Source organism: Stegodyphus dumicola, chromosome 6, assembly GCF_044657685.1.
Source record: "Stegodyphus dumicola isolate Sdum_Otavi_A_Nest chromosome 6, ASM4465768v1".
In the NCBI taxonomy this organism is placed as follows: Eukaryota; Metazoa; Arthropoda; class Arachnida; order Araneae; family Eresidae; genus Stegodyphus; species Stegodyphus dumicola.
Genome location: NC_140773.1, coordinates 110663034 through 111239749, shown reverse-complemented (window position 1 = coordinate 111239749; position 576716 = coordinate 110663034). Strand labels below are relative to the sequence as shown.

The following is a 576716-nucleotide window of genomic DNA, read 5'->3' as shown; positions in this document are numbered from 1 at the left end:
TTGCACTTTCAGTCAATGCTCCAATTTAAACTCCTTTATTTATTATGCTCGATATAGAGGACAGTTTTCTATTTTTATCTCATTCTTTGATAAGAAAGTATAAACAATATAGTCTTTTGCAGGAATATTGTTATTTTTCCTTAAATTTGATGATATGATTACACTAATGCGATAATAGCAAATGCCACTAATGCAAACTGGTAATAATATATATATATACCAATTTGTTTTCTCAGTCTAGTAAATGGATAATATTTTAAAATAAACTTAAAATTGCCCATTAAATTAGAATAATAAATGAAGATGAACGTTCGGATATATTAGATGAGAAATGTAAATAGTCTAAAAAATAAAACAAAGGCAAATGATAGAATATCATTAAGAACAACAATTATTTGAAAAGACAGAAAAGAAGAATACGAAATATTCTAGCAAAATGATTAGACTTTTATTGCAATATTTATATGTAACAAAATCGTTTTCAATTGAGAAAAAAATTTCACATCTTTTCCTCATTAATAGCGTATGAAGGCATTTTGTTTATTGTTAATAATCTAATTTAAATACACTAGCGACGATCAGGAAACTTTAGTTGATTAAAACTTCTTTTATCATTAATTGTAGAATGGAGATACTTGGGTTAACAGTAAGCATATTAAAGGAAGTGACGTAACTAACTGGAAAAACCGGTCGAGGCAGACTGGTGGGGTGACGACGAGACTTTGGGAAATTTTGGGGTAGACCGGCAAGCATACCGTTTGAAAGGAGATAACTAAAACATGATTTTGCGCGCTTTATATTGTATATAGTATTTTTTTTCTTACGGATAACAGTGATTTCGTTTTGTAGAATATTGTATACCTTTATGTGTAATAAATTAGTGGATAAAGTTTCAAAGCTGATGAAGATCATTTTCCTGTTATGGAAGTTGCACGAAAAGAACCCGCCTCGTGTCTGAACGGGCGCGAGGTGTGACAAATGGCGCAGTCGACGGGATAATCTATGAGGCTGACACAGAATTTGGAGAGAAGCAGCATGCGCCTATTCAAAGAAACCCGGAAGTAGAAAAACTTTTAGATAGGATTTGTGTTTCAGATGAATGGAAACATTTAGACAGGTCACAAAGGGGTCAGTTGAGCAAATTGATCAAATCTTTCCATGTAGTGTTTGACGGGGAGATTAAATGCACTAAGGTAGGATTCCACAGTATAAGGTTAAAAGCGGGAGTTGAAAGAAAGCAACCTCAAGTTTATAAGGTACCGGAGGCGTTGAAACCACAGGTGGAAAAACAAATTGCTGATTTGTTAGAAAGAGGTTTAATTGAAACTTCCACAGCAGAGATCGCTTACCCTATTGTGTGTGTAGCGAAACGGGACGGAAGCGTACGTTTATGTTGTGATTATCGAGAGCTTAATGCGGAAAGTCAGATAATCCCATTTCCTATGCAAAACGCAGAAGAGCTTCGGTATAAGGCAGGGGCAGCACGTTATTTGTCTACGCTAGATATTCTTAAGGGGTACTGAGAAATCCCTATGGAGAAGGAAAGTAGACATCTGACGAGTTTCGTTTCTCCGAAGGGTCAGTATCAATGGAAAGTGATGCCGTTCGGTTTGTCAGGTGCTGCCGCAACCTTCCAAAGAGTTATGAACCAAGATCTTAGACCACATAGTGATTATGCTGAAAGTTTCATCGATGATATAACTGTTTATTCGTCAACATGGGAAGAACATTTTAAACATTTAAAAGTTGTACTCAGTGCTTTACAAACATTGAACTTTACGGCGAATTTAGAGAAATGCTCTTTTGGCAAGTCGGAGGTGAGGTATCTAGGTCACATAGTAGGCTCGGGCAGACATGGCCCATATCCGGAGAAATTGCAGGTCATTAAAAATTTGAGGCCACCTAGAGCCAAAAAGGCATTAAAATAAGTGTTGGGATTATATAATTACTATAGGGAGTATATTCCGAATTATGCAAAAATAGCTAGGCCATTAACTGATCTTACGAGAAAATCTATAACTAATGATATACCTTGGGGGTCTGCAGCCGAGAAGGCATTCAAAGAATTAAAGGATGCATTGTGTGCGGCATCGTCTTTATATACGCCGGATACACGGAAACCTTTTGAAATTAATACAGACGCCTACGCCTCACTAATAGGTATTGGAACTTGTTTACTGCAACGAGATGGATATGGGAAAGCTAGACCTATAACGTTTGCTAGCCAAAAATTAACTAGTGCGCAGTCCAAATGGAGTACTAGTACAGAAAGAGAAGCGTATGCAATTATTTGGGAATTAAACAAATTCGAAACTTGGACATATGGAAACAAAATTTTATTACATACAGACCATAACCCATTAAAATACTTGACTGAAGGGATACCCCGGAATGCTAGATTACAGAGATGGGCATTAGCTTTATCTAGATTCCAAGTTACTGTATTGCATAAACCAGGAGCTAAAAACTCCGATGCAGACGCATTGTCTAGGATCCCTCACGAATGTATAAGTGACCGATAAAGGGGAACTAAAATTGGAAAAAAGAAAAACGAAAGCTAATGTTTGGTATCATATAGTTTTTTTTTTTTTTTTTTTTTTTGTGTGTGTGTGTGTGTTTGTTTGTTATTGTAACACCAGAAAAGATGATGTTCAATGCTAATATGTCAAAGAGTACATGTATATTGTAACGTTCATTTATTTATTTTTTTTGTGTTATTGCTGTTACTCTAGAATAGGTAATACCACTACTAATATGTCATTATTGTTTTATTGTGTTATTATGGTAGTTCTAGTAAAATAATTATTCATTACAGAAGTGTTAGAGAGTTGTTTTGATATTGCAATGTTTTGTTTGTATTGCTATAGAAATTTGGACATGTTCAGATTTTATGTTTATATCTGTTATGTGGGTATTTTTTTTTTTTTTTGTTTTGTTTTTTGTTGGTGTTTATTAACTGTAGCATGACCCTTTTTTGTTGCTCTCTGGTTCCACTGTGTTTACTTGTGCTGTGCCCAGGGACAGAGGGATTACCTGGTAAGGTTCCAAGTAATGATGGTTTCAAATTTTTCGACAAAGTCGGAAATACACTCATGCCCATAAATTAAAGATAATACAAAATCACGCAAAGGAAGAGCTAGAAGCAAAAGAAATTTGACTTATTTGTAAAGCTTATTTATTAAACAAAAGGGGAAGAGCAAAAAAAGATGCTATATGTTTGATATTATTAGAAAAAATAGCGACTTTTTCTCCTTGGAGCAAATTAAAAAAAAATAAATAAAATAAAATAAAATAAAATAAAACCTATTCACAAAAAACCAATATTACATGGTTGGTATGATTGTTAATACATTGTATGTCTCCCAGACAATGCAATGCAGTCCGTACAACGCCTAGGCATGCTGAGTATCAAATTATCGATCTGATCTTGGGGGATATTACACCACTCAAAAAGCAATGCTCTCCGAAGTTCCGGTAGACATGCTGACGGGCTGCAACTCGTTGGCCAAGCGTGTCCCACACGTGCTCTACTGGATTCAAGTCCGGTGAGAATGCTTACCAGTCCATACGGCTGATATCCTCGGATTGAAGGCATTAGCTTACGATGTTTGCACGGTGAGGACGGGCGTTGTCATCCATAAACACAAATTGTGCGCCCATGGCTACCCGAAACAAGCGTACATGTTGTTCCAGAATGACGTCCCGATAGATTTGGCTTGTCATGGTTCCAATTTGAACATGCAGGTCAGTTTTGGAACCCAGAATAATTCCACCCCAAACGAGCACTCCTAAACCACCGTAACGGTGTCGTTCAATGATGTTTTCTTGGTGGTAACGGGTGCCTGGAGCTCTCCATATGAATATCCGGTGAGAATCAGACTGCAAGCTAAACCTGGACTCGTCGTGAAACATCACACAAGCCCACTGTTGCGGTGTCCACAATGCATGCTCTCTACTCCAGGCTAACCGCAGGCGACAGTGAATTGCAGTAAATGGAACGGATCTGACAGGTCTACGAGCATATAGACCAATTTGCCCTAAGCGTCTGTACACGGTCTGCCTTGAAATTGTCGTACCAGTGGCTGAAGAGAGCTGAAGAGACAGGTCTGTGGCTGTGCTCCGCTTGTTTCTTTTGGCAGTAACTGCCAAATACCGGTCCTCATTCGGCGTTGTAACTCTGGGGCAACCTGTGCTGTAACGTCCACTCACATTACCATCATCTTGGAATAGTTGCCAAAGCCTGGAGATGACACTCTGGGCAATTCCAAGTTCTTCTGATACTTCCAGTTGGGTACGCTCACATTCCAGACCACCGATAATTACCACTTAAAAAATCATCCAAATGCGTCCTTTGTGTTATAACTATTCGGTTATTGCACTGAAATGCTTATAAAGCGCCTGCGAACAATTTTACTTCATTGCCTGTATTCCTTATATATCACTCTCTTACACTCTCGTCATTGTGACATACCATCGGTGTCATCTAGTTACTTCCTGAAATTTGCATATGATTCTTGAAGATGTGTGTAGTGATTTTATAGGTGATATATTTATTTTAGAGTTCGATTTCCGCGATACTCCGAATTATCCTTAATTTATGGACAGGGGTGTATTTATAAACCAGAGGGGAGGTGTGAATTTCCTTTCCCTAGCGGAAGACTTTTCCGAAACTTTTTCTCCTCGAGGCTGAAAGACAATTAAAGGAAGTGATGTAACTAACTGGAAAAACCGGTCGAGGCAGACTGGTTGGGTGACGACGACATTTAAATACTTTTGGGGTGGACCGGCAAGCATGCCGTTTGAAAGGAGATAACTAAAACGTTTTTGGTATCTCCTTTCAAACGGCATGCTAGCCGGTTGACCCCAATGGCATGCTTGCCGGTCCACCCCAACGGCATGCTTGCCGGTCCACCCCAAAAGTTCTCAAGTCTCGTCGTACCCCATCAGTCTGCCTAGACCGGTTTTTCCAGTTAGTTACGTCACTTCCTTTAATGATCTTTCAGCCTCCAGGAGAAAAACTGTCGGAAAAGTCTTTTGCTAGGGGAAGAATCTTCACACATACAATTCATGATAAACAGAATTTCATAGCTTTAAATTTATCCAAAACCTAATGTAAAAGAGACAAATAAAATCTTAAACGGAAGATAAATAAATTAATTCCTGAAATATACATCTTATTTCTTTGGAAAATAAATCGAAAGTCATTAACATTATTAAAGATGGGCTATTTAATCTATGAATGATAAAAAATATGGGGCCAATTTAACTGCATTTGTAAGGAATCTTTTCCTTCCTTACCTCGTTCTTTTGGGGTGTAACCATTAGCACTTGGGAGGTTCAGAGATCAAATTCCGGCTAGTGTATCGTTGATTCGTCATGTTTCCAGCTGCGAGATAAAACTAATGGCTTTGCAAAACAGACGCCACTTGACCGAATAAGAACTGCGAAAGACTTTCGCAGTTATCTACAAGAGCCCAGCTAATCCGACAACTGTTAAAAAAATCACAAGAAAAATTAATACCTCGTATATATAATTAGCATAAAATCTTTTTATAACTTGTTCCTTTAGAATAGGCACTTCAAGGACAATGTCTTTTAACCATTGTAACGACTGCCGAGAAAAAAATTGTTGAAGCTTTTAATGTGATAAATCCTCTGATTCTCTACGATCGTAAATAAGAGAAGGGTTGGTGAGACTTTGAGGTGCCTATTTCAAAGCTATAGATTGTAACCATTCACATGCATTTTAAGTAATTTAATTTGGAGAATAAGTTTATTTGTTTATGTGAATTGTATATCAGAATAAGTTATTAGTTTATTTAGTTATGTAAGTTACATATCAAAATTTCAAACAAAAACATTCTTAAAAACAAAAAAGCAAAAGTTTTTTTTTTTAATTAAGACCATATTTTTTGCCATAAGCCAGTGAGAAGTAGAATATTATTATTCGTACTCATAATTTATTTTAAATAGGTAATTTAGCAATATTTAAGTTTTCCAAGTTATGTACATACAGTTAAATTGCGTACTGTTATAGATGAAAGGAACGAAACGATCCTTAATTATTTGCTGTTAAGACACATATTTTCTTCTAATTATAACATTTCCTATGAAGATTTTGCTAATAGTAATTTTTTCATCATTTCGCAATAAGCAAACTCATCAAAGACAAGGTCCGATCAGTTCTTAACCGTGTTAATCACGAGTTGGCACTTTGACTGTACTTAAAGATTGAGAATTATATTTCAAATGTTTTAAATAATGACTAGTCATATTTAAAATCCTATAGAAATCAATTAGCATAAATGTTATATAGAAAATTTTTACAGCACCTACAATTTATCCTGGTCACGGCACCATTGTTATATCTGAAAATTTTTCATGTTTTTAATACCTTTTTAAAACTTTAAACTAATTCCTGGTGCCGGACAAAATTAACAAAACAAAACAATCAAATAACATATAATAATTCATAATTCAAAATCTAATTCATAATATTCATATATCATTTCGACACTCTTATAAATATTCGTATAGTAAATCTATCAATCAATCGTATAGTGGTAGTACAATTTAACGTTTAAGGTTTGCGTTGTGAGTAACCTATGTAAAAGGAAATATCAATAACTCCAAACTCAATTAAACTCTATGTTTCTTAAAAGCCTCCCGGCTCAAACAAATGGAGGGACATGACAGACCACAGTAAATTATACGCTACATAAATACACAAATGCAATTAAATTTTAAACACACATTTATTAAATTCTTGAATATATTATATAATTAAATAATGGATAACTGATCAGTATCCTACAACATATTTTTACTCTGAAAAGTAACACATAATGTCACACGCATTTACAGCTTACAAAAATTAATATACCTTAAGATGGAAAATAACACATATCTCATTCCAAAATTAACATACTCATAATAATTTGTAAGTTTACTATTTTTGACGTTCAATAGCTCACTAATTAAGCCGGTAAAACAAATCTTTAAACCTTCTTTTACAGACTTTAAATAAATTAGTCATTATTAAAAATATTCTAATCATTTAGTAGTTTACATATATAAAATAAATAATTTCCGTTTAAGTAATTTGAAAAGATAGAGAGGTAGACAAATTTAAAAATCACTCACAGATGGAAGACAGTTTTTCTGGATTGAAGAATCTTTAGTGTCCAATCCACTTGGAAATGAGTTAAACATTTTTTTTTTTTTTTTTTTTTCAAAACACTTTCAGAAGCGTCCATTGATTCAGGAACCGCCTCAAATATGTCCATTAAGTGAGAGACAATTTCCGAAAGAAACGATCTTTAGTGTCCAATCTTTTTTCTGTCAAAACACTTTCAGAAGCGTCCATTAATCTCAGAAACAAGGGAAGCATGATACCTCCTTCTGGAACAAATCTGTATCTCATGACAAATTTCTTCAACTGGAATGTCTCAAACATGACTATTCAAGTTCTCCAAAATACACGATGAAGCGGCGAAACTAAATTTTGGGTAGAGCACTTTTGGCACAAACTTCTTAGTTGTAACCAATCTCTCCTGTCTATGACGAACAATTCTAACTGGAAAGCCTCTAACATGACAATTCAAAGGTCACAAAATACACGATGAAACGGTAAAATCAAATTGTGCGTAGAGCACTTTCTCCGTGCGAACAAATTCTCATCAGCGGGAAAGCGGCGAGAAACCTCGCCTCAGACCGAGTCGCAAGAACCCCCGCAGGAGGTAAAGCCGCACCGAACTTTTTCTTTTACTGCCTTACATCTTCGCAACTCAAATGTCTCCAAATCCGGTGCAATAGCCGGCGCCCGCGAGAGCAAGACCGGCAAAGGGTCAAGCCCCCACTCCTCTTCTTACTCTTAGCTTGGAAGAATCAGGAAGCAGAATGATCTCTAGCCTGGTGCAAACACCCAGGAAAACTCGGTTTCTCCGCCTCTGTGAGTTCATAAGCTTTCAAAAAATCATAAAATTAAATCTTACCAATCCCGGAATTTTATGTTATCTAAATTGAGAAAATGACACACCCATGACGAATCAAACACCAGAAAATCTGACAATGCAATCTGAAAAACATCTGTACACACAACGTGAGAAAAAAAAATAGACCCCCCCCAACTAACAAGCGAAACTAGCTTTTACGAGCATCCAATTATCTAACTTAGTACACCTCCCACTGTCTTGAAGTAAGAAAACTGCAAACTTTAAACAAAGTGACAGGAAAACAACTTCCGTTTCACACGCATTAGCTAAAAGGGCGACATTGTTAGTGAAAAGGCCATAAACCAGATGTGTGTCCTCGCAACCGTCTCTCGCCTTTGTTACAATTCCAACACAAGAATAATGAGTTAAATAAAACCTTAAGAGCTTAAGAATAATTTTTTTCCAGATTAAAATACACATGAATACAAATAAAAATATTAGAATAATAATGACTTGAAACACATATTAATAATTGAAATTCGCGACATAAGATAAATGAAGTAGCAAGTATGATTGTTTTCATACATCTCTATGCCTTAAAATACCAGATTCATTTCTTAAAACTTTCCAAAAGTCCAGGGGGTATAAAAAATTGGTTGCAGACGTTTTTGAATACCTTATGGTGTATATCGTGCACGTGGTACAAAACAAAATAAACATAATGACATGGGTTTCTTCTGCGTGTATTCTGAATATTTAAAGTTTAAATTTGCTTGTTAGCTTTGTATCTTGTCAAATTAGAAATAGCTGTAATCAGCAAGTTAAAGGATTCACTACTTAATTTTACACCCCTTTTTTTGAGAAATTCATCATGTTCAGCAAGAATTAAAAAGTAAGAAACCAATCTTTTTATACTCTTGACAACTTTGAAAAGAACTTTAATTTACCTGAGTTTAAACTGATTTCCTCAGAGGCGATTAGTTGTTAATAATTGGCGAAATAAGCTTCTTGAAATAAGCTTTTCTCCATGTACATATTTTAATAACAAAATTATAAACCATGCGCAACAACTGAAACTGATGTTTGATATAAATTTCTGAAATAAGTAGCAGCCAGAAATTATTCAACTCCTGAAAACAATAAATATGCTCATCCTTTAAAAATTCGTTTTGTACACAGGTAATTTTCAAATTTGTTGGTCTATAAAATAGTTGATGATTTACGATTATGCTGATCCTGCTTTTTATTTTGAACAGGATAAGAGTATTTTATTGTTATATTATGTTTGTTCTATATTGTTCAAAAGTTCTAATATTACCTCATTTTTGGATTTCTCAAAATCTGCTTAACTGTTGGTTAATCATAAACTGTAAAGAAAGTTAAAACTATAAATAGAAAAGAATACAGTATCAATGTAAAGACACTAAGTGGGAAATTGACACTTTTGTCAATATCCCTAATTCCTTTCATAAGAAGGTCATGTATGAAAGTATTGTGGAGATGTGGAACCAAGAATTCCTTAATTCAAATAAAGGGAGCTTAACTAAGAGATTTTCCCCTTCTATCAAAATGAGATTGTCATGTCATCACCTCTTCACAAACTATAAATTAACCCAATTTCTTACTGACCATGGAAATTTCAAAAGTTATTTGAACAGATTTAATTTGAGCCCCGAGTCTGTCTGTGATTGTAGCCTCGGTGGCGAGGAGAATGTTGAACACGTGCTTCTTCTATGCCCTAAATATGAGAGCGAAAGAAAAGTCTTGAAACTGGGACTGAAAAATTTTAATATTAACTGGCCTCCAGAATTTTACCAATTTATCTCCGAGAGAAGTGCTTTTAACACTTTTTGTCAATTCATTGTAAAACTTTGCAATCATCCTTAATTTTATTTCAGTTTTTTCTTCTGTTTATTTTGTATTGTGTTTCATACTTACTTCTGTAAGCCCCATGTGATACTATGTTGTACATGAGGAACTTATTGTGTTTCTTTAACAATATATATATATATATATATAAAGAAGAAAGAAACTAAATATTATTACTCCTTTTATATGCTATGGTTCTCCCCTTTGCTCCAATGACCGGATACATATTCGTTAAGGTTCGTCAGAAAAAATATGGAACTCATCCATCATCCTTTTGGAACACTACTAAATTGCACCGTAGGGAGGTTACAGATATTGTACCCGCGAAATGGGGGGGGAAGGATACAACACAAAACGCGAGAATCAAAGGCTTACTTTAAATTTCAGATAAAAAGTCTGCCTTCCCATAAGTACTACATTATCTAAATCGGATGTTTCTTTTGTTCTGTAAAGCTGCGTTCAGACGTGGGCGTAAAGCGCATAGAGGCATAGTCATAAGGGCATAAAATAGGGACATCCGTTCATACCTGCGAGACGGGAGTCTAAGCTGTGGCCAATGAGAGAAGCTGAATTTGCGCATGCGTGGATGTGTCTACACCTTTCGCGCGCTGTTTCTAGCTCAACTGATTTCTCGCGATCGCTCTGCTTGTTTTCGTTATTTAGTGTTATGGCTTTTTCAGCTCACCACGAAGTTTTACTGGATCAAAAGAATGCTTTTTTATCTGCCCTTTACGAGGTGAAAAGGGCGACGACGTGTTTTCGCGAGCTCCCGTTTTTACTGTTTTTTCCCTACGATATAATAATTGCATCACAGCGAAAATAATATCATCGGCTAGCTCCTTACAAGCTGCGCATTTTGATATAAAATTTATGAGAATCCGCCTATTAGTGCTTTAATATTAAGCATATTAAAAGGGGAGTCATTGTTTGTCTCGCGACATCCCACGCCTATTGTGGAATGCGGATTTGCAGTGTTTACTTCCAAAGCGATATCTCCGGATCTAATAGGCATCCAACTTCAATCTAAGTACCATCGAAAAGTGAAAGACCTGCTCTTTTCAACGATATCACTGCCGTGTATGTGAAGTGTTTGTGCAATTTAGTACAGTGTGTTAATTCTGTGATGTTTTAGTGCTAATTTTTGGATTAATACACCTGCATCTCCGGCCTGAGTTGTAATATCGGTACCATTCCTGGACAGCAAGGTAGGCCATAAAATTGTCTTTAATTTGATACCTCACTTGTCTTAATAGCATAATTAGTAGCTGAGTGTCATCTGTTTTAATTACATATCTTCTGTGTGACCTTGCACTTTCCCCAGCACCACAGACCCGACTTGATTTTTAGTCGTAGGGGCGCAGGGTCGGACCAGCAGGACAGGTCACTTATCGCGGTTGTCTGACGACTTCCTGTCACCCTTCTAGAGCGCATGCGCGTCTAGTCTAGTGGAGTGTGGTTGACTGTCGCCCTGCACGTGTGTTTGTTTACATTGACATTCTAGCGACTTTATCTACGCACTTATCATTCCCACTATCCTACTGTTACGTGGATGTTTTTTTAATTGTTAATTGTTATTTATTTATTTATTATTATTACTATTTTTTTTAATTTTACCGTTGCTTTATGAGTACCTATTCTAATATTAATAACTATTAATACTACTGTTATTTTTATATCTCTGTGTGTAAATCCTTTGTATTGTGCACTGTGTTTATGATTTATAATAACTCCCACAAATGTGTTATATAATTCTTAATCTTTGAAATTCTGTTTCGTATTAACGTTATGCAATAACTTTCACTTGTTTTTATTATATCTGTTATATTGTCCACATTTCCTTCAGTTACGATTGTTTTATATGCTATTTATAACTGTTTTATTATCCTCATATCCTTCACTCACGATTGTTTTATATGCTTCCGTTCAGTGATTTTGTGGCTAGGAGTATTATCTTTGTTACTATTGCCTAGAACTGTTATGGTGTAAAAATTAGCATTATTTTACATTTTACATTTTATTTTACATTTTAATACGTTTTACATTTTTAAATAACTCTCAGCACATTCAGATTTTAATGCCAAAAGTATTTCTGTGTGTAACGCTTTCTTACGCACTTGATTCTGTAGTGTTTTCCACGTGCTCCTTATGCGCACTGCTTTAGTAATATCTCATTTTAGTTATTAAGTTGACCGTATATTTCTCTGTTTCCCTGCGGTTTCACTCATTATAGCATCGTACACAGGGACCCTGGTTAATCTGACCATATCTGATTCTTATATATGAATTAATCCATTCCTTGTCCTTCATATTTGATTTATATCGTATCTAGATTATTATTGATTGTTCTTATCGTTATATGATTGATTTAATCTGTTTAGCTACATTTAATTGATTGCCCGCAATTTATTGTTCTTCCCTGTATACCTGTTTCATACCATTCAAACACCCGCAATCGATGAGCACACAACTTACCACACATATTAATCATCTGTAAATCTTTAGTGACTTAGTGACTTCCAACTATATAACAACTTCTCAGTGTCTGCCATCGTCTCTGTGACTTTGCGAAGTAGTGACTACCAACTATATAGCACTTCAACTGGGACTATTCAGCAACTGCGCGTGCAATAGTGCGTGCGCAACTCTAGTGACACGACCTCTCAAGCAATTTCCTAGTGTGCTTACCACATTTAGGGACTCTAAGCTTGGTCCTTGCAGCGCACAGCGCAACGGTGCTCCTTCACAAAATGCCAAATACAGATACCTCATACTACGTCAGCAAACTCAATTTGGACGCAATCCTAGACTCCTCCTCTCTCTCTCACGAAGATAAAATTTCTGCCCTGCACGAGGAGTGCCTCGAAATCTGTACATCGAAACGAACCGGCCGGCACTTACTGCCAACCAACTTAAGAGAAACTTTAGTGCGGTTCCTGCAAGCGCTCAAGACCTTAGCCCTAAGCGGCCCCAATCTAAAGACAACAAAAGATTGCACGACCAACACGGACCACGTCTCTTCTCCACCAAGGAATACTACGGACTTTGAATTGGCCAGCACCAACCAAAACAGCAGGCTCCAACCAGCCTGTCACCCAACCTACGCTCAGGCTCTGTCCCACGCATTTCAACCCCCGCCTACTCTGCTCATCTACCCACAAGAACAAGCCACGAGCAATACACTACGACATAAACTCGCAGAAGAATTTCCCCTTTCGCAGATTGGCATCAAGGTGCGCAAGATCCGGCATATACAGAACGGAGGTATCGCTGTTGAGTGTGCCACCCAAGCAGACCTCTCCAAACTCTCCACCACGCTTCAAAGCGACAAAGGCAAACAGCTCGTCTCAACAAAGTTTCCTGTCACAAGATCCCCGCGCATAGCCATACACAATATCCCAACCTCCCTGCAGAAGGAAGAACTCGCGAACATCATAGAATTGGAATTCAGCCTCAACAAAACAGCGTTCAAACTATTACACCGGCTTAAAGACAAGAATAATAATGTCAAGTGGATCGCCGAATGCCAACCACCTGCCTTCAGACAAATTATGCAAACTGGCCGCATCTACATCGGATGGCATGCGCACAGGATCACAGAATATTTCAGTACCAAACGCTGTTACAGATGTCAAGAGTTTGGCCACCTACAACAAGACTGCCTCAAAAAGGAATACTGCGCCTTCTGCTCCGGCGCACATAACGTCAAAGACTGCGCCGCGATCCATCCAACATGCATCAACTGCGCAGATTTCAATCACAAGACAAAAGGCACAATCCCCTGTGGACACCCAGCGTACCACCCCAGCTGTCCAACCTACCAGAAGTACATCGAGAGGATTCGACGCAGCACCAACTACTAATCCTACCATTCCCCAACCAAGTCAGTCTTACCCAAATTCTGCACAAGCTTACAATCTCCCACTTCAGAGCTGCAGATCGTGTCACAATCTGCCGTCAGGTCACTCCCCACCAGTTATATGCAATTTAACAGTCACAACTCCAGACAGCCTCCTCAAGTGCATTCAAATAAATTTGCAACGAGCAAAGGCGGCAACCATACAAGCAACAGCACATGCCATTCAAAACGATACCGACATCCTTCTCATTCAGGAGCCTTATTGCAAGAACGGCCAAGTAGCTTCCTTCCCGCTTTCCTGGCGAACAATCCAAGTGACCGAAAATACCCAAGCCCCACGAGCAGCCATCATAATATGCAACCCGATTTGGACTCCCGTAGTGGTAACAACAGAAAGAGACTGTGTCGCTATCCTCCTCGAAACTTCAGACATGAGTTTCATCCTCAGCTCCATCTACTCCTCCCCCGCGGACACCATCACAGAAGCAACTGCCGCAATGGACAGAATTCGTCTCAAATGCTCTTCCGCTCCCACCATCTTTCAGCGGTGACTTTAATGCCCATCACACAATCTGGGTCTATACCGACATCAATAGGAAAGGTCAAGAATTTGAAGACTACATAGCCGCCAACAACCTCCACCTTCACAATTCCATAGATGCCCCCCTACGTTTGACAACACCTACAACAAAGGATGGCCAGACCTGACCCTTACCAGCAACAACGCCAGCCACTTATTGCAAAACTGGGAGGTGTCAGACGATTGTAGCCTGTCGGATCACAAATACATCCACTTCAGTATCAGCACCAGCACCACCATCCCAATACTTAAACGCTACAGACTACCGAAAGCAAAAATCAAGACACTGAAAAGGCAACTTCACGACCTACTTAGCAGAGAACTTCCTTCACTGCAGAGCTGCCACAACGCCGCAGACCTCGACCAGTACACAAACTATCTAACGCAGGAGCTACAAAAATGCTGTGACAGTACTCTCCCCATCCGCACAGCCAAGAAAATCCAATGTCTTTCATGGTGGTCGAAGGACCTTCGCCAGCAACGCCAAAAATGCCGGGCACTAAGACGCCGCCTTACCAAAGCAGACACCCCAGAGGAACGCGCCTTCTTCCTAACACAGTTCAGAAAAGAGAGAGCTACATACAAACGAAGCATACTGACTGCAAAAATTACCACCTGGAAGAAATTCTGCAGTGAGAACTCTGATCCCTTCGGAATTCTCCACAAAATCTCAACAAGCAAAGTTTTTCGACCCCACCAAATCTACTTGCAGCAACAAACTGCCAACTCGAACACCAGCCTTACCTCAAACACTGCTGCAATTATCTTGAGCACCGTCTTTCCCTCAGATAACCCAGCTGATGATTCACCGGAACAAAAGCTTCTTAGAAACAACCACGCAGCACCGATGACCCAAGACGACATTCCCTTCACCAGGCAAGAAATCACACAAATCTATCGTACCCTGCCCAAGAAGAAAGCACCAGGCCCTGACGGCCTAGACTATAGCATCCTCAAGGTCGCCTACAAATCACATCCCATCTTCTTTCTTCACTTCTTCAACAACCTACTGAAACATGAGCTCTTCCCAAGCGCCTTTAAAACTGGTCATGTAGTCTTCTTCACTAAAAAGAACAAAGATCCCCAAAGCCCAAGCTCTCTCCGACCGATCTGCCTGTTGCCGGCTCTAGGGAAAGTCTACGAAAAACTAATAGTACAAAGACTCATCTTTCATCTGCAAGACAACCACATCCTAAGCAGCAGGCAGTTCGGCTTCCGCTCCGGCTTCTCCACACTGCATGCTCTGGAGGAAGTTCGACGGATAATCCATCATAACAAAGAACAACAGCTTCACACGGCCTTTGTCTCAATTGACCTTCAGAGTGCCTTTGACACCCTCTGGTGGCCGGCCATTAAACAAGCTCTCCGCTCATCTCGATGCCCCCGTAACATCTATGGCATATTTGACAGTTACCTCCAGAATCGTTTCCTCCTGGTCCCACACAACAACGGGACAACCATCAAACAGCAGGAGAGAGGATGCCCGCAAGGATCTTGCGCCGGCCCAGTGCTCTGGAATCTAACTTTCAACAGCATCATCTCCACCAACTGGCCACAGCATACACAACTAGTTGCCTATGCAGACGACGTTGCGTTCCTAATCCAGGGTCGCACCAGAAACGAATTGGAACACAGAAGCACTGAAATATTACAAAAATTCAGCTTCCTCTGTCAAGAACTCAAATTAACCATCTCCACTGCCAAATCAACCGCTCTTATCATTCCCAAGCCATGCACCAACCCAAGCAGAAATCCATGTATTAAACTCCAACAGAAAAATCTAAAAATCGTCAAAGAGCTCAAGTATTTAGGCTTAATATGGGACAGAGGCCTTACATGGATCCCACATCTACAGCAACTCAAAATTAAGACACAAGCCATTGCACGCAAGGCCCGTCAATTTCAAGGTATAAATTGGGGACGAAACCCATATATTAACAAGATTTTGTACACGACAGTGATTGAACCCATAGTCCTGTACGCTGCCGCAATATGGGCGAAGCCGATGCAAAGCCGGAAACGTAAACAACTACAGACCATCCAAAGACCTTTCGCACTAATGATGTGCAAAGGTTTTCGCACCACAGCCACCTCTGCGGCCATCATCCTTGCAGGCATACCGCCACTATATCTTAGAGCCGAGCAAGAAGCTACAATAACCAGAGTCCTGCAACTACGCAAAGACGCCACCTTCCACGATACAACCCACAGTCCGACCTTATATGAAAACCCTCGCCTCACCCAACGCCCACACCCAGGCATTCAAGGAAGAAACTTCCGCATCACCATAGACAACACTAGCAATTCTAGTATTCCCAACGCTACGTACGTCTACTACACCGATGGATCCAAGATTGAAGACGGAGTTGGTAGCGCCTACATTTGCTACCACCAAAATGATGAACATACCCGTTGGAAAGCAGCACTTCGGCACTTCAATAGTGTGTTCCAGGCAGAAGCCTTGGCCATCCTCAACGCCACCAACGACATACTAAGTAACGGCTACCACCAAGCATGCATCTGTACAGACAGCCAATCTTCACTCCTGGCGATTCAAAACTTAAGCCACACCTCCCCAATTATCTCCGAAATCCAAAAGCTACTCTCTGTAAACCACCAGCAACGCATTCACCTCACCTGGGTCAAGGCGCATGCTGGTCTAGTTGGAAACGAGGCAGCAGACACCCTAGCCAAAGAAGCCGCCATCAGTTCTGATGTTCAGCAAATCCGTATCCGTGCACCACCATCGCATCTAAAGAGGCTTCTCAAAGAATACGTACTCAAAATATGGCAAGAGGAATGGAACGCGTGTGACACCGGACGACGGACCTACAATCTCTTACCCAAAGTCTCTCTATCACGCCTCATAGCTATACCCCAACTCACCCGGTTCATAACGGGACATGGCCCCTATCCAGCGTATTATTATAGGCACAACATCTCCACTACAGATGCTTGCGTGTGCGGCCAACTTGGATCACCAGACCACTATATCTACTCTTGCCCACTCACAGCAGACAACCACATTAAGCATCCCACTCCTCCTACAGACGCCTTTCAACGGTTCATTATTAAAAACAAACCTGCAATCAATAAAATCTGTAAGGTCATTGACCAGCTCGCCGCTATGGGCCAAGATATATGCGACGCTGCATAATCCCACAACGTCCGCCACTAACAGAAGTCAACATGAATATCACCCTGTGCTGCTAACATGTCACCGCGCTCGGCATGCTCATATACTCAGCAACCTATGCCCTCCACAAATATATATTCGCCGGACCTCTACGTGTCCCCCATATCAATGTCCAGCAATCACATGTTATTCCCATCTTATGGCCCCTCGTCTGTAAACACACCCCACAATGTACAGTATATGTGATCAATGAGGCCAAATATGTATCTGACATGTGGTATATGTGTATTATTATTTTTAAGTGTGCTTTATTTGTCATAAGTCTTCAGTGTTAATCAAGTGTATCCCTCCCCCCCTTTTTTTTCCCTCTGCGTGTGTGTTTTCTGTATATTTTCATGTTTTTGTGTTTTCATACATTTAGTACCTAGCTCTGAGCCCCTCACCTGTAAATCCGTCCCACAAGTCTCATACCTGTAATTATGTAATTAGTCAAGCAATGTTATTAAGTCGCCCCTGTTTGGCCATGTAAACTCCTGCACCCTTAATAAGCTCCCGGTGTGGACTCTTGAGGCCACAGGGAATTGTTGCCATTAGATAGTGGAAGGCGAGGGACACATGCCTGTTTATCTCTGGTAGCCACCAGGCGTCCCCGTCTTCCGTCACCTACCTACGTACCTATCTGCCCTTTTTATAAGCCATGAGGCAACAGAAGAAGGTAAAAAAAGAAAAAAACGAAATGGTCTAGAGATATTTTTTGAAAGACCAATACTTGGTTGGCACATATATTTCTGTGCAAAGCAGTATGGAATATTTCTGCATTGTACTGTAGTACTCTCTATACTATAAACATGCACATGCATATTTATATATAGAAAACCTTCTTCAATTTTTATATATAATTTCTCTTAGGAGAAATATGATATTCTAAATACGCCTAATTAAAAAAAAAATCTTGAGGATAACTAACAGATAATCTGTATATAATATTTTTCCACTTTGCAGGTGTGAAAGCAGTTAAGCTAAAAGCAGTACTTACCGTACATTATTATTATTATTATTTTTAAATTTTCAATCAAAACGAACATGTTTCTGTAACAGTAAAACATGTGTGCTTAGCACTCCTTATTCACTGTCACTGTCGATCACTATACTAGTTGGCTGCACTACCAGTATCAATTATCACTAGTACCAGTACCCCACAACTGGTCACAATGACCAGCATCCACAACTAGTACAATACTAGGAAACGTTCACCCAACAATGTATTTTATGATCAATCATTAAATACATTTTGCTGTGTTGCCAGCTGTTTGTATACATCTATTTCTAATAATTTGCATGTATAAGCCACACCCCTGAATTTAATTTCAACATATGCTGTCATTTCTATTTACGACCAAATCTCAAAAGTAATTTCTCATTGACAAATTTTAGGTACACAAGTCTTCAAATACAGCATTATAAACATTCATACCTTATCCAGAAATTTCTACCAGAGAAATAGCATGAATTTAATGATCAGAATTCCATTCAAAAGATAGTAATAAAGAGTGGATAATAATAACAAATACTATTCATTAAAATATAGTCCATGTTATGAATTATGTGTGCTATTCAGTAATTCCTTTCATGGAGAACGTAATTAAAAAACAGAACAGAACTTCAACAGGAGACAAAACTGTTGGCTGTTGTTTTAAGGATATTTCACTACATTTTTTCCTTCTTGGACTACACAAGAGCATTTTATCAAAAAATTAATCTTTTATTACTTATACAAAGCTTACACCATTGAATTGACTATTGTGACTATTCTTAAATAAGTGAAAATAATTTTTTCTTTTTTTTTAAAGTAATATTTTTACTGTTAAAAAAAAAAAAAAAAAAAAAAAAAAAAAAAAAGCAGATTCTTGATATTGATTTCATGTCTTAGTAAAATTAATTCATGAAGTTTGTTAGAAAAGAAAATCAGCATTTGAAGCAAATAGCAATACAATATTTCCAGCTTTTTCAATAAATTTATTCTTAAATACAAAAATAATTAAATAATTTTTTTAAAAAATTATAAACAGAAAGAAAGTATTAATAATAATTTACACAGAAAAAATAAAGATTTTGCAAGCATGCATTTTTTAAAGAATTTTCATAAAAAATGAAAAATATTGGATGAGATCGATCATCTACAGGATCATACACAGCGTGCATAATCCTGAGCTTACTTTCGCTTTGTTTCATCCATATTTTTCAATATAAATTGAAAAACTCATTTAAAAATGCATTAAAAACTCATTAAAAAATGCATGTCATCATCGTAGATTTCTTGAGAGATCAACTCTTTATTTCGTTCGGATACGATTATAACTCATTATTTTGTTCGGATACGATTACAACTCATTCGGATACGATGTGTTCCATATTAAAAAAAAAACGTCTCCTTCGCTTTGACAGCGAAATCGTCTAAAGAAAGTGGCTTCGTTTTAGCTTCGCTCTGATTGGTCGACGCTTATCCCAAACTCGGCGTAAAGTTGAAAATTTGGAACCGTATGCCACGAGCCCTAAACCAGATTCTGTGACGTAGCAGTGACTGGTTGCCTTGGCAACGGAGCTCGGCTTTAACCACTTATGCCCTTTACGCCCTCAAGGCCCCGTTCAGACGACATATCCGAATGAGTTGTAATCGTATCCGAACAAAATAATGAGTTGTAATCGTATCCGAACAAAATAATGAGTTGTAATCATATCCGAACGAAATAAAGAGTTGATCTCGCAAGAAATCTACGATGATGACATGCATTTTTTAATGAGTTTTTAATGCATTTTTAAATGAGTTTTTTCAATTTATATTGAAAAATATGGATGAAACTCGTAAAGCGAAAGCAAGCTCAGGATTATGCACGCTGTGTATGATCCTGTAGATGATCGATCTCATCCAATATTTTTCATTCCCTCGTCTGAACTGGGCCTAACACGATTTTTTTGTTTCATATGCTTCTTGCTTTCAGCATACGCTAAGTAGCACAGAATTAAAATACATAAAATCGAATAATTTATTTGTGATTGTGTAGAGATTTATCACTGTCACCCCCCAATTTCTTGCTCTAATTAACGTATGGTTCCGAATAGTTTCATATGAAGATCCAGATTTATTGTTTTAAATTTTCATAAATATTTGCTTTTATTTTCTAATAATTTTTATGTGTTTTTGTTGTGGAGTGCAATGTTTTCATTAAATGCATTTAAAATGGTAATTTTACGTTTATTTATCATGTGCGCTATTAAGTATGTTATCTTTGATGACTTTTTGTGCTTGTATGTGTTTATTTCATGTATTCTGTAGTAAATATTTGTATTTTGTGTCAACTGACATTTGAATTGTAAAGCTTAAAATTAAGATTATAAAGATTAAGCACAGCCATAGGAAATGGCAGAAATCCTCCTATCATGTCTTTGAAAGTTTGACGACATTCTGGAAATTCCCGGAAACCGTTTTTGATAGTTAGAAGCGTCTGTTTATAAATCTAACAAATGCGCTTACCCTTCCTTTTCAACAATCTTATAAATAAAAAGCTATGAGCCCGTCATCTAGGCAGATCAGTTCAGAGTTTACACTATTGAGCACCTGGAATTGCATTCCTTTGAAATATGTTCTGCAAGCGATATTGGCGACCTGTGATATTCTACGTGTGTTAAGAATTTTGACTCCTTTCCTCTCTTTTCTCCTTGGGTTATTAATACTCTATCTTGATGTATGAACTGCTATTTATTTCAGTGAAGACTTTGAAAGGTATTTCTCCCTCCTTTTTAGCATGCTTTCGTGGTGTAGTGGTCAGCACGCTCGACACGTATTCGAGTGGTCCGTGGTTCGAGTCCATTGCTCATTTTTCATGCCTCCTACTTCCAAATAACCTAATGTCTCTACAACTTAAAACGGCTTGATCATTTTGCGTTATTATTTATGGGGATTTCTTACGTATCTGAAAATTGAAAAAATAAGTTGTTGAAGAAGATAAAAGGTTTTTAGTATACATCATTTTATATGGTTTATGTGAACAATTATGTTAAATTCAGCGTTTTCATAGAATAAAAGTTTTTTTCGTTTAAGTTTTACACTGTTTAAGAAATCACCCTCTTACCCATTTACGTCTGATGCAATTACGGTTGGCCTACGTAAGATTTTAAAGATGTATTTACAAAAATTCTGGGTAATTTTGCTGAAGAAGAAAAATAATTGCACTTTTCGCTGAAACACGGAAGAACACTCAATGCAAACGAAAGACTACTGCAGAACTTAGCGAAAATTATAAATTATTCCATTTAATCACTTAAAAGGAAAGAGAAAGTTTTAAATGAAAGACGGTTTGCAATGAAATTTTGCTTCATTTATTAATTCCTGTTCTGCTGTTTTTGTATGAAAACTTTTATCAAAATGTTTAATGAATGAAAATTGCCCATAAATTATCTTTTTATACAGTTTAATATATACAAATTATTAAATATAAACGCTTTATGGACACTAAATAAAAGCGTAAAGATATCACTTCGAGCGGAAATCTGACTTCCGCATCATCTGTACGTTGGTGGAAAGGCTGCTGTTTATACTCCATTAAATTTAAGTAGTGTTTCTTACGTACGTCAATCATTTAGTAATGCCTAATCTGTTTCAAAATAAGTGGAATCACTTTTTCTATGATGAGAGAAGAACTCTCGTGTCAGTTCGCGATCTAAAATTTTGTAGCTATGATTTTGTTTTTCGAATCAGAGGCAGCGGAGTTGCAGGAAATGTCAAAATGGCTGCGATATGATACTGATCAGACCTACTTGAGTAATTATGAGCTGGAAGGAGTTTCCTTACGCCGCTCTGCATCATTAGGCTGAATGATAAATGGGTCAAATAACACAAGCCAAAACGAAAACGTCACTCTGCTAAGTGGCATGATTTTGAGTCATCACGAAAACTGAAGCTTATCAGAACTCCAGCAATGGATATTGTGATTCTTATGTACGGCATATATTAATATAAGGTATACTTAGTTTGAGAATAGATCATCAATGTGCGAACAGCCTAACAAAAGACGCTCGTTAAGGCTGAGATGTATTCGACTGCTAAGCTCATACTACTTTGATTTCTTTTTTGAGATGAAGGAACCATTTTTAGGCATTCTTTCCAAACTGTTTCCGAGATTTTTCAGATAATGGACTCATTCACTCAAATCAGCCACCGAAGAAGCGATTTTCGTATATATTATAACTTCTGTATCGCCTTAGAAATAGTGCGTGCCTTGTGCACGTTGCCCAGAATGATGATGACTGCATCGAAAGACAATAAAGTTTTCATAGATTTCCACATTTATTTTGATATTTGCCCGCTATTAAAGTTCCAGCCCTCAGACCTTTGTTTATCATATTAAGCTTTCGATATATTAGTTGATGCGATGCTAGCAAACACCAGCCAAATAAATGCAAACTTATCTTGGTATATAATTTATAAATTTCATTTGCTCAGTAATTACCTCCTTACCCTCCCCAAAAAATTAATTGTACATTAAGAGGGCAAAGTCTCAAAATTTGCTGAAGGAGTAAAGTGTTATTTGCTTTGAGGTGACGCATTATTTTACTAAGTCCGACAACATATTTAAAAGAGTTGATCAAGTAAATACACAAAAACTGACAACTAATCGATTTTTTCTTTTGATCAAAAACTATAATATATACCAGGGTTTCTAAACTCTTTTCAGATGCGACCCCGTTTTATCGCTGAGATTTTTCGCGACCTCCAGGACCCCATAATATTTACAAAAAATTTGTGGACCCCCATAATTATTGCGCAAATCCGACACACGCGTGAGTGAAACTGTACATTTTTTCACTTGTACTGTAATATACTATTGCATTTTTTTTAAGTCATTAACTTTAATTTCTAATTTTTAAGATATAGAACATATGTGAAAATTTTAAATAAGTAACAGACGAAATGACAGCGTCACGTGCAAAGCAAAGAAAATGAACGTTTATATTAATAAAAATAATGCGTCGAAAAGTTTTAATTTTTTTCTTTGTCTTATTGTCTTATCCTTATCTATTTTCAGATACATTGTGTAAAAAATATTTGCTAATTATAAAATTATTATAATAAATTAAAGAAATATCAAAACTCTTAAAATTTTTGGTGACCCCCTTGGGCGTCACGACTCACAGTTTAAGAAACACTGATATATACCAATGTTTTTATGAGTCTAGTGGTGTCAACGTTAGATTCTAAATAATTTCGCAGTAGACTTTCATTTAACCGGAGGCGGATTAACTGAACGTTTCTAAAAAATATTGGGTTTCCTTATTGCGGAAAGAAAGAAAATTTTTGTCACAAGCTTTCTAAAATTCCTGCGGAAACACAAAAAAGGGAAGAAAATGAACAGCATAAACAATGATAGTGGATGATGCTATATTATTTTAAAAACTTCTTTTTCAGTATTTAATTTAATTGTAAAAGTGTTAAACTATTCGTTAAATAATTGCTATTTCGTAAAATACGTGAAATGTGCAACAATTAATCTTCTGTTTGCCTTAATTCCTACGGAAAGAATAATACAAACAGAGCCATTATTCTCTCTTTTAAAGTGCGTTCTTGCTTATTTGCTGATTTAATTTACCTAATTAAATGAATTAATTTTCCAATTGAAACTGCTCAAAGCTCAATCCCCTTCAAGGTCTTATTTATACGGCTTAGAATATTTTCTGTGACGTCTTTGAGAAAGTATATATACGTACATCTTGAAATGTGTCTAAGAAATTAAAAGTATACAAATCCAGGTGTAAAGTATCAGGTGCATTAGAGAAACCCTGTGCCTGCTGTGAGAAGGCCTTAGAAATACAGTTAAATTTTAATACAGGTTAAATTGTAAATTGTAAACTGTTTGTTGTTACTTATAATATTTCTTATTCCTTTTTCTTGAAGCGTTTTAATTTTATCATCGACCGATTAACTGTTGTTCTGATTTAAATATAGAAGTTGTTACCTGATATAATTATTACCTGATATAATCGAGCGTCTGATGTAAATATTCTTTGCATATGAATTTAAAGATGAGTTCCTCTGACTATTAGGCGTTTATATTTTGAGCATTTTTTATTGTTTTAGAAAGACTGATTTTAAATGAATTCTTTCATTTATATTAACTTAATTTACATGAAATGCGGAAGAATATATGAAGAAAGGATATTATTGTTTGTTTGTGTTTGTGGCTTATCCCACCTGATAGACAGTAACATCAGATCAGGTGTCGGATATCTTACGAAATTCTTCGTAACAAGGGGTCAAGACTGCGCCTGTTGTTGGCATTGAGCACTATATATGGTGCTCAAGGCTCTTGCCAACGACATGCAACAGTATGACTTTGCTCAATTCCGTCCCCAATTTTGAAGGAAATTATCCCGGAGGGATGGGTCCGAGGGTCTCCTTCCTTCTTTCCTTACCACTAACCTCTCGAGAGGACTTTCGGCTTGCCGCATATTTAAAGAGCCTCCATGCCGCACAGACACAAAACATTTACAAACATCCATGTGCCGACGTTTTGGACTCGAACACGGGTCCTTCGTTACAGCACGCTAACGGCTTCGCTGAGCGGCTGAGTGATATTATTGAAACTATTGAACTCTACCACAAGATTAATGGAATTGATAAAATAAATAAAAATAGGAAAATAATTGATTTTTATCTTTTATGAGATTCTGTGCTGCTTAGGAATGGCTGTAGGAGTCTAAAGAAGTCAAGCTTAGATTCTACCCAATCAATCCTGTATCATTTTGTTTGTGTATTGCAAACATTGAAGAAATGAGAGAGTCGATTTCACTGTCAGCAATCCCGAATTTTGAGGATTCTTTTTAGATGAAATATGTAGATTGTTTATTTGCATACGGCTTGAGAGCAAGATTTCCACAATCTTGCTAAAATTCAGCTAAAATTGTTTTTTTGCTAGAAACTTGAACTAGCTATGGCTATAAAGCGCCTTAATACAGTTTTATATTATGGACCTATGTTTTATAAAATGTACTAATTGCTCTGCATTTTATTTCATTAATATTACACAGAAAAATTATACAGTTTCCACATTCAGATAAAAGCAACAGATTATGCATGCTGTGATTTATTTGATTAAGAGGATATTGAACTTAAAATCACTATGAAAAATATACCTAGCAACATTTGAATTTCTGTTAAATAATACTGCGCAGAATTTCATTTCAATTCCATAATTTAAAGTATATTGTAATTTGAAATATTTGGCAAAAACCTTCAGTCTTTTTAATCTGTTATAATGGGTAGATACATTTCTCAATGCGTAAATACTAACCGAAACCTCAAGTTTATTTTTATTTAGCTTTTTTAATTCCTGGGAAACTGGAACGATCGATACTGATAAAATTCTGCATGTTTAGTCTTTCTCGTATTTATTGGATTTAGTTGCATCAAAAGGGGACTGATCAGGTAACGCATATTCTGAATTTAAATTCCTACTGCCACTGCTAATTTTCCATGCTAATTTAATTTTTTCCCTATTTTAACCACACCATTATGTAGATTAAATAGAAGTTTTTCTTTCGTTTTTAAATTTATGTAAGATCAATAAATTGCATATACCTGCATTTAAGATGATATGTTTTCTCATAACATACTTTATTAAAAAATCAACCGCCTTGAATATGCAGGGTAGTATTTAAAAATATAAGATCACTTATCACATTTTCATAAATTTACGTTATAAAATATACTTAGTTTATCTTAGAGTATGATATTTATATTTAAAAGTGTGTGTGTGTGTGTGATTATGGCAAAGCCTCGAGGGCTATCTGCCTAAGAGGAGGGATGCCTTCGTGGAGGACTTTCTAAGGGAAACTGGCTCGTATACACGTTACACATGGGGAAAACCACGAAAACGCCATGCAGCCAGCCCGTTCGCGGGATTCGAACCTCGGACCGAACTACCAGTGTTCAGCGACTTTACCGCTCGGCCGCTGGTGGGCTTATATTTAAAAAAGAACTACGTATTAAGTTATAGAGTCTCACAGGTTTTGATAACGCTCAGTGGAAGAGAACTCTGCAAAAAACGGTAAGCGACGTATCGCTATCTCTTAGAAATTACAGCAGAGATGTAGGAAGGGTATAAAAGACACTTTTATTCAACTCAGGTGAAATGTAACAGAAGGCAAGGCTTTTGCTTGCAGAAACAGCCAACATTTATGGCGTTAATCAAAAATTAACAAGTTGAACTTAACTAAGTAAATCGCAAGTTAGCCGAAAGGCTACAAACACAGAAACACACAAAGAGGCTCATATCTAATACTGTCGTGTCAAGCCTAATAGCGAGAACAACGGAATGTTGCAGGTAAATTGCTTCCAAGAGAATCAACTAGTAAATGTGGCCTTTAGCAAGTGGAATATGCTATGTTTCTGCCATCTAAAGACTTCCTTTAAATAGTATATTTTTCTGTCTCATTCGAATACGCGCATATTGGAAAATTAGAATTCCGGAAGGCAAATAGAAAGCGAGAAGAATAGGAAAGCTAATTAACATAAAATAACTGGTTAATGAAAATAAATGAATACTTTACTGAGTTCATAAATGTGAATTGGTACCTCAGACTTCTTTCACTTTAGAAGACACTTTTAAAAATATAGGATTGCTTCACATGAGGTTCAATATTGTACTGGTATAAATAATTACGGTAACAATCAGACCGAAATTTTAAAAATATGTAATGTAAGGATATGTAATAAAAATATGTAATATAGCAAGGAACTTTTCAGTTCCGGGATGGTTCTTGGAGGTGGATGGCGAGATGAAATTGCCTTTCCAAGAGTGTTCCAGACATGCTCTATAGGGTCAAAGCCAGGAGATTTGTTTCGCGAATACTCTCATTTTCCAGGCAATCGTCGGCCAGGTATTGTCGTCCATTAACAGGAATGGAGGACCAACTACGCCCTTAAAAAGTAGAACATAGGACCTTAAGATCTCCTCTGTATACCTCATATCAGTCAGGAAGCTGTTGTCAAACAGAAGCAGAGATTTGCGGCAATCCAACTTAATGCCTGCCCAAATGATTACACCTCCACCACAGTAATAATCGTTTTCCCTGATGAGAGAGGGAAGGCATCATGTTCCAGGCTCAGATACAGATACAGGTACGCCAAGAATCAGTGTCCACGCTGAATCTCGACTCATCTGTAAAAGACACTGAACTCCACTGACGTCTGGTACAAGATGCATGTTCTCTGCTCCATGCTAAACGGGCTCTCAGGTATACTGCAGCGGATTTTCTGGTATACAGCCCGATTCACGAAGCCTTCGTGAAAGTGTAGACTGTGAAACTCGACTTCCAATGGCAGCACACAGCTCCCATGACAAGTGTAAAGGTGCAGCAGTCTCGTGCCGCTGCTATGATAGGGCCAAATAACGATCTTCATTCGTGATTTTGGATCTTGTCCAGTTTTTCTCTGTATGAATCCAGTTTCCTGAAATTGTTTCCACAAACTGAAAATGGCACTGAGAGTTACATTGAGCTCTGTAACCACCTGCGCTTATGACTGGCCTGTCTCCAATCTACTGAGATTTCTTTATGTTATTCTGTCATCTATAAGTTAATGGCAGTTCATTTTGCCTTCTAAAATTTACCGAACTCTTGCGAGAAACATAGCAAATGTTGTGAAGAAGTACGAGTCCACAAATCGCCGCAAATCGCTTGTGCGCTTAGTATATCCCCTCCACAATCACAGCACCGCAAAACATAAGTGCATGCTTCCTGATTCGACATAATTCTTCGGCATAAGTAGTACCTTTCGTAAATATAGACATAATTTGCAAATTGTCTTAGATTTCACACGAATGTGTTTTATGATAAAGGTTAGTAGAGATTTTCTTAACTAACTAAACCAGACGAACTGTAAGACCTTGAAAGTTTGCTGGGGAAAATAACACCTGTCACAGGCAAGACAAACATGTATAACACACAAGGAAAATCGCAAATCATCACAGTCGCTCAACGTGCATTTTAAAGCAATGTTCAGCAAAAAGCTCAACATTTAAGACAAACAAAAAGTCTTAATCCGAAAAGTCATAGCTTTTCAAAGTCTTCAAGGGAAGGAAGAGCAATTAATGAAAATTTAAAAAAAGAGTTGCTCTTTCAATTTTCAAAAGTCCTTTTCCAAGGACCACCAGCGGCCGAACGGTAAAGACGTCGAACACTGGTAGTTCAGTCCGAGGTTCGAATCCCGCGAACGGGTTGGCTGCATGGGCGTTTTCGTGGTTTTCCCCATGTGTAACGTGTATACGAGCCAGTTTTCCTTAGAAAGTCCTCCACGAAGGCATCCCTCCCTTTAGGCAGATAGCCCTCGTGTGCTTTGCCATAATTGAATAATCCCAATCTCCGTTTTCCAAGAACTTTAAAAATACTGCCAAGTTAGCGAGAAATTGGCAAATATCACCAAGTCCCTGTAAGATATTTTTATCATATCTTCTTTTCATGAGCAATATGCGCAGTATTTACAATTCAAGTGTCATTGACTTGAAATTTAAAAACCTACTATATAATACACTAATAAAAATAAAAAAATTGGCTGAAAGGTTTCAAAATTAAAGAAAATGCGTAAATATATACTAAATTCTCTAATTTAATAAATAATAATTAAACGAAATGTACGGAAATAAAATTACATGTTGAAGCATTTCCAAAAACGTATATTAGTTTATTAAAACGTGTGTTGTGCATAAACTATAGAAGAAACAATTCCTTAAAATCATTAAACCCTACGCAATTTAATTATATTTGAAAATATGAGACCTGAAAATACCAGTTTTAAAATTTTAATGATAAATAATCACTAATCAAACAATCACTCTAAAATAAATGTTACATAATGATATTTTATTACGATATTGATTATATTAATCGGCCAACCACTTGAACTGTTTGCATCTGTCCACAAATAAGAAATAACAAAAAATTAGCCCATGCAAAGAAATGATTTATTAAAAGCTTCTAACAGTTTTAGTGTAAACAGGTACGATACAAACTTTAATGAATCGGAATTTCTCTTTCTTTATTCAATTCTTCAAAGACAGATTTGAAAAATAGCTTCATCGTTCTTTTCTAATGAATCGCGTTTCTTTGCAATTCGTTTCCTCAAATCCCATTCTATTAGACTGCAGTGTTATGCTAAGCGTAAATTTTATGAATGAGGATAAGGCATGACTACTGCTTTTCATTGCTGAGAAATATTATTAGCAGTGTTCTCTATCACTTACGCATCAGTACCAGATCGAATCGCTGGTTTTCACTTCGTTTAAGATAATTCAAATGATGGCGGTCAGTTGAAGAGAATAAGTAGCTAATATATTTGGTTAATTTTACATTGTTTTGTTAAGAGAAAACACCTTATTTATATTCCACATAGTACTTACGTAGAGGATTAGAATTTCATTTACTTTTATCTGCTCAAAAGACAGTATTAAATATTTACTATTAAAACTAGTGTGCCAAAACATTAGAGTGTAATTATTGCGTTTTTATAAATAATTTGTTTCATTTTTTTTTCTAATAGTCTTTTATTTATTTTTTGCCTTCAATTTTCCCATTCAGGCTCCTGTTCTTTTGCATAATATTTCGAAATCCAAATATATTTTGTTTTCTTTCCTGGCGCAATTTTGTATTCAGCATTTTTAATAACAATAACGAATTTAACAAAAAATCTATAATATTTTTCACCTTGGTGCACTGTTTTACATTAAACACTGTGCTGCCCCCTTCATTATCTTTGAAACACTATCCTGCTCATCACTTGGCATATTCCCCCGTTCCAAAAACCTTGACATTTAGAAGAAATAGGCCACATCAGTTCGCTTGCCTTTTCACCAAAGATAGTTCTGGGTGCCTGCAATCCATGCAACTTTGAATATAAGAAAATTATGTCGGTGAAGCACCTGACCGTTATACTAAATGCCCCAGTGGATCGGCTATCCCGCTGTCTGTGGTAAAGTAAGATAAATATTTCACTAAATGCGAAGTTCAAAACTATTGCTACTTAATACTAGTAAAAAAACATATTGTAGAGACATTAGGTATTATTGGAAGCAGGCAAGATAAAAAATAAGCAAAGCATTTGCCGGAAATCGAACGGCTGACCTCTGGAATACGTGCCCAGTATGCAGACCACCACACCACGAAGGCATTCAAGAAGTACGGAGAAATACTTTATAATATGAAATCTGAATTTATCTTAGTCGCATTTAATATTCTTTCAGATTATTAGCCAAAATGTGAGAATCAAGAATTCGTTGATACATCAAGCCTAAATGTTGTTAAATGTTCAAATAATTTTTCGCTTTTAAAATTCGCTTTTAAATTCCAGAATACGTCTTAGTCTAAAGTCAGAATTTAGCAAGAAATATTTAACTGGAGTTAATATAAAAAACCATTAAACAGCAAGTCTTTCACGATGCAAAATATTATCCAACTATTTTTTAATTCAATCCTCTTTTGCCGAAATTCGCATTCTTATCAGAGTTGCCATGTTACATTCCCACACGTATCTCAAAATGCGGTTATATTAGAGGGAAACAATTATTGAAAGTATCAGAATACCAGAATATTATTTTTATTTTAATATCAACAGAAAAATTTAACCCCGCCTAATTTTTGAGTGAACTCGTTATTAGAATAGAACAGTTTTCAAGTTTCTATTGCAAGCAAAGTAATTCGTCCCTCTTTATCTTAAAATTTAAAAATACGTCAATAAAAAGTCAATTAATTAAAGTATTCCCAAATTAATTAAATAGTTCTTTCGAAATATTTCTTTCTGGTTATATAAAAATATTTTAATCTTAAGATAACTGCAACGTGTTTCAGTTTCATTTCTATAGTTTAAAAGAATGAATTTAAATTGACAATTAAATGACTCGTAAGTTCAGAAACATACGAGCAAATTATTATTATTCTATATGTTTTCTTCCCTTTTGTTGTACCTTAAAAAGAGCATAGTGGCAGTTCTGCTTCTTCCATGTAAAAGGGAATTTGGAGCAACAGATTGCAATTTCTTATCCTTTTTAATTTTCTTATTTTCTTCTCTATCCAAGTACATGCCTAAAACGTGTTTCATGGATATGATCCGATGAGCAGCACTTAGAAAGGCATAGACAGACCCTGCAAACAGAGACGCCGAATTTGGCAGCTCGAAAACAGAGAAAGATTGAAGGCTTTTTCCAGTGTAGTAACTGTTTCCAAAGAAGAGCAGAAAATTTTCATTTTTTTTTATGTCTTATCCAAGTGCTTACGAAACTCTCCTTACTTTACATGCAAGATGGTAGACGGAATAAATTTTGCTAAAAAGGAACCATATAAAAATTGCTAAACACAGATGGAAGACAGCTTCAGTTTGCTGATAACGCTATGTTTTTTTATCATTGTCTGATTGAATAATCGTTCTTTGTACCTAAATATTCACAAATGTTTTCTCTTTGATAAAGTGCTTTTCACATATTGTTTTTATCGTCACGGTAACTGTTATAAAATTTGATCTAATATTTACCGAAGTTTAACATATTTTATTCCTACAATTAAATAACTGAAATACTATAGCCAATATCCAAAGCACGTAATTTAAAAAATTGACGATTTTCAATAACAATTTATGCAGTAAAAATTCAGAATAAATATCTAAATCTCTTATAAAATATTTAATGTGAAATTAATGCTTGCATTAACTTAGATTATTTTATTTTAAATAGCAAATTATTCTTTTATATTTTGCTGTTTCTCAATCATACTTTTCAACTTAACCTATTCCCAAAACATACAGGTCTAACACATACTTCAGATAAAATAGCGGTTATTGAAAGACAGAATTAGAGCAGCCTATAATAATGTTAGCTTACGGTTTGAATAAACGGCGACAAAATCTGTTGTTCTTATTGCTTATCTCACTTTTTTGCCCTAATCAGAACAAGGACACAAAATTAATTCCAGAAAGGAGGGCAGGTCTACATAAATCCTTTGCACAGGCTTGAACACGACCTAAGTGACAACACGACTGCGCTGGCCTTCGTCCCAATCTTGTAGGACAATTTTCGGGGGAATTTTTGAGAGCCTCCCCTTCCCTCTTTCTTACCACCAAGCCACTCGAGAGGATTTTAGGCTCTCTGTATATTTTAAATGCCCTTCATGCCTCACAGATAATATACACTTCAAAATTCTCACCTTCTCAAGGATTTTAAACCAAGCCCAACAATACAACAGACAGGAACAATAATCATTATACCGATCAAGTCGTCTCACCAAATTCTAACGATATGCTTGCTTGTAAGGGAACGAGAGGTTCACATCGTACTTGATAAGTTAAGCCCTATCAAATGAAAAACATTCTTAGGTAGCAGTTTTTTTAATAAGTGATTGAGCTAAACATCCTAAATCTGCTTGAGGCCAAATATACTGAACGCTTTGAGACAAATTTACGGAGTTTTTTGCTATTAATATTGTGTTTTTAGTCATTTCAGGTTACAACAAATTCGTTAAGCTATAGATTATTTCTGAATAAATTCAAGTAATGTAAATATTTAATACAAATATAAATACTTCTGTATGGTCTTCACTTCTGTATGTATTACCTAAGGGGTAGATTTACTTTTTAACTTACTTGAGAGATTTCGCAATGCCTTACCTTTAAACACTCTTAATGTATTTAAATTCAATATTTTGAGACATACAAAAAATATACCCTTTCCTATTATTTCAAAATGTTCTAGACTGAAAGAATGATGATGGCCGTCCGCGACGGTTAAGATTACAACTTTGATAGCTCAAATAATTTGTGTCGTTGCTAAAATTTAAGTTTCCTTGTTGGATAGTGTAGCAGTTGGTAGGATGGCAAATCACGGATTGAACATAACAGGAACGTTAATGTTCAAATATTGTCTCAAGTAAGACTTCTTTTAGTAATACGTATGAAAGATTTCTTGCTATTATCTGAAAAAGTAAACAAAAATGCTCCGGCAGATCGTCTGTGAAATTATAAAGCATTGAAGCATTTTGAGAAATATTTTTATCCTACATTCAAAATCTGTGTGCCATGCCAGTCGCGGGTACATCGATCCATAAAAATCTACTTAAAACCTCATCAGCAAAATTTTTAACTTCGGATGCACAGGATGAAGCTCTTGAGAAATAATATCATTGTGATAACTAGAAAACATAATCATTATGATGCATGAGGATAGCTGTTCTTCATTCCTCTATAAGATGATGAGATTTTTATGGGCAGGCTGTTTACCAGAAATGAGACGACATTCCCTGTGTCATGTCTTGGAAAGTGTGCTTATGTGAAGATCGGGAGCAATAACATTTTCCAACTTATGACCGACCCGATGGTCATTTGCTCCATTTGCTGAAGCGAGATTCATCTGTGAACGCTGCGAGATGTCAGCGCAAACACTGCGAATGCCTTACACTGCGAGAACAGCTGGTAGTTGCGCTGTTTGGTTACGACACCACTCCAGACGAGTTTCTCAATGATGTGGGGTTAAAGGAAGATATCATAAAGGCAGCTGTGAATGTAGACTCCTCTCAATCAAACGCCGTGAGATGGTGGGAGGTGCTACGGGTGGTATGAAAGACTTAATAGCAAGCTGGATAGTTGAAAATGATGCTGTTGGACAGTCTGGACTTGTCGCACAATTATCCGATCTGGTTCCGCATTCAGTAAACTTCCCTTTCTACAGCTTTAATTTCTCCGATGAGTACCTAGCAGCAAACATTGTTGCGAATGCAGTTGGCGGCCTACTGCTCAGTGTGACCAGACTACTTCACTCATCCATTCTATGCAACTATGCTTGAAGTTATCGAATTGTCTATAAAGTCTTCGACAGCGTCGCAATGGCATTATTGGTTGTGACTTCCAGAGACTTGCACCGCTGACAATGGGAAAAGATAAACCGTCTGCAGTTATTACCTGTTTTATACGATTCTTAATGACTAAAGTTAACGCTCACTGGCTTGAAATTTTAATCATTTATACATTTGTTTGAGGAAATTTGCATGCAAAATTTCCAGATGATCAGATTGTTTCTAATAGAGCTTTTTTTTAATGCAAAAAAGGGATGAACAAAACTGTTACAAATTCTGACCACGAAAACTATTTGTAGATGTTTGAGAACTTGAGAATGAATATTTCATTTACAATGAAAAGAAAAACAGACTTATTAGGTTTCCTTGGGAATACAAATACTTAAAGATATAGCGTTCTCTAATCTAGAATAAAAGTTGAGACCTTTCATTTGATAGCTCAATGAGCTTACTACTTACGATAGAAGAACTCATGCAAAGTCCGATTTTAATTCTTTAAAAATAAATAAAAGCTTGAGTTAAATAATTTCTAGATCCAAATATAATGTTTTTTTCTGCGATGTTCTATTTTAAATGAATTATTAAGATCTTTGTTCTTCTCTTATTAATTTTCACTAATTTCCCAACAATTTGATGCCAATAGTCTGTCCTTTCTTCTATCTTAATGAAATATCCTTTATTTTCTAAGAGCAATGCTAGTTATATTCATGTTTCAGTTTCCAAGAAAAGACTTACTTTAATCGAAATAAAAATTTTCCTCTTCATATTTTTAATTAGTGAAGGAGATTCCTTCGAATTTAGAAGGTTTAGTAATCAAATTTTGCATACTGTCATCTTCAAGAAAGTGACAAAACTAACGAGAGGTAAATGAATAATTTAGTAGTTCTAAACGTAAAGTAGCAAGTTATTGTAACAAAACGCATTTACATTCATAAAAATTAGCAGAACGTTTCATTCAAAGAGATATTTTAAAAACTGCTTAAGAACAGTTGTAAAAATATCTTCTCTCTTTCTATTTTGTGGGTTATATCTTAAATTTAAGTAACTCAAATACTAAAATAAACAAAAAAATATAATTTGCATAATTTTATTCCTTTTCCAGACGAAAAAGAAATAAATTTACGACAAACCTCACCAGAAAACACGCAGAATGACAGAAAAAAAACAAGCGGGTTAGACTTTTTCCAATTATCATATTTGCATTGTGACCGTCTTTCTCAGAAATGAAGCTTATCAAACCCGGAGAGAGAAGAAAAAAGCGCACTTAAAACAGCTAAGGAGAATTTTTAATGTTTCTTTAATTATTCTGTTGGTCATTAAAGCAGACTACAAAACTACATTACATGTGGAGCTTCATTGTAACATACTCTAAAAATATCATTAGTGATAAATTCACTGCTACCATTCGGAAGCATTAACACGAGAAATGATAAAATGAACTTATTTTCTATTCCATCTATAGCTAAAACAAAAAAATTCTGTTTTAATTTGAACAATTATCCATTGCGTGAAACTTCTGGTTATTTCTAGTATGTAGAAAAGGAATAAGCAGTAGAATCATCAGTGAATTATACAGCGGAAAGTCTATTTCTAGTTTCTTTTCTGAACTTCATTTTTAAAACATTAAAAATGGAAGCCGTAAGATACGAGAAGCATTTTTTCAAGAAAATACATTTGGAATGTGTTCAGCCCTCTTGGCAAAGTTGTAATACAGACGCCTACCATTGCTTTCGGCAAGGGTTCGAATCCACGAGAGTGCACGGATATTTTTAAGTATTTGTGGCTTTAAGGCACTTAGAAAGCTGCTCTCGAAAGTGGTATGTACGTTACATACACCATGAGGGAAAAGGAAACAACAGTGAAAAATAATAGTTCAAATTTCAAACACTAAGATGGCATTTTTCTTTCAAAGTAGGAGAAGGTTATGAAGATTAGCAAATTTTTAACAGCATTTTTGTTTACTTTTCAGATAATAGCAAGAAATCTTTCATACGAGTTACTAAAAGAAGTCTTACTTGAGACAATATTTGAACATTAACGTCGAAATTCTCATTGAAGTCAATGATGGACTTTTTGTACCCTAAAAATTCAGCACATATAGTTCCTGTTATTTATAAAATCATTCTTCATCATATCATTAGCAAAGAAATACTGAACTTTACTGGTCAGGTTTTTCTATTGCTATGGAATAATAAAGTTTTACATTTACAGTTTGTATGATTTTTTCATGATGAATAACTTTTTTATCTGGTGTCGAAATCTGATCTCTTATTTTTTTTGTTGCAGTTTTTCTTCCCCAATTATCCATATGTAATGGATACACCAGATTTCAACGAAATACTTCAAACGGAACTGGCTTTACATAGGCCTGAGTAGGGACTCTTTAATTACAACCAAGCAGTACGAATTTTATGATTATTTATGTCTGAAATGGTGCTTGATAGCATTTTTAAATGCACTGGTGTTTAGTGTTTAAGTTAGTGAACTTATTTTGTGCACAAATATAATTAAATTTTGAAGTGGGAAAAAGCACCGTCTTTTGCTTTATGACTAGCTGACAATTAAAGAACAATCATTAATGATTTTTGGAAGTATCCAAAATACGATGCCGTCTTGAAGATTTCTTCTTTACCATTTTCTTCACAATGGATATTGTCCCTCTCCGACACGGAATTTAAAAGTATTATATTTTTTAAAGTATGTCAGTATTTATATTTCCTTAGCATTGAAACTTCACTGTCTTGGAAGAAATATTCTTGAGTAGAGAGCAGATCCGTAATTTTTCGTTTACTAAGTTATATTTAATTCAATGCCAGAATATTTAACATTATTCTTCTGCTTGCAGTTTCCAGTTATTACTCTTTTTAAGAATAGATATTCGTATATTCACCGACATTATTTGAGTATGACATGTAAGTTATATAAATGAATATAAATAATTTTTAGGTTTTGTCGCAAAGTGTAAAATGTTTTATTTAAATTGAAAATTATTTTATTTCCCCCTTAGTGATGTTGAAAACTTCTACTTACTATTCCGTAAAGTAGATTACTGAATAGCATATATAAAATGATATTGATACAAGTATTTATTGTATCAAAAACTGCTGACCAACAAAATGTAATGCCGAAAATATGAGTAAAGAGTTCAAAGTCAGCATTTGAAAGAACTTTGCAACGGATTTTGATTACGTCTGTTGCACATAAACAGGAGTAGGTTTCATAAAATCCTTTCTCCTGCTTTTTTCTTGGCTTGTCATTATCATTGCCTACACCATTATCAAATAGACTGTGAGTATATTGTACGCTTTTTCGCATTTTATTTACACTAGGGTGAGCCAAATGGTCAAATATCTAAAATTTTCACTATCGGTTCCAGAATTCAAAAGAGAACATGTGCAGTGTTTTTTCGATTATACAATAAAACGATTATAGAAAGAAAAGTATTTAGCAGAAAGCTTTCAGGTGATTTTTTATTAATCTAGAATTTTACAAGACAGCGCCATTATTAAAGATTTTAATGCCACCCGAAGGGTTTTGTAAACCTTAACATGTTTTTACATTAAAAATAATTTTGCATCGATACTGGAAATGCCTGATGTAAAGTCATTCTGGCACATAAGGCATCCGAGCTAATGAAATGGTTAACTCGTTTGCGAAACTGGCAAATTTTTCGAACATTACCATTAATATCTCTTTACTCAACAGTTGTGAGGGGATTGATTAAGAAATAATTTAAGAAATGTCGCAAAAAGTTTGGATTAATGGAGATAAACGAAGAAAAGTGCATAACATGTTAAAACACTTTTCGAAATCCCTTTTATGTTAGATTTTTATTTCATTTAGCCTATAACAAGAGAATTGGCCGCAAATTTTGAAATTGGCCGCAAAATCGTTTTTTAAATGTAAATTCAAGTTGTAAATGTGTTTAACTAAAGGAAGAATATATTAATTATTATGTTTAGCAACGTCTAACTACTTTGGAAGTAAAAAGAGAATTCGTCAGAAAAGGATTTCTAATAGTAATAAATTTCCGTTCAGAACACCAAACAATCTTACTGGTATGAAAAACGTAATACAATTCATTACTAAGGCAGTGGGTATTATTATGTGATGTAATACTGAAGGGTAACAACACCTAATCGTAATTTGCTGTACGAAAATATTTTACAGAATATTGGGGTAAAAGCCTGTATTTTTCATTATGATCAGACTACAATCAACCCTCTTGCTATAAAACAATCGCTTTGAGAAACTTTTAATTGTACTTACTCCATCACATGTAAAACTTGCACTTTTGTTTACATTGGAAATTAAAGAGGGAAGGAGTTCTAAATTAAGTTCTTATATTAAATTAAGTTCGAAATAAAGTTCTTATAATTTAGAATGGTTCATCAGCTAATTTTGGATGAAGAGAAATATAGTGATTTTCCTGGAGAAAAAAGATTCAATTGAATCTGATCTACCTCCTCTTGATAACGTTGAATCAGATTTTGACAGCATTTCTTTCCTTATATATATTTGCAATTTTCTAATTTCCAGTTACTATAATTCTGTTTTAGTACTATTGGTTATTTTTTTACATATTTAGTGGGAATTTTGGATTTTTTAAAATTTATTACTTTCGTTTCTTTTCGATTAGGATCTAAATTTCTTATTTCTTATCTATAATTGTTAATCATATCATTAGCAGTATACTTCGCGGAAATAAGATTGAGATAATTTTATTTTAAGATAAAAAAATTTGAACCTATATATATATATATATATATATATATTAGACAGAGAGTATATACACACACATATATAGAGAGAGAGAGACAAAATAGTAAGAAATTTAGAAACTAATTCACAAAGACAGAAAAGAAATAAAATTCAAAACCATTAAATTCCGCAAAATTCTCAATAAAAATGTAAAAACATCAAAAATAAATTAAGAAGAGAGTATTCATTTCTTCATATAATCAATTAATTCTTCAATCTAAGTCACAGAGTTATATTAATAGTAAGATAAAAACATTAAGTTAAAAAATCAGGAAAATGAATTCTGTATTCCTCCAGGTTAACAAAGGAAACAATTTACCCAATGCAACAGCAATATTAGGACCGCTGTTGACATGGATAATAGGAAAATAAGATCTGAAAAACTATTGATGTGGACAAAAGGAACTGCATTAATTTTTAATCAGTCATATTTTAGCAACTAATTAACAGATTAAGAATAGCAGCAAAGGAAGATTTCCCTCATTTAAGGAAGCAAAATATATTACAGCCTCAGGAGGTAGCCAGACAATGAATATGAATTTGAAGCACGATACAAATTATGAAATGGAATTGCAAAATTTTGTTTTCTCTTTAGGAAATAAACAATTACTTTCAGAACTGTTACTCAAATAAAAATCTTCAATTTTGCGTAGTTTGTTGAAGAAACTTGATATGTTAGATAGTTTTCTCAAAATGTTTCACTACTCGTCATTTTAAAAGAGAGAAAAGGGGCCATCTTATCTTTGTGTTGAGATCTATTTTAGCCCCGGAAATAGTTATGATAGATCTGCTAATTTAAGAACGAATCTCCAGAATTTTGAAATATAAAAATTCAAAAGTTCTCTGCTAATTGGCATGACTGGGAGGATAAAAAGCATATTAAAACTCGAAATAGAGACATTTTAATATTTTTGAAAACAAAAACGATTTAATTATTTTAAATATTTTACTTGGTGCGCAAAGTTTGAAATAAATATTTTCCGCTGATGACTTGGTAGTGACTTCTAATTTGTCAAAACACGAAATTCGAATAATGAGAAAAGCATTTGTTCTTTCAGACTATTAGAGTTTCAAACTATTACTGTTTTCTTCTTTGAATGTGCTATCAAATTAGTCAATTAATATTTTCTGGGAAAAAGAAAGACATTACTTTCTATTCAACATTCAATTTCTTATATGTTATGACTAAAAATTAAATTCTTAAAATTCCGATTTCAAATTAATATTTTTCTATTACTATTAACGCAGCTATGCAACAATTATTTGATCTCCTTTCCAAAAAAATGTAACTTAATTTTCGAATAATTTCCTGAAGTGAAAATCTCTAATTTTAAAGTCCATAACAGCAAGACACTAGTTTTTCATTAATAGCAAAATATTTTCCTTTATCCAAATCTCCTATTTTTTCTGGTTCATTGAAAAAATAATCATTTCTTAAGTCTTTTGAACTTTTATAACATAAATGAAATAAATCATTTTAAACTTTGCATTTCTTTACAGCATTAACTTTTATCTCCATCACTGCATATGAAACTGATATAAAATGGTCTATCCCATGCAAAGAGAATATAAACTGCTTAAATAAATAAAGCGATTGAATTTTTTATCTTTAAAGAGAAAAGATTTAAAAACTATCACGTCTTGTACGTGAAACGTGTACGTGTAAACATCTCCTCATACAAATCCTATAGATCAAATTCTTCTTCTGAAACCAAATTGAATTTGCGTCGCGGTGAAAGGGTTAGGCAGGATATTAATCTAAGGCAAAGCTCAAACGAGCAAGTGAAGTTTTCCGATGCAATAACTTACCGTTTTTAAGTAAAATGAAATAAGTCACTTATCAAAGCCTAATTATTAAAATTAATGCAAAAGATTTATAGCTCTATTATATTTAATGAACAGTTAATAAAAGACATTTTAAACTGCAAATTAAATCTATGCAAGTTTATAAGCAAATATGGGCGTAATTATTGCAAGCAGTGCAAGGAATTACCAATTTTCTCTCTGCATGTTATTGTGGTGTATGTAATAAACACATTCAGCTGTTTTGAGTCCTAGGGACCGCGCAGTTAATTTATTATATTACTTACATCCAAAAAACAACACTAATCGGTACACGTAACACGTATCAGTACACTTTTGCTGAAAAGCTCATTATTTTTAATGTTATGTGTTTCGTCACAAGTTCAATGCGCAATCAAGTAAATAACACTTCTCATGCTAAGTAATTTATTATAATAGAATAGATTACAAAATTATTTCTTGTAATTAGCCAAACGTCTTCGACGGGAAATATAGTTTTTACAATTATAACAATTACGATGAAATATGAAATATACTACAAGGCAGTTTTAGTTAAGTGATAACATGTATTTTATTTAAACATGCTATTGCCTTTATTAGAGTTGTAAATGTGTGCTTTTGCAGCGAGTCGTGAGATGAAATTATATAACTGGTTGAAAAGAATGGTACTTTTAATTAGTTTTAAATACAAGGCAACTAGAAGTATAAAGCAGATTAGAAATCAGCTTATTAAAACAGATTAAAGTTTTGTTTCAAATTTATATAATTTCAATTTAAGGCGTTTACCTAGCATTTTTTACTCATGTTCAAGTGTAGTACTTAAATACAAAGGAGCGAATATTCTTTCATTTAGTTTTTTAATCCAATGGACAGAAACGTTAAGCATTACAAGGGAACTTATTTTTGGTTATTATTTTTTTCACAATTTTCTTCTTCCTCACCCAGGAAAGCCTGTAAGATATATGACTGCAAAAAAAGGGCGCAAAAGTGGATAATTTTAATTTAAAGAAATAAATTTGAAGTCTAATGAATGTTAATGATCATGTATTTTAATCCCAAAATGTTTCAAAATAAATATGCAAAAAATTTAAGATACAGTAATCAAAGAGATAAAGCATGGGGCATAGAATAGGTTAAGGATTTATAAAACTCTCTTTTCTATTGTATCAATAAAACAAGTTACCGAATAATAAAAGAAAGTTTGACTCCGAATAGCCTCCAGCGATTTAACTCATCGATTACACCAGAAAACCTGTTCTCATTCCACTTTATTTAGTCATTTGAATGTCATTTCAAATCAAATGAAAAGCAAATGAATTTCCTTACAACAAGGATAATTTCCAATACCTCTATAAAATTAAATGCGTTTCATTATTCGCTAAATTATATACCTACAGATGGCTCTACTCAGTTCATGCAAGAGTAGTAGCCTCAATTAAAGTAAATGCGTAAGTTAACATTGTCACTGTTCACTCACCTCAATATTTAGATTTTCCAAATCTTCTGTTACGACAGTTCAAATGATTTTAATGTGAATTCAACAAATTCGCATCTATTCATTTTTTACTCTTACTGTAATTAAAGGGAATGAGTTTAGAATGCAATGAAGGCACTTTGATTATAGTGAAATGATGGCAGAAATGTAAAATGGGATTGATTTACTACTAATACTCTTCTCTTAATGTAAGAAATAACTTTCTTTTAATCATTTGACATCAGATGTCTCATTTCCTCAGTATTAAGATGAGTTATTTTCATGACAATTTTCATTTGTTCCCAAATTTAAATCCATGACTTAATATTGTAGAAACTAAGAACTATTTCAGTGTTAAATTGCCTTCATTTGAAGTAAACACACTCTTTTTGTTCTAAATGTATATTTCTTAATATCAAGTCAAAACTGTACATTGAAATGGTTCTCTCATTCAGATAGCGTTAGAAAATGTGGAACAAATCAGAGATGTTGTTTACTAATATTAATATTTTTTGCTTCAGTCCTGAAAAGGAAGGATAAATGAGAACCGTGGTATTTTAGATCCACACCGTGGTACGATTTGCGTGGTAGAGACCACACAAACCGTGGTATTTTAGATCTACACAAACCGTGGTATTTTAGATCGTGGTATGTTATGGCCAAATGTAGCCTTACGGAAAACATCTAGCCTGACAGCCTATTTAACATGTACTCATATTTCTATCACTTTATTCATTTCTATTCGTTTTTTAAGACAAATAAAAAAGGAAAATTTTTGAGCAAAACATTTCTGATATTCTAAAATTTAATTTTTTTAATTCCTTGAAAGAAAAGGTTAGTTTTTTCGAAGCAAAATCTGAAACTTTACCTTTAAATAAATGAACTGCCTGAAAATTTTTTATTTATTTTTTTTAATTATTTTTTTGAATTCAGAAAAAATTTACTTGCTATTTTACAACAGGCTATTTCTAAATTCAAAATTTGAAAGTTCCATCATTTAATGTGATACAGTTAAATACTATTACAAAAGAAATAATTGGAATTAACCAATTCTTCTCTTTTTATTATATAACTGCAATTTCTCATTGTCAAACATAGCGAATTTATTTAAAATAAATCTCTTTTTAATTAATATGAAATTAATATCCTCTACGTTGTGACTTGACTTTGGGTATCTATGTTGAAACTGCGTCATAGGCATATAAATATTGCCTTAGGAAACAGATCACCTATATGCCATCGAAATTTAGCGATATACAGAAAATTTTATTACATAGCTATCATATCTGCTTTTACATCCGCTCAAAAGTTAATTAATATGCATCTGTATCGGTTATGAAATTATTTTATCATATGATTTTGGATTAAATTAATCAAAATTCAGAAATTTTTAAACGGGATTTCATGTTTCCTATTTTTAAATGGAATAATTGTACTGTTTATGCAGAATTGCAAATAAATATACAATTTTGCTAATGCTCGGCTGAAAGAAACCATTATTCATATTTTTCATTATATTCTAAAGGACTGATCTGTTTGCTTGCTAAAAATGCTGCTTATATTCGGTTATAAAACGTTATTTACGCATATGGTACATGATTTGTACATACATGCGACTGCGTCTTATGTACTCCTTTGAAATTTTCTCCAAAGAACAATTTATAAAACTTCTATGAAAATCTTTTTAAGCTATTTCTTGAAATTTTCTGATCAACTATTTTTCAATCAGGTACGTTTCTTCGAAAAAAAAATGTAGAAATGGAAGCTCTTCCGTACCCTGAAAACAAGAACTTGTTCTCTTTCAAACTTTATTACATTTTTGAGTGGCTATTCCAAAGTTTGACAGTTTTTGCATTGAACATTTTCAGACTTTAGCAGACAACGTAACATGTCTATGTCTATATATTTCTAGAGAATTTAAGCAGAAGTTAGGTAAACTGAGTACAGCATAAAAATACTCTTTAGCAAAATTCCACTAAGTTTTAACAAAGAAGAAAAAAAATATAATAGTTTTGATGATAAAAATAGCAGAAGAAAATTATTTTTACGCATTTAGAGAATACATTAAACAGTTAGATTAAATTATAAGGATTTTAAGCTTTACTAACGTTTATTTTATTTTAAAATTTACTATCCTCTCTTATTTTCCATTTCCGGCCAAAATGAAGGCGATTACTATTTTTTTGTTAATGAGTTTGCGAACTATATAGCTATTTAAGAAGTAGCTTCTAGCCAAGCAGCGGGAAGAGAAGAGAGTTCCTGCTGCTCCGCCACGCGCGTGCTTTTTAGTCAGTTCATGTCTGCCTTTAAGGCCAGAACTTAGTTCCTGCTGATTTACGAGACGTATCGTAGTATTTGCATTTCGCTCACTACATACGTAGCGTCAAAAGGCCAATCTTCGCGTTAATAATCTCTGTACAGAATTTAAGTTTAATTCTTATTTGGTAAAGTTAGTTATTTTAATATTTCTATTTTCTATCTTTTAGACCAGTGTTTCTCAACCTTTTAGCATTCACGGCCCAATTTTCAATCGTAATTTTCATCGCGCCCCCCTCCCCACCGCATACAATAAAATGTATACAATAATAATATATTTTGAGTATGTTGTGTAGCGAATTTAATTTAATTAAGTGATTCATAAAAATCAAAATTTTAATTTGTAATTATTCAAAATTTGAGCTACACAAGTTTGGTTATATTCTTTTTGGGCCTATTAAATCTAGTGTAATATATTTTGGCTTTCCGAGTTTACGCGAACTGCGTCTTCAATCTTGTACACGCAAACAATGGATAAGTATTTCTTTCTACGTAATAAACTCAGTTTTTCATGTCAAAAATTAATTTGATTTCTTAGTATTTAATATCATTAGTTGCAGAAAAATTAGCTCTTTAATTTGGCATAACTTTCGTTTTTCTAACTTTAATTGTATTTCAGTTATGAGCTTTAATTAGTAGTTTTTTCCTCGTTTGCTTGTGATTTAGTTAAAGGGGAATGAAATGCCTTCTTTCCGGTTGAAAAGTCACTTTTTGCGAGTTTTCAGCGTTCTTTCGTTGGGACCCTTGCAGGGTTGTTGAAATTCCTAATTTCCCCTGTCACAGGTGGTTTTTTTTGACGAGAGTTTGGCGACATAGATTTTCCGTTGAGGTTTCAAAGTAGAGGATTTGGCGAGTTTGATAACATGAGGGTATGCTGTTGTTGCAACTATTTTAACTTTCGGCGAAGAGTGGATTTTGCCAACTAGGCAGTCCGGCGTCCTCCCTTTTAACGGGGTGTTTTGAGAGACAAGGTCTCTTTTTTTTTGCACTTTTGACTTACCATCGGACGCTGTACTCGCTGGCAGCTGAATTTTATTTTGGAAAATGCATTTTTCCGCCTTTGGATCTACGGGCTTCTTGCCCTTGAGTTTTGAACGAGGGACTTAGTTATACGCATCATGACCTCGACTAAATTATAGTCTCCTCATTTTAGTGCTTGAATATGTAAGTTACTCAAAGATAATTAAAATAGAAAAATGCAACGAAGGGTGATGCCTAGTACTGGTGCCGTTAAGAAGAAATTTTAGTCTCTCCTCCATGAATATAGTTTTCATCTGCCTCGATGTTTCACGTCTTTAAGAATTATTTTCCGCCCTGCAAGAGTCTCCGGCATTGCTAGCTCCGGGGTCGCTACTACATAATGCTTCACTTAACTGAAACCACGGCTAACTTCAATATTGGATTGGAAATTAACGAGAACCTCCTTAGTGCATCCTAAATCAATAAGTAACTTCTGGACTCTATTGAAAATTCTTCTACCTATGAACTCTTCTCATTTTCTACTACGCTCAGCAGCCGTCCTCCTTGGCATCTTGATAATTTTTTAAATATGAGGGCATTTCTCCTCCTCCTGTTCACTTGCAGCCTGTGATTCCGCAGATAAGTTTTTTTATTTGTTTTCTTTTATTTGTTGGTCTGATGTAAAAAAAAAAAAAAAAAAAAAAAATATAATAGTAAATTATAATAGTAATTTCTAATAGTAATTCTAACAACTAAAATAGTTAATAGTGATTGAAATAACTTAATTAGTTGAATTAAAATATTGTAGTTGAGTAAATTAACCTAATTCTAATGAAATCAGTTTGTTTGTCCATAAAGTAAATTATTAGATTGGCTAAGGAAATATTTCCTTATTTAAATTATTTAATTGAAACAGTGAATGTAACTTAGTTAGATTGGCTAAGGAAATATAATCTTAATTAAATTATTTAATTGAAACAGTGAATGTAACTTAGATTGGTTAAGGAAATATATTCTTCATTAAATTATTTAATTGAACTTGTGAATTTCTTTCATGGTGAAGATATTTGGTAAAGGTGTCATTATTTGAGCTTCTTTGCTCCTCTTAGGGACTAAATTGCTTGTAGGTTGTAATAGCCTGATTTTAATTAACATATTACCCGGTTAAATCATTCTTTTGAAAATAAAAAGTTACTATGTGCAATAACCTGAATTACATTGGTATTGATTACTCTGTGTGAAATGTTTTTTAAAAAGGTATAACTTGTTAATTATTTTTTTTTCTCCCCGGGGAAGGTATTGTTAATTTATCCAAAGTTTTATCTGATCATGTTTACCTGAATGTAATAGAAATAATAGTTGGATATTATTGAGTCTAAGATAGAAGTAGTATTACTCTGTAGGGGTATGCATTTGTAGAAAGCAATATTTTACAGTTCAGCTTGAATATAATTGCTTACTAAGTTAATTCTGCATTGTGTAATCATCAATATGTTACAGTTCTGATTGAATATAAATTGCCTACAAATTAGGGATTAAGTAATTCTTGAAGAATTTAATAAATAGGCTCACTTTTCTAGATCAATAAATGTTTATTTATTTCTTTTTGTGTGTATGCTCATGATTTTCACCCGTCTCATTCTCAAATTGATTTCAGGGTTAATCCGAAAACACAACGCAAATGTACATGGCTTATTGATATTAGAATATTACTGTTGTTAGAAAATTTTAAGTGTTTTGTCAACAGAGTTGGAAACCTTTTAGGTACCAGACCTTTAGGAAACCATAACATTGTTTGGTGCCATGACACTAGTACAGAACAAGTATTTTGGCGCTAAACCTACACTACAACCTTAATTTTAAACTTTACAAATTACCAATAATACTGGAATTTATTGACATTGAAAAAACATTCAATTGAAATTAAATTTCCTTAGCATTGAAAAAACAAGAATCCTATTCCTTTTTATTGCTCTTGCGTCCTGCCATGTCGGGCATTCTCACGGTTTCGCGAGAAGTTTCGATTTGTCTGGAATTTGTCTGGTTAGCTTAAAAGTTAAGTTAGGAGCGTGCGCAGATGTGAACAAATGTTTTTTCATAGGGAGAAGGAGAAAGATCTATGACGCCAATTTCAATTCCAGACAATCTCATTCGAGTCGATCCTTCTATCGCTATTGAATCTATTCTGAATGTATATGTTATATATATTTTCGTGTAATTGCAATTCACCGTATTAAATATTCACGGCAGCAGACTTATGCAGAATCATGAATAAATTTTTAAGCGGGCGTAAGCGAGCATTAGACGATAGACAAGCATCAAAAAGTACACAGACGAGCGTGGTTCCGAAAATAAAATCAAGAAAATATTCTCAAGAATACTTAAGTTTTGGGTTCACTAGTACTGAAGTAAATGAAGAAGAAAGGCCACTGTGTATCATTTGCTCAAAAATGTTGGCGGCAGACAGCATGAAACCTAATAAACTTAAACAACATTTGGAAACGCTTCATAGTGAGTACGTTAACAAACCCAGAGTATTCTTCGAATTAAAATTAAAATCATATGAAAAAAAAATCATTGTTTAAAAAACTTTGTCTGTGAATGAAAAAGCTTTAATTGCCTCTTACAAAGTTTCATATAAAATAGCTAGATGTAAAAAGCCTCACACCATTGGTGAAGAGCTTATTTTGCCAGCCGCAACTGAGATTGTAGAAATTATGTTTGGAGATAATTTTGCAAAAAAATTGCAGTCTATACCTCTTTCAAATGATACTGTTGCCCGTCGAATTGCTGATATAGCTGAAGATGTAGAGTGTCAGCTTTTGTCGAAATTACGTGACAAATTGTTTTCAATACAACTCGATGAGGCAACAGATAATAATAAAGATGCTCATTTCATTGCCTATGTTAGATTTTGTGATGAGTTGTCAGTAGTAGAAGAATTACTTTTCTGCAAACCAATAGAACTCAAAGCAACAGCACTCGCATTATTTGCTATCTTAAATGATTTTATGAACGAGGCAAACATAGAATGGAAAAACATTGCGTCGGAATATGTACCGATGGTGCTCGTTCTATGTCCGGAAGATTCCAAAGTATTCAAGCACTTTTGAAACAAAAATCGCCACAGTGCATCTGGACACATTGCATGATCCACAGAGAAGCTTTGGCTTCCAAATAAATGAGTCCTGGTTTAAATATTTTGTTGACTACGGTTGTAACCGTAGTAAAGTATATAAAAATGAGACCTCTGAAATCAGGAATCTTTTCCGCACTTTGTAAAGACATGGGTGCAGTACATTCAGCGTTACTGCTTTATTGCGAGGCAAGATGGTTATCACGAGGGAAATTTTTGCAACGTGCTTATGAATTAAGAAAAGAAATCGCCGTTTTCCTAGAAGAGGAAAACAGACCAGAAGCTGAGAATTTTCGCGATAGTTTATTTGTGATGAAATTGAGCTACATGGTCAACATATTCAAGAAATTAAATATCTTGAATCTTCAACTGCAAGGAGCAAATACACATATATTGGATACAAGTGATAAAGTTAATGCTTTTTGTAGGAAATTGGAATTGTGGAGCAGAAATTTAAAGCAAGAAAACTTAACAATGTTTGCAAATTTGAATGATTGTATTAAAACTTACAAGGCTGAAGAACAACATGTAAAAGTTGTTTTTGTAACCATTGAAAATCATTTAGCAATGCTAGCAAAGAATTTTAAAAAGTACTTTTTTGCTGACGACAAATTGATATCGAGTTACAAGTGAGTGAGGGATCCATTTCAAAATACTCCCGAAGGACTCTCAATTGAAGAGGAAGAAACCTTCATAGACTTCACGGCAAGCGGATAAACCAAAAGACAATTTAGTAATAAATCACTCTTTTAATTTTGGGCAGGAGTGGATGATGAGTTTTCTGCACTAAAAACAAGGGCATTTCGCATTCTACTACCATTTTCAACATCTTAACTTTTTGAAACTGGATTTTCTGCGGTGGCATCTTTGAAGACAAAAATAGATCTCAGCTAAATATAGAAAGAGAACTGAGAGCGACTATTTCTAATATTAAACCCTCCTCGAAAAACTTTGCTCTGCAAGACAGACCCAAGTAAATCACTAATAATTATTAAATTTGTTTTCAATTTAGTAAGTTGTTTTAATTTAATAAAATTAATTATTAAATATGTCGAAATGTATTTTGTTTTGTATGTGTGTGTGTGTGCGTGTTCTTTCCTTTCAGTCAGTTAATAATTTTTTTTTAAATAACATTTTCGCTTGGATATGCTCGCGCCCTCCTAGGGGGGGCGCGCCCCACAGGTTGAGAATCACTGTTTTAGACCAAACGTGTTGATTTCTGTATCCCGAAGTGCGGGAGCGGCTGTACTCTGTGAGAAATAAAGGGCAAAGTTAACCCTTCTCATTTGTGTTTTAAACACGAACATAGCTTGAGTAAGCTCCCTGTTCCCATTCAGGATTACCAAATGTTTCTCAAGGCAATTAGAACGAGTAGTACTCCTGACAAAATTAGGCTCATTTATATCAGTGAATACGCGAAAACAGACTTGCCTGTATTAAGAAAGCTGACTAAAGCAAAGCACACTACGCTACCTGCCTAAGGAAAGGATGCCTTCATGGAAGACATTCAAAAGGAAATGTTATCGCATCTTCCTTAAACTTGAAGAAAACGGCTAAAAGGATCATGCCCTCGCTTGAATTACCACCGCACAATTGTCTTATCCGATCAATTACTGATAGGAGTTCGATTAGGAAATTACCTTACAAGTTGTAATCCTTTTAGTGGAAAGCTTTTTCAGAGTAAGTTGTTCGCTTACATGTTATACAGGAAAAAAATGATATAAAATCACATAGACAGAAATATAACCGGAGACGAAACACTAGTGTTAAATAAACTAAACCCCTTGTTGAACAAGAGTCTGCATATCATTGGATGTTGGACGTGTTATGGAGGCAAGTTTTTGTGGAAAGTTAAACTTTCTCCCGCTCAAACAATTTTTTTTTCCGTTTAATTATAGAAAAGAATTGATTATAGAAAACGAAAGTGCAAAACAGAAAAAAAAGCGATATTATTTTATATACAGAAAATGTCCCTTTTCCCTGTTTCTATAAAATTTTACCTTTTCATATGAAATTACACAGTATTATAACGATAATCTGGCAACACATCAGTGTGAAGGTTTACATTTGAGAATCAATTTCAAAATGTGCCTTTTTCATTATTGATAAATTGCTATTCTGGAATAAAAATTAATAATTCAGTAATAAATAGAAATAACGTCAGATTATCACCTTTCTTTATATAGAAAATGTAATTCATCATTAACAATTAATGATTCCTATGCAGTAGAAACAAAAGAAAATTCCGTTTGTCATTTTGTCGCTAACGATAATATACTGAATAACGATCAGTGGTAGTATGTTCCAGAAGTCAGTTTAATTACTGTAAGCTTGGCAACGAGAGCTACGTGAGAGCCAAATGATATTTCTTTTTTTGATTTGCAGATGCGTTCTCTATTAAAATCAGTGTGAGAGTTTTATTTCTGTAATTCTATGCATTTACTGGATAATAGGTAAAAGAGTAAGCTTTGCTATTTTCCTTATACAAAACTGCATAACTTATTTTTCATAATTCCAAATGTCAATTTACTAAACAAATTCCAGATACACTGCCTTCCAATTAGAAGGCAGTGTGATTTCACTACTGCAAAACTTTTCAAGGAACAAGCTGAATCTTCGGATAATTCATACTTAAAACCGAATGCAGTTAACAGACAAAATGCTTAAGCTTTTAAAGAAACCTGGAACCATATTGCTTTAAAACGCAGCATTTATGAAAAACTACTATTTTTGAATTTTCAATTTACTGAAATTCAGATTTTATAGAATTAGAAGTATAATCAACTTCGATCTTTTTCGTGGAAAGCGCATCGCCTTTTGCATTATTTAATGAAACTTCTGAACAAATAAGTATCTTAAAGTTCTTGAAGCTCGCATAATACTTCCTTCAAAGCTTATTCATGTGTTTAACTTTCAGAAGAAATCAAATCAAAAGACCACGCTCACTTTAATTTCAAGAAATACCGATATTTAATGGAAATCCTAAATTCAACGTAATGAGACACAACAAAAGACTTATACCTTTTAAACCTTTTCTCTCTCAATTGCTTAGATATGCAAGAAGTGGGGCTGGAGAAAAATGAAGGAAAAGAAGATCTTCTTCTTTTCGTATCCTTTTTGCCAATCTTTTTCCTTAATCCTTAAACTGATAGAGTTACCCTGCAAGCGAAGTAAACAATGTGACATTTGATGCCATAAAGGGTTTTCAGCCTTTTCAAGGAGGGGATTTTTTTTCTATACATACACAGCGATTTCTTTATTGGTTTTGATTCCAGGCGTACATATTCGAATAGAAGAGGCATTTTTCTCAGTCCGGTATTCCTCGTGAAAAGAGGGAGCCTTTTAAATGCCTAAGATAGTCCGAGTTACAAGACTGGTAGCTTAAATGGGAAACATATTCCCGCGTTACTTCTTCGGTGAATGGGAGCCTAATGGATTTTATGGAGAACATTTCTGAGCCTGTCTTCGTGCTTTTTGGTTTGGTATTGTAGCTTCTCAGTTTACGCTTTGAATAGTATTTTCTGGATTATTCTACACAAAACACATTTCATCTCCTTTAGATATGTTTTCTTTGGTGAATATGCATTGTTGTGAAGCTATTTACGAAGATGGGGAAGAAACTACAGTTAAGTTCTCGTGTATCACATACTTGCATTAAACAATTTTGTAATTCTTATGTAAAAAATTCATATATAACATGTGTATTTTTAACTTAAGTGATAAATCAGAATTTTTGGGAGAAGTAAACGTACTTATTTCCTAGAATTTGAAGTGCATTTCTCTCCTTGAAAACCCAAACTACGTAGTGAATGGAAAATTTATTTCAACATTAAAATTGCATCAAAACTTTTATCTGGGACAGTATTTCTGCGGATGGATACATTAAATTTTATCAGTGAATAAACTTCCCCACAGAGGTTAGGTTAGGTTATTTAATTACGGCAAACCCTCGAGGGCTATCTGCCTAACGGGAGGGATGCTTTCGTGGAGGACTTTCTAAGGGAAACTAGCTCGTATACACGTTACACATGGGGAAAAACACGAAAACACCCGTGCAGCCAGACCGTTCGCGAAATTCGAACCTCAGACCGAACTACCAGTGTTCAGAGGCTTTACCGCTCGGTCGCTGGTGGGCCTCCCCACAGAGGTACTGCTTGTAAAGAAAAGTGAAAAGGTACGGGCCGTTGCAGCCGATACAATAATAACGCATGCCTTCGGGGTGTAACTGCAAGCACTCTCTAGGCGTATTCTGATGGTCAAAAGCTCCAATCCCAGCGAGGACATTGTGAATTTCTTTAGTTTCCTGAGAAGGAAAAATTTTAAGACTCTAATGCTTGTTGAAAATTTCAAAACGAGGTCTGAAACCACAAAGAAATTATTTTAGAAGTGTTATTATACTTGTTTATTCATAAAGGGCAAGAAAATAACAAAACATTTCATTGGATATTTCAGAAATTTTTATCTTATAAGACTTAAAATATCAGTGATTTACCTTCTTACTGTTATTCTTCGTTACACAGATTTTGCAGAAAAATATGTCTAGCTCATTCAAGTGATGTTTTTCCCACAATTAGCATCTGCAAAAGATCTTAATGACCGTGAAATTAATTCAGGACATAGAGTTCCTCACTTTTATTCTATTAAACTGTCGAAGAACCTAATGAACTGCTAAGCGAATAATCGCTTAACTCCAAGAGCAGAAACGTAAACACACGAAAGATTAATTACCCTTTATTTGCTCCAAATAAAGATTTAACTTTCAGCCCCTTTCACAGGGCGCTAAGTAAAGCCTCCATTTGGGCTTAAACTCAAAATGTAAGAAATAAGAACTAACTAAAGAGATTTAGCCGAAGCTAAAATAATTCTTAACTAGTTGGCCCGTAATATTAAATTAGCCAGTGAAGCTATCAAAAAGCACATAATACTGCCGAGCGTAATAACAGTTTAAAGAGACGTAGCCTAGAGGCAAACGCGTGCTATCAGGAATCCCAGCTCTCTCTAGCGAAGTCAGTTGAACTTGACTTAAATACTATTCTACTTCTCTTTTCCATTTAAGGCGATTCTAAAAACTTATTCTGATAGGGAGTTGTATGCTGTAGCTAGGAGATATAGGAATGAGGCATAATCTTAAAATAACTATTATAAAATTAAAATATACCTTACAAGGATATCGAAATTGAATACAGTATCAATTTTAGTCCATGTCCGGCAATATATATTTATTGCCGGGCATGTTTAAACACACCGGGAGTGTTTTTGATTGTAGCAGCTGTGCAGGCGAGTCTTGCCACGAGCTCCATTTCAGACACAACAGGACTGTGAAACAAGACACTTCTGATGGCTTCCCAGAAAACGAAATCAAGGCTCGATAAATCCGGTGAGCGTGGGAGTCAGGGAACTGGTCCACCACGTTCAATCCATTGATAGGATAATGTTCTTTTCAAATGGCTACGAACATCCAGTCCATAATGTGCAGGGGCCCCATCATGTTGGAATCACATGTTGCGCCTCACATTTGGTGGAACATCGTCAAGCAACTCGGGAAGAACTTGTTCCAGAAACATCAAATAATTCGCGGCATTCAAATGGCCCGTCGGTTTCAAGCATGTTTAGCGTCTGATGGTACAGACTTCGAGCATCTGTTGTAACATTCAAGCTGTCGTACACCATTTGTATTTCTGTCGAATAAATGCTTCAAATTAATCACTGTTGCTTCTTTTACCATCTTCTACTTCTGCTGCCACTTACCCTTGACATTTCCGAGTATAGGTTCCTATGCAATTCTTAATCCTTATGATGTACCCTACCTCCCCTAGAAGTTTGTCGCAACATTTACGGTACACCCTGTATATTTCTTATCATATTGAATCCGCTCGCTCAGCTCCAGAAACTATGCTCTTTTTAAACTATTCATTTCTCATTGTCTAGAATTTTTTTCTTTATAAAATAAACTAAGAACAATGTAAAATATGAAACCAAAAAACTATGTAGTTTGAAGGAGACATTTACGGAATGTTCACAATTATTTGTACTGCTGTTATGCGTTGCTATTATTTGGGCCCTGCTGTAATACGGCGCTAACAAGCAGAAAGCAATTTATGCCTTGATGTACAGTTGTTAGGGTGATACACTTGAAAATCAAAGCGGAACACTAAGTTTTGCTGAGGTAGTGCCCTAAAATTAATTTGAGTGGCACTTATATTTTTTCGCGTATTTTATAATAACTTTAATTTTCTTGTGCCAAAATGGGCTACAAATTGTGTTTCATTATAATTAACACTGTAATGCTCCAAAAAATTCCATAAATTGTTTTAAAAGAGAGTTACTTTTACGTATAACATGATGAAAGTTTTATAAGTATTATTAAAAAATGAACATCTTGTCCCTATTTCATATTTTTGATTTAATAACACTATTTCACTCTGAATGATTCTTTACTTTCTTGTATATATTTTTGATTATAGTAAATGTGTATAATTTTTATATACATATTTATGATTATTTTAAACATATATGAAAATTTATACAAGCAGAAAAATGTATACATCTTAAACATATATGTATCATACGAAAATTTAAAACTATCACTTACTGTAATTGATCAGAATATTTTTAATTGATTTTCTTTTTCGAGTAAAACCCATTGCAAATTTACTAGACTGGTAATTATTATCCAAGTGTAAGTAAAGTGCCTTCAGAAAATTCCTTTGACGTTTGCATTGCTAAAATTATTTATATGAAAATAGTATAGAAATAAATTAACATAACACATACTTAGCAAAACATATTGTTATATGGCAATATTTTGTTGCCAAAAATTTAATTAATACTTCAACATCCCCAAATTGCTTTAATCTTTGTAGAAATAATGCTAGCAAAATCAAAAAAGAAAATTATCTACTAAAACTGCATGTACCTATAGGAAAGATTTCAACATTTCTTGAATATTTCCTGTAGAAGTTGTATCAAATTAACCGGAAATTTCAAGAGATTCAAAGACACCTTCTTGTTCTCCTTGTACTTGTCTGCTGAAAGACTTCCCATGCTTAATGAACATTTATTTTTGATTCTTTTTAAAGGCATGCATTATATTTTTAAAATGTAGCATTTACAGTTTTTCTCAAATCTTTCGCATCGATAAAGATCACAATCTGTTTCTCTAAAACATCTGCAACGCCCGTATATAAGAATTTCTGTTGGAATGGTTTTCCTCCCCCCCCTGCCAAGTAGAAGGCTATGGCGTTAACAATAACCTATTTAAGTGAAATTATTACTTCTCTCTTGGAGATTTTTGTGCAGTTTCACCCATTATGTGCCCGTTGTTTTCCCTTAGAACAGGATTGCAACTACAAGCATCAATAGCTAAATGTTGAGGCTAAACAAACGAGAAGAAAAATTATAAAAATATTTCATGGTAAAAAATGTTAAAAAGCAAAAGTAGCTTTATCAGAAGTAGTTGTAGTATCTATTATACAGAGGCCCTTAATACATATTACAATCTGTTCTGTTCTCGTTAGGCTACGTAGCTTTGAAGTTCTATGAAGCTGGATATCTACGATCTAAACTGTGCTAAAGCTTGAAAGCTTTTGTTAACTTAGTAAACTGTAATTAAATTTTCTTTCAGAAACAGTATGTTTTCTTAGAATGGGCTATCTATTCGCGTCGTAAAGTATCAGCTAATTACTTATCTCATTTTCTTTTTTTACGAGTTATCAGGTAATAAAAATATTTAATTAAAGGATCACGAAAGTGTATATGATCTTTACTCTAAGGATTTTCTTATGAGTAGGATTATGTGGTTTTTCGAAATAAAGTATTCTATGAAATATACTTTCACAAACATAAATGGAAGAGATTAGGAAAATAATCAAGCAAAGGATCACAGGTAACCTTCATTTAGTTACGCAGCGTAAAGATTAATTTGACATAAAAAACTATAATTTGAACGTAGTATATTAAAGTGAATGAGAAAAAATATTTCCATTAAGGAATTCTTTCATAAATTAATGAAATCTGTATAATACTTTAAACTCAAAACTAAAAATGTTTCCTTTTATGTTTTAAAACATAACGAAATACATTATGAATACGGCATCACGCTTTGAATAAGCTCGTTTCCATTGAAGATTTAAGGATCTTCTACTTCTTTACTATCTATTCGCAAAGATTTTAAAAAATGGTATTGATACAAGAATACAGGAAAATCTCGTTATTCGCACTAAATAATTTTTACAAGTAATTCATAAAACGAGTCACTGTAAAATAAGGTATGATCATTATAATCTTTAATTCGAATTTTGCTCCAGAATATCTTGAAGTCATGTCAATATTTCGTAATCGTATTGCAATTGAGTTGAAAAACTTGAGTAAATTTCAACTTCCTGAAAATGAATTCAATTTTCGTTTCTAGTAGTAGAATTCATATTTGAAGTTTCTTTAAGCAATATGATGTTCGGGACGGGAAGGAATGGCTGTTAACATATCTTTTTTCGGTAGGTTTCTCATCAATTTAAGGTTGATTTCTTCATTCAGAAATTTAGAAAACTATAAAATGTTATGATTAATTCCAAATATTTGAGATGCTAATAGATTTTCAATTAGGAAAAATTATTTTCATCTGATTCCGTCGTTGCAGAAAGAAAGTCTTATCTAATCTAATTAATATCTCTTAAATCGCTGAATAAAACTAAGATTTTTTATATTATTTATTTCATGAATGCCTGCAGTTTTGCTGTTTGCTAAAGATACATTTTGTATTTAAAGTACTTGAAGGCAGTCAGTATCTATTAGAGAAGAAAACAAGACACATTAATTTTGATATTAAAAAATAGTGACTGATAAAACTAAAAGCTGACTGAATGCTTTTGCTTTCGAAAACAATTTTTAATGGCCAGGTGCTTAATTTAATAGTCATTAGCCTTGCTCCTCTAGAAGGCTGGAAGTGGTGGCTATCACATTATTGAAGCACCTAAATGGGTGGCTACCGTGGCCTCCAGTACAAACAGTTATAACCATGCCTTCTCCAGAATTCGAACTTCGGCCCATCGCTACGGCAGTCAGGATCACTAACCACTATAGAAATGATTAAGACACAATAACACGCCGAATAAATACTAATTCAGAAGTCAAACAACAAAAATCAGCGTTATATTTACAAAATTTTCACAGGACTAGTTTCGATGGTTTTACCGAACCACCATCTTCAGCTGCAAAACCGCAAAAGAACCAGATAGGAAATAATGATTAGATAAGATAAGAAAGCCTGGACAAGAATAAGCAAGTGGCGCCATCTGTTGGTGAAACCAGAACTAAAACATAATTTCTTTAAAGGCCGAAGGCAAATTTGGATTGGAATTAGGATCGTTAACTAGAACAGAAAGATTTTTATGAATGTGAAATGCCTCTAGAAAATCCAGTTCTCCAATGGAAGATGTTTTTTGAATAATTTTGGCAGCAGAAAAACTGAAAGTGTGGTTTTCGGACCAACAATGTTGAGCAACAGAAGACTTCTGTGTTTCCTTTTTTCTAACATATGCCTCATGTTCCTTGACGCGAAATTTTAAGGCTCTCTTAGTTTGGCCAATGTAAATTAAACCACACTGGCAAGGAATCCTATAAATACCCCAGGAATTCATATCCGGAATGGGGTCCTTGAGTATGGAACTCGGAATTTTATTGATGGGAGAATAAACAACCCGAAAGTTAAATTTCTGCAAAATATGTGCAACTTTATAGCTAATTGATGGAAAGAAGGGAATGACAACAGAATTTTTATAATCTCCTAAAACAAGAGTGTGCCTTTTAGTGTGTTGAGATAAGAATTTTTTAACTGCTTGATTAATAATGTTGGGTGGAAAGCCCCTGTCAATAGCTACTGCTTTTAAATAATTTAGTTCTTCATCAAGGGCTAGTTTGGAGGAGCAAACTTGAAGAGCACGGAAAACATAGGAATAAAATGAAGCTAACTTTTGTTTAGTCGGATGACATGATTTAAAGTGTGGTGGAAGGCAAACCGATGAAGGTTTACGGTAAACCGTAGTACTGAAGTTGGATGTGTTACGTGTGACCAGAATGTCGAGAAACGGAAGAGAATTGGAGTCTCAAGTTCAAAAGTGAACTGAATAGCAGGATCAATAGAATTCATTGTTGAAAGAACTTTATTTAAATCATCTTTATTACCTTCAAACAGAGTAAAAGTATCGTCTACGTAGCGGAACCATGCCGGGAAGTTTAAAGTTTCAAACAATTTTGATTCATAATAATGCATGTAGATATCAGCCAGGATGGGACTGAGGGGGCTTCCCATGGCTAATCCCTCAGTTTGCTTGTAATATTTATTTTGGAAAACAAAATGTGTTTGTTTGATATTATCATTTCAAAGGCCGACAAAGGTGGCCAGATAGTCGTTATGAATAGGAACACTTACATCGATGGTGTCACTAAACTCTTAAACGAAGGACCATATAATCCGATCCCTAAAGATCCTTCACCTTCGGACTTGTCAAAAATAAAAACTGCGATCAAATCTTCACAAATCATTTCAGGCAACTTAAAACACTCACTTATCCCATCTGTTGCGAATTGTGCCAGATTATATGCTCTTCCCAAAATTCATAAAAGTGGTATTCCTTTCCGCCCTATTGTATCAAATTTAGGTACTGCCTCGTATCCATTAGCTAAATATTTAGTTTCTAGATTTTCAACTCTATTAGACAATAACATTTACACCATAAAAAATTCAATAGAGTTTGTAAAAAAAGTTAAAAACATTTTTCCTAGTAATTTACTCATGGTTTCTTTTGATGCAAAATCATTATTCACCAATGTCCCAGTGGAGGGTGCATTAAGATGTCTAGAAACCAGACTTCGCGAATTTCATTTCTCTTGCATCGAAATTGATGAGCTAATTTCTCTCACTCAACTCTGTTTGAAACAAACACATTTTGTTTTCCAAAATAAATATTACAAGCAAACTGAGGGATTAGCCATGGGAAGCCCCCTCAGTCCCATCCTGGCTGATATCTACATGCATTATTATGAATCAAAATTGTTTGAAACTTTAAACTTCCCGGCATGGTTCCGCTACGTAGACGATACTTTTACTCTGTTTGAAGGTAATAAAGATGATTTAAATAAAGTTCTTTCAACAATGAATTCTATTGATCCTGCTATTCAGTTCACTTTTGAACTTGAGACTTGCAATTCTCTTCCGTTTCTCGACATTCTGGTCACACGTAACACATCCAACTTCAGTACTACGGTTTACCGTAAACCTTCATCGGTTTGCCTTCCACCACACTTTAAATCATGTCATCCGACTAAACAAAAGTTAGCTTCATTTTATTCCTATGTTTTCCGTGCTCTTCAAGTTTGCTCCTCCAAACTAGCCCTTGATGAAGAACTAAATTATTTAAAAGCAGTAGCTATTGACAGGGGCTTTCCACCCAACATTATTAATCAAGCAGTTAAAAAATTCTCATCTCAACACACTAAAAGGCACACTCTTGTTTTAGGAGATTATAAAAATTCTGTTGTCATTCCCTTCTTTCCATCAATTAGCTATAAAGTTGCACATATTTTGCAGAAATTTAACTTTCGGGTTGTTTATTCTCCCATCAATAAAATTCCGAGTTCCATACTCAAGGACCCCATTCCGGATATGAATTCCTGGGGTATTTATAGGATTCCTTGCCAGTGTGGTTTAATTTACATTGGCCAAACTAAGAGAGCCTTAAAATTTCGCGTCAAGGAACATGAGGCATATGTTAGAAAAAAGGAAACACAGAAGTCTTCTGTTGCTCAACATTGTTGGTCCGAAAACCACACTTTCAGTTTTTCTGCTGCCAAAATTATTCAAAAAACATCTTCCATTGGAGAACTGGATTTTCTAGAGGCATTTCACATTCATAAAAATCTTTCTGTTCTAGTTAACGATCCTAATTCCAATCCAAATTTGCCTTCGGCCTTTAAAGAAATTATGTTTTCGTTCTGGTTTCACCAACAGATGGCGCCACTTGCTTATTCTTGTCTAGGCTTTCTGATCTTATCTAATCATTATTTCCTATCTGGTTCTATTGCGGTTTTGCAGCTGAAGGTGGTGGTTCGGTAAAACCATCGAAACTAGTCCTGTGAAAATTTTGTAAATATAACGTTGATTTTTGTTGTTTGACTTCTGAATTAGCACTATAGAAATGGTTGAACAAATAACAGAAATACCGAGCCAGGTAGAAGAATAAATAAAAGTTCTGTATAAGCGAGAAAATTTATAAGATAAATTTCAGGTATTTTCAGAAAAGCAAAAGTCTTGATACTGCGACCGCAGAAAATCGATGATACAGAAATATTAAATACGGTTAATGAAACTCATTTCAAGCGATGTATTATTTCAGTAATGCTGCAATACACCATCTACCGATTTTAATTAGAAGCTTATGCGTTAACTCCAGAAGCATGGTGGAGATCCTTTAATAAAAATGGCTCGTATACGCGTTACACAAGCGGAAAAGCAATCATATAGTCAGCGCGTTCGCATACACTCAAACCAGATCTAACTATCAGTATTCAATACGTCTTAATCACTGGTTGAACATTAAATGATAAAGAAATGTTAGAGTGTATTTCTTTAAAATTTATTACGTACTCCGCCTTTAGGAACTGCACTGAAAGGGAGGAATGCCCCATGGAGGTCTTTTCAAGGGAAACTGGCTCGTATCCACGTTACACAAAGGGAAAACCATGGAAACGTCCATTCACTCAGCTCGTTCGTCGAAACACGAACCCTTGACCGAACTGCCAATCTTTAGCGGCTTTTACGACTCGGACGTTGGTGGACCGGGTAGTTTATATTTCGAATAAAATTTATGGGTCTGTTGTGGTTATTGTAATTTCAAGTTGCGTATAATATTGAATTAATAGCAGGTCTGACAATACGTAAAGGTTAAAAAAAGCTATTAATCATATAGATCACTCTAAGTAATCATAAATATTAAAAAGGCCTAATTTTTTATTCTTCATACACTAATATATGTATTTCTGATTTAGTACTTGTTATAAATATTAAATTCCTACTTTAGTAATTTAGAAATTATTTGTGATATGTAATGCTAATGAAATCTCGGAAAAATGTAATCGGAGAAATGGAAAAAGTCGCTGAACACTGGTAGTTCGGTCCAAGGTTCGAATCCCGCGAACGGGCTGACTGCATGGGCGTTTTCGTGGTTTTCCTCATGTGTAACGTTTATACGAGCCAATTTGCCTTAGAAAGTCCTCCCCGAAGGCATCCCTTCCCTGAGGCAGACAGCCCTCCAGGGTTTGCCATAATCATGCGCACACAGTTAAATTGTGCATTTTGTGTTTTAAAAATGATTGAATTATGTTGTTTTTACCTTCTGCTTAAGGTTTTTATGCCTTTAGTTAACCCGCCTGTTATAGTTGCAGAATTATCAACAATTAAAAGTTGTTTAAGTGCGGCTAAGCCTAATTTTTTTTTTACTATAGCACCCATATTTGTTTACATTTCAAACTTAGCAGGATAGTGGATTTGTTGCCAATCTAGAGAAATTAAGCTTTGCAACAACAAAGTGCAGTTTTCTTTTATTATTGCGAATTAAATCATGCTTAATCATTTTGTATTTATCCTTTAAGTTATTAAATTATCCAATATATTGACTCAGAAAAGCGTCCACAAATAAAGTCAGTTTCTGCGACTTCAGTGTCTTATTGTCGAGTGAGACGAAAAGTAAACTTTCAGTTTTGTGCACCGAAAAATCTGACTTCGCGCACGCTTGCGGAATTGCTTATTTTTGGGTAGAAACTGTAATTTTAATTGTAAATATTGTTTTTTTAATTGTTTTAACTGTGTTTTATGTTTTTCTATATCTTTCATTTTTTAATATAGATATGAGTTTTTACGTATTTGCCGCGAAGTGAGAACTGAATTAAATGAATGTGTGTGTGATTATGGCAAAGCCTCGAGGGCTATCTGCCTAAGGGGAGGGATGCCTTCGTGGAGGACTTTCTAAGGGAAACTGGCTCGTATACACGTTACACATGGGGAAAACCACGAAAACGCCCATGCAGCCAGCCCGTTCGCGAGATTTGAACCTCGGACCGAACTACCAGTGTTCAGCGACTTTACCACTCGGCCGCTGGTGGGCCGAATTAAATGAATGAGAAATATATCTCGAAGGAAATTCGAGGAAATAAGTTTAAATGAAATGCAGGAAAAATTTAGCATAATTTAATGTACCGTTACTATAATTACTTAAGAACAGCTACTTCACTACAAGATCTTTCTAATACTTTAGTGATTTATACGATGATCCAAATAATTAAAAGTACATTTTGAATAAGTTTATTTGAAAGTATACACACTTAAATTATATTGAAAGCGTGTAGAAATCCTAGAAAGACGAAATCCAATGCTGGCTGCAATAGTTAAAATTCTCAACTAATGTTTCTAACTTATGACAAGCCGAAACAAAAGTGGTAAGTATTATTAGTTGTGAGTTTCCGATGAAACCAGAATGCTCATTAAACGCATTGTAAAATGGAGAAAATTGTTGTATTGTAAACACATTTAGCCCCCAGGAAACCGAGAAAATCGTTTTGTGGAAACGATCTCTTTTGGCACAGTAATTCCAAGATAAATTGCGCCACGTGCTGGTTGTTAGACTGGAAATTTACAATTTCACATAATCTTTTAGCCTTTCCCTAAATATTACATTGAGAATTGAAATAAAAATATAAGGGATAAAACAGAATTTCTCTTTCAAATGTAAGGAATTTTCGCGAATGTATATTAATGATTTCTTTCAGTCATTTTTGATACTAGGTCCTTGAAGATTATTGCTCTACACTGTAGCTTTAGAAACTAAAGTACATAAAATATTTATTTATAAATGTACGAATAATTCATTCTTTTCTTTGATTAAATAATATCGGCACCTTTTATAATATTGGAACAAACGTATCATTAGTGTTAGCCACATAAATTCAAAATAGCTTTTAAGAAACTCTACAATGATATTTTTGTTTTCACACTACACGGATTAAATAAATTAATAAGAAAAAAAATGTGATAGAATTTGAAAGTTTTCAGATTTTAACGGTCGCCCAAAAGGGTTTGTTAAGGTTTTTTACGCTGAGCTGAGCTTGCAGTCTGCCAATCTGTTGTTACACTCGCTCCTCCTAATCTATTTTTTGGGGTATCTTTTTAGCTTTATTATTAGGCGTCACTTTCTTCACTCTTTCTTTGCCATATACAATTCAACAGCAAAATTACAAAACTTTTAAAAGCAATATAACAGTATACGTTTAGAATTCCGGATGCAGCGTTAAGTGTTGGCATACATTTTTTTGTTTTATACAGTCTTTTTCAGTTCATCATATCAATATCATCATATCATAGTCTCCTTATTGAGATAGCTTTATAAAAATTAGTTTTGGTCTTTTTATTATTAACCTATAAATGTCACGTTTTTGGTTCTTACGTCCCATAAAATTCGATTCAACATTAAAATCACACAATGTTTAAAAAGAGCATATCTTTAGAATTTCCAACAGAAAATTTCCGATGGATTCGTAAGCTGGAAATAAAAATGTTTTATTTCCTACAGTGTTGTCACAGTTCACTTTCAAATCTTTCAGCTTATTGATCAAAATCTTTTTAAAGCTTTACAAAATATGAAAATAAATACGAAATTCGGGCTCCTAGGTGTCATATTTGGGCCGAGGACTATATTATTTAATATTTGATGGTTGTACGAATCGCTGTTTTTCACAATGTGAAAATTTCACAATGTGAATGTGAAAATGATTTTCACAATGTAAAAAACATACATGAATTAACGCAGATTCTTCATTACTTAATTTCTTTAAACATAATACAGGAGTATACTATTTGGCGGAAACAATTTGAAAAGAGATACTACGCATTTGCTAAAAAGAAAAATATCTTCCAAAATTTCAAATTTCTGTTAAACAAAAATCTAATCAAACATTATCAAATAATTTACAGAAATATAGTTTTTATTATACAGCAAGCAATTGAATATCCTCTACTTGCTGATGTATTGTTGACAGGTGAAATTAGTGAAGTTTAGTAATACGAAATTTTAAAGTTCTATGAATTTCCTATCTCTCGACGCGTGATTTATCGACTTCAGTGTACAATGCAAGTAAGTGAAGAAAGTAGTGTATTTAATGTTAACAGGAGGAAAATACGTAAAATTGAAAAGGTGTTATTTCTGGTCTACAGACGTCAAGAAATCCCAATATTGTGTGAAAAAGGAAATGAAGTACATGACCTCTTTGCAGAAAATTCTGGCGGAACTTGTACATTTGCACACTGAAATAACTAAAAAAATATAGGCTTTTATATAACTCTTATTTTCCTTCTTATTAAGCTTTTCGCTTCTTCAGACGCTTCCACCTAGCATTAATAATTGTAGAAAATAATCTCTTATTGTAATACCATTTACTGAGCATAACGTATTTAGAGATAATGAATTCGTTAATCAAAGGCTATCTAAACATATTTGTGGCATCATAAACGTTGCACTCTACACTGATGGAAAAAGAAATCCTAACGCCAAGAAGGAAAGCCTATCAGTGACCGAATAGTAAAAGCCACTGAACATTGGTAGTTCGTTCCGTGGTTTCTGTCCCGGCAAACGGATTGTCTTCGGGAGCGTTTTCCTGGTTTTGTCCATGTGTAACATAAAAAAAGTTTTCCACGGGGCATTCCTCACTTTTCTTGTGGTGCCTAATGGCGGAGCACGCAATAAATTAATAAAATGGTAAGAAAGAGTTGTGTTAGATAAAAGAAATTCATAAGACATGTTTGCACATCTGAAAGTTGATATCTGTTTCAGTTCTGTGCTAGCGGAATAAGTAAGGCGTTAGTAGCGCTACTGTTGATATAAAAAATCATGTGTGCCTTACATACACAATATGTGCTTTATTTAATTTCCAGACAGAATGTTGTGAGATAAATTTTAGTCAAAAAGGACGAAGAGAGGAAAGCATAATTAGCAGTTTACTGAGTTTGATCGCATTCATCGCATACCTGTGGCCCATCCCATTGCATCTGCAGAAGACATTCGAGTATTTGTTATCACCAAAATGACATAGCGAGCTATAACAAATCGATTACTTGAGGAACAGCTACGAGCCATCATTAACTCCAAATCATTGCCATTTGTGACTTCGATGGTGCCAAACTAAAAGTTATTGTAGGATGGAGTAGAGATCTATTGTGCTCCTCAGGTGAGAATCTTGGTGCCAGTGATGGTTTCTGTCTTGTGCCAGTTACTGCCGAACGTTAGTTAGATGAAGGTCAACTGTGCTAGTTAGATGTGGCCAGCCATTTGGACCAAGCTGTGTCTGCGTAGACGCATTGACTCAGGGTCTGGGGATTAATTTCATATGACAGCTGGAATACTGTCGTCGTTGTCCCACACATATTGACAACAAACTGGTGTGTCAGACTGATTGAACTGGTTGTGCTGTCATTCTTGAGCAATATTCCAAGGGTAATTTGCAACAGGATAAAGCTTGGCTCCATACGTTGCTATCACCCAATGTGCTCTATAGCGTTTCGAAAGGTTTCCTTAATCTGGTAGATCACTCGATCTTTCTCCGATGGAGCACGAAATGACAATAGATTTAGAGTCAACCACAATCAGCACGGCCCGTTACTGATTTGACCGAGTGCAATACAGCACCTATACGCAACAATGCATACGCATCTGCATTCTTGAATTCAACATCATGACAGTTACAGTGGTTATTAATGTAACAACATTTCACATTTGAAATCGCTTTCCTCACGAATACTTTAACTTGTGACTTTGAAACATTAATCAAATGAATATGCTGGTTAGATAAATGCTTTGCCTGTATTTCATTTTTCATCTAGAAGTTAGGATTTCATTTTCCATCAGTGTAAGTATGGCACATTATACTTATTTTCGAAAGCAAATGCAATTTGACATTGCTCTTGTATAAATCAAATTTGACGTATACAATCAATTACATGAATCAGTCGTGTATATCACCTGTTAAGAAGTTAGTAGTTTAGTAATTTTATTAGGAATAATATTTTTTAACAATTATACAGTTCTACTTGGCTAGCTGCATTTAACTTTCGCATAAATTTTCATTTGCATACAGGGAACATAGAGAATCATTTTTTCGAGAGGAGTAGCAGTGATTTAATGTTATCTTTACAGATAAAATAATATACAGTTAATTTCATTTTTTCTTTGATATTGTGTCTATCTGGTTATATAACAGAACAGTCACCAAATATATAAATGTAGTAATCTGGTTGCGATGATCGGCCAGCAGCACAGCTAGCAATCCGTCTTTTTACATTTTGGAGATCTGCGGAAACCTCAATCTCTGCAATCAGTAGAACGACCACTGCCAGAACAAACAAACTTAAATAGAAAGGGGAGAAGCAAGATAAATTAAGAGGAAAAAGAAAAAGAGTTCACATTTCCACTGGCATAGTTGTCCCATCAAGATACAGCTTCGGTCGTCATCGTGACCGGGGACAATGCATGCCGAGATTAAAAAAAGAAAAAAAGGAGATGAGAGAGGAAAGAAAGACCTTAAATGCTGGTGACGTCGTCTTCCACTTCTTTCCGCCATCCCTCCCCACAGCTTTATTTCGTCCGGCTCTGTGGTCATCTGTCGTTTCCGGCAATGGGAGGAACCACCAGGAATGACCACGATCATCGCGGTCATTTCCATCAGGATGGAAATGACTTGCTATTTCCCGCTGGGATGCTCGAGAAAAGTGGTGTAAATCGTATTGCTTTTCTTCAAAATAAATAAGAATCTGGATATGGGTACGGAGGAAAAGTAACTTGTATTCGCGTAATTTTTTTTTAAGTTTGCTTGTGACTAAAAGACCAAGAAATTAATGCATTGATTGAAAACTTGTAATTCGTTTTTAAATTATGTAAACCTTTATTTTTAATTCTAAAGATGTATCTCAATGATTTTTCTTCCTTAAAATATGCTAATTGAGTCAAAAGTATTAATTAGGCTTAAATAGATGTTTACTGAAATTCATGTAAATTCAGAGTTCGGAAATCAGATATAAACAAACATTGCTCATAACAATTTTCGGCTCTGGTATTAACATTAATAGAATTAGCCGCCCAGCCGGTATAGTGGTTAGTGATTCTGACTGCCGAAACGATGGGTCCGGGTTCGAATCCCGGAGAAGGCATGGTTGTAACTGCCCTTTCCTTCACAGCAGGCAGCGTTGGCCACCTATTAGATGCTTCCATAAAAGAATAGCCACCACTTCCGGCCCTTGTAATGGCGCAAGGCTAATGGCTATTAAATAAAACGAATTGCCATTGAAAAAATTAATACAGTTTAAAGAGTAGTTCCATATAAATTTGAAAATGATATAAGTAAAATATTTCTTGCAAACCTTTCTTTAAAGGTGTGTGAATCACAAAGCCTTGCTAGTAACATTAAAACAAGACAGTTTATATGCAGATATTTAATTAGCAAAATAAAGAGACCACTGTACTTCAACCAATCTCTTGAGAATCTTACTCAATTTGATATCCTGGATATTTATGCGTGAGGTATTTCTTAATTTCACACTTCGTTAGTGCTTGGGGAAGTATGAATAACCTTAAATATACTTGCCAAAATGATTAAGGCTAGTGGAAGCGTATAGTCTCAGTAGACTGAAATCCAAATTTGCGTTCTGGTTTAACATTTTCACTGTTATATGCAGTAGCCCATTTCATGTGAAATCACACTGAGCAACTCAATGTCACTGTAAAATTTATAAAACACTCATATTTGTTAATTGGAAAGTTTTTAAATATGTCATCAAATGCAAATGATGGAACATCTTGTGCTTCAGAAGTATTTTTATCACCCCCCCCCCAAAAAAAAATTCAAACTCTTTTTACGCTTTTCTGCTTAGCATTGAATTACGTTACAAGATGATTTTTCGAAAGAAATATAGAAAGTATTTTTTATTTGAATAAGATTTGTAAGAATCTGCTTTATACTACTGTCATTTTTTGTAACTCTGTACTTAGTTTTTACTTTCTGCCCCTACTCGCACTTTATATTAACCTTCTATTAGTTGCTATCATATGTATCACAGCTGCACAGTTTAAGGCAAAGTAAAATCAGATGGATGGAGAATTTTCAGCATGCAGTATTATATAATTTATACTTTAATTTGAATCCAAATTCATCGTAAAATTACATATAATTTGTTAATGAAATGAGGAATCCTCAGAGCATATTTATGCTCTTTTATTGAGGATCTCTTGCGATACTGTTGAGGGCCAGCATGTTAAATTAGGGCTAATTTAGGAAAGATGAAACTATTTTTGCATATAATTATAAACTAACTCTATTTGATACAAAAACTGCCAATGAACATGATCATTTTGGCCTTTTGAAATAACTTTTATTACTTAAAACATCTGCTTCTTTATTTTTCTATTGCCAATTGAATTGGCATTTTGTTATTGGCTGCCAGGATCACTTGGTGTTACTCTCTGCGACACCTGTTTTTCCTTCTATAATGATATATCAAGGTCACTGCGTGTGTGCTACTTTTACGTAAAATTACAACAGCCTATTCAGATGACTGTCAGACTACCATGTGTACTTATGCACGCAGCAAGATTTCAAATACCGTATGGACTTACGTACTATGGTAGGAGATTTATGCATGAAAAATTTGTAAAAACTTATGATGCGCGTAAATGCTAATATTAATTTCTTTATCAAATTTTGCCGTTTCTTACTAAATTATCAAAATAAGAACATTTTTTTCTTTTTAATAAATCTGTATATATTATTTACAAATTAAAGATTATTGCATTTTAATTTATCAAATATGTGGTGAATATTGAGCAATTAATACTAATTGAAGCATGAATAGTAAAGGAAATATTGAATTCGAATTAGAACTGTAACTATTAGTAATTATAAATCTACGCTTATTCTTTTGTTCGTGCAAAATTTCTTTATTCTGAAATGTCGAAGAAATCTTTCATGTTATCACCTGGCATTAGTGTTAATATTTTTACACTAGGGTAAGGGAAAAATTCATATTAGGCCAAAATAGAAAGTTGTTGTCTAACAAAGATTAATCTTTAAACATAATATCCTATTTACTCGCGTAATAGTCGCAATTTTTTTTTTTTTTTTTTTTGCCAGTTTTTTACTGTGAAAGTCTAGGTGCGACTATTATGCGGGGAAATCTAATACACAGTATTAAACACTTTTGACGCTTTTTTCTGCTTTAAAACAGGGGTGCGACTATCACGCGAGTAAAATACGGTAGTCAATATCCATCGCAAGACTCACTGATCTCCAATATTAAAAGTACGCATTATTCATCAGTGTTAAGAAAATGAGTCATTTAAAAGTAAACTGTATATTATAATAATATTATGTAAGCATTATTAAATATTTATGCCATAATAATAGTATTTGGAAGATATTTCCAAAATTATACAATATGAATCTCTACCACAAAATTTCTTACTCTGTTTTAATTATATCTATCATTTCATAAAAAATAAAATCTAATGGTAAAGATAAAAATCTCTAAAACAGATATAAAATAGATCACAATTGTCTGCCTAGTTCCGTTTTTGATGTTGAGAACGTCTTTAGAAAAGTCATTCCAAATTTTTGAGGCCCAAGTCCTTTATCACATCCATTCTATTTGAGACGAGCAGCTACCAATGACCATTTCCTTATTGTTTCGCTAATAAAAGCATGATATGCATTGTTTTCCTCGTCCAAGACATAATACACAACAAAAACTGTTCTTTATTTCAAGTCTTCAAACGCGCACCTCTCGACATACAGTCTCTGCTCTCTCTAAGCTACTTCAAAATCTTCTCCTTACGGTTTCATTATTTATCGAAAAAAAAAAAAAAAAAAAAAACACGGATGCAAGACGCGCTCCTAAGCGCTATCAACGCAGAGTCACAGAGTACCTCTCTCCCCGATACCTTTAATGACAACTCAAAAATGCGATATCAAATTGTCAAATATACCACAAAATCCGTACTGTCGAGGTTTTTTTGCCCTTAATGGCAACATCAGGATCTAACATTAGAAGAGATGAAAATGTGTTTCAACATATGACGAGGTTGTAATGCACACATTTAGATACGAAATAACAATAAATATGTTACAAAGCAAAGTTCAAAAAGAGTTTTTAAACTGTAATGTATAAAGCAAATTTCTTGGGGAAATGCACGTGTTTACCCGATATTGTGAAAATTTGTATCCTAGACAGTTCGGTAGCTGATTTATTTTGCTGAACTACTTTTAAGTCTCTGTTTGTTTCCAATTCAAGCAAATCAGAGTCCGAAAGCAAACAAGCTAGTTTTACATTGTCAATAGACAGAATAGATTTAAGTCCATTTATTTCAACTCCGAAAATTATGTCCTTTCTGGTGAGGAATTCTTACAGACCTGAGTATGGCTGGCACAGCGGTGGCTTTAGTCAATCGATAAGTACGTATACAGGATAGGTACGTATACAGGAGTTTTAAGGTAGTACTTACGTAATACTTATTATGACAATGTGCAGATGTCGCTTTGGGTTTAATTGTTGGATTCTAGGCCGGAGACAAGTGCTTAATTGAGTGTCATATAGAGATATCATAGATGTCGTTATCATGTCACTAGGCAGCCTCAGAGTTACGTCGTACACACCATCTCTGATCAAGAAGAGATCTTCCTTAATGGCTTTCTTAATACCAGGCAGAACGATTGGGAATTTTCCAGTGCAATTATTGGTCTTAGAAGTTTTAAGAAGGGATAAAAACGTTAAACCGTGTCATTTGACACTGAATGATAGACCGTCATTGTGATTCTGTTTGTACCTAAAATATGTTTGCACAGATTAAACACTGGAAATATTGTGGATCTCATTTGATAACCTTGATTTGCTGTTATGACCGACTGACAGCCAAAGCCAGGTATCGACGCGTTGAAAATAGTTTTGCAAATAGGTTCAGGTTTCATATCGAGAATAGGAATAGCTTCAGGCCACCTGGAAAATCTATTTATAAGAGCGAAAGAAGGTACATGTTACCTTCTGATGGCAGCACAGACTAACAATATCAATGCCGATTTCTAAAAATGGGCATCAAATTAAAAAGTTTTTGATATGACACTTCATATCGGGTCATACATACCGAGAGCAAATGAGTTTCATTGTAGCTGCAATTTCTGGATGTGATAGATTATGCGCATGGCTAAACATGAGTCTATGAAAGGAATTCGGAACAAAAGCACGGAAAAGGATGTTTTTAGAACTTCGCACATGCCTAAACTCAGAAGAATACTAGAAAATATTATCTAAGTGGTGTAACTGCCGAAATGAACATTAGTAGGGCTTCAGCTGAAAAGCGCATATTAACGGTTTTTGATCAGCATAAATTCGAAAATTCTTGTTCTCTAACGTGTCGGAATTGCTTGACTGCAGAATAAATTAAAAATATTTTCTTATCGTAAGCTGTCCATTTCTGTTGACTTTTAGTGAGTTTAAGAGGCATAGATACTTTAGATTCTCCTGTGTTTCTACCTTTTGTGGGCAGGTTACGCTAGTTCCGCCAGCTCTGATAAGTTGTAATTATTCGGCTTTGTGTCATTGATACCGACATGTGAATTTCTTACGCCATTAGAATTTCTGAGCCAGCTTTGATTAAAATTAATTGTGTAGTCTCTGAGTACTATTCTATATGTTGATTTGAAATTGACTGTTAGTATAGTTGTCTCACAACGAGCATTTATGTTCAAAACTCGGTTTAAAATGATTTATTTAAACTTTTATTAACCGAAGTCTTCATTGTTACTTTCCGATATAGCCATAATTCACTTCACATCAGTTAGAGGTTTCGCACTGATTTCCGTTACCGGATCAAGATTAACCCTATTTCTCGACTGATATTTAGTTAGATATTCCCCTTTAATTTTTATCATATTCAGATCAGATTATAGTTTAAGAGACTATTCAAATTAGTCTTTTAAACTATTCTTATATTTTAGAAGTAACCTTTCTTTACCGTTCATTTATAAAACAGCGTCAATTAACTATTATATTTTGCTCAACAGTTTTACTGCAGTTAAAAATTCAATCCAAACTACAGGGCCTGCCAGCGGCAGAGTGGTAAAAGTTGTTGAGCGCTGGTAGTTCGGTCCGGAGTTCGAATCCCGAAGAGCAGGCTAGCTGCAGGGGCGCTTTCGTGATTTTCCTCATATGTAACGTCGTTACGAGCCAATTTACCTTAGAACGTCCTCTACGAAGAAATTCCCCCCTTGGGGAGATAACACTCGAGTGCTTCGCCATAATAAAATCAAATCATACCAAGCTATAGATGCTTTTAAACTAATTCATTACCGCAAATTTAGCCGACGTTAGATTAAGATCTCCAATACCTATAGGGAACGTCCAGTTTACAAAATTAGGAATCTGGCAAAACATTTTATAGAGTTTCTTCCTCTCTAATGTTTTCAGCATTACAGATATTCATTGATGCAAATTATGTTTGATATAAAGTAGTTCAAGAACTAAACTTGTAATTCAATATCTTTCATTCAAAGTTATTAAAACAAGAAATAAATAAGAAATGAATAAAAAATAAAGTTCAGATTTCTGTACATTTTATACTTAAGTTTTATTTTAGTTTAGTATGTGCTCTTTAAGTTATATGATTACATATTTTAAACCGAAAATTGTTTTCCGTCGAAAAAAACTAAAACTTGGGAAGGGACCAAAGAATTGTTTTGGAATTTAATGTAAACCTCGGTTAATTAGATATGACAAAATTAATGCAACTAAATTTTTTATTAATTTAATAAGTACTATAAGAATAAAATGTGGAGTTAAAAAATTTAGTTTCTTTCAAGCGAAGAAGAAATTAATTTTTTTGATGAACTCTTCCATGATATTTATGTTCTGATCATCTTAAAAATTATTTTTGGAATTGTTTAAAAAAATCCATTTCTGTTCTTATTGTTGAACACAATTTAATTATGCATAATTTGATTAAAAATTTGCAGTTCGTTTTTGCATTTTATTTCTCAGTAATTAAACAATCCTTTGCTTCAGTAAACTGAAAATTCTGACAGAAAGAATTCAGTTGAGTAAGGGAATTTAATAAAACAAAAATGTTCTATACCTTCTACGACAGTCTTTCTCTTTTTTATATTATATTGTTTACGTAAAATACTAGCGGGATTTTTAATTAGATTATTCTATCTTGAGATCTCCATTAAAGATAAAAATTCTACAATATTTAAGTAGTCTAAGTACTATAAAGATAAGGACGTCCTCTTTAAAAATTCAGCTCCCAACACGAAATTATTTGCCGCTGTGGAAATCAGGCCTTGCCTATGGGCATAATAATAACGCTTCAGATGCTTAGGCGTGCGTTACGAATTTTTGTCTACAAGAGTCCTCCTTATTTTTCGTTCAATAATTTAATTAATCTTTTTTTCCTGAAGGAAAATTTTTTAACATATCACATTGGTATGTTATATATATTTCGATATAAGGTATTTTAATGTTATACGATATTTTAACATGCCGCATAATAAGGCATGTGTTTTCTTTTAAATTTTCTTAACATACACGAATAATTACAATTGGTTACTAAGTATTAATAGTATTCCTAACATACATAATCTATCAAAATATATTATTAATTCGCAGCGTACATAATTAATCATTTATTCTTTAAATTTATATTAAACGGAACACAATATTTTATTTTACATCAATGGGTGATAGTCAGACTTTCTAATTCTGTACGGCATCATTTAGTACCTAGTACTAGGGTAACTAAGGTGAAAGTTCCCGTGTGCAAGGTGCCTAGTACCTAGTACCTAGTACTAGGGTACTTAAGGGGCAAGTGCAAATGTTTTCTTTTTCTTTCAAAACACTTTTAAACACCTTCAAAGAATTCTCTTATATGTTAGACAGTGTTTGATACTCGTGACAGTTCGATGTAAAACCTCAGTGTAATAACTATCATATGTAAACAAAACATACTAACTGTACATAAATGCCCCTGTGACGTGATTAAATACTACTCCCAGTGCGGTGTTTTAGGGCCCCGGGAACGTCTGGAGAGACAAAGGGGAAGAACAAAACCTGATTACTTGTGCCCAAGTTATGTCTAAGTTATGTGCCCAAGGCCATCAAGACGCCTCATCTTCTATCACTTGCATCATCTGCAAGTACATTATCTCCCTCTGATAATTTAAGACATAGCAGTTACTATAAATAAATAAAAAACAACTTTTGTTAAATATTTATATTGAATAGTTAATATAATTATTATCTGAATAATTACTTTATAAAGCGTTTAGGTAAACTTAAGGTAACATGAGAAATTTTTTATCATCTTCGATACTTTAAAATTTGTTCGAAAATTATGCTCCTAAAAAATAAATGAAAATGCACAGCAATATGGATATAAATTTTTCAAGCTAATTCATTTATTAATGCATGACATTTTTATTACTGAACGTATTAAATTCGAAACAGGAAAGGTAATTCTCTGGCAGTATTACTTTTTTTTAATCGGTGTACAGCTAAACTTCCTTAGCTATTTCATTAAGTAATTGGACATGTGAAATATCATGTCGCTTTAATGACAGCAATTTCCACACTTTGTCCTATATTTAACGTGTAATAAAACCTTACGCAAGAGTAATTACGTATATTATGCAATTTACTAATGAATGAGATAATTTTCAGATATTTAAACTCTCTCACAAGTTACACCAGACAGAATCTGGAACGCAAATTACAGTATCGTGTTTCTAAGACGTCATTATACAACAACGTATTTAGTAGCCTTTAATAGTCATTTCATTATTTCCTCTAAAGGCGAACAGAATTCTTGTATAATAACTCCTTCATTTATATTTTATGATAATTTAATGATTTCCCAAATACTTTTTGAAATTTTAAATAGAGAAAAAGTATATTTTTAGAGCACTGACATCAAGGTTAAATGCCTGAAATTCTAAAGTAATTATACAATCCCATAAAAGTAAACAAAATTTTTAAGGGAATTCAGTTTGCGCTCAAGTTATACTGAAATGCATGGTCTAGGCTGTAGGCATTAGTAATATCGATATACCTGAATGTTTAAAATTAATTATACCGAATCGTAACTACAGATTGAGGGGGTTATCAAATTTCATTCTTCAACAAAGCGAAGGAGAAGAAAGTAGCCATATTAAATATATTAGCCTGTAATAAACAGGGATTATTTTCGCAACGGCAGAAGGAGCATTTCCCTTAGGATGGCGAGGTCATGACTCAAAAATGAACCAATTGTCTCTGGAGTCGATGGATGTGTGTTAGTCCTTTTAGTGTGTCGAAATGTGTTACCTGAACATCCTCCCAAAATAAAACATGCAAAATACAAGCTAAAATATATAGAATTTTCTGTCTTTAATAACATGTAGAAGTAAATTACAGCTTTAATTGTTAGGTTTATTTAATTAGACACTTAGTTATGTATTAATTCTTTTCTGTTCTTACTGTTTCTTCATCTGTCCTGCCTGAAAGCACATTAGTTAAAGTCTGAACGAAAATCGAAACTTATATTTTTGAATTAGGTAATTACCATGCTCTTGAACATTGACAAGAGATTAGTTTACTGCTAAGCTGAGTAGAACTATAGTGGCGGGGGGGGCGAAGTTTTGTGCTTGCAAACATAAGTACATTTAATTAACTTGAAACTCTGCGAAACTCTATATATAACAGCAAAATATTTTTAATTATGCTTTATCTTTGTATGTGTCAGTCAAGTGAAACTCAGTACATACCTTTAGTTAGATTGTGGCTACAAAACAAGCAGTGTAAGCAGTGTTAGCAAAGCTAAACCAAGCGAGACCTGATAATAATAATAATAATAATAATAATAATAATAATAATAATAATAATAATAATAATAATAATAATAACTCGTTGAAAAATAAACAAAAATTACAGTATCAATAACATAGTTATCAAATTTCAAAAATCGGAACTTTGTCTAAGGAAAGCTAATAAAAATGTAAATTACCTTAAGAGTTTGAGTCTACGACTAGCAAATGTCGATTAACTTAAAATTACAATGTCAATAACATAATTATCTGGTTTCAAATATTGGAACTCTGCCTAAGGAAAGGCTAATAAAAACATAAATTATCTTAAAAGTTTGAATCTACGACTAGCAAATTTCGAATAACTTGCCATTATAGGGCAGGGCGGTGTCAACCTTGATGTTTTAGATCACTAGAGGAGGAACTTGGGGGTAAATAGGTCTCAAGAAATCACAAACGAAGCATTGCTGCTAATATTCTACATCGGCGTCTTAATACCTGACGTATCTTTTTAAATATTCATAAAATTTACGTACTTATTACAAAGCGGAGTTAGAAAGGAAAAATACAGGACAAACAAAATCTGAAAGGTTACAGATTTTATATTACGCCCAAAGGGACATTTTTTCATTTACATACACATACAGGTTTTGTGTATTTGTAACGCCCCTTTGGGCTAAAAATATTTAACAACAACATATCTTTAGAATTTCCAATAGACAGTCTCGCGGGCTGGAGATAAAAATGTTTTATTCCTTACAGTGTTGCCACTGCTCGCTTTGAATCGTACAGCTATTTAGTCAAAATTTTTAGTCGCAAGTTTTACAAAATACGAAATAGGCAATGAAACAAAATCGAAATTCTAATATTCGGGTGGAAGACTACTTTATTCAAAATTTGATGGCTCTAGCTAACGTTGTTTTTTCACAGTGCGAGAAACATGCAAATATTTATGCAGATTGTTCATTATTTAATTTCCTTAAACATAATGTAGGGCGATAATATTTGGTGGCAACAATATGAAAAATGATTCGAGCGTTTTAGTGATTCTACGCAAAATGCCGTTTTGAGACTAATAGCCCTTCTGGGCTAATGCTTCTTTGAGGTAAAAAAATTGAAGAAATATACATGTTCGTTTAAGAATCTCTTTTTGCGTTAATATTACGATATCGATTTCCGTTAATCAAAATTATAAAACGTCCTTGAAGTTAAACTTATTGTCTTGATTAATTTAACACTTAATTTTTTTTTATATATTAAAGAAAGACATTACGAAATACTCATTTTACCGGAAAATCACATTTTAGATTATGATAAAATTCGGTTTCTGTTTATTACTGCAAAATTAGAAGTTCTTGGTTCGCCTTTATATCATTTTTTTCATTTTTAAGAAAAGAATTTTGTTTGCGAAAAGAATCCATGTTCTGAGTGACTCTGTCAAAACATAAAAGGATATTTGAAATCGCTTACGTGATAAAAAAATGCCGTTCTATTCTAAAATGTAAAAAATAATACATTTTGTCATTTTAGGGAACTTGTAACAAACATTTCTTTCCTTCCAAAGCCTTTTTCTAAACTATTCAGGAAAAATTTCATAGATATTTTTTTACTTCTTAAAAATAATATTTATTGCACTGCAGGAGAGAAAAGTAGTATTTATAAATATAACAATAAAACTTTTATTCTAGAGAATAAATCTGCTATTTCTGATAACAAAAATCAGCCATAAAGTACAATTACAGAATGGATGCATTATTGATCTAAGCACAAAATTTATTTAGTCTACCCTCATAATTAAAACTTTATTGCAGAAGCAATACTTCTGTTATGCACAGTTACCCTTAAATAATGATATTAATATTATAAAAAACGTAATTAAAGAAAAATGAATTTTTGTTTCTCTAAACTTTAATATTAGCGAACTAATGACACGATCTACCAAACTGGAAAGATTCGTACAAGTCTTCATGCTTTGCGAACTAAATGTAATCGGAAAGGGATGAATCTGAACTGAAGATGTTTAATGCACAAACTTGTATTTTGTCCAAACATTTCTTTACAGCTACTGCTTAGTGGTCAGTATATTATCCTTTTAAAAGAACCAACTGCCATGTTTTAAACACTGCGTTGCATTTGTTGTGTAGCGAATTTAATTTAATGAAGTGATTAATAAAAATCAAAATTTTAATTTGTAATTATTCAAAATTTGAGCTACACCACAAGTTTGGTTATATTATTTTATTTGACTTATTAATTCTAGTGTAATCTATTTCAGCTATTCGAGTTTACGCGAACTGCGTCTTCAATCTTGTACACGCAGACAATGGATTTAGGTGATCTTTTCACGTAATAAACTCAGTTTTTCATGCAAAAATTAATTTGATTTCTTAGTATTTAATATCATTAGTTGCAGAAAAATTAGCTCTTTAATTTGACATAACTTTCGTTTTTCTAACTTTAATTGCATTTCAGTTATAAGCTTTAATTAGTAGATTTTTTCCGTTTGCATTGTGATTTCTGTTGTGGGGGAAGAAATGCCCTTTTCCGGTAGAATGGTCATCTTTTTCGAGTTTTAGCGTTCTTTCTTTGGGACTGCTTGCAGGGTTGTTGAAATTCCAAGTTTCCCCTTCCACGGGGCGTGGTTATTTTGGCGGCGGCTTGGCGACTTCGAATTTCCGTTGGGGTTTCAAAGTGGTGGATTTGGCGAGTTTGCTAACATGAGGAAATGCTGTAGTTGCAACTGTTTTAACTTTTGGCGAAGAGTGAGTTGTGCCAACTTGGCAGTCCAGCGTCTTTCCTTTTAACGGGTTGTTTTGGGGGACGAGCACACTTTTTGACACTTCTTTTGCCCATTGAATTGCTTTCTGATGCGGTCCGAGGCGACAGCTGATTCCGCCGAGAAAATGGATGGAACTCCCGTTGGACCTACGTGCCCCTTGGCTAAGCGCCTTGAGCGCGGGCCGTAGGTATTGGCAACTATGTCTTCTTTAATAATTCAAAATTCCTTCTTCAATTTATTTTCTTTCGTGTGTGTTTGTGTATTTCAAAAAAAAAATTAAAGCCGAAAACGATCTATGAAAAATGATGAGTGCTCCCAGTTCTCAACCGTCTGATTGCCGCTATACTCTGAAATGGAGCTAAAAAAATTACCACCATTGCTTTTGGGACCTCCTAGAAGTTGACTCGTCGTTTTCCTCTGAGGATGTCCGAAGTTGTCTGAAGATTAGTTCCTCTTGATCTCCTCGTATCTCCAATCCGGGCTGATTCACTGATTTGGCCGTTTTTGATCCTCAATAGTTCATCATAATTCTCCTCGTATCTCCAATCCGGAACTGTAATATTTACCAGAAATTCTAGGTTACCGTAATGACTCCATACATTCGACGAACATTTTTTTTTCCATTCAACAGCTGCATTCCTCATGAGCTTCAATGGACAATTTTTTGGGGGTTGTCTTGCCTGCTTCTCAATTACAGATAAGTTCTCCTTTCTTTTTTGTTTAATTCTTGGTTAGTTAAGTATTATAGATTTCTGCAGTAAAAAAAAGAGATTGAATTAATTTAATTTGTTGAACCTTAATTTTTTGTAAGTGATAATTTTATCCTAACTCTATAGAAATCATATTTTTCTTTGGCGTATCGATTAAATAAAGGCATTAAATTTAATAAAGAATTATAGCCTTATTAAAATTATTGTAACTTAATAATTATGAGAAAGAAGTTCTTCAGGAATTATTAAATTGAATTTTTGTTGGTATTACTCATTGGTAAGGTTGATTTGTAATAGTGCCTGTATTAGAGCATTCTTGCTCTTCTCAGGACGAACCTGTTTGTAGAAGTGTAAAGGTGTCACTACATATCTTTATCCGGTAAAACCATATTTAATTAATTAAAAAAATAGAGGTTAAAAATTATATGTGCAATAATAGTATTTAAATGATGGTATTGAGGGCAATATTATGCAATATTATTTTTGTATTGATCAATTCGGTGTGAAGTGGAAAGTGTAACTTGTTAAATTTATTTATTTTTTATTATTTTTCTCCCCAGGGAGGGTACTGTTCTTAAATTTATAGTTTATATTTTTTGGTATGTTTTACCTGATTTTGCAATATTAAATTTAATAGTAATTACAAGGATGTTAAAAAAATAATAATAATTACTCAGAAATGTTGGATGTGTAAAAACAATAGTACAACTTTTGTTGAATATGTTTTGATTTTTTTTACTAATGGATATATATATATATAATTTGCTTTAATAGTTAAATAAATAAGTTTTTCTAGATCATTCAATGGTTAAATTTATTTTGTGTGTTCATGATTTTTACCAGTCTTCTACTCAAATTGATTTAAGGGTTAATCCGAAAAAAAAAAAGAAAAAAAAAAGAAAGAAAGAAAAAAAAAAAACGCAAATTTTCAATTTTATTGGTACTAGTATCTTATTGTTGTATTGAGTTTTATTTGTTATGGTCAACTTGTAGGGTACCTTTTGGAAAATTTAGGTAAATTCAGAAACGCCATAACACATTCAGAGAATCCGTTCTTATCCAAAGCGTTGCACTGATGATTTGGAAAATAATTTATAATCAAACAAAGCAATTCACAAGAAAAAGTAACAAATTCGTTATGAATAGTTACGTTGTACTGTAGAAAACGCAGCAGCATTTCTTTAACTTTTGATATGAGAACATATTTTTTTGAAGTGATAATGATTTCTTTCCAGAACTTAAAAGAAATAAAGCTATTTACTTTCAATTGTGAAATCACTGCAGAAATATTCACACTGTATATTAATTGAATTTAAAAAGTTTATATTTCTCTGATGAACTGGAAGGATAATTTTCCATGAAAAAGATCATCTTTTTGGTCATCAGACAAAGAATGAGGCGTAAATTAAGGAACAACATTTTTCTTGGCCACTTTTTTCAGTAGTATTTTACAAGTTATGTGCTAACTAACTCCAAATTCGTTTGTGGTCACCATCAAAGTCAAATAAAGATTTTCCTATATCAATTTTCAGACCATTGCAATGGAGTTTTCAATAAAGAAAATACGTGGACTTTCAAATCAGGTTTCATCTTTCATCACTTCCACTTTACTTCGGAACCGTATATACTACTTGAGTAATTGTTCGGAAAATAAGCGATTATTGCCATGTACTGATGGAAAATTTCTATTCGTATCCATTTAGTAGAACTACTAGCCAAATTTATATTTAGCTCTGCATTTTTAAAGTGCCAACTATTTTTAAATGCCTTTAACTTTTTTATTTGTTTTTAAGTAACAATACATTTTAGTTCCCATTATATAATATTTCATTAATATTTAATGCTTCTAAAAACGTAAAGAAGTTTTCAAAAGTTACTTGAGTTTCTATGCAATTAGTGATGTTCATAATATGCAATATAACCTTACTTATCTAAAAATTGCAAATTGCTAGCGTACTTTACTTTCACAGTTCATAAGCAGAAATAAAAATTTCCAACAACATGGGATTTAAGTATCTTAAGAATTCGAATTCAGTAAGTTAAATACATAGACATCTGATGGCAATAAACGCAATCGACCACCGAACTTTCGTACGCGTAAATCCAATGCAATAAATGTCTTCCGTCTGCGTATGCGTTTCTCCCAATCTTCTGCGCGTTTGTAACGCACTAATGGAAACGGGGCTTAAATGGACATATTGCTCGGCATCTAGGGGATAAGTAGACAAAGAGACGAATGTACGTTACTAGATTATTTAATGGAACTGTTTGCCATGTACACAGATAGCTTTAGTTATTTACATAAAAGTATTAAGGTAAAAGTCGACAAAAGTATTACGACTTTAAGTTGTCCTCTTCCTTGGACTTTTATACTTGAATTTAGGCTGGAATACAGCTAAATTGAATAGTTCTTTCCACCTCCTCAAAGAATCCCATTGCGGGCATGACGAAGGTGTAACTTCCATATAATTGCATTCTCGGAGGAAAATGCGAAATAACGTCATCTTTCTTTCACATCGTCTTCCTTCTTAACAGGAAGGCGCTGTCCTCTTCAATACCATCATCCTCTTGTTTCGTGTTCTGTCTAGCCGTGTTATGCTGTTGGAGTTTATTCAAAAATTGTTTCAGGGAATCTCAAAAGTTTCAGATTATCGAGGCTTACACAATAAAAAGTGTAAAATAAGAGTATCCATTTGTGCAAAAATCTATGTTTTACCGCTGCGCTTGTTACTTCAATTTTTCCCAAGCCACCTAAGTAATGTTTTCTGCTCATTTATATCGAAAGCGTTAATTAGCAGCTGGATTGCAACAAATGAAACCACATTTCAAATTGATGTTTTCAGTAATTTCTTTTCGACCAGATTAAAGAACCCTGTTTTTACCTCACTAAAAAGAAATTACTGCTGCGCTGCCAGTATGTTACACTTTTATTAAAGATTTCAATTGAATTCAACAAGGATTCTCAAAACTGCAAGAAATAATAAAACAAAATTTGTTAACGCAAAGGGGATAGCTTTCAATAATAGCGCAAACTCTTTTAAATGCCATCTTCGTGTGATATACCCACTCTTATCTTGGTAAGTGTCATCCATTTGTTCCTTGACTCAAACCACTGCTCATTTGCGGGAAAAGGCAGACGCCTTCCTCTATCATGCAACTAAGAGAAAGAAAGAAAAAAGCAAAAAGACGGAGCGGTTTATTCGAGTGCCAACTTATCTCGCTCCGTAGCACGCATTCATACATGACCGACGGAAGAATCCAAGAACCTCCTTGCTTCGGCTTTTGATTCTCTGAAGGGGAAGGACATGTATATGAATGAGCTGTTCGTCCCAGGAGTCCATGTCTCGTCGGTCGTTTGTTCTATTTCCAAGCGCGTAGATAGTGAGATATTGTTAGTTAGGCGCTTATGTTTGTCTCTGAGTCTTGTTGTTGCTTTTATCCTGTCCCGAAATTTAGTTTCTTAGTGGATGTTAAAGGATTGGAACCCCACGGCTTTCAGCAGGCGATGTGAAAATTATTATTTTATATGTTAGAGCAGGACCTTCTTTTCGGAAGGACAGCTAGCTAGCTGCCTAACATTATGTATTCATAAATAAGGATGATTTTTCCTAGGGAAAGCATTAATGTAAATTATAAAAACATTTAGGAAATTATAAAATCGTTTTCAAGTTGCAAACTAAACAACAATACGATTTCACAGAAGAAATGCTGTTAAATTAATTGTTATCCTAGCTCCTTTGCTTTGGATAAGAAAGGATACTTGCCGTCAGAGTATTTACCTTCATTTTAATTGAGATTGTTTTGTGTTAATGGAATCTGTTTTACTTAAACAATGACATGAGCGTTATCTAAATAAATCTTTTTATTTACCTGTAGAAAAGTATTTAATTTAACTATTTTCGTGATAAAATAAAAAGTTCCGAAAATTATTTACCTTCAAATGCTTACTGAAAAGTTCTGTAAATTCCGAACCCCCATGAGAGGTTTGCTATCATTATTTTAAGCTGGCTGCATTTCACTAATTATTTCTCGTTATTTATATCTTACTATATAAATAAGATTTAAAAAAATCAACAGTTTTAGATATGTTTCAATTATGTAGTTTCTTCAGTACATTCAAACTGTCCACTACTCAGAATATTAAAAAAGATACTATTTGCTTAAAAAGTTCATAATCACCCTATCAATAACATTTCTCCCCTTTTTATATTTTTAGTTTTGTTAGAAAATTTGGAAGTGGTACGCATAATATTTTTTACAGATAGCGGCACTCTTCCCAAAAATGTTGACTATCCCTGGTTTAAATTGTACACCTGAACCAACCCCCCCCCCGCAAATAAAAATAATTCTGAAAGGTTTCAGATTTTAAATTACGTCCAAAGGGGCGAATTTTTTTAACATTTTGTGTGTTACCTTTATTTATTAAATATCATGTTCTTCGCACTTAAACCATAAAATTCAGTTCAAGAGCAATCTCGCACAATAATTTTAAAATGAGCATACCTTTAGAATTTTCGATACGCACAGTCCCACGCCCTGAAGATAAAAATGTTTTTTCTGTACAACGTTGCCATTCCTCGCTTTGAAATTCTTGAGTTTGCTAATCAAAAAATTCGTTAAAGTTTTACAAATTATGAAATCGATAATAAAACAAATTCCAAATTTCAAATTTGGGCTTTCACATGCCCATCACACAGGAAGATTACGTTATTCAAAATTTGATGTGATAATATTCGGTAGCAAGAATTTGAAAAGTGAAACAACGCCTGTAATGAATCAAAGTGCCAAAACGAAATTAATAGTCCTTCTGGGCAAATTAGCTCATTGGGCTAAAAAGAAAACACATTATCAAAGGTACGTTTTTAGGTATCACTGTACGAAAATATAAAATTTTTTGTATTACAGTACTAGTGCAGATAAAAAAATCAATATATTACATGTTACATGTATTTAAGATATGTAAATATGTTAAATACACTGTTTCTTCAATTGTAATACGCCAATGATATTAGCGACATCCATGAATTTTAGCGATGCTAGTGGAATAAAATATTTGGATTCTAGGCAAATAACACAAAAAAATTAAGAGCTCATGTAAGTATGATAAATATGTTTTAATAATTAACATTGATTTATTATCATTTTATCGATTCATTGTATTCTCAAATATACTTCTTATGTTCAGCACATTTTTAAAAGATGTTTACGTAGGGAAAGTGGCATGTGCGTTTTAGGGCCGAACTTACACGAAATATCGCTTCCACCTTATAAATTTTCTTGTTGTATTGTATATGTTCTTCTAACTTTAAATGTAATTTCCTTTCTTTATTTGTAATAAGTAAAGGAATTTTATGTTAGATTATTTGGATTGTAGTAAATCAAACAAAGGCCATTTGCCTAGGGAAAGAGATGCTTTTTAGAGAACTTTTAAGGCAAACTGGTTCGTATCCCTATTACACACTTAAAAACCACGAATCTTTCCATGAAGCTAGATGGCTAGCCGGGATTTCAACCCGGGTCGAAATACCATTGCTCAGTGTCCTTACCGTTCTGCCCTTGATGGGCTCAAGCAGAATACAATAAACTACAATATTAATATAAATAAAACACTATTCGAAATAAAACTTTTTCATTTCCAGCGCACGTGACTGCTGCCATTCGATAAAAATGTAAAATATTTACCTCTCAGTTTTAATTAACAAACTCGGCTCTATGAAAGCAATGTATTGCAGTGGCCGTTGAAAAGAAACCTTCCCAAATCATCGTAAACCAAACAATACAATGACTTTTTACTTGGTAACCTGCTTTCGAAAAACTGGAAGCGTTTACTATAAGAAATGAAATGACTACTCATCTGAGTTGTCTTAAAAGGAGTGAAGTCATGAATAAAATGTTGCAGTGCTAACAAAGAGAATAAGAAAAATTGCATCGCAATCACACTTATGTTTTGAGAAGTAACGCTCAGTGATTAAACTTTTTTGTTCTGCTTTAGAAAACACATTTACACCTTGCACCTAGAAGAGGATCATCGGTACAAACAATTTGTCATTAATTTTAGAATTTTCCTAGTTTATAAAAGTTCGTTTTGGGGCTCATCGCAAATTACTTCGTTTGTGAATAAAATTCATCTTGTAATAATAGTAATAATAATGAAAAGTAAATTATTTATAAAGTGATATGAAATCCACTGCATAGAAATTTAACAGAGAAATCCGTTTTCCTTTTACGTTAAAAAATCTGATGTTTACACCACTTGACTTCCTTGTACGACCTATTAAGTTATACACATTTTTTGCTGCATTTCACACAAACTTATTTCATCGAATTTCATTATAGATATATTTCTCATTCAATTAATTTAGTTCTCACTCTCGCAGTGCAGGAATAAACAAAAATTCAAAACACTTTCATTAAAAATTGTAACATGCAGAAAAACATAAAATAACAAATACAGTTACGTTTCTATGAAAAAAAAGGGTATTTGGTCAGAGGACAAGAAGATAGATTTTTCGGTGCAGAAAATTGAAGTTTATTTTTGGTCCCGCTTGGCAGAAAGACACCGAAGTTGGTGCATAAGCTGACTTCATTCATTATTCTGCTAAGAGTTTCAAATGTAAACAAAAGGCGGCATCGTTAGGCTTAAACACCTTTTAAATTGTTAAAAATTCTACAACTATTGCGCGCAGATTACTTGAAGGCATTAAAACGTTAACTGGAAATTAAGATAAATATAATTCAATCATATTTAAAGCAAAAGATTCACAATGTACCAGAATATAAGAATAAAAACTGAGCTTACGGTATCGTGTAACAGATTGGATACATATATATAAGTTTGGAGCGGCCGATTGAAACCAAAAACCGAGGTGAACAACTACATATTATAGCAGTCTCATATTACAAAATTTCAGCATTCTACGGATATTCTTTTTTGATTTATGCGAAATACATACGTACCTACCGCCGTCATGAAAAAATTCTCTTTTGAACCCGTCTTTAATCCAGTGGAGAATCGGTTTTGGAAAAAATAGTCCTTTATTCTGTCCGTACGTAAAGGTGTCACGCAAAAACATCGCATGATGACTAAAAATGTTCACGAATACAATATTCCTTTACTTCGAGCAGTGTAAAAAATCTGACGTATACACCACATGACTTGCTTCCACAGAATATTAAATTATACACATTTTTTCTGCATTTCATTTAAACTTATTTCCTCCAATTTCATTAGAGATATATTTCTCGTTCAATTAATTCAGTTCTCACTTCGCGGTAAGACAAAAATACACAAATCCTCAAAATATCTTCATTAAAAATTGAAATATATATTAAAAAAAACTCCAACTAAAGCAATTAAAAGAACAATTTTTACAATTAAAATCAGAATTTCTGCCCCCAAAACAAGCAATTCGGCCAGCAGGCAAGAATTCAGATTTTTCGGTGCACAAAAAATTTTAATTTTGGTCCCAGTCCCACTCGGCTAAAAGACACCGAAGGTGCAGAAATTGAATCCACTATTCTACTAAGTTTCAAATGTAAACAAATATGGCTGCTATGGTAAACAAAACTTAGGCTTAGCTTCACTTAAGCAGCTTTTAAATTGTTGATAATTCTACAACAGTTTCATGCAGATTAACTAAAGGCATGAAAACCTTAACCGGAAGATAAGAACAACGTAACTGAATCATTTCTAAAGAAAAAAATGCATAATTTATCAACATATAAGGAAAAACAATCTGAGCTCACTGAGCCGAGTAACAGAGTGGGTATGTATATATATATATATATATATATATATATATGCGTGTGTGTGTGTATGTGCATAATGATTTTGAATACGCAGTCCAACGCTGGAACTCTCAACAGCTTTCGATGCCCGTCATGGCTGATGTAACCATCAACATAAGCATACCGATGAAGATAACAAAAAATGGATTTCTATAAATAAACAAGCTTTATTTTCGCACATAATCAAATCATTTCTTGGTAGATAGGATATTTCTAGATCATAAGCAATCACAATATTTTTTATATGCACGTTATATCATCTTAGAATAAGAACAAAGGAAGGCATAGCAAAATAGAGGCGTTTGCAAGACGGAAGCAAGGAAAGGAATGGAGTAGAATAATGACGTAGTTATTGTGGCAAGAGTATTTATACCAAGTCTGAGGTATAAGTAGAGTTTCTCGGTGATTGGTTAATATTAGGTTTAGTTCTCCGTTTCGTTACATAACATAGAAAGGTCTCGAATTCGGGAGAACAAATAATGAATAGAATATTAATTTTGAGGTCACCAATTATTTTTAAAGCAGCTTTCGTATTTTCTTATATCTTACTACATATATGTTTGGTGCAGTTGACTGCAACTAAAAAAGAAGCTATACAACTAAATATTATAGCAGTTCTATTCACAAAATTTCAACGTTCTGAGGTTACTGGTTTTTGAGTTATGCGAGATACATACATACATACACATAAAGACGCTACGAAAAAAAAAATCTCTTCTGAATCCATTTTAAATCAGTTTTATAATTCGTTTCAGGAAAAAAAGCCCTTTATTCTATCATTACGTACAGATGTCACGGATAAACATTGTTAAATTGCATTCCATAGTTTCAAAATGGATATTTTCGTTGAAATATGATACCTGGAATTTTTTTTGATTACAAAACTTCCTTTACTTCGTGCAAGGAAGTAAAAATTAGGCTTAGCCTTACTTAAAATTTTTTTAAATATTTTGATAATTCTACAACTATTGCATGCAGGTTGACAAAATGCATAAAATTTTAACCTGAAGAAAAGAACGACATAATGTAATCATTTTTAAAGCATAAAATGCACAATTTAACAAAATAGTATAACAATAAAAGAAACTGAGCTCACGGGGCCGAGTAACAGAGTATATATATTTATATACATTTGGTGCTGCCGATTGCAACCAAAAAGGGACGTGCACAACTACATTTTGTAGCAGCCCTATATACAAAATTCAACGTTCTGAGGCTACTTGTGCTTGAGTTATGCGAGATACATGATTACATACATACGTACATACGTAACGTACGTATGTAGGTATGTACGTACGTACAGACGTCACGAAAAAAGGCTGGCGACAATATTTGTTATTAATTTGTTGTTGTTACTATTTGTTGTTTGTAAAAAGTTTCTTCTGAGTCCATTTTAAATCCTTTCTGCAACCCGTTTGGGAAAAAGAGTCTTTTATTCTGTTCGACCGAAAATTTTCGCGATTACAATACTTCCTTTATTTTTTACATGGAAGTAAAAATGTACTTATATTACAGATATCATCTTGTATGCTTCTGGGAATTAATTTCACCCGAGTCGACATTGAGGGAATAAAATTGTGCTTTGTGTAACGTAATATATATATATATATATATATATATGCTATTTTAAAAAGGACATTTGACGCGAGGCTTTATATCTTGCTATTTGGTTTCATGCCTTTAAAGCATTTTATTCAAACAGCATGAAGAAACATCACGTTATATATTAAGAAGAGTGCTTTAATTTGATCAAAGTATTTTAAAAGAAACAAGTACTTTAGCATCAAATTAAAATATGTCTGTACAATTAAACAAGCTATTAGCCATCTGTGCACTAAACAGAATACACATATCATTAACCGTATGCTGAGCGAAAGCGTTTAAATGCAGCTGTAATTACTGAAATGTTTGGATATAGTTTATGGCATGAGAGACATTTTGTTTCGGGGAAAAAAGGCATGTTAGAAAATGTTAATAGATGCATTAGTTGTAATGGGTGTAAAAAGTTTTCTTAATTTAGAATTTAATTATGATTTTTGAATAAAAATCGGTATTGCTTCACTCCATTCTTTTATGAAGAAATTAAAATTAGTTAACTAAACAAGGGATTTTGAAGCTGGAATATAGAATAACTTTCAGGGTTTATTCGAATAGCGGTCTTGGCGAATGCCAAGAGAATCAATTATGAGTGGAAATTTTCTTTTGGTTACATTATGAACTTATGCTGTGAAACTTCTACTTTATAATTCAAAAGTAGTTTCAGTTACAGGCGTGTAGTTCACATTTGTTTTCGGATACTTGTATTTTCAAAACTTATTTGCACAGATCTCGTGCAATATATATAAATACAAACTAAGACAGTTTATTTTTTCCATTTCAAAAAATTTTATTATTTTTTTCAGTATTTCTTTTCAAAAATTCATTTTTTTCATTATTTTTTCATTGTGGTACGTAATATTATAATCTCTCATGGGGTTTAAAAATTCTAACATACACAAATGAATATCTGTTATAAAGATTTGAAATTTTCGAAGGTTCTAAAACAAAGTCTTCACCCTTTTTTAAAACAAGAATGATAAAAAAAAGACTATCTGATTGGTCGACTTTCTAGAATTATGCAAAACTAGCAACATTTAGAAGCTTTTATTTTACTCACTCATGATATTTTTCACCCTGCACAAAACTTTATTATTCAAATCTAAATTTTCGCTGGTAGAGCTCAGATTTTGCACGCACACTTATTTTGCAGTGATGTCTTCACAACTTGATTTAGACTTTTTTTTTTTAAATTTCCGTCGAAACAATTTTTTACACATATCTTTGATTAATGAGTAAACTAAAACTTCCAGAATTGTATATTTTGCATCATCGGATAAAGCGTAAAATACTTTTAAATGAAGTTTATATGGGTTTTAACTTTTTTTCTTCCCATAATTCTTAACCTTTTCGTACCATTTCATATAACAGAATTGTTAAAAGTAAAAAAAAGGATTACTCATTGTTCAAAAAGGAATGCTTTCAGTAGAATGATTTGATTAATAATGTTTTATTGAGACTAAAAGATAAATGTAAAAAGAGATTTTATAAAACTCACAAAATCATTAATGAACTAAAAGGAGAAAAATAATTTACCATATAATTTAATAAAATGATGAGTTAAATAATTCTCTTTACAAAGTTCACCTACAGTTTTTATCGCGAATAATAATAACAGCATAGGTGTTTAATTAACGTAATGGAATTAAAGTAAACTAAAGTATAAGCCATTATCTTTAAAAGTTTATCAAGGGCTCCTCTGTTTTTATCATTTTAGATATGAAACTGTATATGAATTTTGTAAAAAGAATTATTTAGTCTCTTTTTCAAATTAAACTATATGATAAACTAATTTTCTTCTTTTAGTTCATTAATGATTTTGTGAGTTCTAAATAAAAGTATATTTTATCAAAACCTTTTAAGTTTCATTTTTGTTTTCTGCTCATTAAAATGTTTTGCGTATATTTTTAGCATTATTATTATTATTATTATTATTATTATTATTATTATTCCTCAGAAGCCCCATGCCTAATTAATTAGATTTATGGTTATTGTATTTCGTCCACCGTCTTTAATATAGCACAATTTTTCTCTCCTTTTAAAATACACGAAAGCGATTAAAAAGCGGATATGTTATTTAGCAGTTTTTTCTTAATTTTTCACATGCATTTAATCGTTTTGTTCATTTATCTAGCTTAGAATGTTCATCAGAAACTTTTAAAAGTACGGTTAGTTGTCAAAAGACCCAAAACAAAGAAAATAATACGAGTATTTACACTCGGAATTAGGCAAACGCATTTACTGTAGTGTGTGAAACAGCTGTCAGATGTCACAAGGAAATTTTTCGAGAGAATAGAGTTTATGCCTCGAGACAAAACATGAGAATATCATTCTTTCTAAGCAAAACAAAAGATTAGCTAATTACTTTGGGCTAAAATATTTTAATCGGAAAGAGAATGCTGTGACCATATTGTTTCTACTCGAGAGATCGGAATTCAGTCTTTCACTTTAAAAGGAGGAATAGCTTATTACCTAGAGCTAATACACTTAAGTAATTTGTCTGAGCTAAAGAAAACAAAATAATTGTCTTCCCTAAAGTTAGATGTAAGCTATAATTTTCTTTTGTGTGTTGATTCTTCGGTATGAATAAATTATAAAAGCAGGCGCATCTGACGATAAATTCTTCTAAAATTATCATTTCCCTAGGAATAACATTAAGTTGTTCAAGCGTTATTGTTATTGTACAAGATTAATATTAAAAGTACAAGCTTTATTATATTAACGCTACATAATTGCTATATTATAACTTTCATACGAGTTTATTAAAAATGAATGAACAAATTTCATGTATCTATAATTAATCAAGCAAAAGGTTTTCTAGTGAAACAGGGATTTTGTTTCCTAGCATGTGTTCGAGCCGGTTCAACGAAAGTAGATAGAAAATGGGGGTTCTGCCACACGCGGTGTGCGGTGTGGGCGTGGTCAACGACGTCACACAGAGGGCGGGACCAAAGGGAACGTCATCACACTAGTAGGCGGGGTGACGAGTGGAGTTGAGGTGTTGGTAGATTGCTGATTGAGTTGTAGACCTCCTGCTTTTCATTTAAAGTTAGTTTTTTTACATTGGCAACGGGAAATATTTTCTGCATCTTAATTTTGATGATATAGCGATGCTGCCCTCTCTTGACGAAAAAGTGAATTATATGTTTTAGAAATATATTTTTTAAGTCTGGTGTTAAAATTATTCAATGCGCGACTCTGAAAACAATGTAAAAGAAACAAATATAAAAAAGACTTTCCTTTAATGATAGTTCATCATGTCATGAAAATGAAATTACAAGATAATTTGTTTTTATTACTCAATTTTATTCTGATACTTTTATCCTTTCTAGTTTTAAATGAAACTTTAACTTATTTCTTAGGTTTTCTGTTCATAATAACATATTCATTTACTGTCATATTTTTTTAATACTTAACACGTTTCTAATTTGTAATATTTATTTAATTTCCACATACTATTTTTTTTTCATACCTTTCATAAATTTCAGCATACCCTGATTTTTAACTTATATGTTATATTTCACAAACGTTCCCGCACATGCTGTTTATTTGTTACATTACTTAATTTTAGATGCAATTTCACACTTTTTTTAACGTTATAATGTTCAATATATTCTGAATTTTAACTTCATTTACTTCTTTTAAACCACTCTAGTATTCTATACACACTTTAACTTAGTGGTATGAAATTGTATTTAAAAAGAAACGTTTATTTTTCGTGATCTTAGTTCTTTTACTAAATTTTCTACAGAATTTCTAATTTCTTTCACGTGTTTAACAATATCTTCCTTACATTACCGAATATTTTTTAAAAAAACTTAAGTCTATAACTGTTAATTGCTTTTCTTACGTTCATGATTTCCCTTCTGTGTTTATATTTCTTAATTCTAGCTTAACTTATTTATTATAATGTTTTTATTTCTGTCTCATCACTCGTAATTCCAACATTTTATCCCTTTTTATTCATTTTAACGATATGGATTGTTTTCATTTACTCCATATTCAAATATTTCCTTACAATTTTTATAATACTTGTTTTATTCCTCGATCATAATAGATCATCTACAGGTTTTACTCAGAAATTTCCATTCACAACTTCAGTCACAAACAACAGTTTAATACCATTTATATCTAAATGTATTTCTTTCTCATATAGTTTTATGGTCTTCAAAGTTTCTAACATCATATTTAGTTTTAAATCCCGATTACCTTTAAGTGTGTTGATAATTTTCATTTCTAATTTTACAACCACGTTCAGTGTTTCATCCACACATACCAAAATATTTCTTACATTTTCTGATATTTAGTCTATGTCATATTTCAGTACTTCAAATGAATTTACTCTGCTCACACTATTATTTTTTCATGTTTTAGAGACACTAACTATACTAATTTTACTATTTTTCCTGCACTAATTGCATCTATGTCAGCACTCATGCTAAACTAGCAATTGTTTTGCATCACATGCATAAAGAAATTCTTAAAACCAACTTTTTCAATATCGTACTCAAATTACAGTTTTCCAGATGGGAATTACCAGTATTCTTTGGTTTTACTCTGTTACATCTTTTTAAATTTTAACATCTTACTTTTAATTCTAACATACATCTTTTAAACAGATTTTTCTTTTAATGATAGCCTTACCTTATTTGTTCAAATTAATTCTTTCATTCACCTTCTTTACTACCTTTCAGTACCTTCATAATTCACTATGCAAACGCAATGTCTTTCACTGACATTCTGTTTAATAATACCACAAGTTTCCTTAATTGACAGAAAGCGAATTATTTCTCATTTCAAAATAGAACTACTATATTTTTGCACAAACATTACCTTTATCCATTCAAGCCACCCCTTAACCTGTAACTGACGTAGCGATAGGAAAGGAGATTCTTATCATATGCTCTTTCGACATTTGAGGTTTCTAGAACTTCTTTGACAAGTATATCAATACCATCAGAAAATATACTTAACACTTTTACCCAGTTTAAAGGCAACATACTGTTATAAGAATGGTTTTAGTTAAATTTATAACACAAATAAACGCATTTTGTGCTAAATAGGCATAAACATTTAGATTCAGAATATTTCTTTTTAATCCGATGTAAGACTTGAATTTCATTCATGATACGGATTGTCTCTTGATTTTCTTTTTGTTTACCTTACACTAATAGAAAATTTTTATTTTACAAGTTCAGCTTTTAATGAAATAGAAATAAAAACTACGATACACCTGCTGTTTTTAAGAAAAGGAACTTTGATATATTTCTGGAAATGTAAATGCTTTTAGAGTTTTCTTTCAATAACGTTGATTTTCATTACTTTACTAACTTCAATAATTCTCTTATTAGCTAATATGAATGAAAGAAGATTGTCAAAAATGTGACACAGTATAATTCTTACGAACATATGTACCTTTACCAGCATACAGATATTACCGATTGAAATGAAGAAAGATACAGATATTTTACTCCAATCTACATTAAATTAAAAAAATATTTAAACTTTCATACATTCCAAAGAATAAACGAAAATTCAATAGATATTGTCATGTTTGCATATATGAGATAAAAGTTTTATGAATGGTATCTAAAGTAATGCTTAGAACTTCATAAAAGCGAACATTCACTATGTTAATACACATATCATCAGTTATTTACATTAATAAATGTAATATTAATCATTACATGTACTATATGCATATATATTTAAAGTTTAATTGTCTTACAATTGAATAATTAACTATTGAGAGAAAGAGGTTCATATCTTACACTATTTAATTCACATGGAACAAATTTTTCTATCAACCACATTGAACCACGTTTATTAAATTCGCCAAAGCTCTTTTATTTCTGCATTTTCACACTCACGACACATTTTAAATGTAACTATTGATTACCATTTCAAACACCGATATCATAACTCAGTGTAAAACTACATCATAACTCATTTTTTCCCTACTAACTACAATTTTATATATTCAAGAAGTACATCTAAGACATGATCATTTTCTATGTTCTAGCAAATCGATTCAATTGCGAACATACTATTAAGACTTGCGATTTTAGAAGACTTGCATGTATTAACGATGTCAACGTTTCTTTGTTTTTGTAAGATTCGTATCAAACCATGTCGCATTCGAATGTGGTGTAAGAGATCACTTTTTCTTTTAAACACTTGTAAACAATGGATGCAATTTATAAGAAGAGAAGTATCATGCTGTTTCAAAACATCATCATCAGCATATTTCTGTTTCTTTTGACACCAGCAAAATTTAAAAAAAAAAAAAAAAGGTTCGTGAGATTTTCTTCAAATTCTGTTTTACTTGAAAAAAATGTCCGAACATTCAATACGATGTAAAGATTCATATTGTTTTAAATTCTTATGCTCACTAAATATTTTTATCACGATTTACTCTTAAAAGTAACTTTATAAGTTTTCATATCCTTTTTACATAAAAGAACTTGTGATTATTGACTACAAAATTCTAAGACGAGAAGCTTCGCGACTTTTCAAACTACAAACTTAAATTTCTTAGGACATACACTACATCTGATGTTTCTTTCATGAGATTTCAAATATCTCTTCAGATTACTCGTATTCAAGAAACCTTACAAATATATCACATAAGTTCAGCGAATAATCGCTTCATAAACTCTTAAATTTTCAACACGAGTGAATCACTTGAAGCATATACTGCACTGTAAACATACAATACTTAAAAAAATTGTTATAAAAAATAAAAATACATTCATTTCACCAAGAAGCTTTTCTATTTAAATACATTTATTTATTTCCAAAGAAGAAGTTTCTGTATTATACATAAAATATACTTAGAATTTTCTTTCATTAGTTAATATCAAATTAACAACAATATCCATTTACTGATATTTGATATACATGTTTGCTTTAAAATTAAAACTAAAATTTCAATATATTTCTATTAAAAAAACATAATGAAAAAAAAAATACTCATAACATCAACCAAAGACAGAAATTTAAATAGAATAGCTGTACTTATATTAGTGCATTTTTATAATCTTCATAACATTTCGATTCAAAAAACCTATTACAAAATAAATGAAACATTTTTTTCTACCTTAAAGAATCTCTTATATTTTTAAAATTAATGCATAAAAATATATCTTCACCAATATATTTAATTCTGTCCTCAACACTTATTATAATGCAATCATGTCTTGTTTGTGAAGGATGATTTACAATGCAACCTTCGCATTTATATAGCTTTTTTATCACTGAATTTAATTCAGTTTTGATAGAGTTTATGAGTTCTTTAAAAAGTTCATCATCATCACTTACCATATCCGAACAATTCTTTTTACATTTGATTTGCAACGGTAAAATAATTTCAAAAATACTTTTATATAAAGTATTAGATACATCAGGAATAATTTCTTTCAATTTTTTTAAAATATCACAGTTTACTTTTAGATATGTAGGTTTTAGTTTAAAAGAATTTTCATCTTGTTTAAAAACTTGTTGAAAAATACACTCACCTTCTTTGTTGAAAACTACCAACTCATTATTGCAAATGATGCTGGCACTCGTATGGACCAGATTAAATTCATATATTTTTGAGGAAAATTCTTGCCGTGTTGCAAGAGTTATAACAACACCGCGTGTAGTAGGGTATAATATTTTATTTTGTTCCACACATTCACGTAGATGAATGTTCATTCTGTTTTCAAACTGATTTATGGACACAAAATATCCCCAACCAAGAGTCCACTGTGCAATCAACTTCGAACTTTCTTTTTTCTGTTCTCGATTATTCGGCATGAAGATATTTTCAGGAACAGATTTCATATAGTGGGCAAACCAGTCATCCTCTGGAAGTTCATCCTCATTATCTTCCAAGCGTCGTTTTTTGATTTTCGAAATTTTTATGTTTCGGAATGTGATACTAATTCTAGGATCTTTAACGTCAGGTTGAGAGGGTATTCCATGCATCCAAAATTGGTTCGTTGGGGGTTTCATTACAAGGAGAGTTCCATGAGTTAAGTCCACGCTTCGAGATGTGAAATTTCGCCTGGTAAATACCATTTGACGTTTTGCACCTAAACTGATGATAGGTATATCACTTTCAGGTTCGAGACAAGTTTCATTGTCTTTATGCGTTGAAAGTTTCGCCACTCCGTCAGGATAATAGTTCAATAAAGCAAAATTATATTTTTTGCCAGTTATCGTTTCAACATAATCTTTTACATTTAGAAGAGTTTGAGTCCATGGTTCTGCACAAATGCTCGTTCCAGAGAATTCGTAACTAAGTCCTTCATCACCAAAACCGAGTACTTTTCTTCGTGGAACATACTGAGTCTCATTAATTTCAAAACTAATATTTTTAAAATCATAATTTGATAGTTCATCTAGCAAAATATCAGCTTCATTTCGTGAATAAAATTCTTCGTATAATTCCACATTTAACTCTGTATCACATATATTCCTCATATTCGCTTTTGAATCTAACGACAATTCTGAATGATATAGAAATACGTAGCATTCTTAAATAGCAAAAATTATCTAAAACATACATTAACGAAATGATTTCATCAACACTTATCGTAATACATTCTTGTCATGTCTTGTTTGTGAAGCCAGTCTTTCCGGCGTCATATGTGTAAAAATAATCATGATAGGATAGTGGGAAAGAGTTATAGTGTCCTAATGTTGTTATTCTGAACCTCGATATTACATATATGCATAATTTTGCTTTATTGAACTATTATCCTGACGGAGTGGCGAAACTTTCAACGCATAAAGACAATGAAACTTGTCTCGAACCTGAAAGTGATATACCTATCATCAGTTTAGGTGCAAAACGTCAAATGGTATTTACCAGGCGAAATTTCACATCTCGAAGCGTGGACTTAACTCATGGAACTCTCCTTGTAATGAAACCCCCAACGAACCAATTTTGGATGCATGGAATACCCTCTCAACCTGACGTTAAAGATCCTAGAATTAGTATCACATTCCGAAACATAAAAATTTCGAAAATCAAAAAACGACGCTTGGAAGATAATGAGGATGAACTTCCAGAGGATGACTGGTTTGCCCACTATATGAAATCTGTTCCTGAAAATATCTTCATGCCGAATAATCGAGAACAGAAAAAAGAAAGTTCGAAGTTGATTGCACAGTGGACTCTTGGTTGGGGATATTTTGTGTCCATAAATCAGTTTGAAAACAGAATGAACATTCATCTACGTGAATGTGTGGAACAAAATAAAATATTATACCCTACTACACGCGGTGTTGTTATAACTCTTGCAACACGGCAAGAATTTTCCTCAAAAATATATGAATTTAATCTGGTCCATACGAGTGCCAGCATCATTTGCAATAATGAGTTGGTAGTTTTCAACAAAGAAGGTGAGTGTATTTTTCAACAAGTTTTTAAACAAGATGAAAATTCTTTTAAACTAAAACCTACATATCTAAAAGTAAACTGTGATATTTTAAAAAAATTGAAAGAAATTATTCCTGATGTATCTAATACTTTATATAAAAGTATTTTTGAAATTATTTTACCGTTGCAAATCAAATGTAAAAAGAATTGTTCGGATATGGTAAGTGATGATGATGAACTTTTTAAAGAACTCATAAACTCTATCAAAACTGAATTAAATTCAGTGATAAAAAAGCTATATAAATGCGAAGGTTGCATTGTAAATCATCCTTCACAAACAAGACATGATTGCATTATAATAAGTGTTGAGGACAGAATTAAATATATTGGTGAAGATATATTTTTATGCATTAATTTTAAAAATATAAGAGATTCTTTAAGGTAGAAAAAAATGTTTCATTTATTTTGTAATAGGTTTTTTGAATCGAAATGTTATGAAGATTATAAAAATGCACTAATATAAGTACAGCTATTCTATTTAAATTTCTGTCTTTGGTTGATGTTATGAGTATTTTTTTTTCATTATGATTTTTTAATAGAAATATATTGAAATTTTAGTTTTAATTTTAAAGCAAACATGTATATCAAATATCAGTAAGTGGATATTGTTGTTAATTTGATATTAACTAATGAAAGAAAATTCTAAGTATATTTTATGTATAATACAGAAACTTCTTCTTTGGAAATAAATAAATGTATTTAAATAGAAAAGCTTCTTGGTGAAATGAATGTATTTTTATTTTTTATAACAATTTTTTTAAGTATTGTATGTTTACAGTGCAGTATATGCTTCAAGTGATTCACTCGTGTTGAAAATTTAAGAGTTTATGAAGCGATTATTCGCTGAACTTATGTGATATATTTGTAAGGTTTCTTGAATACGAGTAATCTGAAGAGATATTTGAAATCTCATGAAAGAAACATCAGATGTAGTGTATGTCCTAAGAAATTTAAGTTTGTAGTTTGAAAAGTCGCGAAGCTTCTCGTCTTAGAATTTTGTAGTCAATAATCACAAGTTCTTTTATGTAAAAAGGATATGAAAACTTATAAAGTTACTTTTAAGAGTAAATCGTGATAAAAATATTTAGTGAGCATAAGAATTTAAAACAATATGAATCTTTACATCGTATTGAATGTTCGGACATTTTTTTCAAGTAAAACAGAATTTGAAGAAAATCTCACGAACCTTTTTTTTTTTTTTTTAAATTTTGCTGGTGTCAAAAGAAACAGAAATATGCTGATGATGATGTTTTGAAACAGCATGATACTTCTCTTCTTATAAATTGCATCCATTGTTTACAAGTGTTTAAAAGAAAAAGTGATCTCTTACACCACATTCGAATGCGACATGGTTTGATACGAATCTTACAAAAACAAAGAAACGTTGACATCGTTAATACATGCAAGTCTTCTAAAATCGCAAGTCTTAATAGTATGTTCGCAATTGAATCGATTTGCTAGAACATAGAAAATGATCATGTCTTAGATGTACTTCTTGAATATATAAAATTGTAGTTAGTAGGGAAAAAATGAGTTATGATGTAGTTTTACACTGAGTTATGATATCGGTGTTTGAAATGGTAATCAATAGTTACATTTAAAATGTGTCGTGAGTGTGAAAATGCAGAAATAAAAGAGCTTTGGCGAATTTAATAAACGTGGTTCAATGTGGTTGATAGAAAAATTTGTTCCATGTGAATTAAATAGTGTAAGATATGAACCTCTTTCTCTCAATAGTTAATTATTCAATTGTAAGACAATTAAACTTTAAATATATATGCATATAGTACATGTAATGATTAATATTACATTTATTAATGTAAATAACTGATGATATGTGTATTAACATAGTGAATGTTCGCTTTTATGAAGTTCTAAGCATTACTTTAGATACCATTCATAAAACTTTTATCTCATATATGCAAACATGACAATATCTATTGAATTTTCGTTTATTCTTTGGAATGTATGAAAGTTTAAATATTTTTTTAATTTAATGTAGATTGGAGTAAAATATCTGTATCTTTCTTCATTTCAATCGGTAATATCTGTATGCTGGTAAAGGTACATATGTTCGTAAGAATTATACTGTGTCACATTTTTGACAATCTTCTTTCATTCATATTAGCTAATAAGAGAATTATTGAAGTTAGTAAAGTAATGAAAATCAACGTTATTGAAAGAAAACTCTAAAAGCATTTACATTTCCAGAAATATATCAAAGTTCCTTTTCTTAAAAACAGCAGGTGTATCGTAGTTTTTATTTCTATTTCATTAAAAGCTGAACTTGTAAAATAAAAATTTTCTATTAGTGTAAGGTAAACAAAAAGAAAATCAAGAGACAATCCGTATCATGAATGAAATTCAAGTCTTACATCGGATTAAAAAGAAATATTCTGAATCTAAATGTTTATGCCTATTTAGCACAAAATGCGTTTATTTGTGTTATAAATTTAACTAAAACCATTCTTATAACAGTATGTTGCCTTTAAACTGGGTAAAAGTGTTAAGTATATTTTCTGATGGTATTGATATACTTGTCAAAGAAGTTCTAGAAACCTCAAATGTCGAAAGAGCATATGATAAGAATCTCCTTTCCTATCGCTACGTCAGTTACAGGTTAAGGGGTGGCTTGAATGGATAAAGGTAATGTTTGTGCAAAAATATAGTAGTTCTATTTTGAAATGAGAAATAATTCGCTTTCTGTCAATTAAGGAAACTTGTGGTATTATTAAACAGAATGTCAGTGAAAGACATTGCGTTTGCATAGTGAATTATGAAGGTACTGAAAGGTAGTAAAGAAGGTGAATGAAAGAATTAATTTGAACAAATAAGGTAAGGCTATCATTAAAAGAAAAATCTGTTTAAAAGATGTATGTTAGAATTAAAAGTAAGATGTTAAAATTTAAAAAGATGTAACAGAGTAAAACCAAAGAATACTGGTAATTCCCATCTGGAAAACTGTAATTTGAGTACGATATTGAAAAAGTTGGTTTTAAGAATTTCTTTATGCATGTGATGCAAAACAATTGCTAGTTTAGCATGAGTGCTGACATAGATGCAATTAGTGCAGGAAAAATAGTAAAATTAGTATAGTTAGTGTCTCTAAAACATGAAAAAATAATAGTGTGAGCAGAGTAAATTCATTTGAAGTACTGAAATATGACATAGACTAAATATCAGAAAATGTAAGAAATATTTTGGTATGTGTGGATGAAACACTGAACGTGGTTGTAAAATTAGAAATGAAAATTATCAACACACTTAAAGGTAATCGGGATTTAAAACTAAATATGATGTTAGAAACTTTGAAGACCATAAAACTATATGAGAAAGAAATACATTTAGATATAAATGGTATTAAACTGTTGTTTGTGACTGAAGTTGTGAATGGAAATTTCTGAGTAAAACCTGTAGATGATCTATTATGATCGAGGAATAAAACAAGTATTATAAAAATTGTAAGGAAATATTTGAATATGGAGTAAATGAAAACAATCCATATCGTTAAAATGAATAAAAAGGGATAAAATGTTGGAATTACGAGTGATGAGACAGAAATAAAAACATTATAATAAATAAGTTAAGCTAGAATTAAGAAATATAAACACAGAAGGGAAATCATGAACGTAAGAAAAGCAATTAACAGTTATAGACTTAAGTTTTTTTAAAAAATATTCGGTAATGTAAGGAAGATATTGTTAAACACGTGAAAGAAATTAGAAATTCTGTAGAAAATTTAGTAAAAGAACTAAGATCACGAAAAATAAACGTTTCTTTTTAAATACAATTTCATACCACTAAGTTAAAGTGTGTATAGAATACTAGAGTGGTTTAAAAGAAGTAAATGAAGTTAAAATTCAGAATATATTGAACATTATAACGTTAAAAAAAGTGTGAAATTGCATCTAAAATTAAGTAATGTAACAAATAAACAGCATGTGCGGGAACGTTTGTGAAATATAACATATAAGTTAAAAATCAGGGTATGCTGAAATTTATGAAAGGTATGAAAAAAAAATAGTATGTGGAAATTAAATAAATATTACAAATTAGAAACGTGTTAAGTATTAAAAAAATATGACAGTAAATGAATATGTTATTATGAACAGAAAACCTAAGAAATAAGTTAAAGTTTCATTTAAAACTAGAAAGGATAAAAGTATCAGAATAAAATTGAGTAATAAAAACAAATTATCTTGTAATTTCATTTTCATGACATGATGAACTATCATTAAAGGAAAGTCTTTTTTATATTTGTTTCTTTTACATTGTTTTCAGAGTCGCGCATTGAATAATTTTAACACCAGACTTAAAAAATATATTTCTAAAACATATAATTCACTTTTTCGTCAAGAGAGGGCAGCATCGCTATATCATCAAAATTAAGATGCAGAAAATATTTCCCGTTGCCAATGTAAAAAAACTAACTTTAAATGAAAAGCAGGAGGTCTACAACTCAATCAGCAATCTACCAACACCTCAACTCCACTCGTCACCCCGCCTACTAGTGTGATGACGTTCCCTTTGGTCCCGCCCTCTGTGTGACGTCGTTGACCACGCCCACACCGCACACCGCGTGTGGCAGAACCCCCATTTTCTATCTACTAACGAACAAGGTTTTGGCTAGCTTGAGTTATGGATTTCGCAGAAACACCGTCCCTTATCGCCCATCAGGTACAGTAGTTAGTGATGCTGACTGCCGTACCGGGTGACAGGTGAGAGCAGGGCTGGACACCCGGACGGCTTTCAAAGACTAAATCGCGTATAGTCCGGGACCCGCTCCATCTAGACCTAGAGCATACATAACATGTTTACAACATAAAATGTTGTTTGGGCACCAATCCCAGAGAAACCATGGATGTTTATAACTGTATGGTATCTATGTGGCAAGGAGAATCTCAAAATACACGGCGAGCCGAGATTACTCTCGAGAAACCGGTGGTAGGAAAAGAGGGGTAGGCGACCCTAAACCGCATTTCAGGGTGTTCTTCCTCAAAATTTGGGCGACCTGAGCAGTTAAAGTGTGGCAGAACTGTACCTGTACGATCAATGGAAAAGTTTTAGAGTCTCGTTTACTTCGACTTGCACCTATACGTTTTGTCCTTCGAAAATCGAAGCTTTCGAACTTGAAATTTAGTTCTTATACTAGCATCTACTTAAGAACTATTGGCCATGATCAATCAAAATGTTGCTCATAAAACATTCACAGATGTTAAAAAAACTAAGCGAAATCAAAATAGATAAAAAATTTCGGCCTTATAAAGGCAGAATCAAGATGGAAAGAAACCGAGGCTCGATCATGCAATCTTTAGTATTGGCTGAAAATATGCATTTCGCGCTTTACGGCAGTATTTTCTGCTGAAGCGGAAAATTAAAGTCCTTTAGGAAATCGGATAAGAATTTCTAGTACTCTGAGGACTGAAACTAGCTATTGAAAAGGAGTTTTAACTTTTCTAACAGTTTTCATTAACCTCTGAATTTCGCGGATGAAATTTCCTATATTAATGTCAAATAATCTTCTAGTGGCTTATAGCAATCCTTCGGGAGCTACTGTTAGTGGGGTAATTTGGTTAAGTAAGGCCAGGAGATCTTCATTGTTGTATTTAGAGGGCTGCTTTTCTGGTTGATTGAAACTTTATTGTGCTTTTTGTAGGTTTCTTAATATTCCAGGTTAAAAAATTAAAATTAAATATATACGTCAATTAAAAGAAATTAAAGAAAAAATTAAATTAAATATTTACGTCAGCAAAAAATACAAGTGCCTTTCTCTTCAGGCTTGAGCTTGCAAATTGAGCATCCGTGTTCTAATCCATACATCAGGCATTTTTGTTCATTATGGCAAAGAATTGCATTTGTCGAGATCTTTAGCAGCGAAAACAGTGCATCAGGTGTTTCCTATATGCAAATTGTCTGCTGCCGATAGGATTGGATAGGATCCGCTGAGGATTATTTTTTTCCCGTATAAATAAGCTTTCCTTCTTTTTTGTTTCTTCTATATCCAACGAAGTTAATGAACAATTTTTCTGTGATTTCCCATGTGAGGTTTGATTCAAATTTGCTGCAGGTGCTTTAAAAAAGATCTACAGTCAGTATTATTCTTTATGTATATGCGTATGGAATATTTTTTATTGTAGAATCAAATTCTCTTAAGCTGAGGCTCTGAATATTTTTGTTTAATTCAGTGCAATTTATGTCATCATCCATAATAATGACCGGAAATGTTTTTCTGCAGTAGGCTTAGCATTTTTTTATTCCTTTTAAAGCCCATTTCTATCTTAAGAGCAAGCTTGGTGAATCTGTTTTAATCGATGAATGGGTTATTTTCATCAGCTTCTCATGTTTGAAAGATCTTACTTTAATCTTAGGTGCATTTTAGTTTCATTCATTGTTTTCCTTTCCTCTGCTCATACTTTCTTGTTTCCACATGAATTTTTTGAGGAGATTCATTTCCTCTTACTTCACTCCCAGGCCTTGAAAGTGCCCCGTCTACACTCATCAGTCTTGCTTAAAATAATTTCCATTCGCCTTCAGTCTTATTAGACAGAACCGTCAGAACAGTTTACAGGTTTTCTTCTATGGCCTTGATTGAGGAATACATTCTTTTGGACTTTGGGTAGGCTTTTGTTTCGAAAACTCTCTCTTTCTGGTTCCTATAATTATTATTTTCTTAGATTAGTGATCGTTGAGAGAGAATTTAGAATTTTTAAAGAAAACTCCATACATGTGTAATCGCTCCGCTGCAAAAAATGCCCTGTAGAAACCCATAAAAATTTTTTACGTGGAAAGGCCAAATCCCCGTAAAAACCCACAGACAGAAACCCGTACAACTGTACAGGTACCCGTAGGCCAAATCCCCGTAAAACCCAATATAAAGAAACCGTACGGTTCCCATAAAAAGAAACCCGTATGTTTGTACGGGTACCCGTAGGCCAAATACCCGTAAAAACCCATAAAAAGAAACCCGTATGGTTGTACGGGTACCCATAGGCCAAATACCCGTAAAAACCCATAGAAAGAAACCTGCACGTCTGTACGGGTACCTGTAGGCCAAATACCCGTAAAAAACCTGTAAACAGAAACCCGTACGACTGTACGGATACGAGTAGGCCAAATCTCTGTAGAAACCTGTAGAACTGTAGGCACTATAAACAAAATCCCAGTAAAAACCCATAGCCAAAAATCAGAACTTTCTATGGATATCCATTGCCAAATTTCCATTAAAAAAATGGATATTCCGTAGGTCTATGCCTTGTAAAAACCAGTAAACAAAAGCATGTACACCTATACAGGCACCCATATGCCAAATCCTGTAAAAACCACTACACAAAAATCCACAGACCAATAAAGGTACCTCTTGGAAAAATCGCTGCACAAAACAGTAAACAAAAACCCATAAACAGAACTAATAGCATTACTAATACCATAGTGGAGTATCCATACACAGAATCGTACATAGAACGGGTATCCATATACAGAATCCCTATAAAAAACAATACACAAAAATAGAACTGTAAATCAAATTTCCATAAAAACATAAACCAGCAGAAGTACATAATTAGCACTGATGAAATGTACAGAACTAAATGGTGGAGAAAGCATGTAAAGTAATTTTAAATAAAACTCAATGCGAATAAATAAACATTTTAAAATATCTAGAAGCCTACGAGCCCCTGTCCTTCTTAATGCACGTCAATATCTATAAACATATTACAAAATATTTGTATAAATTCTCTTTACAAAATCTTAAACTACCTTTATATAATTCTGAAAATAAAATGAATAGAAAGATAATAACCAAAGTCATGATTCACAACCATCGAATGGTATATGTACATATATATATGTAAGAGAAAAAGGAATATGCAAAAGATTAAATTAGCAGCGAAAAATTAATTTTCCTTCTCTATTCTAAAAACAGTAATCTTTCTGCACTGCATCATTTCGAGATTAATTCATGTCATATGACTCTTACATGATGTTGTAAAAGAAACTAAAACTCAAACAGCCAATAGTAATTTTACAGCAGTATTAACTATCAAATACGAGTAAAAATGCATCGAGAACCAAAATTAACTCGGTCTGAATTAAGATTTCACCCTTAACATAACGCATTTGCTTTTTACGGTTTGGCCTAGCTGGATTGCAGTCTGTCTGCTCCTTGTTTCTTACTACACATTTATCAAAAATGTTAATTTTTGGAATAGGCATAAATAATGTGCCAACTTGTTTGTAGCTGCAACATATTTGCTGAAAGAAAAGTTGAATTAAATCTGCCTCGACTGCCAAATTTCTTATTCATTGTGGATTGGAGTTTCAACATCTCTAAGAAATCAAAATTCTTGCTGTTCATTACGGATTCAGCTGCTTGTATTCGACTACAGATTCTATTACATATATATATATATATATATATATATATATAATATCATTTCATTTGATGGTTGCGAATCATTACTTTGACTGTATATATATTATTGATTTCATTATAAATATATACGTATAGTACTGTACCTCACTGCATATATTTGTATTTCAGTTCTTTAATTGGGAAATTAAACAATTGTATTTAATCACATTAGCTTGTTTAACAATTTGATACCTAATGAGAAATGTATTGCCAAAGGATGGTACATTCTAGCATCTGCTTAAATTTTAAGTTACCTACAATGCACTAAACCAAATTAAAAATCAAAACTAGAAGAAACCCAAATTTTCAGAAAGAGAAACATTATTAACAAGCAAGCAAAAAGAATACGGGACTTGCAAATTGGAAACTTAACATAGAGTTCAAATTTAGCCTACTTGCTATCCCCTTAAAGCTCGCTTACCAATGCTAGTAACACCCTGCAGCTTATTATGAAGCGCATACACTTAAATGTTTACAAACACTGTGTCGACCTCTTATTACAATACTTTGAATGTTACCTGTATCTCTCAAAAGATAAATGAAACATGAAGATAACATATCATAAACTTAATAATACCCAAAATACAATAAATTATATTGTAACAAAACGAATTTTAAAAAATTTACAAGTTTCAACAAATACCAATTCTCAATGCACAGTTCGGGAATTAAGGAAATATCTCATAGCGCATAATGTTTTATTCCGTATCTCACTTTTAGTGCTATAATCTTCCACAGATTTTATATAAATAAAATCTATAACATAATGGGTATTTATACTATATGTAGTTCTTGATGTAAAAAAGATCAACTTTCGTACTGTAAAAATTCCATGTATGTGAATAAGTATGAATTTACTCATATACACATAATTATACTAAATAACTAATTTAATGAAACTAAATTCCTATAGAAAAATGGGGAAAGTGTAGAATTGTCCACTGCTTGGCGTGTTTTTAAGAATTGCACATACTCGGTATCCATGTACACATCGACCTATTTTCACTTAAAAAAACATTCCAGAATTGCACAAAAATGCCATTGTGCACTCCTTTGACTTTATTCATGTACACATCGACCTATTTTCACTTAAAAAGTCAAAAGAAAATTGACAAAAATCCAATTCCTTTTACTTTTGTAAAAAGTGCCAAATAAATAAGTAGGCGATTCTGCACTTTACCCGAAAAAATATATAAAAATACCATTTACCTATATATATTAATAATTTATTATTACACAAGGTGTTTCATATATCATCTCAAAGGAACATAAATTTAATTAAAGCGATGCATTATTGGAATAAATTTGAGTCAGTGTTTTAGGTGTAAGTTATTTAGATTTCTATTGTAGAAGGAATACTTTAGAAAATGTGTAGAAATATTATTTTGAACCATAAAAATTCTAAATAGTAAAATTTAAAGTACTGAAAAGGTAGCTATTGTTTTTGACAGTAGATTATATATTGTAAAAATACTTCATGCTGAGCATTTTCTGAAATTACAATGCCAAATGAAATTTATATAGTGCAGTATATAGCAATAATAACTTTTTGTAAACAAATGTAGCTATATTCGCTTAATTGTAATGACAGTAATTTTAACTGAATTTGTATAAGGCTGTACAGAAGATTTATTTATATGGGTTTTCATCCGCAGAGAACAAAAGGATTCTCTGTGGAAGTGCTTCCGAAAATAATGTTTAAATATTACTCTAACTATATTTGAAAACAATGCTATAACAGTGCCCTTATAAGACTCATGATCCGAAAAGCGTTGGTTTTAATTGTCTCGTAAAAACTTTCAATTACTTCTGCAAAATTCATACCCACGTAAAAATTGCTGCACCGAAGTCAATTGATTATACAGCAAAACGTTCCTAAAACAATCAACTCCACAATTCGAGATAATGCCAGTTTCCTGTAGCCTGACAAAACTATGAATGATTTTTTAAGTCCTGTTATTTAATTATTGTCCTGACAAATGTGCCATTATCAGAAGTGGTCATTTAAGAAAATAACCACTATATGAGGTTTCAACTTAATGTAATTTTTTTCAAATAAATAATTCACTTTTTATACTCCCAAGACTAGAACATTTAATATTACATAAATCTTATTCACAAATCTATTTCTATTTCCAAAGCAATTTATGAAAAACACATTTGAAATTTTCTTCATCAAACTAATAATAATGAAAATTAAAGTATGCATAAAAATGATTATATGTGTTTTAACAAAATAGCACAAAATATTTAATATAAAAATGTGGTTCTAGTCTCATACTTGTAAAGAAAAATAGAACAAAAAGAAAAAACAATGTAAGCTACTATGATCATCTAAATTTTCACATAATTTTAGCAGTGGAAAAAAGATTCCTTAAGCTTGTATGTCTTGTCTACCCCATTCAATAAGTAATAAGCCCACCAGCGGCCGAGCGGTAAAGTCGCTGAACACTGGTAGTTCGGTCCGAGGTTCGAATCCCGCGAACGGGCTGGCTACATGGGTGTTTTCGTGGTTTTCCCCATGTGTAACGTGTATACGAGCCAGTTACCCTTAGAAAGTCCTCCACGAAGGCATCCCTTCTTAGGCAGATAGCCCTAGTGTGTTTTGTCATAATTAAATACACACACACTCAATAAGTAATAAACACATTTAATATTTCAGTGTTTATTTCATTAATAAAACTTACCTTTTTTGCTCGCGAAATATAATTAATACATTTTTTAAAACATAAAATAACATTCTTTTTGCTCGGCCACATTACATTAGTCGAAAAATTGAAAATTGAATCATGCAAGATCATTTTTAAGGTATGCTCAAATTTATTAGTGCATAATATTCAAATGATAAAGCATCTACATGAACAAGCTTTAAAAAAGTATTTCTAAACTGTAATCAAAAAAATAAATTTTCCAAAATACAGTTTCAGTAGAATGCAAAAACTATATTTCTGCATCTGCACACTGAACCAAACTATCAAGTCTGAAATTATCACTTTTCAGTCTTTAAGCACGTTGTTTTTCAGGTTAAAAGTAAAGATGGAAAATCAATTTCACGCTCAGAAACTCCATTTCACAACTAGTCAGTTATCAGCAACGTTCTCGCAAACATTAGACACGATTACACGTGCATGGCTTTAGTTGTATATTCATAGTCAGTGCTGGTATTTTATTATTTATTACTAATTTCTAAACAGTAAAACATAGTAAAATTTGTAATACAGTAAATCATATATTGCATTACTACTAAGAAAATAACACCACCATCGCACAACAATAACTAGAGCGGCGCCATATTGCTTGTTTTGGAAACTTCTGAGAGTGGGGGAGGGAGGGGGAATTTTTTTCTCACGTCAGCGTTAACAGGGAGAAAAGTTTTGCGATTGTGAATGAACTTGTTCGCGTTAAAGAGATGTTGGTTGATACCGGTGTTTATTTGTAATATCAGAAATGTAAGTGCTTATGTGTGTGTATTCAGAGAACCAACTCGTAGCAAAAACCACCTCTCTAAGACGACCGCCTCTGAAAGAGACCAGTATTTCTGAAAACATAAGTATACTTTGGTATTGAATATTCCCTCTGTAAAGCGACCATTCACAAAGAAAATTCTGCAAGTGTGTCTGGTTGCCTTAGAGAGATTCATTCCGAAGATGCAATCTCCCTAAGACGACCACCTCTAAAAGATAAACGTATCTCTGAGAACGTGAGTATATATTGAGCATCACCTCTCTAAGACGACCACTTGCAAAGATGAATTTTTATTTGCGGCTGGTCACCTTAGAGAGACATCGTTGTGTGTGTTGTATATGATTATGCATATTTAATATTTGCATTTCTTTTTTTTCTTTGTATTTTATTTCCTCACTGCTTAATTTTATGTTATGATTTTTGTAATAATCTTGTTACTAGCAACGTGCTTTATTTTACTATAAAGTTTGTGTGAATGGCAACAGTTGTTCATGTTTATGTTTCAGTAGAATAGCGTTCTTTGCCGCACTGCGCTGCAGGCAATTTTTCTCTTAAATATTTCATCTTTTAGAATAGCAATAAAGTTATTATACAAAGCTGATGCTTTTTAGTTCAAGGCAACTACTGTTAATAAGCTTAGTTTATCTTTCCGCTGAAAACACAGTGGCCAATGCGCGCTCGCGTTCTTTATTGTTATCACAGAAAAGAGAATGAAGATGAGCAGAAGCTCCCGAATGCTCTCTACAGTGACATTACAAGGCTATCAAGATTTTATCTGAATGCTATAGAATGTAAATTCTTGTTATATCAACTCCAAAATATCTTGATTAAAATTATGAATAGGTTAAGAAGTTTAGGAAATAGGAAGTTTGTTTCCTTGATCAATATCTTACCAGCTAAATTATCTTTTTCAAAAATTAGTTGTTCCTTTTAAATTCCCATCTCCTTCCATAATTCAATTCATTCTTTATTGGAGACCTTATTTTGTGCGCATGGTTCTGGAACACTCTAACAGCAATTACATTCTAAATTTCAGCATTTGACATTCGGTCTATATTTTCTGACGACCCACCAGAGTCAGTTTCACTTAAAAATCCTTTTAGATAATAAATTTAACTTCAAGAAATAATATAATATACTATGTAGCCTTTGTTTTATGAATTAGCTGCCAGTGTCATTAATTTCTTCATTATTCCCACTTTATCTTTACTGTCACTAGGTACTGGTATTGAAAACCATATTTCATCAGCCAGCTCCCCTAATTTACCATTTTCTTTTCGCAATATAAACATTTTCACTATTTTTTATTACATGTGATCAAATAAAACTCACAAAAAATGCATAAAAACCACATAAACAGCGTGAATGCGCAAAAAATGAGCTATCATCTGATTTTTATAAATTTACCACCAGACTCTGCTGAATGCACGGTGCGACTAAACAGCGACACAAAATTTTATATATCCAGAGAGTTAGTATGCGTACATAGTATATATATATATATATATATATATGTAAGAAAAATAATGAATATGTAAAATATTAAATTAGCAGTGTAAATTAATTTCCCTTCTCTATTCTAAAAATAGTATCCCCTCTTTGCCCTGCGTCATTTCGAGACTATTCTATGTCATATGATTCTTACGTAATTATGATGATGTAAATGGAACTAAAACTCAACCAGACAATAGTAATTTTACAGCAATGTTATCTGTCCAATCAAAATGCTTTGAAAACCAAAACTAACTCATTCTGACTTGAGATTTCATCCTGAACATTACGCACTTGCTTCCCACACTTTGGCCTAGCTAGACTGCTGTCTGTCTGCTGCTGCTTTTTTGCTACAAAGTTATCAAAAATGTAAGCCTTTTGGAACAGGCACATTTAGTCTTCCGACTTGTGTGTAGCCGCTACATGTTGCTGAAAATAAAACTGAAGATTTAATCCGCCTTCGACTCCAATTGCCTAGTCATTATGGATCAACACTTCTAGGCCATAAAAATTCCTCCTTTCTGCTTCTGGTCATTGCTCCTGCTTCTGAATATATTACATATATATATATATAGCTCTCTCTCTATATATCTCTCTATATATCCAGCGCTATATATATATATATATATATATATAGGGAGAGAGAGAGATACTCTATGTGAAAAAACATAATACATACAGAAAATGGAGTCACAGGTGCGAATATGATGTTCGAGTAGATAAACAAATGATCAAAAACTAGGGCGAAAAAAGGGTGTTATTTACGAGTAGCAGACCAAGGAATGTGACAATCAATAGATAGTAAAGCCACTCTTGGCAGCTGTACAAGCCGGCCAATGTTCCTCTGTGGTAGATTGTGCCATAAATGGAGCAAATGTACAGTGAGTTGGGACGTGTTTGTACACGGCCGAATTTGCCTGGCCATTATGTCTGAAACAGGTTCGATAGACGATATGTTCAGAGACTTGGCATGTCAGTCGGAAATGTCGTGCTATATGCGGGCGAACTGCTGGAAAGCAGGACTTGAAAAATTTGCTAACATAGGCAATACGATTGGCTGCAAACAGTCATATGCGTATTTCGTGCAGAGTACTTTGCAGTACGACTAATGGTGAAGAGCTATCCCAGCTTATCGCTCTTCAGACCATCAAACCCTAGGTTCTGGCTGTGTGCCGCTCGTTGACAAATAGTACATTATATCGCTCCTCATCTCTCCGTCTCCAGACACGTATTTGGCGGTTAACATAAAAGCGTGATTCGTCGCTGAAGATCACATTTCTCCAATCTGACATTGTCCAGCTTGAGCGAGAACGGCGCCATGCAAGACGACAATGCTTATGATGTACTATCAATGGCAAACATCTTAATGGACGTCGAGATTTGAGACGAGGTTCATTTAGTCTTCTACGAATCGTATCCTTGGATATCCCGGGATCCCTGCAAGTTGGCAAATGGGGTTGAATCGATGATAGCGTAACTGTTGATGCGGAAATGGCAACTCTTCTAATTGCGGGATCATCTCTCGCATTGGTGGTCCAGGGAGGTCCTGAGACACTACGGCGGCTGATTATGCCTTTTCTGAGCACTGGTTCTAGCAACAAATAATGAACATAACGCTTCAATCACTATGCCGGCTGATCCGCCTGTTCGACCAACTGCCCTTTTTGAGCCTTATGAGGCGACTCCTCTCTAAAGATGACAACTATTATCCGTCGAGTGCGTCTTGAAGGCATGTCTTTTTACAATGCCTTGTATCCGAGCTGTCAGAGCTATTGTAAATGCTCGTCACTCGCCGCCCGTTCTCTTTCACATTCTACCAGCAGCTCACTTCAATATATATATAAACGTAAATAAAGCACAATTGACTTTCAAAATCAAGTCCAACGCTAAAGCTGCTGATATTATATAAATATAAATATTAATTATTAATTTATATTAACCCCTATTAAATGAAGAGAAAAAATACTGTAATGGGATATATATTAAAAATTATTTTCTTAGAAAATTGAGATTAAACTGCGCAAAATTAAACTTACTAGAAGTATTAAACTATATTTGAATTAATAATAACACAGAATACAAAAAAAAAAAAAAAAAAAATAAAAAAATAAAAAAAAAAATAAAAGATAATTAATATTTGTTGAGATCATGGAAAAAGGCTGATTTTTCAAAGGAGATTAGTCTTTTTTCACAAATCACCAATAAGGCGGAATGATCGTTTTTTGACTCTTTCGTATATATGAATGAAATACATGAACACGAACCTCCCTTCGAATTGCGAAAAAAGTGCAAAGACATGTAGACGTTTTTAATCTAGATAAATTAATCCCAAACGCGCGAAAGAAATCCCCTATGCGATCTACAACAAGGCAGAAGAAATTTAGAAAATAACAGATTGCTAATTAAAACGAAGAGAAAAATCAATTTTAAAAACATGTTGGTAATTCATATAAATCAGAAAAGAATATATAAATGAAATGCACTGAATTGAAATCAACTACAACACAGTTATAAAATACTGGAATGTAGCATTTTAATTTCACAAGGGCCAAAATTGTAATTTTAATTTTTAAGTAACTGATAATTTATAGTTGATACTCTTGCAATGACAGCTAGTTGTCCATTGTCTGGTTCGAAAAGGAGGTTTATTTAGAACAACGCGCTAAGGACGTTTAGGTTTGTAATATTAGATTCTTGGAGAGAAAATATCACTAGTGTTACGATCAGCAGATACTGAATTGGAGTGAAAATTTAAAGAAAGAAGAGATCTGATTTGCTGTTGACCAAGAAAATTAAAAATTAAAGTTATTTCTGGCTGAAAGTCGAGGAAACGGAAAATAGATAGAATTATAATATTTAAGTCTTTGAAACTAAACTGGTATCGTCAGACGGTTTAGTGGTTAGGGAAGCCGATCGCGGTATCGAAGGGCCCGGGTTCGAATGCCGGAGAAGATGTGGATGTTTGTGTAGTGTCTGAGCGGCATGGGATCACTGCGGGGAGTCGAAAGTCCTCTCTTGTGGTTTGGTGAAAGGGAAGAGGAGGGAGACCTCGGACGACCCCCGTGATGCTCTCTCTGAAAATTGGGGTGAAAAATTGAAGTCCAACCTCTCTTTGGAGTAGGCTCCGGCAACCATTCTTCCATGTAATATGGGCCAAGACTACAACAGCAACAAACTAGTTGGCCTTTGGTTCTTAAAGACAGAAGTATTTACAATAAAATAACTTTCAAGTTTAAATAAAAATATAGAAATCTTCTAATCTCAATCAATCAAATAATAATTAAATTATACAAATATATGTATGAAAAATTTTTTTAAAAATATTAAAACGATTATCCTATCCTAGGAAAAATGGTTCGAGTTATTAATTTTGCCACATATACTTAGTAGTGAAATATTAAATTATTAGGTAAGATAATAAACCTGGAAAACTTTTTCTTAAAACGGTAATTAAAGTTTGAAAAAATTTAATTAGAAAAGCAAATAACTATAAATCAACCTCTGTTGAATGCCTCAAATCAAACTTTTCAAAGGATTAGTATTTAAAAAATTAAATCCGGATGATTAATTAGTGATTAATGAATCTCATATTAATATTTTTCAAACTTACACTACCCTTTTAAGAAAAAATCAGCTTTATTATTTTATCTTATAATTTAATATTTCACTACCAGTTAACATGAGACGAAGTTAATACCCGAAACAATTTTTCTTACGATGGGATAATCTTTCCATTAATGTTTTTAAATTACTCATAATAATTTCTTTAAAATTCAATCCTCTGTAGCTCTAGCGCAGAAATTATTTAATTGTTTTCTCAACCTTATCTATCTATTTATATACATATATATGCAAATAAGGTCATTTTTAGTAATTAAAAATCCTAATACTGGCGCTAAAGCTGCAAAGTAATAAAAAAAAGTTATTTATTAAAAGAGTTTTTGTATTATCTCCTAGAAAAAGGAGAAGTTAGGAAATTTAATAAAAGCGATCTTTATTGCTAATGTAGTAAAATACATCATTAGTGTTATCAAAAGCCTGTATATAACATTAAAATAATTTTAAAACAGCAAATATCATTTCAGCATAACGTACTTATGAGCATAACGTACTTTTAGTAACACTTGCTACCATGCCATGAAGTTTATTTTTAAGTAAATGAAACATCTCGTGACATCTATGTCTGTAATTAAGCACTACGTGATAAAAACACTTATAAAAGTTGACTAGCTAAATGAAATTTACAGTTTTAAATGTGATAAAAGCCTAAATTTAAGCAGTTAGAAATGTATGGTTCTAATCTTAAGCTGGCAAATAGGAAAATCCAAGCAATGTAGGGCTAAGGAAATGAAACAAGCAACCGCATTTTTCGAACACCATATATAGATGGACCAAAAGCTAAGCTATTTATTGGATAACCTTTCTCCGAATGCAATTGGGATGAAGAATTGTGCTAATGTTTTTTCTTTTCCATCAAATAAAGTAAAGGTTTGCATTTTTAATTGAATATACATTTTCAAATGAATTTCGTTTTATTTGTGTTTATGTTACTTGAGCTAAATGTGTTTTTACTTGTTTTAATATACACAGTAATTAAATTTATCTAACGTTTCGTCTAGGCAGAAACTGATAGTAACACAAAAAACAAGCAATAGAATATTTTCCATACAGCATTCGAAAAAAAAAAAAATGCTATCCAAGGGCTGCACATCGCAAAGTGAAATTATAAAGCTTGATGGAAAAATATCAGACGCATCCATCCTTCACCTGAAGTGCAATTTCAAAGAAATAATAGCATCAGTTTTCGTGACTCCTATTTTTAGTTTTAAACTACGAAGACACTGCTTAGGACACTTCTGAAAAATTTCATTAAGCATGCAGAAAAGCAGCAGCTGCATAATAATTTTGAAAATACAAGTTTTTTGGCATTATTTAATTTTTTGCTTCTGTTTTGCTAAAAATATTGTTTAAAATATATAAACATAACAATGAACTGCATTAATATATTCATTTATTCAAGCGTCAAACTATGAAACACGAAATTATCAAAAATTTCATTTCTTACATGCTAAATCTCAAATATGGTTGGATGCTCCCAATTTGTTAATCTAATAAATGTTTAAGAATGCATTGGTAGAACGACAAGAACTATTGCACATGTGCCAAAAACGCAAGCAAAGAATTGCTATATTCGAGATTTCAGAATTTCTATCGAAAAACATATTTTGCCTGCGGTTAACATTTTTCTTCCAGAAAACTGGAGAAAAGTCCAATTAGCCGACTATGCGCTGAGGATCATTTCTGTATCTGCTTGCAAATGTTGTTGGTACATTTGTTTTCACTTTCTTGAAAGTATAAAGCGAATTTTTTTTTCCTTCTCCCTTCGCTGCTCATACAATTCTTGAACTTTCTTCTGTCTTTCAACTCATTAAAACAACTCAAAGCAAACCGAATTATTTCCCCACCTTACTTAAGATTCAAACATAAGTTCGTCAGAGAGGACTTTGTTTCTTAAATGAGCTACAGCTAGTTTAGTTTCCCGGTTAAGGCATTTTTTGAGGAGTTCACTTTTTTGTAAATATGTCCTACTGGTAAAATACTTTTAATAGATTAGCTCAGTAAAAGAAAAAGCAATAAAAATTAATTAAATGTGAAACATCAGATAACATTTCCACAATTTTTGAAATAAAAGAGACACAAAGATTATTCTAAATAATCATTAACAGAATAGCTATTTCATTAAAAGGAATTAAATCGAAATTCTCATAATTTCTTTTAAGTAAATATAAGATTTTGCAGTTAAACAGTGTATTCCAAAAGAGAATTATTGCACTTCAGATAATTATGTCCTGTAAAAAACATTAAAAGGTCTGAGTAAAATGAAAGAAACGTCTTTTTTTAACTTCTATGACCTCATAGATATTATATTGATATAATCTTGCATTTCTTTAATGAAGATGACAAATATTTTTAATGAATACAATCAGTGATTAATAAATTTTTAGTTGTAGACTAACTATCAGAATTATCAGATTCGTTAAAGATCTCTTTTACGAATGGAAATTCAAATTTTTATTTTCTCTTGAATAATGTGTTGTAAATGCACATGTTACTGCTAAAGTATGAAATCAGTTATTTCATAGAATACCTTGTAGAGTCATTACGTTATATCGATGTAGCAATGTGAAAAATGTGCAATGTTTTTGCCGGGACTTGAACTCCGCATTTGCTGAATACGCGTCGAGGATGCTTAAAGTTATATTACAAAAATATGTAGGCAGGAGGAAGAAAATACTTTACACACTCCGACTTTTAAAGGGCGATTAGAGATTAGGGAACCCTGTCCTAAAAACTGAAATTATCGTCAATCACCTTTTAGTCCGGGTGCCACTCGTAGAGAGAGTCCTTTTAGAATTTTTTGAAAGGAAGAAACTCGAAGAAATCCGCTATTGTCCTCTCCAGGATTCGAACTCCAGACCTTGCAAATACGCCTCGAGTGGGCTTTCAGTAACTCTAAGAAGGCTTGAGAAAAGGAGGTAAAATATAACGTATAACTTTATTATTTTCAAAAATAACTGACAAAGTCAGATAAACGAATTAGTAAATAAAGTAATAATTCCACTTTTCAGTAAGATATTTCTTAGAATTACGATTTACGCCATGAAAAAATGCAAAATAATCGACATAACTTATCCCTCTTGGCAGGTATTAATTAATATAATGTGACTTTTAGGATGATTTTAATTCAAGTTCCGAATTCAAATGGCTGTAAAGTGAAAACTACTGGTCAGAAATAGAACGCCATTTTCAACCTACTGTAAAAATCTATATAATAATAATGATATTAACTTTTATGTTTTGGTTAAAAATATGGAACATGTTAAGACTTTTTGTGAATTTTAAGACCTCTTCAAACAAAAAGAGAAGCAGTTGTAACGCAACTGCTTGCTGTATTCGTGTTGTTTAGAGCTCGGGTAATGGAATAGAATTTTACATCAGACTTATTGATGACTTAAATGTAACTTTGACCAGCGCTTAAGATTCTGCAGGGCAGAATCTTAAGCTATGGTCTTTATGTCTTAACATAAATAAGCATTTAAGCATTTAAGTCTTAACATATCTTTATGTTATTAACATAAATAAGCTACTGCTGAGACATAAAATCAGGATACAGAAAACATATTGACAACATGATGCTAAACAACCAGTGCACTTTCTGGAGTAACGAGCTAAAATTTATTCAGTTCGTTAAAAATAGAACGGTTGACTAGGTATTAAAAGACCCCTAAGCGGGGTATATTTATTTGCGCTGCTAGAGTCGAACTGTCAACAACTCCTATTCTAAAGGAAGTATTTGATTCACTAGATAGCGCAGATTAATTACATGGTGCTTCGACTGCAGTGAATATTTCGTCTAAACCTGATAATGAAGTGTTGCTTAAAAAACATTGTTAAATAATGTCATTTATAAAGTATGCATCGTTTTTTCATAATAATTCAATGGAAACGTAGTTTGTTCGAAATGCAGTGAGTCTGTAGACAATCATGTTTAGAAGACTATAAGCTGGAAAATATAGTTGCACAGAAAATCTGAAAATTGTATTTTAATGAAATCAATATTTGTAGGGAAAGAGGAAACTCTAAGGAATGTTGTAAATCCAAGCTAAGAAAAAGAAATTAATGACAGGTAAATAACATTCTAAATATTTCGCAAAGTTTACAAATCGTATCTCAATGTCTGAAGTTTACTGAGGAAGAACTATTTTATCTATTTTCATGAAATTATAAAAAGAAGGAATTTTTTAACTGGGAATAAGAAAAGGCCGCCTAAACAGCTATATTCCAGATCCTAGTTCAGAGTATATGAACAAAGACTAATTAAGATAGATTATTACCGGTTACCTAACCTACGGACTTAGCAACAGAAAAGCGATTTAAAGTACTATGACTATAGGTGCTTCTCGATATCCTTTCTCTGCACATACTGGCACTGCACCTGTAACCCAGTCAGATAACGTCTCAGTTCACCATAATGCACCAAGCTACTGAACCTTTATCTTTCACTACTTTCTTAATAATTTTGGAGATCGAAATGTCATATATGCCAATAAACTGCACTTACATGTTAAAAATCTGGCAAGACTCTGCATTAACCTTTTCACTGGTATTTTCCCTGATGACAATGAGAGAAATTCGTGTCTCTTTTAAATTCCGAAATTCCGGGCGAATTAGATCCAGGAATTCATATTAAAATACTTTCTTCTACCTATTTTTTCGTATCCATTTACAAGTAACTTATGACAAGTTATATGCATTCATGACTTGAATGTTAGTCCACCAATTGTTAAGTTTGAAAGTCTTCCTGTGTAACAAATATATTATTTGTCTCTTTTACATTATGCCGATTTTACATAATGAAAAATAGGCTTCAAACATGTATTACTAAAGGAAGAATGCGATGATACCCTTTATTTGGGATGAGCTATTAGTGCAGATTCTGCTGTGTTGTTATGATATTAATACTGTTACGAAATATCCAGGCGCAGTAAGATAGCTTCCCCACAAAGCAGTTTTAGGGTTGCCATAACATGCCAAGGCATGGATGCCACGTTTGGCGAGAAATTGTCCATTTGGCTACAAAATTGGCGATATGCCATGGACGGATGGAGAACCTCATGGAACGAATTCCCAGAATGTTCTCGAACACAAGCCGAATGTTATATAAAGTCAGGGAGACTGCCTCGTCGAGAGGCGGAGTGAGTGTTCCCCGTCGAGTGCAAGATAGTTGGTGTCTCCTCCAGCGAGTAAGTCCGTGCGGAATCGATCGAGTTGACAGCCGCGCAGCGAGTGCCGAGTGGGTCGTCGAGTGCGCCGAAAGTCTCGTAGTGTATCGCGGTTAGTGCATCATCGAGAGAGCGTGTTGAGCTCCGGGAACGGCTGAATCGAAGAGTCGGGAACTGTGCTCTGTGTGTCGTCGAGTGTATCTCGAATTGTAGTGTGGAAAGTACGTGGAGTACGTGGAGTTCCGAGAACGACTAAGCAGAGTCGGGAGCTGTACTCTGGTGCTTTCCAGTGAAGCTGTCTCCACCGTTATAGCCTAATAGCCTGATGGCTGTGTCGCTGATTGTTCCAGCGAGTGTATAGTAGACCTTAGACGACTGTAAAACGTGACTTTGAAGCTCTCCTGATTAATATTGGAAATACTTCATCAAGTGTTGTCGTTATTCACTCCAAATCCGTACGAACCCTGTACGAACTGGTGTTAAAAAAAAAAAAAAAACCGCAACAGTATTATTAATGTTCAAAGGGGTGTTGGAAGACAAAAATCTTGAAAAACAGAGATTTGGGACTTTCGCATTTTCTAATTCTTTATACGTTTAGCTTTCTAAAAATGCCATACTTTAATATGTATGAAAATTATAATTGTAAATAATCTAGTTTTAATTTATCATCGAATGCTTTGATAAATGAGGATTTTACATAAAAATCCGTTTTTATACAAATGCGATTCTTTTATACTAAAAGAACCTTTTCTCAGGTATGTTTGCTCACATGTATGTAAATTTATGGCGTATTTATTGTGTTTCCTAATATATGCTAAAATAAGCTTATTGCGATAAACTATGGAAAAAAAATTACAGTTTTTTTTTTTTTGTTGTTGTTGTTTTGAGAAAAGTGCTAAATTTCACTGTGCCCTATACAATATTCTATAAACTACTCTAAGACTCAAAGTGTTTCAAGAAATCATTTGAATATAATCAGATAGGTATGCTTTACTTATATAACAATTTTCATACATAAATGCAGTTTTTCTAAAGCAGTTTCACTAATTATGTTATTATTTTGTCTGTGCAATAATTTCTGTTTTCATAGGCTTCCAAGCTACATATTAATTTGCATATTTAGGTGCAGATGTTCTTGAGTTCAAAGCAGAACTTTAGGCAGCTACACTGACCCCCCATATTTTTACTCCTTTCGGCGACTGAATTATTTAATTTTTCTTTAGCTTTGAAAGTGGAATTATTCATGGAAGTTTAAATGCCTGAGCTAAAGTTTATAGGTGCGCATTATTAATTTAATATTTTTTCTTGAGCATTTACTTCTGAATCTCTCACAAGATACAGAGATTTATTTCCGTTACTTCACAGATTATGCAACTCTCCGGCTGATGAGTGTATAAAAACATTTTTTTTCTCCCGTTTTCTCTCCAGAATAAAGTTTAGACTGGAGTATTTAATTTCAGGTTTTTAGATTCTGATTAGTTTTTAGATTTTTAGATCGTCGTTTTCCCTGTATGCACCAGCTTGAATTTCTCGGCTTTGCATTATTTTTTTCCCTACATTTGAATATCTACGCCGATTACTTTCGTGAGCTAACGTCGCATTAAACTAATTTATGTAGTCCATGACTACTAGCTATATTTAAATTTCAGTTGACTGTTATTTCAAGTTACCGCTCTATAAGTGCGAGCTGAGCATGTCAGCACCAGGTGTGGGTTTTGTTCTACTTTAGTTATAATACAAGGATTCTTTACACCCTTCCCAAGTCTCAGTTGTTAATTTTAGACTCATCAATAATTCGCTGCCAGTGTACTTAAAGTTTTGGATACAGTTTGTGATAGCTAAGAAAACCAAACTTTATATGGTTAGACGAATTATAGGAAAGTATGATACAGAAATGAGAAGTCGTCTTATTTATCTTTACAGTTCCAGGAATTAACATTCAAATTAAGTTAGATCCGTCAAAACAGCCAGATTATATTTCTTTTGATACAGTACAATGTTATTATACATTTATGAGAAAATTATTCCTCTTATAAAATTCTTCCATAGATTAAGATTATATTTTCGGTTTTTTAGTATATCCGATAAACTACTTAATATTTTAATGGACAAAATTCGATTAGGATGATAACCATAGAAAAATTAAACTTTGATTCCTTCATGACTTTACAATGGTACTCTTTCACATTTTCTTATTTTAATGTGACAAGATGTGAAATTTACTTATTATTTTCTTGACTCCATATCTAAGCTACAAGACAGATATCAGTGGCAAGAAGTCAAGTAAAAACTAGTGTACCTCATGAAATAATGCAGACTCTTAAGAATAGCTGAAAAAAGAAACCAAGCGCCCATGCTTTTAAAAACCCAGGCTTTGCAGCTATTCTTAAGGCGTCCAGGCTGTTAGGAAAAGCTGAAAAAAGCTTTTCAGAAAAAAGGTATATCATCACAAAAAATATTAAATTTTCCTAAAAGCAAACTTATTTTTCTCTAAATCTCTATTATTAATAATGAATAATATGTATGTACACTGCTCAAAAAAAAAAAAATGGGACAGTGCTATATCTCCCGTTCTACTGGGCCGATTGACAAAATTCAAACTGCGTTTTTCATGTCTCGAAAGCGCGACTTAGGATATATATTAGATTTATATATAGCACTATTCTAACATAGGTATTTTGACACAAAATCGGACTTTTTCTGAAATAACATACCAATTTTTTTACATATTTCGATTCTACGACTCAAATTATGCCAGAATACCAAGTTTTGTAAAAATCGTACGAATAGTTTTTAAAATATTAGCTCTCAAAATTTTAGCTCCTCAATGTTAATTGAATTTGGTAAATATTTATCAATATCTCTTTTTTTATTAAACTTTTTGGATTTTTTCTCTCACATTTCGAAATTTTGGTTCATTCCAAATAAAATTTACCCATTTTTGCGTTTTATTTTTTAAATTTCTATTTTTAAATAATTTCTATAGATTTTTCGAAAAAAATTTTGAATTATAACCTATAAAACTTTTACCATCATCTTAAAGTAGGTGTATTTTTAAGCATATCTACAAAAAATTCGACTTTTTTATTCAAAATTTTCTAAGATATACACGAATTTACATAATTTCGCGTTTTGAAATTTGGCACCTTTTTTTTGAGCGATAATAACGCCAAATGTGGTCTATGGATTTTTGTTTCACTGAATTGCCACAGCTATTTTTAACCTCAAACTTCAAGTAAAATTTTACGGAGAATTAATTATATGACATTTTTTCCCTCAATGATGCGTAATAAATGTTTATTAATACTATATGAAAGGTTATTTTTTAAATTATAGATGATATTATTCAAATTTTTAACTATTTTTTTTTAAATTTCTCTCGTATCTTTTCTTTTTTTTAAAAAATTTAAGAGTAAGTTTTTGTAAGAGTAAATTTTTACCTTCGGCGTTTTATCGTCTGCTACTTTACTTCGTTTAAATCGAATTGTCTAAAACTGAGAATTTTCGTTTGATATTTATTTGAATTTTATGATATTAACTGCACAATTTATTTCTTAACAAACTGTTGCTTTTAAAGTGGCTGAAAGAGCGGCTGATACTATCATCCATATTTTTAAAGCACAATATATTTTTATAGAAACATAATATTTAGAATAATCATTTTTTATAAAAGTCAAATTATGATATAAACATACAACTCTCTAGAGACTGAATTAATGGAAGTTCAATGGTTATGTAGAAATGATCTGCAGCTACTTAATGGCTGGATAAGTCAGCAGATTCTGTGGACAAGTAAGAATAATTCTATAAACGACACCAACATTCTGGATTCAATAAACAATGAGGATACGATGTTTACTAAATGAATTTAAGAAGTTTTAACACATAAAAAATCAACTCATTTTTTTTTCCTAAAATGTATTTTTTTGTGCGTAGCGTATTTTCATTATATCCTTAAAATTCTAATTTAGAATGTAATTGTCAAGAACTGAATCCTAATCATCAGTAATATAATAAGTAATTATTACGGTTATTAATAAATCCTTCTTATAAAGTAATTGCAAATATTTCAAAAAACTTTCTGTCTGAATGCAAACATTTTTCTATGCAAATATTTTTAATTTTATATTAATCAAGATTGCACACCATACTACTAATTTCCACTTCAATTCTTACCGTCAGTTCTAGTAGAATTTACAAATCAATTATATTTAATTAAGGATTGGATTGGATTATTTAATTATGGCAAAGCACACGAGAGCTATCTGCCTAAAGGGAGGGATGACTTCGTGGAGGACTTTCTAAGGGAAACTGGCTCGTATGCACGTTACACATGGGGAAAACACGAAACCGCCCATGCGGCCAGCCCGTTCGCGGGATTCGAACCTCGGACTGAACTGCCAGTGTTCAGCTTCTTTACCGCTCGGCCGTTGGTGGGCTATTTAATTAAGGAATGACCATCTAAGTTTACAAACAGCGTACCGTAACAGCAATTCAATTATTGGCGCCGTATCTTTCATGTTACTCCCGATTGGCAAGCTACATGATTTTTAATCAGTATTCGGGTTTTGATAGTAACTTCACTTGGAAATCGCGCTTAAACTAGGCTAGTTGGTTATTTGAACATAGAAAGAACATGGGAACTATTTGATTAAGATGCTTTCATAGAGAACCTATGTAAAGCTAACCTAGAAAACTACGAAAACCAACCATGCAGCCTGGCTTAGACTTCGCAACAAACAATTAGTATTTAACAATCTTGAAATGCTAGGCACCTGGTGAGGGTCCAATTAAATCTCCAATTTAATACTTTATTTGTAAATATCTAAAATATTGTTGTATTCTTAGACACAAAAAGCAGAATTTAAGTTTTGTTAACTCGTTAGTAAACTATCAAGCCGTAGTGCAAATGAATATTCAATTTCTTTTGCAATAATTGTATTCACTTAATATTCTTGGAATATGAGCTAAAGAAGGAACGTTCTCGGAAGATTAAAGAAGTGTTTAAATTCAGTGATATTAGGTTTGTCTTACAAGCTCAGGATCAAAACGATTCTGCAATTGCCCGAGCAGTTGACGTGTAAATGGCTGTGAATTAAGCAGATGACTTTTAATCTTACGATTTCAGTCAGAAAACGTATTCCAAATGTTTTGTATTGCATGGCAATGCATGTTTTCATTATTCAATAACCAGTCGGAGAACCGCTTGTGTTCCGAAAATAAGTATGTGTATTCAATCGTCCTGCATGTTCTTCAAATTTGTCTTCTTGTGATTTTTTTTCTTTCCCAAAAACTAATGTTGCCTCTCAAAGGAAAGTTTTTTGACATTGAAGAGACAAAATTAATATGACATCTACTTTTAGAGGCATGTCAAAAACAGATCTCTACAAACCTTCTCTTCCATTACATGTTGTGCAGTCAAACAAAAAGTTACATCAGCGTAAATTCTATAATCTATTTTTATTACACTCTGATTACTTTATTAACATACAGTGAATATATACTAAATCTTTTAATTCAGCTTAAGTAATTCGGAATTTTTGTCGGAACTAGGACTTAGAAGATAAGTCAAATTAAATATTCCGATAACCCAATAAATTCAAGTTCGAAATTTCAATATCTTATTTTCGGAGGGAGGGGAAATATTTTCAGTTTTGGTCCATTATACTAAGTATATTTGCTTGGATTTTTTATTTTTCCATAAAAGCGAAAATTTTACGCATGGTATACATATAACGCATAGCTTCAAATTAAAATTTAATAATATACAGAGTGGTTATAATTAAAGTTCCACATTGAAACGGTCATAAAAGGTCATAAAGCCTGAATTCTGCACTAAAACATGAAGATACTGATTCAAAACGCTTTTAATCGATTTGGGCCAAAGAAATCTCTCATGTTATCTATCTAGTTTCATTGCATTCTCCTACTGCATTCGATTGCATAACAGTCATTTTACACGGTTTACTGTTGAATGACAGCTAGATTTATAACAGAACCATTTTTTCTGAAGAGCAGTCGACAGCTGGACCACTGCGATTGCAGCTCACTTAGAGTCAATATTAAAATGTTTCGTGATACATGAACTGCAGTAACGTGGCATTTTAGATACTACGATTTTTATGCTGGGCTGGGCACCACCTCAAGAGTGTCGCATAGTTACTTAGGCAACATTTCATGAATGAACGTCTTATAAGCCAACACTTCCCCTCTTCCCACCAGACCTCAACCTCTGTGACTTTTGTCTTTGAGGTTATCTCAAAAGTACTGTTTATGGTGATAATCTAAACAATTTGGCGGAAATGAAAAATGTGATACACTGATACATTCCTCCTGATATGCTATGTGTAACGTGTATACGAGCCAGTTTCCCTTAAAAAGTCCTCTACGAAGGCATCCCTCCCTTAAGGCAGATAGCCCTCGAGTGCTTTGCCGTAATCTAATAAACCAAACCAAAACCAAATCTGATATGCTAAGAGCTGCTGTTGAGAATGCAGTAACATGATTTAACTTGCTTTCGGAAAATGCTGGACGCTACATTGAACATGCTTTGTAACACGTTTCGGAAAATATTACACACATTTTAAACAGATGTTTTCGTGTCTTCTTTCATTTAACAATATTGTATACAGCGCCATTTTTCCTCTGATGGTGAGTTTTTGAACTCTTTTTTTTTTTTTTTTTTTTTTTTCCCGCGGAAAATAAATTCCCATAACCTCCTTTACACGATTCCTAAGTTTGATAACATTTGGTCCGGTAGTTTTCCTTTTATGACCATTTCAAATTGAAACTTTAATTATAACCACCATGTAAATTAAACTTTAAAAGTTTGACAGTTTGGTTCAAGTCCCAGCTTTAAAAAAATATATATAAATATAATCTTTTATATTAATCCTCTTAGAAAGAATGTTTTAAGAAGCTAATTTTTCTCTCGCGTTATAGAGTGTATAAAAAAACATGATCTTTAGTATGATTTAGATTGTTTCAGCCGATATAAGAATCGGGTCACTCGGTGGTACAGAATAAACCCTGCTGGACTGTTTTATTTCTTTGTCATTTAGCAAAAATCTTTTAATTAAAATATTTATCCTTTGGACTTCGCTTTAAACTTTATTTATAGCTAAAATGACTAGAAAATGAAAAGCTGTCTTTAGCTGAAACGCAATTCATATAATTGATATTTTAAAAAATTGACAAGAATGCAAAATGTATTGAAGTCTAGCAGTCGAAAAATCTTAATTTTCTTGTGTGAGCACTGAAAATATCTGTAGAAGGAAAGAAGAAAATTAGGGAGAAAAGTAAGCAAAAATTTGCAGGGAAATTTGGCTATCAGACATACCAAGATGTTCAAAAAGTTGGACGTTTTCGAATATACTTTCAGGATACTTCAAAGAATTTAGGTGTTCAAAGAGAAAACACTTGGACGTGTACACCAGCACATACCATCAATTGAGCTTGTGTTAACAGAAAAGACAAAACGATATCATTGCAGATTAAAGTGAAGAGGTACTGGTTTTAAACTATATGGTTGTGTAAATTACGTTATAGAACATCATATCGTATCATAAATGGTGAATCCCATGATTTTCTCAGTCGAATTATTTGAAGATTCAGGAGTTTATCCAGTGATGTATGTGGATGTCACCTAAAGATGTTTTTTTCCCTTCCTGATGAAACAGCGGCCGAGCGGTAAAGTCGCTGAACACCGGTAGTTCGGTCCGAGGTTCGAATCCCGCGAATGGGCTGGCTGCATGGGCGTTTTCGTGGTTTTCCCCATGTGTAACGTGTATGCGAGCCAGTTTCCCTTAGAAAGTCCTCCAGGAAGGCATCCCTCCCCTTAGGCAGATAGCCGTAGTGTGCTTTGTCATAATAAAATAAACCAAAACCTTTGGATGAAACCAGTCTTTCCTTTCATCTCATACCTTCAAAATGTTTAGCCTCTAAAGACTGATAAAGGCTCTGACGAAATACTTCGTGAAGAACTTTCTAAGGGAAACCAGCTGTCATACGCGGTAGACATGAGAAAATCCACGAAAACGCCCATGCAACCAGCCCGTTTACCGGTGTTCGAACCCCGGAGTGAACTACCAGTATTCAACAACTTTACCGCTCGGCCGTTTGTGGGCCTTTATGAAATGGAAGGCGATAACTTTATTTAAAATGATTGTCAGAAATACCAAAATGTTTCGAAAAGTTGGATACTTTTCAATATACTTTCAGAATGCTTAAAGAAAAAGAGAAGAAAAATAAATTTTTTCGTAAAATTTAGTATTCGTATTTTTTTAAATTTAAAACTTTTCAATCTTATGATATTTGATTCTTGCGATTTCAAAAATAAAATATTTGACTAAAATATGAATAACATTTTAAGAAACACCAAATGTAGGATAAAATTGTGTGAAGCAATGGGCACAATGATAAAACTGTTTAAAGCAGTGTATGCAAGTCATCCTAAGTTAAAATATCGGTTATACATCTCTCTTATTTATATATATTTTTTCTGAACGGAACATTGAATCGCGTGTAAAACTGTGCTTTACTGTATTTTCTCTTTTAATATAGTATGCAGTTTTCAAACGCATCGTAGTCTGGGTTACAAAGTATTCTTCCGAAAGAAACGCAGTTCAAATAAATAAAATCAAATTCTGGAAAATTGATATTAATAAATATATTTAAAATGCTCAGTTCGAAGGAATAAATAGAAAATTTTAAAACAATTATCTGAAGAGACAATGCAACACAAACAATTAAAATAAAAGTATAAAAATTTAAAAATTACCTAAAATAATAACTATGACGAAAAATATATATAAAGAAAACTATTTGAAAAAAAAAATAAACGCTGCACCTTTATTTACGCAGTTCGAATAAGTAAATAGAAATTTTTAAAACAGTTATTCGAAAAAAAAAAAAAAAAAAAAAAAGCGTGCAACTTAAACAATTAAAATGAAATTCGAAAAAGAAAAAATTACTTAAAATAATAAGTTATAATTAAAAATATAATATAAAGAATATTATTTGGAAAAAAGGAACGATAGTGACTTTTTTCCCCCTCACGGGAAAGGAAACTAGGTTGCCATATATTAAGAAGTTCGCCAAGTAAAGTATTCTTGGCGCAAACTGACAAAATATGTGCCAACATAAATTTGTGAATTTCTCCGTAAATTTCGCTCCAGATTTTACAAAATTTCATATTTATGCGTAATTTGAGTCGTAGAATCGAAATATGTAAAAAAATTGGTATGTTATTTCAGAAAAAGTCCGATTTTGTGTCAAAATACCTATGTTAGAATAGTGCTATATATAAATCTAATATATATCCTAAGTCGCGCTTTCGAGACATGAAGAACGCAACTTGAATTTTGTCAATCGGCCCAGTAGATCGGGAGATATAGGACTGTCCCATTTTTTTTTTTTTTTTTTTTTTTTTTTTTTGAGCAGTGTACACTGCTCAAAAAAAGGCCCATAAACGGCCGAGCGGTAAAGGCCCACAAACGGCCGAGCGGTAAAGTGGCTGAACACTGGTAGTTCACTCCGGGGTTCGATTCTCGGTAAACGGGCTGGTTGCATGAGCGTTTTTGTGGATTTTCTCATGTGTACCGTGTATGACAGCTGGTTTCCCTTAAAACGTTCTTCACGAAGTATTTCGTCAGAGCCTTTATCAGTCTTTAAAGGCTAAACATTTTGAAGGTATGAGATGAAAGGAAAGACTGGTTTCATCAAGAGGTTTTGGTTTATTTAATTATGACAAAGCACACTAGGGCTATCTGCCTAAGGGGAGGGATGCCTTCGTGAAGGACTTTCTAAGGGAAACTGGCTTGCATACACATTACACATGGGGAAAACCACGAAAACGCCCATGCAGCCAGCCCGATCGAGGGATTCGAACCTCGGACCGAACTACCAGTGTACAGCGACTTTACCGCCCAGCCGCTGTTTCATCAAAAGTGGAAAAAACGCCTTTAGGTGACATTCACATACAATACTGGATAAACTATTAAATCTTCAAATAATTCGACTAAGAAAATCATGGGATTCTCCGTTTATGATACGATATGATGTTCTAGAACGTAATTTAAATTTATACAACCATATAGTCTAAAACCTGTCGCTCTTCACTTTAATCTGCAATGATATCGTTTTTGTCTTTTCTTTTAACACAAGCTCAGTTGATGGCATTTGCTGGTGTACACGTCCAAGTGTTTTCTCTTTGAACGCTTAATTCTTTGAAGTATCCTGAAAGTATATTCAAAAGCATCCAACTTTTTTAAGCATCTTGGTATGTCTGACATCCATATTTCCCTGCAAATTTTTGCTTACTTTTCTCCCTAATTTTCTTCTTTCCTTCTACAGTGAAGTTCAAAGGATTAAAAAAGGATTTTAATTAAAAATTCTTGCTAAATGACAAAGAAATAAAACAGTCCAGCAGGGTTTATTCTGTACCAACGAGTGACCGGATTCTTATATCGGCTGAAACAATCTAAATCATATTAAAGATTATGTTTTTTTTACACAATCTAAACACGAGATAAAAATTAGCTTCTTAAAACATTCTTTCTAAGAGGATTAATATAAAACATTACATTTATATATATATTTTTAAAGCTGGGACTTGAACCAAACTGTCAAACTTTTAAAGTTTAATTTACATTGTGGTTATAATTAAAGTTTCAATTTGAAATGGTCATAAAAGGAAAACTACCGTACCAAATGTTATCAAACTTAGGAATCGTGTAAAGGAGGTTATGGGAATTTATTTTCCGCGGGGAAAAAAAAAAAGAGTTCAAAAACTCACCCCCAGGGGGAAAATGGCGCTGTATACAATATTGTTAAATGAAAGAAGACAGGAAAACATCTGTTTAAAATGTGTTTAATATTTTCCGAAACGTGTTACAAAGCATGTTCAATGTAGCGTCCAGCATTTTCCGAAAGCAAGTTAAATCCTGTAACTGCATTCTCAACAGCAGCTCTTAGCATATCAGGAGGAATGTTACGGACATGTCAGTGTATCACATTTTTCATTTCTGACAAACTGTTTAGATTATCACCATAAACAGTGCTTTTGAGATAACCCCACAGCCAAAAGTCACAGGTTGAGGTCTGGTGGGAAGAGGGGAAGTGTTGGCCTATAAGACGTTCATTCGTTAAATGTTGCCTAAGTAACCGACGCACGTGAGGTGGGGCCCAGCCCTGCATAAAAATCGTAGCATCTAAAATGCCACGTTACTGCAGTTCATGTATAACGAAACATTTTAACATTGACTTCTAAGCGAACTGCAATCACAGTGGTCCAGCTGTCGACTCCTCTTCAGAGAAAAATGGTTTAGTTATAAAAGTAGCTGTCATTCAACACTAAACAGTGTTGAATGACTGCTATGCAATCGAATGCAGTAGGAGAATGCAATGGAACTAGATAGATAACATGAGGGATTTCTTTGGCCCAAATCGATTAAAAGCGTTTTGAATCAGTATCTTCATGTTTTAGTGCCGAATTAAGGCTTCAAAAATTACAAATTAGCGATCTGTAAGAAAACGATTTCCAGACTGTACGCACTTGTGCAAGTGATTTGCGATCTCACATTTTCTAATCGCTAATTCGTGGTTTTCACGGACGAATTTCTCACTTACACGGATGGCGCACTCGACGTTTATCGAATTTAACGGCTTTAAATGGTAATTTGCCTACTTCAAATTTTCTTAAGGGTATACACTATATTAAACCCGTGTAACAAAAGGTTAAGTTAGATTCCGACCCATATTTCGTTTAACAATTTTGCATACAGCGCCATTTGCCCCCCCTGGTGGTGAGGTTTCGAACTTCCTTTTTTTCGCCGAAAATAAATTCCCATGACCTCCTTTACATGATTTCCAAGTTTGATAACATTTGATCCAGTAGTTTCCTTTTATGACCGTTTCAATTGGGAACTTTAATTATAACCACTCTGTATATTATTAAATTTTAAATTGAAGCTATGCGTTATATGTATACCATGCATAAATTTTTCGCTTTTATGGAAAAAAAAAAGAATCGAAGCAAATATACGTAGGATAATAGACCAAAACTGAAAAAATTTACCCTCCCTCCGAAAATCAAATATTGAAACTTTGACCTTGAATTTATTGGGTTATCGAAATATTTCATTTGACTTATCTTCTAAGTCCTAGTTCCGACAAAAATTCCGAATTACTTAAGCTGAATTAAAAGATTTAGTATATATTCACTGTATGTGAATAAAGTAATCAGAGTGTAATAAAAATAGATTATAGCATTTACGCTGATGCAACTTTTTGTCTGACTGCACAACATGTAATGGAAGAGAAGGCTTGTAGAGATCTGCTTTTGAAATGCCTCTAAAAGTAGATATCATACTCCTTTTGTCTCTTCAGGCCCACCAGCGGCCGAGCGGTAAAGTCGCTGAACACTGGTAGTTCGGTCCGAGGTTCGAATCCCGCGAACGGGCTGGCAGCATGGACGTTTTCGTGGTTTTCCCCATGTGTAACGTGTATACGAGCCAGTTTCCCCTAGAAAGTCCTCCATGAAGGCATCCCTCATCTTAGGCAGATAGCCCTAGTGTGCTTTGCCATAATTAAATACACACACACACACACCTTTTGTCTCTTCAATGTCAAAAAACTTTCCTTTGAGAGGCAACTTTAGTTTTGGGGAAAGAAAAAATCACAAGAAGACAAATTTGAAGAACATGTAGGACGATTGAGTACACATACTTATTTTCGGAACACAAGCGGTTGTCCGACTGGTTATTGAATAATAAAAAGATGGATTGTCACGCAATACAAAACATTTGCAATACGTTTTCTGACTGAAAACGTAAGATGAAAAGTCATCTGCTTAATTCAAAGCCATTTACAAGTTAACTACTCGGGCAATTGCAGAATCGTTTTGATCCTGAACTTGTAAGACAAACCTAATATCACTGAATTTAAACACTTCTTTAATCTTCCGAGAACGTTCCTTCTTTAGCTCATATTCCAAGAATATTAAGTGAATACAATTATTGCCAAAGAAATTGAATATTCATTTGCACTACGGCTTGATAGTTTACTAACGAGTTAACAAAACTTAAATTCTGCTTTTTGTGTCTAAGAATACAACAATATTTTAGATATTTACAAATAAAGTATTAAATTGGAGATTTAATTGGACCCTCACCAGGTGCCTAGCATTTCAAGATTGTTAAATACTAATTGTTTGTTGCGAAGTCTAAGCCAGGCTGCATGGTTGGTTTTCGTAGTTTTCTAGGTTAGCTTTACATAGGTTCTCTATGAAAGCATCTTAATCAAATAGTTCCCATGTTCTTTCTATGTTCAAATAACCAACTAGCCTAGTTTAAGCGCGATTTCCAAGTGAAGTTACTATCAAAACCCGAATACTGATTAAAAATCATGTAGCTTGCCAATCGGGAGTAACATGAAAGATACGGCGCCAATAATTGAATTGCTGTTACGGTATGCTGTTTGTAAACTTAGATGATCATTCCTTAATTAAATAGCCCACCAGCGGCCGAGCGGTAAAGACGCTGAACACTGGTAGTTCCGTCCGAGGTTCGAATCCCGCGAACGGACTGGCCGCATTGGCGTTTTCGTGGTTTTCCCCATGTGTAACGTGTATACGAGCCAGTTTCCCTTAGAAAGGCCTCCACGAAGGCATCCCTTTAGGCAGATAGCCCTCGTGTTCTTTGTCACAATTAAATAATCCAATCCAATCCAATCCTTAATTAAATATAATTGATTTGTAACTTCTTCTAGAACTGACGGTAAGAATTGAAGTGCAAATAAATAATATCCTGTGCAATCTTGATTAATATAAAATTTAAAATATTTGCATTCAGACAAAAAGTTTTTTGAAATATTTGCAATTACTTTATAAGAATGATTTATTAATAACCGTAATAATTACTTATTATATTACTGATGATTAGGACTCAGTTCTTGACAATTACATTCTAAATTAGAATTTTAAGGATATAATGAAAATACGCTACGCACAAAAATACATTTTAGGATAAAAAATTAGTTGAATTTTTATTTTTTAAAACTTCTTAAATTCATTTAATAAACATCGCATCCTCGTTGTTAATTGAATCCAGAATGTTGGGTGTCGTTTATATAATTATTCTTACTTGTCCACAGAATCTGCTGACTTATCCAGCCATTAAGTAGCTGCAGATCATTTCTACATAACCATTGAACTGCCATTAATTCAGTCTCTAGAGGGTTGTATGTTTATACCATAATTTGACTTTTATAAAAATGATTATTCTAAATCTTACGTTTCTATAAAAATATACTGCGCTTTAAAAATATGGATGATAGTATCAGCCGCTCTTTCAGCCACTTCAAAAGCAACAGTTTGTTTAGAAATAAATTATGCAGTTAATGTCATAAAATTGAAATAAACATCAAATGAAAATTCTCAGTTTTAGACAATTCGATTTAAACGAAGTAAAGTAGCAAACGATAAAACGCCGAAGGTAAAAATTTACTCTCATTAAAAAAAAAAAAAAAAAAAGAAAAAGAAAAGATAGAGAGAAATTAAAAAAAAAAAAAAAAAAGTTAAAAATTTGAATAATATCATCTATAATTTAAAAAAATAGCTTTTCATATAGTATTAATAAACATTTATTACGCATGATTGAGGGAAAAAATGTCATGTAATTAATTCTCCGTAAAATTTTACTTGAAATTTAAGGTTAAAAGTAGCTGTGGCAATTCACTGTAACAAAAATCCATAGACCACATTTGGCGTCTTTATCGCTCAAAAAAAAAGATGGCAAATTTCAAAACGCGAAAATATGTAAATTCGTGTATATCTTAGAAAATTTTGAATAAAAAAGTCTAATTTTTTGCAGATATGCTTAAAAATACACCTACTTTAAGATGATGGTAAAAATTTTATAGGTTACAAACCAATTTTTTTCGAAAAATTTATAAAAATTATTTAAAAATAGAAATTTAAAAAATAAAACAAAAAAATGGGTAAATTTTATTTGGAATGAACCTAAATTTCGAAATGTGAGAGAAAAAATCAAAAAAGTTTAATAAAAAAAGAGATATTAATAAATATTTGCCAAATTGAATTAACATTGAGGAGCTAAAATTTGGAGAGCTAATATTTTAAAAACTACTCGTACGATTTTTACAAAACTTGGTATTCTGGCATAATTTGAGTCAATCGAAATATGGAAAAAAAAATGGTATGTTATTTCAGAAAAAGTTCGATTTTGTGTCAAAATACCTATGTTAGAATAGTGCTACATATAAATCTAATATATATCCTAAGTCGCGTTTTCGAGACATAAAAAACGCAGTTTGAATTTTGTCAATCGGCCCAGTAGAACGGGAAATATAGCACTGTCCCATTTTTTTTTGAGCAGTGTACATATGAATGTATGTATGTATGTAAATATCTAAGATATAAAAATATGAAGAAATTCTTTTTTTCTAAATTCAACTTAATTAGAATGGTCCTTAAAATTCTTAATTTTAATTGTGCACATTCCCTCTTCAAGGCTTCATCTTGCCCCACGCTACCTCATGCTTTCCCTTAAGTAACAATCTTCGAATCTTATAACGAAATCTTCTGCGCAGTCTCTGCTCAGGAATAAAACAGACTGTTCGCGCTTATAGATACTACCACAATTATTACGCATCATTCGTTTGTTGCTTGCTCTGCCTAGAAATGTCACTTCGATAAGTTTCTTTTTATAAATTGTGCATATAGAAATTGTGAGGCGCGTTTATTATCCCTAGTTTTGTACCAATTTAAACAAAAAATCTATTTCTGAATAATTGTTCCTGTTGAAAATAAAAATGTTATTTTTACCATCAAGCCAGTTGTGATTTTCGCTTCAGTTTACGCAGCAGTTATTCTCAGTCATGACTAAAAGGTGATTGGTTTCAAGGTAAACGTACCAAAGAAATAATTATATACATGTATGTACGTTTATTCCCCACAGTGTTGGGAAAAGGCAACATCTAAAGCTATTAAGTTTTGAATAAATATAGCCTTCCACCCAAACCTGTAAAAACCAAACATAATTTTTAATTTCGAATTTCTTTTCTTAATTTAGATTTCTTTTTGTGCAAATTAAATAAATTTCTGATTAACAAACTCGGTCAGTTAAAAGCAATGTGTTACGAGAGCTCGAAATAAAGCAATTTCATTTTCTGCGCACCAGTGTGCTGGCTTTCGGCAAAGTATAAGATATTTAATTTTCATAGTTTATCTGTCTATTACTGATTAACGAACTAAGCAATTTAAAAACAATAAATGCATTTCTGAATAATATTTAAAAAATTTTTAATTAATGCTAATGAAACTAATACATATGGCAATTCCTCACTATTCATTGTGGTTTAGTTCGCCCATCACTAAAAACTCTTTTTTTTCTTCTTCCTATTTTTTCCCTGGTTCTTTGAGAAAGATTTGTCAGGCTTTATTGTTTCGGCAGAAAGAAAAGAGAAATTTTTCAGAAATACAGAATTTCAGAGAACAGAAATAATATGTATAATAATTCCTACAGAATGATTACTATGTCCTCTGCCATCCAGTTCTTAATAAAACAGTTACAGAAAAGCACAATAATATAAACATAGTTGAGAAAGCAAGGAAATAAGTGGGTGCATATTTCACATTTCGTACATTAATTGTGAAGGAATAAGGTGCTTTTGGGAACTGAAAAGAAAATGCTATGAAACATTATCCTTCATGTCAGGTGTTTATTGGCACTTAAATACAATGATAAAAATACTTATCATATAAAAGAAATTATAAAATGTAATTTTAATAACACATAAATGTATTGCTTTTTTATTGTCCTAAATTAATGAATCCTTCCAGTTAAGGATCCTAGCCTTAAGATGCATGAGTTGGAGTATTCAGTACAGCCCATTGCTCAAATTCCATTGCAATTAATGCCTAGTATGATTGCATTAACAGGAATGATTAAATTAGTATAAAAAGAACTTCTGCTTATAATTTAAATTATGAAATATTTTTATGAAATTATATTACCTGAACTCAATGAAATTGCGCTGTCTTAATCCATAGATCTTTTTTCCTTGCTGTTGTTTGTTGTCAGTACGTGATAAATTATGTTTTGTTATAAGCTAGTATAAATTTACATTTATAGACAAAAGGGCCGTTAACCCAGAAGGGATTTTAGTCTCGAAACGGCGTTTTGCGTCGAATCACCAAAAGCTTTGAATCCTTTTTCAAATTGTTGTCACCAAATATTAGCGCCCTGCATTGTATATAAGGAAATTAAACAATGAAGAATGTGTATGAATGTATGTATGTTTCTGGCATTGTGAAAAAATGACGGTACCTAAAGCCATCAAATTTTGAATAATGTTAACATTGCGCCTGGAAGCTCGACGGTACCTAAAGCTATCAAATTTTAATAACTCCACTTGAGCATTCTCCTGGAAGTTCGAATTTTGAATTTAAAATTTGTTTTATTATTTACTTTATATTTTGTAAAACTTTAACGAATTTTTGAATAAAACTCAATGATTTCACGGCAAGCAGTGGCGACACGGTGCGGAATAAAACATTTCCTTTTCCATCGCGAGTCTGTCTGTCCAAAATTCTAAAGATATGTTGATTTTAAATATTTTTAGCCCTAAAGGGAGTTAGCCCGAAAGCTCTCGAAATGTGTATGTGTGTGCAAATGAAAAAAAATATCCTTTGGGCGTAATATAAAATTTGAAAGCTTTCAGTTTTTCTTTTAATATTTATTATGATTTTTGTGTACTGCCATAACTTTATACATGAGTGGTATTTAATATCAAGAATGAATCTACGTGAAGTTTTTATCGTGCTGCTACAGCAAAATAACGATAACTGTGAACTGAAAAATGCTAAATTTATTTTACCAGTTTTTCATTTAAAGGTAATTTCACTCTATTATTAGAACTTAAATGCAAGTATTTGCATAGATGTGTAAATGATTATGATATGAAAGAAAATTCATTAATAATTTCAATCATAGAGAAGATTCTGCTTTTAAAACGTAATCCTTTTAGTCCGAATGATGTAAAGTTTAAAATATCGGGCTAGAGTTTGAAACATATACACTTATGGTTTGAACATAGACTCCTAAGAAATTTTCAGAGTCGAAAAGTATTATTTATTTTAACGTGAGCCGCGTTATTGTTGTTTGTACACAAGTTCGTTTTCAGATATTTAGCACATTCAGTTGAAAATCTGGATTGCAGAACCAGCATGCTGTTGGTTTGAGAGATGAAAATCTAGCTTACTTGGCGCGTTTTGGATACTTCGAAATACATCACACTTCCTTTACTTAATACTGTTTTATGTTTTCCTTCAAGGATCATAACCGATTGCCCATTCTGAAATGTTTTCGTCTTAGATTTTATGTTTGATGCTACGTATCCAAAAAAAGGAAGACCTCTTAAGAAATGCGCCTATTTTATAAGAAAATATATTTTCTGAAAGCGAATAATACTCTACGAATTAAGCCTTCTACCTTTTAGTTTCCAGGACCAAACTCTTTGAGAACTGCCCCACAAAAGAAAGAAAAGAACCCCATAATGGCGAAAGTTCAAGGTTACGGAGTGGTTGATGAAAGGCGATTAGATACATTCCTCCTCAGTCTAAATGTCTAGACGTAGACAATACGGTCATATTGGTGTCTTTAGCGTTGAGATGTACGTATCTTCTTCGGAGAAGTTTTTTAAATTTGTGAATGCCGTTACCTTTCTTAATTCTGAGAAGTTTTTAGAATGTTTCTGTTTAGTTTGTGCAGAAATGAAGATTTCTAAGAAAAATGTGTGATCATTTTCTGTTAATAACAACAGATGGTGATTGGGAACGTTCGGTTTTTCATCGAGGGAAAAGTAGTTAGTGTGATTAAAACCATATTTGGTTCAGGAATTGGTTGGAGAAAATGCGAGATTGCAAGGAATAATTTGCTAATCCCAGCTAAAAATTCAGCCATTGAGGCAAGCGAAGTGAATCGTGAACAGATAATATATATTCGCGAAATCAGCAGTGGTGTCGCCTGTCATTTGAATTACAACTTGCGTGCTAATTCGACGAATTCGGACATCGTGAAAGTAAATTCATGCAAAGGATTAACTATACTAAGTGTCGTTGAATTCTTTTTCTCTCCATTCAAACGGGAAAATTAACAAGTAAGAAATTTTCAAAAAATATTAAATTTTTTTCAAATTTGTGATTAAAACGTTGCATGAATTTGTGAATTCGTTAGTCCTGAAAACAATTTTTAGAATACTTTATTGATTTTAAACTTAATTACTGCTTTATTAAATTATTTATTTTTTTTATTAAATTACTTACTTACTTTATTTTTTACTAAATTACTCCATTTAATTTCCCCGAGTATAATATGCATTTAAAAATATTTCATATTTGGAAAAATTATGTGCATAATATATTTAATTTCACTATATTAATTTTGGCTCAAAATTAATTTTATCTTCCAGACTCCAGTTTGAATATATCTGTTCTTTTATAATTTAATAATCGGAAACTAAGAAAATTTTTTATTGAATTGATATCTTTTAATTTAAACCACAATAACTTCATTAACGGAGTCAAATGAATATATATACTACGTACAGTTTAAAAGTAATTAACTTCAGTGCCTGACATTATCATTCACTTCGGAAAATGAATAAATATTTGCACTTTTAAAACAGATATTTGTTTAAATATATTTAACACATGTAGGGAATAATATTTACACTTAAAATTTCGAGAATTTTAGAGTCAAAGAAACTTCAGAAGCTGAAATGTTATTATTTGGCTTTGGAAGTCGTAGCAGGGGAATCAAAATTCGGAACAGCTTTAGTATTGGTCCTTTTGGCAATTTTTTTATTTGGCGACAAACTTCGGTCGCCAAGGTAGACCCGGTTTTGAAGATCGGAAAAAAATGGCGGATTGTCAACAAAACCCGATCTAGACTAAATAACAATCCTAAAAAATAAGCTCTTAATCAGAATAAACAGTCTTTCTCTAATTTTCAATATTTCAAGTACTGCTATGATAAATTCTTGAAACACTACTGTAAATGAATTTATGACAATTATTATGTTATGAGTAATGAAATTTACAAAATGTTAATATTTTTAATTACAAAATATAATGTATTAAACATTAATATTTTAAGTTGTTAGTTCATATTTATATTTTTTTATATTAGTACTTAGCTAATATTTTAAATTTACAAAAGGTTAATTTTTATGTTTATGAATAATGAAATTTACAAAAGGTTAATTTTTATGTTTATGAATAATGAAATTTACAAAAGGTTAAAAAATGCATTTCAAACTAGTATATGTTACTTTAGTTTCTTAGATGCTGTTATTAAAAGAAAATAAAAAAATAATTCAAACTGAAGGAAATCAAATTCAATTATAATGGGCAAGTTTTGTACCAGTGTTAGAAATATTTTTTATGATTAAATTTTGTAAATGGTAAAAATATTAAGAAGTGCTTATTTTTTAATCCCTCAATTTATTACAAGTAATTTATGATTACAATTTAAAAGCTAAAATTAAATTATCATAATGAGTAAATTTTGTACCAATGGTAATAATACAACAATCATCGTAAATGATAATTTCTGTGAAAAATTCGAACAGTCATTGGAATCCACTAGTGGTGGAGTGATAGCCACTGAACAGTGGTAGTTCAGGCTGGCTATATGGGAGTTTTAGTAGTTTTCCGTAGATGTAATGTGAATCTGAGCCAGTTTCTCTTAAAAAGTACTTTATGAAGGCATCCTTCTTCTGCTAGCCAGCATATGTATTTATTTTCTATTCATAATTCTCTCTTATTTTCTTATTTCTTTATTCTAAATCTTACTTCTGAAGAGAAGAAGTGTTGCCTCTATAGGTAAAAAAATATGGTCAATATATTTGCAAAATCCTGTCAGTTTTGGAAAGCATTTAAATAAACTAAATACAAAAATGCATTACACTATTTCATGTACTGAATAATTAATCAGGGAACAAAGTATATTGTAACGTTCCTTTATTTTGTAACCAGAGTTATTTTATGCTTGGGATCTTTACTGTCAATTTCCTCCATCCGTTTTCTCACCAGAATCCAAATGAAGTTTTTATTTTGTAAAACAAACCGTGTTTTGCCTTTTGAGGCCACATTAATAGGTTGGTAGATAAGAAAAGATTTGTAGTCTTCAGCCTTGCATTATAATTGCTGATAGTTGAATTCCATGCCAGTTAAGTTTTTAACCAACTTTGCATTAAATTGATTTGTGCAGCCTTTGGGCTACAAATTTATTTGAATTTAAATTTTACATTTGAGCTTAATTGTTATCATGCCACAAGTGGTTGACTGAGTCATAAGCACAAAGTGTGCCTTCTGTTCTGTACATCTAAACTTTATAATAGAATAAAAGTATATCTTAACTTAATAAGAATATATCTAAACTTTATGATAATAACATTTAAAGACATTGAAATCAGTATCTAAGTGCTTCCCATGTAGTCAAATTTTTATATATAAATTGTACTCTTACTTTTATTATAGAGTTTTTATTACAAAAAATTCAGATTTCTGTTAGATAAAATGTTTAAGTAATGTAGAAAATTTGCATAAAATTTAAAATAAAAAGTCAACTGTTATGTCAACATATTATTAATAAAAGTAATAATACTCAGTGAAGGTTATTCACATACAGCTGTTAGGTTGTAAGATTTACAAAATTTGAGAACTCTAAATTATAAGCAATATATTCCACAATCTAAGCAACATTATATTTTTTATAGTCAGACAAATTATGAAAATGTTATAAAAGCAATAATGAAACCTGATTTTGATCTTGATTTGAACCTATGAATTCATGCAATTACACATCCCTTTAGTTCTAATATGAGGTAAATAAGTATTTTTAGACCATGGTAATTTTGATCTCCTTAGCAAAGGAAACACCAAGAGTTTACCTCATGCTACTGAAAATGTGTTTTTTTTCCTTGGGGGGGGTGGAGTTTATAAGAATATGCAGAGTTGACATATGAAAAATTGTTGACTCATGTGATGTAATATTAAAAGCACCAGTTTTAACTATCAAAAATTTGGCTTTAAAAAAAAAATTAAATGTTGTGCTTTCCTAACACAAAAGTAACTTTTAAGAAAAACACACAATTTATCTTTCCTGCCATCAAAGCTCTGATACCTATCAAATTCGTTACGTGGACAGAAATGGCGGCACGTCAGTATTTAGGGTTACCAAGGTTATCATAATTTTTCATTTATCGCTCCAAAATGTCGCCAAACAAATTTCTCGCCAAAAAGGACTAATACTAAAGCTGTGCCCAAAATTCTAGTAAGCATGAATTCGTTATGCTCTGTAATCCGCGTAATTTAAAGAAACGATACTATTTTCTAATTTACGCGAGTGATTAAACAAATGTTACTGCTACATTTCTACATTACGCAAAGTATTTCCTTTCTGACTTGTCTTCAGTCCGCAGCAAAATTTTTAAGAAACACTCTGCAGGTGTAGACGGAAACAAATCGGTATTTTTAAGTAAAACATTAAAATACTTCTTAATTCGTAATATAGTTTCAAAGAATTAATGTACTCTGTAAATAAGAGAAGAATTAGATTAAATGCAAAAGAATAGAATAAATGCAAGTGTCCCTTACTTTTAAGAGAAAGAGATATTCTCACTGAAAAATTATCATTTAATTTAAATTGAAACTACAAAATTACTTGAAAAAATTTTTATTCAATTTTACTGGATGACAGTTATAATATGGTTATGACAGTTATAATATGGTTAGAAGTATCGAATACCGCTGAAATCTATGAAAAGCGATTACCATCTGTCGCGAATAACATGGCTCTTCAAACATCTGCACAGTTTGTAAAAATGATGAATTTTAAATATTTCTATTATTTATTGTATTCTCTTAGTGTGATTTTGCTTAAAGCGTAATACTTGATACTTAAATCAGTTGTTTTGTTCGCCTTCGACTGATATGGTGATTAGCGAAGATGGTTACTAATTTGTTGTACCCGTGCTCGAATCCCTTAGAAGAAATGGATATTTGTAAATATTTATCATCTTTATGACATGGGAGCAATTAAAATGCTATGAAGCTAAATGTCCCTGGAGAGGTTCAAGGTACTGGATGAGAGGTAAAAGATCTTTGCAGTCTTTTCGCGGGGTCTTTGTTATCCATCAGAACAGGGTCGGAACAGGGCAAACTGTCACATACAAACAGTTAAAAGCCTTGGTAAGTTAAAAGCCTAAAAGCCAGGCACCCTCCTCCATTTGACCTCGATAAATTCCCGGAATTAATGAGTACATAACTCAAGATTCAAACATAAGTAACGATAAAAACATTAAATAAGTAAATAATAATAATAATAATAATAATAATAATAAAACTGAAAGGTTGCAGATGTTAAATTACGTCCAAAGGGGCAGTTTTTTAACCTTTTGTGTTACCTTTATTTATCATGTTCTTTGCACTTGAACCATAAAATTCAGTTCAACAGCAATGTCGGAAAATAATTTTAAAATTCGCACATCTTTAGAATTTCCAATATACAGTTCTGCGCGCTAGAGTTAAAAAGGTTCCCCCCCCCCGTAGGCGTAATGGCAAACCGCACATTGAGTTGATCAATGTTAGGGGAATTTCGCTAACTGCGCATGCCCAGAATATAATTTGGTGCAATTACAACTTTGGCGCAATTTTAAAAGAAGATATATACGGTATATGGTTGATATTGTGTTATCTGGGCGTAAACAGGTCGGTGTTTTAAATCTTGTTAGGTTGTAAGTTGCTTCATTACATAGAGTGTAACTATCGATTGTATACTACGCAAATTTTAGTTTAAGAAGTATTACAAAACAGGAAACATTACAAGATATATTAGCTGGATGCTTATTGTTTATAATTCTGAGGAATAAAAGCAAATGAGTATTTATCATACGTTCCATTTCCATATATTTTAAGAAATTAAGGAATAACTTCAGTTTAAATTACTGAAGTAAAGTCAAATAACTGATATTAAATGTAATGTTTATAAATAAAATAAACCAAAATGAAATGAAACAGGAGCACACGCAATAAGTACGCACAAATTTTCGGAGTATTTCAATTGTAAACAGTAAATCCAATATGACAAACAGGTTTGTGTAGGGTTGCTTATGCCCTTAGTCGCCAGTGTTTTCTCCCACGCCAACGTTACACCATTTAACATGCGCAGTAAGCGAAATTCTTTAGCATTGATCAACTCAATGTGCGGTTTGCCATTACGCCCCCCGTAGAGTGTTGTCATTGCTCGCTTTTAAATCTTTGAGTTTGTTAATTTGTACAAGTTTTACAAAATATGAAATCGATAATAAAACAAATTCCAAATTTCAAATTTGGGATTTTAGATGCCTATATTCGCAGTAGGATTACGTCATTCAAAACTGGATGGCTCTAGGTACCGTTGTTCTGTCACAATGGGAGAAACATATATATATTTGTGCAGATTCTTCATTTTTTAATTTCTTCAAATATAATATAGGGCGATAGTATTTGGTGGCAACGATTTGAAAAGTGATACAGCCTTTTAAAGTTCTCATTGCAAAATCGCAAAACGAAAAGAATAGTCCTTCAGGGACAAAGCCCATTTGGACTAATAAATTTGCCTGTCTGTTTATGCGCGGATGTATGTTTTTACATATTTTATTTTTCTTTTCAAAATCGATTAAAAGGTTTAGTACTAAGAAATGAATAAAGAACATATTACAACTATCGAGCACAAGAAAGTTGTTTTAACCTTTTTATTTCATTAGATGTTCCGCCATTAGGCATTGTACGGAAAGAGAAGCTTGTCTCGTGGAGGATTTTTAATGGAAACTAGCTAGTATCCATGTTACACATGGGTAAAACCAAAAAAACATCCACGCAACAGCCCACTCGCCAGTACTGAAACCACGAATCGAACTACCACTGTTCAGTGACCGCTCGGCCCCTGGTGGAGGTTGTTTTAATATTAAAACAAAAACTTAGATTAATCGAAAGATTTGAACTTGGCAGAATCGTTTCAAATGTAACAAGAACAGAAGAGGTAGAAAGTGATACAGAAAATTCATGAGAGGAAAATACTGACAATTACATTACTCTCAAGTTAGCGATAATTTTTTAAAATCTTTACAGGATTTTGTTAATTAAAAGGGATTTAAATACAGTACTAAGGAAGCGCTTTAAATTCAAATTGAAAAGCACGCAATGAAATTCAACAAATATTTAAAACTTCTAAAAAACAAAACAAAATTATTGATTTTTGAAAGAAATAAACATATGCATTATGCAGGAAAATACATAATATGGCTTATCAATTTTTGTTATTATCCGTGAGCGATTTCTCCAGCATTAACCTGGATAATTGATAGAACACGATATGACACTGTGCTTCTCGGAAGTAAAATTTTAAAATAACATCATTTACTTGCAAATATTGGTCGAAATACGCCTATCAAATAATAGTTCAAATTACTTTTTAGGAGAGATAATGCAAACGAATTCGTACAACTAACAGGCAAACCTCTTCAAACTGCAGACACATCTATTCTCTATCAATATCAGTATATACACTACTATCGATAAAAACGTTCCGCCAACTTTCGGTGAATGTCAGCAAACGAAATCAAATCAGAAGTCGAAATTGTGGAAAGAGGATGCGTTCTCTGTACTTTTTTTCCATAGTTTCGACGTTTGAATCGTGCGTTTGATACTGTTGCAAAGTAATTAATCTAATGCGGTATAACCAAGGCCTACTAATTGACAACTATACAATCAGCAAACATAAAATTGTAGTAAAGTCAGTAAATAAAAAACAAATATTCCGTACTGAAAGATGTATAGAAACGAATACATAGTACGAATAGAAATGATTACATAAAAGCAACAAAATATTTCACTTTTTTGTGGAGTCAAGATTAAGTCGCAAAATTGTTTTCCTGGGCTAAATTTCAGGACTATTTAGAGTATTTAATATTTTGGGGATTTCCATTTTAGGGGTAATTTTTCTCTAAGCATTATTCTTCTGTAATCAAAAATTAAAACCGAATTTTACTTCTTAATGTGATTAGCTAGATATGAAGAAATCAACTGTAATTTTAAATTTGTGAATAAATAAATAAGTAAAATTGAATAAATAAAACCAACATAAATGAGTAAAGCAAATCAAAATTAATCTTGTATTTCGAATGTTTTTGTTTCGAGCAGAACATATCTCTACACTTCTATCCACTGAAGAATAACTGTACTGTAATCATGGTATTCAGTTTATTAGGTTTGCATGACCAGTATAAGATTTTCCGCGATTAAAAAAATATAATCAATACAGCATAAAATCCGAATATTATTTTCTTTCTTAAATTTTAATATTCTACTTTTGATTTTAATGAAAAACCTATTTATTCATTTATTTTGAAGCATATAGATTTTTCTGTCATCTTTCCAATGGTAATGATGGCGGTCTTGGATTGGTCAGGATATCTTTCCCAACTGATTGCTTACTCAGAATTATGCACCTCCTTTCTTTCCACTCTGCCACTTCTGGTTGATGCTTATTTAATATGTGGAGTAAAGAATGGCATGTGGAGCATAACACCTCTCAGGATGCATGCATATAACCCACTCGAGCCAAATATTTTGGACAAGCTGCCACACAACGTGAAAAACTAATTAGATTTGCAAATAGCGAAGCTCTTTCTACCTGATCCACCACATTTGATGGCAAAGCTTTTGAGAATAATTTATGGAAGAAATACTTTTTCCTAAACTATTAGAGAAAAGGTGGTATTAAAATTAAGAAAGGGATATGCCAATGACAATATTCTATCAAAAGATATTTATGCTGAGTAAAAAATAATTAATTACTTTCAATCTAAAAGGAGATATCATACATCAAAGGAGACTTTTTTTAATATTAAATAGAATCTATCTACTGGCAATGAATTATTTTACAGAATCTAATTTATAAATTTAACAGCTTGAAAAATATTCTTATTGCACTGAAAGTGATTCTTAAAGTGTAACTTTTATAAACTGATAATTTTTAGAGTGTTCGGAAGAAAACCTCTTCTTATTTACTTACGTAATACTAGCTGATTTGCATAATTTTATAAATTTGTGAAGATTTCTTAGTAAATTGCACTTAATAGACATTTTAAAATATCAACGGATTGGAGACTACTCTAAGCTTTCAATAAAATTTCGACAACTCTAGCTAAAAATAGTGTGCATGGACAATGTGTGTGTTTTAATCTCAGAAAAATGTCTATATGCCTGTTTATCTCATGGCTTTTGGTTGCAGAAATGAGTGCAATTTGCCGCCCAAGACTGATCTACACACTAATTATGAGTTAAAACATTATAATTGCTATTTACTTGCATCATGTTCTTCTATCAACATCTGTCGTTAACCCTAACAGTTTTCTAATTGTTTGAGTATTTCATATTCCATCCTGTGACATAGGATATATTAAACATTACCACCATATAGCTGCGATAACATTGGCGTTCAGTACCCACAGTTTACAAATGACCTTAAGTTTAAAGTTCTGAATATGCGGAAGTAGGGCAAAGACCTTTAAATAGTGAAATCTCTTCAGAACTATCTGACTGTAATAGTCGTGAGTATAAACGCCTATCAGCGAGTTTCAAATCGATATAATCTGGTAAAAGGGTACCTATACAGATTATTTTAGAGTTTTCAGACAGATGCACACTTTTGCTCAAATCTCTTCTGAACTGGTGATTGCGGGTAATCGTACCTATTTGGGGGGTTGAGAATATTTGATTTGTGGTTTCTGGATTGGTTGCTATGTTGGTATTTCTGAAAAGTTTGTTTGGATGTCAGTTTTCCAAATTGATAACTTCGAAATAATCTACAACAATGTTTATTTTATCTTCTTATTGTTCCAAAATAGCGGTACGAAAATCTCATTGTCATGCTGAGACATGGCATGAGGTGACTCTACTGATTGTTCATTTAACAAGCATACATAAGTGATTATTATCTATCGCTTATAGGCTCATGCCTAAGATAAAGTACATCTTTACAGTGCGATCGGAAAAAACTAACTTTTTGGAAACAATAGCGTTAAATTACAGAATGCTACTTGATGTAAAAAAGAAAATGGGAATGTTGTATTCAGCTATAATTGTTATGAATATATCATATGCCTTACCTTAAATTATAAAGACAAGATATGTCAAAGTAAGCCGCATTATGAATTGCGAATTTAAAAATACTTTCTTAGTTATTTAAACATTTAACTACCATCGTAAATTGAAATACCTCTAGTTTAGTTTTAAAATAACATTTTAAAACAATAATAAATTTAATAATTCTACTTGTTTTAAAATAACATTTTAAAACAAGCAAATCTCCTCTCGATGTAGCAAATTACTTTTAATAATAAGAGCTATATTTTCCGTGATTAAAGGTGATTTCAGATTATAAATCAAAATTACATTAATATAAAGCTAAATTACATTTCAAATTGCATGGCATATTATTAACATGCATCTTGTATCAGCTCTATGTTCTTTGCAAAGGAATGTATGAATAAAGTCAGTGTACTTTGCATTAGATAACTCGTCTCTGAAATAATAATGCATCATAAATAAATATTATTCATTTCTTTATTATTTCCTCCTTATTTGAATTTATTATGTTATTTTTAATGCATCTCAATTTAGCTTAATTTGAATTTATTACTTGGAATTTATACTGATAGCTGACTTTCAAAATCGTAAAATTTAAAGTATAACTTACACAGTTTTACTTCAGTAATACTTTTGAGTTCGTATTGCTAAATCAGTCAAAAGCAGGTGTTAAATGGACTTATCTGAGGAGTCAACAAATACACTGAATTTGAACTTGCGTGAATATCTGGCACCCGAACCTCTTTAACGTCTGTACAATTGCATAATTGTTTTTGTTACGTATCGAAATAATTTCCTACATGTGAAAGGAACCTGTGAATTGCAATGTGAATACCTACATGTGAATACCGAATCAAAATATTTTCCTACATGGAAAGAGAACACGTGAAGTTACATATCAGTACGTTTTTTATGTTTTTGTACATATAATGAAAACACGTTAAGTTATATATCAAATTAGTTTTCTAGAGTACACATTGTAATACTTCTTTGGCGAAATGAAGCAACTCCAATGATGGAACACAGCAATAACTTTTATTTAACACTAAAAAAAATGGCGACATACAAACAAGAAGAGAAAAACATATTCTAACATTTAAAAATAAATTACATTCTTCGTGCGAGAGTCGCACGTGGCACTCGAGTCTGGTTTCAAATATTGCCATACACAAATACCTTAATGTTCATCTATTTAAATTGTTTAAACTACAAGATTTTAATATTATTTAAAGCTGTTACAACCTCTCCCCCACGGCGAGACTTTTTCCGAAGGGAAAAGTTCTGTAAAATTCGACAGTTTAATAAGCTCGGCTTGCTCATTTGCTTAAAGAGAAAAGATAACTTCTCTCATAAGTTTCCAAATTTTCAGGCCGAAAATTTTTAATTTTAAACAAATATTTTTACACCACATTTAAAAATAGGAAGAAAATTGACAGTGTTCAAATTAGTCTTCTTTTTTTTTCCTTGAGGCGCCTAGATCTCTTCCATGGCGGATCAGTTCCTCGGCTATATTTCAAGGCAAAGCCTTTCCTCAGTTCATCTGTGCCTTTCGGATAATATTTAATTGTCCTTTGCTTTCGACAATTGCTTTCTTCGTCTATTAGCAGCGGCTTTGATATTAAATCAAAGGCCGAAAGATGAAGATAACGCTGCATTGCAAAATGATTCTCAATATTAATTTCTTTATCGTTTTTCAAATTTTCGTGAAAATCTTCCACGTTTAATTCTGGTGACTTAACTTCTTCAAAGATATCTCTGGATGCTTTATTTTCTTCTTTCATCGGTTCCAAGATCTTCTTTTCAGCTATTTTTCTTTTCCTTTGAACTTTAGTAGAGACGGCATTAACCTGGTGAGGATAATTATCAGGTTCCTTTCTTTGTTTATTCAACAGTGCAAAAGTTCGATTGCCTAATAAATACCTTCCTTTGTCGAGTTCATCTCTAATAATGGCAGCCTTAGTTATTACTCGCCCAAGATCGCAATTTAGTTCGATCTTAGCCAATGGTAAACAGCTTGGATTCAAATCTAATGGCTGTTGCACCCACACATTTTCACCTGTCAGCATTTCCGGCATGACGTATTTGCGACAAACTATATCAATACTAGCACCTGAATCCCTTAATATAGGAATTTTATGACCATTTACGTAACCCATACTAGTATAAGGTAATAGAAATTTATCCTCTGGTTTTGCACTAATTCTGTTAAGATTAGCAGGAGATTCGGTACTATTCTTAAGTTTTGGACATTGGGGTCTTAAATGTTGATAGGACCCACACTGATAGCATTGTGGCGTCTTTCGTTTTTCATATTTATCATCTGGACGTGGACTTCTAGGTCTGTGAAACCAGCTTTGCGAATTAAATCCTGAAGACAATTTTTTCTCAGTTTTATTTTTTTTATCTGAACTCAATTTACCTTGAGTTAGTGCATTGTATCTTTCTTTCTGCCGATCCACTACAGGTCTTTTTTGAAAGTTTCCGCAAACGTTTTCATAGGCATCAAGTTTTTCAGCTAATGTTTTAGATGAAATCATCTCTACCCACTCATCAAGAAAATGATCTCGAATTTCAGGAGGAACTCGACGTTTAAGTTGGTCAATCACCATCAAATCTAGCAACTGATCAAAAGTCTTAACTCCTAGACCAGTCACCCATTCTTTGCAATAATTTTCTATTTCATAATTGAAATCCACCCATGTAGATTCGGTACTCTTTTGATGTTTCATAAATTTCTGCCTAAACTTTTTCGGGCTTAGTTTAAACCGTCTTAACAATAAATTCTTCACGTGCTCATAGTCTTTAGCTTTATCGGAGGGTTCTCTAGCTATTAACTGGGATACTTCGTAAGGAAATAGTCCTAGTAAATGAGATACAAATTCTTCTTTATCAATTTTAGCCCATTCTGCTTGCCTTTCAAACAATAGCAAATATAGACTGATATCTCCTTTCGTATCATCAAATTTCTGCATAAGGTGTTTCTGCATAAGGTGACGCAGCTCCGTTTTCGGCCGGATCTGTCCGGTATTTTGAGACTTTGTCTCTGCTTCAAGTCTTAATCTCTCTAATTCATACTGTTCGTTCCTTCTCCGCTCTTCTGCTTCTTCCTGTCTCCTACGTTCTTCTCTTTCCCTTTCTTCCCTCTCTTTCCGTTCTTCTCTTTTCTTTTCCTCTTTCTCTTTCCGTTCTTCTCTTTCCATTCTCTCTTTTTCTCTTTTCTCCCTGTCTTTCCGTTCTTCTATTATTGTATCTAAGACTCCTTTGATGAATACTTCATGATAATCTCTACTTTCAACAATTTTCTGTTTTAAATCGATTATTTTCAAATCTGCAGTCACATGAACTCCCAGTTCAGCCGCGAGATTTTGCAAATCTTCCTTACGAGCTCTTCCCAAGTAAGACATTTTTTTTTTTAATGTTTAAAATTAACAAACACTGTGTTCTTTATATTTCCTCAAAATAGCTCAATTCAATTACTTTAATTAATTAATGCAGTCAGGAATCACGAAATTAAATGCACTTTGTTAAGTACGTATACCTCAAAAATGAAATATTTAAATTATATGAAGTTCATTCTCTTTACCACATTAATTGTGATTAAAATAAGAATAATAACATAGAGCAATATATATATCGACCGTCTGGACAACTAAAATGAATATTAAAAATAATATCCAATACGATAATAAAATAAGACAATTCAATATTAAAAGGAAGTAATAATCTGGTATCGCTAATATTGCGTTCAGTGATGAACTAATAAAGCAATTCAATATTAACAGGAAGTAATAATCTGATATCACTAATATTATGTTCAGTGATGAACTAATAAAATAAAAATACGCACGATTATTCGATCTGGGTCGGTGCCTCCAATATAATTAAGACTGTAATACTTTTTTGGCGAAATGAAGCAACTCCAATGATGGAACACAGCAATAACTTTTATTTAACACTAAAAAAAATGGCGACATACAAACAAGAAGAGAAATACATATTCTAACATTTAAAAATAAATTACATTCTTCGTGCGAGAGTCGCACGTGGCACTCGAGTCTGGTTTCAAATATTGCCATACACAAATACCTTAATGTTCATCTATTTAAATTGTTTAAACTGCAAGATTTTAATACTACTTAAAGCTGTTACAACATGAAGTTACATATCGAAATGTTTTTCTACATGTAAAGAAAATACGTGAAATTATATATCGAAATATTTTTTTACATGTGAAGAGTATATGTGAAGTTATATATCGAAATATTTTCCTACATGTGAAGAGTACACGGGACGTTACATATCGAAATATTCTTTTACATGTGAAGAGTTTTTAACGTGTGACATGCTATATGAGGAATTGTCATTACAATTATCATCATTAAATTTCTTCTTATGCTTTTTGAACCACTAATAAATTATATTGCAGAAAACAATTTAGTATCTTATTAATCTGAATTTTTGTTCGAATTTGCGTTCTAATGTTAAATTTATTGAACTCTTGCTGTAAATTAAAAGTTACAACAGCAAATGTGCACAAAAGACAGTTAAATTAGGATAACTAAATTATTTGTGGATGGTTTGATAAAGTACTATACATCCAGCTCCTATATGCCTCTAAAATGATCAATAGGTAGAGGTCAAGTTTATAACTTCTGTGTCCTTATACCAACTTGCATTGCTTGTCCTCTTACTCATGCTCATAAATACAAGATGCTCATAGAACATGTCCAGATGCTCATAGAAATGCTCAGATGCTCATAGAAATGCTCAGATACTCATTTCCAGATGCTCATGGATGCTCATAGAAAAAGTGTCCAGTGACTGAATTCCTGGGAACTTCTTAATTTCCAATACACAAGATAAACTACTAAATTAAGATTTTAATCTATTCTTTATTACCCACTATTTGCAAGTAATACAAATTAGAGCGGAAACAACTCTGTGACTTCTGGTAAACTTACAATAAAAGCTGATTTTCGATATGCTAAAATGTGATTACATCATTACAACAGCAAATCTTACGCAGGTTTACAACATCTTTGGGTCGGAACAGAAAACTAGTTAACTGTTTGGCTCTTATCGAGCTTTGTCAAAACTTGGAAAACTTGGTTTAAAGTCTAATCACTAGTCTTCGAGCAAATTCCTCAGCAAGAAGATTGCATTCCTGAACAAGTTCCAATGAGATCACGGTTAAAATTACATTCTAATTTTAAACATGTCGCTTGCCATACGATTTGCATAAACCTCCGAGAGAAGCGATTATCGTGCTAAGCAGTATAGGAAAGAATTTAACGTAGAGCTAACTATAAGTGAAACTTTAATTACAAATGTCACTAGTTGTTAAGGAACTATGAGGATAAATTTGTATTCCTTATTTTCTAAGACCAAACTGAACATTTTGTTTCACCAAATATACAGATTTTAATGAGCAAAATACATATTCGGTAATATTTTCTCCGAAATTTCTGTAATCATTGTTCCTTAATTCTATTCTGAAAGAAATAATGTGTCTATGAATATAATGAAATAAGAAGAGAGTAAATTATATTTCAAACTAATTTCTTTAAAAATCATACTTCATTCTAAAATCCTTTTATCTAATTCCTAGGATCAGTGAAATAGCTAAAATATAAATTTTCATCTTATCAGATATGTTTATTCTAGATATCGTAATTCATGTTTTATTTTGCGTTTTATTCTGTGAAAATAATTATCATATATATAAATGTATCAGTGAGGCGATCATTATAATTAAAAACTAAACCCAAAAAGGAAAATTGTTGCCGAATTCTCATTAAATTTCAGCTTCGAGGCATTATATTTCACTCGTATTGCTGCAAAATTTAAATTACTCTTTTTTTACTGTAAACCAACATTTAATATATAATCAGAAAAAAATTTTCCCCTTTTCTAAGATTACTTTCTAAGATTCTGTTATAGCACGGGAATAAATGCCCATTCAATGCAAAGATTCTTATAAAAATTACTACCATTTAAATTATTCAGCTTACTAAAGTAGCTTAAGTTTAATTTTTCGACTTAATAATAATAAAGAATGAGGACGGTTTTTTTAAACATCTCTAAGCAAAATTTTTCAAGGTGCTTATTGTTTCAGTTTGTGCATTTTATGCCTTTCTTTGTAGGAAAAAAATATCTCTTGTCTACAAAAAACATTTGTTGAAAGCGCGAACGTAAGAAATCCAATTCATTTTCAGTTTTGAGTTTTGTGAATTAAGTTTTAAACATTTGAAATGTGTTTAGAGGAGTCTTCCGAAATTTTTTGGCCGGCACGTCATGCAATGTTACTTTACGTTATATTTTACTAACAGCTCATATTTTACTAACAGCCCGATCTTGCAAATGCTGCTATATTGGAGATATAAGATCTGTAATTTACTTTGAGCGAGTTTGGTATCAAACTCATAGCAAGTAACCAACAACTCACCTTGTATTAGACACATGATATAAGATCTTGAAGTTTAGTTTCCACCTCAGCAGCGGTGGAGCTGTAAAATTGCTGAGCACTGATATTTGGACACGAGTTAAAATTGCCAAGAATGAGCTGCCGGCTCGTACTGGCATTTTTCTGTATAGCCTGAATGTAAGCCAGCTTTCCTTAAAAAATTATCTAGAAGGCATCTCTTTCTTTAAGCAAATATTCTTGGCTCACTTTACCGTAATTTAAATAATCCATTATCTTCCATGGCTGCCAACATTTTAACTTTATTTCAAATATACGTGGCGCAGAAGTAGCGGCATATGTTTGAATAGCGTTTATGTTTTTTTTTTTTTTTTTTTTTTTTTTGTTGTTGTTCTGAAATTCAAGTAATTATTGGTGTCTCAAATATAAAGTACATAGTTGAGAAATGTGAAAATATTAGGTGTGGTAATTATGTCTTTCAAATGGACGCCATTCCAGCTTCACAAAGAGTGGCTCTGTGCAGCATATTTATTGTTCATAACTTTGGGAAGAATTGCTATTCACTAATCTAGGCCGGACATTGTTTTTGAACTCATGAATCTAGGCCCGCGTATGGGTTTTGAGCTGTTCGATGGTTGCTGGTTTTTTGACGAATGCACACGTTCATTGAGCTGTTCCCCTGGAACAGCCTTACTCGTTGAACATTTTCGAGAGTTCGAATGGATGTCGTCTACCCGATTTTGGGCCCAATTGTAAACTGAATAAGGTTGTCGAAAACGTGCTATTAGACAAGGTGAGGATGATGCATTTTTTATTTTCAAAATAGAGTTTTGTCAGTTTCGTTCACTGTTTAGGATTCTATTTCACCATAGTGAATCTCTCAAATGTAATTCACAGTCCTGAAAAACGAAAAATTAAATAAACAAATTCTAAGTCATTGCAACCCATGCCCGAATTCTGTGAAACTCTGTTTAATTAAATTAATTTAAAATACATTTCATTTATATATTTATAATTTTATCAATTTGATAATTTATACGTGTATTTGCATCATTATTATCATTTATAGAGTTTGTTTCTAAAGCGCCATATTACGTATCCGATATACTTGAACCATTTGTTTATATATTCTTCGAACTCATTTTTGTACCTTATAATTTTTTTTAAAAGATGCGTGTACTCTCTTACCAAGTTTAAATTAGCATAAAATAAATTTATACGTATACGGTATTTTTTTATATATGACTCTGCTGCTACATCGCATATTTTGAATTTTACAAATCAAATTTTGACATTTAATTAAGACAGACGAAAAACATGCCAAAGTAAAGCATAAAATTACAAATCACCAATCTTTAGTCTTTATCGATTTCTATCGATTTAGAGGGCAAATAGGTACAGGTCCCTCTTCATCAGGAGCAAAATTCGTCACAAACAAGCAGATTTATTTTTGCTTCTGCTGAAGATCTGTGTCTGTTTGCCCTAGAAATCTATAGAACCTAGACTAAAATCTAGAACACAAGGTTGTTGCTGTGTTAATTTTATGACTCTTAATGACAAAAAGTAATTTATTAAAACAATAGTAATTTTAAATTCATTTCAAAATCCTTCTAATTAATTTGAAGATACCATGCAATTAAATATTTGCAACTCAAAATATAAAGACTAGTGATTATATACGCTATCCTATCAGCTTTATTTATACTCGAGTGAAAAGCACTTTCGTCAGCTTTCCACAAAATGCATTTGCTTAATATTTCTGATTTTTTGTACATCTTATCTTTATTTTACTCAATGCATTCCTTGCTGCAAAATTTAAAATAAAACTGGACGTGCGTGCTTCCATTGAAAACTTCATTTTCCCATTTTTAGTTTTATCGCTCTGTCCTCTTCTTTTGACAGCATTTTTGAAGCATCATATTTGCAGTCAGGAATGGTAGCGAAGTCGATGCTGTCAGTTTCTATAAAATAAGCAATAGATAAAAATAAATACCTAAAAGAACATCCTTCTTTCCTGAAAAGAAAAAGAGTCAGGCAGGAAATAAGATAAACGTTCGAGCATCTTAACGCTTCGAATCACTTGAATACTTAGTTACATATTCAAAGCGACCATTTTTGGAAAGATTATTGATAATATTTGCCTCAGTGAGGAATCCGAGGTTTTCGGATAAGAAATGCAATAAGATACGAAGCGAATGAAGCGCAGAATGAAGAAGACAGAGCGAAAAATAAAGCGCTCTAAAATCGGGAATGAAATTAAAGAAACAAACATTTTAATCATAGGATAGAGAAAATCATTTGAGGCAGGAAAGAAATAAGAAAAATTCCCTCACACACGTACTTCAAAGTGATTACTTTCCTTTTTCTTTCCTTCTTTCGGAAGAAAAGGGGAAATGAGTTGCGCTGGAAATCAATAGGCAAGCTGCTGTGATCATTTCATGGCAAGGTAAACTTTAAAAAAAAATCTATTTCTGAAATATTTATTAATATCGATTTATCTCTCAGAGTTTGTTTGATTTTCCTTTTTTCTTTTATTTGCTTTTATTATTATAGATTTCCTTTTTCTTACTTCTTTATAAGTTTATGAATTGTATGAGCATACTCAACACAGTCGCTTAATACTTCTTTTTATCTCCATAAAATATGAAAAGTTTTTGTTGGATTTTGAATTCGTTTATTACAATACTAACTGAATTTCTTAAATATCTGGTTACAACGAATGTTTTCGTCCAAAAATGCTCTTAATAAAGTTAGAAAAAACATGAGAGAAGTATCTTTAGTGCGGATAGTAATCACCATCCAAATCGATGATTTTCTGCCAACGGGTTGGTAGATTTTCAAAACTTTCGGCCCAGAAACTTGATGGCGGCGTGTCCAAAAACAGATCAACCTCATTTCGAATGTCCTGTACAGAATGGAAGATACCACCAGCAAGATGTAGCTGCAGATGTGAAAAAAGGTAGAAGTTGGAAGGAGCGATATCGGAGGTATATGGTAGGGGAGGCAAAAGATCTCATTCGAGTCCGAACGAGTCCAGTCGGTGAATGCAGACATATGTGGTCTTGAATTATCTTGATGAAACATTAACTTTTTACGTCAGAACTCAGTTCGACGTTTTACCGTGACAGCAGAGTAAACACGGAGTAGCATTTCGCTATACACCTTACTGTTGAGGCTTTTACCTTTGCCCAGATACTTCTTTGTGGATAAAATCACGGAAAATTTACCAGATACAAAGCATGATATTTTTTTACTCAAATTTCGCTTTGCGACGCTGCGGATGGTTCCACCGGGCGCAGACTAACTCCCTTTTCGTACCGTGTTGTTAAAGTAAATCCACTTTTCATCAAAAGTGCCAAACCGGTGCAAAATTTTATTCTTTCTTTGACAATCGAGCAGACTAGTGTAGGCCCGAAGATATCTGTCCTTCTCTGCTTGAGTTAGCTCATGCGCCCCCCTCCAGTGACTGAATCTGTACGTCAAGTGTATGCAATGCATAGCGCAACTAATGAATATAGCACTAATGTCTAACTCCTTAGCAAGCTCCCAAGTGCTTTCATACTGATCTTCTTCCACAAGTTCTCACAGGCGGGCCTCCTCAACATCAGTGGGCTGGCTAGAGCGCTCTGTTTCTTGAATGTCACAGTCCTTGTTTTTGAACTTTCGGAACCAAACCTTCACAGTGTCATATGATACAACATTCAAACCTAAAGCTGTACACATGACCTGGTGACATTCTGCAGCTGACGTTTTGCAACAGAACTAGAAATAAATTATGGTTCTGATCTGATAATTCCATTTCAGACACCTTGTACTTAATGATAACGATATTTTTTTTACAAATTTCACAACACAGTGTTCTAAATCAAGTCACACATTATTCTTTCAAACGCCAAACATAATTTGACAAAATATGACTAATGCGAACTGTTTGCGCAGATATGTCGTAAACTTTCATTAAAACTCGATATTAAGTCAACCGACGTAACAGCTCCTCATTTGACAAGAAAAATCATATATCTATGATAATAATTATGATTTATAGTGCCTACTTTTATTCTCAGAATTACAAATACAGCTTTAAATTAACATAGATATTAGTTGCAATGAATTTCATGGTGTCAGAGCCCTCCTAGACTGAAATACATCTCAAGAGAAAATATATATAATACTCGCAACTTAGCAAACGCTGTAGGTGAGTCTAGTTCACTTTAATGTTCTGTCTAGTTCATCTATAATGGACTCATTATAAGTGAGTTTAGTTAGTTCAGTTCCTAGATTGTCTTATGACAAGCTATGTATCATAAATATTTCAGCGAAAGTGAAAAGCAGGGAAAAAATTTAATATTTAGAACGAGAATACTTTTTATAAATAAATTTATCAATTTCTTATGCTTCTGCTAAGTTGAAAACAACCACTAGAAGAATTGGGGCACCAGCAGCGGTTAGCGGTTTAACATTCGGTTTTTCGGCTTCTGGAAAGTATCCAGTTTTATTTTTGTCAGGTATTTCACTATAGCGAGAAAAACTGTCTATATCAGAGTAGTCCTGACAATGAAAATTCAATCTACAGTCTATCCATTTTAAACTGTCTACTTTTCATAATATACTACATTTACTATTATAATAAACTTCATAAATTAATGGAAAATCTCAAATTTAGATTTTATTTTCGTTGTTACGGTTATAATAATGAAAAGAGTAAGAATATGCAGTCAAAGCAATTTATTCAAGGCAAAGAGAGAAAATTAAAAAATATATATATATATATATATATAAAAGAGTTGTATATAAGAAACGCTTAATGTTTACTAAAGCAAAAAGGTTCATGAATATTGAGATCTAATTTACTAATCTCCACCTCGAATTTAGCTTCACCCCCCCGAAAAAAAAAAAAAAACGAGTGTTCAGCAACTTTACTGATCGGCCGCTAGTGGACATTCTCAGTTCTTAAACAGAAAAATTTGGTTGCTTAAATCTTTAATATTTCTTAGAGTTTGATGAATATTTAAATGACTTAATACTATGCTTATGTATAATGTCATAGTTTACTTTTGTTTACATAGTTAGTTTTAAATTTTATATGTGCACTGCATCTTCTTATTTATCTTACATAGTTTTTATCTAAAGAAATGTTAATCATGCCCTATAAGTCGGCGAGGTCAAATTTTGCAAAGATTTTACCTGTTCTAACTATGTTGCCATTCTGCGAACGAATATTCTGTAGATATTCTAAGCAGAAAAAGTAAATAAATAAAACAAAATGTTAGCCAGAAATGGAAGATAAGATAAAATATTTGAAAGGTCTATTGTCTGAAAAATTTTAGAATTATCTTACTTGCGGAAGAAAAAAGAAAGAAAGGAAAAAAATAGCTGAATATGCGGGAAAAAGTTGTGATAAGAAGTGCTCAGTTTGCAGAGTATGATCATTAATCATAAACTATACCATGCTTCTAGTCATTACCGCGAAACTTTCTGCTTCTAATCTGCATAACTGCCTGAATCGAAAAAGATTATCGTAGGTATGGAGGAAAGAAGACATTCATCGATATTGTTTAATTCTAAATAGGGAAAATCCTAACTTTTCTTTGGAACAGAGATAAAATCGAGACTATAGTGAAAAAATCTATTAAAATCACGTATTTGATTGTGTATCTATATGCATATATCCCTATAAAAATCGTATTCAGAAAATAACAAATTTTATCAAAAATAATACATCATTATGGCGTTTATATATTAATCATACCTTTCAGCATAGTTATAAATGGGATTTAACTTACATTAATCTTAGCGATAAAATTTGAAAAATAGCTGGTAATTGATGGTTTTACATTTTGTTACTAGAGATTTGTGAAAATCTAAGATTTATGTATGCAAAATTTTACTTTAAAACCATAATCGTACATTAGGAATTTGAACTTTAAGAGGTGGAAGTTATCAAGCATTAATGTTCTCAGTGAACAAAAAATGCCTATTTTTGTTTGATAGAGAATGAATTACGTTCAAGTAATTCGAAGAAGAAAGTAATAGAATTAATTTTCTTAAATATTAATCCTAGGCATGTGTTTCCGTTTACAAATTTTGTAGAAATTAGGTAATGAATTTTATAGAAAGAGTAACTACATGTGGATAGAATGCTTTGTAATAATGATAATTTTTAAACCTAAGTTTTTATATGACCTCCGCATAATAAGTTAAGAAAAGATTTACTATACCTTTATTAAGCTAAATATAAATTGATTTATATTTTATATTTAGGGTTTAAACAATCCTGCAAGCAATTCATGAAACTTGTAACCGTGAAGTACATATAAAAGTATTATAGTTTTATACCCGGAGTTTCAAAGCAATTTTTTGTACAAAAGGAAATTTTAGAATATAAGAAATAATAAAAAATCATAATAAAGGTAATTTAAAACACCTAGTATAACACCTTAAATATGTATAGAAATTATCTTGAATTCATTTCAGTAGATTTCAGGAATTATAGTCAATTACAAACTTTCGGGCAATGTCTTATTTCGATATTAAATAAAAAAAGAGAGCATCAAGAAGCAGGTTAGCAACTTTATTGAAAATATTTTATATGCTCTCAGTGATGATGATTTCAAAGCAAAAACTGATTAAATGTAATTAAACTATGAATAAATTTATTTGCCAGTAAGTATAGCTCATTAAACATGTTTGCAGAATTATTATATGCAATTTTTGTAATTCCTCATTTACGTCCATTTAAGTCCTCGTTTAAGTCAATTTGCAACATTATGCAGTTTTAATCTGATAATTCGGCTGACTATCCCTGACTGCCTATTTGCCCCACTGTCCGACTTTTGATATAGATGCATTTTTAAACACTTGAACAATGAATTTTATTCTCGAATTTGTTTCGCAATAAAGGAAAATTTCAAATTTTGCTTTTATGAAAACGATATTTTTCTCTTTCATTATTATCTGTATCTAACGATTCGAGAGACTAGAGAATCTTTCAGAATTCGGATACTTTCAGATTTTAGAATTCCAGAACATTTATAATTAGTACCATCTTTAGGCAGCTGATATTTACAGAGACTGAAAAATGACAGTGATTACCTTTGAATAGCATTCAATATTTAACAAAATCAAGATCCATTGCTCCTAAGACATCATTACAGCACTGCAATATGTGCAAGGAATTTTGAGTTTCATCAAAACTCACAAACATCATTCTAAAAATTCGATATCTGAAGAATCTTAAATTTGTTTTCGACACACATCCTCTGTATTTGAAGATACATAGATGTGGAGGTTCTAGAAATTTTCTGCGAATTGAGTACCATTATGATTATTATCACAAGTGATCTTAATCGAACGATGCTGAAAATAATGATTATAGGAATGATAAACATTTTATTATTTATAGCTGATTTTCATCTTTTCAGGTTTAGAATTAAGTAAGTTTCAAAGTCTTTATTACAGCTTACAAAAATTTGATTTCAGTGATAAGCATATAAGAGTGTGAAGCATTAAAATAAGTATTTTTGACTAACAATAGATATTTTATTTCCGCTCATCTCTTAATTAACATCATTCCACCTACCTATTAAAAACAGATTTGTTCACAGAGGAGCTGGCATTTCTTGTTTCTTTTTTTCAACAACTAGCAACAAAGGTACATAAATATCGTTGCGCAGAATATGCATGTTTCTTTAAAATATTAGGATTAGTTAGGACTTCTTGCTCCGATTTGAATAATTTGACGAATGCAGATGGAATATCATTATGCACTGCCATCAAATTTGGCTTTATAACATGCAACCATGTAAAGACGTTCACATGTCTATAAATATCTGAGCGAATAAGGACCCCGGATGCTGGTAGTACGAGACGAGTTCAAGTTCCTGCAAACGAAGTGGCAGAATGAGCGTTATCCTCGTTTAACTGTATATAACAGTCCAACTTCTTTTAGAAAGTCATCCGTGAAAACATCTCTGCTTTTAGACAGCTAACCTTAATGTGATTTTCGGTGATGAAAGAATCTAGTCTAAGCCAATCCATGCTTCATGAACGGCTTCATCGTGATCGAAAAATCTGAAAAGTCATTAGTGTTTTTATGCTGGAGACGTGAAAAATGTGCTGAAGCTCAAATCTGGACCTCTCGAATACGCGCCGATTGTGCTACCGTTACACCATGAAGGCATGCTGGAAAGAGGGAGAAAATACTTTATATACTCCTTCTTTTAAAGGGTGACTGAGGATTAAGGGACCCAATCGCCAAATCCTGGTGGCGAGATGCTACTGTAGAGTCATTAGGTTTTTTGAAGCTAGAGACCTGAAGAATGAGCAATGTCTTCCTGGGGACTCGAACCTGGACCTCTCGAAAACGCGCTTAATATGATACCGTTACTCCAAGAAGGCAGGCTGGAAAAAGGAGGAAAAAATATCTTATAAATATTTTGATGTAAGAGGATTTTCTGAAAGAGAATGAATGTAGTTTGAATACTTATTTCTACATATATTTTTAATTTATATTACATACAAGCAACTTTCATTTGACAAAAATATTTTCAGTACATTCATTGAGGTGTATATCTTAATGCTTTCTTTAAAATTTATCATAAAATGTGCAAAATTTTACATCGAATTCATTGCAAAAATTTAATTCCACCTTTAAGAAAAATATACGTAGAAGAGATATAATTTTTCGAAAGAAATATAATATTTGTAATCTAACGCGTCAGAAGTTGTGGAAAGAGTGGAATAAGAAGCAAAAAATTCATTGAAATAACTGTTATTGCTCCAACGGAAAGTAGTCATTTCTAAAATAAGTAAGTAAAGTAAGTCTAAAAAGTAGTCTTTCTTAAAGAAACAGGTTTTTTTTTAAATCATTTTTATATCTGAATATTGTGCAGCACAACTTAAGCAAAAAGATATTTTTTTAGGTAACAAAACATATTCCCCTTTTCATAAACTTAAATAGACAAAGAATGTTTGGTTCTTGATGTCGTGGAGAGTTAGTAGTCCAGAGATATAAATAATTTTTTTAATACTAAGATTCCTGTTAAAATTAATCGCCAAAGGTTCTAAAATTTAACAAGTAACTATAGATCCTTGTAACACATACAACACACTATGAAGCAGTAATAAATTATATTCTTGGTATTTTCAGAAGGCCGATTGCAGACTACTCCCAGACATAAACCAATTATTATTGCTTAATAAAAAGGCACATTTACAAACTAAAAAGACTTTAATTCACGGAACTCGTGACCATTATAAAATTATTGTTTAAATTTAGTAAATTGTGTCTTAATTATATTATTTGTGCTTTTTTATTAACAGAATTTTGTTCATGGGATTTGTACTATTTGAACAATAACTGTGTTTCAGAAAAGTGAAAAATTATCATTACTTATTTACATAATATTTTTATATATTGAAGTTTATATATATATCTTCCCCAAAATTATTATTATTATTTATTTATTCTATTGTTTTATTAAAGTAGAATATTACACTAATGTCCATAAATTAAGGATAATGCAAAATCAGGCAAAGGAAGAGTTAGAAGCAAAACAAATTTGACTTATTTGTAAAGTTTCTTTATTAAACAAAAGGTAAAGAGAAAAAAAAAGATGCTATATGTTTGATATTATTAAAAAAAATTAGCGATTTTTTTCTCCCTGAAGCAAATTACAAAAAAAAACCTATTTACAAAAAACCCATATTACATGGTTGGTATGATTGTTAATACATTGTATGTCTCCCAGACGATGCAATACAGTCCGTACAACGCCTAGGCATGATGAGCATCAAATTATCGATCTGATCTTGGCAGATATTACACAACTCAAAAAGCAATGCTCTCTGAAGTTCCGGTAGACATGTAGGAGGAGATTTATGGGCTGAAACTCGTCGGCCAAGCATGTCCCACACGTGCCACGTGCTCTACTGGATTCAAGTCCGGTGAGAATGCCGGCCAGTCCATACGGGTGATATTCTCCGATTGAAGGCATTCGCTTACGATGTTTGCACGGTGAGGACAGGCGTTGTCATCCATAAACACAAATTGTGTGCCCGTGGCGCCCCGAAACAAACGTACATGTTGTTCCAGAATGACGTCCCGATAGATTTAGCTTGTCATGGTTCCAATTTGAACCTGCAGGTCAGTTCTGGAACCCAGAATAATTCCACCGCAAACGAGCACTCCTGCACCACCGTAACGGTGTCGTTCAATGATGTTTTCTTGGTGGTAACGGGTTCCTGGAGCTCTAAATATGAAAGTCCGGCGAGGATCAGACTGCAAGCTAAACCTGCACTGTTGCGGTGTCCACAATGCATGCTCTCTACTCCAGGCTAACCGCAGGCGATACTGAGTTGCAGTAAGTGGAACGCATCTGACAGGTCTACGATCATATAGACCAATCTGCCCTAAGCGTCTGTACACGGTCTGCCTTGAAATTGTCGTACCAGTGGCTGAAGAAAGCTGACGACACAGGTCTGAGGCTGTGCTCCGCCTGTTTCTTTTGGCAGTAACTGCCAAATACTGGTCCTCATTCGGCGTTGTAATTCTGTGGCGACCTCTGCTTTAACGTCTACTCACATTACCATCATCTTGGAATCGTTGCTAAAGCCTGGAGATTACACTCTGGGCAATTCCAAGTTCGGCTGATACTTCCAGTTGGGTACGGCCACATTCCAGATGGCCGATAATTCTACCACGTAAAAAATCATCCAAATGCGTCCTTTGTGTCATAATTGTTCGGTTATTGCACTGAAATGCTTATAAAGCGCTTGCGAACAATTTTACTTCTTTGCCTGTATTCCTTATATATCACTCTCTTACACTCTCGTCATTGTTTTGTACCATCGGTGTCATCTGGTTTCTTCCTGAAATTTGCATATGATTCTTGGAGATGTGTGTAGTGATTTTACAGGTGATATATTTATTTTAGAGTTCGATTTCAACGTGACTCCGAGTTATCCTTAATTAATGGACATGAGTGTAAACATGAATTAAGATTGAAAATTTGAATTATGAATGCTATTACTGATAAATAATAAGCATAAAAATTAAAACTTGGATTTTGAAAACAAATGTTTATCTAATTACAATTGCTTAGTTAAAGATAAATAATTAATGAAAAGGGAATTTTAGTCTAAGCTGCTAGTGCTTTTTTGCAATGTCATGTAGTACGTTTAATTAATTTAAATTCGTTTAAATTTAAATACGTTTGCTAACATGTATTCCTCCGATTTAGTATTTTTCTAGGGATTAAATTTAATGTGACTATAAACTTTCTTATACTTTTAAACCTTTACCAAACTAGAATAATTTTTCCTTAAATTTATAAATTCATCTTTTGAAAAATGGCAGGTTTTATCACTTAAGTTTGGGATTAAATTATATTCATTTATGAAATGGGTCTATAAATCAGAACTTAGATTTTGCAAGTAAAAAGGAAGTTATTACTAACAGCAAACGTTAAGAAAATAGCTACTTTTTTCATTCCCAGAAAAGCTTTTGATGGTTGTTTATGATTTCTTAGAGAAAATACGTTTGAATTTAGTCGAAGGAGAAGAGATGCTGTATAGCAGTGGTTTTATATTTTGTCGATTCAAAAAACGTATATAAAATATTTTTTTTTTCCAAATCCTTTACATTCTCAGAAAAGTAAATATTAAAGAAACTTCGAAATATTGCGCAAATGTTACAGGGATAACGGAATGAAAATCATTATTTCATGAACTTTTCTCAGAAAATACTTCATGTGGTTTAAGTAACCATAACAACAGAAATAAAAAGCAGACTATTCGATTCCGTACATTATATGTTTAGTTTTACAATCCCATAGTATGAAAATTCTTTCAAATTTGGATTTGTGATTCATCTGAGAAAATTTGCATAGAATCTTAGGCCCAAGGAGATTGAAGTAAAGGGTCATCTAAAATCTTGGTGTTTGTCTGTATCGCTAAGAAGATTCATTTAGACTGGTCGCCTATTACAGAAACAAAGATCTCTTCCATTGGCCCCTTAAAGTAAAGGATCGCCACTTTAGATTAAAGAAACAAGAGACCTGGAGTGGATGCCTCCATCTTTGTTAAAAATACATAGACTAACCTGCTGCTTCTTCGTGTTCAAAGGTAGTTTCTTTTTTTTTTTTTTTTTTTTTTTGCATGTTATGTCTACATGCAACTCTTGCCTGTTCACATTTAAATCACTTGGTAAGGAAATATTTGACTTGTGTTCGTCTAGTTTTATCGCAATTCTTTTCCCTTTATGAACTCAAATTGCCTTCGTAAGAATTTTTCTTGTTCTACGTGCTCATTCTGTCGCCTATGGCCTTTATATTCTTCATTATTTTTAGCAGACAATTTTTTTTAGTTCAAAGGGGCTCTAGCCTAGAATGACTATTAGTCTAGAAATGGCATTTTGCGACGAATCACTAAAAACGATTGTATCACTTTTCAATTTGTTGCCACCAAATATTATCACCCTGTATTATAGATACCCTGTAGATTTTCACCCTGTAGATAATGAAGAAGCTGCATGAACATATGTATGTTTCTCGCATGGGGAAAAAACAACGATATCCACAGTCGTCAAATTCTGAAAAGCGTAGTCCTCCGCCCAAGCATAACCACATGGGAGCCCGAGTCTTTAATTTGGAATTTGTTTTATTATCGATTTCATGTTTTTTTTTTTTTTTTTTTTTTTTCTAACTAATTTTCGATTAAGAAAGTTAACGGTATCAAAGCGAGCAGTGGCAACACACTGTGCGAGACTGTCGGAAATTCTAAAGATATGCTGTTTTTAAATTTTTTTAGCCCTAAGAGGAGTTAGCGGAAGTGCTTTAAAACGTGCATGCATGTGTAAATGGAAAAAAAAAAAAAACCGCCCTTTTGTGAGTAAGATTTTTTTTGTAATTCCCTAATTTACCTGACGCTTTTTACATTATTTAGAACTCCACTAGTATCAAAAAACTTTCTGCAAGAGTTTTCTGTTTGTTTTCTTAATTTTTACATTGTTCTGAATTTCCTAAATCACTTACTTCTAAATTTTATAATATATGTTATTTACACACAAATCATACTATATACACATTGCTATAATTTAAATAAGAATTAAGTACCAAATTAAAATTAATAACCTTATAATGATAACGGACAAACAGAAGAAATTAAAACTGGACTCACAATTATTAAATTGACTAACAAACTGAATAACTTACTTCAAAATATTTTAGTTACTCATGAGTTGCTGATTATATATTTAATTTGATGACACGAGATTTATCGTGATTTTTATTGTTATTACTCACGGAGGTTAGAACACATGGAGTAAACATAACATCACAAAACTGAAGTCAAGGAAATATTTGCAACGTGACGTCAAGACTTATCACGGCCACCGCATAGCATACGGGTAAGATTACAAAACATGTTATTAAATAAAACTAAACTGAATTTGAAAGCAAATATCAACGTCCGCAGGATCAAAAAAGTGGTTTTAGTCATAATTTACATAAAATAACATTAAAACTTCCACTGTTCTTCCAGATTTCACCATGTACACATTTGTGTTATAGTTACCATTTACGCATTCTCATGTACCTTAATTTTAATAAATTTGGAGAAGTTATTTGCAGTCCTTGTGATTTTTCTATGTATTAAGTAGAAAATATTTTAAGTATTAAAATTAGAACGAGAGATATATAAACCTTCAATGATGAATAACCAATATACAAATAACACCGATTAGAATGTAAACAAATTCCGCTAAGTGGTGATGTCATACCCTTATGTTTCGTGGCTTCATTTTCATTGCAATGAAAATGCAATGAAATTTTCGTGGCTTATTAGCTATGAAATTTAAGAGCCTAAATGCTTCAGCATAGTAAAAGAAAGGAAAGTAGCATTCCGTATCTTGCTCTAACGGGCATAGGATAAGAAACGTAAAACCAAATAATTATAATAATTACCATTATTTTGGCAATATGTATTTTAAGATCATCATGCTTATTTAAAAATATTTGTTAAAAATTACTTAAAATTAAAAGAACCCAGATTTTTATTAACACATTTGGATCCAGATCTTTATTAACACATTTGGATTCAGATCTTTGTTAATACGATAATTTTACTAAATATATGGGAAGTAGATACATCATTTGTAATTTTACCTCTAAGTAATTTTACCTTGTTTTAATACAAATCCTGTCGTCTAACAGAAAAATTGTTTCAGCAGTTCTATATTCTACCGATTTCCTTCTCTAAATGAAACATGAATTTGATTTAATTCTATGCTTGTATATTGTTTATTTCTATATTGTTTACTGACTGCTTGATTATATATTTAAATACAGACATTTTTGGCTTCAGTAATTTTACTATTAAGGCCTTAAAGCAAATTGTCTAAAACTCTAAACTGAAATGTTTAATAATTTAGTATAACTGCAACATAACGCTAATAATATCTAATACTATATGTAGTTATGAAGATATTTGCTTTCTACCAAAAATTTACATTTCAGTATTGAAATGATGGCAATTATTTTTTCAAATAAATAAAAATTAAGTAAATTTGGTTTAAAAGGATAAACAGTGTACTTACCTTTATCTCCCTGATATACATTTGTTTTCGTTTATTTTAATATACTTCTTTATGTAATTTTTGCATTATAAATCTAAGGTACCAAACTAGTATTTTTCTGCTCTCTTCATCGGTAAAAATCTTTAGCATGAGCATTAACTGAAAATCTGCACTAAGTTAACTTCTGGTGTTCTCGGACGTATTGACATGTTCTAATGTCATTCAATAGCTGTCAAGATAACTGCGGATCCACAAGCTGAGGGTACCTAGATATCAACCAACGGGCCACCGATGTGAAAGTTTAGATTAAGTGATTAAAATAAATATTTAATCCATCATATCAGTGCTTTTAGTGTATGAATCGCGCACATAAATTAAGGATCATTAGCGGTCAGCATGTATATTAACTTTGGGGAAAGTGGTGCATTAAATTTAGGCTGATATTTAAATTAAAGTTGAAGCAGAACTTATAAGGTATTTTCTCACTAATTTCGGCATGCCTTCGTGTTGTATTGGCCAGCTCACCGGAGCGTATTTGAGAGGTCCGCGGTTCGAGTACAGTGGAGGGCATTGCACATTTTTCACGAATTAACCTAATGTCTCTTCAGTGATGCCCGAATAGAGCCTCGAACATCAGACCTCTCGAATATGCGCCGAGTGTACTAGCCATTACACCAGGAAGACATGCCGAATGTAGGGAGAAAATACCTTATAAACTGTGCCCAGCAAGGCTTTTACTCACCTTTGATTAATAGTTTTTCAGGATGAATGGCAGTTATCAAACGACTTCTACTATGGAGCAGTGCAGTAAACTTATAAATCAGGGGACTGTGCCTTTCAAGATTGTTGGCTATCGGAGACGTATAGGATGCAAGTTACTTAATTTTAATCGAAAAATTCCATTGTGTGGTACTGTTATACATTTACATAGATACTTAAAGTAAATCGAAGCTTATCGATACTAAGAATGTTAATCAACATTGTCCGTCAGTAGAAATCAAGGTGATTGCCTGGTATCTCTATGTTAGAGGTCAACCAGCTGATCGGTGCTGGGAGATGTAACAAATTTAGAGAGCTATTTAAAAGAGTTGGAAATAAAGTATGTTAGAACACACCAAGGATTTTGGTTACTGGTGTCATACAAACTGGTCAGCCCATAGGACCGCAGTATCGATTATCGACTAAATTTTAATAAGTTTTAAAATTAAAACGGAGGTCGCAGGTGCCCACCAAAGCAATTGATCACCAATGACCTGTAAACTAATCATCTGTGACTTACGATTTCGTCACTACCGATGAACAAATGACTCAAAACCAGCGTTGTCAGAAACTACTCAGCTAATGCATTAGTAGAAGAATGGAAAAGTAGCATAATGTAGCGGATGATGTTAGAGACACCCGTAATTTTTTTTGTAGCATCATAGATTCGTAAGTTCACATGATTTCTGATGTCACAGCCTCCGCTGATGTCTTAAGTTACGGACTGTAATTTCATTCTTAGTCAATGTATTGCTTTTAACAGATTTAAAGAAAATCTTAAAACCATTTTAATTTCCCCTTATCTAAATCTTCTTTTAACTCTCAATCAGTATTTTTAGTTGCTATTTTTCAGTTAATTAGTCCATATCTATTTTTAGGTGCTTTCTCACATCTGCATTTTAAAGAGCTATATTCTTTCACCGTTGAAAGTCTCTGTGCTGATATTTAGAAATCTGGTGGTGCTTTGATTTCCAAATTATTTATATTGATAAGTCTTAAGTCATTGTATAAATAGGAATATAAATTTAATTTAGGCCTTTATTACAGCATCCAATGAAGGTTACAAACCAACTCGTTATCACTTTGAAACTTTAGGAAAAATGCCGCTCATACGGGAAAGACCGTACGGAAGGGCCGAGCTCGAATCCCGGAGATGGTATGGATTTAAAATTGCCTGTGCCTTCATAGGTGGTAACGCTGGCCGCCTCTTAGGTGCCTCCGTAATAAAATGACTACCCGTTAGGTGCCTCAGTAATAAAATGACCACTGCTTCTGGAGTTTGTAGTGGCCGAAGTATAAAACTGATCAGTGCCCGCCAAAGAGTTTTAGAAAATCTTTAAAAAATTGATTTAAAAACAGAGTTTTAGAACATTAAAATTTTAAGCATTAATATTTAATGGCTAAATTTACTTTACATTTCTTTTTCAATATTTGTTCTCTAACACTATTATTTTTACGCAACTCGAAAGCTTATTTAAAACGTAATTTTAAATCGTATATACATATTAGAGACAACTCGAATACGTACTAGTTTTTATGATATTAAATAAAACAATCAACCAAACATCAGGAAATCTAAAACATCAGAGCATATCGCTCATGTTTTATGATTCCCAACCGCCAACTTTTATTTAGATTTAAAGAACGTAGTACATTTTATAATAAATTAATTTTAGTAGATACATTATTTTAAGCTGCGTGAATTTTACAATATTCAGTGGTTATCATTAATTAAGGAAACATAACAAAAATTATGATTACTCAAAAGGTTACATGTGGAATTTAACTTAACTGACCTACAGTATACAACACATACCGTATACGCTCACGTAATGTCCGCTCTTTTTTTTACTAAAATTAAATCACTAAACTTCAGGTGTGGAAACTGGTCGTTCAAATGTCGCGTTTTTCTTGTGAATAATTTTGGATGTAAATTTCATTTCAAACAGCTAAGTTAAGTTTATTTCAAACTGCCAAGAAATAAAATGGCATAAGTAATAAAAGTATCAAATTTTAAGTTGTCTAATAGCTACCTTAAATTTGGAAACTCACTTTCTTCCATTCACTTATATAATATGAATTACCCCATTTACGTTATCAGCATTTGACGCGTATTAAGGAGGGCAATATAGAGGCACAAATTAGCATAAATTAGCGCTATAGGAGCACAATATAGAGGCACAAATTAGCCAACACTTGCAATTTTAATGTTTACTTTTACGTTGGTAATTGTTTGGATTGCCTTCATTTATTCTGCCGAATGGATTGCTGGCGCCGATGTTATGACTGAATAACAGCTGCACCAGAATGCAAGGAAAGTCTCTGCTTTCTATCCTGGCGCCAACCAAAGACAAAACAAATACATATTCCTTCTTCAACGATGTTTATTGACTGAAGGAAAAGAAGGGCGGTGTTAAAGAAAATATATTTTAAAGTAAAATATTCTTTAGTTTCGGGGGTGCGAACATTGTGCGAAACACTTTTTTTACATTAATTTTATCTGTAAAGTTGGGGTGTGGACATTATACTAGCGCATACGGTAGAAAAGTATAAAATAACATGAAATTACCAAACTATTATGGTATTGTAGAAATTAGCATATGGATAAAGTGAATAAATCGGATATGTCAGGTTTAGTATAAGACAATTACCTTCAGTATCTCCTCTAGAAGCAACACACATATAGCGATGTGCGATGCTGTTATTTATGCGGTCCATCAGTTTCATAGGAAGTAAGAGCCATTGATCTTGGAAATCAGATGCAGGCGTGACAAGGGTCTGAAGAGGAGGATTGAGAGCAGCTATGCTTCTTCCTAAAGCATCCGAAACATGTCGATGGATTCAAGTCGGGTGATCGTCGAGCTGGCCACTTCATGTGCTGAATTGTTTGTTGCTGAAGACAATCATTCACGATGCGAGCCTAGTGCGGTCTAGCGCTGTGATCCTCTAGCAGGAAATCATCACCTATTGCCCCGGTATAAAAACGCACATAAGCATCAAAGATGTCATCTCTGTAGACCTGAATATTAACAGTTTCACATGGAAAAACATGCTGGTCTTTGCGTCCACCCAAAGAGATACCTCCTAAAACACATACACTGCCTCCTCTGTATATATGTCTTTTACGGATTTTTGACGGATAATAATAAACAGCAGATTCTCTGGAAATCGAATAACGTCTATTATCTTTTTGCAACCTAAACCTGGATTCATACGTAAAGAGAACAGCCCTCTTTTGATCAGCCGTCCAGCAGGCAAGTTGACGTGCTCACCTCAAACGTTCCCTTCTATGACGTAACATAAGCGGCACGCAAATGACTGGTCGCCATGCGTATCTGAGTTGAGGTTTTATCCCTTCATGCGCATAACAACAAATATCGGTCATCGGCGCTCATCGTAGTGGTTGGCCTTCCTTGGCTGAACCTTCCGGATGCCGAATCTTTGCTTAGAAATAGTTGCCAAAATCTATGAACCACAGAAGGATACACATTTAGCCACCTGGCGACTTCTATCAGACTTTGTCCTGCGTCTAGTCTTCCAATAGCTATATATCGCAGTTCTTAGGGCGAATAATGTCTGGTGATTATAGTTACGAATTGGCTATCCCAGATCTTTTATGATAGCATCACAACGAAATTTGCGGGCTTGCTGTGAAACATACACTGGTGAAATAAATTAAGAGAATTTGCATATTTTATCGAATTGCATGAAAAGAACTGAACTGAAGGGAAAGCCACTGCTTCTAAATAAAAATACAAATATTGTACGGCAAATACGTAAGCGTAGAACGTGTGTGTAGGCGGAGTCAGCAGAAAAACAGGCTGGAGTGTAAGAGGAATTGCGTTCGCTAGCACACCTCGGCGAATTTCTTGGTGTTATCTTGCAGCAATCGGTTAAATTCACATCGGAACAGTAAAAATGAGTAACCGCGAACGTTTAGATGATGGAAAGAGGTGAAGATTTGTAGGGAGGCTAGAAGCCGGCCAATCGCAAGTCCAGATATGCAGATAGTTTAATTTAACGCCCAGCGTCGTGTGCAACCTATGCAAACAGTTCCAGGATACTATATCCATCGAGAGAAAGCCTGGGCAAGGTCGTCCAAGAGCCACGACGGCCAGAGAAGATCGCTATTTGTCCATTTTAGAAAGGCCTAACAGAAGGGCTACAGCTTCTCAGCTCTCTCGGACCTGTAGTACCACAGGAATCCGTGTAACAAGGGTAACTATTTCCAAAAGACTGAATGAGAGTGGGTTGTTTGCCAGAAGATCTGATGTTTGCGTCCCGCTCAAGTCTACGGACAGGAGAATCCGATTAGCATGGTGCAGACAGCATAGTGATTGGAGTACGGAGCAATGGGTGGCCTTTCTGTTCACCGACTAGTCCGATTTCAGCCTAAACACCGATTCGCGCCGTACGTTGATATGGAGAGAGCCAGGGACCCGCTACCTACACTTCAATATCCGCAAAATCAACAATTATGGCTGTGGCGGTGTAATGGTCTAGGCAGACATCCTGTTGGATGGCCGCACACCTCTCCTCATCTTTGATAGAGGCTCTGAGACTGGTTGAGGTATAGGGAAGATGTCTTGGAGCCCTATGTTCGCCTTTTTCGGGGCGCAGTGGGCCCCGAGTTCATCTTATAGGACGATAACAGGAGGCCACATACAGCTCTTCTGGTCGACGAATTTCTCGAGAGTGAGGATATTCGCCGGATGGATTAGCCAGCCAGTTTTCTAGACCTCAACCTTGTAGAGCATGTCTGGGACACTCTAGGGAGGGCATTTACAACTCGCAACCCCCTCTGAGAACCATCCAGGAACTGAAAACAGCGTTGCTGAATGAGTGGAACCAATTGCCACAGACATTGATAAACTGCCTTATTTCCAGTATGACATCAGGCTGCGAACCCTGTATGGAAGCATACCCTCTATTAACCCATTCCTTTTGTGTCTTCTGAAACCGCTGTTTCAGACCTTCAGACTCCCATGAGTGTTACACACGAACATGTGTGTCTATTATAACTGTTGAATATTTATTTTGTTTGTATTATATCAACCTATGTTCACACCATTTTTTTTTTTTTTTAATCTGTCCAGTAGTTCTGGAGATCGTAGATCAAATATGAAAATTCTCTTAATTTCTTACACCAGTGTACAATTTTATACTCCTCGCATATGATGTGTTGTGATTACAGCACACTAGTTCGCATACTGCGGTTTTACTGAGAAACTCTTATTCAAATTTTGTACCGCTATATCCAAATTTTATACGGCTTGGCATTTTTTTGAATGAATTATCAATATTTTTGTGATTTTTCAATAATTTTTGGAAACTAGTGTACTAAAAAAATTTTAAAGTAGCACTAGAAAATGTTTAAGCAGCAAATCTTCGCAATATCGTGCATACATAAATTTTAGTAACACAGGTTTATCAAAAATAGCAAATTTGAAAAACACCGTTCGATCTTGATCTGGCAACACTGCTCGAAATCTATATCCCTAAATAGGATGCCCTTGAGAAAAAAATCTGAGTAATACTGCTCGTTCGACTCGATTTGAACCAGGATCAAACTATGAGTGCTCAGCTCTTTTACCGCTCTCACCACTGAAGGACCATCTGGAAAGAAATTGAGAAGATCAGAGGCTATTTGAAATAACGGAAATGGATGGCTATATTATAGACACATAATTTAAATCCTTATTTTGCGAAATAAATACTGTCAGTTGTCCTGGAAAAAATATTATTGTTAGTTTAAAAGTAATTTTACTCCCATTAGTTTAGTTAAATGTGTCTTTTACTGTCCAAAGTACGGTTTAAAAATAATGATGTAGTTCATATTTCACTTTATATTCGAGTCGTTATGGAAACACTTTGTGGCAATCACTCAGGAATACCACCTGGTAATCGCTCAGGAATGTCCCCATAATCATGCCAGCTCCATGGATTACTCAGAGTGTCTAGTGCAATGTCGTCAACGCGTCTAGTGCAATGTTGCTAATAATCTGCCTGTACCAATTTTGCAACTTTTATTTTTTTTATTGCTTCTGCATTAATATACTGTAAGTGCTGCCTAAAACTGTTCTTCTATTTCATATAATTCTCAAGTAACTCTATCATTAAAAATACATTATTTCGTAATAATCAATTAGTTTCGGTGGAAATTTCACCTCGAGTCCGAGTCGTCCGGCACTAACACCGCTTCTACACCTGAAACGAACTCAGAAGTGCTCATTCCACTGAACTGCGACTGAAAAAGGGACAAGTATATCAAACAATAGAGATTTTTTAATTAATGTATCAAACAACAGATATATTTTCTTAAGAAATTTGTTTTCTCGTGAAAACCAGTTCCTGGTAACTGCGTGTGACAGCGAAAGACGGACCCTTTGATAATGGTATTTCTTTGACTATTATTGTAAATAGATTTTCGTATGCATTTTAGTACAAAAATAAAGGTTTTCAGGTCTTTAACAGGTAGTTCTGATTTGATAACTGTCTGTGATGTTGCAATATATTACAAAACATGTTCTTATATTGCTTTCTTGTTTTGTTTATTACGTTTTAGATGGGGAATGTCTGAGTTTGAAATTTCTAGAGACTTTTTACTTTCACATATTAAATAATATTAATTTCAAACACAAATCCTATTAATATGTTACACAAATAGAAATAAATCACTAGTTAGACATCTGGCTGGGGTATTTGAAGCGAACATTATAATGGATTAGTTCGAAAATATTACTGTTTTCTTATACATGTGCTGATAAATTACGTAATAAAGAGATATTTTAAATGCTTTTGTGTTCGGCAGACACCATTACTTAAAAATAAATGCGTAAGCTATATTAGGTTCACAGAATAAAAGAAATGTAGGTATTCGAATGTCATTAGAATAAACAAGTCGAAAAATTTTGATGTAAAATGTTTTCATTAATTGTTTGGTCTCGTATGTAACAGATCGGAAGATAAATGAACACATTTCTCATAGTAAAGTTACAAATAACATAAATTGAAAATTATTGACAATGGTTGAGAAATTCAAAGCCTTAAACAACATAGATACGCTATATAATATTCTGCAGTATAAATGATGTAAGCAATTTCGATCCTGAAAGTACTCAGGTGATGAAAACCATAATAAATGAAATGTAAGAATTAAACGGAAAAATTGCTAACATGGTGTTAATAAGATTGGTGTTAACCTCATAGGTGATGCCTCACAGGCCTCTCAGTGCTTTACAACATACTTTAAGACAGAGTCTGGAAATATTAAGAAGTACTGTTGCATCTGCACGCTACAGTTGTGGCGGTGGTACTTTGTCGAAGAATTTCAGCATAGTAATCATTCACATCTAATTGGGGAGGTATTTAATCGAACAAATTTCTGGACATTCCCTTATTGCAATACAAACTCATTTCATAAAGTCAGGAAAATGAAAGTTTTGCTATTGCGGATTATGATTCCATCAGAACAAGTATAATCTGCATGAATAGGTGCATGTGCATGAATTCAAGCACTATTCTGTATTGAAAGAACTACAGAGCCCAGCGCACACATAAATAAAGAAAGTATAAGTTTCAGGATTTCCCTGAAATAGTACGCAGTTGAAAAACGTCCTTTAGTAACGATAATTATAAGAGAGAAATAACAACTATCATTATTTTTATATTCAAATGGCTTTCTTTCTAATCCTGAATAATTCAACAAATGAAAGAAATATCAAAACTGTTCTCATTATTACTCTGTATTTTACCCATAGCCATCAGATGTTTTACTTGACACAAAAAGCAATTTTTGTTTTACATAAGACTGGGTAAATAGAATTTCGAAAACATTCAACATTATAATTAAATTTCAAAGTTACGAATTAAAATGAATGATAATATTTTACTCATTCTAAAAGTCAAACCTGTGTTACTTGCATTGATTTGAAAAAGTACTTGGAAAAATGGAGAGCTAAAAACAAAACACATTTTGCAATGAGGTTAGTAATTCAAAATTGCACTTTGAATGGATTTATCTCCATTGACACGCTCTGGAAATGTTCTTCCTTGGCAGAATAATTTTGCAAAAGCGAACATAACCTCAAAATGGATTGAAATTTAGTTTATAGATGAAGTTAGAATTCCTTATTATAGTTATGGTCAAGGGTTCAAGCAGGTGAGCTTCGGAGACGCAATTCTAAATTTCTGATTTTATTAGCAAAACGTATGTTCCTATGAAATAAACGTTACAAACTCCCTCTACTCTGCAAATGTAGAGCTTTACAATTTAATCTTTCTTTAAGGCAAAGCAAGGAAGTAATTACTATGAATTAAGATGCGAAATACTATTGAACATTCTGAAGCCTCAAAGTAAATGAAATAACGCATAAAGCTAAAATAATACTAAGAGCAAGAACGAGGCATTAAAAATTATTCTTTCGCATAAATACAAAGTCCATTAATTTTAGAGTGTAATTTCACATTCTAAATTTTACAAAGAGCTAAAACCTTTCTTTCAAATTTTAAAGATAATGACAATTTAACTGAGTAATCGGAGATTCTTGAGAGAAGAATGCAAGAGGCTTAAACTGCTATCAGAACGGTAAAAATTTTTTTTTTCAATATCTTACTGAGCGCAATTTTTTGAAGAATATTTGCTTCCAGATAATTTACATAATTACGTTATGTAGTTAGATCCCATGATCTTTACCTTTTTTCTGATTGGTATACTTATGTGAAACATAAAGCTGAGCAGAAGTTTATTCCAATACCATAAAAATTGGGAATTTTGTAGATTCCTGCATGACAATCAAGGTAATTCAGGAACAATAGATCTCTAGGAAAAAATGCTTATAGAGTTTCGTGTCCTTACCTGTGATTATCAGCATCTAAGTGTAACACAGAGAATGCGAAGATCACTCATTAATATTTTATCATCATTTGTCACCACCGTGTCATTATAATGAAATGTATATGTTTGATACATATATAATTTATTATATACATGTATATATATTATAATATTATATGCATTACAATGAAACACCATACATATATATATGTGCAGTTTCTAAGTCCATTCTCTTTATTCTCGAATTCTGCTTAATGTTATTTGAAAAATTTCCAATACGGCAGAATTCGTAAGCTTATAGCTTGACATATCTTTTTCTGTCATTCCATTCTAGGTAAAGACAAAAATGAAAATATCAAAATTTAAGGCTCTGAAAACAAGCACATGTAAATCATGCATTTCTTATGGCCCAGAACATTTTACGTTTTGAAAATTTGCTCCTATGCCAATCTTCAACGAAAAACACAGAAGAAGTTTATATATATACTCTTTTGCAAAAAATTCGAAGCACCAAGAAGGACTTTGCGATCGTGATGAAATTTGGTATGCAAAATCATCTTGATCGAGCATGAAAATGATCAAAGTTTCAAGGCAAATGAACAGGAATTGCGATCATAGCGCGCATACCTAGCGCGCAATTCGAAAAGTATAAAACCAGTAACAGAGGCGGAAAATTTATCTTTTTTGTTGCTGCCATTGTAATTCCGTAAAAAAGCAACTAAAGATGCCATTACGACGATATCGAAGACTTACAAACAACTAAACGACTTGGAACGTGATCGCATTGTAGGGTTGCGTGAAGCTGGGTGGTCATACCAATCAATAGGCCGCCACCTGCTGAGTACAGACACTGCTGTGCAAAGATATTGGCAGCAATGTTTGCTACAAGGAAATTGCCGACGAAATGAAGGCTCTGGAAGGCCAAGGAGCACAAATACGAGGCAAGATAGGATGATTGTTCGCCAGGCTCGAACCGCCCCAGCGAAATCATTGTCGACTATTCAGCGCACTACAGTGACGTCTATACCTCCCGTTGTACCGTCCACCATCTAACGGCGCTTGTCTGAGGCAGCTTTACGCTCACAGAAGCCTTTAAGACGTTTGCCTTTGACCCGGCAACATTGGCTAAGTCGTCTGGAATGATGTCGCAACCGATCATCATGGCTGCCATCAGACTGGCATCGTAGTGTTCAGCAATGAATCCCGCTTCACTTGTGAAGCAGATGACTACCGTTTTCGTGTCTGGACAGGACGGGCCCAGCGGTCTCAATCAGCCTTTGTTTTACAAAGGTATACAGCCATAACCCATGGTGTGATGGTATGGGTCGCTATTTCTTATGACAACAGGTCATCTTTATTCATCCTCCGTACATCTTTAATAGTTCAATGATATGTTCATACCATCCTGCGGCCGGTTGCATTACCCTTCATGGTACGTCATCCTGGGGCCATTTTCCAACACGATAATGCTAGACCATATATCACTCGCACACCTCTGGGCTGTCTCCGTGCAGTTGATACTCCAACAAGGTCACCAAACCTTTCACCAATCGAGCATGTTTGGGGCATGGTTGGCCGCCAGATTCGGGCACCAGACAATATCGCAGATCTAGAGCGTGAATGCATGGCAGAATGTGTCGTAGGATGGCATTGAGAACATCTTCCATTCCTTGCCTCGACGAATTCAAGTATGCATTGCCGCCAGAGGCGGTTCTACCAACTACTAATTTGAACACTCAATGGCTGATTGTAAGCCGTGAACAGGTACTATGACCATGATTTTTTAGTCATTTCATTATCTGTGTATGAGCTATACACATATTCAGTCTCATCAAAAATAACTACTTCCTTCAGGGAGCTTCGATTCTTTTTGCAAAAGAGTGTATATATATGCGTGTGTGTGGGTTGTGTGTACGTAAGATATAAAAATATGAAGTAAAATTTATCAACAAATTAAAACTTAATTGGAACAAGCCTAAAATAGATCTTGAAATTATTAATTTTTAATCAAATCCCAACTCCTTTAAGGGAGTCTGTTTTTTCCTTACAATATACTCATTGCTGTAAACATTTGCCCAATCGCTATTCAGAACTGAAACAAAGACTTTCCAAGCTTCTTAAAGCATGCTTTTTCGCCATTTCTCCCGCCTGCTGGTAACATGTCTCATAAGCCTATGCTAGGTGTTATCTGTTATTTGAGATGTAATTAATATCTAAAATTGTGGGAGGGTTGGTAATGTTAAAAAAATTAAAAAGACAATCTGCGTCATCTATAAATAAAGGATGTTTAATTACAAAGCTGGTCGAGCTTCTTCCAAAACTCCATCCAATCATTCACTACATCGCACTTTCCAGGCAACTACGCAGGAGGTTTCTCGGCCACGGCTAAAATGGGAATTGATGCCTTTCATAATCTAGCTGTTATCTAATATCGAATTATCTGCAACGAACTGCTAATGCAGTTTCTAATGATTTCCTAACAATGTAGTCTTACAGGACGTCGTCATTGCGGCTCAAAAATTCATCTATGGGCATACAAATTGTATCACCGATCAAGAGTTTTTCTGAGCTATAAACCTCAATAGAAAATTTATTCCCCAACTGTACTTCGACAAAATATCTTAAAAATTTCAAATAAATGTGCCTGCTGTTCTGCATGTCAAACGGTTCTAACGTCTAGTGAAACGTAACGTAGAATTTACAATCGGTCATCTGTTTAGTATTTAGAAGGTAAAAAAAAACGTTATGATTTCGCAGCAGATTTCTCGGCCATTTCTAGAATGTGAATTGGTGCGTTCCATAATTGAGCTGTTGTCTAATATCCAATTATATATAACGAACAATATTATTTCACCATGCATATATATAGCATATATATATATATATATATATATGCATGGTGAAATAATATTGTTATATATATATATATATATATATATATATATATATATATCAAAAGTATCCCCATTAAAAACAACTAGTTTCAGCCCCATACAACACTAATAAATATTTCAGTGGTATTATATTCAAACGCATTTCCTCTTGCTTCTCTCTCAGAAAGTTGTACAGCATCACATTTAAAGTATCTTAGAAAAAAGGAACATTTCCTTTTCCTAGAAAGAAATCCTGGTTTTGACCGATTTCCTTAATTAGAATTGTTGGAGGATTTGAATTGGCTGCTATTCATTCATTGGACATCTCGGTCACGTCTTTCTAACCAACCACCTTTTTCTGATAGTTGCAGTGAAGGAACCCCCTTTCTCGACAACTTTATCTGATTGGGATTTTGTGCCTATTCCGGGTCCCAAACAACGTGCAGCCTTTGCTCTTTTGGGGCTGGGGGAGCTAAAGCAATTAAATAGATAGGATTTTCTTCTATGGGGAATGGCACATGCAGGTAATTGAGAACACACGCTCTTTGATTGAATGACTGATTGATTCATTGATGAGCCAGATCACAGCTTGCACAACACTAACTAGATCAGAAAGGAGGCAGTCAGATGTAATTTTGGGAGTGAAATAAATGTTAGTAGTAGTTTTTTTTTTCACTGATGGAAATACGTATTTGTTTGATCCGCTATAAGAAAAAGAATATCGAAGGTTCATTTAATAGGTAGGAAAGGACTGCTGGTAAAACCCATTTTACATTCTACACCATTTAATCAAAATGTTTTGTAGTTCTTAGATATCAAATCTCCTGTTTAAACCAACTGTGTAAACATAGTCATGTTCAGTTTTTTGTTATCTTTATATAAACTATTATCAATAAATATAAAATCATAAAATAAGGGCTCTGTATTTTTGACAGAATGTTTGTTAATTATCAGGGGTCGAATTTTGTAAACTATAATAAAGTGATAAAAACTATTTTTGTCCAATTATAAAAATGTAATTTAGTCCATCTGTGAAACTATAAGAATATTTAAGAATATTTTGTATAATTTTATATTTAAAAGACATAAAAATCATACATTTAAAGAAATATTGTCATTTAATCTATATAAATGCTGATTATAGCTTAACAATTTAAGACAATTTTAAGCAATTACAAGTCTCTTTCCTTAAGCCGACTAATTGTCCAACATTTAGATACATGGAACAATTGAGTACCACTATATGTCAAATGGTAGAAAAAATTTGCGATATTATTATTTTGCCATTAATTATCAATAAGTAGAAAAAATTAGTTATTAGGTCTGCGTTTACTTTACGCACATGTAACTTGCAGAAATTATTGGCCAGGTCAGTAAGTTCAAGAAATGAAAATGCGAGACATACGAAATGAAATTACGTATGTCTCCAAGTTTCTTTCGTTAATAAGCTGATATCATTCTTAAATTTGATTCATTCTTCGTGTGTTATTACCTGAAAAACCGTCTTAACAATTTGGCCAGTAAAACTGAAAATAGGATTTTGTTACTCAAGTATATCATTTAACAAATTTAGAAAATAGTGAAATGAAATCCAAATAACCTAAGTCTTTACTCAAAGCTGCAAAATGCAATAAAGTTACAGAATTAATATTAGCACAATTTAGTAAGTAATAATATCTAGTAATACTTGAAATTCATGTTTACTTTTAGAAATAAGAACATTATTTGAAATATGTTAGAGGAACAAAAGATATGAACTAACTTTCTAATAACAATCATAATTAAAAATTGCTAGAGAGTTAACATAAACAATAACTGCTACAATTAAGAACGACACTATTCATGAAATTGTTTCTAAATCGCTTATTTGATATGACATACGACAAAAATTATTGATTTAACAGTTAAAGCATATCTCCCCGGTATTATTAAATCACAAGTTAAATATAAAGAGGCGAAGACAGCAAATAATCAAATTTAGTTTTCTTACTAGCAAGTTTTTCAAATCAAAACTGAGCTAATTACGGATTTATTACGCAGCTGAGGAAATAAAGCTTCCGGAACATAAAGCAATGAGTCAGATACGACTACAGTTTAGCTTTCGCTTTCGGGTTGTATATATTCAAAGGTTACTTTGGGATAATATGATTCATGAACAAAAGTCACATGCGGCAGTTTCTGATTCAAAAAACAATTTACTTGAAGAATCAGAAGCTAATTTTGGAATCAGAATTTCATTACCAATGAACTGCTACAGAATAAGCAAGAGATAGAGGAGTTCTTATTTTGTAAGTGCTACGCGAAAACATTATTATTATTTACATTATTATTATTATTATTAAGCGAAAACATTATTATTATTAAGTGTTCGAATTTATTTGTTGCATATATTATGCATAACTTCTACTTCTTATCAACACTTACCAGGATGTAAATGAAATTTGGGTATTTAAGAATAGAATTCTTGGAAATTAATAGAGAGCTTTGGCAACACTAATGACTGTAGTATTACTGCCATTCTCTGCTCTGCGATTTAACGTTACTGGAGTTAGTTATTTTGCTAATTGAATCATTCTTTCATTGATTTACTATTTAAATCAACACTTGTTAGGCTTTTTCACTGCAACTCCAGTATCTGAAAACTTTGAATTTCAAGTTCATATTTTTTTTATCTGAATTTCTGCATACATATATGCGTGTGTGTATGTATGTAATTAAATTGGAAAATTATGTAAGATATATATGCGTATAATTATTTAAAATTTCTCAGATATTTTAAATACGTATACATATACTTTTAATAATAATCTGTTTTATAATGATAATATGTTTTAATAATAACCTAATAATGTGTTTTAACCTCTTTTGGCATCCATTAGTTGCATCAACATGCGAGATATCTGTTCTTACCATTTGTCGACATTTGCCATTTTGATGATATGCATGTTTGTAAGTTCTGATGCAAAATCAACGTGCACCAAGTTAGAAACGTAAGTATATTCACTTTTCTTTTACATAATGTAAACACTAAATCTGAAGTAACTTACTGAGAAGTTGCAATCTATGGTTTTATTTCAAACTGCGTTGTGGTATGTTTTACTATTTCGTCACGTGGCCTTCAGCTTTTTAATTTAATTTTTAAGAAAAGACAGAAGTCAAAATTTAATAAAATCTTGATGATATTGGTGGAAGTCGAATGTTGGCTTTTTTACCTTAGCTGTTTATGAAAAATTTGAAAAATACATAATTAAGTTTTAAAAACGAAGCAGAATGGAACTTTGTTTTTGCTACTGTGGAGGAGTACCCGTTAAATGGAACTTATATTCTACTCTTTCAACGGCACGAGGTTTCACGAACTATCTATTAAGAAGATTGTACACTAAAGCACAGTGTCCATTACTGATGGCTGTACTGTAGCTCAGTTCTTTTTTTAATTAAGCATGCTTTTATTATATGCGTAAAATAACTTGTTTATTTCAAATGGCTAAAATTGAGAATAATCAGTAAAATATCCAATTTTATTCATTTTTGTAAGGAAAGGCAACACGAATAATCCTAAAATTGCCAAAAAAAAAAAAAAAAAAAAAAAAAACAATTAGCTTCGGAACTAAGGTTTTCTAAGCTTAACTTAAAAACTTCTAAACACACTTTAATATCGAATCACTCTCGAAGTAAAAGGATACTGCCACTAAATGTTATCGATATGTATTATTTTAAAGGAAATCACATAATAAATATAAACAGTGTAGCCAGCATACAAAATTGTGCAGCAACGCTGTACATTTAGGGAATTCTAATGATGCGCTGCTTTTAAAGATTTGGTGATTTTGTTGTTACAGTTTATAAGGCGTAAATGCTAGGAAAGCTATGTTTAATAAATAAAGCTAAAAGACAAATAAAAAAGTTATTATCTTATTAAAAAATTGAGCACTGATATTGTGAGCAGAGAAAAAACGGAGAAAATGTATGATAACACTTAACACTCCGGCGAAAATTCTAAATATATGCCACTTTAAAAAATTTTGCTATCTTTAAATGACCTGATTTGTGAATCGGAAATATTGTATAAACTGAATATATACTATGATAGAGCCAAATATTTTCAAATGAAAGTATAAGAACGGATGTGTACGTGAGCACGCATATCATTTTGACTGTATGGGAGATTCAAATAGTGAAAAAAAAAAAAATAATGATTTTAGTAATATTGAGCCCTTCATAGTTTCTAAATAACATAATTTTTGCAAATATCTTAGACTTTCTTTACAAATGATCAACCAATTCCATAACAATGAGCTTTAAGTAAAGTATCATTTGGTGCTTTAATTAAAGCTTATTGTTATTTGAAGCATGCAACTGGCGAGAGATCATGTGCTAGCCACATAAGATTTTTAAGACGCAAACAGCAGCATAAAAATTTTAAATTAGCCGTTATTAGTTCTTAAACATCTGTTCTGTCCTTTGACTTGAGACAGAAATATATAGACTATTTATCAAAAATGTGGAAAGATTCAAGCAAATATTTCAGAAGTAATTAAGCCTTATTTCTATTGTTAGTAGTATGTCATAATATATCAAAATGGTTAAAATGAGTATACAGCAAGAAGTATTGTGAGCAGCCTCACAAAATGAACGCAAGGTATGCGAGCTTTACTATCTGGAACTGAAACAGCGACCTTAACTTGATAACTTTATTCGGTCATTATTCGGTTAATTAACTATACATAAAAAATAAATTAATCTATTATACAATTACTAAAATTGAATTACAGACACATTTTAGGGCACAAATTTGCTTCCTTACGGAGAACTGGTCCACCAGCGACCGAGCAGTGAAGTCGTTGAACCCTGGTAGTTCGACCAAGATTCGATTCTAGGCGAAATGTCTGGCTGCATGAGTATTTTCGTGACGTTTCACGTAGTTAGTGTGTATACGAGTCAGTTTCCTTTCGGATCTCCTCCACATTACATCCCTCCCATTAGAGAGATATTTCTCGCGTGCTCATCCGTAATCAAATAAATCAAACCAAAACTTACGGAGAATTATAAATTAAGCGAATATGTATACTGAATAATTAGCCTCTTTTAAATTTTTCAGATCTTTATTTGAATTTAAGGCTGACTTTAAATTTCTGTTTATTTCAATTTTCAATATTCTGAAACCTGACTGATTATTACGGTAAGAGGAAATATTATATTATATTACTACTTTATTGTATTGTAATGTTTTATATTTTTTCAGTAAGTTTGTATAAAAGCGACTTCAGATAAAACAAAATATGAGTTATTTAATGTTCTATGAGACAGCGTGTGCAAATAAATAACATATGCATTTACATTTTTTTTAGTTTTTGAGCAAATATATGTGTCTTTTTTAATTAGAAAAATATTGATGAGATTGATGAGTGAGTATGAGATTATACCTATGTATTAATTAAGTTTGCATAAGTAAAGCTTTGCCAATGATGTGAATATTTCAAATATATATATATTTCTTTTCAAATCTAAGATATATATCTTTTCAAATATATGTTACATATATGTCGTTTTTATCTGACAGATACAGAGAAAGTTATAAACGCACTTATACGTACCCTGTGCAGGAAAAATACAAAACAACATGTGCGCTATTTTTTACCTGTACTCGGGAGAGGTAAGTAACTTATTAAACTGCATTTTTAACATTAATTTTAATCACTTTTGTTTATCCAAAATTTGTGATTGCTGTTTGAGAGCTCATTCATAACCAGCTACATTATTAAACATTTTCCACTGGAAATTGACAAGAAAAATGCTGTTAGTAACACATTACTGAGCAAGAGAATTTTTCAACTAACTACGTTTTAATGAACGTTGACCTATTTTCTTTTTCTAAATGCTATTTTAGGTATAAAAACATCCAGCATTTTTGAAAATCAGTTTTCATGAATGTGACAATATTTACTACACAAATAACCTCCTGAAATAGTAATTTCCTACACTGTTGTTAAAGACAAAATAAGTTTGAGGTAAGTAAAATGCAAATAAAAGATGCGTTCAATATATATAAAATAATATTTGGTTAGATCTTCAAACAAATTCAGTACGATTTCAGATTCTACAACAGTTTTTACACTTCATAAAACATTCCGTATAACAGTTATTTTTTAAGAATAATTTTATATTAATAATGCTAATATTAATTTAGAAATATTTTTATTTCATGCGCAAATACGAAATATAATTTGTTTGAGAAATATGTTCATTTCTGATAATGTAAAGCGTAATGCATAGTCGTTGTTGCTAAGAGATTAAAATCATTGAACAATGGGGTTTCTTTCCGGGTTCAGTACTGCTGCTATCATATGCTGCTACAGCACTGGTGACTGAGTTTAGATGTCCATCTAATGCCACACAATTCAGTATGAAAACCAATTGAGTAAAGTCCGTTCCTGAGAAAAGGCACGTATGTGTGATTATCTTCTCATTTGCTATATTACATTGGTGGTCCTTCTCCTTTCATAAACCGGAGCAAAATCCTCGGCCAGAGATGGGAAAATGTTTGATAAAATATTTCTTTGTGAAGTTCTCTCCTTTTCTGCATTGGAATACCATCCGCCAGGAGAGAGGACAAATAAACATACGGAACACATGGTAATACAAGTACTGTCTCGTGATGATACTGATCTAGTGTAACTGCCTACAAAATCAACACTTAAAAAAATAGCATGGCTTGTTTGTTCTCAGAATTTGAAACTTTATATCACAAGCATATTTTTAACGGACCGCTCATAGTGCATGCTGAATCGGTTAGAGTATGGGCTTTGAGAAAATAAAATGCTCCCATCGAAATGCATCTGGATAGAAAAGATTTAATCACCTGTTCTTTAGAGGACTATTTCTTAGCAGATCAGTGTTTAATTATGTGTGTGAAATCTTGCGAAATTTCTAGGCAATAACGTTTCCTAAAGACATATGAAGTTTTACTTGATCTGAAACTAATAACCTCTCAGACGTGAATCGCATCTCTAGATCTAAACTAACTACAAGTTATGAAGAGGTTTTAGTAGTCATGTTTTTTATTATAAAGGAATTAGAACATAAATTCACTTTCTTGCGCTAACAATATCCAACACAGTTCGTGCTGATATAACTAAACGGGACCAATAAAATTCCATTTGAAACATGGAGAAGTAGGCATCAAATACAGGTGGCGCTAATAATGGAAGATGGAGCAATAGTAGGACAGTACACCACAGCGAGATCCGCTCAGACCCAGGCTGAAGTAGAGCTCATACAGTAGAGTATAGCCCCACACCGGAGGCGATTCTGGGAGGCTCAAACCCCCAAGGACAATCTTTAACGGTTTTCAACATATAGCGTTCATACAGCCCAAGCCAGACTTAACAATACACGAAGTGCCTGTCTGACCTGAATAAACCACCGTAGAATGTTGGGCCTAGTCCTGTGAAGATACGTAATCTCAACTGCTGTCCACTCCCAACATATGGATTTGACGACATGCCAGCTCGAAGGGGGTCAGACCCGATTAGCCACATAAGCAAGACAGCTACCCATGCGTTGCCGCCCCTCCCCTGCGTCGACAGAAAACTCATGGAGACGGAAGGATGAAGACGCTTGATGTCTAACATGGGTTAAATAGGCGAATGTCCTACCCCCTCTCCTAGCCAGAGCCTCCCGTGGGCAACAAGAGTGCCGCTTCGGGAATTTATGTATTTTGAGCATAAGTTTTTCATAGCTGATGGTTTTCTCCTTTGCAATTGTATATGTGGTACAGTGCGGCATCTTTGCTCATAGAATTATAAAATATAAGATACATATACCATAAAACTAAACATAGCATGCAATGTATATATGCTAAGAGCCATATGCTAAGAACATATTGCTCAGCAAAGATGAATGTTGTCAGTCATTGCAATGAGAATTTCTGCCATAGTAATCCCCCTTACACATGTCAGAGGCACAAGGGGTCAGAAATAGCTCGGGTTAATCTTGAATCTTCTTCCAGAATAACTAGTATACGCCGGTGGTATTTGGTTGACCGGCACAGGTATTTCAACAGTTGTGCCCTTTGAATTTACTATAAGCGTTTACTTAGGAACGGAAGCTGATACTGGAGTACTTGCAACAAAAAATAATGTTTTCAGGCGACCAATTCCAATCACTGATTCCTTTTCCTTAATGAGAAAAATGTAAAATTTTACTTTAAATGGGCCATCATACGGGCAAGTTAATGACGGTTTCAGTGCATCGTTCCTAACAAACAAGTGAGCGCATGACTTTGAGTGCACGAAATATTTATTGTTAACATGAGCTGATGTAAATATATGAAACATTTCTATTATGGTTTGACATAATTTCTTTAAAAATTAAGTCAGGTCGATTAGAACATGTGTGGGTTTCAGAAACTCTGCGAAAGGGCGAATAATGTTTCCATAGACGATGTCCGAACAGGTTCCACCCAGATCTTTGTACGTTGATCGACGACCGAGAAGTACAACTGGAAGACTCATCGTTCACTGGAAAGTATTATTGAAAATCAAAGCCTCTTTTAGTGAGAGGTGATTCTCTCAAGTAATTCATTCGCTGCAGTATGGTATGGGGTAGTCCAAGTTTGGTGAAAACTAAAATCCTTATCAAGAGTAGTGAACATGTGCGACTGAAATTGTTGGCTCTTATCGGTACTTATACTGATTGGAACTCCAAACCTAGAAACCCAATAGGTGATAAACGCTCGAGAGACATTTTATGCAGAAATAACTTTCATTGGTATTGCTTCCGGCCATTGTTAGAATCGGTCGATGAGTTTTTAAAAAGGCAGAAAATATTTCCGAGAGTGGTAAGGACCCGAATATATCCAAATTGAATGCTCTAAACGTTGCCTAGGTACCGCGAAGGATTTCAGAGGACTATGAGTATGACGTATAATTTATAAAGTCTGTGCCTCTTTGGGAACATAAACTTTTAAGGTCTTTTAAAGAATTATCTTCTCTAGACTTGTGAAACTAAACATAGATTAAGACCCTTTATTCAATCATAAAATTACCAAATAACCCAACCTGGGTTACATGAAGGCAACACTTCTGGCTACAGAAATATGTAGCAAATAATAATTTCAAAGTGTGTAGGTTAGCCTAACGGTTAACAGAATACTACACGGAGGAAGAGCTCTCGTCTAAAGTAACCGGCGAGTCGAGCCCAAAGGCAAGAAGAACATCAACGCCGCTAACGCAAGTCGCGAATAATCGCAGCACAACGTGGCCTAGAATAAGCAGACACTCTCTCAAAACTAACATCCGAAACTCCTGCTTAAATAGCACTTCATCTCAATCCCGCTATCTCATTTTCATATCTTGGGATGGAAAAATATTTAAGAATTTACCACTGACCTTTCCAACAAATTCTCGTTTTGTATCATTTCTCAATACTTTTAGGAATTCACTAAATTTGATTTCTGGTCTTACCATAATTGGTCTAATTTTAAGAGGTTGAATAGATATAATATTATTAGCAGATTCAGTATTAGTGTCCATTACAGAATCATTAGTAAGTGCATCAGAATTATCATTACCATTTTCTACATTGTTACAGGGAAGATTCTGAAATTTATTAGATAACGGAAGATCAACACTGTTTTTAACCAATTTAACAGGTCGTGAGGTTGGATAAACCCATCCTCAGCCCTAATTTCATTTATTGTCCTTTTATGCACTTTTTTAACGGAGTTACGCTTTGCCTTGGGCTTACATTTCTCAGTAACATCAGTAACATTCATGGAATTATTATCAGTACTCTTATTAGATATATTATCACCATTCACATTAGAATCATTATTAGTATTCAAAGAAACATTTTCAATATTATACAGTATCACATTTTTATCATAACTATTAGCATACTTGGGATTCAGATTTCAAAAATATTCGCACTTACCTAGAATAATCCTGAGAAGACCTTCAGCCATCGATCTTGTTTTCCGAAAGTCAGCTTGCGCCTGACTGTTATAGGTGTCATTAGTACAGATCTTTAAAGATCTAGCACATAAATATCCTCGAGAGTTGATATCCGCCTTAATCCAATCACATAATTGAATAGCATTTACAAAGTCATCAAGTCCATATTCCGTTTTGTTAATCAGGGTTTGCCAGTGCTCATCTAAGAACTCACCGCATTCAATAAGTTCATCAAGAGTATCGATATTCAGGTTCCGAACAGCCGCTGTGAGTGAAGATTTTGAAGAATTTGAAGATAATTTGCAGTAACTCATAATGAAAAAATAGCACAGAAACTTACACGCACTCAAAAGAATCACAGAAACACGTAAAAACAGATATTAAAGAATTCAGCGAAGCACGAGGTAAGATGGTACTGAAAAGAAATGGTGCAAGGCTGCACGTTCATCAGTCGAAAAACCGGTCACGCAGGAGCGAAGAAACATACAACCTACCAACTCTATCCCATCCAAAAACTCAATCAGTAATGAACAGGCAAAATAAGGCAAGAATTAAATAGTAAGTCTCGATGAAAAAGTTCAAGTTTTTATCCTCGCGTTATGGCGAGCACATATTCATATTGCGCAGCAAAGATGAATGTTGTCATTTACTGTGATAAGGATTTACGTCATATATACATAACATGAACTAAATTTTACTCTAAGCCGAATCAGTAATTCTAACAAGAAAATCAAAATCAATTCGTAGGCAGCGAATAACGCAAAGTTAAAAATTACAACTATCAAAGATGCAATAGCTAAACGTAATGTGAACGGGCTCGTCAGACATACACTGTGTCTAATGCCAAAACCCGAGTTTAAATACCAGCTATATTCTGGTGAGCAAACGGAAAGGAGATGTTAGAGTAAAGGCTGAAATCATAAATAACTGGTTAATTTAAGTAACAATACAGACTATTTGAAGAAACGTGGGACTAGCTAAACTGTCGTTTATGGGGGAAAATTACTGAATAAACTTAGCACACTAAAAGAGTTATACTTAATTTTTTAACATACTAAACTTATTCAATAAAATTTTCCATTTTCCCTAATTTCTAATTAGGTACATCCCACCATTTATTTCAACTAGCGAAAATTATGTTATGTGTTTCTGCAGCATTTTAGTAAGACTTTTTTAATCGCGTTTCAGTTTACGATAAATGTACTAAAAATAACCGTCAAGTAAACCCCAACTTGCGCTCAGCAAACATCTGGCATTATTAGCCCAAAGGAGAGTAAGACCCAAAGGCCTATTGGTGTCAAAACGGCATTTTGCGTCATTGGTTCCCGTTCAAATTGTTTCTACCGAATAGTATCGCCATGTATTATATTTAAAGAAACTAAATAATGAAGAATTTGCATGAATGTTTCTCTTATTCTGAAAAAACAATGGTGCCTAGAGCCATCAAATTTTTAATAACGTAGTCCTTCAACCTAACATGGGCATTTGGAAGCCAAATTTTGAGTTTGTTTTATTATCTATTTCAAATTTTGTAAAACTTTAAACGATTTTTTGATTTACAAACTCAACCATTTTAAAGCGAGCAAATACAACACTGTATGGCAAAAAACACTTTTATCTCCAGTGTATCGGAAATTCTAAAGATATGCTTTTTTTTTTTAAATATATTGTGGTATTGCTGTTGAATTGAATTTTATGTGGTTCAAGTGCGAAGAACAGGATATTTAATAAATAAAGGTAACACACAAACCATTAAAAAAATTCCCTTTGGACGTAATATAAAATCAAACATTTTAGATTTTCTTTCTCTCTCTCTTTCTTTTTTTTCTTTTTTTGTTAATATTTTATTTTAAATTTAGTTGGTTTTTTTAGGGTGAATTTTATCTTTTCTATAATTATAAGCAGAACAAGCAAAAACTTACTTCTAAATTGATTATATCCAAACATCCAGATGTAACATAATTTATCAATGTTTGTTAAATGTTTAACCTACGAAAACGGCAGAGACACTTATTTTATTTTTAATCCTTGATCTTATTTCAAATTAAAGGGAAACAATTTCCAACTTGCACCCAGAAGAGAATAAATACTTTTTGTTAAGTTATTAGTAAATACCTGATTAGAGAATATTAGACCCGGTTTATGTACCAAGTAGCATGGTGTTATGATGTAATAAAATAAATTGCAATGTTGTCTTCATACGGTAACCAATAACGTGAGTATTTGCATGTTCATATCAGGCTAATGCAGTAAAATACAGGAGACGAAAATTGTCGCCATGGCACTTTTAGATTTTTTAAACTTAAAAATGATTCCTCAGATTCGTGGTTTTCTTCATTTACATAGTGCTTGATGACTAAAAATTATTTGCAGAGAAAATACCGGCTGCATTGTTGATTTTCGTGGATTTTGTCTCGTGTCTAGTGAATATTAGCCAGTTTCCCTCAAAACGTCCTTCACGAAGGCATCCTTTCCCTTAGGCAGATAGCCCTTGTGACTTTGCCATACTAAAAAAAACCTAACATAACCTTGCAGCAATTGCGACGAATGATGATGAGGAAGTATTTCATTTACTTCTTGTTTCACTGCACATTTATATGTTAAATTTGCCCAATCGGACTGTTGGAAAAGAAAGGATTTTTATTTCTACCAGACCTAAAACAATATTATACTGCACAGTATATAAAGTCGACTTTTTTCATTACTTTTTCGTGTTTAGTAAAATATGCTAAAATATCAGAATTCCTTTTTTTCCTAACAAAGAAATAAGTGCACAATATATATTTAACACTACAATATATAACGTAGAGCATTTTACAATATGCTTTATTATTACTTTATTTTCATAAGTATATCAATTAAATTTGACTGTATTTATGTATATTATAGAGCTTTTTATTATCTAACATAAACTTGAAACTGTCTGATCTTGCTTCATCGTGAAAGCTATCTTTTTTAGCAATTTCAACACGCAATTCAAGTTACATAATAAGAAATTAATAATTTGTGCTGCTTCAAAATTTACATTTTTAAATACGATAGTGAGTTAGCGAAATACTTAATTTACGAAGACAAATTGATTCAAGTGTTTGATTTCAGTTTCAAAATAATATTTGTTATAACAAAGCGTGATGTTGTTGTTAGTAAACTAGGTTTATTACATCTTCGTTCAGTTATATATTTTTAATTAGAAATTTCGTCGTTAGAAATTAGCGATTTTTTAAAATGTAAATAACATAGCAAACTGTTATGAATTTCAGTTCAGAAGTAATAAAACTAAATCTGAATTGAATTTATTTTTGTTAACCCCTTACAATAACATACGAGGTAACAAAAATATGAATTTTACTGCATTTTACATTTAATTGGATTAGACTTATTTTTATAATACCTCAATATTAAATGTTTACAAGCTATTAAAAAAGACTTATTGACAGAGTTAGAATTATATATTTTTATATGTTATCATTCCAGAACAGTTTACAAAATTGGATATTCAACGGAATATCGAACAGCCAGGCGGACTATAACTGTATGCTGTAAGGGTTATGCCAAATCTGGCAATACTTGTTTACGTAAGTAGTTTAATACTGTTTTTTTGAAGAGTACTGACCTATGAAAACTCAGACAGTAAAATTTAAATATATTTGTTGCCTTTAAAAATGTACACGTTTATGCTAAATTTACTAATATTTCTACCTTTTTCTTAAAAATTGGAAGCATTGTCATCCGAATCTATCGAAGCTGAAAAACACAGTCCTTTTATACAATACAATCATTTTCTGTTTACTTCGATATACCACAATAGAAATCCTACTGGAAAATACAGTATCAACAGGCCTGAATTTCAGTGGGAAATCTAACATCAACCTAATCCTTTTTAAAGAAGGATTCAATTCCAATCTTTTTTTAAAATCATCAATCCTAATCTTTTTTAAAACTAAAAATTGTAACTTCCGAGACTCGTTTTTTTACGTTTGTATTGCATTTAACGTTATGCTTCCTAGCATTATTCCGTACATTTACTTCCGCACTTTATCACCCGCGCTAATCATATAAAGAGGTGCAATACATCTCGAATTATTGTTTGTTTATTATATTTATACAATAGTATGTTTGCTATCAGAAGACGCTTTTACGAAAAATTTTGAATTTTATATACGTACACTAAGTGTTTAAATTTGAGTGGTACATAAGTATTTAGTATTACAGTAAATGCATTCAATTCCAAATTTCAATAAATTTTCAGATTTATAAATTTTAAACAGAGACTGACATTTGATTTGGATTTATTATAGTTTTACCTTAAGGTTTTTATTATTAAAAATGTAGCTCATAAGCAAAGGTACTGAATTTTTTGTATACATTTTACATGATACAGCTGTATGTGCTAATGGATGCTACAGAGGACAATGTGTTAAACCAGACACTTGTGACTGCTTCATAGGATGGACAGGTGCTATATGCGATGAAGGTACGTAGGAATGTTTTTTAATTTTAAACCGTTTACCAATCGAACCTTCACAGCAAACGAATCTTGAGTTATAAGGAGTTATGCATTTGATATAAAATAGCGGATACTTTTTTATGAAGGTATATGATTTTTAAGATTGAAAATTTAGCGCACAATTTTTATATGCTTTCAAAAGAGTGGTTTCGGAAATGTGTAAAAAGGACGGAAAGCAAAGCACTTATTTAAATCTGTAATAAGAATATATCAAAAATAACTCTTTCATTTTTATTTCCTTGGACGAAATAAAGGAAGTATTGCATTCGCGAAAAATTTCGGTTATCAGATTCATTTGTAATTTTCGGTTATTAGATTTACGGAAATATCTATTTTGACCCTTGCCAAACCCGTTTTCACTATTTTTTGGATGACCACTGTGCGTCCGTGTAGAACAAAGGCCTATACTTAAAAGGAATTTGTAAAATGGAATTTTTGTGACGTTTGTACGAACATACATATGTATATGTCTCGCATAATTCAAAAACGATTAGCCATAGAACGTTGAAATTTTTATATGGGACTGCGAAAGCATCTAGCTGGGCATCTCCCTATTTTATTGCAATCAGCAAATTAATTTTGGACAAGTAATGAAATTTAAATTTTAATGATGTACCCTGGTTCCTATAATTATACTCGTATCTTGAATATATTATACTCGTTTAAAAAAATAAAAATACTAGAAATTTGACTCAGGTACTACAAAAACTGAGTAGCATATTTGCGCTATCCGACGGTGAAAAGGAAACACCTAGAAGGAGGGACCAGAAAGTGATGACACTCGACAAACAGAGAGAGACAGCAACGAACAATAAGTAATCTTTATTTCGAAATGATATCCATAATGCATAGCGAGAACAGCGTCGGCTTAGTATGTTGTAGGACCACCTTGGATTGCGATACACGAAAGTGCACGTCTAGCTACAGAGTCAGTGAGACTCCGGATGGTGTCACTCGGAATAGTTTCCCATTCCCTGTCAACCATTTGCCACAGTTCGTCTTCTGAATGCGGCAATGGCAAGGTCTGCAAATGGCGTTCAATCACATCCCAAATGTGCTCAATTGGTGAGAGATCAGCATCTGTACACCTTGCAGAGCACGTTGGTTGATGCGAGCACTGTGTGGTCGGACGGTATTGTGTTGATAGAGGGCATTGGGCACTCCCTGAAGGTAATGGAGTGTCACCGGCCGCAGCAACCATAATGCCGCGATGTCGCGCGGTGGTGCGTTCCACATTTGCTGCCGGATTGGACCTGTTTCCACATCGACCCGACATTCGCATGCGGCAATTATCACTGGAAAAACGGAAGCGTGGGTCACTTGAGAAAACGACCGTATGCCATTCAGGTGCCCACATTGCTCGAGCCTGGGACCAGTGCAGACGTTGGCGTCTATGATGCGATGTCAACGGGAGTCTTCTTAACGCATGTCACGAGTGCAGGCCAACAGCCACCAATCCACGGCAAATGATTCTGGTCGATATGGGAACATCAGGGTGTCTTGAACATGCTGCAGAATGAAGATAGAAGTCGTGTGAGGTTGCACCACCGCTTTTCTGCTGACACTTCGATCCAGAGGTGCTGACGCCATTCTGGCTGCATCGGTATCCCTCGAAGTTGCCACATTTCCTTGTTCGAACCATCGTCGCCATAGCCGGTGCACTGTGCATACGTAGGTGTGTTTCAGGTGGGATTTGCCGTATGAAGCAATCTGCCCTTCTCAGTCCGATCACCATGTCCTTCGTAAAATCGTCTGTCTGCTGGAACTGCTTTTGTTGACAATGGCCTGGCATTCTCTGCTATTACGCGTGTATTCTGAGACAAGAGCAAATTTTCTACAATGATTTCCCTAGCAGAAATAACGGCACGAAAATCGAGCATTCTTGTTCCTTGCCTTATAGTTTCTTCAACGTAGGCTGGACAACTACTTCACCTCATTTAATAACACAGTGACGTGCATCTGCCTTGAAATTTTCATTATTTTCGGGCCATTTCTTCTTGGTGTTGCATTTTCAATCTCGGGTAGTGTCATATTTTGGAATTTTTCATATTATTTTCAACTTGCCTTAAGGGGTCAGTTAATTAAGTTAGAATAATTCCGGAAATATGTTTTAATGAAGTGCACCAGAAAATGTGTATAATTTAATAGACCGTATGATTAAGTTATGTCCACATCAGATTTTTTATGAGAGACATTACTATGCAAAGGGTATAGTATCTTCATAAATCTATTTTAAATATAAAATCGGCTGAATTTAGTCAGTGTTAGAAAATTTGATATGGATTTTTTAATAATAAAAGTTCTCCCTTTATTTTATTTTATTAAATTTTTTGTTACTATTAAAAAAATTGAAGTCTTTACCATAAAAGTTAGTTGTAATATTAAGATTTTATAAAAAAAAATTAATTCCTTATTTTATTACATTTTTATTATGTAGTAGAAGAAATAAAACTTGGAACTCAGATTATTTTTTGACTGTATACATATCGACAGTTCAGAAGTAAAATGTATTTCACAAACTATGAAGAAAATATTAGTTCATGAAGTCGCAGCATTGCTTTGGGTCGCATTTCTCAGTCAAAATCACTACTTTGAAATAAATTGATGTTTACAGTTGAATAGTTCAAGTCATTAACTAGAAGAATAGAAAGCTAACCTGCGATCTATTAGAACTTTACAACTTAAAATTTTAAACGTGCAACAAAGACCTGCACTTATATGTATATATATCTTCAAACGTCGCTTTATTTCAGTCAAAAAGATGCCAGACTTCTCAATCAGAATCTAAACACAATACTTCGAAACAATCACCATACTTCGAAAATAAGAGTATCTAATTAGTGGAAGTTCACGGTTAACTGGGAATTATATACGATCAAATCATGATTAATGCTTTCGGTTTACATGGGAAAAATTGTCTAAAATTCTAATCAAAGGCAACTATTGTTAAAACAAAGGACAATTCAGCGTTTCTCCAAGTATACTTAATGAGTAATGAAATAGTGAGTTTGAGTTTCTGTAATTATTGCCTGAGTTTTGTTAATTGGTAAACTTGATTTATGAAAATAATTCCCACATAGTGAATTAATGATACTAGTTTGATAGCAAAGAACACGTTACTCTTGATTTCGGTTAATTTTATGCAATTCTTTAAATAATTTGGAAGAAACGTTTTCGTTTTTCCTTCTTTTTTAGCCCAAAAGGGACGTTAAAATGCCAAAGGAATATTGTTCTCGAAACGGCATTTTGCAGTGAATCATTATGCACGGCGTATCATTTTCAAACTGTTGAAACCAAATATCATCCCCTTGTATTAGATTTAGAGAGTCTAAAGAAGGATAAATCTGCATGAATGTATGAATGTTTCTCTTATCGTGAAAAACAACGGTACACAGAGTCATCGAATTTTGAATAACTACTCCTGCACCCGAACATGGGCAACTAGAAGTCCGAATTTTTAATTTCGTATTTGTTTTATTGTGTATTTCATATTTTGTAAAACTTTAACAAATTTTTGATAAACAAACTCAATGATTTAAAAGCGAGCAATGGCAACACTGTCCGGAACGAAACTCCAGTGCGCGAGACTGTATACTGGAAATTCTAAACTTATGTTGTTTTTAAATATTTTGTGATTTTGCTGTTGAATTTATTTTTATGTGTAGTAAGTGCGAAGAACATGATATTTAATTTTTAGAGTGTTTTTTTAAAGCATCGGCATATTAAATAAGCAACGTCCTCGCCGGGACTCGAATATGGACCTCTCGACGGCGCGCCGAGTGTAGTACTTTACACACGAAAGACATTCTGGAGGGAGGGAGAAAATACGTAATAAATTGATAAAATAATAGGAAGATAGAAAAAGAGTTTTAGAAGCCATCTTACTAAGAAAACTGAATATTGATATGATGAACTGAGAGAAGATTGAAAAAAATAAGAAAATGCATCCTGACACTTAACACTGCTAAACACTGGAATTCTAAAAAATGCTGCTATGCTGTTTTAAAATTTTTGCAATTTTGCTGTTAATTTGTATATGGCGGAATTGCGAAAAAAATGTTGCTTAATAACAAATCTAAAAAGATAAAAAAATGGGTTAGCAGATGTAAGTGCAATAGCAGACTGTTAGACTGCGAGCTCAGTGCGATCGTAAAAAAAGTTTTAACAAACCCTTCTGAGCGACGGTTGAAATCTGAACCCTTTCAAATTTCACTTTTTTTGTTAATGAATTACAATATATGTCTATATATATAGAGAGAGAGAGAGAGAGAAGTAGAAAGTAGTAAATCGTAAAAACGTGAGACCTAGTTGGTCAGAAATTGAGCGTTTAGCTGCAAATTTTAAAATAGATTTATATATATACACTGGTGTGCAAAAATTAAGGACGAAGTCGAAAAATTAGCATATCAGCTGAACGAAGAGGCAGAGCGGACAGAAAGACCAATCAGGAGATTAAGTAAGGTGATGTACGGTAGCATATGCGCAGATATGCAGGTTGACGTAATGGGGGAGTGTCTGAGTTGTATAAAGCATGTTGTCGGTGTAAGATCAGTATTTCTGGCAAAGAGATTGCACGTCGTATAGCAGTTAAAATCACACCGAGTTGCTGCCTCAGCGAGAAATGGAAAATAATCAATCTGTTAGAAGACATCTGGATGCTTTTACCCGAGGTCGAATCATTGGGAAGATGGAGGAAGGCCGCAGTGTGACAAGTGTGGCTGCAGAGTTCGGAATTGCTCACAGCATTGTTTCACGACTTCAATTTCAAACTACGGGAACAGCTATCCGGAGACAATTTCAAACTACGGGAACAGCTATCCGGAGACAATTTCAAACTACGGGAACAGCTATCCGGGTGTTTAGTAGTGGTCGTCCACGAGGAACCACACCCGCAGATGACCGGTATATTGCCTTACAGGCCAGAAGAAACAGGCGGCAGACAACGGGAGAAATCGCTAGACACACGACACAGGCAACTGGACGACCGATATCGCGTTTTACCGTGGCCAGAAGACTGCACGGTGGTGTCTTTTTGCACGACGTCCTGTACGGTGTGTACCTCTAACGCCTGCCCATCGGAGAAGGCGTTCTCTCCGGGAACACCGGAATTGTAGAGACAATGAATGGGGACGAGTACTGTTTACAGATGAGAGCAGATTCAGTCTGAGTAGCGATTCTCATCGCATACTCATCTGGAGAGAGCGGGGAAGCCGCAATCATCCCTCGAACATCATTGAAAGGGACAGGTATGGAGGTGGCGGTGTTCTCGTTTGGGGAGGCATCATGCTTGGTAGTCGTACAGACCTTCACGTCTTCGACGCAGGTTCAGTCAACGGGACCCGTTATTGTAACGAGATTATTTCTTCCATATGTGCGTCTTTTTAGAGGCGCTATGGGTCCGCAGTTCCTTTTCATGGACGACAATGCACCATGTCATCGCACAGTAGCTGCCGAACAGCTCTTAGAGAGTGAGGATATTGAACGTATGGATTGGCCGGCACGATCTCCGGATCTCAATCCCATCGAGCATGTATGGGATTTTTTAGGCAGACGCTTGGCAGCTCGTACCTTACCAACAGTAACGATTCCGGAGCTTCGATTGGCGCTGCAAGACGAATGGGCACCAATGCCTCAACAACTCATTGACACCCTCATTCTCAGCATGGGCAGACGCTGTGAAACCTGCCTAGCAGTCAGGGTAGATCATATCCCCTATTAAAGACCGGATGTTTCTTGCTGGACACCCATCACAGGGATGTTTCGGCCTTCAGTCGCATTGCGCTCCATGCTACTTTTTCAATAAAGCTTCTTTTTATCCCTCTGATTTCTCTTTTAGTAAGTGTTGCTTGCATTACTCAAGTCCTTACGTATTGGGGATCTTACGGTATTAAATAAGTTGATTTGGAAAGCTTTTGTACAAAGTTATATTGAAAAAACCGTCTCGTCCTTAATTTTTGCACACCAGTGTATATATATTTATATATATCTATTTTTAACCTCTCCTTTTCTTATAAATCTCTCTCTCTCTCTTTCTATATATATATTTATATATATTGCTATAAAGTTAAAAGATGAGAGTAGTTGTTGTTTCGCGCCCGATTGGACTCCACTAAAATAATTGCACTGTTACGTTTTTAGTAAGTAAAACTTTTCTTCATTAAATAACAATGCTAGGATGTACTAACTCATGGCAAATTTTCTCTGAAAATTCGCTCTGCCATTTTGAGCAGTTTATTTTAAATTTTAGATTTAGATGTCTCTAAATTCTTGGGTAACTCATTCTTAAACTAGTAAAGTCGTCGTAACTGTTTTGCTTAAAATTGTTCTAGCTGTTAACTTATTATCTTTCTGAATAGTTTTTTTTTTTTTTTTTTTTTTTTTTTTTTTTTTAATTTAGAGGTAAACGTTTCACAATTTTAGAGTATAATCCGAAGATCTCAGACTGTAGTTTAAAATTTTGACTTAATGTCGGTCATAATAACGAGAAACAAAAATGTTATAGGGGCATTTCATAACAATGTATTAAATTTTAAAACTCTCCATCATCACACAAAATTTCGACCATAACTAAATTTTTCAGTTATCTATTGAAAACCGCTTTCCCGTGTAGACGACTATATCCTCATGAATCCTCATGAAGGATATCCTCATGAATCATGTGAGTACCTAATATGAAGTTATTTGAAGAAAAGTGTTTGAAATTTCAGCACTGTTCAGCAACGGAAAATTAGGCATTCAAATGCTCATAAGCAACTTTTGTTGTATTATTGGACAATTTATTCAATTAGATGGATTTGAATTGTTTTTGAAGACAATAACTGAATTTCCATGTTTTCGTTTTTTTACTAATTCAATTGTGATCGTAAAATTATGAAAAGTATGAAATGGAGTTTAAATAATATGTGGAATTTGTATGTGGCAACCAGAAAGGGTACAGAATAGAGATGGTCCCTACAGAAAAGATTCAATTCCTAAGACTCCTATAGCATTTAAGTTCGAAAATGCTTATTCTGAATAAAGCAAAATCGAGACTTATTAAAACGATGGGGTAGACAAGAGACCCAGAAATGTGTTTCTTTACTGTTGGGAACTGATTCCATGGAAGATTTAGCATAACAACGCTAATTTAATGATTTAGAGCAACAAAGATGTAACTTATGTTTACACCTTTGTTACGTCACCACATTTATATTTACATCTTTGGTAATACATACAAAAAATAATAAGTAAAATTTTTTTTAAAAATTCTGAAAACGAAAACTTTAAGATTTTATGTTACGTAGAAACGGGGCGTTTTTATTTTTTTATTTTTTTATTTTTTTTATTTACAGAGTCATACACGTTTCAAAAGCATTTGGTTAAACGCCACATTGCACTAAAAATATTTAAAAACAGCATATCTTTAAAATTTCCAATAAGGAGTCTGAAGCGCTGCCAGGTAAAACTGTTTTATTTCCTACAAGCCGCTACGCAGCCGTACCGGAAAAATGCCTAAAGGTAACATCACACATTAAATTTAAAAACTGCACAGAATTTTATTCTGCAGAAGATCTTTATAAAAAAAAAATCAATAAAAATGTTTTACATATAAAAAAATTACAACGAAATAAACAATATCCCTTAATGAAAATATAAATTATCCTAATAATAAATTAAACAACTTCTCGTTGCCTTCTCTCGACAAAAGTCCAGTATCATAGAGAAACATTAAATTTAAAGCCGCACAGGATTATTGTCCTCATTTTTTCGAGTGGCAACAGTGATGATATCATCAACAATGGCAACAGTGAAATATCAGCAACAATGGCTGCGTGCCATTGTTGCTGATATAATGAGATAGAATTACCGATTTAATGCGATTTTATCAAAAAAACATAAAATAAAGAAAAATCTCATTCGGATTTTGAAAAACTCGCTTCGAGGTGCACTGCCTCTTGTCTAGATGCACCCTATATACCAAATTTCGTAGTTCTGGGTCTATTAGCTAAAGTGCAGTACTAGCGAAAGGCTCACACACAGACAGACAAACTCTTCTTTTTCTATCTACAGATTGTGTTGCTATTGCTGTCTTTAGATTTGTTTATAGATTTGTCTGCTTACAGACAAACTGTTGTGTTTTTAATCAAAAATTCGTTAAAGTTTTGCGAAATATGAAATAGGCATTAAAACATACTCGAAATTCAAAAATCGGGCTTCCAGGTGTCAGTGTTCAGGAGGATGACTATGTTATTCAAAATTTGATCATTCTAGGTACCGTTGTGTTTTCTCAATGCGTGAAATATACATACATTCAAGTAGATTATCGTTTGGCCCTTATGGTATAACATCCATTTGAGCTAAAGAAAGCAGTATGAAACACTTTTTCTCTACGTTGCTGAAAATGCATTTGTCTCGTTAAATGTTACTCTTCGGCTAATCGTATCCATACCGGCCATGCTGTTAAGTCCCCTTCTTCGTTTCGGCTCGACTACACTACCCCCTCTACGGAAGGTATTTCGAGTATCACAACGATGCCAATAATATCGTGGTAAATAATTTCAATTAACTTTCTTGACAATCAATTCATCGCTCTTGATGGTTCTACATTACTTACCTTCTAACAATAGATATCAATCAAAATTTATACATCCTTCCCGCAAATTGATAGGAAACTGGCATGCTAGTTGAAAAAAAAAACCCATATTAGGCAGCGGGAGATAGTACAATCAAAACGTCAGCTTAGAGATGAAATAAACTCAGCTTGCCGGGCCTCTGGATCCCATACCGGAGTCCTAAGGTCTTACCCCGCAGCCCACCGCCTTACAGGATCCGAGGGATCACCACTCATTTGTCTCTAAACATTGGTGGACTTAGCCAACACCATCTTAGATGGTGTTGGCGTAGCCTCTTGGCTTGGAAATTTGAATGGCTGTGTAAATGCTATCTGCCAATACTACGCTGGCTGCCCGTAGCCGAGGGCATTACCCAGAATACTCGGACTAGCCGAGCTTCTAGACCATTCTGTTTGAAGACTTACGTTTCGCAGCCCAACCGTACAGACGATCTTCCCTCGCCGGAGTCGCTAGGCTCGTGTTTTTAATCACCCGATTTCGAGACTGCCAAGTTACAGAACCGAGCCAGTACTGTAAAGACTGCAGGGGGGATAGCAATACATATATTCATTAAAACATTTTTCAAAATTGATGCTATTACAACAGTAATCAAACATTTTTGGGATGGTGTTATGTGTTGAAACAGACTGCAAAAGGTAGGAAACAAGCTGCTTCTGAAAACTGTGTTTTTAGATTTTATTTGTTCGACAACTTATAATTCAATTTGTTAAAAAATATCTCAGTTGAAATACGGCTTTTTTACATTGCCAGCATTTTATAATAAACATGACATTACTTGATTGGCATTTCATTCGTGATAATTCATTTTTAGTTTGTCCTTCTGGATATTATGGAAAAAATTGTTCTGAAAAATGCAATTGCCGCCATGCATCTTCGTGTTCAGCTACAACCGGAGAATGTTACTGTTCACCAGGTAAGAGTCATAGTATATTCATTCGAATTCTGTAAGCATATTCGAGTCCTGTTCGTAATTCGACAAGTTTTCTTTCATTAACAAATGTTTATCTTATTTCTATTCTTGCTCTTTAAAATTGAACTACCGTACCTTTTACAATATAAGCTGATTCGTGCATGGAAGCTGGGAAGAAAATTTCAGCTATAATTGAAAATACGATTATAAGCCAAATTTAAAAGCATTGTATAAATCCGTCTCTCTATATATATCAACGAAAGTGCGAATACTCATTGCTTAACTTTGCTAGACTATCTGCATGAGGTGAACGTATCCATCAAGATGAAAGAAAATGCTAATACCCACTCAGCTTCAATTTGTAAAATACGGGTGACAAAAGGAAGGAAGTGCACTTTTCTCATTCTTTCGAACATGTGGTTGGCTACAACGCAATAAATTTTTCATCGGTTCTCAAATATGGTCAAGCAGTTGCAATCTTGTGTTGTTATTGTCTTGTACATGAATTTTGTGGTAGAATGGTTGTCAGAGCCTCAAAGAGGTTGGACTTCTATTTTCACCCCAATTTTGAGCGAGAGAACTCCAAGGTTGGTTAGAGGGTCTCCAACTCCTCTCCTCTACGACAATCCGCACACGATAGGACTTTCGGTTCGCCATATATTTAAAGTGCCCCCATGCCTCAAAGACACTATGCATTTACAAACATCCATAGCTTCTATGGGATTCGAACCCGGGACCTCTGGTACCGTAGTAGGCTCCTATAAACACTTACTCCGGTACCGCAGTAGGCTCCTCTAACTTATTTATGGTACCTAATTTATACTGAGGATCACGCGCCCCTCAATGGCATGCTTCTTGTAAACTTTAACTATCATGATAACGTATATGTATGGATGTATATATCAATATGAGTGTGTATACTTTTATTTCTTCCGGGATATTTATGTATGTAAGTGTGTATATATCTGTATATGAGTAGGTATTTATATGTATATATGTTACCGTGAAAGACCGAAATTGGAGAATGTCGACTTTCACCAGAGAATGTCAACATTCACCAAATACGTCGGTGAGAGATCGAAAATTGCATTACATTCTTGTACATTCGGACCCTCACCGGTGTGTGTCGACAATCACAGATATGTTACGTAGGAAAAAAAATAATATTTTTCATTTAACTTTTATCTCTTTAAAACTGACTGCTTGGTGCCGCGACAAAAAAGAAAAAAAAACAAAACAAACTACTGACTCTACTTTGTACTTACATAAACAAAACTTTTAAATCTAAAAGACATCAAAGAAAGATATCCTCCCTGGTGTTTTGGTAGAATCACGATTAATTATGCACATCCAGAACAAAATCTTTAACAGGCTATCTCTCACTAAATGAAAACTAATTTATATCTCCAACCTGAAAACACATAAATTTCAATCTTAAATCTAGAGATAAGCTTAAACCTTGAACATTTCAAATGTCACACAGATCTCTTCAAAACACCGGGGAATTATACAATCTCCCAATTAAGAAGTCTACTCTTCAAATCAAAATAAATTCAGCAAACCGATCGTATAGTCACCAACACTAAAACTTATTTTTCTACTACCGCAATATAATTACCCAGGTTCGGTTGACGGTTGAAAAACCACGTTTCCGTAAGGATTACATGGGTGACCTACAGTAGACCACAATTAATACACACACACAAAAAAAAAAAAAAACATACAATATTAAAGATAATAAACACATTTATTGAAAATTCCCACACTTTATAACTTAAGATAGCTGGCCAGACTACCCCTACAAAATCTTTTAAAGTTACTCATAGTTTTTTTTTCATATCAATCTCATATTTAACATTATTCCATTAATACAAAAATCATCGTGAAACACGTCACAGTTCTTAATCATTTTAAGCAGGAAACCAAGAAGATTAAATTTATTTAAAAAGACTAATTTAGAATAAATCATATTGAACATAGCACTTAAACATTAAAACAAAGATTCACTTCCTCCAATTAGTTCAATTGACTTCTGACTATTAAACATTAAATAAAAAATTACTTTCTCAGCTAGAAATTTGGTAAAAATATTCAATTTTTATCTACTTAACATGTCAACTCTTGCTTTAGTATTAAACATTTCCAAATTTAAAAGGATTATGCATCAAAATAAAACACCAATGAAAATTAAAAAGTCACTCACGAAATCGGCGTACCACCTTTGAGAGACTCAGGGAGCTGCCCCGATCCAAATTACAAATCCCGAAACAATAACTGCCAAATCTTCATCGTTGTTTCCGGAACCAGAACCTTTTCATAGTTCATAGTTTTCAAATTCCTCCGTTAAGCAGCACATTAACTCAATCAACTTCCCGTTTTCGAAGTTCCACTGAAGATAAGAGAAAGAGGTCGAAACTGGAGACAAAAGACCAAAGCAGACCTCAGCCGATGACGACTTTCCATATTTCCATCTTTTCTAAAGCAAAATAGATACTCCAGCACGAACGAGCAGTTCAGACTGTTCCACAAATGGGAAAAAGAAATCTCAGCGACGAAATCGAAAATAATAGGCCGCAAGAATTGCCGCCGTCGAACATGTCGAGCACCCACACTGTCTCGGACCCTCCGTACCCAGAAATCTCGGAGATAAAAACTTAACTGTATACCGCGGTCGACCACCGAAGAACCGCCGGGTTTTTCCTCCGCACCATCTCAGCACCTCACTGACCGCGGCCGGCCCCGTAGGGGCCGCCGTCAAAGTAGCAAACCCCTAAGGCTCCAAAAACCCTCTTAAAAGTCTTCTCTAAAAATCGCTTTTTTTTTCAAGTCCAAAAAGATCCCTCTGCCTTCCGTGCAACGACTTAAGAAACCTCGGTTTAACTCTCCAAGAAACGCCTCAAAATTACTATTGGTTCAAACAACACTAAAATTAAAAATTTAGCCAATCTTAAGGAAACTTGGACTCCCTTTCGCCAATTAAAAGAAAGGTAATAAATCGCCACTGAAATTCTCAGAAATTCAGAACTTTCTACAAGAAGACAGACCCTTTCTTTCCCACGCAATAGAAGAATGTTTCCAACCTATAACTCTGTCAAAAAAATCGCCGCCCCTTAGAACTATTCGCCTCAGAACGAGAAAAACACGCGTTTTCAACCCCCGCGCAAAAGGGGAAAATGCAGCTGGACAGTGACCTCTAACCTTCAAAGAAGCCTACGCGTGAGAAACGGAAATACAACCGCGCCCTTTTAACTGTAACACATATTCAGCCAAACTTAAGGGAGCTTTGCCGTAAAGTTTAACAATATTAAATATTATACATTAATTTAAAATAAGCTCAATACAAATTCATTAAACACAGTAAAATATTATAATAACTAAGAATACATTATGCACAGTAAAATAACATGCAATAATTATATACAACAAAAATAAAATACATAAGAATTTACATAACAGATATGCTCTGGTGTAGGTCGAAAAGAGATGAGTATATGTACATGCTGACATTGCAAAACGCAGTGTTCCACAAATAAATGCAGTTGTAAAATCAAGGGCCTCAGTGCAATTCGAAGTGTCATAATAGTTTATTGTAATAAATAAGATTTGAATCACATAATTTAGTAAGTTTTTAACTTCTATTATTTCCTTTCTCATTTTGAAATGTACTCTATGTTTTAAGTTCTTATGTTCTTAAGTTCTTATTTTAAGTTTGAAGTGCGTTTTTTGCGTACTGAATTAGAGAAGAAAATATAATATTCTTATATGTTCATCATTCACCATTAGTACCGGTGTAAGTCAGAAATAAGAGAATTTGGAAAATATTTCGGAGACATATACCAAGCGACTATGTGAATGTTGGCATTCACCTGTGAAAGTCGACATTCTCCAGATTTCGGTGTTTTACCGTACCATATACATATATTATAATTGTACTCTTCTTCAAGTGCCTTATATGCATATGTATATCTCTTTTTTGCATTTTATAAATGTTGTGTGCTCAGCCGGGGCTACCCAGGACTGCGGCCTGGTAACTAGTGGTTGACGCCCGCCTAGTTGGTAACCAATTCTGCATGGATATATCTATACCTGGGTCGGAAGTCAACTCAGCGGTTTACCTGCCCTAACCACTGACCATTTTGTGTTCTCCTGCCCACACACAGCACTTAACTATGTCAAGCAAGCAGGAGCCAGATTCTGGCAAATTGGTTCCAGAATCTACAAAGTAACAGAGTTGCCCAGCGGAAACTGAAAACAATAATTGAGGACTTAACTAGCAATTACTCTTCTGACGCTGGAAGATAGTAGTCATAAAAGTCTATATAAGCTAGTTCAATATGTCACTAGAGTATGTGATATGTATGTTCAATATATAATTTTGTATTTATGCTGTGCCAGGTTCCCATACATAAACTTCGTACTGTATCTGAATGCTGTAATGTATCTGCACATGTTTATATCTTTTATTTATGGTACTTAATTTATACAGGCCTGATAGCTAGTGGTTGACTCCCGCCGAGTTGGTAACCAATTCTGCATGGATATATCTATACCTGGGTCGGAAGCCAACTCAGCAGTTGACCTCCTCTTTCTCTAACCACTATACCATCTGAGCGACCATTTCTTCACCTCATTTACGCTCTGTTTTGGTTCTTTATCGCTTCTGTATGGTGAAAGATCCCCGGATGAACAAAGCACTGTGCATTTTACAAGTTTTAAACAAAAAATTTTTATATTTGCTAAGAAGTGCTATGAATTGTATTGAATATGATTTATGTTACAGGCAAATGATAAGGATGTTCATGGTAAAACGAATCACATGCACTCGCTTCAAAGAATTCTGAGAACTACCAAAAATTTCCGAGTCAGATGCCGATGTTAAGAAGTAGAACTGATGTACGTTGAGTTTAAATGAAATAAAAATAATATAAATTCCTATAATATAACCTATAATATTTTTGTGTTCAAATTATTTGTAAACTATTTTTAACATATATATAAGGCAAAATCTCAAATTCCCGTAGCAAAATATATGCTAAAAATTCTCGACTTGTATACAAAAACATATGATCTTCGTTTTCTACATATAAAAATAATACAGTATTGAAAGGAATTGATCTTACTTAATGACATAAGGGAAAATATCAAGTTACGTTAAACATTAATTCAAAACAAATTAATGAAAGGTTATTTTTTATTAATAAGCAAAATCTATCGTATCAGAAATCAAGAAAAACAAATTTCTAAAAAAAGTGAAAAATTAGATATTTCCTTCAGTTTTCTTACTTGTACTTTCTTTCTACCATCCGTGAGCTTTAGATCTTAAATTCCCAACTAATCTCTTATGTTATCGTATAATTCTTCAATCCACCTTTAAGAAAACACAACTTTTTTGGCGACGTGACTTGCTGCTAATGTAATGGAATCTGGATCTATATTCGCTAAAGAGTTTCCGAGAATTTCTGTTTCTCTTCTAAAAGCTTTTTTTCAGAGAGAGTAGAGGGAAGGGGTCCCTTGAATTTCCATAATACAAGAAATCGCAGTTCATGTAATTCCAGACTCATATTAACAACTTCAAAAATTACCAAAATTTTAAATCGTTTTATGCTACATTATTATGTAGCATAAAACGAATATGTGCATCAAAATACTAAATTAATATATAATATATCTTTGTTCCTGGATAAATTTCAGTTCCTTCGAAAGACGAATGAGAAATTCTGAGATATATTCCCTGCTTGATCAACTTTTTGAACGTCTATCTTTTCCCCATGTGTAACGTGCATACGAGCCAGTTTCCCTTAGAAAGTCCTCCACGAAGGTATCCCTCCCCTTAGGCAGATAGCCTTAGTGTGCTTTGCCATAATTAAATACACCACCACACCATAACTGATAAATAATTTGACGACAGAAATTTGAAACAGAAAACGATGATTACCCAACTTATGTAAGAAGAATTTCGTCCAGGTAAGCAGGTAAAAATGCATGGGACACCAGAGATTTCATTACTAAATCGAGTAGTTATTGCCATAATACACTAATCAGCTAGGCTATGAAAAACTGGAATTGACTGTATGCCTTTTCGCGTAAGAAATACTGGAGTTTTGCATCGGAGTTGTTACATTTAAATTAATATAATAATAAATTAAAATTAATTAAAGGTATATAGCATAACATAAACTGTTCAGCATACGAATTAAAATATTGGATTATGTAAATACAAAAAAATTGATATTTTGGAGATCGTTCACTGGGATTTAGTTAACTGAATTCCTTGATGGAAAGGTGTATTTCGTGGCACTTAAAACTGAGGACAATTTGTTACGTAAATGTGTGTGAAATTTCCACACATTTACGAAATTCCTTGTTTTGGGTAACTCTGTCAATGAGAAAGAAGTGTAACAAGGGCTAGACGCACCACAGAAAAATCGTCAACAGAGAAATTAGTTACAAACTGATCTCTCTCTCTCTATTGTCCATTACTAACGCCTTCTTGCTAACACTCCATTAATATATTTCTGGATAGGACTCAGTTGAAGTTGAGGAAGAGAATTCAACAAAATCTAGAATCGAATGTGATCCACTAATTAAAACCTTATAGTTTAAACAAATAATTTTACACACTTATTCCTTCTTCTGCAAATTATCGTAAACGCTTTAAAAACAAAATCAGTGTATCTCTGTTTCATCAACATTAAAAACTGTATCCCAGAAAGAAAAAAATTGAAATAAAATCACTTGAACTCATACGTGTGCCAAGGAATTATTTTATCTGAAATAATATGGCATCATCTAGTACATAGTTATGTGAAAACAATTTATGTTTTCTTGTTAATTATTTGGATGGCGACATGCAATACAAAATTTGAAGCAAATTTTATTAATAGAAGAAAGAGTAATAAATAGTGAATGAAATGTAATCTTTGTAAAATACTAGCTCTTTTTAAAAGACTAAAAGTGGTAGGTGATATTATAGGTTTATTATTTAGCTTTGGATAGAAATGCATCATGAAAACCCCCTATTGTATTTTAAGGGAACATTTGGTAGTAAGTCAATCTTCTGAGAATATATTTACAAAACTTTTGACAAAGCGAAGTAAATACTTATGCGCTACTTATTCTTGCAGGATCAAATTCAAAGTTTCTTACAGAAAAAAAAATGACGATAAAACGTACTCTTTACATTTTTGATATCCATCCTTTTTTAAACATTTGCATCTCCGGAGTAGCCATTTATAGCTACCCACAGGGAAGAATTTTAGAAAATGTTTTAAATAAGATTATGAGAATAATATCCGTTGACCCATTGACCCATGCATTCACTTGAAAGGTGACGTCCTCATTTGCAAGAAATTCTATTGTTTGAAACTTCTATTGCTATGCTTCTTCATGTTTGTTTTCCTAAAAATACATGACCACTTTTCAGACAGCTTTTATAAGAACTGGGTCAGATTTTAAATCTGGATGATTGTTTTTTCATAAATTTAAAGAACACTTGCATGAGCGTTAGTAAATGTATTAATTGTGTAATTCAATTTTTAAAACAGAAAGAGAAATATTATATAAAATGCAGTCACTTCAATGAGTTTTAGACAAAGGGTACTTTATGGAATAAAACTTGTGGCTCTTCGTTAATATATAAATGACTAGTTAAAATAATTGCAGTTACATTTAAGGTAAAAAATATGTACATACGGTAGAACATTTTTTAAACATTTTTTAAAATTTCTATTCTTTATTAATTTTTAAGTAACTGCTTCTTTTTTCCAAGTATGTTATATAGTTTAGTAATCCTATAAATCCTACATTCATTTGAACAAAGTATAATTTTTATTCCATTAATCAAGCCAATTATATTAAGAGCAATTCATACATCACGCAAACAATTTTATGGTGCTCGTCCCTTATAAAAAGTTCACTCTTTAAAATCGAAATATGCAATTAAGAATTTTTAATTACTATTTAATTGATAAGTAATGTAAATTAGATACATGGGACGATCTTTTTCTGGTATATCGTATTCAGATCTAAGAAATGATTCTTTTCTACAGTATTCTGACAAAAAAAAGCAGTATTCTGCTTTTGGATAAATGGTCCAACGAAGGCTAGAAATTCATCGAATTGATGAGGTTCATGTGAATGTAATTAGAAGAAATTTCGATGTCTTTCAAACGCATTTCTGTAATTAAATTGATATCGCAGTAAAAAGGTTTGATCATACATGAATTTTATTATGAATACATTTCTCTAGACTTAAACATATTTACAAGTTTTAGATGAGATGGCAACAGTATTATCTTTAGCATAACTTAGAAGTAGTTTTCGTTTACTTTATATTTCACAGGTTGGAGAGGCGATCATTGCGAATCTCCTTGCAAGAAAGGAACGTTTGGTTCAGAGTGTAAAGAACGATGCTCTTGCATGAACGATGGCTTGTGTAATCACATTGACGGAAGTTGCAACTGCACTGCCGGATTTCGTGGGTTGAAGTAAGATTTGAAATTCAATTGAACCCTTGGATTTAAAAGTTCATTATTAGTGACTAAACGATTGCCGACAGTATTTGAATACAAGGGTTCTACATAAATCTATTCAGTTTAATTAAAAAATAATACTTAGAAGTAATTCATGCAAAAATGTAAATAAATGGTTAAAATATTCATTGCTTTTTTCAATGTATAATGCAATAGTGAGCTTCTCAAACTCAAAAAAAAAAAAAAAAATGTCTCAAATCTCGAAATAGTTTAGTTAAATAAATTTAAAATTGATATTAAAATTTTAATAATCACAGTGAATCATAAGAAAGCAAGATCTTTCGTATATAATGTGCTCAGTTCGTATTTGCCTAATAATATTCTATAAATGACCTTCATACATCAAATAGATATATTCCGTATTTATATTGCATATAAATTATGCAGTACTTTGTTATATAAATACGGCTTCATACTGCAATTAATAAATCCATAGTAATTAAATTATTAAATAGTAAAATTTAAGGTTGCTTTATATTTTATCTAGTTTAATGTTTAGTTTAATTATTAGCATGCAGTTTTTCAGCCTTTATCAATTTATTTTATCAATTTAATTTTTTATGCTCTTTTATTTTAATAATGTTTATATTTTTAATAAATAATTATTATTTTATGCACATCTATTCATATTCGCTCGTAATTTGTAACGTTTTCTATTAATTTACGGGCACTTTGTGTAGTTATTTATTTAATTATTATATTTAATAATTTTTAATATGCCGACTAAAAACCTTTCGCGTGTTAACATAAAATACATTTTTCAGAAACCTTGAGAAAAATATTTCCTCGCATTTTTGTGAGGCTAATTGAATAAACAAGAATTTGCTTTCTGATTTCCCTCGAAATTTAATTTTCAAATATTTCAGATCTTATTTCTCTCTTATTTAATTTCATAACTTCCAATTCTACATTCCTCTTTCTCTTCTTCATTTTTTTTTAAATCATTATGTCTTTTTCTTTGATAAATTTTGCTAGTTATGTGCTTCATTTCTACATATTAAGTTTGTACTTGTTTTGCAATTTTTTTTATTATTAACTACTATTATTATCTTATGAATTTATTTATTTTTAAATTCGATGTTAGCTCGTTTGATTGAAGAATCACTCTAATTTATCTCATTTTATAAGCTTTTTCTATAGATATATATGCATAAAACAGTAAACAATGCAATAAAATATCAGTACCATATTTTGGTGCATTAATAAGTAAATGAACTAACATTTAAAATACATTAATTTCTTTATCTATTAATTAGATCATATATTTGGAAACTGGTAAACAGGAAAAGTTATATTAACCCATATTTCCTCATCGTCCTAAAAATAGGACAGCACGCATAAATGGTACTTGTATAAAATCTTTGAAATAATTTAATTCAAATTTAAGGCGACTTACTATTTAAGAGTCATTTAACTATATATTTGTCTGTATCGTAAGTTAGAATTAATTTACATAATTTTTATTAATTTTTTAAATGAGGATTTTTGAAGATTTTTTTGCTTATGTTTCAATGCACAAATTTATTAACATTTTGAGCTCCAAGAAGAACATATAAATTTATTGAGATAATATTCCATACTTTTATAATAGTAAAAAACATTATCACAAAATTTTATCTAAAAGATAAATTTTCCTTGCATTTTTAACTGTCCTAAAATTTGGACGACGGTACAATCCACTACTACCAAGTACCCATCAGTTTGTAATGGAGATAATACTTTCTTTCTCTGTCACGTTCCAAACATTGCTGTCAGTCACTTTAGTCTACCTGGCAGGTGCACATCACATGACAGACAGGTGTGTGAAATTTGGGGAAGGGGGTTGAGTAAATGTTGAAGCATTGATCATGAAGTTAATTTGAATTCTGAAATTCATCGAAGTAGACTAACTTTCTCTCGTTTTTGCATGCTTGAATCTTGGAGAAGAATAAAAAGACAGAAAAGAAGAAACCAATTAAGAAAGTCATGAACGAGGCCATTATTTCATATAGTTCTCCTGAATTCGCTGTCAATAATTACAGACTCTGAGATACATAAGATTTATATAGACAATTTCTTTACTTCCCATGAATTATTATCCGTTCTTGCAAATAAAAATTCCTTCGCTACAGGTACTGTTACGGAACATAGAGTGTCTAAATGCCCACTTATACCCTCTAAAACAATGACAAAAATAGAAAGCGGTTCTTCAGATAGCAGTTTTGATTCAAAAAACAAATTTGTAGCAGCTTGATAGAATAACAGTCCTGTTGTTTCAGTAATGTCCAATATCAAACAAACAAAAAGTGTATCAGCCGTAGAAAGAAGAGGGAAAGTTGGCAGAAAATAGGTAACGATAAATGAATGTGCATTGCATCCTACAATAAATATGAAAACGGAGTTTATCTATTTCAGAATCGTGCAGCAGCTTATGTTACTTCAGTTCCACGAAAGAAAGGGTATTGGCCTTTATTTGTTGTTGTCGTTTATTTATTTGTTAATTCGTTTGAACATCATCTGTTGTTTCATGAAAGCTCAATCAGTTATTTAGTGATGCTAGTCCGAAGCCTGCAAATTTTTCGAAGACACATTGCCTATTTGGGACTTTCTATTCAAAGAATACCATCTTGCAAAAACGGGGGTGTTCAACAGGTTAATAAAGATTTTCTAAAGCTTCAAAATGAACATGTTATTGTGAACACTTATAAAGTAGACAGAGAAAAGACCAGCTAAAAACTTGCACAACAAATCCATCAACTGTCTGTAAAAAATATAACGTTGGGCTATGCTTAAGGTGCTTTCTTCCATTTCACCTAAGAAAGAATGATTAGTAGTGAATTATACCGTTGTCCTATTTTTAGGACAGGCTGTATTGATCAAAATAATAAAAATTTGGCAAGTTTCGTGATTTTATATGTATGCATAGACATAAAGAAAACATATTTAAGAATTTATAAAAAGTACTAATTTTGTCAATGCTTGGTATGATATGGGTTAAAAACTTCATGCACTACTAATACCGTTGTCATGCTGCTTATGCAGAATAGCAACCTTAAAGTATCAATAACTGGTGCTATTACGCATGTGCAGCACTGTGGAATGTGGAAAGCAATTCTACAAGGCAGCTATGCCCTTGCAACAATATATAGACACTATTAGGTTTCTCAGACACTATTAGGTTAATTCTTAGTTACAACACAACTGTAGAGGATATTAAAATATTGGGAAAAAAGGGGAAAACTAACTGTATGCCCACAGGGATTCGTAATAAAGATCTTCCAGCTACCAGCTGGATTACATTACTTACATTCGTTTGTGATCACTTATAAAGTACCTACGTTTGTTTGTGAGCACGTTCGAGACATGCGATTATTCTTTATAAGTGAAATAAGAGCAGCGAAGGTTTGTGAGATCTTTGTTTTACGAAAACTGAAATTAACACAAGTTTTTCGTCACACAAACTTGAGTATAGTGACGAGTACATGAGTCGCATATTAAGTATATAAATGGGCTGAGGAGATCGACATCTTTTGTCTGGAACATTCTCGCTCCGTTCTAGTAGTCATGTATGACACCATTGGAACCGTGGAGGAGGTGGTACAGGAAAACCGGAAAATTAAGAAGATAATATTTCTGTTGGACACTTACATGAAAATAAAATATTGGATTAGCACATAATATCGTTAATGACAAGGCGAAGGTATTGAAAATGTGTGCAAAATGGCTATTCAAGAGCTTACACCTGACTAACAGATTATCCTTCGGTATGAGGCTTACGGCGAAGCATTTTTGCAGCGTATTGCTACTGGAAATTACAGTTGGCCACACATTTGAATAGAAGCAAGTTCCAGGATGACATTTGAAGTTTGACTCGTGATGCAAGAATAGTTAGTTATTCATTAGAATGAATTCATTTCTTGTAGATTTCGTTGCATTTTGAAAATTAAGGGTTTTTAAACTTTTAAACTTTACACCTTAACCTTGATAGGTGCCGGACAAACTAACTAAAAAATCAAATTCATCATAAGACAATCGTATAGTGGTAGTACAATAAACCGTTGTGAGAACCCGTGTAAAAAGGGAAAAACAATTACAATAACTCCAAATTCAATAAGACTTTATGTTTCTTTAAAATGCCTCCCTGCTCAAACAAATGGAATTACAGCCCTCACCCCCCAACAAAAAATAGATACACAAGATAAATAAACAAATGCAATTAAATTCTAAAAAAACGCATTTATGATTTCTAGAATATTACTATATAACTAAATTTGGATAACTGATCAGTCAATCCTACCACATATTTTATTATGAAAAGTAACACATAATGCCACACACAATTACAGCTTACAATAATTAATAAATCTTAAGATGAAAAATAACACTCATTCATTACCAAAATTAACACACTTATATTAATTTTTAAGTTTACTATTTTTTACATTCAATAGCTCACTAATTAAGCTGGTAACGCAAACCTTTAAACCTTCATTTACAGACTTTGAATTGACTGGTCATTACTCAAAATATCCTAATCACTTAGTAGTTTAAACCTATAAAACAAATTTTTTTCTAAATAATTTGAAAAAAATAGAGAGGTAGACAAATTAAAAAAAAATCACTCACCGATTTTCCGGAACATATAATTTTGAGGGAATTGTCCAATTTTTCTCACGTAGGAAGTCTATTTCCTTGAGCCAACACCTTGATTTACGGTTGATAAACTAACACTCGCGCGTGTTAGTCCATTCTGCAGAAGAATTTCTGGAAACTAGGTGAAGTCCTCTTTGTAAAACTAACCGCCAGATCACGGAAAAAGCTCGATCTTCAGGAACATATTTCTGTGTGAAACGTCTAGTTCCCCACAGAAATATGTTCCTGCAAGCATTCTTTAGACATGCAAGCATTCTGTAGAAATTCTGTATGTTTGCATTCGACATGCAAGCATTCTGTAGAAAAGATTAATTTTATCCATTAGATTTTTTATTTCCTTTTAAAAGATAATACTGAAAGTCAGTCAAAACATTTTCTTCTTGAAAATCAGAAATTAACTTCCGTTCGATGAGATAAGTGTTCTGTATCTAAATAAAGCAGTCATTTCCTAAACGTGCTAAAATATATAATTTATTATTTATTATTTAATGAAAAATAAAATGCGTACTTTTAATATTGTTATAACTATTTCATTCATTTTTTTCTGAAATTTTTCTAAGCGTTCATTTTTGTTACAGATGTGATGAAATTTGTCCAAATGGAACATGGGGTCTAAACTGCTCCAATAAATGCCAATGTAAGAATGGGGCAAAATGTATGCCCTCAACAGGATATTGTGAATGTACACCGGGTATGATCCATTCCTATTTTCTAAAAATGCAGAAATATTTTTTTCTAAAAACAAGCCGCCATCTCTGAAACATTAAAGAGACCGAACTGAAGTATATAATTAAAATAATTAAAATAAAGCAGACACTTTTAATCTCGGAATATTGTTTTTTTTTCAGCAATTAGCAGGCGCGATATCCCCAGTTCTTTATCTAAGGAAAATATTGCTTTTAATCGTAACTCGGATGACGCTTATATCTCCGCTTATTTTGGAACGCTTCGCAGAAGTTCTAGATCGCCTCTGATCCTACATAGTCACTTTGTGCTGCGAACCCCCAGCATTACATATAATTATGGAATTTATAAGCAAGTATGAGAGCATGTGAGACCTTATAATTGGGATTCTTTAGCCATAATTGTTGATACGAATTGATTATTTGTGCTAACGAAGAATATTAGAAAATCAATTAATATAATCATTTCATATATACTTACAAAAGGAATTCATTATAAATATTGTTTTAAAATTTTGTTCGTCAAACATTTTCATTCTTAATGTTTCAATTCTTCGCGTCATCTCAAAATTACAAATTACGGGTGCTATACCTCCTAAATTTTCTCGAATTTTAATTCGAAATTTTAAAAGTTTCTTGAAACACTCTAACATTTTATACTATAAAAATAATAATCACAGAAGATTAAAAGAATAATATTGTTATATCTATATCATTCAGTTTTTTCGGAAATGTTTTTTCAGCATTTATTTTTATTATAGAGATATTTTTGCTCTGCAAGGTACTGCTCTGCTTATGAAGTTTAATAAAATTGTAGAATTACTGGAATGAATGTCTGCAATGTGTAAAATAATAGTACAACGTAAATAATAAACATGAAAGGATGGCTTTGTTTACCTACCACTGAGGAAGCGTCTCTTGTATGTTCTAATACGATGATAAATTTACCAGTAGTATTATTGCATTTTTATTTCGCTACATATTTTCCTGTTTTGGTTTTAGTACTTTATGAGAAATTCTAAATAAAAAGCGTGTTTATTGTTTTAGCTTTGAACGTCAATGATAAAACACATATCAGTTCCGAAGCTAAAAATGAAATTTAGTAAATGAAGCACATAATGAAATCCCATGAATCTTGAAGTTTGTTTTCCTAGGAATTCGACAAACATATCTGAACTCATTTTCAGACATTTTCAGAATTTGAAGAATCTTCGTAAATCGGAGCAATTCTAAAGACTCATATGGCATACTGTGCTGCTGAAACAAGATACAACATCGCTACAAAGCGCATCTGTCATGAGGAGATTTTTAAAATTGCAACATTTTTTAATTTTTTAAGAATGCTATTTCTGCGCATCAAGTGTCAAGAAAAATATTTCCTTAATGTTTTAGGTTAAAAACATTTAATCATTTTTTATACATAGATTCGAAAAAATAGATATAAGGCAAATTATAAATGAGAATTCAAATTTAAAATGTTAAAAATTTTTAAAGATTCGTTGGACAAGAAGATGAGGCAAATGAGGATTCTCATTTCCGCTATTAAGCAACTAAGTCTAGAGTTTTAGCCTGCTAAATCCTAAATAACATTGTATCAGCTTTTTAAGGGCGTTAATAAGTTTCTTCTTCTGAAGATAGTGAGAACCCCAACTGAAGTACCAAAGAAGGTTGTTGATTTGACTTTTATTCAGAATAAGACATTCTAAATGCTGCTGTCTGTTTCAAGGAAATTCACTTCTGAATTTCATCCTTGTATTAGTATTCTCAAGAGGTAAAACAGTAGATTGTGAATGTTTAAGATGAATAAGTAAATTTTAGTGTTTCTGTTTCTAGATTGACAATTGACAAAATATTTTTTCGAAATTTTACTCATAAAATGAAAATATAATTTAACAAAATTTAATATAATTTTTGTTTTGCATAGTATAGTTTTATAATTTAATTTAAATTGCGTAACAAACTAAGCTTACGTTCCGAATTTAATTTTTGAAATGTACTCTGATGAAATTTCTGCAATAAGTATTCAAATTTTGTAACAATAACAGCCAAATTTAACGACAGTTGTATTTATAGATTTGGTTGGGTTACTTTCTTTTAATAATTTCAGTCGATAATGGAAAGATAATGTTACAGATAATGTTTCTTAATACCCTTATAAAAATTAAAAATTAGTTTCTTCTACAGCTGACAGGTGACGGAAGATGGGGACGCCTGGTGTTTAACAGTGGTAAACAGGCATACGTTCCATGCCTTTCCCTGTATAAAAACAGCAACTTTATTGAAATTAATAAAAGTATTTACAGTGATGAGACATTGTGTTACATTGCAGTTTAGGATGCATAGCATGTCCTAAATAGTGAAGTGTATGACATAAAGAAGTTTAGTTTACATTAAGAAGTTAGTTCATTTTTTAATGTTGTCTGATCCGAAAATTATTTGAAGTGTTCATTCCATTTTTTGTAAGATTGTTGCAAAGCTTTTCACTTTGATATTTACCAAACTCCAGATTTCCGTCTTACACTTTTACCATGCAACTCAAAGGTATATCATAAAAACTTTTCACATATTTTCTAAATTGGATATTTTTTGTGCACTAAGAATTTAATGCTGACATGCTCCAGAAAACGTCTTTAGTCGGAGATCGTATTTCGCTTATATAATACTTCTAGCTATAGTATTTTGCTTATATAAGTTTATATTAATTAATAATAAACTGTTTATGGGCAAACTTGTGTTAAAATATAATTAGAATACACACAGTACAAAGGAACCTTTAGATTTTATCGTAAAAAACAAAACGAATTTGTATTTTATAAGCAGTTTTATGCCACCTCAATATCTTTAGTTTGAAAAATGTCCTAATTAAAAAAAACTTTCTCTATCTATGATTACTTTAATGTTAGTCCTCCTGAAGAACGATACGTAAATTAATCTCGAATGCATCCAACTTTATGAAACCTTTTATCGGATTGTACAAGAGAAGTCTGATTTTTAAAAATTTTAAGATCATTAGTTATGCATCAACATCAAGCACTTCAAGTATTCGTGGAGATCGCAATTTCACACTTCTGATTTCTGCTCATTAATCCGTATTAAGGAGAAAAACCTGAAAAATAACATCCTCTCTAATCGTTCTTGAGAAAAAAACACTTTAATTTATCATTTCGATTATGTGTTCTTACTGATATCTTATCAATGAAAAAACTATTGAAAACTAAAATTTATTTTCTAAAGTTACGAAAGACTTTCATATAGAGAATCGATAATTTTTTTTTTGTTAGTCTTACAGAGAAAAAAATGTCTTAAATCGTAAATGCTTTCAATACTTTTGTTTTGTGAATTTTGTGCTATTAAAAAAACATACTGCACATATAGATTTTAGATTTAACGCATCCTATGTTATCAAGGAAATTTAGAGGGGGGAAAAATCAATAATTTAAGAAATATTCTCTGGTCCAATAAAATTTTGAAACTCATTATATCTGGGTGTATTTCTCTTTTAAAAAATATTTCTTTTTATAAAAACGTAAAAATCATGCATCAGTTAATTTTTATGACAGATAAGAATTGGATGCGTAAAAAATTCTCGAAATATCTATATGCATATTTATATTTAGGAATCTATATCTATATATATTTTCCTGTACCTATTTATACCTATATACGTAGTAAAGTCAGAGAATGTTTTATGATTTAGCACTAATATATTTTTACATTTTGAAGGATATTTAATGATAAGTTTGGAATGCATTGTTTGGTTACAGTAAAAAAAAAAATCTAGACTATCTTCATAAATAAAGAAATACTGCTTTGAAGGATTTTCAAAGGGAATTTGACTGATATTTATGTTATACAGGAAAAAAACCGCGGATGGCTCCATGAGATAGCCCATTCGCTAACATTCGGATCCGAGTTGAACTATCTGTACTCGACGTTCTTTTATCCGCTTAGTTACTGGCGGTCCACCTATTTAATAAAATACTCATGCGCATTCAGGTCGATATGAAAAAGTTAGAAGCATGCTAAGAAAACATAATTTTATAATAATTATTTTTATGCGTTAGAAATGCATTTTAAACTTTTTTTGAGAATGATCACATTATTTAGTTATAATTCCAAAGACATAATTGCGTTATGGGTAATTTTTGCTGCATTTTCTTACAACAATGACATATTTTTTCTCTTCACTAATGCTTAGCATTTTGGTTGTAAGGGAGGCTGTGCGGTTGAAAGTGTCAAATGTATGTCTAATCTATATTGGTTTGACATTAAAGTAGAAAGCTTGTGTTGGACGATTCAAGCCTGCATAGCAAGCTTTGCAGTATAGAGAGAGGGCTCTATTGGCAATATCAATGATATGAGCTCTTTTTGTTGGATGTGGTTAGACTCGTTTTTCTTCACACGTTACTAAACACAGGACATTCAGAACATATTTCGTAAAATGAGGGATGAGATGGGCAGAGGATGAGCTTGCCCTTCCTCAGATCGCGCGGTATCTATTTTCTTGAATTTCTCTCCTTTCCTAATTGACGCAGATATAAACAGATAATTCTAACATTATAGGGTACCTTCGGAAAACGCGAGCGCATAGAGAAGAATCATTTTAGATAACTCTTTTCAAATAAATGTTATTAATAACTAGCAGTCTTCTCGACCATGATGCGAGTCAGAGCCTTGTTTTAAGCAATGGAGATTGAAGTGATGTATATAATTTCTCAGCTAGTAAATTTTACTTATAAACTGTCCAGTGCATGCACAATCATTTAGGTTTTTACAGCGAACATCATTGAAAAGTGACAGATGTTTGGCAGCTTGATTCAGCGAAAAATGCAGGAAATGTCCATACTTGCCAGTTAGCTCTCGCCAATCTTGGTTGAGCTTCCGCAAAATACTTCATAGAGAAGCTATTAGAAATAATATATTTTCTATCTTCACTAGAAGGTAGAGCTATTAGAGATAAAAGAATGAAATGAAAAAGTGGAATGAAAAGAGAGAAAGAATATTGCTCTTCGGTTTACTTGGTGATTATCAATAGCTCTGGTTAAGCTCATGTTTATTGCTAGAATTTATTAACCATACATTTCTAGCAATTGAAGTTGTCATACAATAATTAAACTGCCTATTAATGATTTTCTCTGTATAGTATTATGTTATTGGTAAAGGTAATAGGAATATTAAAGCAATACTGCATGAATGCAAAAATATCATAAATGTTTTCCACTCCTGGCCCATTTGCCAGTCTAATATGATACAAAAGTATGGAAGTATTGGTTTTAAAACGCTAAATTCTAAAAAGCTGTTTTACTTTGAAGTTAAAAAAATTATTTAAGTGCCTCAGTAATTTCATGGATTGGACAATCTGTAAGGAGACCTGTTAGTACAACTTTAAATGGCCTTTGAATTTTAGGGAAAACAATATAGTGCTCGATAGTTTTCTCAGATATCTCGAATAATTCTGTGAAAGTTTTTCTTTTTCTTTTCTTTTCTTTTCTTTTCTTTCTTTTTTTTTTTTTTTTTTTTTTTTTTTTTTTTTTTTTTTGGTATGATCGTATAAAGTATTTTCTCCTTCATTCCAGCATGCCTTCATGATGTAACGGTAGCACATTAGGCGCGTATTTGAGAGGTCCAGATTCGAGTGAACTGCACATTTTTCACGTCTCCTGCTTCAAAAAGCTAATGACTACAATCTTAAGAAATTCATCATTAACATGTCCTATGAAAAAAGTTCTAGTAACATCCTTAAGAAGTTTGTGAAAGTCTGAAAATTTCCTTTTGGTTTTGATCATAAATGACTTTACCCTTGCGAGATGAAGTATTTGTGGGGCTTCCTTACAGTCAGTCTGAATATTCGCATTCATGTCGGCATTACAATCGTTGTCAACAGGTATGGAACTGAGTTTACAGTCTATAACAAGAAAAGCGGCGCACAAAGAAGAAGTTATCCGAATGAGTTGAAACTGCATATACTCATACCTTAGGATCCAATGTGTGAATGATTAACTTCTGGCGGCAGATGCTGAATACCTGGAGCTCCAGCACATTGCAGCGGAGCATCCGTGTTATGAATTAGTTCACAAAAAAATGGTAAGCGGACTGTAATATATCACTTGTTTTTTATATAACACTTTGAAATAGAAGGAATGCCGTCCACGTGACGACACAGCTCACATCACTCCATGCATAGTAGCAATTAATAAAACAAAAAAGAATAGAATACAAATCACATAAATTATGAGTTGAAAGTTCGTTACCATAGCAACCAGAATTGAATCATCAGGCGGCAACGCCATCTAATGTTGCAAAGACACACTAGTAATTCGTTTGGTACGAAAAATACTAAACATAGCCCCCGGCCTTGAAGCCTTCTAAGGGTTCAAAAAAGACAAATAGTTAAAGCATACATAATAACATTAACAAAAAAAATTAATTGAAAATATAACTAAAATTAAAGTTCAATAATATGAAAAAAGTCAATAGTTCATAGTTCATATTAGTCATGATTGGGGATAAGACACAATTTAGTAACAGCTCGTTTGAAATCACCAGCGGCTGTATGGATTGTAGCCACTCGAACTTTTTTATCACTACCTGGATGAATTAAGGCAATTCTTCCAATTTTCCATTGGTTTGGAGGCAGTTGTTCGTTTTTGATCAGAACTAAATCACCACATTTTAGATTTGGAGACGCACGAAACCACTTAGCACGTTGTTGAAGTGTTGTTAAATATTCTGCACACCATCGTTTCCAAAAATGTTGCACAGTCTGTTGAACTAGAGACCAACGTTTAAGTCGTGAAGATTTCACATCACTCAAGTCAGATTCCGGAATGGCAAGCAAAGGGGCTCCAATCAGAAAATGACCTGGAGTCAATGCACTAAAGTCGTTTGGATCACTAGACATCACACAAAGAGGACGGGAATTCATACACGCTTCCACTTGTGTAAGCACTGTTAAAAATTCCTCGTAAGTTAGAAGTTTGGATCCTAATACTCGTTTAAGATGAAATTTCATGGATTTCACATTAGATTCCCACAAGCCACCGTAGTGAGGAGATGTCGGAGGATTAAATAACCAAGTTATACCTTCTGAGGTAATGTAGTCACATAATTCACTGCTTTTCTCAATGCGAGCTGCATTTTTATAAATCTCCTTCAGTTCCTTACTAGCACCTTTGAAGTTAGTAGCACAGTCACTCGAAATTTTAGATGGTTTGCCTCGTCGGGCGATAAATCTTTTTAGAGCTGCTAAAAACGTTGAAGTTGATAAATCACTGACTAACTCCAAGTGTACAGCTTTTGTTGAGAAACACACAAAAATGGATATGTAACACTTGAAAGTTTTTGTTCTTCTCCCAACTTGAGACTTAATAGAATATGGACCAGCATAGTCAACACCGGTGAATACAAAAGGTCTTGATGGTTGAACTCTGGGCGAGGGTAAATCACCCATTATCTGGGTCACAGTCTTGCCTCGATTTCTAATACAAGGAATACATCTGTGAATAATCTTTCTCACTACGCTTCTCACCGCAAGAATCCAAAACTGCATTCGTAAAGTGCTTATTAATAATTCTTGACTAGCATGCAAATAATTGACATGGTAATGAGTTACGATGAGATTAGTGACATGTCCTTCCTTTGGAAGCAAAATAGGATGTTTGCTATTTTCAGGAATGTTTGCATTTTTTAAGCGACCACCTACTCGAATGACGCCTTCTTCATCAAGGAAGGGAGTTAATTGTATTACTCGGCTGCTCACACCTTTTAATTCTCTCGATGTTTTTAAATAAGAGAGCTCTTGAGGAAAATATGATTCTTGGACATTTTTTATCACTGTTTTTGTAGCTAATCGGTTGTCAGAAAACCTCTCAAACGATTTTCGGAGAAGTTTCGACAGTTGTAAATAAATCTTAGGCATAATGCAACTATACGACGTAATTTTGTCCAAGATGAATACCGTTTAAAAATGTCATTTTCCTTTGCCGCACAAGATACTGAAATGCAAGTTTTTCTTTCTTCTCTACGAACTCCTTCATAATCTACATCAGAAAGATGTTCACTGTCAGGACATGGTTCGAAATCTTGTGAATATAACCAAGTAGGTCCAATCAACCATCGTTCACACTTCAGAAATTCTGCTGGAAACATTCCTCTTGTACCTGAATCAGCTGGGTTCCGCTTTCCATTGATATGGTTCCACCTTACATTAGGAATTGTATTCTGTATTTTAGCAACGCGGTTTGCAACAAAAGGAACCCAACGGTATGGTTCTGCAGAAATCCAGGACAGTACAACAGTTGAATCTGTCCAGGCCAAAACTTTACGTATAGGAAACTCTAAATGTTCTAACACTGATTTAAGCAAATTCACTAACAAAACTGCGGCGCATAACTCTAATCGAGGTAATGATTGCACTTTCAGAGGAGCAACTCTTGTTTTTGATGTTAAGAGTGTTACTTTGATGTCCAAATTACGTGACACTGAACGCAAATAAATTGCTGCACAGTAGCCTTTCTCGGAGGCATCACAAAAAGCACAGATATCAATATAGTTCACATCAGGAATCAAAACAAATCTCGGTATTTTTAATTGTTGAATAAGATGTAAATCATTTCGGAAAGTCTTCCATTTGTTAGCAATCTCATAACTAACAGGTTCATCCCACGATAAATGGAGTTTCCACATCTCTTGTATCAAGATTTTGACATAAATAATACAAGGAGCAAGCCAACCCAATGGGTCAAATATTTTCGCTAAATCAGAAAGGATATCTCTTTTAGAGTATTTAAGCTTTTCACCAGAAATGGATACGGAAAAGTTAAAGTAGTCTTCACGGGGGTTCCAATTAATTCCTAAAACTTTGATTGAGCTATCGTCTTGAATTTTCATAGCCTCAGAATCATTTCTCAACTCCTGGGGTATATTCTCTAACACTGACAAGTCATTGGATGACCATTTACGCAGAAGAAATCCTCCACGTTCCAACATTTGCAAGAGTTGATTTACTAGATTTTTGCACTCTTCAGTGTTTTGAGCACCTACCAAACAATCATCTACAAAAAAGTTTTGAAGTACAGCCTTCGAAGCTAAAGGATAGTTATTCTGCTCATCGTAGGCAAGTTGGTATAAAGCACGAGTAACCAAATATGGAGCCGAGGCAGTGCCGTATGTGACAGTATTAAGTCGAAATTCTTGAATAGGATCACTTGGACGGTCCCGCCAAAATATCCTTTGAAAGTTATCCTCTTCATTAACTAGAATTTGTCTAAACATTTTCATGATATCAGCTGTGACAACTACTGGGTAACATCTGAATTTGACCAAAACTGGAAACAGCTCTTGTTGTATTCTGGGACCTGTCATCAATATGTCGTTAAGAGACAGTCCTGATGAAGACTTACTAGTAGCATTAAATACCACACGTATTTTACTCGTAGAGCTAGATTCCTTAATTACTGCATGATGTGGCATGTAGTATGCCTGACTTGAGGACTCTGAACTACGGACTGGTTCCATGTGCCCGAGATCCAAGTATTCCTTCATGAAATATTTATACATATCATATGTATCAGGAGATCTTAAGAGATTTCTCTCTAAAGATTTAAATCTTTGTAAAGCAAGATCTTTAGAATTACCCAACCTTGAAGGGTTATCTTTAAATGGAAGTTTCACTACATAACGACCATTTTGATCACGGAAGTGTGTTGTTTTAAAGAACTCTTCACATTTTTTATCTTCACTTGAAATACGTTTGACTTCCGGAATGAAGTCTAAAGACCAAAATCTTTCAACTAATTCGTTTGTATTCAACTGAAGATTATTCACTGTAAAAGTGTTAGTTAGATTCGAATCATCAGTAATAGTGTTCCCGGAAATGATCCAACCCAACTGAGAACAAATTGCAAAGGGTAATGATTCTCCTCTCTTTATGATGTCTCCCTTAAGCATAGTAAAAAATACATTTACGCCTAACAAAATATCTATTGGTTTTCTTTCATAGAACTTAGGATCAGCTAAGACTAGATCGTCAAAATGATTCGCAATTTTAGAAGGAAGCGACACGTTAGGCACATCTGAAGTTATCCTTGGAATCACGAATGCATATGTTCGAAATTTGAAATTTGACTCAAAGTGCGGGGTAAAGATTAATTCCACTTCTCCACTTGTTACAGTGTTGAACGAACCAAGACACGATACTTCAATTTTTTTGTTAAATCTGCCTAACTTTAGTTTACTGACACACTCTTCACTTATAAAGCTGGCTTCACTGCCACAGTCTAGTAAAGCCCTGCAAGGGATGGCTTTACCATTGGAATCACTAACTTTAATGAGAGCAGTACACAGTAATACACGTTTTGATTCACCTTTAGAATAACTAAATTGTCCTGTACATGTTGTGGCATTTGTAACGACTTCATTCTTTGGTAAGAACACTTCGGCTTTGGGGGAGAGTGAGGACGTTTGTTTTGGTTTCTCATTTTCACTAGTTTTGATATTTCGATCAAAATGAAGAACAGTATGATGAGGTAACTTGCACGTCATACATTTATGTAAACTACGACAGTTTTTCACTAAATGAGGCTGAGAAGATAAACAATTAAAACAAAGTTTGTGTTTCTTAACAAATTCGATTCTTTTTTGGACACTTAAGTTTAAAAACTTAGCACATTTGTGAAGAGAATGATCTTCCTTGCACATTATACAACTGTTTTTACTCGACACTAAAGAAGTTAATTTGGAATTAGAAAATTTCCTAAAATCTTTAGATTGGTTTCTACTATTCTGCAGGGTTCTAGCGTGGTCTTTTAGAAACTCGAGTAAATTATCTAAAGTACCTAATTCATCTTTTTTCAAAGTTCTTTCCCACCAAAATTTTATGTTTTTATCTAATTTCTCAGTTATCAGATAAACAAAAAGAACATCAGAAAGATCAGAAACTTCTAGCTTAAGAGTTTTCAAAGAGCGTATACATTCATTCACTACATCAACACAATGTAAAATAGCTTGAGCTGAATCAGAAACATTTGGCAAATTAAACATTTTACGGATTAATGCATTAGTTAATTCTCTTTTATTAGAATAACGTTCCTGTAAAAGTTGCAACGCTATATCATAATTAGCATCAGAAATAGGAATTGACTCAATAATAGACAGAGCCTTTTTTTTACAAGAAGCTTTTAAATATTGAAACTTCTGACATTTAGAAATATTCGGATTGTTATCTACACTAGCCTTAAAAAGATCATAGAAACTAATCCACTCATCTATATTTTCCCCTGTAAAGGTAGAAAGTTCTAATTTTGGTAATCGAACGTCAGACGAATTTACTTTTGCTGCACTACTTGTTTCGATAACAGAGTCACTGGAAAGTTTCTGTAACTTTTTATTTATAGTTATCCATAATTCATCTAAAGTTTCTTGTATTGTTTGTTGTTCCGTAATGAATGTATCACAATCTTTTTCAGGACACAACAAAAATATTTCCTCATAAATAGAACGAAGCTCACTGTTAAAAGCATTTAGTTTCGTTTCGAACAACTTTACCTCTAAAATTTCTGCTTGTTCTAAATTCGAATTTACCTTGCCTTTAAATGTTGTTATATTGCTTTTTAGAACCTTCTTTTTAGTTAAAACTGGTTTCAAATCAGCCATTATGAATAACAATAAATATTATACAAACAACTCTAGCAAAAGAAGATGAAATATTGGAACGTACTCACCCCAATGTTGAGGTTTTTACGCTACACCATGCCACGGGAATATTCCACAAATCGAATCGAAAGAACACTAAGCTGTTTATTAATCCACAAATCGAAAGTGATTTAATTTGCTAATATTTGAATAAATCACATCATATCCAAAGATCGCTAACTCTTCTCTCCGGCTCGACGGACCAGAAATGTTATGAATTAGTTCACAAAAAAAAATGGTAAGCGGACTGTAATATATCACTTGTTTTTTATATAACACTTTGAAATAGAAGGAATGCCGTCCACGTGACGACACAGCTCACATCACTCCATGCATAGTAGCAATTAATAAAACAAAAAAGAATAGAATACAAATCACATAAATTATGAGTTGAAAGTTCGTTACCATAGCAACCAGAATTGAATCATCAGGCGGCAACGCCATCTAATGTTGCAAAGACACACTAGTAATTCGTTTGGTACGAAAAATACTAAACAATCCGGATATATAAATCAGAGGACATTACAATGCTAGGGCAGAACGTTCATACGTACGTGGTTTCGTCGACACAACTGAACTGTACCAGTGCCTCGCAGGGGGTTTTGCGAACAGTATGAGTATATGCTACCGCTTCAGAGAGGCCGTGCAACTGGATCAAAGGAAGAAGGGTGCTCCAATTGCAGGATCCCTAGACATTGGGTCGAAGCAATGTAACTATTCGATGATATTGGCAGGAATGTGTAAAATACATGAACCAAGCGGCAAAGAGCGTTATGAATACAGTATTTTAGTGAGAACGACGAGAGAAAGTGAGAATAGACTGCTCATCAATCGGCCCTCATAGCCCTGGTAAATTCTTAGTAACGCTCTGATATGTAACGGGGACGCCAGTGACTGCAATAAACATTGATAGGCGACTAGACGGACCAGGGTTGAGGTAACGAAGTCCACTGCGCCGACTGTCTCTCACCGTTGCACAAAAACAGGCGGCATGTTTGCGGCGCGCATTTGACCTAGAATCTCACGGACTGGAGTAGGATTGTCTTCAGCGATGAGTCCTGCTTCAAAACGAGCCCTTGTGAATAGCGAAGACATGTCTGGAGACGTCCAGGTCAGCGACGGGATTCTCAGCTAACTGTCGTCCACCACATAGCTGAATAACCCGGTATGCGGTGCAATTTCATTTGGAAACCAGATCTCTTTAATTGCCAGCTGTGACACCCGATTCTACGCCTCATATTCTTAATATTCTTTCACGGAGAGCTGGGTTTACATTTCTATAAGATAACGTTCGGCTGCATATGGCACGCCTTTCTAGAACATGTCTTCATCTTTCTCCAAAAGTTCCCTGGCAGATGCGATCGCAAGCGTGTTTGGGATTTAATGTGAAGGCCTCTCCACCCGTCCTTGGATAGCGCCGATATAACGTACCAATTGAAAAGCATATGGCAAGCAATCTAGCAGGAGAGCATCCGCTAATTTTTCTAGTCAGTGTCCAGCGCAATAACAGCTTGTATCAAAACCAGATATGGGGGAACGCATGATTGATTTTTTTATGCACTTGTAGCTTATTTCCTGAATAAAACATTCCATTCCTATAATACTGTTAGCTTTTCGTTTTCAGTGAATATACATCGCATCATTTCGGATAAATTCTTCTTCATGCATTGCCTTTCATGTTATAAAGCGTGTTACTAAAAGGTAAATCCACATTTCACTTTAACTTTAGTATGTCTAGCAGTTTTCCTAGGAGAACTAAAAGCTCTCTTATTCGATCTATCACTTTTATTTAGGCTACGATTTTAAAGCATTTTTTTTTTCGGAATGGTTTACCTGTGGCAATGCTATAACTGCACATACGGTATAAAGGACTATATAAAGTATTTGCTAGAAACTCGAACTGAAATGCAAATTAATTCGGCTAAAATATAAATTTCTTCTGAGACTATGTTTCTCCTCCGCGGCGATTTCATTTTTCCCCGTACCCTTCAAATCGTTTTATGTAATAATGTCTGTGAAATCCTTAAAATTGCGCTATATCTTGTTTCTATAATGAGTACAGAATCATTTGCTTGTCTGGATTACTGATAAAATTTTGGCAGCAAATATTATTGATTTTATTTAAGTTTGAAAATGGTTTACGTGTCAAAATGACTTCCAAAAGTTCCGTGTGACTCCAGCTATTCCAACACTGTTTCCAAACACTCCAATACTCTTTCCGGACGTTTCCAAAACTGTTTACAAGACACCGTGAATATTGCTAGAAACATCATTCTTCATAGTAACGGTATTAATCTTTCTAAAAATCACTTCATGCAATTTGTGTTTGAGACAAGAAACATTCTGTTATAATGATATTGTAGTATCAATCACGAGCATTTTCTTAAATTTATATTATTTTATTACACAGAAGAGCAAAGTAGTGTTTTAATTTGAAAGAAAAATAAGAAAATTTACAAAGGCAACAATTTTTGGGTCAGATCTTTTAAATCCGCCGTAGAGACATTAGGATTTTTTTGGAAGTTGGAGAGATGAAAAATTAACAACCGCCATTGCCGGTAATCGAACCAAAGACCTCTGGAATACCGGCCCAGCGTACAGAACCACTACACCACGAAGGACGCTAGGAAAGTTGGAGAAATACCTTACACCGCAACGTTTGTTTTGTGTTGAAAATTGTTTGTAAGCTTAGAAAACCGGAAATTTCTTATCAAAAGTTGTTTCTTAGATCAGTTTTGAAACGATCAGTATCATTAATTTTTTTAATTGTTTAAATTAACTGAGCCCGAAATTTAATTTGATTTTATAGTTTGTAGAGTATATTAATTTTTATATTTAAATTTATCATCACTAGAAAATATTTCCTAAGTGTCCAAATTTTGAATAAGATATCTTTTAAACTTCAGATCATATCTGATTAGTACAGTAAAAGTTATCCGAGTTCAAATACATTAATTTACCTACCATTCTCATAAAAATATATTGTATGGATTTTTGTTTTAGGATGGAAGGGTCCAAAGTGTGATTTGCCTTGCGAATCTGGTAAGTATGGTAAGAACTGCAGCCGAAACTGTAATTGCATGAATAGCGGATTGTGTGATCCTGTGGATGGTTCTTGCAAATGCCCGCCGGGATACAAAGGATCTATGTAAGAAATATTTGAATATCTTATTTTTAACTATAATATGCTAATAACATCCTGCGACTAAACAATAAAAAATAAAACAACAACAACAATAACAATAAAAGACTTTTTAGAGATATTACACGAATTTTATTTAAAAGTTCGCTGATAAATTTCTGAAGATTTTACTTTTTTTTTCCTTAAAATTCAATGTTTTCCCGTTAGCAATGAAACCAAAATCTGCAGATGGATGAAATAGAATTAACATTTTCAGTTAGAGGTATAAAAGCAACCCTCTTCTGTCCCCCCCTTCAAAAAAAAAAAAACTATTTGAAACAACTTAATGGTTTAGTGAGTCTGTTATTCATTATTTTTTATTTATTTAATTAAGGCAAAACACTCAAGGGCTCTCTGTCTAATGAAAGGAACGTATTTTTGACTCGTATTTATATTGTTTTGTCAATTAGCTATGTTTATCGTCTTGAATAAATTTTAGGAAATTAACTCTCTATATTATTTTTCACAAATTAGTTCTCATGCGTCAGAGTCTGATAGCGATATCAAATGAGGTATTGCCAAAGCTTAAGCTTAAGTAGAATCTAATAATAAAAATGATTACGTGTTACACATTAATTTGAGATTTCTAGTAAGTTTAATTTCACATTAAGGCAACAAACACTGAAAAGCGAATCTAAATCATTTTCAACTTTAGTAGAATATAAAATACTTCACAAACTTATTATTGCCCAAGTGAATACTTATCAATTTCCATAAAATAATTATTTCGAAACGAAACGAATTTTGGTTTTAGAGCTAAAAAGCTGAGAAAGAAATGTACTTTTTCCTGGATAGTTAACTTGGTATTTTCAATAAGACTGTTCACGTAATATAAAAAAAAAAGTAACCATGTTTAAAAAACTGTTGCGGAGGGAAACAGTAGATTTCTAGGAATTCGAATTCACAAGCCATTGCTGTGCAGTGTGCTTTTCCTTAATTCAAGATAACTGAATTTAAATAGCTATTTTCAAAGTCATTTTATTCATTTGTAGATGTAAAGAAATTTGCGATGATGGTACTTGGGGTCTTGAATGCTCACACAAATGCAAGTGTAAACACGAAGCCAAATGTGACCGAATTTCGGGTTCCTGTGATTGCACACCAGGTGAATTTTGTTCTATTTAATTACATTGATAAAATTAAATTATTTGAGTGCTCGAGTGTTCATTTATGTTGTCAAATACTTGTTTAAGATATTTTTAGTTATGCAAGCGCGTTAAGATATTTGCAGTTTAAAACATAATATGATAAATGGGATAAAATGTAACATCAGATTACTTGTTGTTTATATTTCATTCTACTATTTTAGTGCACAAAGATTTCGCAAATTTTACAATATTATGCATATTTGGTTTTACTTATTATTTATTTAATAATAATATTTATGTTTCTATAATAATTCCGCTTTTATGGATTTTATTACTGAGTTGCATTTTAGTATATACACATCTAGAAGCACACAGACTGAATTATGTAAGATGCACAAGCAGAATGGAGCTATAGCCTGTCGGATTTTAATTTTGTAGCATTCAGCAATTTTCTCCGAAACACAGGCAGTTTGAAAATTCCTAGAAACGACTTTTCGTTGTTAGTTGAATTTTTTTTTTTTTTAAATTTCTTGTACTTTTCCTCCCCGTCTCCCTACCATTGACAAAGGTGTAACTAGAGATCCGAAGCCCAAATATGGTTTCGAAATTGTCTGTGGACAAGAGTTCTCTTAAGTTCAGATTTACTTCAGGAACGAGTTTACAAACCAAACGCATTTTTAAAGAAGTAAAAAGGATAAAAAGTTCTGACAAAATAAATTTTGCAATAGTAAAGCAAGAATAATCCGACTTACTGAAGAGTATGTGCTCCTGTATTTTACAATTCAAATTTGTGGAAAAACTGCTCTGTATTTGAAAAGATTTTTTGCTTTTCTGCAGCTATCTCAGCTCTTTCTTAAAAGATGAGATAGCTGCAGAAAATAGAATAGATATGTCCCGTTTGACTTAACTGTTATCCACCAGTTTTAAAGGAACAAAGGAAATTCGTTCAATTGCATCAAAAGCCATCGATTAGAATTCGCATCTGTTTTACACATACCTTTAACAAGCAGTTTAATTAATTTTGGTTTTATATAAAACTGAACTAAATAAATTACTAATGTTCCCAGGAAAAGGCACCACGTGCTATTTTTTTTAGCACAGAAAGGGCTAATAGTCTCAAAATGGAATTTTATGTTTGTTCACTCAAAATGTCGTATAACGTTTCAAAGTGGTGTCATAAAATACCGTCGCCCTCTATTATTTTTAAGGAAATTAAATAATGAAGAAACTGTGTATATATATATAAGTTCTTCGTATTGTGATAAAACGACGGTACCTATAACCATTATATTTCGAATAACATAATCCTCCCAACGTAACATGTGCACCTGGAAGCTCGAATTTTCAATTTCAAACTTGTTTTATTATTTTTTATAAATATTTTAGTGAATTTTTGATTAACAAACTCAACAATCTGCAAGCGAGAAGTGGCAACGCTGTTCGAAATATAACATTTTTATATCCAGTGCTCGAGACTGTTGCCATTTGAAAAAAAATAAGATATTTAAATTTCAGTTTTAATTAACAAATTCGGCTCTTTGTAAGCAATGTGTTCCCGCGCAAGAAAATAAAATACTTTTATCTTTTACTAATTTTATGATTTTCTTGTTGAATTGTATGTCGCGTAAGTGCGAAGAAAATGATGCTTGGCAATAAAAAAAAAAAAAAAAAAAAAAAATGGGGGGGGGGGGTTAGCAGGAGAAAACTGGTAGACTGCTAGCTGAGCGAGAGCGTAAAAACCTTAACAAACTCGTTTGGGAGACCTTAAATCTGAAAAATTTCAGCCTTCAACCCTTTTTTTTATATGTAGCTTTATGCAGAGGAATTGAGTACATTTGTTGCGACTTGGTTGGTTTTCTTTGGTTCGGTGATTCCAATAATGAAACATAACAGTATTAAAAAATGTCTTGAGGTCCTATCAGTAAAACCACAGTATAATAAATACATTGGATTTACTGATACTAAGCCACAGTACGAGAACGATAAAGTATTGGTGTATAATAGCCTATACTGTGTACCAATAGCCCCGAATCTCGCCAGTATTTCTTGGGTATTTACTTAATGCACAATAATTGTACAAAACGTACAGGAGACTGAACTGTCTATCATATAAAGATGTTTGAGTCAGAAAAATATTTCAAAAAGGCGAGAATTTAAATGGTATTTGCTGAAACTAACTGAATGCTTTAACTCGTATGTTCATTTTGAAACTGCAAAAGGTAACTTAAAACAACACAAGTATTTCGCTCATGGGTCTTCTTTGTAATGTATATTTTGAAGTAGTGTTACTCTTTGCCATTAGTGACTTTCATGATTATAGTATATGCTACAGGAAATAGAAGTTCATTCTCATTAGAGAATAAAACTGCTTTTGACTTTATTGTGGACGAATTGGTGAAATTCTCATCCCTAATCAGTCATTAAATTTTGACCACTAAGACAAGTCCCCCCCTCAGAGCTACTGATTATATTACTATGTAAGTTGTAAATATAGCTGCATTATAATAATTCTGAGATCAGTACGGAGTGAATGATTTCCAAGTTACACATAATTCCTACCAGTTTCACAGGAAGCAAATATATATGTGCTATCGTTCTTGTGACAGCGAGACATGGATCGATATCTTTCAGTCTTATCCTCTGAATATATTCACCGTTTCTAATAATTAATATTGCTTGAAAGTGCGACGAACATTTCAGTTTTTTCCCTGCATTAGACCTATTTTTTTCAGGAGAATTATACGAAATATTTGCATACAAAAATATTTTTCAAAACAAATGCTTCTATTACAAAATTCTTGTAAACGGTTTTTGCTGCTTTAAGAATATTTTTAACATTTTTATACCTCAATAAATATTGAAGAAACTATGATAAAAATTTCAAACAGCATTTTACCTCTGATTACGCAATTTTGATTTATTAAAATATATATCTTGACAAGGCTGGCGAGGTGAGACTTGTGATTTGCCCTGCAAGCCTGGGAAGTATGGTAAGAATTGCAGCCAGCAGTGCGCATGCCGAAATGGTGCCCTGTGCGATCCAGTGGATGGCTCTTGCAACTGCACGGATGGATTTAAAGGAAAAACGTAAGAATTATATAATTGCGTTATACATGAAACAAATGCACTACATAATTTTAAATGGTTTAATGATCATATTTATTGTATATTTTGATAGAATGAATTTTAGACACTAAAACATTATTATAATAGCTCATATTAAATATAAAATGGTAAAAGCAATAAATTTAAATTTCATTTCAGTCATTTAAATTATTAGGAAATATTTCTTATTTGTTTTTCTCTACATAGATGTGATGAAGTCTGTCTTAATAATACATGGGGTCATTATTGCTCGAAGAAGTGCAAATGCAAAAATGGGGCAGCCTGCATACCGACAACGGGATACTGTGATTGCTTGCCAGGTAAATTGTTTGGTGTCTAAGAAAGTACGAAATATGCGATGGTAAAAATATTAAGTTTATTTTTATAGCCGCTTTAAGTTAAATTTTTGACTAAAAGCTGATTTAACTTTACAGGAAACATAATTATAATTTCCCTTGATACAAACTAGGTTTGATTTAGATTGATTTTAAAAACTGATCTGTCATGCATATAAGATATATGTCCTTTCATAAATATGAATAGATAGGAACTTACGAATGGTTAATTTCCAAAACATTACACAGAAAAGATAAATTCGGTTCTTTATCCCCTATATTTTCTATCATAGGATGGAAAGGTAGTAAAATATTTCTGAATATAACACTTCGAGTGCCTCACTAGTCTCCGGTGATTAATACTGAACTTTTCGTTCAGGCCTCGTCAGTCACGGTGACTGATTCTGAACTTTCCGTTCAGGCCACGACAGTCGCCGGTAATTGGCAAGGATAAATACGATATAAAATTTTAAAAATGCATTGTTTTAATTACATTGTTGTAATAGATTTTATTGAAACACAGTAAACATAAGAACGGTTGTTCTGCGCAGGTGTCACAAAATGTGGCAACCTGTTTAGTGAATTTTCTGACCATTTCTGTACCAACTTGTTACGCATTTTCTTCATGGAATAATTTACAATATCTTCGCATCGTAGAAACTTTTCCAGTATTTTTTTTTTTTTTTTTGGAGTTTGTGTCGTGGTTTTCTAGTAGTGTTTGTAACACTGATAAATGGAATGTCTTCGTCAGGAAAATTTGTCATATGACATTTAACTGATTCAACTGATATTTTCAAGTTCTAAGTTAAAGAAAGATTTTTGTCTGCATTCGAACCACACAGAACTGAATACATATAAACGTAAGAAAAAAAATCTAATCTTAACTAACAATCTTAGAAGTGCTCTTGGCATTGCTATACCACAATATCAGCGCACTTCTTAGCTCGGTGACCAGTAAGCGCTCACAAACAATAAACAAAATTACGAATAAATATCGACAATACAGACCGAAAGGCGTATTTGCCTTTCTGTAAATGTCTGGTTTCTACGCCACCTTGGTCTTAAGACCCTTAAGATCATTTTCTGTTTTCAAAAACACTCAAGCAGCAGTAGTACAGCATTATAGCCTTGATCAAGAAATTGTTGTATAAGAAAGTTGCAGCAAAGGGAAGTAGCACTAAAAATATCATGTTAAGTTAATTATTTAAATTAACAAAGAGAAATTTGAAAATACTCTGGAAACAATCACATTCTTATAAGGGATAGGAACCTCTAATTTAATTCCAACAAAGATCAACACTTCAAATGGGATTTTTCTTTCATTTCCATATGCATTCACATAAATCAGAATAAAACATTAGGAAGTATATTCTTTCGCCAGGTTTTTTTTTTTTTTTTTTGACATTATTTTTTTCTCAATAACTTTGAGCTCAGACTTATCATATGTTTCGAATATATAACAGTTAGACACTACACCAAAAGGACAAAGTTTTCTAGTAAAAAATATTATAATGGAGCAAATGCGGAAATAGCGCAAGCAGAAATTTTTTTAATGAAATGAGGCTTTGATAAGCTGAAGTGATAAAGTGAACTTTTTAAATTGTTCCTAAATTTTCCACTGAAGTACGATATTTGTGCTTAACTTTTAGTTTTTACTTGTAAAATAAATTTCGTGGATAATTATGTTTAATAACACTAAATGGCGAATGTTTAGTGTAATAGTAAATAATAATTTGAAAATCTGTAGCAGCTAGTTATAAAAAAGTAGCCTTTAACCCTTTCAGGCTCGCTACCTTTTAAAGTTGGAGTTTTGATTAAAAAAAAAAAAAAAAAAAAAAAAAAAAGGTAGGCAGTCTAATTAGGCCTAGAGAAATACGCAAGTAAAATTTTGTGAAGATAGCACTTATCGTTTTAATTCTGTGGGTGGGCCCAAAGTGGGCACACTGCTTGAATAGAGCTTCGAAAAGAGTGCTGAAACGAGCATTGTTGTCAATGAACTGACCGATGAGATGCGGAGAAAAAACGAATACAGACTCTCAGTTGTCCTAGATTATCGGTAAGCCCGGTCTGGGCACACCTAGGGTTCACCGTTTGATTTTACGTAAGATTTCAAGGTAAAAATTTAAAACTAATATAGAATAAGGAGATTAGCATACAGCCAAAAAAATAAGATAGAAATTTCTTTTCAAACTATTCCTTTTATACCCTAAAAAATCTGGAAGATTTCTTTGAAAAATGAGGGTCTTAAAAAACTAAACATGGCTAAAATATATGGACTGGATTGTGTTGATCTGCCAGCTACTATAAATATAGAAGGTTCAGAGTAACCTATAGTAACCTATAATTCATTTTTCATTCAATTTTTTTGTGCGTACAGAAGGAAATTTTTAGGTGTGTCCAGACTGGAAACACTGTGCCGCAAAGGGTTAAAACTCACTTGCATCTGAAATCTTTCCATTTACTTTTATTTAATAGAGACACAAATTTAAAACTCCTTATAAACAAAAATTGTAGTAAAGTGTAACGGTAGGGCTCTCGGCTTGTATTCGGGAGATCCAGGTTCGAGTCCCGGCGATGGAATTGCAGACTTCTTCGATTTCCTTGTTTGAACAAATTCTAATGAATCTACAAATGGCCCCCGAACTAAAAGGTGGTGGAAAATAATTCGTCACCGCCAGTATTTGGTGACTGTGTCCTTTAATAACTAGTCGCCTTTTAAAAGGGGGATATATAAGGTATTTTCTCCCTCTTTCCTACATGCCTTCTTGATGTAACGGTGGCACACTCGGCTCGCATTCGAGAGATTCAAATTCGAGTCCCGGCGGCATAATTCATAAGTGCACATCAGTATCGCCACTGAGGGAGGGGTTTCAAAAATGGACCCATGACCTTCTATTGTTCTTGTGAGGCTGAAACTTTGAAACTGCGTATGAGTGCATGTTGTAAACGTTTTATTTTGCATCTGTTTCGCAGTTATAAATTTATGGCGTATAAATCATTTTAGTAGAAAATCTCATCATGCTTTCATTTTACAAGTTTATTGAATCTTCAACATTTGACTTTCGTGAAACTTATCACGCAATGGATATTCGGATTAACATTGGTGACATATTATAGCTTCTTATATCGAGAGAATGACTCAAGCTAAAATTAGCCTCGAATATTATGCATTTACAAGCATCTGTAGTTAAGAGGAACTCCAATGCATCATTTTTTTTTTACTGAGCTGAGAATAACAGGAAATGTTACGATGAATCTAGTATTTTCTAATCTCATTGCTTGTATTCCTTTGATTTTGAAAGTGCAGGTTTCAAAGAATATATTGCGAATGATCTGATTATAAATATTGTTAATATTAAAAATTATATATGAATAATATAAATAAATTCGTTGTGAATAAGATAAAATCATTCTGTTTGAAGAATATTTCTTGCGCAGACCAATACATTTAAGAGTGAACAGTTATTAATGTGAAATAGAATACACTAAATGTGTAGGAATGCAAATTAGGAAAGTTCATTTTTAATAAAACTGTGCATTGGTTATCATTATAGAGTATCATTTTCATATAGATTGAAAAAAATAATTCTAAGACTTGCATTATTTACATATGAAACTATGCGATCTACCTTAGACTTATATTATTTATATATGTAATTAAGCACTGAAAATTTTCACAGGGAATGCTTTAATTATTTTGTACAGGAAATTGCACAGCAAAACATTTTCAACCATCTTGCTGAAAGCGCGCCAAAAATCATTTGAAATGACAGAGATATTACTGGAAGCCCACTGATCCTTTCTAGAGGCCACACACCTTGTTGACTATTCAGATGTGAACTTACGAAATATGCGTCCCGGCGAGATCATTGCACATTTTTCTAGTTTTCTTCTTCAAAAATAACTTAATGACTCTACAGCACCTTATATGATGTAACATAAAGCTTATACGTATAGTAATTAATACATTACACAATATTTAATTGAATGTATATTGAAACGCAAAGTGATGTATATAATTTCATAAGTTTTCTCTAGTTTCTACTTTGTATATGTATTCAATTTGCCAAATAAACGCTTATGCCATGCATGGATTTGGATGCATTTCGAAATTCAGTTCTTAAAATTCTAGTTAGTTCATTCCGCAGTCCGAAATTACTAGCTAGAAGTTTAGTTTATGGTTAAAACAACATACGTCAAATAAAATAATTTCACTTAGCTAAAAATTGTATTTATATTCATTCAGGATGGAGAGGCAAAAGATGCGATGACCCTTGTGAATACGGAACATATGGGAAAAATTGCAGTCAGCAATGCTTGTGTATGAATAACGGAACATGCAACCCCATAGATGGCTCCTGCAATTGCACTGCTGGATTCCGCGGATCAAAGTAATAAATTAAAATTTCTAATCAATTTTTAAAATTCTGAATAAAATTCAGCTAAAATTTCTTTTATAATGTATTAATTTTTTTCATTAAATAAATTTTCCATTAGCATATCTCATTATTATTCTGTTTGATTTGCAGTTCTTCAAAAGAGCATTTGAAATGTTATAATAATTTTGGATAAAGTAGAAATATTTTATAAATAATTGTTATTACGAAAGGAAACATTTAACCTTACTAGGTAACATGAATGAATGTAAATTAAAAGATGAACGTGCAATCCATTCAAAAAGGATTTCTTCTCAATTTCTAGATAAATTAAATTCTTTTGATTGTTCTATTGATTATTAGCTGGTATTTCGATAAATATTGCGGAGCTTTAGGATAATTTGTAAATTATTATTTTGATTTGACAAAGATTTTGTAAAAAAAAAAAAAAAAAAAAAAAAGGTAGGTCAAACCAATTAATCATGGAACTAAGTAACAGTATTCGTGAAGATGAATTCAGTGGTCTTGGTATTTCAAACTTTTATTTTTGCGTTAAAGGTATGTATGCAAATACATATTTTATTCACATCTTAAATGCTTTTAATTTACTTAAATTTTTCATATAAAGCTATCTAGATAGGGCCGGCTCCAGAACGTGTGCAGCCGGGGCTACTGAACCAGACGGCAGAATTTAGATTTTTAGAATCCAGACGTTAAAATATTTAGAATGTAGGAAGGAACCGGGCGGCAGAATTTTTGAATTCGCAGATTGCGCCAGGGGGGAAGAGACCAGTGCCGTCCCTGCATTTAGATACAATTACCAATACTATTTTTTCTAATGGTGAGCACTTGCCTATGCCAGCATCGGCCGCTTCCAAGGCCAGATGTGGTGATCTCTTTATTATGGAGCCACCTAATAGGTGGGTCATCTTTGTCTCCTATAAAGTGATAGAAGATTACATCCATGCCTTCTCCAGAATTCGAGCCCGGGGCCCTTCGGTAGCGCAGTCAGGCTCCCCTAAGCACTATACCGCCTGAGCGGCATTACCAATACTATTCCCTTTGGAAAACTGTTCATTTCATGAACTTTTGACTTTTGCGGCGAAAATGAAAATGATGAACAGGAAACGTGTCTACGAGAGAACAATAAACGGAATTTCGAGACGGTTATGGCTAAATGGTAGAAAACAAAGCTGCTGGCGTCATCCATTGACTAAAATGTGAACGAAAAGCGAAGAACAACTTTAAAATCTGATGGTAAAGAGGATAAGAATCGGGAATATTGAGCAAAAAGATTTTTTCTGGGGGCGTGAAATGCTTGCAGTACATCTAATCCCCCAATAGAAAACATCTTCTGAATAAGTCTTGCTACAGAAAAACGGAATGTGGTTTTTTGACCAAATAAAACATTTTTTTTTACCTAATTGTTTTTATGCTCTTTAGAAGGAAATTTAAAGACTGAACAATGTCTACTAAGACATAATGGTGAAAACTTGTATTGATATTTGTTGGTTTCATATCTGCGATGAGATCGTGAAGTATCAAATTGAGAAATATGTAGAAGAACGAAATCGACAAGAAAGTTATGTTAAATCCATGAAATTTTACGATTAATGGACTGGAAGAAAAGAATAACTAATAAATTATTGTAATCAAATCTGTAGTTGATATTTTTGAGGTGAATTATTTTTAAACCGTTTTGTTAATAATTTAAGATCGGAAACCTTAACCAGTTGTAACAGCTGTTATGTATTGGAGTTTCTAATCAAGAGCTAATTTATTGAAGCATACATATTTATAGATGCACATTTGAATGCCTGGTAAACGAAAGAATAAAATAAAGCTCACAAAATGACAGCAGAATGATAAGATCTGATTCGAGCGTTGGGGCCAAACTGATGAAGGCATATGATACTGAAGTTAGATTCAACGCCTGTGGCCAGAACATTGACAAATGGAATGGAGTTGGATATCTCGAATTCAAAAGTGATTTGAACAGCAGGATGAATTCAGTTAATGAATCATCGAACTTTATCTAAATCTTTTATTAAACCTACTTCCTTTTGTTATTACCATGCAGATTACAATAGCTTTTGATAAGCTTTTATAGTTTTGAATAAAAATGTTGTCTTATGCATACTTGTAGTAATTAGAATACTAGTGCGTAATTTTAGTATCTAGAAGTGGCACTTATTTATTTTAAAGCATAAAAGATTATTTTTCTGTGCCTTCGTATTTCGCTTTGAGTCCTACAAAATACTACAAGGGCTACTAGTATCTGAAAACAGTTATGAAGACGTTATTTTAATTTAGTAAACAATCTAAGAGTTGATTTTAAACGTCAAACAGTTTGACAGATCAATTCAACAAACCTATTATATCTTTTTATTAAAAAAGAGATTACCGTTTTGCTCCATTTTGTAATCGTCTTGAATTCATAATTAGTCATACTGATGGCAACCTTGGCTTCAGAATATCCCACCTCATAAAGATTACAGATTAGCATAATCAGTTTAAATTGTTTAACAATAAAAATTCTCTTCCAGTAATAAATTCTAAATATTAATTTTTAAATCATGATGTGAATGAATGATGAATATTCAAGAACTGACTCATCGTGTCTAAAATGTTCAATTGTATGGGCAATGTTACATAGAGCAAAATCAGAAATGAGTTTTCATTGGTAATACGTTTGCTCCAATTTTATATTTTGTCTCATTCTAAACTCATTTTCTCTCACAGATGTGATGAAATTTGTGCAAAGGGCACATGGGGATATAATTGCTCAAACAGATGCACGTGCAAAAATGAAGCAAGATGTCTACCGACTACAGGATTTTGCGAATGTTCTCCTGGTAAGTTATGTTTTGCAGTCACTGTAAGTGGCATTATTTTGCACAGAAATTATTCGTATATGAATTTCCTTTCAGAGAATAACATTAAATTTCACTCAAAACTAAAGGCTACAATACTTCACAAAATAATAATGCAGAAAGATATTTTAATTCAGTTGATTTACTTATTTCAAAATTGCATTCTGTCGTGGTTAATATTTGATTCGTTTTATTCCCATGCATAATTACACTCGATTGTGAGGAACAGTTTTAGTATTAAAAAGATAGTCTGTTTGTAAAAACAGATGAATTTTGTAACCGCTGTGCTAAAACAGTACAGAATGTTTTGTTTTAGCACAGCGGTTACAAACTTTCAGGAGAGACGGAATAAAACTAGAAGATGTAAAATCATGTAGCAATGCATGGTCAGAAACGCTTTCCTGGCGCGATAGTGACGTCACAAAACTCAAGAAAGGAAGGATACGAACAGTGTGAGAAAATATGTTTATTATGCATAGTATAGCTAAAACAATACGACAGCTTTTGTTGGTGTACGAGTACATGAATGCAACGTATCCTCAAAAACCGATCGGCACAGGTGGGCCGGTACATTGCCCAGCATGGTCGCTAGACCTCACTTGCATTGACTACTTCCTCTGGGAATACGCTGTACAAATCCCCCTCAACAGTGTTAAAGAACTTGTTGCATGCATTGTGGGAGCTGCTAGGGAAGTTCGGAACACGTCTGGTATTTCATCAGATCTTCCATGTGCCGGAGATGTAAGGTCTGCATCACCGTCCGGGGCTTAATTTCGAACACCTTTTTTGGATGACGATCATTGTCTGTTTTTAATCTTATTTCTTAGTTTCTGCTGTACTAAGCATAATGAACATGCTTTCTCACCCTATTTATGACCGTCCATTCTCGTGTTTTGTGTTGTTACTATCGCGTCAGAAAAGCGGTATTGCTGTGTGCTTTTCCGTTGTCTAGGAATACGTTATCTTTCCTGAAAGTTGTAACCACTGTGCTAAAACAGCCTGTATATAAGTTCCATTCTTTGATAGCATCATGAAATTTTACTATGACTGAAATTGTAAGGAATTAATGAATACATCCCATGAACGCTTTTGTAGTGTAAAACAGTTAGCACTTTTAGCTAGCATTTGTTGATCCATGGATGAATTCCTGGGGAATTGATCTTTAATGTTTCCTGAACGAAAAGCCCAATAATTTTTGCTATATCTTCCCCAATAAAATATGGTAGACAATAGCTGGATTCGATTGAGTCTCATGCCTCTTCCCAGTCTCTCCTTAAGTGAAGAAAAATGCAAAAGACTATACTAGGCTATTTAATCATAATACCTTATCGTAGTCCCAATAAGTAAGGAATCGTGATGTCATATTAAATCCTAATATTTTATCATAATATTGGTAAGTAAGAAATCATAATATGATATAAGGAATCACAATATCGTAAATATTATTATATAACACTGTTCGCGCTGTTATGATGTAAATGGCTGACATATCTGTCTAGCATTGGTAGCTCGGAACCCAGTGAGAGAAGATCTAATTTGAATACATTTTCTACATCAGAAAGTATAACTATTTCTACAATTATATCATCCAATACAATATAAATATATTCTATATTATTTCTTACTCCTTTTTATCTTTAATGTTTCTGCATTTAGGATGGAGAGGAAAGAACTGTGATGTGAAATGTGAACACGGCAAGTATGGGAAAAACTGTAACCGAAACTGTTCCTGCAAAAATGGCGCAATGTGTGATCATGTGGATGGTTCTTGTAAATGTAGACCTGGTTTCTATGGAACATTGTAAGCTACTTCAATTTAATACCTACTTTAACAAATAAGTTCCCTGTGATTTAATCTAAATATCTATGAAGGAATTAAAACATCAATTACAAATTAAGAAATGAAACGAAATTTCATTCATAATGGTAAAAGGAAAATTCTCAAACTACCCCCTGAAACCAATGCTATCTTCAATCAATTTTGCCTGTTGTAATACATTTCTAATCCATGGTGATCTAAATGACGACTAAGTTCTGTTTTCAATTTCTTTGAGCTAGAGACAATTTCCAATTAACCATCACAAAGGTAAGGTTCGCAAGGTTTTTCAACATTGATTAATTTATTTTGGACACTTTTCTTCAAGGCAAATATATGTTATATTCATATGGAATAAATCAACGGATAGTAGGTGCTAACAGTTCATTGCTTTAAGTATGTTATTTAAAAAATATAAGATTATTAAATTTTGAATATTTCTGTCAGAATACGAGTATGGGATGAAAGCACCCATTAAGAAACTGGTAACTGTTTAGTCTTTAGTTCATCACAGCATTCAAACGTAGCTTTATTGAGTGCATGTTAGTGCAGAGGATCGAGTATAGCTTATATCTTATGAGGAAATATTTATAACGGAAAATACTATGTAAATAAGATATCATTACGCCTTATGCTGAAAAATAAAACGTGAGCAAAATTATTCATAACATAATTTACACGATGTAGAAAGAAAAGCGTTAAATAAAAGCGTAAAAAAAAAGTAGCGAGCAAATGAAATTGCACACTTAAAGTAAAATCATAATTTTTGTTAAACATAGGTTTACAAAGTCTAATACTAAACTTAATTTCAGATAAGCTTTTTTTAGCTTTGACAGTTTGTTAAGGCTTTCATGCTTATGTTTATCATTTATAAGACCAAACTCTGAGGTTGAAAATCAGCAGATTTATTGACAGGCTATCTTTTGTTTTAGCTTTACTTTCATAACTGAACAAAGACTATCTATTTGTTTGAGGTCAGTCATGTTTTTTTGGCCTTTCGAAGATATAGATTTAAAGCTTCAGTAAAGCAGACATAATTTTCTTGGATTTATGACGAGCTTCAAGATCTTAGTTAAAAAAATCTCATTCGCATCAGGTTTCGTCAGAGTTCAAAGAACTCTCTACTCTACGCTCTCAGCACTTTTTATCACAGTTCATCATACCAATTAAAATATCATGCAGCATGAATATAATTAAAGCTTTGAACATTTTTGTATTGGTGTTTGGTTGACGGACATAAATAAGATACTTTCTGTACCTGATTTTCTTAGAGTGTGGATAATGAAATAAGTGTCATCATAGAAAAAAAAAAAAGAAAATTCTACTAATATTTGAATTTCTATGCCGAATCAAGAAATTTTCTTCACCTAAGTTGTTGTTTTTCTGAATTCGAGAAGCTTTACGGCAGAGCAAGAGTTCAAGAAGTCGCAGCTGAAGTGTAGAAGCAGAAATGAACTCCTGAATAACACTTTAAGTAATCTGTCATAAAGCAAGTATTTAATTTGGTTTTCTTATCAAAATAATAAAATTTAAATCGGTAGGTTTGCATTTTTATTAGTTTTAGTTCAAAGATTTTTTATAATGTTTAATAATATTGTTCACGATCTTACCTCATCGGCAATTAATTCAAACATATTGATTATGTTTCTCTAAAACATGGAAGCGGCACATTTATCAGATACTTAATGAAATAATACTTGTTATTTAATGCAACAGTCATGCTCTCCTTTCTGTCAACGCTGTTCATGTCAAAAATTGAAACATATAAACACGGTCAAAAATAGATAAATATTTGGTTTAGAAAAGGAACTAACATCCTTGGTATAACTAAAATATGACAATAAGAAACTCAACCCATTGATAAGAATTGATAGGATAAAAAAAATCTAAATCTAGTTTTGAAAAATTCGCAACCAAATCGCATTTTCATCTGACAAAGGGTGTGTGCACAAAATTTGAGATCAATAGCTAATTAGGAAAGTAGGTTCAAAATCGGTGATAAACTTCAAACCATAGCGACGAATGCCATGAGTGAACTAAATAATATGTTACCAAACTAGTATAGATTGAAAGGGAAGTGCTGACGTTCTCGTAAAGTGAATGGGTTAAAAAATAATCTTTTATTCAGATTTATTTGTACAGTATCATACGTTTCAAAAATAATTTGCATTCATGGATAATTTGACACAGATTCACTGTATTAAATAATAAGATACAAATTTAATGTAATAGAGACATTCTGTTCTATTTTTGTGGAATTTGGTAACCCAGTTTTCATTTATTACATCTTTTTCTAAAAACATGTGTTTTAATCAAAAATTGAAACCATTTAAATTTCGTTTTTCAAAATCATTCTAATGAAAGAAAAATTCATAAAATCTCTATTTATAATAAAGAATTTCTGGCCAAATTTTCTGTAGCAGTTTTGTCATCGAAACTATGGATTTTAAGGAATAAAACCCTCTAAATAAAATGTACGCTAGCTTAGCTTCACAATAAGCTTTCTCTTTTTCTTTCTAAAAAAATTATGACCCCCTTTTTATGCAAATATGGAAATTTCATCTATTAGGTTTAGCACATTTATAAAAACTAATTTAAGTTTGTGACATGAGAAATGCGCTAACACTGAGTGAATTTATGCAAACTTAACATGAAACCTTCTTTTTTCGGAATAAAACACCAATAAATTTTAAAGAATGTCAACGAAGAAAATCTAATTAATGTGCATATAAACTCTATAATTTTAAACACTTTTGCTTACGTAAATTAATGTTAGATTATTTTCTCACTGAAGCATAACATGCCGTATATTTACAAAATTATATATATATATATATTGTGTGTTTGTATATATATATTTAATTTTGTATTCATATTTATTACAGTATGAATATATATATATTCATATTGTTATAAATATGACTTTTTTGTGATTTGAATTTAGTGTTATGCTTTTCGAAGATTTTTATGTGATTTATCAAAAATTTATATTTTTTCCTACTTTTCACCATCTAGAATTAATATATAATTTTTGTGTGTGTTAAGTTCTGTGGTTACACATTTTTTCATTAGTGGTTCAGAAAATTGTCTAGAATATAAAAAAAAGAATATGGTGCAAACTCTACTTCCTAGATGCCTAGTTTCTCATCTAATTTTAAGGCCATAATGAATATTTATTATATTCTTTATTACATTCTCGTATTATATTCTCATGGAAGGCGCATTATTTTATTACAAATTTTAGACAAAAAGGTCATTTGATGTCTGCTTGTCAGATGACATGAATTTAGCTTCAAGCAAATTTTAGGCAAGTTAGTTGTAAATATTTGAAAACATGTACTTAAAGTAAGACATGTGTGTCAGTAACAATACTAATAAGTATTCTGAAATTTATTCAGACATGGCATTCTTTTACTTTTAGATTATTTTAAAATTTTTCTCCTTTCATGGATTATGTAATCGCTCTGATTTATTTACTGGTAAGTAGATACAAACAGAAAGAGTTGTAGAAGCTTTCAAAAGTGTTCGTACACTTACGAGTTTCAGTAAAATATTGCTTTCACTAATAAAGATTGATATTTGAGAATAAGAAGTTTTTAATGATACCTATAAATTTGTCTTAGCAAAACTATGTTAATTATTTTATGAACACAATAAAACTGTTTTTTGCAAAACCAATAATAAGGAAACACACTCGGCTGGGCATAGACTTCAGCAGTTTTGTTTTCGTTTTTGTTTTGTTTAGTTTTGTTTTTGATTTTGTAATATTTGCATCAATGTATTTCCATCATTACTATTTTTTGCTCAGTTTTCGTTTTAATATTGTGTCTTCGTATGCTAAACTCTAATTCTCTCCAAATATGTTCTATCGGATTTATATCTGGCAAATGAGGTGGAATTTTCCGAACTTTTGGACAATTATAGACACATGAAAGGCGAACGTCGAGGGCCGTACGCTTAGAATTGCTATATCCTAATAAAAAATTAATTCGTTTCCAGTACCTAAATTTTGAGCGCATGATTTTAAATTATCCTTTAAAATATTTAAATAAAGATAATGGTTCATTATGCCATCAATAAATACTAAAATACCTAATCCTGATGCTTGACATGCACACCCACGCATGGACACCTCCACCTCCATGCTTTATTTTTCCAACCAAGGTCTTGAGATTAAGTTCCTCATTTTTTCTTCGCCTTAGAATTATAAGTCCATTGTAAAAAATGTTAAATTTGTTTTCATTTGCTTATTTACTATTGATTTTGTGAAGGAAAGCCTTCAAAGTAGAATATCTTTCAGTGAATTCTGTAAAAATGTTTATAGCACTCAAACATGGATTTTTCACATATTTTCAAACTATAAATATCTGATGACGTTGAGTTAACTGTGCCGAGTGATCTCTTCTTACAGTAGTTTCGATCCATTTTCTTCTTTAAGGCGTTTTATCACATACTGCGCGGTAGAATGGAATAAATTTACTAATTTAATGATATCCAGATCGATTATCCACCCTTATGTTGGAAAATGATCAATTTTTGAATGTTATTCATTGTTTCTTTGTGAATATGAGCCATTTTTAAATATTGAATAAAACATAACGAAGTGAGCAATCATAGAATAAAGCCAATTGATTCTTTTAACGTGACCAAAACGAAAAAATTAAAAACCTGGGCAGGTGATAATTTTGTTTATGAAAGTTTTACAAAAATCTTCATTGTACGATCACTTTTTGAACGTGTTTTATTTACGCTTCCTTACATATTCAATTTTAAATAGAGAATATCAGCCAGTAGTCGGTATTAAAAAAAAAGTTTGGTTTTACTCAAAATCACATGGAGATGATATGAAAAAAATACTGAGCTTTTTATTCGAATTCAGTTTCGGGCTACAGTACTTTTTCTATAAATTCTTAAAGTATACGAAAACTTGTGGCAGATGCTATATAAGAAGTATTTCCTTCTCTATTTTTGAAAAGCTGTTTGTTAGTTGTATTGTCCATATGTTAATTTTTCTGAAAATACTTGTTTTATAGATGTGATAAAATTTGCCCGAATGGAACGTGGGGTTACAATTGCTCGAAAAAATGCAACTGTAAAAATGGAGCAACCTGCGTACCATCGACAGGATTTTGCCAGTGTACTGCAGGTAAATAAATTAATTTAACTTAATACTCATAATCAATTAGAATTTGTTACTGAAATAAATATACATCAGATTTTGTCTTTTTACATCCATTTTTAAGCAGTTTCGGTTACCTTTAAAAAATTGAATTATTTAACAACTGCAGCGGCAGAGACGAAAAAAAAGTACTCTTTAAATTTCGGAATATGGTTGATACGTTTCTAAAAATACGATAAAAATCAGCCTAAAAATATGAATTATTTATAGCACATATGAACTCAATTTGCGTTAAGGTAAACTCCAGTGATATCGAAAGAGAAAAAATAGCAGTTTCCAGTATATAAAAACTGAATGTTTCCTGCAATTTTAAGGATACCTTTAGTTCCTAAATGCAGCTATTCACTGTTTTAATTCCAAAAGATTTAGAACGAAGCCAACGGAAAATTAAGCACCGCTTATACGGTATCGCTTAATTAGCTCATAATTCCTGGCCATGCTGTCTTTATGATTCACTATAGCAAAGTTCCTGCTTACACAGAAAGGTCTTCCGTCGCCCAACCGCGATACGGTTACCCTGACTGTTGTACCGAAGGCTCCGCATTTGAATCACGGAAAAGGCATGGATGTTTGTAAAGGTATAGTGTCTGTGCGACAAGGAGGCACTCTAAATATGCGACGAGCCGGAAGTCCTCTCGAGAGGTTGATGATAGAGGGAGACGCTCGGTCACCCCCCCCCCCGATGTGCTCTCCATCAAAACTGAAGGCGGAACTAAGCAAAGTCGTACTTTCACTTGTATGGTACACATAACTACTGGGGGTATCTCGGCTTTCTGGTTAGCAATCCCTGCGTTCTGTCTTAACAGTCTTAAAATTAACAGTCTTCACAGTGACTAGAATCATCGTTTATTCTGTGATATTTACAGGCTCGGCATTGACCATATGGTACTATTTTGTCCGCTCCTTTGTTGTGGGACGTTACATTGCTTGATATCGAAGGTTGTAATTAAGGGTTTGGCTCCCCTTGGTCAACACTGAGGGGCGGTCGATGTCTAAAAGTGTTCTATGAATTTTAGGTGGATGCGCTGCAGTCCACCATTAACTGTGTGCAATTACCCAGACTGTGTGAAACAAAAATTGTCCCCCTGGTTTGACTGGAGGATTATACCTCCTTGGATCGTTTTTAGGGGTTGGGACGTTTAACTGTGTTAAGGCGTCCTCGAGCTAGGCAGATCTGCGTGCCGCTTACTTCTACTGCACTCTGTGGTACTCAAGGCTCTTGCCAACGGCAGGCAGAATCCTGCACACCTTGCCGCGATGAATTTCATGGGCTCGTTCTGATATTAATGCCAGACAAGTGAGATAAGTCACAACGACAGAAATATCTGCCTTATTTTTATAGAAATATATGTACACTTAGTTTTATAATTACATATTTTTGGAAAGTGTGCATGGATATGCTAAATCCAGAAGAGTAGCAAAATGCTTTGAGAATGTCAAAATTGCGATATAAAAATCATTTTAAAGCTTTTATTCAAGATACAAAAAAATCATTCTCGAGGGCACAAATGTCTATTAAAACTATTCGATAAAAAGTATTAACGGTTTTTATTTATCAAATTTAACTCAGACTTTTAAAGATTTGTGCAAAATGTTAATAGCGAAAGCGTTTTTGTATTATTATTTACTGATCAGAGATTTAAAATGGCTTCAAAAATTTCTACAATGATTATTTAAAAATTTAGTCAGAAATATTTTCGTAGTAGAATTTCAATACAAATAAAAGAAAAGCTGTTAGATTAAAATTTGTTGCAGTTAGCAAGTTAGTTTGGTTTAGTTTGCTCTTTATAGTCAGTTCTTTGCAGATGAGGAAATAAGGTAAATATGCACATTCCTCGAGTTTTCAAGTTGAAATTTAGTGGAAGAGACCTATTTGTGCTCAGAACATAATAGATAAAAATATTACTTGGAGTTTGCGTGAGGATCTAAACTTGCAGTTTTTTAATAGAGAGTAAGAAATATACTCACTCTTAGCGATATTTTTTAAGAATATAATAGGATATTTTCTTCTTAGGATGGAGAGGAGATAGCTGCGATTTGACTTGTCCTCAAGGCAAATATGGGAAAAATTGCAGCCAAGCTTGCTTCTGTGAAAACGGCGGAATCTGCAATCCCTATGATGGTTCATGCAACTGTACAGCTGGATATATAGGCACAAAGTAAGATTAAATAGAAAAGTGCTTTAGAAATAAAGAGTCATCACATAGCAGAATAATTCCAGTCTACTTAAGACATTTCGTTTAGAGGGAGAAAAAAACTGATGTCGACACTAAATGACTTCCTTGTACGACCTACTAAATTATACACACTTTTTGCCGCACTTCATTTAAACTTATTTCCTCGAATAATTTTAGCTTAATGAATCGAACCCTTAAGGTAAAGTGAAAACTATATAAAAAATTGAGCATTTTTAAATTGAATATCCCAGTCAGCTTTGTTGGACCTGAGTCCAACTTCTAATTTTGGTTTTTCATAACGAATATAAGGATATTTTTCATAACGAACTTTTCCAAGTGTAAGTGTAGGAACCGGAAACAACTGCATTAGAAGTTAGATTTCGTTGCTTGTCGAAAATATATTTTTAAAAAATTTGTCATTGCCAAAACATGAATATTTTCTTTACTTAACACACTTTTGTATTTGGAAGTATGTGACTATAAGGAATGATTGCGAAAATAAAGGCCCGGAAAAGATTTTTATGTAGGGTAAAGGGCTCTATATACCCAATCCTTAAAAATTTATCTAATATATATATATAATGTAAATTTTTAAGTTTTAATATTAAGTAAAATTAAAATTAAAATTAAAAACTCCTGAGCTTGATCTGCAAAGGATTGAATTTAAGAAATTGTAAATTTTTTAAAGAAATTTTAAAAGATTATCCTATGCTAGGAAAAAATAGTATAGCAAACTCTTGAAATTATGAATTTATAAGGTTTAATAACGAATAAAATACAAATAAAACATTCTGCCTGCATACACAAACACGCATACGTCTGGTATTTTCTATTGCAATGAAAAAGGGAAGTGCAGAACTAGTTATTCCAATTGCATTAAAAAAAAGAGAGGTGCGCAACTAGATTTTATAAGAGTGTCATGCAAGATACATACATACATATGTATCTACAGACGTCACGAAAAATCTCGTTTGAAGCCATTTAAAATTCATTTTACAATCCTTTTTCGAAAAAAAGAGTTTTTGATTCAGTTCGTACGTGCAGACATCCTAAAAGAACGTCAAATTTATTCGGAACAGTTAAATAGATATTTCCGTTGAAATATGACACCTCAAAGTTTTCGCAGTTACGATATTCCTTTGCTTGTACCAGGACGTAAAAGAAGAATGCTTAAGAATTACTCTACCTGATTTCAGTTAAATGTGATTTAGGATGAAATTTCTTTAAACGAATTAAATATTTTTTAAATCGTTAATTTTGCATGGCTGCCTGGCTATTTTATTTAAATTTAACTAATATAATAACATAACAATAAACTAATTAAAGGTGCATAATTATTTCAAAAATATACCTTTAATTAATTAATACAACAGTTAATATTGTATAATGAATGAGCCACTTAATATTAACCCACTATTTGGTTAGCTCGATTTGCGTATATTTAAAGAAACTATCACGTAGTGTTTCACCAGAGTATATTCGGCTTCCTCAAAAGCATAACGTATATATAGCTCGACCCCAAGGTGTAACCAACTCCAGTTTTCTGAAAAGCAAACCAAATGCTCTTACACTTGAGACATTAATATTTGGTTCTTTTACAGTAATATTACATTTTACATTCCATTTGAATCTATCGTGCTTGTGCACTTTAATTTCCCAAAATCATTTTATATTTAGCTTATTTTTGGTAAATGTAGTTCAACGAAGATTATACGCATTATAATTTGTTCTCTCTATTTCCCTCTTTCTGCGAACCCAGATCCCTCCTTCTTCATGAATATTTCTGTAAAGCCCAAAGGCATCGCAAGAGATTTCAATCAAAAAAGAAAATTAATTACAGTAGTTTTTATATATCATCGTGATGTAGATGATAATTTAATATAAATTACTGTGATTCAAGCAACATAATATACAATGTGATACACGTTTCTTTGAAGTTCTGCAATCTCTTTTCAGTTCTCATCCTTTGCAGTTATCTCATTTTTTCGCATATACAACTTTCACCCCAAAATATCAAATTTCTTCAGAAGAAGAAAAATAAATATTTGAATAAAATTTATTTACAATTCAAAATTTTCCTCATCTAGAACTTGTATATTATTACTTTGTCTTACCTTGGTGTTGGAATTGTTTATGTGGTCTTGGAATTGTTTATGTGGTTTCATCCAGAATTTATCCATTATTACTTGGTCTTCGTCCATTATTACTTGGCCTTCGTCCATTATTACTTGGTCATTACTTATTTTATAATACTCTCCGAGAGTGCATTCTTTTTAGCGAGGATAAATTGTTAGTCAGAAAATTGTATATCTGTGGATATAATTAACAGGTCTTTCCAAATGATGTATTATATTATGGACTGTATGAAATAATCCACGAACATGATAACATAACAACATGATATTTGTTTCGGAAAAAGTTAAGGAAATTAAAAAGCAGAAACTTTGTATCAAATAACCACAAATCAAATAGTTTCATATTACTAACAGTAATTTAGAAGGTTATAGTGCTATAAATATCTTAAGTTTAAATCAACTGAATTTGTAGCTAATATTTTAATAATTCAAAATTTGTATCAATTGACAGTACTTTTTTTTGTCCTGCCGGTAATTTGGTGGTTACGGACATAATAATGACAATTTGTTTTTGTTATAAACTAATAAAATATAGAACTTTAGAGTTATCGCATAAAGTTACTACGTTAAACTTTTGATAACCTTTATTATACACTCATTTCCATAAATTAAGGATAATTCGGAGTCACGCGGAAATCGAACTCTAAAATAAATATATCACCTGTAAAATCACTACACACATCTTCAAGAATCATATGCAAATTTCAGGAAGTAACCAAATGACACCGATGGTACGTCACAATGACGAGAGTGTAAGAGAGTGATATATAAGGAATACAGGCAAAGAAGTAAAATTGTTCGCAGGCGCTTTATAAGCATTTCAGTGCAATAATCGAATAGTTATGACACAAAGGATGCATTTGGATGATTTAACTGCCCAGAGTGTCATCTCCAGGCTTTGACAATGATTCCAAGATGATGGTAATGTGAGTAGACGTTACAGCATATGTCGCCCCAGAGTTACAACGCCGAATGAGGACCGATATTTGGCAATTACTGCCAAACAGGCGGAGCACAGCCTCAGACCTGTCTCGTCAACTCTCTTCAGACACTGGTACGACAACTTCAAGGCAGACCGTGTACAGACGCTTAGGACAGAATTGGTCTATATGTTCGTAGAACTGTCAGATGCGTTCCAATTACTGCAACTCACAGTCGCCTGCGGTTAGCCTGGAGTAGAGAGCATGCATTGTGGACACGGCAACAGTGGGCTTGTGTGATATTTTCCGACGAGTCCAGGTTTAGCTTGCAGTCTGATTCTCGCCGGACGTTCATATGGAGAGCTCCAGGTAGCCGTTACCACCAAGAAAACATCATTGAACGACACCGTTGCGATGGTGCAGGAGTGCTCGTTTGGGGTGGAATTATTCTGGGTTCCAGAACTGCCCTGCATGTTCAAATTGGAACCATGACAAGCCAAATCTATCTTGACGTCATTCTGGAACAACATGTACGTCAGTTTCGGGGCGCCATGGGCGCACAATTTGTGTTTATGGATGACAACGCCCGTCCTCACCGTGCAAACATCGTAAGCGAATGCCTTCAATCGGAGGATCATGCTTGGCAGACGAGTTACAGCCCGTCAACCTCCTCCTACAAGTCTACCGGAGCTTCGGAGAGCATTGCTTTTTAGTGATGTAATAATCCCCAAGATCAGATCGATAATTTGATATTCAGCATGCCTAGGCGTTGTACGGACTGTATTGCATCGTCTGGGAGACATGCAATGTATTAACAATCATACCAACCAAGTAATATTGGTTTTTTTGTAAATAGGTTTTTTTTTGTAATTTGCTCCAGGGAGAAAAATCGCTATGTTTTTTTAATAATATCAAACATATAGCATCTTTTTTTGTTCTTTACCTTTTGTTTAATAAATAAGCTTTACAAATAAGTCAAATTTGTTTTGCTTCTAACTCTTCCTTTGCCTGATTTTGCATTATCCTTAATTTATGGACATGAGTGTATATTCTTATGTAACTTTTATATATTCTTATGCCTATTACATTACTGTCCCGAGATTTTCCTTCAGTCTTGGACATGATCATTACATGATGACGTGAACACTGTAATAGCAGGTAATCTGCATACCGTATTGTACATTACAGTTATGTGTAACTTTGGCTTAATATATTGAAATCTAAAAACAAATAAATGCTATTTTTAACTTAAGTACTCACAAAAGAATGAAAAGTGAATTTCATGTAATCCACAGAAGTGATGCGCAATTGTATGTTAAACTGTTGTATTTCTTTTGTATAAAGCAACCTGATAATCTAAAGGAGCGAAGCTTGTCGTTAAAGCAAGAATACAGGGGAAGACTATTTAACACTGAGTAAATGGCTACATTCGTAATTTGGTGAGAAATCACCAAATGGTACCACGTTTCGTGACATTTGGCGACATTTTGGTATCGCCCTGTATCAGCACATTAGCCATAGTAATTGAATAACTGTGATTGATGTTCTGTGTAGCTATAGTCGTAATTCCACCTTCATATGCTTTCGGTGATTTCGAGAAGTAGAAAGTAATAGAAATATCTTGGCGGCTGGGTGAAAACTATATAAGATCAGAGCGAGCATTTGTTCTCAGAAGCTGTTGTTGTGAGCTGTTAGTTCTGAGCGACTTCGTATGATGGAAAGCTTCGCCTTTTAGATGCGCATCGCATTGCAGTGTGTTTAGCTTTCTTAGTCGTTTGCAGTGTCACTACTGATTGTGCTCTGTGAAACTGTGAACAACTGTACCAGTATTTTAGCGGAAAGTTCTAGAACTTTAGAGTGTTTCTCTTAACAAAATAAATTTTATTAACCTATCATCATACCCGTGTGTATTCAAACTGTTACAAACCCGTACAAACCCGACAATATTATAGAAGCGATTATGTGGCGACGAAGCATATCATCTTTCTGTTTATATTTGGCGTGTACAGCTAGCAGTTAATTTAAGATTACTGTTTACTCTACCTTTAATTTTGTTCAGACTATAACTCCGTGTGGTATCATAAAAGTGAAGCAACAACCTGCGTTAGGCGTAGATTTTTAGCTTAGAAACTCTATCTATTTCGAGGGTGAAAAATTATCCATCTTCATCAGAAGCAAAGAAATCTGCAATTAAAAAACCAAGTTACGAACATATTTTTACCCTAAGGAAGCCGAGAGAGACGACAGAGTAGCGCCATCAGTTAGCAGAAATAATAACGAAAATTGAAAAATTAGGATAATAGCGTTAAATAGGATCACGATAAATTTTTGTGAATGCAAAAAGCTTCAAGAAAATCCAATTCTCCAGTAGAAGAAGCTCTCTGAATAACTTCGGCAGACCCAAAGTCGAAATTGTGATTAAATTTCCAACTATGATTATCAGTTGAAGACTTGTAAATTTCACCTTTTCGGGCATAAGATTCACGTTCCTTAATGCGAAATCTGAATGCTCTTATGGTTTGGCCGATATATCTCGAACCGCACTGACAAGATATGCTATAAATTCCCCAATAATTGAAGTCAGTAATAGTATCTTTAAGAACTGAACCACGGATTTTATTGATAGGCGAGAGAATGACTTGAAAATTGAACTCCTGGAGAATCCGTTTAATTTTATAACTGACAGAAGGATGAAAAGGAAACACGGCTAAATTATTAACGTTATTTCTAACAGCAGAATACGCCTGCGAACACCGCCATATGGTGGGGACTGTTTGACGTTTCGGACATAACATCCTGTGTAAAACTTGTTCATCATGGTTTGACACATTAGCAAGTAAAGTTCGTAAAGTTTTAAAGCTCAGATGGCTCAGATGGTAAAGTTACTTTTGGGGTCATCTACACGGCCATTTGCCACGAATAGAAAAAGTTTTTCTATGCTGATATTTTTTAAGGATTATAAATTTTGGCAGTCGTACTACAAAGTTCTCAGAAATGCTTCCATTAGAGCTAATTGTATCAAAATATCTGCGATCATTCAAAATTCTATTAATTAAAGGCGATATCATTGAGATTTTTGTGTATTCCTCTGCGTATTAATGACATTAGTCGAACAAACCCATATAATAAAATATGAGTGGTTTTCACCATTGCTGCATAGTAAAAAAATTAAAAACCGCTTAAAGAGTTATGAAATGAATATTTACGTATCTCTTTAAAGAAAAAATGTTCCTTTATATTATTGCTATTTGATACATCTAGGTTAGAGAGGTTAATAAGAATTTTATTTCATATATTAAAAGCTCTAGAAATTATATTTTGATCGAAAATACTAAATATCATTGATATTAATTTATTTTTATTTTGGTATGCTATCTCAGTGCTCCGCAACCTTTTCTCACCTGCGACGCACAAAAAATCTTTCTGGAATTTCGTGGCACACCAAAGAGTTCCGAGTTATCAAGGAAGTGCCGAAAAAATTCAAATGCTGACACACTTACAATCACACACACAACCACACAACAGTGAAATACTCGTATATAGAAACATTTAAAATAGACATTATTAAAGGGAAAAAATTGTCATTGTGTATTAAATACATGATAAAAAATTGCAAAATGTCAAATACATGTATTTGATTGCGGAACACCTATATCCTACTCATGGCACACCGGTTTCGGAGCACTGTGCTATCTTATAGTTTATGCATTTTCTATTTTTTCCAATGAGACTGACTTCTAATTGCATTGTTTGCAGCTGTAATGAAATGTGCCCAAGAGGCAGGTGGGGTTTTAATTGCTCCCATTTATGCGAATGTCGAAATGGAGCTCAGTGCACACATACGAATGGCTACTGTAATTGCACGAGAGGTAAGCTTAGAGCTGATTTAAATTGATTATTAAATACTTTAATTGTTTATAAATGTAATAATGAATAATATATAACAAAGGGGCAGATACAATACAATCTTATTCATGCTAATGTTTTTCATTGTTGGTGGAGAGAAATGGAATGAACAAAAAAATGATCTAAGAATAAATCGGAATAATATTAAGAAATTTAAACAGCAAATAAACTAATCTAAAATAGCTGAGAGATTGAAAAAAAATCTTTTATAAGTTACTTGAAACATCTGAGCTATAAAACTTCCCCAAATGTATAAAATCTAAAAATAATATAAATTTAAATGATTGCTATATTAAATTTTGGTTTCCAGAATTACTGTAGATTTTGGATTTAATCTGTGAAATTAAATCCTACAAATTTGCAAGTGAACTTGGGAGGAAGAAGAGCTAGGGATACTTACTAAATTTATTCGAATACAATTTATGACAGGGTATATCTTTTTTTTTTAATTTCAATTCCAGTAATTAGGCAAAGTTATCGTCCTCAAACTCAGTACATGTGCTATTTTTAAGATGATTAAATCTATGTCATACATAACTTATATAAAGAAGGTATATAAGTGTACTCACATGACCTGTCACCTATTGAGTTTCACTTTTATGAGAATTACATATATGCTAAAATTTAAAAAAAACAATAGGTAAATAACTCTGTCAAAATATTTTTTTACTTTTAAAACTGACTTGTCATTTTTTTTACATAATGTTAACAAATGTTTTATCTATTTATTTATTTTTTATTTTAAGAAATGTAATCTAATTTGCCTTATTTAGAGAAATAATCCTTTTTCTGTGAAATTACGAACAGAATTTGTGAAATTTTGGAAAGAAATAGGAAAATAAGCGTGCCCACTAAACATTTATTTTTGCTCTGAACCGAGTTAGAAGATTCATTTCTTTTCATGCTTCTTAACAAACTGCCGTTTGTGACAGCATCCAAACATAATCTAAATTTGATTCCTTAGATTGCAGTAACAAGCATATCAGCAAAGATTGCCGAAGTCATATCTTTGATATGAATCTTCTGTTCTTTTGTTACATTAACTGACGAAGGTAAACAATGTCTCTGACATCTTTAAATGAAGATGTTCTAAGACGACTGCATCTGCAGAGAGAAAAAGTAAAGTATTGGGGGTCGTTTATACGACTAAATTTTACAAGCTGTAGCATAAACCTCGTTAAATTTGTTTTACAGCAGCATAGAATTAAATTGAACATTTGGAATTGAAACCCTGTTCTTTAGATGACATTTTGTCGCCTTTTCTGATATAAGAAGCATCTGAAGCTTAATCTTTTAACTTTTCGTTTCCCGTTATCTTATGGTATAATAGGCTATATTTACAATTGATACGTAGCTGTGTTACCACTTTACCGAGCACAAGATTTAAATTTATTATTGAAATGGTCTGAGAAATAACAATTTTCTGAAGGAAAATAAAGAAAACTGAGCTATATATATATAAGGTGTTTCATAGATCATGGGACAAACTTGGAAGGGTAGTGGAGCGTATTAAACATGCATTTTTTGTATAGGAATGTAGGGTCTAAAGCGACGGGTTAAGGCAGCAACGCAAAAAAAAACGACACGAGAGGAAAATGCGTTTATGTACAAAATCAACGGAAAGTGCTTTTTTGCAGCGATACAATATTCACAATTAATGTTCAAAAAAAGGAAACACTAACAGTAATAGGAACTACAGCTAAGATTGTCTGGCAATACAGCGTTAGAGGGCGGTAGTGAGCCCGACAAACTACGATCCGATGCATCAGAGGATCATTCGCAACTCTGATGTCATGCGTGATGGGTGAGTTTACGCACAGGGAAGAAGCTGACATGCAGCTCATGTATGGTGCTGCTAATAGGAACGGCAGAGCAGCGCTACGGTTGTACCAGGAACGGTTTCCGAACAGGCATATGCCGAAGCACACAATGTTCGAGAGGTTGCGTCGGTCTCTGTGTGAAAACGGGTCATTTGAAGTCACCTCTGACACTAGGAGTGGAAGAAGAAGTGCACGACAACCTCGCATTGAAGAAGCCATCTTGAACATTGTGCATAAATCACCTCAGACAAGTACAAGAGCTATTGCACGTCGTCTGCAGCTGAGTCATTCCACCGTTTGGAGAGTATTGCATGAAAATGGTTTTCACACATATCATTTGCAGAGAGTCCAAGCCTTCCAAGAGGCAGATTACCCTGTTCGAGTTCATTTCTGTCATTGGTTTTTGCAGCAGTGTGCGGGTAGGCGTATTTCCCATAGGATGTGCTATTTATGGACGAGGCAACTTTCCCACAGAACGGCATCTTCAATAGCCACAACATGCACGTGTGGCAACTCATAATCCACACGGCACACGTCCACATGCATTCCAAACCCACTTCTCCATGGATGCGTGGGAGGGTATTGTTAACATAGATAGGCCCATACGTCTTACCTGTAAGTACAAATTGCTTATGTTATCATATTTTTCTGCAAGAGGTGCTACCGGAATTACTGCAGGATGTTCCGGCTGTCCTTCGTGATCGCATGTAGTTCCAGCATGATGGTACACCAGCTCATAAACACTTGCGGGTCAGCAGTTACTTGGATGGGACATTTCAGGCTCATGGTTTGGCCGTGGTGGACCCGTTCGATGGCCACCACGTTCGCCAGATTTAACCAGCTTGGATTTTTTTTATGGGGCCATCTGAAGAGCATCATTCACAAGACTCCCGTTGACTTACTGGAGGACTTCGCTGCACGACTATCCATTGCGGCTGCAAGCGGGCGTGAAATGCCTGCCGTTTTTCAAAATGTTCGTCAATCCCTTCTACGACGTTACCAAGCATGTATTACTACTGGTGGTGGCAATTTTGAACATTTATTTTGAATACTGTATTTCTACAAAGAAGCACTTTGCGTTGATTTTGTACATAAACACATTTTCCTCTCGTATCGTATTTTTGCGTTCCTGCCGTAACCCATCACATTAGACCCTACATTCCTATAAAAAAATGCATGTTTTAGTACGCTGCACTACCCCTCCAAGTTTGTCCCATGATCTATGAAACACTTTGTACATATATTTATATACATTTGGTGCACCCGATTGCAACCAAAAAGGGAGGTGCACAACTACATGTTATAGCAGTCCCATATACAAAATTTAAATGTTCTGAGACTACTCATTTTTGAGTTTTGATTTATTCGTTTTGAGTATACATATATACATACGTACATACGCACGTGCGTACAGACGTCACGAAAAAAAATCTCCTCTGAATCCATTTTAAATCAGTTTTATACTTCGTTTGGGAAAAAAGAGGCCTTTATTCTGTCCTTACATACAGATGTCACGCAAAAACATCGTTAAATTGCATTTAGTAGCTGTCAAAATGGGTATTTCGTTGAAATGTGATACCCGGAGTTTTTCGTGATTACAATACTTCTTTTACTTAATACAAGCAGTAAAAAAGGTTCTTCTGGAATCAGCCAGTTCTGGTGATTATCTATGCTAAAAGTGATTTTTTTAAGAGGGAAGATGAAATAACATAAAATTAAGCTTTTAAGATAAAGTACTGTAATTTGGATTTCAGAAGATAACTTCTCATGATTTCAAATATAATAATTTAGTTTATAAATGAGTTTGGAATGTAGAAAGATCCATGGTTGACTACTGATTTCTCTGTTGATATTTTTATTGCTTTCATATGGTTAACTGGCATTTGAACTGCTTAAAAATGCAAATATCACTTACTGGTGTAAATAACCGTTTCTACAATTGATCAGATGACAATTTGTAATGTTAGTTAACGCTTAATGCCAATTATGATTGAAATGCACTCAATGCCTTCAGAATGCAAAGTTAAATTTTGCATTCTGAATGCATTTATCTAAACCTAACTTATCTTGTCTATCTTATCAGTTTATATAAATGAGCGTGAGACTTATGTTAAGGAAATTGCATTTTAATCTTCAGACAGATATTTGGAAACTCTGATTAATGACTGCAGTAATTCAGTAGCAGTGAGGTGTTCTATATTAATCTTGTGTTCCCACTGAAACTTTGATCTGAGCACATATATATAGAAAAATTTAGCTTGGGGGAACTCTTAAAATTTCATCAAATGTTTTCCTTAAAATTTGTACAGAATGAGAAAATATCTGCATGAAAAGTGGGAATACAGGTTTATTTAGGTCGCTATAAAGCATATTGAGGTAATTTTGATTGAATTTCAGAGACTTCATTCATTATATATGTCACACACAATGTTCACATTTATGAGATATTGAAGATTTTGTAAAATTATAAATCATGCTTTATGGGTAGCTATTGTTGATTGCTGTAAGTATGTGCGTTTAGACATGAGTGTCTTTTAAAAATAAATAAAGAAGGAAAACGTTATTATTTTAAGATGGTTTAGTCATAATTTAACTGAAACTTAACATAAAAACCTAAAAAGATGTCTTTTTCCAATAGAAAAGCCCTTTAATTTCCTCATTGTAAAACAAGATGATGAACTTCTGGGTAATAACACAATTCACTCTAGGTTATTACATAGAACTGCATAAAGTAATTAAAACCTTCGTGATTATAACATCATGTGACACTAACCTTAAACAGTGCATGCAAAAAATTTTAAGTTAGTACGAAACTGAAGTTTGAAGAAAATATGATTCTTACTTTTAATCTTCAATATACAGTCTATGTAAGTTTAAGCAATGCTTAGCAACGCATAGGCTCTCGTAGACGCCTAGCATGTTCATCCAGATGCCTGAAACTTTCATCACAGAAAGCAATCTAAATTTTTGGTTACGGTTTTCTAGATCTCTTCAGTGCTAGTAAAATAATGATTTTTGATGTAAGACGTTTCTTAAGGGAAGAGGAAGCAATATGTAGATGTGAAATGTAGTGAATAAGAGGAGGTTGAAATTTCTAATACGTTTTTAACTGTGCCTTTTCTTTGCTAGAAACTGATTTATGACTACGGAGTGGTGTGGCAGCGTATTGTCATTCAGCTGAAATCAGTTATTCGTTTGACTATTCGAGGCTTAATGCGTTGAGCTATCTATCGATGTGTACTCATCACATCTTTATAAAACATGTAGTTCACCATATTTCCACGAGAAATAAGTTTAAGCTCCTGAGGTTAAGTAAGCCAACATAAATTACTGATGAATGTCTCCTTCGGAAGCAACGTTTTGGGGAAAAGTTCGTTTACGTTCCCAAAAGATTACTGTAGCCTTTTCTCGAAACTTTTGCAGCCGAAGATTTTTTAGTGGAGCTGAACATTCTTCGATCCAGCATATTACTACCGTTTCGTTAATATCGCAAAGAAAACACAAAGTTCCACTTCAGTCACAGTTTATTTGAATAATGTGCGAATAATATAAATCATTTGGAAAAAATGACGATAGACAGAAATCAGATACTATTTCTGTTACGCAGTCGACGCACGAAGGACAGCAGGACTCCTCCCAGATCTTCCACGGAAATTTTATCAGCGCCTTTATTGATCTTAAGCTAATCAGCTATGATTCGAAGAGACAAGCGACGATTTTCAACTACAGTTGTCGAGCTTTTTCGATGATTTCATTGGATCGAGGTTGAGAAGTGCGATCCCTTTTGGATTCATTACGAAATCATCGATCACCACTACTTAAGCTTTCTAATCTTCATATGTTTATGGATTAATAACATTAGAATTCTGTCCGTAATCAAACGAAAGTAAAGGAAAAGTAAGCAAAGATGAAGTAGTAATAAATAGTGTCTGCTATCACTTCAAACGTCTGCTGAAACATATTCCTGAAACTTTGCAGTCCTAAAACTGTGATATGTCTACAGAAAATAAATGGAACATGGGTAACCTTAGAAAATAATATCCGAGCATCCAATATTCAGTAGCATCAGCGAATCATGTCCCGCTGTTCGTTTGATAACTGAATATGCCAAAGCGTATGAGCGCTATCTACTTACGCTTAGAACGGAAGTTGAGTAAATGGACTTTCTAGAAAATTCAAAGTCCGTTGTGCTATTGGAAAGTAAGGTATGTTGAATATTTGACACTCAAGTGGTTTTTGAAGAAACCTTTTACGAAATGTGTAAATTTTACGCTTTTTAGCTTGGAAACAGTACGACATTAATCGGTATTTCTATATATTTATTTTAATAAATCACGGCTGCGTATACTGTATGTCTTATGTCATAAGATCAGATTTATTATGAATTTTAGAATTAGTTCTAATTCTACATCTTTGAAATGATATATATTTACCCTTAAAATAAATATTTTATTACATTATACAGTTCTTAATTCGGAGTATATTTCCTACATTCATTTAGATTTGAAGAAAATTGACCACTTTTTCACAAAACGTAGAGAAGAATATCTAAACTAATAAGTAATATCCCAAGAAAAAAGTGTGAATCGGTTTATAGTTCTTTAGATTATAATGTACTCTTTCAATTATTACATAATATATTAATCGTATTTGAGTAATAATTTGCGGTCATTGATTGTTCTTTAATACTTAATGCAAAATCAACTGGAAATAAAATCAGACATTGAAGCAATCTTGCAGTGAAATTTAGCGATAAGCTTATGGTCCCCTTTTCCTTTTACTACATTTTTTAGTGGTTTCCTCGGGTATTTGCTAAAAAATGTCGCACTTACCTGAAAGACGATTAATCTTATCCGAAACTTTCTTATATCGCTAAGACCATTTCTTAGGGGACATTGAGCTGGAGAATTTTGTTTTGCGTAGATCTCCGAAGACCTTTTCCTCTTTAGCGGCTCAACACAAACAGAAGTTTTTGATTTTAAGGCAAAGAATAAAGTTGTTTAATGACATGGTTATCATAATACATTTAAGAAATTGCTCGTACCTGACTTTCGCTATACTATGAAAGATATTAAAAAGTAATATATGGAATTTTTACTTTAAGTGTTTTCATTCATTTCTACGCTAAGCGTTTATCAGCTGTTAACATAGTACAATTATCAAAGATGAAGTGATTAAATGTTTCATTGCACTCTTAAGCTGTGCCACCGTGTATTTATCTCGATGTCTGTTACCATGAATTAATCTGTTAGATTTTGAAAAAAAAAATGAAACTTTTTTCACTGTAACATATTATCTACCTACATTTAATTTTGATTCAGAATATATAGAAACTTCTGGCTATGTCTTGAATTATCGCTAACATCAAAGCTGAATTTAATGTTTTCATGAACAATCTTAAGCAATGGCGAAATTAGAAACTGGGGTATTATCTTTCTTGGATCTTAGGAGGACTCTTATCAAAAGACAAAAGATCATAAAGCAGACTTCAAAAATTAATTAGTGATTTGGAAGTTCCCTGCACTTCAGTATCACTAGCGGTTACAACATGAAGGGTACTATATATCCGCTAGTTACATTATGGCTAAATAATAGTATTTGTAACAGACCAAGGTATTTTGCGCTTTTTATTAGAAATATGCTTAAAGCGAAATAAAATATCTTATATTGTTATAATCTATTAATTATTTAATAAAGAATGACTGAAGGTGTGCTAATATATGTTTGTACTCGTGCTTTTCAAGATATTATAATCTGCGGTTTCGAGCGAAGAGCTGTTTTTATGCATATTCATAATGCATGTCTTATTTATTATCATTATTGTGACATTTCAAGTCTCTCAAAAATTTATCTTACAGCTTGTTTGTAGTTATAAAATCTGTAAAGAATAGACCGATTTAACCTAAAGTTCGGCATGTTTTGAATAATAATTTTACTTTCACTCAAGTCTAATTATGAGAAAAAAGTTTCTAATTAAAAAAAGGAAAAGTTCTATGATTAATTTCTGAAACGAAAATAAAGGGAAAATATCAGATTACTGTATGAAATTTAATTAATATTTTGTTACATTTTATGGACGTTAAAATGGTTTAATCTTACTCTTCTTCTTTATTTTTCATTTAAGAAGTAAAAAAGCAAAAATCATATGCATATATTTTTTTTTTCCTTTTTCTCCAAGTTTTTACGTTTGAACTCTTTATAATAGCTAGAAACCTATCACCAGTTTACTTAAGTTTAACAGCTTAATTATTTATTTACAAATTCTTAATGTTTGCAAGTCTCGGCTACTTGTGTTTTTATTTTCTCTTCTGCAGATTAAAATACAGGAGCTCAGATTATACGAAAGAATCACAATTAAAGATTTGGATATAATGCATATTCTTACATGTATTAATAATGCATAAACTTTAATATTCGAGAATGCGGATTAATTTTTAATAGTATTATGTATATTTATGTTAAGAATAGTTATTTCCTACATTATGAAACACTGAATGAGAAATACTATTTCTTTCCTTCCTTCATATATGATAAATAGTTATGATAACTAACTTCTAATGGTAACTGGGCTTCAAAATATAATTAAAAATTTTAAACTAAGATTTATCTTAGATGTCAACACAAAATACTTAAGTTTGTTTAAATTTTCATTAGTAAGTATTATCATCAGCACTAGAGATAATATTAATTCTTGCTTAAACGTTTCCGTGAGTCTAAATATGCTAGTGCAGGAAATTTATTATTGTAATTTTAAATAATGCGTAACACATTACGCAGCTAATTTCATATCCCTAAATGTAAACGTTTCTACAGAAGAATTTAAAATCAGTTCAGTGTTAGTTAGCCTTATTCAGAAACCGGTAGTTGTAAGACATCGAAACCATTCATTGTATCGTATGATTCGAGAGAGAGAGAGATAATATTTTCCTATTCAACGTGTAATTTACATTAGTCAAATTTCTATTAAAATTTATGTTACAAAATATGTTACAAAAAAAAAAGTATATTGCTTTATCTCTTTTCACAAATCTAGATGTTAGATATATAAAACAAAGCAAATAAAATCATTTTTAGCAGAGTTTATTTCAAGTATGCTTTTTTTTTAAATGTGCACATAATTTATCCTTTTTCTCACTTTCTTTGTGCTAGATTTTGCCGAATTCTATAAAAAGTTTGGGATTCAAATTTCAGAGGTGTTAATTTAAATACATAGTAACTGGACTTTTTTTATAATGCGGAGGTTACTTAGAGTGTACTAAATACTCTAAGTAATTATTCATGTCATAAAATGCTTTTAGCATTCCTTTATAAATATTTTGTTTATTAGAGAGTTCTAATATTTTGGCATTATAAATTGCATCTCAAACGAAACGCAGAAGACAAAATGTAAAAATAAAGAAATGTATAACCTTACATATCGGAATTAAAATAATCGAAAAAAAGTATTTTTATCTTTTTATGTTGAAAATAACTTCTTCCAAGACTGATATTTTATGAAATATATTACAAACCTATGAACTGCCTACTCTAATCTTACCAATAAGAGACGCATTTAAAGCAATTTAACTGTGGTGCTTATTACTAGCATGCATGTAAACATAGATGAGCCATGCGAGAATTAGCAAGCTTATCCTTCTCATTAATGAGAGCATAATATTTAAATTATTTTTAGTTAATAAGATAAAGGTTATCCAAATTTTAATAGCCTTCATCTAACAAAACAAATTTAAGTTGCCTTCTATCAACTTAATTACTTAATACCAGTATAGATTTGAATGAAGTTAAATTCATATTATTAAAAAACATTAAGTGTAATGGTCGTCCTAGCAGGTGTTGAAAATTTGCTTTCGACGGGAACAAACAGTAAGGCGGTCCATAGAACACTCTAATTTTTAAAAGTGGTCGCCGCTCGAGAAATATTTGAGAAACGCTGGAACATAATGAAGCACAAAAAGATAAAGGAAAATTATGCCTTTGTGGAGGACTTTCTAAGCGAACTTGCCTTTTATTACCGTTGCACATGCGAAAATCCTCCATGCAGCCAGCCCGTTCGCCTGAGTTCCAAAGCAGGGCCAAACTACTAATATTAATTTGTCATAACTATTCGGCCTCTATTGGGACCTAGAGTGCTAAGTAAATTCCCTTCTCAGAAAGAAACTTAAAATATCATCCACGAATACATCCTTTCCCTAAGACGGATTTTCTTAGTGTACTTTGTTATGATCAAACAATCGAATGCAATCACTCACTAGCAAAAAAAAGCAGAAATGTGAGTAGATACAAACTCAGCTACTCAAAGGTAGCATTTATGGAATTCAGATGTAGCTATAAAAAACATGAATGGAAAAATGAATCCAGATGTAGCTATGAAAACCCAGAATTCACAAAATTTCACAGGTTCAAAGCATTTGAATCCTTGGTTAAGACAAGAAACTTCTGATGTTGTTAATTGACAGTATAGTTTGGAATTGTAATCGATATGTGGATTCCGCGAACGAGATGGCTGCATGGGTGTTTTTGTGATTTTTCCCATGTGTAACGTGCACACTAGCCAGTTGCCCTTAGAAAGTATTCCACAAAGGCACCCCTCTACTTAGACAGATAGCCCTCGAGTGTTTTGCCATAATCAAATAAACAAAACTACTTTATTGTAATTACCTTCAGCTATGAAACAACTGATTCGAAAAACGTATGTTACACCCAAAATATTACTTAAGAATTGGAACCAAGTATAAACAATGTTTTTAATTTTTTTCTATTATTTCAAAACGTGAATTTATTTTGCATTAAAAAATTGCGGTAATTAATTCTTAAAAGAGGAAGATAAAATAAAAGCAAACTATATTATTAAAACTCGTAAAAAAATTAATTTAATTAAAATAAGCAGGCATGTGAATTCTAAATTTAAAATGTAAATATTGAATTACAGTGATAGAATCATTGCGTAGCTTAGTTTTTCCTTTTAATTTCATGAAATTTCTAATTGTCAAGAAATAATTTTTATTGTTAACTTACAACACATAATTGTTAAAACTTTCAATGGAAATTAATTTCATAATTATTTTTCTTTTACATTTTGATAATGCCAGTAGTTTTATAGTTGGTAAATATTGCTTTTTATGTTTATGAAATTGAATGACTATTGCTGCTGTATAGTATATTTTTTTAATTTATTAAATTAAAATTTTTAATACGTTAAGCAAACAGTTTAAAAGAATCAACAATATTGTTCCATTTATTGAATGACTTCAAAGAAAATTAAAAATGACAAAATATAAAATTTTAACAAAATAAGAACTTATCTTCTTAGTGAATGAAATTGAAAACAAAGAACGTATTTGTAATTATTTCGGAGAAAAACAACATATTGAAGATAAAAATCGTATGCTTCCTTGTAACTGCAATTTTAGTTCTGATGTTAAAGGAAAATTGATAAAATGTTGACATATGTTGCCTATTATTTTCCACTGCCAATAAGATAAAATAATTGCTTAATATATATATATATATATATATATATATGTTTGTCTTTTAAAACGTTTTACAAATAAAGAAAATTCGTTTTAACTCTTACTCCCATTCATCTAATTAGGGCCTCAAATTTTTAACATTCTTTTAACGCGACATCTCATGTCATATCATGCAATGTCTTACGTAATACTGATTAAAAATGCTTCTAGATTTTCTCGATGAAGTTCACTCTAGATTTTCTCGATATATTTGTGAATTAAATACAAAGCAGTGAATTACACACTAAAATTATGTTTCCTAAATAGTCAAAACACTAAGAACTGAAATCGAACTGTCCAAAGTATGGCAGATATACCATATTAGCATGGATGTCAGAAACAAACTGCATGAAATAAAACAATCAAAAATTTCAATTTTTTTTTAAATTTGCGAAAACTACAAAAATTTACTATTTTTAAAAATTGCAGGATGGCGAGGCAAGAACTGCGATTTACCTTGCGAAAGCAGCAAGTTTGGGAAAAACTGCAGTCAACAATGTATGTGCGAGAATGGAGGACTTTGTAATCATGTGGATGGTTCATGTAACTGCTCTGCTGGATACCATGGTAAAATGTAAATAAGTTTTAATCTCTGGAGTGGTCTTATAAATTGCTATAGAAAATTATTCATATATAGAAGTGAAAGCTGTACATTTTGCCATTTTATTAAACAGCTTAAAACGTTATTCAGAATGACTTATCTCATTCCATACGAATATAACTCCTTGCCTGTCAATCGTGTATGAGTCTGATAGGCATCAGTAGAAAAAAACGCATATTTTATTTTAGGTTTCTAGGGTGAGTCAGAAAAATGGCTGTATGATTTCATCATGTGATGACAGTGTTTTTGTCGGTAAAATTACCAGTTCGAATCGTTTGTAGAGACATCAGCAATTTTTTGGAAGCAGGCAAGATGAAAAATATACAACGCCTTCGCCGGGAATCGAATCGCGAACCTGTCAATTACGCGCTGAGCGTGCAGAGCACTACACCACGAAGACTCGCTAAGAAGGAGGGAGAAATGTCTTATATTTTAAACTAAAGAATAATATACAACAATATCAACTAAAATCGCCTTATTTCCTCATACTACTAGCAGTACCGATAGCTTCGATAATCCCTACTGATGTCGCTGTATGTTTGTTGGCATGTCTACATTTTTCTCTTTAGAAGCAGTTCGTTTCTCATAGCCCATGGCAGCAAAGCTGCATTAAAGTGCCATCTGTGCAGTCTCACGTCATTATGATTATTGTGGTATGCTATTGCCTACCGCCGACTGAAGCCACTACACCATGAAGGCTCGCTAAGAAGGCGGGAGAAATAGTTTATAGTTTAAACTAAATAATAATATACAACAATATCAACTAAACTCACTATATTTGAAATATTGAATTTTTACATTTGAAATATCGTATTTTCACATTTGAAATATTGTATTTTCAGATAACAAGATATAATGTAGGCAGTCCATTAAGGAGGCTATGTACAAAAGACACGTTATTTCATTATATGGACATATTAAATCTTCATGCTTAATATGTCATCATGGAAATATTAAGCCAGTCCATATGGACTGGCATCGGATTTGAACAAAAAGTGTTTAAAACTCACACTAATGAAAATTTACTTAAAGCTTTGGTAAATGAAACATAAATTCTTGCTACCCGAAAGAAGAATGGTTGCAAGTGTATACTGATGGTTCTAGACCGGAGGATTTCACTAATGCCGATGCAGTTGTGAGTTATTTTATTTATACGCACCCATTGGACCATATGATCATGACGATGAACCTGTAGCAATCCACCGAGACCTTTTACAACTACATACTCGTATGGGGCATTTTCAAAGCTGGTCTTATCAGATTTTAGAGCCGCCCTTGCTGTTGGCTTACAGAGTGATTCCCGATCTGCAGTTGTCCTGTTTCGATATCCTTAACTGGGTGTCAACTAACTGACAAAGAGTTTGTACTTCAATGGTTTTCTGCCTAATGTGCAGTTCAGAGTAATAAGGCCTCCGATTTTTTGGGTAAAGTGGGAGCTTCTGTTCCTCCAAACCTCACAACTTGGTCTCCCCTACAACTCCATTAATTTAAGTGCCAGCTCTATGGGCACTTACGGGACAAATGCAGTTATAAATCTAGGTGTCTAAAATGCGCACAGTTCGACGAAACCGACGCCTGTCCACAAAAGAAGGAAAACGGAAAACCCGCAAAGTGTGCCCTTTGCTCTGAAAATCACGTCTCGTCATATAAGGGTTGTAGCCAACACCACGAAAACATCCAAAAAGATATTGAAGCAGCCAGAAATAAAAGAGAGACCTAAAATCCTTGGAAAATAAGCAAATTCAATCTCAACAACGATGATTGTCCTACACTCCATAATAACGGAGAGAAAAATAATTCAGAGTCTACCTCAGCGTGGTCCCGAAAAAATTCTGAAGATGAATCAAAAGAAAATGAACTTTCCTTCTTCGGATGGATTAAAATTCATTTAAATAAGGCCAAAGAATTCTTAACTAAATTTTAAACAGCAAAATCAGATAGTATAAATTAGAAGTTAGCACAGCAGCCATTGATTATTTTTCAAGCATTAATCTAGAATTCTAGTTTATGTTTTGGCGCAAATGCAATCTTATGTTACTACATGCAAATAGCTTTGGCATTCATTCACTGTAAATTATCATCCGAACTTGTGAAACATTACGACGATATATTTTATTTACTGAAGATATTTAATCAAGTTTTTTTTTTTTTTTTTTTAATTTTTCCTTTTGCTTTCTAAGTTAGAAACTTTGCAAATATTCGGCGAAGCCAAACTTAGTTTTTACTACATTATCATCACTTTGATTGAAATTTCATGACTACTCATGTGTATTCTAGCGTCTGTGCGTTGGTGCTTTAGTTAAACACCTTAATTTGAAAACATAACAAGCGTTTGTGAATTTCAATATACTGGTAAAAGCTCTGAGTAGCTATAGGCCGGGAGTAAATTACGATACTCGATACTCTCCCTTAATTTAATTGTTAGTAAAGCCCTCTGAGATTCCTTTTTCCATGAACTTGGAGATACAAATAGATATGCGCTGGAGATGTACCCAAATGGCCTAGAAAGAACTGTGCATTGTTCCATGTTATATCTGGTCATGACTATCTTCGTAAGCACGTCCAGCGCATCAGCGTTGCTCCTGACTCTCTTTGCCCGTTATGTAATCTTAAGATATGGACTTATCACATCTCCGCAAATGTCCTGCCCTCCCTCGTATTTCGATTTGGGAGAGCTACTGGGAGGCGAGGAACGCCCTGAGTTTATATATATATATATTGGCGTCAATTTTCTCATCTTTGGTTTGCATTTTATTTTATATTCACTTGTCTCGTAACATGTCTTTACAAATTTTAAAAAATATAATGTTTTAAAGTAATTTTTTTTTTTTTTTTGTAAAACTTTTTACGTTAGTTTTTACGAAAAAAAGACATATTGAGAAAAGTGATAATAAAATAACTTTTATTATCACTTTGGATAGAACATAAGTCAAGTAGTTGTATAGCAGTACCATGAGATTTCTAGCGTGGTGTCATTAGAACTGTATTCGTATCATTTTACTATTGCAAATATGCGATTAAAAATTAAACATCTTCATTTTAATCACGATTCTTATATATCCAAATATCATTAACTAACCAGTAAATTAGATTGCTGAAATATTTTTCTTCTTTATTCAGTTTTGATTTTTCAGAGTTTTATTGTACTCAGAAAGTACGCGAAAACGAACGTCACGTGACTGTAACTTTCGATAATGAAATTTGGCCGCTCAAGGGCCTCAGTTCGCCTTCTCCGGAAGAAATGTAAAAAAGTGACATCATCAAGGACAGAGGAATTCTTGCTGCTGGTGCAAAAACAGCTAAACCTTCTTCCGACCATTTTGAGCAAAGAAGTTGATTTTTGGGCCTAAAATGGCTGCCACAATTACATTTTTTCTCAATTTCTTCACGTTTTGAGCTCGCCATTCTCGTTTATCAAGATTAATGATTTGTTAATATATTCCCACAATTCAAACTGTTTAAAGCGATGTGAGAAGTTATTATAGAAACCAAATTGTTTTACTTCAGACAGTTTAGGTATATATTGAAACTCATAAACATTTGCAGGAAGACTTTTATGCTTCACATAAAAATTATCTTCTTTTGTAAAATTTTCTAAATAAATGCCAACCAAAATGCGTAATTTTTGTTAAAACCTGTTATCAAAATTTATAAAATCATTCGAAAATAATTAAGGTTACCCTTACAAAATTTCTCAAATTTAATAACCGTAGTTTAAAATTAATTATCCAAAAGAGGATATGTTTTAATGCGAAATATTAAATTGCGATTCTCTTTCAGTTGCAATAAAATTTGTCGGAATGGAACTTGGGGCTATAATTGTTCCAATATGTGCACATGCAGAAATGGAGCAAAATGCATTTCATCGACGGGATACTGCGAATGTTCACCAGGTAAGCTTTTTTGGAGAACATTTTAAATAATGAATAATGATTTTAATTGGCTGCAATAGCAATATACCCTGAAGCATTTATGTTCCAATTAAATTGTAACGTTGCTTATCTACACAAAACTGATCAATACATAAAATCTTACTTTTTAACATTTAGATGATCCCAAACGCTGATAGAATTATTAACTTTAAATGCATATAAAGTCTAATATGATCTAATATGAATAAAGTGAGCAAGAAAGATGATTTTTTCTTAAGTAAAATCTGTTGCAAGAATTTCTTTGCTAAAAAGTGAATAAATTATTAAAAATCTCTGTTATGTATATTTGGTTACCGAGGTGTTAAGAAAACCACCCAAACTCTAAAATTTCAGCTTCCTTGCAGAGTAAAATTTATTTATTGTACAAAGTTAGGATCCAAATTCAAAATTTAATTCTTAGCGCCGCTGCTAAATTTGGCCTACCTTCTTGAAATACCTTCTTTATCAAACTTTGTTTTTCATATAAGAAAAAACATTACTAGATTTGAAGTGTTAATTGTTATAGGATAAAAAAAATTAAATAAGAATGTGCATGTTATTAGGAGCCGAAAAAAAGAAACTCTTACTGCAGTTTCATAAAATTTAGCATATTCTTTTGCTGAAATGTCTTTAAAAATCATTCATCTTCTAACATGATTGTTTAACGTTTAGCTGAATTATGCTTCCTTTCTTTTTTAATTAATTCGGTAAGTGCAAACGTTAACGAATTACGTTTAACCGAATTATGCTTCCTTTCTTTTTAATTAATTCGTAAGTGCAAACGTTTACGAACAAAAAAAAAAAAAATGGAACAAATGTTGCAAAGCTGCCTCAATTTTGTTCTTTTGTCCCCTCACGATGCACAAAATATTGTAATGTTTATGTTTAGTCAATAAAGTGCCTTTAGATTTATTTTGCAAAGCTGATTCGTCATACTTTAAATGTAATTCTCATCACTGAATTTTAATGTTAAAATTCCGCGTAGTGTGTTCAGTCATATTTATTCTGGGCAACGAAACTAAAAATATAGCATTTATAAAATTTTTCATGAAAACCTAAAAAAATCTTCATAAATAAGACACATTATTAATGAAAGAAAAATAATTAAATAGAAAGTAAATAATAGTTGAACTATTGTTATTCGTTGTCAATATTTTACTCTGTGATTTTACTAACATGTTTGCAAAACTGTTGCTTTTTTAAAGGATGGAGAGGTAATATCTGCGATCTTCCGTGCAAAAATGGTACCTACGGTAAAAACTGCCAAGAAAGATGTGCATGCAAACATGGAGTATGCAGCAATGTAGATGGCTCTTGTAACTGTACAGCTGGATACAGAGGACTGACGTAAGAGAGCATATATAGTAACATTTAAGAATCGTTTGTCACAGATAAATTACTTTTTAATACGTTTCAAAAACGGTGACGATTGCTTTTGCCAACGTATTAGAAATGTTGTACAGTTTCTTGAAGATCAGTTTTAAAACCAGAATTAAACACTTATTCAATAAGCATTGCATTATACATATTTCTTTTTCGAATATCATTAATGCGCATAAACGTGTAAGATGTTTAATTCTTCTGCTAAATGTAACCTCACGCAGACTTTTAAAATTCGAGTTGTCCATATATTTAATTATATAGAAGCATCAAAGTAATATGTTTCGCTCAGAAAATAGCTATTTAAAATATTTAGTGAAATTGTATTAAATTGCATTTGGGAATTTTATGTTGGTCATTTGAAAAATAGGCATACCCTCTGTGTTTGACTTAGAAATGTATTTTAAATTATAGGCGCCCAGGTGTTCTTTAACTCTTCTACCTGCAAAACAGCTCTTTTAATATTTTGAGGTAAAACATGCTTGAGATAATTATAGATCAATTTTTACTTTGGATTCGTATTAAAACTGCGAACGTTAATATTAAGTAAGTTTCAACGCAATACAATTAATATGAATCTTGTTTAAGCGAATATAAACGGGAAGCAAAATTTAAAAAAAAAAAAAAAATTATGGATATCCACTCTGGTTCTAAGCTTTTGGTTCGCTTGGCTCAATAAAGATATATTCAAAGAGCGCATCATTTCATAAAATATGCCAGTATCTGCGTAGATAATTCAGTATTTATTGATGACGAGAATTTATTTTATATTTCTATTTAGCATTGCTTCCAATAAAACTAGTACATGTACAGTTTGCATTGAAAAAAAAGGGGGGGACTTTTCTATATTACTGTTCTACTGAGCTGATTGACGTAATTTAACTTGAATTTTTTTTTTTTTTTTTTTTTTTTTTTTTTGTCTCGAAAGCGCGACTTAGGATATATTTTAGATTTATATACAGCATTGTTCTAATATTTTAACACAAAATCGGACTTTTTCTGAAACGACATACCGATTTTTTTCCAGATTAAGAATCTACGATTAAGCCAAAGTGCCAAGTTTTGTAAAACTCGCACGAGTAGTTTTTAAAATATTAGCTCTAAAAATTGTAGCTCCTCCATGTTAATTGAATTTGGTGTATGATTATTAATATATCTTTTTTATTAATCTTACTTGACTCTTTCTTTCATAGTTCGAAATTTAGGTTCAATCCAAATAAAATTCATAGCTATTTTCTGATATGTCGTTGTTAAAATTTATATTTTTCAATAATTTTTATAAATTTTTCAAAAAAACATTTTGAATTATTCTCTATCAAATTTTTACCGTCATCTTAAAGTAGATATATTTCTAGGCGTACCTGCAAAAAATATAATTTTTTATTCAACATTTACAAAGATATGCGTGAATTTATATATTGGCGCGTTTTGAAATTTGGTATATTTATTATAAGCGATAATAACGCCAGATGCGGTTTACACACTTTGTTAGAATTATTTGAAAGTGTGAAGGATGCACCTTTTTTTTTCCTCTGGTGCACAAAGAAAAATGGTTGAAACAAATTAAGAATTTTGCCAAGTGATTTTTTTTTCCATTGGCGGGCACTTAGTCGACTTAGGCTTGGCCACGTTATTGTGGAAGCATCTAATAGGTGGCCCACGGAAGTTCCTACGAAGGGACAGAAAATTATAGCCATACCTTCTCCGAGACTCAAACCTGAATCCTTTGGTATCGCAATAGGCTTTCCTAACCACTATACCATCTGGGAGGCGCCAATTGAATTATTCTTGTAAAATGTGCACCAAGATAAATGTTTAAATTTCTTGGTAAGTTTCTCACCAAATTTTATAAAATTTAACATTTGGGCGTAATTTGAGTCGTAGATCCGAAATATGGAAACAAATCGTCTTTTCATATCATAAAAAGTCCGATTTGTTTTGTAAAAATGTATGTTCTATAACAATGCTATATATATATATCTAATATATGTCGTCAGACTCGCTTTCAGAAAATGAAAAATGCAAGTTCGTCAAACGGCCAATTAGAACGGGAGATAAAGAACTGACCCCCCCTTTTTTTTTCTGTTTGTGTGTGTGTGTGTGTGTGTGCGAAGTGCACGTTTATTGTTTAATTCAAAAGATATTTATAAAAGGCAAAGCATGAATATAGCACTTTTAATGTTCAAAACTGAAACTGTCTTTTGAAAAGCTATGCGAAGAAATGTATTAGCCAAGAAATCTTGATTTTTTAGTGTTCTTTTTCTTCTTGTATGTTTCATAACAGAAAGTCTTAAATTTACCTGCTGATCAAAGACGATAAACTTTGCTTTAGTATTTATAACATGAAATGTTAATCAATCTCAAGAAAAGTTTCTTTAAATTAGTTCAGCTCTTAAACGTCCATTTAAATAAATTTGCTTTGTTTGGGGTACCTTATTACAACTTAATATAGTCTTTCTAGAAATCTCTAAGTAGGTTTGATATCAATTGAGAATGCAGTTATACTAAAAGCACTTGATGGTTTATGAAACCATGAAATATGATCTCAATGTCTTAAGTTAAGGCATTCGACTACGTTCTAATCGTAAATTTTGATGAAATTTTTCAAAAATGTTATTACTTTATTTTAAAGTAGATATATTACTCTTTTCAAAACTACTTCTATTTTGTCTCGTTGGCCTTTAGAAGCAAGCAGAATTCTGGCAGTTCTTGGTTTACGTTAGTGAACCAGAAGTTTTTGTTTAACCCCGTAGTTGATGTCTAAAGGTACGCAGACTATTCTAAATAGCTTTTAAACTGATACTTTTTTTTAGGGGGTTGATGTTTAAAAGATGATTTTATAACTTTCTATTTGTTATTATGTATTCTGGAATATGATTAATTTTACAATTTAATTTTCATTTCTTGGCAACATCTTCTTTTTCTTAGGTTTGTGTTTGCCTAGTTAAATTTGCAAACCTCTTATTTTACTTAGGTTTGTGTTTATATTAAACCTATTTTTTTGAAAAATTTGATTTTGTTAACTTTTCTCTTACTAAAAATTATTTTACTAAAATAATTGTTACTAAAAATGAATTACTATACTCACTTTATAAAACTTTCCATAAATACTCTATGAAATATAGTGAATTAAATGGACTAACCGTTTAGGTTTATGTACTTATCTGCAATTTGTTTTCAGATAATTTTTTAAATGAAAAGGTAGAAATTTCTCGAAAAGGAGCTAGTGCATATATTCAAACAGGTATATTTAATAGGAATTTCATCTTATGCCTTAGATTTTAGTCCATGTAATTCGTTATACCTTAATAAATATAAGTAACAAAAGTAAAAGAGTAATATATTAATAAATAGTTTTGTGGAACATGTCTAACATTCCTTAAATTTTACACATTTTAAGCCAAAATATAAGGAAAAATCAAACATTATGCTTTGATAATATGTCTATCACCTGTTTCTCTCATTTAAAGTAGTATTCTGCCAAATCACACCAGTAATATATTTATTCGTATTATTTTCCAAAATTTGGGTGTAGAACGTAGCTGGATACCTTAAAATGATAAGAAAAGCCACATGCGTTCTTCTGTTTACATGATTTTGTTTAGACAGGATTCAGAATGAATTGAATTGCTATTATAACGTTAGTCTGTTTATCTTAGTTTTAATTTAATTTCTAATTATGTCATTCATTTGTGCGCGCTTTATTAATTGCTTCCATAAAGACGCATATTCAGTTTCATTAAAGCAAACAATGATATCATTAAAATCATTCAACGAATTTCTATTTTCAAATTCAAAATCGCCTTCGCTCACTCGTTCATTATGTTTCCGGCGGCATAACGCACTACTTCTGAAAACATTTGTTCTAAATTTCAAAGGGCTGTTTTGCATATATTCGTACTTTTAACATATAAGATTATGAAAACCTTTTTTAAACTCTTAACTTTAGAGAGATTTTCTTGCATACCTCATATTATTTTTCCTTTTTCTTATATTTTTTTTGGCTGAGTTTTAAAAGACAAACCTCATGATATAGTACTTTAAAAACAAAAAAATCTGATATAACTATTCTTTCCGATTAATTTTAATCAGTAATATAGATCTGAATTATGTAATCCTCAAAATATTAACGAAATTTTATTGTACTGAAATAGAAGTAAACATAATATATTTTTACCTATTTTTCAAATGTTCGTTATGTTTACTTTTACTAATACGGTAAACTGCCATAATGCGATTCATTTCACAGATGTGCGACTTAATCATCATTAAGGTCAGCCACAGTATCGATGGTTATGACTGAGGAAATTCCAAAGACAAGCAGGAAAGTGAGGCACAAATTCCGTTAGAAAAATCACATATTATTAAACCGGAATACGGGAATGGTCATTGCATTAACCCGTCATTTCCTCACCTTGTCCATGATCTGTATGATAGATTCTGTTTATATTAGAATATCTCTATAATTACTATATATAGATCAAATTATATATTATTATATATATATATAGAAGTAATATATAATTATATATATATAGATCATATTATATATATATAGATCATATAATATATATATATATCAAACACTCTCTATAATTTTCTCTGTGATAATGCATCTCTGGATTACTGCATTATTCAAAGAGGTAATCATAACTGTTTTCATAAAAAGTTTTTTCAATATGACCAAACAAATCTTTCCGATTACGGAGAAATACCTGCTATGTGGTAATGCTCAATGCGTCTATTTTTGCTAATTAGGCAGAAATAGACACACTAAGCGTTTGTGAAATATTTACGAAGAATTAACCAAATTTACCTAGAATGGACTATTAAGAAATTAAAATATGATATTGATTGAGAATTTTACTTTTATGAATTTATAAATGTTTCATGGACTTGTGAATAATCCTGTATTTTCAAACTAAAACCATACATTTTACATACATACATTTTACGTAATCATGATGCCGGTTGAAAGACTTAATATTTACCGTATTGAAGTTGTTTACTTAAATCTATTCAGAAGCTAAGTTTACAGGAGGTGCATTGTATTCAGGAGTTCACACAGAACTGCAGTTTAAGATAATAATATCCTCAAAATAATACTGTTCTTAATTTAGATAGCATATTATAACTGAAAAATTAATTTTTCTCTTTTATGATGTAACTAGAAAGCCTGGCGGTCATACGAAATGACCGCTGTTTTAGATATTATAAATTGTAATTAAAATGAGTTGCACAAAGGTGTTTGCTAATTCAAACTAAATTACCCAGGGCAGTCGGCGTGGACGCCCCTTTGCTTACTGCCCCACGGGGTTTTCCCTTTCTACTTGCTTAATTGCTTAAAGTAGAGTGCAATGAAGGAAGCCACTGGCGGTACATTTCTTAAGAGCCACCGCTAGCTCAACAAATAAAGATGATTTCAGAATAAAATCGGGCAAAATTTTAAAATCTTTACGCGAAAAGATATTTAGCATAGGAGTTTGGGTACACTTACCTGATGAGATGTACTACGCACAAATCGTTAATTGTTTCGTCTCCTTTAATTTCTCAACGTTTGCAAGTTTCTAGGTAATTCATATGTAAATATAGTTAAATGCATAATAAGCAACAATTGTATGAATGAAAAATATTTAAATGTTCTTAAATACTATGATAATTTAATTAAAACAATGATAATTGCATGTATGGTATAAGTGTATATTGACTATTTGAATGCCATGGCAACTTTACCCCATTGGCTAGTACAGTTACGCAAGCAACCAATAAACTATCAGCGACAAAGAAACACTTCAGCCGCATATAATAAAAAAATTTAGCTCTGCATTCTAAAAATCTCTGTTTCTAAATTACCTTCAGTGTTATTTTATTAGCATATTTATGTGATATATTAATTAATATGTAAGGTATTTCAACCTCCTTCCTAGCGTGCCTTCGTGGTGTAGTGGTCAGCACACTGAGCCGGTATTTCAGAGGTCTGTGGTTCGATTCCCAGCAAAGGCGCTGCTAATTTTTCATCTCTTCTGCTTTCCTGCCCCCAAAAATCCTATTGTCTCTACAAATACAATACAGGTTATAAATTTTTGTATTTAAATATCAGTTTTAATTTATTAGCGTCACTGAACACTGGTAGTTCGGTCTGAGGTTCGAATCCCGCAAACGGGCTGGCTGCATGGGTGTTTTCGTGGCTTTCCCCATGTGTAACGTGTATACGAGCCAATTTCCCTTAAAAAGTCCTCCACGAAGGCATTCCTTCCTTAAGGCAGATAGCCTTCGAGTGCTTTGGCGTAATCTAATAAACTAAACTAAACGAAACTTTAATTTATTAGTTAGGTGTATAAAGTACTATAAATTATGGACCGAAGAGATATTTCTCATACTCCACTCTTAAATATTATATAAACGAAACAGACCACATTTCATAAAATAATCTGATGAAATGCATCTTTTCAAAAATGGTATTAAAACAAAGTTGCGGGTATCGGATTATATTAAAATATTTAAATATATATGAGAACATATGGAGCTGAATTCCTTTATGAATTTCATCACCTTTGAAAAAGCCGCCTTTGGCCGAAATTTATAAGGAATGTTTGTTTTAATATTATTATTATTATTACTACTTTTTACATTTTATATACAAGAAGCATAAATCTAGAATAATACTCTACCAGAAATTATTGCTGCACAACTGAGTTTTGTCTTTCCGGTTGTTTCTTGCAATATTATGCGAACCTTTCCGCAGGATAGTCTATCATCTTTGAAATTGAAACAACACACAAAAAATGAAAATATTTGATAAATGCATCGGAAAGCAAATTGTAGTTATTGGCAATAGCAAAGGAGATATTTGCATTTTCGGAATTCCTTTACACAGCAGTGCTGGGAATGAAATAAATGAGGCTGTTACCTTTAAGAGGGTGATAGCATTTAAAATACATTAAATTAAATATTAATGTGATGAAAGTAATATTATAAAAATGCATTTGAGAGGTAAAGGTGAACACTCACTTGGTTCCCATTATACGGCATACGGTAGTTTGAAACACATATAAATAATAATGAAAAGTCACACGTATTTATCAATATTCAGAATAGTAAAATTTTAGTTATCAAAATTTAAGACAGTAATTATATTTCTTAACCAATAAACGCTAATTCTTAATCAGATAAAACGATAAGTATGTAATGCATAGGCAATTAGAAATTTATGCATATATTTCCTAAACTTTTGTCGCTACCTTCTTGCAATAACATTTTAAGTTGCATAGTTTCGGAAGTCCATTATATTTACGATAATGAGGAATATAATTTATTTGTTTGTCTGGTTGTTCAATCTGTTCAGATAAAAGAATTGGTTATTTCAGTAATATAACAATTCTTACCGTTGCGTTTTTTCACTTCATGATATACCTGCATAGTAGACATATTCTCTAGCTTGATCTCTTTCTTCCTCGTCGCTTTTAAAATCTTCATAAATATCGTCATATACATCGCCATTACTGAAACATAAAATATTCTTCATCTTATTATATATTATTATATATTATAACATAAATTATACATAATCTAAATAATAGAGAATGGAACCAAAGTTATCAAAGTCTGTGAATATTCACTGATTGTTCAATGATTCTGGGATGAATAACTTTTGAGAAAGTATAATAACTGACAACAAATCAAAGTGCTTAATTTGCGGTTGAGTTTAATTTTCCCACACTATACATCTTTCGTGTTCATGTAAGCTAAACAATCTATGGTTCAATACAGATTTAAATTATGCAAGGTATTTCAATAGGCAAACAAATATCTTTTAAAGTAATCAATCGTGGATGCAACCCCGATCGGACAGAATGGTATTATATGCTGTTTACAAAGAAACAAAGAAACCTTGACGCACAGGAAAGCAGCACCAGTCACATAACTCCTGGAAATAGCCTCACTGCAGACTCTTCGTATATTCATCTTCTCCTCATCATAAATCCCGAATGCCTCATGAATTTGTCTATGTTTTTTTCAACGGGAAAGGCTCTTCTTACTTAATTTGTAAGCACGGTATTTTTATGGCTGAAGTTACGACGACTCATGACCATATGAGAAATACTACTAATATTCGATTCTTAAATTCTCTAGGTCAACGTCACGTTTTTCTATACAAAGGAAGGAGTAAAATATAATCATTTCTTTTTGAGTGAATGAACTGGAAAACGTAGAAAATGTGTTATATTTTTATCAAACATTTACCAAACTTCTTTAAAATACATAATTTCTCATAGGATATTAAGTACGTGCACATAGATTATGATTAGTGATGGTATTAGGAATAAAAAATAATGCCGCCTTATCGAGATAGTGGTTAGTGAAGCTTTTCGCTGTGTACGGAAGGGACCGGGTTCGAAACCGTAAAAAGGCACGGATGCGTTTTGTAAATATGTAACTGTTTGTGCGGCATGGGGACACTCTAAATATGCGGCCAGCTGAACGTTCTCTCGAGAAGTTGGTGGTAGGGGAAGAGGGGTGGGAGACCGTCGACCCTCTGGAGTGCTCCCAAAACTGAGGGTTGAACTGAGCAAAGTCCTACTGTCACCTGTATCTCTTGCCTGTATGGTACTCAGAAATCTTGCCAATGACAAGCGCAATCTTGGACTCCTTGCCAATGTGAATTTCGTAGACTTGTTCTGATGTTATTGTCAGAAAAATGAAATAAGTCACAACACAACAACAGCATAAAAAATATTTATGTCTGTAAACAGTATCATCGCAAATTAACTTTATGCGAGTCTGTTGACAATCTATAGAAATTTCTTCTTAATTCTGTCTTCTTCTTACACATAATTTTTTTGCTGTGTAAGATAGAATATATGAAATATTTGTTAATGTTACAGATATTCAAAAATTTTCTTTAACACTTATGTAGCGAATGCATTATTTTTAAGCTAGTTGTATAAAAAAAACTCATGTTGAAAATTTCTCAATTAAATATTTTAGTGCAAAAATGTCTGCAGAAAAGATCCTAATGGTAAATACAAACGAAAAGTTTCTCTTTGCACTAACGTATAAATACCTAGAATTTGCTCATTTATGATCATAGATAACTTTTAATTTTAATCTTTTCACAGATGTGAGGAGAGTTGTCCAAGTGGTACTTGGGGTTATAACTGTTCAAATGAATGTGAATGCAAAAACGGAGCAAATTGTTTGACGTCTACAGGATACTGTGATTGCACATCAGGTAACTACATTTATCAAAAGAAATGCTGGAAGAATTATCTAAGACGTTTCTACGCATTTTCAGATATTTTTAATCTGGAAGTTTATAACGCTGATTTTTGTTGTTTGACTTCTGAATTAGTATGTCGAATATTCTTTGTCAGTTTTATTTATTATTGAAAAACTTTGTTAAAATCCAACACTTACATTAAGATTAAAAACTAGATAAAATTATTACCCCCTTTTAGTTGATGCAGGCAGTTTAGGTTGTCTTCCTCCAACCTTTGGTTCAACTGATAAGCCGAATTGGTTATACAGGATGACCAAATATATATGTACCTTACCTTGCTCTATTTATTACGAAAATTTAATGACGAACGGCGGTTTATTTCTTGGTGTAGCATTTTTAATGGCCAGTAGTGTATATTGTTAGATATTTTAACACTATTATTTGTTATTAATAAAACTAATACTGTATAGGAATTACATTAGTCTTTACTAAATGGTTCAAATTATTGAATACAGGGCTGTTTTCAGAGTTGTCAGTTTGTTCCTCTGTCAAGTTAGTCTTCTAAGATGCCGTAATTACATTTTAAATCTAAGCGACGTTGGATAATTTTGTAAAATGCAAACACAACGAAGACGTTTCTTAAATCTCTACAAAATCCTTTTTTTTTTGTTTAATGTCAGCATTGTGTTAAATTTCAGTATCTGTACAGAATACCAGATTTCTCAGGTTGCTGATAAACATGCATTTTATCTATTATGTTGACTCAAAATTCTTTATCATAGGCTGGAGAGGTGAGAAATGTGAACTGCCTTGTGAATATGGTAAATATGGAAAGAACTGTACTAAAGTGTGCAAATGTTCGAACGGTGGCTTCTGCGATCATAGAGATGGCTTTTGCAAATGCACAGCTGGTTATCGAGGAACAACGTAAGTACACATAAAATTGTAATGTATTAGAAGAAAAAAACAAGTGTAAATACATACCTGATAATTAGCAAAAAAATATGCATATTTAATCCAGACTAGAAGATAAAAAATTATAAACATCTTAAGCGTTTTTACAAACTTCTTAAAATGATCTCAATGTCATTAAGAATAAAATCGGAGTTTTGAATAACTATGTCCGGAAGCTGCTTCAAATTCACCTTAACGTGTTTTGTTTTTAAGAGAGAGCATTGCCACTATTGTTGCAACAACATGCTTTAAGCCGAAGAGTAGTAGTTTCTATTTACCAAAATACTTTACTTTTTAAAATTTAACGTGCTGGGAAACTGATATTTAGACTATATGACTATTCAAATACCTGCGGCCATAAATCAGTGGTATCCAACTAGGTTTATTTGCTTTTGCTTTAGCATATTTTTCACAGACCTTTGCATATTCGTTAAATTTTTATAATTAAAGCATAGTTAGTTTCATTTGCTTACTTTCTAACACCCTATGTTCATACATTTTACCCCTTATGTTTGGAATTTAATTATAATTTGCATTTAGTGTTTTTCCTTACAGTTTGAAACCTAATTTTGTTGCTTGTAATTTTAATGCAAATAAATTATTAGCAATTAAAATATATTCACAGTACGCCTATTCTCATAGCATCGAATTAATTTCGCATTTTTTTAACTGTATCCTCTTTTACACTGCTGGCGCACCACATCTGTAGCCAGACCTTTTCCCAACAGGGGCAGTTTTGAGTTTGTTGCTTAGAATTTATACAAACTCAAAATGGCGTATATATACATAAATCAAAACACTCTGTGCATTATAGGAGTAAAATTCTAATTTTAACATTATAAAATGGTATTTTTGTTGCTACATGCTATATTTTTGTCGCTAATAAGTCACATCTCCAAAAATGTGCCGCTCGTGCCCCAAAAATGTGCCGCTCGTGCCACAAAAATGTGCTGCTCCAGACATACTTCCTGTCCAGGCCATGAAATCATCTTCATATTTCATTACTATACGTCAATACGGTAGCCTAACTGCAATTAAAAAAATATAGTACTTTGATTACATGTAGAAATTTAGAATTTCCGTTTAAATAATCCCGATGATCACACGCAATGTATAATTTTTCTCAAATTTTCCCGATTTGCCAATATTATTTATAGCATTATATATATATAAGATTTATATTAATAATTAGAGCAACTTCTGATTAATAATTACACTTATTATCAATGATTAATTACAATTTTCATTTAATTTTTTAAATGAATGTATTATCTTAATATGCAACTGGTCTTTTGAGAATGGCCGCAGTATATATGTATAAATATAAACCTTAAATTTCTAGACTAAACTAGTCGAGAAAATTTCTTTAGTAAAAGTGCCTAATATAATATAATATTTTATTTTAGTATTCTTTAATTCTACGATAGATGCAATGCAACTTGCGAGAATGGTACTTGGGGTCTTAATTGTTCGAATACCTGCGAGTGCCGTAATGGAGCAGTGTGTGTTCCGATCAGTGGTATATGTTTGTGCAATGCAGGTAAGTAATAATGTAAATGGCTGAATTTACGAAGCTTCAAAAATGAAAAGTATTAAAAATGAACTATTAAAATTACACTAAAAATTAAATGCTAAAATGGTCATATACCAAGTCTTCTTTTTATATGGCTTTTAAGCGATTAAATATACGGATAAAACAGATTTATACAGTTTTACTTGCATGTTTTAGATGATGCTATTTATAAAGTACATATTCCGAATTTTTTAGTTTAAAAAGAAAATTTAATTTTATACTAAACAGCATTAGATGTAACATACTTGAATAATGTTTTATTTGCATAATAAAAATGTAAAATGTTTATGGTCCAAAAAATAATTCAAGATCTTTTTAAATCTAACATATAGTTCTAATCTTAATTTTAAGAATGAATAAATGAAGATTTTCAGTTAGAAAAGATTTCCTCAAATTTTTATATTAAAAACCAACTATGAAATAAAATGTTCGTAGCTTGCAACCATCGATGCAGTACCAATGCTATTTCCACAGCATAGTAGCCATTGACAATCATTTCAATTACGGTTGGATTGAGACTCATATCTTATGAATTCACTTTTCTTTTCTTAAAGTATGTAAATAAATATCTCTCAATACCTCTTTCTTAAAAATCGCATAAATAACGTTTAGAGAAATTCTCCTCAGTAAAGTTCTAAAAAGATTATTTTTGTCAGAACATTATTTTTGAGTAACTTTGTTCCAAGTAACTATGTATTCTTTTATCACATCTACCGCGTAAAAACAAAAATGGATGTAATTCGTACGCTTAAGAAAGCGGAAATGCGACTGAAATAAGATATCCATTTTCAATTCAGGAACGAAACCATAATTTAATTTTAATCAAAATAGGCCATATTTAGGATGAAAGTTAAGTTTTGGAGTATTTTTTGGAGCAAGAGAGTTTTATTGGAGTTTGGAGAACTTTCACCTCGTGAATTATTAAGTAAATATGTATTTTAATGAATAAACTCCGAAATGTTACCAAATGCATATAAATATAATATTATTGAAAAGGGTACTATATAGCGTCTGAAGAAAGAGATATATAGTGAATCTACTCGAAAGATCATAAAGTACAGAATTTTGCTTATATTCTAATTTATGTTTTCGATTCTAGGCTGGCGAGGTATACGCTGTGATTTACCATGCGAGAAGGGCTTTTATGGGCCAAACTGTACTGAAAAATGTTTATGCCAGAATGAAGGCGTATGCGATATTTTGAATGGAACTTGCTATTGTGCACCAGGATATAAAGGAATTAGGTGACTATTTACACCGTTTATTAGCATGTTAGATTTTACTGCATCACAATCGTTTACTATTTAATTCCCAACAGGGATATCTATAAAGCATGAATGTATGGATACATATATATATCTGTATATATACGTACATGTAACGATAGCACAAATTTGGAAGCACTGATTGAAGAACATTGAGATGTAGATGCGTAGAAAGGCTGATTGCAAATATACTTGATGCATGGCATGTCCATCCATTTTGAAGAAGAAACAGTCGAGCCGGATTAAATTTTTTATTTATTTAAATTTTCATTTGTGGCCTCAATTCACTAGGCACTCCAACTGTGCCTATTTCCAGAACATTTACAATTTTGATACCATTGCGATAGAAGCGAACATAGAAGATTGCTGCAGCGTTTTAACAGGATGAAAGTGTGAGCGAGAAGAGAGAGAGTGTCACCGTAGTAATGCAGAGGTGGTGTAGTGGTGTATTCAATTATGGCAAAGCACACTAGGGCTATCTGCCTAAGGGGAGGGATGCCTTCGTGGAGGACTTTCTAAGGGAAACTGGTTCGTATACACGTTACACATGGGGAAAACCACGAAAATACCCATGCAGCCAGCCCGTTCGCGGGATTCGAACCTCGGACCGAATTACCAGTGTTCAGCGACTTTACCGCTCGGCCGTTGGTGGGCCAGTAATGCAGAGGAAGAAGGGAGGAAGTCAAAAGTGGTTCACAATTATTTTGATTGGGCAAGAGATATCTACGTTAAGGATTACGTAAGATCCAATAATTAATTTAAATGACGCAGTTTAGACATAATACGCTATTTTTAGCCGGAGATCCCCCAAATTAAATAAAACTAAAAGAGGTTAAACAATTAAAATTAGAAGTTTGTTTTCATATTTTGTGTCTTACATATATACATAAATTTAAAATAAAAGTAATTAAAAGTAAATTAAATCGCCTATGACTTGCGCTAAAGCTACAAAGTAATAAACCAACCAATAATTCATAATAATTTATAATTAGAAAATTTTCCATGTACCATCTACAAGGAATACAAATTAAATTTAAAAGCGTGAATGAAAAAAACGTTTTAGTCAGAATTTTAATTAGTATTTAAAATTAGTATTTTCAAGAACTCCTTGCTTGAAAACATAAAAATCTGCTAAAATAATTTTTTGAATTAAATTTAAATAGTTTTAAATCGAATTTGTATTCCTTGGAGATGGTATGTGGAAAGTTTTCTTATTATAAATTATTATTATTATTATTATTATTATTATTATTATTATTTTATATATATATATATATATATATATATATAATGTTAAGAGAAAATTCTTAGTGCTTACGCTAAAAAGTAGCTTAGATACTGTGGCTGCAGTGACAAATTTTAACATAAGTAAAATAAAGAGCAATGAAAAGTGTAAACGTTAAATAAACAATATTATCACTAGAATATTTACAAATGAAATTCAAATCTAATTGTAAGTAATAAGTTGATCAAAGTAAGGCAAACTTTAGAATAAAAGTGTGACATAAGACTCCATAAATGTGACATAAGTGTGCAAAATACAAAAACAAAAAAGCGGTAAATGGTAGATTAGCCCATTACTGACTCTTCAGGGTAATATATATCATGTAAAATAAAATAAAAGATACGTTTGAAATTCATCCCATATTTAATGGGATTTCCGAATCAATCTATGAAAAAATTAAAAAAGAGAAGCACAGCGGCAAACTGCAAGAAATAGAAGAAAACAAGAAATAGAAGAAACTGCAAGAAATGCCAAAACCAAAAATGAAATATGAGCTTTTCGTCCTTCGCTGCATCGTCATCAGGAGTTTGGTGTAACAAAAGAAAGAAAGAAATAAAACAGTGTGTTTCTGAATCAGTAACGACACAAATTAAAGTTCAAAATTTAAAAATAATCTGAGAAAAACAAACGAAGCAATCCGTGTTTTACTTTATTCATTTACCCGCCCGGGCGGTATAATGGGTAGGGGAGCCGATTATGAAACCAGAGGTGCTTGGGTTCGAATCCTAGAGACGGCATAGCTGTAACTGTCTGTCTTCCCTTCATAGGAGGAGATGGTGGCCGCTTGTTAGGTACCTCCATAATAAAATGACCACTATTTCTGACCATTAGGAGTGCAAATGCTGAAATAAAGCCAGTCCACGCAACTGCTTAAAAAATTATTCATTTTTTACATAGATATCTATATGTGTGTGTATTTGTGTTACTGTGAACCACTGATTTCGAAAGTATATTCACTCCCCTCATTCATATATTTCTTGGAATGATATTTTTTATTCGTTGGGTACGTGTTTGCTATCTTCGGTCTTCGATGACATTCTTTGAAGGCAGGTAGAGATATTTTAAATATCCTCGCTATTTGCAATTATTCCAGATTTTTCCTTTTTATCCTATGCTTCATTTGTCCTTACTTGTAATCACTGAAGATACCATTTTAGCTGCTTTTCTGCAGTTTCTCAATTGAATTTCATGCATGTATTAAACTGAAATGTAGTCAACTGAAAATATCAGTGCAAGTATTAAACTGGTCCAACCAGACAAAATTTCAAATAAATGAGTTAACACTTCATGTATCGCCTCTAGCTATCAGTGTACCTTTCAGAGTGATTTAGTGTATGGAGTAAATGCAATTTTTTTTTTTTTTTTTTTTTTTTTTTGAGAATCACGTTCTTATCTGCTTTTAAAGAGGGTGATTTATTGATGTAGAAGAATCCCCCCCTGCACTCGGTATTTACTGTGTAAAGCTTAATCTTCTTTACAAGTTTCAAAGTATTGTGTGTTCAATAAAATGCTTAATCATGCTCTACTTTATGTAATGCTGGATAATAAATGCGTTACGAGAGAATCCAAGTATAAATCTCAGAAAACATACAAAGATAAAATGCATAAGTTTTAAAGTTTTTCACTGTTATAAATTGTTCCCAACCTTTTTATAGAAATTAAACGACATATCGTTAAGTCTGAGGTAAGAGCAAAAACTTCAGAGTGGTGCCAAAGATCCTTTGTTTTAAACTAAATAAGATGAACAGAAGGCAATTTTTGTGCATACAAATCCGCCAGCATTTATGGCAAGAACTCAAAATAGAAATTCAAATGTACTGCTAAATTTAAATAACTAATAGCCAAAGGCTACAGAAAGTAATTTAAAGCGAAGTTGGCTCAGATTTTTACCAACGGGAATTTAAATATCGCAAGTATACGGCAAGGCTGAAGACAGAAATTTTTGTTTTGCTAAGCGCGTATTCCAGAGGTCCGCGGTTCGATTCCAGGCGAAGGCGTTGCTCATTGTGGATTCGAGTTGCTTGCAGCTCGAACGTTCTATGAACGTAAAAATATCAAACCTAGTAACGTGGCCTCTAAGACACAGAGCACGCTTTGATTCAACAAACTCAAAGTCTCAGTGTAAATACACGCGAGCTCATTTGTAGTCCGATGAGAGAACGGAAACAGAGAGGTGACAATAAAGGTTCCAAACATAAAATAACGGGTTATTCAAATTAAAGAAACCTCACAAACGTTAGTACAGGTATATCAGTTTTTTAATCCAAATATTAAAAGTTCTTCCGTAAAAAGTTTTCTTTTGTTTCTATAACAATGACTTGCTTAAAGTCACAGTGCTATTCTGTCGACATTTAATTTGGTGTTAGTATTTACTTCTTGCATGCATTAACGTTTAGTCAAGAAGCTTTAAGGGTTACTAATGATTACTAAAAGCAAGTATAAAATATTTGCTGGTGACGAATTCAGAAGCTGTAATTGTTTTTCAGAAGTGCGGTATTCTTCGGCAACAACTGACCAAAACAGCCATTCGATGAAATTACATTCAGACAAAAAAATTATGTGACAGTGTCGCAGAGAATTTGCCGAGAGGAATCTGGCATATGTGATCAGAATTGGTTTGAGAGTAGTATGCGGAAGTGTTATGACTGTTTCGAGATAGATTTTTGAAACTATGTCCATCAAGTACTGTGAATGAAAACTAGGTTATGTTATGTCACCAAAAGTGATAAATGACTGGTGCAAATATGTCCATGAAACTATTGATAACTGCAGGAAATAAAGCTCTTTAAATTGATGAAAGCTTATTAAGTGAAACTGGCATGCTGCGAAGATGGACAATAGATTGTCGGTGGTATTGTTTCGAGATAAGCGAGTGTTTATAAAAGGAGATAAAGAACAGGCATATGAAATCTTTACTGCGTGTTATTACAGACTACGTACCAGACAACTCCAGACTGTTTGAAAAAAAAAAAAAAGTTAAGTCAGAAGCAGATACAAACTGTAATGAGGATATTTCCCTGTCACCAAAAACGTCCCCACAAAAGTGTAATCGGAGGTAACCGAAAAGCATGGTGACTGGGTTGCATTGATTTCTAGTAGCATAAGCTATTGACTTCTGCTAATATAAATTTGAATATAAATTTGAACTAATATAAATTTGAATGAGTTTCCTTTAGGAACTCTTTGTTAAGACATAATTGGAACTAATCTTATTTCACCACGTTAAATTTTCTACCTACTCCATACGGAAAACAAAGGAAGAGATGCTCTGGCATAGATATTATTATCTAAAAGAGGTATTTGTTGCTATATCATGTAATTGAACTTAAATTCTGAAAGCAATGTGATTGATTTCTTATCAAGAAGATTGTTTCATTGAAGAGTCGAAAAATATTATATTTATTTTTGCACGAATTTCAAATTATTTATTAAAGAGCAGATGTTAATAATTGAAATTCGCGGTTATTTAATTTCATTAGCATAAAAGTTTGCCATCTAAGAAGTCCAATTTATTTATTTAATTTTGGAAAAAATATATGATTAGTATTTTCTGACTTGTATTTTCTGTACGCCTTAACGAGTAAAACCGTGGGAAGCCGTTTCGATCCATCTAAAATACAGCCCAAGAAATAATACGAATAAGAAATTGTCATTCTTCATTGTTTTAATAACTCGGTAAGTGTTCAGGATTTATAAAGCGCATAGCAAATATATCATGACTGAAGCAAAATTATTTATGTATTGGCTCTTCTTTTTCATTTAATATTTCACAGAAAGAGTAGTATTATGTTGAAAATTAAATGTGTGAGATTATACTACTTATTTCCTTCATAGTTAAAAAGAGTTTGATTGACTGATTTGAAATGTTTTTAAAATAATCATCCACTTTTAAATGCAGTTTATTTTTTGAATTTCCTCTTAACCATCTAATAACAAAATCCAGAAAAAAAAATAGCGGGAAATGGTTGCTTTCAAATTTTGCATTATTTGGATTTCTTTCATTATGACCAAGCACTCCAGAGATACGTCGCCTAAGGGGGAGGTATGCGCTCGTGAAAGACATTCTAAGGGAAACTGGTTCATATACTACAAGCTCACATGGGGAAAACCATGCAGCCAATCCGTTCGCTGGAATTTGATCCCTTGACCGATTTTACACTAGGCCTGTGGTGGGCCATTCAAAGTTTGTAACTGATCCTTTATTTTCTCCTAAATGTATTTTTTAAAGAAATTATCCTTTCACAAGATACTGAGCGAGAAAAAAATTATATTAAATTTAATTTTCTATATTTGAAATGCTATACGTAACATGCAAGCGGATTAAAAATCGTATTTCGATCCCGAAATTTTATCTGATAAAATATTTTTAGGTTTAATGAATTTTTCCATGTGTAACTAAATACAAGTTAGTTTCCCATAGAAAGTCCTCGGTAATGGATTGTATAAATAGATCGATAGCCCTTGCGAACATTTCTATATTTAATCAAGCAAACTAACTACTACGCTATAATAATTGATTATTAGTTAGATCTATTTAGTGAGAACAACTCATATGAAAATTAAAAAAAAAAAAAAATACTCATCCAAACATATATCCCTTTAAAACTATTTGAAGGATGTTATTTTAGTGTTAATTAGGGATTTAATTCATTTAGATGAAATTATGATCAAAAACTAATATTTTGGTAAAGTGAAGGAATAGTAAAGTGCATATCATTTGCGAAATAATCATGTTTTGAAACATTAATAAAACTACTATACAAACATATCTACACATTTCGAAATAATACTTCTAGGCAAGCTATAACAATAAGCCATTTCACAGTAACATTCCTATTTAATTAACTGCTATTTTCGTAGCTACCGACTAAGCGAAACATATCTATTAATTGCATCCTTTTCCTATAGGTGCAGTGAAATTTGTCCAAACTGGACATGGGGAGAAGCTTGCTCGAATAACTGCACTTGCGAAAATGGAGCAACATGCGATCCAGTTTTAGGAGCCTGCCTCTGTGCACCAGGTGAATGAATTAATATTCTGTGTATTGCTTTTAGGAACTGAAATTAACTCTACTGTACCATACAAATGCGTGAACACACATAGCTCTAAACTTCGTGACTCCGAATTTCGATTGGTCAGGATTCTAAGTGTTATGTATGGATGTTTGAACTTTGCATTTCTGTTGCATTGAATGTTTTAGGCGAATGTAGAATTCATATGGTGATTAATTTTAGAAGATTGAAACTGCAAGAAATATATTTAACGGGACTAATTTCATCTGGAATATAAACTCTGGTTACTAAACATGATAAAGTTAATTTTATGAACTATTCATTTCCTTGCCAAAGAAATCTGAGCATTTTCTGTAAATATAAAATTTTAACCTAACATTATACAAGCTTGTAATACAATAATCATTATGATTGGCGTCTATTATTAGGCGTGCGCTATTTATATTTTAGTTACTTATTTTGTTGAACTTAAGATTTTAATTTTTTCAACTGATGTCTAAAACAAGATTTTATCTAAGCATATTTACTGATACGAGAATGATTTTTCCAATTTCATTCCAAAATAAACAGCTTTAGTCACACTACAAGTAAAAATCCTTTCTCCTATCTATTGCAATTTTCAAAAACTCGGCAGGTCACGATGTCAATATAATTATTAGAAGAATATAACTGTTAACCTGATAACAAGGCGAGGGTTCAAACCCTGCGTATGGTTTGATTGTTTGTGCGTGTTTCCCAGCTCTTCTCGCGATAATAATATTGATCTATTTATTGAGTAACTGGTCTGGGTGATCAGATGGATAAATGACAAATAAGCTACACTATTCCTTTCAAATGGTTGATTAGGAAACGTTTGGCTACCAAAACAAAATTGCAATATTTCTCAGATTATTTTCTTGAATATTAGGAGATTCCTCAGATTTCGGGAATATCACATTTTCAAGCGAATTTTATAGATTATTTTTAATATTTTAATAACTTGATTCTTTGTTTTACGAAAATTCATAGGAAAAATGTAAAACAAATCGATCCTGTTTTACGTTTTGACCAGACCAAAATACTGAGCAATCCTGTTAGATGTGTTTAAAATTTTAATTTCTTACATAATGGACATATCATGTTCTTAACATTTACGAACTCTGGGACTTGCATTCTTTACGCTGCTGGTTAAGCAAAATCTGCACTCTAATAGTAAATGAAATAAATAAATGCTGAGGAATTTAAGAGATTTAATTGAATTAGATATTTGCTATATCACAAAAGAACAAGCACTATAAGGCACGTCTACCTCTTCCCCGGGATGGATCTTTCACAAATGATCCCTATTATGATTCATTGCGATCAATGTCGAAATTTGTAATAAAGAATTTAATACACCACTGAAAGCTAAAATTGTGTCTTTTAATAAAATTATACAGTCATTATCCATTTTCTTCATTATACAGACCAACAGAGTTGGCTTGGTTTATGTGATTAGTTTGTTTTATGTGTTTGGTTTGATTTATGTGACCAACAGCTTTGTTTGGTTTGGTTGTATATTTTACATAACCCTTCACATTTCCTTATCATAATCTTTGAATGAATTTTTCAATAAAAGCGCTCATTTTAATTGTGTATTTAAAATTTTTTTTCCACTTATTCTAATACAAGTTTTGGTTAATTTTAATTGTATCTCTGTGATGGTATATTGTTGCCATATCTAGTACAAAATTAAAATATCATTAGCCCCATTTGAATTTATACCCTAGTGAACAAGCAACCACTGAACACTTATATGATTGAATTGAAATGTACAACTTTCAAACTCAGTAACTTCATTTCAACAGAGAATTTTAATAATCTTTGTTGCATTGTTCTCTAAATACTGTCTTACTTAATCCACATTCATCAATCAATTTAACTATCATTCTTCAAAACTGCCTTGTAAATGTATCAAACAACTATTGTCATTTAGAAGAGCCTTAAAACCTCATTTTGTTCTGTGCCACATAGTTTGGACAGTATTGTCAAACTGGCTTTTCAAACGCTCTAGCGTATAACGTTCTCTCGAAAATAAGAGCATAACTAGAGTTCCCTTTAGAAAAAAAAAAATGGAATAAGGCTACTGATTTAGAGATGCGTCATTGCAGAATATGTCAATGAACTGTCTCATACTTTCTGTAATATTTAAAATAAGTCCCTAACTGACGGTAATTGAATATCAAAAGCAAGGCTACCATGGTCTTTACTTATTTCTTATTAACTAATAAGATACTTGCAACCAATTAGTGATTCAAATTATTTAGCAATTTCCAAGAAGGAAAAAATAGGCGGTTAGGATAATATATGCATTAGAAAGAAATCATAGAATAAGTGGTTATTATCGGATCTTTGATGATAAAAAATTAAAAGAAAACTAAAGGGAAAGGCTACGAAGCAATCTCAAGCAGTTTATACTAAAAAATAGGCAAACGTGATTGCATTTAAGAGAGATCCATGCTGTCAGCTGGAATCTTCTACATGTAATACGCCTGTCAGAGAACAGAAATAGAAATGTTTAAAGAGTTTTATTGGACAGACAGTTACAAGAAACGAAGTGTGTATTTGTTTGAAATAGCAAAGTTTCTTCAATGCAAAAAGTAGGTAAAGAGAAGAGTTGTGAAAAACAAGCAAAGGAAAGTTTATTGACTGATTATGGTTTTCACTGTCTAAACATGAGAAGCTGTAACCCCTAGAGGGCGTGCTCTCAAAGTGGCGGATAGGGGAATGCCTCCTTCTGGTGGTAGAAGAGAAATGAAATATCTTTCGAGGACCAACAGACAGAAGTCCAAACTCTTGAGGCAATAGCACCTTTTTTTTCATGAGAGGTCATTTAAAGTTTGAAGGAGAATTTCCTTTCAAGGGAGAGCTGTATAGTGAAAAGACTATGGAACTATCTAAAGCTGCGATTTCCACGCACTGATACATTTGACTTCTCAAAGGACACGACACCAACCAACCAACCAACATGAGGAATTACCGTTTTTCTTCTTGAGTGCAGTCATTTAAGGTGATCGAAAACCCAAGTGAGGCACGATTGAATTTATCACTTTCCTCTGTTGCAAAGAATCTAACGGTTTTCATATTGGTGTCCGAATTAAAAGGTTAAGTGGCAGATGGAAAGGATATAATACAAGGTCTTTGCGATGGCATTCCTATTTCGCTTTCGAAAAAGGTCTAATGATCTTCACAATGAAATACTTCTTATGTAAAGAAGAACAAGAAAGATAGCTAGATAAGAAAGTATTTCATTCAAAAAATATTGGGCATGCTTCATACAAATTTAAGGTTGCTAGTATTATTAGCCGCAGAAAACATCAAATCGCCGACGACCAACTGAATGTCCCCTTTTCCAAAACGATAAAATTAGAAAACACTTTTTATCCTACACTGAACTACAGAATTGGTGGGTAATGTCATTGTAACTGTTCTGTAAATAGTTAAGTTTCTTTCAATCATTTACGTTGGAAAAAATTATTTTAAGTTCGTACGATGTTTCAATAAATCATTTGAAAGAGGTTTCATAGTAGGTTTCGATTTCTACGTTTTCTGTTTAATAAAACAAAAAAGATCTTAATGCTAATAATCGACTAGATGGAGTACATACGCAACTGCAGAGTTTGTTCCGAAAACAAAGTATTTATTAAGAATTAACATTCATTTAAAAAATTAACTGTCGTGATTATTATACCTGATAAGAAAGAAGAATTTGTTAAGAAATAACAGATTTCCATAAAAGATTGTGTCTAAAATGCATAGCACAGAAAAACAATATTTATTATTAAAAGCTGACATTTGCTTTTCTTTATTCCTGTAGGTTGGACAGGTCCGAATTGCAAATTACCTTGTGAAAATGGCACTTATGGAAAGAACTGCAGTTATCAGTGCTCTTGTCAGAATGGGGCTTATTGTCATCCAATTGATGGACTTTGCGATTGTCTTCCCGGCTATCAAGGAACTACGTCAGTTTGTTTCTTTTATATTGAGTCAAATGTTCTTAATCTGTTAATGATTGTTTTCAATTTATTCATGAAACTCAATGAAGGAATATTTTGTATGTCAAAGAATAATAATTTGAAAAAACCTAGAAGTAAATTTCAAATATTTTGTATGCAATAATTAATTTTCTATCAAGTTTGATTTTGAATGCAACCACAGTTTTTCCAAAATAGAATTCCTAAATTAAAGATTTTTATATATATATATTTTTAAAGCAGCGGTTCTAAAAATTTTTTCCCTTGTATTCATATTGAGATTTTGTAATTATAACGTACCACTAACCTTTTCTTTCAGAACCTATGACCCGCTTACTTCCCTCCCTGTCTTACATTGCTAATATTTCAAGACCTTAAAATTAATAAACAGGAATGAATTCATAAAAGTAGGAAAGGTATTCGTTTTGAGAGAAGGATAATTTTGAGATTGCTTTAAAGAAGTTTTCATTGAAAAGACCTGGAATCTAATTTCGTTTTGCAACATATCTGAAGTCCGCAGTTCATGGAAAGGGAATATTAATGCGAGCTAAAGAAAAAATTGAGCAATCACGAGGAAGTGCCATTTTGTTGTACGTGCAAGGAAATTTGAGGGTTATTCTGTTTTCGATAAAGAACTTTCTCTTCGCGTGATATACAACTGTTCAACATTACACCAGACTGCTTCTTTGATATGATTTCATTCGTAAATTTTTAAAATAATGAGTATTGGAGTTGATAAACGCGAATAGCCGAAGGTATATCCGAAATTCTTCCATACGTCTGTGAGAACATATATTTTGTATTTTTCTTATATTTTGTAACAAATCTGTGTTTGAGTGGTAGCTTTTATCTGTTCAATAAATTACTAGTGGCTACTACTGTGAAATAAATAATTATTTAGTACTATGCAGTATAATAAATAAGGAAAATCATCTATCAAATTATTTGGGTTATTGCTTAAAGACAACTATATAATTCGTCATTATTATTTCTAAATAAATATCTTCAAATATTCAAGGCATACTAAAATTAACTTCTGAAATATTTTGAACTATTCTGATTCTTCATTCAGGCATAAATTAAATTAGTTATAAATAGCTTAATTTCGTTTATTGCGATAATTTCTTGCCTATATTTAATGTATTGAGGTACTAATAAAATATAATTAATACTTAACCCAAATTCACAATACGAAGAAAAAATGAAAATGTACTGTCATGTGTTAGACTTAACTGAAGATTGTCGTAATTGAAACAAAATTAATTGCAAGCAATCTTTATGCAGAATTTTATCCATTTGCATCGAATGTAAATTTGAAAATTTTTTACGAACATTTTGTAAAATAAGTAAAGTTGCTTTTGTTAGTTTCGACTCAGTATGTTAGTTAACGCTCACTGACATTGCAAAACGGAATAGTACAAAAGTCATCAAAAAAGGCTGCGAGGTTTATAACACGTGTTAGGCTTAATTATACGTTTTAGAACTACTGAAATATTTGCCAGAATTTTTTTGGAGAATTTTCATCAGCTAACTTTATCGTAAATGAGATTTTGAAGTTACCTTTTATTCAAGAAATAATCTTAATATAAGATGTTTTACTAACTGGTCACAGCTTCGTCATCTTTTCAGGAATACAAAATAGGGAACTTGAATCGACAGATGATAAGTAATCTTTCAGGATCCTAAGCACAAACTAAAACTGCTTGTCTCAAAACTTCTCTCACGAATATCTTCCTGTGGGACGAAATACGATTAGATGAAATCTTCCAAATGTGAGGCTTGTCATCAGAGAACGTCGTTCAAAACTGATACCTCATAAAATGCAATGGTCTGATTATGCAATGATATATCTTGATATAGAAGACTTATTTTTATTTTATAAGTGCATTTTAAAGAAAAACAAATGTTGCACATAATACATTTCACGTATATGAACTTAATACGCTGAAGATTCGTTGGAAGGATTACTGAGAAAAGGAAACTAAATATTTCAAATACAACACTTGAGGTAAACCAAGTTCTTTTAACATAAAAGGTGATGTCAAAGAAATAAATTATATCAACATACACATTTTTAAACATTAAGCTGCGCATATAAAATAGGCTTGGTTTTAATAAGGGCATTTCAGTGGAAAGCGCATCCTCTAATATTAAAGAAGATGAGGTATTGGAAAACATTCCCAGCAAAAGCAAGTTAAAATTTTGTGCAGAAATCCTTGCAAGAATACAATTTTTATGCGAAATATTTCTAATAAAAACTGGAAGGAACCGTTATTAGCTGTGAAATATACGTCAGTTCACGACAGTGTTTTAATATATTCTTTTTAAATATGAGAAAAATTAAATATGTATAATCTTGTTTAATAAATTTTAGTGATATTGTAGTTGACAGTCGTAGTCGTGCCGATGGAAATAAGAATCATTGTATTATCCGTAGCGTGGGGTAAATTTTCTTCACACATGTTATTGTTGATCGACGCATAGATGACACCTTTTTATTGTTTGTTTAATAAGTAAACAATTTCTGATTATTATACATTATAGGTACCAGCATGAATAGGTAAGTCCTGCACTGTCTCCGTCGGATGAGAAAAACAATCTCTGCATAACAAAAAAAAAAAAAAAAAAAAAAAAATGGTGATTGACCTTCAGCCACCAAACAATCGGACCGTCCCTTCTGACAGCCAGGGTAAGAAGTCCCTTTGCCCTGATTGACCACTTTCGTCCTCTCTCTCCTTTTTGTTTCTTGTTTTTTTTTCATTACTTTCGTCCAAAAACCACTCAACGCCCGCCAGGTATGGCTCCGTCGGACTAATTATTCCGCTGGCCAAGCTTTTCCTTCTCCTTCTCAGGCTATGGGCATTAAAGATATACTTTACTTTTACATGTTGAGCGTAATAAACAAATTAAGCTATTTATTTTTATCTCAGATCAATAATACTTACCTGTACTTCTTTTCCACTGAATAGCTGCGATGAGATCTGCTTAGCGGGAACTTGGGGGAAAAATTGTTACAATAACTGTACTTGTGCAAACGGTGGACGTTGTGATCCTATACATGGAATTTGTTCTTGCAGTCCAGGTAAATTATTTACATAAAAATAGCTGAAATTTCGTTTTTTCTGTTTTTATAGTTTGATAAATGAGCTGTGCAATATTTTTATTTAACTTATTAACTTTATTAACTTATTTTTATGTAACTTGTATTAAACTGTGTGGATGTATAATATTTTTATGAAATAAATTTGATTCAGGTTGGCAAGGATCACAATGCAGAGAACAATGCACAAAGGGCACTTATGGGAAGTTCTGTAAAAAGAAATGCAAATGCCGTAACGAAGCTGAATGTAATCCTGTTGATGGCACTTGCACATGCCGCAGTGGTTTCATGGGCACCATGTAAGTATTCGGAAAACTTACGAGGAAAAACATCTTTTGCTAAATTTTGATTTTATAACTTATACCGTAACGCATTTCATATTATACTTTGTGTTATTTTGTTTCCGTGCGGTTTGAGATACTAGGGGAAATGTTTTAGTTCTTATAAATCCATTTAAATAGTTCTTACTTAATTCGAAGTAAGTTCTGTAATTTTTTGGACAGGTTCTATAATTTTTCAATCATTTGTGTAGAACGCTGCAACGTTTTTTTTGCGAGTTCATTCTCATATTTGGTTGACAATACTCTCATCCTGTGAGTCAATACGCGAAGAAGCTTGTTACTGTTTAAAATAAAGCTTGGAATATAGCGATTCAATTTTTGTACTGCATGTGCATCTGAAATTTTAACTATGTACTTTGTAGAATTCATTCTTGCCTCCCGCACAGTTAATCCACCCTTTGTTTTGCAATGCTTTGAGTGGCAATACGTGACGGCAACTGCCCAGGACATGGCATTGCCAAAAGTAAAATTCCAGCACGCAAAGCTATAAACCCTATGCGACATTCGCAATAAACGATAAATCTCTGTTCTAGAAGTACTGTACATCAACCCTTAGGAAAACGAAGCCTTGACTAACCTGTATATTTAAAATACCGAAACGCCCATCCCTGTCTATCACTCGTCCTGTTCGCTTCCTCCGCTCCCCGTCCATTAACGCACAAAAATAGGTGTAAAGATTTGAAATGACATACTTTCTACTTCCTAACAAAGAAGCTTTCATTAGTCTTTTAGGATAAGTTGTCAACAATAAACTGGTACAATTCGTATGGGGAAACTGCACTTGCTACTGCTTATATTAGGCTCACGGAAGAAAAGACAAATCTCGGCATTGCAATCTCGGCCGTATTGGGCGGTTGTCGTTGTTTGAATGAAAGGTCATCTTGGGCGTTTTAGTCTTCAACAACCGTTAAGGGTGATAGCGTCTACTAAAATCCAAAACAAGTTATTACATCACTTAATACTTTTTATATTTGCAGGGATGTGACATTGACAGTTCAAACACTGTATGGCTTTTAACCCTTCGAGCGTAACGGATTTGGCCCTGAAATTTAAAAATTCCCCAAAATGTAATGAATATGTGTTATTTTCTTGATTGTAATTCAAAAAGGGACCCTCTTCCTTTGTACCCTAATTCCTTTTCTTCCAATATCCATCCTTCCTGAAATGGGGTTGATCAGATATCGGAGAAAATTTTCACGTGTAACGAATGATAAAACCATCCTTCGATACAGAATTTTACGTTCTAAAAATTCTTCTAAGTACTTAATTGTGCAAGGTATGATATTTGATTCTACTTTTGTACTTTAATTGTATATGTAACTATGACAGGTAGATTTAAAATTCGCCTTTTTTACTGCTTTTTATTTGTAATGAAAGTAATGCTGTGAGCTACATAAATTTTCACTATCGTGTAAGAGATTTATGCATTTTAATATTTTTGTGATTGAAGTGGGAAAATGTTATTTTTCTCCTTAAGCCATTAAGCGTATAAAATTTAGTTTCATTTTTTCCAAGTGCATCAGTTAGAGAAGAGTTTTGTACGCATTAAGACGTATGTTTAAATGTTTCCTTTCCTCTCCTCCTAACATTTGTCACTGCAAATACAGTTTAAAATTCTGGCGCCCGTTAGAGCGATCCATACTGCACTGCACTGGATACTGTTTAGTAGTACTTTTAAAAACTCACAATATGTTTCATCATTCTATTCTAAAGTAAAGCGTTTTGACATTAACTAGAAAAATTAACAAATGTGTTAGTTGAAATACCGGGTGCCCATAATTAAACTGACAGTGCTCACAGTGTTCTGTAGCGCGATCTATTTGCGAATATGACGCCACATTTTGTAGGAAGATTAAACAAGACGGGGACGAAGGATTCCGTGAAAAAAAAACTATTTCCAAAAGTCACCGCTAGGGTAATATTTGGCGCTGTGTAATAGAAAATAGAGTGTTAACAAATGCAAATTTATACGGAATAAAATTACCTTTTATTATGGATATGCCTTATGGAATATGGATATGCCTTACAGTACGGTATGGAAAATCTTACGAAAGATTATCAACTTCTATCCGTACATGATCAGTCGTGTACGGGAGTTACTGTACCCCGACCATGATAAGCAATTGACTTTTGCTCTCACCTTTCTTGCCAGAATGGAGGTGGATGATGCTTGGCCGTGATGGATGATCTTATAGGGAAACGAGGCCCACTATTACCTGAATGGAACTGTGAATACCCAGAACTGCCGAACTTGGGATAACAAATCACCACATGCAATCACAGCAATTCCCTTACATTCACCAAAGGTAACTGTTTGGTGTGGGTTCACAGCGGAATTTATCATAGGTCCATTCTTCTATGAGAACATTACCCCGACAGGAACAGAAACCTGTTCTGTTACCGGAGAGAAATATCGCCACATGTTGAACAGCTTTGTCATTCCGGCACTTCAGCAAAGACAATGCCTGGGGGAAATCATTTTCATACAAGATGGAGAGGACGAACCTGCATTTATCCATGGCGGCCCGTAGAGGGACACAAAACATCCGATGGTTCAGTTTTTCTAATGCTATTTATTATTCGTTATATTTACATATTTACAACTGTCCTATTGTTAGGCGGACTACCTTCACAGAAATCATGTTACCTAATCAAAACGATATTTCGTTTCTACTTACATGCATTACGCTACTGCCAAGCAGCGCCCTCTACTTCTCTCTTTACAACACTCCCCACCTGTGAACTCTTTAAGTTCACAGAAACCGAATACAAATAAACCATAATTTCTAAATCAAACACAACATTTGAATACTATATAAACTACATCAAATTACAAATAACAATTAAGTAATGTTTAAACACGTTAAATCAACTTATAAAGTAATTACTAAATAAGAAACATTATACTAAATCAAAATTCGCAAGAATTATATAAACTAAACTACATTTAGCAACAATCAATAAAGATATTCAGAAGATGACATATGTGCAAACAATAAATCAGATTATTACACTGTAACTCTTTACTACTAATTATGCACTTCAAGGTTGTACAGCAATTGTACTGGTCTCTTTAGATTACCTGTTTGAGTTTTAATGAGACAAGAGCGAACCTGACCATCTCTGCTAGGATAAGTTTCTATTATCTTACCTAGTGTCCACAAATTCCTAGGTAAACGGTCGTCATGTACAAGGACTACATCATTAACATTAAAGTGACTAGACACTTTAGTAGGTGGACATAAATTCACAGATCTTAAAGAAAGCAAGTAATCCTTCCTCCACCTATTCCAAAAGTGGTTTAACAAGGTTTGTTGATGTTTATACCTTTTGATCAAGGAATGTCTAGACCCAATCAAGTCTTCTCTGCACACTCTTGTAACTGGAAGAGAAAGTAAACGTTTACCAATTAAGAAATGAGCAGGAGTTAGCGGTGAGGGTTCTGAAAGGTCATTGCAGACATACTTTATGGGTCTTGAATTAATTATGGCTTCGATTTCTACGAAGACTGTTTCTAGCTCATTCAAAGAGAGACTAGAACGTCCAACTATTTTCCTTAAACAAGTTTTGATCGTTCTAAAATGCCTTTCCCAGAACCCTCCCCACCATGCTCCTTTTTCCACAATAAACTTCCATGTTATACCGTGGGAAGAGAACAAATTTTGTACAGATGGATGTTGAATACACTTCCAAATTTTTCGCAACTCGAGATCAGCACATTTGAATGTCTTGGCATTGTCAGAATATATCGTTGAGCACAATCCACGACGAGAAATAAACCTGCGAAACGCAAGCATGAAATTCTCCACGCTCATAGAAGGGACAAGTTCTAGATGTAAAGCTCGAGTTGTAGCACATGTAAACAAAAGCAGATAATGTTTATTCTTGCTGTCCTTTGTAAAAAAGGGACCAGCATAATCCAGCCCTGTTACAGAAAATGGAGATGATTGAAGAACCCGATCGGGTGGTAAAGGAGCGGTTTCCTGTGTACCGGCACGCACCTTGTATCGTTTACACAAAAAGCACTTACTTAACGTGGACTTGACGAATTGGCGTCCTTTTATGATCCAAAACTTTTCTCTAATATCGGCCAAGGTAGCTTCGACTCCAGCACGAAACAATTTGTTATGAGACTCAAAAATTACTAGTTCACTGTATCTATCTTTATAAGGTAACAGCCATGGGTGTTTTTCTTCGAAAGCAAAGTCTGAGAATTGAAGTCTGCCCTTTAAACGCAGAAGACCATGGGTATCCAATTCTAGGTTCAGTGAATAAATCGACGATGTCTTTTCTAAGCATTTTCCACTTGATAGATCTAGAATCTCTTTCGCAAAGTATTTTCGCTGTGTAACTTTTACCCAATAGAACTCAGCTTGCGAATCTCAACAGAGCTTAATGGACCTTTGACTTTCACTGAATTTTGTTTTATATTGTTGGTAAACCGCATAACATAAGCCGTAATTCGATACACCTTCAGCAGCCTGTTGAATCGCGTTAACTGTAGTAATGCCGAAGATTCTACGTCTTGAACAGAAACATGAAGAGATGTTTGCACCCTTGCTTCGTTCTGAACGCTCTCCTCGTCGATGTTGGTCTGTTGATTTACTGGCCAAACACTTTCAGGTTGAGACAGCCAGCTAGGTCCCTGTAACCAAAGGGAACTTCTCACAAGATTAAAGGTATTTTCTCCTCGAGATAAAAGGTCAGCAGGGTTTTCACTCCCACTGCAGTGAAACCAGCATTCAGGATCCGTGAGTGACTGAATCTCCGAAACTCTGTTTGATACAAAGGGTTTCCAGTTTCTTGCACATCCCTTTATCCAGTAGATAGTTATTTGGCTATCACTCCAAAGAAACTTTTGATGACACAGTTCAGGAAACAGCTTTGTCAAATACATAGACAATTTGGCGGCTACTAAAGCAGCCATCAACTCCAAACGAGGTAAAGTCATAGTCTTGAGTGGAGCTACGCGACCCTTTGCGGTAATGAAACTGGTGCAAATAATGTTTTCTGAATCAAGGTATCTAAAGTATGCTACTGCGCCGTACGCTTTAGGGCTAGCGTCAGCGAATACATGAAGGCTAACATTAGATTTTTCACTACTACCAAAATATTTTCTCGGAAGAGAAAACTCCTCCAACACCTTTAATTCAGCTTGCCAGCGACTCCAGGCCTTAATTATTTCGAATGGAAGGGTATCATCCCAGTCCACACCTAATGTCCAAATTTTTTGTAACAGAATTTTCATTGTCATCACAAAGGGTTGAAACACACCAATTGGATTGTAAACTTTGGCCACCATTTGGAGAATAGTCCTTTTTGTGGCCTCAGCACTGTCATGGGATAAATTTCCTAAAAATTCGCAATTCAACTTGATCTTATCTGCTTCAGAGTTCCAGATCATGCCCAAAAATTTTGACTCTTTAGCTGGTTCTATGTTATAACCTTTTTCAATCCACCAGGAATTAAGTTCCTCGGAATTTGACCTTAATTTTCTCAAATTCATCTCAGCGTCTTTAAAAATCTTAACCGCGTCTGAGGATAATCGACATGCATCTTCAATAGTGTCTGCACGGTAGTATAAATCGTCTACATATAACGAGGAATCTAACATTTCATAACTTTCTGGATTTGTGCTTTTATATTTTTTAATGTGGAATTTTATCGTCATCGCTAAAATTGCTGGACTACAGCAAAGTCCGAATGGAAGACGTTTAAACCTTAAAACTTTATATTTTTCCTCACTATTCCCAAACCAAAGAAATTTTAAATATTCCCTATCCTTTTCTAAGATTCCTATCATTAAAAGGGCCTTAGTTAAATCTCCGCTGAAAGCAATTTTATATTTCCGAAATTTTAAAATTATGTCCAAAACCACGGGGATCAAACTAGGTCCAATGTCTAAAAAATCATTTAAGGACTTTACACCTTTAGTTCTAGAAGAGCTCGCGTCGTAAACAATCCTACAACTTGTGGTTTCCTTAGATTTTATTATTTCCCTGTGCGGCATAAAATACGATGCCTCCGTTATTTCCTGTGAACACTTCTCAACTATACCCTCCTTCATTTCCTCTTCAATTACAGATTTATACTGCTCATAAATCTCAGGATTTCTAATAAGTCTATTTTTAAGACTTTCAAATCGTCTTAATGCGACTCCGAAATTATTTTCTAATTGCCCTGCTTCCGGTTTCCATAATAAACTGACATAGTATCTATTACCTTCTACCCGTATTTCCTTTTCAAAGCTCTGAATCATTTCTCTCACCTCGTTAGAAATCGCTGAGTCATCGGTAAGGCCCATCAAATCTAAAGTCCATAACGATCTCAATGAATCAGTTACGCAAGAAGAAAGGTTTACTATTGCCGTGTTTTGAGATACTATTTCGCTCTCTTTATCTTGAAGGCCAACTGGGACCCATCCAAACATAGTAGAAATCGCATAAATTTCCTTTCCTAATTGAATCTTTTCCCCCCTTACCATCTTCCAGTAATAATCCACACCCATTCATCATTTTTAGTGTTTCTTTTGACGGCGTGGTCATATGCGCAGCCGTAATGGCGTCAGTGACGAGACAGCTGATTTTTATTTTGTTCTTTTGCTTCGCATCTGAAACACAGAATTCCACAACCTTATATGTTTTAGGTACTGCGTATTTTATTCCGAAAGAATAAATAGACAATGTTTCTTCTCCAACAAATTTTAAGTTTAATTTCTTAACTACACTAATATGAACAAAACTTCGTGTAGCACCACAATCGAAAATTAAATTTGTTAACTCTGACTTTCCCTCATAATGAGCTAACACTGAACAGGTTTGCAATAAAGCATTTTTCTTCAATGATTTATCACAAGGAACAACAGAAAGCGTGTGTTCCTTCGGAGAGTTTTGTGTTTCATCTACTGAATTGTCTCGCGAGCTTTCGCACAATTCTTTTATGTTTTGATTTGAAGCCGTTCGATTTGAACTACTCGTACATAGTGATTCATGATGCGACTTAAACCCGCATCTTAAGCAGTTAGTTTTATTTCTGCACGATTTCCAAATGTGATATTTTCGAAAACAAATAAAGCATCTATTTTCAGTACGTAACTTACACAATTTTTCTTTAATGCTTTTATCACAAGAAAATGAATTATGGGAATTTTCGCAGAAGATGCATGCACGATTATCAACAGCATTGAAACTGGCAGCCGTAGGTACATTTCTGTGAATTTTTTTATAATCAGACTTAGCATGTTCGAAACGTGGAGGCAAGGTATCTCGCGTCAATAAACTCGACGCTTCACGACATTCAATTTCCCGCTTTATGAAGTCCAACAAGTCTGAAACATTAATTTCTTCATTTGGGTTTTTCCTTCGATTAAATTCCAGAACGAACTCTTCTGGAATAGCTTTTAACAACACAGGCATTAATAACTGACCAAATGAACCTTTCGTAACTCCTTGCGCTTCCAAATTCCGAACTGCAATTTCGATTTCATCATATAACCTACGTAAAGCTTTAATATTATTTGAATTCCTTACTGGTTCTAAATTTAACAGTTTGTTCATGAATTGACTAATTATTATTTCTTTTTTCCCGAATCTATCCTTCAAAGTTTTTATACTCTCATCGTAATTTTTGGCATTTAATTCTAATGAAGATACTACATTACTCGCGGCACCTGTAAGTAATGTTTTCAAGTATGCGAATTTTTCTATCTTACTAAGACTTTCGTTTTTGTCTATAGTGCTTTCGTAACTGTTCCAAAAGTCCGTAAATTTTTCAGGATCACCTGAATATTTCTCTAAAACTAGTTTTGGATGTTTTACCGTACTTTGTACATTTTGCAGTCTACCCAAGTTTTGTTCAGGATCTTTAATACTTATTTTATCCTCTTCCAACATTCGATTAATTCGTTTAATAGCTCGAGAATATTTTTCCTGATATTCCTCAGAACTAACTACATCCGCTTCTAGAGAATCTATCTCAATTACAGAATGAATTGCCTCGTCTAATTCTTTCAAATTACTTTTCTTTTCTATTAATAATTCAAGCACTTCGCATAATTCATCTGTATCTTTCTTTGCTAAGCTATCCTCGACTTTCTTTAGTAGTTTAGATACTACCGTTCTCAATGCGGTTCTCTTTCGTTTTAATCTATCTAGTTCTGCCATTATTTCGCGTTATTACACAAATGTACCTAAGACTGCAAATTATCAAAATTCAAATCAAACAAGTTCAAAGTTTAATAATAATCATGCTCTTACCTAGGGCATGGTCTGGACACATACTTCCTCGTGAAGTTCACTTTAACAAATCCAAACATTTCCGTAAGATGCACCATAAGACGAACCTGCATTTATCCATGGCGGCCCGTAGAGGGACACAAAACATCCGATGGTTCAGTTTTTCTAATGCTATTTATTATTCGTTATATTTACATATTTACAACTGTCCTATTGTTAGGCGGACTACCTTCACAGAAATCATGTTACCTAATCAAAACGATATTTCGTTTCTACTTACATGCATTACGCTACTGCCAAGCAGCGCCCTCTACTTCTCTCTTTAACACAGCCCCTCCACACGTTGCTGTACGGGTGCAACAGATGCTACGACAGAAATTCACAACAGAAAGAGTCATTAGCCGTTACTTTCCAACTGCATGGCCACCTCGGTTGCCTGATCTTACCCCATGCGACTTCTAGCTGTGGGGTTACCTTAAGTCCAAGGTCTATCAAGGAGTGGTCCTGGACCTGGCTACGTTAAAGGATAACATAGTATCACGGACTGTACGGGAGATTCCTGCAGACATGTTACTTTCTGCTGTTGTGCATACTGTGCACAGAATGAAATATGTAGTCCACAACAACGACAGCCACATTGAACCTCATTTGAATGCAAAATAAAAGGTAATTTCCCTATTGATTTGCATTTAACACACTATATTCTATTACACAGCGCCAAATATTCCCCTAGCGGTGACTTTGGAACTAATTTTTATTTCCGCGGAATCCTTCGTCCCCCGTCTTGTTTAATCTTCCTACAAAATGTGGTGTCATTCTCGCAAATAGATCGCGCTACAGAACACTGTGAGCACTGTCAGTTTAATTATGGCCACCTGTTATTTATTATTCTGTTTTTCAATGTAAATATGAGAAATCTATAAATAGTTCTTAAAGTACAATATGTAACATGTTGTTTCATATGGCTTTATTGAAAAGATCAATCCAAATATATAAAACAGCTTAAGTACCACACAAGAACAATGATTTATAATAAAAAAAAGAACAAACATTTAAAGTACGAAACAGAATAAATGAACATGGGAACAAAAGTAAAAAGTTAAAAATTTAAAAAAGGAAACGAACATAAGAGATGTATTCTTCACAAGGAGTTCATGAAAGCTGCGGAATTCCAGTTTACTTATCTCCCCATGTTTCTTAGATTCTTTATCTAGTTATGGGCATATAAAAAGATGATCTGCATTCATGATGCCCGAATTGTTTTGTTTTATTTATAAAGAAAGTTCAAGGTTTGTCTTCTTTCTGAGATAATCTGGGTATCTGTGTCATGATTTAAAATCACAGCCTGGATGCCTGCTTTGGAATGACTAGAATAACTGCTTTAGAGAAACAATCGATCTTTATTTTGAGGTTTTTCAGAGCCAGTAAAATAAATTGCAAAGATCCCTGCATCAAATTTCGACATGAAGTGTCTACAATTTGTAAAATTATTAGTTACATATTGTAGAATAAGACGTCTATTATTTACAAAATTGTTATTTAACTTCAGGTTTGGAAAAAGACTAAAAACAAAAAGTGTCTTTTGAAAGATCTTTAAATTTCCGGCTAGCTTGAAACAAAAGTAGACGTTATTTCATACATTTAAAGGGAATAAAATTTGTTAAATTAATGGTGTTGCGGATAATTTAAAAAATTGCTAAATAGGAAGTTTTAGGACTACAAGAAGTCAATTCCCTGAAAAAATATAACAACATTTCAACATTTGGCATGCGAAAAAACAAGGATTTTTATAAGCTTTTAGTTAGTATACTCTGCGTTTCACTGTGGGTGGAATTTTGTCATAAATTTTTAACCTACAAACTAAGCATATCAGTTTGCATCGTCGCATATAGCGAAATATGAAATGTTTCAGTAAAACTTGTATGAAAATTTTAACTTAATTTCTCAATTTTTGGAAAAAAACGTTTAAATCATTCGATATTTTAGATTATTTAACTTCATGATTTTAAAACTTCATCATTTAAAAATGTACGGGATATTAAGTTTTGAGGCTTTCACAGATTATAAAACAAAATTTTTACCTTTTTATAAAACAAAAATCATAAGAAAATGTAAATTGAGTAATGTTTTGTCCTTTTTTCTAAAAAAATGGGCCGCTGTCTAAAGCAAACGGGAAAAAGGCGTTTTGAGCTTCCCATTTTGGCCCACTTAATGACGAATTGGCGATATTCGTTTATTCATTTTAGCTTCAAGTAATATACTCGTTGTAACATTATTATTTTCACTTTCGGAAGCTGAATATAAGCGATTTCTTCATTCTCTGAATGACATTCAGTTATTTTTTTTTTATTTCGTACATTTTTTTTATAATTTATTGTGTGTATTTTAATAATGACTAAAAATTGTATCGTTGGTAGCGTGTGACTGAGATTAAAAACAGAAATGAAATATAGTTCAAAGAAATGTTTTTACGCTGTAAGGATTATGTTAATTTTATTAACAGTTAAATTTTAAGTTCCTTTCCTGTCAAATTCTTAACTTCAAATTACTACTTCCGGCCAGAACGTATTTTTGCAATTTGCTGAATATTTAATGAGGAGGAGCGGTATTTAAACCACGAAGTTACTTACTGAGACTGAGAGAGAATCAGAGTTTCTGAACTACGCGCGTCTGCCATTTTGGCCGCTCTCTCTCTCTCAAAGCTGTTTTTACGCTCGGCCGTACTCAGGCCCTTGCTAAGCTTCGTAGTAAAATAAGTTAAGGGGCCAACTCTAATTGAACCTTGATAGCTCTGGCTATACTTATTTAGTTAATCTTAGTTCTAGTTTAATTCTTAGTCTTTTAAGTTCAAGTCCAAAGTGCGGGCTTTACTTGTACACTCCCAGGCCGAGTTTTGTTAAATCTTATCGAAATAATAAAGGGTTAGTTACCCTTCTCTCTTGTTGTTCTTGTCATCGAACTCTAGCGATTATTCGCTTATCAGTTCTTAGGTTCCTCACTTCCAACATTAACTTGGAATTCCCAAGTGAGGTACATTACAACGCAATAAGATTTTATTTAAAATGGATACAATAACTGGTGTATTAAAAGGGGGAAAATAATTTATCATGTAATTGAACGGGAATAATAGATTGAATAACTCTATTTATAGAATTCATCTAGAATTTTATATCCGAATAATGAAAGTGTGGAGCGACTAAATAACGAGATCTATTTTAATTTAATTATTTTGTCAAATATATAAGCCATTATCCTTTTAACCTTTTAAATATAGTTCCATTTTCTAATGTGTAAACCATCTTATTAAGTTTATCATGAGCACCGATGCTGCATTCTTCAAAATTACCTACCATCTTGGCTAGAGAAACATTATAGCTGAAACCAGTTATGAACATCAGAAGCTTTAGGAACTCATTTTTTCATCATTTGTACAAATGGAATTACTTATCCTAACCTTTAAAATATTCATGCTTGCTAAAGAATTGATTTTAACTGAAATGCGAAACAGAGCAAGACTACAGGAAGGCTTAATTGTTTCTAATATAAAAATAAACATTATAAAAGTAATAAAACATTTTGATTAGTTACTTATTTCAAGAGAAAAAAAAAACAACGATAAGATGAAATACGCATGTAAAATTGCAATTAATTAAGATTTCTCATAAAGAAGCAAATTTCAAAAAGTCACTAAAAAGGATATTTAATATTACTTGTTTAGACGCTGGGTTGAGCTACTAGTTTTCTGCAGTCATCTCCAGTCTGCAGATGATGAGACTCAAATATAGCTGAGAGAATTAACAGCACCTCTTTTTTAGATCTTCTAAGAATTCTTGATATGAGTTTATATGACACTAAATTCCAAAAAATGTTAATACGAAGATAGAGGACATGATAAGTTGAAAACAATTAAAATACTTATTCTTCTTTGTTTACATCTCCTAATCAAGTCTTGTTGCTCAAACATAGTTGAATAAAAACTTGAAGTGTAGCGTGATATCAGCTAAGAAATTAAAATATTTATAGCAGTTTTAATGCACATAATTCAAACGTCAGCACCTTCGTGTATTTTTAAATTGCAGTTACATCATTTTGACAAATGATGTTATCCTAAAATACCATGGCTAATAGCAAATATATGAAATTTACGTTTAAAATCATGATATAAGAATACATAGAAAAAGAACCTTATTTATTATGGAACAAAATATTCGCTAATTTGTGTAATTGATGAAGTACTGATTGTAGTCAGGTACAAAAAGTTCAAATTCTGTAATGAAATTAGGAAATATTTATGAATTCATCTTCATCATCATTCATTTATCTTTTGTTTTGTACCTATTGGTTTAAATTCGCAAAATTTGCTACATATGGGTTATAAAATCATGTCGTATAATGACCGAAGCTTAAAACGCAATCTAAGCTTCTTAAAGAATTGTAAAGTCTGTCCGCATTCCAGCAGAAAACTAAAATGCACTTTATGTATTCGATCGATTTGTAACATCAATTCTACGGAGCACGGTTTGGGAGTGCAGATGAAAAATTTAATGAAGGTAAAAGGCAACAAAGGAATTAAATGAAGATCGTGGAGAAAATTTAAATGTTCAGTTATTCTAAAAAGGTTTTCATTACGTGCTTTCCTCTCGAAAAGCAGAGGAGACAAAACATCTTTGTTTTAGCATTGTATTGAGTTCGTTTCTTTTCATTCTTTTGTTGCAAGAAACAAATAATTTCTCTTCCTTTCATAAAGCTGTGATCAGATATGTCCTGATGGAACTTGGGGATTGAATTGCTCGGAGATATGCTTATGCGAAAACGGTGCAGAATGTCTACCTTCAACAGGAAATTGTATTTGCTCTCCAGGTAAGATATGGATTGTCCAAAATTTAAATATTGCAAGGTTAAAGAAATTTAACTTATTTAATTTTGCAAGCTTCAGGAAATATCTTTGATCTATTTCTAATTCAAAAACTTATACAATGTATCACAAAAGTATTCAGCAACCGTGTAAATCTTGCAAATCTAAATGATTTAAAATGATAAATGCAGTAAAAATAAAAAAGAAGAATACTTGGTACATTTATAAAAAATAATATATTATTATATTGATTTCCTTTAAGAGAGCTCTGGTCATACTTAATACTAATAGAAGCCAACACATCAACATTTTACAAAAATAATCATTCTATTCACTGTAATAAGCAGAATAGCATCGATGGTTATCATCCACTACGTCGCAAACTGAACTTTCCATTCTCAGAAGAGGAGCGCCCTCTAACGGCGATACAAAAACCGCTTGTGGGATTTTTCAGCACTCCCCACCTGTATCACTATTTCTGCATCCAAGTAATTCAAGTAAGAAAGCAACTTACATATCAGTTATTTGTATGCTGAAATAGTGGTCGCGAGTGATGAAAAATCCCACAAGGGGTTTTTGAATCGCCGTTAGAGGGCGCTCCTCTTCTGAGAAAAGAAACAAAGTTAGTACAGTTTGCGCAAAGGAACCAATCATTGATAAAAAGTTTTTAAACCACATGTCTTTTAACTCCTTAGAATTGGAATTAAATTTACATAGATTCATAACTCGTGTGCTTTAAAATCGTAACTGCATCAGATGACACTTGGTATGCCTTTACTACTGTACTCGTTCCATAGTACAAATCATAAACATATGAAGATGAATTCAACATTTCATAACTTTCAGGTTTTTTAGTGATGTATTTTTTAATATGGTGTTTTATTGTCGCTGCTAAAATAAATCGACTGGTGCTAATACAAAATGGTAAACGTGTCATGTTCATAATTTTGAATGATTTGCTGTTGTCATTCTGAAACCAAAGACATTTTAAATATTTTCGATCTTCCTCGGCAATACTTATAATTAGAAATAACTTTTTTTATATCAGCGGAAAAAGCGATATTGTGTTCTCGAATTTTAAGAATGACATTTAATATATTAGGATTTAAATTAGGTCCAACCTGTAACAAATCATTTAAGGATTTAGAATTTTCTCCTTTACATGACGCGTCGAAAACAATTCTAGCACGATAAGTTTCTTTATCTGGTCTCGTCACTGCTCTATGAGGCATTTAATAACCTGATTCGAAATATTAATTTTGATATACTTCAGCAATTCCTTCATGGAGTTGTTCTTCAATTATTGCGTATTTCTTACGCATTTCTACATCTTTATCTAATCTGATATGAAAATTATTATTTAATTCATCAGGTTAGATTTCCAAAGTAATTTAGTTTGATATCTTCCTTTCACCAATTAGGAATCCAAAATTTCTGTCGTAGTTTGCCTAAAGCAAGAAAATCGCCTGCTAATATTGGCACATTAAGTGCTTCTGAAATTCAAGACGCTGAAATATTTTGTGTTCGTAAAGCCCAAACGGACTTATTCACACCTGAAATTAAGGCTCTTCAATCTAACAAGTCAATTTTTCCAAGCTCTAATACGTATATTCATCTTGTCACCGTTTCTTGATGAAAATAAAATTATTCGAATTAAGGGAGTATTAGAAGAAACCGCATATACATTAGATGAAAACCATCCAGTTCTTCTTCCCAAAGATTCCAAATTTACTAAATTAATTGTATAAAGTGAACACAATAACGTTCTGCACGCATGAGTTGCAATAACGTTAGCCAAAATGCGACAGAAATTTTGGATTCCCAAAGGCCGCCAGTTGGAGAAGAAAGTCATAGAGAACTGTTTAATATATCGAAAATATGCAGTAAAACCAACGAAACAAATGACAGCTCAGTTACCTAAAGACCGAATTGTTGAAACTCCACCTTTCTATGTCACGGGTGTGGATTTCAAGGGTCCAGTTTACATCAAGCCTCGAAATGACATTCAGAAATCATACATTGTAATATGTACGTGTGCTGTTACACGAGCGTTACATCTAGAACTATTTATGTGCTCCCAAAAAATTAAATTACATTATGCTTATTTAAAAAATATATACATTCAACATAGACATATTTGCATATTACAAAAAAAGCTTAATATTTATTAGCAAGCATGAGATGAATTTATTCTGAAATAATAAGTTCAATATTTATATATATATGCATCTATTATGAAAATATGCAAACTTAATACTGAGATCGAATAAAATTTGTATCCCGACTGGCTGGTTCGCCACTCCTACTTTAAAAAAGTATCGAAGGTCAACATTTTTATTCATATTTATTTTAAATTTTCTTCAATGTAGATTTTAGTATTTTTCGACAAGTAATCAGAGGTCTCCTTCTATCAAGAGCAAATAGTTTTATCAGTTTACCGAATTATATAAAGTCTAGAAAAAATATCAAAGTTATTAAAGTTCAAATGCGAATATAATTTTTTGTTTCTTATCTGTTGATTTAGCACTAAATCTAACAATCCTAAAAAAATGATCGATTTAGCATTTACATAGTTTTCAACTGTAGAACGGAATTTTTTTACAATTTATTTGCATACTACTTTCAATAATATGTTTTATGCTAAATTTTGTTTATTTCACATGATCAAAATTAACATTTTTAAAAATTTAGTTTTAATTTTTAGCCCGAAGGGGTCATTTGCCCTGAAGGGCTATTAATTTCGTTTTGGCATTTTGCGTCGGTTCACTATAAATGTTGGTTCACTTTCCAAATTGCTGCCGTCAAATATTAGAGCCCTGCATTATATTTAAAGAAATTAAGTAATGCAGAACCTGCATGAATTTATATATGTTTCTCGCACTGTGAAAAACTAAGGCTACCTAGAGGCATCAAATTCAGTCCTCATTCGAATATGGGCATCTGGAAGCGCAAATTTGGAATTTATTTTATTATTTAGTTCATATTTTGTCAACCATTAAAGAAAGTTTGATTAACAAACTCGACGTTTTCAAAGCGAACAATGGCAACACTGCACGGAAAAAAATATCTCCAGTAAGCGAAATTGTGTATTGAAAATTCTAAAGATATGCTCTTTTAAATATTTTGTTATATTGCTCTCGAATTATATTTTATGGTTAAGATGCGAAGAAAATGATATTTAATAAATAAATGCTACACACAAAACGTTAAGAAAATGCCTATTTGGGCGTAATACCAAATTTGAAAGCTTTCAGATTTTTATTTTTATATGTATATAATTTTGATTTTTATTTTATATGCACTGGTGGCTATACAAAATTCAACACGAAAAAGAGCAATAGATGTCAAACTCTAATTTATTTCAGATAATTATACAGTGTTCATAGATATGAAATACAGCCTGCTTTGACATAAGTGTGACGAGAAAATCAGTAATGAGTGCTTCTCCGTGTTTGTCAATAACCAGTGTTACATACGGCGGCATTGAGTGTAAGATGTTTTGGGTGGCTTGGATGGTAGCCCATGCTGCCTCTACATGTAACCAAAGTTAACCTTGTGAATGAGAGGATACGGCGTGGCAGATGTATGGGTAATGCATACTAGTGGGGTCTGAGATTGGAATCCAATACCATTTCACTCTACAACATCGAGTGCAGGACCAATAAGACGATGCATAAGACAAAACTCGGACAGTCTGTGTCCACGGTGTTTCCAAGCTTTACTCCGACTACCGTGGTACAGCAGGCAGAAGCATGATTTGTCCGAAAATACAATGTCATGCCACTCAGATTTCCACCTCCGCCATTCAGTGCACCATTGCAAACCCAAACTCCTGTGGTTTGTAAGTTAAATGTAAGCGAAGTAATGGATGCTTAGTAAACATTCCATTATACTATAAGCGATGTCGAATTACTTGTGCAGATACTGATTGTCGAGTTACAGAACTGCATTCGTTGTGATATAGCTGCGGATGTAGCAGAGCGCTTCATCAGTGCTATGCCGACAATATGCCTGACTTCCTGTAAAGTGGTGCTACGAAGTGGATGCAATTGCTCCTGACTATCAGTCGTTCCCTCCTGCATCCATGTTACATATTCGCATGACTGTTTCTTGGCTATGTGTGATACGGGGACTGATTTTCGGAGGGATAATCCGCAATCTCTGTGTGTAACGATTCTCCCTCTGTCGAACTCAGAAACGTACTCGAATCTTGCTCGCGTTTTTGTACTAGCATACTGAAGCTGCACATACAAAAAAAAAAAAAAAAAAAAAAAAAAAAAAAATTCACGAGGAAACAGTTCACAATATTCAAAACGGCAATATTTCCTCTCTTTACACACTGATAATAAGCAGCGATACAGTGGCCCATGATGTTTGCCTGCGCTGAAATCGGAATTATTTGCATACTCCATTGCGATATACACATCACGTAATTTTCATCCTCCTTAGAAGCTTCATTCGTGGTGTTACATTCTAAAATGGCCAGCAGTTACAAACAAAATTTTATAAACTTTTAGCAAATCTTTCTTAGCCATAAAACTTACTAAACCAAATTACTCATCTAATATTATGAACTGAAATTCAGCTGCGCAACTGATATCTGAAAAAAGCGTAAATTTAATATCACAATTTGAAGAACTGTGATTTCCGACGCTGGAATTATTTTGAAATGAATCTTGCTGTATTAACTGTGATTTTCGTTAAAATTATGTCTTGGCTTAGCAATTAATCTTTTTGTAATAGTACTTACGTTTGCAAAAGTTACGAAATCATAAACCTGCGTTAATAAAAACTCATTTATTTCGTTTTTTATGTAATAATAAATAAACTTGACCATATGCATGGGACTAGCGTTTCTAATGCAACTACAGGGAAATTTGATTTTACGTATTCGACTAGAGGAATATTTTTTAAGGCAGTCTTCTTCTAGATCATCTGTTATGTCATTAATTATCACGATATTATTTTCTAAAATATAAGTTTTCATAAAATGAAAGCCGAATTTCTGTTATCTTAAATGAATACATATATATATATATATTAATTCATTTGCACACGAATTGTATTTTATATATAATTTTAATAAAAATACATTTAATTTTTTTTCTTAAAACATATGCATTTAAATAGAAATGTTTACTAATATACTCACTAGTGTTTTACTATCAAATAAAGTTAAGAAATCAACATTTGATTGACCAAAAAATTTTAGCTGCTTAAAGTTGTTTAAATTCTGTTTCATTATTTTGGACTCGATTCGACTCGTTGCACCAAGTGCTGAAAATACGCAGATTTCCTGCTTGGAAGGAAATTTTTTTAATTTATAGAAGAAAACGTTTCATTTAAAAATACTCTCTCCCACCACACCAGTTATTAATTTTCTAGAAAAAGCTTAATGGGCAATCTTGATTAGTATTTTGTTTGTGTAATTTCCAAGATTGTTCAGATAAAAGGTTTTTTTAATCAGAAAAAAAAAAAAAAAATGAAAAGCTTTTTGTTTTTGAAAATTTTTAGGGTGGAAAGGTGAAGCTTGCAACCTCAGCTGTAATAATAATACATACGGAAAAAATTGCAAGAAAATATGCCTTTGCAAAAATGGAGCTAGGTGTAATCATGTAGATGGTTTTTGCAACTGCACAGATGGTTTCAATGGAACAATGTAAGTTCTTAAATATTTCAACATTTATTTTTATTATCTTTTCTACAATGTCAGGCATTTCATTTCTTATTACATGTACATAGAACGTTGTGTAAATACTGAATATATTACCGCTTCATGTTATTATAAAGAGAGAATCAGAAAGGAATAAAAAATGATAACAAAATCGCAGACGAAAGGTTATGTATTATGAAACTGAAGACGAAATTCAGACTTAATCATGTGTGTTTCCTTTAAAGTAAGTAATCCAGTTATTTCATAAAATAATTTATAAAGTGTGTAATAAATTAATAATTGCATGTTTTCAACAGGTATTTCACAGATTAAATAGTTATTCTATAAATTAACTTGTTAGGTTCATTTTAATTTAACCCGTTATTTTATATTACTTTTCTGTCATCAAGCTTCGTATCATTTTCCTGACAAAATATAAATTTCCAGTACGTACGATATTCAAATTAGGTAGAAAGGAGGAAGTACTTGAAGGAAGGTTTTGGAGGGTGTAAATCGGAGCGTGTTTTGCCTACTTGAAGACCACGTTGCTGACTTTGCTCCTCTAGCGATTTTCTTGCTATTAAGCTTGTTTACGCCGACTTTGGTTAGAGCAACTTGCGCGCAAGTTTAACTGTGGAGCTGTTAGACTATCAGTAATTTTAACCCATTTTCTTTGATTTAAAGTCAAAAGGCTTCTGTAAGCACGAGTTGGTGCTGTCTATTAAAGTTTATTAGGTTTAATAAAAGGGTCTTTTACACCATTTTCCTGTTACTATGGAATTTATAGGACGCAGAGAAAAGCGACTAGCTGTCGCTTAGAGGTCTGATGTAATTGCATGTTCCCGAAGAAGATCAGATCCTATAAACTGATAATAAATAGTTAAAATAAGCAATTTAACTGAATTATGCAAAATGTTGTATACATCATACAAAATATTGTTTATACAAAATGCATAAAAATCATTGATTACAACATTTGGAATTGCATAGAACATTAGTTCTAAAAAATACATTTTTTCTTGAATGCTGCGTTTTACTTTCTCATTTTTTAAATTCCTGACCTGTACCTAAAATTTGAGTTACAGATATCGGCCTGAAGAATTTTACTATATCCAGTACTTTTTCAATCTTTATTAGTTTTTGTTCACATACGCTGAACCAGAATTGGGAATATAGTCCTTTCATGCAACCATTTTCATATTTTCAAGTGAAAAAAAAATCCTTCTTCAGTCAATTTTTATGACCAGCTAAAATAGGTCTGGTTTCTGTTCTTCCTTTCTGAATGTCAAGCACTAGACTACGGACTTTAAGTCCATAGATGTTTCAGAGTGGTGATATTAATTTCTTCTTAGCTTTAATTTCGAAACATTCTTTAGTTTTTCTTTCCCTACACACATTCAGTTTACTAAAAAACATTTCAGATCTTTCGTACAGTTTTTCTTCCAAAACATAGCTTTCAGAACGTGATAATTCGAAAGGCTCACTTCATTTTGAACAAACTACTTTTACACAACAATCTTGCGAACAAATTGTATATACTTTAGTAACGGTATTATTTAACCTTGTCCTTTCAACGAGCATGTCATTATCAATTTGAGACGAAGATTCATTGCAGTCAAAGCACCTTGTAATTGTTCTTCGTCACTCAGTGAATGAAATGCTTCCTTCGGAGGAGTTGTTTGACAGTTCGATTCTAGCTGCGCAACCAAGAACCTTTTAATTACCAGAGTTAAACGATCGATTTTTTTTTCATACTCCAGGTGTCTTGTATCTGTGTCATCAATATATCTTCTGTGTCCTGATTTGCTTAGAACTGCCTTAGTTTTAGCTCTGACTTGGCTTACCATGCACAGTATTAAACTCCGGCTAGGTTACTTTTAAGTAATTAAATAAATCTATTAGAAGATGGTCTACTGTCCAGTGTATACAAGTATAATGCTTCGAACAGTAGGAAGGTATGAAGCAGGTGTTTTATAACGACTTCTGCTGCCTTTGTTTGAAGAGGTCTTAACACATGAAAATTAGTAAAACCGTGTTGATAAATAAAATATATTTATAGTTTCCACCAAGATTATGATTAAAAGTCTTTGAGATGTAGCTACATCTTGGTCCGGTATGTGAAAATACCATAAGCAACTACAATTCTTGCTTGCTTTCCTGTTTTGTTGATAAGGTTCGCAAAGATTCAAGAAAATCAAATAGGAAGAAAAAGACAGCAAAGCAAAAGGTAAAATTTTGAAGATTAAAAACAAATTGAACAGAATTTTGGATAATGTTTCCATGATGATGATCAATTTTTTTTTTTATCATTCGATCTCTGCCACCATGTCCGATATATAAATGCATTTCGTGTAAAATGTTCAAACAAAAATTACTTGAATAATAAAACTGCTTAACACATCTGGTTTCGGATCTGTCACTGAAACTATTAATCTATATTTCTGTCTATTCAAGTACAGCCGTAATTATCGCGCATAATATGATGTGTACGGTCCATTAATATAATGCCACTGGGACACTTTACGTAAGCACATATGCATTAAGTACCCAATGGGAAATCAAAATTGAGGGATGAAAGTGGGGTTGCAATAAACCCTCAAGCTTGAATATTGTAACGGCAAGCTAGAAAGAAAATTAATAGAAAATGAGCTGGAGTGTGTGTATTGTACTTCGGAATGTTGGACAGAAATATAAAAGCCATCGCCGGGTGAATGTAAACAAAATAGTGATGTATAAATGCAAACAAATGCAAGGAACATAATAGAAGATGAAAAACATACGTGTGAAATACGCACAACAGGTCAAAGAAAGCGTTCAGAAAATTATGCTGGAAAATTATTGTTGAAAAGAACTGCCTCAAAAGGCCGGAGGTGTTTGTATTTGTTGAAAATAGTATTATTAGAAAGATTAAAGACATTTTGATGCCGACAATTTAGTACTTTTCTGCGGAAGTAATTATCGTATTAATGTATTAATTAATGTATTAATTTTGTTCGCAAAGTTTTCCAGAGTGTCAATCTGCAAATCTTTGTGAAGCTGTTAATTACGCGCAAGATAGTGCGCGCTTGTAACTGTTCGTAGTTATTCATAATTATTCCTAGAATTCATTGTTCAAGTCAACGTAAGGTTTTACAAAAATGTGCAGTTTAACGTAAGAATGTTCATTAACACAATTATAAAAATTAATTACGTTGATTTAATTTAAATTAATTGGATTAGAAAGAAACTTTAACTACAAGCAGGACACATTGAAGAACACAGGTGGTATGTGAAAGCAGTCATCCAATTGGGATTACATAGGCAGTTGCGCAACACGCTACACGATGTGTGAAACAAGTCCCTCTTACGGTTTAGAAGAGTTTAGAAATTCAGTTAATATGTACACCTTGCACAAAAAGAAAAAGGAATGGGACAGTTCTATACGTTCCATTCTACTCGGCCGAATGACGAAATTTAACATGCATTTTTCATGTCTCGAAAGCGCTACTTAGGCTATACGTTAGATTTGTCTATAACATTGTTCTAACACATGTTTCTGACACAAAATCGGACTACATTTCATCAACCGGTTCAGAAGAATGGGAGATACGAAACGGTGATTTTCTTTTTACTTCCTTGTACGAAGTAAAAAGGAAGTATTGTAATCTCTAAAAGTTTCAGGCAGCATATTTCAACGAAAATATCCATTTTGACCGCTATCGAATGAAATTTGACGATGTTTTTGCGTGACAGCTGTACGTAAGGACAGAATAAATACTCTTTTCCCTCAAAAAAAATTATAAAACTGCTTTAAAATTAATTCTGAAGAGAATTTTTCGTGGTGTCTGTACGAACGTATGTACGTACGTGCATACGTACGTACATACGTATCTCGCATAACTCAAAAACGAGTAGCCTCAGGACGTTTAAATTTTCTATATATGACTGGTATAACATGTAGATGTGCACCTCGTATTTTGGTTGCAATCGGCCGTACCAAACGTATATAAATATATTTATATATATATCCACTGTGTTACCCGGCTCAGTGATCTCAGTTTCTTTACTCTTATGTGTTTGTAAATTGTACATATTTTGCTTTAAAAATTAATGTATTATGTTGTTTTTATCTTCCGGTTAAGGTTTTTATGCCTTTAGTAAATCTCGATACAATATTTTTAGAATTATCAACAATTTTAACGTTGTCTAAATGCCACTAAGCCTTTTTTTATGGCTGGCATTGATGTTTACATTTGAAACAGGAGACTAGTGGATTTGTTGCCAATCTATAGAAACTTAGCTTTGAAACAACAAAGATAACGCATTCATTTATTATTGCCAATTAAATCATGCTTAATTCTTTCTGGAATTTTTTCGAGGAAATAAGTGTCTAAGATTTACTTTGTAATTTTTAATATAGATATTTTGAGTTTTTATGTATTTCTGCCTTCTCGCGAAGTGAGAACTGAATTAATTAAATGAGAAATACTCAATCGTCTGTGAAAAACTGTTTCTATTTTGTTTTGTTTGCTTAATTTCTTTTATAAATCATTCTAGCTTTATTATAGTATTTGAATAGAACATGTGGCAACAATTAGATAATTCTATTCTTTAAATGATATAAATTTTGTGCATTATGAGTTATATGAACGAAATATATAAGTTAACTGTTATATAATTATTAATACTGTTAAGTGAATCTAGCGCCAGAATGTCGCTATGGTAAAAAAATACTAGAGTGAATTTAAAAAATGCATTTATTCTATTGTGGTTTATGTGCTGTCGGTGAAGTAGATTTAATTCAATCCAATAAATTTAAATGAAATGCAAGAAAAAATGCGTATAATTTAATATTCCGTACAAGGAAGTCATGTGGTGTACACATCAGATTTTTTTCCTATTATGATACTGAATGTTTGTGAGTTATAGGCGAAGTGAATTCGTTTGGATTCGTTCGCATATTTTAAAGAAGAGTAACATTTTGAAATTGTTGAATTTCATTCATTCAGATTCACGAATATTTTTAATAATTTTTATATTAATATATAATGTAGGCAAATCAAAATTTTCATTAAACATTTTCACTGAGTGAAAATATCAGCTATGAATTTAACATATAAATTACAAATAAGAATAGATGAATGCAAGAGAGTCAGGTGTTGATGCGAATATTTTTATGCTAGGAAATTTACATGAAATATTTCATTTAGATTAGCAAGAGAAAGTTTCGACAGTTTATCGTAAACGTCAGTATTGTTCTACTAGAAAGTCAGATTCATAGTCTAACAGTAGATCTATCACATTTTCATTAGCTAATTATGATACAATAAAATTCATATGATGTTATTTAGTTCAATAATTTACTATTGACTGAGCATTAATAACTTCTTGAAACCTGCAATGCAGTGAACCTGTGTTCCTTAAATTAACAGTGAACAATTTGATATACAAAAATATAAAAATGTCTTTGATCCCAATAATTATTTTAAATGTCAAAATGTTTCTTTTTGATATTATAATTTCGTCTTGATTAAAATTTTTTAAAAGCTATTTTTGTAAAATGTATAATAAACAAATTCTGCTCAGGTTGAATTCGAATGTAAGTGAACAGCTAATGGAATAAAATTTTCTTAAGATAGCTATTCCCTTTATCCTCTATTAATTGAGAGAAAACAATTAATTATGGAACTTTCTCAAACAGATGCGATCAACTCTGTACTCAAGGTACTTGGGGACCTAACTGTAGAAACAATTGCAGCTGTAAGAATAATGCTACCTGTTCTCCTATCAATGGAACATGTTTTTGCTCTGCTGGTGAGTTAGTCTGTTTTTTATCCAAAAGTATATTTTTCATTTGAACAATCCAAGAATATGTAAAGCGTGCCGATTTCAAATCGGCATGCGCAAATAAATAAATAAATAAAACAAAATAAATCTGAAATATTTCAGACTTTAAATTACGTGCCCCAAAGGGGCATTTTTTAACGTTTTGTGTGTTACCTTTTGTTCTTTATATAATATGTTTCCCAAAACATAATCAATCAACAAATAGACTGTATTCCTTCACTTTTATTTTATTACACTAATTATAAATAAAATGTCAGCGATGCGAAATAATTGAGACAAAATAAGCGAGCCATTTTACATGGCTGTCACAAACACAATTATATCAATCAATTATATTGTTGCCACACATAAAGTTCAAAACTAAAGGAAGAAAAACAAAAGAAATTTACGCTGTTTGCAACAATAAAATGAAGCAAACGATACTCACATAAACATCCTGGCCCTCGTTGAAATCCCAGGGGATTTCAACAGTTGGAGCATTTTGAAACTTCTTAGTCTATAATAAAAGATAAACATAAGAAAGATAATACAAAATATTATATGCGAAGCAGTTCATAGTTTTTAGTCTGAATAGGAAGAGGACACAATTTCACGACTGGTCGTTGTATGACACCGTGACCAGTTTTAATACTAGCAAGTCTGACTCCTTGATCTGAGCCCGGATGAACAGCAGTTATTCTCTCTAACCTCCATTTAAGAGGCGGAAGGTTGTCTTCTTTAATGAGGACTAAGTCATTGACTTCTAAATTGTTTTGACTTTTTTGCCATTTAGGTCTTTTTTGAAGCTGAGACAGGTATTCTCCACTCCATCTTTTCCAGAAGTGCTGAAAAATAAACTGTCTCACTCTGTCAATGTGATTGAAGGAATTATAATTTAGGTCTGGTTCAGGTATGGCAGTTAAAGACGTTCCTATTAGGAAATGACCAGGTGTTAATGCAGTTAAATCATTTGGATCCGCCGATGTTGGACACAGTGGCCTAGAGTTGAGACAAGCATCAACCTGCGCTGTCAAGGTCTGAAATTCCGGATAGGTCAGCACAGTATCACCAACAGTCCTTTTTAGATGTAATTTCATTGACTTTATTGCCGATTCCCATAGTCCACCAAAATGGGGAGATGATGGCGGGTTGAATATCCATTTTATTTCCTCTAAAGACAAAAATTTGTGAATTTCTTGATTTTGCTTACATTGCAAAAAACATTTTCTGATTTCTTTGTCTGCACCTTTAAAGTTAGTACCGCAGTCACTATAAATCTCAAATGGTTTCCCTCTTCTTGCAATAAATCCTTTCAATGCACTTAAAAATGCCTTTGTTGACAAATCTTCTACCACTTCAAAATGTACTGCCTTGATTACAAAACACACAAATAAGCATACGTAATATTTAAATGATTTTTGTCCACGTCATGCACGATGTTTAATCATGAACGGTCCAGAAAAATTTATTCCAGTTCGATGAAATGGTCCCGATTGTGTTACTCTAGATTCCGGTAGATCAGCCATTATTTGACTTGCAGTTTTAGCTCTAAGTTTGCAACACGTGATACAAGATCTTACTACTTTCGGATAGCAGATCTAGCAGCTATGATCCAAAATTGCTGTCTAATTAAAGATAGAAGAAGTTCCGGTGCTGCATGCAAATATTTGACATGAAAGTGTCTAATTATTATTTCTGTCAGATTGTGTTTTGAAGGTAATAAGATTGGATGTTTTTCATTTTCTGATAGTTGCGCATGTTTCAGTCTTCCTCCTACACGTAACACTTTGTTGTCATCTAAAATTGGACACAAGCTAAGGAGGTTGCTATTTGTAGGTAAGTCCTTTCCCAACTCCAAACATTGAATTTCTTTAAAATAGTGAAATCGCTGTATTATTCGGACAATACAGAAAGTTGCAGCTCGAATTTCATTACTAGATAAAAAAGACTTATTTCTTTCTAGATATGCTACTTTAGAATTCGATATGAATCTTAATATCCAGGCAAATATGCGTTGTAACTTTGGAAATGAAGATATATTTGATATAATAGCAAGTTCCTGTACAGGTTCAGAAACTACAAATGAGACTGTTTTACGTGCATCTGGTAATGCCTTTTCATCTAGAAGAATATTTTTAGACAAGTCCATCTCACTGCACTTTAACCAAGAAGGACCATTCCACCACAATTGATAAAATAATAGTTCTGCAGGAAATAACCCACGTGAAACACAATCAGCTGGATTTTCCTTTCCATCAACATGACTCCAGTTCTCAGGTGGTAAGATGGATTGTATTTCAGAAACTCTATTGGATACGAATACTTGCCATTTTTTAGGATCCGACCTTAGCCATGACAACACGATTTGTGAATCACTCCAACCTTGCACTAAATCAAAATTTATAACTAATGCAGCTTTTACAGACTGAATCAAGCGTGCCAATAAAACTGCTGCGCATAATTCCAGTCTTGGAATCGCAGGAGATTCGGAGCTATTCACCCCAATGGATCGAATAGTTTTGCTACGAATGACAAAATAATTCTTTTAGTCGGAACACTTTGATACTCTATTACACCGACATTACATTTGAATTCATCATTGTCCGGATGCCATTCCAATCCCAGAACTTTCAATGGTTTGTCTTCTATTACACGATGAATATTGTCACTATCTGTGTTTGTTAAGCCAGAGGTTTTTAACAATAACGGTTCACTTGTCGACCATTTGTAAAGCTCAAAGCCACCACTTTTTTGCAGTTGTTGCAATTCGTCTATCAATGCAATACCTTCCGAACTATCTTTTACACCAGTTAACATATCATGAACATAAAAAGCTCTTAAAACTATATTCTTTGCTTTTGGAAAGTTCAATCTTTCATCAGTCGCTAACTGACTCAAAACTTTGGTTGCAAGATATGGAGCAGCTGCAGTTCCATATGTATTTGTTTTCAAACGACAAACTTGTATTTGTTTATACGGGCTATCTTTCTTAATATTCTCTGAAAATCTCTATCTTTTTCATGAACCTTTATCTGTCTGTACATCATTTTAATATCAGCGGTTATTGCAATGTTATGAAGTCTAAATCTTAGTAAAATACAAATTAAGTCATCTTGTATTTTTGGGCCTATCATTAGCGTATCATTTAAAGAAACACCTGTGCTTGTTTTAGCGCTCGCATCGAAAACAACTCTCAATTTTGTTGTTAAGCTAGAGTCCTTCAACACGAAGTGACGTGGGATATAATAGTGTTTATTCTCTAATTCATAATCTGGGTCTGGCACTAATTCTACGTGTTTTAGTGAAAAGTACTCTTTCATAAACTGAATATACTGGTTGTAAATTCCTTTAGTAGAGAACAGCCTCTTCTCCAAGTATTCAAATCTTCTGTACGCCATTTCACGGGAGTCACCTAGAATATCTCTAGTATGTGTGAATGGTAATGCAACTGAATAACGACCTGATGTGTCTTCACAAAGTTTTTCTTCATTTGTTAAAGGTTGTACATTTGGAAACTTTTCTAACTCCCAGAAAGAATTTACTAACTCATCTGTGTTTGTATTCAAATGATTTACATATACTGGCTCAAAATTTGTAGACTCAAAATTTATAGTACCCGAAATTATCCATCCCAACCTCGAATTTAGAGCAAATGGTAGATCAGGACCACGTTTGACAATTTCTCCCGTCATTAAATGCAGAAATACATTTACTCCAAATAAAATGTCAACTGGTTGTGACTTGTAAAATAATGGATCAGCTAATTGTAAATCACTGAAGTTATCGAAGATGATTGATGGCAAAGATACATAGGGAATGTTATCTGTCACCTTGTCCAGTACAAACGCTGATGTTGATACACGAATATAACTTTTAAAATGAGAAGTGAATACTAAATCGACTTCCCCATTACTTATAGTATTAAATTCTCCTAGACATGATACAGAAATGGAATTATCTTTCACTCGTAATCCTAATATCTTCACACAATCCCTTGAAATAAATGATCTCTGAGATCCAGTGTCACATAAACATCTACACTTCACAAACTGTTGTTCAGAATTTTGAACTTTTATTAAAGCAGTACACAATAACATGTGACTGGTTTGATTACCTTTTGCATTCGAATCATAATGAGAGGCACAAACTGTGGCTGAAACGTCCTTGGGACTCTTTAATTCATCTCTTTTAGGGATAGATTGCGTAGGCGGAGATATAATGTTTAACTGAGTTTTATTCTTTGAATTATTTACAATGTGCAAAATACTGTGATGCTTCTTAAAGCAATGTTGACATGTATTTAAACTCTTGCATGTTTTGAGCAAGTGCATATTAGATAAACAATTAAAACAGTAACGATTAGATTTTACAAATTCTATCCTTTGCTGAACCGATAAATTTAGAAATTTCGAACATTTGGCTAAACTATGATCTTTACAATAACCACAACCCAAGAAAGCAACCAGAACATTATTCTTATTTTGAAACACAGATTTAGGTACCTTATTACTTGTTAATTTGCTATTTTGAAGTGTTCTTGCATAGTTTTTTAGGAATTCAATTAAAGTCGTTAAGTTTTGGAATCTCATTATATTTTAACTGATGTTCCCACCATAATTTTGTAGAAGGGTCTAATTTTTGCAAAATTAAATAAGTCATTAAAGTGTCACCAAAATTATCAATGGTTTGATTAAATACTTCTAAAGAACCCATTACTTCATTAATATTGTCAACTAAATTTAAAATAGCAAATGCTGATTCATTTTGAATAGTTGGTAAGCTTAGAAAACGTTTAATATGTGCAAAAATTTGTTCTCTCTTATTTGAATATATTTCGTCTAACAGATTCCATGCTATTTCAAAATTACAATCCGAAATTTGAATGGTTTGAATAATGCGATATGCTTCACCTTTCAACGAGGCCTTCAAATACTGCAATTTTTGAGCGTTAGATAAATTTGTATTATTTCTTACACAAGCACTGAAAAGATCCTTAAAAGCTATCCATTCTGTAATATTACCACCAAAAGTCGGTAATGTTACCTTGGGTAATTTAATATTGTCAAGAACCTGTTCTGAAATTACACTATTAGAATGATTTTTACTATTTTGATTTTTTAATATTTTTCACCTTTAAATTTCCACAAATATATTTTATCTGTGTACTCCTGAACATTATCTATTTCGTTTTCTAATTCTTTAGTATCTGTAATTAAACCTTCGATTTCAGAATCAAGCTTCCTTAACTCAACTTCTATTTTTTTTTTCAATAATTCGACACATTCCTCTAGTTCTATTAAATTAATTTCACCTGCAGTTAAAATAGTTTCAATTTTCTTTACATTATTAGTAACGCTCCTGCGTAAAACGGTTCTTTTTGTTTTAAAAGTTATAAGTTCACTCATAATTGATCAATTCAAAAACCGAAATTGTTCTTAAATCACTTAACACTATTATTAAAATGAAATCGAATTCTATGCTGTATTACAACATTGTTCTTAAAATTTAACAACAAATTAAACGAATTTTTGTTCAAAATCCACTTACCTCACAAAGTGGAGTAATTTTTCCCCAATTAAAACATATTTGCATTGTTAGAATACACTTAGAACAGTCACTATCTTCACTAGCTCTCCAGCTTGACTTTTGACCAACAATAAATGTTCTTAAAATTTAACAACAAATGGACTGTATTCCTTCACTTTTATTTCATTACATTAATTATAAATAAAATGTCAGCGATGCGAAATAATTGATACAAAATAAGCGAGCCATTTTACATGGCTGTCACAAACACAATTCTATCAATCAATTATATTGTTGCCACAATTAAAGTTCAAAACTTAAGGAAGAAAATCAAAAGAAATGTACGCTGTTTGCAACAATAAAATGAAGCATACGATACTCACATAAACACCTTTATTTATTAAATATCATGTTCTTTGCACTTAAACCATAAAATTTAGTTCAACAGCAATGTCGCAAAATAACTTTAAAATGAGCATATCTTTAGAGTGGGTGAGTGCATCGCTATGATGGCTTCCGACCACGGACATGAACCAAATGGAATTATATACCATCACGGCGGGGAAGACTCCAGAGTAACAAGGTTGAATATTATATACTAATAACAGTTTTTACATATTGATAACTGCAAGGCACTAAGCGTTATTCTGGTTATCTGCTTTAAGTTCTGAACATTTTAAAAATTATAATATTATCCACGGTTGTTTCAGCTTAGGCAGTGTCTCGAGATTTTCTCTATTTTATCAAGGGCTATTCTGTTTTTGAGTGTGTTAGTCGTCCACATTGCCCAGACACAGTCCGCTGGTTTCTTCAAGTGCCAGGTAGTTCGACTCACTGGAGATAAAACGTTTTTTGTATCCGCCGTAGAGTATTGCCATTGAACGCTTTTAAATCGCTGAGTTTGTTACTCAAACATTTCCTAAAGTTTTAAAAAATATGAAATCGATGATAAAACAAATTCCAAATTTCAAATTTGGGATTTCAGATGCCCATATTCTCAGTAGGATTACGTCATTCAAACCTGGATGGCTCTAGATACCGTTGTTTTATCACAATGCGAGAAATATACATACATTTATGCAGATTTTTCATTATTTAATTTCTTCAAATATAATGCAAGACTCTAACATTTGGTGGCAACAGTTTGAAAAGTGAACCGAAAAGGAGTCTGACGCTAAATGCCAAAACGAAAATAATAATCCTTCGGGACTCAAATCCGTTTGGACTAAAAAAATACTGAAACGAAATGCTAATTTCCAGATCATGCGGATCTAAAACAGCATTTCTTTTAGTAATGTGCAAAACAAATATGAGGCTTGTTATGTCTTGGATGTGGGACGATACTCGTTACCTCTTGCAAAGACCAGTTGTTCCTATTCGTCAACTAAATTGAAACAAATAATCATCTCTAACAACGCAATATAAAGTTACTTGCATACTTTATTTTATACGGAGGGGTTAATACCTGAAATAATCATTACAGTTTTAAGAAGACTTTCTACTTTCCTGAAAATGTGAAAACGTATTGCACGACAAGTAAATATGCATATAGATACGCAATATTATTTGAGTTTAGAGAAATAAAATTGAAGTTAAATAATTAATGTAAGAAAGTGATGCTAAATAACTTACCGCCCAGACGGAGTAGCGGTTAGTGCCGCTGACTGCCGCACCGAATGGCCTGTATGCGAGTGTGTATGTCAAAGGAACACTCAAAATACACAGCTAGCCGAAATCCTCTCGAGATGTTGAAGGTAGGAGAAGAGAGAAGAGATGTGAGAGTTCCCCAGCCTGTACCTTAGAGTACTTTCTCTCAGAATTCCAATCCGGTGCGAAATCTTAGCAAGACCGTGACATTTGAAAATTTGTTCTCCAGGTGGCCATAGCAATACCGGCGATGTACAGGTGCCATCAGCTGATAATTTGCTATTTGTTAAGGTATCCGACTACTTTTGGCACCCACATTTTGGAAAATAATGCAGATACATCTATTATTGGTGTTATTTACCAGAATACTACTTAAAAGGATAAAACAGGTGATAAACATATTATCAAACATATTATCATTTTGGGTTTTTTTGTACACTTTGGGATAAAAACGTGCTACATTTCAGTATTATATGTGCCCACAAGAAATTTGGCATAAAAAAGAATCTATATTTTATTTTCATATTTTTCACTTATATTTACCAAGATCTAAGGACAAGCTCAGCCGATGTACGACCGTTGTGCCCACTGCTTTCCAGTATTGGAGATTTCTTTGCTCCTGACGAATAGGGACCGATACTTGTTTGCCCTCGAAATCGATTGAAATCTTGATTTAATATACGTCAAACTCAAAAAAAAAAAAAAATTATTGCGTTCATAATTTTATGTTTCACTTGGCATTTTCCTTTCATGTTTTCATTTAGCCTAACACTAGAAGATTTGCTAAGGTTTTTCTGCTCTCGCCCAGCTCACAATTTACCAATTTGTTCTTGGATTCACACATATTGAAGCAAAACTTAATCTTAATCTTTTGAACTATTCAAACAAAACTTAATCTTTTTTTTCTTCTTAATCTTTTGAACTATTCAAACAAAACTTAATCTTTTTTTTCTTCTTAATCTTTTGAACTTTATTACTAAGCATCACTTTCTCTACATTGATGCCTCATAAAATTCAATAGCAAAATCACTAAATACTTAAAAATGGCATAACTTCTATAGAGTGTTGAATATGGCCATAATTTTATTTGCTATATTATTTCTTAATGCCAACATCCTTTTATTTGAAATGAGATGAGGAGACAAAAGTGATAGGGGCAAACAGTAAGGATCAAGACTAACAGCAACTCTGGCGCTAATTAAAAATTAGCATGGTTTGTTATAAACACAAAAAATCTGCTAATATTATATTGATTGCTAATAATACTTTTGATTCTTATTCTTTCTTTGCACAATTTATACCAATTATAACGGAGAGGGTAAAGCAATTGGACTTCTTCTCAGCAATTTTTACCTAGTTCGAATTTGTTTTTTCTCTGACTCCTTATCCGCTACTTAGATCGCTAATTGAGCTTTTTTTTACAATTCCAAAGTCGTTGCACTCAGAATTAAATGCCCTATAATCATTTGCAAGAAATTAACATTTAAATATTCTTAAATACAAGATATGTGGCCATAAATGACATTAAGCACAAAATAAATAATAAAATTACCATTCTAAAAACAATAAACAGATAAAAGAATTAATAAAACAATAAAAAGCACCTCTATAGAGAAAATTAAAATATTTATAAATACTTATTAGCGTATCCATGTATGTAATAATGTAAAAAAAGACAGATATTGAAGCATACTTAGAAGATCCATAGCGAAGAATAAACTTGGCAGCCGAGGCACATTTAAATATTCATTTATTTTAATCCACATTGCGGCCACAAATAATTTTGCACACTATTTGCGCTTGTTTCAAAAAACTAATATTTTTGCAGTAAGAGAGGCAGCAAGAGAAAGCCTAGCTAAGGCAAATAGCAAAAGCGAAGTGCGTCGTCCAGTACAGAGCTTTAGTTCAACAGGAGAAATGTTTCGGTTTGGAAATCTTGACTTCCGAATTAGCTACGTCATACAGCGTTGTATATAAGATCAGTATTAAAACAGAAAATTAAGCGCTTATTGCAAAAGTTAGTATTTACTTTGTATATTTTTATGTTATATATTTGTAACTGTTCTTAAACAGGCCCGAATAGTTTGCCAAACATTTGTGGTTGGTTAGTTAAAATAAAAATGAATATTTAAATTTGTTATGATTGCTCTTTTTGCATTAACATGATTTTAAGTATTTCTAAGTATGAATCAACATCTACGCAATCAATGTTTCTACATTATTTACACACATACACACATATATATGTAAGATAAAAATATATGAATCAAATTTATAGATTAAACTATAAAACATTAATTCTTCCTCTCTATTCTAAAATCGTAATAACTTCTTTGCATTGCGTCATTTCTAGATCACTCTATGATCGGCGCAGCTCTGATGACGTAATCTGATGGAACTGAAACTGTCCTTGTAAACCAAAACTTTTCTCTTCGCGTGCTTCCATCTTTCATAACGACGCACTTCAGTTTTTGCTCTGTGCTGCGCTAAGATGTAATTTCGCTTGCTTGCTTTCTATCTCAACAATATCAAAAATGTAAATCTTCTGTGGAAAGGCACGACTAGAGTGCCAAGTAATTGTGGCCACAAATATCAATTGGAAATAAAAATGGAATTAAAACTGCTTCGACTGCCAAGTTCTTTAGATGTTACCAAGTTAGCATTACTAGCATACTACGCAATCAAAATCTTCTTCAATATGGGTCTAATCACGCATCTACACTGCTCCGTTATTTCCTTTGCTTTTATTATGACAATTAAGTCGACAGGATAGTTTCCTGCAGCCTGAAACCTCAATGGAAAATTTAATTAAGCTCTTCAAATCATCGTTTTGTGATAAATCCAAGATAATGTGAAATAAGTGAATCATCAAGTTTGTTTTTTCAGTGTTTAGTTTTTTCAGTGTTTAAAAAATAACAGATCATTCTTCTGCTGTGGTGTTTTGCAAGTGCTTCAAAAAAATAATCACGCGTAGTGTTTACAGATTGAAAGTAATCTCTGGATAAATTGAGAAGTTCGAATGCCTAGTGAAAAAGAAATCATCAGTGAATTACCGTTTAGGAATTAAGCATTACAGCGAGTTCAAGGTCGATCCAAGTTAGTGTTTGCAAGTATGTGTGACAGAAAATTATTTGCACTTCCACTTTTTCAACAGCTCAAAAATTGTTACATTCGTGTGACTCTAACTCAGGAACTAAATCATTTAATATGTTGCGGATTCTATAGTTTATATTTCACCTTTGGTTAAAATTTCTGCAATTTGTTTTGAGAAAATCTGAAATTCTTATACATTAATTTTTCTAATTTTTCATAATTATGTGTGAGCAAATTAAGTAATGAATTTTAAGCTATTTAAATTATTCATAGGGAAGGATATTAAGATAAGTTTTTATGTTTTTGAAATTTTGTTGAGAATTTTGAATACGAATTTTATAATTATTCTAAAAATAAAGATGTTAAAAATAAGTAAAATTATTACAGAAACGTAATATGAAATTATGGTAAATGCATGTTAAAATTTGTGGGTTATTGTGTGTTAAGTATAGTATGATGAGGGTGTACTGGTTCCTTCAACAGAGGCCTGTAATTACCTCTGTACCAGTTTTTCCTTTTACCCTCTTCATGCAAGATAATGTTGGAGGCTCTCATTTTATGAATGCATGTAAATTTTTTATATTATTATTATTATAATTTTTATTATGTAATGTATTAGTGCAGTTCGCAAAGGCCAGTGACTTTATGCGAGGAACGGAGGCCTTTTCAAGTAACTGTCTAGGCACCCTGGGCCACCAGTGCAGAGGACACACTGGTTAGCTCAAGAGGACAACCCTATTGATGGATATGTTTGTTCAGAAGTATTGCGAGGCTTCCAGTTTGGTAAAATCAGGAATTGTAAATGAAAGATGATAACGGTGAAACCATAAATTCTGAAAATATTAATCCTATTATTTATGATGTTAAATTATAATTTATCAGTATAAAAATAAGTATCATAAATATTTATGTGCATTACATTTAATTATAAGTAATGATTATATAAGTTTTATTTTGTGATACTCTGTGATAACAAGAACCTTCCCTGAAGAATTATGATTATGTGAACTCTCAAACAAAAAGACTTTTGGACTGAAATGTTGAAAAATTCAATAGAACTCTAAAAATTAAGAATTTATTTTAAAAAAATTGATATTTATAAATAATACATTACAGGATCAAAATTTTATTATTTATTTATATATTTTTTTTAATTTGCTAGTGTTTTAACTCTTTCTCTTTAAAAAGGCTTCTCTGTCGCTACGCCTTTTTCTTTTTGAAGGGGGGAATATGTAAGATAAAAATATATGAATCAAAATTATAGATTAAACTATAAAACATTAATTCTTCCTCTCTATTCTAAAATCGTAATAACTTCTTTGCATTGCGTCATTTCTAGATCACTCTATGATCGGCGCAGCTCTGATGACGTAATCTGATGGAACTGAAACTGTCCTTGTAAACCAAAGCTTTTCTCTTCGCGTGCTTCCATCTTTCATAACGACGCACTTCAATTGTGGCCACAAATATCAATTGGAAATAAAAATGGAATTAAAACTGCTTCGACTGCCAAGTTCTTTAGATGTTACCAAGTTAGCATTACTAGCATACTACGCAATGAAAATCTTCTTCAATATGGGTCTAATCACGCATCTACACTGCTCCGTTATTTCCTTTGCTTTTATTATGACATATATATATAAATATAATATGAAACAAGATTATTAAACTATTGGAGTCAATTGGCGATACATCTTCAAATTCATAAATTTTAATTAAAGTATCCTCATTTTAAAGTATGTGGTTTGTTGTGACACTCTGCCGCATCTTACATCATTCTTTCCCCTACAACTTCTCTGCGATATCTATAGCCCAATCGCTTCTCAGGATTAACACAATGTCTTTCTGGCTATAAATAAGACCGAAGTGAGTACGCATTGCATATCTCGTCTGCTATTTCTTGAGTAATCTACGTCTCTCGTTTCACCTTCTTTCTTCATTGTCTAAAATTGTATGTATACTAAACATGTCTAAATTCTATGTAAACTACATATTATCGAAACTGTGCTTGTGTCATTTAGCATACATAGTGTTGTACCAGTTTTACGCAAAATTGTATTTCCAGATAACTTTCCAGATAACAAAATAAAAATGATGTTTTAACCACCAACCAGTTGTGTTCTCGGCTATAACTCAAGAGTGATTTGGAGTTTATCTTCCGTTCAAAACCCATATCATCATCAAACACACACACACACACACACACACATATATATATTATATATATATATATATATATTGCGCTTTGTTTATTGATCCTTTATAAAATTACAAATATATATTGTGCTTCGTTTATTTATCCTTTACACTAAGGATCACCAATTTGTTACATAACCAGCTCTAACTTACCATAACATACTTGAAAATGTAATGCATAAGCACATAAGTTTCATAATTCATTCAAAACAAAGCAATCCCAAGAGCGATATTTTGTCATGACCTTGCATAACTATTCCGTCCAAAGTTTGCATAAGATTTTCACTAAAACATAATATATCTACGTGTAATAAATTAACACTGATGCAGTACCTAAAAAAAAGGCGGTTGGAATATGAAAATCATACGTGAGAATCCTTACATTTTTAAATTCAAAGGAAAGATTCTTGTTTTTTATAAGCCATAAAAGTACTTTGGTCACGTATAACGTTGCATGTTAGATGATTTCGAAGCTCGAAAAACACATTAAAGAAGCAAGCTTACTTACTCAGTTACTGCTGAAAATGTTAAGATCTTGAATTTACTGTTCTCGAAAGGAACTCTCAACTGACGTTGCTGCCATATCACCTTTTTGGTTTTTTAGTGCTTATCTGAGGGCAGGACGAAAGATATAAGAACAACTGTAGTTTTTCAATATATGTCTCAAATTGCTTCTACGCTTACACATCCTGCTCTCTAAAAGACACCAAATTTAGCGAAATTTTTCTGGTGCACTCAGAGGTATTTGAAAAATCCAATGGTTCTTTTCTCAGAGCTGTTTACATTATAGCGTAACAAAGAAATTTAAAATCTCAATGCGCAATTAATTACAAAATAACTTTAAAATATAGCAATCTATAAAATAAAAAGGAGATATCAATTTAAAACTTTGTAAATAATCATTATTTAAGCGAAGTAGTTGTATTTTCTTTGTAACGTTTAAAAACTGATTACTGTTTCCCAAGTAAAGGTTACGCATAGTCCAAAGATAAAATACTTCTTTTATATACGAATAATGCAGTAACATTTTAACTGTCTATATCAGGTAGTATCGTGCATGATCTAGATTAGTAAAAAATCTAGCTGTTCCCCCTATGCTGGTTAAACAATTTTTTTTAGAGAACGCAAGTTCGGGAAATATGTTATTTTGTTTGTTATATTACATAAAGCAAATATACGCATAATATTTATATTTTCCCTAAAACACTATGTAGAGCACATTTCTTGTAGACAATGAAATTAATTTTATTTGCCTAAATGCATAATTGTTTTCTACTAAAACGAAATACTGAAAGCTTATTTTATTTACATAGTTTCCGAAAGAAAATTGCGTATTTTAATTACATTTTATACAGAATATTATACAAATTAATATTGGCCATAATATTATAAAACTTAATTAAAACAAAAATTACAAAAAGCCTGTGTTTTATTATAGCAGAATAAACGAAATCTCTTTTAATAATAATGAGGCCTTTATAAGAGTTTTTCTGGGAAACGTTAATGTATATTAAGGTGGATTATTCACGTAGAAAGCTATTAATGTTACTCCTCATGTTTATCATGCTCATCTTTCTTTCTTTCATTAATCTTATGAGCTTGACCAAAGTCTGACCAGAATTAATTTTACTTGAAAAAGGTTTTCTTTAAAAATTGCTGTATTCAACAGAACGTTTTATAACGCTTGCATGAAAAATGGTTCGAATGGAAAAAGATAACATAAGACTTTCATAATTATGAAGCATTAATCAGGAAACAGCTTTTAATAAAATTATACGAAACTTTCATTTTTAGATGAAAGTCAATAAGAATATTGCTTTGTCAAATCGAAATAGAGCTGTATTTCGATTCACTAGACGTTATTTTTAACGTGAACGGTAAATAATATACTTCTTTTGAGGAAAAAGAGATTCATCTACGTTGAGTTGTATTTACTTGAAGTATTATTAATTCATATATTGTGCTTCGTTTATTTATCCTTTACACTAAGGATCACCAATTTGTTACATAACCAGCTCTAACATCAGCTAGAGATGCTTTTTATTATTTTATTAATTATTTTATCTGTTTATTGTTTTTAGAATGGTAATTTTATTGTTCATTTTGTGCTTAATGTCATTTATGGCCAAATATCTTGTATTTAAGAATATTTAAATGTTAATTTCTTGCAAATAATTATACTAATAGCAGTATATAAAATGAGAGTTTCTCGAAGCGAAATTTTAAACGCTACGTCTTACAATCAAGATTAAAAAGACATTTTGAGTATAGTTTCGTTTGTAAAACAAAAAAATTGTTAAAATTTGTTTGAAAGCAAAAAGGCCTTCAAGGTTTCGTTTGAGATTCCCATTTTTAGAATCGCTAAAATTTTAAATTTTGAGTTTGAAAAAAGTTCCTTTTAATTCCTCAATCAATATTCTCAATAGGTGTTTCCTGAAATGAAAGTGGTTTATGTCTAATTTTGACAATTATTTCAAGGCATGTTTCGCTCATTACGGTTGCTTGTTATGGATCTGTTGTAGAAAGAGGAATGGTTTATGAAACAAAATTCTTCCTCCGTAGAGGAAATACATAAATGATATAAATTGCACATACTTTTACTAAAAGACATCATTTATTTAATTATTATTATTATTTAATATCATTTATTATGCAAATGCAGTGAACGAAGAAGAAAAGGTAGGGCCTTTAAGACGTGCCATACTCAGTTGCAGTAAACGAACGTGTTCATGAGCGAATTCACATGAATTCTCTGAACTTGGTTGACCTTTGAACCCTATTGCTAAGGAAACATAGATTAAGCCACGTTTGTAATGATTTCGCTACAATGGATCCAAGAAGAAAATAAGCAATGTCGTTAGAAGCCTGCAGCAAGGACAATGATGTCAGAGTACACTAATAGTCGCATGTGACGTCATGCTTTATCTGACTCACTATCCAACATTTTTCAAAATACATTTTCTTAATTGTACAGAATGTTTCCAGTGAGTACTCTGGTATCGATGGAAATAGTTCCACAGTGATTGGCTGGTGCGTATTTAGTGCCCATATATCCTTCATGAAGACTTCCTCTAACAGTGAGCTAATATCGCGAGCAGGAGCTATGGTACTACAGCAGAGCTTGGTGGAATGCCGAAAGGCACAGTGGAGTTTTCAGGGACGAATCTCACTTCTGCTTCTCAAATGAATTAGGTATTATGATTGTGTAAAGACGATGATACTGCCAGGTGGATGCATCTACTGTTTTCAACAGAGATGCGGCCCGACAAAATGAGGAAACTGGTTGGAGTGCCATTTGTGCCAACACCCTCTCACCTCTAGTGTAAATTACAGGCATAGTAACAGGTCGCCGCTACCTGCCCTCCACCACAAAGAATATCTCCTCTCCTTCAAGGAAAGAATGATGAGCTTAGAATCATATGAACAGCGCGTGGTGCGCAGTACTACAAGATATGATTCGGAACTCATTGGCTCTATACAATGAGGTACTCAAAAATGTATTACCCGAAAATGAGGTTGCAGTATCTTATTGATGCCCTATATATATAATCTTATGCTGTACATTTCTTAAATCATTTGTTAAGCACTTGATTATCTAGCTACGTAAGTCTGGCCTTTTTTACAATCATTCTTTCTTGGGGCGACTATTTTTGCTGTCAAGCAGTGCATCATTCGCTGTTTCCATATGCGCATGGAAGAAGTACGTTGCTTTACTCTCCGTACATAAATAAAGGATAAGTTATATACAACCAGAAATTATTCCCACTTTAGTTGAAGAAATATGCATTTCTGTTCATTTAAAATGGAAGAACGGAAACTAATATTCTTTCATCTTTTGCTGTGTTTATAGTTCTTTTTTGCAGTTTCATAGCTCTACGAACAAATGCTCAGATTTTCATGCTAAATTAAAGCCAAATTAAAATGAATGTAATGTTTCTAAAGTTTTTGTTTACGTATGTGTATATTAAGTAAGATTTTATCATCTCCACATTTCTTTTCACAACATAGAACGCATAATTATAGATTTAAGGGAAGAAAATACTTTGAATTTTTCTGCATTAGCAAGCAATTACGTTAGCAAGCAATCAGCTATTATTTTAGTTTTAATAATTATTCCCAATGAAACGTTAATATACTTCAGAAAATTGACGTCAATACTCACTTATCAAAGCGTTCTCTGGTTAAAAACATAAATTCAGCTAAGACATATGTTTGGCAATTAAACATAGGAAGTAACAAATAGAGTTCGATAAACTTTTCAAGCAGTCAATTAATCTTTGTTTGCATATATAACTTTACAACCTTTTAAATTTTCATGCATTAGAGATATTTGTTAAAATTATTTATAACATTAAGTAACAGATAGTATATTTTTTCTTTAATATCGTGAAACATAATTATGATTAATATAGTTACTATATGATCATACGATTGCTTTGAATTTTAAAATAGTTATGATGTCTATAAAATTGTTATTATTTCCTTATTTATATATTTTATCAGTAACGAATGAGAGCTATACACATTATACTTTGTCTAACAAACTCTGATGTTAATTTCTTAAGGGAAACTTTTCTGCCTTATTTTGTATTATTTAATTATTCAGTTGCATAAAATGTAGTGTTTACATTTCTTATTCTTTTTTTTCTTTTTCCGTCAGAAAATTCCAGTGAAATATTCTAAGTTTAATCTGATTACTTTAATTTGCAGTATATTGCTGTAAATTTTATGTTAAGAGAGAAACAATTTTTTTCTCTTAACTCTAAAACTGATATGAATTAAACTATTTACTGTAATTCAGATCACACATCAGCTGTCGAACGTTGAGAATGCACTGTGGCCAAGTTATGTTTCCGTAACACTTGTTCGTTGTGTTACTATCTTAATTTTCTTTTAAAGATCATCATAATAATGTCGAAGATTTTTGTTATCTTAGAGTGTTTTCCCAATACATATGGAAATGAATGCTTATCATAAATTTAACAATATTGCATTTTCTTGCATATTCTTTACAAATCTCAGAATATATACTTTAACCATTTTCCTTTACTTAATTTTCATCATTGTGCTTCTATGGCGTTCATGCCTGCTTTAGCACACAAAAGTAGGTTATATCTTTTCTTTGATATTCGCATTTCTAATTCTAAATGAATTCGACTTTCGCCTTCAGAGTGTTTCTAGCTAAAAAACCCTTAAATTATATTTTGTTGTCTGTGAAATGAAACTGTATATTTTATAGATATTCCGAATAAATATGTAATTATTATTGATAATTTATACCAAAGTTCTAGACAACTGAGCGAAGACGATTTAGGCGTACAATTCGAATTCTTGGTTAAATTCTCTCGAATGTAGTGTATCCCACTGAATACAAAATCATTCAAATTGGAAGAAACACTGTTGTAAAATTTAAAATGCTATTTAAAAATATCTTAATTTCGAGAAGATTTGAACGGCTATCCTTCTTCAGAAGAAGAAAACGTAAATTGCATCATTATAGAAGCGAAAAATATTGTAATCGAAAACAATAAGCAGAGAGAAACAGCAATAAATATTGCGCCATCTGTAGAAAGGAATAGCAATGAAACGAGGAAAAAAACTTGAGGTATTAGAGTTGTGAAAGTGTTGTGAAAAATTGCTCTGAAATGAATGTCATTAGTTGAAGGAATTTTTTTCGAATCTGAAGAGGGTTAAGGAAATCCATTTCACAGAGAGAAGAATCTTTGGACATAATGTTGGTAAATATTAGCCCTAAATTAAATTTTTGAAAGTAATTAAAATGTCAAACAAAGGGAATCACCAGATTCAATTTCAAAAGTGGAAACTGGATCGTTCGAATACATAACATATTGCTAAATCTTGTTTACTACAGCAAAAAGCGGGAATGTATCATCAACATGAATCTATGGTTGGGGAGAGAAATTTTTCAAACAATTGCACCTCAAAATAGTACCTGAAAATATCAGAAAGTATTGGACTGAGGGGTTATTGATAGATATAATCGCAAACTATTTCATTCCTTGTTATAACGAATTTGTAGATAACGAATTTGTAGTTTATATTCAGCTCAAGCCGATTACACACAAACCTAAAGGAGAGACGGATGTTTCTGTTGATAATGTTATGAAACTTTTGCCATATTTGCTTTTCAAGGTATGTAAATAATAAGATTCTGTTTGCAAAAAAAACTGATAAATTTATTTTTGGGAGAAAAATCAAACTTAGAGAAAGTAGATGTGATTACCTTGTACAGTCATTACCTTATTTTGAAGCAGGAAACATGAAAAATTAGCATGGCCCTCACCGGGACTCGAACCTGGACCTCTCGAATACGCACAGATTGTGTTACCATTATATCACGAACGAATGTAAAAAAGAAGGAAAAAATATCTTATACACTTCCTCATTTAGAGTGCGACTGGGGATTAGAAGACCCAGTCGCCAAATCCTGCTAGTGAAGAATCACCACCCAACACCTTTCAGTTCAGGCACCACTATAGAGTTATTAAGGATGTTTTAGAACCAAAAGACGTGAAAAATGAGCACTACCCTTGCCAAGACTCGAATCGGGACCCCTGAAATACGCAGAGAATGTGCTATCGTTATACCACGAATGCATGCGGAAAGAAGGGAGAAAATACCTTATAATGTATATCTTCTTGTGAAACACTATAAAAGTCACGTAAAATGTCATTTTAAACAAGTAACACAGATTTGAGCAAATAATTTTCAAGATTGATTTTAGCTGTCAAATATGTTTATTTCAATAACAGTATGTACAGAGTGATATTCGAGAAACTTAATAATGTACAGGCTTAGAAACTACACTACAGACTTTTATTAATACCATCCAGTTATTATAATGATACGCAAATTGCTTACCATAAATTTCGTCCCGTCTATAAATCCCGGAGGAGGCTGGTCTCTCTCTCTTTTTCTTTTCTTTGGTAAGCGTCTAATACTTTTGGTGCATCTGGATATTTAAATTAATGTACAACCAAATATCCTGCTGAGGCATTGGCAAATAGGAACGATGGGTGAGAGGTCCTCGATATACCCGCTCGGGGATCTCTGCTTCAGAACTGGAGTGGACAAATTTGTACTTCTTATATAAAGTGTCTAAGCCTAAGTCAATCAAGAGGCGCAACTCTTTCCTCTTGGCCACGAGGAAATTTACAGATGTGATCTACTGTCAGACAAGTGATATAAGTCCCAACATTTTTTTTTATTTATTATGTATTTGCATCTCATATTCGTATATAAATATACTGAAAGCCTGCTCTAATAATTACTATACCATATTTTTGTCTTAGTGAGTTGTGATGGGGAAAATATAGGTACATTTAATTAAAAGATCACATTAAATGTGTCGCTATACGAATCTTAGTCACCCTTTATGACCAAGAACTTATTTCGAAACCATGCGATGTAGTTAATATTCCTGAACTGGCATATTAATTAATTGACTAGCCTTCATATAAATATGAAATTTAGTTTATCTTCAAAATTTAGTAAAACTCTAAAAATGTTTGAAACTTTAGCTCAACTTTTGAAAATTATTGACAATTTTTCCCCTTTCAAATTTTGATTAACTAGATACATTGCTTTCTTGTTTAGCAGATGTACACTGCTCAAAAAATAAAAATGGGACAGTTCTATATCTTCCGTTCTACTGGGCCGATTCACGAAATTCAAATTGCGTTCTTCATGTCTCTAAAGCATAACTTGGGATATTGATATATTAGATTTATATATAGCACTATTCTAACATAGGTATTTTGACACAAAATCGGACTTTTTCTGAAACAACATACCAATGTTTTTACATATTTCAATTTTACCACTCAAATTATGCCTAAATATTAAATTTTGTAAAATTTGGTGAGAAATTTCCGGAGAAATTCAACAATTTATGTTGGCGTTTTTTATTCAGTTTGCGCCAAAATTAGTTCACTTGGCGAACTTCTTAATATGTGGTAACCTATTTTCATTTCCATTTTTACATATTGTGTGAGAGGAACAAAAGACTCAATCGTTCCTTCTTTCAAATAATAATGTTCTTTATCTTATATTTTGTTATTAATTTTAAGCAATTTTTTCTTTTTCGAATTTATTTTAATTGTTTACGTTGCATAGTTTCTTTCGAATAACTGCTTTAAAAATTTCTATTTACTTATTCAAATTGCGTTGTTTAAGCCAAAGGCGCATCCTTTATTTCTATTTTTTTCAAAAAGTTTTCTTTATATTTTTAATCATAGTTACTATTTTAGGTAATTTTTAAATTTTTAGACTTTAATTTTAATTGTTAGTGTTGCATTGTCTCTCCAGATAAATATTTTAAAATTTCTATTTATTCATTCGAACTGAGCATTTTAAATATATTTATTAATATAAATTTTCGGGAATTTCATTTTATTTATTTGAATTGCGTTTCTTTCGGAAGAATACCTTGTAACCCAGACTACGATGCATTTGAAAACTGCATATATTAAAAGAGAAAATACAGTAAAGCACATTTAACACACCTTTCAATGTTCCGTTCAGAAAAGATATATATAAATAAGAGAGATGTATAACCGACATTTTTACTTAGGATGGCTTGCATACACTGCTTTAAACAGATTTATCATTGTGCCCTGCTTTACACACTTTTATCCTACATTTGGTTTCTTAAAATGTTATTCATATTTTAGCCAAATATTTTACTTTTGAAATCGCAAGAATCAAATATCATAAGATTAAAAAGTTTTAAATTAAAAAAAAAGTACAAATACTAAATTTTACGCAAAAATTTATTTTTTCTTTTCTTTTTCTTCCGGCAGTCTGCTTCATTCTTGCTCTTTTTCTTTAGGCATTCTGCAAATATATTAAAAAGTATCCAACTTTTCGAAACATCTTGGTATTTCTGACAATCATTTCAAATAAAGTTTTCGCCTTCCATTTCATAAAGGCCCACAAACGCCTGAAAAGTAAAGTCGCTGAACACTGGTAGTTGATTCCGGTGTTCGAATCCCGGTAAACGGGCTGCTTGCATGGGCGTTTTCATGGATTTTCTCAGGTGTAACGTGTAAGCCAGCTGGTTTCCCTTAGACATTTCTTCACGAAGGCATCCTTCCTTTTAGGCAGATAGCCCTTCTTTGCCGTAACTTAATAATCCAAATCAATCCATTTCCTCAGAGCCCTTATCAGTCTTTAGAGGCTAAGCATTTTGAAGGCATGAGATAAAAGGAAAGACTGGTTTCATCAAGAAGTTTTAGTTTATTTAATTATGACAAAGCACACTGGGGGTATCTGCCTAAGGGGAGGGATGCCTTCGTGGAGGACTTTCTAAGGAAAACTGGCTCGTATACACGTAACACATGGGAAATACCACAAAAACGCCCATGCAGCCAGCCCGTCCGCGGGATTCGAACCTCGGACCGAACTACCAGTGTTCAGCGACTTTACCGCTCGGCCGCTGTTTTATCACAAGAAAAAAAAAAAAAAAAAAAAGAAAAAAAAAAAGTCTTTAAGTGACATCCACATACATCACTGGATAAGCTCCTGAATCTTCAAATAATTCGACTGAGAAATCATGGGATTCTCCGTTTATGATACGATATGATGTTCTAGAACGTAATTTAAATTTATACAACCATATAGTCTAAAACCAGTCGCTCTTCACTTTAATCTGCAATGATATCGTTTTTAACTTTTCTGTTAACACAAGCTCAATTGATGGTATTTGATGGTGTACACGTTCAAGTGTTTTCTCTTTGAATACCTAAATTCTTTGAAGTATCCTGAAAGTATCTTCAAAAACGTCCAACTTTTTTAAATATCTTGGTATGTGTGACAGCGAAATTTCCCTGCAAATTTTTTCTTACTTTTCTCCTTAATTTTCTTCTTTCCTTCTACAGTTATTTTCAGTACTCACACAAGAAAATTCAGTGCTCACACAAGAAAAGATTTTTCAATTGCTAGACTTCCATAAATTTTGCATTCTTGTCAATTTTTTTAAAATATCAATTACATGAATTGCGTTTCAGCTGAAGACAGCTTTTCATTTTCTAGTCGTTTTAACTATAAATAAAGTTTAAAGCGAAGTCCAAAGGATAAATATTTTAATTAAAAGATTTTTTGCTAAATGAAAAAGAAATAAAACAGTCCAGCAGTGTCTAATATGTATCACCGAGTGACCCGATTTTTATATCGATTGAAACAATCTAAATCATATTAAATATATCATGTTTTTTATACAAACTATAACGCGAGAGAAACATTAGCTTCTTAAAACATTCTTTCTAAGATGATTAATATAAAAATTTATATTTATATATATATTTTTAAAGCCGGGACTTGAACCAAACTGTCAAACTTTGAAAGTTTAATTTACATGGAGGTTATAATTAAAGTTCCACTTTGAAATGGTCATAAAAAGAAAACTACCGGACCAAATGTTATCACACTTGGGAATCTTGTAAAGGAGGTTATGGGAATTTATTTTCCGCGGGGGAAAAAAAAGAGTTCAAAAACTCACCACCAGGGCAAAATTGCGCTGTATGCAATATTGTTAAATGAAATAAGACATGAAAACATCGATTTAAAATGTGTTTAATCGTTTTCGAAAGGTGTTAGAAAGCATGTTCAATGTAGCGTCAGTATTTTCCGAAAGCAAATTAAATCCTGTTACTGCATTCTCAACAGCAGCTCTTAGGAGGAATGTTACGGACATGTCGGTGTATCACATTTTTCATTTCTGCCAAATTGTCTAGATTATCATCATAAACAGTGCTTTTGAAATAACCCCATATCTTAAAGTAACAGAGCTTGAGGTCTGGTGGGAAGAGGGGAAGTGTCGGCCTGTAAGACGTTCATTCATGAAATGTTGCCTAAGTAACTGTGCGACACATGTGAGGTGGGGCCGAGCCCTGCATAAAATCGTAGTATTAAAAATGCCACGTTACTTCACTTCATGTATCACGAAACATTTTAACATTGACTGGTGGTGAGGTAAGCGATCTGGAATCACAGTGGTCCAGTTGTCGACTGCTATTCAGAGAAAAATGGTTCAGTTATGAAACTAGTTGTCATTCCTCACCAAACGGTGTGGAATGACTGCTATGCAATCGAATGCAGTAGGAGAATGCAATGGAACTAGGTATATAACATGAGGGATTTCTTTGGGCCAAGCCCACCAGCGGCCAAGCGGTAAAGTCGCTGAACACTGGTAGTTCGGTCCGAGGTTCGAATCCCGCGAACGGGCTGGCTGCATGGGCGTTTTCGTGGTTTTCCCCATGTGTAACGTCTATACGAGCCAGTTTCCCTTAGAAAGTCCTCCACGAAGGCATCCCTCCCCTTAGGAAGATAGCCCTAGAGGTTTTGCCATAATCACACACACACACACACACACACCACTCTTTGGCCCAAATCGATTGAATCAGAATCTTCATGTTTTAGGGCCTAATTCAGGCTTCAAAAATTACAAATTAGCGATCTGTAAGAAAAAGATTTAAATTTCCAGATTGTACGCACTTGTGCGAATGATTTGCAATCTCACATTTTGTAATCGCTAATTCGTGGTTTATACGGACGAATTTCTCACTTACACGGATGGCGCACTCGACGTTTATCGATTTTAACGCGTTTAAATGGTAATTTGCTCACTTCAAAGTTTTTTAAGGGTATACAACATATTAAATCCGTGTAACAAAGGTGAAGTTAGATTCCGACCTATATTTAGTGTAACAGTATAATATACAGCACCATTTCTTCCCTGGTGGTGAGGTTTCGAACTTTCTTTTTTTCGCAGAAAATAAATTCCCATGACCTCCTTTACATGGTTATAAATTTTGATAACATTTGATCCAGTAGTTTTCCATTTATGACCGTTTCAAAGTGAAACTTTAATTATAACTACCCTGTATATTATTAAATTTTAATTTGAAGCTATGCGTTATATGTATACTATGCGTAAGATTTTCGCTTTTATGGAAAAAATAAAGAATCGAAGCAAATATACTTAGGATAATGGACCAAAACTGAAAAAATTCCCCTCCCTCCTAAAATAAAATATTGAAACTTCGACCTTGAATTTATTGGATTATCGAAATATTCAATTAGACTTATCTTCTAAGTCCTAGTTCCGACAACAATTCCGTCAAAAATTCCGAATTACTTAAGCTGAAGCAAAATATTTAGTATATATTCACTGTATGTTAATAAAGTAATCAGAGTGTAATAAAAATAGATTATAGAATTTACGCTGATGCAACTTTTTGTCTGACTGCACAACATGTAATGGAAGAGAAGGCTTGTAGAGATCTGCTTTTGAAATGCCTCTAAAAGTAGATATCATACTCCTTTTGTCTCTTCAATGTCAAAAAAACTTTCCTTTGAGAGGCAACTTTAATTTTTGGGGAAGAAAAAAAATCACAAGAAGACAAATTTGAAAAACATGCAGGACGACTGAGTACACATACTTATGACCGAATACAAGCGGCTCTCCGATTGGTTATTGAATAATGAAAAGATGCATTGTCATGCAATACAAAACATTTGGAATACGTTTTCTGACTGAATAACGCAAAATTAAAAGTCATCTTCTTAATTCACAGCCATTTAAATGTCAACTACTTGGGCAATAGCAGAATCATTTTGATTTTGAGCTTCTAACACAAACCTAATATCACTGGATTTAAACACTTCTTTAATCTTCCGAGAACATTCCTTCTTTATCTCATATTCCAAGAAATATTAAGTGAATAGAATTATTGCAAAAGAAATTGAATATTCATTTGCACTACGGCTTGGTAATTTACTAAAGAGTTAACAAAACTTAAATTCTGCTTTTTGTGTCTAAGAATACAGCAATAGTTTAAATATTTACAAATAAAATATTAAATTGGAGATTTAATTGGAGCCTCACCAGTTGCCTAGCATTTGGAGATTGTTAAATACTAATTGTTTGTTGCGAAGTCTAAACCAGGCTGCATGGTTGGTTTTCGTAGTTTTCTAGGTTCTCTTTGCAAAGGTTCTCTATGAAAGCATCTTAACCAAATAGCTCCCATGTTATTTCTATGTTCAAACAACAAACTAACCTTGATCCAAAGCGCGATTTCCAAGTGAAGTTACTAGCAAAATCCGAATACTCATCAAAAATCATATAGCTTTCCAATCGAGAGTAACATGAAAGATACGGCGCCAATAATTGAATTGCTGTTGCGGTACGCTGTTTCTAAACTTAGATGGTCATTCCTTAATTAAATATAATTGATTTGTAGCTTCTACTAGTGCTGGCGGTAAGAATTGAAGTGCAAATAAATAATATCGTGTGTAATCTTGATTAATATAAAATTAGAAATTTTTGCATTCAGACAGTTTTTTGAAATATTTGCAATTACTTTATAAGAAGGATTTATTAATAACCGTAATAATTACTTATTATATTACTGATGATTAGAATTCAGTTCTTGACAATTACATTCTAAATTAGAATTTTAAGGATATAATGAAAATACGCTGCGCAGAAAATTACATTTTAGGATGAAAAATGAGTTGATTTTTTATGTTTAAAAACTTCTTAAATTCATTTAATAAACATCGTACCCTCGTTGTTAATTAAATCCAGAATTGGGTGTCGTTTATATAATTATTCTTACTTGTCTACAGAACCTGATGACTTATCCAGCCATTAAGTAGCTGCAGATCATTTCTACATAACCATTGAACTTCCATTAATTCGGTTTCTAGAGGGTTGTATGTTTATATCATAACTTGACTTGTATAAAAATGATTATTCTAAATCTTATGTTTTTATAAAAATATACTGTGCTTTAAAAATATGGATGACAGTATCAGCCGCTCTTTCTGCCACTTCATAAGCAACAGTTTCTTCATAAATAAATTATGCAGTTAAAATGTCATAAAATATTTTCATAAAATTCGAATAAACATCAAACGAAAATTCTCAGTTTTAGACAATTCAATTTAAACAAAGTAAAGTAGCAGACGATAAAACGCCGAAGGTAAAAATTTACTCTTACAAAAATTTACTCATATTTTTTTTTAAAAAAAGGAAGAAAGAGAAAAATTAAAAAAAAAAAAAAAAAGTTAAAAATTTGAATAATATCATCTGTAATTTTTTAAAAAATAGCTTTTAGTATAGTATTAATAAATATTTATAACGCATCATTGAGGGAAAATATTTCATATAATTAATTCTCCTTAATTACGTATATTCATGTTTGTGAATATTTCAGCACTTTAAAAATCATGCGAATAAACTGAAAATTCAGAGCAATGTATGATCTGTAAATGATTACTATTTCAGATTGATAGCGCTTGCTCGTGCTAATATTTTTCAACAATCCTGTTAGCCGTAGGAATAGAGCGCTGTAACGGAACGTTGGAAATAATGTTTCATTATCTGCCAGCACTAAATGTTCCAAAAGAAATACCTATGCAATGTTGACGACAAAGAATAAAATAATCAGCAAGTTACGACGCCGTTTGAATGTGGAGAATGATCAGCTTCATAAAGGGAAATTTTTAGATCATGAAATCGCAACTCATAATGAGGCAATAGATGGTGCCGGTGATGCGTGTCTCACCAGTAGTGAGCTCGAAAGAACCGGACAAGTCACAAACCTGAAACCTGGAAGTGGATTATGAAATGCTATATTAGCAACGGATGACAGAAACATCAGTCAAATGACAGTGATGAACCATACAGGATTTGGATAATTAAAACAACGTTGAAGCTATGCTACAAGTGTACCATTGTAGCTTCAACAGTTCGCTGGCTTCTGCTGTGCGATGAATTGGGCATTGCGTAATGCATTCCTTTGCACAGATTCTCATGACCAACCATTAATGCCTGCGACTACGATGGGGTCATCAAAATTGCAACTACCGTGTTAATTAGCAATAGATCGCTTTTTCTTTTTTTTTTTTTTTTTTTTTTTTTTTTTTTTTTTTGCAGCGGCATATTGAACAGCTGTCATGTGTGATGGTGTGCAAGGCCGTTGCGTATGATAGGCAATTCCCTCTTCTGAGAGCTAAAGGTTACTCACGCCAACAATTGCTATACCATGAAAGCTAGGGAACTTAAATCGTACCTTTCGTTCAACGCATTTCTGGAACTGTATTTGAAGAGGACAGCGCTAGTCTGTTTACGTGTTGCCAGAAGTGATCAAGCACTCTTCTCAACATGTTACACTCAGCTTTTCTTGGTCTATCGTTCACCATTCATTAAAAACAACTAGAATTTTGAAACCCTGCAAATTTATTTAAGACACATTCAGTACATTTATGAAGCATTCAATGCATTTATGACGCATTCAGGGACATTATGATGCATTCAGTAAAAATGATTCCTTAGATACACAACCAAAACATGTTTGATTGAAAAGAGAAATTAGTAGGAGTTCTCACTGCAGTAAATGATATTTTATATTTAATATTTTTGTATTGCTTTTAATAGTTTCTTTGTACTACGGAAATATATATGAAATTCATTCATGATGATGCAAAGTTCATAAACATGAAAATATTAAAATTATTAGCGTGCCTTGAAATACAATTGGAATGAATCAACCGTACCAGGCATAATTTTGAAACACATATCTCTCCTTCACTTCCCTTTTATCGCCTGCGAAAAGAAAATGGTTTTAGAATTCCTACTAAGAAAAACTTCTAAAAAGGTTGCGAAATTCAAATTATACTTAAATCTTTCTAAATATATTACAAGATACAATTAAAAGCGCAATCAAAACTTTCTCCTTTGTTAAAATAGGAGATTTGTTTCATTTTATGATATTTAAAAAAGTTCTAGGAATACACTGAAGCACATAAAACTAATATCATCTTATTATAAAAACTTGATATCACCCTTTTGTTATGGAAAATGTTGTAAAATTAAAAACTGAAGCTAAATTTTTTTATTTAAAATATCCTTACCATTAGCATTAATGATTTCTTCGTAAAAAAGGAAAAGAATAGAAAAAATTATCCCTTTACTGCATGAAAATGGAAGCAAAAATGAGTCTCAGTACATTAAGGTAAATTCAGGCAATTTTGCTAATTCTAAATAAATTAAAACAGTCACGGATATATCTTTATAGGGAGAATGCACTCTTTTGTTACGTTTGAATTATTAATTTATAGGTACCAGTAAGCATATGGAAGTGCTGTTATATATAATATAAGCATAACTACATTATAAAAGTTAGTGAAAGAACTTCATGAAAAATTACTTAAGTTTTTAAAGCGCAATTTTTTTTAGTTTAATTAAAGCTGATTTTTTTTCCATTTAAAATGTTTCCAGTTAAAATGCTTTTAGAACAATTAAACGGATGCATAATGAATCTGTCGTTAATGAGAAATATGAAGTTATCCGCATTGCAAATATTTTAAATAAAGTAACATAAATTTAACATAAGTAATTCTAAGCATGAATAAGTTATTATGTAATAAAGTAATTTTATTTCATTAGTTAAGGAATACATGTAAAAAAATTAGCTCTTACTTTTTTTTTCCATTTTCGCATAAATTACTATTATACTTTAATTAATTTAATGTAAAATAGAAATGTTCAGTTCTTTAATCTGTAATTGTGCATATGCAACGTGAAGAGGTTTTAACTTCATGCTTCAAAGAATTTTTAATTTGCTTTATTAAAAACTTTAGTATATCATATTGTATTTTGCAGGTTTTTATGGTAAGAAATGCGAAGAAATGTGTCCACCTGGCTGGTATGGAGATGGTTGCATATATAAATGCCAATGTAAAAATAATGGCATATGTCATCATGTGACTGGCGAATGTATATGCCCTCCGGAATACATTGGATATTACTGTGAAACTAGATGTTTAGTACGTACTATATTTTATATATTTACATTTTTTAAAGTTGTCATGATTTTACTGTTTAAAGCTCATTTATTATTCACCGTTTATCGATTAGTTAACGTAGGCAAGATTACTGGGAAATGGTAAAGCCCACGTGTGACCCTAAGGGAAGGTTGGCTTTGCGGAGGACTTTTTAAGGGAAACTGTCTGGCTCTCACGTATACAAAGGAAATCCACGAAAACCTACCGCGCTGTCTGTTTACCTGGGCTTGAACTTGTGTCGAACTCCCAGTAATCAGTGGTCTTAGTAACTCTCCCTCTTTTTGGGGCTAGTTACTGGTTAGATAGGAATTTGAAAGTTTTCAGTTGGTTTGGTTAATTTAATTATGCCAATGCACACTAGGGCTATTTGCTTAAGGGCAGAGATGCCTTCGTGGAAGACTTTCTAAGGGAAATTGGTCGTATACATGTTACACATGGGGAAAACCAGAAAAACGGCCATACAGCCAAGCACGTTCGCGGGATTCGAACCTCGGACTGAACTACTAGTGTTCAGCTACATTATCGCTCGGCCGCTGGCGAGCATCAAGGTCTTCAGGTAAATGTAAATTTGGAAATTTTCAGAAAAAATGATGGTCTTACATATGTGTGACAAATTTGCATCAAACACATTATACGTGTATATAAATATTTTAATGCGGTTGAACATTATATTGAATAAATCCAAAAAATACCTGATATTGCTAATCATAATTTTAATAGTCAATACTGATGTCCAAACTGTAAACTTTACAGTAGTCGGTGAAAGAAACAACATATAACCATAAATTTTGCGCGCACAAGAGTTCTGTGCACAGGAAAAAGCTCGCAAGAATAAAAATACATGCCAGCAGTTTTTAAAGAGAAAAAGTGTTAAGTATAAAAATGACGTTGTGCAGATTCTTTTTCTGAGAGTTTTGATTTGAAAAGAATAATCGAAATAGCCAGATTTCAGAAAGTAAATAATTGTCTCATCTGAATAACAAGCAAATCATAAGAGGCTCCAAGGCATATAGGTAGGGGAAAGCAAATATAACGCAAGTCCTAAGGGTCCTGAAGCTGCATGTAGAACTTTATTAAAATGAAGTAACTATGAAGCAAAGGCCATTGATTGGATGTCTGGGATTTTTGTATCTACAAGAACGAGGACATAGTACAGCACAGAAACTTGCTTCCGATGTTGCAACGTCGAAAAAAAGAGCCACTAACAGGTTACAGACTGATGTATACATGCTAGCATTCAAGACGCAAGCTGTTTGTGCACCGCTTACGCAGAAGGGCCTGCTTATACTGATTTCGCGATTACCTCAGCTGACTTCCCAAAGGCAAATTTTAGATTTTATGGTTGAATCATGGTAGGGTCTACGGATACGTATCACAATGTTTATTAGCTTAATAAGGAACTCACTATCGTGAAAGTAACAGAGGTGACATGCGCAAATACAGAGGCGGTGGTTTGATGGTGTGGGCAAGGACTGTTATCAGTGGTCGCATTGAACAGCTCATTTTCTCTTGAAGTACCATGACTAAAGCGCAAATGCTTGTTGACTATGCCCCCTATTTTTTGTGACTGTAGAACTTAATGCGAGTTTTCTGGATTAACGATTGGTATGTACAAGTCAAAAACACGAGTTCATAAGATTCGCATTATCGGCAGTACTACTTTGACGACCCCCAATTGAATTGTTTAGAAATTGTTTAATTTTTCTCAGGGACACTTTTATTCTTTTGTTGAAAGGAGACAAAGCTGCATATTTACAAAAATAAGTAATTTATTTCAAGGGGTCTGGAACACATCGGTGGTACTTCCCTCATTAACGCCACATCGTAAACTAACTAATCTTGGTTTACAGAAGAGAATAACCCTCTAAAGGAATGATAAATTAATCGTTTGAGTATTTTCTCAACACTCTCCACCTGATAAGTTTGCAAAAAATATCACTGTTTGAGTATACAAAAACAGATGAATTCAAATGTAAGAAAGCAACTTGTAGTCTATAAAATTAACACAAATAGTTAGCAGTACAAGAATTCAAACTTACTCAATATGTAATTAGTAAATATAATTACAAACAGTAAGTTATAAAATAACTCAGCTAATTGACTAAAAGTTACTGAAATAAATACTAAATAATAATTACTGAAGTAAACTGAAATATAAGAACATTAAATAAAAATTGTTAATTCAATTTATTTTCAGTCTGATAGTTCAAGGGGATTAATTGCACAGGCCTCTCAAAGTCTTCTCTTTTAATTTTTACTACACATGATCGTACAGCATCATCACATCCTTAAAAAATTTTAATTATTATATCTAGATCCCATAGGAACTTAGATTTGGCTGTTTATTTAAATAAAACTATGTCACCAACTTTAAAATTCTTAATTTCTAGTGTACAAAAGAAATGATTATTTCTTAAATCAAGAAAACTGATTTTTTCCAACTCTGTTTTACAAGTGTCGTCCGATACTGTTTATGTTTCGTTAGACTTTCTTTTGTTGCACTAGTTTTCTTGATCTCAGCAAAGTTTTATAGGTACTCAGTTTTATGTCTGATCAGTAGAAATCAGCTGTTAGAAGCAGTTGAGTTTCAGGTAAATTAGTGTAAACAAGATTTGACAGTATCAGGTCACGGTTTGTCAGATCACAATATTTTCGATTTCTCTCAGCACAGTCATAAATTCTCCAAACTTCTGTTCAGCTATGACTAAAATCGTTTTTAAATGTTCCATAATGTTCTTCATAAGTCTTTCGTAGAATCCTCTCCCCATGGCGTAAGCTCCAAAATAAATGCCCAAGTGAAAGCCTTCAGGTGCAAGACAATTTCGAAAGCCTTTTCTTTAATTATGGAGTAACATATGGTAAATCTTTCGCAACATATTTAATTGTTTTTGCGTTGTCCGAATAAAAAGTGCTCTCCCTCAGATGAAACGTTAGAGAGCCACAATGTATTTATTTGAAGATATATTGGAAACGAATCTCAGATACAACACTCGTGTAACAGATCGCGTAAACACCACGATATATGAGTTTTGAATGCCGTTCCCAGATTTGACGTAAAGAGGACCTGTGGAATCCATACCAGTGGCGTAGATAAGTGGTGTTTCTGCACTCCCGGGTTTTTTTAGGTAACTGAGCTGTTGTTCGTTTCGCTGGCTTTGCTGCGTATTTTCGACATATCAGATAGCTTTTCTTGAGTTTCTTCGCCAACTGGCGGACTTTAGAAATCCAAACCATTTGTCGTACTATTACTAAAGTTGCAGCTATTCCTACTTGTAGAACTTTGTTATTTTCTCTCTGATACATGCATTCAGATTCTTCATTATTTAATTTTTTAACATAACATTTTGATAACATTTGATGACAACCATCTGAAAATTGATTCGGACACAAAAGGGATACGAACGAGCAACGTTTCGAAAATAATAGCACTTCCTTTGCTTAGAATTTTAATTTATTTCAATGCATTTGCTGTTTTACTGATTGTGTATGTAACGATTATAAAATTCAAACTTTTCTTTTTCTTTAGTCTGGAAATTTAGATCGAAATTGTAGTCAACACTGCACATGTAATGATTCTTCAGTATCATTCACTGACTTAAATGGAGGCTGCATCTGTTCTTCAAGTTGGCATGGTAAGTAACATTATTGTCATTTTCTCTCAAAATACCAGTTCAGATCTTTGTGCAAAAGAATCAAATATTATTAATAATGTATTATGAATTGATCTAAGTTTCTATTAAAATGTGTGTTTTTATTATCTGAGTTTGTTTCAGGCGCGTCATTTAGATCTGGTGAAGAAGCCTTTCCTTTTGGAGTAAAATATGACTACTTTGCACCTGCTATTTTAAATAAAAGAAGTCACTATTTCTATGTACGGTATGAGACCCAGGAAAGGTTAGCCAATGAATTAAGACTTCAAACTTGAAGGGAAAAAAAGAAAAGAACTCAGTATTATTTTTAAACCGTTTAAATAAACATCTCGAGAAAAACTTTTTGCGAAACGTTCATGAAACCCCGTGTAGACTAATAGGAATGCAGTTATATTTTTTCCCCATGAATGATATATACTTCCTTCTTTAAAGTGGACTCCAGATTACTTTGAAAAACCGCATTTTGAAGGCTTTATTTCGAAAGCAGTTTTTATCGAGCTAAAATTTACAAGGCCGTCCTTACTTAAATACGCGTTCTACTTTTTGTGGTACTTTCATATCTGATGTGTACTTGTGGCTTACAGAAATGAAAAAGATAATATAACTTGCGGAAAAAATACCACCTGATCTTGACCGTGATGTCAAGAGTTATTACAAGTTTATTATTGGTATGAGACAAAACTACAACTTTCTGTTATCTAAAATTGGAAATATGGATGAAACTCCCATGATCTTCGATTTGATAAACAAAAGAACTGTGAAAACAAAAGGCGTAAAAACTGTTCAAGTCAGAATTACAGGCCACGTAAATACCAGATTTACAATAGCAGTATTTGCATGCATGGCAGATTGAACAAAATTAAACACATGGTGTTTGTCAAGACAAAAACTAATCTTAAAATAAAATTCCCGCCAGGCATTTTCGTACATTTTCTTGAAAATGGATGGATGGACGAGACTGGTGTAAAATAACTAAATTATTTAAAAACATTGTTTTGTGTTACATTTACGTAACTATGTTTTTTCTTAGTGGAAAAACTAAGAAATAAGCTAAAATGAATCGTATAAAACCGATATGATATTCTGAAAGATATTTTACCAGGTAAAAAATATTATCACACATACTAGGGCCGATGGCGTAATTAGCTATAAGAAGATTTATAATTGATACAAAAGCGCATGTTTTAAGTTTAAGTATTCCCTGCCTTGTGCATAGCTGTATCTTATCATCTTTCTCAATCAAAACTGAATGCGGATTACCTTAATTAAAGTGGCATGCATTTAAAAATATTTTTTTCTAATTGCTTGACATGATAATGTGATATATTTAGATTTGCATAGATGCATTGATTGTATTCATTGCATGAGATTTAGCCATAACATTCTTTTGTAAGTAAAGAAAGGAACGTAGGTAATACGAGTAATTTGATGCAATTTTTCACAAGATTAGCTGTGTATCATTGAAATTTTACTTTTATTACAGGAAGCCAAGTACTGGGAAATATGCTCTCAAATTTACTTTTGAAACTGCTGTACATTACGAGCAGTTCTGCAGTTGTTGCTACACTCCTTCTATTAATACTTATTTGTGTGCTGTTCAAAAGCAGAAAGCAAGGTGCAACTAATGTGACCATGGCTGAGTAAGTGCTACTATACTTTCATATGCTTCTCTTCTTAATTTATTTTCAATACGCGGCCGCAATCCCGGCCAACGGGCTGGCTGCGTGGCCGTTTTCGTGGTTTCTTCCATGCGTAATGTGTATACGAGCTAGTTGCCTTAATGGAGAAGGCATCTCTCCATTAAGGCGGATAGCTCTCCAATGCTTTGTCATGATCAAAATAAACCAAAACCATTTTGAATAGGATATAAAATCAACAAACATTGATATATACATAGGTGCTCATAAAAGAATTACGCAAATAATTCTTTAATTAGGAAATGCAATGACTTTCAGAATCAAAGTTTATAGTAGAACTTTTGCTTATTGTGCAAATACTTTAAATCTTCACAGAATGCCATTATTTATACTAATTATAAACCATTGACCACGAAATCATATTTCTGCTCACAGATATATCTGCACACAGAATATGCGAATAAGATAAACGAGAGCAGATCATAAAAGGAAACTTGTTCGACATCGTGCACATCCCAATAATTTAGTCTTTTGTTATTGCTTCTTCGTATCTTGAATGTTCCCATAACTCCTGTTTCTTCGTCGACTGCATCACCGCTCTGTTTCTTCCTGAACAGTTGACACAACACGTAGATCGGTTTATATTTTACTTGCAGACCGAGCAATATGCACTTTTATGATGTGCTCGAAAGTACCCTTAGAACTCTTTCCGTCCGGTGTTTGCTGTATCTCCGCACAACAAATAATATCGACGAAATATCTAGACTTCATATAATGTAGCAGTATTTCTAATTTTAAGGGTTATAATTTAATGTTCGGTAATGCAAGCTCAATCAATCTTTTTTATCACTCACGAATTATTGGAGCGCGCCTCTTGCATTCGTTGGATTGTTGTGAGTTCAGTCTGATATTCTTAGAGAACATTTTCGCCGAATGTCAGCTCTAAAGCATTAAATAAGACGTCAGCAAATAGACTAGAAGAGAAACACGCTAATGTGACAATCAAAATCGTAAAAACAACCTTGTATTTAGCGTAAGTATATTGAAACATCAATCGATTTCGAGGGCAGCTAAAGGTCCCTCCTCATCAGGAGAAAGAAATACCTAGAAAGAAGAAAAATAAAGGCGAAGGAGTCAATCAGATTTTAACTCTGATTAAAAATCCGGTTATAACCACGTGCAGTGCTGATAAGGACCACGTGTTTCTGAGACTCCTTCCCCTTTATTTTTCTTCTTTCTAGGGGGCTGGCTGCATGGGCGTTTTCGTGGTTTTCTCCATGTGTAACGTGTATACGAGCCAGTTTCCCTTAAGTCCTCCACGAAGGCATCCCTCCCATTAGGCAGATAGCCCTAGTGCGCTTTGCCATAATTAAATACACACACTCTTCTTTCTAGGTATTTCTTTCTCCTGATGAGGAGGGACCTTTAGCTGCCCTCGAAATCGATTGAGTGTTTCAATATACTTACGCTAAATACAAGGTTGTTTTTACGATTTTGAACGTCAGCAAATGTTTCGGCCAGACACTGACCTCTGGCTTCTCTTTTTATGCTACCCGGCTTTTCTTCGTATAGCTGCAGTGAAGTGTAAGGCTTCGGAGAGGATACTTCATTATTGTTTTTATAAAATCATTTCAAATTACGTTTTTTATATATTAAACGACGGTTTTCCAGTTTTCAATTTCCAGTACACGAAGTTTAAAATTTCCCGCCGATTTCGGTTTGCCGTCATTCCTTCGACAAGACAATCCATCGGCAGCTGATTGGCAGTGAGCCATTTCGCCTTCAAGTTGAAATGAAATGCGTAATAAAGGTTCCTTATAATATGTATATAATTGTTTACATATATGGGTGTGACGAAATTATAATTAGAAAATTATGTCAATATCGCATACAGCAAAATTATCGCAGTTCATAATTATGGGCTAAATCTCCGAGATGTTCTGTTATGTTATCTTTTCTAAAATTATACAGATGTAACGTTCACACAATTCGTCATACTTTCTTGAAATTTGAATCACCTAGTTCAGAATATCACTCATGCAAGCTGAAACGTTCCATTTTTATGAAACCTTAATTGAAAATCTAATTACTTTGGAATCTTGTTAGCACTTTATTTTCTTAAATATAATAAATAAATTGATATAGATATAATCATAAGTCAGCTTTTATGTAATGCATAACGATATATTTGTATAAAACTGCATACAAAAGCATTTTATATAATAGAGATTTTAATGCAAGGAATTTACTGAAACGTAAATGTTAACAAATCCTTTGGTTCTTTAAATAATAAAACTATAGAAAGATGTTTTGCGATAACATTGATTGTACAGCAAATTTTTGCTTGCCATTTCTTTTAAAATGCTTGCAAAAATTCGAGTTTTAACACAAAATCAAAATCAAAGACAAAATGAATGGTTTTTAATTATATAAAGAAAATATTCCTTAAATATTACCTTAAAATGATCGATTTATTTTGAAATATCCTTTTTTCCTCCTCCTTAATTTCCTTTTTATTAGAATGTTTTATTATGTTATATTTAATTTTTATACTTTGCTTTATTTCATTATTATGGATGATTTTTTTAATTATGTTTTATTTCATGTTAATTATGAATGCTTTTATTTATTGATTTGAATTTAACTAAATACTGCGTATCCTTAATGAAATTATAATTTTAGTATGTTTTAGAGCTTTAGAAGATGGCTTTTTTTGCGATTGTTTTTCTTTTAAAAGTTAACGCAACCAGAGGCATGCAATAGGTAAACGAAATAGATATAATAGAAGCTTGTAAAAATATAATATAGGCATGTAAAGAAAAAATATTTCTTGACGGCGAACTGGGCCTTTGTTCACGACGGCGAAGTTGCGATGGCGAAACGGCGGAGGTGAATAGTCCCATTCCTCTTATGGGTGGATAATGATAATGGAGAATAGGGAAAACATTAACAGTTTGAGCCAGTTACAGTCATTATGTAGTCTTATGGTCCAGTTTCTTGATTAGTGTAGAAACTTCAATCATTTCCTTGCCGACAGTAGTCATATCTAAAATTCTTTTAACTGAGTCTTGTCTTTCTTGGAAAAGAAACTGAAAGAGTTGTGAGTTCTGACATTATTTGTCGCAGGCTATAGGTTCTCTCTAAATCTATTAAAATAAGCGGCTAGAGAAAAGGAGAGAGGCCAAAAATTTATGTAGGCTTGAAGCGAATAATAGCTTCAATAGAAAAGATAAATTGTTAAAAATAGCTCAAGAAAAACAGAAAAATAAGCCATTGTCCCTTTAACAAACGCATAATATCGCAGATCATAAAATCATAAAATGATCCACGGAGCAAAGGGTAAAACAATAATCACGGAACGTTACGTTCCATCTCTCAAGAGTTTCCAGCAAACTAAGAGAGGAATTCGTATTTAAAAACTCTTAAGTAAACTGACTAAATGCCTCTTGACAGTATTTTTTTTTTTTTTCAAAATGGGGGGGGGTCATTACTGGAATCCTCGAGAAAAATTGTTAAGTCTTCAAGAATGCATTTTCTAAAAATTTCCAGAATTTCTTAAAACTGGCTAAAATCTTCCAAACGATAACAAAGCCAGGTGCGTTACCTTCAGCCCATTTCACCAACTCTCTGTAAGCTTTCTTCATAGTTTCAATGTTAGCCAGCTAAGATCTGAAACCTGTTGAATCAATTATGGATTAAACGCATAGGCATGCAGTAACAGTAGAAAATTCAAGATTAAACAAAATGAAGTTCAAATAAACATAAAACTAGCATTCATAATGAATTAAATAAACAAATCAAAAGAAATCAGAGCATGAATATAATTACAATTTGACACAAATGATTAAATGATTTACAATGGATAGGAGGCCTAGGTATAGGAGAAGGACTCATCATACAATGATTTTATAATAATTCTTAATGTGGCGTGATACAAAATGAAGCATTTTATTGAAAATGTAGCACTCATTTAGAAGCAAAATAATAAAATGAAATATTTATCTTAAATTTTTATAAATGTCATAATGACCCAAGGCAGCAAATCTTATATACTCTTGTACGGTACTTTGGTTCTTTTAATGCCATAGTGACGACTTGCGTTTGGAAGGTGTTGTAAAAATGATAGAAGAAAAATACAGGAATAAGAAAATCATTTCTTAACAGAACAAAAGATAATAAAGAATTTGCATAAATAACCTGTAGATACAATTCGCGGCGTCTTGTTTTCAAAAAAGATAAGTATATATTTGTGGATGCTTAATCAAAAATGAACTGAGACTTTAGTAAGTGAATAAAATACTTCTTATTTAAAATTAATATAGGTTTGATAAAAATGTACGTTTGGGAACTAATATATATATTGGAAACTTATCTTTCTTTGTATTAATATGAGTAAGAAGGTGAGCTGAAATTTTAGACAGCTTTTCCAGTAATTATTTATTAGTTTGTTTCGTGCTTCGCCTACACAGAAAAGAAGAGAAGTCCCGTGGAGGACATTTTAAGGGAAAATGCCCCATATCAACTTTAACATGGAGAAAACCATGAAAACGCCCATACAGATAGCCCGTTCATCAGGACTCGATCCCCAGACGGAACTAAAAGTGGCCAGAGGCTTTTATTGTTCTCCCGCTGATGAGCCGGTATATTCCAGTATTGCGACATTTAATTAATTTTTTTTATTATTTACATTTTCAATATGCTAATTAATTTGTTTTAGCTTTACGTTTTTAAAAATTTATATTTTTACTGTTTGCTTTATATTCTTCGTTATTTTTCATGTAGTGATAGGCAAGTTTAATTTCGGGAAATGGGAACGAAATATGATGTTCTGTTTTGATATGTGAACGTATTTTATTAAATTGTTTAAGTTATAAATTATGGTATTATTACAATAACCATGCATCCATATACCGCTGTGTAATCTGTTACATTCTGAGTGCTTATATATTGATGCATTCTACAATCATATAGTAGTATTTGAATTATACATAAATGTTTCCTGGATTATGAAATCAATGCAGGAAAAACAGGAAGAAAACAGACAGCTGAAAACATAGTACAGGAGAAATTTAATAATCTTAGCTTAATTTAATAAATTGATTTATAGTAGGATGTAATGCATGTAATTTTTAGTTGTGTGGTAGTGTAGTTTCGAGCTTAGCTTTATATGAAAGGTAGTCAGTGACTTAAATGAGTATTTTCAAACTAAATTTTGTCACTGAATTCTATCTATTTCAGATGAAAAATCGCGAAACCCGAGTAGAACATATCTTTTTGTGTAAAAAAGGAAATTAAAAAATTTACATTAACTACATTATTTGAATAATTATTATGAATAATTAAATGTTTTGATATTCAAAACATATTGTAGATATAAACGTGTAGCGTGAACACATTTCTCAATCAAGAGAATTTATTATTTTTAGTTGGAAAAACTCTTTCGGATTTCGATTTAATTTATAGAACTTTAAATGTATTAGTCGAGGCATATTATGAATTGTTATATTTAGTTTTTTGTCAAAATGTGTATAAAACCAATTGTTCATATATATGAGTAATAATTGTTCATCTTGCCAACATTAAATATTCTTTTAGACGTAAAGCATCGAACTTGCACATTTAATTCATCTGATCAGATATTACTCGTAAATCTAACAAGTTTCTGTGTTGTGCGCAGAAAAATTTAGAAATATTTCTTATGTCAGATTTTTTGTTTATGGTTATCATCATACTTTGAAGAAAAATCTGATGTGGACATAAGATGACTTCTTTGTACACCCTATTAAGTTATACAAATTTTTTCCAGCACATCATTTAAACATATTTCCTCGAATTTCATTAAAGATATATACTCTGTTCCAAACGTTTATAGACTCAACTATATTACGAGTTTCAGAAATTGGAAAGTAACAGAAACCCCAAATAAAAATCTGTTTATCTACATCACACGCGACTTGCATTCTAGCAAATAGTCAACCAAAATAGAATATTAATATTTTAACAAATTGCAATCAAATTCAAATTATTTAATACTTCAAAGTCGCTCTATTATTCCGTGTGGCCTCGAATACACGTTTCTCCATCGAGAGAACTAAGTTTTGTAATAACTATAGTTCCCCATTGTATCATGTACTCTCGATGGCTGCTTTTACGGCATTCACGGAAGAAAACTGCATTCCATTCTCGTAAACACTCCTAGACATACATACACTGGAAATGAATTAGAAACCCAAGATCAATATTTTATTGACCAACCTTTGCACGAGTAATTGCTCTCATTAGTTTGGGCATCGAGTCCACATGCTTCTGGAGTGCATTTAAGTCCAGAGAATGCCATGCATTGGCTATGCAACTTTTTAGATCGTAAATCAGATGGAAGAGGCGAGTGTTGTCGTATGCGTCTATCCACCATATTGCACACATTTTCTATCGGGTTAAGATCCGCGCTATACGGTGGCTAGGGAAGGTGCGGAAGAAGTAGACGTCAGACTTATGATCATCGAACCAATTTTGAACACTTCTGCTACGATGTATAGTTGTATTATCATCCATGAAGTATCCGTCGTCATCAGAGTAAAAATGCAACATTGCAGGATGCACTTGATCTGCCAGTATAGCTAGGTATCTCATGGCTGTTTGTTTACCATCGAGGAACACCAGGGTAGCACTTACATGCCAGCAGAACATGCCCCATATCCTGATACTCCCACCAGACCAATGCACAGTGCAAGTAAAGCAAGATGGATTCATGGCATCATGGGGTTCTCGCCTAATTCGTAGTCTTCCATCAGTGCAAAATAAGGTGTAGCATGATTCATCCGACCACATTACCTGTTTCTAATCCTTAGATATCCAGTTTCTTCTTCCCCTACACCACTCCAAACGAATTCTTTCATGTCGGGCAGAAATGAGTGATTTTTCTCACAGGCACCCTACTATGTATTCCTATCGTCTGCAATTCTTTGCGCATAGTTCCAGCTGAAATCTGTTGGGAAGAGCTTTGGTTGACGATCAGTGTCAGTTAAAGTATAGTAGAATTTCGACGCCGATCACTCTCTTGGAAAACTATGTTTGAACCCCAGTTACGTCTTCTAGAGAAGGACTGTAGTTTCTAATTCCAACTTCTGGAAAACTTTGATATGGCTGCCTTTGAGAACCCATGAGTTTTGCCGTCTTCGAAATCGAGGCCTTAGCTAAACAGGCACCAACAATAAGCCCTTTAAGACACAATAAAACGCCGAATAAATACTAATTCAGAAGTCAAACAACAAAAATCAGCGTTATATTTTCAAAATTTTCACAGGACTAGTTTCGATGGTTTTACCGAACCACCATCCTCAGCTGCAAAACCGAAAATGAACAAGAAAGGAAATAATGATTAGATAAGATAAGAAAGCCTGGACAAGAATAAGCAAGTGGACGCCATCTGTTGGTGAAACCAGAACTAAAACATAATTTCTTTAAAGGCCGAAGGCAAAGATGGATTGGAATTAGGGTCGTTAACTAGAACAGAAAGATTTTTTTGAATGCGAAATACCTCTAGAAAATCCAGTTCACCAATGGAAGATGTTTTCTGAATAATTTTAGCAGTAGAAAAATTGAAAGTGTGATTTTCGGACCAACAATGTTGGGCAACAGAAGACTTCCGTGTTTCCTTTTTTCTAACATATGCCTCATGTTCCTTAACAACGCGAAATTTTAAGGCTCTCTTAGTTTGGCCAATGTAAATTAAACCACACTGGAAAGGAATCCTATAAATACCCCAGGAATTCATATCCGGAATGGGGTCATTGAGTATGAATTATTCAAAAAACATTTTCCATTGGAGAACTGGATTTTTCTAGAGGCATTTCACATTCAAAAAAATCTTTGTGTTCTAGTTAACGATCCTAATTCCAACCCATCTTTGCCTTCGACCTTTAAAGAAATTATGTTTTAGTTCTGGTTTCACCAACAGATGGCGCCACTTGCTTATTCTTGTCCAGGCTTTCTTATCTTATCTAATCATTATTTCCTATCTTGTTCATTTGCGGTTTTGCAGCTGAGGATGGTGGTTCGGTAAACCATCGAAACTAGTCCTGTGAAAATTTTGAAAATATAACGGTGATTTTTGTTGTTTGACTTCTGAATTAATAAGCCCTTTATCAAATGTTGAAAGATCTGTCGTTTTTTCCATTTTACTTCATTCATCATGAAAAGCTTTCTTACACCTTACTTATACTAGCATTGTAACCACGTATAATCGACGTCATAAAAAATTGCATATATCATCTCTAGCACGCATTCAAATGAAAATCTCAAAGGTTTCTAATTCATTGGTCAGTGTGTGTAATACCACACACATTCTCGAACGGGTTAAAATAGGGGCCCATTGGTGGCCACTCAAGAATAGTGACATGTTCCATGTCTAAGTAATTTTTTATAGTATTAGTGGTATGAATGTGAACATTGCCATGCTGGTACACCCAATTCTGTCCTCCATTGTTCTGCAAATGCCATAAGATGGTTTCTTAGCGTTTCTATGTATTTATACGAATCTTGCCGACCATCTAGAAAGGTGAAACCCACTGGCCTGTTGAAACCTAAACCTGACCATACTATAACAGATCTACCTTCAATGTTCCTAGTGAAGTACCTCAGAGGCTCTTTTCGTAAGTTATACCAGTAATATGAACACCCTTCAGGATCATCTATATTCCATTCTTTTTATCATTGAAAATTGAAGAGATCTATTTATCACCATATGCCATGTGGTTGCAGATCCACTTTCTTTTCTTTTCACCATCGACGGAACAGCTGGCCCACTGGGTTAGGTGCTTTTCAGCCTGTTGGATCCCGTCGATGGAATTAAAAATAAATACATGAATAAACATAAATAAAGAGCTTAGTCCTGTGTCCTCCGGGGATTGGCCACGAAACGAGGAACATTGAAATAAGGACCAGAACATGGAAAGAAGGTGCAGGGTGGGGAATGCTGAGACCAAGCGGAACACTTTTCGCTATTATCGTACATGTTAGGTATACAGTTATGTTAAGGATGTGCTATAAAAATCAGGTACAGATGTAAAGATGATCAAATACATTACAAATTGTGGAACACATTAAATGAGTTCTGGATTAATCATAATATTAAATATAATTAAAAACAGCAAAAACAGAAAAAAATACAAGACATTAAGTAAATTAATATATGTACAGAGCAGGCTGCTGACGGCACGGTGTCCGAAGAAAGTATTCACTCCAGATTGTCAGCAATGCTTTTAGCAATGGTAGTGCAGTCTCTAATGCGGCTGCAACCTCTTTCGTTTGTGAAGCTTTGAGAGCGGTAATGATTGAGCTATATTTACGTGAATCATATAACCAGATTCCTTGATTCGTCTATGAAGAGTGTTTTGGATATTTGCAATCCACAAGCCCTTGTAATTTGGCAAACTGACTTCTGTGCCAATGCCATTGTTTGTATTTGCCTATAGCTGCGACTATCCAACACTTGGGGGTCTTCCCGAAGTTGGTTTCGGCTGATGGGCCGTCTTACGAGACATTATATAATAAATTATGCTCACATATCGATTCAGAAGTTTCAAATTTTATCAGATCATCTACCGTGCAATTTAAAGTTCAGAATCCTGTTAACTTTATAAGGTATTTCTCCCGCCTTATTCGCATGCCTTCGTGGTGTAGTGGTCAGCGCTCTCGACGAGATTTCGAGAGATCCGTGGGTTCGAGTCCCGGCGAGGGCATTGCTCATATTTAACATCTTCTGCTTCGAAATAACCTGATGTCTCTACAGCTTCAGCGTCAGAAAGATGCAAAGCTTTAGACATACTTAAATGCAGCTCAAAGTTGTGTTTCTTTTTTCTTTTAATTGGAGGTCTGAATGAAGGCATTATCATATAAAAGACTCAAGTTATCAATCATGATTGTTGCTAACCAATTTGCATAAAATTTATTAAAATGAATGAAATTTATTAAAATTTCTTCTTTCATTTATTCTAAAAGACAAATTGATATTTTTGATAAATATTTATTCAGATGCAAGACACGTCTGTTTTAAATAAGCATATTTTAAACTGGGTAATTTTATGCACTTTTCTTTTTTTTACTTGTTAAACTTAGAGGACTGAGAGTATTTCTCATTCAAACAATTGTTCTATTTTTGTGGCAAGGCAGAGGTGCATAAAAACTCAAAAAATAGTCATTAAAAATTGTAAAATACAGAAAACGTTAAAACATAAAATACCGTTGAAAAAGGTTTTTAAAACATTTTTGCGATTAAAATTAAAATTTCTGGAAAAAACAAGCAATTTGGAGAACGGGCAAGAAGAACAAATTTTCAGTGTACAAAACTGAAAGTTAACTTCTGGTACCACTGGACAAAAAGACCCTAAAATTGGTGCACCAGCTGACTAAATTCACTATTTTACTAAGAGTTTCAAATGTAAACAAATGCCGGAATCGTTAGGCTAACGCAATTTAAACTTTTAAATTGTTGGCAATTCTACAACTACTGACTACAGATTAACTAAACGCACACCGGAACATAACCGAAACATAAGAACAACAGAATTCAATCACTTTTTAAAGCAAAAAAATATACAATTTACCAGCATATAAGAACCAAAAAATGTGCTCATGGAGGGGAATAACAGAATGGTAGTATACATTATATTTATATACATTTGATGTGGCAATTTGACACGGAAAAGAGAGGTATACAGCTAAATCTTATACCAGTTCCATATACAAAATTTCAACATTCTACGGCAAACCTTTTTTGGGTTATGCGAGATATATATGTACCCGTATCTGGACATAACATCACGAAAAAAATCTTTTCCGAATTCCTTTTAAATCCATTTACAGTGCATTTTGAGAAAAGAGTATTCTGTGCGTACTTACAGATATCATGCAGAAACGTCGTTCAAATGGATTCGAGTGCGGTCAAAATGGAAATTTTCTTCGAAATATGACACCCGAAATTGCCTGCGATGGTAAAAATATCCATATATTTTCTGTTTAAAAGTTTAATAGCCATAGAATTTTAAAGTTTGAAGACACTTACGACAAAAAAAAAAAAGAAGTTTAAGCGTTTTAGAAACAGGAAAGAAAAAATTTAAGAATCAGGCTAATGAAGTGACTTCATTATATATTAAATATATTGTAATTTAGAAAGAGTGAATGGTTTATTTATTGCAGTTTCTAGATTCCAGATGATCTAAAATAGCATTTTAAACCATACAAATTGGAGAAAGTATAATATTATATAATAACGTACATAAAATTTAATTTTTCGAGTTATTTCGACCCACTTTTCAGCTATGTAAATATTGCTTTTGTAATTTATGCTAATTTTTAGCAAGTCCCTAAATTATTAAGCAGAATCATTGGTCTAAACTGAAACTATTTCACAGACTAAATTCGACCAATGTAGCAATCAAAATTATAAATCTTTATATAAGACATAAAAAATAATCGTTTTATATGCATAATTATTTATGTGGTAAAGGGAATTAATTCACTCAAAAAACTAGAGCTTAATCTGAAGAAATAATTTTAATCGTCAGTACAGAAATAACTAATTGTTGGCAGCAGCCGAGGAAACTCTTCGTTGGATTATTCGATAATATTAAGAACGTTATTAGCATACATATTAAAAGGACCTGAAACAAACCTACATGCTGACAGGTGCCAGAAGACATATATTTAATGATGCAACACATGCGTAGAATTTTGTAAAGGATGGGATCAAAGGATGAATAAGACGTAAACAGAATTTTGTTATGCTGAGGTTGTACTACTATAATGAGAAATGCTTTATCAGTATTAAGTCGACGCTTTCATGAAGAATTGAAATATTAAGGCAGGTTCCGTTAAATGAATTATGCATCAGCTTATGCAAACTACCAGTGTTTAACAGAATTATATACCCTTCATAAGGTAAAAGTCTTGTGCTAGATTTCATCTTGTAAAATTCATTTCACCCAACTCACTTGCTAAAAGAATAGTTGCGGAAAACAAATTCTACAAGTTTTATGAAACTCTTCGAAATAAAATTGGTCAAGTAATAAATACTTCTGATTTTATAATCTGTAGAGATATTTTATGTCTGAGTACAGTGCGTTGATAGATTTAACTTGCAGATAGAATGCAAGTTTCTTGAGTTTTTTATTTTGTAGATTTTCGGAAATAATATTTTTGTTGCAATAATTTGTATATATAACTGATAGGGTTTCTTCTGGCCTTCGCTGAGTCGCTGGTCTATACATTTGCCCTTTTGGCCTCTCGCCATATCCTGCTCTGCATGTTTTTTCCGTCACGCATCTGTTGTGAAATTAGTGGCTAACTCTAATAGACCTTTACAACGTCGTTGGATTTCCAAACTCAAAATAATCCTGAATTTGCGGCAGTAAACTAGGCAAAATACTTTGAATAATTTCTTCATCCGGCTTCTTGCCGTACAACAAATTAAAAATTTATACTCTCCGTAAAATAAAGTGTTCAGCTTTAAATTGAAATTTACTATATAGTTCCGAATCGAGCTCAGCCCTATGATTGACAATGGGAAACACTTTAATTAGAGCATTCTTAAACTATTCTGATGTGTAGATATCGCTCCCTAGTTCACCCAATACAAATTTTGCAGTGCATTTATAACAACGGGACGCCCGTCCTGTATAACCGGCAGTATAATCGATAGTAACGTTTTATGCCTCTGGCAATGTATACAGTAGGAAATAGGAATCTGATTTTTAATAAGATTAATTTCTAAAGTTTTCTCATCGAAAATAACACCGTGTTTCATATAAGCCCTTAAGGTATTCGCAATTAATCCAAAATCTTCATTGGGATTAACAGGAGCCGGTGGTACTTGCTACATTGAGGTGGGCAAATTAAATATCGAATTTTTTTGAGACATGGTGCTTGCTGATATTCGGGTACCTGTATACGGTCTCTTTCTTTTTGGCTAACGTACAACTAACTTAAGCTAATTTAAATTCCTTTACGTTTTGAGTTAAGCTATAAATGTTGGCTGATTCTGTAACTTTGAGCAGTGTCTTCTGTTAAACTTTCATCTGACTCAAATAAAAAGGTCTTTTACACCTTACCTATCTTTCTGTCGTAACTTCAAGACATAGTAATAAGTCACTTATGTGTTAGGTAGAATTCTTGTAGTGTATGTTAGCAAAAAGAACAAGACCCTATAAACTTAGGTGTGAAAAAGCAAAAATGTATTTATGAAGTTTTTTTTATCCTTGCTAGTTATAGCTCTAATTACAAGGCTGTTATCATCTTTTATAACAAGCTAGTAATTTCAAACGAAGAGCATGCACATTACACTTAATTGCATAATTTGAATTAATAATTATTGAGATAACTAAAACAATCGAAGTAACTAGGGACTCAAAATTTCGAAGTCTTCATAATTCTGGTAAAGTATTAAAAATTATATTTAAACGGCTTCTCTGCTAATATGGAGTAATGGCAAATCATATCAAAACTTGACATAAGTTAAGTCTCGTTAAACAAGGGATTTGGGGAAATTTTACATTCTCTTAAATTTTAACTTGAATTGCCAAAAAATAATGCATTTTTTTCAATTTATTAGGATTTTAAAATTTAATGGATCGGGCTTTTCAAATGTTAAAATAGGCTAAAACTATAGTCTATTTAAAGCTTGATATCTTTATATCTAACTGATTTATTATCGTTAAACTCTGTATACTTATTTCGATATCCTTAGCATTTTATTTGCCCTTTAATATTTTAAGTAAAAGAATTGTTTTCTTCATCATCGACATAAAATAATGGTATGTATTGTACGCATCATTATGGATAAACAAATTACTTCTTTTAGCTGGTATTTTTCCCGAAGTAGGAAAATAATGTTTAAGTAAAAGTATCTAATTTCAAAATGTATATTTTCTTAAAAATTAGTATTTTTGTTTATTTATGAGAACCCAAGACTGGATATTTATAACATATTAATCCAGTAATTCTGAAATTCTTTTTGCGAAATCCATAACAATTCTTCATTTTATATTATAATTTACAGTTTGGGCCAAACTTTCTTGACATTCTGGCAAACAGTTTCAGAGAAATCATGTGAGGAAGCAGGAAAATTTAAATTTTGAGAAATCTTAATTTAAAAATATAGTTATCTACAAATCCTGTAAAAGTAAATTATTTTCTTAATATTTATAAAGAAATATGAATATATGTTTATTATTCAAAGTTTGTAAGTAAGTAGAACTATACAGTTATGTATACGTAGTCTCATAATTTTAATTGAGATAACAAAAATAAGGAATTGAAATTTTAATGCAATTTTAATAAATTTATCATTCAAAAAATTCTTATGCGAAAAACATTGCAATCTTATGCATTAAATCAAAACGTCTTGATATTTATTCTAAGCAAGCGGTTTCCGCAAGCAGCAACATAAAATTTGTTAAAATAACATAATTGAAAAAGAAATTGAAATATTGTAGGAAACATGAGTTTCTTAAAATTAAAAAAAAATATATAAATAAATATGCTAATAAATTAATCTTTCTAGCATGTGTAATTATATATCTGTGTAAAAATCTGTGAAGAAGTATTTCATATATAGCTCAGAGTATTTAATGGAAATAATCTGCTGAAAGGGCAGATATAAACCAACCATCCGGAACTTTAAATGGCAGAAGTTAAGAAATACTTTGTACATTATTTTGTGTTCTAGAGCAAAATTTTACTTTGAATATGTTTTAAAACTCTTCTAAGTGATCGAATTTTAATGTAAATTCATAAAAACTGTTTCGATTTTTAAAATTATTTGAAGGTACCTGACCCTTAAATTATTTGTGAACTTCAGGATTGTTTAATTCATTTGTAACTTCTGAGTCGCAGGCTTTAGTCTCGGATTTTGAATTTCGGTCTTTAATAGCTGCATGCATTTTCATCATGAAGTAGGACTGTAGCAGTTTCTCTCGAAAGATGAATTTGGCACACGTTTGATACTTTCTAATTTTTGAAAGGAATTTTTTATTCTAAAAATTCAGTAGATCAATGGATTGTGACGTGATTTACAGTAAAACAATTAACGGCAATCAAACAAGTAATTTCAAATCGCTGTTGTGAATTCTGTTTAAAGTAAACTTAGCATCAAAACATTGATGAAGATAATAGATGAATCATATTTTTAGAAAGATTATATGACTTTACGTCAAAAATTATGATTATTAGTTAAACATAAAACGAAATCTCCTCTTGTTCATAGTTTATCTGGTAATAAATCTTTTCTAAAGATCAGGTTGATAGTTGAAGGGCATTGTAAATGAGTGTTTCTCAAAGTGGACAATATTGTCCACTAGGGAGGATTTAAATTAGGCATTTCAAGGACATATGACCCTTCCTCCGTATACAGGACAGTCAGAAATGGGGAATGACTTTGAAGTGTCTAGGAAACTTTAAGGCTTAGCAATACTATTGTTCATTTTATAATACTATTATAAAGGTTTATATATAAATTGCTGTGTACAAAACAATATCATGTCTTTAAATTTATATTCTCCGAATATCATTCCCAGTATCTTATTTTATGGAACTTAGGGCTGTTACATCAGTTTTTGACTACGGGTAGAAAACTCATTGACAAATTATTCAAGCGTTGTAATATAAAGAGTTAAGTTAACAAATATCAGTCTTTGTTGGCATTTTGTAACTTACCTCACTAGTCTGGCAGTAACATCAGAAAAAGGTTCACAAATTTCATCGGGTTTAGCGGCACAATATTTCATGTGTCGTTGCCATGGGCCTTCAGCACCTGAAAGGAGACTGCTCAGTTCTATTCCATTTGAAGGAAATCTCCTGGGAGATGAGTTCAAGGGTTTACACTTCTTCTCCTGCCACAAACCATTCGAGTAGACTTTCAGTTTGGAACGTATTTTAAGTAGCCTCATTCTTTGAAACTCAGACCCGGGGCCAACGATACGGCATGGCATCCAGCAACGTTAACCCCTATAGTTATCAAGGTGAATGAATAATCTTAATCGCATTTTTGCTAAGCTTTTCCCAACAAGCTAATATGTGATATTGTTTAAATATTAAAATTTTATTGTTATTGCAAGGTTGATAGTTATGGAATTATATTATTACGATTATATTGCGACTGTATTCAATTCTACTTTTTATGTAAAAGAAATCAAAATATGTTCAATTTTATCATTGCATAGATAGCTTTTTAAAGAAATCATAAATGCTGAGTAAATTGATTTCTTAATGATATTAATCTATTGAATTTAGTAATTATTGTGTATACAATTGTAGTAATTATTATTATTATAATTTCAGTTAACTAAAGCATATTTTCTATTCTTGATATACATCAGTAATATAATCTTCCTTTTTTCCTGCATCAAATGAAGATATAATCTATTATTTTAATTTCTTATTTATTTATTTATTTTTTGATAATCTATTATTTCACTTTATTTTTCTGTCATAGATATATATACTTCCAACTAAAACAATGTTTTATGTTTTAAATGAAGCAATTATTCATTTTTGGATATTTTGATATTAAAAAAGTAACTTTTCTAAAAATTACAGAATCTAACTTTTTGTAGTTCACTGAGGTTTTTATGCTTAAATTTAGCAAAGTTTCACTCATTATAAAAATTAAAATACAAAACGTGCGACTCCCATCAAACAAATAATTCCGATATATTTCATTTTATAAAGTTTGAGATTATATTCGGATGCCGTACATAAATTGACCAGCGAAATGTTTGCATTTACAGGAAAGTAAAAATAAAATATTGGTTTGCAAAGTCCCTAATATTGATTGTGTTCTTAGCATTTCTGTGCATATTGTGGTGAAACGTAGTACTCAGTATAAATGTTTTTCAGAAAGAATATTCTATTCTCAGAATATTATAAACTTCGTTATATTACATTTCATTATATTATAGCTCTAGAAAATACTGAAAAACCTTCGTATTAATACATAGCCAAGTTGTAACATTATTTTCATTAACTCTAAGTTAGAAACATTTTTCTAGTTTCTGTAATTTTTTCCATGATTCTTATATTATGACTCTAAAGTTAATAAAGCATTCTAAGAATATTAATGACGTAATTTTAACATTCGAAAGTTTATAAATTAATTGCGTGAATATTTTCTGTATACCGATTTTAGCAAATTAATCAATTAAATAATATTACACATCATTAAGTCTCAAAGGAATATACAATTGAATTACATTAAATGGAAATAAAGCAACTTCAGCTTATTCTAATTTATTAAGTAGTATCACAAATTTGATTTTCTAAAGTTGTAAAATTCATAAAAATCACAAGCATTAAATTTAAATAGGCCCACCAGCGGCCAAGCGGTAACGTTGCTGAACACTGGTAGTTCGGTCCGAGGTGCGAATCCCGCGAACGGGCTGGCTGCATGGGCGTTTTCGTGGTTTTCCCCATGTGTAACGTGTATACGAGCCAGTTTCCCTTAGTAAGTCCTCCACGAAGGCAGCCCTCCCCTTATGCAGATAGCCCTCGAGGCTTTGCCATAATCACACACACACACACACAAATTTAAATATCTCAATCATTTTTTGTTGCAGTGAAGATAAATAATTTGTCTCTTATTTTTTGTAATAAGTATAAATTTTTCCTAACAATAACTGTAGAAACTGAAAGAACGTTTGGATCATGTATTAGGCTTGACCCTGACACCGAAAAATTGCGCTGAATTCGATTGGCGTCAGCGTTATCTGTTCTCAAAAGAATTTGATTTTTGCATAGAAAAATGAATCGTATGGATGCTCTTTCTCACAGAAACAATTTCTGGCTTTACACTTTTTCACATTATACCGCTAAGAAAAGCGTTTGAAACCGAGATTATTTTGCTTTATAATTTCATCTCGCTCATTTACCTTAAAAATTAGGACAATAATGCAGTGCCTGATTTTGATTAGTTTTACACAAAATACATGAATGATTTTTTTACTCCGCATACCTATTAGATTTGAAAAAAATTGTAATTGTAATTACAATATTCTCTATATTCTTTCATTGTCGTAACCTGAAATTTATTTTGAAAAAAGGGATTCTGTTTTCTGATTACGTTTTGATCATAAATAATTATCGCATTCCCTACCTAAAATTTGGGGTTCGAACTACGAACCTAAATGCTATATGGGACTTCAATTCACTATCGAGTTCAATTACTATCGTATCCGAAACAATAAAGTCACATAACGATTTGAAATATTTCACCTTTCTCAGCTGACTATAATGTTCAAAATTTTCACTTCGCGTATTGTACAAAATTCTTAGATGACATTTTTTGATCAGAATGAAGATAATTTAGGCACTCTTGAAAGGTTGACTGAAATTCATTTAAAACCATGGATTTCAGTTTATCGTAATCATTCGTATCTTCTTCCTGTATATATACCATTGAATTCTAAATCTTCGGGTGCTTTTCTTGTCCTGAAAGCATTTTTAATTCATTGAAAGAAGAGATTAAAGGATTCTGCTTTAAGAAAAGTAGGTACCTAAATCGTTAATGATTTTATACTTTTAATTAAATTTTCGGTATTTCGATTTGAGGGATTTGTCTCAACATTTTGATTGTGTGACAATTCTTTCCTAGTGTTAACTAATTCCAATTCTAAACGAGAGAGTTTTGTTTTCTCTAACTCGAATCTAATTTCGTTTCTTGATTTTTGTCTCACAATTTGTATTTCCTTTTCCTCTAGAATACTGTCAATAACATTTTTGTACGAATTCTGCATCACTTGCATAAACTTCTAAATTTTCTGTTAAACTTTCCAAAGTAACTATTTAGGCTTCACTTGAAATTATTAATCCTAACTCTTCCGTTACGAGCTCCAACTCGTCTTTTTTAATGACTTAAGGGACTTAGTTAAAAAAAATATAACAAGCCTGAAGTGACAATTAGAACACAATTAGCACCGAAAAAGAGCTCATTAAACTCACACAACAAAAATAAACACAACGAATGATAAAAGCGCTTCAAACTTAATACAGACACTATCAACTTAAAATTATCAAATAAGAACTCCTCACAGTACACAATACTAATAAACAGGATTTCACACTTATTTCTAAAAACCCAAATTACTACTCAGCACATTCCAAAAGAAAAAAAAAATTAATTCTCACTTTCGAATTCCGATACACACCTTCACAGTACAACGATTTTTTTTTCACAAAATCTTGAATACGCATGATTATCTTATCTCACCTTATCCACTTCTGATGCACATACACATGCATTTATATATACATATAAGAAAGGGCGTAGCCGAGTTATGGATGCTAATTATAACATTAATGAAATAATTACTTTTTATTATTCTGATATCTTTTGTAAATTATTAGATTAAAAAAGGCTCTGAGAGCAGAGGGAAGAACACGCATTTTAAACTTCCCTGTGCAAGTGGGAAATGTTTTTAACTTTCTATAGAAAAATGTGATAATTTGATATTTTTGCTATGGCGTGAGATGGGATAAACACAGCTTGGCTAGTAAATTCAAGTTTATGAGATTTCTGCTATTTTAGAATTTCTCTATAAATTTTGTTTTACGAGAAATGTGTAATTTTGCTCATGCGCAACATAAATATGAGCTTCTGCATTATAGAAAGCTTAAACGAAGAAATACTATTTTACACAGTTAGTTCATTATTGATTTTCTATAATTAACTAACCAAGTAATCTCAGATAACTAGAAAATGAACTTCAAAACTGACTAGTTTAATACATACAGAACATTCAGGAGTTCCTTTCTTTTTAAAAATATAACGCAAGTTTTCTAAATAAACTTGCATTTTAACAAAAGAGTTGTTTCTTTGAGAATTTCACGAATTGAAAGTTTCATATTTCAGCTCGAATAAAAAGGGTGCAGACACAATAGCTTCAAGCTTTTAATTTATTCATTGCTGAAATCCTTTATATGTCAGAAAATTACGAGACTGCACGTAATTGAAATATCTAGAAAAATAAACCTTCAAAAGAGATTCAGACGCGCAATATGGATATTTCAATCCCAGTATACTTTTGTGCGTCTCTCGGAATGTAAAAATATCAAAAGTTGTTGCACTTAACGTAGCTTAAAGATTTTAAAATTTTTGAAGCATTGTTGATGTAAATGTTGCATCACAATACGTTCATCTGATTTTAGTTCCTTTTCACAGTGAATTCCCAAATGTTTCACATTTTTAAAATCTTAACATGAATGTAATATTATTTTGCATTTTAAGTATTAAATACTTATATAGATATTCATTATATAAAGTCAAGAAAACATTTCTTTAAAAATGGTTAAAAGTATAGTTAAAAGCATAGGAATTATAAATGTTTCAAGGCGAAAGAATTCAATTAATCGAAATACATAGTGAAATGCTTTCATAAAATATATCAATTCAATTTCAATAAGCGTTTCCTAATCTTTCGAACTAAAAACTTGCAAAGAAATAATAATAATAAAATAGCTTCCTTGCAAAGAGCATTGCATAATTGTTTAATGCTTTATTTTTATTGGTATTTTTATTTATTTTCTGCTACTAGGAATATAACACCACCTTACACATTTTCAGGGTAATTTTTTTCGAATTAATACTAAACAGCATACCTGTAAAAGATACGCCAAAGAAACAAATCCAAAAATAAGCAGAGTTTCATTAAGTGATTCTGAAATGGATGAAGATTGATTTGTGAACATATTTCGAAAATTTTCTACCGAAAAAAGCATAATAGTTAAAACGTTCGAAATGTATGTCAAAAGTTTTCCACGAGAAGTCTCTTAATAAACGCTACTTACGTTTTTGAATAATTAAAAGTTAAAACATTATCGTTTTTAAATTTTTGACTGGTATTTCGAAAAGTTCTGGTGTTATTTAAATAGCAAGCTCCTACAGAAGCAAAAATAAAACTGCATATTTCGAAAATAAATTCTAGATATACAAGAATAAAAAATTTAATTTTTCGTACACTCTTTAAGCATGTAACACTTCATTCACAGAAATGATAAATTATTTCATTTAAGATTAAAAAGAGTGTTCGATGTGTTTGCTACAATTAGTGAAAATGAAGATATGATATATCCAGGTAACCTGAAGACTTTCTAGGACCTCGTTCATACTAATTGCGTGTTAATACAAATTTCTCTAAAAATGTGCAGTATATTGATATATAAAATCTATTATGCTATTCTGATTCTAATTGTGTTCTTACTCTCCAGGTTTTCTTACTCTTACGCAGATTGCAGTCCAGTGAAAGAAAAAGGAAGTAAATATATTTTTTTTAAATTCTTTTATAATTTTTGTTGCCCAAAATTGATAGCACTAGTTCTTATGGTAAATCCATTTCAGGATCATTCTATGTCAGTATCAGACTTAACAACATCCCATTTCATTCATATAGATTGGAAAAATGTGGATAGGCTGGATATTTCTTGTAACGAAATACATATTTACTGTAGCGTGGGTGACATATTTTTATTTTTCTTATTCTGAGCATTTTGTTTCCACAAAGGTTATTGTTTTCAAAAAATAAAATAGCTTTGTATTCGTAAAACAAACACAAAATACATCTGTGTTACCTTTAATATAAAAAAAATATTTTTTTTATACTAAGGAACCCTATTTTCTACTTCGTAAAATAAGGAAATGAAGTAAACTACGCAATTTATTTCTGTCCAACTAGTTTTAAAATCAACATATTTCGTTGGCATATAAACGTAAACTCATGAAACTAGGCAAATAATATTTATCAGTAAGTTTTCGCACTTATAGTTTACACTGAATTTCTGAAAATAGTGACCAAAAAAATTTTAAGATTCATAAAACTATGCATCATACTGTATTCTGTTATACATAAATTAAAAGAACAACTAAATAAATTACATATATTAAACAATAATTAACATAAATAGGACGTACAACCATATAAATTTAATAGGAACTCTGATCCGGATGGCTGGAGTTCAAATTATTTGAAGATATTAAATGTACAACCAAATGAATGCAATTTCATGTAATTAGTTTACTACAAAATCTGAAAAGTGAACTTTAAAAAAGGAATCAAAATTATGCATTCAAACATGTGGAGTCATTGAATTATTCATAGAAATATATTAAGTTAACAACTGATTTTGTTTAATGTAGGACGTACAAATAATCGACATAATAAAAGCTGAATTATATTATAATTTTAATAAATGTACACAGTTCTATATCTCCCCTTCTACTGGGCCGATTGACTAAATTCAAATTGCGTTTTGCAAGTCTCGAAAGCGCGACTTAAGATATATATTAAATTTATGTATATCATTGTTCTAATAAAGGTATTTTGATAAAGAATCGAGCCTTTTTCTAAAATGGCATGACAATGTTTTTCAGTATTTCGATTCTGCGAATCAAATTTTGCCTAAATGTTAAATTTTGTAAAATTTTGATAGAAATTTACGAAGAAATTCAAAAATTTATCTTGACTCCTTTTTTCAGTTCGCGCCAAGACAAATTAACGTTTCGAACTTCTTAATTTATCGCAACCTATTTTACATTACTTTTTGCATTGTACACGAGCGGAAAATATGTAATCATTTATATTTTGAAATAATTTCAACAAATCATAAACCACATCTGGCCTGATTATCGCTTATAATAAATATGCCAAATTTCAAAACGCGCCAGTATGTAAATTCGTGGATATTTTAGAAAATTTCGAATAAAAACTCTAATTTTTTGCAGGTGTGCCTAGAAATACATCTACGTTAAGTGGATGTTAAAAATTTATAAGTTGTAATGCAAACATGTTTTCGCAAAATTTATAAAAAATATTTTAAAATACAAGGTTTAAAAATAAATCATAAAAAATTGCAAACTGTATTTGGAATGAATCTAATTTCGAATTCTGGAAGTAGAATTCAAGTAAGAAAAAGAGATATTATTAATTTAATAAAAAAAGAGATATTATTAAATATACATAGAATTGGATTAACACTAAGGAGCTAAAATTTTGAGAGCTAATTTTTTAGAAACTACTCTTGCGATTTTTACAGAACTTGGCAGTTTGCTTAATTTGAGTCGTAGAATCGAAATATGGAAAAACCTTGGCATGTCATTTCAGAAAAAGTCCGATTTAGTGTCAAAATACCTATATTAGAGCAATGCTATATATAAATTTTATACATCTCCCAATTCGCGTTCTCGAGACATGAAAAACGCAAGTTGAATTTCGTCAATCAATACTTGCTGTTTTGCTTCCTGCTTTATGTTTCTGAATATGTCTCCATAAACAGAACATCAAAAAGTGAAAGTCCAGCATCAGTAGACGAAAGATTGCTAAGGGTTTTGGAAGAAATAAATACGCAAAAATAAAAATGTGAACATTGTATTCGATTCTAGGTAGCATCGAAATTTTAATTCTGTTTTTAAATTCCAAATTCATGCTGTCACTATGAGGTGAAAACAGCATATAATGCCAGCGAGGCTGAATTTAAAATTTAATCTTAGAGCCTTATTAAAACTGGATTGGACAAGTTTATTTGAATTATAGGAAAGTATAGTAAGGTTATTTAACTATACCAAGGAAAGCCTATGCAGATGAATTTCGAATGGAAAATATTTGAATTTCGCTAAACAGTGCGATATTAATTTGCATATTTTCTGATATCTTATTTCATCAGTGTCTCGTTAATAATTAATAAGTGAGTAAACAGCAGTTTAATATAAATTTAGAGAAGTGGTTCATAACTGTGTGAATAATTTTGGCTCAATGCCTGTCCAGCTTATCAATTTGCAAACAGACGCTGCCTTGCGGACGACTAGAATCTCAAGGTATATTTGTTTGGTAAGTTAAGACTTTTGAGTATCTGTTAGTCCATAATCAGTGACACTGTAGCGTCTGTTAGAAACTCTTTAATGAGTCTAAAAACCAGTTTTATGTTCACTGCCAGGTTTTATTTTTATTTTGAACCTCACAAGTAGTGAGGCAAAGTAAACTTAAGTAATGTTGAATACTCATATCTCGTTCTAGAAACTAGTTAAGCTAGTCGTGAAAAGTCACTTAGCTTTCATGCAACACTTAAAGGAAAGGAGTCGTACTTGAACTAGTCAATTATTATATTAGCTTCTTATGGGTGTTGCAAATTCCTCATATTCACGTTAAATATGGGGAAATCATGAAAACGCTTTGAATAGATTGGATCCAGTTACTAATTCTTTAAAAGGAGTGCATCAATGTCTATAGAATCTACTTTCATCACACAATTACGGCAAACAGGAAAGCATGGAAATGTACCAGTATCCTTTCGAGGAAGTAATGTAAAGCATCACTGCAGGCTAAAACTTGCGGTAGAGGTCTTCAGCAGCTTTTTTCTTGTTTAAGGGCTAATGTATTATGTCTTTCCGTAGAGTATGGCTCTGAGAGCAAAGAAAGGTTAAGTTTATATATATATAAACTTAACTTATATATAGTTGTACATTCTAACAACTATATATAAACTTATATATAGTTGTACATTCTATCAACACAAATAGAAAGGTATCTGTAAGTAGCTGATATCAAGAGAATAGAGACCAGACTATTTTAATAATTAATTTATTTAACACTACGAGTAACAAGATTAGTTAAAGGGACAGACCATTAGGTATTCATATAATTATCAATTTTAAACATTTTGGTCCACCTTTTTCTCATACATATTAACGAATTTGGGATACAAATTTCGTATGTAAATCGTAATTAAAAGTCATGTTGGAGATGTTTTTGAGGTCTTTTATTTGAATGAAAAGGAATGTTAATTAACTATTATTTTATTGCCTCAATCTACTTAAATTCTTATAGCTTTGTGATGACTTCTGCAAATTTGCGTTTGTTCTTAATAGTTAAAAAGTAGTAACTTTGAATTAGCTTTTGAAACCGTAACTTTTGTGGAAAATACTTAAGTTTTGAAGCATTAAAAAACGTGTAAACATGTGATATTTATTAAATAGAAAATAAAAAAGAGCACAATATTTATTTTTAAATTGAATATAAAATGATGCTTTATGAGATATTAACTACATATAAAGCAAATTATTGAACATATTTTACGTTAGAAAAAACGAAGAGGTCAGTGTTTATTAATGCTTAGCAATGTTTAACAATGGTTTTACGAAAATACTGCGTACATTTTCTTATTACTTACAGGATTTACTTTGTTAAATTTATTGTTTATTGCTGATTAAAGTTTGGGTTATCTTGCACTATGAAAGAGTAAAATAATTGGTCCATCATCGATTAATATTTTTTAATTATTTAACTTCGTTTAATATTCTTTTAATGTTAGCGCCAAGTATCAAAATGTATATACAACTTTAAAGTTGAATTTATTTTCTGCTTTTTAATTCCCCCATTCTCATTATCATGCAGTTCATGCAATTTGAGTTTCACACTTTTGCTTAATCTATTCGATAAAGAATCGGGTATTCTTATTAATATTTAATAAAAAGAATCAGTTTTACTTGGGACACTTATCACAAATTTTTCTTCACGAGGGTAATTTCTTTATACTAATGGGCAAAACCAGTACTGCATAGGAGTTGGTTTTCCAAGGAAAGCAACAATTTATTTCATTTGAAAAAAGAAAATATTAATATGTAATTCTAATTGAGCTCTGTTATTAGCTGACATAGAATTCCGAATTCCAATCGAATCGTAATCTCATTTTCGTTCTTTGTTTTTCCTTTTTATTCTCGGGTTCTGTATAACTCGTTTCATGTATGCGACCGCTGCTCGTTACTGTTGACAAAACTCGTGTGCAGATATGTGCATAATCCGTTACCAGCCTTTAAGATAAAAGCTAAACCTGGTAATATTAAACACATTAAAAAGACTTATAAATCAAATGACGAGGGTTTTTTCCTTGACTTCTGATTTCTTTCCTTAGTAATAAATTATGTACTTGAAATCAAATTGAAATTTTGCGACTGTTATTTTGTATTTTTTCATCGCACTGTACATGTTGTATAATGTGTATATTGTATAACATTCAGGTACACCTACCTTATTGTACCAATTTATTTACTGTAAAAGTAAAATAAACATTATATTTTCATTGTGTACATGTATAATGTTGCAAAAATAAGGCTTATATTATAACTAAGGGGTTATATTATAAAAAATATGCTTTGACCTGCACTGCATTTGTGCTCAGATATCACTTATAAACATGAAAATCTAATGACTAATTCTAACTAAACACTGCATTAGTATAATTGGCAACATTAATCCCATATATAATTACACGAAACATTTTCTTTTAAAGGTACTACAAATACATATGCAGTAATTAATTTAGAATGCATAATTTTGCGCTGTACTGTATCATGTATATATATATATATATTTTGCATTGAGCTTAATGTAGAACCGTAGAACCACTGAACATTTAATCTCAGAACTATGAATGTTATGTTTCAGAACTCTCTGCTCAAATGATTTTATGAATGCATACTGTTCTTAGCAGTATTATTTGTAAAGTATTGCATGCATTTCTGTGTTATTAATGCTAAATATTAATACTTTTCAGTTTTTTAATATTAGAACTTCTATGTGTAACTGTCAATCTTAGCATTAGTATTTGTAGAAGTATTTTACTTGTATTCGAATTAATGCATAATCCTGAAAGCACTACTGCATTCTTTACTGAACTGAATGCAATGCAACCATAGCAGCACTTTAGTAACTATCGTATTACGGTAACAGTAATAGTAACAAAATCAGTAACTGCATTGTGTCTGACTACAAATGCTTAATATAGAACAGCAGTATCTGCAGTAATAACTTACACTGGTGTTCACAATTAAGAGAATTTTTATATTTTGGCAATTTTCTAAAAAGCTGTTGAATGAGAGACATAAATTATGCATCTAAACAAAGAATTCAAGTCTTTAGTGTTGACCTGCATTTGGTCAGAGTATTTACGGGAAAGATGGTTAAAACCGCTCATAATTTTCCATGCGCGTTTAAAAATTTAAAGAAATTTAGAGCAGTATTTATTATGTCTTTCTTAGTAAGATAATTCAGTAGTCATAAATAGTAAAAGTGTTACACGTCTACCTTTGGTTCCAAATTAGTAGCAGTAACTTCAGACGTAGGTGTATCAAAGAATTATAATATTGTTTACTGTTTGACAAATAATATGTACTTACGCTTTAGCTTAAAACCTTTATTGACTTAGATGTTAGAGATGAAAAAGTATGATGGCTTAAAGAAACCAATCGATAAATCTAACTGCGAGTAGGTTTTTATTTCTTTTGTTCGTACTGAAATTTCATAGCGATTTGTAGTTACTGGAAAAATTTTACTGCAATTTCGTGCCATTTCAAGCGAATCCTACAAGTACATATTTTAAATTGTGTTATCACAAAAAAAAAATATCACGATTCAACGATACAAATGTTTGGAATTTGGAATACAACAAAGATAATATATATGAAAAATGGCTACGTTGCTTTTTATAAAACTGAATAATTGTTGTACGCATGGTTGCCATGTTCTGGTGCATTCTGAAAATTAGGAGAAATTTCCTGGGATATCTATGCTAATACGTTAATACCAAATAATATATGACGTAAACGTATAGGTGCTTGCAAGTTACCAGTTTCATTTGAATCAAGATCAAATAATTTATGTGAGTGTACAAAAGAAGTACCTCAAGCTATGGAATATTTAATTTTTTCCTGCCCTACCTTTCATGGCTCTAGATTATGCTTGCAGAACGATTTGAAAACGTTTGGCGTGATTTGGACAGTGATATAGACTTTTATGAAGTCTAGACTGTTGTTTTCTGTTTTTATTTGTTTTATTTATGCATGTTTATTTAATGTTTTATTTAGCTTATTTTTTGTAAGCCTCGTATCGTACATTTGTGGTGCACAGGAGATTGTATATGTTCAAAACAAAAACAAAGTATAGTGTTTTAAGGTATAAAAGTTTTATCAAAGCATTGTTTTTAACAAGCATATAATACCAATAGCATGAATAAGATTGTTTTAAATTACAGCTGAGAAGATATGCTATGTAAACATATATTAGTTTGTTTCACTTAAATTTTAATTTTTTTAATTTAAAATAAGTTTTAGTCTATGGGTTGTCTTATACCTCTGCCAAAGCAGACATTAGAATCAAATAAACAACGAGCTGTGATTGTGCTATGATATACGGTTATTTATCTAAAACTTCCCAGTTTAAAAATAAGTTCTCAGCCTTGCATATTTCTGAATTTCCAGGTGGCTGAAAATTCAGCTTTATGCTGCATCAGTACTGCGAGATATTTATTTTATTTGAAACAGCTTGGAATGTAACGTGTTTATGAATGCTAATGAATTATCAAAAAATCTTATCAGTGAACGTAACAAAGTTCTAATAAATTGCGACAAATATTTTTCAGAATAAAAGAATTTATGTAGAATATTTGTTAAGATATTCATTATGGATATTCCTAAGAATGCATCTGCATTCTCTAACATAAGATATTCCTGCATTTCTTACATTTTAGCATATTAAATTTGTTGAGATTTCCTGAATATGTACGCAAATCATGTGATTTCTGGCAACGTCGCTTTCATTTCTCGTTTTAAATGACTCTTTTATTCAAGCAAATAATTCTTTGGCTTTGTTTTCATCGAAAGGAGAGTTATGTAATTTCAGTTTTCTTTTTTCTACGAGAACATTTCTCAAACTGATGAAGACACATGGGTTTCTGTTAAAATAGTCGAGTAAAATATCTGTATTTTGCAAGAAAGTCTGCTAAGAGAGTATTTTCAAACACAAAATTTAAATTCAAATTAAATGTTTATATATAATTAGAATTTTGTAAATGTTTGTATTACTGTTTATGAAAACAATAATTATCATAAACATGCAAAAATTAGTAATCTCATATAAATAATTTCAGGACATTTTACTATACAGAGGCTGTTCATATGTTTTTAGATGATTTTGCTTTGTTGTAAAAAAAATCTTCTGCTTGGAATCTTTTTTTTATTTGCAACTATATTTTTGAAAGTATAACAGACGGCGTAAGTGCAATAACACTTTTCAAACACTCGTCCACTTCTCCCATTCTCCAGCTCAGGAAGAGAGGTTGACCGCCAAAAGTTAGTTTGCATTCTCGAACTACACTCATGTCCATAAATTAAGGATAATGCTAAATCAGGCAAAGGAAGAGTTAGAAGCAAAACAAATTTGACTTATTTGTAAAGCTTATTTATTAAACAAAAGGTAAAGAGCAAAAAAACATGCTATATATTTGATATTATTAAAAAAAAAATTAGCGATTTTTTCTCCCTGGAGCAAATTACAAAAAAAAACTATTTAAAAAAACCAATATTACATGGTTGGTATGATTGTTAATACATTGTATGTCTCCCAGACGATGCAATACAGTCCGTACATCGCCTAGGCATGCTGAGTATCAAATTATCGATCTGATCTTGGGGGATATTACACCACTCAAAAAGCAATGCTGTCCGAAGTTCCGGTAGACATGTAGGACGAGGTTGACGGGCTGGAACTCGTCGGCCAAGTATGTCCCACACTTGCTCTACTGGATTCAAGTCCGGTGAGAATGCTGGCCAGTCCATACGGGTGATATCCTCCGATTGAAGGCATTCGCTTACGATGTTTGCACGGTGAGGACGGGCGTTGTCATCCATAAACACAAATTGTGCCCCCCATAGCGCCCCGAAACAAACGTACATGTTGTTCCAGAATGACGTCCCGATAGATTTGGCTTGTCATGGTTCCAATTTGAACATGCAGGTCAGTTCTGGAACCCAGAATAATTCCACCCCAAACGAGCACTCCTGCACCACCGTAACGGTGTCGTTCAGTGATGTTTTCTTGGTGGTAACGGGTACGTGGAGCTCTCCATATGAAAGTCCGGCGAGAATCAGACTGCAAGCTAAACCTGGACTCGTCGGAAAACATCACACAAGCCCACTGTTGCGGTGTCCACAATGCATGCTCTCTACTCCAGGCTAACCGCAGGCGACAGTGAGTTGCAGTAAGTGGAACGCATCTGACAGGTCTACGAGCATATAGACCAATCTGCCCTAAGCGTCTGTTCACGGTCTGCCTTGAAATTGTCGTACCAGTGGCTGAAGAGAGCTGACGAGACTGGTCTGAGGCTGTGCTCCGCATGTTTCTTTTGGCAGCAACTGTCAAATACCGGTCCTCATTCGGCGTTGTAACTCTGGGGCGACCTGTGCTGTAACGTCTACTCACATTACCATCATCTTTGAATTGTTGCCAAAGCCTGGAGATGACACTCTGGGCAATTCCAAGTTCGTCTGATACTTCCAGTTGGGTACGCCCGCATTCCAGACGGCCGATAATTCTACCACGTAAAAAATCATCCAAATGCGTCCTTTGTGTCATAACTATTCGGTTATTGCACTGAAATGCTTATAAAGCTCCTGTGAACAATTTTATTTCTTTGCCTGTATTCCTTATATATCATTCTCTTACACTCTCGTCATTGTGACGTACCATCGGTGTCATCGGTACTTCCTGAAATTTGCATATGACTCTTGTAGATGTGTGTAGTGATTTTGCAGGTGATATATTTATTTTAGAGTTCGATTTCCGCGTGACTCCGAATTATCCTTAATTTATGGACATGAGTGTAACTTATGGTTCCGAACAGTGCTTAAAAGGGACGTCCCCTTGCTCAGTAAACAAAGCAAAACAAAACAAAACAAACAAAAGAAAAACTGAGACTAAAGTCAATATTACAAGAGCTCCCAAATCTTCCAGTCGGCGGAGCCAGAGGGGGAGGGTGTAACCAATCCTTTAATATAAACTCTGCTGCTAATATAAACTGTTGTACTAACTGTAACAACAAAGGTGTTCTCTGTTGATTAGCCAGAGAAGCCACGTATGAGACTTCAGTAAAAACCAAATGTTTAACCTGATAGGTTGTTTCAGACTCTTGTTCTGTAGTTTCCGTAAGGTTAAATGTATCCATCCGTGTGTAACTTAAACCTGTTAATAAATCATTGTTACACTGTAAAGGACTCTTATATGACACTGTCCAACACGATCCCTTTATAAAAGTAAAAATTGTCTTCTGCTACCTGACAGTTCCGTTTTCATGCAAAATGTCGCTTTTAAAGAAGCAATGGAGAAAGGCTATATTTGTGTGCTTTTCGAAGAGAATTACTCGTATCTAGTTATCTAGTTAAAAAGCTTTGTGAAAGCCATGGGTTTTCTGTATCTAAAGTTACGATGTGTAATATTATAAACATCAAAGGAAACGAACGTCGAAATTTAGCTTGAAATAAAAAATTGTTTCAAATACATATCCAAGGAAAACTCAAAATGTTTCAAATGTTGCAAATATAAAATCTTTAATTTAAAAGAAAATCTACCAAATCAGATAACAGTTTTAAAATCATTAAAATGCTCAGTTTCAGTTGTAAACTAAGTGATTTGATGCTGATTTGAATCGTAAAAAGGAAAAGATTAAATAATGTGCATCATCTCGTCTTTCTCCACGACAGATCATCAAGCGCAGAATGCACTACACAGTTCTTTATGAAACATTTATCCGAACAAAATGAAAAAAAAATTGTCACAATAGACGAATCTTGGACGTAAATGACTGCAATATGAATGATCCATTTAAAAACATGGTTCAAGGCATCTAAAGAAAGTTCTTATAAGAGATTTGTGTTTGTTGTTGGTTTTTCATATAAAAGGCAAATTAAAAATAGAGAGAGCTGAGAAAAATGTTCAGATCAACTCCGCATATTATCAAAAACATATTTCATACCCAATTTTCAAATATTAAATACCGTCTCTTTATACACAGCATGATCAACCAGTAGAATTGCATCAAGGCAAATGTAGCAGCAACATGTCAAAATCTATTGTTAATGTCTCGGAAAAAATGGAACAAGAAACGAGTATCAAGGCCATACTGTTCACTCACATCCCTACTAAATCTTCTGATCTATCTATTGCCAATGTAATTTGGAGCTTTTGCATTTTTAAAAAAGCGGGTTGTCCAGACGTCGATCTACAACCTCCTTACACTTTGGAAAGCTGTTCTAGAGCAATGGGGAAAAATTCCGATACTATAAAAGGTTTTATTTTCTTCAAAATTCCAGTGTATAAAGATATTGAAGAACATAGGGTTACCGAACGGAATATTTAAAACACAAAAAAATTAGGTAAAATATTTCTGTATTTACAATGAAAAGCGTCTAAAAAATAAGAGCCTTTGTATTTTACTACAGGATATTATATTTTTACAGCATACTATATGTTTTCGATTCTCACCTGCATATTGTTCTTTATATAAAGATCTTTGAAATAGGATTTATCTATCTTAAAATCGATAATGATTAAAAAATACCAGATTTATTCCAAAATTTTTTGTGCGTTGGTCACGGTGATAAATGACTCTCTGTACTCATTTCGCTCTTTTAAATGTATTATAATAGCAATATTTCGACGGCTTATAATATAATATAAGATCAAAATGGCTCATAAGAGTTGTGTCAGAAAATATAGTGAAATTTTGACACTAGCCATGTTGCAAATTTTGACGCCTCAGAAAAAGAAATTGTAAATATTATACATATTGACATCGTAAGTAACGTCGTTAGTAATCCGAATTCATTTGTAGTTCATTTACTTATTCTTAGGCATATTTCAGTTTTACTTGTATGTCTTCAATTTTTTAGGATTCATTTATTGTTAGTAATGAAATTAAAGGCTACCCTATTTTGGGTGTAATTTTGTAACTGAAAAATATGAAATAACAATAAAATTTACTTTTAAAGAGTAGTCAAAAAATAAATTCCTTATTTTTTACTTTATTGCTAAACCTTATTTCATCAATTTAAAATTCCAATAAAAGGTTTTATATTTTATTCCTTATTCGGAAATTTTAGCAAAATTTTTATTTTTGGCATTCTAATAAAGTAAAAAAATGGTGATTGTGTTATAAATGTTTGCGTAATAATAATGCTTGCATAATATTACTACTTCAATAATATTACTTTCTTCATATTGTAAGGATCTTAAGTTTTACTAACGTTTATTTTATTTTAAATCTTTACTATCACTTCTTATTTTCTACTTCCGGCCAGAATTAAAAGCGTTAACTTATCTATGCAAAATTTGTCTGGCGAACGCCAAGTACTTAAGTTGTGGCTTTTTGCCAAGCGAGAGAGAGGAAGGAGTTAGTCGAAGCAGGCCGCTTGCCTTAGAAGTTTTACTCGGTTGCTGTTTGCCTTCCAGGCCAGAGGTTCAATCCTCGTGATAATTTTAAACGTATTGTAGTGTTAACAGTTCTCTGTACTACATACGGCTTCCTGTTAATATGCGGCCAATCTTACACGTAGGCCCTTGTTGATTATTCCAAATTTAAGTTAGAGTTTAGTTATATTTTTATATTCTTACGTTCAGACCACAAGTAGTTGGTCCCTATATTCCGAAGTACGGAAATTATTGTAAAGAGTGAAAAATAAAGGGTTTTGTATACCCTTCCTGTGTATCCTGTCTACTTCCCACATTTATTGAACATAGCTTTAGTAAGCTCCCTGTTCCGAATCAGGGTCTTTGCATGTTCCCAAAGAATGTAAGGCGGAACATTAAACCTGATAGTGGCGCCCAACGAAGAAGAATAACCATGGCCGAGTTTCAAGAAGAACCTGTGCTGCCTGCAGAAGCGGCTCAGAATCAAGAAATGCCAGCTGCCGCCCTGGAAGGATTTGGTGACATCGTCCAGACCATGCGCGCTTCGATGAAACCAAAAGCAACATTTAATGGAAACTACCGGTAACCAGGTTTTTGGAAAAATTGGATGACCACTTCATGCTCTACCCCGTGCATGAGTTTCAAAAAGTTACCTTAGCTACCAGCGATTTGAGGGGCCAAGCGCTTAACTGGTTCAAATGTATAGGCAGAAGTCTCTTGGGTCAAGCAGGAAGTCCCACCTATACTTACGAAAATTTCAAGACTGCCCTAGTAAAAGCCTTCCCTGTCGTAAGGGATCGTGCGAAATTAGAAACGGAACTTTTCAGCATATATCAGCAAATAATCGAAAATCTCTCAAGCTTTATTTTAAGAAAAATTCACGTCTTCAAACTCTTGTATGGAAACCGTCCGGATTCTGAGATAATTCAAGCGATTTTGCCAAGGTTACTTCCCCAAGTGCAAGACTTTATTGAATTAAGGAATCCGACTACACTGGAAAACTTATTTGAGCTAGCAATCCAGTTTGAAAGTAGAAGAACGGCGGACATTGAAAGAAGACGACAATATCAACAACGAAACCAATTTGATGCGCCAAGACCACAGCAAAGTCAAGCACACGGCTACAGAAGCAAAGCGAATCAGTGGGCAAGGAAACCCGAGCATTCAAAAACAGCCGTCGAACGTCGACAGTTCAATAGCAATCCAGGAAAAAAGTCTCAAGGCCAGTGGAAAAAGAAGGACAGCATGGAAATGAAAAATGATTTAAACTAAAACGGATTTCTGCTGACGGGAGGATGCGGAAATCCGAAGGCCAAGAAAACCCCTCTTCCTTCAAGTTAAATACAGTAATGGTGAAAAATTTGACTCTTCCGAAGATTGAAGTGTTGGTGAATAATATCCCAGCCACTGCACTCCTGGATACAGGCGCGCAGTGTTCCTGTGTGGCAGAGGATTTTTTTAGGAAGTATTTTCGTAAGTATCGCATATATAATTCGGATAATACGACAGTGTTAGCTGCGCAAGGAGAAAGATGTAAGTGCATAAGTAAATTACCGCTATACATCCGTATCAAGGACGAACAAGTAAAGGTTATGTTTTTTACAGTAAAGAATCTGCAAGCACATATTATCTTAGGAATAGATTTTCTTTCAGAGGCACAAGCAACGCTGGATTTTAATGAAGCGTCCCTGAAGCTGACGATGAAACCAGTTCGAGAAGAAAAGGCTGAACCGCCGATGTTAAACCTTGACCACCTGCCTAATGAAGAGCAACGAAGAATCCGACAAGTGGTAAGTAAATTTGCTTCGTTATTTAGTGATATTCCAGGATTTACTCAGGTTACTAACCATAGTATTGACACCGGACATTCAATGCCAGTTCGCCACAAAGCATACCGGTATGATAAGAATAAGGAAAAAATTATAGAATGGCATATCGCCGATATGCTACGTAAAAAGATCATAACGCCCATCTCAAGTAGTTATGCTAGCCCGGTGGTTTTATGTAAGAAAAATAATGATTATCCTTTGGAGCTTCCAAAAAGGTGGAGATTCGCTATTGATTACCGTAAATTAAATTCCATAACGAAATATCCGGTATATCCGTTACCGATCATAGAAGAAATTTTAAGGAACATAAAATCAACCAAATTTATGACGACTTTAGACTTAACGAATGGTTATTTTCAAATAGGGGTTAGGCCTGAGGACGTGCCTAAGACTGCTTTTATAACCAAGTCTGGCACTTATGCATTTCTCGTATGCCGTTTGGCCTTTCAGGGGCACCGGCAACATTTCAGCGATGTATGGACATTGTGTTAAGGCCTGTTCTTGGAAAGTCCATATTTATCTATTTAGACGATATCATTATTACTAGTGATAATCTCGACCAATATGTACAGGATTTAAGACAGGTGTTTTCTTTATTAAATGAGGCCGGTCTAAAAGTTAATGTCGAAAAGTGCAAATTTGCAGCCCCTGAATTAAAATATTTAAGTTACAAAATATCTCAGAAAGGAATCGAGACAGACGAATCAAAAATAATTGCTGTACAAAAGTATCCGACTCCAAACACGGCGAAGAAGCTCTCTTCTTTTCTAGGACTTTGTTCATATTATAGATCCTTTATAAAAGATTTTGCAGCTATTGCTGAACCATTGTTAAAATTAAAAAGGAAAAAGGCAAGATTCTCGTGGACGGCCGAAGCCAATAGTGCGTTCGAAAAATTAAAGCAAGCATTAACGCAAGCCCCTGTGTTGAAATTTCCTGAAAAGGATGAGAATTTAGAAATTTCAGCGGATGCTTCGGATTATGCGGTAGGAGCGGTACTTTCACAAAATCAGCAGCCCGTGGCATTTTTAGCAGAACTTTATTTCAAACACAAAGAAACTATTCCGCGACCGAGAGAGAGGCATTTGCAGTTCTGTTAGCAGTGCAAAAGTTCCGAGTCTATTTTGGAAAGGCGCCAATAACAGTGTACTCTGATCATGCGGCGGTAACTAGATTGTACTCAGAGAAAAACTTATCCCCAAGGTTAATAAGATGGGCACTCAAGCTACAAGAATATAATCTGGTAATCAAGCATACCCCCGGAAAGGAAAATATCATAGCAGATGCCCTATCCAGAATTAAAATAGATGAAGAAGGCAATACTGTAAAGGTGGCAATGCTTACAGCATGTACAATAAATTCCCGAGAAACTGTAATAACCGAACTGGGTAAGAATCCTGAGTTTGGAAGCATTTATGAGTATTTAAAGGTTCCTGAAAATTTTAGCCACCAAGATATTGTGACGATAAGAAATAGGGCGGCCCATTACGAACTAATAGATGGTTTATTATTTTATACAAAAACCACAAATTCCAACAACGAATTTCGACCTGTTATCCCAGCTAGTCTTAGATTAAATATCCTGCAGGAGTTGCATGACAGCCCTTTAGCTTCTCATGCTGGTATTCGAAAAACTATACAATGCGTACGCGAGGCAGTCTATTTTCCTGAACTGCAAAAGTTAACAAGGGCGTATGTCCAGTCCTGCCCAACATGTCAAGCAGTTAATTATATTAATTTCCGCCCGGCCGGGTTTCTAAATAGTATTAAATCCGAATTTCCAAATGAAATAATTGGCATCGATTTATTGGGCCCTTTCCCAAAAAGTCAGTTAAATAAAAGTCGCTATCTCCTTGTTAAGGTTGATCATTTTTGTAAGTGGACCGATATTGTTCCCTTAAAACGAGCCTCCGCGAAAGTAGTTACTGATTCTATTTTAAATAAATATATTTTAAAATACGGGGCGCCCCTAAAAGTTATATCGGATAATGATCCTCAATTTGTAAGTAATATATTTGAAGATATGTGCAAAAAACTGGGCATACGTCATTTAAAAATGGTCCCATATCGGCAGTAATCGAATTTAGCGGAACGGGTCAATAGAAATATAGTGAAAATTATCCGTAGTTATGTTAAAAATTTTCATAAAAGCTGGGATAACTATGTCAATGAATTTGCTTTCGCCCTTAGGACCCCAAAACATGATACAACGCGCAAAACTCCTGCTGAGTTATTTTTAGGCAGAAAGATTATAACGCCGTTAGATAAATTATTTTATGTGCAACAAAGAGCCCCAGAATTTAAAATGGGTGATATAGAAAAATTAATTAAAGAAGCAAAAAAGAATACTGAAGTAGCACAGAGAAAACAGAAGCTTTATTATGATATGAAACGAAGGGGAGTAACTTATAAAGTAGGGGATGAAGTGTTAAAAATTAAGCATTCACTTTCTTCAGCACCAGAAGATAAAACTGCCAAATTTTTTCCACGATTTGAAGGACCATATGTCATAGAAAAAATAACTCACGCTGTAGTGGTGTTAAAAGCCAGGAATGGTGAAACATGCTCCGCAAACATTTATCAAATAAAACCCTACTATGATCGTAATAAAATGCAAATTTTCAAAGATCTTTTGCAGGATCCGGCACGGCAGACACGGCAGGCACTAGCTCCAGAGGTGGAACAACGTCAAGCACAAGGACAAGCCATTAGGAGGCAGGAGCAATTGAAAAGAAAGTTTCCCCGTTGGAAAATTGAAGGTAACAAGAAAAAGAAGCCGTTCCACCGTCCAGAAAAGAGAGCTCACGAACACCCCCAGAATGAAGAAGGGAGAAGTACGACGAATGCAAAGAGAGCCAGGAGAAATAATGGCAACTATGGCCCGGCTCCAAAACGGAAGATCAACTCATAGGACAGGACTCTCCGCAGCAAATGTCGCCGAACTGCGGAAGGGCCACCACCGGCGGAGAAAAAGTTACAAGGAAAATTTGAACGGCCAGCAACGAGGTCCAAGCAGGAACGCGAAAGAAGTGTCCCGGTTCCGCCAAGACCAGCTGCCATCAAACGGCCAAGACCACAGGCAGAGGCAAAAAAGAAGGTATTCAAGGGTGACCGGACTGGAGGAAAAAGAAAGCTTCTAGAGGAAGGCTCTGAAGGGCGAGCCCGCACAAGAAGGAGGATCCAGAATCTGCGCTACCTTCCAGGACTGGGCTCAGAAAAGAATGTCCGAATATCACAATGGTAAGTAAAATTTTATGTTACTTTGCAAACTTAAGTTAATCTTTCATTCTTACTGCAAGTGGCAGATTTCAAGAAGTTTTACCTCATGTGAGGTCTACCTTTATCGCCAAAAAGGCGAGAAATGAGTTGTTACCGATTTTGGTATTATGTTTTTCAATTACTCGCGCGTAAAACTAAAGTTGATGTATAATAGGAATGTGTAAATACTTAAATATTGTAAAAGTTATTGTATAAATTTTATTTAAAAACATTCTGGCAAGAAAGAAGTTTTAGTCTGAAAGACTTTTTGAAATGTAGTATTTCAATGTAGAAGAATTGGCACTTGCTTGGAAAAGAATAGAAGTTAACAATGTACTACTAATGTATGTTTTAAATTGCGTAAAATTAACGGCATGTTAATATGTTCTTATATGCAATGTGAACTGTTATTTTAAAATGTTAAGAAATACTGTGATATGGTAAAAGTGAAAGTAATGCCAATTTTTTTTTTTTTTTTCTTTTCGTGTGACTGAAAAAAGACCAAATTATGGTGAATATGTGTTAAAGGTTGAATGAATGTAGTTAGGCTCTCTGACGCTACACTTCAGAGTTAGCCACTTTCAGAATAGTACCTCAGGGTTTAGAGTTGAAGATATGGTGTGTTACGAGGTCTTGTCATGTTGAATTTTAACACGTTAGTGTTTTGATTGTAGGAGGCAGTGTTGAACACGTATACATAAACACATTCGTGTTTGGTGTTCTTTTACAACACATGTCAGAGAGAACGGGGAGAGATAATTAAAATAGTCATGAATGAAATAAGAATGTTAAGAGAAATATAAATATGCATGTTACTTGCCATTTCATTGTGTAACATTTCTTTAAACTAGTTTTCCTTCCAGATCTCTGGAAGGAACCAGATTTGAATAAAAGCTCCTGTTTAGATTCAGTACAGATGAAAAATTGGTTGTCCATGGAGCTGCTATTGTAAAAACAATTTTTTTAAAAAAATTTCTATTTTCTAGTGAGAAATGTTTGTAAAAGATTGGCCTCGCGTTAGATTCTAGAGCTAAAAGTTTTCAACAAGGTCGTTTTAGACCTCAGTTTCAAACTAATTAACTCTGGCGGGAAGTATGTAAGGATCTTAAGTTTTACTAACGTTTATTTTATTTTAAATCTTTACTATCACTTCTTATTTTCTACTTCCGGCCAGAATTAAAAGCGTTAACTTATTTATGCAAAATTTGTCTGGCGAACGCCAAGTACTTAAGTTGTGGCTTTTTGCCAAGCGAGAGAGAGGAAGGAGTTAGTCGAAGCAGGCCACTTGCCTTAGAAGTTTTACTCGGTTGCTGTTTGCCTTCCAGGCCAGAGGTTTAATCCTCGTGATAATTTTAAACGTATTGTAGTGTTAACAGTTCTCTGTACTACATACGGCTTCCTGTTAATATGCGGCCAATCTTACACGTAGGCCCTTGTTGATTATTCCAAATTTAAGTTAGAGTTTAGTTATATTTTTATATTCTTACGTTCAGACCACAAGTAGTTGGTCTCTGTATTCCGAAGTACGGAAATTATTGTAAAGAGTGAAAAATAAAGGGTTTTGTATACCCTTCCTGTGTATCCTGTCTACTTCCCACATTTATTGAACATAGCTTTAGTAAGCTCCCTGTTCCGAATCAGGGTCTTTGCATGTTCCCAAAGAAAGTAAGGCGGAACATTGAACCTGATAATATTTATTTTACATATTTGAATGTTATCCCGTTAAATAATTCAGGGTTGATCTTTACATTATGGTAACTTGGCGATTTTTTGGCGAAAATTTGGCGACCAGCTCTCCTACAGCAACCCTCTATTTTTTTTTCCCCGCCGCCATTTTGTCTTCACGAAGTAAAGACATGTTTCTTTTCTTTTTATCTCCTGAACACATCTTCCAACAATCTACTAGCCGAATTACACTTATGCTAGAAATTTTATCAAACAAAACTGCTTAATCATGACAAATATTCACTGCAAAATTAGGAAAAACTTCACAATACCATCCTCCTTACGCATTTTTCAAAATAACACATACACATAAACCATGTACACGCCGACTTATTTTTACTTAAAAAAACATCCCAGAATTGCACAAAAATGGCATTGCGCACACTCTTCACTATATCCATGTACACTGCTTTTTTCTCATAAATTACAAAAATTTCACGAAAATACATGACAATTTTCTCAATCTTTAAACCCGGTAAAAAGAACATATATGAAATTACCTGATCGCGAAAAAGTATTTACCCTTTCCAAATATGAACATTTCCACATATAAAATAAATAAAATATCCAAAAACTTTTACCTCTAAATCATCTATTACATTATACACGTCACCAAGGAATTCATACCTCAAGCATTACAAATACTTAATATCAAATATTTAAATTATTTCCATGCACGTTTATTTCAACTTAAACGTATACCAAATTCCTACAAACATAAAATTCACAAAATAACTATCATTTCATTAAAATATAATTAAATTCAAAAACACTACTTAAAATATAAATGAGCACATACATTAAATTAATAAAAATTACCTTACAATCCTAATTACTTTAAACTAAATCATTGCTAATAACAATTTTCCCAATAATACCAGATTCCTTTCCACCTTACATTTACAACAATGCATAAAAATAATATTCTCAAATAATTAAAAATACTAACTTACCTAATCTTCTTCAGAATCTTGATTACGTGGCGGATACACTTTTCTTCCTTCTGTTTCAGAATCTTTAAAATCATAGTTATCTTTCAAAGCAGGATACCAGGTAAAATAAATAACATAATAAAATATCTTTATTTCTCTCTCGCACAACCTTAAAAAACATTTATTACTATCCTTTTCAATACCACTAAATACCCATTTCTAATTCACTTTAGTTACGGCCATGGGATCCAAAAATTCACAAACACTATTTCACACAACACAGAATAAAGCCAAATACAAAACTGCCAGATTTTTTCCCGATTAAAGAACAGTAATTCATCCATTAATATCACATGACATATCCCATGATCTCTCATTTCCCTTACACAAAATATTGCGTAATCAGAACTCTAATACTACTCACATTCTTAACAAAGTCTAACTAACCTAATCTTCTTCCGAATCTTCCTTACATGGTGGATACACTTTTATTATGGATTCAATAAAATTACTGAACGATTTTTTTTCCGAATTTGATAGAATTTGATAAAAAAAAAAAAAAATTCTCTTTATCACATCTACAATTCACTTTAGACAGCGCCATACAATCCCAAAATTATTCAACCCTACTTCACACAACACACAATGAAGCTTAATACAAAATAATATACATCCACAGATACTTGTTCAAATTCCCCCCTTTTCCGATTAAAGAACCGTAATTCGTCCATTAACATCACATGACATATCCCATGATCTCTCATTTCCCCCACACAAAATAATGCGTAATCGGAACTGAGTACTGTTCACATTATTACCAAAGTCCCAGGTAGTAATCTTTATCGCCTCCAAAATGTCGCCAAACTACCAGTTACCATATTGTAAAGATCAACCTAATTCAGTTTACAGTGAAATTCGAAATTTCGAATCCGCCAACTGCCGATCTGTATGCTGGTATTTCGACTTCTGTTCGATTCCAGACTAACGGCCTGGCTACATAGGCGCTTTCGTGGTTTTTCCTATGTGTAACTCCGATACGACACAATTTCTCATAGAAAGTCCTTCACGAAGTAATACCTCCCCTCCGGCACAGAAATCACATAAGCAAAATGTTCGGTAACTCTGGGACCACAACCCGGCTGATTATCAGGAAAATCACTTAATTAAATTACAGTTATTAGAAGCCACGCGTGTTGGCAAGTTAGAGAATTTCATTTTTTATTGATGTCATTTATTTCAACAAAGATTATGCATTATAACAAATAAAATATTTTTCTTTTCGTAAAAAAATATGAAATACATATGTTTTGACAAAATTAAAAAATGGAAATATTTTTCATTCATTCAAACACACAACTAATTTATGTTTAACTAAAAGAAAACAAATGCTAAGTTAATAATTATAGAACACTATAAACATATGGTTATATGCAATAATTACTACTAAACATCATCACTTTGTAATTGAAAAATAATGTTAATACCTATATTGTAGTAGGTAAAATGTGTGAACATGTGCAAACATAAGTAAACATTTTCTAGCAAGTGTAATCAAGGTGAACATACATCACAATAATCAGACAATATAGACAGTGCAGCAAAAATTAATAACATCAATTACTAAGCAAAACTGAATTAAGTACGCAAAACTTAAGATTGAAATTATAACAGTTAATACATAACACAAAGAATTATTTTCTTAATTACGTATACCCTAAAATTAATCACATCATCATGTTTTTACTGATACAGTATGCTGTGGCTTTTCTATTAACATTATGTTCTTCATATTTTTTGAATACAGAAGTCCAAGCTTCGTGTCGCACCCATAAATTTTAATTAATTTAAAAGCTTCTGAAATATCCATGTGCCGTACTGTATTTTTTACATTATTAAAATTAATTAATGAATTAAAATATGTAAATATATTTAACTAAGAATAAGGGATTCTGTAATTAAAATTTCGAATATCTGAAGTCTGGATAGTAGGAGCTCTGTTGTAGGGCTAGCTCATGAGCGCTTTCATGGACTTTGCTCGCGTTTATGATTCTACCGTGGCTTTGAGTATTAGCGAAGAGGTTTTAATGTAAGAAGTATAAAGACTGTAACTACCTGAATGATTATATGACTAAATGCGAAATATTTTGCAGTGCATCATTGATAGGCACATTGTTCCCCATTTGCTTATTCATATCTGAAACTGATGTAAACAGAATAAAATCTATACAAAATGGAAGTTGTATGCCTTAGATTTTCAAGCCGTGTAAAGAAAACCCAAAAGTGATCGCTATCACAAGGATAATTTCTATTAAACGAACGAAGTGGTGTAAATGATAGCGAATAAATATGATAGTCAAGTAAAGCAAAACGACCTACATCACGCTTTCCTACTGGATTACCTTTTTTAGTGAAAGAAAACCTCCGAAGCTCAGCTTCTTGTACAGTTTCCAGCATAGTTTTTGTATTGCGAAGCACGCAGGATGATGTACATCGCTCATATATTTCATACTGTCAAGAGTTTGGTAGAAGTTACGTTAGCTGTATGAGACGAGGGCGGTCAATATGCTTGATGTTTATTCTTAAGGGGCTGCTTTTCGGATTTGCCTGGAAAGAGGTGTTTAGGAATTTCTAAGCCTTCTTTAATTTCCGTATTATCTAAACCGAAGGAACAAATACCATATCTTCTATTGAACTGTTACTAAGAGTTCTAATTTATTTACTGTTATTTCATTGTTGTTGCATTTCTTGTTTCATTTTACACTGCAGTGTCGTTTCTCCTGTATTACGTATGTTGGTTCTTTCTTGTTTTTTAATATTGCGTGGAGGTTCTTGGCGTTTTGATGATCGGAAGCTAGACACACTGAAAGTAGTTTGGGTTTTAGCAGATCATTTGTTGACCTTCAATTACATTTCTTGGATTCTGCATATGATATATATTTTCGGGACGAGCGTGAAAATGATATATTTTGAACCTTGCAATTAAACACAATGGCCATGTGGTACAAATTTCACTATCGTGACCAACTATGGAACATCGGGCACAAGTCAGGTTGCCAGAGAATTTTGATAATGTTCAAAACGCTGGCGCTGGAAGACCCGCATTGTATATATGTATATATATATATAACATGTGTTACAGGACAATTAAGAATATAATGTCTTACTGGACAATTAAGAATATAATGTCTTACTGGACAATTAAGACATCCGTCTTTAATATTCTTTGCAGATCAGGCAAGTTGAGTCCAGGTCACGCGTTTCGTTATGACAACATTTTCCTTATGTATCTTGATCCTCCAAGCAATACAAACCTTTTGGTTACATACCTCGGAAATAAACTCATCTTATGAAGTAAACAGAAAATCGATAGGGAAAGTGCAGAATCGCCCACTGCTTGGCGCGTTTTTCAAAATGCCAACTTGGCACACTCTCGCGTCTTGTCTCCTGGATTTGCAACCCCTCCAGAAGACACTACGCAAGGCGCGACATTTACAATGGCGAACAGGTAAAATAAATACAGAATAAAAGTTGAAGCAAAATTTTGAAAACTGAAAATCTTTTAAAAACAGCATAATAATTTTAAAAAACAAGAATGGTTAAGAAAACATAGTAAGCTTCTAAAACTTAAAAACGTTATAAAACCCTGAAGAATTAAAATTCATTTACCTATAAAAAAATTGAGGAAAGTGCAGAATCACCCACTGCTTGACGCGGTTTTAAGTATTTTATAAACTCGGTATCCATGTACACATCGACTTACATTCACTTAAAAAAACATCCCAGAATTGCACAAAAATGGCATTGCGCACTCCTTTGACTTTATCCATGTACACATCGACCTATTTTCACATAAAAATTCAAAGAAAATTGACAAAAATCCAATTCTTCTTACTCTTGTAAAAAGCGCCAAATAAAAAAGTGGGACATTTTTAAAACTGGAAATTTTTTCAAAAAACGCTAATAACTTTAAAAACTAAAATCGTTTCAAAAACATAGTAAGTTTAAACAACTTAAATCCTTACAGAACCCTGAAAAATTAATACTTTCACTTAAATTTTTAAATATGAAAATCCAGTCCTTACAAATGCAGTCCTTAAAAAAATGAGGTTGATCTTTACAATATGGTAACTGGTAGTTTGGCGACATTTTGGAGGCGATAAAGGTTACTACCTGGGACTTTGGTAATAATGTGAGCAGTACTCAGTTCCGATTACGCATTATTTTGCGTGAGGGAAATGAGAGATCATGGGATATGTCATGTGATATTAATGGACGAATTACGGTTCTTTAATCGGAAAAGGGGGGAAATCGGGAAAAAATCTGGAAATTTTGTATTTAGCTTTATTCTGTGTTGTGTGAAACAGTGTTGGTTAATTTTTGGATCCCATGGCCCTAACTAAAGTGAATTCGAAATGGGTATTTAGGCATTGTGATAAAGAGAAGTTTGCTTTTTGTTTAGCGGAGGAAGTATGGAGGAAAAATTCGCACAAAAAATCTTTCAATAATTTTATTGAATGAATTAGAAAAGTGTATCCGCCACGTAATCAAAATTCTGAAGAAGATTAGGTAAGTTAGTATTTTTAATTATTTGAGGATATTATTTTTATGCATTGTTCTAAATGTAAGGTGGAAAGGAATTTGGTATTATTGGGAAAATTGTTATTAGCAATGATTTAGTTTAAAGTAATTATGATTGTAAGGTAATTTTTATTAATTTAATGTATGTGCTCATTTATATTTTAAGTAGTGTTTTTGAATTTGATTATATTTTAATTAAATGATAGTTATTTTGTAAATTTTATGTTTGTAGGAATTTGGTATACGTTTTAGTTGAAGTAAACGTGCATGGAAATAATTTCAATATCTGACACTAAGTATTTGTAATGGTTGCGGTATGAATTCATTGGTGACGTTTATAATATAATAGATAATTTAGAGGTAAAAGTTTTTGGATATTTTATTTATTTTATATGTGGAAATGTTCATATTTGGAAAGGGTAAATACTTTTTCGCGATCAGGTAATTTCGTATATATTCTTTTTACCGGGTTTAAAGATTGAGAAAATTGTCATGTATTTTCGTGAAATTTTTCTAATTTATGAGAAAAAAGCAGTGTACATGGATATAGTGAAGAGTGTGCGCAATGCCATTTTTGTGCAATTCTGGGATGTTTTTTTAAGTAAAAATAAGTCGGCGTGTACATGGTTTATGTGTATGTGTTATTTTGAAAAATGCGTAAGGAGTATGGTATTGTACACTTTTTCCCAATTTTGCAGTGAATATTTGTCATGATTAAGTAGTTTTGTTAGATAAAATTTCTAGCATAAGTGTATTTCGGCTAGTAGATTGTTGGAAGAAGTGTTCAGTAGATAAAAAGAAAAGAAACATGTCTTTACTTCGTGAAGACAAAATGGCGGCGGGGAAAAAAAAATAGAGGGTTGCTGTAGGAGAGTTGGTTGCCAAATTTTCGCCAAAAAATTGCCAAGTTACCATAATGTAAAGATCAACCAAAAAGGATTACATAATTTCAAAAACATAGCAAGTTTCAAACACTTAAAATCGTTACAAAATTCTGAAAATTTAAAATACTTTCACTTACCTGAAAAGGGATGATCCACTCCTCAGCCGATGAACGAAAAGTAACGAATTCTCAAAATGTTCTCGAATTATTGTTTCAAATAACTGCACCTCTACCATCTATTATCGTGTACACCAATCAGAAATTCTAAATTTTAAAATACATACTGAGCACGCACGAAAATTCTACGAATTCGCGCTCAAAAGAAATTCTCGGCTGATCTTTGGAACATGGTAACAGGTAGTTTGGCGACATTTTGGAGGCGATAAAGGTTACTACCTAGGACTTTGGTAATAATGAGAGAAGTACTGTTTCGATTACGCATTATTTTGTGTGAGGGAAATGAGAGATCATGAGATATGCCATGTGACATTAATGGACGAATTACAGTTCTTTAATCGGAAAAGGGAATTTGGAAAAATTATTTTGTACTAAGCTTCATTGTGTGTTGTGTGAAATAGTGTTGATTAATTTTCGGATTGCATGGCGCTATGTAAAGTGAATTCTAAATTTTTAATGCGTTTATCTAATAATAATGATAAGTTGAGATTGTGTGAAAGGAAGGATACTACAGTTAAGTTTAAATGGCGGTGCAAGAAATCTGGTGAAAATGGACATTTTGTGAAACGCAGTGTAAGGAAGGGTACGTGGTTTGCTGAAAGTAGTTTGAGTATAGGTGAAATTTTATTAATTTCTTATTACTTGGTGAATAGACTTCCAGTTGACTACTGGATTTCGGATTTAGAAATTAGCAGTAGTACTGCAGCCACGTAATGAAGGTTCTGAAGAAGATTAGGTAAGTTAGTATTTTTAATCATTTGAGGATATTATTTTTATGCATTGTTCTAAATGTAAGGAGTAAATAATATGTGGTATTATTGGAAAATTGTTATTAGCAATGATTTAGTTTAAAGTAATTAGGATTGTAATCTAATTTTTATTAATTTAATGTATGTGCTTATTTATATTTTAAGTAGTGTTTTTTTAATTTAATTATATTTTAATTTAATGATCGTGATTTTGTGAGTTATATATTTGTAGTATTTGGGAATACGTTTGAGTAGTATACGTTGAGTATTTTCATGCATTTTCGTGAAATTTTTCTAATTTATGAGAAATAATTTAGATATTTGACACTAAGTATTTGTAACTATTTTTAATGTTTGCGTATAAATTCGTTAGTGACGTTTAATATAATAGATAATTTAGAGGTAAAAGCTTTTGGATATTTTATTTATTTTATACGTGGAAATGTTCATCCTTGGAAAGGGTATGTACTTTTTCGCGATCAGGTAATTTCATATATGTGCTTTTTATCGAGTTTAAAGATTAAGAAAATTTTCCTGCATTTTCGTGCTAATTTTTGTAATTTATGAGAAAATAGCAGTGTAGATGGATAAAGTTAAGAGTGTGTGCTATGCCGTTTTTGTGCCATTCTGGGATATTTTTATAAGTAAAAATAAGTCGATGTGTAAATGGTTTATGTGTATGTGCTATTCTGAAAAACGCGCAAGGAGTTTGCGATCCTGCACTTTTTCCCAATTTTGCAGTTAATATTTGTCATGATTACGCAGTTTTTGTTACATAAAATTTCTAGCATAAGTGTAATTCGGCTAGTAGATTGTTGGAAAAAGTGTTGAGTAAATAAAAAGAAAAGAAACATGTCTTTACTTCGTGAAGACAAAATGGCGGCGAAGGAAAAAAATAGAGGGTTGCTGTAGCAGAGGCTGTAGAACAGCAAAATCGACTTGGATACCACATTTGGCGCACTTATCTATTTCGTAAAAAGCACCAAACACAACGCGTCAAATAAGTGGGCGATTCTGAAATTTAGCCAAATCGATTTCTGAGTTCAAACCTCTCCAAATTTTTTTGTGCACATAATAGCGGTTTGCCAAGTTGGTTGATCTTTACATTATGGTAACTTGGCGTTTTTTGGCGAAAATTTGGCGACCAACTCTCCTACAGCAACCCTCTATTTTTTTTTTTTTTTTCCCGCCGCCACTTTGTCTTCACGAAGTAAAGACATGTTTCTTTTCTTTTTATCTACTGAACACTTCTTCCAACAATCTACTAGCCGAAATACACTTATGCTAGAAATTTTATCTAACAAAACTGCTTAATCATGACAAATATTCACTGCAAAATTGGGAAAAAGTGTACAATACCATACTCCTTACGCGTTTTTCAAAATAACACATACACATAAACCATGTACACGCCGACTTATTTTTACTTAAAAAAACATCCCAGAATTGCACAAAAATGGCATTGCGCACACTCTTCACTATATCCATGTACACTGCTTTTTTCTCATAAATTAGAAAAATTTCACGAAAATACATGACAATTTTCTCAATCTTTAAACCCCGTAAAATGAACATATATGAAATTACCTGATCGCGATAAAGTATTTACCCTTTCCAAATATGAACATTTCCACATATAAAATAAATAAAATATCCAAAAACTTTTACCTCTAAATCATCTATTATATTATAAACGTCACCAATGAATTCATACCGCAACCATTACAAATACTTAATATCAAATATTTAAATTATTTCCATGCACGTTTATTTCAACTTAAACGTATACCAAATTCCTACAAACATAAAATTCACAAAATAACTATCATTTCATTAAAATATAATTAAATTCAAAAACACTACTTAAAATATAAATGAGCACATACATTAAATTAATAAAAATTACCTTACAATCCTAATTACTTTAAACTAAATCATTGCTAATAACAATTTTCCCAATAATACCAGATTCCTTTCCACCTTACATTTACAACAATGCATAAAAATAATATTCTCAAATAATTAAAAATACTAACTTACCTAATCTTCTTCAGAATCTTGATTACGTGGCGGATACACTTTTCTTCCTTCTGTTTCAGAATCTTTAAAATCATACTTATATTTCACAGCAAGATACCAGGTAAAATAAATAACTTGACAAAACATCTTTATATCTATCTCGCACAACCTTAAAGAAACATTTATTACTACCCTTTTCAATACCACTAAATACCCATTTCGAATTCACTTTAGTTACGGCCATGGGATCCAAAAATTCACGAACACTGTTTCACACAACACAAAATAAAGCCAAATACAAAATTTCCAGATTTTTTCCCGATTTCCCCCCTTTTCCGATTAAAGAACCGTAATTCGTCCATTAATATCACATGACATATCCCATGATCTCTCATTTCCCTCACACAAAATAATGCGTAATCGGAACTGAGTACTGCTCACATTATTACCAAAGTCCCAGGCAGTAACCTTTATCGCCTCCAAAATGTCGCCAAACTACCAGTTACCATATTGTAAAGATCAACCGCCAAGTTTAGTTAGTTGCAGACGGGAAGCTGACAGGGTGGCCGAAATCATATCAATAAGAAAGTATCCAAGAATGGAGAGGCTTTATGTTTCTTGGTTCACCAGTACATCAATCCATATACTTATATACCAGGAAAGAAGATATCGTATACAGATATTTCTCTAGAAGGGTTAAATACGAAAAGGAAACGTGATCAGTTTTTACGTGCATTGATTGACACTCTGGCACTCGGTTTACTTAACAGTATTATATTTCATTCATATTATAACTCAGAATGCACAAACTGTATATCATTTAAAGAATTATATAATCGTTGCCACATGTTCTATTCAAATACTATAATAAAGCTAGAACTATGTAGAAAAGAAATTAAGCAAACAAAACAAAAAAGAAACAGTTTTTCACAGACGTTTGAGTATTTCTCATTTAATTAATTCAGTTCTCAATTCGCGAGAAGGAAAAATACATAAAAACTCAAAATATCTATATTAAAAATTAAGAAGTAAATCTCAAACGCTTATTTCCTCGAAAAATTTCCAGAAAGAATTAAACATGATTTAATTGGCAATAATAAATGAATGCGTTATCTTTGTTTTGCGAAGCTAAGTTTCTCTAGACTGGCAACAAATCCACTAGTCTCCTGTTTCAAATGTAAACATCAATGGCCGCCATTAAAACCAGGCTTAGCGGCAATTAAACAACTTTCAAATTGCTGATAATTCTAAAAATATTGCACACAGATTTACTAAAGGCATAAAATCCTTAACCGGAAGATAAAAACAACATAATTCAATCATTTTTCAAGCAAAAAATGTACAATTTACGAACATATAATAGTAAAGAAACTGAGATCACTGAGCCGGGTAATAGAGTGGATATATATATAAATATATTTATATACGTTTGGTGCTGCCGATTGCAACCAAAATACGAGGTGAACATCTACATGTTATAGCAGTCCTATATACAAAATTTCAACGTTCTGAGGCTACTCGTTTTTGAGTTGTGCGAGATACGTACGTATGCAGGTACGTAAATACGTTCGTACAGACGCCACAAAAAATTCTCTTCAGAATTAATTTTAAAGCAGTTTTATAATTTTTTTGAAGGAAAAGAGTATTTTATCCTGTCCTTACGTACAGATATCACGAAAAACATCGTTAAATTGCATTCGATAGCGGTCAAAATGGATATTTTCGTTGAAATATGCTGCCTGAAACTTTTCGCGATTACAATACTTCCTTTTTACTTTATACAAGGAAGTAAAAAGGAGCAATCGAGTGTTGTAACCAAAAATTAATGGCGAATTTTCGGAATGGCGGAAAATTAATGGAGAATATTTTACTAAAAAATACTTATTTTTGAATTATCATTATAACGAGAAATCTGAGTACTGAAAAAGCCAGCAATCAGCTGAATTTAGTTAAAAAAGGATAAGAAGAATAAGATAACTACAGCTACAGTACTAGTTCGCAGAGAGCAGTGATTACTGTCAAGAAAATCAGGCGCAAAAAATATAATTCCAAGTCCATGAAATAGCAAAATTTGCCCTGACAATTATTTCCTATTTTTGCATACACATTTACCTTTAATGAAACTGAACATCTGATTATATCAAAGTGCTGTAGCAAATCAGATATGGTATTAAAAGAGTTGTTATTTTTACTTTTGAAACACGTGAAAATTAAAAACGTTAATTATAAATTAAATTTGATAGCTTTATAATTATTTCATTGCATTAAGATGTTAAATTTGTATTTCTCTCTTTATAAATATACCTTCTTGGCTAACATATATTTGTAAGCACATGGAATATATTTTTATCAGCCCGTTTAACTTCACTCGAAACGGCACTTTTTTTTTTATAAGAAATGTCCTTTATAGAAGCTGAAGAAGAAACTCTGGTGAATTTTTTAGACGATAGCACACTGAAATAGGACCAAAACATTTAGTTTTAATAATTCATTTACTTGATGATGTATATAAGCCAAAATTGCATAGTATGCCCGTATAATGTAGTGGTGTATTTGACAGTAATATCGTTTATCTTTTGGGGTTGTGAGTTCGAATCCCATGTGCTTTTCCTACCCTGTCTGCAACATTCTTAGCTTCTTGTTCCAATTTCATCTATATTTGTGTTTTATAATTTATTTCTATTATTATATGCATTAAATATAATGTTTTATTTATGCTCTTATTTATTTAAATTTTCCCGCAAAAATTATTTGGAAAATTATATAATATGAATTTAAAGCATGCTCCCTGTACATATACACATATTTTTTCTTTTCACTTTTATGTGAATGTACATACGAGTACATGTGCTGAGAGTTTGGGATGTTTCCCATTTGTAGCAAGTTTAATTTCGAAAATTGTATTTTAAAGTAACTTGAATGTAAATTATTAAAAATGTTGTAGGGGAATTTGAATTAAATCATGAATAACAAAATTTCAAACTTGTAATAATAAATAAAATAAAAATAAATTAAATTGAAAAATAAATTAAGCAAATAAATTAAATTAAAAGCAAGAAATTAAAAAAAAAATTAAAAGCAAGTAATTATCGCTATTGATCGGAAATTAGTTGACTTTTCAAGGGGAACAAACCAACTCCCGTTCAATGAACAATAATTAATAAATACGAAGGTATTTCGTCTTTTACTCATGTGAGAATGGTTATGCCAAACTGGTAGATGATGTTAGGCGAAATAGTTCCGTGAAGTGATGGGATTTAGAACCAAAGTAGAGTACCAAAGAACTCATTCTGAATTAAGCATTTTTGCTAATACAAATTTTGAGTGAAAAGCAATTTATGTAGTAAAATTTATAAAATACTTAAGTAAATGTCCCCCGACACCTTCGCTTTTATGCATGTTAATTCAAAACTATTTGTATAAAAATTAAACAGCGGTAATCTTAATTGGAATTATGAAATAGAATTCAAAGTAATTGAAATAAACATTATAAAATTAAGAAACATAATGCTATCTTTACAAAAACAAATCAAATAATAAAAATTGAAAAATTAATATATATATAATAAGAAAAAATGTTAAATGTGCATGAAGCTATAAAAGGCCAAAAAATACATTAATTAACTTACGTTCTTTCTAGTTGGAATTCGGTAAAGTGTTCTCTTCGGTGTCTGACCCCTTCTGAGTCAGACAGAGAAGAGAACGCTTTACAGATTCTTGTGTGAAACACTTCTTCATTTGTGTCAAGAATTTATTTGCCACCATTTTACTAGGCATTTTGTTATCATAATCTAACCAGTCACCTCACGCTGTGGTATTAAATAATCATATATACGAGTTTTGCGGTATTTCACGGTTTAGATTTAAATAACATGTTCGCGAAATTTTCTTCATGGAATAACCCTTCATAGAGTTTTACATTTCAGTTGTTTAATGTACTGTTTTGATTCTGAGAGTCATTATACAATAGTTTATTTATTATTATACATTAGTCATTATACAATAGTTTATTTGTTATTTTCAATTTTACATTCGATTTCTGATGAGCTAGATTAACACTACAAGCAATAAGAAATTTATTTATCTTGTCGTCTAGGTCATTCATTGTTTTGAACACATTTGTTCAGTTTGTTGATCAAATCATTGTTTTGAACAAACTCGTTCAGTTTTTGGACCAGATAATTGTTTTGAACAAATTAGCTCAGTTTGTTTATTGTAAAATCAAGAGTGTGTTGTTGAACCCATCGATTGTTTCACTGGGTAGTAAGCTAGATTAGATGCTATTGGTAAAGCGGGCAAACAGAGCAACTTGAAACCTTTGTTTGAGATGACTAACAGCTCCTACCTATAATATAAACAAGGGAAACACTAATATTAGCTGGAATTCTCTTTAACACTTGAGAAATATGGCAGATCATCAAAAGCTTACATAGAGCAAATTATAACAGAATTCAAAGAACAGCGAATTCATTTGCAAAATTGTCTGTCACAGATATACTTTCATCTCATCAGGCTCAGGTTTCTCAAACTCTCGTAGTGATTCCTTTGTTCAAGGGTAAAAGAATGCAATTATGGAATTTTCCAGTAAATTTACCCCTCCCACCTTCGAAATTACACTATCTAAAAATTTCCAGAATGTGACTCTAATGTAATTGGTTTCAAAATTAAAAGTTTTATTAAATATGGCATGAAATAAATGTACACAAACATAATACGTGATCTCAAAATCACGATATCACGATTAAACAAAATGCGTATTAAATAAACATAAAACTGTCATACAAAATGCACTATGTTAGTAAATAAATAAATAAAAAATACATAATATAACAGAAATGCATAAGAAGCGAATTACAATTATGCAAATATAAATATATAAAAAACAATTATAACATTATTTAGCCTCCATTTGCAGAATGTTTTCATGCTTTTCAAAGAAACTTAGTGCAAATTATCGCTTTACTTTTAAATCGTCTTCCTTTAAAATTTCGCTGAGTAATTTGCTATAGATTCTTTTATTCATTTAAGGTCGGGCCGGCGAGCGGCCGAGCGGTAAAGTCGCTGAACACTGGTAGTTCGGTCCGAGGTTCGAATCCCGCGAACGGGCTGGCTGCATAGGTGTTTTCGTGGTTTTCCCCATGTGTAACGTGTATACGAGACAGTTTCCCTTAGAAAGTCCTCCACGAAGGCATCCCTCCTCTTAGGCAGATAGCCCTCGTATGCTTTGCCATAATTAAATACACACACACATTTAAGGTCGTATTCTTTAAAGCCACTGATATTTGCACTCGCTATACGTATGCGTGATGCATACGAATATGCCTCATGTATAAAATCTTACGATGAATGACGTAAGAGAAATTTCATATCTATAAGAAATTACTGGGAGTAGATAATATTGTTAGAAATACTATACAGAAAATTATTGTTAGAAATTAGAAATATATATTGTTATATTATGTTAAAATATATATTGTTAGAAATTAGAAATCCTCTGAAAGCTTATACAGAGCTCTTTCGAAATATCTTCCTCTTGTGACCTACAAATATCCCGTATTAATTTAGTTTGATTAAATTCATTGAAGACTTGAAGACGAAAAATGATAGAATTCCATTCATCCAATGACGATCTAGGAAAATAAGGATAATGGATCATATTTAATTTTATTTAGCTACAATGTGAAGAGAATTTCATTCGAACTTTCTGATAATTTCTGATTGCGTAAGCGAAATCTTTCACGATATACTAGCCAATACAGTTTGTCTGATTCAAAACACCGTCTCGGAATAAAACAGGATGCAGATATAATTTCTGTTTCAGTATAAGTTGCGATAAAATCTCTTGATTTCATTAGATGCAGGATAAATTTGAAATTAATTTGCTTAACGAATGTACAATTAGTTTTCCAAAATGTTCAATGAAAAAACGGAAGAATACTCACCATGAGCTTTCTTACGTCCGTTTTTAGTAACTGAATTCGTGAATGGTGGAATATCTTCTTCTAAATGAATAAAATCTCAGACTCATCGGAGTTCACGAGAGTGATTTAATATTTTTAAGACGTTTAATAAAGCAGTTAAAGTTTCAAGCACATATTTTCAAGCACACATTTTTATAGCTTTTTACAAAATATACTACTCACTGAAATTCTATCCAGCTACAATTCGAAATCAAACTTTCGTATTAAAGTTACAGTCACTGTTACAGAGGTTGGAGAACGTTCGCGATAATTAGAGTAAATACCTTTCGAATTTTCTTCCGTTTTTTCTTGTACTGCCTTTCTCTTTTAATAATGTTCTTGCGTTACCTTTTATGAATTGAAAATTAATGGAAATCATGTTTACCATTGTTTTATCTGACTATCTAATCATCAAAATGTATTATCCTTTCTTATGCATAAAAATGGCTAACATCGGAAACTTTGTGTTATCTGTCATTCTACAAAGCGTAAGATATTTATGTTTCAAATTTATTCAAACGAACTCGGCGACATGAAAGAAGTGTGTTGCCGCTGGCAATATATTTGGCTTTTGAATTTAATAAACAGAACTTTAAAAAATATATTGCTACTGTTCGAATTAAATAAATTTCTTCAAAATATATTTCGTTACTAATTGACAAACTAGACGATTTAAAAGCAATACATACAGACTCATTTCAGATATTATATATAACTAACTGTACCAGTGAAATTACACGAACATGATTCATTAAACTATTTATAAAGAAGAAGTGTCTAAAACAAAAGTATAAGTATCTATAAAGAAGTATGTATATCTGTAAAGAAGAATCATATATAAAGAAGAGTGCTCGTTTGCTTGTTTATGTATACGTAACTCATACAAATCTTAGTCTTACAATTTTATTTCGATCTTAAAGAAATTTTGCACACAACCTTTAAATAAGAAGAAGATCATTGTCTACATAAGATTTCGAAAACTTACACTCAGGGCGTTTATATTAGAACATTGCTAACGTCATCCATCTTAGATTCAAGTCTCCATTGTGGCTTTCCTGCTAACTGATAATGTGATATATGAAAATTAAGGAATTTATGATTGTTTTCTTACAAAAATAAATATTAATCATTCTAAGCAGTTTCAGTTTTGAAATCACGTCATCCATCCGAGTTCCACGTCACCATTCTTGCGTTGCCGCTATCAGTTCTTATTAAAACCTTTAGACAGAGCAGTGTTTCTTTACTCTTTAGAAGAGTGTGGAATTTTTCATAACAGTGTAGAACCTTTAAAGTAGAATTTAAGTGCTGTGTCATGAGTAACGGCCTGGCAGTCGAGTTAAGTCTGTTTGGCTAGGATAATCATTAGTCTCGCCATTTTCCGGGAAGTTCCTGACTCCAGATCTACGCAGCGCGTATTTTTTATTCTCGAGACATTTTATCTTATAGTTATCAATTTTGAAAATTCGTATTTTGGTGATACTGCGGGCTGGTTTGCGGATAATGAAAGCTTGTGATTTGCTAAGGGGATATTTTAGTTTGTTTTCACAGACATAATTTAAGATATTCAAAGTATTGATGCAGCTTTACTTAAGTTCTCTTGCGGATCCGCTTAATATGAAGGTCACGTCATCCGCAAATGTGAACAATGTTGAAAGGATGGCAAGTGGGGATCAATGATGTTGTTAGATGTCATCTTTCAGAGGTCTGCACTCTTACAAAACGCTTGTGCACAGCCTCGGCATAGTTATCTAATGATGGCTTCGTTACTATAAAGAATAAGTCATTATGTATATTTGAGGAATTCATTGATAACTTTATAGAGATTTTGAGGATATTTTCTCTCTCCTAGTGCCTATCAGATCGCAGGTCACCTGAGAGAATCAAATACATTTTATAGGTCAAGCTATAGAAGTGTGGAATATAATTGATTTGATTGTTTTCTCGAATCTGTTCTGAGCTTTTTTTTTTTTTTTTTTTTTTTTTGTTTGTTTGTTTGCTTAATCGTTTTTGAAAAGAACTAGGCGGACATTTAGCTGTCCACTTTAAGGTGTTGAATGTATCATTTAGGTGGAAATAATGGTGTGAAATCGTCTTTATTGTATTTCGTAGCTATAGTGAGAGTACATTTCATTTGTTGAGGTGTTATAGTTGAAGTTGACGTATTAAGCATTTTGGTGTACGCATTTTGGAAGTTCTGGAGTTGATTTCTCTTGCTTCTTCAGAATTTTACAGCAGATTGTTCATTGCTGTGGTATCTTCAGTGTTTTTGTATTTGATTGCTTATCCTCCTTGTTTAATAGGACCAGTTTGTTTGGATCTGTGCTTCGGCTTGATCTATTGGTATTATTGACCGAACTTTGGTACTGCAGACATCTGGCGTACATCTTTAGCATAAATTAGTCGAACTTATTTTTTATTGTTATTGTTAATGTTTGAATTTTTTGTGCGGCGTGTATCCTGGAGGCTGTTGAAAACTGTTGTTGTTGCTGTAGATACCGTTATTGCGAAGACTGAACTGAGCACTCTGCTATCACTGAATTTTGCTTTGCTGGAATTTGACCGGTTATTAAGGAACTATGGTTAGAGATCATATTGTTAGTGATGCTTACTTTTTTTGTACAGTATGCTGAGAAGGTTTATTAGTTCAGTTATTGAATGCCATTGAAAGATTTAATTTGCCTGTTTTCCCAGAGTTTGCAATTTATATGCAGCGGAAATAAATTTTGCTTAAACCAAGACCCATAGGAGATTGTGTTATTGCACTGAAGATATATTTTGCAATTCTCATTTAGTTTTGGAGGCTGTGCCTTCATTGTCTATGATTGTGCATATGAGATTGGTAGTGTGGAGTCCTACTATTACAACAATCATGGTTCAAGTCTTTTAAAGTAATAAAATGAATTGAAAATGCAGATAAGCATATTATTACAATTACACTACGATTTAGAGTATAATTTATGAAATATAAAGAACATATTCACATTACATTAGCATTTTCACGAGATAAATAAATACAATATTCATAATAATGCTATTGTCGGTTCTTAATAAACATAAAATTATTGTTAAAAGGTAGTATTATTTTATACCTTGCAGCTATTTTATTTTTGTTAGTAATGCAAAACGTTTTTAAGTTCAGTAATTCCTTTTGAAACTATTATAATAAAATTATTATTTAAAAATGTTCTGAAAAGTTTAAAAATGTTTGTTATTAGAGATTGATTTATTTTCTATTTTTGTAATATTAAACATTTATTGCATGAGCTGCAGCATTTAATTTATAAGATAAATGCTTTTGTTTGATAAAAGGATAATGGTGGACTAAAAAATTGAAATATGAAATCAAATTTCAACAAATTCTAAATATATTAATATTACATAAACTACATAAACATTAGATGCAATTCACATAAAATGATAATAATTGTACTAAAATGTACACAATTAACAGCATTTTCTTACGGTGAATCTCTGTTTAATAAAGTGGTCAATATATAATATAGAACCAAAAACGTTTTAGATATTTTTACTCTATCACTCTTTCAGCTAAGTTGATATTATAGGATTTTGTTGTTATCATGTTTTTATTATGAGATCTATAAATATGTATTCCTTGCGTATTATTATTATATATAATGAATATACATATATATTCATTATGTATAATAATAATAATAAATAATAATGTTCTTTATAATGAATTAATAATGTTCATATTTCAACAGATGCAACTTTATTGAGTCCTGTAACGAAGTTTCGAAATCTCGAAGTCAATAGTTACGAAAATTCCTTTGGAAATATTTATGAATCCTTTGAAGATCCATGCATTGGTGTTTATGAGACAGTCAGAGATGAATCAAATACCATTTTTGGTAATGATCCAACTAATTGCATAAAGAAAGGTATGCATTATAATGATCTTCTGCATTCTTCAGTAGTTTGACAAATATTCTGTAGTTTATTGTACAATGACTTGTTCAGCATTTTACTAATTTTCGTATATTTTTTTATTATGTTTAAACCATAGAAATATGATTCTGGTATTTTAAAGAAAATCAGCTGAATTACTAACACTTCAAAATGCATTTGACTATTTTCGCTGTAATGTGAATCACAATTCTATGTAAATATAGCCATCGGATTTGCAATACTTTCAAAATCCTTAAGCGTTGCATTGCCATAATCTGCTATAAATTACTACTGAAGTATTGGATTTACGAATGAAAAAGTTATTTCAAACAAGCTGCAGGAAAATATCTTTACAATTTGATGCAATCCCATGTCTGTCTTCACTGCAATACCTTCGTCCCAGACTGCAAACGAAAAGTTTACTTACTGAATAGGATGGCAATTTCTCGTCTAGAAAATATCTTTCGTATATTTCTAGCTTAATTAATGCAAGCTCTGAGAGCCAGGCTTCGTGAATTATTTTCATCATTTTCTTTCATTTTAATTAGCCTTTGGTATAAATATAAACGAATTAATGTGCGAACAAATAATGATTTATAATAATTTAAAATATAGTTCAAAAACCGCAGCGTTGAAAAGCGTTTAGGAAGACATTAACAAAAGGCGTAAATTCCTTAACATAAACATAATAACAATATAATTCGATAACTTTTAAAGAAGAAATGCCAATTTACCAAACGCATAAAAATAAAAATCTGAATTCACCAAGCCGGGTAAAAGAGTGGGTATCGTGCAAAACTGTGCATCACTTCAAATCTTGCCTCGAAATCTTACATGAACTTCTCAGGCGACGAAGGCACATCCGGAGGCTGACCAACAAGAGATCGCAAGGCAGACGAAGGTCACAACCGAAGACCATCTGGGATGGGGAATAGCCGGTAGTCTGAGATAAGCCGGTAAAAACAGATGTAACTTCTTGTCCCAGTACTGTTGGCTTCTGGAAACCACCAACGAGAGGTTATTAAGATGGTTCGATTAAACATCTCCACCATGCCGTTTTACTGGGGATGTAAAGGTGTCGTCTGTGTTTTTTCAATGACGAGTAGATTGCAGAGTTCTTTTATAACAGCCGAGGTAAAATTTCTTCCTTGATCGGAATGCAACTGAAGAGGCACTCACCTGGAAATCCAATGCTATACCATTGCCTCTGCTGCCGTGACAGTCTCTTGATCATGAAAAGGATACACTTTAGGCCACTTGTTGAAGTAATCTATGACAACGAGAATGTATTTGTTGCTATCAGCATTTCATGGCAGATGTCTCATGATCAAAGTCGATACGTTTAAAAGGTGCTCCTACTTTGTAACGTTGTAACTTGCCCCGGCTGCGTTTCGTCGGTCCTTTCCGACTCGCACAGGCATCGCAAGATTGGCATCCTATTTGCACGTCATCCTTCGCATTACTCCAGTAATTGCATTCTCGAACTTTCTGCAAAGTCTTCATTATTCCGAAGTGGCATTCTGTACGGCTGCTATGTAATTTTTTCAGGACCTCCAGGACACGGGATCTTCGAAGTATCAGCTATCATCGGAAAGCCTTTCCATCGCCCGATTCGAACTCCAGTACAAGACGATGGTTCGGAAATGGAGTGAATCCTAGAGTGCCCAATATTATTTTCTTATAGGACTGTCGATCGAAATGTCACTCCAAACTTTCCTGTTTGAAGATTAAGTCAATTATGGGTTAAATGTCGTAGTGTTCCAGGTGGTCATGCCTGACTTCTTTGTCACGCCATGGGTCTCAATCAGCCGATGTTGATGTTGTAATTTCTCGTGGAACCAGATTAATCAGCTCGTTTTTCGCTTCGACTCTGGAACAATATTAGCCGTTTTTTGGGCAGGGTTTTCTAGACAGGGCATCGGTGTTCCCATGTGACGTGTGAGTTACTTTTTGAAACATATATTTGTACTTAATAATGACTATGCATGAGGATTAAAACTGTATCGACCACGGCTATCCAGGTTCATACCTAATTATAGCTCTACAAAAGAATTAAATTAATTTCATGAAGTATCAATAAGGAATACTAGGGGAACGTATGTGATGCAGGGTGATACTAATTGTATTTGAAAATATATTGAATAGCATAAAAATCTTAGCTGATGGCAACTGGAAGCCGTAGGCGATGGCTCTATTTTTGTGTTGTTGGCAGCCGACTATTACATTTCTATCGATTTAAGTACTATAATATGCGAATTTAAATAGATAAATTTATTTAAATGTAGTCTCATGTTTTTCATTATATGAAAATAAATATTTTCAGAATCGTGTATTTCGTTACATCCTTCTCAATGCGTACAGTTTATTCTTTTGTTATATATGTTGTTCATTACTTTTTTCAGATGACTCTTCAAAGTAAAGATGAGTTTTACTCTCTGAAATTGAAGCTGAACATTTGAAGATAATTTTCTTAATATTCACATTAGCACGTTACTTGTACTGAAGAGCCAGATGCAACTCATCTTTAAAAGAAACTCCGACAGCATAAATATTCACCGAAGTTTCAAAGATAGCACAAACAGAAATTTGAATTGTTTATCGGATATTTAAAATGTTTCTGTAATTAAATTACGTGCAATTGAGGTTTCATATAGTTAAATTTTTTTTTTTCTAAATATCCAACACTCATAAGCAGATTACCCAAATAATAAAATTTGTGTGCTTATATTTTATTTTTATCATTTGAAAACGGAGGCTGCTATTTTGCTTATTTATTTTAAGATATAAGTATAGTAGAATTCCCCTTAACCGGCAACAATGGTTCCTCAGAAATTCCAGATAAGAAATTTTTTTCGAATCATTAAACATATATTTCTAGATTTTACCTATCCATGTTTTGTGATGCCATCTGCGGAAACTTCAGCATGCAAAGTCCGTCTGTCATGGTTTTTGATTTATCGATCACAATTAAATAAATAATACTGAAAATCGCACAGATTATTTAAAATTAAAATCTACGTATGATTTTATATTTCAGGAAAAAAAACTTGAGCAACATTTAAAAATTACCATATATATTATTACGTGAAAATTATGAATTCGAATATCTGCCTACTTATTGTCGCCATACTTTTAAAATTTCGCTGTGCATGCAATGAAGCTCCATAACACTAGATACGGATAAAGATGAAAATCTCTTGACCAACCTTATGAAATTATGCAACTCTTCACCTATTTCCCTGTAATTCTCTTTGTTATGCGAACCGTCTTAAATTCAAACCTTCCTCAATATCATATTTCTCCCTTTCTAGCACATGTCTGATCATTTCCTTGTCATCTTGAGAGAGCGTGAGGGGGAACATAATTGTCTGTATCTTACCAAGCCTTGCACTTCCGTTTTTACTAAAACTAATCTTCTCCTAACACGTGACTGAATTCAAGATGTCGGATACTTGCGGCAGACTTGTTTTAAAACCAGCAGAAGCTCTGTCATTCCACTCGTTATGTATGAACAAAATCATTGACCATAATTTAAACCACCAGCAACATAAAGTACTATCCTTGAAATCTTTTCTGGCAGGAGCCAAAGTAAATATATCGTCTTTCAGTGTAAATTGTTGTGGTAAATCACTCTGACTGCCGTACCGAAAGGTCCGAGTTCGAATCTTGGAGAAACCACAGCTGTAATTTGTTCATACGTTTATAGGAGGCGGTGGTGGCCCATCTATTAGATGCCTTTATAATAAGAAAGAGAATACGGCTTTTTTCTAGTCTTAGTAGCGGCCAACGCCTATAAAAGGCTAGAGCTCGCCATTGGAAATTATTTCGACGCATAAAAAGGAATCCACTGTTTATCTTTATATTCCGAATAATTGATTGGTTAGATAAGGTTTGTTACTTTGAACGTCAGAACTTAAACCAAATGTTTTCTGCATTTATATCATTAGATAGTCCATAACATATTTTTTTTATCTCATAGGCATAAATCTCAGATTTAAATTTAAGCCTTCGAAAGGGCCATTATTTTGATATTGCCGATAACTGCGCACCGATTACGAGGTATTTTACTGTATAATTTATTGACTGATATAAATACAAAACTTTCTAATAAACGATCATATCATTTGCGGTTTTGCAGCTGAGGATGGTGGCTCGGTAAAACCATCGAAACTAGTCCTGTGAAAATTTTGAAAATATAACGCTGATTTTTGTTGTTTGACTTCTGAATTAGTAAACGATTAGAAATTTTTTTGACTAATGTAAATGCATTATTTTCTAATTAAACATTAGATTTATTCTTAGAGTTCCATGATGTAATTCATTCTTTTTATATTAAATTTATGATACTTCTTGCAGTTTTATAATTATGAGAGAATGTTTATAGGGGAAAAGCAATTTTTGCTTGTGCATCTTTTGTCAAGAAAGAACACGATTTATTGCTTCTTAATCAAACTATCTCAAATCGGACATTAAATATTCGGAAATGTGTAAAACTACTGAATTTATTTTCACAATGTAACGTTTTTTCACTCTCTCTAAATATATATTAATTACATAAATATGCGATACGAAAGAGACGTCAAATTTGATGTTTTGTTAAACATATGGCTTCCATTTTTGTAACAGAAAGATATGTTTACTTTTAATAAAATATAATTTCTTGAAATAATTATTTGTATAATGTGTATAAAATCATCTGCATAACATATGTAATGCAACTCATATACACAGAACAGCATCACCAGACGGAATGGAATCAGTAGATTCACGTGATCTTCGTTTTTCCTTCAGGGATGTTTAAAATGAGTAATTTAATTAGTATCAATTGTCTGAAATTCCGTTTAATGCTTTAATTTAATAGCTGTTTATTTTGAGATATTAATTTTTTATTTCGATATTAAATGATGGGTTTCAGTAAATCAAAGAAAGAAGATTTAATAGTTGCAATAAAAGCACAATATCATTTATTATTGCACATTATAGTTCACGTCATCAATTTTGTTGTTTTACTTAAAAGGAATAGCCAATATATTATTTTTTAATTAAAAGTAAGTTTTTAACTTCTTTTTGCTCTTGGAAGAATGGGAACACGAAACAAATGTGAAAGAAGGAAAAGCGTAAAATAGATAAACAAGAAGACGATTATAGGTAGAATGCGCTTCAGTATTACGTGAACGATATCCCACACACACAGAACACAACACTTGCTATGTACGCAGATGACACTGCAATCCTCAACCAAAATGCACCTATTACCTCAGCTATACAGCAGCTACAAATACACATTCATGCACTAGAGAGTTCTGACATAGCAAATGGAAGATAAAAATTAATGTTGAAAAAAACTATCGCTGTCATGTTTACAAGAACTTTTGATGAAAACCTCATCTTCTACAATACTCTTATTCCCTGAGCCAAGGAAGTTAAGTACCTAGATGTAATTTTAGATCATACTTAACATGGTAGCCTCACACTAAACACATAATTACAAAGTTTCGAGCTAGTAAATCTACACTTAGCCCCTCGTTCAAAACAGCGTTTTAATTGCTGTGTTCAAACTAGTTCGAAACAGCAATAGATCTAAAATTACTCATTTATAAGGCCATTCTGCAACCCATTCTTACATATCCATGCCCAGTCCGGGGTTATGTTTGCAAAAATACCTTACTAAAATTACAGCAGCTCCAAAACTCTACACTGAGACAACTGGCAAACTGTCCTTGGTATGTCCGTAACGACGCCATTCGCCATGAATGCAATATTCCACTAATAGTTGATGTGATGATCAAGTTATCAAAATACTTTTACACTAATATTATCAAAGCAAACAACCCAACAATTTCAGATTTAAACTATGACACCAATTCAGTAGAACAGAGGAAAAGGCTAAAAACCATCCTCAGAAACGTATCATAAATGTATTTTCCCTTTGACTAACTTTTAATTACCTAAAACTTCTTTATATCAAAATGTATGGTTTAGCACTAATAATTTGAAAAACTTTAAAACTTTTTGTTCATTAATTAAACTTATAGCAGGCTTCATTTAACTTTTTCATCGGCCCTCAACCCCTCTTTCATTCGGCCATCCCCCTAAATTAGTGTGGAACTGAAAAGACCCTAGCCTCTCTCTCTAGCACACTGCAGATCTCACCTTAACCAACAAGATTTCTCTTCCGCAGCCAATAGCAGATTTGCAAGCTCCTGGTTACTCCGTGACTGCTGAACATGTTCCGGGTCTTCACCGCTTCGTCAACATTTTCAAAACTTCTCTTCAACTTAATAATTGCTATGAACTCTGCCATTACTTCTGAATATGTCAAAGCTGCTATCTCTTCACGCCTCAATTGCTCACTGAATTGTTTTCTACGAACGGGTAAAACACTGTTTTCAACGTTCGAAAAAAGATACTATATTGGGATAAGGTTAGGCCCAGGAGCTCACTACAACTGAACGTTAGTCTACGGAGAAAGAATACGAAATGAAAAATGGGAATTTTTAACTACTAAGAGAAGAGACAGAAGGAAATTTCGAAGATTTTCTATAATCACGTCTGTTGGCGCTCTTCTTGGTATGATCCTATTTTATTCGTGAGATAGTATCCCGCCAACTCTCATTCTTCTTAAACAACTTTCATGTAGTAATTGAGTATTTCAAATGCTGTTAGAAGAGTTAAGAGATTTATAATATAATAAGTGTTATTTATCGATTACATAATCGAGTAAAGTTTATCGAATAAAGTTTTATTTATCAATTTGAAAATAATAATAGTATATCCGAAAATATGCCTTAGTTATAAAAATAAATTTATGCTTCGTTTTCATGAATTTACTATCCATCGATTTATTTAGAACTTTAATTCTGTTTTCGTTACGAATTGAATGAACACCTTTGTTGTCAAGTCGATAGGGTAATTCATTGTTTACTTTGAATATAATAATAAAAAATCTGATGTGTACACTACATGACTTTCTTGTACGGAATATTAAATTATACGCATTTTTTCTTGCATTTCATTTAAGCTTATTGGATTGAATTAAATCTAATTCGCCGACAGCGAATAAATCACAATAGAATAAATGCATTCTTTAAAATTCACTCTAGTATTTGTTTACCATAGTGACACTCTGGCGCTAGATTCACTTAACAGTATTACTTCGTTCATATTATAACTCAGAATGCACAAGATTTATATCATTGAAAGAATAGAATTATCTAATCTTCGCCACATGTTCTATTCAAATACTATAATAAAGCTAGAATGATGTATAAAAGAAATTAAGCAAACAAAACAAAAAAGAAACAGTTTTTCACAGACGATTGAGTATTTCTCATTCAATTAATTCACTTCTCACTTTGCGAGAAGGTAAAAATACGTAAAAACTCAAAATATCTGTATTAAAAATTACGAAGTAAATCTTAAACACTTATTTCCTCGAAAAAATTCCCGAAAGGATTAAGCATGATTTAATTCGCAATAATAAATGAAGGCGTTATCTTTGTTGTTGCGAAGCTACGTTTCTCTAGATTGGTAACAAATACACTAGTGTGCTGTTTCAAATATAAACAAGCAATGGGCGCCATCAAAAAAAAAAAATTATTAGGCTTAACGGCACCTAAACAATTTTAAAATTGTTGATAATTCTAAACATATTGCAGAAAGATTTACTAAAGGCATAAAAAGCTTAACCGGAAGATAAGAATAACATAATTCAATCATTTTTAAATAAAAAAAAATGTACAATTTACAAACATATAAGAGTAAAGAAACTGAGATCACTGAGCCGGGTAACAGAGTGGATATATATATAAATATATTTATATACGTTTGGTGCGGCCGATTGCAACCGAAATACGAGGTGCACATGTACATGCTATAGCAATCCTATATACAAAATTTCAACGTTATGAGGCTACTCGTTTTTGAGTTATGCGATTTACGTACGTGCATACGTTCATACAGACGCCACGAAAAATTCTCTTCAGAATTAATTTAAAAGCAGTTATATATATATATATATATATATATATATATATATATATATATTTGAGGAAACGAGTCTTTTATTGTGTCCTTACGTACAGATATCACGCAAAAATATCGTTAAGTTGCATTCGATAGCGGTCAAAATGGATATTTTCGTTGAAATATGCTGCCTGAAACTTTTCGCGATTACAATACTTCCTTTTTACTTCTTCTAATGAAGTAAAAATGGATATAATTTTCTTAAAGAGACATCGGAGCGGAAAGAGACCCAATTAACAAAACTTTCTAAATTTAATTCTGAAGAAATACAGGAACTGTAAAATATCGACATAAGTAATAAAATTTAAAATTTTAATCGTTTAAAAAATAATAAACTAGAAATGCTTAAACTGTAGTATTATAATGCATTAAAAGATGAAGTTGCAGAATGTGAAACTAAGTTTAATAAAATCGATGAATAACTTCGGAAGCAAAATGCAACAAGCGCTCTTTTTCCTCGATGCTCAGTAAATTAAAACATCAAAACAGTCTCATATTCAGACTATAAATCCGGAAACTACTAAAATAATTAAATACTTTAACTTCCAGTTGAAATTAAACCTTTAACCTTAATGAGAATTACGAAAACTGGAAATTATAAAATTCATTTCAACGGTACAATTATATTTAATGAATTGTTAGACAGCCAAAATGTTTTATTTGCGGTCATCCCTTGCTGGAAATGCTAAACAAATCCAGAGTATGGATAATATGTTTGATTCTCTATTTATTTTCCTTAACACTTACATGAAACTAAAAGGCTAATTATAAACTGTTACATGAATTCTTTACAATGTTTAAAAATACAATATTAATGTAAAGCTAATAATACTTGTGGTATTGTGTTTTAAAACACGTCAGAGCTTTAAAGAATGAAAAATTTTAGGCAAAATTTGTTAATGTTTGTTTTGCAGAAGCTGGATAAAACCTTTGATTTTCCAGACTAAAAAATATTCATTTAATTTTTTTCCACAATGATGCCAGTTTCCTGAAATTTTGCACAAAATGTCGTAATGTAAAATCAAAAATCCACATTTCCGAAACAATGTGAAACATTTCCTTTTAATGCATTTCGTTATTCGCATAAAAAATAATCTCATCCTTTGCATTAGTGAGATTCTTTATTGAAAATGTACCCTAACAAAAGATTTAATTTTGCTAAAAAAGGAATAAATTCTGCAATTAATGTTTGCCTCAATCTTACCAATTAATTGAAAATATAAATATGCATTTTTGAGCAAAATAGCGCCTCTCCAGACGAAGCAGTTCGAACTAAGCAGCTTTTTACCCAAGCCAAATTTCAGATTGACGGGAGGGAGGAATTGCAAAAAATCAACCAACTAACAAGCATGCCAATCAGATTCGCAATCTGCCTTGTGTGTTTGCAACAAAAAGCACAAACGCCAGTTTGACTCCCGCTATGATATATGTGAAAAATAAAAAAAAAATAAGACTTGCAGTGCTTGTTTCCGGAAGTCAAGTATCAGATATCTCCATAAATCTGGTGGTTTGGGAACAAGAAAGCTTAAACATTTCAATCTGGCAAATTAATTCGGATAAAAAAGAAAATAACGTATACAATTTTTTTTGAAAATCCTGATCACTATAACGTAAAGGCCACATTTTTGCATGATTCCACGCTCTTAATCTTAGTTATGAGCACATTTAAATACATAAACAATAAAATTCTTCCATGGTTTTTCCTTTTGTGCATTTCCATAGCGGACTGAAGAAAAAATTATTTTGATCAATTTTAGATTTTATGCTTTTTCTAATGAATGCAATGGACTATGAATAAAATATGAAGTGTAATAGGAATGGCTCGGTATTACAGTTGCTTTCTTGACATTTTATTCACGAATTTACGGTAAAAATTATTAACTTTGTTTAATTATTTTATTATGCCGCCTAACCAAGAACGTGCCTACCGAAGCTGACTGTACCGAAGGGCTGGAGAAAGCATTCATGTTTTTGTAAATGTATAGTGTTTGTGCGGCATGGGGGCACTCTAAATATGCGGCGAGCCACTCGAGTGTTTGATGGCAGGTACAGAGGAAGACCCTGAACCCGTCCCCTCTCCCGAAGTGCTCTCCATTAAAATTGAGGGCAGAACTGAGCCGTATTGTCAGTTGTATGGTTTGGTTTACTAGATTACGGCAAAGCACTCGAAGGCTATCTGCCTTAAGGGAGGAATGCCTTCGTGGAGAACTTTTTAAGGGAAACTGGCTCGTATACACGTTACACATGGGGAAAACCACGAAAACAGCCATGCAGCCAGCCCGTTCGCGAGATTTGAACATCGGACCGAACTACTAGTGTTCAGTGACTTTACCGCTCGGCCGCTGGTGGGCAGTCAGTTGTACGGTAATCAAGGCTCTTGCCAACGACAGTTGCAATGTTGCACTCCTTGCCAAGATTAAAATCACCAGCGCTTGTTCTGAGATAAGTCCAAACAATAACAATTATTTTATGTGGGGAATACAATAATTAAAAGAATGAGTAATTTAATATATACACATATATTTGTTATATGTCACACGTTTTTACAGAAATATTTAGAAAATGAAGGTATGCATGCAGAATGACCATAAAAATGCAGAAAAGATAAAATGAGAACTACTGAGAAAGCTGAAGAACTTACTGAGAAGTTAATTGCTGCCATTTCGTAAATCGTTTGCTAGACAAATTATTGCAGACGTTTCCATAAAACCGTTGGCATACCTAAATAATAAAATAAAGTATGATAGCAGTTTCATATTTCAATGCAGTTATCTGATTAAGCATATGCTCCAGAAAATATTCCTAATACTAAAATTTTGGAGTTTTGGAAATATTGGAAAACTGGAATTTTAGAAATATGAGCCAAACAAATATTTCACATAAATTTTGTTATTGTCACTTAATATAACAATAAACATGTTTTTACTGGATCGGAAATGAATTCAATAATCAAATAATCATGCTTTCTACGTACATATTTTTTTAAAAAGTGGATCACTATTCTTTAGTTGCATTTCGTACTTGGCAAATGGAGAGTGAAATTTTTGAGAAATTTTAAATGAATCGTCTTTTGAAAATATTGTTCAGTGTAAAAACTTGAAGGTAAGTTTAACTTGCAAGCTGAAATAATTTGAAGGAAAATAGCTACCTGATAACGAATTCTGCAATGATAGATATCCATTTAAAAAATATTAAAATCCTAAAAAAATGAAATAATAATCTATGAAAAAATGTGTAAAATGGATCCTGAATTTTCCCTTATTAGAATAACGATATTTCTTTCAAATTCGTAGCAGTAATAACTGACTTCTGTTTATAGTGAACAACTTCAATAATACCTCGTATATTTCGATAATAAATAGAGCGTAACGTCTCAAAGCGACAGTCTCTAAAAGTAGACACTATTCCTGAATACATAAATAAACACTGCTATTAAAAGTCACCGATGGACATTTTATTTAAGATCACCACCTTCACAGAAGAGCAAAATTTCTCTTCTACCAAGGTTTCAAATGGAGGAGAAAATACTTTAAATTCCATCTCCTCTTAGAAGGCAACTGGTAACGATTGAAAGCCTGGTGATGGCGGATTATTGCCTACCACCTTTTCAGTTCGTGAACCACTTGTAGACCCATTGGTTTTGTTGAAGCTGAAAACATGGGCTCCAAAATTGGATTCCGTATCTTCCAAATGCTAGCCGTACGTGATTCCGATTACGCCATAAAGGCACGTGGTTAGAAGAGAAAAAATATCTTACAATATTTCAAAGTATTCTTTTTTGTTGTTTTTATCAGTCACCAAAATTACCATGAGCAGCACTGTCTTCGGAAATTTCTGGTCTATTTAGATTGAAAATAAGTATCAGTTTCAAGCTGGCTATTTATGGTGTTGCATAATATTATCTGCGATATCCAAAGGTAAGGCAGAATCGAACAAGCTCAAATATTCTGCCTCATGAATTTCAGCATGAGAAAATATTGCTACGTGCGTACGGGATTGTTATGGACTGAATGCACACACTGCTTGATAAACTGCTTGATGACTGCTTGATAAAAAATTATTTTACCAAAGAAGCTCTTTACATTTCTGGAACTTTTCACAGACTCAGAATACACAATATTTATATCATCTGAAGAATTATCTAATCGTTTCCCTGTGTTCTATTCAAATACTATAATAAATCTAAAACTACGTATAAAAGAAATTAAACTAACAATAGAAAGAAACATTTTTTCACATACGATTCAGTATTTCTCATTCAATTAATTTAGTTCTCACTTCGCGCCAAGGCGAAAATGCATAAAAAATCAAAATATCTACATTAATAATTACGAAATAGATCTTAAACACTTATTTCCTCGAATAAATTCTGGAATGGATCAAGCATTATTTATTTCGCAATAATAAAAGAAAGCGTTATCATTGTTGTTGAGAAGCTTAGTTTCTCTAGATTGGCAACAAATCCACTATCACGTTTCAAATAAAAACAAACTCGGCCGCCGTGGAGCGCGAATAATTAAACTTAGCCGCACTTAAACAACTTTTAAATTGTTGATAACTCTACAAATATTGCATGCAGATTTACTAAAGGCATAAAAACCTTAACCGAAAGATAAAAACAACATAATTCAATCACGTTTAAAGCAAAAAATACGCAATTTATAAACATATAAGAATAAAGAAACTGAAATCTCTGAGCCGAGTAACAAAGTATATATATATATATATATATATATATATATACAGCGTGTTCGGGATAAATTTGACAGTTTCGTAAGGAAAAAGAAAATCCTCTTTGTATCTATTAAATTTAATGAATTGACAAAAAAAATTACAGGCAGAGTAAATTACAATACTATCAACAAGATTCACTCAAAATAACCACCATTAGCATCGATCACAGCTTCAATCCTGCTTCAAAACCTCGAACAAGCTGATGATGAGTCTCCCTGGGAAGAGCCTCAAAAACCGTTTTAATTTTATCCATTAACTGGGCTTTTGTATTACTGGAAGTGCGATTGGTGTCTTTTTCAACTGCGAGTTTGGTGGCCAAACATTTATACTGGTGAAGTCGCAGAAATTTTCAGACAACCATTTTTGACATTTGACATCCTTGTAGTCCCCACTGCAAGTCTCTAGTTCATGCCTGATTGTTTATACTGTGTTCAGGGAGCATTGGGCAGCAGTCATAATATCCTTATTTTGATGGCCGGCACGAATCATCATGATGCAAGTTATTCTCTTCCATGATTCAGGTGGGTTCCATTCATCCATCCTTTCTGACATCTTGTATATGAATGAAGAAGGGTCCAAAATTTTAAATGACGAGTAGTGTGTGTCAATACCTCCAGCCTACGGAAAAATATAATGAATTATAAATATGTCAAATTTATCCCGAACACCCTGTATATATATATACGTTTCGTGCGGCCGAATCAGGAGGTTCGCATCTACATGTAATAGCAGTCTTATATATAAAATTTCAACATCCTGAGGATACTCGTTTTTTAATTATGCAAGATACATACATACATAATGTACGTACGTACGTACGCTCAGACGCCACGAAAAATTCTCTTCAGAATTCATTTTAACCAGTTTATAATTTTTTGGGTGAAAAAAGACTCCTGTATTCTGTCCTTACATACTGATGTCAAATTGCATTCGATAGCAGTCAAAATGGATATTTTCGTTGAAATAAGATACCTGAAATTTTTGGCGATTAAAATACTTCCTTTTTACTTCGTATAAGGAAGTAGAAAAATGCGATTTTATTGTTTAACTGTATGTGCAGTAAGTGCGAAGAAAACGATGCTTAATAATAAAGTTGAAAAAACCGCAGAACAGAAAAAAAAGATTCGCAGAACTGGTGTGTGTAAGAGCAGATTGGATGACTACGAGCTCAGCGAAAGTGTATAAAAAACTCTTTTGGGCCACCGTTAAGACCCGAAACTCTTTAGATTTTTTTAGTTAGTTTTAAATTTACAAAACAAATCAATATTTCTTATTAATTACTAAACTGTGAATTATTGTCTGAATTTGTTAACATGTTTATAAGGTTCCAACGTAGAATTTACAGCTATGCGTGCGGAACCTTGAGAACTGGTAGGCGAATATTCACTTTAGTTCAGGAGACAGAAACGTAATTTTCAGAAGCGTTAATTACCCTTTATTGCTCAAAATAAAGTTTTTTACAGATGGCCCCTTCTCAGGACGTACAGAACAGCCTCCACTTGGGCTTGAGCTCAAGAGTACTAAGAAAATCAAACTTAACTAATTCTTAACTAAACGGCGAAGCTGTGAAGTGCCTGAAATACGTACGAGCGTAGTAATGGCTTAGGGAGAGTGTAGCCAAAAGGAGAACGCGCGCTAATCAGAATCTTTGGCTCTCTCACGAAGTCAGTGAAACTTCGACTTAAGTACTGCTCTTCCTTCATTTGCATTTAACCGCATTTTAACTTCATTTGAATTTTAATTTGAATGTTTTTTAGAATTGTATTCTAAAAACACATTCTAGCAGGAAATTTTTAAGCTGAAATTAGAAGCTACAGGAAAGTAGCTTTAACTGGAAAGATAACTGTTATTAACTTAAGATAAACCTTACATGTTTAAAAATATTATTTAATGAAATACTCAGGTTTCTTTTTTAACCAGAATTTCCCCCAGCTTCTTTAAAAGCACAGGTAAATGTATCCATCTATTTTTTTTTCCTACCAGCCTGTTGCATTTTGAATTTCCTCTTTGTGCCAGGTTTGCGTCGATATCAGTACGTAACTATCAACTTATCCAAGATTTCAGTTTCTTTTGTCAGGGCAAAAATTTATTATTCGTTACTTTGATGCAATTTATAGTTATTATCCTTTTTTTTAAAATGGAATTTTATATTTTTTTTCTCCCTCACTGTTATATACGTTTCTCAAGTGTTCTATTTAGTCCATGAAAGATACGTTTTTTTAATTTCTCTACATGGTCACTTGGATCAATAAATGCTCTCAACTTAAGTCTGTGTACGATGCTGATTGCTAAGTTCAAATAATTTGATAACACTATGCTACAGATGTTGAGATTAACTAGTTATATTGAGTTGAAAAACAATAATTGAAGAATAGGTATACTTTTGGGCTGCGATTTGAACACTATATTGTTGAAAGTTACCGGTTGCAGATAGGAAATAGAAAAAGTAGTCTAAACAATATGGAATTTCCTCCTTTTATAAGATTGTAGATCGCGCGCGAGAATTTTCTAGCACTTTCTCGAAATCAAAAAGATATATTGATTTATTAAATATTAAATACACGCGCTCTTGTATTTAATTTTTCGGCTTAGCTTTCCTTTAATATTCATCACTCGCTGTATTTCGCGGGAAATAAAACTATTTAGTTTATGATTCATCTAACATTATCTGTTTGAATACTAAATCCTGGAAAAGACTAAAGACATTTGTTAAGTATTAGAAGTTATTTAAAGACATCTGCAAATTTTTGATTTTTTTCTGAATAATGTAACATGAATATTTAGAAGGAATACAGGGAAGAATAATAATACAGGGAAGTCTCTTTAACATTGAGGGTTAATAACATGGCCACGGTTCTGGCGTTTTTTACGTTCCGTTTATGTTTCGAATCACTTCAAGTAAAATGATGTTGCCACCAGATGTTATCGTTATGTATTATTTTTATAAAAATAATCTAGGAAATATAAATAAAATAACAAATATAAAAAATGCATGGCAACACTTAATACTCTATTGAAAATTCTAAAAATATGCTACTTTTACAGATTTTTGAGTTTCCTGTTCAAAAATAAATAACGCTAAAATGATTAATCCCAAAGCTGGTAATAAAGCTGAGCAATAATATCTTCAACTGAAAGAAACCGAAAAAGATGTATGTTGAGAAAGGTATATGACAAGATCCAGTCGACTAAACTCAAGTAGGGACGGATTATCATCCACCAAATTTTAGTTCGGTCGCCACTTTAGAGATTATTATGTTTTCCATAACAGGAAACATGAATATTAAATGCGTTTTTGTCAAGGTTTATAGCTAAGTGGAGCTGTTAACCGTTTACATCATAACAGCACGCTCGGGAAAACGCGATAATTTCTTACATAACGCGAAATTTCTTTAGGATATTTAAGCCTAGATTAGAAGCGATTAACCTTTTTTATTTTTTAATTTTAACTTCTTTTAAACTATAAAAATACTTTTTTCACTAATATTTTCAGCCTCCGAGTTCGAATTTTTCTTTGAAACTGTCTATCGTTTTAATTAACCTAATCGAAAATTTTTTTGACGAAACATAATTTACCATTTACTAAAATTTTAATCCGTTTCAATTAAAAGCTTCTGAATAACTGCTAATTTTGAGGGTAATATGTAAATTTTGGACGTAAATTAACTTAATTTTTGTGCTTCCTGAATTAAACATGCTAAAGAAATAAAAATAAAAGAGAAATGAACCTATCAAGGGAAACATGCATTCCATAAAATATATTGAAGTTGTCTTATATGCCTAAAAACTGCCCTATTCTAAAAATGAAAGCATGTAAATTTCTGTAATTCTTCATCTTTAGTTACTCCGTGGTTTCAGTTTTTTTACAAACAACAAAAAATAGACATTATTACCTAAAATTCGATCAATCACGCCTTGAAGTAATAAATGTCAAAGGGAAAGTAAAAAAAGGTCTGAGGATGATATGTATTGGTTCCATATTGTACCGCAATATAATATGTCTGGTATGCTTGAAGACTGTTCTCTCCGGATGTGCTTGCATTTTCACTGAAGATCATTATCTTCTTCGCAAATAAAAAAATCGAAATAAAAACTGGTTCATTTTATGCCATTGTACGTGTTTCTGATCTAGGCTCGTATCATCAAAGTGATGGCTCAATGATCGTAATTTATCATTATTTCGAATTTTCAAATGAATCTACGATCCACAATAATGACATTTATTTAACTATTTATTTAATTAATAATTAATATATCAAAATCTGATGATCTCACACGCCTTTCTTCTGTTAGTCTCATATTAATATTGCAAACGAGCACAACAGTGCCCTTAGCTCCCTCTCACGGTAAGCGGGTTCTTCAGTATGGTCATGCATCAGCAAGGAACAGAGGAGTAGGCCGCATTTATTTGTGTTGTACAATATTTTCATAGTAATGCTATTTCAGAATTCGTAAATGTGATAAAGAGGTGTAATGTAAAGATATAAAATTCTTATGGGTTCGTAAATGACTGAATGCACACAAAACCGATGATAGCTTGGAAAATTGTATTTTTTCTAAAAGAAGCACTTTACAGTTCTGTGGCATTTCACAAAAGTACTCTTACAGCTCTTCTCAGTATCACACAACACAATCAGTAGTTAACCACTTCAAGCCACTAAGAACGTTAAATACAACGCAATGAAAAGCGTATCTAAAGAATGAAGCTCGTACGGAGATCTATCTATACACCGAAATCGATCCTGAACTAAAAACTGAAATTGATGCTCCTCCCTGTCTTACATAGGCGAAGATAAATTTCCTGTACCTTCGATTTCTCGAAATTGCTGGAAGGCATTTACGGTTACAGTTACATATAGGGCTGGATACAATTACGGTTACATACGGGGATCGGACTAATTACAGTTATACAGGGATCAGGCAAACGGTCGTTACGTTTGGTGACATTTGTCGATTTATAGCAAAATTTGGAGACAAAAATTTGTCTCCAAAACTATCGCCAACTTGTTACCAAACTGGCATCAAATCTCTCCAGGCACCAGCTTGTCGCTAAATCTTGCTAGTCGCGAAACTGGAGAGATAGCTCCAAAATGTAATGTGTTATATAGTATAATGTAATGGATAATATGAGGTAAATGGCTATCTCGCCAATCGGACCTGCCCCTGTAATCTTATTTTTCAGGCAAAACTTATTTTATTTCGCGTGACGTTTCATATTCCATTATAGAAGAGGTACTACGATTTAAATATAATGTCACTACAATTACTTACATATATACAAAATTCGTAACAACACATTTATTTTACATTATGAAAGCTACATCGAAGTAATTTCAAACTAGAAGGGAGGCAACATTGTATTCAAAATAATAAATATCTTTTAATTTTTCTGTTCTCTTAAATATTTCAAAAGTAACTTTTTTGAAATCATTATTTAATGCACAATTATTTTTTAGAATTTCTTTTTACTCTAATTAATTTAATAATTTCTTTTTACTAGAATTTCTTTTTTCTCTAATTATTTTATTAATTTCTTTTTTGCTTATTTACTCCGTCTTAATTTATACAGTATTTAAGTTTTTTTTATTTATCTAAAAAGGTGACTTAACATTTTGTAGAGACACTGGACGTTTTTTTTTTTTTTTTTTTTTTTTCTTTTTGAAAGCAGGAAAGATGAAAAATGAGCAGTGCCCTCGCCGGGACTCGAACCACGGACCCCGCCGAGCGTGCTGACCACTACACCACGAAGGCATGAGAAATACCTTCTAATTTCATCTTTCAATTAATATTCCGTCTGTGATGTGTTTACATAATAAAGACCGATATCATGCATATAAATGAAAATAATAATTTGTAAACAATGCATGACTGGACACTTAGCAAATGAAAATAAATTCAATGAACTCAAATTTATTATTAAATTTTATTTTAAAAGTAAAATTGCTGATTTAGAAGTCAAACAACAAAAATCAGCGTTTTTCTTATCTGAAAAATTAAAGCATTTTATAAGAAACAATTTGTGCTCGCATATACACTTTAGATATGCGCTTTTATTTCAATTATACTATACACTTTAAAGTCAGTAACAATTATTTGCTAAGCTTAGTAGGAATACACGTATTTATTAGAACTGTGATTCTCTCGTGGCCTTGTAGAGCGCAATTTGAAGTCAGAATGCAATTAAGGTTGGCTTCCGAGACGAACCAATTACGTTTCTAATCAATGCTATACTGGAGTATAATCTACTAATTTATTGTAAGAGAATAACATATTGCTTTACTAGGGAATTAAAGTGAGTGATTTCATGTTAAACCCGATGCAGTGCTTGATGTTTCAGCAACACGTAAATAATGGTGCTTCAGTCTTATCTTCTCCCCCAAAATATGGTTTAATATTCCTACCGAATTTCTTTCATAAAAGAAAAAATATCCTATGATTACGTACAATATTTCCAGAATTTTTTTAATCTTTGGCGACTGCACATTTGCTCTTTCATCTAATATCTGCCTGTGGAAATATTTCTCTCCAGCATATGTAATTTTTCATCCGTCGAATACGATTGCATATTTACATTCAAACCATTAAAAAGCGATTTAGCCTGAAACCATTAAATACCTGTGTTCGAGAATGGAATACATTTCTATTCTTAATTCTGGTTCTTTAGAAAATTTATTGAATTGTCAAATAAATTAGATTTTTTTGTCAGTGGCTCAAAGCTGAATTGCGAAATATAATTAGTTTAGTATAATTTAAATGTTATTAATAGAAAACTACATAAATCCGCTTTTTTACTTTTTAGTAGTATTGTGATGAAATTAATCTGCTTTCTTGCTGAAAATGTGCTGAAATTAAATAATGTGTAGAGTTATCTGCTTAGCAGATATTAATTTTATCGTAAGAGTGGTATTAAATAGACACTGCAATTTAATTTTTAGGTATGTAAATGAAATGTGTTGCAATTTTCCTGAGTTATTACAAATTTGGAGTTTTCATTTTGCTATTATTAATCAGAAACAATAATTCTCGAACTAGTTTTCCCACTCGAAGAGACTGTAATTTCGTGGAAGAGGGCTTTTTTTTTGTGTGTGAAACTGTTGATAGTTATAATGTAATAAAATTAGTTGTGAAAGAAATGACAGTTTTAACATTTTAGAGTGAGGATTTAATATTATCACCGCAGACAGAGACAAACACAGAAATGAATCAAATAAAACACAAAAGTACGTGAATTGTTTTGTGTTTCATGGAGTCGTAATTAGGAACACTAAACTGCTGAGGGAAATTTAACGAAAATCACAGATTTTTTTTTACTCTTCAATTTAAAATACAGGGTGTTTATAAAGTCTCTATACATTTTTGAGAAATACATTGTAATTCCAATTTCTTTGGAGGCTGTCTGAAAGAATGCTGTCAACAAACGAAAGAATAGCCATTGTTTGCTTCCGTACACATGGATTAACGTATTGATAGGTGCATGAGGACTTCTTCCGCAAATTCAGAAAACAAGCCCCTACCAAAGCAGCTACTAAAACCTTAGTAAAACAATTCAAGCGAATTGGCATTGTTAAAGATGAAGACCGTTCTGGGAGACTTTCGATAACACCACAAGTTGAGAAAAGCGTATAAAAAACGACTACGCGTAGCTTCCAGGCATCTACAAGAAGACTCATCGGTATTTCGCATAATACTGTTTGGAAAACTCTACTCTGTCATTTAAAGAAGGATGTCTACCACATTCAAATTGCGCATAACTTGAAACCGAGAACTATTCCCCTTAGCAAGTCATGTGCTATGATTTGTTGGAAGATGTGGATAATGAGAACTTAACGGAGAATGTTCTCTTTAGCGACGAAAGCACATTCCATCTCAGCGGCCATGATGATAGGCATAATTACCGAATTAGGGCTGATGAACAACCAAACGTGCTATACGAATCTCAGGAAGCCACACCTAAAGTTAATGTATGGATTGAAATAACTAAGCTCCGTGGACCTATCATGTTTGCAGAAAGGACCATCACTGGAGAAATTTATCTCGATATGTTGCAACAATATCTTGAAAAACAGGTAGTATCAGATAGCATTATTGACACTGTTGTATACCAACAGGATGGGACCCCTCACAATTTTGCGATTATTGTGTGTATTTATCTTAATAAAGATTTTCGTGATAGATGGATTGGTCGTGGCTCTCAACGGCTTTGGATTCCACAATCACCAGACTCAACTCACTAGAATATTTTTGTACGGGTTTTTTTCAAGTGTATCGAGTGAGGACTGGAAGCATTGAACAATTAAAACAGTAAGTAATGGCTTCAGCAGCTGAAATTACCCCAGAAACTTTACATAACATGTTCCACAGTGTAGTCGAAATTGCAGCAATTGTTCCTATACACTCAGGTGAGGCCACGTTGAATTGTACTAATTTAGTGTTCTATTACTTTGCGTTTTCATTTAAATAACTTATATTTCAGAATAAAGCCTGTTTAAGCAAAAATGTAACAGACTTTCTAAACACCCTGTATTAATAATTACTGTATCTTTTCATTATGAGATACTAATTCAAAAGGGAGACCGATAATGCTACCCGAAACAGTATATTTCTCTAATTAAATAATAGCGTATCTGCATGCATAAGTGTATGTATGTATGTACGTACGTACGGTAGATACATATTGTATTAGGTAATTATGTATATTATGTAACCGCAACTATAGCTCGTCAGTAATAGAAGCAGATGCTTACTTTCGGTTCTAATTTTGGTATTCTGACGCTACGTGATCGGAATACGAGAGCGATGGCGAATGGCAGGAAGACTATTATGAGCTCTTACAGAAAAAGAACATCGTTTTTTCTGTTTAACCTTTTGAGGCCGGGCCTTTGGTAGCAGTAAAAGCTACCAAAGGACGGGGAATCTTGAACCGAATGCTTTCCCCCTTTAAGAAATCACCTCCTATTTTCAACAAAGATTCTTGTGTGTAGTTTAATGGATTCTCAGAGGGGTGCATCTATGTCGCAAAAGGAAGATCTTTGGAAGAGATAAGTGGTTAAAACCCCAAGGACGTCAAATTTGACATTTCACCCCACTTTTCAGCCTGGAAAATGGGGGAAAAGACATGGCCACTAAAGTGGACAACCCCGTCTTTTCAAAGAAAGGACTCTATGGCCACTATAATGGCCATCCCGTCTTCAAAAGGTTAAAGATGGCTACAAGAATGGTCCAAAAGAATCACAGAATTTTGTTCTATGTCCTCGCTGATATACTGCTGACTATTCATTGAACAGAGTTTCGTGAAAGGGAGGAGCATAAATGAGCTACGATATCCCCCCATATCATGACACTCACACTGAAATCATGTTGGCATTTTCCACCATAACTTCCCATATATCGTTTCACTTAGTAGCGACAAAGATTCAGTCATTAGGTTTAGAGATAGATTGAGGATCATTCGAAGACATGATATGCTTCCATTTAGCGTACCAAAGTTTTTGCACGACTTATGTCGCTGAAGTTTTCGAAGAAGGTCAAAGGAAGTTAGAGTAACACTCCTTAGGTCTAGTAATTGGGTGACCAATGATTAGCAGGCATCGTTTTATAAAGGCCAGGTCTGGGAATCTCCATCTCTGGTGTACTTACTTTTCGCTGTAATAACTTTGTAGATGTTGGGAGAAAAGCTATAAAGACCATGTGTACTATGGGTATGTCATTCGTTTCCGTAGCTGTAAAGATTTCAGTATAACACTTCTTTTTAATACTAGAATCCTTCCTCTTTCACATTCTGATAACTATTTATTATGGCTCTTTTCGCAGTCGACAAGAGCATTCCTTCAGTGAGACCTTCAGAGGTCCTTATTTACATTGTTACGAAATATCCAGCCGCAGTAAGACAGCTTCCCTACAAAGCGGGTTTAGGGCTGCCAGAAAATGGCAAGGGAAAGCAGGGTTGCTATATTTTGTGCGAAATTGCCCATTTAGCATCAAAATTGGCAATATGCCATAGACAGCTGGAGAACCTTCTCGAACTAATTCTTACCGGTTTGCCTCAAAATGGTCTTGAACGCAGCCCAAAAGCTATGTAAACTCTGTTTGCAAGCGGAGTAGTAGTCAGTCAGATAGTTACTGCCTAGTCTAGCTAGTTGATAGCCAGTCTAGTGTGTCTCGTCAGAATCTATTAGTCGATCGCGAGTTTATCGAGTTTTATCTTCAGTTTTTTTTTCTACTGTCGAGTTGGTTCATCGAGAGTGTGCATCGTTGAGGCTATCGTCGGGAGTATCGACGATTTTAGCGTGGAGAGTTTCGAGAGTACGTTGAGTTCCGAGAACGACCGAACCGAGTCGAGAGCTTTCTCTGGTGCTTTACCGTGAAGCTGTCTTCGCTGTTATAGCCTGATAGCCTGAAGCCTGTACTTCTGATTGGGGAATGGGGCTATTTTCCGTGGCCATTTCGCCGTGGCCGTTTCGATGTGGCCGTCGGGCCGTTTCACCTTCGGGCCGTTTCGCCGTCGGAATGTTTCGCCGTCAAGACATATATTTCTTTACATATCTGTATTACATCTTGCCGTATTATTTTAAATTGATTTAAACTAATAATTCTGTTCAGTTTAATAATTTAATTTAATTTCATAAACATTTTCAGTAAAATAATATATAAATGTTTTTGCGTACAATTTTATACAAAGACACCGTCACACATAAGATATTGATTTTAAGAGAGTAAGGTGCTGACAGATTCCAAAGTAATTCCGTTTTCCATTCACATTTCATAAAAATATGAATTTCCTGCTTATATGAGTGATTTCTCGGAACTAGCTGATTAAAATTTCAAGATATTTTGACGAATTATATAAATATTGTACCCGCATAATTTTAAAATCGATAATATGACTTCTGCTATATCAGAATTTTAGCCCTAGTTCTCTTTGATACTGACATAATTTTCCAGCTATGTGTAATCTCGTACTTGTAAATAACTGTATATCTTAAAAGCAATCTTTATTAATTATACACAAATTATTAAGTATACAAAAAGTAAACAGAATTATTAAGCTAAATAAATTTAATACGAGTATAATAAGGCAAGATAAAATATACTCATGTAAAGAAACATATGTCTTGACGGCGAAACATCCCGACGGCGAAACGGCCACTGTGAAATAGTGACGGCGAAAATTCTTAGACCCGCTGATTGTTTCAGGGTGTTTGTCGTAGTTTTTCGACAACAGTAAAAGTTTTTTTTTTTTTTTTTTTTTGGAGCTGTCCTGTGTAATATCGGCTAATAAATTGTCTCCATTCTTCATCAAGTATTGTCTTTAATCACTCCAAATCCACGAACCCGTACGTAAGAAAAACTTAAAATATTAACATAAAATAAAGAAAATTCCATGTATTGATGAGATATTGAATAAAATGACAAAAAGTCTGAATTTGATCAAGGTATCCAAGATCGTGAACATAATAATTAATATCTTACTACTCAGCTGCCTAGAAACCTACCGTAACATCTCCTGCTGTAAAGCTAAGAAAATCTGCTAACAACCCGTATCGTATTATTCCACCAGCCTGCCCTATGCTTTAAATATCAGGATATTTTTTACTCCAACGCGTATTATATCATGCTTATTTACAAATTATTTATACACTGTAATAGTGCAGAATTCGAAGACAGCATGCGACGTTAAACTAACTTTGCAGGATCTCGGAGATGATTTTCTGTGGGCTACAAAATAAACTCTTCATGCATACTGTTTTTTAGATTTAGTTAAGGCCTTTTAGCTGCACCCGGCTGCAGTGCCCCATGTACAAACTTATTAGTTTAGAATTCCCAAATTCCAGAAATTTCATCTATTTCTATTTTATCAATAGATACTTTGTGCTTCGTTTTGATAAAACATATTCCATGCGCTGAATTATTTGGCTGGCATCCCACAAGGGTAGTTACTAGGTATTGTATACTTTAATATTAAAGAGAGTAATAATTATTATTTCACGAGCGATATCTCACATCAAACGGATGCAAAACTAGCTATATATGCAAGTGAGACTAGAATACTCTTACAAAACGAACGCTTCTCTGGGCTCAGTTATAAAAGCCTTGTAAATATTTACTCAAAGAAAATCAAGATCAATGTCCAGACGTCAAACTCAGTTCTTCACTGGAAAGGAAGTATTGGTTCCAGTCTATAAATTATGATAAACCCTGGAAAACGATGACCAATATTTTAGCATTATTTTATAGTATCATCTCACATGGAAGCCCCACATTACACAGATTGTATGTAAATTCAGAGCACGTAAAGATACACTCACTTCCTTAATTGCTCGGAAGAGCAATGTCTGTAATGATAATAAATTACTCATATGTAAGGCCGTATTAGGACCGATATTAACTAACGTTTATCGGTCTTCGGGGTTATGCATGCAGTATCGTTATTCAAAGGTCAATCTTGCAGAAAATACTACCTTACAGCAGATTATTAATTGCAGCTATTAACTAGAAATAGAGCTATTCATGATAATAAATTAAAACAATAAAACCCTCGTTTTATAATACATTCTTTTTAAAATAATATCTTATAAGTTTACCAACTTACTATCAAAAGAAACTTCTTTCTCTTACTCTATTGATAATTCTTTGAAATCAAATTCTACCTTTAGCTAGATATGATATTTTATATTTAAATAATACTCAATTTATTGTAATGAAAATAAAAATGAATTTTAATCAGTTGTTTACTTCTATTTTTACTTATTTGTTTGCAACACGACCAGAGGCACGTAATAATCTAAATCATATGTCATCTAATAAATCAATCCATCCCATTTCTGAGAAAAGCACACCTGTTCTACAAGCAAACTTGTTAATGTATAATTTGACCACGTTATTTGTTACATTTTATTTTGTTAGCACATTACTTTATTCACATATGCACAACCAGTCATATGCCGGGGTGTCGAAACAAATTGACGTTACCTGCACTAAGCATGAAGGTATAAATGACGGCATGAGATGGAGAATTATCGGCAGATTGGAGTCGGGGCCAATCACAAGCCCTGGTGTCTAAGAATCTTAATGTAACTCCCAGGATTATCTGCAATGTGATAATAATTTCAGGACACTGGATCCATATCGAGAAGACCTGAAGAAGGATGACCGAGATTCACGATTTCGAATAATGATCGTTATCTGGCACTTTTATTGCGATTACATAGAACTTTACAGCTATACAGCTCTCACATCTGTATACTGACACTATAACCAGAGTTTCGCGGTCTACAGCAGCCCAAATGCTTCATCAGATAGTGCTGTATGCCAGAAGACCCGCTCTTTGCGTCTCGTTCACTGCAGCTCACAAACGAAAGCGTTTAGCATATAATGTGCGCCTTGAATTGGACAGCCAGATCTCTTGACTTTAAAAATTATATAGATTTCTCTAACACTCTCTTGGGAGGCAATTTCATCTCATCATCTCCCTTTGAGAACCATCCTGGTACTGAAAATTGCCTTGCTGCAGGAGTGGGATTTACAGTCTCAGAGACTCCTCAACTGCCTCCTGTACAGTACGCCGTAACGGCTGATAGAAGAGACCATACACCATATTGGATTCAATTTCAAATCTATATCGCGAAGTAGATTTTGGACATCCCTTCTCTTTGAGCATTACTGAGAATCATGCGTACATAAAATGATTTCTAAATGGTACATCTCTTTCACGGTTTTAAGTGTGTACTCATACAAAATTTCATTAAAATTTCTCCATTCGTTTTTCAGAATTTAGATATAAGGTGCGAATTCTCTTAATTCTGCTCACGAGTATATATTAAAGAAATATTAAAAAATATGTCTGTAACTGAGGCATTTAAATTTAAAATGAAGTATGCGCAGTAGATGCAGTTCACATTCGATGTTTGAGAGTGGAATCATTACGTGCAAGAGTGCTTTCGAACCTTTTAAATATATGTAACATTGACACATGCCAGATTACGTTACTACATTAATATGTCTTTCCTAAAATGCATAATGCATTTAAATTTCTTCGGATATTCATTGTACTATTCCTGTGCCGTAAGGTGTTATTAAATCGTTGGTTGTCCATATAATATTTTCTAAATAGTTTACATTTCAAATGCATTTCGACTAATTGAAATACAATATCCTGAGTTTTATCCAAACTCAGATGTTACAAGCTGCTCGAAACATAAATTGCTTCTTACAGCGTATGAAAACAGAAAATATACTATTTAAAATCCTTTTTTTTTAACCTTTCACGTCTTAGGCTCATATTCGTGCTTCTCTTGAACACAAGGATCAATTGATTAATTTTGCTTTTGTACAGTAAGATATTAGATACGATCAACTAACTAATACTGCTAAGCCTGTAAAGACTGTGTAAAAGATTGCGACCATTATAAGAGTAAAGTTTCCTTTCTTCAGAAAGTCGTTTGTAGGAATTTCATCGATTAAAGTAAAACAGTGATATGAAATTTGTTAAGATTATAATAAAATAAGTTTACGTAGTTAAAATATTTATTCGATAAAATTACGCTAACATTTATTTTTCGAATAAAGTAAATCAATAAATTTCTTTAGCAAATATTGCAGAGCTCATAACTAAATTAAGAAAAAGATATATTTAATTATTGTGAAATAAATATTTACATGATAAAAACGCTTTAGTAAACAGCCTATTTGATAACACAATAAAGGAACTTTCAGAAAATAGAGTTTTGATCCCTGTCATGTAGTTTGCACGATAAAAATGTATCGTGAATACCTACTTCTTTTCAGTTAGTTACATTTGCTGGTTTTCAGAATCTGCTTAGATTTCATCAGCTGATACAATTAAGACTATTTGGGAAGAATTTCTGGCCCTATTGCTGCAGTTCCCCCCCTAAGTTCTGCATCCAGGGAATCCGTATTCGCTCTTTCAACTGCAGGGCGAATAGTTACCAAGTGGTAAATGGTCGAATGCGCCTGGCTGACAAGTATCGTTTCAGTTATAAGCAAGCTATAGAAAGGGTTGATTGACTTGCCAGTTAAATTGCTTTGGACAGATGAACTCTGGACTTGCCTGTTAAATTTGCTCTCCTATAGGGCTTCAAAACCACAAAACTAGACACACATTTTGGGAAAAAAGGGTTAAACTACTTGAAGAAGGGAATATAATTTCCTGCATACTGTTCATAGTGCAAGGATATTTTCTTTGACTATACCTACATCGTAGTATATTTATTTTGAGAATTTGAAACTTCACGTAAACCAAGAGGCCTAGAAAGCAAATAGAAAATATTAGATTACTGCCTTAAAATTCACTAATGGCATTGTAATTTCAGAACAGGGCCGGCAATAGGATCTGTGCAACAGGTGCAACCGTACCGGACTGCGGAATTCAGGAGTGGCAAAATTTAAAAATTTTATGCAGTCACTGGGTGGCAGAATCTAGGAACTGCAGTGTTTGCCTCGTGTGATGAAAAGCATAACGCCAGCACTGTCTCAAAATGCTAATCGATAAAGATAAAGACCTTTGAGATAAAGACCATGTACTACAACACATCCTTCGTTGAAATATCATCCACTAAGGTGTAATCCAATGGAAGAGATTTTTGGATCATTTCAAAAGCCTTTGAGCTTCTACAAATAAAATCATTGCCTTCTGACATCAAAAACAAGCACAGAATCCAACCAGATATTCGGTTAGTTAAGGAAGAAAATATGTAAAATGCTTATAACTAATTTCTAGAAACAACCTAAAATCTTTCTTAGAACAAACCAGCAACATCAAAAATTTATTTTCACTGCTGTGAGTTATAACTTTCTTCCATAGCTCCAGTTATTGCTTCTTGCCTTAAGAGTAAATCGCAAAGCAGATTTCCAAACAGATTTTCTTTTGTAATCAACACTTGTTATTTTCTCTGAAGTGCTCTTATCTTGACACTGATGGAACTGTTTATATACAACAAACCTTTTTGATTTTAGTACCTATATAATGCAATTCATGCTACTGTCGTGAACCTGCACATTTGATTTCCGTCTGACAAAAACTGATCGAGATTTCATTTTTAAAATTTGGGATTTTTTCATATTATTTGGTTTTCCTTGATGGGACGGTTAAAATAAATTAACATATTCGAGATATATTTTCTCTTTAATACCATTCAATGATAATCCTTTGTGATTGATTGATGTGTAACATTGCTTAATTTGAAATTTTGTTACATTTTTATGCCGAATGTATTTTTGCGGAGGTAATTTATGAGATTTTAAATACGAAAAACACGTTATTAAAATCCATATACAGTTCTATTAATGTAGGTCCATGGTCTAATAGTCATACAAAAAGTGCTCATTCTACTAGAAATACTATTCACTTTTAATTTAATTTATGCAAATAACGTTACGAATTAGTTGCATACCCATATTGATGCCTGCCACTAAACATTCCGTAATCTGCAGGATTCTGTAAATAAAATATAATTCATCATAGCATATAATTGTTTAGATTATTGAATTTAATCATTTATTTGTTATCGACTACTGATGAAGAAAAAATCGAAAAGAAATCGCTAGGTTGAAGAGTTACGCAACTTTTTAATCTCGGTTTCCATTTACGGTAATTGTATATGACTCATTTAGTAAAAAAGAAAAAAAGACTACAAGTACTCAATGCAATTGAAAGAAACAGCAGATTTTTCTGTATCCTCTAAAGCCGAATTTTATATCCTTCCAATTCCACAATCAAAAACATAAACAAGCGCTTTTTAATGCATCTAATTTTTCTACATTTTACAGAAAATAGGGATTTTAGCTCAAGATTTTATTCTAATTTTCGGTTGCAAGGAGATCGGATTGCGACATACGAGTTCTGGGAACGCCCGGATACTGTGAGCTTGATCTAACCTTTGAAATATACGCATTAATCAAGTGAAAGCCCAGCTGCTAATTTTATTCTGATCATCTGAAGTATCAACAGTACAGTCACAGATGATTTTTCACAATAAATAACTATTTTAATTTTCATTTCTCTGTATTCTCGAGTGGAACCGTTACTCATCCATTTTTTAACGCCATCTGTATGCAGTTTGATGACAGTCTCAACAGCGTTAAGGCGTTCAGTTGCTTGCTGCGTGGAACCCTTTTAATAGTGTTAAGGTAAGTTTTGAAGATACTTTTTCCCATCTACAGCATAATCTAATTGTAGAATAATGTCTGGAATAAACTACCTAATTAAAATTTGGTATAAAAATATTATATGTGATTTCCAATTGTACTTAATTTTAGAGGCACATAACACTTATTTAAATTCTGTAATTATTGTAGAATAATGTAGAATAATGTCTGGAATAAACTACCTAATTAAAATTTGGTATAAAAATATTATATGTGATTTCCAATGGAGTTTCCTGAATTGTACTTAATTTTAGAGGCACATAACACTTATTTAAATTCTGTAATTAGGTAAGAAATTGACATCTGTTAATACCGCATTAAAATGAGATTTAGTGGAGCACAATTAATACTCATGTAATAGAGTAAAAGTATTACTTCTGTTGAATTTCATGAGAGTTTAATTCCCTGTAACTTGCAATTATTTCGAATGCTTGCAGTTCTGGAGTCGCACATCACTCGTTATTAATACGTAGTATGATTAAAACTATCATATTTACTGAAAGGTTTGTCTTGTATTAAAAATACAAATTATTTATTCTTTTGGTGCATTTTTATATCTTTTAAGTTGATAAAGGTATGCGTTCTGAATCCGCAAATATATTCCGTTGTTGACTGTAAGACAACTAATGATTTGGTACCCATTATATATATATATATATATTTTTTTTTTTACTATCAGTTTTACTTTGGTTTGCAATGTCTAATCTTAGTATATCGTACAGACCGGATTTGCCAACTTTTGGCTACTGGTGATATATCGCATTGGTTCAAACTCGTTATTTTGGTGTTAGCGACAATTTTAAAATCGACCAAAGGCCGTAGCGTATATTAGGATTTTACCGTTTTAATTACAGTAACGTTTATCGCGATATTATAAATGGGAATTCTTATCAGAAATTCATAATTTCAATATAAATACAAAAATATTCCTTCACTCAAAAATAATTTAACCATCTTAAAATTCCTAACTTAATTTTGTCAAATATAATTATGAATAGTTAAACCTTTTGATACGATAAAATTTTAATTATATTTTCATAAAAATGTGCTGCATTAAACAAATATGTATACTGATAAAATCACATTATTTTAAAATTTCAGAATAGAATCAGTTGATACATAAATTATTTGTAATGTAATTGCGTTTGGGTAAAGCAGAAGCAAAAACGTTTCTCTGGTCCAGACTTAAAGTAGATTCTTTAAGAGAAATTAATAACCTTCAAAGGATTGGAACGATTTGAAAAGTTGGCACAGTAAATTTTTGAAAGCACTTATTAAATCATTTATTACTAATAGACACTGGATTAATTTTGAACATCTGATGCTAGGTTATATTTTTAAGGACTCGCAGCACATCTGTGACATGATACGATTCTTTTTCTTCACTTCTTAATACTTCTCTTCTTATGTTTTTGAATTCCGTTGTACAATCGAGAATTTGAAGAGATGGGTGATTATATATGTAGACACTGCAACACTGCTTTGAATTTGAAAATAAAACTTGTAAAGCACTTGTTTTAGAATGACTCGGTGTAGATGAATTAATAATTCCCTGATGAGCACATAGAATGCGAGAACTATACAAATATTTTGAGGATTAGAAGAACTGGTCAAATATTTTTTCTATTTTATTCTGAGTTTCGAAACATAGGAGACCATCCTGTCAACTAAAAGATGTGATGATTTATTTCGTTATAAATAACTTGACATTAGACGATATCTTGAACAGGGAAGGCATGAATTATTTTTCAGAGTGGAATGAAATTAGGAGATAGCTGAAATAACGATGGCGTAGTGCGCGACTGTAAACGGAGGGCATACTGCTGGCGTCTTAACTAGATGTTATTTTGGAAAAACCACAAATACTTGGACAATCACTATAAAAATTTATTTTCCTGAACATTGTTAGGTCCGTATCGTTCTTCGGGATGTAATGAACGCCGCAAATTTTGTATATGCTGCTTACATTTCAATTAATGGAGAATGCAGTTAAGTGAAGAGACAACTTTTAGTAGGCGAGTGCAAGCGGCAAAAGAAAATGCTCAGAACGCTGGAGTATTTAGAGTTCGGAAATTCTTTCTTTGAATTCTGGAGAACGACTGGGTTTCGCATTGCGGATGACTGCAGATACGTAACGCAGAAAGATTGAAATTATGCATTGAAAGGGCTACTATGAATTAAGTTATCAATTTATTCTAACTTAGTTAGCTATTTGTTAATAGGTTTCTTCATAATTTTATAGTATTTTCATTATTTCTTTGCACCAAGCCTCTGACGACGATGCTGCGAAAGAAGTAAATTTCATTTTCATTTATGATTTTGGCATATTTCCCCCAACCCACCCCACTTTTTGCAGTTTGCCAATGTGCTTCTGTTTCTTTATTTCTGCAGGAGTTTCGCCGTGGGCAAACTACTAGTTTTTCGTAGGATTATCCACTCCGCTTCTGATCTTGTTTCAGTTATTTCCTAAGAACTTATGTTGTAATCCTCATTTTGAAATTAGTCTTCTGTATTAATAAAAGTAACAAACTATTAGTGTGCCATAAAATTTTTTCAGAAAAAAAAAAAAAAAAAAAAATTAAAAAAATAGAGAAAAGTGCGTGGGTAAGCAACAGTTATAGAGGATGATGTCATAGTATTTCGAAGTTGGGTACTTACGCATTATCCCGTCGAGCGGCCAAGTAGCGCGATTTAGCGCCAGTTCTGTATTAATAAAAGTAACAAACTATTAGCGCGCCATAAAATTGTTTGCAGAAATTAAATAAAAAAAAAAAGAGAGTGTGTGTGTATTTAATTATGGCAAAGCGCACTAGGGCTATCTGCCTGAGGGATGACTTCGTGGAGGACTTTCTAAGGAAACCTGGCTCGTATGCATGTTACACATGGGGAAAACCACGAAAACACCCATGCAGCCAGCCCGTTCGCGGGATTCGAACCTCGGACCGAACTACCAGTGTTCAGCGACTTTACCGCTCGGCCGCTGGTGGGCTAAAAAAAGAGAGAAAAAAATGTGTAGGTAAGCAACAGTTATAGAGGATGATATCATAGTATTTGGAAGTTGGATACTTACGCATTATCCTGTTGAACGGCCAAGTAGTGCGATTTAGCGCCAGTTAATATACGAACGTGTCCTTTAGAACTCCGCAGTGAGTATTGACGATTGATAACCGTTGCTGAAATTTTCGTCAACGGTCGACGGGATAACATTTAAGATCGGAAGTTGTGCTGATCCGCATTAATGATCACCTTAAAGTAAATTTCTCATTTTAAAAATTAAATCATGACTGTTTCCCATTTATTTCTGATTGAAGTATAAGAGTAATATTGTAGAGTCATTAGATTTTTTTTTTTTTTTGAAGCCGGTGATTTGTGATTGCTCAAATACGCGACGAGTACGCGTCCAGATGCACCACGAAGGCATGCGGAAAGGGGGGAGAAAATACCTACAATGTAAGAAAAAATAACAGCATGTTCAGCATTGGCTATCCTGGGTCTAAGGGCTGAAGAAACATTTCAGAACGACGCTTTTGTTTTCTTACCTTCTAACATTTACTTCTTGCTCTTTTCTGATAGCTTTTCTTTTTTTCGAGTCGGAGCGAGCTGCTATTTAAATTTTTAGTCGGGAATTTTTAGTCAGTTTTCTAAAGTCATTCCAGTTCTATTAATGTTTTACGTCAAAAAGAAGAGGAAATACATTGGTGTAAAATTTAAAACCAAGCAAACTAGCAATCTTAATTTGGCATAGGTTTTAAATAAAGCTCTATAGATTTCGAGAGAGATCGAACACAGATCCCTTTTCTTCAGGAAGAAATAATAAGAATTCTTCTGCAGAGGGTCTGATTCCCACGAAATCTATAAAGTTTTATTCTAATTCTCCGCCAAACTAAGATGATTTTTTCGCCCAATTTTAAACAACTTTTCTAACTTCCTCATTAAAAATATTCCGATTTTGAGGTATTTGTGGGTACTTTTAATGCTGTTATAATACACAACAGTTAGTAATTCTATGTTTCGAGCGCTTAGGATACACTGTTTTGCTCCTATATTTTTAAATTTATTCTAAGAAGCTTTTTCCGTTTTCATAAAACCGAAATCTCTAGTTTCGGAACTGAAGTTAATAATCCGTCAAAAATAAATACGATGCGTTTCAAAACGTTGCATCTTTATTCAAGTAACACGGAGATAAAAAAAATGTGTTGTATTTCAAAGAATTGTTTGGAATAACATTATGTTTTGACATGAGTAATACGTTTCAGTGTAAAATGAACCGAATACGGACATGAGAGAGAGTAAACGATGTTGAAGAATCGGCGCATCTTTGTAAGTAAATGTAGTCTCTAACGCGAGTTGATCACATGTAAATGATCCTCGCATTTTTTTCTCTTTTCTTTTCTTAAAGAGAAAAGAATGATATTTATTTGGGTATTTTTTTTTAAATAAATTTGTGAAAGGAAAGGAGGGTTCTGGAAAACATTTACGTTTCTATATTGCGAACGAATATGCTAATTATATTCTTATTATCCGAAACGACATCTATAACTTCAATTAAAAACTGTTTTAAATTTAAAAAATATATTTATTAGAAACTTATTTATACATTTCATATTACGTACTTTTTTCCGCTGTATAAACTCAAGTGAAAAAATTTTTTAAAAAAACCGACCAGAAGAAAAGGAAAATCGAAGAAATTGTTTTTTTTTTTTTAACTTAACTCATACTCTTATACTTACTATTTATTTTCCTATACTAATCTTATACAGTTAAACAGAAGAGAGATTGATAAAGTGAAAAAAAAAAGTAACAACGCCTTCGCCGGGAATCGAACCACGGACCTCTGGAGTACCAACCCAGCGTGCAGAACTACTACACCACAAAGGCATGCTGAGAAGGTGGGAGAAATACCTTATAGTGTGTACGACTTAATTTGCCTGTGGGTTATCAGTAAATTATCATTGCACTGATTTTTCTTCACAAAATTCTAGAAATTTTGATAAGACTGAAAGAGCTTGTATTATTTCTTTTCAGCACATTTTTTAGTTTATTTTAGTGCAATGCAAACTTCGAATGGATGCCTATACCCTGACCGCTGAAATATAGGTTAGCTAATAGTTTGCCCGGCACTATAAGTTTTTTTATATTATCGATAGATTGGGGGGATTTTTTTCCTTATTTAGTTCTTTCTTTTTCTTTTTAATTTATCTATTAGCAAAAGATAACTGTTCAGACAATGTGTTTTGGAAACTTCTAGTCGTTAGCACTGTTTGGGTGAAAAAAATTATTTGCTTTCTAATGGAACAAATTTATAGGAATTTTCAGCGTTCTTATAAAAGGATACGTTTGAAAAAATGAAATTGAAATGACTGAGATGAACCTAGATTTCACTGAAGTGCACTGAAATCAGTGAACCGAAAAACAGTTTATTTCTTCAGTGTCCTGTAGTGCTTAAGATAATTTCGTTGAAATGAATTAGCAATAATGTGGTTTGGAATCTTTAAATATTTTGATAATTTTGTTTAAAATCGTGAAAACATTTCTATACCTTTTGAAAGAAAAAGAGATATGGCTAGAATGGCATTTCTAGCAGTTTAACCAATTTACCTCAAATTTTTATAAAATGTTTTACTTTTAAAAAGAAGCAATACTTGAAAAAACGGTCTTTTGTGTATGTGTGTAGTTTAATATGTAGCTTTCTTCCATTGGCTTAAATTTTATCTGCAACCTTTTTATATAGGAAAAGTCTCAAACCTGTTCGAAAGCTGTTAAGGTTTTTATGTTGGATGACGCAAATTTAAGGAGAGAGGTTCTTTAAAATACTGCCATTTGTTAGTGTCACAACATAATAAACTCTAGTGAACAAAGGATGGTTGAAGTGATGTCACATTTAATAAGGTTTACTTTTAAAATGGTAATTACAGTTGAAAATAGAACTGATTTTATTCCATTTTACTTTCTGGTTGGCATTCATCACTGTTAATAAATGCAAAGCATACAGTTCTGTACCCAAACGTGTGACTTCGAAGTTCAACTTTGAATTGGCTTTTTATTTACTTCATATGTGGTTTTTATTTATGTGGCTTCAATACTTTTATTAACAGATTGAAAGATTTAAAAGAAGCGTATTGCCATTGCTCTAAATAAAACTTTTTAGCATTCACTAGCCATTGAGTCGCTATTCGGCAAAAAGGTTTGCTTGATTTAAATAAAAATTCATTAAATTCGTCATATATCTAATTAATTAATTTTGATGAGTTTCATATTTCCCTTTTTTCTTCTCTCTCACTTTGATTTTTTTTTTTCTTGTACGATGTAAAGGAAGTATTGTAATCGAGAAAAATTTTGGGTACGATATTTCAACGAAAATATCCATTTTGGCCGCTGTCGAATCAATTTGAACGACATTTTTGCGTGACATTTATATGTGCGGAAATGTTAAAGGACACTTTTTGTTTTCAAAATGGATTGTAAAATGGATCAGAAAAGATATTTTCGTGAAGTTTCTACATACGTACGTATGTATTTATCTCTCGTAACTCAAAAAAGAGTAACCTCAGAACTTTGAAATTTTGTATATGGAACTGTTATAGCATGTAGTTGTGCATCTCCCTTTTTGGTTTCAATTGGCCTCACCAGACATACATAAATGTAAGTTATAGCATTATCAACAATTTAAGAATTGTTTATGTAAGTACTAAGCCTAACGAGGCTGCTGTTTGTTTACATTTGAAACCCGCATTAGAATAGTGAATTAAGGCAGTTTATGCACCATCATCAGTGTCTTTTTGTCGAGTGGGACCAAAAGTAAACTCTAAAATTTTGTGCACTGAAAATTCTTTCTTCCTGCTGCTTGTTTTTACGTAGAAACTTTAATTTTAATTTTAGAAATTGTTTCTTAACCGTTTTTATCTGTATTCGATCTTTTACATTTTTCGGTATTTTAAAATTTTTAGTGAAGATGTTTTGAATTTTTATCTACGTATTTTTGTCTTACCACGAAGTAAGAACTGAATTAATTGAATGCGAAATGTATCTGTAATGAAATTCGGGGAAGAGGTAATGCGACATAAAATGTTTGTAATTTATTTTAGTAGTCCGTACCAGAAAGTCACGGAGTGTCCACATCGGATATTTTTTTTTATTATTTTATAAAAACCTTCTAACTCCATGCGGTCGGTAGTTGATACAGAATGCCTTTCTAAATTTTAATATCTTCTTACATTTTTTGAAAACATAGCTCTCTTCTAAGGGCTTAATTGCAGTATGAAGACTAGCGTATTCTGTTCTAATAATTCGCAAGGAAATTAGACATTATTCATTGTCTAAACTCTCCTGTATCTTATGTTATTATCATTTAACTCCATTTTTGACTTTTTTTCATCTTCTCCGATTTTCTCTGAGAAAATTAATCAAATGTTCGTTGCATAGGTAGACAGGGGAGAAAATGTTTTTCAACAGAAGCAATAACCTATTTTTCTATTCCCTATCATCGAATTCTTTAACATAAAGAAAAGAAAATATAAAAGGAACTGTTATCCGTAGTGCCAATTTATACTGAAAAAAAGAATAACATACCGAAAATAACAAAAATATAAATGAAGAAGATATGAAGAAAAGAAATAATGTGTTATTACTTCATTATTCGTATTTAATTGTTAAACAATAAGCTGCTTTTATGCATCTAAATGAAAAATAAAATGTTTTAAATCATTTCCTTCATTTCCATCCTTTTTGAAGCATAATTTAAAGTAAATGATATATTAAAGAAATTATACAATGATATTTAGTATTTTAAAAATGTTAATGCTTTGTTTTATAATTAAGATATGGGTTTAATTTTTTTTCTCGTATTCGAATTTTTTCTCGTTTTTTTATAAAGCCACGCATTAGCATTTGTAGTTATTTAAAAATGGTATTCAAAAAGTTTTCAAAAATATGCTTTTATTTAAAGCATTTTTTATTTTTATTTAAAGCATCAAAAATATGCTTTTATTTAAAGACAGCGGCCAAAATTTTATAATTAATTAACTAAGTAGGCAAATAGTTTGTCATAACTTTTAATGAGCAATGTAGATTAAATAATTTTCTTTAAAGAATTCATCCACAGTTTTATATCACGAATAATAAAAGAATGAGGCTCTCTTTATAAATTTATAAAGTTAATGACTTTTCCTCTCACAATGTAATGTAAATAAATAGACACATTTCATTATTTAAGTATCCATGCTTTTATTATAATTAATTATTTACTATTACATTTTCCTCGCTTTTATACTAAATATCACAGCAAAATGTTTTTCAATATATCCAAATCAAGAGAAGCCTTCAAAAACATGCAATTTTGTACAATATCTTTCAACGAAGCATAAAAAATTAAAGAAATGTATGAATACCTAAAGATGGAACAGAAAGTTTAAAAATAAGGTCTAAAAAGAAGTTTAAATTTAATACAGAGTTAAATAATATTTTTTCCAAAGTCTGTTTCGAATTTCTTGTTCAAATATGATGCAACCAGAAGTTTCACCATAAAATTAAAAAAGAAGTGTATCTTGTTTCCTCAAAATGTTAACTATAGATAAATAAATCAGATGGCTCAACGAAATAGGAGACCACCTAACATCCAGTTGATGTGGTGAGACATTCCCGTTTCGAATAGTTCATAAATCTATAGTTATGTTATATGAGTTCCTATCCTCAAAATATTTAAATTTAATTGAAAGAAATGCATTTTAAACTTCAACGAGTTGATTACTCTCTTAATTTTTTTATGTCACTTATAACTTTACGTTCTAAGCAATATTTGTTCTTACGTGAAGTTGTTCAAATGAACTAATTATTCTCTTTAAAAGTTTTCAATTTGGACATTGATTAAGGAAGCTTATGGAAACGTAACATATTTAATCGTTAGGGTATTTGCTCAGTGGTGAATCTTATTCATAATCACCCTGTGATTATGCTAAGAGTAAATATTTTAGTTTTGGATAATGGTCAGTTATCTGTTTTATAATTTGTTCATTAATGAAAGAGAACAGTATTTGATTACAGATATTGTTCTAAATTTGTATTTTAGCCCAAAGGGGCAATTTGCTCAAAACTATTAATATCGTTTCGGCATTTTGCATTGATTGACAGTAAACGGCGAATCAATTTTTAAATTGTTGCCACCAAATATTAGAGCCCTTTATTATATTTAAAGGAATTAAATAATAAAGAATCTTTATAAATGTATGTACGTTTCTCGCATTGTGATAAAACAACGGTATCTAGAGCCATCAAATTTTGAATAAAGTATATGTCCACCCGAAGATGGGCATCTGAAATTTGGAATTTATTTTATAAAAGCATTTATGAGTTTTTGATTAAAAATTCAACGATTTCAAAGCAAGCAATAACAACACTGTAAGTGGGAAAAATATCTCCAGCGCGCGAAAGTGTCCTTTCTAGAGAAATTGTAAAGAAGTGCTCTTTTAAATATTTTGTGATATTGCTGTTGAATTTAATTTTATGGTTTAAGTGCGAAGAACATGATATTTAATAATTAAAGGTAACACACAAAACGTTAAGAAAACGGCCCTTTGGGCGTAATATCAAATTTAATTTATAATAATTTTTCCCTTTTTTGTTAATGATATAAATTTGATCTACAAGTTGTTTCATGCCAATAAATAAAAGGCACATCTTTCTAACATTAATGTTCCAATCGAGAAGATCTTTTAAATACATTTGAAAACGTTAGTGTTACGTGTTTCATTTCTACGAAATTATATATGTAGTTTCACATTTTAATAAAGAACTTGTACAAAGGGAACAGTTTTTTGAACCAGTAAATCTTGAATGATTAGTTATGTGGCTGCCAGGATTTAGACCTGAGTCATCAAGGTGCTCTTAAATGTGTGGACCACAACAGCTCAAGTGAATATGGATCAAGCAATAATTCTTTAAAACCTCTGATTTCTGAAAACAAGACTGCAAATTTGTTTTTGTTTTTAATGGCTTTTTGTTGTATATGTAGCAATAATTATCTTCTTTCCTGTTTCAGATTTATGATGCTTCTAATATATTTAATTGGAACCTGTGGTGCCCTGTGTATAGCTCAAGCTAATGAGGTTGAATATGAAAAGACACTAACGTCAACATATGATGATGATGATTCCAATCTAACGGAAATAGTACTGCATGAAGATGAAGAATTATATGACTTACCTGAGTTAAAGGAGAAAAACATGTGCATTCATGTAGAAAAGTAAGTTAATATCATTAATATTCATTAATTTGTCAGTAAGTAGCATTTCAGGTTTTTGACAGATGCTTTAACGGAAATAATTTGTATGCATGCTGTTTAGCTAACACAGTAGTCAATTATCAAGAGCTATCAAAAATTGTTAGATTCTGCATAGCTTCATCATTTTATGTACCATTTTTTTATTTTTCTAGTCATATTAACGAAAATGTTTTCTTTTACCTGCTGATAAGGAAAATATATAGAAATAATTAGAATAAAATATAAATAGATAAACAAAGCATCATAATAGATAAAGCATAAATAGATAAATAAATTAATGAGCTTTTACTTCCCAACAACTTATATACGGTAGGTAGGGTTCGGGCCAAAAATTCGATAGCGAGTTTTCAGTGAATGAGCATGAGAAAACGACAACGCATTTTAAGTATTTTTACAATAAATTCTGTGTGTGACTTTTTTTATTTAGGTAATTTTACATAGGTAATTTTCGTATGAAACTTCAAAAGTGTTCGTTTTCCATAACTAAGCATTCTGTATTTATATAAAGTTCAGATTTGGGAAGATTAGATAAGATGTGAAGTAAATTGGACAAGCAGAACTGGTACTTTACATGTAGCTCGTAACAGTTCTTATTGGACAACCGGAAGTGATATTTTACTAGATGCTCGTAACAGGTTTGAAAACCTTTATTAAAATATATTCAAAAACGTTCGAAATTTATCATTTAAAACTTTTTATAACGATGGAAACAACATATTAACACATTTGCAAATTGGAAAACGGAGTGATTCTTACTTAAAGCTCTGTATGATATAATACAAAATTTCTCAAATTTGGTATATAACTCAGGTATGTAATTAAGAGTTACATATTACATTTACAAGCATTAAATGAACTTCTGAAATTATGCTAAATTCAACGAGAGTAAGGTCATTATGAAGATGACCTTCCGTTATGAAGGGAAGCAATTAACTTCTTTAGCTCTATTCCTTATTTTTGTGTTCGTTTCATTTCTATTAAAATCACTTTTCAAATATAAAAATTCTGGAAAGTGAAGATCGGAGGTGGCTGTTGTAAAGAGAGAAGTAGAGGGCGCTGCTTGGCAGTAGCGCAATGCATGTAAGTAGAAACGAAATGTCGTTTGATTAGGCAACATGATTTCTGTGAAGATAGTCCACCTAACAATAGGACAGTTGTAAATATGTAAATATAACGAATAATAAATAGCATTAGAAAACTGAACCATCGGATGTTTTGTGATTGCTCTACGGGCCGCCATGGATAAATGCAGGTTCGTCACAATGGTGCATCTTACGGAAATGTTTGGATTTGTTAAAGTGAACTTCACGAGGAAGTATGTGTCCAGACCATGCCCTAGGTAAGAGCGTGATTATTATTAAATTCTGAACGTGTTTGATTTGAATTTTGATAATTTGCAGTCTTGGGTACATTTATGTATTAACGCGAAATAATGGCAGAACTAGATAGATTAAAACGAAAGAGAACCGCATTGAGAACGGTAGTATCTAAACTACTAAAGAAAGTCGAGGATAGCTTAGCAAAGAAAGATACAGATGAATTATGCGAAGTGCTTGAACTATTAATAGAAAAGAAAAGTAATTTGAAAGAATTAGACGAGGCAATTCATTCCGTAATTGAGATAGATTCTCTAGAAGCGGATGTAGTTAGTTCTGAGGAATATCAGGAAAAATGTTCTCGAGCTATTAAACGAATTAATCGAATGTTGGAAGAGGATAAAATAAGTATTAAAGATCCTGAATCCTGAACAAAATTTGGTTAGACTGCAAAATGTACAAAGTACGGTAAAATTTCCAAAACTAATTTTAGAGAAATATTCAGGTGATCCTGAAAAATTTATGGAGTTTTGGAACAGTTACGAAAGCACTATAGACAAAAACGAAAGTCTTAGTAAGATAGAAAAATTCGCATACTTGAAAACATTACTTACAGGTGCCGCGAGTAATGTAGTATCTTCATTAGAATTAAATGCAAAAAATTACGATGAGAGTATAAAATCTTTAAAGGATAGATTCGGGAAAAAAGAAATAATAATTAGTCAATTCATGAACAAACTGTTAAATTTAGAACCAGTAAGGAATTCAAATAATATTAAAGCTTTACGTAGGTTATATGATGAAATCGAAATTGCAGTTCGGAATTTGGAAGCGCAAGGAGTTACGAAAGGTTCATTTGGTCAGTTATTAATACCTGTGTTGTTAAAAGCTATTCCAGAAGAGTTCGTTCTGGAATTTAATCGAGGGAAAAACCCAAATGAAGAAATTAATGTTTCAGACTTGTTGGACTTCATAAAGCGGGAAATTGAATGTCGTGAAGCGTCGAGTTTATTGACGCGAGATAAAAGAAATACCTTGCCTCCACGTTTCGAACATGCTAAGTCTGATTATAAAAAAATTCACAGAAATGTACCTACGGCTGCCAGTTTCAATGCTGTTGATAATCGTGCATGCAACTTCTGCGAAAAGTCCCATAATTCATTTTCTTGTGATAAAAGCATTAAAGAAAAATTGTGTAAGTTACGTACTGAAAATAGATGCTTTATTTGTTTTCGAAAATATCACATTTGGAAATCGTGCAGAAATAAAACTAACTGCTTAAAATGCGGGTTTAAGTCGCATCATGAGTCACTATGTGTGAGTAGTTCAAATCGTAACAAAGCGCGAACGGCTTCAAATCAAAACATAAAAGAATTGTGCGAAAGCTCGCGAGACAATTCAGTAGATGAAACACAAAACTCCCCGAAAGAACACACGCTTTCTGTTGTTCCTTGTGATAAATCATTGAATAAAAACGCTTTATTGCAAACCTGTTCAGTGTTAGCTCATTATGAGGGAAAGTCGGAGTTAACTAATTTAATTTTCGATTGTGGTGCTACACGAAGTTTTGTTCATATTAGTGTAGTTAAGAAATTAAACTTAAAATTTGTTGGAGAAGAAACATTGTCTATTTATTCTTTCGGAATGAAATACGCAGTACCTAAAACATATAAGGTTGTCGAATTCTGTGTTTCGGATGCGAAGCAAAAGAACAAAATAAAAATCAGCTGTCTCGTCACTGACGCCATAACGGCTGCGCATATGACCACGCCGTCAAAACAAACACTAAAAATGATGTATGAGTGCGGATTGCGAATCGCTTGTTTATGTAAAAGAAGCGTTGGAATTCTAATAGGTGTGGATTATTACTGGAAGATGGTAAGGGGGGAAAAGATTCAATTAGGAAAGGAAATTTATGCGATTTCTACTATGTTTGGATGGGTCCCAGTTGGCCTTCAAGATAAAGAGAGCGAAATAGTATCTCAAAACACGGCAATAGTAAACCTTTCTTCTTGCGTAACTGATTCATTGAGATCGTTATGGACTTTAGATTTGATGGGCCTTACCGATGACTCAGCGGTTTCTAACGAGGTGAGAGAAATAATTCAGAGCTTTGAAAAGGAAATACGGGTAGAAGGTAATAGGTACTATGTCAGTTTATTATGGAAATCGGAAGCAGGGCAATTAGAAAATAATTTCGGAGTGGCATTAAGACGATTTGAAAGTCTTAAAAATAGACTTATTAGAAATCCTGAGATTTATCAGCAGTATAAATCCGTAATTGAAGAGCAAATGAAGGAGGGTATAGTTGAGAAGTGTTCACAGGAAATAACGGAGGCATCGTATTTTATGCCGCACAGGGAAATAATAAAACCTAAGGAAACCACAAGTTGTAGGATTGTTTACGACGCGAGCTCTTCTAGAACTAAAGGTGTAAAGTCCTTAAATGATTTTTTAGACATTGGACCTAGTTTGATCCCCGTGGTTTTGGACATAATTTTGAAATTTCGGAAATATGAAATTGCTTTCAGCGGAGATTTAGCTAAGGCCTTTTTAATGATAGGAATCTTAGAAAAGGATAGGGAATATTTAAAATTTCTTTGGTTCGGGAATAGTGAGGAAAAATATAAAGTTTTAAGGTTTAAACGTCTTCCATTCGGACTTTGCTGTAGTCCAGCAATTTTAGCGATGACGATAAAATTTCACATTAAAAAATATAAAAGCACAAATCCAGAAAGTTATGATATGTTAGATTCCTCGTTATATGTAGACGATTTATACTACGGTGCAGACACTATTGAAGATGCATGTCGATTATCCTCAGACGCGGTTAAGATTTTTAAAGACGCTGAGATGAATTTGAGAAAATTAAGGTCAAATTCCGACGAACTTAATTCCTGGTGGATTGGAAAAGGTTATAACATAGAACCAGCTAAAGAGTCAAAATTTTTGGGCATGATCTGGAACTCTGAAGCAGATAAGATCAAGTTGAATTGCAAATTTTTAGGAAATTTATCCCATGACAGTGCTGAGGCCACAAAAAGGACTATTCTCCAAATAGTGGCCAAAGTTTACGATCCAATTGGTGTGTTTCAACCCTTTGTGATGAAAATGGAAATTCTGTTACAAAAACTTTGGACATTAGGTGTGGACTGGGATGATACCCTTCCATTCGAAATAATTAAGGACTGGAGTCGCTGGCAAGCTGAATTAAAGGTGTTGGAGGAGTTTTCTCTTCCGAGAAAATATTTTGGTAGTTGTGAAAAATCTAATGTTAGCCTTCATGTATTCGCTGACGCTAGCCCTAAAGCGTACGGCGCAGTAGCATACTTTAGATACCTTGATTCAGAAAACATTATTTGCACCAGTTTCATTACCGCAAAGGGTCGCGTAGCTCCACTCAAGACTATGACTTTACCTCGTTTGGACCGCCAAATTGTCTATGTATTTGACAAAGCTGTTTCCTGAACTGTGTCATCAAAAGTTTCTTTGAAGTGATAGCCAAATAACTATCTACTGGATAAAGGGATGTGCAAGAAATTGGAAACCCTTTGTATCAAACAGAGTTTCTGATATTCAGTCTCTCACGGATCCTGAATGCTGGTTTCACTGCAGTGGGAGTGAAAACCCTGCTGACCTTTTATCTCGAGGAGAAAAGGCCTTTAATCTTGTGAGAAGTTCCCTTTGGTTACAGGGACCTAGCTGGCTTTCTCAACCTGAAAGTGTTTGGCCAGTAAATCAACAGACCAACATCGACGAGGAGAGCGTTCAGAACGAAGCAAGGGTGCAAACATCTCTTCATGTTTCTGTTCAAGACGTAGAATCTTCGGCATTACTACAGTTAACGCGATTTAGCAGGCTGCTGAAGGTGCATCGAATTACGGCTTATGTTATGCGGTTTACCAACAATATAAAACGAAATTCAGTGAAAGTCAAAGGTCCATTAAGCTCTGTTGAGATTTCACGAGCTGAGTTCTTTTGGGTAAAAGTTACACAGCGAAAATACTTTGCGAAAGAGATTCTAGATCTATCAAGTGGAAAATGCTTAGAAAAGACATCGTCGATTTATTCAGTTAACCCAGAATTGGATACCCATGGTCTTCTGCGTTTAAAGGGCAGACTTCAATTCTCAGACTTTTCTTTCGAAGAAAAACACCCATGGCTGTTACCTTATAAAGATATATACAGTGAACTAGTAATTTTTGAGTCTCATAACAAATTGTTTCATGCTGGAGTCCAAGCTACCTTAGCCGATATTAGAGAAAAGTTTTGGATCATAAAAGGACGCCAATTCGTCAAGTCCACGTTAAGTAAGTGCTTTTTGTGTAAACGATACAAGGTGCGTGCCGGTACACAGGAAACCGCTCCTTTACCACCTGGTCGTGTTCTTCAATCATCTCTATTTTCTGTAACAGGGCTGGATTATGCTGGTCCCTTTTTTACAAAGGACAGCAAGAATAAACATTATCTGCTTTTGTTTACATGTGCTACAACTCGAGCTTTACATCTAGAACTTGTCCCTTCTATGAGCGTGGAGAATTTCATGCTTGCGTTTCGCAGGTTTATTTCTCGTCGTGGATTGTGTTCAACGATATATTCGGACAATGCCAAGGCATTCAAATGTGCTGATCTCGAATTGCGAAAAATTTGGAAGTGTATTCAACATCCATCTGTACAAAATTTGTTCTCTTCCCACGGTATAACATGGAAGTTTATTGTGGAAAAAGAAGCATGGTGGGGAGGGTTCTGGGAAAGGCATTTTAGAAATTCAAAACTTGTTTAAGGAAAATAGTTGGACGTTCTAGTCTCTCTTTGAATGAGCTAGAAACAGTCTTCGTAGAAATCGAAGCCATAATTAATTCAAGACCCATAACGTATGTCTGCAATGACCCTTCAGAACCCTCGCCGCTAACTCCTGCTCATTTCTTAATTGGTAAACGTTTACTTTCTCTTCCAGTTACAAGAGTGTGCAGAGAAGACTTGATTGGGTCTAGACATTCCTTGATCAAAAGGTATAAACATCAACAAACCTTGTTAAACCACTTTTGGAATAGGTGGAGGAAGGATTACTTGCTTTCTTTAAGATCTGTGAATTTATGTCCACCTACTAAAGTGTCTAGTCACTTTAATGTTAATGATGTAGTCCTTGTACATGACGACCGTTTACCTAGGAATTTGTGGACACTAGGTAAGATAATAGAAACTTATCCTAGCAGAGATGGTCAGGTTCGCTCTTGTCTCATTAAAACTCAAACAGGTAATCTAAAGAGACCAGTACAATTGCTGTACAACCTTGAAGTGCATAATTAGTAGTAAAGAGTTACAGTGTAATAATCTGATTTATTGTTTGCACATATGTCATCTTCTGAATATCTTTATTGATTGTTGCTAAATGTAGTTTAGTTTATATAATTCTTGCGAATTTTGATTTAGTATAATGTTTCTTATTTAGTAATTACTTTATAAGTTGATTTAACGTGTTTAAACATTACTTAATTGTTATTTGTAATTTGATGTAGTTTATATAGTATTCAAATGTTGTGTTTGATTTAGAAATTATGGTTTATTTGTATTCGGTTTCTGTGAACTTAAAGAGTTCACAGGTGGGGAGTGTTGTAAAGAGAGAAGTAGAGGGCGCTGCTTGGCAGTAGCGCAATGCATGTAAGTAGAAACGAAATGTCGTTTGATTAGGCAACATGATTTCTGTGAAGGTAGTCCACCTAACAACAGGACAGTTGTAAATATGTAAATATAACGAATAATAAATAGCATTAGAAAACTGAACCATCGGATGTTTTGTGATTGCTCTACGGGCCGCCATGGATAAATGCAGGTTCGTCAAAAGTGGCAACGTTAGAATTTTCCAATCCTATGAATCTTAATACTGTTTTACAGTCAGTAATTCGAATTTTCGCGTTTTTTTTTTTTTTTCCTTTCCTATCCTAATATTTTGAATTTTTGGTCAAAAACTTAGCATTACAAAGCACAACTTTGGAAAGATCAGTTTTATTGACATATATATATATATGTTATTCTTACATGAAGGACTCGATTATTTGAAATTTTGAACTTTACAAAGATATTTGAGAGAATTTAGAATCTGCTTTGATTGCAATATTTAAATATGTGTATAAAATAAAGAGAGATGCTGATAAACTTTAAAAGCTCGTTTCAACAAAAGTTAAAGAACAAATTATTTTTATTTGAATAAGCAATTACTTCATTTCTGTTAATTTTTTGTGTTCATTGTACTAAAATTAAATGATGCAATTATAATTTTGCTTAAACCAGACTTCATAAACCTTTTTGATTCAACTGAAATTAAATAAAATAATTTTATCAATAAATATTGATGATATATTCCATATTTTAAAAAAGTAAAATTTTTTGCTCCTAAAATTTTTCATGCAGTAAAGAAATTTAGTAGTCCTTAAGTGTTTTTCATTTTCTAGGGTCAAAGAGGTTATTGTGAAACCTGTTACTATTCCTGTGGAAGAAAACGTAACTTACTGGTGTTTTAACATACCTCCCAAATGCACGAAAACCAAGTAAGGAAAATAAATCTTAAATTTTTATTTTAACCAGGCATAATAAAAATGATAATGTACCATATAAAGTATAGTGTCATGTAAGTTTCTGCATCACATTTTATTACATTTATTTACAGCTTCTTTTAAGTAATAATATGATACACAGTTAGTAATCTGCAAGGAAAAGAAATCGTATTCTGTCACGCTTGATAAAAGAAAGGAAGAAAACAAAATCGGCTCACTACTCAACCGTAATTCAATAACATATTGTTTATAAATAATTTTAATGCATAATAATAATTAACTGAATAATTATGTTAGAATAAGTCAGAAATTAGAAATGCGTTATAAAAATATAGCAATCCACTCTAACATAGCTTTTCTGCCGTATCGAATTACCATTGGAAACTGCTATAATACAACTTAAAAAAAAAAAAAAAAAAAAAAAAAAAAAAAAACTATGCATTTGGTAATGAGCTGTCGTTTACTACATGTTACACAAACATCATGAATTCAAAACTTAGTTAGTATAAATTGTTTACCAAGCTTTATAATGTAAAATATCATAATTTAAACAAAATATCTGTAAAAACGGAGTTCCTCTCTCGGGGGTCGACTGGGGTAACCCTTCGGCGTTCTGGCTAGGACCTATACTTCGAGAGACTCGGCTACATAATCAATCTTCGCAGTGACTAGAACCATCGATTCTTCGGTGGTAGATTCAGGTTCGCCAGGGACCGTGTTAGTATTGTCTTGTCTGCCCCTTGGTTGTGGGGACTCTACATGTCATCATCAAAAGTTTAGAGTCCCACAAACTCGACTCCTGATATCTCAACATCCCGTATAACTCGACAACGTTTTAGAAACTTTTTTATAATATCTCTATAGGTCAAACAGAGCAATTATTACATACAGTACCTATAATTATTACTTATGCGTATGTCTTTCTTGTTCTGTTCAATGTGTTTAGTATTCATTTTCTGTAATTTTTGCTATTTTCGCATTGTGCCATTAATTCTTGGAACTGTCTAACAAATTTCAAGATATGTTGTAATACTTAGCAACGCTGTTTGCTTCTAAGCAGAGCTAAAATGCTAAAGCTAAAATGATAAAGCTAAAACAATGATCCATAGTGAAGGACTGAAGGAAGCTGAAAGAATACTCCGTTACATGGAGGAGTAAGGTGCATCTGGGTATGGACATTTTGTTTCTCCTTCGCCTACGGGATAAAGCTGCACGACGACGGAATGAGTGTGAGAAACAATCTACCATCACACGATATTTTTCTACCAAGAATTACCAATATTTTTTTCATTTTTGTATGTAAGTTCTTTTACTTAATTATCTTAGGATATTTGTTCATCATTTTATGACTCCTATTATGCTAGAACTTGACATAAAAACATCAACATTAATTTAATTGTATGCTGTACGTTTCCGTGTCCAATATCGGGCTACAATTGTCTAGAGTAATTTACAGTTAAATATTAAGAGTTCTGAAAAACCCACCCCTTATTCCGTAAAACTCGATAGTCTTTCAGTCCACATCATATCGAGTTTGCGGGACTCTATTGTATGCTGAAAATATGCTACAGAAAATTGTTTCTCAAAATATGAGTTTTTGCTAATTTATTATTGACAAATGGTACTCTATGTTGTACCAGAATCATTATTAACCAAAAACAATAAAATCGTATTATTTAATAATTAACAATAACATTGAAAGTTATTTAATAATTAATAATGAATTGAGGGCTTTCAAATGCATCTTCCAACTTCTTCACACCCTTTAAAAAATATTTGTTAGCGCCAAATATTTTTCGCGTGTTGGAAATGGTGTTTGAATAATGAAAACTTAAGTACGAGTGAGAACTATCCTTTGGTAAAATTTTTAAACTGCATATCTTTTAAAAACATTTCTTGACTAAAACAGTTTTAATACAATAAGAAAAAAAATTACGGTTTTTAAAGCATCTAAATAGACTACAATTATGTGCCGTGCAATTGCTTAGAAGACTCTTTGTAGCCAAGTCGGTACACTCTAAACGTTTTGAAAATAATTTTCAAAATAAAATCTAAAGTTAATTATGATTAGCAGTCATCTGTTTGGATAGTCGCTTGAATTGTTTCAAATTATTCCGTGAGAAATTTGTCCCGCAAGTGATTGGGTTGTTGGATAAAATGGGTCTGCCAAAGGAAATATATCTAATTGACGCCGCTGCATACCATATTACTAAGTTATCTTCCGATGATGGAAGATAACTTAGTAATATGGTATGGTATAGTAATATGGTATAAATTTTATTGTATTTTAGTGCGACTTCTCTGACCAAGCAATGGATCAAGGTCTCATATCAGTAACGAAACACATTTATTACAAACTATCTTGTAAGTAATACTTGAAGAAATTGAACTTCCTATTTTTTCAAAGAAATAACGTGTTTAGATGCTCTAAAGTTTATTACTAAATTGCAGTATGAAATTAAGACACCGTCTCTGATTTAGAACTAGAAAATATATATATAAATATATATAATACAAAGTGAAAATGTTTAGCTAGAAAAGGGATTGTAACAGCAAACCTAGTTGAAATAATTGATGTTTCAGTTTTCAAAATGTAATTGAAGAAAAGGAAAAAACAGGGTTGAATGATTGAGAAAGGAAAGAATGAAGGCCTACAAATTCTTGCCAATCAAGACATCCAGAAAACCGTCCCCCATCCGGATTCCAGAAGTTTCTTGGAAACCATCTCGAATATTTTCATCTTCGTACGACTTTAATCAGCCAAAATTTTAATTAAAAACTTTAAAATCTCTAATTCTCGCCCTCATTTTTCCGAGTGGCAACAGTCGCGAGCACTGAAGATAAAAATCTATTATTTTTAAAAGTGTGAAAAATAATTGTTCGCGTTTAAATCGTAGAGTTTATTGATGAACAAATTTGTAAATTTTCAAAAATATGAAATAGTGAAAAAAATCTGAAAGCTTTCAGATTTTATATTACTCCCAAACGGGCGTTTTTTAACGTTTTGCGCGTTACCTTTGTTTATTAAATATCATATTATTCGCACTTAAACCATAAAATTCAATTAAACAGCAATATCTCAAAATAATTTAAAACACCATATCTTTAGAATTTCCGATATACAGTCTCGCGCGAAATAAAAAATGTTTTTTTCCGTATAATGTTGCTATTGCTTGCTTTGAAATTGTTGAGTTTCTTAATCAAAAACCCATAAATGCTTTAAAAAATATTGTATAGGTAATAAAACAAATTCCAAATTTGGGCTTTCAGATGCCGATATTCGAGTGAAGACGTACGCTATTCAAAATTTTATGGCTCTAGGTGCATTGTTTTATCTCAGTTCGAGAAATATACATACATTTATTCAGATTCTTCATTATTTAATTTCTTTAAATATAATACAGGTTTCTAATAATTAGTGGGAAAAATTTAAAAAAAAGATTTGCAATTTATTATGCAATGTTTAAGACAATTCATATTGTTATTAATGCCAAACAAAATAATGTAAGAAAATTCAAATTAAAGGTAACATTACCTGACATTCGCAAAACTGATTGTATGATTTATAAATGCATTCCGAATTTATACGATTTGAAGCAAGATGATCAATTGCGTTAGAAGTATTATGAGGTACTGAAGCTTAGTTTCCATTAGTATTATTATAAATTGAGTAATAGTAGCTGCATACGTTTATGCAATTAAACGTCGGTGGCAATATGTGTCAGGCTTAGTTTGCGTTGTTCAATTTTACTTGCTTCACTCCATTGTATTACTGAAACAAATTGTAGTCTGAATACACGCAGAGATTTTACAACAACCGTAATTAGGAAACTCTGACCGAGACCTTTAATTAAAGTTACTAGTAGACATACAAGTTTAACAATTCGTTGACATACTGCTTGTAATCCTGAACTAGAAGCAAGATTCCAACGGAAATATTTGCGTTGGCTGAAATAAATTACACTTCTTATTCGAAAATCAAATCTTAAGCTTTTTCTTTCATTATTACATTATATCAGCACAAATATATTAGTATATTGGTTCTGCTCTTGAAAATAAGTTATTTAATCCATAAAAACTGAATAGTATGCTTATGCAGCTTAAAATTAAAAAAAAAAAGTGGAATTGATATTTAAACGGGAGGTTTATGTTCAGGGTATAATTGCGAATCGGCTTAAGTTCTTTTCCTGTGCTTGGTATGCTTGTAGAGTCATTAGGTTATTTTGAAGCAGAAGATATGAAAAATGCGCAATGCCTTCGCCCGGACGCGAACCTTTATCTCACGAATAGGCTACGAGTGTGCTGCCGTTACACTACAAATACATGCTGGAGAGATTGGCTACGAGTGTGCTGCCGTTACACTACAAATACATGCTGGAGAGATTGAGAAAATGGCCTTTTATACACACCTTTTAAAGGGCGACTGGTGATTAGGAGATCCAAACATCAAAACCGAGTGGTGAAAATTTATTCCCCACCACCTTTTAGTTCTTGCGCAACTGTAGAGTCATTATATTTGTTTATGCATGAGAAGTGAGAAATGTTCAGTGCCTTCGCCGGGACTCGAACCTGGACCTCTCGAATACGCGCCGAGTGTGCTACCGTTGCACCACAAAGGCATGCTGGAAAGACGGAAAAGTACCTTCCTTATATGTTAATTAATAATGTAATAAATAAATTTACCTAAATTTTAAAATTAATTCCGATACTATTTCCTTTTAATTTTCCTTTTAATATTTCGAAAGATTTTTATTATTGTATGTACTATATTATTTCCTAGCTTTTATTCTTTTCAACTGTTGTGTAATTCATGCAGTTGAGATATTTCTAAATTTATTCTTTTTTATCGCACATGTAGGGCTCCTATCTAAGTGCCTATGCATCTTTTCATAATTGACTGAAACTATAGAAATACAGTCTTTTAATAAAAACAGGACTATGCAACATCAATTCAAAACTTTTACAACACCTAATAATTAAAATCCATTTCTTTAAACTAAAGCAAACCAGGCGAAACTTTTCAGTTAGAAGGTGTAAAGAACATTTTAACGTTAGCAGTTAGTTACAACATACTATGCGCGTATTTTATATATAAAAAATAAGGAGAAGAAAGGCAATATTGTTGTCCATATTGACATAGTGTTGACATATTGACATATTGTCCATATTGTTAACGCTATTACAGCATCTCTTCTTAAGAATAGTTGTATCCGCATGATTTACTGACATCTCGTGTGTTTCGTTATCATTGCGCATGTAATAAAACTCCATAACCGTATAACAGAACTAACTGATAATATTCATTTTCTCTGTGTGCTCTTCCATCTCAATATATGCAAAGTAGAAATGTAAAAAACCAAGATTCGTGGGCGTTCCTTGGAACGCATTAGATGTATTATTTCATTTCCATGTATTTCTTACGGTTTTCTTGAATTATTTCCACATTATACGAAGTAATTTAGTATATTATGTTCAGTTTTAGTTTAATTAGTATTATTTTACATATTATAATTTGAACATACATGGTTAGTTAGAAAGCACGCGTAACTTCGTTTGAGACGATTCTGTTCATTATGTACGAGGGGAAAAATCATCTGTAATATGTAACTTATGTACGTTTAGATCTCATCTGACCATATCAAAATTATTATTTTTTTTTTTGCAATGAACTCCTGATAGGACACCCTGATTTTCCCAGGTAGGTTTTGCGCCTAAATAGGGGCGGGAGAGAAACAATACTGCTTAACTTTCGTAGCCGGGCCAGGAGTCTTGACTCTCTGTGACTTTTCCTGTGCGTAAACAAAACAATTGCATCATTATAACATATTTTAACGTCATTGTTATTGCCTTTTATCCAGCTTTGTACACTGAATACTGAAATTCCTGAAATCTTGAAATCACAGTAACTGAAAATATTTGCCAGTCTTATCTCAATTTTAATATGGAAAGAACTTTACGATTCACAGATAGATGTTTGCAAACCTTTTGAAATGTCAGCCCGCAACTGCTTTCCTCTGACTAAAACCCAGGTTCTGAATTCACAGAATAATAAATCTGCTACTAATGAATTACTCAAGAAATATGTACAGAATGATTTATTCTAATAATTAATGAAATACAATTTTATTTAGCAGTAACTTGAAATAGTTATTCACAATATCGGTATCGATTTTTCTTATAAAGAACAGAGACAATGTGGTTTCAAAGCAATTTTCATCTTTATTTCCCGTTTAAAACTTAGTAAAAAAGAGGCGAAAACTCAAATGTAGAATGCAACAAATGCGTTTTGTTTATAATCGATTTCTTTCTTTTTTAGAATAAAATATGTGGAAACAAATAAAACGTACAGTGTTATTAAAACCAAGAGATACCAAGTTTGCTGCAAAGGATATGAAAAAGTGAATGAAATTTGTGAACGTGAGTAATTTTTTTGTATAGCAAAATAATATATTGCTTTTTAACACCTTAAAGGAGTTAGAACTAATTATAGGGAGAGACGTACTGTTGTTTATATAGGCATTCTTCACGTTAGTTAAATGTTCCACTTGTTTAGACTTAAATTTCATATAATTCGAATAAAACACATTCAGTGCGCTTTTAATTCTGCCATCGTAAAGTACAGTACAGTACATTTCAGTGTTCAAAATCTTCACTTCGATCAGAAAACGAATTCACAGTTCTTACTTAATGTAGACTCTTTTTTTTTAATTCCCTTTCTATTTATAACAGTTACGTGACATTTAAAAAAACTGCATCTTGAGAATAAGAAAATCTAGCCGAACTTTCTTTTCGCTTTCTACATATGATACTTTTGATGATATATTTAGTCTGGTTTGCGAGCATGATGAAATATCCACCATTCAAAAGCGCATGAATTAAATTAATACAGCAATGCAACTACAGCTTAACGAATTTACTGCAGCGGAGCGTACGAATTTTGTACACCAGACGCCCATTACGAGTTATCTCGTACCACACCTTCCACGAAACGCTGTTGACCGTGTAATTTTCTTGTGTGCTAAGACTGTAATATATTGTTGCATAAAACAGAAAAGTGTCTATTTTCAAATAATTCGCACGTGTCCTAATGATTACATTGCATGAAAGAAATGTAGCCGAAAAGAAGTTAGATGAATACGCAGATATGTGTTATTTAAAGTGGGAAGCTTCTCTAGCAAACAATTCAGACCTTGTTGAAAATTATGTGCATTTTTTTTGGTTTATTTATGTAAAATAATAAGGTTAAATTTGTTGTTGAGATAAATGCTGATGTTATTTTGTGAATAAATGAATTTAATTTTCATTATTTCTCTGTCAGTACATATTCACTTTTCGTATACCAGGTGCCTTAATGTGTGTAATGTGTAATTAACACTCATTTTCTACGAGAACATCGATAATTTGGAATGTTAAATCGAAAGGAAAAATACGAATCTAGTCGTACTGACCGTCCAGTGGCAGTATACTACCATTAGTTGTCTCGTAGTTGAGAGGCGAAATGTTAATATGATTATGTTTGCATCCGCCAGTTTTAATAATATTGACAGAATCCTAACTTTAAGTAATGAGGAGCGATATATATTTCAAAAATGTAACTAGTTGACTAGGAGTAAATAAGAAACATGCAAATACCTACAAAATTTCTAATTAGATAAGAAATCAAAACATTCAATAATGCTGATTATGTTTTGTTTAAACGTAACAGTTCAGAGGTTTTAGAATTTCACTTGAAGCACGGATCTCAAATTTTTTCTTGTCAAATGATCTTGATCAAAAACTGTTTCTAGCATAATTATTACAGCGAATTAATGCTTGCGGTAGATGTGATGTGCAACTAAAAAGAAGCGAATACTTATGGTTATAAGAGTTTGTGCGTAAAAAATACGCAATACTGAATTTTGAAGAGCCTCTCGCTTCGCAACAAAATACACAATTTGTTTTCAATCTGTAATGATTTGCAAATTTAAGGCCAGTTTCCACTGCTGCGTATGCATTGCGGTGTGTATGCGTTTCTCCAATTAGCGAGCGAATTCACTTTGATTGACATTTGCAATCCGGTCGATGTACGGTGAGGGATGATGTACGGATGGAGTTCGACAATGTTCAACTTCTATCCGTATGTCTGCCGATGCGTTGGGGTCACGTGGTAAAAAAGGAATAATCAGGTGTTGTCACCAAAAATTAATGGCGGCAGAAGTAGCGATGAACGCTGGCTTAGGGTAAGAATGTTTTGCTAAAAAATAGTTATTACTGAAAAGCCTGGTTTCCACTACTGCGTACTAACGCGTTGCGTCAATTGCGTCAAGACACGCTTGCGGCATCCGTCAAGCGTTTTCACTGCCGTGTATCCGTAGAATATTTTCATTTTCCGCCGCTAGGTGTCACTGTAATATTTTGGCGCCAAACAAGCAGTTCGCGAGTTACGAGGCTGAACATCTGAATTTTTCCCGCTTAAGCGAGTATTGTTTATTTTGGATTTGATATGGATGCTGACGTAAAACGCAGAAAGTTTTAAAGTACTAAATTCCATGTTATTGGGAATTTTTATTTCTGCTTATGAACTGCGAAAGTAAAGTACGCTAGCAATTTTTAGATAAATAACGTTATAATGCATATTATGAACATCACTAATTCCATAGAAGCTGAAGTAAATTATAAAAACATTTTTGCGTTTCTGGAAGCCTTAAATATTAATGAAATAATATATATATTATTAAAACTAAAATGTACTGTTAGTGAAAAAAATAATAATTAAAAAAAAAATAAATATATAAATAAATAAATAAAATGAAAAAGTTAAAGGAATTAAAAAATTGTTGGTACTTTAAAAATACAGAGTAAGTGTAAAGAAAGGTTCACAATATTTACACAAAAATTTGCTATGCTTGTATACCGCTGACTTCAAGGTCTTAGCTGGATAATTTATTAAAAATCTCATTGGTTTTAAAATGCATTATGGGCAGTTATATTTTATGCAGAACCCATAAAATATTATTTTTAATTTAAACATTTTTAATTCATATCTCTTTTTATAGAAGAAGTTTTAAAAATAAGATTTTTCTCTTTATATATACACACATTAGGTAAAGAAAATGGAAATATTCAATTAATTAATTCCTGCGCTTCTGCTGGAGAGGACTGAATTTAAAAGCAATTATTACAGTAATTTTTTGTTAAAAAATGTTTAGGGTATTAATACTGTCTCATGTTAATTGGAATGAAAGTTTAGAGTCGTAAACATTCCAAAGTCTGAGCACATGTACATACATTCACATAAAAGTGAAACGAATATATATATATATATATATAGGGTTTCAAAATAAATTAAATTTAAATATTTCTCTTGCGCCATTGGTGCAAGGAATGAAATTTGAATTTAACAAACATTTTCTATTCGTAAAAAGCAAATTTAAAGTTAATTAAATTTAAATGAAATTTAATGCAAACAAATAAATGATTAATTATTGCTGCAAACTAATATACAATATTATTTAAATTCTGAGAGCATATGTAAATCAAATGCAAGTATCAAAATCCATGAATAAATATATAATTCCAAAAATTTATTTATCCTATTATTCACTTATGCATTTTTATACAAAAAAATTTAGGATTAAATCTATCCTATTATTCATTTATGCATTTTTATAAATTTTTTAGGATTAATAAATTTTTGGAATTATATATTTATTCATGGATTTTAATACTTGCACTTGAATTACGTATACTCTCAGAATTTAAATGATATTGTAGATTAGTTCGCAGTAATAATTAATTATTTATTTATTTGCATTAAATTTCATTTAAATTTAATTAACTTTAAATTTGCTTTTTACGAATAGGGAATGTTTGTTAAATTCAAATCTATATGTACAGAGTATACTTTAAATTAGTATTATATAATTTTCAAATTTTTTTGCGGTTGGAAATTTAAATAAATAAGAGCATAAATAAAACAATATATTTAACGCATATAATAATAGAAATAAATTATAAAACACGAATATAGATCAAATTGGAACAAAAAGTTGAGAAAGTTGCTATAGCAGACAGGGTGCAAAAAGCGTATGGGATTCGAACTCACCCAAAAGTAAACGTTATTACTGTCAGCTTTACCACTATCACATCGCGACATCACAGAGGAGTCGTATGCATATTTTGACTTATATACATTATCAAGTAAATCAATTCTTAAAACTAAATTTTTTTTTGTCCTATTTTAGTGTACTATCGTCTGAAAAATTCGCCAGAGTTTGTTCTTCAGCTTCTAGTACAATTTTTACAAAAAACATTATCTTTTAAAGTGGCATTCCGATTGAAGTTAAACGGGCTGCTAAAAATATATTTCATGTGGTTACAAACATATATTAGCCAAAAAGATATATTTATAAAAGGAAATACAAATTTAACATACTCTTTAATGCAGTGGAATATTTAAAAGGCTATCAAATTTAATTTATAATTAACGCTTTTAGTTTTTACCTGTTTCAAAAGAAAAAAATAACAAATCTTTTAATCATATCTAATTTGGGTTGATCTTTACAATATGGTAACTGGTAGTTTGGCGACATTTTGGAGGCGATAAAGGTTACTACCTGGGACTTTGGTAATAATGTGAGCAGTACTCAGTTCCAATTACGCATTATTTTGTGTGAGGGAAATGAGAGATCATGGGATATGTCATGTGATATTAATGGACGAATTACGGTTCTTTAATTGGAAAATGGGGGAAATCGGGAAAAAATCTGGAAATTTTGTATTTGGCTTTATTCTGTGTTGTGTGAAACAGTGTTCGTGAATTTTTGGATCCCATGGCCGTAACTAAAGTGAATTCGAAATGGGTATTTATGTATGTATTAATTTAATGTATGTGCTCATTTATATTTTAAGTAGTGTTTTTGAATTTAATTATATTTTAATTAAATGATAGTTATTTTGTGAATTTTATGTTTGTAGGAATTTGGTGTACGTTTTAGTTGAAGTAAACGTGCATGGAAATAATTTCAATATCTGACACTAAGTATTTGTAATGGTTGCGGTATGAATTCATTGGTGACGTTTATAATATAATAGATGATTTAGAGGTAAAAGTTTTTGGATATTTTATTTATTTTATATGTGGAAATGTTCATATTTGGAAAGGGTAAATACTTTTTCGCGATCAGGTAATTTCATATATGTTCTTTTTACCGGGTTTAAAGATTGAGAAAATTGTCATGTATTTTCGTGAAATTTTTCTAATTTATGAGAAAAAAGCAGTGTACATGGATATAGTGAAGAGTGTGCGCAATGCCATTTTTGTGCAATTCTGGGATGTTTTTTTAAGTAAAAATAAGTCGGCGTGTACATGGTTTATGTGTATGTGTTATTTTGAAAAACGCGTAAGGAGTATGGTATTCTGCACTTTTTCCCAATTTTGCAGTGAATATTTGTCATGATTAAGCAGTTTTGTTAGATAAAATTTCTAGCATAAGTGTAATTCGGCTAGTAGATTGTTGGAAGAAGTGTTCAGTAGATAAAAAGAAAAGAAACATGTCTTTACTTCGTGAAGACAAAATGGCGGCGGGAAAAAAAATAGAGGGTTGCTGTAAGAGAGTTGGTCGCCAAATTTTTGCCAAAAAAACGCCAAGTTACCGTAATGTAAAGATCAACCCTAATTTGCTATAGCAGTTTGATATAGTCAGACATTCATTTTCATTAAACGTAAATGAATATGCAGAACTAGGAAATAATTGCCAGGACAAATTTTGCTATTTCATGGACTTGGAAATATAATTTTTGCCGCTGATTTTCTTGAACTGTATTTCTTGAACGCCTCATTTTATCTGCGAACAAGTACTGTAGTTGCAGTTATCTTATTTTTCTTATCTTCCTTTAACTAAATTCAGCTGATTACTGTCTTTTTCAGCACGCAGATTTCTCGCTATAATGTTCAGAGATAAGTATTTTTTAGCAAAACATTCTTTCCCTAAGCGAGCGTTCATCGCTACGCCTCCCGCCATTAATTTTTAGTGACTACACCTGATTGCTTCTTTTTTACCACGTGACCCTAACGCATCCGCAGACAGACGGATAGAAGTTGAACATTGTTGAACTCCATCCGTACGACATCCGTCACAGCACATCGACCGGATTGCAGATGTCAATCAAAGTGAATTCGCTCGCTCGTTGGAGAAACGCATAACCACCGCAACGCATACGCAGCAGTGGAAACGGGTCTTTAACTTTATAGCAAGAAATCTGCATACTGAAAAAGACAGCAATCAGCTGAATTTAGTTAAAAAAAGATAAGAAAAATAAAATAACTGCAACTACATTACTAGTTCGCATAGAAAATAAGGCGGTCAAGAAATTCATTTCAAGAAAAATCAGGCACAAAAAATATAATTTCAGATCGATAAAATAGCAAAATTTGTCCTGACAATTATTTCCTAGTTCTGCATACACATTTACCTTTAATGAAACTAAACATCTGATTATATCAAAGTGCTGTAGCAAATCAGATATGGCATTAATAGAGTTGTTACTTTTTCTTTTGAAACACGTGAAAATTAAAAACGTTAATTATAAATTAAATTTGATAGCCTTTTAAATATCCCATTGCATTAAAGAGTATGTTAAATTTGTATTTCTCTATTTTTAAATATACCTTTTTGTTTAACATATATTTTTAAGCACATGGAATATATTTTTAGCATCCCGTTTAACTTCAATCGGAACGCCCCTATATTTTGTAAGAAATGTCCTAGAAGCTGAAGAACAAACTCTGGTGAATGTTTTAGACGATAGCACACTGAAATAGAACCAAAACATTTAGTTTTAATAATTCATTTACTTGATGGTATATATAAGCCAAAATTGCATATTATACTCGTGTAATGATAGTTTAGTGGTAAAAGCTGACGGCAACGTGGTTTAACTTTTGGGGTCGCGAGTTCGGATCCCATGCGCTTTTTTCACTCTGTCTGCAACTTTCTTAGCTTATCTATATTTGTGTTTTATAATTTTTTTCTATTATTATATGCTTTAAATATTATGTTTTATTTATGCTCTTGTTTATTTAAATTTTGCCCCCCAAAATTTTTGAAAGTTGTATAACACGAATTTAAAGCATGCTCCCTGTACATATATATATATATTCGTTTCACTTTTATGTGAATGTACGTACTTCGTTTCCAGCTGTAAACCTTCACTACCAATTAACATGAGACAGTATTAATGCCCTAAACATTTTAAAAAAAACTTACTGTAATAATTGTTTTTAAATTCAGTACTCTGCAGGTGAACAATTAATTAATTAAATATTTCCATTTTCATTACCCAATGTGTATATATATGTATATATATATATATATATATAAAGAGAAAAAGCTTATTTTTATAACTTCTTCTTTAAAAAGAGATATGAATTAAAATGTTTTAGTTAAAAATAATATTTTATGGATTATGTATAAAATAACTGCCCATAGTGCATTTTAAAACAAACGAGATTTCTAATAAATTCTCCAGCTAATTAAAAATGAAGAAATAGATGCTAAAATTTTATGTATTACCTGCTTTTTCCCCACTTTTGGGCATATTAAAAAATGTAGGATCTCAATTGGCAGTCAGCGGTATACAAGCATTGGAAATTTTGTTTAAATATAGTGAACCTTTCTTTGCAGTTGCTCTGTACTTTTAATGTACCAACTATTTTTTTAATTCGTTTAACTTTTTTTATTTTTTTTTATTTATTTGTTTACTTCTTCAGTAGCAGTACATTTTTAACACTTTTAAAATAATTCTACTTTAATTAAACTTAGGAGATAATATAATACATTAATCAATACTGTTTAGGAAATAAATTATTATTAACTAACTTTGCAGCAGTTGCGCAAGTAGTAATAACTTGTATTCGCACTAAATGGATTTAAGATCATACAACATTAGTTTTAATAATATATATATTATTTCATTAATGTTTAAGGCTTCTAGAAACGCAAAAAAGTTTTTATAATTTACTTCAGCTTCTATGGAATTAGTGATGTTCATAATATGCATTATAACCTTACTTATCTAAAAATTGCTAGCGTACTTTACTTTCGCAGTTCATAAGCAGAAATAAAAATTTCCAATAACATGGAATTTAGTAAACAAAACTTTTCTGCGTTTTACGTCAGGATCCATATCAGATCCAAAACAAACAATACTCGCTTAAGCGAGAAAAATTCAGATGTTCAGCGTCGTAACTCGCGAACTGGTTGTTTGGCGCGAAAATATTGCAGTGACATCTAGCGGCAGAAAATGAAAATAATCTACGGATACGCGGCAGTGGAACGAGGCTTTAGGTGCACGCCTGCAAGTTCCTATCAGGCAATGTCAGCTTTTTTTCATTTCCGACACAAAGTCTGCGAGTAACAGCCTAGAACCAAACAGTGGCAAGCCATTTCGCCAAAAGTATGCAATGAGGTAGGATTCTTATGAAATTGCAACTGGAAGAAACAGCAGTATTCAAATTTATTACACTATTAACACAGATTTTTGATTAGGCGAATTACTTTGAAGAAAGCTGAGAAGAAATATAATTTAAAATTTGATAATAAAAGAGTTTATAAGGTATTTCTTCCGCTTTCTTCACGTGCCTTCGCGGTGTAGTGGTATTCTAGAGGTCCGTGATTCGATTCCCGGAGAAGACACTTGCTGAATTTTCATCTTGTCTGCTGCTTCCAAGAAAAAAAAAAAAAAAAAAAAAACCGAATGTCTCTGCAAGTTAGCACTATTTTAACAATCAACTCTTACTGATATTGTATGTCTGATTTTAAATTGTGAGATGCTTCTTTAGTCTTAACACTAATAGAATATTTTTCATCAAGGTTTCATCAAGGTTCTTATTTATCAAGTTTATTATTTGCTACACTTAAATGTATATATTTTTAAACATATTTCTCCTTAATGAGTGTTAGACTCGGAAATAATTCATCCACATCATCCGAAACTTCAACTTTGTAAAGGGTCACTGATAATATTGTGTAAACTGATGATATTGTGTTTTTGCTTAATGTCTTATTTTCATAATTTACTTAATAGTTTAAAATGTTTAAATTAATTCTTTATTATCGTTCCTAAGATCAGTAGTAGGATTTATTAAGTATATATAGAGAGAGAGGAATGAGCGAATGCGCTACATGAAAGCAATTTCTTATTAATTCTTCTAATATTTCCGATGTTATGAACGATTCTAACTCTCAGTTCTTTCATTAATTTAACAATTCTTTGGTCATGCAATTAGACTGGGTTACCTAGTGTTTAATAAAAGAGTTTGAGTACTTTAACCTACTTTCAAAGAAACATTTACAATGCGTCTCGGAGTGCAGTTTGTCACTTACATATTTTTTTTATTTCGTTAATCTTGTCAGAATCGTTTATGTAAGATAGCTAACAGCATCCATGTATTCAGCAAGTATATTGTGGTGTAAAAAATCATTCTATTTTAATTATTTTAAACGGTTTGTTGACTATAACTAATGATGGAGTCTCGTGAAGCTATCTTTTAGTAATTCTTGTGTGTTGACTGGTTGTTGCAGGAATCATGTTGCCATCAACTATTATACTGAATCATGGATTCATTGATGGCATTACACCGAAATGGACAAAATATAAGCAATTCGATTAAAAAAACCTACGTTTTAACACTGATTCAGTATGTAAATTGTAACCAAATTAATATTTGCATGAATAAACTTTTTTCCCGATGCTGTTATAAATTCACTACTTTTTAGGGCTTTTAATTGAAAATGGAAGGTATTTTGAAATTTTCATATCAGTTTTGAAACATGTTTCTAGTTTCATTAAATAAAAATAAATTATGGTATAATAATTATTTCTCTTAAATAATACTAAGATTAAAGTAATTATGAAATCTAATATTTTTGATAGGAGACATCCTGAACATTTTAGTGTTATTCTTTACAAAAGTAATAAAACTTTATTTGCTTATAAGAATGCCTGAAAAGATTAATACTGCGTTTTGAAATGTATTTACTTCTTTATCCATTTCTTTTTCCTTTAGCTATATGTATAGGCGGCTGTGGTCATGGAGAATGTAAAAGTCCCGGAACATGCTTATGTGATAAAGGCTGGAAAGGATCAAAATGTACTGAAGGTAAATAAATTATTTATGTAAGAAGGATTTACTATCTAGAAAGTAGTTTAATTCTTTATAGATGGTATAAATACTTTTAAAGTCGATCTATTAAATACAAGAGATGATTTGAAACTTTGATAAAAAAGAAGTGATTGTTGATTTCTTTAGTAGATGCAATGATACATGCTGACAGGCGTTTTAAGAAATGGGGAGATGAAAAAAAAACTTTTATTGAACTTTAATGTCTTAAAAGCGATAACTGAGCATCTATTCTTCAAGGTATTTGAAATTTCTTTCTTGTGAAATTCTTTTTTCAGTCCTAGGAAGAAAGGATGGAAATTATTACCTTACTCCTTATTTTCACTTCAGTGCTAAATTTAAAAGTGTGGGTCAATTTCCTTAATTTTGTAATGTGTATTTATGAGATATATATATCATCAATTTGCAGCTATATCATCAACGTCGACAGTATTTGGGATTTTCTAAGTATTTGTATCTCATGGGGGGGGAGTTGAAAACCTAAAATTATGCTTTTCTACTTATGATTCAAAAAGTTAAAAATTATAGTTTTTAAAATGCAAAAATCTTAAATATTTACTCTATTGGATTCCATTTTAGCGCCTATAATATTTAAACTGAGTTGTTGTTGCCTAACTTTTATTTTAACGATTAATCTCCTACGATTTTAAGCTACAAAACAGGCAATTACATTATATTTAAAAGAAACAATAGAAATCGCAATGCCAGATGGTAACGAACGACTTGGTATGCATCTTAAATTTTCTTCAAGTAGAGATTTATGTACATATTTAATAATTAAAGATATTACTGTGCATTGATATTATTGGATCTCATATCCACGAGGCTTGCAACATATATTTCTTAAAATTGGCAGTATTTCTTAGAAGTGGCAGTCCATTTGTTTTGCAAGACGAATTTTCTTTTGAAATATTCAAAAGGAAGTTCACATTACTGCTCACAAGATGATTCAAGCTTAAAATACGCTACCCACTAAGTATATCAGTGTTATCCTCTAAGGACTTGTTGCCCACATTCTTGAATTCAGAACAAATCGGAGACTAGGCATTTCTCGCTTTAAAACAAAGGAATTGCTTTCTTTCCACGTGGGAAATTTTTTGATGCACACGTTTTTATGATATCTGAATGAAGAATAAAAATGCATGAAATGGCTTCTTAAGAAATTGCTCCCATACCAACGTGCACGTTTTCTTGGTTGTATGTTTTATTTTATTTTCAAAGAATCCTTCCGCCAAAGAAACGATGGCTGCTACTATACCGCCAAGTAATTTTTTTCCTACTGACATGCTTTAAAAACATTCAATATATATGATTACCCTAAAAAAATTCAGGAGCTTTAAAAAAATAAGAATTTAAACAGAACTGCTGAAATACTATGTCTAAAAGAATATTTCGTGAAGTTTGCATGCCTGAACTGTGTTTTATAACATTCAATATTAATGTGATAATCGGTTTATTAATAAATACGCATTAGACCTTCCATAGTATCGGCCGCAGTTGCTTTTGCGGTACATTAAGATCGCTCATATATGTAAGAAGATGGGGAAAATTCGGCCCTTGTTGTATTCCTGTAAGAAGTAAGCACACATTGTCAAGTCCAGATTTCTTGATGGGACATTTAGATCTATGCTCAGACCTTTTGAATGGTCAGTCCAACGCCAAAGGAGTTTTTTTGTCAATTCATTGTTCAAACACGAAGCTGTACATTAGTAACAAAATCTAATTTTGCATATTTAAGGACACAAAAACGTTTTCTACTTTATTAACGACCGTTCACTGACTTCATGAGCTCTTACATGACGCTGAGATCATAAAAAGGAATGAAAGAAGTAAATTTTAAATATTTCATTTTTCACTATATTTCATTCATTATATAATTAATAATATTATCACTTGCATAAATAGTTTCATTATGTAATTATTTCAGGTATGTTTTCATTATATAATCATATAGCTTATTTATCGCTCTGATAAACAGTAATAAGCTATAATATAAGCATTTTCAATGATAATGCAATCTCTCACTTTAATACTTAACTCAAAAACAAATGACGTTGGACAATTTGAGTGAAACTGAAGTCCAGTAAGTCTCAGGTAAGGTCGAGGGGCGGAAAGAGGCAAAGAAAAGAAAAGAAAAAAGAAAATGCTCCAGAAAGACCTGTTTTTTAATGAAAAATTCTCTTCATCCAAACAACAACATCTCTTATTATTTTTTTATTTATACAGTCCATTCCCCATTAAATGGGGTACCTAAAAATTAAATTTTCGTCTATTTTTCTATTTAATAAAATTTTGCAATTAAAATTACGTTATAATTATACCCATAACGCACTGTAATTAAAATGCTTTATTTGCGATTATTTAGTTTTTCATCAATTACATTGTAATTGATTTATTAATCAGCTGTTGCTCATATCTGCATTGATACTCTTACTATTTTAATAATATAACACGTAAAAATTTCGAAATCTTAAGATTTATTCCCAACTAATATTATTTTATATTGCGTTACTTTTATAGGCTTTCAAGATGTTTTATATATCTAAAGGATACTAAATTTTTAAAGTTAAGTTTCAAATTCGATTTCTGAAGTCGCTGAAATTGCCATGAAAAGTTTAATTAAAACAAATACTGATATTTCCTGCTACACCTTTTACGTTAGTAAAACGTGGTTTAAGTCTTCATTGTATTGAAAGAATTTCCAGCTAATTCCCTTTTTATTTTGGTATTTTATGTATTCTTCTATATGACAACAATTTTATAGAGCATTTATTAGGTGAATTTTAAATTATATAGTTCACCATACTGCAACATAGTGATTTGAATTTCTCGAACATAGTGTTTTGTTCAATTACTAAACATTTTGAAAATCCTTTGAGAATTATAGTTACAACAAAGTGAACTAATTATACTGCGTAGCGAAATAGATGCGCATCTTTTATCTCAAATTGATTAAGCATTTCACATAAAAAAAGGGGAAACTTTCTTTAAGTTTACATATTTTTCTCTATGAACTAAATTGAATATTGTTACTTTGTGAAGGACGTGACGTATTTTGTGTTGACGCTGTGCGTTGTTTAGCGTTGAATACCTCTTGGAATTCAAGAAAGATGGTCATATTACGGTGGACGTTCCCTGGTCAACATCAAATCCTAATTCCACTATAGAGATATAAATGTTTCTTTCATTGTAAATATTATGCTTTGGGGAGTCATAGCCTACAGTTACTGATTTGTAATACTTGTGAAACACTGACGGTTGAGTTTCTACAAGTTTATCTGCACTCATTTCTGGCAAAGATTCTAGTTGTGATATCCCTGCAGATAAATGCCTAATCACGGAAAAAAAAAAAAAAAAAAAAAAAAAAACTAAGATGCCCATGACTGCTTACCAATTTGTCCACTTGCATGGTCTGCCTTTCCCTGGGCATGTTTCTCTTATCAACATCTGCAGAAACAAATGAAACGCCAATCATCGTAAAGCAATATACAAGATGTGGAACATGCCGTCTAACAACTTTCCGACAAATTTGTCTGCGTAAGTGAAGTTGATCACTGACGCAGAATTTCTTATAGTGTTGAACTTAGAAATATAGTATCTTAAAGCCTAAAGATTTAGTTTAATAACGATATTTTTATGATGAATGAATGAAAAAAAATTATTGTGGTGTTTCTTATCACGTAATTAAATTATTAATTTATAAACACCTATCCTTTTCCGATGTTTCAGAATGTGAATCAGGAACGTACGGTCTCTACTGTAATAGTACTTGCTCTTGCTTTAATGACGGGGTGTGTGACAAAGTGAATGGAACCTGCCTATGCCCACCTGGTGAGCTTTGTATAGTTATATATAATTTCTTAAGTAAACTGCAGATTTATTTCAGATTGCAGGCCGCAAACAAATTGCAAATAATATTTATTTATACACACACACATATATATATATACCGGGTGGCCATAATTAAACTGACAGTGCTCACAATGTTCTGTAGCGCGATCTATTTGCGAGAATGACGCCACATTTTGTAGGAAGATTAAACAAAACGGGGGACGAAGGATTCCGCGAAAAAAATAGTTCCAAAAGTCACCGCTAGGGGAATATTTGGCGCTGTGTAATAGAAAATAAGAGTGTTAACAAATGCAAATTAATACGGAATAAAATTTATCGTAGGTCCATTCTTCTATGAGAACATTACCCCGACAGGAACGAAAACCTGTTCTGTTACCGGAGAGAAATATCGCCACATGTTGAACAGCTTTGTCATTCCGGCACTTCAGCAAAGACAATGCCTGGGAGGAAATCATTTTCATGCAAGATGGAGCCCCTCCACACGTTGCTGTACGGGCGCAACAGATGCTACGACAGAAATTCACAACAGAAAGAGTCATTAGCCGCTACTTTGCAACTGCATGGCCACCTCGGTCGCCTGATCTTACCCCATGTGACTTCTGGCTATGGGGTTACCTTAAGTCCGAGATCTATTAAGGAGTGGTCCAGGACCTGGCTACGTTGAAGGATAAAATATCACGGACTGTACGGGAGATTCCTGCAGACATGTTACTTTCTACTGTTGTGCATACTGTGCACAGAATGCAATATGTGGTCCACAACAACGGCACCCGCATTGAACCTCATTTGAATGCAAAATAAAAGGTAATTTCCGTATTGATTTGCATTTGTTAACATTCTATTTTCTATTACACAGCGCCAAATATTCCTGTAGCGGTGACTTTTAGAACTATTTTTTTTTTTTTTTTTTTTTGAGGAATCCTTCGTCCCCCGTCTTGTTTAATCTTCCTACAAAATGTGCCGTCATTCTCGAAAACATATCGCGCTACAGAACACTGTGAGCACTGTCAGTTTAATTATGACCACCCGTTATATGTAAAGAGACTTATTAAGAGGTAAAAACTAAAAACAGTTTTTTGTCTTGTTTAATCTTCCTACAAAATGTGGCGTCATTCTCGAAAATATATCGCGCTACAGAACACTGTGAGCACTGTCAGTTTAATTATGACCACCCGTTATATGTAAAGAAACTTATTAAGAGGTAAAAACTAAAAACAAATTTTTTAACCCGTCCTGCGCTATAGCTGCAGGATTGAAGTAAAATAAACATAAAGTTAAAAGTCAATTGGAGTCAAAGCAAGGCAATTCCTCAAGAATATTAATAATTGCATACTTGTAAAGGGGTTAAACATAAAATCTAAACAATTCAAAATTAAAATGGTCATAGTAGTAGAAACTCGAAAACTAAAAATGCAAAAAGGGAAAATATGTACAAGATAATAGAAATATAAAAATTAATCTCCCTTTGTTGAAATTCGAATTCAGAACTCTTCAGGGGAAAAGGAATTAAAGCTTCAGAAAAATTGATTAATATGCTTCAAACATTTGTTCCATTCTCCCGGTAAATTTAAGATTAAAAACTGAAAAAAGTAACAAATTTACATTACATAAAAATTCATATAAAACCGAAAAACGTGAATGTCAAATGTGTCAGGATTTTCCCTACACCCCTTCGAAACACTTGGTAAAAAGAAAAAAAACTTAACATTGTTTCAAATTGACTTAAAAAAAAAAAAAAAAAAAAACTTTACATATTCTAAAATGACTATTCGAAAAAAACCAAATCGGTCTCAAAACATTATATGTGAATCTGAAATTTAAAATTAAATATAAAGGTAAATCACAATACAGATATACTTTAAACCAAATAGACATTTAAACAACACTCTAAAATGGGCGGTCCTCGAATATGCTTAACTAAACTTTTAATGCCAAGAAAATGAATAACTTTTCATAGAGATTGTATTAAATAATGAAATCAAAGCAGAGCATACTACGGCAAAATTGAAAGCCTATTTGAAAAAAAATTGAAAAAACGCAAACTACTGAAATCATATGACGTCCTTCATACGAAAATTTACTTAATTCTTCAGATGACCAAACTGAATTTACTGTAGAATTCATAGTAACTCTGAAGAAACCGAAGACGGTAGTTCTTGAAAAAAGTATGCGATAAGGTTCAAAGTGTCCAGTAGCAGAACAAAGTGTTTAAACATACGTTCAAAAAATCCTATCCTATTAAACTTTGTGTGCGGGGGCGTCAAACGTGGGTGCGGCCATAAAAATTATTACCACGTGGAAGGGTGATCGTCGAATTTCAAAATGGCGGTGTTAAAAACTCTAAAAGGTTCTATCTTCTGGAAAATCTTAAAAGGTGAAAGTAGTACTGGCTCAAAGTTGAGGGAAAAAAATATATGTTACAAAAGATAAAAGTCTTCACGTAATCGGGATAGAAAACGTCTTTGAAACTAAAAAGCCCCTTTTTTTAGTAAAAGCAAGAAAATTTGCCTGTTATAAATTAATAAAATAGTAGAAAGAAAGACTACTTAATAAATAAAAGGGAAAAGAAACACTATCTTTATACACATTTACATTAAATTTCTTATCGTAGCCATCCAACTATTACCTCCGATTAAGGTTTAAGTAATAATTACGATATCAATATAGATGAGAAATTTAAAAAAAAAAAGTAGTTAATACCAGCTTTCTTCAGAGTTGTAGAAATGTTGAATAGAGGTGTTTCATACTCTAAGAGAATTTTGATTAAATAATTGATTTATTCTTGTCAGTATTCGACTTTGTTGCAAATAGTTTTTATTCTAAGGAGCTGAGTATGTATGGTATTTAGTATTATTCTTTTGGAGAGCCAATGGATAAGTTTAATAGCAGGGAAATCAAAATCTCTTCTTTTGTTGTAAATTGTGATATCTTTAAAATTGATAATTTGCAAATCAAGGTAATTAATATCTCCTTGTTGAAAGTTTGTTTTATTGAGTTTCAAACGTGAAGGATACATGTGATTGAATTCTATTGTATTGAAGTTGTTGATTGCAGTAATATCATCTATGTATCTGTAGATGTTAGAGAAATATGAAGAAACAATATGTAGATGTTAGAGTAGTAATGTGTGGATGTTACAGTAATATGGTAGAAAACCTTTCAAATGATACTAAAGTTGTTACTGGCTTTGGCAGTTTTCGTAACAGTGAAAAAATTTTTCTATATTTTAACTTTCTTGTCTAAATCTTGTTTATTATGTGTGCTATTTAGTATGTGCTCTTTGATGTGCTTTTGAAGTTTCGGAGCATTGCCTCTTTCCATTCTAGGTTGTAGCATATATATATATATATATAGTGTATACTGTAAAAGCCCGAAGACTGGTAAATCCTAGGTTTTATATATACGGAGACAGAGAGATGAAATTACGTACATACCATAGATGACAAACATGGCAAAATTATTTAGCAGACAATTTCATGTTATTATATTAAAATAATTTAGAATTTCAAACTTGCTGCGAAATTTGAATTTATTTAAACCAGCGTTTCTAATGTGATATATTATTGAATGATAAATTTTTTGGGCGTAATAAGTCACAATTAATGCGGGTTTTGAAGATTAAATTACTGTACGGGAGATCTTAATTTGGTCACACGTAAAACACAAGGAATCTTGTTTTTTAAACATGACATCATTAATATAAAAGAAAAATCTTTTATTTAACTTACAACTTTTTATTAAGATATTACCAGCTATTCTCTTAGTAAGATATTGATATCGGTACAGTCAAAAGTCGTTAATCCGAACACCATAATACGGACCTCAAAGCTACGAACTTTCTGCGCATGCGTCAACGCATAATGCGTTCACGTATGCGCATAGGCGTTTACGCATACGTGTAATACTTTTACGCATGCGCATATGCTTGTGCATATGCGCATAATACGTTTGCGAATGTGCGTTTAATGTATAACGGACAGTATAAGCTAAGCTAAAATTATCTAATTATCTATTTCAGTTAATGTTGCAGATTGCGTTGTTCCTTAATCTTCGAATTGGATCAGGCTTATTATTTTTTGCAGACTGTTAGAGCAATTTTATAAAAGTAAGCTTGAACTTTCGATTATGTCAAATAGAATTTCGGAGAAAGTATGTTTCGATGTCCATCAAACAAAAAGTGGAATTGCTGCAAAAAATCGATAAAGGCATATCTTTTGTTTCTCTAACCATTCCGAAATCTGTTTATCAATTTCACGCTGCTCTACGGTGGGGGGGGGGAACATCGCGGCGCGCAATGAATTGGAAGTTGATCTGTCAGCACTATCCTTATCTTCTTCAGGGCAGATTTTTTTATTTTATTTGGCTTATAATTCCTTACTAAATGTAGTATTTCATCTCGATGTCCTCCGTCTTTGATATGATTTAAATCAAATTCATCGTCATTATAATTTGCTTCGTGAAGAAAGTGACACAGAGGTTATTGAAAACGAAAAAATTTCGATTGACAAATTAGTCGGTATTCTCGACACAGCAATTATAGGACTTGAACAGCGGAACTTTGAACAAGAAATTATGTCTGTTTATAGAATTAAAGAGAAAGTATTATCACATAAAACGAAGCAACTTAAACAACTTACATTGAAAGAAATGTTTAATACAGTAAACAAATAAATATTAAGTTTTTCTTTTTTCTTTTTTTTTTTTTTTTTTGTAAATTTTGATACCCTTTAGATCATAATTGTTCTTTATTTCATAAATTACTGTTTCATATTTTTAATTTTATTGATTCTGCATGCCATCTTATCAGAGTTAAACTGATGATCTATAATCCGGAAAAATCGATAATCCGGAATCGCCGAAGTCCCGACCAGTCCTGATTAAAGACTTTTGACAGTACTATGATTCATCACACGTGAAAAATTCAGGCGATAAAAAATTATTGCTAAAGGTCAAATTTACAAAGGCTTTCAACTTGAAAAATACTGGTTTTATTACCTCAGATAATTGGTAATATGTAAAATTGTCTATTTCTTTAAAGTTGTCAGCTGTTTAATTATTCTCGCCATCTTCCGAATAAAAACTTGATATATTAATGCACTTAAGGATCATTTACAATTTCATTTCGTTATAAAGTAATTATTTTTTTAAAGTTTTAGGGTAAAAGTTTTTGGTTTGAAAGATTTTATTACAGAAGGAAATTCGGACATTTCAGAATGATAATTAATAAATATCTCAAATAACTTTAATTTCAAATGTTTTGCAAACAATTGGTAGCAATGTAAGCAAGTTTGAAAATTATAATAATTCTCTTGTTGCCACTATGCCATCAGTAACGCTTAATACTGTCATTTGTTTTAAGCTTAATGGGAAATTTAGGTGGACGGTGTATCCACAAGAGCTTATGACCGTACAATTACAAAAATTGTAAACAAAGCTTCCAGTGTTGACTTCCCTTTTGTTCTTTTACTTACTTTTCTCTGTATATTTTCAATTATTGTAAATTAAATATATCCTTTATATCTTAAATGTCATTTTAAAAGTGATTGGAAATCAAATGAACCTTCCATGCACCGATTATTTTAGAAAAATACTTTTAATGTATAGGGGGACCGGCAAGTAATGTCGATTTCTACATTAAATTCAAACGAATAAATTTGTAACAAGATTTTATTTTTAATCAATAATATAATCACCCTCGTTATCAGCAACCTTTTACCATCTAGTATACCGAATTCAATCCCAGGCCGATAAAAATCAATTGGTTTTTGAGTAAAATATCTCGAGATGGCATTTTGGACATAATCCAAATTTTCAAATTTTTCGTCACTAAGAATATGTTGTAGGGATTGGAATAAATGGAAATTCGAGGGTGCGATATCGGGCGAATATAGTGGGTGAGGCAGGACCTCTTCCCCCAATTCATTATATTTTCCCAGTGTTCGTCTTGCAGTGCGGCCTTGCATTGTCGTATTGAAGAAGGACGCCTTTTCCGCTGACAATCGCCAGATATATTTTTCTATTAAAGCGTGGTTCACTAGATTTAATTGTTCACAATAAAGATCTACATTAACAGTTTTTCCAGGTATCAGCAATTCAAAATGAACAATTCCGCGAATACTCCATCAAACACCCAGAAGCGCCTTTTCGGGATGTAAACCCTTTGTAACCCCTATTAAAACTACCTTTTGAGTTTTGGATTATCATATAGGACTTATTTTTTTGTCTCCACTAATCGAACGATCAAACAACGGTTCTGTATGGTGCCGTTGAAGCAATACGTTGCATGTGATGGATAGGTTGGCTTTGTTCTTTACGGACAGATTATGGGATACTCAAACACCTGATTTGCTTATTTTTCCATTCTGCTTTAAATGTTCTTGGATGGTCGACCAAGGTTGGTTAAGAGTGTTTGACATGAATTTGCTTCCACTTCTGCCCATAGCATGTTGTTGTTGACATGTGCAGAAAAGACATTACTTTCCGATTCCCCTATTATAAAGAACTTTGTTTTCAGTTTTTATAAAGAACAAGTGACGAAAAGCTTCCAATAAACTGATTATGCGTATCTGTGTGTATTTGCAGTCAGTTGAACAGCATACAGAAACAAATTAAGTAAATAATAGGTTTAATTAAGAAAGTATGGCTTTCCTATAAAATACATGAGATATTAATGATATGGGAATGTAATAGATGTGTAATAATCTCCGTTTTCGTTACGATAATAGTAGTTCCCTAGGAAAATCTTTTTCTCATAATGAAATTTGCTAAATTCTGTGGAGAGAGAAGAGAAACTATGTTTAATTCTTTAAAGGGTGTTAAAGAGCTAAATTGTTTACGTTATGCTAATTCAGTTATCTTAATTGTGCCGTTGGACTGTTGAAAATTGTTACCCAGAAAGTGTTTCAGAACAACTTTGGGCCTCTAAGTTAAACATGTGATTTTCAAAATATCTAAAAAGAAATGAAAAGGAAAAGACATTTTTTGACACAATTAAGTCATCCTTAGCATAATTAAAATCTAAGCGCCTTCTAAGCTTGAACTAAATAAATTTAACTGTTTGGCCCTATTACGAAACTTTATAAAGAAAAGTAAGAAGACAACCACACGAAGAATGCTTTAAATTTGTTGCATACAACTGGACTTATAATTCCCTCCTAGTTTATGAAGTAACAAGAAAACAATTTTATTAAATATTAAAATCAAATACTCTCCAATGAAAATATTAATCAATAATTTTTTTGTCTGTGACTTACCTCATTCCAGGTTTTAAATTCCAAAGTAAACTGAAGAATAAAATAGATGCAAACCTGGAGCTATATTTCTGATTATCAGAAAATTCGAATGAAATAAAAATATAGTACTGTAGTTTTAAGTAATGTAAATGGGTTGGTTTTACCGACTTTCATCGAAAAACCTAATTTATGACATGATTTTGGAATGTTATGGGTTAATTTAACATGTTAACCCTTTATAGCGTTTGAATTAGTTAATCATTATTTATAGATAATTACTGTATTTTTAGTTTAGTGTAAATACATCACTTTCATAAGATGGAAGCATGAAATCTATAATCTTTCATTCTTCCCAATGAAATTCTAGGAAGTTTGTTTCCGTGAAGGAAACAGTAATAAGTCTGACATCAGAACACTCCTTTAGCACTAAAATATTACATTTAGTAATATATGTGTAATAATCTCCGTTTTCGTTGTAATCTGCGTTTTCGTTGTTGTAAGCATTTGTAATTTTAATGTATATGGGCAAAATTCACAGGCGCCAGATTAGAAATAAAATTTATCTTTCACTGTGATGTAATATTGTGTTATCAGCCAGGAATAGGCCATGATTACGGTTGAACTTCCGAGGCAGGCTTAAGAAGGCATTTAGGAGAAACTATCACATATACTTTTTTTCATTCTGTGTGTAACATCGTCTCCATCGGCTTTACTGTAAGTGAATATTCACTGTAAATAAATACTCCTCCTTCATGAATTTTAAACTCCTTATTTCTTTTCGTAACGCAGTCTCTCAGGTGCTTTATGAGATCATGGTTTTGAACAGGCAAGTAGAAACATGTTATCTGATTATCAGTTCCAAACTGCTGCGTGACCGATATAAGATTGCTGCAAATGATTTATCTTATTGAGGAAAGTCGACTTTGAAGAATTAGTAGGTTTTACATAAGTCAAGGTAAATTCTCTGCTAAGATTTGCCTATTATTGATTTCGTATCACAGAAAACATTCGCATGGAAGAATAATACCACCTTCATATTAGAGACTGGAAACTTAACATACTAATATACAATGTTAGCTGTCATCATATCCATAGCGATGGACGAAACTGGTGCATTATATCCTTGAACTCATTAGTCCATAGGATCTGTTTCCGTAGCTTTGATGATTAGCCTGAAACATCATAATTTTAGATATTCCCAATCCTTGAAATGAATACCATATGCCGTTTTTACTGGATTACGATCTCTGAAGGGTCGGAAATATTAATATTCCGCACTTAGAGGTTTCCATTATCTTATTTACTTACTTATATCTTGCGCTGTAATGAGTCAATCCAGATATCATGACCCTCTTTCGATTTAAAAATCTTGTAGTCTTGATGCAGGATTGTTTTTATGTACACATATGTTTTTTTAGATGAGGCATGCTATTTTTTAAAAATATATCCGATACTACTTATGGGTATCTTTAATGCTTTGCAGATGATGCTTTAGAGACACATTTTAACAAAAAGTCACAATTCATGGGATTTTTCAAAAGAATCTTATTCTGCCCTCAACATCTTCAAACAAATTCGCAATGTGAAATGGCTAAGGAAAGCCAAAATCTTACTTTTTCTGCTTTTCGATGTACACTGAGGTGCATCATTTCAACGCACTTTGATATTAAGGAAATGCTTAGGGCTTTTCTCCAAAAGGTTCATTTGATTCTTAAGGTGAAATATTCAAACTAATTCAACAAATTTCTTCAAAATACGCACTCTGATTTAAATCTAAGTTTTGCGGTTGCATCGCACTATTTTCAGTGTTTCAATGATTTAAATATTTCTCGGAGAAACGTGCTGAGAATCAAAACATCAGTAGAAGCACGTAAATTTTGTTAAGGACCTTCTATTGAATTTTTATTGCATATAAATAATCTATTTATTTTTATTTCAGGTTTTATTGGATTGTTCTGTGAACAGAAGTGTCCTCTGGATTTCTATGGAGAAGATTGTGAAAGTAATTGCAGTTGCCTGAACGGAGCTGAATGCGATGTGCATGATGGAACTTGTCTTTGTTTAGCTGGTTACATGGGTAAACAGTGTGAGAGCAAGTGCCTGGTTGGTCCATTATGTTTTTAAGTATATGGGGCTGTTATGAACTAGGTTGTCAGGTTTCGAAAGATATAACTGAAGGATTTTAAAAATAAGATACTGATTCTTTTTCCTGTATGCTTTATTTTAAAATTAGAAACAATGATTGCGTGAGGATGTAATTATATTGTATACAGAACGATTCAAAAACGTACGGCAAGAAGAGAATGGCTAGATAGAATAGGCCGAAATAAGCAGATGTTGTAATGGACTGCACGTTCGAAAATGGAGTGCGGAAAAGTACGTTAAGGTAGTGTAGGCGTTGTTGAGCGTAGGTAGAAACAGTAATCGAAAGTTAATTTTCATTTCCGAGTGGATTTCAAATAATGTGCCTCACCACACGATCAAGGAACTCAGTGATACACCCTTTATTTATAGAACTTGACGATATGCGAAGAGAAACGGAGCAACTCGTGTAAGGGGGAAACGGAAGCGATCCCCGAGTGTTTTCTTTGAACAGATGCTCGGTTTTGTCCGCTGCTTTATAGATAAAACGCATGTCGCACAGACCGTGATCGTATAGATATACACTGTGAAAAAAAAAAAAAAAAAAAAAAAAAAAAAAAAAAAAAAAAACGACAGTTCTACTGCACCGATTGACGAAATTCAGATTGCGTTTTTCATGTCTCGAAAGCGCGAATTGGGATATTTATTAGATTTATATATAGCATTGTTCTAATGATATTTTGACAAAAATTGGACTTTTTCTGAAATGACATGCTCATATTTTTCCATATTTCCATTCTACGGCTCAAATTATGCAAACTGCCAAGTTTAGTAAAAATTTCACGAGTATTGAAAAAATTAGCTCTAAAAATTTTAGCTCCTCAATGTTAACTCAATTTGATATGCATTTATTAATATGTCTTTTTTTTTAAACTTACTTGATTCCTTCTTCCAGAATTCGAAATTTGGGTTCATTCCAAATAAAATTCCCCCAATTTATTTTTTAAATTGGTATTTTTAAATAATTTTTATAAATTTTTCGAAAAACATTTTGCATTATAACCTATAAAATTTTTGCCTCATCTTAAAGTAGATGTATTTCTAAGCATGCCTGCAAAAAATAGAGTTTTTTATACAAAATTTCCTAGGATATACATGAACTTACACATTGGCGCGTTTTGAAATTTGGCACATATGTTATAAACGATAATAAAGCCAAATGTGGTTTACGCATTCTATTAAAATTATTTGAAAGTATGACCTTTTCTCCTCTCGTGTACAATGAAAAAAAGTAAAGGAAAATAATTTGCTATAAATTAAGTTCGCCAGTGAATTAATTATTCTTGGCGAAATTTGAAAAACATGCGCCAAGATAAGTTTTTTAATTTCTCCGTAAATTTTTTACCAGATTTTACAAAATTTATTTAGGTAAAATTTGAGTTGCAGAATCGAAATATGGAAAAAAATGGCATGCCATTTCATAAAAAGACCGATTTTGTGTCAAAATACCTATATTAGACACCTATATTAAAAATACCTATATTAGCTATATATAAATCTAATATATATCCTATTCGAGACATGAAAAAGATATAGAAGGAATATATAGAACTGCCCCCTTTCTCTCTTTTTTTTTTCTTTTTGCAGTGTATATAAGCGTTTGAAATCTGCATGGGAAGTTAGTCTACTTAGCAATTAACAGATTAGCAATTAACAGAGCTTAACAACGCGTCGTTTCCACACACACATTATGTCTCAAAACCTGCTTATTTCTGGCTCCTCTTGACCTTCCTTTACATTTTTGTCACATAATTCAGTATCGCTACGCACAATTCCACAGAGATCAGATTTTTAGTGTTTGTTTGTCTGAGATTCAGTGTCTCAGATGTTTAGTATTGTTTTAGTTGCATAATGATATTGAAATGTGTATTACAACATTCGCTATTTTGTTTTAAAAATCTTTTCTATGTATGCAAACTTATTGAATTTTTTCACAAGAAACACTAATTTTTTTTTTTTTAATACACAACTTGTAACCGATATGCGTTTTCATTAATGAACGATTCTTTTAAATGCAACATCATAGTTAAATACCATTTTAGAAATAATAACTGATATTTAAATTAAATTTATACTTTACGTAAGTTAGAATGATTTGCTAGACATATTGAAACGGAAACTTGCAATAGTGTGCAGATCATTAAATTTTATTCTGAGTAAATGACCCATTTTTTTTTCCTTTAGGAAGGTAAATATGGTATGAAGTGCATGCTCAGTTGCACTTGCAACGTGGACACAACTGAATTTTGCCGCCCAATTGATGGAAAATGCTTCTGTTTGCCGGGTTATACTGGTAAGTAAAACAACATTTATAAATTATTCAGTATGTATGTCAACAATTTAACTAAAGCCTTACATTTTACTTACAACACAAGACAAACATAAGGCTGCCCAGTGGAAATTTGTATATTCTGTTAAACATTACCATATATTTGTACCCGAAACATTCTGGGCTGTGTATACACTGCTGGCCATTAAAATTAGTATATCTGAAAGGAAAGCAAACAGCAGAATCTTATTTGTTCCATATACACTGGTTATCATAAATTAAGGAAAAATCACAAAAATCACGATTACTGAAAAAGTTGCATGTAGAATTTTATGAAACTTACCCACAATATACAACACATAGTAAGGTATCAAATAACATAAATATAAATTACCAGACAATTATGGTAGTATAGAAATTAGTACATGTATAAAATGAACAAATCAAAGGTGTCAATTTGCTATAGTAAAAGTACCTTCAATATGGAATATGGTCGTCTCTGGAAGCAATACGGCATATACAGCGATGCGTGATGCTTTCAATTAAGCGGTCTATTAATTCCATAGGAAGCGAGAGCCATTACTTTAGCAAAGCATTTGCAAGCGCGGAAAAGGTCTGAGGGGGCGGACTGAGAGCAGCTAGACGTCTCTCTAAAGCATCCCAAACGTGCTCGATAGAATTCAAATCCTGGGATCGAGCTGGCCACTCTATGCCCACAATTGTTTCCTGTTATTAAAGATAATCATCTAAGATGCGAACCCTGTGTAGTCTTGCGTTATCGTCCTGTAACAGGAAAGCATCACCTATTGCCCCGGCACATGGGCGCACATAAGCATCAAAGCTGTCATCTCTATAAACCGGAGATTCACGGTTTCCGTTGGAAAGACATGGAGCGTCCACCCAAAGAGATGCCACCCTAAACACAGACACTGCTTCTTCTGTATGCATCTCTTTAACGGATGTTTGACGGATGATAACGGGTTCCAGGTTCTCTCCATATCAAATAACGCCTATTACCGCTTTCTAGACTAAACCTGGACTTATCCGTAAAGAGAACAGCTCTCCACTTGTAAGGATCTTAAGTTTTACTAACGTTTATTTTATTTTAAATCTTTACTATCACTTCTTATTTTCTACTTCCGGCCAGAATTATAAGCGTGAAGGAGTTTATGCAAAGTTGTCTGGCGAACGCCAAGTATTTAAGTGTGGCCTTTTTGCCAAGCAGAAGAGAGGAAGCCGTGAGTTCGAAGCAGGCCGCTTACCTTAGAAGTTACGCAGTTGCTACTTTGCCTTCCAGGCCAGAGGTTTTAATCCTCTTGATAAATTAAACGTATTGTAGTGTTCACAGTCTCTGTGCTACATACGCTTCCTGTTATTATAAGGCCAATCTTATTCTAAAGTTAAATTAGAGTTTAGTTTTATTTTGATATCTTTTAAGTTAGACCCCGAGTGGAGGGTCATTGTATTCCGAAGTACGGAAGTCATTGTATATAAAGAAAAAAATAAAGGGTTTTGTATACCCTTCGTCTGTATCCTGTCTACTTACTACAATTAGTGAACATAGCTTTAGTAAGCTCTCTGTTCTAGTCAGGTCATTGTATGTTTCCGAAGAAGGTAAGAAGAAACATTGAACCTGATAGTGGCGCCCGACGAAGAATAACCATGGCCGAGTTTCAAGAAGAACCTGTGCTGCCTGCAGAAACAGCTCAGAATCCAGAAATGCCAGCTGCCGCCCTGGAAGGATTTGGGTATATTGTCCAGACCATGCGCGCTTCGATGAAACCAGAAGCAACGTTTAATGGAAACTCACAGGTAACCAGTTTTTTGGAAAAATTGGATGACCACTTCATGCTCTACCCCGTGCACGAGTTTCAAAAAGTTACCTTAGCTACCAGCGCTTTGAGGGGCCAAGCGCTTAACTGGTTCAAATGTATCGGCAGAAGTCTCTTGGGTCAAGCAGGAAGTCCCACCTATACCTACGAAAATTTCAAGACTGCCCTACTAAAAGCCTTCCCTGTTGTAAGGGATCGTGCGAAATTAGAAACAGAACTTTTCAGTATATATCAACAAAGAATGGAAAACCTCTCCAGGTTTATTTTAAGAAAAATTCACGTTTTCAAGCTCTTGTATGGAAACCGTCCGGATCCTGAAATAATTCAAGTGATTTTGCCGAGGTTACTACCCCAAGTGCAAGACTTTATTGAATTGAGAAATCCGACTACACTGGAAAAATTATTTGAGCTAGCAATCCAGTTTGAAAGTAGAAGAACGGCGGACGTCGAAAGAAGACGCCAATATCAACAGCGAAACCAATTTGGTACGCCAAGACTACAGCAAACTCAAGCACATGGCTACGGAGAAAAAGCGAATCAGTGGGCAAGGAAACCCGAGCATTCAAAAACAGCCGGCGAACGTCGACAGTTCAATAGCAACCCAGGAAAAAAGTCTCAAGGCCAGTGGAGAAAGAAGGAAAGCACCGAAAGAAAAAATAATTTAAACTAAAACGGATTTCTGCTGACGAGAGGGTGCGGAAATCCGAAGGCCACGAAAACCCCTCTTCCTACAAGTTAAATACAGTAATGGTGAAAAATTTAACTCTTCCGAAGATTGAAGTCTTGGTAAATAATATCCCGGCCACCGCACTCCTGGATACCGGCGCGCAGTGTTCCTGTGTGGCAGAAGTCTTTTTTAGAAAGTATTTTCGCAAATACCGCATATATAATGCGGATAATACAACAGTATTAGCGGCGCAAGGAGAACAATGTAAGTGCGTAGGTAAAGTACCTTTGTACATCCGTATCAAGGACGAACAAGTAAAGGTGATGTTTTTTATAGTAAAGAATTTGCAAGCACACTTAATACTAGGAATAGACTTTCTTTCAGACGCACAAGCTACACTGGATTTTAATGAAGCGTCTCTTAAGCTGACGATGCAACCAGTGTGTGTAGAAAAGGTTGAACCGCCAAGGGTAAATCTCGACCACCTGCCTAATGACGAGCAAGATAGAATCCGACAAGTGGTAAGTGAATTTGCTTCCTTATTTAGTGATATTCCAGGATTTACCCAGGTTACTAACCATAGTATTGACACCGGAGATGCATTGCCGGTTCGTCAAAAACCATACCGGTATGATAAGAATAAGGAAAAAATTATAGAATGGCATATTACCGATATGCTACGTAAAAAGATCGTAACGCCTATCTCAAGTAGTTATGCTAGTCCGGTGGTTTTATGTAAGAAAAATAATGATTATCCTTTGGAGCATCCAAAAAGGTGGAGATTCGCTATTGATTACCGTAAATTAAATTCCATAACGAAATATCCGGTATATCCGTTACCGATTATAGAAGAAATTTTAAGGAACATAAAATCAACCAAATTTATGACAACTTTAGACTTAACGAATGGTTATTTTCAAATAGGGATCAGGCCTGAGGACGTGCCTAAGACTGCTTTTATAACCAAGTCTGGCACTTATGCATTTTTGCGAATGCCGTTTGGCCTTTCAGGCGCCCCAGCAACATTTCAGCGATGCATGGACATTGTGTTAAGACCTGTTCTCGGAAAGTCCACATTTATCTATTTAGACGATATCATTATTACTAGTGATAATCTAGACCAACATGTACAGGATTTAAGACAGGTGTTTTCTTTATTAAATGAGGCCGGTCTAAAAGTTAATGTCGAAAAATGCAAATTTGCAGCCCCTGAATTAAAATATTTAGGTTACAAAATATCGCAAAAAGGGATCGAGACAGATGAATCAAAAATAATCGCTGTACAAAAGTATCCGACTCCAAACACGGCAAAGAAGCTCTCTTCTTTTCTAGGACTTTGTTCATATTATAGGTCCTTTATAAAAGATTTTGCGGCTATCGCTGAGCCATTGTTAAAATTAAAAAGGAAAAAGGCAAGATTCTCGTGGACGGCCGAAGCCAATAGTGCTTTCGAAAAATTAAAACAAGCATTAACGCAAGCCCCTGTGTTGAAATTTCCTGAAAAGGATGAAAATTTAGAAATTTCAGCGGATGCTTCGGATTATGCGGTAGGAGCGGTACTTTCGCAAAATCAGCAGCCAGTAGCATTTTTTAGCCGAACTTTAAATCAAACACAAAGAAACTATTCCGCGACCGAGAGAGAGGCACTTGCAGTTCTGTTAGCAGTGCAAAAGTTCCGAGTCTATTTTGGAAAGGCGCCGATAACAGTATATTCTGATCATGCGGCGGTAACTAGATTGTACTCTGGAAAAAATTTATCCCCAAGGTTAATAAGATGGGCACTCAAGCTGCAAGAATATAATCTGGTAATCAAGCATACCCCCGGAAAGGAAAATATCGTAGCAGATGCCCTGTCACGAATTAAATTAGACGAACAGGGTAATACCGTAAAAGTTGCAATGCTGACAGCGTGTACAATAAATTCCCGAGAAACTGTAATAACCGAACTGGGTAAGGATCCTGAGTTTGGAAGTATTTATGAGTATTTGAAGGATCCTGAAAATTTTAGCCACCAAGATATTGTGGCGATAAGAAATAGGGCGGCCCATTACGAACTAATAGATGGTCTATTATTTTATACAAAAACTACGAATTCCAACAACGAATTTCGACCTGTTATCCCAGCTAGTCTTAGATTAAATATCCTGCAAGAGCTCCATGACAGCCCTTTAGCTTCTCATGCTGGTATTCGAAAAACTACTCAACGCGTACGCGAGGCAGTCTACTTTCCTGAACTGCAAAAGTTAACAAGGGCGTATGTCCAGTCCTGCCCAACATGTCAAGCCGTTAATTATATTAATTTCCGCCCGGCCGGGTTTCTAAATAGTATTAAATCCGAATTTCCAAATGAAATAATCGGCATCGATTTATTGGGCCCTTTCCCAAAAAGTCAGTTAAACAAAAGTCGCTATCTCCTTGTTATAGTTGATCATTTTAGTAAATGGACCGAAATTGTTCCCTTAAAACGAGCCTCCGCGAAATTAGTTACCGATTCTATTTTAAATAAATATATTTTAAAATACGGGGCGCCCCTAAAAGTTATATCGGATAATGGTCCTCAATTTGTAAGTAATATATTTGAAGACATGTGCCAAAAACTGGGCATACGTCATTTAAAAATGGTCCCGTATCGGCCGCAATCAAATATAGCGGAACGGGTCAACAGAAATATAGTGAAAATTATCCGTAGTTATGTTAAAAATTTTCATAAAAGCTGGGATAACTATGTCAATGAATTTGCTTTCGCCCTTAGGACCGCAAAACATGATACAACGGGAAAAACTCCTGCTGAGTTATTTCTAGGCAGAAAGATTATAACACCGTTAGATAAACTATTTTATGTGCAACAAAGAGCCCCAGAATTTAAAATGGGTGATATAGAAAAACTAATAAAAGAAGCAAAAAAGAATACAGAAGTAGCACAGAGAAAACAGAAACTCTATTATGACTTGAAACGACGGGGAGTAACTTATAAAGTAGGGGATGAAGTTTTAAAAATTAAGCATTCACTTTCTTCAGCACCAGAAGATAAAACTGCCAAATTTTTCCCACGCTTTGAAGGACCATATGTTATAGAAAAAATAACTCACGCTGTTGTAGTATTAAAGGCAAGAAATGGTGAAACCTGTTCCGCAAACATTGACCAGATAAAACCATTCTATGACCGTAATAAAATGCAAATCTTTTCAGATCTTTTGCAGGATCCGGTACGGCAGACACCGCAGGTACAAGTTCCAGAGGTGGGAAAACGACAAGTACAAGGGCAAGCCAATGAGAGACAGAAGCAAGTAAAAAGAAAATTGCCCCGCGGAAAAATTGAAGGTACAAAGAAAAAGAAGCCGTTCCACCGTCCAAAAAACAGAGTTCACGAACACCCCCAGAATGAAGAAGGGAGAAGGCCGACGTATGTGGAAAAGACCGGGAGAAAGGACGGCAACTATAACCCGGCTGTGAAACGGAAGATTGACTCATCCGACAGAACTCTCCGCAGCAAAAGTCGCCGAACTGCGGAAGGGCCATCAGCGGCGGAGGAAAAAGTACAAGAAAAATTTGAACGGCCAACAACGAGGTCCAAGCAGGATCACGACAGAAGTTTCCCGGTTCCACCAAGACCAGCTGCCTTCAAACGGCCAAGACCACAAGCAGAGGACAGAAGGAAGATGTTCAAGGGTGGCCGTAGTGGTGAAAAACGGAAGCTTCCAGAGGAAAGCACTGAAGGGCGAGCCCGTACAAGAAGGAGGATCAACCAAGCTACGGTTTGCAGCACCTTTAAAGACTGGGCCCAGAAAAGGATGTCTGAATATTACAAAGATAAGTAAAATTTTGTGTTACTTTACAAACTTAAGTTAATCTTTCATTCTTACTGCAAGTGGCAGATTTGAAGAAGTTTTACCTCATGCGAGGTCTACCTTTATCGCCAAAAGGGCGAGAAATGAGTTGTGACCGATTTTCTTATTATGTTTTTCAATTACTCGCGCGTAAAACTAAAGTTGATGTATAATAGCGTTGTCTAAAGACTTAAATATTGTAAAAAGTTATTGTATAAATTTTATTTAAAACATTCTAACAAGAAAGAAGTTTTAGTCTGAAAGACTTTTTGAAATGTAGTATTATTTCAATGTAGAAAGAATTGGCACTTGCTTTGAAAAGAATAGAAGTTAACAATGTACTACTAATGTATGTTTTCAAATGTGTAAAATTAACGGCATCTTGATATGTTCTTGTATACATGTGAACTGTTATTTTGAATGTTTAGAAATACCGTGATATGGTAAAACTGAAAGTAATGTTAAAAAATTTGTTATTCGTGTGACTGTAAAGATTAAATCATGGTGAATATGTGTTAAAGGTTGAATGATGTAGTTAGGCTCTCTGACGCTACACTTTAGAGTTAGCCACTTTCAGAATAGTACCTCAGGGTCTAGAGTTGAAATTAGGGTGTGTTAAGAGGTCTCGTATGTTGAATTTTAACACGTTAGTGTTTTGATTGTAGGAGGAAGTGTTGAACACATAGACAGAAACACATTCGTGTTTGGTGTTTTTACAACACATGTCAGAGAGCACGGGGAGAGATAATTAAAATAGTCATGAATGAAATAAGAATGTTAAGAAAAGTATATTCTATATGTTATTTGCAATGTCATTCTGTAACATTTCATTAAACTAGTTTTCCTTCCAGATCTCTGGAAGGAACCAGAATTGAATAAAGCTCCTGTTTTGATGCAGTACAGATGAAAAAGAAAAAAGATTGTTGTATATTCCGGGAGCTGCTATTGTAACAAATTTCTTTCTTTTAAATTTTTCTAGTTTCTAGCGAAGCATTTTTTGTTAAAGGTTGGCCTCGCGTTAGTTTCTAGAGCTAAAAGTTTTCAACAAGGTCGTTTTAGACCTCAGTTTCAAACTAATTAACTCTGGCGGGAAGTATGTAAGGATCTTAAGTTTTACTAACGTTTATTTTATTTTAAATCTTTACTATCACTTCTTATTTTCTACTTCCGGCCAGAATTATAAGCGTGAAGGAGTTTATGCAAAGTTGTCTGGCGAACGCCAAGTATTTAAGTGTGGCCTTTTTGCCAAGCAGAAGAGAGGAAGCCGTGAGTTCGAAGCAGGCCGCTTACCTTAGAAGTTACGCAGTTGCTACTTTGCCTTCCAGGCCAGAGGTTTTAATCCTCTTGATAAATTAAACGTATTGTAGTGTTCACAGTCTCTGTGCTACATACGCTTCCTGTTATTATAAGGCCAATCTTATTCTAAAGTTAAATTAGAGTTTAGTTTTATTTTGATATCTTTTAAGTTAGACCCCGAGTGGAGGGTCATTGTATTCCGAAGTACGGAAGTCATTGTATATAAAGAAAAAAATAAAGGGTTTTGTATACCCTTCGTCTGTATCCTGTCTACTTACTACAATTAGTGAACATAGCTTTAGTAAGCTCTCTGTTCTAGTCAGGTCATTGTATGTTTCCGAAGAAGGTAAGAAGAAACATTGAACCTGATACACTGATCAGGCGTCCAGTGGACATGTTGTCGTGCCTATTGCAAACGGTCCCTTCTATGGCGTGACGTGAGCGGCACGCAAATGGCTGGTTGTCTCGCATACAGATCACCTTTGTGAAGCCTTCTACGCGCAGTTGACGTTGACACCAACCTTCCGGTGACTGCAGCAAGGGAGGATCTAAGAAGAGTCAGAGTATCGGTTCTATTCCTGCGTGCACATAATGTCAAATATCGGTCATCGGCGCTCGTCGTAGCAGTTGGCCGTCCTTGGCTGAACCTCCTAGATGCCGAATCTGTGGTTTGAAATCATCTCCAAAGTCTATGAACCACAGAAGGACTCACATTTTAGCCATCTGACCTCTTCTCTTTGACTTCCTGCCTCTAGTCTCCCAATGGCTTTCCATCGTAGTTCTGCTGGCAAATGATGCCTGGAGGTCATTGTTACGAATTGGCTATCTCACATTTCTGATGTCACTATCACAGTGAAATATGTGGGCTTGTTCTCAAACATGGACTCTTACTCTCCTCGCAGATGACGTATTCCGAGTGCAGCGCCACTAATTTGCATATTGCAGTTTTACTCAGCTACTCTCACTGGGTAACATATTGAAATTTTACACGGTTTGGCTTATTTTTGAGGGAGTTATCGCTATTTTTGTGATTTTTCCTTAATTTATGATAACTAGTGTGTATAGTATAATGAGAAAAAAGATAAAATTTGCAAGCAGTTTAGGTACGTAGCGTGCAGAAATCAGTACACAGAGCTGTCACATGTAGCAGCAACAACGTCTGTAATGCGGTTGGACATCGAGTCGAATTGAGCTTGGATGTCAGGTTTGGGAATTTTATTCTATGCGGTTTCGGGTCTGTTCCAGAGTTCCCCAACCGTAATGACTGACGAGTGCTGGTATTCGCCAATCATTTCTTCTTCACCAGTCTCAGCTTCTTGGCAGCCTAGTAAAAGACATTCTCAATTATTGAAAGATCTGAAGAACGTCTCGGGATGCAAGGCATCTAGAGAACGGGAAACTTTTGAACACCATCTGTTTCGACGGGAAACTTTTGAACACCATCTGTTTCGAACAAGGTCGAGACGGCACGACAACATGCAGTCATGCATTATCTTATTGAAAGATAGTGTCATGCCTCGAAGATAGAGAGCAACAACGGCCGTTAAAACATCAGAAATACGATGGCGGCTGTCCACATTACAGACTATGTGACATTGATTGTGATACATTGACACATTTATGTGTGACTCATAAAAGCAGTCGAGGTGTTGGCCTCGATAACGCATGCAAGAGACAATATGATAGACAATCATATGAAAGATCAATATGACAATAACGCATGCAAGATACCAACTTTATTTCTTCTCAGTGCCTCAATACACGAAGGCGTCCTTCATCGTGCTGTACACAGAATCGAAATTTCTCTGAAAACACGATGTAGTGCCTCTTTTTTATTGAGAGTCGTCGTTCGTCACAGCACTGAAGGCGCGCCAAGGGAAACAGTTATGTCCGCTGTGCTGACAGCCCGTGGTGCTGCAGATGGCGTCGCACTGTGTGTGCGGGCACTTTTCTTCCTGAACACGAGACAAGTTCTTGACTAAGGGTACGTGACGTGGCTCGGCGAACCCACAAGTTCTTAAGGGCACCGTGCCTGCCATATCGGTGGTTAGCAACCCCCGGCTGTTGATATCCTACTTGGCATTCAGTATGGTCCTGCAGGAGCCATCGATTCTATATACCCCTAACAGTCAAGTGAAGCCTGACAAAACAAGCAGCAATTTAGCAAAACGATATACGCAGTCCTGATAGGCCACGATCTCCCCGCGGTTGAATTCTGACTAATTTACTATCGATCAACCTGAAGTGAAACTTTAGACAGTAGTCGAAAGATTATGCTTATGTGGACAAGAAATATTGCCCTTAATAAGCCAATTCAGTTAATACCTCATGGTCACATCACGTGAATAACAATCAGTTGAAGTCCCCAAAATGAAAAACACATAGCAAGTAGGAAGGAGGAAGCTATGAGCTAGGTAACTACCAGGGTAATTCATAAATTAGAGAGTACACTTCTTGGGAAAACATGCAGTAGAAAACACTTGCGCTCTGCTCAATGCTAATACAAGATAATCTGTACTTATCCATTGCACAGAAAAAGTAGTAAATCTCAAATGAGAAATATTAATACAAATAACCAGCATAGAATAGTACCAAAACCTGTGCAAAATATATACTCATCCTAGAGAACTAAAATAATTTCGCTATACAAGCAACACAAATGCAGCCAAGAAGAGATTTTGAAATTTAAATTAGCAAATACGTGTGTAAGAGATATTCAACTTGTTTACGTGGATTCTTTCTCTGAACATGAAATTAGAATTGGACGAAATTTCCAGCAGTTATGTATAGCGTATAATGCTTATTTGCTATGTATGAAATATAACAACATTCAGAACTATACATTTCAAATTGTATGAAAATTCATTGTTTCAAAAACGAAAATATGGGTGTTATGTATGAAATACTATTTAAATATAATATTATGCATATTTACAAACTTTTATTTATAAATGCATTTTTGTATTTCTTATCAGTGTTAAAAAATTACTGTGCATTTACATTATTTATAAGTAGTTATACCTTCAAGTACAAATCTCTGAAAGTTATAATTTTTCTTTTTATGCGCATTATTTCTCGAAGCATTTTATATAATATAAATAGTGAGTAATGTATGAAGACATATTGAGTGTATGAAGAAATGTTGAAAAATTGCATAAACCTTACATCAATGTGATTTGATTGACTATTATCCCTCCCACATAAAAATTTTAGAAATTGCTTTTAATATTACATTAACACGCACAAAAATAAATAAATAAATACATTTTTAGGAACATATAATTCGATACATTTTAAAGCAGGTCACTTTATTTAAAAATTACTTCTCTAATTTAGAAAAAAATTCAGAAAAATTTAGTGGATTAGTGCATTCAAAAGTTTCTTTCTCTACGTATTACAATTTCATGTCGATGACGAAGGAAGTATTTTCCTTTTATTTTATTCAAAACAGTTAGCATTTGGAACATGAAAAAGGGCAAAAATAATCAAAGATATAGGAAGAAGTATACGAAATCAGTTGGCTAATGCCATCGAGCTTCAAAATTTGCTCATCGTGGCAATTGCTCGTGCATTTAAAGGCATCTGATCTCCAATTAATATTAAGTGCACTATTATGAAAACTGTTATGATAAAAAAGTATAATGTTTGTATTTATTCATCGCTGTACGTTCTACGTTTATGTATGTTATAACATAAATTGAGAGTTTTAGATCCATTTTATTCATTAGAAATGGATAAAGCATTCATTTTATTCATTGCATTCATTTAGAGTTATATATATTGAGACAGCATAATGTAACTGCATGATGGCAGAAATTTCTTCATTTTCAGCAGCCTTTTAGATATTTAATTAAAATAGTTGATTTCTGTAATATTTTATGTATTATTCATACTTACATCACAAATAATATTTTGTTTAGAAGCATTATTTACGTGTAATTTTATTGGTGAAGTTTTGAAAGAATTTTCTAATTTTTATTAGGAGAAAGATGCGAACAGAAGTGCTCTATTTTTCATTGGGGTGCCAACTGTGAAAAGTCATGTGATTGTAAGAAAAATACAGCATGTGATCATATAACTGGTCAATGTTTTTGTCCCCCTGGCTGGCAAGGCGCTGGATGTGATAAAGGTAAGAGGTCTGTTCATATGCCTTTCATACTTTTAGAGTTTTAAACTGATTTGCACATGATTTTATAATGAACTTATTTATGTGAAACGGAACTGAATGAATGAACACTTATTTTCGTGCCTATTTTTAATTTCAAAATTAATAAATTGATATTAAAAACTATAGAGAATATCAAATTATTTTACCTGAAAAATTTAACAGCTCTATCATTGGTAGTTGACTCACACTTCGAAAGAAAAGTTGCTATCCAGTTGCTTTGTTAAAAAATCGTCCCCTTCCCAATATTTTTCGGCAAGCGCTTGAACGATGTCACTTAATTTTTCTATCCCTTGCGTATGTATGGTGCGAAAGGTTTTACAATTAGTTTCAAAATGTTATCTGTATAATATCCACATAGTGTAAATATTCTAACCTCAAAACCAGAAAAAGGCACTATTTTGCTTGCTGGTTGTGACGAGAATAGATATTAACAGGATATATGATTGATTTTTCAGTCAGCTGAGGCACATGTTGCTCTAGATGAAGAAATAAATACAGCAGGCGGTACTAAAAATCCCAATGGTGTGCTAATGAGTAGGCTGTACATTCCTATAATAAGTGGTATAAGTTTGTTGCTGATTTCATCTTTGGACCCTATCTCTCTGAGGAGAATTCCAATTAAGGCACTGAAAGGTGCCCCGTCACGAATGCCTGTAAACTAACTGCAAACGTCTGCATTTAGGATGATGCAGAGTTTTAAACTGACTGAAATGTGAAAGAACTGTTTTGTACTCATTGTGGAGATGATCGAGTAGTTTTACAAAGTTTTCGGAATGCTTGACCTACTCGTTATCCCATGATGAATTGCCGTGTCGTCTAGTTGTGGGGATTCCTGAAAGATCTTGTCTGTGAAGAAAAGTGCTGACTCCGCATGAATTAAAATGCAAACACAACATGCCATATTGTGCAGTTCCTCAAAGAACCCTTCGCATTGTTGCATCGAAGTACTGGTGGAAGTTCACTGACACCGCATTTGAATTAAAATACAAACACATCGTGCCATGTTGCTGCAGTTCCTCATAGAACCCTTCGTATTTCTACAGAACATAGTATAACTTGCTCTTGAACATATAATTGACACAAATGAATTGAATGTTGGACAAATAGCTGTTAATGAGAAAAAAATATTACGCGTTCCAGTTTATGTTTCTTTTTCCTATACGATGTGTTTTCATTTGGTGATCGAAATTTCAACTGCTATTTTTGTTACAGTTTCCTTTATCGGATGGTCTATATAACGTGTATACCAAGTTTCAACGAAATATATAAGTATACGAAATGTGTTTCAACGAAATTTATATGCCCTGCATAGGTCTCAGTAGGGTCAGTTTAATTATAATCACTCTGTACGTAGGGATAAAATGATCTGGGAAAGAACAAGCTTTCATTTCATTTTCGTATCCTGATTTCATGTCATCTGCGGGGCAGTTGGAAATTTTTTCTTCGTTAGTTGAGCTGATATTTCAGTGTGTTACATATGTACAAAGTAGCTTTCTTTGTTTTTATACATTAAAAAAATATGTGAACGACTAGGAATTAAGATGGTAATAACTCGCAGAATAGTTTTACTTAAATAATCATGTTCAAAATACGTTTAAGTATAAATTAAATATTCCTTTAAGATCTTTCGTTACAGTATGGTAATTGTTAGGTAGGCTGAAACATGGTTCAAATTCAAATTGCAAGAGAGACAAATGTGTGATTTAAAACAGGTGACGACCCAGACTTCTTTCTTATTGAGACGAAACGACATTTCGATTTTGGTAAAGTTTGTAACCTTTGAGAAATATTTTTAGAAACAATGTTCCTTATGGATAGCTGATATTCATCATATCATCAGTTATCAGGCTTTTTTTCAGACTTATCAATTTTATACTGCAGAGAACACTGTTCACATAAAAATGTATTCCTAAACAAAGTGATTATTCGTACTGAAAAAAATCATAACTAAGGTTATTCATTTTTTTGTGCAAGTAATAGGTAATCAAATCTGTGTCTCCAAATCTTTGAGCAACATTGTATCAATGCATCAGCATTTGTAGATCTTCTGATGATTTTAGATCTTCATGTTCATGTATTTGTAGATCTTCATGTTCGTTTTAATGGTAACGAAAATAATGTAATATTGGACTGCAGGTCATTAAAATGAACACGAATTCTTTTCATAATAATGTTGTATTTCTTGCATACTTTTGAGATTTTTCATTGAAAAAGGATTTAAGGTACAGGACATAAATAAAATATTATGATTTATGTTGTGTTTCTCGTAATTCAAATTTCACTTTAAAAGATTTAATACAAGCATTCATGTGAATGATAAATTTATTCTTTCCTTGCAGCTGTTTATTGCGAATATTTAAATGTCCGGTCAAAAAGAAATGATAAATATGTTATCCATGTATCATTAAATAGCTTGTCAATGGTTGTATTTTTTTATTTATTTTTGTATCATAAAAAGTTTGATTTCATTTATCAAATCGAATAAAACTGTTTTGATGCAGCTGTTCTACATAACTACCTCATCTCGTTATACTAAATACAGGGTTGCCACGCTACCTGGAAAACCGGGAGAACCGGGAAAAGTCAGGGAATTCGAAAATTGACCAAAATATTCAGGGAAAAGTCAGGGAATTTAAGTATTTTTGTCAAAATCTGGAAAAGTCAGGGAAGTTCATACAACGATCCCGCCAAAAAAAGCGATTTTTGCGCCAACGTCGGAAGAGATAACTTTTTTGGCGAATTATGTATCACGTGAGTGTCATTCGGGTAGCTGGCATAGAGCCAATTTTCGCAGCTCCAATTTGATTGTCTTTTAGAAAGGCAGAGCAACTTTCCCGGTTAGAATCAAAGAATATGTATTGTAAAGAAGGAAAACCTCTCTGCAACAGACGTGGCTCCGTTCCATCATAGAGGGAAACAGCTGTGCATGTCTGGTATATCTGTTGCCAAAGCTCGAAACCGGTGTCGAAGTTCGAAGGTCACGTTATCAAGAGTTCATAAAATGAATATCGTTTAAAATTTCTTTAACGACTTGCGCTAAAAAGACGTGCCGCGCACGTCGAGATGCTTCTGTCTCAAACCGTGAGCGATGTGAACACCACGTCGATAAACATTTATCGCAAAAATGAAAATAACGTGGTGCACACGTCGCCTAACAACGAGATTGTTTATTTCTGGAGTTACAGCTCTGGATTGCACTCGCAGATGCGGAGCGGCTAAATGAGACACTTTACCGCTTGTTATATTGTAGCGCACGGCACCGCAACCGTGAAGTTTAGTCTTAGCGCAAGGGGTTAAACTCTAAAGGAAAAGAAAATATTTTTTGGCGCAAGTAAATTAATTCATGGATTAGTTATTTTCAGGGGAAAAAAAACTACGAAAATCCGTTTTTAAAATTATTGCGTGGATTTTTCACAATAATTTTAAAAACGGATTTTCGTAGTTTTCTTTTTGTCAAAGAGCGTTTCTTCTTAACACGTGTTTCTCAATTTCCTGAACACATCGCGGAGAGGGAAATTATGGCCGCCAGGTTCCGTCGCCAAATCCCTTGGCAAATTTTTCCTCCGCATTCTAACGGCGTAATAGCATTTTACTTGTATGGAACCTTTTCTTCTTTACATAGACGTTCTTTGGTTAGAAAAATAATGAGATTTGGCGACATCATGATGTGCAGTAAACGGGTCATTTTGGTCTTGGCGACAATTTTCAAAATCGTGCCAAAACCTTACCGTATACTAGAATTTTACCGCAAAATCTTTTTAAACTTTTTTTTTTTTTTTTTTTTCTTTTTAATAAATACCTTGCCATTTTGCAGTAAAATAAAAAAATAGTAATCAGTCATCTAGGCTAGCCATGTAATATAACTATATTCGCTAAAATATCGTTGATTATTCTAATTCAATTTTTAAGTAATTATTTTTATGTTATTCATATAATTTAATGTTGCTTCTTCCCTCTAAATTTATTTATTATTAGTAAATAATATTTCCAAATTTCAGGAAATTTTCTCTGGCATAATCCAGAAATTAATTCTAGCAGTATGATGACATACCATCACGAAATTTAATGCACATATTTTTTCCTTATGTATGCTGCGAAATAAATATAAAATACCTCAATTTATTAACGAATATGCGAAATAAATATAAAATACCTCAATTATTTATTTAGATTTCTTTCTTCCGTTTAGCTGCAGAATGTCTGCAAAAAAAAAAAAAAAAAAAAAAGCCTTATTTTGTTCCAAATTGGGAAGATTCTAATCTCAATCTTCAGTGGAGAAAACAACTCCTATTATAATTATATTTGTGTTTTCAAGTGTTAAGGTGCCTTTTAAGAACATACCTCACGCAAATTAAATTTACCTAAAATCTAACCTAACTATTTAGCATTGCGTTGTGATTTATAAGGACCGGATTAGCCTCGTCTTGAACTGGTGATGATCATGAGTAATAATTAAATAAAACATACATTTGTTATCCAATGTATATATCTTAAATTTTATTAAGTGGAAAACTAAACAAAATTATCAAACAAAGTATACCAAGAATAATTAAGAATAAATGTCCTCTGGGATTTATTGAATAATTAAGTGAATTTGCTACACAATACAAGTAATACCATAATTAATTTACCTCTTAGCACAGCCAACGTACATTAGGCGGATAGACTGGAATTTTCTTGAAACACACCTGGAAAACCTGGAAAAGTCAGGGAATTTCATTCTCCTGTTTGAGTGGCAACCCTGTAAATAATTCTTCAGCACTCATTTTTTGTTTCTGCAGGATATGTCACAACCCCAAGGATAGAGATCGTCTGCGGATAGAGTTGACTGGTTTAGTTATTGTTTCATTAACCATATAAATCTCTCGCCATTCTATTACAACAAATACATAATTAAAATGTATTCGCGAGTCGCATAAATTGTTTTGGAAGTTACCATTTTGATCACAAGCATGTAATTTATTATCTGTTTAATATCAAAGTATCCAAAAATACCAGATATACGGGACTACACCATAAGTCACATCTAAATAACCGTGTTTGTGGATTACACTATTTTGTCTCCGACCCTTGACTGATTTTTATGGTTTCAAAAGTAAATGCCAACTTGTATCTCAGCTTTCGCTAAGCATTTTATTGTAAAATTTAAGATTCACGGTACTAAATGTTAGTGAATTATTATAGAGACAGGTAACTTAATTATTTTTCTTTATTGCTGCCGTAATAACTCTGAACGAGGAGAAAATGAAGATTTAATTCTGGTGTGCTTTAATAACCTAAAATTAGATAAAAGATACATACTTTCACCAGTTAAGCACGTAAGAACATTAATATCGTAATATAATTTCCGTAACATATTTGGCCACAAGAAACCTAGCTAACATCGGACACGTAATGATATTTGGGAATGTATCGTAGAAGAACAGGATGTTGAAAGAAGTGAAATCTTGAAACATCGCAAATGTCACTAATTATGTTATGCTTGCAGTATAGGAGTTGAATGAAAAATGGCCAGCTTATTTTTAAACAAAATGCATTGTTTGCTCGACTTCGTTCACAAGTATAAATATGAGCTATTATGTGAAGAAGCACGAGAACTTGCTGAAAAAACTTTATCGCCGAATCGACGTAGGGCGAAAAGATACCAAACGTATTTTGCAGCGTACATTCACGCGTGCGAGCATAACACTACAGAGGAAAAATAACCCAGAGAGTTCAAGTTCCGCTGAGTGCCGAGATTAGTTAGCAAATAAGTTAACTAGTATGTTATGATACTAGCTGTTACGATTCTAGCTGGATGAAGTATAGTGCCCATAATGGCGATGAAAGTAGAAACTACCTAACAATAGTATTCCAAGGCAGAATCATGAAATGTAAAACGAAAGGTCAAAACATGACTAGCCAGAGCGAGAAAAGAAGTTTTGAAGCTTCAAGAGAAAGCACTGCCTAAGAGCTGGCACCATCTAGTTTGCCTAAGAGAAGAGATTCTGTATATTAATCTAAGTTTATAATGGCAGAATTTTGTTCTGTTACTTAATTAAGTACTACCGCCGAACCTCTCTTTTACGAAAACTCACGTCCTTTTTTCTATTATCAAGCGGACTTGCTAAATGTGAAAACATTGCTCTCCTACTTCAAGTGTTTAGAAACTCAGGAGATGTACATTAATGAAGCATGCAATCACAGAAGTTCGATTGTATAAATTTTATTTTTTGAAAATTTTTATTAAATTATTACATTTTAAGCGGTATATTAAAAATAAAGATATTAATTTTGAAAATTAATGATTGGTGTTTTATTATTGATTTAGCTTGCCCTGAGAATAAATGGGGCAAAGATTGTAACAAAAGTTGCAGTTGTAATATTGGTTCTTGCGATCCAGCGACAGGACAGTGCATATGCTTAGCAGGTTGGATGGGAGATGATTGTTCTACAAGTAAGTTGTATTTTTGCTACAAATAAATTTTTAGTAGTAATATGAATTTCTGCAGAACAAAGGCTTTTATCAGTTTTAATTAGGAAAGCATACGGATCAGAATACTATTTACAATTAAAAATGGAATATTTTATAATGCAACTCAAGAATGTTTTTACTTAGCTTTAACTTTGTAATTTTATCCACAGTTTGCCCCCCTGGATTATTTGGATTGAACTGTAAAAACAACTGCAGTTGTTCAAATAACGCCACTTGTAACCCCATTGATGGAAAATGTCCATGTGATGCCGAATGCCGGGAAGGTTAGTTAGTAATTTCATGTATTTGGTTTAAACTCTGTGCAGAATATATACATATTCACTCAAGGCCGGCCTTAGCGTTTTCGCTTCAAAAGGGCAAACCTTCAGGGAAAGCCTCAAAAGCGCTACCCCATAAGCTTTAAAAGTAACAAACAAATCTATAAAAACATAATTACCAAAAAATACGGTTTAATCTGATTGAATTAAGATTATAACACTCATACAATATTTACGAAATTTTATTTATTTTTAAAACACACAAATTTTGCAACTAAAACTAGTACAAATAATATTTTTAAAACAACAAAAAATAAAGAATACTAGTACAGTATACGGAGTTGAAATCTAAATTAAAATAATCCCTTTCGAACCTTTTTTTCGACAAAACATGAAAAACATCTTTCAGATCTAATTTATTGTTCAGTTCATCTTTAACGGGCAATACTGCTACTCCATTAAAACGATTTTGATCAGACATGGTTCTTAAGTAATTTTTTATTATTTTTAGTTTAGAAAAAGATCATTCACCAGCAGCAACAGTTATGGTCATGTTTAGCAAAATTCTTAAAACTAAATTTGGCGCGATGATGAGGAAGGTAATGAATTTAAGAATGTCAGGTGAACCTTCTTTATTTTTTGAAAGCGAAGAAACAAGGTCTATTTCGCCATCCAATTCTAAAACGATAAGACTGGAGGAATCACCATCTGTTAAGACATTTTCCAGATCTTTAAAATGTACCAATAATTCATTTTTACACATCTTTTAGTTTGTGCGTAGGGTACTAAAAGAATCGTTTTGATTATTCAATAGGTTGAATCTCAGCTCCAGTGCATTGATCGCCTGATTTGTAGTAAACAAAAAAATTATATTTTATATTTCTCTTTTGAATCTTGTATAGATTCCTGTACACTTTCATATGAAAAACGGTTAATATTAGCGTCAATGTAGTAGTCAAAGTTTTTCTACGTCTATTTTATAGCTGATTTTTCAGCTTCTAAAGTGAACTTGTCAAATGATTCATCCGATGTTAATTCTTTGAAAAACGTTTATGAGATATTTAAGACATCAATAATGGCTTGGTATAAATCAAAATCGTTTGATTGAAGTAGCTTACGTATCGGATTAAAATGATTCAAAATTTTATAGCGACCGAGCGTAAAAATATAAAATTGTTTTATTATGCTAATAAACCATTGGCCTCAGGTCGAATCATATCATTCATTTCTACACTTTCATAAATACGTAATAAAGCGTCGTAAATATTTCCTTTTTCAAAAAGTAAATGTTTTAGCGAATCTATACGACTTCCCCAAAGAAAGTCACTCAATGATTTCAGTGTAAGAGTTTTAAGATGTCCCACTGATGTCCCCTTAATATGTCCCACTGAAACGTCGACAATGAAAAAAAAAAAAAAAAAGGTGTGTAGCTTTTGAACTGTATTAAAAAATACCCCACCTCCAAAGAAATATTTTACCGTATCGTTAACTACTAAGTTTAATGAATGACTGCTGCAAGATTCTGGGATTCTTGACTGTACTCCCAGTTTCTCTCCTCTCATTTTTAAATTATTGACGTAAACTTCACCTGTCATATTTTCTAATTTTAATTCGTTTTTCTGCAACTCTTCTAATAAAACTTGAGATAATTTCTTAGCAGTAGATCTTTTAATAGAAAATAAACCCATGAATGTTCATTAATGTTGCATTCAAATCCCTCTTTTGGTTGATCAATGGAAACATATCGTACTGCAAATGTCATTTGTTCAACCTTACTCGCATCGGGAGTACAGTCAAAAACCCGAATAATATTTCGCTTTACCGCCTATGGCCGGCCCTGACTCATTTATTTATATAAGAAAATTAGAGCTTTAATCACAATTATAAAAGATTTTCTAAAATGATTAAAAATTATATTTATGATTATAGTTCGTAATAATAAGACGTTCAATAATTGCTTGAGAGGTAATAGGGGGAAAAACAATAGTAATCTCGCATTTTATTTTCCTCTACAAATTTGCTCTTCGCCGATTTCAGAATCCGAAAACTGTAATAATAATTACTGCTTACAGCATATGGCCACCTCTTTCATCCATTACTTTTATTGCGTAAAGTGCAAAAGATGTAATCATTCCTCACTCCATGTAAAGGATAGTATAGAACAGAATCCAGAGTTTAGGTAAGGCCAAATCAGAAGAGAAACACGCAAAAAGGAAATATAAAATTTGCAAAACAACAACCTTGTGTGCCGCCCAACCGGGACGATGGTTAGCGACTCTCACTGGCATGACGAAGGGCTCCAGTTCGAATCCCTGAGAAGGCGCGGATGTTTGTAAATGTCTAGTGTCTGAACGGTATGGAAGTACTCAAAATATGAGGCCAGTCAAAGTCGTTTCGGCAGATTAATGCTGGGGAAAAACGGTGAGAGACTCTCGAACCCGTCCGCCAGAGGAGCTTCCCTTCAAACGGGAAAGCGGACTGGCACCTGTTTTTGCCAACGACAAGCGAAATCTTGTGTGCTTGATATGATGGATTTCGTGGCTTGCTTTGATTCAGATAAGCGAGACTAATAACAACAACAATGCGACCTTGTCTTTGGAGTAGATTTAGTGAAGATCTCAATAATAATCATGTCTTGCAGATTTCTTTGCTCCTGATGAAGAGGGACTTGTACCTGTTTGCCCTCAAAATCGATTGAGATCTTGACTAAAACTACGCCAAACACAAGGTTGCTGCTTTGCTAATTTTATATAAGTAATAATATTCTTTGCACGCCTTCATTCCTACTATGCACGCCCGTGATCTCAGTACGGAAAGAAAACATACGGTACTAGTTCATATTGAAGAGAAAATAAACGCTTACAAAATTTTCGCCTTTATTAAATTAACAATTCTAACTTATGCATACAATCTAATATACAGACAGCTTTCTTAAAAGAATCCGGGTGTCTTTGTCTTAAAAGCAGTTACATTTTCAAGATCAGATGAAAAATTCTGCTCTAAGTAGAATAATTCTTCCGTGAATATTCTTCATTAAATCAAATGAAAAAAATCCAGTATGACTCACCAATTGTTGTCAATTGTATTAGGAGTTTTGGAAAGTTACGTTATCTAAAGTTACATTTCATAATTGATTGTGCAGCCGATAAAATAATTTTGAAGAACATCATCACTTTCTTCGTCGCTCGGAAAAATCTTTTAAAATGAAATGTTAAACAAAATAAAATAAAATAAAATATACATCTGTTTGCAGATAAATTCCTGGTACGGCTTTTCGTTCCGTTTTTTATTAATGTAGTTCAATTTAAAATGTGAAATACATTGTTGCATTATGTTGCCGAGATGGCAATCAATCTGGGACGAAGTCATGCAGAATTGGTTGCCATCCCAGCGGTAGTTATTTTAAAATTAATAAATATAATAACACAGTCTTATTCAAAGAGGGATGAATTTTAGCTACATTTTAGCATTCGTCACATAGGAGAGCGATCTAACGCTTTTTCGGAGCATTTTCATTTAGTTAGAGATATCTGCAACATGTCTACCAAAGCAGAAATATGTGGAATTATTGAAAGGCTGGAAAATTGGCATTACGTAGAATATAAAATTTTTTTGGGGGAAAAAGGGTTTCCATTTTTTATTTCCATAATTTTTAGCTCTTTGTTGAAAACAGTACCTCTCGTGGCTCCCCTTAAATTAGTGCACATTATGTACTTCATAATAATTACATTGTTTAATACAACAGGTTCTCTTATTACATCAGTAAGAGGCATGCATAAGGAAACATTTATTTTCAACATAATACTTTCGTTAAAATGCCCTAATTATGTCTCACTGCCCTGAGATGGGCTGTTGTCACAAGCATAAGAAGTGAAATAAATCTATTGATTTATAATAGATAGATGCATATTCCTTCGAAGTATTCTAAAGATTTTTGGATTTTAATACATAACAGCTTTGCTACGAATATAACATTTTTGGAAACCCGAAGAGCCTCAAGCACATCATTATTTAATCGTAACATCTGTCATACATCATTGCATAGAATGATTTTATTATTACATTTGTTCATGTTTCACATCGGAGGAGATGGATGTTGTAATAAATTTCTGAATGTCAATCAGTTTTTATGCTTCATCTGAAAGCGTTGAGTTTTATAATTTTAGTAATAATTAAGGGAAGGAAAATATTTAAATATGTTTAAAGAGTTATATGATTTTTATTCTGATGTTAGCCTATTTGCATACCTAGGAAATGAGGTTCCATGAAAATCTGTAGGCATCAACAACTAACATTGGTTTTATACCTGATTAAGATGTTGAAATCCTTAGATTAATGCATAATAATGGAATTATAAAAACGGATGTACTTTTTTGCATGTTAATGATTGTTTTATCCCCATACTTAATTAAAGCTTCTGCATTTCATTCTAGAAATTCTAAATATGGTCTGGAAACTCACGGGAGATCATTCTAGTTCAACCGTTTCAAGTAAGATCACATACCGTACATTTTATTTAACATTTCCTATTATTGAAGAAAATTCATAAAAGGATTAAAAATGTCTTTAATTTATGACTAGCAATTCAGCATAAGTTAAATTATTTATGCATGTTATGAATTTAAATAATATTCTACTTTTTGTGTTTGCTCACTGTCAAAGTTTATTGCAACTTTTAGAACATTTTTGTATTTACTATTTATTACACGTCCGTTCTTTCATATGATTCATCTCAAAGCTAATTTTCTGTGATTGTAATTATGTCATATAGTCTGTGGGTATTCTTTTGTAGTATAAACCCATGACCTTACGTTGAAGACTAAGTAGCGGATTCTCGCTATGTCTCAAGAACAAAATATTGCAGAAGAAAGGTTAAAATAAAATTTTTATTTAACTAAAATTAAACCAGATGCACGCACTCCGAGCTCACAAATCACCGCCACTCGTATGTACGTAACAGAAAATAAGAATGTAACAAATCACTAGTAAATTAAGAATTCTAATGACTGGCTCCGTAGCTTAAACTAACTCTAAATCGGCTGCACACTGCAAGGCCGAGCCCAGAAATATCAGTATAAACTGAAAGGTGTAAAACACCGAACTAAAGAGCTAATTTTAAACTCGCAGCATAAATATCGGAACTGAGTCTGCTACTACTCTTTTGAACTCTTGAAACGCATCTTAAATACTGTTTCAGAAACACGTTGAGAATTTACATCTACGTCATACAAAATATATATTCCAGCAGAAAACTGAAATCAGGAGCAACAGGAAAGTCCAACTAAAAATAACTGGTTAGAATAAAATAAAACCTTACAATGTATCATTATTGTAATGGCGTTCTACTAATTTTCTGTCGATACATCTAATACATTTGATTACATTCATATGATGTAGAAGTATCTGCAAGCATTTCTTTGATACTACAGCACCACGCGTTTTTGAATTATTCATATGGATACGTGTATTACACAAAAGTAGTTAAATATTTTAAGAAACTAATCTAGTTTTCAATGTTCATGAATATAACATCTTAACTAATTAAATGGAAAGGCTGAACTTAATTGATATGTTCCAGTTTGGATCGAATTATCACATCGAATTGATAATGTCGAATGTCATATTTAACATGCGTACGCAATTTTGTAACTATAATATTCTTACATTTGTGTATTTGTAAAATACCACTACTTCATTTTAAGCAAAAATACCAGTTTGAAGTTAAACATTCAAGAATATAGCTAATTTATATGAATACAACATTAATTTTTCGCAACAAAGAATTTGAAATATCTTTTTGATCATATTATTGGTGTCCGCTGAAAACATCGTGGCAAAAACATCGCAGACGAAAACGTCGCGGCGAAAAAACAGCGCAAGGCGAAAACGTCGTGATACAAAACTTCGTGGGAGAAAAGACAGCAAAGAAAAAACATCATGATACAAAATATCGTTATCGAAAATAAAGCTGTTCAAAAACTTCGCAGTTTAAAAACATCGTCGTCGAAAATATCGTGATAAAAAATAAAGTACCTACAAATCATCGGATGACGATAACATTGAAGACATCCTTTTTTCAGGTTTTAAAAGCTTCAAATGCATTTTTGCATAATTACTTGAGAGCGAAAGTAGGAAAGAGGGTTATTTTTACTTTTATGTTTCATATTTTTGGATGAAAGTCAGAAGGAAATTTAAGCATTGAAAAAATTGAAAGTGAGTTTAGAAAATTAATACAACTTATAGCACTCAATAGAATTAATTTACATAGTTAATTAACAAAGATTATGAATAAATTAATCGTTTTTATTATACAGTTTTACTCATAATTTTTCAGGAAAAATACAGCCTAAAAATGTTTAGGAGAAGGAAAATGAAAAAATGCATGAGGATACCTCTATAAAAATCGCTTAGTTATTATCAAAATACTTTCTTTCAAGTTTGTTAATCTGTTATTGTTTTGGTGAAAATAATATCTTGTTTTGTTTCCGTTTATTCTTAAAGTGTCGTTAATATTTCCTGCACTTCCAAATCTTTATGCGAATATGCATTTATAACTTTTAAAACCTGAAAACGTATGGGTGTGATGTTATCGTCATGCGATGATTTTCATGTGCTTTATTTTTTACCACGATATTTTCGACGACGATCTTTTTAAACAGCGAAGCTTTTGACCCGCTTTATTTTCGACGACGATATTGTGTACCACGATGTCTCTTTGCTTTCTTTTCTTTCGAGATGTTTTGTACCACGACGTTTTCGCTTTGCGTTGTTTTCTCCACGACGTTTTCGTCCGCGATGTTTTCTTCTGTAACGCATATTATTAACATAAACTATTATTTCTTAAAAAGCTCTTTTCGCCTATTGTTTTAATTACCGCCTTTTTGTTGTAGTGTGAAAACTGGATATATAATAATGTATTCTGAACATTTCACAAGATCAAATTATTATGTTTTGTTTTATAATCATTCGGTAATTATCTACAGACACCTAAATTTCATAGTAAAGATTCCACCTTCTTGATACTTTTAATGTCTACCTATATTCTGCAGATCTACAACGTAGTTTTGACTAAGAAATATTCTGCACATTTTCCTAAATGCCATAAAGAAATGCTTGAATTTACTGCCTAAAAATGAATTATATTATTTTATTCATATATTACACTTTTAAAATAAATAAAACTAAACCGTTTTAGGTAAGATAAAAAGAAATAGATACATAATAAAAAGATAAAACTTGTTTAGTTTTTTCATTCTTCTTATTCTTGTTAAATTTGAAATACATGTTTTAACAATTCTAATTCTTTATAATTAAATAAAAGTTACCAGTCCATTGATATTAACGATACTGAAACGTTATATCAGATAGACACGAATTATCATATAATATAACTAAGGGTATTTTAAAAACTTCATATTTGAGAAAAAGGTTACTGAATTACTTCCATGAATTGATGGTAAAAATGTGTTAAGCATAAGCTATTACCATTCAGTTTTGTTTTTATAATGTTTGAATTCATCTATGTTTTCTTATGAGAAATTTTATTTCGAAATGTGCTCTAAATTTTGCACGCTTTCCATGCATTAATTGGAATTGGAATTGGAATTTTTTCGGTGCCTAGGGAATCATTCCACAAAATGGAGCTATAACCTTTTTTAAAAGGTCTCTGTTGCACCACTTATGATTAAACATTGCAGTGAAGAATAAATGTATCGTACCATTTCACATTGTGCAAAACATTCAGTGTTCTTTTGAATGTTTCATTAATGGTGGCGTCATTGTTTAGTATGCTGGGAATTTCCTTGTCTGAACAGTCTACACTTTTTATATGCATGTTGCGTGCAACATTCAAAAACATTGTCTAGAAAATCTACTTTAGATGATTCTGTCGTCTGCTTTAAGCAGGTAAGAGAGTTATTTTCTCGCTGCAGGACATTCAGAACACTCTATAGTAATTTATTTTGCTTTTTCTGAAGAGTTTTTCTTCTCTTTTTTTGTTATCTTTATCCAGGTGGGAGAGCAATGATATTTGGGTATATCGTTATAACATACAAGGAACATTTTGGCCTCTTTAGACAGTTTACAGCATTTATTAATGATGGTACATGTGTGCATAAAAGCTTTATTATTATATGCTTATTATATTTGAATATTATGTTTAGTATGACTTCTTGGTATTTGCCCAATTTTCCGTTTGAACGTCGGAATTATATAAAACGTTTTCAGAGTGCCAGCATGTCCGAGTTTGTGCTTTTTGTACAATATTTGTTGAATCTCTCTACGTCTGTTGCAATTACCTCTAATCTTCATAGTTGCTCCCACGAATGATCAAAACCAATGATGTTTATGTTCCCTGGAACGTATAACTAGTATCAAGAAATAAGAGAGGTATAGTCCGTGTTCCAATCTTGTTGGTATATCGACAATTCCGGACTTGAGATCATCACTTTAAATCTAATAAGATGACATGTCGAAATTATAAATTAAAATATCTGAAATAGTTGCTTATGAAATAATGAAGCGTTTATGATCTTAAGGGAATCAAAATTTATAAAGTAAAGCTCAATATTTATTTATTTACTTTATCAAACATTGTTTCTTTTCAATGTAATTTGTTATCAAAATTTTTGATTTTTTCAAAAATATATATGTTATAGCCTGATTCTTTCTGCGCAGTTTAAAAAAAAACCCCAAGCAAAAATTCGTACAATTTCATGAGTCATGAAGGAAAATGTATCAGCTGAACTAATGTAAACAAGGTTTAAAGGTCCAAACGAAAAGCGTCAGCAGTTTCTACTCGAAGTGTTATGTGGCAAGCCTAATGATTTATTTTTTAATGATCTATTTATGGAGTAGCAATGTTATTTCTCAACTCTTTGGTAGTTTGTTTACATTTTTAACCGTTCTTGCGTTTTATTTTTGTTGCTCTTTTTTCCTTTCATTTCATTATATTTTAGAAGTGTTTCATATCACTCCACTTGTTATTTCCATCACTTATGATCATTCAGTTGTGATTTTAGAACAGTTTGTGGGTGAATTTAAATATAATTGTAAGTTTTTAAGCATTTTATTATCTTACTGTGCACTGCTCCGTAAAATGGCTGATAATGCTTATAAACGTGCTTCTGGAAAGCGTTCAAAAAAGCGCCGATTTCATGGAAACCAGTTCACCAGAACTGGTAAATCGACAGTTTCAAATGAAATAAATAATGGATTTTCTATTTCTTCCCCAAACCAAGCTGTTATTTGTGAAACTACAGCTGCACATAGTTTCCCTCGAAATTCAGATGAACTAAATACAAGTGCTTCTTGTACAAAGTTAAATGTAACAGACAATGACTTTTCAAGTGAAAGCAATCGATTTGATGGCAACACGGTTGTCGTTAAAAATAATCTGTGTTCTTTTTTGGAAGAAAACACTACGTGTAAGGTATGCCATGGTAAATTAAACTTTACTGCGAAAAGATCTGCAGGTCTGTGTTCCAGAATGATCTTGACATGTCAAGGATGCAAAAATGTTGTGATGACAAGCAACACTAAACTTGTTGGGGGGAAAAGGAACATTGCAGAAATTAATCGTCGTATTATATATGCAATGCGTTGTATTGGTCAAGGTCTTGAACCATTGAAAACATTTTGTGGAATAATGGATTTAGATCCTCCTGTGATGCAAAAAACTTATGACAGAATCTGTAACTTAATCAATAAGGCAACAAAAATGACTGCAGTTGAAAGCATGAAAAATGCAGCAGCAGAAGAAGTATCACTCAGTAATTCTACAGACATAAGTGTAAGTGTTGATGGCACCTGGAAAACAAGAGGCCATACATCTCAGATTGGTGTATGTACGGTTATTGGTGCTGAGAGTGGAAAAGTTATCGATGTAGAGGTTTAGTAGATGTAGAGGTTAGCATGCAAAGGATGCGAATTGTGGAAGGGTCCTCGATCTGGTGAAGCCTTTGATGAGTGGCAGAAAACCCATTCTCGCACTTGCAGGAGAAATCATTTCGGTTCATCTGCCAAAATGGAAGCTGGCAGAATAGTTAAAATTTTTCAGAGGTCTCAAAGTGCAAGGGGTGGGAGATACATCAATTATATTGGTGATGGTGATTCAAAAACATTTCTTTCCATAACAGAAATCAAACCATATGAAGATGTGACTGTGTCAAAACTAGAGTGTGTAGGGCACATCCAGAAGAGGATGGGCACTCGCTTACGTAAACTGAAAGCTGATTATAAGGGACGAAAGCTTTCAGATGGCAAAAGTCTATCTGGACAAGGTCGACTTACAGATAGTGCCATGAGACACAAATTTCTTTTTCTAATCTCACATTTATTTTATCAAACACATTTTCTGGATTAAATATGGAACATTTATCACACACATATAAAATATCAAAATATCATAACTTAGAACAGTAAACGTAATAAATTAAAATGGAATAGTAGGCTAAGGCCGAAACGTGACTACTCGGAGATAATTACAATCCTGTCCAATCGAACATATATGCAGTCGCAATTTTCTCATATTAATTTCGTGCTGTGCCCATAATATTGCTGTACATGTGCAAGATCTTTTTTTTTACTTTCGTATTCTTTAACACACTTAAAATAATCACGTGGTCACACATCGCTGGTAATTCACATTCTGGAGTCGAACACCTATAGATAATCTGCTTGAGATGTTTTAGAACGGTATCGTGGCAGATGGATTTTAACACTGAGCATTTTCATCTAAAAAATCGCAACCTTTAGTTCTGCTTCTTTTTATGCAAAAATAAGACGACAATCCATGTGAAAACATCAGGAACGATGAAACTCCATTAGCGCGACATGCAGGAACACAAAACCGCACAACGTTTGGCGTCGCTAATTGCCAAGCGACTGCAGGAAGGTCACGGGCGCAGAAGGGAAGAAGGGAAGAAACCAGTGTGACCGGTGCTTATATACACACGTGCAGTTCCGCGATTACGATTAAAATTTGTGATGCTGGCAAACTGCGTGGTGTGAGAAGTTACTATTCTCACAGTTTTATAGACAGACATATTTTTTCGCTCACTACAACGCTCAAGTCCTCTAATTCTCGTTTCAAGAATTCTGACTAAATTGTCAATATTTATTTTTCTTTCGCAACAACTTCTCTGTCAGTTTTACTATTTTTGGAAACGATCTATGGGTTTGGAAAAATATTAGAGATTTTGCCGTCCGTTAGTTTACTGATTATTGGGGCACTGTCCTTACAACGGAATACTTCTATTATATCATCTGCAGTTATTACCACACCTCCATACTTTTTCACGAATTCTATTAATTGAAAAATTTTGCTTTGGGTTCTCGGTATCTGAAAGCCTTCACATTCGCAGCTACCATCTTAGGTTAGGGATACCGCTATATACTATTGGCGACGTATCATGAGATATGCGATTAAAAACTGTAGAGACATTAGGTATTTTTTTTTGAAAGCAAGAGAGATGAAAAATGAGCAATGCCTTCGCCTTGACTCGAACCACGGAGGCATGCTAAGAAGACAGAGAAATACCTTATATGTTCCCCTTTTTTTAAAGAGTGACTGGGGATTAGGGGACCCAATCGCCAAATGCTGGTGATGGAGTATCATCATCCACCACTTTTTTTAGTTCGGGTGCCACTGTAGAGACATTAAGTATTTTTTTACAGCAAGAGAGATGAAAAATGAGAACTGCCCTCGCGGAACTCGAACCACGGACCTCTCGAATACGCGTCGAGCGTGCTGACCACTAATCCACAAAGGCGGGAGAAATACAGTATATAAGGCATGCTATTCAGTAAAATTTGTCTTACTCTTGTAGCATGCTGAAGAAGTTAAGACTGAATTGTATTAAAGGTTATTCTTTATTATATTTACGTCAGCTTCCTGTATATGCTTATTTAAGTCTCAATGAAATAAATTCCCACATAACTATTTCAGGCGGTATTTTTCCGTTATGCACCCGATGCACATTTTTTGCGGGCTTTTTAATCGTGAACGTTCTAGTTATAACAATAGTTTTATAGATGACAAACACACGCACACACGTTCGGCAAATGATAGCCATTAGCTCATCACCTGCCATACTTTGATAGGTGCATAACGGAAGAGTACCCTTAAGGCTTATAAGAATAAAAAAAGTTATCTTTAAATGAAAATAGCATTAAATGTAATCTTTTGGCCCACGAATATCATTTAAAAAAATCTATTTTTAGAAATTCTGTTAATTTTCCCTTGTGACACAACACATCGCAGCTCAGTAGGCTGAAGTCTGTAATCATTCCCGAGCGTAATGTCGACATAAAATAGCACCATACTGTTTGATGTTCAATTAGTGATGTATAAAACAAAGAAATGATTTATGCATCTTTTGCGTTAGTCATTTCTCAAGCTGACATGAATTCAGAGTCAAGTGGTGATGAAAGCAAAAACTAAAAAAACAATTATTTACCAGGTTGGTATAAGGAGACGCTCCTTTGTGAGAAACAGCCCACCTCCGCGACAGCAAGCAGCTGTATTGCTTAATTAAGCTGTCCCAATTGGTGTAAGGGTTATAAGATATTCAGCATATATGAAATAAATCATAAACTTTGGTATAACGTTCTGATTTGAGATATATGGCGAGCATTAAGGGGGCTATGGAGCCAAATTATTGATCATTCAGATTTATGTTATTAAATGAATTGTGCTCTTTTCAACACGGAAAAGCTTTATTTAATGCCGTAATGAAATTAAGAATCGAATCCTCCACATATTTTATTACGAAAGAATGTGTACTGTGTATGCATGTTGCATTAAGCATATGCTACTCTCTTTACAGAAAATAATAATAATAATAATAATAATAATAATAAATTGCTGTTGATTCCAATGTTCTGATATTAGATCTTTCCGGGTATTGGATAATCGGTTTTGGGACTTAGCACTGCATCTCATTTGTAGATTTGTCAACAATGCTTCCTGCTAGTCTTTCGATGTCATTAAATTTTACGTCAGTTGGATAGGTCTTCAATATTCAGCAGAATAAATTATCGCGTATTTATTATGACTGCTTATCTTTGTGCTTTTATATTATGAGAGAGCTAGCCTATTTCCATTCTGAAGTCTCAATTTGTGGTTCCAGTCTTCAGCTATAGCTGAAAACTAGTTAAGGAGATCGGTGTGACACATTTTGCCAAATAGCTTTCCTACACCAAGCAAACATGCTGCATGAACATTATGATATTTCTACTTTTAAAATTTGATTTTACTAGCTTTTTAAGTAAGATTTCTAACAGGCTGATCAAATATTTTACTGGAAAAGTTCATACGTTGCCTTTAACATGTTTTATGCACCTATATGATTAAGGAATTTTATTGTCAATTTTTTATGGGTACTGTTTAAAATAAATAGTACAGAATTAAATATGCCATTAATTAGCAATATATATATACTCTGAATATCACTAGTTATATTTACGGGAACGAAAAAACGTTATATTTAATTCTATTAATTAATTATTCAAGTAATTAGTTAAGAGCTTTTTTTCATTAGGTAGTACAATATGTTGTTATAATTTCAATCAAATTAATTTTAATGAAACTCTTTAGCATTTGTAAGACCTGGGGAAAAATGAGAAAGAGTACTTTCAAATTTAAAAAAAAGGAAAATATTACTAATGTGAATGTATTTAAATACAATTTGTCTGAAAAAATAAGAAATGCTTTTTTTATTTCAAAAATCTGTTAAATTTATTTGCTACCATCCAGCTGATTAACATCATGGTGCCTCTAATAATGCTGCCTTGGTACAAAGGCTTTGTCAGGTTATGCTTTTTTCATGTAATTAAATACCATTAATAATATACGATTTTTTCTACCATTTCATTTGATGATGTTTTGTGCAATCGAAACACATACTCAAATATTTCTCTAAATAAATAGCGACATTTTGAGTATTAATGACTTAGACCATTCCAAGGATAGAATCGAAAAACTAGCGAAAAGTGAGAGTTTAATTCTAATTTATTCAATGTAAAAATTTTTAAAAACAACTTCATCATTCATTAGTTTTTGCTATAAAAACTGGGTTTTCTTTCATTGTAATACTTTCATTGTAACATATAACGCTTTGATTAACTATTTGTTTTTTATTTTTTCTTTCTTAGGTACCACTCATGACGAAAGAAATAAGTCAAGCGTAAATATTATAGCTCACCTTGGATTTTCTGCATTGGGATTTTGTATAATCGGCGTACTCCTAGCATGCTATACAGTGATCAGGAGCAAAAAAATAGAACGGGTTTCTAAAAATCAGTTGTAAGTTGAAGTAAATTTTATTATTGAAGATAGTAGAACTTTATTAAAGAAGAGGTTCATATTTTATGTTACTTTACTTGGCATTTACATCTTTAAAATAAGTTAATTGCGTGGTGGAAATCGTTGTTTACATGAAACAAAATTTTATTTAAATAAGATAAGATGATTCAACTTTTGAAGTTATTTACTTAATGAAAAGCAGTCAGTTGAGATCTCCAATGTGATCAATCAGCTACCGAAGATTCATAATATGCTTCAAATGTCCTCAGAAAGTTACAATTTCGGATACCGCACATGATTAAGCCTATTTACCATCTCTTTTTAATATCAGAAACTATGATTACATCTTGATATGAAGCTATTATCTCAAAAAGAAATTTTCCCCATAGATTTAAGAATTATATAAGACTGGATGTTATTGATTCTCATAGGATAATGTGTTTCCTCGCATAATGTTCGTTGTTTATGGTCCGATCTGGTAGACATTTAAGGCGAAACGTATAGCCTTAAACATTCCAAACTATTATTTCGATACCATGCAATAAAATCCATTCTTCATTCAATTGGTTTAGCGTAATATTTGTTTCTTTTGGGGCCCGTAAGGTAAATAACAAGTACTAAAATTCAGCTGAAGATTTTAAAATAACAATTAATGCTTTTGATGACCTCGTAATGATATTTTCTTAAAGGTCAACAATAACTGTTGTTATGTATTAATCGTTTTATTTTTTTTTAAGCTTAAGTTGTTTTGCTCACTTCAGTTTTGATTTGTAATTGAAAGTTCTAAATTTTTTTTTTTTTTTTTTTTTTTTTTTTTTTTTTTTGTTGTTTAAAGTTGGTTGTTGTAAGTTTAAATTGTAACTTTTGGTAAACTTTAATTTTGGTTAGGTTGCTTTAAAAGTTTGAGTTAAAGTTGTTTAATTTTAATTTGAGTTTAGGGACTTAAGATTTTTGGTTTTTGTAACTTGTTGTTTTGACCCTTAAGGTTGTTTAATTTTCAACTTTAACTTTTTTAAAGCCTTGCTGTTGCACTTTTGGTGTGTTAATTTTTTTTTCTTAACCTTAAGTAATTTTATTTGTATCCCTGTTTCTTTTAAAGTTAAACGAATACATATTTTCTGACTGGCGGTATGATAATTTTTTTTTTGTATTTGGTATTTCAATTTGGATAATTTATGTGTGTATACTTTAATTGTGGCTGAAGAAAAAATTTTTAGAGTGCTGATATTTTTATTATGAATTATAATGTTGTGTAATTAGTAGTTTCATTTTTTAATTTCCCAAAGTCATTTTTGTATAAACTTGGTTCAGAGATTTTTCATCCCTTGCCCTCGGCTTGGATTTCCTTCTTGGAAACTCTTATCAGCGGTTTTGCTGCACCCCAAAATTCCTTCTCCCAAGCGATACACCACATGTGGGGGGCGAAGTTGAATGGATATACCATATGGTGTTTCACGGAAAGAGGACCCTGTTTTTCTCGACAGGCAAGCATGGAGATGTTCTACAGCATACTTATCCGTTGAGTTAGAAGATCTGCATTATCGACTGGGACCCTCGAGCGAGGCTAGTTTCTTCCCCCCCCTTGTTTTCGTCTGCAGATTTGATGACACATTGGTGTGGCCTTGGAAGTTGAATGATGGAATAGCGAGAAACGGCTTGTCTGACAGTCGGGAAACCCCTTCCCGTGAAGATTCCTAGCGTTGGGTTGCTGGTTTTTGGCTTCCTGCTGATCACCATCTACGCCAAGTTTTCAGAAAACGCGCCAAGTATTAAAGTGGTTTTCTGAGCTCCGTAATGTCAATGCGAACGGAATCCAGAATACGGCGCCGCCAGTGGGCAAACAATCTACTTCTCCTCCGCCTCTACAGATCCAAACTGAAATGGAAATTACAGCATCTTCTCCACCTGCTTCTCCTTCTGCACTTGAGCTGTCGAAGAGCGCAATCCAAATTTATTCTCTAAAAAATCGCCACACAGACCTCCTTTTTGATATTCAGCGACTACAAAGAACGGAGACACCTAACAAGGAATTGATGATCAAGCAGTTGCAGGATGAGGGTGAGAAAGTTTTATTTTCCTTGCATACCCTCTGCACTAAACTAGGCATTAATTTATTTACCCTCCCTGCCACTGAAGAGGAATTCTTCAAAGAATGCAAAAAATCTACTAAAACCCCTGATTCTGATCCTAAAACCCAAAATTCTGATCCTAAAACCCAAAATTCTGATCCTAAAACTCAAAGTTCAAATCCACCCTCATCCTCAGCCAATCCAAATCCTCCAAAAGATACTTCTAAAATTGAATCTAAAAAACGCACTAGACCCACAGACAATGAAGGATTTTCAGTTCCTCCTAAACATCTAATAGCCAAAAAACCATTACCCAACACTAATAATAATGAAAACATTACAACATCTAACTCTTTCACAAACATACAAAACTCTGATAACACTGAACACTCGACTCAGCAGCCGGCTGTCACTCAAGCACCAAAAATTCAAGCACCACCTCCAATTTTCATAAAACCGCGTGCTGATTGGTTCTTTCTCCTCAATCAGTTACGCCGACATGCACCAACTGTTCTTTCCAAACAAAACATAGACTTTCTTAAACTCACAACCACTAATGAAACTGATTATAGAACAGTTGTTAGATTCCTCACAGACAATAACATTGAATTCAAGTCACACACACTCAAAGCAGATAGACCACTTAAAGTTGTTAATAGGGGATTACCCTCCAATACACCTCTCAACGTTGTACAGACTGCGGTTGAAGTGCTTGGCTCAAAATTCATAAAATTTCTCAACTGAAGAAGTGGAAAACGAAGATGCCGATGCCCCTCTTTTATTTGCAAATCTACAATAGCCTAAAAGCTGAGGAAATATATTCAATAACCGAACTCCTTGGAACTGAAGTCTCCATGGAACACTTCAAAGGACAGAAGGGTCCCTCCTAATGCTGGCGTTGCCAGGGATTTTTTCATTCGTCCGAAGTCTGCACCTTACCAAGACGATGCGTCAGATGTGCCGGGCCGCATCAAGCAAAGGACTGTACAAAACCTTTCGAAGAGCCGAACAAATGTGCAAATTGCTCAGGAAACCATGCAGCAAACTGGCGTTCCTGCCCGAAGTTTCCTGGCTCCAAAAACAGACAACCTCCAAAGCCAAGTACCAAACCCAGTCAGACCGTTGACAACACTAACAAATTTAACTTACAACATAATACATTTCCAATACTGCCGGCTGCACACACTCCCAGTGCAAATAATATCCGCTCTGGAGTTTCATACTCTGCTGCCCTTACGGGTATGCAACAGGCTGCACCACAAATTATTCCAAATTTATCGGTCCCCTTAGGAGCTAATTCGACACTAAATTGTACCGAAATCCTTTTGGCTATAATTCAAATTTCTAATCAGCCTGGCATTGACCAGAGCAAATTACTTCTGGCATTCAAAAACACCTTACCGCAGCTCAGAGTGGCTCCATCTGGTGCTGACGCGGCATACTACATCTTTGAGAGTTATATTACTCTCCAATTCTCTGATATCCCCAGTCAGTAAAATTCAATACTTTGAAAGGATTGAAAAACTTCAAACTATGCACCTGGAATGCAAATGGCATCCTATCCAAATTCCATGAGTTTAGAGACTATGTAGAAGAGAAAGATTTTGATATTATTTTTGTCCAAGAGACCAAACTCCAGCCAGGGAGAGCTCCCAAGCATGCAAACTATGCATTATATAAAAATGACAGACAAGCTTCTAATACTCGTGATGTTTATCATGGTGGCACTTGTGTCTATATTAAAAATTCAATACCTCACAAAAGAATTGACACTCCGAGTATGAGTAAACTCGAGGCAACAATCATTGAAATTTTCATTCAAAATTCGCCCTTCCTTGTAATGATCTCTGCATATCTTCCACCAGGTGGAAATTTACCTGTGGTTGATTTTAACAAATTGCTTACCTTATCCAACAATCTAATCATAGCTGGTGATTTAAATTGTCACCATCAGCATTGGCGTTGTCACAGATCAAACCCTGCTGGTCGTGGCCTTCTAAAATGGGCTCAGTGCGCCCAAATTAAAATTATTGCGCCGGATTCCCCCACTAGATATGGTTCACGGGGTGCCCCTTCATTCATTGATTTAGCACTCTTTCGAAACATCCCTTTTGGATATCACGTGACTGTTTAAAACTGTTTATCTTCAGATCACAACCCCGTGATCATAGACCTTAACTGTACTATTTTTAATCAAAATTCTACGGCACTCGTCTCTACAAACTGGGACAATTTTTGTTTCAAACTTAAAAGTAAAAATTTGCCCTCCCTTGAAATTAAATCCAGCCATGATATAGACTCGGCAGTTGATCAATTAACGACCATTTTAACAGATACTTATAAGGAAGTATCAAAACCCACCCTTAGACCCAATTTTCGTAAATTACCACAAGAAATTAAGCTCAAAATTAAAGAAAAGAATAAAGTACGGAGACTTTGGCAAAGAAATAGAAATCCTGGATTAAAAATTCAACTCCGTACTTTCCAAAATGAGATCAAGGCATCATGTGACCAGTTCTTCCAATCACAATACACGAATTACATTCAGTCCCTAACGACCAATGATAACAGTCTTTGGCGCGCATCAGCCCGCCTACGCAAACACAAATCTAACATTCCGTCCTTAGCTACGGACGCAGCGGTGGCTCACACAGACGCTGAGAAATCCGAATTAATTGCGGATTCTCTTCAAACTCAATTTACACCACATAATGAAGGAATTTTTGCGAACAACGCAAGTTCTTTCCCACAAGATATTGAACGTTTCCTCTCCTCGCCTTTCGCGAGAGAAATACAATATACATCCATGAGCGAGGTAAGTGAATACATTACCAAGCTCAAACCCAAAAAAGCCCCTGGTATGGACTCTATTTCTAATCGTATGATTAAAAATTTACCCACCAGTTATCTATTTTTCTTAGTAATGCTTATAAATTTTATGATACAGCATTGCTATTTTCCTCAAAGCTGGAAACAAGCACTTATTGTGCCTATTCCAAAACCAGGCCAAAGCCTTTCAAACCCTCAAAATTATAGACCTATCAGCCTCCTATCATCGTTATCAAAGATATACGAATTTGTGTTCCTTAAACGCCTGAATGATTTTCTCCGAAATCACAACGTTCTGATTGATGAACAATTTGGATTTCGAGCAAAACACTGCACTACGCACCAGCTGCTGAGGACAGTGGAGTTCATTCACGAAGGGTTTCGTAACAAAATGCTTACTGGCGCTTTATGTCTTGACATAGCCAAAGCATTTGATAGGACTTGGCATATAGGAATCATTATCAAGCTCATACGTCTTGACGTTTCGGCCCACTTAATTCATATAATTAATTCGTACCTCACTAATAGATCTTTTTCTGTACGAGTTAATTCTTTCATTTCGGCACCCCGTCCTATACTAAGCGGCGTCCGCGAAGGGTCACTTTTAGGCCCAATTTTGTTCAACATCTTCATAAATGACATACCAAAATCACCTAGTATCACTCTTGCACTTTATGCAGATGATACGGCCATCCTAGCCCAGAACAAACGCCTTAAAAACTTGGTCCAAATCATTCAGAGATATCTCTCCAGCCTTGAGCACTGGCTCATCACTTGGAAAATAAAAATTAATGTTGCTAAATGTGCTCCTATGATCTTCAAACGTAGCCCCCTCCCGTACCCTTCCATTAATATAAAGTTCTTTGATGACTATGTTCCCTGGTCAAACTCTTACAAGTACCTAGCAGTTGTACTTGATTCAAAATTACTCTGGCGCCTTCACATTGAAAATGTTCTCAATAAAGCGAAAGTTGCTAGAGCCCAACTTTACCCCTTATTAGCTCGAAAGAGCCATCTGTCAATTAAAAACAAAATTCTTCTCTATACATCAATTATAAGACCCGTCTTTATGTATGCATGTACAATCTGGGGTACTGCTGCAAAAACTCATGTGAAAAAACTTCAATCTTTTCAAAGTAAAACCTTACGTATGGCCCTTAATGCAGCCTGGTACGTCCGTACAGATGTGATTCATTCGGACCTTAACATTAAACCTGTTGATTATCTTATCAAAAAACTTAGTCAAAATTTATTCCTTAAAATTGAACAGATTGATAATCGAGCACTTCAACAGATGCCAGCATACGACCCTTCTATTCGCAGCTCACAGAAGAGACCGAGAGCCGTGATTGGCCGAGAGTTCAGCATCTACCCGTCATCTAAAAGGGCAAGACACGCCCTCTCAACAACAGACATCACAGTTTTTTGGCCCTCGTGAGAGTAGCACGTCGCTTGCGAGTGCTCGTTCCACCAGATCCGGTTCTTCGATTTCATCATCCTGTCCTAGGCCTAATCGCCGCGCTTGCGTGGCCACGTGCCCAGAGATTTCGAGTTTTGACTATCGTACATGTAAGACGTGCATCTGCTCGCTCCTGATTTTGTGATATTGGAACTCTTCTTTTATTATACCTGATCAGAGTGCATGCCGCTGTAACAGTAGGCCGGCATTGCAATAGACTCTGATTGCTTTCCCCGTTGCTATATTCTCTGCCATCCGCTCCACCATGGATCGAATGATTGATTTTATTGCCGCTGAGATTACCAACTTAGAATGCGTTGAAGAAGCTGATGGATCTCTCTCATCTAAAGATGCACGAGACCTTAAATTCCTTCGTCGTCTCAAACTTTTCATCGACAGAGAATTGAATGCTGATCGTTCTTCTACTTCTCTTCCCAAACCAAACATAGCTCCTAAGGTTAATGACAACGATTCTTCAATAACTGGAATCAACAAAACTAATGCCAGACGAGCCAGCAGCCCTGCGCGCTCAGATGAAGAGCAATCGAAAAAATATAAAGCATTGTATGAAGACAGCTCCGATACGGACTCAGGTCCTAAAGGAGATATTACTAGAAGACCAAGAAAACCCTCTCGAAAGCCTACCCTGACGAATTCCTCTGATTCGACAGCTGAGCCGACCGCGGAAACAACTTCTGATAATTTGGATACAGCCCCAGAAGTACAGGTCGCAGATCCGGCTACCGAAACACCAAAAAATAACGTCATGGACACTTCTCCCAGTCCGCAACCAATGCTGACGCTACCATCGACCAATCCTAACACGAGCTCAAGAAAACCACCGCCTATCATGGTTAAAGATGAAAGATTCAAATTTTCAGAAGTTAAAGCACTCCTCATCGGTTATAATCTGCAGGCTGAAAAGGATTACTTTGGTCAATTAATTCAGAGTGGATTTAAAATCCAATCCAAATCCCCTGCGCTTTATAAACAAATCATACAGGTCTTCAAAGACAAAGGTATTCGATATCACTGCTTCGAATTGCCTGAAAACAAATATGTTAAGGCTGTTATTAGACATCTCCCCAATGACACGGACGAAAGCGAAATTGCTGAGTATTTAACTGAAAAAGGTTATAGCATCATCAGAGTGAATCAACTCAAACGAAGACGAGACGGAAAAGTCATAAATATGCCTCTCTTCTTGATCACCCTGGATCGTAAGGAAAAAAGTAAAAATATCTTCGACGAAGAATTCATCCTAGGAATGAGGATTAAAGTAGAAAGATACCGAGGTAGAGCTGGACCCCTGCAGTGTTTTCGCTGCCAGGGATTTCACCATGCTCAGACATACTGCCACCATGAACCTCGGTGCGTTAAGTGTGGAGACGCTCATCAATCGTTTTTATGTAAAAAAGACAAGAATACTCCCCCTACGTGTGCGAATTGTAAGATAACTGGACACACTGCGAACTTTCGTGGTTGTGAAAAGTTTCCAAAGCCTAAAGCTCAGGTTCAGCCATCATTTTATGCAGATCGAGTAATTAGTAACAAATCCTACTCGCAAGCCTTAGCCAGTGGACTTACCCCTGAAGCGGTAAGCGAAGCTAAAACCATTCTACATGAACTTAAAAGCTTTGTCGCAATTATTCAAAATTCTGGACTTCCCCTGCTCTTCAAGCAACTAACCCAAGAAAAAAACGCTCTACCTCAAGAAAATGTGATCTCAGATAATGGGCCAACACACTAATAAGGCAAATTTAATCCGCTTCATGGTGTGGAATTCAAATAGTCTCCGCAATAAAATCTCAGAACTGCAAGAATTTCTGTACGAGCACGATATTGACTTCGCGCTCATTACTGAGACACATGCTCAAAGATGTTACAGTCTGAATATCTCCAACTACAGAATCTATCGCTGTGATAGAACTAGCCATCGAGGCGGAGGTGTCGCCATCTATGTGAAGAGAAATTTACCATCTTGCCTAGTTAAAGAGTGTAAAGACTTTGGTTGCGAGCTGATTACAGTGTGCATTACCCTTCCGGTGTACAAAAATATTTATTTCAGTGCTTTTTATAATCCACCGCATAATGTGTTAACTTATAACCTACTAGACTCAATCCTTCCTCCTGATACTCCTACGATCCTGGCAGGAGACCTAAATGCCAAGAGCATCGCATGGAATTGCCGTAAAGGAAATACAAACGGTAAAACTCTACAAAATTACATTTTAAGCCATCCTGTTGTTATTTACACACCGGACGAATACACTTATCGCCCGGACAGAATAGAATATTCCGACATTCTGGATATTGTTTTGTCCACCTCAACTATCCCTATCACGCTTGATGTATTGCACGAACTATCCTCGGATCACTTACCGATCATTGCTACTTTAGGGGTGAACAAAAGTAATACTGCTTCCACTAGGAAAATTACTGACTGGCAGCGCTATGAACTCTTCATGAAAGACAGTGTTCTTAATGTCAGAAATTTGATCTGTGTTGATAACATCGACTCTGCAGTATCCTCATTTACCTCAAAAATTTAAAGGGCTATTGAAAATGCTAGTGATACAGTTGTAAATACAAACACGCTCTTCCGACTGCCGCCTAAAATACGTCAAATGATGAGGCATAGAAATCGCCTCACAAAAATTTACAACCTTACCTGGGATCCTGTCGCCAAAAGGGCGATAAATCGCCTAAACCGGGACATCAAAACTGCTGTGAAGCAACACAAGGACGAACTCTGGTGTGAAAAAATGTGCAACTTAGATTTCCGTGACGGATCTGTTTGGACTTTAATAAAAAACCTCAAAGCAAATTTTGTTACCAATCGTCCCATCTTCCATAACAGAGTTGTTGCCCTTTCAAATGAAGATAAAGCAAATGTTTTCGCCTCGCATTTGGAACTACAATTTACGCCAAATGATTGGCCTGTGGACAGAAACTTTGAACTTTTCACCCTTACTCATGTGAAAGATTGGCTAAATGCCCCCACAGCACGAAATATTCCCAAATTTGCTACCCCTGTAGAAGTGTCTCAAATTATTAAAAAACTCAAATCACGCAAAGCTCCCGGAAATGATGGCATTTCTAATACTGCAGTTAAAATATTACCTCCCTGTGCAGTAGCGAATTTCACTAGCATTTTAAATGCGTGTTTATTTAACTCCTACTTTCCACAGCAGTGGAAAAGTGCAAAAATTATTTTAATTCCTAAACCTGGAAAGGACCACACGAAACCAGATGGCTATCGACCTATTAGTCTCCTGCCTGTGCTCGGAAAAATTTATGAGCGCATTATTCTCTCACGTATGCAATCCTATCTAAACATGTTGCCTCCGGAAAAATTTGGTTTCCGCCAGCACCTTTCTACTACGAAGCAATTGTTACGCATTACTGACTTTTGTGGCTCTGCTTTGCATAACAAACAAAGTGTTGCTCTCCTCATGTTGGACGTGGCGAAAGCCTTCGACCGCGTCTGGCATGAGGGGCTCATATCCAAATTAATTACTGCTAACGTGGACCGAGAAATGATCTTGACAATTCACTCCTTCATTACAAACCGGACTTTTTGTGTTTGTGTGAACGGTGCTATCTCCTCGTCTAGAAATATCCATAGCGGTATTCCGCAAGGGTCAGTTCTAGGACCTTATCTATTTTATGCTGCTGACTTTCCTCAAGCATCTCAAAATAACGCTATTTTGGCCTGTTATGCAGACGACACTGCCCTGGCAGTAAAGTCTGTTAATATGAATCACGCCATCAAAAAACTACAAGATGTCATTCCTAGCATTGAACGATGGTGCGCGCAATGGAAAGTCCAAATAAACGCAGCCAAATCTCAACTTCTCCTCATACGCAGAAATAAAAGGAACACACCTGTCAAAAGAGGACTTTATCTATTTAACGAAATTGTTCCAATTGTTCCCCATGCCAAGTACCTCGGAGTGATTATAAATGATCGCTTAACGTGGACTAACCATATAAATTACGTCAGGGATAAGGCCTTACAAATTATCAAATGTCTCTTCCCAATTATTGATAAATACTCCACTCTCGACCTGGGAAAAAAGCGGCTCATCTACACGTCTGCGATCAGACCGATCATGACTTACGCCTCCCCAGCGTGGGCCGCCCTGACCAAAACTGACCTCAATAAATTATGTGTTGTGCAGAACCGCTATCTCAGGATTATTACGAATGCTCATTATTTCGTGACAAATAAGTGTCTACAAGATGACCTCAAGATCGACCCCTTAGATAAGTTCATCGCAAAGCAAAATCGGAATTTCTTCAGAGAAGCCCAGGACTGCAATCATATGCGTCAATTTAACCTCTTTGAATATGAAATATTGCACGAAGACAGGCACCTTAGACCATTTACTGCATTTATCCTCAATGAAAATCAGAACTTTCCAACCTAAGTTTTTACCCTGTGTTTACTTGGAAAACTGAAATGCTTAAAGTTAAGCAGCCACTATCGGGGTCAAGGCACGGGAGGGTGACCTCCCACGGGACTACGAACTAAAGTCTTCTACTGCTTACTGTAGATCTCTCACTGCTCCTATTGGTTTCAAATTTCTTTTATTTAATTTAACTTTTAGTTTACTGGAAAGTATGTTTTTATGTCTCTGCAATTGAATATTTTGTAAATAGCAAATTCTCATGATTTTCGCATACATGTCTCAACAGCCAATCAAAAGACCTCTACTAAGAGATATCTTTGACTGCTTCTGCTGGACTCCCTGTGGAATTTTACTTTTGTATATAGTCTTTCTAGTTGTGAGAAAAATGCACTTTGATGAGTTTATGCACTGAATATTTGTAAAAATGCACACTGTACCTGAAACTTGGACCAGCATCTCTCCAGCCTACCAGACACCGCTATAGCCTCACGTGACAAAGTAGTCACACCTTCTTTCATTTTGCATCCTGTCCTCCGGACACACTCATGCATTTGCTATACCTGCAATGTACTTTTTAATTCATGACAGCCGGTATACAGCTTGCTATCAGCAAGCTACACACGGCAATAGTGGGAAAAGGAAAGGATCTCAACAACAGTTCCAGCCCCCGCGCCACAAAGGAAGGACGTCTATTCAGCGAGCTGCCATATAATTGTTTTTTCCATCAACAGCACCGGCAATTAAGATCTTCAAGCAAAGTTATCAATCTGTTCGCTTAGAATCACATCTCCCGCAGAGTTTAAATCTCCCTAAGAATATTTTCAACGGGTTCCCTTTTTATTATTTGCGCTACCCTACACAAGCAACATGCCAATCAGCCTATTAATCGTAAACTCTTTCCTATCCGCTTTTTGCTTTAGTGTTTGTATTGTGTTAATTTTTTTTTAAAACCAAAAAAAGTATAAAATATAAAAGTACAAAAAAGCATTAAAACCTAAAAACTTATGAAAAAGATTATGATGTTTAAGTTTTTATTTTCGTATTCCTATCCCTAAACTTTCTCGAGCCTGTGGCTCCCTCTATTGAGCATCAAGTCAATTACTTATGCAAATTTTTTCCTATTTCTGCTCACTTTTAGTAATTCTGATGTGGAGGTAAATGGTTTTGAACCATAGGCACTCCGAAATTTCAAAATCATTGGCATTGGCAAGACGAGGAAACCATTTTTGAATGACGACTTACTTTTGAAGGAAGAGTCCACGAGAATTTTATTTTTGCTGTTTTCGATAACTTCCAAGATGCAGAGAGAGGACCAGCCGACGGCGTGCCATGGCATCCTAAGAAAATAGACAGTTTTGCCCGATGGACGCAGTGGTAGCACCTGAATCGCAGAATGGCCAACATCTTGGTGATGACCGGAGTCCTTGCGGACGGAAGCGGCTGTGGGGCGGAGGCCCTGGCCTCCTAAATTATTTTCCATTATTAATTAAATTCTGTTTCCTTTCCAGAAAACCTCTACCCAAGAATTTTGTTATTTCCAGCTCACTTACAAGAACCCCCCCCCCAAAAAAAGGCTGATGCCTTCGCAAGGTGAAATTGTAAATTTTGTTTGCAGGTATGTAAATTTGTTTCTTCAGAGTTAAAGCCGACCTGCCGCCACCATTGTTAAAAATGTAAATGATTCATAAACATTTTCCTCATTAATAAACGTTAGATTGATTTTACCTACTTCGCATTATTGTATTTAATTCCTTACACTGGACCTTAAACATAGAATGGGTTTTGTTTATCACAGCGCAATTTCCTGAAAAATTAGAATTGTTTGCATATTTTTTTATGTTACACTATGATAACTACTCTTATACAGTTTTGTGATTGATACAATATTGGTTGAAATGTTCTGTTACGTTACATATAACACACAGTTACCTACCTTATAATCTAGTATGAACATTTACAATAGTTATTTCACAGTAATGATGTTCAGTAGTAAATATTACGTATGAATTTCTATTTTGCTATAATATTATAACACTGTCATGGCTTCAGCTCCGGGGATAGTTAGTTCAAAAACCTCATGATTCGATGCTTTACTGTAACATACATGTATAAATGTTATTAGAGCCAATCATTTATGACTCTAATAACATATATTTATGTCACTTTTATTCTCTGGCTTATCCGTTTCCGTAAACTTCTTTTGAGCAGTTCACCACACAGATCTTGTAGATATATACACCTGTATCAGGTATAGATGACATGCGTCAGATTATGAAATATACTTGTGTGGCTAACACAAGGACAAAGACCAATACCGACGGTATTTTGTTGTGCCTATTCTTTGAACTAAATATTCGAGAAGTGATAGCCAACTCAGAAGTCAAACAACAACAACAACAACAACAAAAAAAAATATTTATTCGACGTGTTATTGTGTCTTAATTAAGTGATAGCCTTCTTTCTTTTATTGTCTTCTTTTAAAAACAAAAAAATTGAAGCAAAATTCGTTTGTAACAATTATCATCCTAAAATATTCCAGAAAATAATTAATTTTACTTGGTGAATATACTTTTATAAACTATAGAAAATTACAACAAAAATTATAGTGAAAACTGTAGTAACAAATAGAGAAGATTAAGTGCTTTCATAGCCATAAATATAATATCTAAATAATGAAATTACAGTTGTAAATTATATTGCTAAAGTGTAAAAATATTAAGTGTTTTTATAATTAAAATTTTGAAATAAAGTTTAGGGAATTTAGACATTTAGTATTCAGTCATCATTACAGAAATGCCACACATTTAGGTAGCGTTTGCTGACTTGTATAATTGTAAAGAATAATTTTGCCATTTGGTAAATTTTAAATTGCTTCCGGTGTGGTATAAAAGGTTGAATATAGATAAGTAAAAGTATTTTCAAATTATTTTGCAGTTTCCTTAACAGATAATATTTCTTCGCCTCATAGGTCTTCCGAAAATAAAAATGAAAATGTTGCTGAAGATACAGGGTCTGCTTTGTGTGAGTAGTAACTTTTTAATTCAAACATTATGCACATTTGTGAAAGCTTGAAACTTTTCGTACTTACAACAGAAAGCTTACATTGTAAGGGTTATATAATTTTTAATTTGAACTGATGAACTCTATTTCTAGGGACAAATTGGAATTGTGCGTATGTGTTTGTAGTAACATGCACAATTTTATCATAATTTGGTTTTAATTTTAAACTGAGATTTAAAAATAAGACTATTTAATTTCGCCAAATATAAATTTCGAAATTAACATACTGTTGTAAGTGAATGCCTTTAACATAGGAATTGCGCTTACATGTTTAATACAGATTACGACACTTCACTTTAATTTAGTATTTTTTATTAAAACTTTAATTTTGAAGTAACAGTTACATAATAGTAGAAGGTCCCTTCTATAACTTAACGACGCCAGGATAGCTGGTAGTCCGAAAAGTGTAGTATGGTTATACTGTGCTGGTGAATGATAATATGCGTACATTTTTTAGTATGATACGAGGCTGTACGGAGGCGAAAATGAGCGCAAAAACCGTGAAACACACAGAGAAAACAATAATGCAAGACATTATATAAGAAAACAAAAGAGTCGTATATTAAAAAACTATTAAATTTTTCTTAAAACTTGACATTTTCTTGTTACTAAAGTTTGAATAATTTCGCTGACTTGGCACAGAAGACTAGGATTGCATAAAATATTATTTTAAAGGACTAGAGAATTTCGGTGTTAACTTTCAGGAAACGTCTTTCCTCCCCTTTTTAAATTACTTTCTAACATGTTTAATTACATTTTCAAAATTAGTATGCATTTTATCTTAATTCCAGGTCTAATGTATTAAAACTATACATGTGAAAAGCATTGTCCTTAATTCGATATATTAAAATTTATTAGTGCAGAATTCATCAGTGCATTCGTTATCTTCAGAACTGTTATAATTATATTTCTTCGACTCTTTTTTTTTTCTTCTTTGCCATTTACTATTTGAAAAACAGTTATTCGACTTCTTAGGTAATATTTTACTTAAATTGCATTTTAAGAAGTGCATTTTCATTATTAACTGAATTCATTAAAAGAAAAAAAATGCTCTTGTCGCTTAGATGCCTTTTTTTGTCTTTTCGTGATATTTATCCTTATTCATGATTACTTTACAATTTCTAACGCAGTGGCGTACTCTACTTTAGACAGGAACTAGTTTAGATATTCGAGCGAAAGAACATAGAAATAAACCTGGAATTTTAGACGACATTAGAGCTAAGCACTTGTTTATAATTTAAATATATGTATTTATAATTCTTCCAACTTTTAAAATATTGTAAAACGTCCATTTCTGATGGAAAACGTACATAAAATATAAATAGGAGGGATTCTAAGCTTTCTGGAACTGAAGTCCTTTCCAACACTTCAATCTAAGGGCATTTAAATCCTTCGATCCCGAATCTTTCAAATCTTCTTTCACAATAATAATTAAGAGGGTAAAAAGGAGGAACGAAAAAGATTTTATCTCAGTTATAAAAATTTTTATTAAATCGAAATTTACTAATAAATACGAGCACAATTAAGAATTCCGTTTCATAAAAATGCACTTGTATTTATTTATAAGATATATGTAATTTAATAAATTAAACGTATCATTAAAACTTTTGAATGAGTCACAGTGGACATAGTTTCTCATCTGCAATTCAATACCAAAAATTTTCACTAGAAAACTTCAATAAACCTCAGATGACAAAAATAACTTATAAACAGTCGAAACTAAAGTTTCTTCTGACGTATTTTTACTCATGACATCATTTAGAGCAGATTCCCATTAGCCAAAAGCAACCAGCAAATTTTTGCAAGTTGAGGTTCTTGCAAGAGGGTCAAGTTTGAGGCCAAGTGCAGCTTTCGGATTTTTTTAAGCCAGGCGTTAACAACCTTTTTTTGGCTGCAGGTCAAAATCAACCAAATGTGCGTATTAAGACGATGTTTCGGGTCAGCGGTATTTTCATTTTAGAACAGTCTTTCTTTGTGAAAAACAAGAGAAATTTAACATAAACATAAAAATCAAAATTCTAATTCTAATTATTATAAACATAACTGAATGAACTTCATTTTACTCATTGATATCAATGGCTCTCTGATATTGAATTTTATGAAGTCAACTTAGTCAGTTCTGGTTCATAGTTAGTCATCTTAATACCAACTGAAGCATTTGAATTTTTGGTAGTGAAGCTGCCACTGTTCTTACTTAAAATAAATTTCCTGTGTAAAAATATTTGCTCTCTTTCATCAACGCTGTTATCAAAATCCCAAATAATACATATCTAAAAGTTGGAGAATAGCGAAAGGAAAGCTCTTGGCACGAAACGGGCCCTTATATTCTGCACTTCCGTTTTGGGATGGAAGTTGAATGGGCAGCCATTTCAAATTCTCTGGTAGGTCACGGCTATTAGTTTTGCTTTTCGCAGTACACAAATCTGGATTTACAAAGCGAAATTTTATGAAATCCTACCTCTGAGCTTATATATACAAGCTGAATGCAATAACATTTTACCCTTGAACTCACGTACAATAGTATTATTCTCATTTACTTAATTTCATTAAATATATCAGAACATAGTTTACATTCAACTAAGATCCATTTTTGAATTTCAGGTGTGCGTTTTACAAACCATATTTCCGAAGTGCCTAACATTTCTGACGAAACAAAACAATCTCATAATAATGCTGGTGATTATGATATGGTTTTACTGAATTTTGAACGCAAGGATATAAATACGACAAGCCGTCATACCAAAAGTATTTTTTCTAAGCCAGAAGCTCAGAGAAGGCCCATGAAACATAATATAAACAAAAGGAACACCATTTCATACACAAAGGAATTAAAGAGCCAAGACCGGAATGAAAAGCTTTACAATTTTGATTCATCGGATGAACATCAAAAACTGAAGAAGGGCTTCATTGGAAGGCTTCAGAAGTCACAATCTATTTCTTACGATGACTTGAAAATGCATAAAAAATTTAGTATGGAATTTGCAAAAGAATCTGGAAAAGACTTCCCTATTTATTTTACTAAGGATAAGGTTGAAAGATTGATCATGACTATTGAAAATGATTCAAAATTTTCTACTTTGAACATTGAAAATCAAGGGAAGAAAACGAAGGAAAGAAAGGAAGAAAAGAAACAAGAGAAGAAAGACCTGAATAGTGGTATAGGTGCAGCTAACTTTGTAGAAGCCTCTGACAAGCCAGGAGCGGATCTAAACTCATGCTACCGCGATTATGTGGTGCCTCAGGTAAATTCTCTTGCTAATGAAGGTGTATTATGCAAACCTGAAATTACGATAAAAAATGAAAATTTTCCCCAAACTTCGGATCATGGACAAAAGAAGAACGATAAAGCATCTGAATCTACCTTACCAACAAGTGAGTATTCTCACTCTTTTTCTTGAGGTGTTTTAAATTTCTCCCTGCTATTTATTTATCTTTAAAAAGATAAAAATCTGTGCTGTTAAAGTAATTTTGTATATGTTGCCAGCAATACCAATGATATATTTCGTTTGAAAATGCAGTTTAAAAGTAAAAGTGTATATTAAATTATCTTTGTTGTAACAGGAATAAACTACGTTTCTTATTCTTTAGAAAAGAATTCTGATAATATTTAGTACGATGGGTGCCATTGTTTGTTCTAATGCGTTTTTAAAAAATTTAACTAATGTAAGATACTGGAAGGTCATAACTAAAGTTAACCTATTCAGAGAAATGTGCGAAAACGATGTGAAAAAGGTTTCTTCAAGGTCGAAATAAGTGTTAAAAGTGCCGGCTAGGGGTAAAATATGATTAAGTGATCCAATTAAATAAATAAGTAATATCTCATTTATTAAACATTTTATTAAATAAAATAATCAATCTTCTTAATAAAGGATAAATAGAACATTTCAAATTAAACAAAGGAAAATTTTAATTCATTTCATGTAAAACTGATTCACTGTTTAGAAATGATCATATTTTATTCTGTCTGTTCTTCTGAAAATAACAAATTAAAAGTTTCTTTCCAAGACCACCATGCATAGTTTCAGACGATTTAAATTGTCTATGGATGTGGTCTTCTTGGAGAAATGACTACCAGAGTTTATGATTTACCAGTCAGCATTGTGGATTTATCCTGCGTGAACCTTTTGAAATCTTTTACAGAAAAAGTTTCAGATTGAAGATGTTCAATAAATGTGTTTATTTATACTGGTATATTAATAAACCTACGAATTAGTTGCAAACGTAAGTAGCGAATAATGTAGGAAACAACGGCATTAGGTAAACGTTTTCTGAAATACTCTTGAAAGAATAATGCTTTTACCACTGAAAACAGACCTTGTATATGAAGCGAAATAAATGCCCAAAACATTTACATTACAAACTTTCTTACTACAGAACTGATACTCAACAAATCTGCTTACTTGAAGTTTCTTTTCATTAACACAACTCTCTCTTCCAAAGCAGTTTGAACTTCCTAATGCTTAAAGGGGAAACACCTTACTATATTATGAACAAGTTATTTTAACATTTGAATATTTTAGAACTTTATTTAAGAATTCATATCCTTGCTATATTATGCATTTCCTGCACCTCTTTATAAATAAAGGCAATGTCCTGTAGTTTCTAAGTGCCTCACTATTAGTCAGTTTTAACTTGAAAATTAAGAATCAACGGTAACAATCAAATAAACATGTAAATCATTATGCTAATGCTACAAATTTGAGACGGGAATTAAACTAAATACAGCCTAACAACTAATTGCACTGGTTGACGAGTTATCGTTTTTACAATTAGCTAACTAGCAACACAAACAGAAGAAAAGACAGACAAATATATATTTATCCATCCTTTGCAAGTTGAAAACTAAAATGATAACACAATTAAAAAAATGGGCTTATTTTTACCCACAATTAAAAGATGAGGTTACGTGCCCTGAGTACTAAGGTTCAAATGATTCGTAAAATCATAAATTCAAACCTACAACACGTAACACACTATCTCTAAATTTGTAAAACACCTACCACGGGAAAACACATCTTCAGTCACTCACAAATACAGCACGAAAATATAGTGGTACCATAACATATAAGTATAATTCATTCGTTACCGAGCTTGTAAGCCAATTTGTTCGTGTTCTGAAACAAATTCTCCTTTTGAAATACAATTAAATGTTACTAATCCTCTCAAGTAACCACCTCAATGTTTTGTTAAATGTTTTGAAATAAGAAAACGTACGCCAGATTGTATAGAAAACTAATAAAACATTTATAAAATATGACATAAATATGTAACAGAAAATGCAAAGAAGTTAAGTCTTATAAAGTTAATTATTGCATTTTACTTATGTACATCTTATCTTCATTTTCCTTTACTGGTTTTTGCCTTCTCTTTTTCTCCATTATAAACTCATTTCATACAGCGTCGGTTTCAACAGAAACTTGTCCAAGGATTCATGATGTGTATGAGAATGTTGCTTCATGATGTGTTTAAGAATGATTTGGGAAGTGATAAACAAATGTCAGTTAACAGCACTATTGCGCAACATATTGTAACAGCACTATTGCGCAACATGTTGCAAATTTTTTAAGTGTTTTTTTCCAATGAATTCAGCAATTGCCTTTCAGTTTACCAGAATCGTGTTGAATCAGTTTATAGAAAGGCTTCACTGCATCTATATCCTTTGTAGAGACATTAGACATTTTTTGGAAGCAGGCAAGATGAAAAATATGCAACGCCTTCACCGGGAATAGAACCGCTGACCTCTCAATTACGCGCTGAGCGTGCAAACCACCACACCACGAAGGTTCGCTAAAAAGGCGGGAGAAATACGTTATACCTTTATTAATTTTCTCAAACGTTTTTATGCGTCTCGAGCTGTAGCTCGTTTAACGGCAGTTTGTCTGACGGCAGTACCTCCGACTGACCCTTAGCGAGTCTGCCTAATCTACCTCCAGCCTCGTGATTTTTTCCGAAGTTTTTGACGAAACGGAAAATTATCGATTTCTCAGCTAAATCAAAACGCTTTCCGCCTCGTATATTCCTAAATGAAACATTATTTTCAATGAGCTTCTTATAATGAATATGCTTTGCACTTCCTGTAGTCTATGCCCCTAAAAAGTAGTCTGAGTGTTTAATCTCACAATTTTATATAACTGTTCTCTTACGCTATCTTCATCATTAAATATCTTCCCAGGAAGGACAGATTTTACTTTGAAAAATACATAATAACCCAATCAAGCTAAATTTTGGTTGTAAGGATATGGTCATGTTCTTTAAAATCACATTATATTTTATATTGTACTTACATGTTGTTGCTTTTGAATTGCTGAAACAAGTCGGGGTACTCATCTATTGGAGACTTTGTTCTTGTGAAGATGATCAGGTGAAATGTGCGAAAGAATTGTTCTGGACAGATCAAGTTCTGTTACTCTTTCTGTTTCTTTTAATCTCCTATCACTCGATAATTTCTCCGAGATACGAAAAATATGTTCTGATGTCAATAATCGACGTTCGCCAAAATAATCATTCCCAGCACCACGTAAGAAATTGTTTCACTTATTTTTTCTCGATAGAATAAGGAGCCGAATCAGCATACGTGTGATCCCATATTAATACTGAATTTTAAGCATTTCAGAGCAAACTAGCACATCACTTTATAAGGTATTTCTCCCGTCTTCCTAGCATGCCTTCGTGCTGTGGTGGTCTGCACGCTGGGCCGGTATTCCAGAGGTCCGTGGTTCGATTCTCGGCGAAGGCGTTGCTCATTTTTCATCTTGCCCGCTTCCAAAAATACCTTAAGTCTCTACAGAGGCACCCGAACAGGGATCGGTGAAGGCGTTACTAATTTTTCAATCTCTTTTGCTTCCAAAAAAATTAACGACTCTACAGTGGCACCCGAAATAAAAGGGTGGTGTAGGATGATTCTCTCCACCCAGGATTTGGCGAGTGTGTCCTCTTAAAAGGGGGAGTATATAAGGTATTTCTTCTGTCTTCCTAGGATGTTTTCGTGCTGTGGTGGTCTGCACGCTGGGCGCGTACTCCAGAGGTCCGCGGTTTGATTCCTGGCGAAGGCGTTGCTCATTCTCCATGTTACCCATTTCAAAAAATACCTTAATGTCTCTGCAACTTCATTCAGTTAACTGTCAAGACAAGAACATACGATTTCTCTAATGATACTTACAAATGCATTAATTTAGTGCTACCACTATATGCCTGCAAGGAGAATTTATTTTCAAGCAGTTTTAAGCCGGCAGTAGTCGATGCTTTTAGCGAAAATCGACCAAAAATTAGAAACAAAAGTTAATATATTAATATTCTAAGGTTTTAAATCTGTTGTCTACAAAAAAGCGCTTGTGTGTAAAATTATTTTTAAAGAAGTTATAAATATTTCAATACGCTTGTTGACCTTTTTAGTGACATATAAAGGAACATTTAAATGCCAGTAAAAAGGTAAACAAATATTTGTGAAATGTTATTTTACGATATTTTAATTTCCGCAATTTATGCGATTTTAGTATTAGTGAGGTATGAGTGTGCAAAATATGAGCACTGCAATTTATGGAACTTTATTTCACTGTTCTTCCACGCATGACTCACTCAGACATAGTAAATGCCCAAAAGGCATTTACTATGTCTGAGTACATGTCTGAGTACTTACTTCTTTCATGTCTGAGTACTTACTTCTTTCATGTCTGAGCACTTACTGAGTACATGTCTGAGTACTTACTGAGTACATGTCTGAGTACTTACATCTTGAATACATGATTTAATATAATCATCTATATTTTGATTGGTAAATTATTGAAAAAATGTGCGAAGATTTTGTTTTGAATCAAAATATATGTTCGTTTAGATATTTACTCATATTCTTCAAACTCAACTTATTCCACATTATTTTAATTTTTTTAGATAATGACGTTTTAAAATGTTTCGCAATCCATAGGGACAGGAATGTAAAGAGCATTAGAGCTACCTTCAAAAATAAGCCAGGTAAAGCATCTGCTATTACTCCTGTAAATGACATACTATTAGTAAATTATTATCCGCCCTTGCATTTGCAAACATCGTTGCAAATATTATTTATACATATGGCAGGAACTTATTTCAATCGTACCATCGTTTCCGCGGGTTTGCTACACTTCTTGATGATTTTTGATCTTCTTGTTGTTTTGATTCTTTAGAGCAATTTAAATTGGGTCTTCTACTGGAACCCGAACCCAAAATCAGATACTTGCTGGTGGGTCTTTTAATACTACAGTAGACACCTATTTATAATTTTGTGTATTAACATGAAACATTTAGGCTTGAATTTAATTGACCAGAAAGTACGATCTAATAAGTTGAGCCTTTTGGCCTCTTTAGTGGTAAAAAAGCAGTGTTGTGATTTTGGGCAAGTGCAACATTGGGTAAATCTAGCTTAATTCCTCAACATAAGTAAGTGATCTACCAGCAGCAGTAAGATCGCTGAACATTGGCCATTCGATCTGGGTTCATATCTAGCTTAACTAGCTGATTATATGGAAGGTTTCGTGGTTATCTACATGTTTAACGTGAATACGAGCAATTTTCTTTAAAATGTCCTCAACTCTTTTCACAAATCTTTGATCTAACCTTCTCTTTTGACGGATAGTTCTAGTAGGTCTGCAGTAATCAAATAATATTATTTCATCATTAAGAAGGTATTCCTGCTAATGTTTTAGCTTCGGTGTCGGAGTTAATGTAAGCTTCGGTAAGCGTATGATCTATAAAATGCGGGTAAGCACTATGCCACTCCTCTGATAAAGCCTGGTGACATAATCTCATAATTTATGCTGTTACTGTTTCTTCATGATAACTTGAAATTTAAATAATTGAAAGAATGCGCAGCTTGAGAGATATCGATAAATATGTTTCATGAAAATGCGTCCGTCAAGTGTCTTCTTTCTGAAACTAAACGTATTCTTGTCAAATTCAACGTAAAATCTGAATACCGCCCAAGGTAGGCATATCTTCATTCTGGATTGTCAGATGCTTATCGGCCAGTCGAGGCCTTATGTTAGATTTGCTAATTCTCAAACAATTATCTACTTGATTCAAGAAAAGTAAACGAGTCGCTTAATGAGTTCATGAGTACCAACTCTTTAAGGGTTGGGAGAATATAAAACTTTAACCAACTTTCGGCTAGTGGATGTATGCAACCGAACATGCAAGCATACAAAGTCTATAATTTTTTCAATGAACTTATTCATTAGGATTTTTTGGAAGCAGGAAATGGGAAAGATGAACAGTACCCTCGCCGGGACTCGAGCCTGAACTTCTCGAATACGTGTCGAGTGTGCTACCGTTACACCCCGAATGCATGGAGAAAGGATGGAGAAAATACCTCATAAACTGACCTCGTAAATCTATCTACGTTTAACTTTCATTCACTAGCAATTGCACTTTTCACTCACTAGCAATTGCACATATAAGCACAACCCATATGTTACTAATTTTGTTTATATTCAAGATTTGCATTCCCTGAGATGCGATTATTAAAGCCTTTGTTTTCCCATTTGCCGAGTCCGGCAGAGCATTATTGTATACATATGTACTTTTAATTGTGTGCCAACGTTAGCTTGGAACCCAAGTGGAATGTAATGACTGCTGAAATGTTAGCTAGTGCTTTCTATTTTCTTAATAAAAACTATCGAAAGAATTTATGCGCTATCTAAATATATAAGCACTGTACTAAAACAGTGAATATATAATTGAAATTTATTGGCAGGCCGCCCGTTTGAGGCCACTGAATTAGATCATCAAACCCGCTTTCTAACCTCAAGGAAAAAGAATTGAAACTTCTAAGACTTAGATTTCTCAACCAGGCAGAATTTCGTAGTTTAGAAGAAGAATGCGATCAGCCTTTTGCTTAGCTGTTAAAACTGCCTTTATATAAGTTTTAGTATTTAGCAACATTTTCTTTGCTTTTTGTTGTTTAATTTTTAAATCTAAATCTAAATAAATGTATATATGCATTTTTCCAGATTTAGAATGAAGAGAGCGGTAATTTTTAAACGTTAGAAAGTAATCAAAATCTAAATAAATGTATATATGCATTTTTCCAGATTGAGAATGAAGGGAGCGGGGAAATGATCTTCTCTAGCAACGGCGAAAGGGGTTCATGGGGCAAAAAAGGCTCAGAACCCCTTCTGCAGGTAGATTTTCATAAATTATGCTTATAAATTGCTGATATTAACTGTTATAAACTAGAAAATATGTTATAACTCTCAAAAAGAGCATTAGCAGACAGATGGTTTTCTTTCTTTTCTCTTTGAGAGTTGCAATTTTTATCATAGCATCAATCCCTCCTGCGACTTGCAGAGCGTTCTTATTGCGCAAGAAGAATGTGGGAGGAACTGTCTTTCGTATGGCCTGGCGGATGCCTATGTTTCAGAACGTTTATATTTAATGAGATACACGATTTGAACTTGTCTTACATACATCTAAGATAAAAAATATGTAAATTAAAATTATAATTTTAACTAGGAGTAGCCTCTTAACTCTCTCCTTTATAACAACTTTTCTGCACTGGAACTGGAACTCTGTCGTAATAAACAATTTAAACATGCCCTTTAGACGCGGTTTCGCTCGCTGACGTGTCGCTTAGCCTTTGCTAGCTATTGCCCATTGTTTTAAAAATATGATATGCATAAAATTGCGGGATGCATAGTGTTGTAAAGTGGATGTTGACGGTACCAAATGTAGAGAAACATATGGAAATGGATGCAAAAATTTAAAATACTTTACATTCTTAAATCGTCAGTTAATACTAAGATTTCATTGTATCCGCAGTAAGCCATAAATGCATATAAATGTGTGATGGAATGTGAGATCTAGAAATCTAGATATTTGAGGACTTACCCAGAATGACGAGAACCAAAAAATTACAAATGAATTATTTATTCTTATTTTTCAGCATCATTATTTTATATTAAATAATAAGGAAGATTTAACTAATGGTATTAGCCAGACAAACAAAATTGAACACGCTGGTACTTAAACATTTCGCACCAGATCTATATTACACGTGACTTCGCGAATATTGCGAAAATACTGCATCGGCACAAGTAAATCATTGTTCATCTGTCCAAAATAAAACTCACCATGAGAAAACTAAACCATGAGAAATTTTAGTATTCTATCAGCATAAACGGTAATGAAAGTTATGTTTTTGAACCAAAAGGACACGTGCACACTGAACTTAAATGAGGAAGCACGAGGTAGATGAACAAGAACGTACCAGTGAATGCAGGTCCATCTTATTAGATGGTAGAAAACATAACAGCAGCAATCTTATACGAATCTGGAGATTCACTTTAATAAGCTTCACTTGCAAGTTGATTCGATTCAGTCTCCCAAAAAATTTTGCATGACAAACAAGCAGCAGTTGACGAGGAAAGCAAAGCACATCAGCATCGGCAGGGAAGGAACAGGCCAGAAGGCCGCCCTTCACTCCAGAACTTCAGCCGCCATGGAGGTAGGAATTAAATTCTGAGTAAGTTAGGTAGGAAGTAAGTTCTGAGAAAGTTAGGTAGGAAGTAAGTTCTGAGAAAACGCACCCCGGGGAAATTGTTTCGAGGACCTTCCAGCCCTCTCCCGCTACCACCAAACCGATATAGGTAGGATCATTATCATTTATCAAATCAGTAGGTTGTATATGACTAGATCAAACATTTTTTTAATCTGCGTTTTAAAACTTAATAGGCATTATATTATCATTATATACCACAGTTCAATGTTAAATTACTGAAATTATTACTGATTTAAATAACTTAAACTTTCTTTTACATATTCACACATATATATGAAAATATTAAAAAAAATTCATTAATTCATATCACATGTGCAGCAAATAATAATAGATCACACACTTCATCTAAGTTCTCAATGTGAACTGAAAAATTATGTTTATTTTTTGTCAAGTATCTAGGTTCTCAACCTTGAATCAAAAGCATATATTTCATATCTTTTTTGGAACGGCATGCGTATTTGAGAGGTCCGTGGTTCAAGCCCCGGCAAGGGCGTTGCTCATTTGTCACATCTGCTATTTTCAAAAACTCCTAATGACTCTACAATGGCATCCGAACTAAAAGGTGGTGAATGATGATACTTCACCACCAGGATTTGGCGATTGCGTCCCCTAATCCCCAGTCTCCGTTTAAAAGGGTGAGTATATAAGGTATTTCCCCCGTCTTCGTAGCATGCCTTCTTAGTGTAGTGGTCAGCACGCTCAGCGAGTATTCGAGAGATCCGTGGTTCGAGTCCCGGCGAAGGGGTAGCTAATTTTTCCCGACTCCTGCTTCTAAATAACCTAATGCCTCTACAACCTCTCTATGTTTTATTTTAATTGCCCATAATATAACTTATTTTCTTATTTGAAACTTATAACGAGTATATCTGTAAAATAAAATAATCGTCTTAAAAATACTTTTCTATTAATAAATTGTTAATGAAAAAAATGTAACAGCAAAATTTCGTTTTAGGAAAAACTGAGTTCTACGGATCTGTTGCAGACGCTGATTGCAAAACTTATATTGCTAGCAATGATGTTGAAAATAGTTATGATATGATGCAGGAAGAAGGAAAATATAGTAACGGTAAGGAAAGAAAACAGGAGAAAGCTTTGAGCGAAAAGGAAAATGAAAGTGGAAAAGAAAATATCAGTGCGAAGTTAGCCATCTAAAAGTCTCAAAGAGTGACGCAAGTAAATATGCATAGACGCGGTGATATGTGGAGAAGAAGTATTATTTAAAAAAGGAAATATTTAACGTTAATGAACTTAATTAGAGAAAGAAATGTTAGACTGCAGAATATAGGTTACACGAAAGTTTTTCTTCATTTTAGTGTTTCTAATTTTCTTATAAAAAAGGTATAGTAAAAAAGGAAACGTTTAAAAAAAATCTCTTATCTGTTAATGTAGATTGCTTCTTTTATAAATGTAATATGTAATGCAATTTTGTGCAGTAACCTTTAACTATTTAATTTGTAATACGATAAAATGTTAGAAAGGTTTAAAAATGTATTAAATTGAAAATATGTTTTAAAATGTCGTTTCGTGGTAAGAATTTCGAAAGAAATTTTAAGATGTAAATCTTCGATACTGTGACATATGTATTTCGTTCAAGTGTGTAACTTAATATGCCGTCCTTCCTCTAATTTTTGTTTGGTAGTATTTATTTCTTTTGGTAACATTGTTTAAAATGTAAGAGATGTATATAATGTATCTCCAGTTTTAAATGCATATTGCATTTTTTTATTATATGTGTTTTACCTTTTCTATTCGATATATGTAGGATAAATGCAGGAAACAAAGGGAAACGTTCTAAACCAAAATTGAATTATGCATTGTAAGCTGAAGTAATCAGTGACACAATTTATAAATTATAGCGAAAATTTAAATGTAAACATATTCAATTTCGAATGCAGAGCTAATAATAGTTAAAGAAAATATTATGCAAAAACAAGAGCTCATTCTGAAAATAAAAAAAAAAAAAAAAGTGTCCACGTTTGAAATTCAATAACATATGTAAAAATTAAAAATAGAATACAAAGAGGAATATATATCTTCCAGTACATCTACAGGAGTTGTAGAGAAATATATGGATCAGCCTGGTTCTGAACTGATAAAAACACAGATTTACAAAATAAAAAAATTTCAATTAAATTAAAAATAATCTGTGTCTTCATAAATCCAACCCCTGCAAGCTCTAATGGGAAAGCCACCTTGCCCACGTTTTTACTATTCATAATACTCGTACTTACAAAAACTTCAAAATCAGTAAGAATAACATTTATATGATTTAAAAAATTTAATATAAATGAAATTAAGCAAAATAATTTAATTAATAAAAACACAAAATATATTGTTGCGAGCATACCCGCTCGTAATAGACTGAATGCACACAGGTCCGATTGCAGACTATTAATATTTATTTTTATCAAAACGAATATTTCACAGCTCTAGAATTTTCCACAGAAATATTCATACAAGTGTTCACAGTATAACACAGTAAAATCAGTACTTACACTTCAAACTACTAAGAACGTTAAACGCAACGCAATACAAAGCGCATATAAAGAGAAAGCTAATCCGGTATTACGCTGAACTAACAACTCGCAACACCAACTAGCAATATTTCTAGTACTTCTGCTTCTAGAAATTACAGGAAAGCTATATGAGGCTCGAATTACGGTTGCAGCTAATACAGTGATCAATTAGGTTTATTCAATTTCGATACATATTACGCTGATACAGGGACTGGGCCAGGCGACTTATGGGAAGTTTATCGCCAAATTTAGCTACAAAATAATCCGCAAAAACCGTTGTCAGTTAGGCGAAATCACGCCAACTCTCTGAGATACCCATTTACTGAATAATAAATGGACTTGCCCCAGTATTCTTACTTTTTCGACATAGCTTCTTTCTGGAGAATTTTTGCGTTACATTACAGAAAAAAATACAACAATTTTGTATATAACTGAACCAAAAATCATCTATCTATATACAAAATTAGTAATAATATAAAACAGCAAACTGCGATTTTTAGCAAAAGAAGCTATACTACCTAAATTAAATATTTTTGATCAGAAATCAAGTTTCTTATTGAAATCAAAAATTAGGTTAATAATTAATAATTCGAATAAATTAGCTAAGGTAGATTACAAACTGTGCAACTACATAGGAGTCTGAAAACAAAATAAATACATGCGCATTCGAAATCTGGAACAAGCTTTAATCTAATCCCAACATGGGTTAACAGGTAAAAGAAAATTTTGAGAAAAGTTGTTGGAAAAAAGAAATATTTGGGGGGGGGGAAGAAGATGTTTAATGTTGTTCAGTAAGAAAAATTTATTGCCTTAAGAGTTTTTATCTCCACTTTGTAGTATTTTGTGGAAGTCTAGAAGCTGAAAGTGTACAATTCATGATATTTCTGAGCTTTAAGTTATTAAACTGAATACGTTAGTAGATGACCTATTTTTCAAATGCTAGTTGTAGTGGTAGGATTTATTTTTAAAGGTAAAAAAAGAAGCAATCAAATGTGTTATTGCATATTACAGAACTTCATAAGGGCTGTGTTGAGACTACGGAATTGAAGAATGCCTTCTGTGTTAGTAAAAGAAAGAGGTTATTATACAGCTTATGTATAATTATTACGAGCAGTAACACTTCTGAAAATAATACCTTATTTCAGCTACGCTAATACATCCAGCCTGTACAGCCGAAATGTTTTAGATGTTGACTGCCATGATAAACAACAGTTGAAATGAGAAAATTAGTTTTGTAACTGTAATTTAGAGAGCTGCTTTTTAATGAATATATTTTGCAGACATGCTCTTCAATTTACATGATTTTTTTTTCAATTTCAGTGTCTTTTATGCATGGAGCTTTGGAATAATTTGCTGTTTTAATTAATAATCCTAAAAAATACAAAATTCTTAAAAAATATTGACTGTTATTTCTAATTCTTTTGGAAAAGATTTAGAAATACCTTCAGTACCTCCAAACTCTTTTTCAAACTTAGGTTTTCAGTTTGTAATATTTATTAGATGATCCTAGTCAGCATCAAATATGATCACATCTCTTAATTAGTTAACAACCAATGAAATGTTGACAAAATTGAAATTCTAATCCTCCTGTTATTTATTAATTACGTCAATCCCAACCTTCTTTGAGACATCACAATAGTGGATACATTTGCAAACGCACTATACAGAAAAATGTCTTTAGAAGCTCTCGTCTGGTTAATGATATATACGACCAGCTAATTTTTACGAGAATTGATCTCGTTCTCAGAATACTTAGGAAACTAATTACAACTCGCTTTAATCATCCGCCGCAACACAATCACACGCACACGTAAAAAAAGCGTTCCATAGAAAAGATTGTGCAAGTAATTTTCCAACCAATGTAGCGTCAGATCTAAAGCTCCGCGAAGAAAAAGCAAAGAGCCGATGTTGAATGTATTTTACTACATCTGAAAAGAAACTTCTCAGGGTATTGCAGATAAGATATACTATGCTTTGGCTATAAATAAACATATTCTGCACACATTTAGGAACATAATTCTGTCATAAAAATTTATAGAAAGCTCGTTTCTTTCGATAGTCTGTTAAGAATATAAATTACATTACTTTTCATGAAGTTATTATATAGTAAGGAAAAAATCGCATGAAATTAATATAAAGGAAAAATACATTGAAATTATTTAACAGTTATTTTAAAAATATGTAAATTTATATGCAATGAGTGCAATATAAAAATGTAAAAGTTGAAAACTTAAGAAAACACAATCAAAAATTACGGAGAACGCAAATTAGAATGTAAAACAAGAAACAGGTTGAATATTTTTGGACAAAGTGTTTTAAAATTTAAACAATTTTATGCCAAATATCAAAAAAACTGCATCAATGCATCAAGCGCAAACGTCACACCAGTCAAAATCGAACTTTTGTGCAATTAGAATCTGGGACATTGTTGATATTTGTAAAGTCAAAAATAATTATAACCATACAAAAAATTCAAGGTAACATTAATAAACCATTGCTTTCAAAACCTGTGTCTGATTATGAAAAAAAATTCTTAATCTGATTGTTATCTTTAAGTTATGTACTGCATGTGCTTTCAACACTGTTGAAGCTATGTGATGAGGCACATTCCCATTTGCATCGTAATAAATAATAATTTGCCAGTCAATTTGGTGCATTTAAGTATCCACGAAAAACCTACATCAAGAATCTTTCTATATTACTATTGTTACAATTTGGTGAGGTGTTTCAAAGAGGGTGAGCTTTTGGCTTATACATATGCATAGAAAAAAAGTACTACAGTAACAGCTCATTATGTTGACATCTTACACAAATCTGCAGTAATAACTTCGAACTTTTGATATCAATGCGAAAGAAATTTACTTCCAGAAAGATGGAGCAACAGCATCTATGATGAAAGGTTACGATGCACGTTATTTAAAATTTGTTCCCCGACGCGTAAATTGCAATTTCTTTTCATGTTACCCATGCTCCCTGGATATTTCTGTCTGCGATTGTGTGGAGGAAAATCTAGTCTACAGTCGCAAACCTAATACAGTACACGAGAGAAAGTTACCATTTACGAAGAAAGTGCAACATAACTTTGCGGAGAAGATAAGGATGTGTACAAAACGAGAAGAATGTTATCTTCCGCAATTAAATAACCAATAAACATATTTCAAAACTGAATTTATTACAGACTCTTTGTAAGTTAATAAAAATTTTACCTACTAAAAATTAAGAAAAATTATTTAAAAAAAAAAAAAAAAAGTTATTTCGTTCTTCACCGGCTTGTTTGAGATTACTTTCAACAAACATCTCAGGAGTGTGGGGAATTTAACATTTTTTGTGCAAGAAACTGCATTAATCCTACATTCAAATTTGTAGTTCTACCCTATTTCTGCATTTTCTTTCTGATACAGCATTTCTACATTTTATTGTGCATCCTTAATCATTTACCAATATGCAATTTATTTAAATGTAACTTTAAACAAAATGAATTACTTTGTTGTCATATAAGTGCATATAAATTCGTCTTTTTAAAACCTTAGAAAAAATATTATGATATTATCGCCTGCTTTGTAATATTTACTTATATGCATAATAAATAAAAAGATTTAAGAAAATATAATTTTGCACATATTAGTGACAAAGAGGAAAAACCATGTTACGGAAGCCTTTTGCCTTGCGTTTGAAACAGCGACTTCTCAGATTTGGAAGATATAATTCCGTATAATGTGTCACTGATAAGATAGATGTTAGAAGACCAGTGTTTTTTTTTTCTAATAGTACTAGTAATTCTGTTTGGCAATTCTCGGATCCGAAATGCGTCTCGAATTTCCGACACGCACTTAATATTAAATACTTTTTCCCGAAAATTTACTTTTTTAGCTATTTAATGTTTGACTGCAGACATATGCCAGAACATTTTTTTTTATTTCTCATGGTCTAAAGCAATCAGTTTAACTCAGAATTTGGAACAAGTAAGGAGAAAAGTGTTTTCTGTCGTTTTATCTAGCAAGAAATTCTCTATTTCTGTCATTGCAAGATGAATGTTTTAAGATATATCACAGTGAAATCAACCGTGCTTGTTTCACTCAACTCGGGAAGTTATTCAGAAGTAAGTCTTTAAGTTATCTAACTAAGGATAAGTTATGAGAGTCATTTCCGTATTTATCTGAAATCAATTTAATGTAGAATTAAAGATAATTTTATACGTTTTTATTGCATATTCGGATAATATGAATTCTACGCAAAAGTACTTTATGATATTTGATTTAAACATCTTTGTATTTTATAACCTTACTTTACTCAAATGAATCAAAATGAATAAATTTAGTAGCATATTATAAACTCAATTGTGATGTTATTTGCTACTTTTCGACTTCACAGTAAGACTCAAAATTAGTAAAAAATGTGGCTTTACAATAAAATTCAGCCAAAAAAAAATATCTACGGCTATTTGCGTGCTTTAGAGTAATGATACAGTACTCGGCCACATTTTATGCCTACAAGCTCACGCTGAAGTTCGCTTACCTCCGCCTAATTCAGCTTTCAATAGAAAACTCAAATTACTTTTATACTGCGAATGGGGAAGCCATCCAGTGGGTTGAATTAGCATCTCAGTCATTAAACTCCATTATTGGATCTATTTTATATCGTCGTCGCGTGATTTCCTCTCTGAATGTATTCTTTAACGACGTCTCTCCCTGCATCTGCCCTTTTTTGTCGGGCCGTTGAAAGATGTCACATCTTCTGAATGACGAGTCATTCATCAGGGTAAAAATCGAGGATCTTGAACTGAGATGAGGGGCATGCTTTGTGAACTATTTACTATATAAAATTTATAATTATTTATGCTATGTTCGGGAACGAGGATGCATGCATGTATTTTCATGGGTCATGAAAGACCAATCCTGGTGACATAATTATTTGCAAAAAGAAGATATATTAATTAGATATTATATATATATATATATGTGTGTGTGTGTGTGTGTGTATGATGAAAACAAATTTAGAAGGATTGATATAGGTACACTGAGACATAGAAACGCAGAAAATACTGATGGCGAGGGACGTAGAAGACATACTGACTTGGAAGAATTTTTGATTCCGTAGAATGCTAATCCATAATGAATAGGAAACTTGGCCGTCGAGGCAGATTAAATTCCATTTTTATTTAAATTCACATTTGTGGCCACAGTTTACTTGGTACTAATCGTGTCTATTCAAGAACATTTACATTTTTGATATTACTTCTGAAGGAAGAAAGAAGAGTGAAATTTCGTCCAAGCAGCACGCAGAGAGATGCTAAAGTGGTCATTTATCTAGTATGGAAGATCGCGAAGAGGAAGGTTTTCGTTTAGATCAGAAAGGTTTCAATTCTCAAAATTTTGAGTTCAAATTCGCAATTAGCTACGTCATCAGCGTAACCCAGGCAATGAGTCATAGTTTAATCGAGAAATGTTGCAGCCTGGAAATGTTATTTCTATTTTTATAACAGAAAGGAAATACTCAAATTAAAAACGAGGAATTATATGACCATTACTAAACGAAATTATAAAACTGATTTTTATATTTTTTATCTTACATTTTCGTAACGCAAGCCATGTGTCATAGATTAATCAAGAAATGATGGAGTTATTTCTATTTTTAGAATAGAGAGGAAATACCTAAATTAAAAACGAGGAATTAAAAGACTAAATTGATTATAAAGCTGAGTTACTTATTTTTTTATCTTAAATGTATATATATATATAGAGAGAGAGAGAGAATAATAGAGAAAAGAAAGGAAATTATCTCCTAGGAAATTCGAAGTGAAATTTAGAACGCAAACATGTGCTATTATGGTAAAACGTAGCAAAGGAGGAAGCATTTTTAAAAACTAATACGTACTATTGTGGAAATATAATTGGATTGAATAAAGAAACAGAAGTGTAAATTAAAACGTGAAATAGAAGAATCGTTGTTCATTATGTGGAAAGAACCTGAATTTTCAAGGGGAATTGGAATCTCTCCAAAGAATCATCAGCAAGCGCGTTTATTCATCTCGCAGATCCGAAAAAATTCGCTTTGATTAACAGTTTAACGTGTCCATATTTCATCCTATTACTTCAGGCCGCGTGATAAATCACCGATGAATTCCTAGACCACTGGAAGCAATAAAAATAAAACCTAAAAATCCCCGATGCGCTGCCAGACCATTGGAAAAAATATAAATAAAAAATAAACGCATAAGTAATCGTAGAGAAAAATAAAAAATATTACATATAATATAAATATTGTATGTAAATATTAAAACTAAGAATAAGAAAATGGAATAAAATTAGAAATAAAAAGGAAATAAAGTAATGGGTCATAAATATAAATAAAATCTTTTTTAAAAAAAGGCAAAATTACTTTTACACTCTACTTATATTTTATTCTAACAATAGAAAGTTCAAAATGGCGACGCAAGAGGAATAAGCGTAAGATGCTAAGGGTTGTCAAGAGAAAAGCAGGCGAAGAAACCATGGTATTGCGAATTAGGCCAGTTTAGCGGGATTTGATTTCAGAAAGGGTGGCAAAACAGCAAACACTACAGGAAACTGAATTTACAGAACTGCAAAAATTAAGAAACTCTGAGAAAAACTTTTATTTTGAAACCTGCAAGATAGGAAATTCAAAATTAAGAAAGCAGAGTAAAACAGAATTTTAGAATTAATTCTGGCTGAAAGCCAATTCAAGAGAATTTTTTTTACAGCGAAAATCTTTTACATTGGAAAAGGGAATCATTCAGAATAATTACAGAAAAATTTATACAGTTTAATTACAGAATATACAAATCTTTAAATCTTGCAGACATCATTTCTTGTCCTTCCACGGTTTTAAGACAAGCTGGGCATTCCTGTTAGTTAATGATTAGGTAAGGTTATCAGGTTCAATGTTCCTTCTAACCTTCTTCGGGAACACGCAAGGACCTGACTCCGAACAGAGAGCTTACTAAAGCTATGTTCAAAACTGTGGGAAGTAGACAGGATACACAAGAAGGGTATACAAAACCCTTTATTTTCTCTATTTACAATAACTTCCGTACTTCGGAATACACAGACCCGCTACTTGGGGTCTAACGTAAAAATATAAAAAATAGAACTAAACTCTAATTTAACTTTAAAATAATACACGTGGAAGATTGGCCTTATAATAACAGGAAGCGTATGTAGTACAGAGAACTGTGAACACTACAATACGTTTAAAATTTATCAAGAGGATTAAAACCTCTGGCCTGGAAGGCAACCAGCAACTGCGTAACTTCTAAGGTAAGCGGCCTGCTTCGACTCACTGCTTCCTCTCTCTCGCTTGGCAAAAAGCCACAACTTAAATACTTGGCGTTCGCCAGACAAACTTTGCATAAAAACCTTAACGCTTATAATTCTGGCCGGAAGTAGAAAATAAGAAGTGATAGTAAAGATTTAAAATAAAATAAACGTTAGTAAAACTTAAGATCCTTACATACTTCCCGCCAGAGTTAATTAGTTTGAAACTGAGGTCTAAAACGACCTTGTTGAAAACTTTTAGCTCTAGAATCTAACGCGAGGCCAATCTCTTACAAATATTTTTCGCTAGAAACTAGAAATTTAAAAGAAAGAAATTTGTTTTTACAATAGCAGCTCCCAGGATACACAATTTGTTTTTCATCTGTACTGCATCCAAACAGGAGCTCTTCAAATCTGGTTTCTTCCAGAGATCTGGAAGGAAAACTAGTTTAATGAAATGTCACACAATGAAATGGCAAGTAACATGTATAATTATATTTCTCTTAACATTCTTATTTCATTCATGACTATTTTAATTATCTCTCCCCGTGCTCTCTGACATGTGTTGTAAAAGAACACCAAACACGAATGTGTTTCTGTCTACGTGTTCCACACTTCCTCCTACAATCAAAACACTAACGTGTTAAAATTCAACATGCCAAGACCTCGTAACACACCCTAATTCCAACTCTAAACCCTGAGGTACTATTCTGAAAGTTTCTAACTCTGAAGTGTAGCGTCAGAGAGCCTAACTACATCATTCAACCTTTAACACATATTCACCATGATTTAGTCTTTTTACAGTCACACGAATAAAAAAAAATTTAACATTCACTTTTACCATATCACGGTATTTCTTAACATTTAAAATAACAGTTCACATTGTATATAAGAACATATCAACATGCCGTTAATTTTACACATTTGAAAACATACATTAGTAGTACATTGTTAACTTCTATTCTTTTCAAAGCAAGTGCCAATTCTTTCTACATTGAAATACTACATTTCAAAAAGTCTTTCAGACTAAAACTACTTTCTTGCTAGAATGATTTAAATAAAATTTATACAATAACTTTTTACAATATTTCAGTCTTTACACAACGCTATTATACATCAACTTTAGTTTTACGCGCGAGTAATTGAAAAACATAATACCAAAATCGGTAACAACTCATTTCTCGCCCTTTTGGCGATAAAGGTAGACCTCGCATGAGGTAAAACTTCTTGAAATCTGCCACTTGCAATAAGAATGAAAGATTAACTTAAGTTTGCAAAGTAACATAAAATTTTACTTATCTTTGTGATGTTCGGACATCCTTTTCTGGGCCCAGTCCTTAAAGGTATTGCAGATAGTTGTTTGATTTATCCTCCTTCTTGTACGGGCTGCCCTTCAGTGCCTTCCTCTGGAAGCTTCCTTTTTTCACCAGTTCGGTCACCCTTGAATACCTTCTTCTTCTCCTCTGCTTGTGGTCTTGGCCGTGTGATGGCAGCTAGTCTTGGCGGAACCGGAAAACTTCTTTCGTGTTCCTGCTTGGACCTCGTTGCTGGCCGTTCAAATTTTCCTTGTAACTTTTCCTCCGCCGCTGATGGCCCTTCCGCAGTTCGGCGACATTTACTGCGGAGAGTCCTGTCGGATGAGTAGATCTTCCGTTTTAGAGCCGGGTTATAGTTGCCGTCATTTCTCCTGGTTCTCTTCACATACGTCGTCCTTCTCCCTTCTTCATTCTGGGGGTGTTCGTGAACTCTCCTTTCTGGACGGTGGAACGGCTTCTTTTTCTTGCTACCTTCAATTTTTCCGTGGGGAAATTTTATTTTCGCTTGCTCCTGCCTTTTAATGGCTTACCCTTGTACTTGTCATTTTTCCACCTCTGGAGCTTGTGCCTGAGGTGTCTGCCGTGCCGGATCCTGCAAAAGATCTGAAAATATTTGCATTTTATTACGATCGAAGTAGGGTTTGATTTGATCAATGTTTGCGGAGCAGGTTTCACCATTTCTGGCTTTTAACACTACTACAGCGTGAGTTATTTTTTCTATAACATATGGTCCTTCAAATCGTGGAAAAAATTTGGCAGTTTTATCTTCTGGTGCTGAAGAAAGTGAATGCTTAATTTTTAAAACTTCATCCCCTACTTTATAAGTTACTCCCCGTCGTTTCAAATCATAATAGAGCTTCTGTTTTCTTTGTGCTACTTCCGTATTCTTTTTTGCTTCTTTTATTAGTTTTTATATATCACCCATTTTAAATTCTGGGGCTCTTTGTTGCACATAAAATAATTTATCTAACGGCGTTATAATCTTTCTGCCTAAAAATAACTCAGCAGGAGTTTTGCCCGTTGTATCATGTTTTGCGGTCCTAAGGGCGAAAGCAAATTCATTGACATAGTTATCCCAGCTTTTATGAAAATTTTTAACATAACTACGGATAATTTTCACTATATTTCTGTTGACCCGTTCCGCTATATTTGATTGCGGCCGATACGGGACCATTTTTAAATGACGTATGCTCAGTTTTTGGCACATGTCTTCAAATATATTACTTACAAATTGAGGACCATTATCCGATATAACTTTTAGGGGCGCCCTGTATTTTAAAATATATTTATTTAAAATAGAATCAGTAACTAATTTCGCGGAGGCTCGTTTTAAGGGAACAATTTCAGTCCATTTACTAAAATGATCAACCATAACAAGGAGATAGCGACTTTTATTTAACTGACTTTTTGGGAAAGGGCCCAATAAATCGATGCCAATTATTTCATTTGGAAATTTGGATTTAATACTATTTAGGAACCCGGCCGGTCGGAAATTAATATAATTAACTACTTGACATGTTGGGCAGGACTGGACATACGCCCTTGTTAACTTTTGCAGTTCAGAAAAGTATACTGCCTCGCGTACGCGTTGGATAGTTTTTCGAATACCAGCATGAGAAGCTAAAGGGCTGTCATGGAGCTCCTGCAGGATATTTAATCTAAGACTAGCTGGGATGACAGGTCGAAATTCGTTGTTGGAATTCGTAGTTTTTGTATAGAATAATAGACCATCTATTAGTTCGTAATGGGCCGCCCTATTTCTTATCGCCACAATATCTTGGTGGCTAAAATTTTCAGGATCCTTTAAATACTCATAAATGCTTCCAAACTCAGGATCCTTACCCAGTTCGGTTATTACAGTTTCTCGGGAATTTATTGTACATGCTGTGAGCATTGCTACCTTTACGGTATTACCTTGTTCA

At 33.0% G+C, this 576716-nt stretch overlaps 2 protein-coding genes and 1 non-coding gene across 4 annotated transcripts; all 3 read left to right on the top strand.

The window, feature by feature from the left end:
- The first annotated feature begins 140225 nt into the window (after positions 1–140225).
- Positions 140226–428426, top strand: LOC118181778 (uncharacterized). The gene is made up of 38 exons (XM_085818801.1): positions 140226–140249; positions 185627–185737; positions 188308–188400; positions 196175–196275; positions 197082–197174; positions 206631–206732; positions 215071–215215; positions 220471–220583; positions 235270–235414; positions 236440–236552; positions 239478–239622; positions 239848–239960; positions 244222–244366; positions 247094–247206; positions 248881–249025; positions 254074–254186; positions 256234–256378; positions 263208–263320; positions 275116–275260; positions 279068–279180; positions 280404–280545; positions 289698–289810; positions 290581–290725; positions 292180–292292; positions 293425–293569; positions 299784–299896; positions 303724–303868; positions 306850–306962; positions 307135–307279; positions 320303–320415; positions 325925–326069; positions 331744–331856; positions 361021–361184; positions 364729–364834; positions 366336–366492; positions 387742–387788; positions 425594–425770; positions 428180–428426. The coding sequence occupies exons 2-38, from the start codon at positions 185637–185639 to the stop codon at positions 428194–428196; spliced, it is 4509 nt and encodes a 1502-aa protein (XP_085674927.1). The 5' UTR covers positions 140226–140249; positions 185627–185636; the 3' UTR covers positions 428197–428426.
- On the top strand, positions 376156–376229 carry TRNAS-AGA (transfer RNA serine (anticodon AGA)). The gene has a single exon. It is a non-coding gene; the product is annotated as a tRNA-Ser (tRNA).
- Positions 428427–455502: 27076 nt separating the features above from the next.
- Positions 455503–569814, top strand: LOC118199996 (uncharacterized). 2 transcript variants are annotated; one of them, XM_085818799.1, is made up of 17 exons: positions 455503–455681; positions 465733–465936; positions 473744–473839; positions 480162–480262; positions 489894–489986; positions 493737–493838; positions 503031–503194; positions 505418–505526; positions 517107–517253; positions 523603–523728; positions 523917–524030; positions 528458–528514; positions 538179–538329; positions 552070–552122; positions 554763–555533; positions 560049–560129; positions 564641–569814. In XM_085818799.1, the coding sequence occupies exons 1-17, from the start codon at positions 455605–455607 to the stop codon at positions 564838–564840; spliced, it is 2646 nt and encodes an 881-aa protein (XP_085674925.1). In that variant the 5' UTR covers positions 455503–455604; the 3' UTR covers positions 564841–569814. The 2 variants fall into 2 exon arrangements, with proteins under 2 accessions (XP_085674925.1, XP_085674926.1); XM_085818800.1 differs by lacking the exon at positions 560049–560129.
- The last annotated feature ends 6902 nt before the right edge of the window (positions 569815–576716 follow it).

Excerpts from the sequence above, each read along its gene's own strand:
- LOC118181778 (XM_085818801.1), top strand. The coding sequence starts at position 185,637 with ATGCGAGATATCTGTTCTTACCATTTGTCGACATTTGCCATTTTGATG. Across the intron at positions 185,738-188,307 it reads ACGTGCACCAAGTTAGAAAC|ATACAGAGAAAGTTATAAAC; the intron begins GTAAGTATATTC and ends TTTATCTGACAG. Across the intron at positions 289,811-290,580 it reads ATACTGTGATTGCACATCAG|GCTGGAGAGGTGAGAAATGT; the intron begins GTAACTACATTT and ends TCTTTATCATAG.
- LOC118199996 (XM_085818799.1), top strand. The coding sequence starts at position 455,605 with ATGCAGTTTGATGACAGTCTCAACAGCGTTAAGGCGTTCAGTTGCTTG. Across the intron at positions 473,840-480,161 it reads CCCAAATGCACGAAAACCAA|AATAAAATATGTGGAAACAA; the intron begins GTAAGGAAAATA and ends TTTCTTTTTTAG. Across the intron at positions 493,839-503,030 it reads AACCTGCCTATGCCCACCTG|GTTTTATTGGATTGTTCTGT; the intron begins GTGAGCTTTGTA and ends TTTTTATTTCAG.